The sequence below is a fragment of the Pelophylax lessonae genome (assembly GCF_965119305.1).
Source record: "Pelophylax lessonae genome assembly, chromosome: 5".
Lineage (NCBI taxonomy): Eukaryota > Metazoa > Chordata > Amphibia > Anura > Ranidae > Pelophylax > Pelophylax lessonae.
The window spans coordinates 41,684,824-42,177,323 of record NC_138772.1 but is presented as its reverse complement, the minus strand read 5'-3'; the positions used below and the strand labels follow the sequence as shown (position 1 = coordinate 42,177,323).

The 492,500-nt window shown below is 44.0% G+C and overlaps 1 protein-coding gene across 1 annotated transcript; it reads left to right on the top strand.

Moving 5' to 3' along the window:
* Positions 1–14,771: 14,771 nt before the first annotated feature.
* PHF14 (PHD finger protein 14) lies at positions 14,772–403,945 on the top strand (the record flags this gene model as incomplete). Its single annotated transcript, XM_082258885.1, has 18 exons — positions 14,772–14,925; positions 47,048–47,682; positions 55,032–55,176; positions 76,546–76,705; positions 103,773–103,884; positions 110,670–110,807; positions 115,212–115,358; positions 118,848–119,118; positions 119,869–119,975; positions 123,480–123,575; positions 151,187–151,290; positions 151,508–151,639; positions 172,868–173,036; positions 191,120–191,257; positions 213,600–213,656; positions 213,744–213,868; positions 284,896–285,013; positions 403,620–403,945. 18 exons carry the CDS (start codon positions 14,772–14,774, stop codon positions 403,680–403,682), a joined length of 2,871 nt encoding a protein of 956 aa, XP_082115011.1. The 3' UTR covers positions 403,683–403,945.
* Positions 403,946–492,500: the final 88,555 nt, after the last annotated feature.

Below are 492,500 nucleotides of genomic sequence, written 5' to 3'. Positions count from 1 at the left end.
GAGCCAACTCAATATTGAACCCTATGGACTAAGACTGGGATGTCATTAAAGTTCATGTGCGTGTAAAGGCAGGCGTCCCAATACTTTTGGTAATGTGTATTTCTAAAGGTGATATTGACATGAATTTTTCACCACGTCGGTAACAACCCATGCAATTCATACATGCAAAGAAACCAAAACAAATAAGTTCAGAAATAAAGTTATGTGTAATAAAATGGAATGACACAGGAAAAAAGTATTGAACCCGCTACCTGAAATTTATTCAAGACTTGGTACAAAATCCTTTGTTGGTAATGACCGCTTCAAGACACCTCCTGTATGGAGAAACTAGTTGCATGCGTTGCTCAGGTGCAATTTTTTGGCCCATTCTTCCACACGGTCTTCAAATCCTGAAGGTTCAGTGGGCCTCTGAACTCTGATCTTTAGTTCTCTCCATAGATTTTCTATTGGATTCAAGTCAGGTGATTGGCTGGGCCATTCTATCAGCTCTATTTTCTCTTTGAATCAAATTGAGTGTTTTCTTAGCTTTGTGTTTGGGATCATTGTCTTGCTGAAATGTCCTCACCCGGGTCTCCCGTCCCACCGGGAGACCCGGGCATCCTACCTCCGCCGCCGCCGAAGAGAAGACCCGGTATAGCATGAAGATGTGTCCCCGTGAAAGCCGGTATCCCTGCCGCAAGTGCGCATGCGCCGGTCTCCATGTAAAAACCCGGAAGTGATGACATCACTTCCAGGTACTCGGTGCCGAATTAAAAAATCTGACAGCATTCAAAACAGCCAAACTTGGCATTTTGAATGCTTTTCAGTGCCGAGGAGGAGTTTGGGGTCTTTTAGACCCCCAGATCCCTCCACAAGGAGTACCTTTAGAAAAAAAATAATTTTTTACATTTTTTAAAATATCGGCCGATATCCGATGACCAAAATATCGGTATCGGCATTAAAAAAACCATATCGGTCGATCACTACTTTAAACGAGCTTCAACGTGCTTTTTCCTCAGCAATGGAGTATTGCATGGTGAGCGTGCATACAGGCCATGGCGGTTGAGTGCATTACTTTTTGAGACAATTGTACCTGCCAATTCCAGGTCTTTCTGAAGCTCTCAACAAGTGCTCCTTTGCTCTTCTGATAATTCTTTTCACTCCTCTGTCAGAAATCTTGCGAGGAGCACCTGGTCGTGTCCGGTTTATGGTGAAATGGTGTTCTTTCCACTTCTGGATTATGGCCCCAACAGTGCTCACTGGAACATTCAGAAGTTTAGAAATCCTTCTGTAACCAATACGATCAGTATGTTTTACAACAATAAGTTTGTGAAGGTTTTGAGTGTGCTCTTTGTATGTAGGGGTTGTTACCAACGTGGTGAAAAATTCTTGTCAATAGCACCTTTAGAAATATATTTTACTAGACAAATGGTGAAGTGTTCAAAACTTATTTTACCTGCTATATTTTATTTTTGATAGGGTTAGGAAGGGTGAGAACCTCTATCAGGTTTGTTTTGCTGTAGGCCTTTTCGAGGAGATATACTGTCCTGGTAACAACATTGTCCTCAGAATTGAAAGAGGCAAAATCTCCAACAAGAGCACACACAGCAATATGGTTCTAGCCTTCCTCCAGTCTGAAAGAAAGTTATTTTTTTTAATGTTGAGTCTTGTTCTGTCAGAGATTTTCCCTCACTTAGACCCGGTCCACGCTAGCACGACTTGTCAGCCTGACAAGTCGCGCTCCCTCACGGTCCATTGACCGCTACAGGACCCGTTCTAATAGGAGCGACACAAGTCGCTCCGACTTAGAAAAAGGGTCCTGTACTACTTCGGGGCGACCTCGGAGCGACTTGCATAGACTTCCATTATGTGAAGTCCCTGCAAGTCGCTCCGAAGTCGTGGTGCATGGTAATGCACAAGTCGCCCCCGAAGTAGTAAGGAGTCGTGTCGCCTCAGTGTGAACCGACTCTTACTGTTGTGATGACAACAATGTCACATAGACAGGAAGCAAACAATACTCGGGAATCGGGACACAGAGAACCCTTAAAAGTGACAGATGAGGTCCTGATCCTTCTCCCATTCAATCCAAGACCAAAAACATTTGACTGGGCATACATTTTATCACCAAAAGTATTGGGACACCTGCCTTTACACGCACATAAACTTTAATGGCATCCCAGTCTTAGTCCGTAGGGTTAAATATTGAGTTGCCCACCTTTTACAGCTATAACAGCTTCAACTCTTCTAGGAAGGCTGTCCACAAGGTTTAGGAGTGTGTCTATGGGAATGTTTGACCATTCTTCCAGAAGCGCATTTGGGAGGTTAGGCACTGATGTTGCACGAGAAGGCCTGGCTGGCAGTCTCCACTCTAATTCATCCCAAAGATGTTCTATCAGGTTGAGCTCAGGACTCTGTGCAGGCCAGTCAAGTTTCTCCACCCCAAACTCGCTCATCCATGTCTTTAGGGACCTTGCTTTGTGCACTGATGCGCAGTCATGTTGGAACAGGATGGGGCCAACCACAAAGGTGGGAGCGTGAAATTGTCCAAAATGTCCTGGTATGCTGACGCCTTTAGAGTCCCCTTCACTGGAACCAAGCCAAGCCCAACCTCTGAAAAACAACTACACAACATTACCCTCCCTCCACCAAATAATCTGAACCAGTGCACAAAGCAAGGTCCATAAAGAAATGGGTGAGCGAGTTTGGGGTGGAGGAACTTGACTGGCCTGCACCTGACCTCAACCTGATAGAACACCTTTGGGATGAATTCGAGCGGAGACTGCGAGCCAGGCCTTCTCGTCCAACAGCAGTGCCTGACCTCACAAATGCACTTCTGGAAGAATGGTCAAACATTCCCATAGACACACTCCTATACCTTGTGGACAGCCTTCCCAGAAGAGTTAAAGCGGTTGTAAACCCTATGAAAAAAAAAAATAAAAAAAAAAAAACCTGCAAGACAAAGGCATAATGAGCTAGTATGCATCGCATACTAGCCCATTATGTTTAACTTACCTTAAAACGAAGCCCCGACACGGACCCCCGGACATCGATGCGGGCGCTGCCATGATCCCTCGTCGTCTCTTCCGGGTTCGGCGGCTCCGGCGCGCTGATTGGCCGGAAGAGACGGCTCCAGCGCGCTGATTGGCCGGAGCCGCGATGACGTCACTCCCGCGCATGCGCGCGGGAGTGATTTTTCCGGCAAGCTCCGGGCAAGTTAATTGAAGGTCCCCCCGGACCTTCAGAGCGCATGCGCCGCTCGCGCACTGTAAATATCTCCTAAACCGTGCCGGTTTAGGAGATATTATTTGTACCTACAGGTAAGCCTTATTATAGGCTTACCTGTAGGTAAAAGTGTCAAAAAGCGGGATACAACCGCTTTAAAGCTGTTTTTAGCTGCAAAGGGTGGGCCAACTCAATATTGAACCCTGCAAACTAAAGCCCCGTACACACGCGTCGAAATTCGGCCAGGAATTTTCGTCCGACGACCGATCCGCCGATTTTCGGCATGTTAGTATGATGCTTCCGACAACCGACTCCGACTTTTCGGCCGAAAAAAATCTGGTGTGCAGGCTATAAAATTTTTGTCCTCCGTCAAAACACGGCCGATTTTCGTGCAGTCAGTACAGATTTCGACAGGGAAAAATCTAATGAGCAAGTCTGTGCATGCTCAGAGAAGAAAGAACACAAAGAAAGCAAACCAACACATGACATCACTTCTGAAGTAGAATTTTGTCGGCCGGGAAAATTTAGTGTGCAGTCTAGGGACATTCCAACCAACAAAACACAACTCTGGACAAAAGTCGGACGATCGGTCAGCGGATATTCGTTACGTGTGTACGAGGCTTAAGACTGGGATGCCATTAAAGTTCATGTGTGTGTAAAGTCAGGCGTTCCAATACTTTTGGTAATATAGTGGACACTTTAAGTCCCCATTCACACTAAGGCGACCTGTGAGGCGACCTGGTCACCTCACAGGTCACCGTAGGTCGCCTCCCATAGGGAAGCTGCGGACCCGTTCTAATAGGAGCGACACAAGTCGCTCCGACTTAGAAAAAGGGTCCGGAGCTTCTTTGGGGCGACCAGGAGGCGACCGCCATAGACTTCAATGTTATGAAGTCCGTGGCGGCCGCTCCGAGGTCGCGGCGCGCTGCTCGCATCGCGACCTCGGAGGTCGCGGCGCGGTGCGAAGTAGCTTTGCTTGTATGTGAACGGGGCCTAAAAGTATTCCTCTGTCAATGGTTGGTGCTTTTTTTAACTGGATTGGTCTACAATGTAATATAACGATTTATTATGATGAATGTTTTGATATAAACAACCTACTGTCATGCTCCTAATTTCTCTTTGTCACATGGAGGACCATTATTGATGTGCTCTAGTTTTTTGTATGACCTGCGTGTTGCAAATGCAATAGCAATGGTATCTTGTATTAACAACATTTTCTCAGATCGCCTTTCAGGACAGCACCTGGAGAGAGCGCAGCTCCACCCAATCCACAGGAAACACTGCAAATAAAAACTCCTCCTCTTCCACCATGCCTCAGTCATTTGTGTTTCCTCCGCCATGGTGGAAGCATTGCAGGAGCTATGTGGAAAGGGCTGCACTCTCTCCAGGGGGAGAGAAGGATTTATTGCCCAGTTTTGTGTTTGCTGTTTCAGCTTGGAGACCATCCCAGCTCCCCTCCCTGGAGTGTCAAAGGGGGTATGCTCCGGAGCCTCTCACCTCGTTCGCTCAGGGGAGCTGAAACCCATCGGAGGATCCGGTCCGGGCGTCAGAGATCCGCGCTTCGGCCGGTCGGCGGGCGGGGAGCCGCTTTTGGCATTTGAATCTCCCGCACTTTCGGACTCTGATCCCGGGGACGCGCGGCGTCACTTCCGGTGGACGGGACTTCCGGTGGGGGCGTGGCGGCGTTTGCTCCAACCGCAGTACACGCAGGGGTCAGAGGCAGGTCACGAGGTCGGCGCTTCCGGTCCACAGAGGAGGACGCGGGAAGCGGTATTTAAATGGAGAGATCTGCCAGCAAGCTGCGCTTTTCAACAACATGGAGGAAAAGTCTGCAGCGACGGTGGAAGCAGGCACCGCCAGCGCCGGCCAAGCTCAGGTAGGAGAGGTGCAGGGGTGCCTCTTTTTTTCTTTACTGTGTGAGCTTTTATTGTGGGGTTTCTTCCTTCCTCCTTTGGAGCCTGCCCTGTAGACTGAGTAACTGTTCCCAGTCTAACAGGATATATATGCATCTGGGAGTCTTTTCTTCTGATCCTTTTTGGTGTGGGTCACGATTTTCTCCCTTGCAAGAAATCACTAGGTGGTGGTTTTTCTTTTATTTGTGGTTATTGGGCTTTCATGGTGGCTTTTTCTTTACTAGGTTAAAGCCACAGTGAAGACAAGAGCCCCAGCATCAAGGAAATGCCCTTCATGCAAGAATCCACTCAGAGATTCCTGGGTGAAGCCACTTTGTAAAACATGTATTGCTGACCTTGTGAAGGAAGAGTCTAGTCAGCAGAATAATGAATTCATATCTTCATTTAAAGAACTCACAGACACCCTGTCCTCAGTTCGTTCCCTGTTATCCAGGACGCCACAAGTTCTATCAGATTCCCAACAAACGGGTGGTACATCTTCCCAGCCGTCTACTTCTAAGTCTGCAGTGTCAAGCGATTCAGAAGATGAGGGGGAGAGTGCTCTCTGTTCCATCAGGGATTCAGAGGAGGAAGAGAAGGAAGAGGTGGCTAGTTCTTCCAGATACAAATTATCCTTGGAAGAGGTTGATGAGTTGCTGAAAGCGATTTACACCACGTTGGAAATCGCAGAAGAAAAGGTGCAAGTTTCACTTCATGACAGAATGTACCATTGAACAGACAAAGCGCAGGGTTTTTCCTGTTCATAAAGTCCTTACTGAATCTATTGAAAAAGAGTGGAAGGACCCAGAGAGGGCCCCTTTTTTCTCTAAATCCCTAAGAAGGAGATTTCCGTTTGAAGAGGATACGGCGCACCTATGGAACAAAAAGCCCAGAGTGGATGCTGCTTTTTCTCAGGTGTCTCGCCGCACGGATTTGGCGTTCGAAGACATGGGTGTTCTGAAAGACACCATGGATAAAAGGGCAGATTCTCTCCTTAAAAAGGCTTGGGACTCCTCTACGTCCAGCCTTAAGCCGGCCATGGCCTCCACGGTGGTAGCCAGAAATCTTGAGTGCTGGCTCGAACAACTTAAAGGGCATGTGGAGGCTGGAACAGCAAGGAAAGATCTCCTGGATTCATTTCCGCTGCTCCTAAAGGCAGTAAAATATATGGCCGATGCTTCTGCTGAGTCTATCAAAATGTCTGCCAGGTCAGCAGCCCTTGTCAACTCTGCCAGGAGGGCGGTCTGGTTGAAAACCTGGACAGGTGATTCAGCTTCTAAGGTGAAACTCTGTGGTTTACCTTTTGCCGGTGACTTGCTTTTCGGGCCTGAATTGGAAGCAATTCTTGACAGAACGGCGGATAAGAAGGCCTTTCCATCAAAAAAGAAATCTCCTCCTAAGAAGAGATTTCGTTCTGTTCAACAAACCAACAGAGGTCGTGAACAAGATCAGAGATCAAGATGGACCTCCCATAAAGGCAAAGGGAAAGGTGGAGTCCTCTTTAGACCACCTGACCAGGCCAATAAAAGCAAGTGACAACAGTCTTCCAGTGGGAGGAAGGCTGTTATGGTTCCTCCCACGTTGGGAAGACGTATCCGCAAGCCCCTTTGTAAAGAATATAGTGGCTCAAGGATACAAACTGGAGTTTTCGGAGACACCTCCAAGCAGATTCCATGTTACTCCCCTTCCAAGGGATCCGGAGGAGGCTTCCTCAATGATGTCTCTTTTACAAGATCTGATTCAACAGGAAGTGATTATCCAAGTCCCCGAGGGGCAACAAGGCCGTGGGTTTTATTCTCAGATCTTTCTAGTGAAAAAACCCTCAGGCAAGTACCGAATGATCCTAAATTTGAAAATCCTAAACAGATCAATTCGGTACAAGCACTTCAGGATGGACACCATTTATTCAGTGACCAAACTGTTGTCCCCAAACTGTTTCATGGCATCCTTGGATCTGAGGGACGCTTACCTGCACATCCCAATAAATCAGGAGTGCCAGAAATTCCTAAGGCTGGCGGTCAATCTCGGGGAATCGGTCTGGCATCTGCAGTTCAGGGCCCTCCCCTTTGGCCTCTCATCTTCTCCAAGGGTGTTTACCAAGGTAATGGCGGATGCCCTAGAGCCATTAAGGCTGAGGGGTATTTCAATTGTCCCTTACCTGGACGATCTGCTAATTTTTGCAGAGTCCAAGAGCCAGGCGTTGGTACACCTTCAGGAGACTCAGGACCACCTAGAGAGTCTGGGGTGGCTCATGAATTTGGAGAAATCCAGCTTGATTCCATCTCAGCAGATAAAATTTCTGGGATACAGAATAGATTCGGTCCTCCAGAAGGTGTTTCTACCTCAAGAAAAGATCGAGAAGACTCAGATCGCAGTTGCTCGATTACAAACCAATCATCAGGTTACTGTCAGGTCGGCCATGGCAGCTTTGGGCTTGCTCACAGCCGCTATCCCTGCAGTACAGTGGGCAAGACTGCATTCCCGTCTTCTCCAGAGAGACATTCTGCAGAGTTGGTCATACCCGGAACATCTGGAGAAATCCATCAGAATCTCCACGAAAGCAAAGAGATCTCTGTGGTGGTGGAGGAATTCCAGAAATCTGGAAGAAGGTCTGCAATGGACTTTCCAGACGAACAAACGTCTGACGACGGATGCCAGTTCGTGGGGTTGGGGAGCCCACCTGGAAGGCCGGACGATGCAAGGGACATGGTCCAAAGCAGAGTCCAGGAAATCATCCAACTGGCGGGAGTTGAAAGCCATCCTTTTGGGTCTTTGGTCCTTTCAACAGACAGTCAGGGGCCATCATGTGCAAGTTCTGTCGGACAACATGACAGCAGTGGCCTACGTGTCAAAGCAAGGAGGCACAAGAAGCAGACAGCTATCAGATCTGGCAATACAGCTACTCTCCTGGGCGGAGAAAAATCTAGCCTCTCTGACAGCGGTGCATCTGAAGGGGTCACAAAACCTTCTAGCAGATCTGCTGAGCAGGAAAAAGGTGTTGGAATCAGAATGGAGTCTGAATCAAGAAGTATTCATGCAGATCGTGGAAGTCTGGGGTCTTCCCCAAATAGATTTGTTCGCTTGTCAACAGAACACCAAAGTCCAAAGATTCTTTTCCCTACACAGGGAGGATCAGGACTGGGGCTTGGATGCTCTAGCCCATCCATGGGACTTCCGTTTGTCTTACGCGTTCCCTCCATTCCAACTGATTCCGTTGGTTCTCAAAAAGTTCAGGGAAGAAAAGACCAACTTGATTCTGATTACACCTTACTGGCCAAAGAGACCTTGGTTCGCCCTCCTGCTGAATCTTGCCTCAGAACCTCCCTGGAAGCTTCCGTACAGGAGAGATCTTTTGACACAGGGGAACCTAGTGTACCCAGAACTGGACCGCTTACAACTGACAGCGTGGTTACTGAAGAAGACATCTTGAGAGCCAGAGGCCTGTCAGAAAAAGTTATCTCCACCCTTCTCTCCAGCAGGAAGAAGGTGACTAGGGATATTTACTTGAAAGTCTGGAGAAAATACAACTTTTGGTGTTCCAGCAAAAATTTTGAATTAAAAAATTTAATTTCAGTGCTTGAGTTCCTCCATGAGGGAATGGAGAAAGGACTAGCAGCAAGTACTTTAAAGACGCAAGTAGCGGCACTTTCAGTTTTTTTCGAAAAGACTTTGTCCCAAGAGACTCTAATCATTCGTTTTTTCAAGGCATTAGCCCGCAATAGGCCAATAGCCCTTAAAGTATTTCCCAAATGGGATTTGACCATTGTGTTACAAGGTCTAACTAAGTTTCCTTTTGAACCTTTAAAAGAGGCTTCCCTGAAGAATTTAGTTTTGAAAACTATCTTTTTGATAGCAATTACCTCGGCCAGGAGGATCAGTGAGATCCAGGCCCTCTCAATTTCAGACCCTTTTTTGACAATTTTTGCAGATCGAGTAGTCCTAAGAACGGACCCAGCCTTTCTTCCAAAGATTGCTTCATCTTTTCATAGATCACAAGAAATTGTCTTACCAACTTTCTCCTCAGCTCCTAGTAATACTCGGGAAGAATCCTTTCATACCTTGGATGTGAGGAGATGCTTACTTCAGTTCCTCCTGGTAACTAAGGAATTTAGAAAGACAAATGCATTATTTGTCATCTTCTCAGGGTCCCGTATAGGAGAAAAAGCATCAAAGAGCACTTTAGGCAAATGGCTCAGATGGGCAATTGAACAGGCTTATGTAGCTCAAGAAGAAGAACCTCCAGAAGGCATCTTGGCGCATTCTACAAGGTCTGTGGCAACCTCATGGGCTGAAAGGGCCGGTGCTTCGCCTGATCAAATCTGCAAGGCAGCTACCTGGTCCAGCTATTCAACCTTTATTAGACATTACAGGTTGGACTTGTCAGCTCAGGATCAAGCCTTCGGCAGAAAAGTTCTGCAGGCAGTGGTCCCACCCTAAGTGTAAGTTACTCGCTTATCCTCTCCAGGTGCTGTCCTGAAAGGCGATCTGAGAAAACCTTAGTTACTTACCGGTGACGGTATTTCTAAGAGCCTTTCAGGACAGCAGCAGCTACCCCCCCTTGGTTTTGTTTATAATATAATTTGTAAATGTTTAACCTGTGGTAGTTTATGTTTTCCAGCATGTCGGAGGCTACTCTATGACTGAGGCATGGTGGAAGAGGAGGAGTTTTTATTTGCAGTGTTTCCTGTGGATTGGGTGGAGCTGCGCTCTCTCCAGGTGCTGTCCTGAAAGGCTCTTAGAAATACCGTCACCGGTAAGTAACTAAGGTTTTCAAAACATATTTGCACCATGGTGTTTTATGTGACTGACTTTACAATTTTGCATGTCCAGATAAAACTAATCTGTGTGGAAGCTATGATTTGTTGTTTATGGTCCTTCTGATCTTCTAAAACACCATTTTGATAGCCCTCACAATTAAGTGTCAGCATACAACAATTCTGTGGCTACAGTTGGGCAGTGGTGGTGTCCTTGTGTGGTCTATACTATGGAGGCAACATTTGTTTAAATTTGTTCCTCTGCCAAGCTGCAGGGTTTTTTTTTTTTTCTTCAAGTTGGTTATCTGGAAGCAGGTGTAAGTGGCTTTCATAGGGCAGTCATAACTTATTTCCCTACTTTCTTTTGATCTCCTCTCCTGGGTGATCTAAGACAGCCAACCGAACAGAGTTAAAAAATTGAAAAATTGTGGAGTTCCTAAAATTAGACCATAGAACTCACTGGAAAAAGGCAAATTGCATCTGTTTACAGAGAAGTGAGATCTGGTCTAATCCTAAAGTACAAGGAAGGGTTAGAACTTCCCATGGAAGAAATGTTCCCCAATGTTCTGCCCGGTTTTTATCTAGATCAATGGTCTCCAAACTGCGGCCCTTTGCTTGCATTTACCTGGCCCTTGGGGCACTATTAATACCAACAATGGGACGTAACCCAACCCCCCTCCCACCGACACCAATGAAGGGGCACAATTCCCCTCAATGACACTAACAGTTGGGCCCAGTGACACCAATGATGGGGCACAATTCCTTCCAACGACACCAATGATGGGGCACAATTCCTCCCAAAGACACAAATGATAGGCACAATTCCTCCCAATGATACCAACAATTGGACCCAATGAAAGAGCACAATTCCTCCCAATGACACCAATAATGGGGCACAATTCCTCCCAATGACACCAATGATAGGGCATAATTCCTCCCAATGACACCAACAATTGAACACACTGACAGCAACAATGTTGCACAATTCCTCTCAATGACACCAATGAAGGGGCCCAATTCCTCCCAATGACATTAATAATGGGGTAAAATTCCTACCACCGACACCAATGATGGGGCACAGTTCCATCCAATTTCTCCCAATGAAGGGGCACAATTCCTTCCAACTACACCAATGATGAGGTTAGACATATGCCGGTTTTCGGTAATTCGATAAATCGCGGTATTGCATAGCCACAGTATTGTTATTGTGGCATTTTTAAAATACCGAGTTTCTCTGCTTCTGGGTCTGACTTGTGAATTGATACATTTCAGTGAGCTGGATGACTCATTCACTCACACAGCTAACACCTATCAGCAAAGTCTCCCAGTAACTATAAACAAAAATGATTACATTGTATCTTTTCCTTCCCTCTGCCAGGAAGAAAGAAAGTTTAACCTCTTAAAGACTGGACCTTTTTCTGACACTTGTTGCTTGCAAGTTAAAATCAGTTTTTTTTGCTAGAAAAGTACTTAGAACCCCAAACATTTTATATATATTTTTTAGCAGAGACCCTACAGAAAAAAATGGCGATTGTTGTAATATTTTATGTCACACTGTATTTGCGCAGCAGTCTTTCAAACGCAATTAATAGACTTTAATGAATAAAAAAAAACAAAAACGTAACAGTAAAGTTATCCCAATTTTTTTTTTGTTACACAGAGAATCGTGAGAGAATCGTGATCTTTATTCCAAGCTAAAAAATCGTGATTCTCATTTTGGCCAGAATCGTGCAGCTCTAATATATATATATATATATATATATATATATATATATACACACACACATACACACACACGCATAGCAGCCCACATTACATTATTATATAGCCATCAAGCAGTGTCTGGCCTACCTGGTGATGACTGGTCCTGGCGCTCTGATCCGATGGCCTGGTCTTTAAAGGGGCAAATCCTTGCGGTCCAGAAGTGGTTAAACCTGCAGGAGGACCGGTGTTTTTATCTATTAATGACTTTACTATTGCTTTAGGCCTGGTTCACATGTATGCGGGTTGGTGGTTCACATGTAAGCGGGTTGGCGGTTCACATGTATGCGGGTTGGCGGCCCACATTTGCACAGGCATAGCAGCCCATTGATTTGAACGGGCTGCTATGCCCTCATTTTCCGCAGAAAAAAGGTGCATGCAGCATTTTTTTAAAATTCAGTGGCCTTGAAATCCATCCTGCTTTTGCACCATGCGACTAACCTGCAGTTCCTGCTCTGGCAAGCTTTCTGCATTTTTTGTATACGTGGGCACGGCATTTAAAAACAGTTTGCGTGTGCAGCAACGGCAGGTAAGTCGCATGGTGCAAAAGAAGGATGGATTTCATGGCCACTGCATTTTTTTAAATTCTGCATGCACCTTTTTTTTCAGCTGAAAACGCAGGCATAGCAGCTCAAGCCCATTCACATCAATGGGCTGCTATGCCTGTGCAAATGTGGGCCCCCAACCCGCATACATGTGAACCAGGCCTAAAGCAATAGTAAAGTCATTAATTGGTTAAACCTGCAGGAGGACCGGTGTTTTTATCAATTAATGACTTTACTATTGCTTTAGGCCTGGTTCACATGTATGCGGGTTGGGGGCCCACATTTGCACAGGCATAGCAGCCCATTGATGTGAATGGGCTTGAGCTGCTATGCCTGCGTTTTCAGCTGAAAAAAGGTGCATGCAGAATTTAAAAAAATGCAGTGGCCATGAAATCCATCCTTCTTTTGCACCATGCGACTTACCTGCTGTTGCTGCACACGCAAACTGTTTTTAAATGCCGTGCCCACGTATACAAAAAATGCAGAAAGCTTGCCAGAGCAGGAACTGCAGGTTAGTCGCATGGTGCAAAAGCAGGATGGATTTCAAGGCCACTGAATTTTAAAAAAATGCTGCATGCACCTTTTTTCTGCGGAAAATGAGGGCATAGCAGCCCGTTCAAATCAATGGGCTGCTATGCCTGTGCAAATGTGGGCCGCCAACCCGCATACATGTGAACCGCCAACCCGCATACATGTGAACCGCCAACCCGCATACATGTGAACCAGGCCTAAAGCAATAGTAAAGTAATTTATAAACAACACCTCCTTCAGGTTTAACCACTTCTTGACCACAAGGATTTGCCCTCTTAATGACCAGGCCATCGGATCGGAGCCGAGCGCCAGGACCAGTTATCACCAGTTAGGCCAGACACTGCTTGATGACCTATTTTAGGCCTGGTTCACAGAGTCTGTACTGACTGACTATATAATAATGTGCAAAAGTGAACCAAAGCCCCTAAATTCAGCAATGAAATAGAAGTGAGGTGGAAATTTAATAATTTAAATTTAATAATAGAATACCGTGATAATACCGTATACCGTGGCAAAACCTTAATCAATTAATCGCAGCATGAAAATCTGATACCGTCACAAGCCTAGATGGGGTACAATTCCTCCCAATGACACCAATGATGGGGTACAATTCCTTCCAACGACACCAATGATGTGGTACAATTCCTTCCAACGACACCAATGATGGGGTACAATTCCTTCCAATGACACCAATGATGGGGTACAATTCCTTCCAATGACATCAATGATGGGGTACAATTCCTCCCAATGACACAAATGATGGGGCACAATTCCTCCCAATGACACCAATGATAGGCACAATTCCTCCCAATGACACCAACAATTGGACCCAATGAAAGGGCACAATTCCTCCCAATGACACAAATAATGGGGCACAATTCCTCCCAATGACACCAACAATTGAACACACTGACAGCAACAATGTTGCACAATTCCTCTCAATGACACCAATGATGGGGTACAATTCCTTCCAACGACACCAATGATAGGGTACAATTCCTTCCAATGACACCAATGATGGGGTACAATTCCTCCCAATGACACAAGTGATGGGGCACAATTCCCCCCAATGACACAAATGATATGCACAATTCCCCCCAATGACACAAATGATAGGCACAATTCCTCCCAATGACACAAATGATAGGCACAATTCCTCCCAATGACACCAACAATTGGACCCAATGAAAGGGCACAATTCCTCCCAATGACACCAATGATAGGGCATAATTACACCAATGATAGGCATAATTCCTCCCAATGACACCAATGATAGGCATAATTCCTCCCAATGACACCAACAATTGAACACACTGACAGCAACAATGTTGCACAATTCCTTTCAATGCCACCAATGAAGGGGCACAATTCCTCCCAATGACATTAATGATGGGGTAAAATTCCTACCACCGACACCAATGATAGGGCACAGTTCCATCCAATTTCTCCCAATGAAGGGGCACAATTCCTCCCAATGACACCAACAATTAGGCTCAATGACACCAAGGATGGAGCAAAATTCCTCTCGCTGTCACCAAAGATGGGACATTGTTTATTTCCCACTGACGTCAGGACCTTTTCTACTCCCAATGGCCATAGTCCGGCCCCCGTAAAAACTAAACCACAGTAAACTGGTCCTTTGTTTAGAAGGTTTGGAGACCCCTGATCTAGATCATTGTTTTTGTGAGCTCAACTTCCAGCTTTCCCTCTCCGTAGTAAACTCTCTATATAATTTTGGAGAAGCCTTGATTGTCTTAAATTGATTAGATAGCTTTCTAATGAAGGCACAAAAAGTAATGAATATCTGGAAAAGAATCTAAACCTTACCAACTCAAAAAAAAAAAAATGTCCGAAGCTAAATTTTAAAGAGAACTTCTAGGTCCATAGGCAAATGCAAAGAATGCTTCCTTGCAGTAGAAACAGGCCGTTGGGAGAGACAGGCCGTTGGGAGAGACAGGCCGTTGGGAAGGCGAGTATACCATCTTCTATTGCAGGGAAGTCCTACTTGCATTTTTTTATGGACCTGACAGGTTCTCTATAAGGAGTTGTTGTGTTATGAGATTTTATTGGATACCACCTCTTAATTTATGAACCAAAAAAAAAAAACCCAAAACAAAACTTTCTTTGCAGTGGACCGGAGTTCGAAAAGACGTCAAGTGAAGCCTTTGGCAACGTCCCTTCTTGAAGCATTGGATTATGATAGCTCAGATGACAGTGATTTTAAAGTTGGAGATGCTTCAGGTATTTTTTAGACTTTTTATTTTTTTAAATACATTTTGAAGTAGCCATGAACATCTATTAATGCTGTACAGTATCTTGACTATTTATGATCACAGATTTAAATTGATTTGTGTATGTTGACCCATAAAAAAATATATAATATAATGAATCTGATGCCTTTATTGTGGCAGTGCTGGCACTGTATACCAGGGCTATCATTGGTGCCAAAGTGGCTTGGTCTTTTTAAAATGTGTGCAACATATGTTTGTTTCTGTGCTTATTTGTCTAGCATGCGGTGTGATTTTTCACTGCATTTGTCTATAGCAGAAGTTCCAGTAACCCCGCTATCAGCTATATTGGCAAACTGTTGGGGACTACTTTTGACTTCATCAACATTAGTCTCCAGTGGCAAAATTCCAGGTTCTTCATGAGCAACACTTTAGAAAATTGATTAGCGCTCTTGTCTTGCAGAGTTAGAATCTTGGGTATGCTTGTGGGTAGGTATCTGAGGCACACCTGTATGCAAATTCTGAACAGATCTTGCAAGGTTAAGTTCTAACCCACCTCAACCTGCCTTCTGTGTCTTACTGTTGACCAGAGAGGTGCTCCATTATCGGCATAGGCTCATAGCAGGGTGCAGAAGGAAGGAAGGGGAAAAAACACAGCTTGACCTTAAAGCGGAGTTCCACCCTGGGAAATTTTTTTTAAAATAAAAATACCCCCGGGACAGTCAGGGCTAGTGCATTCCACAATGGATAGCCTCTGATATGTCCCGGGTTGCACTTACCTGCAAGAAGAAATACTTACCTTGAAGATGTATTGTCCAGCGCTGCCATCTCAGTTGTGGGCAGCTTGAAGCCAGCGCGATCCTCTTCTGTGTCCTCTTCCGTCTTCTTCGGTCCCACGATGCACTGCACCGGCTCCGCCGTCACTTCCGGTGCCTCAGCGTCATCCCTGCACAGCTTCTGGGCATGCCCAGAAGCTGATTAGCAAGGTATGACGGCACCTGCACCGGAACTGACGTTGGGGCCGGTGCAGGCGCATTGATTCCTGGGAGCGATGACGTTCAGCTCCCAGGAATCATTGCAAAGCCAGGAAGTGACGAATCGCCGTGGCCGCCGAGGGGAGGAAGAAGGAAGTAAGGTAAGTATATTTTCTTCTAAACCAGGTAAGTAAAAAAAAAAAATTGCGATTATCCATTTGTTTTTCAGGTGACCCGGAGCGAGAAGATGGAGGTAAGTATTATTTTAGGGTGGAACTCCGCTTTAATGGGAACCTGCACTGAGGACATACAAAGCTCTTCCATCATTACTTACCTATCTTTTTTAGAACTGCTTGTTTCCTGGCTGCCATACTACTAATCCATTGTCTTCAGTATTTTTGCAATAAATAAGAACAAGTACTGTATGTAAATCAGGACATGAGTTGGGCTTTAAAAGCTCCTGTTGGAATTTGCATATTAGAACGTCGCAGTTTTGGTGCTCCTTAACCACTTTACAACCGGAGGATTTTGCTGTCTTACGTCCAGACCACTTTTTGTGCTTCGGCACTGTGCGACTTTAACTGACAATTGTGCGGTCATGCAATGTGGTACCCAAACAAAATTTACGTCCTTTTTTTCCCACAAACAGAGCTTTCTTTTGGTGGTATTTGATCACCTCTGCGCTTTTTATTTTTTGCGATATTAATAAAAAAAGAGCGAAAATTTTGCAAAAAAATGAAATTTTCAACTTTGTCTTTTAAAAAATATCCAATATACTCAATTTAGGTCATATTTTTTGGCCAAAATATATTTAGCTACATGTCTTTGACAAAAAAAAATTCAATGAGCGTATTTTTATTGGTTTGCGCAAAAGTTATAGCGTCTACAAACTATGGTGTAAATACTGAAATTTTACGCAGCTTTAATTTCTGACTGCCTATCTCAATTCATGAAGTGCTAAAATGGCAGGGCAGTACAAGACCCCCCCAAATTACCACTTTTTGGAAAGTAGACATCCTAAGGAATGTTCTGAGATGCATGTTGAGCTCATTGAATATTTAATTTTTTTGTCACAGGTGTTTGAAAAATGAATAAAAAAAAAAAAAATTTTTTTTTTAACACAAAGTTGTCACTAAAAGATAAATTTCTCACACATGCCATGGGTATATGTGTAATTACACCCCAAAATATATTCTGCTGCTTCTCCTGAGTACAGGGATACCACATATGTGAGACTTTTTGGGAGCCTAGCTGTGTACGGGACCCCGAAAATCAATCTCCATCTTTAGGTTTTCTAATGGCGTAAATTGCTGATTTTACTCCTCACTACCCATCACAGTTTCGGAGGCCCTGAAATTTCAAGATAGCACAAAACCCCCCAAATGACCCCATTTTGCAAAGTAGACACCCCAAGCTATTTGCTGAGAGGCATGGTGAGTCCATGGAATATTTTATATTTTGCCACAAGTTTTGGGAAAATTACAATTTCTTTTTTTTTTTTTTTTTAACACAAAGTTGTCACTAAAAGATAAATTTCTCACACATGACATGGGTATATGTGGAATGACACCCCAAAATACATTCTGCCGCTTCTCCTCAGTATGGGGATACCCCATGTGTGAGACTTTTTGGGAGCCTAGCTGTGTACGGGACCCCGAAAATGAATCTCCATCTTTAGGTTTTCTAATGGCGTAAATTGTTGATTTCACTCCTGACTACCCATCACAGTTTCGGAGGCCCTGAAATTTCAACATAGCACAAAACCCCCCCAAATGACCCCATTTTGCAAAGTAGACACCCCAAGCTATTTGCTGAGAGGCATGGTGAGTCCATGGAATATTTTATATTTTGCCACAAGTTTCGGGAAATATATTATTATTATTTTTTTTTTTGTTTTTTTACACAAAGTTGTCACTAAATGATATATTGCTCACACATGCCATGGGTATATGTGAAATGACACCCCAAAATACATTCTGCTGCTTCTCCTGAGTACAGGGATACCACATGTGTGAGACTTTTTTGCAGTCTAGCCGAGTACAGGTCCTCGAAAGCCAACCCCCACTTTCAGGCTTTCCAAGGGCGTAAATTGTTGATTTCACTCCTGACTACCTATCACAGTTTCGGAGGCCATGAAATGCCAAGACAGCACAACCCCCCTCCAAATGACCCCTTTTCGGAAAGTAGACACCCTAAGCTATTTGCAGAGAGGCATGTTGGGTGTTTTGCAGATCTCACTTTTTGTCACAAAGTTTTGGAATTTGAAAAAAGAGGAAAAAAAATGCATTTTCCTGTTTTTTCTTCATTTTCCAAAAAAAATGAGAGATGCAAAATACTCACCATGCCTCTCAGCAAATAGATTAGAGTGTCTACTTTGCAAAATGAGGTCATTTTGGGGGGTTTTGTGCCATCTTGGCGTTTCATGGCCTTCAAAAGTGTGATAGGTAGTAAGGAGTGAGATCAACAATTTACGCCCTTAGAAAGCCTGAAGGTGGGGAGTGGTTTTCCGGGTCCTGTACGCGGCTAGACTGCAAAAAAGTCTCACACATGGGGTATCCTTGTACTCAGGAGAAGCAGCAGAATGTATTTTGGGGTGTCATTTCACATATACCCATGGCATGTGTGAGCATTATATCATTTACTGACAACTTTGTGTAAAAAAAAAAAAAAAAAAAAAAAAAAAAATAATTTTCCTGAAACTTGTGGCAAAATATAAAATATTCCATGGACTCATCATGCCTCTCATCTAATAGCTTGGAGTGTCTACTTTGCAAAATGGGGTCATTTGGGGGGGTTTTGTGCCATTTTGGCATTTCATGGCCTTCAAAAGTGTGATAGGTAGTAAGGAGTGAGATCAACAATTTACGCCCTTAGGCTCGGGTCACACTATTGCGATGCGGGAAGGCTGCGAATTCGCAGCCTTTTCCCGCATCGCACACGCACCCCCGGCAGTTCACACTGCCATATGCGATACGCTGGGGGTGTCAATGTAATCTTAACGACACCCCCAGTTTGATCGCATATCGCAGTGCGATCGTGCAGTTCGCACAGGATGGGATCGCACAAGTGTGAACCGCTGTGCGATCCGATCCTGATGCGGCTGCAAAAATGCCTCCTGTGCGTGTTTGCACCGGGTGCGATGCGAATTTAGCCATACAAACTGTATGGCTAAACTCGCACCGCACAGCTGATCGCATGTAATGTCGGAGCAGTGCGCTCCGACATTACATGCGAACCCGGCACTCGCATGAGTGTGAACCGGGTCTTAGAAAGCCTGAAGGTGGGGAGTGGTTTTCCGGGTCCTGTACGCGGCTAGACTGCAAAAAAGTCTCACACATGGGGTATCCTTGTACTCAGGAGAAGCAGCAGAATGTATTTTGGGGTGTCATTTCACATATACCCATGGCTTGTGTGAGCATTATATCATTTACTGACAACTTTGTGTAAAAAAAAAAAAAAAAAAAAAAAAATAATAATTTTCCTGAAACTTGTGGCAAAATATAACATATTCCTTGGACTCATCATGCCTCTCATCTAATAGCTTGGAGTGTCTACTTTGCAAAATGGGGTCATTTGGGGGGGTTTTGTGCCATTTTGGCATTTCATGGCCTTCAAAAGTGTGATAGGTAGTAAGGAGTGAGATCAACAATTTACGCCCTTAGAAAGCCAGAAGGTGCGGATTGGTTTTCCGGGTCCTGTATGCGGCTAGACTGACAAAAAGTCTCACACATGGGGTATCCCTGTACTCCGGAGAAGCAGCAGAATGTATTTTGGGGTGTCATTTCACATATACCCATGGCATGCGTGAGCAATATATTATTTAGTGACAACTTTGTGTAAAAAAAAAAAAAAAAAAAAACAAATTGTCATTTTCCTGAAACTTAGGGCAAAATATAAAATACTCCATGGACTCAATATGCCTCTCAGCAAATAGCTTTGGGTGTCTACTTTCCAAAAAGGGGTAATTTGGGGGGTGTTTGAACAGTCCTGGCATTTTATGCTCAATTTTAGCAACACATCACCCACTCTTCTAACCACTTGAAAACCAAGCCTTTTCTGTGAGTTTTTGTTTACATGAAAAAATATTTTTTTTTCACAAGAAAATTACTTTGAACCCCCAAACATTATATATTTTTTTAAAGCAGAGGCCCTACAGAACAAAATGGTGGATGTTGCAATTTTTTTTGTTACATGGTATTTGCGCACACATTTTCCAAACGCAATTTTTGCGTAAAAAAACACTTTTTTTATTTTTAATGCAGAAATACACTATATAATTCCAAATTGTTTGGTAAAATTTAAAAGATGATCTTATGCCGAGTTCATAGACACCTAACATGACATGCTTTAAAAATTGCGCACGCCCGTGCCGCGGCAACAAACTACGTACGGTTTTAAAAGCCTTTAAAAGTCTTTACAGGTTACCACTTTGGACTTACAGAGGAGGTCTACCACAACAATTACTGCCCTCGACCTGGCGTTCACGGCGATACCTCACATGCATGCTGAAATTGCGGTTTACATATGACACTAGACCAACGCTTGTGCGCGCATTTGCGCGCAAGCACGGGGGGACAGGGGGGCTTGATTTTTTTTTTTGTTTTTTTTTTTTTTTAATTTGCTTTCTTATGTTATTTTGACACCTTTTCTTTCATTTTTTTTTCTTTAATCATTTTTATTGTTATCACGGTGAATTTAAATTTCCTCTATGATAGCAATCTGTAGTGACAGGTACTCTTTTTAAAAAAAATTGGGGTCTTTTATACTCTAGATCTTTCCTCTGACCTTAACGCATCTGACCATACCAAAATTGGTGTGATAAAATACTTTCCCAATTTCCCAATGGCGCTGTTTATTTCTGGCGAAACAGAAGTTATGAAATGCTCGTAGCCTCCGGCATCTTAGGCCATAGAGATGATTGGAGCCATTCTCATCTCCAATCAGCTCTATGGTTAGATAATTGAACCACCGGCTGCACTCTCGGGTTAACCGGTGGGACAGGAGAGCCCGAGAAAAACCGTGGAAGGCAGCGGAAGGCGGCAGGAGGGGGGGGGGGGAGTCCCCTCCCACTGCATGTAAAAGCAGTCTAGCGGCCAATTATCCGCTAGGATTGCTTTTACATGTAAGCCGACCGCTTGCTGTAAAAAACGATACCAAGATGATGCCTAAATCTGCAGGCATCATCCTGGTATAACCACTCAAAGTCCAGCAACGTACCAGTACATTGCTGGTCTTTGTTTGGCATATAGGTTTTTTTTTTTTCATGCAGCCTGTGGGCTGAACGAAAAAAAAGAGAACCTATCAGAAATCAGCACAGGAATAATGCGTAGTATTACTCATCATTAACCGCCCAAACAACCACCCACTGAATTTAATGATGGGTATACACGACACTATCCACGTATACCAAAATAGGATTTTAACTGCAGTGCTGAAATCAGAAAATCACCACAGCTGCTATCAGCAAAGGTATCCATATATGCTGAGCGCAAACGCTGTTTGTGTCAGAATATATAAAATCAATGCATGGTAGCCGACGAGTACCTGCAAGAGAAACAGGTCACAAAAGAATGAAAAAACAAACAAAGTACATTAAAAAAAAGTACATTAGGAAGAGTAGGACATATAAAATGACTGACACAACAAAAGTTTTTGGATTCTCATCATTAACCGCCCAAACAACCACCCACTGAATTTAATGATGGGTATACACGGCGCTATCCACGTATACCAAAATAGGATTTTAACTGCAGTGCTGAAATCAGAAAATCACCACAGCTGCTATCAGCAAAGGTATCCATGTATGTTGAGCGCAAACACTGTTTGTGTCAGAATATATGAAATCAATGCGTGGTAGCCGACGAGTACCTGCAAGAGAAACAGGTCACAAAAGAATGAAAAACAAACAAAGTACATTAAAAGTACATAGGAAGTGTAGAAGAACATAAAAAATGACTGAGACGACAACTATTTTTGGCTTTTATGTATTTTTTTTTTTTTCTTCAAACGTCGAGTTCCAGGTTCCAGGTTCGGGTCTCTCAAAATGACGATAGCCATCGAACATCTTTTGAGACCCTGTGTAAATGTGCCCTAAACTGTGCCGTGCTGTACCCTATGCTAATAATCCACTAGTGTGTGGTAGCGACGGAAACAGTCACCGTGGCAAAGACCAGGTCGGTCAGGACAGTCGGGACAATAATTCCGGGTGTCACGCCTAAATCCGCGCTTGCTGCAGACACGGCATCTTTTTTGGGGGTATCGTTTGGTATCGGTACTCGGGAGGTATTGCGGAAAATGCCTCTCATGCAGCCGCCTCACTGCATCTGGTTGGGGAAGTTGGGCAGGAGCACCAGCTGAATACACAAGGGCTCTGATTATCTCTTCTTGGAATTGAAAGAAGGATAATGTTCCAGCAGAAGCTTTGTATAAGACAAAAGCGTTGTAAACAGCCAATTGAAATAGGTATACAGACACTTTTTTGTACCAGCGTCTGGCCTTACGGGCAATTAAGTACGGTCCCATCATCTGGTCGTTGAAGTCCACCCCTCCCATTTTACGGTTATAGTCGTGGACACAGAGGGGTTTCTCAACAACACCGGTGACCGTAGTAATTTGGACTGCCGTGTCTGGGTGAATGGAGGACAGCACGTAAACGTTTCGTTTGTCCCTCCACTTCACTGCAAGCAATTCCTCACACCTCAAGCAGGCTCTCTCCCCCGAGCTCAGTGGGGCATTCACTAGCCGCTGGGGGAAGCCCCGGCGATTAGATCGCACGGTGCCACAAGCGCCAATTTGCAATTGATAGAGGTGTCTAAAAAGTGGCACGCTTGAATAGAAATTGTCCACGTACAAGTGGTACCCCTTTCCGAATAAGGGTGACACCAAGTCCCAAACTATCTTGCCGCTGCTCCCTATGTAGCCTGGGCAGTCGGGGGGCTCCACAGTGCTATCTTTTCCCTCATAGACACGGAAATTAACTGTATAGCCTGTGGCCCTGTCACAAAGCTTATACAACTTGACCCCGTATCTGGCACGCTTGCTGGGGAGGTACTGTTTGATAGCAAGGCGACCAGTAAACTTAATCAGGGACTCGTCAACGCAGACATCTTGTTGGGGGGTAAACAAGGCTGCGAACCGCTGATTGAAGTGGTCTATGAGGGGCCGAATTTTGTGGAGCCGATCATATTCAGGGTCTCCCCGAGGACGACAGAGTTCATTGTCGTTGAAATGCATGAACCGAAATATTTGTTGGTATCGAGCCCTGGACATAGCAGCAGAGAACACGTACATTTGATGAATTGGGTCAGTGGACCAATATAACCGCAATTCATTCTTTCTTGTAATGCCCGTGTTGAAGGAAAGGCCCAGAAAGGTTTTAAACTCCTGAATCGTAATAGGATTCCAGGCGAATGGTCTGGCAAGGGGTGAATTTGGGTTGGCGGCGATGAATTGTTGAGTGTACAAATTTGATTGGTCCACAATAGATCTGAAAAGATCTTCAGTGAAAAACAGCTCAAAAAAGTTTATGGGATTAAAACCAGCTGTTTCCACTTGGATTCCGGGTTGGGCGGTGAATGGGGGAAGTACTGGCGCTGTGGAATCTGTGGGCTGCCAATTAGGATATGCCAGCGCTTCAGGGAGGACACTATGGGCTCTACGGGCCTGTCTTCGGATACGCGGTGGCTGCGGGCCACTACTCGTGCTAGCCACCGCACCAGCTTCAACTGCACTCAGGTGACTCGCCACGTCACCAGGTGATACTGCAGTGCTGGTTGAAGGTCCAGGGTGTACTAGGCCGCTCGTGCTTGCCAGTTCACGAGAAGTGTGAGCGGCACTAGTACTGGCACTCTGCTGCATACCAGAAACCTCCAGTTCTTGCAAGTCAACAACTCCAGAATGGGGTCGGGTACGCCTGACCCTAGCAGGGACCCCTCTGTCGGAGCTATCTGTCAGGGAGCCGCTGCTGTCATCTGGTTCGTATATTGACCCTGATTCTGACAGTGAGGCTTCCCCATCGCTCTCACTTGACATGGCCATTATACTGTATATAGCATCATCACTGAGCGAACGTTTTGTCATTTTGGTAGCTAAATTTACTCGTACAGTGATGCGACTACTAGGTAATAAAAGCACCTGGTTGTCGAGGACTATTTGGTCGCTACAAAGAAAAACTGCTAGTGCTAACAGAGATCAGGCCTGACTCTGCTAACGCAGCGGTTTTGTGTGATTTGTGTTTTTTGGAAGTGTCAGTAATCTATTGATTACTACACTTGCCTGGGTAAGGTGGGCTGGGCAGGGGGGCTAAACGCAGGTGCTAGCAGGAATCAGTGCTGATTGTGCAAACACTGCGTTTGGGGAACACTAAATTATGAGGACGCTAGTATAGTTCTGATCAGATCAGATATTGATCTGTTCAAACACTATACTAGTAACGGTGGTGTGTGTGTGTTAGTGTACTTGACTCTAACTGACGCTAAGTAACGGTGGTGTAGTGGGACCCTGACGCTAACTAGCTAGCCTAAGTTGTGTCACCCGTGACGCTAATACAGTGATCGGTAATCACTGTATATAGTGAACACTGTGACAGGGAAGTGAAGGGGTTAAACTGGGGGAGATCAAGGGGTTAAACCTTTATAGAGGATAGATGGCGGGTGGCCTAAACCTATTCGGGCCTAGCGCAAGCGCAAATTAGGGTCACCAGTGACACTAAATACAGTGATCAGTAGTTATCTGATATACTGTATATATTAGTGCACTGATTTATATGGAGTGAAGGGGTTAACTGGGGAAGATCAAGCGGTTAAAAGTTTATTAGGGAATAGGTGGCGGGTGCCCTAACCCTATATGGGCTTAGCGCAAGCGCAAATTAGGGTCACTAGTGACACTAAATACAGTGATCAGTATTTACCTATATACTGTATTTAGTGCACAGAGTAATAGGTAGTGAAGGGGTTAACTGGGGCTGATCAAGGGGTAAAAACTTTATTAGGGGATAGGTGGCGGGTACCCTAACCCTATTTGGGCCTAACGCAGGCGCAAACTACGCTCACAAGTGACACTTATACAGTGATCAGTAAAATATCTGTATACCACTGTATATAGTGTTCACTGTGAGGGGTTTTGGGGGTGATCAGGGGGTGATCAGAGGTGATGAAGGGGTTAAATGTACTTATGTGAGGTGTGTCAGTGTGCTGCTTGGTGGAACTCACGTTTTTGGTGTGTCTCTGTCTCTCTCCTGGAACCGAAAGGACTCCAGGAAGGACAGTGACATCACTTCCCCTGTCTGTGTTTACATTACACAGACAGGGGACAGATTGCCATTGGTGGGGACCGATCTACAGACACTGACCAAAAATCATTGGTCAGTATCTGATGACTGATCGGTTCCCTACCGAATGACATCGGGATCGGGACCCGCGGCGCGCGGGAGCGCGCTCTGGAGCCCTGATCGCGCATCACGTTAATACTACGTGGCTGAGCGGTATCGTGCCGCTCTGCCGCAGTAGTATTACCGTGAGCGGTATTAAAGTGGTTAAATTCACAGCATCTTAGACCTGTTCCCCAAAGGGGGCCCTGTTGAGGCATCCTGCCCCTAATAGTGTAATGATGTGGCTAACAGACACTGACGTCATCTCTCCACATCAATCAAATTTGCTAGGGGAAGATCTGGAGTCGAAGGACCCTGCATGTCCTGCCTGAAGACATCTGTGTGTGTATATGTGTATATACGCTACGGTTCAAAAGTTTGGGGTCACCAAGACAATTTCATGTTTTCCATGAAAACTCACACTTTTATTCATCAAATGAGTTGCAAAATGAATAGAAAATATAGTCAAGACATTGACGAGGTTAGAAATAATGACTGTTATTTGAAATAATAATTTTGTCCTTCAAACTTTGCTTTCATCAAAGAATTCTTCATTTGCAGCAATTACAGCCTTGCAGACCTTTGGCATTTTAGCTGTCAATTTGTTGAGGTAATCTGAAGAAATTTCACCCCACGCTTCCTGAAGCACCTCCCACAATTTGGATTGGCTTGATGGGCACTTCTTACGTACCATACGGTCAAGCTGCTCCCACAACAGCTCAATAGGGTTGAGATCTGGTGATTTCGCTGGCCACTCCACTACAGACAGAATACCAGCTGACTGCTTCTTCCCTAAATAGTTCTTGCATAGTTTGGAGGTGTGCTTTGGGTTATTGTCCTGTTGTAGGAGGAAATTGGCTTCAATCAAGCGCTTTCCACAGGGTATGGCGTGGCATTGCAAAATAGAGTGATAGCCATCCTTATTCAAAATCCCTTTTACCTTGTACAAATCTCCCACTTTACCAGCACCAAAGCACCCCCAGATCATCACATTACCTCCACCATGCTTAACAGATGGTGTCAGGCACTCCTCCAGCATCTGTTTACTTGTTCTGCGTCTCACAAATGTTCTTCTGTGTGATCCAAACACCTCAAAAACTTAGATTTGTCTGTCCATAACACGTTTTTCCAATCTTCCTCTGTCCAATGTCTGTGTTCTTTTGCCCTTCTTAATCTTTTCCTTTTATTGGCTAGTCTCAGATATGGCTTTTTCTTTGCTACTCTGCTTATAAGGCCAGCATCCCGGAGTTGCCTCTTTACTGTACATGTTGAGACTGGCATTTTGCGGGTACCATTTAATGAAGCTGCAAGTTGAGGACCTGTGAGGCGTCTATTTCTCAAACTAGAGACTCTAATGTACTTGTTCTCTTGCTTAGTTGTGCACCGGGGCCTCCCGCTTCTCTTTCTATTCTGATTACAGCTTGCGCTCCTCGGGTCTTAACAAAAGTGTTGCCCCTAGTTCTAGCATTACTGCGTCAGCGGGGGTTCGTAGCACTGGGGTACATGGACGATCTGCTTTTAGGAGCAGAGTCTTCGTCCGCCCTGTTGGACAACTTGGAAATTACCCTGCAAACACTGAGGGAGTTTGGTTGGATTCTGAATCTTCAGAAGTCTGCCCTGGTTCCACAAGCCTAGTCTATCTGGGTCTGACTCTGGACTCATCCTTCAGCCAGAGTGTTTCTTCCTCGGGAGAAACTTCAAAAGTTGCAGGAGGCAATTCGGCTTTTGCTAACCAGCAGATGGTCATCTCTTCGGACTTGCATGTACCTGTCAGGGTGGGGAGGTGTCCTCGGCACAGATTGTGCTCAGGGGGTCTGGTCTCAGGAAGAGTCCAGAGTACGGATCAATGTACTGGAGCTCTGAGCAATCAGACTTTGTCTGGATCATTGGACAAGTCGTCCCCAGGGGTTTCCCGTGTGGATTCATTCGAACAATGCCACGGCCGTGGCCTATATCAATCACCATGAGGGCACAGGAAGTGTCTTGGTGGCTCGGGAAGTAGCCAGCATTCTAAGATGGGCAGAAAGATTTGTTCCAGCCCTCTCGGCTGTGCACATTTGAGGGGTGGAAAATTGGCAAGCGGACTATCTCAGTTGACAGGGGTTAGACCAGGGAGAATGGTCTCTTCATCCGGAGGTGTTTCATCAGTTGTGTCTCCGGTGGGGTACTCCAGAGGTGGATTTATTTACCTCCCGCCTCAACAAGAAGGTTCATAGGTTTGTGGCACAGTTTTGGGATCCTCTAGCCATCGCTACAGACGCTTTAGTGGCTCCTTGGAGTCCGTATTGTCTGATTTATGCCTTTCCTCTTCTCCACCTTCTGCCTTGATCCTGCATAGTAGTCTCGGCAGAAGAGATTCCGGTCATCCTAGTGGCTCCAGACTGGCCTCACCAGTCTTGGTACACCGATCTGGTATGGCTGGTCACCGATGTTTCTTGGAGACTCCCTCTCAGGAAAGACCTGCTGTCCCAAGAGCCAATCTTCCATTCTGCTTTACAGTCGCTGGCTTTGACGGCTTGGCTGTTGAAAGCCAGGTGCTAAAGAACAGAGGGTTGTCTGACTCGGTGATTCCTACGCTGTTAAAAGCTGAAAAATCTACTTCTAGGATGATTCACCATCTACATGGAAGAGTATGTGGTGTGAATCCCTCCCGGTTCACCTTTGTTCCTTTTCGGTGGCTCGAGTCTTGGCTTTCCTCCAATGAGGGGTTGTGCAGCACCTGGCCTTAAGTACCATCAAGGGCCAGGTCTCGGCCATGGCGGTTTTCTTTCAAGGCCCTTTGGCCACACTCCTTGGTGTGTAATTTTCTCCAGGGCATGGGACACTTGGTTCCTCCAGTGCTGTCTCCATTGCCGCTGTGGGACATCAATTTGGTGTTGTCAGTTCTCCAGAAGCCTCCCTTTGAAAATATTCGGGGGATTCCCCTGCTTACGTTGTTGGCGTGCAGGGTGTCTGAACTAACGGCGTTGTCTTGTCGTTCACATTATCTGGTGGTTCACAGGGATAAGGTGGTTCTGCTCCCATGTCCGTCGTTCCTTCTGAACGTCGTCTCTGACTTTCATCTGAATAAAGACATTGTGTTGCCCTCCCTGTGTCCCAAGCATCCTAAGGAAGTTGTTTTGCACTCCCTGAATGTGGTTCGGGCAATAAGGGTGTATCTGGTAGCTACGGAGTCTTTTAGGAAATCATACTCGCTATTTGTTCTCACAGATGGACCTCGCAACGGGCTGGCTGCTTCTGCTGCGACCATTTCCAGTTGAAAATCAGACAGACTGTGGTTCAGGCTTATTCTATTAAGGGTCAGGTTCCTCCTTTCCAGGTTTGCAAGAGGCTACCTGGTCGTCTGTGCACACATTCACAACATTTTATAAACAGGATGTGTTGGCATCTGCAGATGCTTCTTTTGGCCGCAAAGTTTTGCAGGCTGCTGTTTAGAGGACTTGTCCTCCTTTGAGGGTGTTTTTTTCAGGTGAGCCCCAGTTGTTGACAGTTGAGCTCCAAGTTACCTGGTTGGCTATGTTTAGCTTTGGGGAAGTTTATTTTTTCTGCTGTTCCCACCCCTCATGTTTGACACTACTTTGGGACGTCCCTACGGTCAAGAACATGAAGAGCGGTGTCTGTCAATGAATGAAAGAGAAAATGGGATTTTTGTCTTACCGTAAAATCAATTTCTCTGATGTTCATTGATGGACACAGCACTCGCACCTCTATGGTGTTGTTTTTTTTTTCCTTCTCACACTGCTTGTTACAAAATTGAATACATATGGGAGGAAGTGGGAGTATACCCCCAGGAACTGCCCATAGGCGTGTTCAAACTTTTTTTCTGCTTAGTGTCCTACTCCTGTAGGGGGCAGTAATAACCCTACGGTCAAGAAGATGAAGAGATTTGTCTGTCAATGAACATCAGAGAAATGGATTTTATGGACAAACAGACAAAAATCCCATGATACACTGCACATCAGATCTCAGTGGGGAAAAATTTCATGCTGGATATCTATACTGATATGGACTGGGTAATGTGTTAAGAAGCAAAGGATGCCACATCGTGTGATGGAAATTACAATTATCAACCTACAGAGGGCTGAATTCAAAGACACCCTGAAAATCAAAGTGAAAAAATGATGCAGAAGGATAGTCCATCTTGCTGAAATTTCATTGCAGCAACTCAAAATGGTACTCAGTAGTTTGTATGGCCCCCACGTGCTTGTATGCATGCCTGACAACGTCAGGACATGCTCCTAATGGGACGACGGATGGTTTCCTGGGGTACTTCCTCCCAGATCTGAACTAGGGTATCACTGAGCTCCTGAACAGACTGGGGTGCAACCTGGTGGCATCAGATGGACTGAAACATATTGTCCCAGAGGTGTTCTATTGGATTTAGGTCCGACGAGCGTGAGGGCCATTCAATGAGATCATTGCCTTCATTTTCCAGGAGCTGGCTGCATACTTTCGCCACATGAGGCTGGGCATTGTCATTCACCAGGAGGAACCCAGGACCCACTGCACCAGTGTAGGATCTGACAATGGCTCCAGGGATTATGTCCCGATACCTAAAGGCAGTCAGGGTGACATTTCTAGCCTGTAGAGGTCTGTGCATCCCTCCATGGATATGCCTCCCCAGACCATCACTGACCCACCACCAAATGGGTCATGCTGAACGATGTTACAGGCAGCATAATGTTCTCCATGGCTTCTCCAGACTATTTCACGTCTGTCACATGTGCTCAGGGTTAACCTGCTCTCATCTGTGAAAAGCACAGAGCACCAGTGGCGGATCTGCCAATTCTGGTGTTCAAACGCAAATGCCAATCAAGCTCTACAGTGCCGGGCAATGAGGACAGGGCCCACTAGAGGACGTCGGGCCCTCAGGCCACCCTCATGAAATCTGTTTCTTATTCTCAGTCTCTGGGCTGCAGGGGCTGACTTACCCGGTCACTTGAGGGAGGAGGTCGGATGTGTGGCCGCAGTTATCCCTCCTTAACAGCGGGCAGGAGGTGATCTACCTCTGAGCCCAGGCTGAGATGAGAAGCGGTGGGGTGTGCATCCCCTTGGCGGCTCTGGCAGGGGGGTGGGTACCTCTGCAGCCTGGAGATGCCGGCGCGTCACTGTGCGCTGAGGGGAAGTGGCCCAACCCCTTGAAGGCGCAGGGAGGAAGTCCTGGTCGGCAGGTTCTACACGTGGACACGTGGGAGAGCTTGAGTGCCACACAAGCCTTAGGATTCTAGGAGATGAGGAGGATTTGCTGTCCGCACAAGCTTCGGGGGAAGCATGTACCAATGGGACACAGCGATGCACCAAGGGGTGATCTTTTTGTGTCTGGCTGTGAGACAGAGCGTCTGTGGTGTTGGTACCTAGCGGTCTGGGGCATGGCAAAAGTTTTAGTGGTGTGTCATGGAGTGGAGAGGTTATTCACTGCCGTGTGTTTATTTCTTTGGCAGGTTAAGCTGCTTAAAGATCCGAAGCTTGTTTCCCGAAAGCCTTGTACCAAGTGTGGAACGAAGATGCATTCGGCGTATACTGCATAGACTGTCAGTCAACAGCTCTGTGCTCTGCCCCCTTTCTCGCTCACTGGAGCTCTGGGCTGTGGAGGGGCAGGGAGCGGCCGGCTCAGGTTCTCAGCGGCGCGCTGAGAGGCTTAGCCAGTTGTCAGTCCAGGCACCTGGTGGATCCAGACTTCCGTTGTCGTGATGACGCGGTGCCTGTACTGACTTCTTTAACGTCAGCAGAGAGCGGACTTCAGCCTGCTCTCTGCTGAAAAGAGGTCACAGAAGTGCAAAACGAATTGCACTCCTGTGAGCCATAGGAGATGTACAGCCAAACTAGTTCACTGCGCATGTGCAGGTGACCTCATCACCTATTGCCGATGTGAATATCTCCTAAATGTTGCTCATTTAGGAAATGTACATTGTACCTTCAGTCTACAGCCTGATTGTAAACTTACCTGTAGGTGCAAGTTTAGAAAGACACTTTACTACCGCTTTAAGTAGTGCGTGGATTATATTTGCAGATTAAAGACATTATTTAGTGTCACTTTAAAAAAAGCTGCTACCTGATAAACCTTACCAGGACAGCCTACCTACCTGTCCCCCTATAACTTTCACACCAGTGGACCGATTAGGTCCACCTGTCACATTTTTCGGCATAACCATTGTCAGCAGACATATGTCTGGTGTCCCCCGCCAGCATCTGATCTGGTCTAGAGAAATCCATTCCCCTTCCCTCTAGCTGATCAGATAGAAATGGACAGACAATCCGTCATCTGCCTGCTCCATGGGGATTAGCAAAGCGAAATCACCCGCTGAGCAGGCGGATTTGCTTGGACAGACGCCGCTCTGTCTCAAAGTAGCCTAAGAGTTACCTTTAAAGTGTTACTAAAGTCACTTTTTTTTTTTTTTTTTTTAGCTAAAAAAAAGTCCCCTATGTGATGATTTATTTTTTTGGGGATGGGTTCTCTTTATTGAGACATCCGAAGTCTAAAACACCCCAAATGTCTCCACTGTGCTCCACTGAATGTAATGCAGTGCAGATCACGCTGCGTTACATTCTCTCCCAGCCTTGTTGGCTGGGGAAACTGTCAACAGGGACCCAGAATTGACATCATACACATGATTTCCGAGTCAGCAACACGAAGGGGAAGGATATGCTGGTCCCGAGCCCACAGATGGGCGCACGGGGTGTGTGGAAGCATTGGGCCTGCTGCGCTACTTCGACCTGACAAGTAAACCCTGTTGACAAATAGCCAGTTTCTTTATCGCACATCATGGGACACTGAGCAGGTAATAATGACTATCTGGGTTATACGCTACCTTTAGGTGAATGGACACTGGCAACCAATAGACAGGAAGTTCCTCCCATATAACCCCTCCCATACAGGAAGAACCTCAGTTTTTTCGCCAGTGTCTTGAAGTTGGTGGTCATGGCTGTTAAAGCTCTTTAATCCTAAGAATGATGTCCCAGCTTAGGGGCGTTCTGATCGGATCCATTAGAATGGCTAAGCGCTAAAGGGATGGTACCCGAGCCTGGGCTAAGAAGACCTGAGGTTTTGCCTGTAATGTGACTCATCTGAGCGCTGGACCCATGCCTGCTTACTTGCATAAAACACATGCCTGCTTGCTTGCATAAAACACATGCCTGCTTGCTTGCATAAAACACATGCCTGCTTGCTTGCATAAAACACATGCCTGCTTGCTTGCATAAAACACATGCCTTTTTGCTTGCATAGGCGCGTGTTTGCATGGGCACATGCTAGCATGAACTAATGCTTGCTTACATACATGATTGCATAAATGCATGGAAACGTGTTTCCATAAGCGCATGGTTGCATAGACACATGTTGCATAAACGCATGCTTGCTAATTGCGTGGATGCATGTTTGCATGGGTACACATGTTTGCGGGAACACCTGTTTGCATAAACGCATATTTGCAAAAAACGCATGCTTCCATAAGCACATATTGCATAAAAGCATTTTTGCTTAATTGCCTTGAACTGCATGCATATATGCTTAATTTGCCTTGATCCTTAGGGAGCCAGCAGATAAAAAGTTGGAATCCTTACTTAAAGCATCCTTTGCCGTCGCTGGCTCTGCTGTTCAACCAGCTATAGGTGTTTGATCATCCTAAAAGGATCGCTTTAAAAGGGTGACTAGAAGTCTGCCTATTCAGGGGGAACCTTCTGAAGATTTGGCGGAGTTTCCTCGTGCCTTGTGTTTTGCGATAGATGCCCTTAAGGATTCTATCCAACAGATTTCCTGTTGTTGTTCTCTCTGTTCATATGCGCAGAGTACTATGGCTTAAGAATTGGTCAGCAGAATAACCTTGTAAGAAACTACTGACAGCTTTTCCTTTCCATGGGGAATGTCTCTTTGGTAACGTCCAAAAAATTTTAGGTGGAAAAAGTGCATTTTTGCCAGTAAAAGAAGGATTAAACATCCATCTTTTAAACCTCCAAGTGTTACGGTTCCTCCTAACACGTCCGCTTCTAGGCAGTTCAGATGGCCTCAAAATCAAGGTCAGAAAAAACCCTGGGTCCAAAGGCCGTTAAATCCGGTTCCAAATCTGCCTTATGAGGGGGCGCCCCCACTCGTTTGGGTGGGGGTAAGGCTCCTACAATTCTCTGAAACTTGGGGAGGAGTGGTGCAGGACAGGTGGATCTTGTCCACAGTGGCACGGGGCTCATGATAGAGTTCCGAGAGTTTCCTCCTTCTCGGTTTCTGGGTTCAAATGTCCTTGTTTGCCCAGTAAAAGGATAGAAAGCAGCGCTAACCACCGTTCGTAAAATGGAAACTAGGAGAACAGCCCATAAGAGAAAGTCATGTTTATTGAAAAAGACATGTATATTGATCAATAAAAAGTTCCAAACCGATAGCCTATCCAGGCTGAGGCCGCTGATGGTGAACTTGTTCCTGTGTGCGTTCCAAACTGGTCCTCACTTCCGGTTTCGTCATTTCCGGTCCAGGCGACTCGGCTCTGCATTGCAGGAGGTGGTCCCTCACTGAACACTGGCTGGTCCGGCGCTCCCTCAGGCCCCTAGGCGTTACCATCCAGCTGGGGCTCTCTCCACGCCATCGCAGTTACCGGACCCCTCACCCAGCGGCTCTGCCAGTTATGCACCGTTCACCACCATCGGCCTAAGCCAGGATAGGCTACCGGTTTGGAACTTTTTATTGATCAATATACATGTCTTTTTCAATAAACATGACTTTCTCTTATGGGCTGTTCTCCATTTTACTAACCGTGGTTAGCGCTGCTTTCTATCCTTTTTGCAAACATTCATGCTGTTATCAGCAATTCCCAAGCAGCAGCACTGTAAGCACTGTAACTTTGGAAGTGAGATTGCTACAGCGTCAGCGCTGGAACTTTGGTTTTGTATGCCCAGTAAAAAGGAAGTCCTTGCTCCAGGCCCTGGAACATTTGTGGGTACAGGGCTTGATTGTGGAGGTTCCAACTAGCGAAAGGTCCACAGGTTTTTACTCAAATCTCTTTACAGTGCCAAAACCAAATGGCGAGGTAAGACCCATTTTAGATCTCAAAGCTCTGAACCAGTATCTGACCGTTCGGTTTTTCACATGGAATCAATCCGCTTTGTGGTAGCCTCTCTAGGAAGAGGAGATTTGCTGGCTTTCATAGATATCAAGTATGCATAACTCCATGTATCAATTTTGCAGAGGTTCTGTGCTTTGCAGTAGGACAGTGCTATTTCCAGTTTGTAGCTCTACCGTTCGGTCTGACTACAGCTCCCAGGGTGTTTACAAAACTGTTGGCCCCGGCGTTAACTTTTCTAAGGCCCCAAGGCGTCTCTGTCATGGGTTACCTGTACAACCTACTGTCAAAGAATCGTTCAAGCTTAGGGCTAACTCAAGACGTGTCCCTAACGATCCAGTGCCTAGAGGATTTGGGTTGGATTATCAATCTAGATAAATCGACCTTAAAGCGTCTGGGTCTGCTTCTCAACACAGTTCAGGCAAAAGTTTTTTTGCCGTCAAAAAAGGTTGTAACCCTAAGAAGTCTGGTTCTGTTCATAGGGAGGAAAAAGTTTCCCTCCATACGACTATGCATGATACTGTTGGACAAAATGGTGGCCTCTTTCGAGGCAGTCCCTTATGCTCAATTCCACTCCAGACTGTTTCAGAACAGTATTCTCTCGGCTTGGAACAAAAAAGTTCAAGCGTTGGATTCCCCTATCACTCTTGCTCCAGGGGTCAGGCAGGATCTGTCTTGGTGGATGTTTCTCATCAACCTAAGCAAAGGAAAATCTTTTTTCTCTTACGTCCTCCGACAGTCGCCGCCCACTTCATATTCATCACCAATGGGGTTATGTCCTTTATTCCGTAGGAGTAGCTAGGCAATAGAATATGTTAATACAAAGATTTTTAACATATCCCACCCCCAGGGGGTGGTCCCCTCAGTACATAACCCTCCACTTCCTGTATCCAACCCAGTTTCAATGTCTAGCTTGTCAGGAGTGGCTGCATGTCTCTATGCTAGGACTTTTGTCTCAGCCTTTTCTTTTCTTTTTATTTTATTTGAGTTTTTTTCTCTTTCTTTACTTAGCTGTTATTTTTACCAGCATTAGTTTAGTTCTTCTGATGAAGAGGATCATGCGGGTTGCGTCTCGGGCTGACCCCCCTGGCCGCAGGTTGTGGGTCAGTGGTTTCTCAGCCCGCCATCGAGCGTTCAGTCAGGTACCGCTCCTGAAGTTTCTGAACGACCCATCCCTGTTCGGTGCAGGGATGCTATGGTGAGGTGGCTACCTCACTGGACGCTGTGCGGTTTCTCAACCCACCGTTGCTGCGTCCTGGATGCGACTCTCCCTGTCTCATGTACAGCGGCTTGTTCGCCTGTGCGGGTTCCCCACGCCACCTATGAGGTAAGTGTAAATCTATGTGGGGACCTGTCTGTCTGAGGGCTGTCAGTCTGGGACTGTGTTACCCTGCCTCTGTCACACTGTAAATGTTCCCTATCTCTCTGGTGCATGCTGTGGGCTGCAAGGAGGGGGGCTGTGCTGCACTTCTGTGTCAGACTGGATCTGTGTGTCAGACTGTGTGCTGTATAACATGCATGTATCGTGTTGGGGCACATTTCTAAGACCGCTGCGGCGGTCCGCCATGTTTACTGTGCTTTTCACTGTGTGAGGGAGCGGAGTTTTCGGCGCCAAACGACGCCATTTTGTCAGCGCTCGCTCCGGCCGCATGGTAACACTGCTGGCGGCCATTTTCTTGTAGCCTTGCATAGGCTTACACAGAAGCGCCCTGTATTGCATCACATCCCTGGGCGCACCGATCGGAGCATCAGCAGCAGCATTGGACCTTACAGGTTTTATTTATCTCTGTGTCATTACCTAAGTTTAGCCTTTTCTCCCTGTGGGGGTCTCATATTGGGCTAAGTGTGTGTGTGCGGTGGGCAGCGCTCGCCGCGCTTGTTGTGGGGGCTGTTAACCCTTTCTTTTCCGATCTGCTCTGGGGGCAATGGATTCTCAGGAAGCAAAATTCCTGCCACCTTGGTGGGCTCACAAGGGACTGCTGTCTCTCTCCCCCCCCCCCCCCCTCCAGGGGGGGGGGTTTTGGCTGCGTTTGTGGCTAATCTTGCTGCTCAAGTGCACCTGCTGGTGGCTGCTCAATCCACACATGGCCCAGAGTTTTAATTTCCTCTGGTTCGGAGGGGGATGGTGATGGGGCTGCTGTGACTGGGGTCTCCCTATCGGGGTCCCGTTCCTCCCTGGACCTTGTAGGGTCAGAGGTGGAGGCTGAGGTAGAGGGGGTTGATAATTCTTCCCCTGGCTCGTCTGAAGAGCTTGCACTCATGGATGTATTGGTTGCTTCTATCAAGCAAACACTGCGTTTAGAGGATGAACAATGTCCCCCTGCTGCCTTGGTGGCTTATGGGACGCAGAAAAGGCGCAAAATGTCGCAGGTGTTTCCCTGCACTGATGTTTTTACCGCGCTGTGAATGAACATTGGCGTAATATACGCAAACCTTTTGCTGTACCGAGTAGGTTTAAGCTACGCTATCCTTTTACGACCGCTACTGATGAGCGTTGGTGTGTCCCCCCTCCGGTGGACCACGCGATAGCAGTTTTGAACAAGTCCACTGCGATTCCTGCTGAAGACACCCCGGTGTTCTGGGATGCCTCGGACAAGAGGATGGAGTCCCTTGCCTGTCATACCTATTCTATTATGGGTTCTATGTTTAAAGCCTTCTTGCTTCACTTATGGCGGCCCAGGTGGTCGCGAGCTGGACGCAGGTGATTAGACGTGTCCTGGTGGCTGATTCTGCCCTCCAGGCGACTTGGGATATGGTGGATCAAATCCACCAGGGTGTCATGTATTTGTGTGATTCGGACCTGGATATGGTTCCGTTGGCTGCACGTGTACATGGTTTGGCGGTGTTGTCTCGCCGCCTGGTTTGGTTGAAGTGTTGGTCGGTGGCCAATCTTCGCGTAAGACCTTAGCTACTCTGCCTTTTGGTGGTTCTCGCCTTCTTGGTGAATCCCTTGAGGCCCTAATTTAGGGGGTCACGGGTGGTAAGAGCACGCTCTTGCCTCGATCCCACAAGACTAAGACGGCTCCTGGTAAGAAGCATGTCTCCTTTCGGCCCCCTCAGGGGTCTTTTTTCGTGTCTTTCGGTCACACTATAGGGGCAAGCCGTCCAAAGGTCGAGGCTAACACACCGGTTCCGCGGCCCACAACAGTACGGCCTGAAGGGGCGCCCTCACCCGACTCAGGGGTGGGGGGACGCTTGTTCGGTTTTCGCTCAGCCATGGCTGTCCCGGGTTCGGGACAGGTGGGTTCAGAAAATCGTTCGATCTGGGTACAAGATCGAGTTTCTCTCTCGGCCGGAGAGCAGATTTCTTCCCTCAAATCTTCTGCTATCCCCGGAGCGTTTGCGGGACCTGCATCTAGCGGTGCAGGACCTGAGGGCTCGGGGAGTGGTGGTCCCGGTGCCTCATCGGGACAGATTTCGGGGGTTCTATTCCAATCTGTTCACCGTGCCCAGGAAGGAGAGCAAGGTACGTCCGATTCTGGACTTGAAAGCTCTGAACCGCTTTGTGCGGGTGCGCAAGTTTCGCATGGAATCTCTGCGGTCGGTGGTGGCTGCCCTGATTCCAGGGGAGTTCATGGCCTCCATCAACTTGAAGGATGCGTATCTTCACATCCCGATTTTCGAGGGGCACCAGAGGTACCTTCGATTCGCCATAGCGGAAGATCATGCCCAGTTTGTGGCATTGCCTTTTGGCCTCGCCTCGGCTCCGCGGGTGTTCACCAAGGTGCTGGCGCCTGTTCTGGCTTTGTTGAGAGCCCAGGGCATCTCGGTCCTGGGTTATCTGGTGTCTGCGACCAGCCAGGGTCTGGAGGAGGATCTGTCCTTCACGTTACAGACTCTGCAGGAGTTTGGTTGGACGATCAATTTTCCAAAGTCGACATTGTGCCCATCGGTTCGGTTTTCTTACCTGGGTATGATTCTGGACTCTGTCCAGGCGTAGGTCTTCCTGCCGGAAGAAAAACTCGCAGCTCTTTAGGAGGCAGTCAGGTCCCTCAGGGACGTTCCATCTTCGTCCTTTCGGACGTGCATGCGGTGTCTGGGATTGATGGTCTCGGCTTTCGAGGCGATTTCCCTTCGCCCAGTTTCACACGCGGGATCTCCAAGCGGAGATATTGTCCAGGTGGGACGGGCGTCCGCAGTCTCTGGATCTCCAGATGTCATTGAGTTCTCAGACCAGAAGGGATCTTCTGTGGTGGCTTCTATCCCCCTCAGTATCGGGGGGCAAGTCTTTTCGTCCCCTTTCGTGGACGATGATCGCCACGGACGCCAGCCTGTCGGGCTGGGGTGGTGTTCTGGGCGTTCTGCCCGCCCAGGGTGTTTGGTCGACGGAGGAATCCTCCCTTCCGATCAACGTTCTGGAACTGCGAGCGATACTCCTCTGTCTTCGTCGTTGGAACCCGGTTCGGGTGCAGACGGTCAATGCCACGGCGGTGACTTACATCAATCGCCAAGGGGGCACCAGGAGTGCCCGGGCGGCTCGAGAAGTGGCCGCGATTCTGTCTTGGGCCGAGACGCATGTCCCGGCAATATCGGCAGGTCACATTCCGGGGGTGAAAATTTGGCAGGCGGTTTTTTCTGAGCCGTCGAACCCTGGACCAGGGAGAATGGTCCTTTCACCCGGCTGTCTTCCAGATGTTGTGCGCGAGGTGGGGTCTTCCGGAGGTAGACCTGTTCGCGTCTCGTCTGAACTACAAAGTACCACGGTTTGTGGCAAGGAGTGCGATCCTCGGGCAGACGCGTCGGACGCATTGGTTGCCCCGTGGCATCAGTACCATCTGATGTATGCGTTCCCACCGATTCAATTGCTGTCCAGGTTCCTTCGCGGAACCGACCACGGTGATTCTTGTGACACCGGACTGTCCTCGCCGGTCCTGGGACGCGGACTTCGTAAATCTGGCAATCGACGCCCCGTGGCGTCTGCCTTTTCGAGAAGATCTTCTGTCGCAAGGACCGATCTTCCATCTTGCTTTACAGTCGCTGGCCTTGACGGCATGGCGGTTAAAACCGAGGTCCTGAAGAACAGGGGTCTTTCCCCTGAGTTCATTTACACCTTAATAAATGCGAGGGAGTCTTCCTCGGAAGGTTTATTACCGTGCTTGGAAGGCGTATTTTGCCTGGTGCGTATCCAGGGGTTTCTCTCCTGACACTTATTCGGTGTCTAGGGTGTTGCCCTTCCTTCAGACGGGTGTTGACCAGCGTCTGGCGCTGGCCACGATCAAGGGTCAGGTGTCTGCTTGGCCGTTCTTTTTCGGCGGCCTGTGGCATCTGATTCTTTGGTTAGCACTTTTGTGCGGGGGGTACGTCGTCTGATCCCTCCTAGGAGGGAACCTCTTACCCCTTGGGACTTGAATCTAGTTCTGTCAGTATTGCAGCGTGCTCCTTTTTGAAAGGTTCAGGGAGATCTCGCTGTCTTTGTTGTCCAGGTAGGTCGCCTTTTTGGTGGCTATCACCTCGACTCGACGAGTGTCGGGGCTGGCAGCCTTGTCCTACAAGTCTCCGTGTCTGGTTGTGCATTTGGACAAGGTGGTCTTGCGACCTAACCCTTCTTTTCTTCCAAAAAGGGTTTCGGACTTTCATCTCAATGTGGACATTGTCAAACCTTCGCTTTGCGCGAAGCCGAAGCATCCGACGGAGGTGTTGCTTCACTCCTTGGATGTTGTCCGGGCGATTAGAGTCTATTTCACATCGACTGAGTCTTCTCGCAAGTCGGATGCCTTGTTTGTCCTTCCGGGAGGTCCTCGGAAGGGCATGGCGGCGTCGGCTTCTACAATCGCCAAATGGATCAGACAGACCATTGATCAGGCCTATGCTTTGAGGGGAAAAGTTTCCCCTGTACCTGTGAAGGCGCACTCTACCAGATCTCTGAGTACGTCTTGGGCCTGTCGTCATGGGGCCTCTGTGGCCCAGGTGTGTGAGGCGGCGACTTGGTCGACCGTACACACTTTCACGATATTCTACAGAGTAGATGTTCAGGCATCGGCTGATGCTTCCTTTGGCCGCAAGGTTCTTAGTGCGGCAGTTCCCTAGAGCCCTTGTTACGGGTTCTTTGGCTTTTTGGGATTTTTGTTTTTTCCCTGGGTTCTCTTGCTCCTGTTGAGCGAGTGTTTTGTTCTTATGCCCAACTGGTTTCCTTCCTTTGGTAAGGTTCCTTTCTCTGATGGGGAGACGGCGTTGCCTTGGGCGCGGCTGTGTTCTTCCCACCCCTCATGTTTACACTGCTTTGGGACTTCCCCATTGGTGATGAATATGAAGTGGGCGGCGACTGTCGGAGGACGTAAGAGAAAACGGAATTTTTGTAAAATCTTACCTGTAAAATTCCTTTCTCTGAGTCCTCCGACAGTCGCCGCCCCCGCCCCTCTTTTGGGGTTTTGATGTACTCTCTACTGCTATTCCACTGAAACTGAGTTGGATACAGGAAGTGGAGGGTTATGTACTGAGGGGACCACCCCCTGGGGGTGGGATATGTTAAAAATCTTTGTATTAACATATTCTATTGCCTAGCTACTCCTACGGAATAAAGGACATAACCCCATTGGTGATGAATATGAAGTGGGCGGCGACTGTCGGAGGACTCAGAGAAAGGAATTTTACAGGTAAGATTTTACAAAAATTCTGTTTTGCCAGTAACCTGGAAGGTTGTAACCACTGACACCAGTGGGGGGCAGTCTTAGATGGTCTTTTTATCCAGGGGACTTGGTCTCAGTAGAGACTCTTGCCCATCAACATCTTGGAAACCAGGGCAGCTCATTTTGCGCTGTGTCATTGGACAACCAGGTTGCAGGGGTGTCCTGTCAGGATTCAGTTCGACAATGCGACCCTGGTGGCTTATATCAACCATCAGGGGGGCACCAGGAGCCAATTGGTTCAGAAAGAGGTGAACTACTTACTGACATGGGCAGAGAGGTATGTTCCATGTTTGTCAGCAGTATTCATCCCGGGTGTGGACAATTGGCAGGCAGACTTTCTAAGTCACCAGCAATTGTGTCCAGGGGAATGGTCCTTGCATTCGGAGGTGTTTCAACTGATCTGTCAACACTGGGGTACCCCCTGACATAGATCTATTGGCATCCAGGTTCAAAAACAAGCTGGGCAATTTTGTGTCCAGAACTATGGATTCGATCGCTATCGGAACAGATACCTTAGTGACCCCTTGATCACAATTCTGCCTGATGTATGCATTTCCTCTGATCAAACTTCTGCCACGATTTTTGAGCAGAATTCAGGTGGAAGGAAAGCCGGTGATCCTGGTGGCTCCTACGTGGCCCAGGAGGCCTTGGTTTGCAGAGGTTGTGAGGTTAGCCATGGGGGAGCCATGCTTGCTTCCATGTCATCCAGATCTGCTCTCCCAAGGTCCCATATTCCATCCTGCTTTATGGTCACTGAATTTGACGGCCTGGCTATTGAAACCAGAATCTTGAAGGATCGGGGGATCTCAGGCTCGGTTTTGGCTACATTGATTAATGCCAGAAAACCTGTCTCTGGGAGAATCTATAATAGTTTGGAAATCTTATCTCTCTTGGTGTGAATCCAAGAAATGCCATCCTCTTAAGGATGTCAATGGTAGAATTCTTGCTTTTCTTCATGTAGGACTGCTCTTAAAATTGGCATTAGGGATCATTAAAGGGCAAGTCTTAGCCTTGTCTGTTTTTTTCCAGAGACCTTTAGCGATGCATTCTTTGGTGTAGACATTTATGCGAGGTGTGATTCTCGCGTGGTCCTGTCAATTAAGCCACCCCTGTGTCCTCGGGATCTGAATCTTGTACACTCGGCACTGGAGAGGCAGCCCTTTGAACCTATCAGGCAGATTCCCTTGGTATCAGTGGTAAGGGAATAGGTCTTTTGGTTGCTATAACCTCGCCCAGGAGGGTCTCAGAGTTAGCGGCTTTTTCCTGTAGAGAGCCATTTTTGATCCTTCATCAGGATAAAGTGGTCTTTTGGCCTTATCCATCCTTTTTGCCTAAAGTAGTAGGGTTTCATCTAAACCAGGATATAGTTCTGCTTTCCTTTTTTCCAAATCCTCAGACTCCAGAGAAAAGATTGTTGCATTCACTAGATGTGGTTCGTGCAGTCTGTCTGTTTGAAGTCATCTGCACTAATCCGTAGTACCAATGTTTTTTTTTTGTATTCCCAGAAGGGCCTACGAAAGGCCAAGCAGCAACTACTTCCACTATCTCTAGGTGGATTTGTCAAGTTATTGTTTAAGCTTATGGCCTAAATGATAAGATTCCGCCTTTTAGGTTAAAAGCGCATACTACCAGAAGGGTGAGTGCTTCTTGGGCAGTGCATCATCAAGTATCTATGGCTCAGATTTGCAAAGTTGCTACTTGGTCTTCAGTTCATACATTCACAAGGTTTTTTTAAGTGGGTGTTAGAGCCCGAGAAGGGGCTCAGTTTGGGTATTAGTGTGTTGCAAGCAGCACTATAAGTTCCTATTGTTCTTTGCCCAGGGGCAATTATGGGATTCTGTGTCCCCTCCTCTCAAGGGCATTGCTTTAGGACATCCCATATAATCATTATTACCTGCTCTGTGTCCCGTGATGTACGATAAAGAAAATAGGATTTTTCCTACAGCTTACCTGTAAAATCCTTTTCTTGGAGTACATCATGGGACACAGAGGTTCCTCCCCTCCCCTCTTTTTCTGGGATCTTAATTGCTTGCTTCAAAAACTGAGGTTCTTCCTGTATGGGAGTGGTTATATGGGAGGAACTTCCTGTCTATTGGTTGTCAGTGTCCTTTCACCTAAAAGTAGCGTATAACCCAGATAGTCAGTCATTATTACCTGCTCTGTGTCCCGTGATGTACTCCAAGAAAAGGATTTTACAGGTAAGCTTTTTTACTAACCAAGCTTTATTTACAACATCAACCCTTTCTCTTATGTGGGTTGACAAAAGCCCAAGCCAGGATGCAAATTTCTAGTTGCCATGGCAACGCGGCACCCCGGGATTTGTTGAGCCCTGGTGTAACATATTACTAAAGAGGAACTTATCCTTTAATTTGAGATATGATGGCAGATATGTTTAGTTGACTTTTATTCAGATTGTTTGGATTAGATGTTCCTTTAATTGGAAATTCTTCAGGCGTGCTCAACTAGGTTTTCCCAATTCCTAAGGCCATGTCCACTCATTAGTTCAAAGCAGGGTAGTCTGGTTGTCACCAGTCTTAGAGTCTGGTATCATGCTTGATTAGTAGACCGATACTGACCTTTTTTTTTTTCTGCCTTCCATGGTGATCAAAAATTCTTACTGCCGGTTCACACTACCGCGACCAAGTCGCCTGACAAGTCGTGCTCCATTCTGTGCTATGGGAACCGTTCTAATAGGAGCGACTCAGAAAAAGGTTCCTGCACTAATTTTGACCGAAGTCGGAGCGACTTGCATTGACTTCCATTATGTGAAGTCCGTGCAAGTCGCGGTGCACGGCAACTTCACTAGTCGCCCCCGAAGTCGTGTCACCATAGTGTGAACCGACTCTTAAAGTTCTGGCCTTTATTAGGGTTAGGACCATTGTTTTATTTTTTTTTTTTGTGCTCTCTGTTTTCAGTTTAGGAAGTTTCCTGTCCTAGAGAGACCCAACAGGGAGGGAAAAATCCCCTGTTGGAGAACTTGGCACTATGTCTATATTGAAGGGTTTCCCCTTACCTTCTAGCCCTAGTGACAGCTATTGGATTTGGAAAACTTTCCCATCCCTTTCTGTACTAGATTCAAGGATCATCAGGACAAACGGAGAGGGTAAATCCCCTCAATGGGGGCACAGGCAGCAATATAAAGGTTACATGGGTTTTAACAGTTCCATTCTCTATCAGAAAATAATGTGTTTTTATGCAAATTAGGTCAAGTAGTCAATGGATTTAAATAATTATACCATCATTTAACCTTTTTTAAAGCCATTAGGGCAGATTCATACAGATTGCAGGAGCCAGGAACTGCCATCAACAGTTCTGTTTGGCCAAACATTGTACACTTTCATTGCCAACCTTAGATAAAAGAGAACCTGGTAAAGTTTGGGAGGTTTCTTCAATTACAGTCAGGTCCATAAATATTGGCACATCGACACAATTCTAATCTATTGGTTGTCAGTGTCCATTCACCTAAAGGGCTCTATACACCACCACAATGGATTTGAAATGAAACAAACAAGATGTGCTTTAACTGCAGACTTTCAGCTTTAATTTGAGGGTATTTACATCCAAATCAGTTGAAAGGTGCACAACAATTTGTATATGTGCCTCCCACTTTTTAAGGGACCAAAAGTAATAAGAAAATTGGCTGCTCAGCTGTTCCATGGCCTGGTATGTGTTATTCCCTCATTATCCCATTTATAAGGAGCAGATAAAAGGTTCAGAGTTAATTTCAAGTGTGCTATTTTCATTTGGAATCTGTTGCTGTCAACTCTCAATATAAGATCCAAAGAGCTGTCACTATCAGTGAAGCAAGCCATCATTAGGCTGAAAACAAAACAAAACAAACCCATCAGAGAGATAGCAAAAACATTAGGTGTGGCCAAATCAACTGTTTGGAACATCCTTAAAAAGAAAGAACGCATCAGTGAGCTCAGCAACACCAAAAGACCAGGAAGACCTCGGAAAACAACTGTGGTGGATGACCGAAGAATTCTTTCCCTGGTGAAGAAAACACCCTTCACAACAGTTGGCCAGATCAAGAACACTCTCCAGGAGGTAGGTGTATGTGTGTCAAAGTCAACAATCAAGAGAAGACTTCAACAGACTGAATACAGAGGGTTCACCACAAGATATAAACCATTGGTGAGCCTCAAAAACAGGAAGGCCATATTAGAGTTTGCCAAACAACATCTAAAAAAGCCTTCACAGTTCTGGAACAACATCCTATGGACAGATGAGACCAAGATCAACTTGTACCAGAGTGATGGGAAGAGAAGAGTATGGAGAAAGAAAGGAACTGCTCATGATCCAAAGCATATCACCTCATCAGTGAAGCATGGTGGTGGTAGTGTCATGGCGTGGGCATGTATGGCTGCCAATGGAACTGGTTCTCTTGTATCAATTGATGATGTGACTGCAGACAAATGCAGCAGGATGAATTCTGAAGTGTTTCGGGCAATATTATCTGCTCATATTCAGCCAAATGCTTCAGAACTCATTGGACGGCCCTTCACAGTGCAGATGGACAATGACCCGAAGCATACTGCGAAAGTAACCAAAGAGTTTTTTAATGGAAAGAAGTGGAATGTTATGCAATGGCCAAGTCAATCACCTGACCTGAATCCGATTGAGCATGTATTTCACTTGCTGAAGACAAAACTGAAGGGAAAATGCCCCAAGAACAAGCAGGAACTGAAGACAGTTGCAGTAGAGGCCTGGCAGAGCATCACCAGGGATGAAACCCAGCGTCTGGTGATGTCTATGTGTTCCAGACTTTAGGCTGTAATTGACTGAAAAGGATTTGCAACCAAGTATTAAAAAGTGAAAGTTTGATTTATGATTGTTAATCTGTCCCATTACTTTTGGTCCCTTAAAAAGTGGGAGGCACATATACAAACTGTTGTAATTCCTACACAGTTCACCTGATTTGGATGTAAATACCCTCAAGTTTAAGCTGAAAGTCTGCAGTTAAAGCACATCTTGTTTGTTTCATTTCAAATCAATTGTGGTGGTGTATAGAGCCAAAAAGATTAGAATTGTGTCGATGTCCCAATATTTATGGACCTGACTGTCCATAGAGCAGAAGTCTCCAAGCTTTCTAAACAAAGGACCAGTTTACTGGCCTTTGGGGGAGAAAAAGTGCCCCATCATTGGTGTCAGTAGGAGAAATAGTGCCCCATCATTGGTGTCAGTGGGAGAAATAGTGCCCCATTGTTGGTGTTAGTAGGAGAAAAAGTACCCCATCATTGGTGTCAGTGGGAAGAATAGTGTCCCGTTGTTGGTGTCAGTAGGAGGAAATAGTACCCTGTTGTTGGTGTCAGTAGGAGGAAAAGTCCCCCATTGTTAGTGTCAATGGGAGGAATAGTGCCCCATTATTGGCATAAGTGGGGGGAGTAGTGCCCCATCATTGGTGTCATTGGGAGGAATAGTGCCTTGTTGTTGGTGGGAGGAATAGTGCCCCAGTGTTGGTTTCAGTAGAAGGAATAGCGCCCCAGTGTTGGTTTCAGTAGAAGGAATAGCGCCCCATTTTTGGTGTCAATAGGAGGAATAGCGCCCCATTGTTAGTGTCAATAGGAGGAATAGCACCCCGTTGTTGGTGTCAATAGGCGGAACAGTGTCCCGTTGTTGTCAGTAGGAGGAATAGTGCCCCATTGTTGAAGTCAGTGGGCAGAATAGTGCCCCATTGTTGGGGCCAGTGGGAAGAATAGTATCCCATCATTGGTGTCAGTGGGAAAACTTGTACCCCATGGTTGGTGTCAGTGGGAGGAATAGTGCCCCATCATTGGTGTCATTGGGAGGAGTAGTACCCCATAGTTGGTGTCAGTGGGAGGAATAGTGCCCGTTGTTGATGTCAGTATCATGAATTATGCCTCCTTGTTGGTGCCAGTGGGGGGGAACAGTGTCTTGTATTAGGGGAAGAATAAAGGCAAGCTAGGGGCCACATCTAGCCCCTGGGCCACAGTTTGGAGACCACTGCCATAGAGTAAACTATCTGTATCTTGAAATCTGTATTACTATGTTCATCTGATGTCTTTTGCCAATGTAGTGTATTCACAGTTAAACCTTTTTGTAAAGAAATTCTGAATTTTTTTCTGCTGCTTCTTGGACGTTGTATGTGTTTTCTTTCCAGATTCCGATGGCAGTGTGAACGGGAGTGAGGATGGGTCAAAAGACAGCGGAGAAGGCTCTGACAGTGACTCTGAAGACAGCCTAAAGGAGGAAGCCATGGCTGCCATAGCGAAGGAAGAAGTCAAAGATGCTGGTAGGGAAGATGAAGTCACAGAAACTCAGGAAAAGCTAAAAGAAGAGGAGCCGACCAAAGAAGAGACAAAGAAAGAGGAGAGCGAGAAGCCTCGGAAAAAAAAGGAACAAGCCAGTGAGGTAGATGTTAGCGCAGATGACCAAAATAACGAGCCTAAAAAATGGAACCTGCGCAGGAACCGACCAATGCTGGACTTCATCACCATGGAAGAGTTAAATGCCATGGATGATTACGACAGCGAGGATGACAATGACTGGAGACCAACCATGGGTAAGAGAAAAGGAAAGTCCTCTACGGGTGATGGCAGCGACGGGGAAGATGATGATGAGGATGATGGAAGCGAGGGAGATTCGAGCCATCATGCCGACAATAAAGATGACAGCAGCAGCTCCAGCGAAGGTGAGCAGAAGAAGAAGAAAATCAAGATTCCCAGTAGGAACAGTGGAGATGATGAGGAGCTGACGAACGACAGCTTGACGTTGTCTCAGAGCAAAAGTAATGAGGTAATTTGTAACTTCTCACGACAGGTTGATGGAAATGTGTAAAAATGGTATTGTCTTTGCTATGACTCTTCCAAGAATAAAACAGTAATGTGTACTGTGTTAGAAATTGTCAAGATCACTTACAGGCCTAAAAGGAACTCCATGCAGGCTAAAGGCACAGTTAAAGTATATTAACTGTTTTTCTTTTTCGGCTAGCCTTGTGATTCATGGACCTCTTTCACATAGTATAGCCCAGGGGTATATAAAATTCACGGAGGTCTGTTACAGAAAATTTTCTTCCAGCCGATGTCCAAATGAATCGCCTGTTTGACTCAGATCGTTCACATCACAGCCCCTCTCCTCTGAAATCAAAATCTCGTTTTTACATCAGTCTCCTCAGTTCCCCTTTACATCACAGTTTTCCCTTGACAGTAGTGTCCACTGCCCCCTGTCACATCACCCCCCAGTAGTGTCCCTTGTCCCCCTTCACACCGCCCCCCCCCCCCAGTAGTGTCCTCTGCCCCCACCTTCACATCCTCCCAAAGCAATGTCCTCTGCCCCCATTTTACCCCCCATCTGCTCTGCCCCATTCACATTGCAGCCTCCCTCAGCTTTACCCCCCATTCACATTGTAGCCTACTCAGTTCTGCTCTCCCCATTCACATTGTAGCCCCCCTAAGCTCTGCTCCCCCATTCACAATGCAGCTCCGCTCCCCCCATTCACATTGCAGCTCCTCTCAGCTTCGCTCCCCCCATTCACATTGCAGCTCCCCCCATTCACATTTCAGCCCCCCTCAGCTCTGCTCTTCCCATTCACATTGCAGCTCCCCTAAGCTTTGCTCCCCCATTCATATTGCAGCTAACCTCTGCCCCCCCCCCCCCATTTCACATTGCAGCCCCCTCAGGTCTGCTACCATTTTCATTGTAGCCTCCCTCAGTTCCACTCCCCCCATTTTCATTGCAGCCTCCCTCAGCTCTGATCCTCTCAATCACATTGCAGCCCCCCTAAGCTGTGCTCTTCCCATATTAACATTGCAGCCCCCCAAAGCTCTGCTTCTCCCATATTTACATTGCAGCCCCCCAAGCTCTGCTCCCCTCTTTAACATTGCAGCCATCCTCAGCTTTGCTCCTCCCATTTATAGTGCAGCCCCCCCCATAGTTCTGCCCCCTATTCATATTACAGCCCACCTCAGCTCTGCTCCTCCCATTCACAGTGCATCCACCCTCAGCTTTCCCCTTCCCCCATTCACATTGCAGCCCCCCTCAGCTCTGCTCCCCCTATTCACATTGCAGCCCCCTCAGCTCTTCTCCCCCTATTCACATTTCAGCCCCCCTCAGCTCTGCTCTTCCCATTCACATTGCAGCTCCCCTAAGCTTTGCTCCCCCATTCATATTGCAGCTAACCTCTGCCCCCCCCCCCCATTTCACATTGCAGCCCCCTCAGGTCTGCTACCATTTTCATTGTAGCCTCCCTCAGTTCCACTCCCCCCATTTTCATTGCAGCCTCCCTCAGCTCTGATCCTCTCAATCACATTGCAGCCCCCCTAAGCTGTGCTCTTCCCATATTAACATTGCAGCCCCCCAAAGCTCTGCTTCTCCCATATTTACATTGCAGCCCCCCAAGCTCTGCTCCCCTCTTTAACATTGCAGCCATCCTCAGCTTTGCTCCTCCCATTTATAGTGCAGCCCCCCCCATAGTTCTGCCCCCTATTCATATTACAGCCCACCTCAGCTCTGCTCCTCCCATTCACAGTGCATCCACCCTCAGCTTTCCCCTTCCCCCATTCACATTGCAGCCCCCCTCAGCTCTGCTCCCCCTATTCACATTGCAGCCCCCTCAGCTCTTCTCCCCCTATTCACATTGCAGCCCCCCTCAGCTCTGCCCCCCCATTCACATGGCAGCCTGCCACAGCTCTGCTCCCTCTATTCACATTGCAGCCCCTCTCAGCTCTGCTCCCCTCTTTCACATTGCAGTCCCCCCCCCCCCCCAGCTCTGCTCCTTCCATTCCCAGTGCAGACCCCCTCAGCTTTCCCCCCCATAGCACTGCCCCCTATTCACAATACAGACTCCCACTAATTCTGCCCCCCCATGAACATTGCGGCCCCCCTCAGCCCTGCCCCTTCACTCCCCCACCTTACTCGGGTACACAGAGCAGAAGGCAGGACCGATATAGATAGCAAGGACTAAGCAGCTTTGGATGGAGGGTGGGAGCAGGAGCTGCCAGAATTAATTTTTGAAGTGTCCCAGCAGGTGATTGGTTGCTAGGACTGCCCTTATCCTAACAACCAATCGCCAAACTCAGGCAACTCCCGTCCTCCATCCAAAGCTGCTTTGTCTCCCACTCTGTCTAGCATTGTCACGCGGGTGCCTCCCACTCTCTGCTCTGCTGTGATAACAGTGGCGACTGAGGTAAAGAATCTGCTCCTAAATGGTGGAAGTGGCGGTCCAGATGGGGCAGTCACTTGGTCCGCATCCAGCCCGTGGTCCACCATTTAGTGATGCATGGTATAGCCAATTAGATTACTCCACTATTTCCTGGATCATCTGTATGCTCATGTTCACTCTTCCACTCCATCTGCTGAGTCATTTTACAGATATGCTGTGAATAGCCGCATAGTAGAGGTATTTTGAATATTTCCTGTTCTCACAAATCACAGACAGCTGAATGATCACATGGAGGGACAGCTCCATTCCCTTTGCTTGCCATCTAGGTTTTAGTTAGGCCCCTTTCACACTTGTGCAAACTAAAAGTCGCACGATTTTGACTGGACTTGAAACAATGCCTGTGTAATCTTGAGGTCTATGGACCTCAAAACGCATTGAAGTCAGACCAAAGTAGTGCAGGGGGCTACTTTGAAGTTATTGCGACTTGAAGTTGCACAGATATGAACGGTACTCATTGGAAATCATGGGGTACGACTTGTCATGTGACTGTCGTGTGAAAGGGCCCTTAGACAGCAGAAGCAAAAAAGCAAGACAACAGTGATGAATTTTTTGTATTAGAAATTCTAAAAAGCTAAATTTTACAGCAGAATCTGTAATTTAAGAACTAAAAAAAAAAAAAAATAAATAATTTTATAAACGTATAACTAAAGGCAAAACTTTTTTTTAGTTTTGGATAGAGTAGAGAGTGGTTAGAATACGTCGTCCTTTTTTTTTTTTTTTTTTTTTTTTTTTTTTTTTTTTTTTTTTTAGAGGTGGCATTTTCCAATGGAGTTCTGGTGGCCTGGGGGTCCCCAAGGGATTACTCTAATTTACAAGGATTTCCTTTCACGTCCTGTGTGGCTATGGGACAGGTAGTGAAGGTAAATCTCCCCATTGGGACAGAGAGGGCAAAAATAGACCTTACATAACATTGCATTACATATAACCTTCCCTTACTGTATCCAAAATGAAAAGAAAAACATTTTGCCTATCGTTCTACTTTTACTACACATTAAAAAGGTAATAAATCCAAAACCAAAAATGTAATATATTGCAGCTTACCAATCATTAGATGTGGTTTTGCATACATAAAGGCTGATTATTGTAAGCACCTCTGTCAGTGGTAAATCGTTCCTCTAATCCCTGTAACTGCTACTTCTGCAGGACAACTTGTTCTGTTGAAAAACAGCAAACCTACTAGCAAGAACCCCAGTTGAAAGTCTTAAAAAATAAATGCAGCCACCACATCTAAGAATTGCTAAGCTGCAATAGAATAGCATAAAAAGAAAGACTATGGATGGGTGGGACTTTAACCCCTTGGCTCGAACCCTTAAGGGGGTTTAAAATGCCGGGAGGCAGGGCGGGGCTTATGGTCATGTGACTGCCGTGATAAGCGGTCACGGTGGTCACATGATCAGAAAGCTCCCGATCGCAAGCAGCAAACGTGAGCTTTCTGTTAGCCACCAGTGACTATGCCAGGAGCAAACAGGGCACCCTCTTTCAGCACAGCTCTATTTGCACTAATACACGCAAATATGCGGCCACTCCCTGCCCTGCAAGTCCCACCTGTCGAGAGGCCACATATTTGTGTGCAGGCGGCGCCAACAGGTTAAAGTTGCAATAACGTCTACCCTCAGGATAAAACATACACAAAGACCATATAAAATCCCAAATTTTATTACAAAATCGTATTGTTAAAAGAGGGGATGATAACTAGGGATGATCGAACTTTTGAAAAGTTCGGTTCGGCCAGAACATCCGAACTTCCCGAAAGTTCGGCCCGGATTTCCGAACCCCATTGAAATCAATGGGACCCGAACTTCGGTAATCAAAAAACACAATTTTTAAGCCCTAAAACCCAATAAAAGCCCCTAAAAAGTGCCTAGGGTTCTGGGTCATGCCCCATTAACTATTAATCACACAAAAATAAGTTCTTAAAAATTGTCATTTTTGATAAAAAAGCCAATTATTGAAAAAATAAAAAAAAAAATAAAAAAAGAGATTTTTTGATTTTTACTTTGGATTTAGTATCTGGGGGTCTAAAAGGTGTGCATGTGAAGTTTCAGCTCTGTAGAATGTCCAGAACCAGAAAAAAAAGATAATTTTTCAGTAGAACAGTGATGTGGTTCGGGAGCCTCCTTTAACACCTATATGATCTTTTTTTCTGGTTCTGGACATGCTACAGAGCTGAAACTTCACAGGTACACCTTTTAGACCCCCCAGACACAAAATCACACAAAAAATGCCAGCAAAAACACACCTGGGCATTTTTTTTTTTTGATGCTAGCGTTTTTTTTGGCATTTTTTTGGGTTCTTTTGAGGCAGGCAAAACATCTGAACATGTGTATAGTGGTACTGTGCACAAGTTCAGATGTTTTGCCTGCCTCCAAAACCCCCCAAAAAATGCCAGCAAAAACACACCTGGGCATTTTTTTATTTGACGCTAGCGTTTTTTTGGCATTTTTTGGGGTTCTTTTGAGGCAGGCAAAACATCTGAACATGTGTATAGGGTGTATATATATACACATATATGTCTGAATATATACCCCTAGACATATATAGGTGTGATAGTAGCAGAAATATATTACTGTAAATGATTTCATTAGCGCAAGCATTTATTTCTGCTATTATCACACCTATATATGTCTAGGGGTGTATATACAGACATATATGTCTATATATACCCCCTATACACATGTTCAGATGTCATGTCTGACATCAAACATGTCCTCAAAAAATGCACTGGCAGTGGCAGCACCTGCAGCATAAAAAATGCTTGGCTGGTGAGAAGCCATACTCCAGTTCAGAAGCTATTCAGAGAAAAGATCATTTCTCTATAGCGGTCACCCTGCTATGGAAGGGTTTGGTCACCCTGATATGGAAGGGTTTGGTCACCCTGCCATAGCAGTCAGTTCACCCTACACTACATTACGGTCCCCTGACACTTCACACTTTCCCTACAGAAACTAAATTTTTGAAGCTAACTTAAGTGTAAAGGAGCACTCTAACTACACTAGATATCCCTTTCCTCACACTAATAAATGCTAAATGACACTTTTAAAGTAAAATTAACAGAACTGCTTCCACTCTCTTCCATGTCCAGTATAACAATGCTAGGAATATGGCGGGGGCGATCTTATATACTGGGGGGCGTATTCACTAATGATTGGTCTAGGGACCCCCTAGTCACTCCAATCACATTCCTAGCATTCTCCTGCCCCCTCAATTGGCTTTTGCTAATGGTTCTGGTCCAATCACGGGCTTTTAAAGCCCATTTCCTGAACCATTTCATTTTGGGCGGTTCTGGTTGCCGAATTCCGAACTTTTTGGGCAAAAAGTTCTAAATTCGGCCGAACCTCGAACACCCAATGTTAGGGCCGAACCGATGGTCGACCCGAACCGTTCGATCATCCCTAATGATAACCCCCAAGATGATAAAAACACTCCTAGATAAGTCCCACCTAGTACATAGTCAGCAAACCCCCTGCACCTTCCCCAATATAGAACTATATTGATGAATGTATATTTTACACTTTCTAATGATAGATACACTATATTGTCAAAAGTATTGGGACGCCTGCCTTTACGCACACATGAACTTTACTGGTATCCCAGTCTTAATCCATAGGGTTCTCCTTCCCATGGAGATGCTCTGGAGCAGCTAAAACACATCAGGCTGTGTTATTCCTCCAACATCTTTACAGCAGGCGTCTGATCCTTTTTTCTGTGGATCATCCAACATCAGTGCCTGACCTCACAAATGGGCTTCTTGAAGAATGGTCAAACATTCCCATAGGCACACTTCTAAACCTTGTGGACGGCCTTCCCAGAGGAGTTGAAGCTGTTATAGCTGCAAAGGGTGGGCCAACTCAATATTGAATCCTACAAAGACTGGAATGCCATTAAAGTTCATGTGCAAAGGGTGGGCCAACTCAATATTGAACCCTACAGACTAAAGCCCCGTACACACGCAACGATTATCGGCCGACTGATCATCCGTCCTTTGTCCAGAGTTGTGTTTTGTTGGTTGGAATGTGCCTAGACTGCACACGAATTTTCTCGCCCAACAAAATTCTACTTCAGAAGTGATGTCATGTGTTGGATTGCTTTCTTTGTGTTCTTTCTTCACTGAGCATGCCCAGACTTGCTCATCAGATTTTCCCTGTTGAAATCTGTACTGACTGCACGAAAATCGGCCGTTGTGTTGACGGCCAACAAAAATTTTATAGTCTGCACACCAGATTTTTTTCGGCCGAAAAGTCGGAGTTGGTTGTCGGAAGCATCATACTAACAAGCCGAAAATCAGCAGATCGGACGTTGGACGAAAATTCCCTGCCGATTTTCGATGCGTGTGTACGAAGCTTAAGACTGGGATGCCATTAAAGTTCATGTGCAAAGGGTGGGCCAACTCAATATTGAACCCTACGGACTAAGAAACCTTTAAAGTTCATGTAAAGGCAGGCGTCCCAAAACTTTTGACAATATAGTGTAGATGAAGGCAAAGTGTGGGTAGGTGTAGTGTCCCAATATGATTTTGTAATACAATTTGGGATTTTTTATTGTCTTTATGTGTATTTCTCCTGAGGAAGGGTGTTATAAGCACCTTTAAAATCCCACCTATCCATATTCCTTTTTTTTTTTTTTTTTTCTATTGTGTTACTATTGGGATGTGGTGCTGAGGTTATCAGTTATACCCATTATCTGCAATATAATAAGTGCTTGCTTTTGGTTTGGTAGCACTTTAAATTTAGGCATTCAGATTGAACCTGTGCTATTCTTTGCTCATGTAGGCCTTCGTGCTCCTCTCTGTCCCATTAGAGGTTCCCCACCTGCATCCTTTTTCATTTTTACTTTTTTTCTCATGTCTTCAGGCCATGTTAATCTCTAGGTCTCTCCAATAAAGTTCTGAGCAGTATCCAAAATGATCTAATTTTGCTATTTTCAGGATTCTCTTATTCTGGAGAAGAGTGACCGGTGGTGTTCTCAGAAGATGGACCATGTGTTAATATGTTGTGTGTGTCTGGGTGATAACAGCGAAGATGCGGATGAAATAATACAATGTGACAATTGTGGCATAACGGTCCATGAAGGTAAGGGAGCTACACAATCTTTGTTGTCCTATCTTCTTGTATAACTGAACCCATAATCATAATACAACCAGTCTATTGTCCATGTTCCCAGGACAGATTGGAGGCTTGGCTCCCCTATTTGGTTCTGTGATTGCTTTGGGGACATTGCACATGGTTGCAGGGCACTTGCAAAGCAGCTCCATTCACTTGAATAGGTTTGCTATTGTCGGGCTGTAGCGCATGCTGACAGCGACGGGGTATAATTCCTGCCACAGCTGCGAAGCAAAGCATCATGGCTGGGGCATGCGTACTCCCCTGGCTGCTGCCTTTGCAGCTAAAGGGTGTAGTGGTTGGGGCTGAGGCAAAGTGTAGATGTATTCCAGAGGTATACTGAATGTTTTTATTTTTACCCCAAACATACACTTTAACCACTTGACCACTGGAAGATTTACCCCTCTTCATGACCAGGCCGTTTTTTGCGATAGGGCACTGCATTACTTTAACTAACAATTGAGTGGTCGTGCAATGTTGTACCTAAAAAAAAAAAAATCTGTAATTTTTTTTACCCACAAATATCACTTGCTTTTGGTGTATTTGATCATGGCGTTTATTTTTTGCTCTATAAACAAAAAAATACAAACAATTTGAAAAAAAAAAACAATATTTTTTACTTTCTGCTATAAAACTTATCCAATAAAAAAAGTTAAAAAATCTATTTTTTTTCATAATATTAGGCCAATATGTATTCTGCCACATATTTTTGGTAAAAAAAAATTATATTGATTGGTTTATGTGAATGTTATAGTGTCTACAAACTGTGGGATATATTGATTCAATTTGTATTTCTTTTTTGTATACTAGTAATGGCGACAATCAGTGACTTATAGCATGACTGCGATATTGCGGCTGACAATCGGATACTAATTGATACTTTGTGGGAACCAATGACACTAATAGTGATCAGTGCTAAAAATGTACACTGTCACTGTACTAATGACACTGGCTGGGCAGGGGTTCATCTAGGGCGATCAAAAGGTTAACTGTGTGCCTATCCAGTGCCGCTGATGGTGGTCCTGTGCCTGGATCCCCCTTTCCATTCTGGCTGTAGCCTGGGCTCCAGGGGTTCCTCCTGTGTCCCTGGGAGCCTTGTGGACGTTGCATGTGGTGGCCATTTTGCCATTGTCAGCGCTATTGTATTGAATCTCTATGCCAGCGGCCATGTTTGTGTAGTTTGGTGGCCATGTTTGGTTGGTCCAGCGTGCATTGGTAGCAGCGGCCATGACAGTTGAGTCTCTTGCCAGCGTTTTTTGGTGTGGGGGCTCCTCCTTTTCCCCTGGTGTTGACTCCTGGGTTTCCTTTTCCCCCTGGATGCCTCACGTGGATACTGGCTATCTCTGGTGCTGACCAATGCTGCTCTGGTGGGGTCCCTCCCTCACCTCTGCTGCAGTTTGTGGGGTGCTCTGCTTTCAGGTATCCCTGTGGCACTGGTGAGACAGGTGCAGTGGGTGAGTCCCTTAGTGTTGCTAGATACTTTTTGCTGGTGGGCTCCCCTTTACCTTCTGGAGTCTCAGGAGTATATTTTCCCACCTGACCCCCTTTCGGAGGTGGCAGGTCCCTAAAGGTCCCAGCCCTCAATTGATGCAATGACGGCAGTCCTGTAATCTTTTGTTTCCAGTATGGAGGTGGCCATTGGGCTTCGGACTAGCAAAAAGCGCCCTCCCCTGCCTTATCTGTCTTGTCAGATCCTGAATCTGGCTCTGTCGCTATGGATGTGGCCCACCCTGCTGGGTTTGTAGCCATGCTTCCTGATCTATCAGATAGTGAGGATGAATTCTCCACACCTGTAGCTGCGCACAAGAAGTCGCTAGTTGACACACTGATTACATTAGTGCGAAAGACTTTGTAAATGGAGGATGCAGCTGAGGCTGCTGTAGAGGTGGCCGTTCCCTTATGCCTCCTATTTTGACGAGTTTGTCTATAAAAATTGGTTCCTAAACGCTTTGCGGTGAGGTAACCTGTTGCTTCAGGGAGTGATTGTCCCGGTTCCGGGATCTGTACGGTTTCAAGATTTTTATTCAAACCTGTTTATGGTCCCAAAGGAGGAAGGCTAGGTCGGTCCGATTCTGGACCTCAAGGCCCTGAACTGCTTTGTGCGGGTACAGAATGGAGTCCATTCACATGGTAGTGGCATTCCTACATCAGTGAGATTTTACAGCATCTATCGACATCAAGGATGCATACATGCACATTTCAATATGTGCCCAACACCAGCGTTTCCTCCGTTTTTTGCCGTGGGAGCATTATCAGTTCGTGCTGTTACTCTTTGGTCTCGCCTCTGCTCCTCGGGTCTTCACTAAAGTGTTGGCATCGGTTCTGGCATTGCTACGTCAGAGGAGGATATCGGTACTGGGCTACCGGGGCAACCTCCTCTGGCGAACGGGGTCGTCTTCTGCCTTGATGGACGACATGGAGATCACTATGCAGACCCTGAAGGAGTTCAGTTGGTTTCTGAATTACCAGAAGTGTGCTCTGCTTCTATCTACAAAATTGGATTATCTGGGTCTGACTGAATTCAGCTCTAGCAAGAGTGTTCCATCCTGTGGACAAACTCCAGAAGTTGCATGCTGCGATTTGTCTATTGCTGTCCAGTAGGTGGTCCTCCCTCCGGACTTGCATGCAGGTGCTGGGCCTGATGGTGTCTACCTTTGAGGCGGTTCTCTTTGCACAGTTCCATACCGGGTCCCTCCAAAGGGAGATCATGGTGAAATGGAACACGTGTCCAAAGTCTCTGGACAATCTGATTCGGCTGAGCTGAGAAACCAAGAGTTCCCTGGTCTGGTGGCTTCGCTCTCTGGCTCTTCAGCAAGGTGAGCCTTTTCTCCCCTTGTACTGTCAGTGGTCACTACGAATGCCAGTCTGTCCAGGTGAGGAAATGTCCTGGGACTGAGCTCTGCTCAGGATTGTTGGATGCTGGAGGAATTCAGACTACCAATCAATGTCTTGGAACTTCGGGTTATCAGGCTGTGCCTGGATCACTGGATCGATCAGCTCTGGGGGCTCCCGGTAGGGATCCAGTAGGACAATGCCACGGCCGTGGCTTATGTCAATCACCAAGGCAGAACAAAGAGTGTATTGGTGGCCCAGGAAATAGCCTGCATTCTCCGGTGGGCAGAGTGCTTTGTGCCAACCTTCTCCACTGTACACATTCCCGGAGTGGAAAACTGGCAGGCGGACTATCTCAGTCGGCAGCTCATATGTCTACGGTGGGGCACCACCGAGGTTGATCTGTTGGCGTCTCCGCTCAACAGAAAGGTAACTTTTTCAATGCTCCTGAGAAAGGAGCCGTGGGTAGCTCGGAAACACATTAGCCATGCCCAGCCTTCCCACCCCCTAGTGCTGATGTCACGCCCGGCCAGGGACTCGGCTACTTGTTCAGGCTGTTTAATGGAATACCGGGCTGGAAGACTCCTGCATTGTTTATTACCCGCACGGATACATCTGGTTCCACACGTCCTCTTTGTGTTACAGCCTCACTGACCCCTGGAGGGTCTGACATGCGCTCCATTGTACATCATCTTCTAAGTTTCCAATTGTCTAATAAATGTACACACTTTTTATGCATACTGCACTTAGAGTGGCGCTCGCTTGTTTTTGTGTTTTTATCTTGTACCCCCTATCTGGTGGTCCACAAAGATAAGGTGGTTCTCTTTTCGCGTCCGCCTTTCCTACCTAAGGTGGTCTCTGACTTCAATTTGAATGAAGACATTGTGTTGCCTTCCTATGTCCCAGGCCCATACACCCCAAGGAATTTGTGTTGCATGTCCTGGATGTGGTTCGAGCGATTCGGGTGTATCTGGCAGCCACTTTCGGAGGTCAGACTCACTGTTTGTGATCATGGACGCATGCTTCTTCTGCGACCATTTCCAGGTCGATGGTGACTCGGGACTATTCTATCAAGGGTCAGGTTCCTCCTTTCCCTGTAACGGCGCACTCTACTCTGGTGCTTAGTGCTTCTTTGGCCTTTCGTCATCAGGCATCAGTGGCGCAGGTTTGAGTTGGGTTATACTTCTTCTGACACTGCTTGCAACAAAGCTGAGTACCTATAGCAGGGAGGGGGAGTATATCCCCTGGGACTGCCCCATAGGCATGGTAAAGTTTTTTCCTGCCTACTGTCCTACTCCTGTAGAGGGCAGCATAACCCAATGGTCAAGAAGATTCTGGAGCTGTGTCCTTCAATGAACATCAGAGAAAAGGATTTTACGGTAAGACAAAAATCCAATTTTCTCTTCCGTTCATTGACAGACACAGCTCCATGTTCTTCACCATAGGGTTATGCTGCCTTCTACAGGAGAAGGAATAGGCAGACAACACAAAAGCTTGGCTACGCCCTGTGGGCCCTCCTCAGCTGGCATAACCCCCCTCTCTGTTTAAAGATACTCCGTTTTTGTTTGCCTAGTTCAGAAGTAGGACCTGGTCTCCCTGCCGGGCCCTAGCTCCTTGCTTTTTTGTCTATTTTTTTGCTGTTTGTTTTTGGATTTCTTCCTTGTTTTATCTTCTAGCAACCGTCGGACTGAGCGACGGGTTGGACTATTGTAGTTCCAGTGGTCCCCTCAGCCTGGCCAGCGAGCGCGTGCAGAGTTAAATGTCTCGCATGGTCACATACGATCAGGTCTCGGCCTGAGTCGCAGTGCTCCTTCTGGCCGACAGCTTCCCCACTTCGGTGGCAAGGAGATTTCTGTCTTTTGGGAGTGTTACCCACACACTTCTCTGGATCGGTAAGGGCCCCCTCTTCTTCTTCCCTGGATTTAGTGCGGCGTGCAGGTGCTCCCTGAGGTGGTTGGTCCCTCCGAGGGTTCTCTTCCCCTCCCCCTCCTCGGTGGCATTGAGCTAGCTTGTCTGCCCGTGCTCATGGTGGGGGGGTTGGCTGGTGCCCCTGGCCTTGATGCCTGTCACTCTCGGTGGGCCTTCTATGGGGTGGGTGGCCTTTTTGGGTCCCCTTGGGACAGCTGGTGGGCCTGGGGGGAGGGTGGCCCTGTATCCGTGGGTCCGAGTACCTTGCAGTCGGGCAGGCCAGAAATTTAAGCTGCAGCTTTGCAGCCTACTGGCTGGACTTTCTATGGGGTGGCACCAGTTGTGGCAGCTAATGCTGCCATTGTACCCCGGGATATCCTTCTCCCCTCTGCTCCCCTGACTGGTTGCGGGTTGCCCTGTCGGGGTAGCCTGTCTGCGGGTCTTCCCGCATAAGCGGCGGGCGACCCCCATTGAGCGTTGGCTTTACGATTGCACCCCCCGCCCTCTCCTGTCTCATCAGATCCTGCATCCTGTTTGGTCGCGGCGGATGGGACCACCCTGTGGGGTCTCTGTCCACCTTTCCCTGACCTGTCAGACAGTGAGGATGATTCCTCCATGGCTGCTACGCCACATAAAAGAGGCGCTGGTAGATGCACTGGTTGTGTCAGTGCAGGAGACCTCTATGTTGGAGGATGCAGCCGAGGCTGCTGCGGACATATCCGTTCCATTTTGTCACTTATAAGCAGTCCCGTGCGGTTATGGTTTTCTCTTATCCAGCTTATTTTGACAATTGTGTCAATAAATGCTGGGTGTGTCTAATACGACCCTTGATGGTCCCAAGACACTTTCCCTTGAGGAGTCGCTTCTGAAGAAGTGGATGCTCCCACCGGCGTGGGGTTCCCCTATTTCCAGGTTTACTAAGGCAACCATGTTTTCAGTGGTATAATCCCCGGCTTTTAGGAATCAGGCTGACCAGACAGGCAGAACCTTTAAGGCCCGTTACATGTTTACTATGGCTGATGCCTTATTTAGGCATTTTTTGGCCTCCGCTCGGGTGTCTCAGACACTGGCGGGGTGGGTGATGCTTTTGCGTCTGACCATGGGGGGCGACCGGTTTCCTCCCGCCTATGGCAAACTGGCAGACCAGTTGTTCCAGGGTCTGCAGATTGTCTGCCATGCATCTTTGGATGCGGTTCCCATGAGTCCCTAAGCTGTCTGTCAATGGTGCTTAGACGTATTTTGTGGCTGAAGTGTTGGTCTGCGGATCACACCTCCAAAAAGGATCTGACTGAATTGCCTTTTCAGGGTGAGAGCCTGTTCAGGGCTACCCTGGATGACATCATTACTCATCCCCTCAAGGAGTTTTTAAGCTTCTGTTACTGCTTGTTACAAAACTAAGTATCTCTAAGCGGGGGGGAGGGGGCAGGGTATTATGCCAGCCGAAGGCGGCCCGCGGGGCGTAGCCAAGCTTTTGTGTTGTCTGCCTAGTCCTACTCCTGTAAAGAGCAGCATAACCCTATGGTGAAAAATTGGAGCTATGTCTGTCAATGAATTTGGAGAAAAGGATTTTACGATGAGTACAAAAATCCTATTTCTCTATCGTTCATTGACAGACGCAGCTGCATATCTTCTTAGACCATTGGGTTATGCTCCTCCAATTGGCTCCCGCTGTGTTCAATTACAGCGGGAGCAGGTTGCCGGCGGCACGCACGGGGGCCCAAGACTCCCTGCACGAAATCACGTACAGGTACGTGATTTTGCGCAGAAGGGACGATCTGCCGCAGTGTATGTGCGTGGGGTGATCCAGAAGGGGTTAATATAGTTGATAAATTGGTCCTCTAGGTGAACGGTCTCTGCCTCCTCCTGTCACTCATACTAATGTGTTTGTGCCAAGTTGCTGCAGTCAGTGAGCAGCGGTGGAAGAACCCCAGAGGAGTTGTCAATATTGGTGACATTTTGATTGTAGCGTGTCTGCGGAAATTTGTCTTCTACATATTATAGATCATGACAGGGCTCCCCATCTTCTCTGCTTGCTGCCTTTTTAACCTTGGAAAGCTAAATTCTTTGCCTGGATTAAAATGATGTGTTTAGGGGTGCGGAATTGGCATGTTAGAAGACAGCAGTGCTGCTAATGGCAAATACCTCCATGCAATAGGCAGCCAGTTTCCTACCAAAGTTTAAAGCAGGACTCCAGCTGACTATGCTGTACAAATGTATATACTATATCTGAATTGTCTCTACTCCCTAAAGTCTGTGATTCTGTTCAGCCAGGAATGTCACCTAACATCCCCATTCCCAGTCAAGCAGCTTAGATGTATCTGCGATGTTGTCACTGTGACCCACCCAAAAAATGACAGGTGCCACCTAAGTCTCCGCCAGGTCCTCTTGCATGACAAACTGCTAGGACAGAGCTCGTCCCAGCTCAAAACATCCAGTAGGGAAAGGAAGTCCTAAAAGTCGCACATCACAGCAAAACCCTTTGAGGTGGTGCATGACAGCCTAGGCCTGGGCTCCAACCAGGCCACTCCCCCCCAATCTTGTTTCACTCCGCCTGGAGCTTAATTATGGGCTATCATTAAAGCGATTATAAAGTCACATTTCTCTTACGTCCTCCGACAATCGCCGCCTCCTCTAAGTCATCACTGTTGGGTATTGTCTTCCCATCCACAGGAATAGCTAGGCATGTAGACTTAGTCCAAAGACAAAAGGCATTAGCATATACACACCCATGGGGGCTGTCCCATCTGGTCCACTCCCAAATCAGTTTTTAATCTGCCTAGCGTCAGGAATAGTCAGGCTTCCCTTGTGCTGGGGCTTCAGTCTCAGCCTTCCTAATCTTTTATTTGATTTTCTTTGAAAATGTCAGTTTTTTTCTCTTACTTTACTAGCTGTTTATTTTGTCAGCTTCTAGTGTTTGCCTTCTCTTCGGATGAAGATGGATCATGCGGTGCTGGGATTCGGACTGGCCGCCCTGGTTCTCCAGAGCAAAAGGGTCAGATGGACCCCAGCCCGCCATCGAGCGTTCAGTTATGGTTCGCCCTGGCATTACGAACGACCTATCCCTGTTCGCTACAGGGATGCAGCCGTGAGGTAGCTACCTCACAGGACTCGTCTGCGGTGCTGCAGCGTCATGTCCCTGGCTCACGGCACTCCCTGTCAATATGAGGACAGAGGTTTTCCGTGCATAGAGGCTCCCCACGCCATCTGGTACAGGTAAGTACTTTTCTGTGTGGGGCCTCTGTCTGGGGTGGCAGTCTGTGTTGCTGTGTGTTCCCCGTGTCTGTGCCTGTGTGACTCCCTGTGCGATCCCTGCAGGGATCGCTTGTGCAGATCTGTATGTTGCCTGGGGGTCCCTGTCCCTGTGTCACCTAGGTGCATTGTTGGGGGTGCAGACGTTTATGATTGTGCGGCGACCGCAGCGGTGCATTTTCGCGCGGCCTGCCATCTTTGTTATGGGCACACATGTGTAGCTCCTCTGGGGCGATCCTGCATGTCATTTTGGCGCCATCCGCCGCCATTTTGTGGGCAGTGGAACGATCGGTCTGGCCGCATGTCGGCGGCCATTTTGGCGTAGCCTCCAATGCATCCCTATGGGGCAGCCATTTTCCCAAGTTCTGGCATATAGTCCAGCCCTCTCCAGCAGCACTTCCTTTCCATCAGCAGCAAGGACACTGGTAGCAATGCTCTGCGGGCTCTGCAGGTTATCACTATCAATTTCCCTCTGTATATCGCTTCTGGCTCAGTTTCTTTTCTCCTTTGGGGGTCTTTCATCACTGTAGCAGTAGCGGTGGGCTGCGCACACCGCAGCGTTCTTAAAGAGGACAGTACACTGTTTTTTGCACTGTAGTTTGTTCTGATAACTTGAGCCATGGATTCTCAGGAAAGCAAGTTTCCTCCAGCTTTAGTGGGGGGCCCCAGTTCTCCTGTGGCTCCGCTGCGACCGGATCTGGCTGCTGTAGTATCAACTTTGGTGGCAAATATGGAAATGCTGATGTCTGAACGGGCTGCGAGAAAGAGGCCCAGGTTGTCTCTCTCTTCTGATTCAGATGGGGCTATGGCTGCTGCTGCTGCGAGCGTGCCCTTTTCAGGGTCCCACTCATCCTTAGACCCCCCGGGGTCTGAGGGGGAGGCTGAAATGGAGGGTGTTGATACATCCTCCCCAGGGTCACCTGAAGAACGGGCGACCATGGATGAGTTAATTGTTTCTGTTAAAGAAACCTTGCATTTAGAGGATGAGCCCTGTCCTCCGGGCGTTGTGTCCTCATTTGGTACGCACAGGACCCGCAAGTCTGCGCAGGTTTTTCCCTGCCTAGCAGAATTCCATTACACTGTTAATAAAATGTGGCGCACGTTGAAACGTCCATGCCTGGTACCTAGTCGGTTCAAATTGCTTTATCCTTTTGCGCCGGCTACGGAATCACGATGGTGTGTGCCTCCACAGGTGGATCACACTGTGGCCGTATTGAACAAGGCTACCTTGGTTCCTAATGAGGATACCCCGGTTTTCCGGGATCCCACAGACCGGCGGTTGGAGTCTCTTGCTCGCCATTTCTATACGGTGGCGGGTTCATTGCTCAAACCCGTTTTTGCGTCCGTTCTGGTGGCTCAGGCGGTGGCTGATTGGACTAAGATGCTTAGGAGCAATCTCGTGTCTGATGACGTGCCGCCTGCCCGGCTGGAAATGGTGGATCAGATCCACCAAGGAGTCATGTACTTGTGTGATGCAGCCTTAAATGAGGCTCCCTTGGTGGCTCGCCTCTCTAGTGTCGCGGTACTTAACCGGCGACTGATATGGCTGAAGAGCCGGTTGGCCGACCAGTCCTCGAGGAAAACGGTTGCTGATTTCCCCTATGCTGGCTCTCGCCTTTTTGGCGAGGCGTTGGACACCTTGGTAAAAGGCGTCACGGAGGGCAAGAGCACTATGCTGCCCCAGAACCCTAAGAACAAGTCTTTCCGCGGCAAGAGGGGTTCTGCGCCTAGATCCAATCAGGGGTCCTTTCGTGCCTTTCGGAACCAATCCAAGGGCAAGCCCTTCAAGGCTCAGGGCAACCAGAAGAAGCCCTGGGCAGGTAAGCAGAAGGCCGGCAATGCCGGCTCGGCGGGACACTCCGCCTCTGCCTGAAGGGGCGCCCTCACCCGTTTCAAGGGTGTGGGGACGTTTGCGCGGTTTCCTCCAACCTTGGCTGCTCCGGATATCGGACAGGTGGGTTCAGGAAATCTTTCGATCAGGTTACAAAATCGAATTCCTCTCCCGGCCGGCGGACAGATTCTTTCCCTCCAATCTCCATTTGCTTCCGGGGCATCTGCAGGACTTGCATCAAGCGGTGCAGAACCTGCTTGCTCAGGGAGTGATTGTCCCGGTGCCTCATCGGGACAGGTTTCGGGGGTTTTATTCAAATCTGTTCACTGTGCCCAGGAAGGAGGGCAAGGTGCGTCCTATTCTGGACCTGAAAGCGCTGAACCGCTTCGTGCGTGTTCGGAAATTTCGAATGGAGTCTCTCCGTTCGGTTGTGGCCTCCTTGAGTCCAGGAGAATTCCTGGCTTCGATAGATCTGAAGAATGCGTACCTGCACATCCCCATTTTCGAGGGTCATCAGCGGTACCGTTGGTTTGCTATCGCAGAGGACCACTACCAGTTTGTGGCGTTACATTTTGGTCTCGCTTTGGCACCAAGGGTGTTTACCAAGGTGTTGGCGCCGGTTCTGGGCCTGCTGCGGGCCCAGGGCATTGCGGTCCTGGGGTACCTGGACGATCTGCTTCTGAGATCACGTGCCAGCCAGGACCTTGTGCGCGATCTGTCCATCACGGTACAGACGCTCCAGGAGTTCGGATGGACCATCAACGTTAAAAAATCGGCGTTGTCTCCATCGCTTCGCCTTCCCTATCTGGAGGCAAAGGTGTTCTTGCCGGAGGACAAGCCCTGGACTTTGCGGGACGAGATCAGGTCCTTCAGGGACAATTCGTCCTCATCACTCAGGACCTGTATGCAGGGCCTGGGGTTGATGGTGTCGGCCTTCGAGGCGATTCCCTTTGCCCAGTTCCACACGCGGGCTCTCCAGACGGAGATCCTGGCCAGGTGGGACAGACTACCTCAGTCCTTGGATCTGGATGTCTCCTTGAGTCGCCAGACCAGATTGGCTCTTCTGTGGTGGATCCAGTCCCCGTCGGTGGCGGAAGGCAAGTTCTTCTGTCCGTTGGTGTGGACAGTGGTTACCACGGACGCCAGCCTGTCGGGCTGGGGTGGAGTCCTGGGCAACCTGTCTGCCCAGGGCACTTGGTCGGAGGATGAGTCCTCCCTCCCGATAAATGTGCTGGAATTACGAGCGATCAAACTCTGTCTCTTCCAGTGGTCGGACCGTCTCCGGGGCCTGCCTGTTCATGTACAGACGGACAATACTACCACGTGGCTTACATCAACCACCAGGGGGGCACCAGGAGTGCTCGAGTGGCCCGGGAGGTGACCGACATTCTGTCTTGGGCCGAGACTCATGTCCCAGCGATCTCAGCAGTTCACATTCCGGGTGTGGAAAATTGGCAGGCCGACTATCTGAGCCGCCAGACCCTGGACCAGGGGGAATGGTCCCTACACCCGGAGGTCTTTCAGATGCTGTGTGCGAGGTGGGGATCCCCAGACGTGGATCTGTTCGCATCCCGGCTAAATCAAAAGGTGGAAAGGTTCGTGGCCAGAACGCGCGATCCGTTGGCGGACGCCTCGGATGCGTTGGTGGCCCCTTGGCATCAGTATCGTCTGATGTACGCCTATCCTCCGATTCAGTTACTATCCCGGTTCCTTCGCAGATTGGTCTCGGAACCGCACATGGTGATTCTGGTGGCGCCGGACTGCCTCGCCGGTCCTGGTACGCCGACGTTGTTCACCTGGCAGTGGCGCCTCCGTGGCGTCTGCCTCTGCGGGAAGATCTCCTGTCTCGAGGCCCGATCTTCCATCCTGCTTTACAGTCGCTGGCTTTAACGGCCTGGCTGTTGAGACCCATGTCTTGAAGGACAAGGGTCTCTCCCCTGAGGTTATCCCTACCCTGGTCAAGGCTAGGAAATCCTCCTCTGGTAAGATCTATTACCGTACCTGGAAAGCCTATTTCGCCTGGTGTGAGTCCAGGGGGTTCTCCCCTCGTTCTTACTCGGTGTCGAGAATCTTGGCTTTCCTCCAGTCTGGAGTGGATCAGCGCCTGGCGCTGGCCACGATAAAGGGCCAGGTGTCTGCACTGGCTGTCCTTTTCCAACGCCCTGTGGCGTCTCATTCCTTGGTGCGCACCTTCATTCAAGGTGTGCAACATTTGGCTCCTCCCAGGAAGGAGCCTTTACCCCCATGGGACTTGAACTTGGTTCTGTCCGTGTTACAGCGTGCTCCCTTTGAAAACATCAGGGAGATATCGTTGCCTCTGCTGTCGAAAAAGGTTGCCTTTCTAGTGGCGATCACTTCGGCTCGCAGAGTGTCGGAGCTGGCGGCGTTGTCTTGCCGCTCCCCTTACTTGATAATTCACAAGGATAAGGTGGTTTTGCGACCACCCCCATCCTTCCTTCCCAAGGTGAACTCTGAGTTCCACTTTAATGAGGACATTGTCCTGCCTTCGCTTTGTACAAAGCCTAAACATCCGAAGGAGATTGCCTTACATTCCTTGGATGTTGTCAGGGCGATCAGGGTTTACCTGTCGTTTACGGAATGATTTCGGAAGACGGATTCCCTGTTTGTCCTTCCTGAGGGATCTCGGAAGGGCATGGCTGCGTCCGCAGCGACTATTGCCAAATGGATCAGACAGACCATTGAGCAGGCTTATGCCTTGAAGGAACGGATTCCGCCCTTCCCTGTTAAGGCACTCTACCAGGTCTTTGAGTGCATCCTGGGCCTATTGGCATCGGGCCTCGGTGGCCCAGGTGTGCAAGGCGGCGACTTGGTCGTCGTGCACACCTTTTCCAAATTCTACAAAGTAGATGTTCTGGCATCAGCTGATGCTTCTTTTGGCCGCAAAGTTCTCTGTGCGGCAGTGCCATGATGGACCCTTGAATTTTTTTCTGGGTCCCTGGCTGTTGGCATTTGCTTTCCTGGGCTGTTGCTCCTGTTTTCTGTTGCCCAGTTGGTTCTCTTACGGTGCATGTAAGATTCCTTTCTCTGATGTGGGTACTGCGTTGCCTTTTCTATGGTTGCGTCTCCCACCCATCATGTCTATACTGCTTTGGGACATCCCATCAGTGAGGACTTGGAGGAGGCGGCGACTGTCGGAGGACGTAAGAGAAAACTGAATTTTTGTAAAATCTTACCTGTAAAATTCCTTTCTCTGAGTCCTCCGACAGTCGCCGCCCCCGCCCCTCTTTTGGGGTTCTTATTACCTACTGCTATGCTACCAAACTGAGTTGGGAGTGGTGATGCAGGGGGGGTATTGACCAGATGGGACAGCCCCCATGGGTGTGTATATGCTAATGCCTTTTGTCTTTGGACTAAGTCTATATGCCTAGCTATTCCTGCGGATGGGAAGACAATACCCAACAGTGATGACTTAGAGGAGGCGGCAACTGTCAGAGGACTCGGAGAAAGGAATTTTACAGGTAAGATTTTACAAAAATTCAGTTTTTTTTCCTTTAAAAATAACTGTTATTCTTACCTGCGCACTGGTTTTGCACAGAGCAGCCCTGATCCCCCTCTTTTCAGGTCTATTGCTGGCACTCCTATTCCTACCTTCTGTCGAGTGCCCCCCCCCCCCCCCCACAGCAAGCAGCTTGCAATGGGGGCAGCCAAGCCGCTGCTCTGTGTGTCTATTCAGACCTGGAGCCGCGGTTCAGCCCCAACCCCTCTCTCCCGGACTGACTTCGCTCCGGGGGCAGAGTGAAACACATTGGGGGGGTTTGTGGTCTGGTTGGAGCCCGGACTGATGCTGTCGTATAAAACCTCACAGGGTTTTGCTGTGATGTGCGACTTTTAGGACTTCCTTACCCTAATGTATCATTGACACATTTTAGATAGACAGCAGTGCATAGTGCAGTATAGCATGATTGGCTTGATCTTTTGCCTCTCCCTTTCCTAGTCTAACCCTGCAGGGAGTTATGTGAAGCTAACAAAATGTAGAAAAAAGCAATTATTCTATCTGTAATTATTTATGATTTATACTTGCATTATTTTTATATGCCTTAAAGGGCCCATTAACACTGATACGTTTTTCCTGCGTTTTTTTACCTTGAAAGAGGAACGAAAGAAAAATGTTCCCTTTAAATTCAATGGGACTGTTGGCACCACTGCGATACATGTGCGGTGCGTTTTGAAAAGTTCTGCATGCTGCATCTTTGGTGCAGTTTTGAAAAACGCATCAAAAACGCATCTTCCCATTGCAGTAAATGAAAATTGCGGTAAAAACGCACCGTGATTTGCGTTTTCGGCATGGTTTTGAGTCACATTTCTATTTTTCACAGGTGCAGGCAACCCAGAACGCATCAGAAACACCGTATATGTAGTTTTACCGCGATTTTGCTACAGAGCAGTATGAAGGGCCCTTATTTCTGCTTAGCTCTAGATCAGGGCTTGTCCAACCTTTTGACCTTCCTGGGCCACAAAAAAGAAGAGGAAATTGTCTTGGGTTGCATTTGCGCAGGCACGGCAGCCCATTTATTTAAATATTTCTGGTGGTTCCCTCACTTAGATGCTCCGTGCGTCAGTGTGGGACCAGCGCATTTTGGCTGCGTGAGGTTGCAGGCGCTGGAATAGTTCAGATTCCCGCAGCAACCCGCATTAGTGTGAAGCTTGCCTAAATTCTCAGACAGTTTGTAAAATCCGTGATTTTCACATGTCTGTGAATACCCGTAACGGACATTCATGGACAGATGTATAAATCATGGATTTTACAAACTGTCTGTGAATTTAATGGCAGTTGGCAACCCTGGTATGTGCTGTGTGGAGAGGAAGAGGGGAGGTTGTGGGGGGGGGGGGTGTAAATATTTTAATGTCTTTTCATGTGACAACGCTGAAGAAATGACACTTTGGGGGAGATTTACTAAAGCTGGAGAGTGCAAAATCTGGTGCAGTTCTACATAGAAACCAATCAGCTTCCAGGTTTTATTGTCAAAGCCTCATTGAACAAGCTGAAGTTAGAAGCTGATTGGTTAACATGCACAGCTGCACCAGATTCTGTGTGCACCAGTTTTATTAAATCTCCCCCTATGCTACAATGTATACAAATAACTGAACACACAGCCTTTAATGTCTAAACCGCTGGCAACAAAAGTGAAGTACACCCCTATGTGAAAATGTCCAAATTGGGCCCAGTGTCAATATTTTGTGTGGCCACCATTATTTTCCAGCACTGCCTTAACCCTCTTGGGCATGGAGTTCTCCAGAGCCTCCCAGGTTGCCACTGGAGTCCTCTTCCACTCCTCCATGATGACATCACAGAGCTGGTGGATGTTAGAGATCTTGTGCTCCTCCAACCTCCATTGGAGGATGCCCCACAGAGGCTCAGTATGGTTTAGGTCTGGAGACATGCTTGGCCAGTCCATCTCCCTTACCCTCGGCTTATTTAGCAAGGCAGTGGTCGTCTTATAGGTGTGTTTAGGGTCGTTATCATGTTGGAATACTGCTCTGCGGCCCAGTCTCCGAAAGGAGGGGCTCAATCTCTGCTTCAGTATGTCACAGTACATGTTGGCATTGATGGTTCCCTCAATGAACTGTAGCTCCCCAGTGGCGGCAGCACTCATGCAGGCCCAGACCATGACACTCCCACCACCATGCTTGAATGTAGGCAAGGCACACTTGTCTTTGTACTCCTCACCTGGTTGCCACACATTCTTGATACCATCTGAACCAAATAAGTTTATCTTGGTCTCATCAGACCACAGGACATGGTTCCAGTAATCCATGTCCTTAGTCTGCTTGTCTTCAGCAAACTGTTTGCAGGCTTTCTTGTGCATCATCTTTAGAAGAGGCTTTCTTCTGGGCGACAGCCATGTAGACCAATTTGATGCAGTGTGCGGCGTATGGTCTGAGCAATGACAGGCTGACCCCCCCACCCCTTCAACCTCTGCAGCAATGATGGCTGCATTTATGTGTCTCATTTCCCAAAGCCAACCTCTGGATATGACACTGAGCACGTGTACTCAACTTCTTTGGTCGACCATGGTGAGGCCTGTTCTGAGTGAAACCTGCCTGTTATACCGCTGTATGGTCTTGGCCACCGTGCTGCAGCTCAGTCTCAGGGTCTTGGCAATCTTCTTATAGTCTAGGCCATTTTTATGTAGAGCAACAATTCTTTTTTTCAGATCCTCAGAGAGTTCTTTGCCACGAGGTGCCATGTTGAACTTCCAGTGACCATTATGAGAGCGTGAGAGCGATAACACCAAATTTAAAGCGGAGTTCCACCCAAAAGTGGAACTTCCGCTTTAGGGAGTCCTGACCTCCCGACATGCCACATTTGGCATGTCATTTTTTTTGGGGGGGGGGAGCGGGTACCTAGTTTTGACAGGTACCCGCTCCCACTTCCGCTCGGAGCGCCGCGGCGCCCTGAGCGGAAGTTCTCCTCTCCCCCTCCCTCCCTGCAATCTTCTGGGACACGTCAGAGGTCCCAGAAGATTGCCGGCCAATCACGGCGTGCAGCGCGACTCGCGCATGCGCAGTGGGTACCCGGCTGTGAAGCCGCAAACTGTAACAGCCGGGTGCCCACAGCAGTGATGCCGGCGCCGAGGGAGAGGATCGAGGCTTCCAGCGGCCGCATCGCTGGACCGTTGGACAGGTGAGTAAATGGCTGGAACTCCGCTTTAACACACCTTCTCCCCATTCACACCCGAGACCTTGTAACACTAACAAGTCACATGACACCGGGGAGGGAAAATGGCTAATTGGGCCCAATTTGGACATTTTCACTTAGGGGTGTACTGACTTTTGTTGCCAGTGGTTTAGACATTAATGGCTGTGTGTTGAGTTATTTTGAGGGGACAGCAAATTTACACTGTTATACAAGCTGTACACTCACTACTTTACATTGTAGCAAAGTGTCATTTCTTCAGTGTTGTCACATGAAAAGATATAATAAAATACTGTATTTACAAAAATGTGGGGGGTGTACTCTTTTTTGTGAGATACTGTATATACTTACCTATTAGGCTGTTCCTGTCTGGTCATGTGATCTCCCTTGGTTGGCCTGCAGCAGCTGCAGGGGAGAGGGAAGAGCGCTCTACAGCTGATTGGTATTCTGGGAGAGGTGACATAACCTATAGATTCCCATGTCCCAGCCGCTGTTGGTGCTCCCTCTTCTCCCCTACAGCTGCCACTGGTTGACGCAAGGAGCGGGCTAAATAATAGGTAAGTATCTTTTTATACACAGGTTTGCCAGAATAGGTTTATTTGAGGGGGAGGGAACATTTTTAGTGCTACTTAGGTTTAAGCTGGAATTCTGCTTTAACCACTTTACCACCGGAGGATTTTGCTGTCTTACGTCTGGGCCACTTTTTGCGTTTCGGCGCTGTGCGACTTTAACTGACAATTGCGTGGTCGTGCGACGCCGTACCCAAACGAAATTCACGTCCTTTTTTTCTCACAAACAGAGCTTTCTTTTGGATGTATTTGATCACCTCTGCGATTTTTACTTTTTGCGCTATAAACAAAAAAAGAGCGTTTATTTTGAAAAAAAAACAATATTTTTTACATTTTTTTATATGAAATTCCCCCCCAAAAAAATGTAAAAATCAAATTTTTTTTAAAATTTTTGGCCAATTTGTTTTATGCTACATATGTTTGGTAAAAAAAAATCACAATAAGCGTATTTTGATTGGTTTGCGCAAAAGTTATTGCGTTTGCTAACAAAGGGAAAGATTTCTGTCATTTTTGGTGTTTTTTAACGCATAATAGCGGCGATCTGCGACTTTTTTTGCGGGACTGTGACATTGCGGCGGACAGAACGGACCCTTGACTGACATTTTTGACACTTTTGGGGGTAACAGTGACATTACTGCAGTAATCAGTGCATATTTATAGTTACTGTAAAAATTACACTGGCAGCGAAGGGGTTAATTTTATTGGAGAGGGAGGGGTTAATGTATGCCTGGTGCTTACTAACATGTGGGGGGGGAGGTGACTGAGTGACACAAGGACAGATCGCATGTTCAGCTATGCTGAACACTGCAATCTGTCACTCCTTGTCACTTAGGAGATCCGCCCGCTCGTGTAAACCGACGATCGGGGAAGAGCAGTCCCCTGGCCCGACTCCCGCTGTGACTGAAAACAGCGGGAGCGAGCCTCCGACGGTGCGCGAGCGCCACCCAGAAGGGGAGGAGTCCAGCGACGTAGTACTACGTCGCTGGACGATAACGATAGCAGCAATGTGAGCAGGCGGCAAGTGGTTAAATATGTGGTGTTCAGTGCAATGGTAATGACAGTCTACTGCCACCTCCAGAGGGAGGAGGAGCTGTAATGTCAAAACTGGGTGGGGTTTAACCACCTCCCATCCAGCGATGTACCGAGAGATAATTTTTTTCATCCGGCTATTCCCCATCCAAGTAAAAGTAATCCTAGTAGCTATGAGCTGCTGAATTGCTTTTACGTGCAGTGGAAGGGACCTCATCCCATCCCGCTGCCTTTACCGGGCTTGTCAAAGCGATTGGGGAGATTGGTAAGGATGTGACCGGCGGAATCTGGTTCCTGGGACTCAGAGGAACTGATGTTGTTTCTCCCACTGTGATGTCAGAAACCAGAAGCGACGAGGATTTTGTCATTTCCGGTTTCGGTTCTTTGTAGTTGTGCACCGAAATGAAAATTGTAGAGATGCACTGAAAGTTCGGCGGCCGAAACATATCAAGGAATGCATTAAGATAAAAAAATGTTTAGTGTTTACAACCAGTAAAACAGTGATCATACCAGTAGCCTTGCCGTTGCCCTTTAAACACATCACCGTGCACATTTGCTGTCACTCCTGTTACCATTTTGAAGCAGCAGATCGTTCTGTACCCATTTTTGTATTGTAAAACCAATTACAATGGTAAAAAAAAAAAAAAATCACAACGTGTAATTTCAAATTGCGGTTGAATAAAGAACGTTTATGTCCTGAAAAAAAATTAATATCAAAAGAGTTCAATTTATGCATTCATGTTTCATTTCTTTTATTGGATGTTAATACTTTCCAATTACCTTTCTGTTGTTTGTTGTTTTGTACTGGAGAGGAAAATAAATGCTTTTCAACCTCCAAGCGGAACCTGTTTTTTGTCTGATATGTGCCCTGGTTTTGTTTTCGGGGAAAAAAATGGTCTAATTTAAAGCCAAGCTTAGATATTAAAGCTGAACTCTGGGCCCAAAAATCCTACCAGGGTTCAAGTAGTTTTACATTTCGCTCCCTAATCCCCCCATCATTCAGGCTTTCTATTACTACCAGGATGAATTGCAGTTCCCGTTTTATTTCTGGCCTGCTTGGATGCGATTGCTTCCCGCACTGCATGGGTCACCTGCTTGTTTTAGTCTAGGGGCAGGGATCTCCAAACTATGGCCTTCCAGTTGTTGTGGAACTACATGTCCCATGAGGCATTGAAAACTCTGACATTCACAGACATGATTAGGCATAATGGAAATTGTAGTTCCTGAACAACTGGAGGGCCATAGTTTGGAGACCCCTGGTCTAGGGGATACGAAAACAGATATACTTACAGTGGGTATGGAAAGTATTCAGACCCCCTTAAATTTTTCACTCTTTGTTATATTGCAGCCATTTGCTAAAATCATTTAGGTTCATTCTTTTTCCTCATGAATGTACACATAGCACCCCATACTGACAGAAAAACACAGAATTGTTGACATTGTTGCAGATTTATTAAAAAAGAAAAACTGAAATATCACATGGTCCTAAGTATTCAGACCCTTTGCTCAGTATTTAGTAGAAGCCCCCTTTTGATCTAATACAGCTAGGAGTCTTTTTGGGAAAGATGAAACAAGTCTTTCACACCTGGATTTGGGGATCCTCTGCCATTCCTCCTTGCAGATCCTCTCCAGTTCTGTCAGGTTGGATGGTAAACGTTGATGGACAGCCATTTTTAGGTCTCTCCAGAGATGCTCAATTGGGTTTAAGTCAGGGCTCTGGCTGGGCCATTCAAGAACAGTCACGGAGTTGTTGTGAAGCCACTCCTTCGTTATTTTAGCTGTGTGCTTAGGGTCATTGTCTTGTTGGAAGGTAAATCTTCGGCCCAGTCTGAGGTCCAGAGCACTCTGGAGAAGGTTTTTGTCCAGGATATCCCTGTACTTGGCCGCATTCATCTTTCCCTCGATTGCAACCAGTCGTCCTGTCCCTGCAGCTGAAAAACACCCCACAGCATGATGCTGCCACCACCATGCTTCACTGTTGGGACTGTATTGGACAGGTGATGAGGAGTGCCTGGTTTTCTCCACACATACCGCTTAGAATTAAGGCCAAAAAGTTCTATTTTGGTCTCATCAGACCAGAGAATCTTATTTCTCACCATCTTGGAGTCCTTCAGGTGTTTTTTTTAGCAAACTCCATGCGGGCTTTCATGTGTCTTACACTGAGGAGAGGCTTCCGTCGGGCCACTCTGCCATAAAGCCCCGACTGGTGGAGGGCTGCAGTGATGGTTGACTTTCTACAACTTTCTCCCATCTCCTGACTGCATCTCTGGAGCTCAGCCACAGTGATCTTTGGGTTCTTCTTTACCTCTCTCACCAAGGCTCTTCTCCCCCGATAGCTCAGTTTGGCCGGAAGGCCAGCTCTAGGAAGGGTTCTGGTTGTCCCAAACGTCTTCCATTTGAGGATTATGGAGGCCACTGTGCTCTTAGGAACCTTAAGTGCAGCAGAAATCTTTTTGTAACCTTGGCCAGATCTGTGCCTTGCCACAATTCTGTCTCTGAGCTCTTCAGGCAGTTCCTTTGACCTCATGATTCTCATTTGCTCTGACATGCATTGTGATCTGGAAGGTCTTATATAGACAGGTGTGTGGCTTTACTAATCAAGTCCAATCAGTATAATCAAACACAGCTGTTCTCAAATGAAGGTGTAGAACCATCTCAAGGATGATCAGAAGAAATGGAAAGCACCTGAGTTAAATATATGAGTGTCACAGCAAAGGGTCTGAATACTTAGGACCATGTGATATTTCAGTTTTTCTTTTTTAATAAATCTGCAACAATGTCAACAATTCTGTGTTTTTCTGTCAGTATGGGGTGCTATGTGTACATTCATGAGGAAGAAGAATGAACTTAAATGATTTTAGCAAATGGCTGCAATATAACAAAGAGTGAAAAATTTAAGGGGGTCTGAATACTTTCCGTACCCACTGTACCTAATCCTCCCCACACATGACGGTCCCTATAGTCTCTACCCCCCCTTCGCGGGTTACAAATAGGCGTTGATTTCCTAAAACCCGGAGAGTACAAAATCTGGTGCAGCTCTGCATAGAAACCAATCCAGTTTTTTTTTTGTCAAAGCTTTTTAGAACAATCAGCTTCTAACTTCCAATCAGCTTCTAACTTAAGTTAGAAGCTGATTGGCTACCATGCACAGCTGCATTAGGTTTTGCGCTCTCCAAATTTAGTAAATCAACCCCATTGTGTATTTGATGTGGTGTTATTTTTGTAAAATGCTGGGCAATAACGCTTATGTCTCTTTCTTCTAGGCTGTTATGGTGTAGATGGGGAAAGTGACTCCATTATGAGTTCGGCCTCGGAGAACTCCACTGAGCCCTGGTTTTGTGATGCTTGTAAGTGCGGAATGACCCCCAGCTGTGAGCTCTGTCCCAACCAAGATGGTATCTTTAAAGAGACCGATGCTGGACGGTAAGATGGTCAATTATGGCACTCCGCTTTACTCCTATGAAGTGTGATCTCCCTTCTCTGAAGCAGAGCATAGCTAGAGTATTTTCAGATTAAGGGTTATTGTGACAATAAGCATAGTGGCAACCAAAGCCACTGAGTAAGGGAGGTACTTGGTTTACGAAGAGCAAAGTACAGGTTCACTTTAACCACTTCCAGCTCAAGCCAATTCTGAAATTTCTTGCCTGTAAAAATCATCTATTTTTGCTAGAAAATTACTTAGAACCCCAAAACATTATATATATATATATTTTTTTTTATTAGAGACCCTAAGGAATAAAATGGTGGTCGTTGCAATTTTTTTTATTTCACATGGTATTTGCGCAGCAGTTAGCAAATGCGATTTGTTTTGGTAAAAAAAACACTTTCAAGAATTAAAAAATAACACTACCCCAATTTTTTGTATAATGTGAAAGATGATGTTACGCCGAGTAAATAGATACCTAACATGTCACACTTTAAAATTGAATTGAGCGCACTCGTGGAATTCTGCCAAACTTCGGTACTTAAAAATCTCCATAGGCAACATTTTAAAAATGTTTACAGGTTACCAGCTTAGAGTTACAGAGGAGGTATTGGGCTAGATTCAGAATAATTGCTCTTGTTCTTATGTTTTTGGCGATACCGCACATGTGTGGTTTGAACGCCATTAACATATGCGGGCGAGACCTTACGTATGTGTTCACTTCTGCGTGCGAGCACGATGGGATAGGGGTGCTTTGAATTTTTTTTTCCCTTTTTATTATTTTTTTTTTTTTTCTTTTAATTTTTACACTTTACCTTTTAATTTTAAATTTTTGATCACTTTTATTCCTATTAAAGGAATGTAAACATCCATTGTTATACGAATAGAACATAACAGGTCCTCTTTACAGAGAGATCGGTTTTCTATAAGTTCCCACATTTCTTTTCTAGGCTGGCAAGCCTGAGATGAAAAAAAAAAAATTGATTTCAGGCTTTCCAGCTTAAAAGAAATGGCAGTGTTTACATCTGCTGGTGCCGGAAGTGACGTTATGACGTCACTTCCGGCCTCTGAAGGTCATAGAGATGGCCGGGGACCACGGCCAGCTCTATGGTAGCCACCATCGGATTCATTCCCCGAATCCCAGATCACACAGGAGAACCCGAGGAAGCACCAGGGGACAGCAGGAAGGAGGGGGATGAGGTGTTACCTCCCGCCGCCTGTAAAAGCAATCAAGATGGCTTTTACATGTGAGGGATTTGCTAGTTAAAAAAAAAAGACGTGGATGATGCCTGTAGCTGCAGGCATCATTCAGAATGATATCTCCACTCAAAGTCCAGGACGTCATATGACGTCCTACTGGCGGGAAGTGGTTAAAGGGTTAGTTCCCCTTTACCAGTAAAATTGGCTATGCAAGTAAGAAGCGCCTTTAAATAAAAACAAACTGTGCAGCTTTGACCAAAGTTAAATATAAATTGGGTGAGGGGGTGCTATACTCAAGTGAATAATACAATCCTAAGTGATATTTAACTGTGATGTTCAGTAAATGTTGTATTATAAATGTTCTATTATAAATGTTGTATTATAAATGTATTATAAATGTTGAATTAGTGTTTTATACACATTTGGGGTTAGCAGATTTACAAAATATTTAGTCTAGAATATATACATGTGTGTTGATTGGCGCAAGGTTTATTTGTTATTTCTTATTTTTGACCAAAGTTAAATAATGCCCTTGCTATTAGGCTCCGTTCACATCTAGGCGTTTTGGGGCGTTTTTGGGGAGTTTTTCTGCTCTAGGATCAGCTCTCAAAACGCCCAACAAGACAAATCCTATTCATTTCAATGGCCCCTGTTCACATCTGAGCGTTTTGACGCTGTAAGCAAAACGCCCAACGCTCAAAAAAGTACATGAGCTTCTTTTTGGGCAGATTACAGGCGTTTTCCATTGGTATCTATTCAATCAAAAAACGCCTGCACAAAAAACGCCTGTAAATCGCGGTAAAAATCGCGGTAAAATTGCGGTTAAAAAACGTGCGAAAACGCTACGCTCAGGTGTGAATGTAGCCTTAGGTTTAGGCCATTATGTACCTCCTGAAGTCTGGCTGAAAAACTCAGAGATAGCATCATCCTGTCCTACCTTGCTTCTAGGATGGTGCCAAGACACTGCCAGTCCATTTAAACCCCTTTGCATGTGCTCTCTCCTCCCCTGACACAGTAACTCTGATCTAAGTGATGCTTTGATGGAGGAGTTAGTGGACTACACTTGTAGGGTTTTAAGATGAGATAAAATATGGGTTTATAGATTTGCAAATCATTGCATTCTGTTTTTATGTAGATTTTACGCAGCGTCTTAACTTTATTTGGAATTGGGGTTGTAAAAAAAAATGTTAAGGAAGCACCTTTCCAATTATCTATTGCTCCTGGCTGGAGTTCAGCTTAAGGTTCCGTTTACATCTAGCTGTCCCATTTTGTGGGCGGAATCGCTGCGATTCTGCCCCCGATCCCGAATCGTCTGGACGTGTTTGTGATCTCATCACTTCCAATAGTGATCCCCGTCACTTCCAATATGATCCCCGTCACTTCCAATATGATCCCTGTCACTTCCAATATGATCCCTGTCACTTCCAATATGATCCCTGTCACTTCCAATATGATCCCCGTCACTTCCAATATGATCCCTGTCACTTCCAATATGATCCCTGTCACTTCCAATATGATCCCTGTCACTTCCAATACTGATCCCCGTCACTTCCAATATGATCCCCGTCACTTCCAATATGATCCCCGTCACTTCCAATATGATCCCTGTCACTTCCAATATGATCCCTGTCACTTCCAATATGATCCCTGTCACTTCCAATACTGATCCCCGTCACTTCCAATATGATCCCCGTCACTTCCAATATGATCCCTGTCACTTCCAATATGATCCCTGTCACTTCCAATATGATCCCCGTCACTTCCAATACTGATCCCCGTCACTTCCAATACTGATCCCCGTCACTTCCAATATGATCCCCGTCACTTCCAATATGATCCCTGTCACTTCCAATATGATCCCCGTCACTTCCAATATGATCCCCGCCACTTCCAATATGATCCCCGTCACTTCCAATATGATCCCCGTCACTTCCAATATGATCCCCGTCACTTCCAATACTGATCCCCGTCACTTCCAATATGATCCCCGTCACTTCCAATACTGATCCCCGTCACTTCCAATATGATCCCCGTCACTTCCAATATGATCCCCGTCACTTCCAATATGATCCCCGTCACTTCCAATATGATCCCCGTCACTTCCAATATGATCCCCGTCACTTCCAATATGATCCCTGTCACTTCCAATATGATCCCTGTCACTTCCAAAATGATCCCCGTTCACTTCCAATAGCACCTTGATTGCGGAACGATTTTGCCGCGATTGTTCCCCGACGAATTGTGTAAAGTGTTGGAACTTCTTTTGGACGACAGGCGTCCCGCAAATGTTTTTTGCCTGATTTTGCTGTGATTCATTAGGGGGCAATCGCGGCAAAATCACACCACGATCGGAGTGCCAGAGGACAGGGATTGCAAGCACATCCCACGATTTGCAGTGATTCGGGATGCCTAGATGAAAACGGAGCCTCAACTATATGACAATCAGTAGTGCCAGTGCTGTCATACATTGATTACCTTCCTAGCAGTATAGTCTTATACTGTGTTAGCCATTTATCAATGCAGAAAGATTGGTGTTGCTCAGGTCTTTTGGCTAAGATCAAGAGTAATATATTGTATGTTCTTATAAGTGTCCTATCATCATTATGGCTTTTTGGATGGAATGGCAGCCTGTATGGTATCCTTCTGGTATAACATGGGTCCTAAGAGATCTTCCCTATGGGAACAGAATCCAAAGCGCCCACTGGTTGGGGTGTGGGTCAGGAGTAATCCCAATAGGCATGTATTGATTGGTTTGCGCAAAAGTTATGGCATCTTAAAACTATGGGATATCTTTCTTTATTTTTACTAGTAATGGCGGCTATCAGCGACTTTTAGCAGGACTGCCATATTGCGGCAGACATTGGGACACTAACTGACACTTTTTGGGGACCAGTGACACTAATACAGTGATCAGTGCTATACATATACACTGTCACTGTTTTATTAACACTGGCTGGGAAGGGGTTAAACATCTAGGGTTAACTGTGTGCCTAACCAGTGTTTGTTTGTACTGTGGGGGTGCTTTTACTAGGGGAAGAGATGGAATTCCAAATTATATCCCTTCTCTCCTGTCAGAACGGCGATATTTATTGAGAGTTCTGCATGAACAACAAACAATAAAGGTTACAACAGCAACCAGAATCAGACTGTGCCTCCTAAGGCTCTATTCACACCTGAGCGTATCGTTTTCAGGCGTTTTGTAGGGTGTTTTTCATGTGTTTTTGGGGCGTTTTTCAGGTGTTTTTGGGAAGTTTTTCAGTTGTTTTTTCAGGCGTTTTTCCAGATGTTTTTTTGGGCGTTTTTCAGACGTTATTTTCTTTTGCAGGTGTTTGGAGGCAGGCATTGACATCTAACAAAAACCCCTGAAATCTGCCAAAAAAAGAAGCTCATGTACTTTTTTGAGCTTCAGCCATTTTACTTCAGGCGACAAAACGCTTATATGTGAACAGGGGCTATTGAAAATAATGGGATTTTGCTTGTTGGGTGTTTTGAGACTTCAGAGATAAGCATTTTACGAGATAAAAAAGGCTCCGGTGTGAACAGGGCCTTAGTCTCATGTGTAAAGTATACATAAGTGGAAAATCAGCTGTAGCATATAAATCTTACACATAGCAGAGATATAACATACATCAGATCACTGAGTCATACGGGAAAGAAAAATATCAGCAATATAGACTAGTCTCCTGAGCCTAAGGAAGTCAGGGTAAGAGGGCTTGATATCCATCTATTCCATAATTTACGAAAAACAAGAGGTCGCTTTCATAGCTCAAAGGTGAGCTTATATAGAGGTAAGCTACCCTGTTTCCCCGAAAGTAAGACATCCCCCGAAAATAAGACCTACTTACTGTTTTTCCTCTCGCTGAAATATAAGGCATCCCCCCGAAAATAAGACCTCCCTGATAATAAGGCCTCCCGCGGACCGTAGCGGCGGGCGCCGCCACGCAACTCACTGTTGGCCGCAGCGCAGCCGGAGCAGACAGGAAGTGCGAGGTCTCTTTTAATCAGAGAGCCTGTGCCGCCGCCAGATCAAACTGCCGCCTGCTGCTCGCTCTGCCCTGAAGGAGTCTGGCTGACTCACAATTAGACAGTGAGTCGCGCGGGGCAGGAGTCGGGCACATTGTGTGGACACACAGGGGTGACTGAGGTAGGGGGGAAATGTCTGATAAAGGGGTGGGGTGGATGTCTGTTGAAGGTGTCCACTGGCACAGGGGTGGGGGGAGTGGGATCACTTAAAATGACACAGGAGGATGAGAGGGGGCAATCAAAATGACACAGGAGGATGTAATTTGCTGGTTTGTGATGACAGCTACTACCGTACCGTATACAGGTAAAACATTTCCTTTTTGTTTGTTCAACAATAAATGTGTACCGTATTCTTCTTCATGGAAAAATAAGACATCCCCTGAAAATAAGACCTAACGCATCTTTGGGAGCAAAAATTAATATAAGACACTGTCTTATTTTACGGGGAAACAGGGTATTAATATTCAATTGAAGCCAGGTGGTTACAGTGGGCTCCAGGGTCCCATTCCAGCTCAGGAGAATAGTCTTTCTGGCGAAAAAATATAAGATACGTAATAGTCGTTTAGTGTATGTAGAAACAGATATTTCATCAAAGATACCTAACAAACAATTTTTAGGATGTAGAATATTAGGGACACCCAGGACAGTAGGTAAAAATGAATCAACTGCGGACCAGAATGAAAAACTTACGGGCAGGACCAGAACAATGAATGAAGTCAGCCTCAGCTCCACAACCTGAAAAGCACTCCAGTGTGGAGCGCAATCCCATCTTACACATTCGATAAGGGGTGAGATGACTATGATAATATATCTTTATTTGCATAACTCTATCTCTAGAGCAGGGCTTCCCAAACTTTTTTGGGCCGAGACCCACGTCTGAATACAGTTATTTTTCGGGACCCACTTGCAGATTACTACTGCTTTAGGCCTGGTTCACATGTATGCGGGTTGGCGGCCCACATTTGCACAGGCATAGCAGCCCATTGATTCAAATTTTGAATGGGCTTCTATGCCCTCGTTTTCTGCTGAAAAAAGGTGCATGCAGAATTTAAAATAATGCACTGGCCTTAAAATCCATCCTGCTTTTGCACCATGTGACTTGCACTGGCAAGCTTTCTGTTTTCTTATATACGTGGGCCCAGCATTTAAAAACACAGTTTACGTGTGCAGGAACTGCAGGTAAGTCGCATGGTGCAAAAGCAGGATGGATTTCACGCCCACTGCATTTTTTTAAATTCTGCATGCACCTTTTTTCAGCAGAAAATGCAGGCTTAGAAGCCCATTTGAATCAATGGGCTGCTATGCCTGTGCAAATGTGGGTCGCCAACCAGGCCTAAAATAAGCCATCAAGCAGTGTCTGACCCACTTGGTGACTGGTCCTGGCGCTCAGCTCCGATGCGATGCACTGCACTCTGATAACGGCTGCACTCAGTCCGACTCCTACCCCGAGGCGCCGCCTCCTGTTCAGAACAGTGCGCACGGCAAGGGGCGGGGTCGGAGCGTCAGTGGAGCTCAAGGCCCCGCCTGCCTGCTCGTAACACAGTGCGCTGCCGATGCCTGGGCAGCTCTGACCGCTCTAAATCCGCCAGCGACCCACTCAAATGCAGCTCATGACCCACCAGTTGGTCGTGACCCACAGTTTGGGAACTCCTGCTCTAGAGGCTATGACTGAGCTTTTATAAGTGTCCACAAATTCAGTCCAATCATCATCAGTGAATTTAATTTTCTAAAGTAGCCCAGGGGGCCTGTGCCGCTGCAAACCTCGGATTAGAATCAACCATTAATGCAGAGTAATATTGAGAGATCAGTTTGGTATTATTTGAGTTTCTGAGTATCTTCTCTAGAGGGGCCATCCGCAGTGGAAGCAAGAGTGGCCCTGGTAGTCTCACCTTTGATTGCGGCTTGGTGTAAACTTGTGGATTCCTGTAGCAATCTTCACGCTGAAAACAGAAGCGAGTTATCAAGTTAAAACTTTCCTCTTATAACCCCAGATTTATCTGTAGAGTGACTTTTTGATCTAGTTACCCTCAGTAGAAAACATTGCTCCTTGCAGGCCCATTGTCTTGTTTGCATGTCACCAGGCAGCATTTTTTATGACAGCAGAAGTCACGGATTCCGTTCCTCTATTGCTGTCTGATTTAACATCTGTCATCCTCGCCGTAAGTAAAATAGATGAGAAAGTAAAAAGGGGGATTATTCTTCTCTGATTACCCAATTTGTCTTAATTACAAGATTTTGGACCGCGTGCCACCAAAACAAGCGAGAGAGGAACAGCTGAAATCGCATCTGCGCTCAGATTTGGAAGACGCTTCCCGTTTTCCTCATTTAAGAAAGTCACGAGCTGCAGTTTTTCTCAGAGGCGGCCAAAACAAAAGGAAGAGAACTCTGGGCCACGTTATAAGCTGCAGAAGCAGATGTGGGAACCTGTGTTGGGTCCATCGAAAGTTTACTAAACTTACTTTTAAACTGTTCTACGTGCAATTATCCGTAATCTCCGTTTTATAAAAAGTGAATAACTAAAAGCAAAACTTTCTTTTTGGTTTTAGACAGACTGGGGAGCGATAAGTACACCTGTCAGTTTTTATTGCTGTCTCTGTTAGGGAGATTTGTCTTGTTTACGGATGTTATCGAAAGTGAAAGAAAACAAAATCCCAAATTTGGGGTTGTCCCCAGAAAGGGGAAATCTTCCAATGGGGACACTAGTTCTGATGACCCCGGTGACAACCTAGGATTTCCCTCTCTTTGAGGGGATTTCCTCTCGGTTCTTGTTTGGTACAGGAAGTTGAGGGAATCCCCCAATGGGAGACAGCAAAAAGAAAAAAAAACATACAGGAGTTATAACCCTCCCTTACTTTATCCACAATTCAAAAAAAAACAAAAAAAAAACACAATAGTTATGTTTTAACTGCTTCCCGTCCACCATATGTATGTATGTATGTATATATATATATATATATATATATAGACACAAAGTATTGGGATGCCTGCCTTTACACACACATGAACTTTAATGGCATCCCAGTCTTAGTCCGTAGGTTTCAATATTGAGTTGGTCCACCCTTTGCAGCTATAACAGATTCAAGTCTTTTAGGAAGGCTGACCACAAGGTTTAGGAGTGTGTCTATGGGAATGTTTGACCATTCTTCCAGAAGCGCATTTGTGAGGTCAGGCACGGATGTTGGAGAGAAGGCCTGGTTCGCAGTCTCCACTCTAATTCATCCCAAAGGTGTTCTATCGGGTTGAGGGCAGGACTTAGCGCAGGCCAGTCAAGTTCTTCCACCCCAAACTCACTCATCCATGTCTTATTGGACCTTGCTTTGTGCACTGGTGCGCAGTCATGTTGGAACAGGAAGGGGCCATCCCCAAACTGTTCCCACAAAGTTTGGAGCATGAAATTGTACAAAATATCTTGGTATGCTGACGGTTTAAGAGTTCCCTTCACTGGAACTAAGGGGCCAAGCTCAATCCCTGAAAAACAACCCCACACCATAATCCCCCTCCACCAAATGATTTGGATTAGTGATCGACCGATATCGGTTTTTCGTTGCCGATACCGATATTTTGGCCATTGCATATTGGTATCGGCCGATATTGGCCGATATATTCATGCATTTAAAAAAAATATATATATTTTTATCACTTGACAGGTACTCTTGTGGAGGGATCTGGGGGTCTAAAACTCCTCCTCTGCACTTAAAAGCATTCAAAACGCCAAGTTTGGCTGTTTTGAATGCTGTCATTTTTTTTAATCTAGTGCTGAGTACATGACATCACTTCCGGGTTTTTACATGGAGACCCGATCAGAGCACAATGTGACTTTGATCGGGTTTTCGGCTGCTGTGCAGGCTGGTTGCCCGGGTCTCCCGGTGGGACGGGAGACCCGGGTGAGCCGCGGAAGTCGGCGAGAGGGGGGGGGACGTCCCCTCCGACTCCTTGTATTGACAGCCGAGCGGCTTCTCAGCCGCATCTGTTGTCATTACAAGATAGCCGACCATCGGCTATGGACGCCGGTTCTGGGGTGATGCCTCTAGCTGCAGGGATCTCTCCAGTACAGCACTTTCCAAAATATCTGCAATATCGGTAATCTTGGTGGGCGATTCCGATATATCGGGGAAAGTGCATATTGGCCCTCGATATATCAGCTTTGCTGATAATCTGTTGATCACTAATTTGGATACTATTGAGTTTTATCATAGGGTTGGTCACCTTTGTTCTAGCGGCTTCACAGATATTTTGCTACATGTCTTTGGTAAAAAAAAAAAAAGAAAATCCTTGTCCTTTTATCACCAGCTTTTCAGTGCAACAGTCAGGGATATTATTAAGAGACATTGAGGTATTCTGAAGAGCAACCCTGTTCTGGCTAATTTTTTGCCCGAAAATCCAGAGGTTGTCTTCTGTAGGGCACCCAGGTTGAGAGATTGGATTGCCCTCAATGTGGTAGACCCTCCGAGAACAACATTTATGTTTGGGTATATGAAAGGTTTTTACCCTTGTAACTATTGCATGATGTGCAGGCTGGAGTGTACACACACAGGATCACATCCTTTATGTCTAATTCTGCTGGAAGGAAATTACTTTATTGAATCTTTTATCCCATGCAAAAGCAAATATGTAGGGAGGGCCCATGCCCAGAGACGATATCTAGGCAAGGACCATCAGGCATCTAAGGGATCGCCTAAGGAAGCACTTGTACAACATTAAAAAAGGCTTTAAAGAGCATTCTTACATAGTTACATAGTAGGTGAGGTTGAATAAAGACAACAGTCCATCCAGTTCAACCTGTGTAGGTGTGTGTGGCTGTAATCATCTCACATACCCCTGAATGTTCTGATCCTTGAGATGTAAGTCTAAGAGTCTTTTGAAAGCCACCATACTACCCGCAGAAACCACCTCTTGTGGTAGAGAATTCCACAATCTTGTTGCCCTAACAGTAAAGAACCCCCCGCGTTGCCTGAGGTTAAAACGCTTCTCCTCTAATCGCATTGTATGCCCTCGAGTCCTCATGCAATCCCTTCGAATGAACAGCTTTTTTTCTAAGCTGGGATCCCCATTAAGATATTTATAAATTGCTATCATGTCCCCCCTCAGACGTCTCTTCTCCAGGGAGAATAAATCGAGCGATTGTAGACGCTCTTCATAGTCAAGGTCCTCCAATCCCCTAATTAGTTTAGTTGCCCTTCTCTGGACTCTCTCCAGCTCCAACACATCCCTCCTGAGGACTGGCGACCAGAACTGGACGGAATACTCCAGATGCGGTCGGACCAGAGTTTTATAAAGTGGAAGGATTATAGTCTTATCTCTGGAATGCATCCCTTTCTTTATGCATGCTAATATTCTGCTGGCTTTGGCAGCTGCCGCTTGACATTGCATGCTGTTTCCTAATCTATCATCAACCAAGACTCCCAGATCCTTCTCCATTTTTGATTCCCCCAAGGGCTCCCCTCCTAACGTGTATTGTGCTTTTATGTTTTTAGTCCCCAAGTGCAAAACCTTACACTTCTCCAAGTTAAACCTCATTTGTTTAGAGAGCGCCACCACAGAGACCCCAGGGGGATCACATTTCTTGGGTTGGACATCATTCACCCCCATTAGAGGGGAACTAATAAACCCAGGATGATATCCATGCTTGAAAAAAGATGGTTCCCCTAGGCTTAAATGGGGATATTGATATCAACTGCTTTATTGATAGTAGTTAGACCCCACATATATTTTCGGCAGCAGACTATGTTTAGTACTTGTTTTAGTCATATTTGAATTTTTGGTGATTTTTTTTCCTAAAATGCGATGCTAATTTATTTATTTTGGTATCTACTTAAATTGCCTGCTTTTTATTTGGCCTTTTACATGGGATTGTTTTTTTTTGACAAAAATATTTTCTTATGTAATACATTTTTTTTTAAATAATTTTCAACTTAATAGTATGGGTATGGTGATTTATGTTATTCCTAATTTGGTGTGAATGAGGAGGATATTAATTGTTTAATGTATTAACAAGCATCCCTTTATTTGTTTAAATTTGTTGGGACCTTCATACACAGGGCAACTGGTAGAAGTCCTCATTGCATTGATTGTTACATGCTTTTTTAGCTCCTTTGACCTGTAATTTTTTAAGTCAATTTTTATGCTGCTAGAAAATGGCACCCCTTTGTTCCTTTTTTTATTTTTACATTGGTTGGGGTGCTGGACTACAAGAAAATGGCACCCACCATTCCTGTGGGCAGATTTATTGTTTAGCGTATCAGTGTAATAACATTCCCCCTTTAATGTTCGGATCCCCACATGCAAGAGTGATTGATATAAACCATGATTGTACTGATTGTTACACATTTATAGCTCTTCAAATTTATGATAGATCGGATGTTGACTTTGGTGCTACAAATAAATGGTGCCTGTTTGTTTTGCTCTTTGTTTTTATGTAGACATGGGCGCCGGGCTACAGTAAAATGGCGGCATTTTTCTTGTAGACAGTTGTCTGCCCAGCCACAGTTATATACAATGCCTTGAAAAATTGTTCATACTTCTTGAAGTTTTCCACATTTTTTTCATGTTACAACCAGAAATGTAAATGTATTTTATTGGGATTTTATGCGATAGACCAACACAAAGTGTCACATAATTGTGAAGTGGAAGGAAAATTATTTACAATTATCTGAAAAGCGTGGCATGCATTTGTATTCAGCCCCTCTCAGTCAATACTTTGTAGAACCACCTTTCGCTGCAATTCTTTTTGGGTATGTCTCTACTAAGAATGGGCTCAGGTGTTTTCGGGATCCCACCTGCCTAATCCTGCCAGGAAGCCGACACTGCACACAGCTAATCACAGGCAGTGAGATGTTTCCCGATCCGCAGCTGCACAGATCGGGAAATGTCTTACTGCCTGTGATTAGCTGTGTGCAGTGTTCGCTTTCTGGCGGGATCGGGCAGGTGGGATCTTGAACAGGCCCAAGCCCATCTCTAGTCTCTACCAGCTTTGCACATCTAGAGAGTGAAATTTTTGTCCAATCTTATTTGCAAAGTAGCTCAAGCTCTGTCAGATTTGATGGAGAGCGTCTGTGAACAGCAATTTTTAAGTCTTGCCACAGATTCTCAATTAGATTTAGGTCTGGCCTTTGGCTGGGTCATTCCAACAAATGAATATGCTTTGATCTAAACCATTCCGTTGTAGCTCTGGCTGTATGTTTAGGGTCGTTGTCCTGATGGAAGGTGAACCTCCGTCCCAGTCTCAAGTCTTGTGCAGACTATAACAGGTTTACTTTTAAAATTGTCCTGAATTTGGCTTCATCCATCTTCCCATCAACTCTGACCAGCTTCCCTATCCTTGCTGAAAAAAAGCATCTCCACAACATACTGCCACCACCATGTTTCACGGTGGGGATGGTGTATTCAGGGTGATGTGCAGTGTTGGTTTTCTACCACATATAGCGTTTTGCTTTTAGGCCAAAAAGTCTCATCTGACCAGAGCACCTTCTTCCATGTTTTCTGTGTCCCCCACATGGCTTCTCACAAACTGCAAACGGAGCTTCTTATGGCTTTCTTCTTGCCACTCTTCCATAAAGGGCAGATTTGTAGAGCGCACGACTAATAGTTGTCCTGTGGAGAGATTCTCCCACCTGAGCTGTGGATTTCTGCAGCTCCTCCAGAGTTACCATGGGCCTCTTGGCTGCTTCTCTGATGAATGCTCTCCTTGCCCGGCCGGTCAGTTTAGGTGGACAGCCATGTCTTGGTAGGGTTGCAGTTGTGCCATACTCTTTCCATTTTCAGATGATGGATTGAACATTGCTCTGTGAGATGTTCAAAACTTGGGATATTTTTTATAACCTAACCCTGCTTTAAACTTCTCCACAACTTTATCCCTGACCTGTCTGGTGCATTCCTTGGCCTTCATGATGCTGTTATTTTACAAAGTTTCTCTAACAAACCTCTGAGTGCTTCACGGAACAGCTGTATTTATACTGAGATTAAATTACACACAGGTGGACTATGTGTACTAATCAGGAAACTGCTGAAGGCAGTTAGATCCACTAGATTTTAGTTAGGGGTATCAGAGTAAAGGGGGCTGAATACAAACACTGTACACCCCACACTTTTCAGATTTTTATTTGTAAAAATGTGTAAAGCCATTTATCATTTTCCTTCCCACTTCACAATTATGTGCCACTTTGTGTTGGTCTATCACATAAAATCCCAATAAAATACATTTAGGTTTTTGGTTGTAACATTACAAAATGTGGAAAATTTCAAGGGGTATGAATACTTTTTCAAGGCACTGTAACTTATTGTGCTACTTTTTATTGTTGGATGTATGTAAATTACAGCTGAAATTGAACATGTGAGTTTTTCCACTTACCTTCAGTTAAATATACACATAAGGGCTGCTATCTCCAATAACTGAATGAGGGCATACAACAAAATGGCGCTGCCCAGTGGACTATGGGAAAATGGCGCCTGCTCTCCGGTTTCATTCACGTCTTTATTTAGTTTTGTTTTTTGTACTCTTTGCTGTAGAAAACTTTGGTTACAGTAATCATGCAGTGGGGAGCTGGACTTAACATTATATCCACATTTGTGTGGCATGTGATGATCCTCAGAACACTTGGTAGGAGATGGCTTTTGTTACACAGATGAACATATAGCAGTGGTTTCCTTTTAGTTAAAAGATCTGTTTTGTAGACCTGTTTCAGTCATATAGCAACAGGCATTAAATAACTGGATGTCATGCATGAGTAATATGTTTCCTTTGGTATCCTCCTTGGTATACTGCAAAATGACAACTACCAGGAGAACTACAACAAAATGGCGCCAGTCTTATTGGTTGGCGCAATCGCAGAGGTGAGCGTTCTAGCTTCAGCACTTAAATTGACCCTTGATGACGTGCACGCGCACGGAAACGCGGAGGGAGGAGCTTTGCATGCTGATGCCACGCCACTGTGTCCTAGTTTTGGATCGGTGGCTTTTGCTGTGTTAGGCTGTTTATGTTTTTATATTGGATGTACATCATTCGTTCTTGTATGTCATTCATTTTACAATAAATTTCTACAACATAAACCTTTCTCGGGCTCCTCGTGGTGAGTTTCAGTGCGAGAGACCGTTTCACCTGTGGAAGAGCCACATGATGATTGCTGGGAACCCTCAAAGGATATTTTTTTATTATGCCGTTTACCAATAGCATCCTGGTGACTGCATGATGGTGAAGGAAGCAACACCGGAGTGACTTTATGCAATAAAGCGCTTCTATCACCTTTCAAGTCTGATATCACCTGGGAATATACTGTTATTGGATGGTTTTTACACCTTTTAGCACCAGCTTTGTACTTTATGAACTTTTAGGATTTTGATTATTAATTGTGTGAAGTAAGATGGTTACATGCTCAATTTATGTTTATATTTTATTATACGTGGCATTTTATGTTTGAATTACTGTAGCCCTGTACTTTTTATTTTTGATGTAACAGAATATATTTTACCCAAAATTATTGAAGAAATTAGATTTTTAAATTTTTTTATTGGTTATGTTTTATAGCAGAAAATAAAGTTTTTTTTTTTTTTCAAAATGTTCGTTTTTCTTTTTGTTTGTTTATAGCACAAAAAATGCAGAGGGGAAAAAAAGGACATAAATTTATTTTGGGTACAGCGTTGCATGACTGCAATTTCCAGTGGTTAAGGGGGTAATATCATCCGGAGCTGAACTGGTGAATTTGATTACTACTTTATTATAATTTTTTTGTTTGTAGCACGGAAACGTTTTATTGAGATTTTTTGTCACACTGAATTACTGTACAGATCTGAAAGAAACACACCTAGATTCAAGTAACAATTCAAATTCTACTTGTATTTTGACTTTATTAGCCCATCCTGGAGTTTGGTTTATATGGCAGGCACCTTGTGAAGCCCACTGGTAGGGCTCATGCACACTACATCTCAAAGAAGCGGTTCCTACAGGCTTTTGAGCTTTTTTGAGCACTCCTTTTTTCTGCCTGGAAACTCCCCCTCCATGTTAGCCAATGTATTCATGCACAGTCTAAGTGCCCAAAAAAAATGCGAAAAATCACAAATAAGCTTGAAAACTTAGCTGAGGGGAGGCTTCTTGAAAAAAAAAAAAAAAAAAAAAAAAAGCTAAAAAAAAAAAACAAAGTGCAAAAGATAACAAAAAAGCACAAACTTCTTCAAGCTTTTAGGCTGAGAAATAAAAGCTCAAATGCCTGTAAAAGCAGCTTTTTTTTAAAAATGTTTTAAGCTAAAGTGTGCATGAGCCCTTAGGACTTCAGCTTGGGGACAGTGCAGCGGCTGATGGAGGATGTTTTTTTGTTTTTTTTTTTAAAAGTAGTGCTAAGCATACACTGTTTTCCCACTTGAGCTCCGGAAGGTTTTACCCCCTTTCATGACCAGGCCATTTTTTGCTGCTATTTAGCACTGCACTGCTTTAAATGGTGATTGCGCAGTCATGTAACACTGTACTTAAATGAAGCTTAATATCATTTTTTTCACACAAATAGAGCTTTCTTTTGGTGGTATTTGATCACCACTGGGTTTCTTTATTTTATGTCTTTGCTATAGAGAGGAAAAATGACCAACATTTTTTTCCACCACTTCCCGCCCGCCCTTTAGGCGATTGACGGCGGGAAAGTGGTTGCATTATCCTGACCGGACGTCATATGATGGCGGCAGGATGATGCGCTCTGTGCGCCCCGGAGGGGCGCGCAGAGCGGCGATTGATGCGGCGTGTCACTCTGACACACCGCATCTCCTATCTCGGTAGGCTCTTTACCATGTGACCAGCTGTGACCAATCACAGCTGGTCACATAGTACACAGGAAGAGCCATTGATCGGCTTTCCTTAGTTCATGCCTGACAGGCACGGGTAGAGGAGCGCCGATCTGCGGGGGGTCTGCACTGGTAATCAGATCATTGATTACCAGTGCAAACTTTTGGGGGGGGGGGGGCGTGCTACTAGAACCACCAGGGATTGCCCACCCATGACCCCAGGGATGCCCACCCATGACCCCAGGGATGGCAATAAGGGCTCAGGGAGCCCGCCAGTGCCCTCCCCATCAGTGCTGCCTGCCAGTGCCCTCTCCATCAGTGCTGCCCACCAGTGCCCATCATTGCCATCTATCAGTGCCGCCCACCAGTGCCCATTATTGCCCACCAGTGCCGCCTATCAGTGCCCATCGATGCTGCATATCAGTCCTACCTATCAGTGCCACATATCAGTGCCCATCAGTGCCTCCTCATCAGTGCCTGTCAGTGCAGGAAAAAACGTATCTATTTACAAAATTGTATAACATAAACAAAAAAACGTTTTTTTTTTCCAAACTTTTCGGTCTTTTTTTTATTTGTTTAGCAAAAAAGAAAAAACCTTGCTGTGATCAAATACCACTAAAAGAAAGCTCTATTTGTGGGGAAAAAAATGACCTAAATTTGGTTTAGGTACAGTGTTGCATGACCGCGCAATTGTCATTCAAATTGCAACAGCGCTAAAAGCTGAAAATTGGCTTGGGCAGGAAGGGGGTGTAACTGCCCTGTATTGAAGTGGTTAAAAACCCAATTTTTTATTTTTTTTTGAAAATTCTTTCTATTAGTTTTAAATATAAAACATGCAAAACAAAGCCTTTTGGGGCAAAGCCAGGTCTGAGAGACAAAAAAATAAAACAATACTACTACTTACAATTTAACACACAACTCTATTGATCTGGCAACCAACGCCCGAAGGCATTCGTATTCTACATTGCTGGTGGTCAGTAAAAGGAGAACCGTGTCTCAGAGTGCTGGGATATACAAATACAGTTGAGGAAGAATAAAATGCCTTTATTTGGGAGGGGGTTGTAGTGAAACCAACAGTATTCTTGAATTCTGTCTAGAGATCCCACACCTTGGGTAATTTAGTAGGTACATTTGTATAGTGGCACCATTTTGTTAACTGCGAACTTCCAAAAATCCAAAGTAGGAGCATGAGGGTATTTCCATTAAAGAAGTATAGTCATGGGAGCATAAAATAACAACTCTATCAAGGTTCTCATGGCACTGGAAGTGGCTAGTAAGTGGGCCAGGCCCAGCATGCAGACATCAATGGAAAGGGCTATTGAAATGGTTGTGACTGGCCAGATAGTTAGAGATGTCTGACCTAAATGACCTGATGACCGGACAGTCCCAAAATATGTGTAAAAACGAGGCAAGATGCCAGCATTTGGATGGATGGGAAGGAAAGATCCTGCGCAGCATTTAAGGAGTAAAAATAACTCTATGCAGAATTTTAAATTGTTAGTCTATTTCTGACTGAGACCAATTTTTGCATGGGGTATTCCCAAACCTCTTCCCAATCCTCAGAGTCTAACTCCGGCACCTCTTCTAGCCAGTGACATGAAAGCTTGTCAAGGCATTCGTGTATATAGAGGGTTGAAGGGCATTATATATAGTATAAAGAGATTTTTTCGAGAGATTCCCATTTTTTTTTTTATATATCTGTTATAAAACATATCCAATGAGAAATTTTTTAAAAAAAGTAATATTTCTTCATAAATTTTGGCCAAAAATGTATCCTGCCACATGTCTTGGGTAATTTTTTTTTTTTTTTTAAAGTGAATATTGATTGGTATGCTTGAAAGTTACAGTGTCTACAAATAATGGGATATACAGCATCTCACAAAAGTGAGTACACCCCTCACTTGTAAATATTTTATTTCATCTTTAAAGTAGTGAGTGTACAGCTTGTATAACAGTGTAAATTTTCTGTCCCCTCAAAATAACTCAACGCACAGCCATTGATGTCTAAACCTCTGGCAACAAAAGTCAGTACACCCTTAAGTGACAATGTCCACATTGGGCCCAATTAGCCATTTCCCCTCCCCAGTGTCATGTGACTCGTTAGTGTTACAAGGTCTCAGGTGTGAATGGGGAGCAGGTGTGGTAAATTTGGTGTTATCGCTCTCTCTCTCTCATACTGGTCACTGGAAGTTCAACATGGCACCTCATGGCAAAGAACACTCTGAGGAACTGAAAAAAAGAATTGTTGCTCTACATAAAAGATGGCCTAGGCTATAAGAAGATTGCCAAGACCCTGAAACTGAGCTGCAGCACGGGGGACAAGACCATACAGCGGTTTAACAGGACAGATTCCACTCAGAACAGGCCTTGCCATGGTCGACCAAAGAAGATGAGTGCACGTGTTCAGCGTCCTATCCAGAGGTTGTTTTTGGGAAATAGACGTATGAGTGCTGCCAGCATTGCTGCAGAGGTTGAAGGGGTGGGGGGTCAGCCTGTCAGTGCTCAGACCATACGCCGCACACTGCATCACATTGGTCTGCATGGCTGCCGTCCCATAAGGAAGCCTTTTCTAAAGATTATGCACAAGAAAGCCTGCAAAAGGTTTGCCGAAGACAAGCAGACTAAGGACATGGATTACTGGAACCATGTCCTGTGGTCTGATGAGATCAAGATAAACCTATTTGGTTCAGATGGTGTGTGGCGGCAACCAGGTGAGGAGTACAAAGACAAGTGTGTCTTGCCTACAGTCAAGCATGGTGGTGGGAGTGTCATGGTCTGGGGCTGCACGTGTGCTGCCGGCACTGGGGAGCTACAGTTCATTGAGGGAACCATGAATGCCAACATGTACTGTGATATACTGAAGCAGAGCATGATCCCCTCCCTTCGGAGACTGGGCTGCAGGGCAGTATTCCAACATAACAACCTCAAACACATCTCCAAGATGACCACTGCCTTGCTAAAGAAGCTGAGGGTAAAGGTGATGGACTGGCCAAGCATGTCTCCAGACCTAAATCCTTCTGAGCATCTGTGGGGCATCCTCAAACGGAAGGTGGAGCAGCGCAAGGTCTCTAACATTCACCAGCTCTGTGATGTCATCATGGAGGAGTGGAAGAGGACTCCAGTGGCAACCTGTGAAGCTCTGGTGAACTCCATGCCCAAGAGGGTTAAGGCAGTGCTGGAAAATAATGGTGGCCACACAAAACATTGACACTTTGGGCCCAATTTCAACATTGTCACTTAGGGGTGTACTCACTTTTGTTGCCAGTGGTTTAGACATTAATGGCTGTGTGTTGAGCTATTTTGAGGGGACAGCAAATTTACACTGTTATACAAGCTGTACACTCACTACTTTACATTGTAGCAAAGTGTCATTTCTTCAGTGTTGTCACATGAAAAGATCTAATATAATGTTTACAAAAATGTGAGATACTGTATACTGGAATTTTTATTTTTTTTATACTACTAATGGCAGTGATCAGCGACTTATAATGGGAGTGCAGAGGGCATTTTGACACCGACTTTGCGCGGGGGGGGGGGGGGGGGAGGGTGTGAGGGAACTCACTAACTGCTACTGGCATCACCAGTGACACTAATACAGTGATCTGTGCTAATACTATACACTGTCACTAATGGCAATGACTTGGAAGGGGGTGATCAAAAGGTTAATTGTGTGCCCAACAATGTGCTGTTTTTACTAAACAATGTGTCGTTTTTTACTCTCTGCTTTTGGAGAGAAAAAAAAAAAGCACATCGCTGCTGCTTGTAGAGTGCCCTGTGTTGTTTAAGAACACAGAGCTCTCTTCTGTCATTCACTCAGCCGATCCTTGCCATAGTGGCCGGGACCCACTGATTGGCTTGTGTTACAGCAAATGATAGCACAGTCTTCCGGGTCTGCGCGCATGTGGGAGAAATCTGCGACGTACAGGTACGTGATTGCATGAGCCAACCGTCCACGTTGAATGTACTGCGGCGGGTCGGCAAGTGGTTAATCACACTATCCCTTCTCTTTATGTATATGGACAACATAGAAATATCTAAATATTTTCCTTTTTTTAGTCACCTTTACATATCTTAACTAAGTAATGTAAGGGCTTATCCCATCAGTCCATTTGGTTTATATCCAGCCAGGTAGGCCCTTGCACTACGTACAGTAACTGGTAAATCTAAAATAGATTTTGCATTCAGATTGTGACATCTGTGGCCAGTTTATATCAGTTTTAACCAATAAAAGAGGCTCTCATGTCGGGAGTCGGCGTCTTTAATTTTGCCGCATGAGCAAGTCAAGTATGAAAACGTTTGAAGAAGGGTGCTATGATGGGAGAAAGCAACTCTTAGGTTTATCATAGATAAACTCCTTTGCTTGCAGCAGCATTTAATACTCCAGTGGAGCATGGATAAAATGTGCAAATTAAATTGAGAAGCAGCTTCTTGTTTCAGATACATATCTCTATATTCTACTCTGCAGGAGATAGTCCTGGGGATGCATTAACCTCGTATAGTACATCTCCGAAAAAGAATCCTTGTCCCTTTTCTTTTAGAAGGGATATTTACAGCAGTGTTGGAGACCAATTTTGCTGCTGCTCTTATTTCTTTTCTTTTATCCCCTGTAGGATTCTAAGATGGCACATAAATACCCATAATTTTTTTATGGGTCCATATTTTTTTTTGATAAGCTGATCCTCTTTTATAGTACTTCAGGATGAGGGAAGGGATTGGCCGTAACAACTGGCATTTACTTTTTATTTGACTTTTTTTTTTAATACATTTTTTTTTTATACATTGTATGGCTATAACCATCAAGAAAATCACTTGAGTCTGTTAAAGCGGAGCTCCACCCAAAAGGGGAGGCTCCACTTCTCTGCCCCCCCCCCACCCCGCTGCCACATTTGGCACCTCTTGGGGGAGGGAGGAGCGGGTGTCTCGTTTTGACAGGTACCCACTCACACTTCTGGCACAGTTCACCGTGGTGAAGTCAACCCCCTTTCCCCCGCAGCCGGGTGATTTGCGCATGCACAGTAGGAAACCAGCTGTAAAACCTCAAGGCTTCACTGCCGGTTTCCTTTAGCCAAGATGGCGGTGCCATCACCTGAGAGCCGATTCAAGAATTGGCTTGGGTGAGGACACCACTGGGTGCCTGGACTGGTAAGTGCCCTAATAGTAAAAGTCAGCAGCTACAGTATTTGAAGCTGCTGACGTCAAGATGTCACACACAAAATTAGTTGAACCCAATATGTAATCGTATAAAACCGTTCTTTAATTTTTTTACAAGTTAAAATCCTCATAAATTAATTAGGAGCATTGGAAACAGCAAATATGGCAATAAATGTGTCATTATATGATCGTTGTTGCTTTATAGTAATTTTAGGTTGTAGTTTCTTAGACCATTTTCATTTTCTCTTGCATTGGTTATTGTACATGAAATTAGTGAGGAGTTTGCTGTAAAAAAAAAAAAAGAAAAAAAAAAAATATATATATATATATATATATATATACAGTGCCTTGCGAAAGTATTCGGCCCCCTTGAACTTTGCGACCTTTTGCCACATTTCAGGCTTCAAACATAAAGATATAAAACTGTAATTTTTTGTGAAGAATTAACAACAAGTGGGACACAATCATGAAGTGGAACGAAATTTATTGGATATTTCAAGCTTTGTTAACGAATAAAAAACTGAAAAATTGGGCGTGCAAAATTATTCAGCCCCTTTACTTTCAGTGCAGTAAACTCTCTCCAGAAGTTCAGTGAGGATCTCTGAATGATCCAATGTTGACCTAAATGACTAATGATGATAAATAGAATCCACCTGTGTGTAATCAAGTCTCCGTATAAATGCACCTGCAATGTGATAGTCTCAGAGGTCCGTTTAAAGCGCAGAGAGCATCATGAAGAACAAGGAACACACCAGGCAGGTCCGAGATACTGTTGTGGAGAAGTTTAAAGCCGGATTTGGATACAAAAAGATTTCCCAAGCTTTAAACATCCCAAGGAGCATTGTGCAAGCGATAATATTGAAATGGAAGGAGTATCAGACCACTGCAAATCTACGAAGACCTGGCCGTCCCTCTAAACTTTCAGCTCATACAAGGAGAAGACTGATCAGAGATGCAGCCAAGAGGCCCATGATCACTCTGGATGAACTGCAGAGATCTACAGCTGAGGTGGGAGACTCTGTCCATAGGACAACAATCAGTCGTATACTGCACAAATCTGGCCTTTATGGAAGAGTGGCAAGAAGAAAGCCAGTTCTTAAAGATATCCATAAAAAGTGTCCTTTAAAGTTTGCCACAAGCCACCTGGGAGTCACACCAAACATGTGGAAGAAGGTGCTCTGGTCAGATGAAGCCAAAATCGAACTTTTTGGCAACAATGCAAAACGTTATATTTGGCGTAAAAGCAACACAGCTCATCACCCTGAACACACCATCCCCACTGTCATACATGGTGGTGGCAGCATCATGGTTTGGGCCTGCTTTTCTTCAGCAGGGACAGGGAAGATGGTTAAAATTGATGGGAAGATGGATGGAGCCAAATACAGGACCATTCTGGAAGAAAACCTGATGGAGTCTGCAAAAGACCTGAGACTGGGACGGAGATTTGTCTTCCAACAATACAATGATATAAAACATAAAGCAAAATCTACAATGGAATGGTTCACAAATAAACATATCCAGGTGTTAGAATGGCCAAGTCCAGACCTGAATCCAATCGAGAATCTGTGGAAAGAACTCAAAACTGCAGTTCACAAACGCTCTCCATCCAACCTCACTGAGCTCGAGCTGTTTTGCAAGGAGGAATGGGCAAAAATTTCAGTCTCTCGATGTGCAAAACTGATAAAGACATACCCCAAGCGACTTACAGCTGTAATCGCAGCAAAAGGTGGCGCTACAAAGTATTAACTTAAGGGGGCTGAATAATTTTGCACGCCCACTTTTTCAGTTTTTTATTTGTTAAAAAAGTTTGAAATGGCCAATAAATTTCGTTCCACTTCATGATTGTGTCCCACTTGTTGATTCTTCACAAAAAATTACAGTTTTATATCTTTATGTTTGAAGCCTGAAATGTGGCAAAAGGTCGCAAAGTTCAAGGGGGTCGAATACTTTTGCAAGGCACTGTGTATATAACCAGTGGCGGCTGGTCAATAGGGGGCGCAGGGGCACCCCCCCCCCCCCAAGACTAGTCACACTTAACATCAGCATAAAAAAAAAAAAAAGCGTACCTTTTAATGGCAGCGGGGCGCCAGACACATGCTGGCTATGAGAGGGGTAAGGGTTTTGGCATCATGTAAAAAAATTAGACAAAAATAATTTCAGAACTTTTTCCACCATTAATGTGTCCTATAAACTGTACAACTCAGTTGAATAACAAACTGAAATCTTTTAGGTGGGGGGAAGTAAAAATAGAAAAATAAAATATTATGGTTGCATAAGTGTGAACACCCTTAGGCCCCTTTCACACATACGGGACCGTTCATTTCATTAGTTCAGTCACGTCAAAATGGATGAAGTATTCATCTGTTTGTCATCCGTTTTTTTTTTTTTTTTTACATCTACTACCAATGCAAAAACGGATGAAAAAAAGGACCGTTTGTCCGTTTACATCCGTTTTTCATCCGATTCTTTTTTTTTTTTAACAGAAAGAAAAATAGGGTTTTCATCAAAAAAGCGGATGAAAACAGATGTAACCTTTTTCTATAGGAATGCATTGATGTCCGGTTTTCATCCGTCAATGGATGGATGAAAAACAAAAAGTCCGTATGTGTGAAAGGGGCCTAAAACGAATACTTTGTTGAAGCACCTTTTGATTTTATTGCAGCACTCAGTCTTTTTGGGTATGAGTCTATCAGCATGGCACATCTTGACTTCACATTATTTGCCCACTCTTCTTTGCAAAAACACTCCAAATCTGTCAGATTGCGTCATTGCGAGGGCATCTCCCGTACACAGCCCTCTTCAGATCACCCCACAGATTTTCAATCGGATTCAGGTCTGGGCTCTGGCTGGGCCATTCCAAAACGTTATTCTTCTGGTGAAGCCATTCTTTTGTTGATTTGGATGTTTGCTTTGGGTCGTTGTCATGCTTAAAGATGAAGTTCCTCTTCATGTTCAGTTTTCTAGCAGCATGTTTTGTGCCAACATTAACTGGTATTTGGTACAGTTCATAATTTCCTCTACCTTGACTAATCTCCCTGTTCCAGCTGAAGAAAAACAGCCCCAAAGCATGATGCTGCCACCACCATGCTTCACAATGGGTATGGTGTTCTTTCGGTGATGTGCAGTGTTGTTTTTGCAACAAACAATCCCGCTGCTTATGTTGATTTAGCAGACCAGTTGGTCCATGGGCTGCAGTTTATTTGTGATGCAGCTTTGGATACAGCTCCTGTGCTGTCCAAACTTTCTGTTTCAGCGGTGGTGATTAGGCGCGTGCTGTGGCTTAAGAATTGGTCTTCAGACCAAGCCTCCAAGAAAGCTTTCATTGATCTGCCCTTTCAAGGATTTCGCCTGTTTGGGGCTACCCTGGATGACGTCATTTAGGGTCTCACGGGGGGGGGGGGGGGGAGAGAGAGTACCTTCCTGCCACAATCTAGGCAAGGGAAGGAGCCTCATCGCAGACAGGGAGCAATGTAACTATGTATATACCATACCTTTGGTATCCCTCTAGAACACGTGTCAAACACAAGGCACGCTGGCCGAATCTGGCCCTCCATGCCATTTTAAGGCCCTTGCACCTCTACTGCAGCTGCCAAACCCCTTTTGTCTCTACACCCACCTTGTCTGGTCGTCCTTCAGACCCTGCACTGTCTGCTTCCCAGCTCTACCCCCAACAACTTCCCAGTCACAGCCCAAGGTAATGGGTGTGCTCTGTGATGTAGGGAAGGGTTGGGGACTCTTGACTTCTAATGGTAAGGGGGCTCTTGACATCTGATGTAAGGGGGGAGGTGCGCTAAACATCTTGTCATAAACATACAACTGCCCTTTAAGGGCAACCATAAAGCTGATGTGGCACGTGATGAAATTGAGTTTGACACACCTGCTGTAGAAGCTGGAAATCACTGTAGTAGATACCGCTACTCTAGTAATGTTCATTTGCTTCCACGCCCCCTGCTGGACGGGTGCCCATTGTAGACACAGGAGGTCGCCCACTCAGCATGGTTGCCTATCAGAGAATGCTTTGCATTTTCTCAATGAATGCAGACCAATCTCGAGGACGAGGTGGAGAGGCGGGGAAGTGATGTTACACTTTTTCCACCCCATACAATCACAGAATGGGCTGGCCGACTTGCATTGATGAGTAGTTGATATACTGTGCATTATTTGGTACCCTGAAGAAGCGAGCACTTGTACCTGCATCTTTATCCATTTGTCTGTATATCTTGGGCAGGTAGCTTACAGAGAGGATATTTCAAATAAGTAGTTCTACATCATTTTAGTTGACTTTTATTATCCTAATTTAGGCATATACACAGCAGTAGTGAAGTGATTGCTGGCCACGCACAAGAGCAAAAATGCACACATTCCCTAGCGAGCATGGGCTGATCATAAAAAGTACCCCTTTCACAGAAGTGATTACTTGTAGCTTTTTTTTTTTTACTTTGCGTTAATCAAAAGTTCTTTAACCACTATTAGGCACTTTCACCCCCTTCCTGTCCAGGCAAAGTTTCAATTCAGCACTGTCACACTTTGAATGACAATTGCGTGGTCATGCAACACACTACCCAAATTAAATTTTTATCGTTTTTTTTGAGACCGAGCTTTAATTTAGTGATATTTGAGATTTGTGTTTTCTGCTATGTAAGCTATACAATACTTAACCATTTTGAAAAAAAAAAAAAAAACACATTTCTTCTTAGTTTTTCTGATAAAATTTTACAAATAATCTTTCTTCATAAATTTAGGCCAAACTATTTTGCTACATTTCTTTGGAAAAATAACCCAAATCAGTGTATATTTAGTCTGGAGGAAAGCTATATCATTCCTTCAGTCCCTAAAACTCCAGGACAGTATGAATGCCCCCTCCAAATGATCCCTTTTTTGGAAAGTAGACATTCCAAGGTATTTAGTAAGAGGCATGGCGAGATTTTGTAAGTTGTAACTTTTTGTCACAATTTTTTGAAAAATTAAGAATTTAAATAAAATTTTTTTTTTTTACAATTTGTTTTTTTATTTATTTTTTTTTTTTTTACATATGGTCACCAAAACAGTACAGTGTCTTCATATGACTGGTGTGGCAGTGATCAAAGATGCTGACTGGTGACGTATGTAAAAAAAAAAAAATAAAATCATTTTTTTTTTGTTACATATCGTGATCATTTTTATGAATGGCATCCATTCACTCTTAGCCATTAGTTGAGTATTATTGTGATTAGCTGTGATTGGCCACATCTATCAGATGGTACAGATGAACTGTGATTGGCCCTGTCTGACCAATCACAGAGATCATCACAATTACACCGCATTCACACTGAAGCGGCACGACTTCGGGGGCGACCTGTGAAGTCGCGTGCAGCGCGACTTGCACTGACTTCATAAAATGAATGTCTATGCAAGTCCCTCCAGGTCGCCCCGAAGTAGTACAGGAACCTTTTTCTAAGTCGGAGCGACTTGTGTCGCTCCTATTAGAACCGTTCCTGTACCACACAATGGACCGCGACGGTCCGCGACTTGTCAGGCTGACAAGTCGCATTAGTGTGAATGGACTCTAATACACAAGGAATGGCTATAATTGAGAGCTAATTATTGTGTACAACTGTCATGTGATTGCTCAAAGCGATCACATAATACCGGGGCTGGCCTGGTACCATGATCTGTTATTGACCGATCATGCTGAAAAGCGGCCTGTGACTGGGAAATCTCCAAATCGGCTGTCATTATACAATAGGCCAGGCGGGAAGCAGATCAGTCTAATTACAGTACTTATTCGTAAATGTGTTTTTTTCTCACTTTAGAATTATGATTGGGTATATTGTAAATTGTACTTTATGATGAAAATTTGTTTCTTATGAATATTTTATATACTGAATTTTCCGGTATTCTTGTTCATTCTACAACATCTTTATAAAATGTATCCAATTTTTTTTTTTTCAGGTGGGTTCACATTGTTTGCGCTCTTTATGTTCCTGGTGTGGCTTTCGGGGATATCGATAAATTACGTCCGGTGACACTAACTGAAATGAACTACTCCAAGTATGGTGCCAAGGTAAGTACTATTTAGGGCTATGAGTTGGGACTATACACAAGGAAAACCCAACAGGAAGATTAAGATCCCACTTATAATGGCCTTGTCAGATCTTCAGATTTGAAAGCTGATCCTCTAGCTTTTAGTGAACTATCAATAATTAATTTGGATCAAGCTGGTCCAAAATCTATTTACTTCGCTAATACATGCCCCTGCTGGGAAACACTTATACGCTGTACAGTGCATCCGGAAAGTGTTCACAGCGCTTCACTTTTTCCCACATTTTGTTATGTTAGTCTTATTTCAAAATGGATTAAATTCATAATTTTTTCCAAAATTCTGCAAACAATACCCCATAATGACAACATGAAAAAAAAATTGTTTGAAATGTTTGCAAATGTATTAAAAATAAAAAAAATAAAAAAATCACATGTACAAAAGTATTCACAGCCTTTGGCATGACACTCAAAATTGAGCTCAGGTGCATCCTGTTTCCTCTGATCCTCCTTGAGATGTTTATGCAACTTGATTGGAGTCCACCTGTGGTAAATTCAGTTGAGTGGACATGATTTGGAAAGGCACACACTTGTCTATATAAGGTCCCACAGTTAACCGTGCATGTCAGACAACAAACCAAGCCATGAAGTCCAAGGAATTGTCTGTAGACCTCTAAGACAGAATTGTATCCAGGCACAGATCTGGGTAAGTGTACAGACAAATTTCTGCAGCATTGAAGGTCCCAATGAGCACAATGGCTTCCATCATCACCTGCAAATGGCAGAAATTTGAAACCACCAGGACTCTTCCTAGAGCGGGCCGCCTGGTCAAACTGAGCGATCGGCAGAGAAGGGCTTTAGTCAGGGAGGTGACTAAGAACCCAATGGTGACTCTGACAGAGCTTCAGAGTTTCTCTGCGGAGAGAGGAGAACCTTCCAGAAGAACAACCATCTCTGCAGCACTCCACAATCAGGCCTGTATGGTAGAGTGGCCTCAGTAAAGGACACATGACAGTCAGCTTGGAGTTTGCCAAAAGGCACCTGAAGGACTCTGACCATGAGAAACAAAATTCTCTGGTCTAATGAAACAAAGATTTAACTCTTAGGCCTGAATGGCAAGCGTCATGTCTGAGGGAAACCAGGCACCGCTCATCATCTGACTAATACCATCCCTACAGTGAAGCATGGTGGTAGCAGCAGCATCATGCTGTGGGGATGTTTTTCAGCGGCAGGAACTGGGAGACTAGTCAGGATCGAGGGAAAGATGAATGCAGCAATGTAGAGAGACATCCTTGATGAAAACCTGCTCCAGAGCACTTTGGACCTCAGACTGGGGTGAATGTTCATCTTCCAACAAGATAATGACCCTAAGCACACAGCCAAGATAACAAAAGTGTGCCTATGGGACAACTCTGTGAACGTCCTTGAGTGGCCCAGGCTTGAACTGGATTGAACATCTCTGGTGAGATCTGAAAATAGCTGTGCACCAACGTTCACCATCCAACCTGATGGAACTTGAGATGTCCTGCAAAAAAGAATAGGAGAAACTAGCCTAAAATAGGTGTGCCAAGCTTGTAACATTTTTTTGAGAAAGCACATAACGGGACTTTTTTTGGGTGCTCATAGACCGAGAAATTAAACCTTATGTCTAAAATCAATTTTTATTTCAGATAATCAAAGTTAAAACTTACATGTTTGCTAAAACCATTATGACAAATTCATACGGTCACTGTACAAAGGTTTTCGCTCAACATGTTTCACCAAGAGTTGTGGCTTCTTCAGGAGAATTATAAAGCCTTGTGCATAATGTCACTATAAGTGAATAAAAACAATATACATTCTTTGAATATATATAGACCTTTAACAGTCTGCAAGTCAAAACTATATTAACACATGAAAACACATTTCCAAAAATTGTTTCATTGTTATACAAACATTTATAGCATCCTAATATCTATGGGACATCTGATGAAAAGTTCTCACCCCAGATGTGAAATAGGAATTCAAACACTTTGATGAAAAAACATGGATGGATGGACCTGCGAAATATCAGTGTGCCATAGAGAAGGTATGCCGTCTAATAAAAATAGTTATATTGGATTAATCCCTGTTAAAAAAAGGGAAAAATAAATGAAAAAAAATACAAATTAAATGGGGGAAGGGGAGAGTTAGTGTGGTTGAACTCTATATGAATAGGACTTCTATATTATGGGTTCCCAATATTTCCCTTTGTTACAAAGCAAAATCTTACCTACCATATCCAGGAGGTCCATCCCATGTTATAAAATCTATTGGGATCCAATGACCACCTTTTTAGCTGTTTCAGACACCAGAATTCCAAAGTCAAAGCTTCAATTGATTGGAGTTATCTATATGGAGATATATATCACAAAAGTAACCACGGGACTTTAAATTCACCAATAGGGCAACATATCATAGGACCCCGCAAAATCTTCCCACAATTCTATTACCTCAATTTGAATGGGCCCTTAAACAATAGGGGAAGAGAGAGAGACTTTCTAATTCCACCTTTGTTTATAACAACTTTAGTTCAAACAGGTAAATTAGACCAGGCACATCAGCAATGCCTTTAAGCTGGAGCCATCCCCTAAAGCAAGCAAATACTATTATACATTGATGTACATACAAGTCTCATCTTCACTTACAGCTTTTAAGGGGTTGCATATAATACCTACCCAAATCTTATACACCACTGTTGCAGGTAACCACCAGAGCGAGTGGCTGTAGCAATCAAACCGCCGCCCTGAGAGTCCCTATACACCTCCTCTATCCCCGCAGCGTCTTGCGTCGCCACCGAGAAGCGGGTGCCCGCTCACTGTCCCCTGCCACTCGTATTCAACTCAACCATGGCCCAGATTGGTTGCCGCAGGCACGCGACCCATTACGTTAAAGATGACGTTTTGTGCATGCACGAAGCAGCCGCAGCCATCTTTGAAATTCCATATCCTATGCTAATCTGGTAAGTTTGCCCACATTGTCACGGAACTCTCATCACCAGTTATATGCTGCACATGTGCAGATTCCCCATGGTCAGCAAGCAGAAAAACTATCATCTTCATATAACAGGGCAACCCCGACCTATAAAGAAACTAACATCTATTGCACACAAAAGTTACAGCATTTTATTCACTGTCAACTATTGTCACAAACGATATACAACATCCTAGCACTTTAGGAGACCAATTTGGAGTACACTCAGGGGCAATTGGTGCCACCTAGCCCAGAATATCACAAGATGGTATTGCTCAATTCATGGACCAGAGTGGTACCCTGGGCGTCGGTATGACCACCCACTCTTTAGAAAATCCAATCCATCCATTATAAACAACAAATCAACTCCCATATATTCACATCTAGACTATCCAAGAGAAACAAAATTCATCAGAGAATCCTTACAATTATTATATAACATCTTCATTTTTATGTAAGAAATGTATAATCATTTATCATTGATATCTTCTGGAAAAATAAAAGAGCTATTCCTACTCTTTGGGTTTAGCTAGTCAGAAAAAACCTATATTGACCTTGATGTTATACAGGGAATTTAAAGAAAAGGTTTGAAGCTGAGAGCTTCATTTAATCCTGGATTTTTGGTAGTGACAAATTAAATATCCATTTAGTCTCTGTTTGTAAGAGTATTTTGTCTACAACTCCCCCCCATTTTTGGGGACGTACTCCAAGGTGGAAAATTTAATCTTGGTGACTTCAAATTGATGATATAAACCCATATGACAACTGGGTTCTCACATTTCTTACTAGAGACCAGTTTGACGTGGTCCCTAATTCTATGAAATGAAATAATAATTGATTTTAGACATAAGGTTTAATTTCTCTGTCTATGAGCACCCAAAAAAGTCCCGTTATGTGCTTTCCCAAAACAATGTTCATCAAATTTGGGATGTGGTACATTTAATAATACCTTCGCATCACTAGCAAATTCATTCAAGCGTGTAGCATCATACTCATAGACTTGAGGCTGTAATTGGTGCCAAAGGTGCTTCATCAAAGTTTCAAGCAAAGGTTGTGAATACTTATGTACAATAAATTTTTTTTTTACTTTATTATTTTTAATAAATTTGCAGATTTCAAACAAACTTCTTTCACGTTGTCATTAATGTGTTTGTAGAATTTTGAGGAAAATAATGAATTTAATACATTTTGAAATAAGGCTGTAACAACAAAATGTGGAAAAAGTAAAGCGATGTGAATACTCCTTTCGGATGCACTGTATGTAGCATCATCTATATACAGTATACAGTGCTGTGTTCTGGCAACAGTATGGGAACTTCCCTACACCCAGAACAAAATTGAGTCAGTGAGCTCTGCTCAGCCATTCACAGGGAGCTTTGTATTTCCTGAATAATTACAAACTTTCCTCTGATTGGCTGGGGAGGAGAGGAGGGTGTATGATGTCACAGTCTCCTCAGCCAATCAGAGGAAGCTTTGTATTCATAAAATAAAAATACAAAGCTACCTGTGAATGGCTGAGCAGAGCTCGTGCTGACTAAATTTTGTTCCGGTGTGGTGAGTGTAATGCGAACTTCCCATTGCGCTGCCAGAACACATTGTTGTATACTGTATAAAGCTGATGATACATACAGTGTATATAGCGCTATCAGCAGGGGGATGTTTTACTGAGGTAGTAGTTCAGCTTGGGCCAAACAAACTCTTTATTGTATATTAAAGTGGAGGATCAGCTTTAAAGTGGATACTTCAGTAAATTCGAAAGTCTGCTCATTTAGGTAACACTGACAGTGCCCAGTGATAGCCCTCCTCTCAGCAAGGTATACTATTCTCTGGTAAGCTCCAGTATTAGATGTTGACGCTTACCTGGGTCGATGACAGCTGTTCAGGCTTGATCACTGTCACAGGCTACCCCCACTTTCCATTCCAGAAACTTAGCAAGGGCTCCAACAGACTTGGAGGGCAGCGAAGGAGCATGGTTGGGTGAGGATAGGGCTGTCAGGAGGCACTGCCACTTTGCCCCGAATTAACAGAAGGACAATACCTCTTTAAAGACTGGTACCCCCACATTTCATATTCCTAATATGTGCCTGCTGTACCATGTACTTGTATGAAAAAGTATTCTGTTCTCTTTGTATTGCTTCCTTTGTGTGAAATCCCTGGTGTTCCTGCCAGCCTCTCTGCTTTACTATTACAAACTGGCTAGACTAGGAATATGATCAGTTTTCTGGCTGTGCTGGGAACTCAGCCTGCTCTCCTCCAATGATGAGACTTGTCCTGACACCTCCTCCCCTGCACAGCCATTCACCGAGAAGACCAGTGTACTGCTGTTTTTTCCTCCCCCAGCTCCCCAAGCTCCCTCCACTGAGAACAGAGGGTATGTGCCCACTTATAAAAAAGGAAAATAAAAGGTATTTATAATATTTTTGATAAATATATATACACAAAGGTTTTGCCTTTCGTTGCTATTTGATATGGATTGGGTTGTTTTAGAGAGTGAGGGTTCACATACACTTTAACATGACAATATATGCAGTGTTTGATGATAGATTGATGATAGATCTGCTGTAAGCGCAGTGATCTGATCACTTGACAAAATACAAATGTTAATATGAACCCTGGGCAAAGAAGCTTTCTTTAAGGCCCCTTTGACACGGGCGCACCGCCTGACGGAATCCGTTCTGCTCAGCGGGGGATCGATCCGCCAATTCCTGCTGAGCAGGCGGATGACAGCTCCGTCTCTGCTCTGTGTGCAGAGACGGAGGTGTCAGATCCCCGCTGTCCTCTATGTGGAGATCGGATGAGAACGGACCACCTTTCCGTTCTCATCCGATGGCATCCGATCTGATCCTCCAGATAGATGGAAAATAGGGTTTCCATGAGCCTGGATTTCATGGACAGGTTTGGAATTGGATAGCAGCGGGTGTCAGCGGAGATGTCTCCGCTGACATCTGCCGCTCCATAGGGATGCATGGAGCATCCGATCAGGTCCTCCTGAAAAACTGACAGGCGGATCGGATCACCCATGTGAAAGGGGCCTTCGATAATTCCTCAATAGCCTAAAATTATATAAATCTACTTTGTGTACACCAAATGTCTTTGCAAACAAGATATTCTCTTGTAAAACTAGCAGTGACATCAGCAATGTGATGTACATAGCCTGTGCAGAGATCAGAGCTGTGGGAGGGGTCTGGCAGGCTCCACCCACTACAGACTGCCTGTAGATAAAAATGAGGGGGCAGAGAGAAGACTAGTCACCCTGCACAAGGAGAGAAAGCCGCAGTGACATTTGGGAGGGACCCAGCAGCCTCCACTTACTACAGGCTGTCTGCAGAAAACTACAGGCGGGGGCGGAGACAAAGCCAGTCCCCCTGCACAAAGAGAGAGAGCAGCAGTGAGTGGTCTTTACTTGATTACAGGAAGCTCCTGCACAGAGGTAAAATCTTACACTGGATCACTGCACAGATCTGGAAGAAATACACAAAGCACACCAAGATTCAATGAAGAATGCACATACCCTCCAGTAATAGGATGATAGTTGGTTATCCTGGAGTTCACCTGTAACATTTCATCATCTACCAAGCACTAAAATATCCATTTTGGGTGGACAGGCCCTTTAAAGAATATGCATGATAAATAGATATATTGGAAGTAATCCTGTTTCATTTGGTGTTGGTTTTTGGATAAATCCACTTAATCCGCTGGCTGTGTTTTTTTTTTTTTTTTTAATGGAATCTAGACTTCAATAAACTTAGCTAACGCTCGGAATTTCATACAGTGAATTAAGTTTGCGGTAAGTGGAAAGCCATGTTCTCTGTTCTGCAGGAATGCAGCTTTTGTGAAGATCCGCGATTTGCCCGCACCGGCGTCTGTATCAGCTGTGATGCAGGGATGTGTCGCTCCTACTTTCATGTGACTTGTGCCCAGAAGGAAGGCTTGCTTTCTGAAGCCGCCGCCGAAGAGGTAAATTAATAGACGCACTTCTTTTTGAAGATTGCTTATGAAACTGTAAGCGGAAAAAATAAAATATACACTTTATATCCACCCTGATAAAAAATGATGCAGGGTCCTAGCAAAGGGGGAAAAAAAAAGCGATGTAGTAATAGGAAGTGTTGAGTGTGTTTAATTGAGATGAAAGGACATTGGAATGGACTGATCTCAGCTGCTATATTTTTCATTTTGAATGTGTAACTATAATTTTAGCGTGGAAAAAATGGTAAACTGAGAGCAGTAAGCTTCTTAAAGGGGTTTTCCACTAAAATTCTAAATGTACAGTGTTGTTAGTGACACAGCATCTGACCTGTGAATTTACTGTAAGCCCTACCTAAATGGCATATCTTTCTCAAGATCTGGACCAAGTGACAGTCACATCCGGTCCGTTGCGGTCATTTAGGAGCCAACTGTCTCTTTCTCCCTGTTCTGGCCGCATTGTAGATCCTTCTCCTGCCTCCATCCCACAGCCGCTGCGCCGTCATCCTTGCAAAAGGGCAGATCATGGGAGAGGCAGCAGGTCTGGACTGAATGCAGGAGCTGCAAGCATGCGATTTGTTACTAGGACGCTAGGCAGCTCTCGCCCTTCTTCCACACCTGCCTTGTGTAAGGTAGGAATGAAATGGCTGCTGTAAAAGGAAAAGGTGAGGGGAAGGAGGGAGGGAGGTGAGGACACTGTAAAAACTGTAAAAATATGAGGGGGGGGGGGTGAGGACACAGCTAATAGGAGGGGGGGGTGGGATAATGATATAAAAGGTGGGACAGGGGTGGGACACTGCTATGGGGGGGAATGTGGAAACTGTTATAAAGGGAGTTGAGGACAGTGCTATAAGCGGGGGCTGAAAACACTTATATGAAGGGGGCTAGGGGGTGCAGGACACTGATATGATGGGGGGAACTGTGATGTAAAGGGGGGAGGGGGACTGTGATTGCAGCCAGTCTTGGCCTCAACCCTGGTGTCTCAGACCCTAACTGAATGGCCCAAGCTTTTGCGCCAGGGCCTGGGGAGTGAGCAGGTCCCAGCTGCTTATATTGATTTAGCGGACCAGTTGGTCCATGGGCTGCAGTTTATTTGTGATTTAGCTTTGGATACAGCTCCTTTGCTGTCCAAGCATTGTTTCAACGGTGGTGATTAAGCGCGTGCTGTGTCTTAAGAATTGGCCTACAGACCAAGCTCTAGGAAAGCTCTCATTGATCTGCCCTTTCAAGGTGATCGCCTATTTGGTGCTACCCTGTATGACTTCATTAAGGCTATCACGGGGGGGGGGGGGGGGGGGAGAGTACCTTCCTGCCACAGTCAAGGAAAGGCTCCTTCTCAGCCCATAGAAATCTATTTTGTGCTTCCTGGAATGGAGAATAAGGGAAATAGATCTTTTAAATCTTCCCCAGGAGGTTCCAAGCAACCTTTGTCTGGTAAACCTAGAGCTAGCTTCTCCGGACCAGCAGACAAGACCCCTTCAGCATGAAGGTCTGCCCTCACCCATTTTTAGGGTGGGGGGACATCTTTGCTGGTTTCTGGCCCCAGGGACTTCTTTTGTGAGCATCAAGGAGATCCATCAAATGTTTATTTTGGGTGTACCCAGAAAGAGGGGCAAATTTTGTTATTTTCAGGTTTTTTAGGTCCTGAGTCTCCTTGTGCGGATTTAATTCCTGCAAAGGTTTAGGTAATGTCAGAACTTCCTAAGGTCCCCCCCATCCCTGTCAAGGGAATTGAATTACCTAGGTCTGATTTTAATTCTGACCAGGGGGGTCCTTCCTCTGGACAAATTTCACGAACCACAGGCCGTTATTCACCGGCTGCTCTCACACAGAAGGTTCTCTCTCCCGATTTGAGTACGGGTTCTGAATCTGATGTTATCCACCTTCCACACAGTTCTGTTTGTACAGTCCTACATGCAGCTCCTTTAGTTGGTTCGGCTCCAAAGGAGGATACCGAAGTTCGTTGCGAGGTCACGGGTTCCTCTGGCAGACGCCGCAAGCATCTAAGGGCCACAGTGAGGCCAGTATCATCCTCGGCTCAGGCTTCTTTTCCGCAGTTCCTGCGAGGATCTTCCAAATCATCCCGGTGGCTGTAAACATCCCTTGGGGGTTTCCTCTCAGAGAAGGCCAGTTGACCCAAGGGCTGATCTACCATCCTGCTTTACAGTTGCTGGTTTTAATGGCTTAGCTATTGAAAGCCAGGTACTGAGGGATAGAGGTTTGTCAGAGTGAGCGCATCTAGTGGCAGAACAAAAGTTCTGTGGTGGAAATCTCTGGTTTGTAGCTAAATATTGCAGCAAAATCTGGTTTTGTTTTATTTATCTTATTGGGGTATTCATTGTTATCTTATTTTTGGCTTAAAGAGGTTGTAAATCAGGGTCGGGAACCTTTTTGGCTGAACCACATATTTTCAAATGTAATTCCGTGAGAGCCATACACTATATTTCAGGGGTCGGGAACCTTTATTTAATATTCATATTCATGGGCACTATACAGTGAGTAGATGGAGCCGTCTGAAAGTGCCTGGAGTCCGGTTGGGAAGAGAGCAGAGCAGGCAGGTATGCAATGAGGCCGTAGTGGTGAAGCACCTGCAGGCCTGCGAGTGATGAAGGTGAGTAAAGGCCCTGAGAAAATGGCGGCCGGCCGCTGAAGGCCTCAGAGGTGGATGTGAGAGGCAGCTCCTGCGGGTCCCCGGGTGTCAGAGGGGAAGGAGATCGTGTCTGTCGGGGCACAGGGAGCGGATGGCACATCTCCTTACCGGGCGGTGATTGCCAAGGCCCTCAGATGCACAGCGCACGAGCCGGTGGCGGTACCGCGAGTAGGCCACGGGGTCCGTAGCACGCCAATCCAGTCACCCAGAGATGAACTGAGGGTAGTGGTGGGTAGCCCACAAAGTGTACTGCGATGGGTACAGAAATCTCCTTGGCACAGGGCACAGCTACGCGGATGGCACTGGATTGAGTGGTAGACGCGGCGGAGCTCTGGGACTACACGTCCAGCGCGGCTCACGTCTGGACACGCCCCCCTTATTAAAGATTTGTCTGCGAGCCAGATGCAGCCATCAAAAGAGCCACATCTGGTTCGCGAGCCATAGGTTCCCTACGTCTGTTGTAAACTGTTACAAAAAAAAAAAACCCTGTAAGACAAAGGCATAATGAGCTAGTATGCATTGCATACTAGCTCATTATGTAATACTTACCTTAGAACGAAGCTGTTCCAGTGGGGCCCGCACGCATGGCTCCAGATCTCACAATTTCTGCACAGGTTTAAAGAGAACGGTCGGGCAATGATCCCCTGGCTGCTTGCGATAAGGACTCAATCATAGAGGTCCATAAAGGGAGAGGAAGGGTATTGTTTATCCAGCTGGCACACATGCAGGAGCCTGTACAAATCAATGACAGGCTGTGGCTGTATGCTGCTATCTGAACATTTACATGCGTCCAGGGCAATCTGTCTGTCCTTGTACATTTGAATGACCCCTAAAAATGATCCAGACTGAGGGGGGGCTCACTTTATTTTAAATGGATGAAGCTTTAGAAGTCATATTAAAGTGGTTCTAAAGGCAGAAGGTATTTTTTTTTAACCTTCCCTACCTTTTTTTTTTTTTTTTTTACCCCCCCCCCTTCAAAAATTAAAGGTCAGCAGCTGCACATACTGTAGCTACATACATTTAATATTAGGACACTTACCTGTCCTGGAATCCAGCGATGTCAGCACCCCAGCCGATGTTTTCATAGTTTGTCGGGTCCTGCCTGTATGGGAACCCGGCAGCGAAGCCTTGCGGCTTCACAGCCAGTTCCCTACTGTGCATTTGCAAAGCGTTCTGTGCTCTCTTACTAATCTGGTAGCAGGGAGGGAGGAGGAGGAGGGCCGAACTGTTGATGTACCTTGCCTCGGTGGGGTCGGGGTGCCTGTCAAAAACAGGTACCCCCCCCCACGAAAGGTGCCAAATGTGGCACCGGAGGGGGGGGGGGGGGAATCAGATAAGCAGAGGTTGCACTTTTGGGTGGAACTCTGCTTTAATGCATTCTATGCATACCTTCTGCATGCAGTCCTGCAACCCCCCCCCCCCCCCACGCCCCTTAATACCCACCTTAGCCAACTCTCGATTCACCGATGTGCTCTCCCAGCTCTCTCCCTCCTCATTGGCTCAGACAGAAGTGGGAGTGATTGGCTCCCTCTGCTGTCAATCAGTCTCCGCTTTTCTACTTGTACTTCTGAATGGGCTTTCAGGAGGGGAGGAGCCAGGAGCACTAGCGGGGGTCACGAGAAGAGGAGGTAAATAGGGCATGTATGTTATTTAAAAAAAAAAAAAATCCTTTACAGTCACTTTAATATTTCCTGGGTTTTCTTCTTTTTTATACATTTAAAATTCATTGAGTTTTTTCTCTTTAACAGGATATTGCGGATCCATTTTTTGCTTACTGCAAGCAGCACGCCGACCGCTTTGACAGAAAATGGAAAAGGAAGAATTATTTGGCTTTGCAGTCGTACTGTAAAATGTCCTTGAAAGAGCGAGAAAAACAGCTCACTCCTGAAGCCCAGGTATTAACTCCACTTTCTGTGATGATGCCTTATAGAAAGAGGCGCAGCCTACCCACCACCGCCAATTTAAATATAGAGCTAAGGTCATTTAATTCAGCTGGGAGTCCTAATGTTTACCTTTGATCACAACAGCTTTGAACCAGAGAATGTTTGGTCTGCATGGGATTACAAAGGCTTCATTAAACCTGTGAAGTCTCTGCGTTTTATATAGGTAGTCACCAAAGTGTTATTTGCATTGGATATTCATATGTACCGTTCTTCATTTCCTCTCTGATTTGTAGCTGCGCGATGGCTTAGTGGTAAGCACTCTAGCCTTGCAGTACTTAGGCCATGGGTCCAATTTCCATAATAAACTGCCTTGGTGTGAAGGATATGGGTTCTTGTGTTTCCGTGAATTTCCTGCCACATCTCTGCGTTACCCCCACTCTGTTCATGCAGTCTACCACTGGTGTCAGGGCTCGTTCACACTATATGTGCATGAAAACTGATGGAAAAACCGAGCAGATTTTACTTGCAGAGATATCAGTTTCACCAGGGGCGTAACTACACGGGTTTACTGGGGTTGCAATTGCACCTGGGCCCCATGCTCGAGGGGGCCTGTGCGGCTCCCCTGTACACCTGGATAGGAGGGGCGGCGGGGGCAGCTTGTAGAGAAATCACTGTCCTCCTTTTTCCTCCTGTAGCTGCAGGAGGAAAATGGAGGAGATTGGTTCTTCTGTATGCTGCCCCCGCCACTCCTCTTATCCAGTTCACTTGTGTTCTGCTGTCTCTGGGCCCCTGTGTGCTCCCCTGCAACACTGTGCTCCCTCCCCTCTCCTGCCGTGTCACAATAGAGAACCAGGAAGGGGTCAGTAATTATGTAATTTACTAGCTCCTTCCTTTTCTGAATGGACAGAGTCATAGTCAGTGACATTGTAAAAAAAAAATAAAATAAAATGATAAAAAATAATACAGTTAAAATGCCAAAAAATAAAAACTACTGATACCAATGGGTGAACTTCCAGGATCGCAAAGGTCACACTTGCGACCGGGCCCTGCCATTCCACCACCGTGGGGGGGGGGGGGGGCCCAAGGTGGCAGAAAGAGGGGTCATTGCAGAACTTGTGAAAGGGTCCCGCTGCGGTACCATAATAAAGGGCCCCAGCATCAGTGGGAAGAGCCCCAGGCTTGAAGGGAAGGGCCAGGGGTCCGGGGGGCCCTTCATGGTTTTTTGCACCGGGCCTGAAGGTTCTAGTTACGCCTCTGAGTTTCACATCAGTTTACATGCGCATTTTAGTGAGTTTTTATGCACGTTGACATCATTTTTAATGCGTGTCCGTTATGTGCCCTATTCACACCACAGTATTGATACCACATCAGTTTTTTTTGCCCGTGCAGAAAAATGCATACACGTTGAAGATTCTTGTGATACCAGGGTTGTGGTGTCAACAGGGCACATAGAGAACAATTGTTTATTTTGTGCCCTTGCAGAATGTGTGCAGAAAAATTGATGTCCCTGCACATGGTGTGAAGGAGGCCTCAATGTTAAATGAAACTATGAAATTAATGACACCCCAAAACAGGTTGCAAAACCCAGTGAGATTGCAAGAATTGGATTGCATGGATTTGATTAGATTCTGGTGTGGCAAAAAAAAAAAACAAGAGATGCCTTCACCTTTTTTGTGCGGTGCAGAATGAGCCCATACAAAATGAATGGGCTCAAATCGTACTGCAAATAATCGTATGTGATTTGAATAGGAATGTGGTGCGAATATTATCCGAATCACATGTGGTGTCCCGCATCGCACAAGCGTGAACCCAGGCTTATAATCTTCTCACCTGGTTGGTTGTATAGTCAACATTTATAGTTCTCAAAGCCCGTATTTCCTGACATCATTTTACTGTTGACAATTTTTTAAAATGTTTGAGCCACCTTTAACTTCAATCCCCCTCTCTTGGGGTAGGGGACCCTAATCACCACTTGCCCCCCTTGTGTGCCACCATTGATACGCTTGCGCAGAAAATATGCCAGCCTTTGGGTCCTGGCAGAGCCCATCGGCACATTTGCGCACGTGCAAAGACAAAAAAGGTTTCAGACAACCCTACTAGCAGACTTTGCACGTGTGCGGGAAACCCTGTTTGTGTGCAGATGGCTGGGGATATCGGCACATGTGCAGATGTGCCTCAGGGCTCGGCAGCATTTGCATTCTCCAGTAAAGACAAGCTCTTCTTGCAGCTCATGTTTCTTTTTTCTCCTGGCAAATAACTCAAAAACGATCTAATCAAATGTGCAATGTGAGCCTCAATAAATAAACAAAAATCAATTCATATGTGTTATGTAATGAAGTCAATAAAAAATAATCAAATATGTCAATCCATAAACTGAAAACCATTTATAAAAAATAAATCAGTTTCATACACCGAAGGTGAAAAATAGTGCGTGAACAAATAAATAATTAAAAGTCCAACAGAAAAGTCATAGTCCTTAAGTCATCCCAAACTGGTGCTGAGAAATAATCAATCTCCAAGAGCTTCACCACCTGCAGATGTACAAACTCCTTATCAGAGAAAGCAAACCTCTTTGCTATAGCAGGTAATAAGCATGACTGATATAAATCCATGAACCCAGCAGCATCAGCCTGGGGTGTACCTCAGGCACCTCACACCACTAGATGGCTCCAACCCACTCTCAAGGACTCTGGTAATTCACCACCTCAATCACACATGTGCCACTCAGAGAGAACAAATACAAACTCTGGTCACTATCACAAAAATAAAATAAAATTGCTCACAAGGCTTTAAAAAAAACCACTCAGTGTGATACATACAACGGTACTTGCACAGCCGCCAGTCCTTGATGTGCGTGATGACGTCACGAGTAAGCTCCGCCCAACACGTTCAACAAACTATGTCTTCAGGGACTGCATCATGGTAAAAAAACATTTAGAACTTGCTGTGCCCCCCTCCCCCCTCCAAACGCCTTACTCCGGGTATCGATGCAGTGCTGTGCCTGGCTGCAGTCTTCTCTTCTCCCTCCCCTGGGCTGCACAGTGTGTGTGTGTCTATAGATGCACACAGTGCTGCTCGGGATCGAGCCCGCACGAGTGCCCCCATTGCAAATGGCTTGCTATGGGGACACTTGGAGAAAAGGGGGAGACGGGAGCACTGGCGGGGGACCCCAGAAGTTAAGATTCTAAGCCTAAATAAAAGATGGGTGAAGGCGCTCAGTTATAAATGAGGTAGATTTTCTGGAAGGTATTTTTATCTGCTGCCTCAAAATTTTAAAAGTATACACAATTAAAATAAAATATAATAACAAGTGTAGGGCGCTGATAAAATATATAAGGTGTGTAGTGTACACTACACACCTTATATATTTTATCAGCGCATTACACTTGTTATAATTTTCTAAGCCTGCTTTGTGCAATGGTATTACACAGTAAGTATAACATGTTTGGTATTTTGAAAGTAAAAAAACAGGAGCCTTTACAATTACCAATTTGTTTTCAGGCTCGCATCTCAACCCGATTACAGCAGTACCGTGTAAAGTCGGAGCTGGCCCGCAATACCAGGCCTCAGGCTTGGGTTCCCAGAGAGAAGCTCCCCCGGCCACTCACCAGCAGCGCCTCTGCTATACGGAAACTGATGCGCAAAGCAGAACTTATGGGGATCAGCACAGACATCTTCCCGGTGGATAACTCTGAAACCAGTTCCAGCGTTGATGGAAGGAGAAAGCACAAGCTGCCGGCACTGACCTCAGACTTTGTAAATTATTACCTTGGTAATTGTCTTTTTCTTTTAACACTATTGGAAAACTATGTCCACTTTATATAAGAGACTGTCTTTTTTTCCCTATTTAGGTCGGAGTGACATTGTCTGCTTATTGCCCACCACCCCACCAGGTTCACTAATCCATTCACTGCCCCATTTTTCCTCCGTGTTCTTTGTTCCCAGGGTTCTATCCCATTTGATATTTTCTAGCAGAGAGCGCAGTTTTGGGAAATTGACTCTTTTGAAATTCAGTGTCCTTATATTACCCTTGTGTTTCCTATTACTGTGTTTAATACTGAAACTAATTGACCTATGGTCACTGTTTCCTAAGTTGCCCCGTATTTCTATATCCGTAAGCAGGTCTTACTTTTGCAGTAAATAAATGTGCATTTATTATTCTTTTTCTCCTCTTGCAAAGCATTGCACCTGCAGTTAGCAGATGTCAGGCCTCCTGTACACTCCTCCAATTTTCTACATATACTTTTGTATGGGCTTTCAGTTAGAAAGCTGGAGGAAGTGAGAGACTACATGCACACTGATCAGCACACTTGTAGTCCAATTAGAACTACAAGCCATCTGCCACGTTCCAAGATGGGACTTTTAGTTAAATTATTCACAGATAACTATGAATGAATGACTCGGCTGTGGGGGACTCAGGGTGAGGGGGTACTGGAACATGTTACACCCTAAATATGGGTGCAACACGTTCTAAAAGGTAAAACTATGTTTACATTTTTTTTTTTTTCCTTCATGCCCCTAGAACGGAACCTGCGCATGTTGCAGCTTCAGGAAAGTTTGTCTGAGCAGAAGAACATTAAGAACAAACTCGAATATGAACAGGAAAAACTCCATATTGAATATAACAAGGTTTGTACTGTTTTGTTCTACAAAATAACTACTGTAAAATCAGAGCGTTCCTATGAAGGAAATAGGACGGGGGGTTACTAACACAGCCCACTTGTCTGCATGACCAATCTTTAAACCAGTGCCTATAGGGCCAAAGCTTTGAGATATTGTTTACTGGAGCATTGAATTTTAGAATCGCAGATATAACTGCGGTTCAAGCAGCGCAAGATTCCTTTAAACCATAAAGTGCATATGTGCTATTAATTGACATAAATACCATACATACTGTGCTATATATTCACATATACTAATTGTGCCAAATGAAATATTCCATATACAATTAAATCAAATAAAGTGCATTTAAATATATGTATATTGTGCAAATTGGGCTTTCAGTGCTCTGTGCCACCTGCAAAACAGTCCAAATACTAGTCCATAAACGTATGCCTCATGGAGTGAAACCACCATGTGAAAGCATCTACTTGCAGGTAGTGAGGGGATTAGTGATGGTGGGAACCTCCAGACACCTTCGGGGTATAGGAGAAATCAAGACCCACCAGAGGTCGGGGATCCCTATTTTCTTACGATAACAAGGGATCATATAGCGCTTGAAATGTATCCAGGCTCTGGGTCCACTGTGTCAGATGTACTTCTTATAGGGAACCTCCTAGGAATCTCAGACCGGATAAAAAGAAGGGACTCCTCATAGTGCAGTATATCAGTAAAAATCCAAGTTTATTAAAATAAATCCAGCTTTAAAAACAGCCCAAGGGCATCATGCAGCCGAATAAATGCTGTACATACAAGTCTGTATAAAAACGATATGCCTATCCGTGTGCACTGTTAGCAGCCAAAGGTCTCCCGTAGCATACACTGCAAGCTGACCTGCTTCAGGAAGTAAGTTGGTCGGCATGCGTTCCACAGCGGGTCAGGATCGAGGCAGCATGCGTGTCAGACTGACGCGTTTCGTCATCATGTTGACGTCTTCAGAAGCTGCTTCGTGTTTTAGATCAGTAATAGTGTTTAGAACCAGAAGGTAAATGTAAAAACGCGGCTATATTAGACATTCATAAAGCAATCAGATTGCTGAATGCAGTGGGGGGATTTGTGAAGAAACAATCAACTTTTAAAATAAACTTCAAAACTAAGGCTGTTTTTTTTAAGGTGGACCCGATCGGATCTGCCAATGCTCTCAATGGAGTGGCGCATGTCAGAGTACATGTGTCTGCTGATACCTCCCAGCATTCGATCCGATCCTGTCTGCCAAAAACAGATGAATGGGGGGTCCATTCCCCATCCATCCGGCGGATTGGATCAGATGACAGTCGGGTGGAAACAGACAGGCGATTTGTTTCCATATGACAGCCCTAGAGAGAACAGCAAAAAATATGTCTGCTATTATCTTTTAATAGTCAGAAAAGCATCTTCTGCATCCCTATCTAAAATTGTGTCACTTTGTTTCTGGGGCTGAACTTTTCCTCACTTAAAATGGATTTATTGGCAAAATTATAAATAGCATACAGTATATGGTTTGGTTTGTCAATGGAATTAACATAGCAGTTTTTTCACAGCTTGGGCACTGCAATTAGCAAAGCTCAAGTTCTAGCAGTGACTTGCATGTTGGACCACTGGGGCCACTGCTTACACACAGAAAGCAGCAATCATAGAGATGAACAGGAAGCTGGTGCTGGAGCTCTAATACTTATATAACCGTAAGCATTTTACAGCTGTATGTTTTTCTGCATCCTCAATATAGATTAATCCTTTTACATTTAAAATATAACTATTTTTTTTCTTTTAGGTTTGGATTGAGTGGAGAGGGATTAGAACACTTGTCACTTTATTTTTTTTTTTGCTGTGTCCCTGTTAGGGAGATTCCCCCTCTTTATTTGTCCTGTTTACCATTATCATTAAAAGTAAAAGAAAATCCCAAATTTTAGGTTGTCCCCAGAAAACTATTAGAGGGGAAATCTGCCAATGGGGACACTAGTTCTGGTGACCCTTAAAGTTGATTGTAAAGTCTCGTTTTTTTTTTTTTTTTTTTAATAAATAACAAACACAAACAGAGTGGCCCGAATCCTCCTCTTCTCGGGTCCCTCTTCTGTGCTCCTGGCCCCTCCCTTCTGTTGAGTGCCCCCACAGCAAGCAGCTTGCTATGGGGGCACCCAATCTGAATCACAGCACCCTGTGTCCATTCAGACACAGAGCTGCTACCAGGCCCGCCCCCATCTCTCTCTCCTGATTGGATGACTGACTTTGATAAACAGAAGCAGGAGCCAATCACCCCATGCTGCTGTCTCAGCCAATGAGGAGGGGAGTCCCGGGCAGCTGGGAAACTCCTGCCACATCGCTGCCCACTGGTTGTTGTGTACAAACTGTACAGTTCACTGTGCTCCGGCTATGGAATACAAGCTTCTCATCCTGCACCTGAACAAAACTGAGTTGGGCTGTGCGCTACTTATCCATTCATAGGCAGCTATGTATTCTCTGAATAAATACAAAGCTTCTGCTGATTGGCGAAGATCATGACGTCATGTCCAGCCTATGAACGGCTGCTCGACTCAACTTTGTTGGGGTGTGGGATGCAAAGTTTGCATTTAACAGCCGGATCACAGTGCCTTAATACTGAATGTAGCTGCGGCTACATATAGTGTATTTACCACAGTAACCAGTGGGCACACCTGTTAGTGCAGGAAATAGTTTACTTCGGCCAGCTTGACCCAAATAAACTACTTAAAAGTAAAGTTTGAGATCAGCTTTAATAATAATGAATTGCACAAAAAAAGACACAGTGAACTCAGAAGTGTTAGGGTCCTTTCACATGGGCTTTCCACCCCGCGGACTCCGTTTTGCTCAATGGGGATTGATCCACCGGTCCCCGCTGAGCAGGCGGATGATGGCTCCATCTCCGCTTACTTTGCTGGAACGGAGCTGTCAGATCCCTGCTCTCCTCTATGGGAGATCGGATGAAAACGGACCGCCTGTCCGTTTTCATCCAATCTGATCCTCCAGATGGATGGAAAATAGGGTTTCCATCCGTCTGGATTTCACAGACAGGATAAGATTGGAGAGCAGTGGGTGTCAGCGGAGATGTCACCACTGTCATCCGCTGCTACATAGGGGTGTGTGGAGCATCCGATCAGGTCTGAAAAAGCTGACAGGCGGACCGGATCGGAAAGCCTGTGTGAAAGGGGCCCTACAATGGCTTCCCTATCATGTTATCCCTGAAATACGCTGTCACATTGATCATGTGACCAGAGCCCTTCCTACCAGCTCCCAATTGTTTTGTGACCTGGACCTGCCAGTGACAACCAACTGGCACACATTTGCCCACCTCTGTGCTGCAATGTGCATACATCTGGCAGGAAGGGGTTAAGATCCAAGCCTGTGATTCACGTTAGACTGATGCTTAATTTTTGGGTGGAAAATACCTTTATACTACCACAGGTTTTACCCAAGTCTGAATGTGTTATGAAGTAAAACTTCTCTCCTATCCTGTAAATATCTTACATTTTTGTTTCTCAGCTGTGTGAGGCATTGGATGACCTGCAGAATGTCAACGGAAATCTGAGAAACGAAGGGCAAGGTTTATGGATTATGATGAACAAAATAGTTGCACAGGTACGTTTCTCAATTATTGATGATTTTGTGTTTTGAATCTGATGACAACTGCTGAAGGCAGGTTATGACATTGCTGGTGCTGCCTCCTGTAAAATAGGGCTGTGTGCTGCCCCCTCTGCCAAAAATCTTCATTTTGATGTAGTGCAAGCCAGTGTTCATTTTTTCGTCAAGCATATTTCCGTCCTAGCTAGTTTTTGTCAGCTGCATGTTTTCAGTGATGAAAACTAAAGGAAAATAAAAGTCAAATTAAGTCAGTTGACAAAAATCAATTCCAATTTTTATCAACAAACAAAAACAGAATAAAGCTCTACTTGTCTACTAAAGCCTGAGCCCCCTGACAAGCTGTATTAGCTGAGAGACGCAGGCGCCTATCAATCCTTTCCCTTTCCTATGCAGTTTCACACATTACACTTATCCATCTCTTTGGTGCCCTCTGCTGACAACACAGTTCCTCTGCTGGCAACACAAGTCCACCCCCAGCCTATAAAAATAGCACATTCAGGCCTCATGCACACTGGACATTATCAAAACGCCAGTAGAAAGCACACATTCTATTAGCAGCTAAACTAACAATTACTAGACACTGGAAATCGGATAAGGCACCAAACGTATCTGAAGTGATCTCTACAATTAATCTCACGTATGAATATGAGAAACAACTAGTCATACGCTTTGGCAAGCGTAAATTTAAATAAATTCCAAAAAACCTGGAATGCATGGCTACCTTGGATTAAGACCTAACTTCCATGAACATTGCATATTGTGCACCATTTCTGTTCTTTTATTTAGTTTACTTTTTTCCCCCCGTACAAGTTATATTCTACTGCACATAGTATTTCACTGTATGCTCATTTATTCTGTATTACCTCACTGTATGTAATACAGATGACTAAAAAAAGGCTAAAACTAAAATTGCATTTTATTTAGAAGACTGTGGCTAATACTAAATCGAAATTTGATGTCAAAATTAACACAGGTGCAAGCAGACTTTGCCTGCATGTCAGTGCGCAGATTTATTTATTTTTTTAATTGGAGGGCAAAGTTCTTGTTTAAAGTGGGTGTAAACCTCAGTCATGAAATCTGAACTAAGCACATATATCTGTAGTGTTTACTTGTCTATCGCCATAGCTCTAAGTGTTGTTTCTCTCTGGTGCTTCATTCCTCTGGTATCAGCATGAGTCTCTTCTGACAAGTTTTCCCGACACATGAGATAAATTTGTTATGGGGAAGAAGCTAAGCACAGCTTGTCTTTTTAGAAGATAAAGGAAAAGGAATTGGCAGCACTCCGGGTTGAGTCAAAATCCAGATTTATTGACTGGACATCCAAATAATGACAATCGTGACAAGGTAGACGCGTTTCACACACGGACTGTGTGCTTAACCTTGTCACGATTGTCATTATTTGGATGTCCAGTCAATAAATCTGGATTTTGACTCAACCCGGAGTGCTGCCAATTCCTTTTCCTTTATCAAGTTTTCACGGAGGCGAGCCGGGGCATGCACCTGTGTGAGTCATCAGGCAATTACACCACCTCGAGCAGTGAGTCCTTGTCTGTTCAATTGTCTTTTTAGAAGGCAGAGCTCTAACTGCAGCTCTCCGCCCCCTCCGCTGTGATACTGACAGATGAGGAAGGAATTTATCTAAATTCTGCACATTTCAATGGTTGTGGAGAAGAGGCTTGCAGATAAACAAGTAAACCTTATACCGGAGGATTTCTTTCATATCTGTGTGTCATCTGAGGCCAGTCACTTCACTGGGTATACCCTCTAAATCAACATTGACTATTTTTAACCCTTATGCTGCGAGCATTAATAAATAGATAAGAAAGTATATCATATTTACTGCATTTTTTGCATTTCTTAAGTTGCTTCCTGGTTTCTTGCCTAGGCAAATGACGTCATACATCCCAGGAGTCTTCAGGAGAGGAGGGGTTTTCTCAACTAAGCACATCCTCCTGCCTGCATGGCTGAGCTAAGGGCAGATGGTTCCAGGAAGTAAATGTTTCATGAATCATCTGCCATTACTCAAGATGGTCACGGCCAGAAATGCTAGAGGGGTGTTTTTGAAAGTGATTTCCCCACAAAATAAAGAATGGAGACATGAATAAATAGGGGAGTTTTGTTTGAACATTAAAAATAAATTAAGTAGTAGTGAAACTAGTGAAAAAAAAGAAAGTAGATTAGTGATTTCTCAGCACAGAGAACCTTGTGGACCTCTTAGTGTTAAGGACCCTACTGCCCTACTTATTGGTAGTTAAAGAGGAACTACACTGCATCTGAGCACCACAAACCAAAAACACTACTTACTATGTAACTACTATGTAACTATGTAAGTAGTGTTTTTGGTTTGTGGTGCTAAGATGCAGAGTATTTCCTCTTTAAGTACCAATAAGTAGGGCAGTAGGGTCCTTAACACTAAGAGGTCCACAAGGTTCTTTGTGCTGAGAAATCACTAATCTACTTCCTTTCTTTGCACTAGGTTGACACAGTTGTGCGCACTTCTAGTACCAAATTTGTGCTGGTGATACCAGTGCTGGCCTTGCATTAACTGTGAACAATGCTGGTTAGTTCCCAATCATGGGGATTACATGGGTTTGTTTATCAACCTGATGGCTTCACCTGTCACTTCCCCCCTCCCCCCCCCCAGGCTGTAGCTGTGCAATACAACAATTACAAAAAAAAGGGAGCGATCCCTTCATCTGGAGGTTTCTCATCAGTTGTGTTTCAGGTGGGGCATCCCCAAGGTGGATCTGTTTGCATCCTGGCTCAACAGTAAGGTGCAGAGGTTTGTGGCTCAGTCACGGGATCCTCTGGCGGATGCCACAGATGTGCTGATAGCCCAGTGGGGTCAGTATCGTCTGATTTACGCCTTCCCTCCTCTCAAGCTTCTACGCAGGATCAAGGCAGAAGGGTCATCTTAGTGGCCCCGGACTGGCCTCGCCAGGGTTAGTATGCCGATCTGGTGTGGCTGGTCACCGACGTTCCTTGAAAGCTTCCTCTCAGGGGAGCATCTGCTGTCCCAAGGACCAATCTTCCCTTCTGCTTTACAGTCGCTGACTTTGACAGCTTGGCTGTTGAACGCCAGGTGCTGATGGATAGAGGTTTGTCTGAGTCTGTGATTCCAACGCTGTTAAAAGCTAGGAAATCTACTTCTAGGAAGATCATCCATCATACGTGGAAGACGTACATTGCATGGTGTGAGTCTCTTGGGGTTCATCTGCGCTCTTTTTTCGGTGGCTCGGATCTTGACCTTTCTTCAACAGGGGGATAAGCAGAAAATGGCCTTGAGTACTATCAAGGATCAGGTGTCGGCCTTAGCGGTCTTCTTTTAACGGCCCTTAGTCACATACTCTTTGGTGCGTACATTTCTTCAGGGAGTTAGGCATTTGACCCCTCCAGTGCGGTCTCTGTTGCAGCCTTGGGACCTCAATTTGGTGCTCTCAGGCCTCCTTTTGAGAATCTTTAGGAGATTCCCCTGCTTACACGGTCCCAGAAGGTAGCCTTTTTGGGGGCTTTCACCTCTGCGCACAGGGTGTCGGAATTGGTGGCGTTACCCTTTCATTTACCTTACTTGGTGGCTCACAGTGATAAGATGGTTCTTCGCCCCTGTCCTATGTGCCTTCTTCAGGTTGTTTCTGAATTTCATTTGAATGAAGACATTGTGTTGCCTTCCCTGTGTCCCAGGCCAACACATCCAAAGGAAATTGCTTTACATGCCTTGGTTGTGGTCTGGGTGATTAGGGTGTACCTGGCAGCTACGGAGTCTTTTCCGAAATCAGACTCACTATTTGTGCTTACGGATGGGTCTCGGAAAGAGTTGTCTGCTTCCTATGCGTCCATTTCCAGATGGATCAGACAGAAGGTGATTCAGGCCTATTCCATCAAGGTTCATGTTCCTCCTTTCCCTGTCAAGGCGCACTCTACGTGGGCGCTCAGTGCCTCCTGGGCCTTCCGTCATCCGGCATCAGTGACGCAGGTTTGCAAGGCGGCCACCTGGTCGCCGGTGCACACTTTCACAAAGTTCTATAAAGTTGATGTGTTGACATCTGCGGATGCTCCCTTTGGCTGCAAGGTTTTGCTGGCTGCTGTTTAGAGGACCTAGTAGTTTTGTTTTTTTCAGGTGTTTGGTTGAGTTCCTGTTTACCTGGTTGTCTATAGTTAGCCCTGGGAATTTATTTTTTGCTGTTCCCACCCCTAATGTTTAACACTGCTTTGGGACATCCCAATGGTTATGAAGATCAGGAGCTGTGTCTGTCAATGAACGAAAGAGAAAATGGGATTTTTGACTTACCATAAAATCCATTTCTCTGATGTTCATTGACTGACACAGCACCCACCCCACTGTGGAGTTGTAATTCTTCTGACACTGCTTGTAACAAAACTGAGTGCCTATAGCAGAGAGAGGGAGTATACCCCCTGGGTAGCCAGACTTTTTTTCTGCTTAGTGTCCTACTCCTGTAGGGAGCAATATAACCCAATGATCGGAGATGCGATATGTCAGAGCACACACAGCATCAGAGATCGCTGCGCTGCGTGCCTTATCCTGCTGGATGTCATATGACGCCAAGTCAGAATAATGGAACCACCGCCCAGCCATTATTCTGCTATAGGCCAGACGGGATGTGGTTAATGAACACAAACAGAATATAATACCCAATTTTTTGGTAAAATATAAAACACTAAGTAAATAGATGCCAAACATGTCACACTTTAAAACTGTGCATGCCTGTGGAACAGCGACAAATTACACATTAAATTATCCATAGGCAACGCTTTAGAAACCTTTACAGGTTACCATTTTAAAACTACACAGCCTGGCACCAGAGTTTTTTATGTCTTGCTTTGACATTTGCAGCGATACCTCACATGTGGTAAAGAGCCTATGACGTAGGCTCTTTACTATGTGATCAGCTGTGTCCAATCACAGCTGATCACAACGTAACTAGGAAGTGTGGTTATTGGTTTTCCTCTCTTCGTGCTGACAGGATGCGGGTAGAGGAGAGATGATCAGCGGCTATCCTGACAGGGCGGGTCTGCGCTGATAATCAGCAAATTGATTATCAGTGCAGCCCCATCAGCGGTGCCCTACAGGATGCCCATTAGGGATGCCCATCAGTGCCATCTATCAGTGCTCATCAGTGCTGTATATTAGTGCCTCCTCATCAGTGTCCTGCAGTGCCAGTCAGTGCAGCTTCATCAGTACCCGTCAATGAAGGAGAAAACTTACTTATTTACAAAATTTTATAACTTAAAAACTTTACTTTTTTTTAATTGTTTTTGTTTAGCAAAAAAAATTAAAAAACCCAGTGGTGGTCAAATACCACTGAAAGAAAGCTATATTTTTGGAAAAAAAATAATAAAAATGTATTTTGGGTACAGTGTTGTATGACCGCACAATTGTCATTCAAAGTGCAATAGTCCTGAAAGCTGAAAATTGGCCTGGACAGGAAGGGGGTGGGGGGGTGAAAGTTTGCTGGTTGAAGTGGTTAAAATTCATTAAAGTCTATTTTTTTCCAAAAATATTTGTGTTTGAAAAGCTGCTGTGCAACAACAAAAAATTGCAACACCTACCATTTTATTATCTAGGGTCTCTGCTTAAAAAATACAAAAGTTATACAAAACAAAAAATCAATAAAAAATTTGGGGGCTCCAAGTCATTTTCCAGCTAAAAATGCTGATTTTTGCATGTATGACAGAAATGGTAGAATTGGTCTAGGTGTCAAGTAGTTAATGGAAGGGGCACATTCTGAGCCAGTGAGGCTTTGTTGCATTGCACAATGCTGTCCGTCTAGCACTAGGAGTTGCTGTCAGGAGGATAGCGGAGTGATGATGTCGCCAGGGTCACAAGTACTCCTTTATTACGCAGACAGCAGTCTAGGGTGAGTCCATGACGAATGCTGTAACTTATCAAATTGCAAGATAGAGATCCCAAACCTTGGCTGCGCTGTTTAATGGGGGTGGTGTTGATCACATAACTGGCTAGACAGAATTTCAAATCTTTTGGCAGGTAAAACAGTTCACACATTTGTATTTCAGCTCCGTATTTACATTTTTTTTTGCCCGAAGTCCAACTTTAAACTCATCTGCAGGAGCTTGTATGTAGAACTTTTTGTCAAACCTGCAAAAATCTTCCTCAGGCGAAGTGGTAGATGTCTGAATTCTGACAGCGGGGTTCTCAAGCTGTGCTGTCTTGATGCCTCAAAGGCTTCCTTTCAGGAGAGGAACTGGATGATTAATGTAGCCATAATCAGCTGTCTCCTGTCATCTTCTGCAGCCGAACCGATAAAGGGACATGAGCTGGATGGCCTGCCCGGGACTTTGCTACTCTGCAATCATTTCCTGGAAAACTGTAACGTTGACCTGTCAGGCAGGTTTATAAATTGGAACTTTTAGTAATACAACCCAGGCAAAAGCCTAATAGTAACTGATAGCGAATACCTGTGCATACCTTTAGTGAGGAAGAAAACTCTTTCCTCAAATCTTCTACACTTACATTGGAAGTGAGGTGATGTTGCAGGATTTCGAAGAGCATGATTCATCCAGTACATGGGAAGCCTTTAGGTCTGCAACTTAAAAACATGAATTGTGTTACTATCCTAATAATGCAATTTGGCAGGAAAGACTATCTTCCGGTGACCACTCAAAAAGCTGCACAAGCCAGCGATGAAGGTTTGAAACAGATGCAATTGGTAACCCTTGTCCTTAATAGTATAAAATTAATTTTTTTAAAGCGGAGCTCCACCTAAAAAGGGGAAGCTCTGCTTGTTTGCACCCCCCCCCCCCTTCTGCTGCCTCATTTGGCATCTTTCAGGGGTGAAACTAGTGATCAACCGATATTGGATTTTCGTTGCCTGTACCGATATTCTGGCCATTGAATATCGGTATCGGCCGATATTTTTGTACATTTAAAAAATGTTTTATTTTTACACTTGACAGGTACTGTTGTGGAGGGATCTGGGGGTCTAAAAGACCCCAAACCCCTCTGCACTTAAAAGCATTCAAAACAGCCAAATTTGGCTGTTTTGAATGCTGTCATTTTTTTGAATCTGGTGCCGAGTACCCGGAAGTGATGTCATGGCATCACTTGCGGGTTTTTACATGGAGACCCGATCAGAGCCGAATGCGGCTTTAATCGGGTCTTCTCTTCGGCAGCCGTGCAGGTAAGATGCCCGGGTCTCCCAGTGGGACGAGAGATCCGGGCGAGCTGCAGAAGGCGGCGGGAGGAGGGGACGCCCCCTTGTAATGACTGCCGAGCGGCTTCTCAGCCGCATCGGTTGTCATTACAAGACAGCCGACCGTCAGCTATGGACGCCAATACCGGGGTGATGCCTCTAGCTGCAGGCATCACTCCGGTACAGCACTTTCCCGAAATGTCGACAATATCGGTAACCTCAGGGGCCGATTCCGATATATCGGGGAAAGTGCAGATAATCGGTCGATCCCCAGTCAAAACCAGGTGCCCGCTCTCACTTCCGGGTGAGATTGCCTGTCAGAATAGCGCTACCTATCAGATTCTGCCACCAGAAGTGACGTAGGGACTAGAACAACTTAATGCACATGTACCATGTGTTCCAACATGGCCGCTATGCGTTCCAATAGGTTTCCTACTGTATATTCCAAAAGAAGATGAGTGCTATATAGCACCCCCTTTTTTCCTGCGCTCGGAACTTGGTCCTCAGGCTGCCTCAATCCCGGAACTCTTGCTAATATTAGGCATCCATGATGGCTAGGCTTTGCTGCCCCTTACGACCAGGGCGGTCGACCAAACACTGAAAATACAAAGCAAAGAAGAGGGCGCACCAGCCTAGCGCATTATGCTCAGCGAGTTTATTTAAATAAAGATAAAAATCAGCTACTCACAAACAATCGTAAAATTCAGGCACATCAATTCCATATATCTGGCTCTTGCCAGAAGATCAACGTCCTTTACTGGAAGCAGAGGGCTGACGCGTTTCGAGGCCGTGCCTCTTCCTCAGAGGCACGGCCTCGAAACGCGTCAGCCCTCTGCTTCCAGTAAAGGACGTTGATCTTCTGGCAAGAGCCAGATATATGGAATTGATGTGCCTGAATTTTACGATTGTTTGTGAGTAGCTGATTTTTATCTTTATTTAAATAAACTCGCTGAGGATAATGCGCTAGGCTGGTGCGCCCTCTTCTTAGGTTTCCTACTGTGACAGAACACAAAGCAGAGGCGGACATCTTCTTACACCCACGCAAGTCCTGAATTTTACATTTATTTTAGCAGTAAACTTCCATTAGATAGTAAATCACAGTATTACATTTGTATTATTATTGTATTCTAGTAAGTATAGCGAGAAACCTGCATGTAGAAGGTGGCGACAGCCATATTGCTACACCCCCGCACTGCTCAGCGACAAACTGATTATATAGCGAAATAGACTATTTCACTTGATCACGGTGAAATAGTCTATTTTAGTATATAAGGTGAGTTTTACTTTTAAAATAAATGTAAAATTCAAGATTTGCGTGGATGTAAGAAGATGCCCGCCGCTGCTTCGTGTTCTGTCACATTAAGAAACCTATTGGAACGCACAGCGGCCATGTTGGAATGCATGGCACATGCGCAGTAAGTTCTAGTCCCTACGTCACTTCTGGTAGCAGAATCTGATAGAACATGGCAGTCGTTGTGCAGCGATCTATGTAATTTTAGCCCCCCCCCCCCCCCCCCCGCTGCCTTCTGGGAGACACACAGATCCCATAAGAGACCGGGACTGTTCAGAAAACGCAGGGCGACTCGTGCATGCGTAGTGCGAAACAGGCTGTGAAGCCCCAAGGCTGGTCAGCTAGTGGTTAAGCAAGTGGATCAAAGCGCTCGGCAGTAAGATTTCTTTTATTTATGGACTCCGATTGTAAACCGTCCTTTAGATGGATGGATAAGTAGAGTCAACATTTGGTTCCTGCGTGGATGGGTTATAATATGGACGTGTGTTCTCACTGCTACAATGTGGATGGAATACCCAAAACATACATGTAACAAAAGCGACACCACGGGAGAGGTGTGTCCATAATATAACCCCACCACAGGAGAGGTGTGTCCATAATATAACCCCACCACAGGAGAGGTGTGTCCATAATATAACCCCACCACAGGAGAGATGTGTCCATAATATAACCCCACCACGGGAGAGTTGTGTCCATAATATAACCCCACCACAGGAGAGATGTGTCCATAATATAACCCCACCACGGGAGAGGTGTGTCCATAATATAACCCCAATACGGGAGAGGTGTGTCCATAATATAACCCTACCACGGGAGAGGTGTGTCCATAATATAACCCCACCACGGGAGAGTTGTGTCCATAATATAACCCCACCACAGGAGAGATGTGTCCATAATATAACCCCACCACGGGAGAGGTATGTACATAATATACCCCCACCAGGGGAGAGGTGTGTCCATAACATAACCCCACCACGGGAGAGGTGTGTCCATAATATAAAACAAACAAAAATAATTCCCAGTTCAATTTGCCAACCAGTCTGCTTACCAACCAAATTAACCTGTCTAACAGTTTGCGTCAAAACAGGGGTTTAGTTAGCACACATTTGCAAACGCATGTGAAAGCTGCAGGGCCACTTCACGGCTCCCTGTATACCTGCAGTCCTAACTCTAATGAAATTATAAGAGTCTTCACAGTGGAAGCACATGCAAGCTAATGGATAGATAGGGGCAGGTGAGCCTGGAGGTGGCCCATCCCTCCTGAAAGGTAATTGGGGGCATAATGGAAGCCCAGCTGATAGTATTACAGCAAAGGCATCCAGTATGTCCACTCACCAGTACACATTAACAACAAAGAAAATGGCCTCTGCCCCCACCTATAACTGGCCTCCATAGCAAAGAACACATGGAAGGGCAACGCACATGAAACAAACAAAAATAAAATTCCCAGTTCAATTTGCCAACCAGTCTGCTTACCAACCAAATTAACCTGTCTAACAGTTTGCGTCAAAACAGGGGTTTAGTTAGCAGACAGGTTAATTTGGTTGGTAAGCAGACTGGTTGGCAAATTGAACTGGGAATTTTATTTTTGTTTGTTTCATGTGCGTTGCCCTTCCATGTGTTCTTTGCTATGGAGGCCAGTTATAGGTGGGGCAGAGGCCATTTTCTTTGTTGTTAATGTGTACTGGTGAGTGGACATACTGGATGCCTTTGCTGTAATACTATCAGCTGGGCTTCCATTATGCCCCCAATTACCTTTCAGAGGAGGGATGGGCCACCTCCAGGCTCACCTGCCCCCTATCTATCCATTAGCTTGCATGTGCTTCCACTGTGAAGACTCTTATAAATTCATTAGAGTTAGGACTGCAGGTAACACAGGGAGCCGTGGAGTGGCCCTGCAGCTTACAAATGCGTTTGCAAATGTGTGCTAACTAAACCCCTGTTTTGACACAAACTGTTAGACAGGTCGATTTGGTTGGTAAGCAAACTGGTTGGCAAATTGAACTGGGAATTTTATTTTTGTTTGTTTCATGTGCGTTGCCCTTCCATGTGTTCTTTGCTATGAAGGCCAGTTATAGGTGGGGGCAGAGGCCATTTTCTTTGTCCATAATATAACCCCACCACGGGAGAGGTGTGTCCATAATATAACCCCACCACAGGAGAGGTGTGTCCATAATATAACCCCACCACAGGAGAGGTGTGTCCATAATATAACCCCACCACAGGAGAGGTGTGTCCATAATATAACCCCACCACAGGAGAGGTGTGTCCATAATATAACCCCACCACGGGAGAGGTGTGTCTATAATATAACCCCACCACGAGAGAGGTGTGTCCATAATATAACCCCACCACAGGAGAGATGTGTCCATAATATAACCCCACCACAGGAGAGATGTGTCCATAATATAACCCCACCACAGGAGAGATGTGTCCATAATATAACCCCACCACAGGAGAGATGTGTCCATAATATAACCCCACCACAGGAGAGATGTGTCCATAATATAACCCTACCACGGGAGAGATGTGTCCATAATATAACCCTACCACGGGAGAGATGTGTCCATAATATAACCCTACCACGGGAGAGATGTGTCCATAATATAACCCTACCACGGGAGAGATGTGTCCATAATATAACCCCACCACGGGAGAGGTGTGTCCATAATATAACCCTACCACGGGAGAGGTGTGTCCATAATATAACCCCACCACGGGAGAGGTGTGTCCATAATAACACTTGACACTTGTAAACTAATGTAACCCGTTTAGGCGCACCAAGCGCTTAGGCGTTAATTTCTTTGGCCAGAATAATAATTTATTCTAGCCATTGAAATGAATTAATGCTCAACTGCTAAAGGTGCTTAGCACTTAGGAACATTTACACACGTGAAGCGTTTTTTTTTTCTGCCAAAAATCTGTTTGTCCTGGACACACTGGCTGTGAGTCCCCCCCCCCCTCCCATTAACCACTTCAGCGCCGGAAGGTTTTAACCCCTAAATAATCAGGCCATTTTTTGCGATTCGGCACTGAGTTACTTTAACAAAAAATTGCACGGTCGTGCGACACTGTACCAAAATACAATTGATGTCCTTTTTTTTTTAACCACAAATAGAGCTTTATTTTGGTGGTATTTGATCACCTCTGCAGTTTTTAGATTTTGTGCTATAAACAAATAAAAAGAGCGTTGATTTTGAAAAAAACACTATTTTTTACATTTTGCTATAAAACATTCCCAATAAAAAAAATGTAAAAAAATCAGTTTTTTTTATCAGTTTAGGCCATTTTGTATTCTGTTACATCTTTTTGGTAAAAAAAAAAAAATCCCAAAAAGCGTATTTTAATTGGTTTGTGCAAAAGTTATAGCGTTTACAAACTATGGGATAGATTTTTGGACTTTTAATTTTTAATTTTTTTTGTTTTTATTAGTAATGGCGCTGATCTGCAATTTTTAGATGGACTGTGACATTGCGGTGGACAAAAATCGGACCCCTAACTGACATTTTTGACACTTTTTAGGGACCAATGACATTACTACAGTAATCAGTGCTAAATATTATGCACTGTTACTGTATAAATTACACTGGCAGGGAAGGGGTTAATACTGGGGGTGCTCAAATGGGTTAATGTATGCCTAAAAATGCTTACTGACTGTGTGGGGAAAGGGCTCTGTGACAGGCACAGAGAGATCAGGGTTGTAGCTTAGCTGAAACTCCTGATCTCTCCCTGCCTGTGTGACAGAAGACTCGCCTGCTTTGTTTACATAAGCAGGCGGGTCTTCTGTCAGTTTCTCAGACGATTGCGGGAGGCCAGTGGCGCCGCTCCTCCCGCAGCCCACCTCGCGCTGTGTCTAATCTCGAGACCACGTTTAAATAATCAAGTAGTACTACGTGATTATGCTCAGCGAAGCCGCCCTGCCGCGGTAAATCTGCGTGGTGTGTTGCGTGGTTAAACTCCTCTAAACACCTATGTGTGCAGAGATACATAGGCTAACATGCAGAGGCGCTTAGAGGAGGGAAAAACACACCAAATGCCCCTTGGAGCAGCAGAAAAATGTCCAATGTGCATGATGCCTAAAGTGTATCTTCATCTTCCATCTATGTAAAGGTCTGTGAATAGATGGAGTCCATATAGAGATCCTGCACACCGAGCGTTTTAAACAATTAATTTAATAAGTTTCGAACCTCTTTAGTCCATCTAATAAACAGAAGGTTTCATGCTTTCTTCTACTTTCTTTCATATACAGTGCATCCGGAAAGTATTCACAGCGCTTCGCTTTTTCCACATTTTATTATGTTACAACCTTATTCCAAAACGGAATAAATTCATTTTTTTCTTCTAAATTCTACAAAAAAGGCCCCTTTCACACTTGTGCGACTTGTCCTCCGACTTGGGACTGCAAAAAGTTCATATACAGGTGGTCCCCGGGTTACGAACAAGATAGTGACTGTAGGTTTGTTCTTAAGTTGAATTTGTTTGTAAGTCGGAACAGGTATATTTTTCAAGTGTAATAATACTTTTTACATTTTTTTGGATAGCATAGGGAAGGGTTAACACCCTTGTATCATTTGTTTTGCTGTCTGTGCCCCCGTCCAGAAGATTTCACCTCACTTTCTGTCCCTGTGTCAATTGGATTTTGAAAATTTTGGGTTGTTGTGGAAACAAGGATCGATGATTGAGCTTTAGTGTCCATTCACACTACCGCGACTTGTCAGCCTGACAAGTCGCGGTCCGTCGCGGTCCATGCAGTGCTACAGGACCCGTTCTAATAGGAGCGACACAAGTTGCTCCGACTTAGAAAAAGGGTCCTGTACTATTTTGGGGCGAACTCGGAGCGACTTGCATAGACATTCATTATATGAAGTCCGTGCAAGTCGCACCGAAGTCGCGGTGCACGCAACTTCACAGGTCGCCCCCGAAGTTGGAGCGACCTAGTGTGAACCGGCACTTACCTTTTTCCCATGAGAACTCTTACAGGAGAGAATTCCCCTTCCTATGGGGGAAATTTCCTCTCATTTTCTGTTGTCTCCCTCCGTTTGTAAGTAGGAGTCGTTTGTAAGTTGGATGTTTGTAACCCAGGGACCTCCTGTATGGGCAACTTCAAGTTGCAATGACTTTGAAGTAGTCCCTGCACTACTATGAATAAATAGAAGATGGACCATACACCGTATGTATCCACTACCTGTGCATATGGCTGAAGGTGAAAAAAATGTGGTGAAAAAATATGCATATATATATATATATATATATATATATATATATATATATATATATATATAATTGAAGAGAATAAGTTTATTCAAATTTGCTGCTGGTTGTATAAAGACACAGATTTTCAAACATAGAAAATCCTTCCTGCACTGCTTTGTTCCGTCTTTGATGTGTTTTGAGGTCCATAGGCATTGCTTCAAGTCCAGTCAAAATTGTGGAAAATCGTTCGACTTTTAGAACGCACAAGTGTGAAAAAAGACCTTATGACAACGTGAAAGAAGTTTGTTTGAAATCTTTGCAAATGTATTTTAAAATATATAAATCACATGTACATAAGTATTTACAGCCTTTGCTTGGACACTTAAAATTGAGCCCAGGTGCATCCGGTTTCCACTGATCATCCTTGAGATGTTTCTACAACTTGGTTGGAGTCCACCTGTGGTAAATTCAGTTGATTGGACATGATTTGGAAGGGCATACTCCTGTCTATATAAGGTCCCACAGTTAACAGTGCATGCCAGAGCACAAACCAAGCCATGAAGTCCAAGGAATCGTCTTTAGACCTCCGAGACAGGATTTTATCGAGGCGCAGATCTGGGGAAGGGTACAGATAAATGTCTGCAGCATTGAAGGTCCCAATGAGCACAGTGGTCTCCATCATTCGTAAATAAAATACTGTACTTTTGAAACACACCAGGACTCTTCCTAGAGCAGGCCGTCTGGCCCAACTGAACAGGAGACAAGAGCCTAATGGGCCATACACACTATAAGATTTTCTGAAGACTTTTTCCTTTAGACTTACCAAAACCATATAATATAAGGTCAAACCTAAACACTTTCAATTTGTATGCAATCTGGCAGGCCCTTGCACTACATAGAAAAGGTAAATCTGAAGGAAATCTAACCACAAAAGTTTGATAGTGTGTATCCAGCTTTAGTCAGTGAGGTGACTAAGAACCCGATGGTCACTCTGGCAAAGCTCCAGCGTTTTTCTGTGGATAGAGGAGAACCTTCCAGAAGAACAACCATATCTGCATCACTCCACCAATCAGGACTGTATGGTGGAGTGGCCAGACGGAAGCAACTCCTCAGTAAAAGGCACATGAAAGCCCACCTAGAGTTTGCCAAAAGGCACCTGAAGGACTCTCAGACCATGAGAATCAAAATACTCTGGACTGATGAAACAAAGATTGAACTCTTTGGCCTGAATGGCAAGCGTTGTGTCTGGAGGAAACCAGGCACCGCTCATTACCTGGCCAATACCATCCCTACAGTGAAGCAGTATCATGCTGTAGGTATTTTTCAGGTATTGGGAGACTAGTCAGGATCGAGGGAAAGATGAATGCAGCAATGTACAGAGACATCCTTGATGAAAACTTGCTTCAGAGCGCTCTGGACCTCAGACTGGGGTGAAGGTTCCTCTTCCAACAGGACAACGACCCTAAGCACGCAGCCAAGTTAAAGAAGTGGCTATGGGACAACTTTGTGAATGTCCTTACGTGGCCCAGCCAGAGCCCAGACTTGAACCCGATTGAACATTTCTGGAGAGATCTGAAAATGACTGTACACCGACGCTCTCCATCCAACCTGATGGAGTTCGGGAGGTCCTGCAAAGAAGAATGTGAAAAACTGCCGGAAAATTGGTGTGCCAAGCTTGTAGCATCATACTCAACAAGACTTGAGGCTGTAATTGGTGCCAAGGTGCCTCAACAAAGTATTGAGCAAAGGCTGTGAATACTTATCTACATGAGATTTGTTTTTATTTTTAATAAATTTGCAGAGATTTTAAACAAACTTTAGTTTGTCATTATGGGGTTGTTGTTTGTTGAATTTTGAGGAAAATAATGAATTTAATCCATTTTGGAATAAGGCTGTAACAAATCAAAATGTGGAAAAAGTTAAGCGCTGTGAATACTTTCTAGATGCACTTTACTTTTAGTTTTCATAGACCTCTGTAAACCTATGTAGGTGAAATGCCTTTACTTTTTTTTAAATGGTATTCATCTTCTAACAATTTTTACTGTTCATCTTTTTTTTTAATGTACGCTTTGAGGGAGATCTAATTTTATCTATTCATTAATTGGCTTTTCTTCTACTTATATAATTATATGCCTACACTTAGTTAAAAACTAAAAAACTAAAATGCTGCTGTATCTGGCACCCTATGGTGTCAGTAAATCATAAAAAATAATGTATATACAGCGCTAATTACATATACCAATAATGTTGTGCCATATTTGCATCAAAGTGATCAGTACTTAATATAAAATAAATCTTGTTCAGTGCACCAAATATATTCTTTTTAAAGTGTCCAGTGCTTCGCAAATCATAAAATCCTTGATCAAACTGCTTCAAATTTTAAAGTGGCTCTAAAGCCTTAAGGTTTTTCACCTTCATTTTATGCATGAAGGTGAAAAACCTTCTGACCCCTCCCCATCCTGAGCCCATCTGATCCAGCGTTGTGCACGAGCGCAGCGGCTCCCTGCCGCTGTCTCTCTCCTTATTGGACAGATTGAAAGCAGCAGGAGCGATTGCCAAAGAACGCTCAGATGTGAACAGGGGCCATTGAAATGAATGGGATTTTGCTTGTTGAGACTTTTTGAGCTTCAAGCTACAAGCTCAAAAACGCTCAAGTGTGAACGGGATCCTAGTGATTTTCTAGATAAGTGTATCTACTTATGGTTTATGTTTTTATCACATATCGCGCTGCACTGTTTCTTTTTATAATTCCCGCTGCTGTCAATCAAATCCGGTGATGCGGGGCTGAGTCTCGCTGTCTGTGTCAGTGGATGCAGCAGGGCTCAGAAGCGAGTGTGCATTGGTACCCCAAGGGAAAGCGGATTTCCCTGAGGACAGCCAATCAAGAGGAGGGGCCTGGAGCGCCGGTTGGGAACCCCAGAAGAAGAGAATCGGGGCTGCTCTGTGCAAAACTATTACACAGAGCAGGTAAGTATAACATGTTTATATTTCTTTATTGTTTCACAAGTGTTGTTAACATACCTTGGCATTATTCAACTAAAAGGTGTGGAGTGCTGCTGAAAAAGGGGAGGAGAGCTGCTGTTTGAGCTGAAAACGCTCAAAAAAAAAAAAAAAAAACCCCGCTCATGTTGAGCTGTTCAGGCATTTCTATAGAAGTAAACATTTCAGCCAAGCGCTCACTCCAATGGGGATAACAGGCATGCCGCTCTCCTCAGGTAGGGAACTCGAATGTAAGCACATGAAAGAAAACCAGAGCTCTGATGAAGGGAGCTTGACTCCCAAAACGCGTTAGCTGTCCTATCTACAGGGACATGTTCCATTCCACATCATGTGGTGGACTCTTCTAATGAAATTTTACTCTTCATGTCTTTGAGTATGTTTTTGGCATTTTATTAAAACAATTTTAAGGTGATCATGGGTAATGCTCTAGGGTTTTGTGCCTCCTTCTTTTCTTTCATTTCCATAGAAGTCTATGGGGGAAAAAAACGCTTAATTCTGCCTCAAAAGTGGCTTATGTACTTTTTGGAGCGACTGTCATTTTGCTACAAGCAACAGAACGCTCAGATGTGAACAGGGGCCATTGAAATGAATGGGATTTTGCTTGTTCAGAGTTTTTGAGCTTCGAGCTACAAGCGCAAAAACGCTCAAGTGTGAACGGGGCCCTAGTGATTTTCTAAATAAGTGTATCTATTTATGGTTTATGTTTTTATCACGTACCGCGCTGCACTGTTTCTTTGTAGAATTCTTATTTCACAAAATGTTTCCAGGAAAGGTCTCAGAATTCTTAAACGAAGAAGAAGGAAAAAAAAAATCTTCAGTACAGTCTTGCAACTTTCTTTCTTCCTCTGACTCGCTGACCGCTTCAGCGGCTTGCCATCTATTTTTCCGGTCCCTGTGGCAGCGAACACATTATCAGTATTGCATAAATAGTAATTTGTTAGCGGTTACTCTCAGCGGTTAAGTGTTACGCAGAAAAAAAGCCTTTCTTCGACTTGTTTGATTTTTCTCCAAAAAAAAAGGAGTCTTGACTCGAAGGCATTCTGACATCTCCCCGTTCAGCCTTGATTTAATCAACCAGTGTGAAATTCCATTGGCCATGCCAAGCTGGCTGCATCTATCTTGGCTACAGGTCCTTTCCTTCCAGGATGGCTTTTCTGATAATTACAGTCACCGACAAGAGTGCTTTGCATCCATCAACAGCGGAGAGAGAAAGCTGCAAGCCAGAGTTACTACAACTGTGCTAAAATGGCACTATTTATCATGGGAAGAGGTCTTGCTTTGTGCTTTTTTTCTTTTTTTTTTTTTTTTTTTTTTTACTGTAGTATGCCAGTACTTGGACAATTAGGGTCCTGTATTGTGGAAGTAGAGGCCAAAAGGACTAGTCACCAATATTGCCTGTAGGCTCCATACAGCCGATTATTTCACCATTACTAAGCATAAAAAAGTGCAGCGCTTAAATAATTAATGCAATCAAAGAATGGTGCATGTGATTGATGAAAGTCTATAATAGTAGTGAATCCCCAAAAAAATTGCTGAAAACCAAAACATGAAGCTGTAAATGTCAATCCTCCAACGTGATCAGTGAGAAAAGGACCCAACATCAACGTGGGAAAAATAAATGCGCTCACCAGAAAATATGGACCCAAGTGCGGCATAGCAAATGAGTCAACAAAGCCAGATAATCCTCATGGGATGTGAAGGTCCGCTTGTGAGAGATGGGTTATCCGAGGATATCGATATGTTCTGGACTGAGATGGCTTAGTCTCCCAGTGGTGCATCCATACATCCAGATGGCAAACACATAGTGTAAAACTGCTTTGTGTTGAAGTTTATGAATTAGGTCATAAACACTTAGACATCCATAGGTAACCAGCATGTAGAAAATTAAGTGACTATCCCCCATAACTTACGGTTTCCCAGACTCCTTCTGCTCTTTGGTATTGTCCCTCGTTGGGGTGCCAAACAGCTATTGCACTTGTTTCATATGTTATGAGAGGGAGATGATGACGATGCCCCCTTCTCCATTACACGTCTCCTTCCCTCCGTACTCTGCTTATGTTATACACTATTTTATATCTCATTCCAATGAAACCTGTTGTCTTCTTTTACGTTTTGTATCATACTGCATACCTCTGTTTTGTATCCTTTGTTAACTTTCGATAATAAAAAAATTGAACGAAAAAAAAAAGAAAATGGAGTGATTACAGATGACAAACAATGTGGCTCTTACGCGTTTCGTCATATAGGACTTATAGGGTTTTGCCAACAAATATGATCACTCTAGTGGTATATATACTTAATTAAGTTATATAATTAAAACTTCATCTCGAAGCAGTTTTACACTATGTGTTTGCCATCTGGCTCATTTTCACATATGGATGCACCACTAGGAGACTAAGCCATCTCAGTCCAGGAACATATCGATATCTTCGGATTAACCATCTCTCACAAGCGGACCTTCACTTCCCATGAGGATTATCTGGCTTCGTTGACTCATTTGCTAAGCAGCACTTGGGTCCATATTTTCTGGTGAGCGCATTTATTTTTTCCACGTTGGTGTTGGGTCCTTTTCTCACTGATCACCTTCGAGGATTGACATTACAGCTTCATGTTTTGGTTTTCAGCAATTTTTTGGGGGATTCACTACTGTTATAGACTTTCATCATCCACATGCACCATTCTTTGATTGCATTAATTATTTAAGCGCTGCACTTTTTTTATGCTTTATTTGGACAATTTTATGTCAGTTGTTGTGCTAGCAGATGTCTTTCTATGTCGATAGTGCAGTGATCTTCTCATTTTATATTTCCCCATTACTGACTTAATATGTCTTGTTCTGCATGCTTTCTCTGTGGAAGTGGCCATCTTGGCAAAGGCAGGACTTGGCTTTCTGATATTAGTGCTGCTCACCTGACTTGTAAGCTGATGATTGTTAGGGTAGTGATCAAGAAGCAGGAGGAGAGGTGGAGGAATCACAGATTCACAGAATGGATAAAACTGAATCAGGGAGTTACTTGCAGTACATGTCTTCAGCTACAGCCTCCTCTCCAGGAAAAAGAACAGTGAGCAGCACGTACATATAGCTGTGTCGTTTAAGGCACAGGAACTGTACTGCTATATTTTGGGAAGCATTCTGGCAAAATGTAGATTTGTTATGGTACTGCTTAGAGACTATTAAACAATTACATGTATATCTGCAGTCTTCAGCTTTCTAGACTCTTTAGAAAGTGCACATCGTGTTAGAAATTTTTCTGCCTGTTTCAGTAGTGGGAGGGACGTCTGGGCATACACTGTGTGAGAGCTGATTGGGTGATAGGCACCCCCCTCCACATAGGCAGAGAAATTAAGAAACCTGCAGAGCTGTGCTGTAAATAGACAAGCCCTCTGCAAATTTATCTCTACGTTACCTCCCCGACAACAGATTTTCAGCTGCTTTTATCAGGGTTCGTACGGTCATGAAAAACCTGGAAAGGTCATGGGATTTTAAAATGGCACTTTCCAGGCCTGGAAAAGTGATGGAAAATTAACTTAACACAAAAGTTTTGGAAAAGTCATGGAAATTATTTATTGCATATGCAGAAAAGAGAGAAAGGTGCCACTCAGTGAAGCATGTAAATAATTTTATTGACACATATTATAATTAAGAAATTACATGGAGGTGTAAGCGTCTATCATAGCTCGGTGTCCTTCCGGGTCAGCGGTGTTTCCGTCCCAGGCTGGCCAGCAGCCGGGAGAGGGGAGAACCAATCAGGGGACTCAGTGTGTTCGAGGGAGCGGTGAAGCGCATACCTCACTGGAGGCCCGCAAGAACGTGATGAACGGGGGGGGGGGCGTTAACCAGTTCCGGAGCATGCGTGAACCGCTCCTTGCCCGGCCTGGTACGGAAACACCGCAGACCCGGACCTTTCTCCAGTATATTCGAATATAGTTGATAATATTTGTTAAATTACAATAGTTAACAAAATATTTCATATTCTACTGTACACTGCAAAGCTTGTCATTTATTTAAGTAAAGATATGCTGGGTGTAACGTGGATTTTCTACTTATAGACATTTTATGAAACATTAGGTCATGAATATTTACTTGAAGTCCTGGAAAAGTCATGAAATTTTATTGGTAAAAATGTGTATGAACCCTGTTTTATTTCATGTGTTGGAGAGCTTGTCAGAAGTTATCATGCTGATAACAGAGGAACATAGCAGAAAGACACGGGACTTAGGGCTTTGGAGAGAGATAAGTAAACACTACAGATATATGTGCCCCTGTCAGGTTTCATTAATGGGGTTTACATCCACTTTAACAATTCAGGATTTTCCTTGTAAGAGAGCACATCTTTAATTTGTTATTTCTGGACCCTTGCACAGCAGTCTTTCAGTTTGCTCACTTTAAAGGAGAAGTACAGCCAAAGCTCGTTTGACTGTAATCCTCTTGTGAATCACAGGAGTGCAGTTCGTTTTGCACTCCTTTAACCCATTTTTATCAAACAATAGGCTGAAGCCCTCTGTCGGCTGATGTCACCTAGCCAGTCCAGGCTCGGGAAGGATCGCGACCATATGGTCAGGATCCACCCACATGCCTGGACTTGCACCCCTCCCTCTCCAAAAAAGTTAACCCCTTCACTGCCAGTGTCATTTTACAGTAACAGTGCATATGTATAGCACTGGTTACTGTAGTAATGTCACTGGTAACCCAAAAGTGTCAAAAATGGCAGTCAAGGGTCCGATCTGTCCGCCGCAATGTTGCAGTACCGCAAAAAAAATCGCAGATTGCCGCCATTAAGCGTTAAAAAAAAAACAACAAAAGTTACAAAAATATTTCCCTTAGTAAATGCAATAACTTTTGCGCAAACCAATCAAAATACACTTTTTGCGATTTTTTTTTTTTTTTTTTTACTAAAACAAATTGGCCTAAAATGTTAAAAAAATGTTGATTTTTAAAAAAATTTGGGGGGAATTTCATATAAAAAATGTGAAAAAATATTGTTATTTTTGCAAAATTGGCGCTCTTTTTTTGTTTATAGCGCATGATCAAAAAATCGCACAGGTGATCAAATACCACCAAAAGAAAGCTCTGTTTGTGGGAAAAAAAAGGACGTCAATTTCATTTGGGTACAGCGTCACACGACCGCGCAATTGTCCGTTAAAGTCACGCAGTGCCGAATCGCAAAATAGGCCCTGGTCAGGAAGGGGGTAAAATCTTCCGGGGCTTAAGTGGTTAATGCATTAAGGTGAAAAATCTTCTGTGCTGCAGCTCCCCTCCAGACCCCCCCCCCCTTTGTCTTATCTAAACCTGATCCGATCCAGCAATGTGCACAAGCGCAGCAGCTCCAGCCGCTGTTGCTCTCCTCATTGGACAGATTGATAGCAGCAGGAGCCATTGGTTCCCACTGCTCTCAATCAAAACCTGTGATGTGGTGGGTGGGAGCGAGCCTGTACGGGTGCTTCCATGGAAAGCAGCTTTATGTGGGGGCACCTGATGAAGAGAAGGAGCCTGGAGTGCCGGTGGGAGAACCCAGAAAAAAGAGGATAGGGGCTTGCGCTGTGCAAAACCATTTTACAGAGCAGGTAACTATTGGGATATTTGTTTTTAGGCAAAAAAAATCGAAGGTTTACAAACACTTTAAATTGTATTTATTGTAACTGTACTGTCTGCCCTCACGTTTTAAAGCACTGAATAAACTGTTGGCATTATATCCTGTATAATAAAAATTATTTGTGACTGCTATTAAAACTGTTTGTTTTCTGTATTGCTGGCATACAGTTAAGAAAAGTTGCTAAAGACACATTTTCTCTCTCTAATTTGCTCAACAAGATTTATCTGAGTGACTGGCTGTAATGCCTCGTACACACGCATCGATTATTGGCCGGGAATTTTCGGCCAACGTCCGATCGGCCAATTTTCGGCTTGTTAGTATGATGCTTTCGACAACCGACTCCGACTTTTCGTCTGAAAAAAATCTGGTGTGCAGGCTATAAAATTTTTGTTGGCCGTCAACAAAACGGACGATTTTCCGTCAGTCAGTACAGATTTCGGCAGACAAAAATCTGATGAGCAAGACTGGGCATGCTCAGAGAAGAAAAAACACACGGAAAGTAAACCAGCACATGACATCACTTCTGAAGTAGATTTTTGTTGGCCGAGAAAATTCGTGTGCAGTCTAGGCACATTCCAACCAACAAAACACCACTCTGGACAAAAGTCGGACGATCGGTCGGCCGATAATCGTTGCATGTGTACGAGGCATAAGTCAGCATGGTGGTGGTAACATCACATCATTGGGAAGATTTGCAAATCTTGCACTGGTCATCTGGCTAGGTCGGAGACCAAGATGGTTGTAGCCAGCTTCAGGACATTTTGGTCTCCATTAGAACCAAGAAACCTCTGAGCAGGACAGTGACCCAAAACACACAGCCAAAGCTACACAATGGAGTTTAAAACAAAGAACCAGAATATCCAATAACCACCAAATCCCAGACCCCAATCACATTGAGAATCTGTGGCAAAATTTGAAAATTGCCTTTCACCAACTTTTACCTGTATAACCTGACCAAGTTAGAGAAGTTTTGCCAAGAAGAGTGATGAAAGGGATGTGCAAAGCTGGCATCCCAGCAATAGTTTTATATGAAGGTGGTTGTATTAAGTATTTAAACCAACAAATATCTGTTTTTTTTTAGTTGATTACCATAAATCAAAAATATTTTTGCAAGTATAAAGCATGTATTTAAATCAAGAAGCAGAAAACACGACCAAATGCATGTTCTAAAACGGCAAAATGTGGAAAAGTACACACACACACGTAATTTTACGTAATGAATGCATGTATCCGTACAGATAAAATACACATGTGTACATGTGTCTGCGCACAGCTACCAGCAGAATTGGTAGTGATTTGCACAGCTTGCATGACATTGTTTTTTCCAGTTGGCTGAGCAGATGCCAGCCCAGGGGGCCCCTGAGAAATGACTTTGATAGATGGCTGCTGTCGGAGAAGCTAGCATACAGCAGATTAGTGGAAGCCCAAAGAGAATCTCGGCTGCTTTGTAGAGAGTTTGGTCCAATAAGATAATTTTTCTAATTAACCTATGGAGCACTGATGTAGTGAGGATGGAAAGGAGAGAGGGAGAGACAGGGGCTTTGGCTCTCTTTTCTGAGCCATGTTGGAGGTTTTTTTTTTTTTTCTTTGCTCATGGACAGAATTAAAATTTTTACATCTTTTCTGAAAAGGATTTTTAATTTCAATAATAATAGGATAATTTTAATTTAAAGGAAAACTTGTGAAATTTGGCGGATGCACATTTTGGGTTTATGCATTATATAACAAGACGTAGACATTATTTTCTGTTCCATGTTTTGATTATCATACATATTTTGAAATGTTTCTTTTAGGGCCCATTTATACTATTGCTGTGTGTTTTGCTGCATGTTATGGTGTTAGTGATTGTAAACTGTCCATTCAGTTTTAAATTGAAATTAACCACTTTACCACCGGAGGATTTTGCTGCCTTACGTCTGGGCCACTTTTTGCGATTCGCTACTGTGCGACTTTAACTGACAATTGCGCAGTCATGCGACGCTGTACCCAAACAAAATTGTCCTTTTTTTCCCACAAACAGAGCTTTTTTTTGGTGGTATTTGATGACCTGTGCGATTTTTACTTTTTGCGCTATAAACAAAAAAAGAGCGACAATTTTGAAAAAATAATATTTTTCACATTTTTTTATATGAAATCCCCCCCCCCCCCCCCCCCCCAAAATGTAAAAATCTAAATTTTTTATCATTTTAGGCCAATTTGTTTTCTGCTACATATTTTTGGTAAAAAAAAAATCGCAATAAGCGTATTTTGATTGGTTTGCGCAAAAGTTATTGCGTTTACTAACTAAGGGAAAGATTTCTGTCGTTTTTGGTGTTTTTTATTTAACGAGTAATGGCGGCGATCTGCGATTTTTTTTTTTGCGGGACTGCGACATTGCGGCGGACGGATCGGACCCTTGACTGACATTTTTGACACTTTTGGGGTTACCAGTGACATTTCTACAGTAATCAGTGACTGTGTGACACAGGGACAGATCTCAGGTTCAGATATGCTGAACCCTGCAATCTGACCCTGCAATCTGACCCTGCCTGTCACTTCGGAGATCCGCCCGCTCTGTTTACACAAGGGGGCGGATCTCCACACTTGATTCCCCGACGATCGGGGAAGAGCAGCGGCGATCGCCGCTGCTCCTCCCCTGGCCCGACTCCCGCTGTGACTGAAAACAGCGGGAGCAAGCGAGGGGGGAGTGTCTGCCAACATAGGTCTACGTCGTCAGACCTACAAGAGCCACTTTGCCGCAGTAGAGCTCTAGTGAGCAGCGGCAAAGTGGTTAAAGGCTAATTATTTGTGTGTAGGTATTAAAAAACATTATTAATACTCTTTTCCCCCCTTTTTTAATAAGTGATCAAATTCCCTGTGTTCCCTCTGTTCTCAGCTGCATAAGAGCTGGGGTGAGGAGCAGCAACAGCTCACTAATGGCGCTTTTTGCACTGCATGGAACCGTTCCGGTTCGGCACGCTTTTGTGCTTTTCCACTGCTGGTACCGCATGGTATAGGGTCGGAGCGGTTCGGTACGGTACGGTATAGGTTTGCTTTTCCACTGCATGGAACCGAACGGTACGGTACGGCTCTGAAAAAACAGTACCTACTCGATTGTGGTTCCAACAGGTACCAAACTGGTACCATATCCCACAATCCTTTGCATGCAGTCACTACTAGCCACTGATTGGTCAGAGAATCCCACCCACCCCGTTGTTATGCCACCCACTTAACTTAGTACTACTTTAGTGGAAAAGCAAACCATACCGTACCGTACCGAACCGTTCCGACACTATACCATGCGGTACCAGCAGTGGAAAAGCAAACCGGGCCAAGCAGGGCCGAGTAGAGCCGACCCGGTACGAGCCGGTACGTGCAGTGGAAAAGTGCCATAAGCTTCTCAGTAAATGGCTATGCAGGGGAGAAGAGCACAGCTAGAGAACTGACCATGCTGTGTTCAGCTGCTTAACATGGTCAGTGTTAACTAGGAAAGTAGAGGGACTGGTAGGAACACCAAGAATTTCACACAAAGGAAGCCATACAAAGAGAACAGAATACTGTTTCCTACAAGTACATGGTACAGCAGAGACGTATCAGGAATATGAAATGTTGGAGTAACAAACACTTTAATTCAATAGAATGAGCTGCTGAACAGACCACAAAATGTGCATGTGCTATTTCTGGTAGCGCTCTGCACTTCCCTTGGCAAGGTGCATTAGGGTGCCATTCAGAATGAATGGCACCACCAACACACCACAACTCCATAGTGCAAATAGACCGTTAGTGGTTATCTCTATATCAGGAAGTGTGATAAGCTTCATTACTTTACCTGCCCTGGCCTGTAAGTAGTGCTCTGGTGCTACACCTGTGTTCGCTGGACGTACCTGTGTTAGTTTTAAGATTAAAACTTTTGCCACTCTGGTGGATATTGAATCCCAAGTCTAGGCTCTACATGAGGTCTCGACATTCCCTGTCATTCAGATATAAAATGCTAGAGTGTTTGTGAGCAGTAGAGGCTCTGGCATTTGACTGCTTAATAATTGCGTTGGATGCAATGTTTAGAGTCTAAAAATCAAAGTGCCACGGTAATATTTCCCAAGTTATCTTCCAGGACATCCTAAATCAAAGAGGGGCTCCTCCCACCTGGAAACACATGATCAACTTCTCAGTTAAAAAAAAAAAAAAAGAAGAAAAACCCAACATACTCTCAGGTCCTCAGTTCTATGTCTTTCCTCCGGCCAGATAGAACACATCACCCATTTATTATTTTTTCTATCAGGCCGTAATGCTTGGTGCAGGGGCCTCCTTATTGCGGTTATCCCTTTCACAAGGCAGGGATCTTTGTTTTTCCTCCGGCCAGACCAATGCTTGGAGCAGGGGCCTCCTTATTGCGGTTATCCCTTTCACAAGGCAGAGGTTATTGTATATGACCTCACACAGGCTCTCCAGAACCTTTTGGGTCTCCTTTAAAAAATGTTTTATGATTTTTTAACTTTTGGAGGGATCTCTCCAAGCAAGCTGTCTGAATGGCTCACTCAGGGGAGATGAGGTTGCTGCCTGTGACCAGGGGGTATCTTACCAGAGAGAAAAGAGCTATGCTGTGACTAGGGTACCTGTGTGGTAAGCCTGTGGAGCTGCCAGGTGTGCACTGCATGGCGGTTGTCCTTGGTCCAGGGTAAATGCTGGCAGTGGTGTGTTCGACGTCCCCAGACGGCATAATGACGTCACTTCTGGCGGGATTGCTGCGAAATGTTTTAAGGTAGCCCCAGCCAGCTTCTGAATGTGACCATGTTTTCTGTAGATTCACACCCTGATGATGGGGAAGCTCTGTGGCCCCCTAAACGTGTGGGGTCATTTATTCAATATAAGTTTGGAATAAACGTTTGAGGGGACAGCAAATTTACACTGTAATACAAGTTGTACACTCACTTTACATTTTAGCAAAGTGTTATTTCTTCAGTGTTGTCACAAGAAAAGATATAATAAAATATTTACAAAAATGTGAGGGGTGTACTCACTTTTATGAGATACTGTATAATAAAGATATAATATACACAAATCAAAAATAGAAGGCTAAATATAAAGCGAAATAAATGCATACACGTCCATCTGGGGACATCAAGCAAGGGATTCTACAGAGGCATATATATGGATATTCATAATAATCCAAAATTGGTTCTGTGACACGTTTTTGGTTTTCAATTTTTACAGTAACAATTTTTGGGAATAGTGCACTTATACTTCAATGCATTTTTTTATTTAAATCAAAAAGTTTTTTAGACCAGACAATGTACTTGCCAGTGTGGGTTTTGTATCATACCTTGTCATTCAGCTTTTTAGCAATAAAAATATCTTATGTTTCTAATGGTTTTCATATTGCAGAAAGGGAACATTCCAGCCATTCTTCGGTCACCGAAGGAAAGAAAACCCAGTAAACGGGATGGCGGGACATACAAGACTTTACCATTGCCCGCGGTTCTCTACAGGTAATTGTTATCCATATTTTGATTAGCATTGCAATTTAGTTTCCCCCCCTAGAAAAGATTGGTAATGTTTTAAATCAGAGTGGCACTGCAGCGCTTTGCTTGTCCAGCTTCGTGTTAATTTGTTTTTCAGCCAGAGGGCAAGTAAATCCTGCTTCCTGATTGACGCGCTATGTGCGCTTTGTTGTCTCATTTCTTTTTTTTTTTTTTTTTCATGTAGTTGTGGAATATGCAAGAAGAATCATGACCAGCACCTACTGCTCTTGTGTGATACATGCAAGCTACATTACCATTTGGGCTGCCTGGACCCCCCACTGACCAGGATGCCTAAGAAGACGAAGAACAGTTACTGGTAAGTTTACACGGGAAGGCAGTGAGTTCTTCTGGTTTCTTTTTTTAAGTGCACCTGTAGTCTGGGAAAGCCCATTATGGGGAGGTGGAATCTTTATTGGTTCTGCTTGCAGTCCACTCTGACACAAACCCTCACTGCTGGTATCGAAGATGCGGGTAGAATCATTTGACCCTGATATACTGTATTTGAACGCAATATATTTGAATTCGGTATAGGTGACAAACGCTTGTGACAAACTCCTAGGCCTCATGTACACTGCCTGCTGATAAACTTTTAGGAGCAGTTGGGTGTTTTTTTCAGCAGTCACTGAACTTTCCTCTATGTTATCTTATCTGTCCATGTACATTCATCTGTCCATGTTTTCATTTATAGTCGCTTAAAGGGAGTTGAGTTTAGTGGCATTTTTTTGAAAGCAGAAAATTTGCATTCAGACGGAAGTTTATTGGCATTTGAAACGCCAAATGCTTGTAAGAGTGTGCAAATGCGTCTAAACGCGGTAACTCCCGTTTATAAGCATTTCTTTATAGGTATTTCCAATGGTGATACATTTTTGACCATTTTACAATGTAAAAATGCTTCTAAATGTAAACACGCATGAATGCGGCAAAGCAGATGTTTTTAACTAGTGATCGACTGATATCCTTTTTTTTTATTGCCGATACTGATATTTTGGTCATCGCATATCGGTATCGGCTGATATTGGCCGATATTTTCGTACATTAAAAAAACATTTTTTATTTATTTATTTTTTTAAAGGTACTCTTGTGGAGGGACCGGTTGGACGGGAGACCCGGGCAAGCGCTGCGGAAGGCGGCGGGAGGGGGGGGGACGTCCCCTCCCGCTCCTTGTAATGACAGCCTTCTCAGCCGCATCGGTTGTCATTAAGACAGCCGACCGCCGGCTATGGACGCCGGTATCGGGGTGATGCCTCCAGCTGCAGGCGTCTCCAGTTCAAGCATTTTCCCCGAAATATCGGTAACCTCAGGGGCTGATTCCGATATATCGGGAAAAGTGCATATCGGCCCTCGATATATCGGCTTTGCCGATAATCGGTCGATCCCTATTTTTAACCTTCGGTTTCTAGCTGTCAAGTTCCAGCGTTCAGGAGAAGTTTTCAAACGTCCCGTGTACATGAAGCCGTACAGTTTTGTAATGGATAACAATTACATGGGGAAAAAAAACTGTTCTGATTCTACTGTAGCCCATATTGTAATGGTCTTCAATACAAGTGACTAAATATTGATCTTCAGTGCCTAAATTACTACATTAAAAATGTTATTAAACTCTACGTGGAAATAGAAGGAATAACTGTAGCAGTACCTCACGTCAGTGCTTAACAAATTTGTTTTGAATCTTGAAGCCAGCTCAAAAGTTATGTGCAGAAAAGTGCCTCTAAGTGTAATACTTTATTGCAAAGGAAAACAACAATGACCGCTGGCAACTCACGAGATAAAAATAGGAGAAAGGCTCATCAATCGGATTAAAGGATCTCCCCCAGGTGCAGCCACACTGATTCAAATATGCAGAGCCCGCGGTCAGGACAGGAAGAGATGCCAGCAGCCTCCTACTCCTAGTGTGTTGAGCTGCCAGATGAAGCGCAACGTGGAAGGAGCACGTGACGTGATGTCACGGGGATCCAAAACACAATGCGTTTCAGAGCATGCTCAAAGCTTGTACTGAGCGTGCACGCTCCTTTATCAAGTGTCTTGACGTCACACGCTCCTTGCGCGCTGCACTCCATCTTTCGGCTCAAACAGCAACCCGGAACGACTAGGAGGCTGCCGACATCTCTTCTTGTCCTGACCGCGGGCTGAACATATTCGGATCAGCGTGACGGCACCTCTCACCTGGAGGGAGATCCTTTTATCCTATTGATGAGCCTTTCTCCTTTTTTTTTATCTCGTGAGTTGCCAAGTGTCATTGTTGTTTTCCTTTACAATAAAGTATTACACTTAGAGGTGCTTTTCTGTTTTCTGCACATCCATTTCCAGAGTTGGCTTTCACTTCTGAGAAGAGCTGCCTTATCCTAAGTGATCCATACTTTATCCACCATCAGTGATCAGGCTTACATACTCAAAGACTTTATATGGACTCCTTATACTATTATAGAAAAATATTACCACATCATGAAAGACCTAGATGTAGGTGGCCATAATCCCAGCGTCAGTAAATCCAGAGAATACACCCTAAGGAGTGGGACTATATGGGCGACCAAACATCCAAACAAAAACAGAGTATAGTTTTTGAATAAAAACAAATTTATTTCTACATACAATAAAAAAAAAAATATATAAAGAAACTGTACATCTCTATATAACATGAAAAGATTAAAAGGTTGAATTCACGGCTTACAACAGTAGGTCATACTAACAACTGGTGTCTAGCAGAATGGCAAGTGTTCCAAGAAGACCCAACCCGTTTCAGGTATAGGCACCCTTCTTCAGGGGTATTTTTTTTGTTGGAAACGTGTGAATTTCACATATGTCACATGTATCGACCAAGAAGCCGTGTAATTAAAAGCAAAATTACACACCAAGAAGATTAGAGATGCCGGGATAAGAAAGTAGAAAGCTTCATAAAGGTAGCTAGAAATACGAGAGCAGAGGATGCTGGTATTTACGGTGCCGACTTCGTTGACATAGAAACTTTTTGAACAAGAACTTCTTTTATACACCACTCCAGCACAACCTATTGTCTTGCCTGTTTCAAGATACTCTTAAACAAGGAGAACAGGCTCCCAGTACAAAGACCCCCTCTTTTTTCATAACCATAGAAATCCCTTTGAAGTTGGGTCTCTCTGAAGCAAACACATAAGGAATACTCGGGGGGGATCTTTCCATCCTCTCCTTAAAGGGACGCCATTCCAACCCTAGCAGTGACCTTCAAGAGGTATACCGTAACATCATGTGACAGCACTCTCTTCTATTTCTAGCTACTTTTATGATGCTTTCTACTTTCTTATTCCGGCATCTCTAATCTTCTTGGTGTGTAACTTTGCCCTTAATTACATGGCTTCTTGGTCGATACATGTGACATATGTGGAATTCACAAGTTTCCAACAAACAGACCCTGAAGAAGGGATCCTATACCTGAAACAGGTTGGGTCTTTTTGGAACACTTGCCATTCTGCTAGTCACCAGTTGTTTGTATGACCTACTGTTGTAAGCCGTGAATTCAACCTTTTAATCTTTTCATGTTCTATAGAGACGTACAGTCTCTTTTTATATATATTTTTTTATGTTGTATGTATAAATAAATTTGTTTTTATTTAAAAACTATACTATGTTATTGTTTGGATGTTTGGTCACCCATATAGTCCCACTCCTTAGGGGGTATTCTCTGGATTTCCTTATACTATTTTAGACTCATAGTCCATTTGATCAGTTGAGTAACACATGATTATCCTGAGCGCTCGTTATTTACCATTTTATAGCTAAAAAAGTTAGGAGCCAGTTTTTTTCCAACTAACAAAGCGTTCAGGTAGAACATGTCCTGAAGGTGTTATTTTAACCCTTTAGCTGCCAAAGCCATTTTTGCGTTTTTTGCACACATCTAAAAAAATGTATTTTAGGCCTGAAGATTACATAAAACCTCCAAAACATAATATATTTTCTGAAAGCAGACACTCTAGATAATAAAGTATTGGTAGTTCCAATTTTTTATGTCACTGGATATTACTGGAACATTACTTTCAGTAAAAAAAACTCTTTAAAGTTAATTTTGGGGGGCACAAAAAGGCAAAAAAAACTACCCACTTTTTTGGTAAAATATACAAGATTAGGTTGCACTGACTAAAAAGATACCCACCATGTCAAACCTTAAATTTTCCAAAGGCGATACTTTAAAAGCTGCAGGTCATCAGTTTAGCATTGTGAAGGAGGTCTGGTGCTAGAATTATTTCTCTCATTTTGGCGTGCGCGGCAAAATGTTAAAGTGTATCAATATTTTTAGGCGTAGGCGCCCTGACACATGCGTATTTGTGGGGGCGATGATCAAGTTTTTTTTTTTTCCATCCCGTGTGATGATTTGTTTGGTGACAGGTTCTCTTTAATGCGGTATCTAGGTTTTAAAAGTCCCTGCGTGTTTCCCCTGTGCTCCATTGAATGTAATGCAATGCACATTGCACTGCATTCCATTCTTTCCCGGCCTTAATGGCCCGGGGAAACTGTCAACAGCGACTCAAAAGTGATGTAATACCCGTCACTTTTTGGGTGAGCTACAAGCAGCAGCTCTCCTCCCTCTGCTTGTCCCAGCTGCACCTGCTATGCCGGTTCGGGGCCCGCAGATGGGTAAATGGAGCTGGGTATACATAGCAGGGGGCGCATGGGGGAGGGGGAAACATTCGGGCAGCAGCCCAGGTGCCTGGACACACTTTTTTGTCGCCATGGGGGCCTGGCGTCTGGAATTTTTGAAGCCCTGCCTTTTGTCATCATTTCATGTCCCCAAGAAAAGATGTTCAGAAAAACAGCACTGAGAGAGCAGGAGCCAGCAGCATTGAAAGTTGTAGCCTAGGATGGCAAGGCACTCTCCTTCTTCCTCCCCCCCTCCCCTCCTTGCTCCTAATTTACAAACTGGAGACTGTGCTGTCCACAGTTCAGAAAAGCAGCGCTGAAAGAGCAGGAGCCAGCAGCATTGAAAAATGTAAAGAAGTTTAATATATAGTTCAGAGGGGAATGCTTGTTTCATTGTGCTCAGTGTGTTAAGCTAAAAAATGCTGCGTGTTTATTACTATATTACTCTCCCTTTCTAAAGTCTATCATGATTCTTTTGAAAGACACAGACGGTGCTGGCTAGACTCTTTTTGCTTTCATGACAAAGCCAGCCGCCGGCTGCAAACAACGGTACCGGGGTTATGGATGATATCTTCAGCCATAATTCCTGGTAAACCACTTGCAAACCGCAAACTATATATACGTAATGCGTTCGGCAAGTGGTTTAAAAAATATTTTCTCTTTCCTTCATTGACGGACACAGCTCCATATTTCTTTACCCTTTGGTTATGGTGCTCTCCATAGGAATAGGACTAGGTGGAAACTTGACTACGTCTCTAGGGCAGTCTCAGGGGGTGTACTTCCCACCTCCAGGAGTAAGTACCTGGTTCCCTGCTGGGATCTGCGGTCCTGGCATTTTTTCCTTTTTAAATGGAATTTTTTCTTCTTTTGTTATTTTCTGTTCCTGTGAGAACTACAATCAACTGCTTGACTGGATATCCTAGATCCTTATGGTCTTCCCAGTCTAGCCAGCGAGCGCGACCCAACTATTAGCTCCACTCTAGGTTGGCCCCGACATAGCCCCACTGGACGGGGGCTGGCTAGCGAATGAGAACACATAGCCATGGTCACGGCCAGACTCGCAGCGTACCTCTGGCCCGCGGCACCCCCATTCCAAGATGGCACGGAGGACTGTCATGAGTGGTGCCCGCTTGGTTCCCAGGTGTGGTGAGTAGTGTCCCCCCTCTTCCCTGGGGAAATACTGGGGTTGACGCGGGCCCTTCCTTGGGTTGGTAGGCCCCTTCTGTGCCCTTCCTTCCCTCATGGTCCCCCCCTCACTAGGGGGATTCCCCTGTACTGGTCATCCTCACCTACCCCCCCCCCCCCAGTTGCCCCTCAGGGTGCACTGGCTGTTGTGTATGGGATGTCATTGGTGATGGGCTGGGGGGAGGTGGCAGCGCGCCGCTGGCGACTCATTTTCTGATGCTTCTGATGAATGGCTGCGTGGGTGCCGCGCTGCGCCCCGTGGCACTGCCATTTTGTTGTGAATGGCTGTATACGGCCTAAACGGCCATGTTTGTGTAGTCCAGCAGCCATGTTTTTGGAGTTTCCCACTGAAGTCAATGCAGCGGCCATTTTCTTGTAGCCTGTGGGGCAGTGATGCGGTGGTGGGCCTCTAGTGGCAGTGACTGCGCTTCCTCTTCTCTGATCGCAGCTTGATGCTCTGTATCCAGCTCTGAATAGGTGGTGGTGAGTCCCTGCGGGTATACAGCTCCTTCTTCTGCTATGGCAGCGCCGTTGATGCGGAGTGAGGGGGGGGGGGGTTTGTGAAACATTTTTTCTTGCATATTAAGGACGGCCTCTTAATTAACCATGGAGTCCCTGGAGCAGGTATCACCGCCTGACCCACTCTCAGAAGCTATGGGACCCTCTGGGTCTCAGTCTTCCCTGGCGGCCATGACGGCGGTCCTACAGTCACTTGTGTCAAAGGTTGATATGGCTCTTCAAAAGTGGCCTAGCAAGAAGCGTTCCCCCCCCCCCCCCCGCCTTCACCTGTATCCTCTGCCTCCTCAGAGTCTGAGGTAGATTTGGCTGGTGCGGATGCAAGTCAACCCACTGGGTCTGCGTCCACGCACCCTGAGTGCTCTGACAGTGAGGATGGTTCCATTACAGCGACGCATGAAAAGGCGCTTGTGGAGGCACTGATTGTATCAGTGCGGGAAACTTTAAGGTTGGAGGACACAGCTGATGCGTCAGTTGCGCCGGTGCAATTTGGCACTTGTAGAGCATCCAAATTGACTAAGGTGTTCCCTTTTCCTGTCTATTTCGATAAAATTGTCGCTAGTCAGTGGTGGTCCCCGAAACACATGGTTGGAAAACCTAAGCATTTCGCTAGGAGATATCCCATTGAGGAGTCTCTTTTGAAGAAGCGGACGGTTCCACCAAGGGTGGACTCTCAGGTTTCCAGAATAAATAAGGCCGCGCTTCTTCCGGTGGAGGATTCCCCGTCTTTTAATACCCTGTGGACAAGAGAGCTGAGGCTCTGGTCCGATACCTTTTCACCATGGCGGGTTAAATTTTGAGGCCGGTGTTTGCTATCACCCTGGTCACCCAGGCCTTAACGGAATGGGCAAAACTCTTACGCCAGGATTTGGATGGGGGTCAACATCCTCCTGAGCTGGCGGATCAGTTGATACAGGGGCTACAGTATATCTGTGATGCATCCTTGAATGCGGCCCCTTTGGTTGGCAGAGTGTCTGTGACTTTGGTGATCCTCCACCGCATGATTTGGTTGAAGTGCTGGTCGGCTGATCAGGCTTCCAAAAAGGTGCTGACTGATCTACTGTTTGCGGGAGACCGTTTTGTTGGTGCTTCTATGGAAGAGATCATTAACCACTTCTGGATCAGGCCTATCTCTGACACTTGTTGTTTACAAGTTAAAATTATTGTTTTATGCTAGAAAATTACTTAGACTTAGCCTAATTACTTAGATCTTGTGGCAAGATCTCGGGATCCTTTTGCCAATGCCGCCAATGCTCTGGTGGCCCCTTGGGGTCAGGATCGTCTGATTTACATTTTTCCTCCACTACAGCTTCTGCCGAGGCTTCTGCGCAGAATCGAGGCAGAATCGATTCCAGTCATTCTGGTTGCTCCTGACTGGCCTTGGTGGTCTTGGTATGCAGGCCTTGTGAGGCTGGTAGCCAATGTTGCTTGGAGATTCCCTCTTAGAGAAGTTTCTTTGTCTCAAGAGCCGATCTTCCATCCTGATTTACAGTCGCTGGCTTTAACGGCCTGACTATTGAAAGCCAGTTACTGAAAGATAGAGGGTTGTCGGATTTGGTGATTCCTACACTGTTAAAAGCTAGAAAATCTACTTGTAAGAAGATTTATCATAGAGTTTGGAGGGCGCACATTTCTTGGTGTCTCGGGGGGTTTCTCCCCATTCCTTTTCGGTGTCCCTTCTGCTGGAGTTTCTACAACAAAGTGTAGATAAACGTTTGGCTCTGAGCAACATCAAGAGCCAGATTTTTGCCTTGGCACTTTTTTCCAATGACTGTTGGCTGCGCATTCTTTGGTTCACACTTTTGTCCAGGGGGTTCGCCATTTGGCTCCTCGGTAAGGTCTCTGGTACCTCCGTGGGACCTCAATTTGGTACTGTCAGTTCTTCAAAGACCCCCTTTTGAAAATATTTGTGAACTTCCTCTGTTACTCTCTCACAGAAGGTAGCTTTTTTAATGGCTATTACTTCTGCACGCAGGGTGTCGGAACTGGCAGCGTTGTCCTGTCGGTCACCTAACCTGGTGGTTCACAGGGACAAAGTGGTGCTACGTCCCTGTCAGTCGTTTCTTCCTAAGGTCGTCTCGGGTTTCCACTTGAATGAAGACATAGTGTTGCTTTCCTTGTGCCCTAAGCCAACACATCCTAAAGAAATGGCTTTGCATTCCCTGGATGTGGTTCGGGCAATCAGGGTGTACCTGGCGGTGACTGAGTCGATTCGAAAATCGGATTCTTTGTTTTTCCTGTACAGATGGATCTCGAAAAGAACAAGCCGCGTCTGCTGCGACCATTTCCAGATGGATCAGGCAGACGTGGTGCAGGCCTATTCCATTAAGGGTCAGGCTTCTCCTTTCCCTGTTAAGGCGCCTTATACAAGGGCGCTTAGTGCCTCTTGGGCCTTCCGTCATCAGGTGTCAGTGGTTCAGGTGTGCAAGGCAGCCACATGGTCGTCTGTGCATACATTCACCAAGTTTTACAAGGTCGATGTACCCACATCTGCAGATGCTGTGTTTGGCCGCAAAGTTTTTCAGGCTGCTGTTGCAGAGGTTCCTACCTCTTGAAGGTGTATTCTTTCTGGTTGGTGAGCTCCAGTTGTTCCTGGTTGAGCTCCTGGTTTACCTGGTTGGCTATGTTTAGCCCTTTTTGGGAATTATGTGCATTGCTGTGTTTTTTTTCCCACAGTTCATGTTGACACTGCATTGGGATGTCCGAAGGGTCAAAGAAGATATGGAGCTGTGTCCGTCAATGAACGAAAGAGAAAACTGGATTTTTGTCTTACCGTAAAAACCTTTTCTCTGATGTTCATTGACGGGCACAGCACCCACCCCTCTGTTGAGATGGGTTATGCATTCTTCTGACACTGCTTGTTACAAACTGAAGTCCTATAGCAGGAAGTGGGAAGTATACCTCCTAGCACTGCCCTAGGGGCGTAGTCAAGTTTTGTTTCCACTTAGTCTTACTCCTATGGAGAGCAGCATAACCCAAGGGTCAAAGATGATATGGAGCTGTATCCATCAATGAACAATTTTATGGTAAGACAAAAATCCAGTTTTTTTTCTTTTAATAAGGTTTTTGTTTTTTAAATGTTGCTCACCACTCTCACCATGCCTGGGTTCCTTTAAAAGTTTATTTTCAGCCTGATCGGCATCTCTCTTCAAACAGACAATCTGAAAGGATAATCCATTTGTGTCATTTGGACAGAGTATTCTGCCTGTGAAATTGTCGAGCGGGGAATCTGCAATTTTTTTGTTCTGCCTTTTAAGTAAATTGAAAGGAGCATTAAGTGTCATTTGTCTAGGGGCTAAAAAGGTGAGCACACAGCGGGGGTGTTGGTAGAGTAGGTCAGGTAGTCGTGTCTCTTCTGTTCTTTGCTGTGCAGACACTCTCTGCTCCGGCTTACACGCATGACTTCTTGCTTTCAAAGACTTGCAGTGGTTGGTTTATTTTAGTTGTTTTTTATTGCTTTTAATTAGTCAGAATGCACTCTGGAAGATGAGAATTTGGGGAAAATGAGTCATATTGATTGCGTCGTTTTTTTTTTCCATCTTGTGGTGTCGCTTTGTGTATTGGCTTTCCTGGGTAATTCAGGCGAACCTGAACTAATCCTCCATAGCTGAAGTGAAGTTTGTCTGTGAATTTAGTCCACAGATAGGATGTCTGGGAATTAGAGAATTATCTCTACCCTAGCTTTATAGACTAGGCCAGTGAGCTCAGAGGCTGAATGTGGCCCTTTGCTTTTTACTTTGTCTGGCCCTTGGGACACTATTCCTCCCACTGACACCAACGATGGAGCACTTTTCCTCCCACTGACACTAACAATGGGGCACTGTTCCTCCCACTGACACCAACGAGAGGGCAATATTCCTCCTACTGACACCAATAATGGGGCACTATTCCTCCCACTGACATCAACGATGGGGCACTAATAATTCCCCAAATAGCAAAGATGGGACATTGTTTACTCCCACTGACGCCAAGATGTTTTCTGCTCCCATTGGCCACAGTCTGGCCCCCCTAAAGTCTGAAGCACAATAAACTGGCCCTTTGATTAGAAAGTTTAGAGACACCTGGGCTAGGCAATGTGTAGAATACCTGCTTTATACTGTATGTGTTGTAGGGAAATTTCACTTCCTATATAGCAGTGATGGCGAACCTTTTCGAGCCTGAGTGCCCAAACTGCAACACAAAACCAACTTATCTTTTTCAAATTGCCTGTGGGTTAATACCGGTGGTGAGAAGGTGATATATATAGCCTCCCAGCCACCTGTCATCTGCCTTCTGAACATTGATCCCCAATAGATTGCTTCTCAGAGGGACAGCAAGGGCTGCTGTATATGCAAATGCACCCTAATCCAGCTGCTCAGCTCTGCACCCCAAAGCCCCCCTCTTTGCTTACTTGTACATGACATCCTCTGCTCACTATTGCACCCCCACAAAGCTGTTGACTTCTGCACACTGCCTCTTTGCCCACCTTTGCACCCCACCCTACTGCCCACCTTTGCACTCCAAATGGTTACCTCCCCCCCCTTCATCTGCTTAATGCTAACCCAATATTACAGAAACCTGAATGCTGTACCTGATGGAACATCCAGCATGGCAGTGGCAAGCAGGACTCTCAAGCCTGCTTCCATTTGTTTGCATCCACTTCTCCGGCACCATTCAGGAGATGATGTTGGGTGGGAACTGGGGAGGGGCAGGATTTGCATATGAATGCTGCCCCATTTATATATAAATAGTACTGTTTAAATGTCAACGTCACGCTATTTACACATGAATGCTTTGCTATTTTTTTATTTATAACACTGTAGCAGCACTAGGCAGAAATAGAGAGGGGCTCAGGGATTGGAGGAAAATTACAGGACGCTACACAGTGTTTCTCCTTCCAGCAGCTGGCGGGAGAAAGAAGGGAAGAAGCCAGCCTTCAGCCGCTGGGAAGGAGAGACACAGTGCAGCGTCCTGTAAATTTCCTCCTGTACACCACACTGTTTTCCCTGTGTACCCCCCTGTAGATGGCCCTGAGTGAAGTATCTGATAAGTGTAGAGGGCGTATGATGAGACCATAAACAGACAGCAGCAGGCTGCAGGTGACACCAGCACATAAAGAATCTCACCTGGCTCCGGCGTCTATTGTTAGTGTGACTTCATCCAGCCCGGCAGCACTGCCTTGTCTCGTCCAAGCCCACCCCAGACACATCACTCCCTGGCCCCAGAGCCGTGTGGGAGATGTAGTTCCAATGTGGAGGAGATACACCTTGCATAGGATAGCCAGTTAGTGTGTGCTCTTCTTCCTCGTGTGCCCACAGAGAGGGCTCTGCATGCCAGCTGTGGCATGCGTGCCATGCCATAGGTTCGCCATCACTGCTCTATAGGAACACACGAGTTGAGAGAAAATCCAAATTAACAGTTTTCACTGTAAAGCTTTGGATCTCACATCACCAGCTTTGTCATAAAGTGCAGGACTCAGGCAAAGTATTCATAGACCCTGTGTGGTAGGCTTGTACACTCAGGTCATTTAAAGCTAGAAAAGCATTTGAGGACACTCCCCCTTGGCACCTTCCCTTTAACCCTACCCCCCATAAGTCCTCAGTTTTTTTGCTAACCCACAGAAGGTAGTAAAGTGGTTGTAAAGGCTGAAGGTTTTTTACCTTTGTATGAAGGTAAAAAAAAACACCTGTGTGCTGCTCCCACAGCCCCCCTAATACTCACCTGTGTCCCCTCTCGATCCAGCGATGTGCACGGGAGCCAAGGCTGTTCTGGGACTCCCTTTCCTCAGTGACCGAGACAGTAGCGGGAGCAATTGGCTCCCACTACTGGCAATCACAGCCAGTGAGCCAATGAGGAGAGTGCAGGGGGTATAACGCTGTATAATTTATTTTTAACACTTTTTTTGGTGAATGAGTAGGGGTACAATCTACCCCATACTCATATACATGGCGGGGCTGGGATCTGGGTGCCCCCTTACAGTTTCTGATAGCCCCTGCTCGCAGACCCCCACAAGCACTGGTCAGGGTTGTGGAGAAGAGGCCCTTGCCTCCTTCAACATGGGGAGCCCCCCTACCCCAAAAGCACCCCCCCCCCATGTTGAGGGCATGTGGCCTGGTATGGTTCAAGAGGAGTGGGCGCTCACTCATTCCCCCCCCCCCCTCTTTCCTGGCCTGCCGGGTTGCATACTCCCCCCTAACACCCAGCTGTGTTTTTTTTCCCCTCTATTTGTGTTCAAAACTGATGACGTGTGCAATTCAGGACCGTTCCCATGGAAGGCAGTGAGCCTGGAACCGCACAGCAGTGCTCAGAAAACGCGCAGGCCTCTTTTTAAATTTGCACTGTGGCTGCTTCACAGATATGTGAACCCATGGAAAGCCGGCTTGGTTCACATGTCATGTTAATCGGATGCAGTTCTGTTTAAAAATAACAAACATGTCATACTTACCTGGCCTGCGTAGCGGTTTTGGACAGAGCAGCCCAGATCCTCCTCTTCTCGGGTCCCTCACCGGCACTCCTGGCCCCTCCCTCCTGCTGAGTGCCCCCACAGTTAGCAGCTTTCTATGGGGGCACCCGAGCCAAACCACTGCTCTGTGTGTCTATTCAGACACTGAGCCACGGCTCGGCTCCGCCCTCTTTTGCTTCTTATTGGCTCACTGACTTTGACTGACAGCTGCGGGAGACATTGGCCAATACTAAGAGTGCGTCCCAGCCTGCTTGGACGTTCCTGCAACATTGTATAGATTGAGATGGGGCTCAGGTAAGTATTAGGGGGCTTAGGGGGGCTGATGCACACAGAAGGTGTTTTATCCTAATACATAGAATGCATTAGGATAAAAAAAACCTTCTGACTTTAGAACCACTTAAAGCAGGGGTCTCCAAACTACGGCCCTCCAGTTGTTCAGGAACTACAATTCCCATCATGCTTAGTCATGTCTGCGAATGTCAGAGTTTTACAATGCATCATGGGAAGTGTAGTTCCACAACAGCTGGAGGGCCGTAGATTGAGGATCCCTGACTTAAAGCATACAGAGTCTTGACTAGCAGTGAGGCTTTGAAGAGGCAGAAAGCCACACACATGTAAATCTTCAGAGATGAAAGAAGACAAGTAATAAAAGACAGTAAGAAATTTGTTAACCGGTTGCCGACCGCCGCACGACTATATACTGCGGCGGTCAGCCCCGGCCAGGCAGAGTGACGTATGGGTACGTCACTCGCCTGTCACTGACTTGAGAGCCAATTGCGGGCGGGCGCACTCGTTCACTGACAAGTCAGTGCGCGTGACCGGCGGTTCCGATGTCCGCCGGTCACACTACGATCGCTCCGGTGAAGGGAGAAAGGCGGAGCGGCTTATGTAAACAAGCCGCCCGTCATTCTCCCTGGTGTAAAAATGAAGATCAGACGGTTCTACTATGTAGGACCGTTGATCTTTGTTTTTACACCAATAGCCATGTCCCTATACAGTTAGAATCACACCCCTAGGGACACACTTAACCCCTCCCTCTCCAATACAGTTAACCCCTTCCCTGCCAGTGTCATTTTTGCAGTAACAGTGCATATGTATAGCACTGATTACTGCAGTAATGTCACTGGTAACCCCAAAAGTGTCAAAAATGTCAGTCAAGGGTCCGATCTGTCCGCCGCAATGTCGCAGTACCGAAAAAAAAATCGCAGATCGCCGCCATTACGCGTTAAAAAAAAAAAACACCAAAAATGACAAAAATCTTTCCCTTTGTTAGTAAACGCGATAACTTTTGCGCAAACCAATCAAAATACGCTTTTTGCGATTTTTTTTTACCAAACATATGTAGCATAAAACAAATTGGCCGAAAATGTTAAAAAATTTTGATTTTTACATTTTTTTGGGGGGAATTTCATATAAAAAAATGTGAAAAATATTGTTATTTTTGCAAAATTAACGCTCTTTTTTTGTTTATAGCGCATGATCAAAAAATCGCACAGGTGATCAAATACCACCAAAAGAAAGCTCTGTGGGAAAAAAAGGACGTCAAATTCATTTAGGTACAGCGTCGCACGACCGCGCAATTGTCCGTTAAAGTCACGCAGTAAAAAATCGCAAAAAAACCCCTGGTCTTTTAGCAGCCAAATCCTCCGGGGCTTAAGTGGTTAAAGGATAGAGCCACTTAGTACTAGGGATGCACTGATCCGATATTTGAATCAGATATCGGCCCCGATACGGGCAAAATAGCTGGATGGGGGGATCGGTAAAATTAACAGATCCACGGGCCGATCCGGTTTTGCTCTTTATAGCTTGTGAGGGAGCAGAGAACAGCTGTCAAAGAAAAAAAAAAGAGCCTCCTGCAAATGCCTTTCAACTCTCCCAGTTAAGTAAACACAATGATTACTATGTATCTTTTCGTTCCGTCTGCCGGAGGAGGGAAGTTTAACCCCTTAAAGACTAAACCCATGACATTTTAGATTTTGAATGCACAATTGTTATAGGGTATCTGCAGATACCGATCTGGAAGTATTATTTTGTTATAAGCTCACAAAACAGTACTTCTGGATCGGACTCGTGATCGGCGATTTCACAAAGCAAAAGATCGGGATCGGGACCAAAAAAGGCGGATCGGTGCATCCCTACTTAGTACTACATAGTTACTGCACCGACATCCCTAAAATATGCAAATAAATATGCTGATAAAAGACAGTGTTCATGTCACATTTGTCACTTAAAACAAACCCAAAAGCAGATTTGTGCAAATGAGAAATTCCGGACAGCCGCACTCCAATGCAATCACCTTTACTGGTATAAAAAACAGTCCATACAGCAAATTGAGGCAGAAATATCAGCTTTAACTAATGTGTTTACACCCTTACTGATGACTAAGCACCAGGAACGGTGTGAAACGCGTTAGTTAAAGCTGATATTTCTGCCTCCATTTGCTGTATGGACTTTTTTTTATACCAGTAAAGGTGAATGCATTGGAGTGCGGCTGTCCGGAATTTCTCATTTGCAGTTACTGCGTGCAGAACCAGCACCCTTTCTACCTGCAGGGGAGGCGTGGTAGAAGAATTGCCACCTGGAGCGGTATATCATGTGTGTCCAAAAAGAAGATTTATTAAACAACTATAAATGTAGACTGTGTGTACATGGTGCGGTCTCTGCGCTCTCGGGCTTTAGTGGCATTCATCTTTAGTTCCGTGATTTTGGAAGTATTTTATTACAGTGCAAAGGCAATCTCTTCTGAGTACCTACAATCTGCTGTCTGCGTTTCAACAAAACAATTTTCGTTTTAAAATGTCATCCATGCCCTTTGCGTTTACATTTTTGTAGAGATTTGTAGAACTCTTCTGAGCTCCTTGAGAGCTTTCATCCTCTAAATATATCACAGAAGTGGTTCAAAGGGTACCTACGAAAATCTTTAATGCCTTACCATATTTTCCTTTGTGGCCTTTACAGAAGTGTAGTACATGGTGTCAGAACAGATGACAACCGGTCAACGGAAACTTGATCTGTAATCGAAGGCCAAAAACGGGGCTCTGTGGGTTACTGTATGTTTGTAGGGTTCAGAACCTCTTAACCACTTCCAGCCCAGGCAAATCCTGCCATTTCTCTCCTACATGTAAAAATCATAATTTACAGTGCCTTTCAAAAGTATTCACCCCCTTGGCATTTTTTGTTTTTGTGTGTTTTGTTGCCTCACAACCTGGAATTAACATGGATTGTTTGAGGATTTGCATCATTTAATTTACAGAACATGCCCACAACTTTGAAGATTTTCTTTTATATATATATATATATATATATAGAGTGAAGCAAACAACAAATAGGACAAAATAACAGAAAAAGTCAATGTGCATAACTATTCACCCCCCCCCCCCCAAGTCAATACTTTGTAGAGCCACCTATTGCGGCAAACACAGCTACAAGTCGCTTTGGATAAGTCTCTCTGAGCTTGCCACATCTTACCACTGGGATCTTTGCCCATCCCTCCTTGCAAAACTGCTCCAGCTCCTTCAAGTTGGATGGTTTGCAATCTTTAATTCTGACCACAGATTTTCTATTGGATTGAGTTCTGGGCTTTGACTTGGCCATTCCAACACATTTACATGTTTACCCTTAAACCACTCAAGTATTGCTTTAGCAGTGTGTTTGGGGGTCATTGTCCTGCTGGAAGGCGAACCTCCGTCCTAGCCTAGAATCACGCACAGAGTGGTACAGGTTTTGCTCAAAAATATCCCTCTATTTAGCACTATCCATCTTTCCCTCAACTCTGACCAGTTTCCCAGTCCAGGCTGCTGAAAAACATCCCCACAGCATGATGCTTCCACCACCATGTTTCACTGTGGGGATGGTGTTCTTTGGGTGATGCGATGTGTTGGGTTTGCGACAGACATAGCGTTTTCTTTGATGGCCGAAAAGTTCAGTATTAGGCTTCATGTACACTGCTACTTGTAAACGACCGTTTTTGAGCAGTTGGGCGTTTTTTTCAGAAGCCCCTGAACCCACCTCTATGTTATCTTATCTGTCCATGTACACTGGGTCGTTTACAGTCATTTAGAGGTAGTTCAGTTCAGTGTTGTTTTTTGGAAAGCAATTATTTGCGTTCAGAATGTTCAGAACATGTGTTTACCGGCGTTTCAAACGCAAAAACGCGACCGAACGCGATCACCCGCGTTTAGCGCTCGCGTTTTTCCATTTTAAAGGGGAATGATTTTTTTACCTCTAAAAACAGATCTGATCGCAAACGCCTGCTAAACGCGGCTGCAAACGTGACACAACAGAGGTTTTAAACGTCCTTTAAATTCCAGCGTTCAAAGGACTTTTTACAATCTCCCGTGTACAAGTAGCCTTAGTCTCGTCAGACATTTTGGGAGTCTCCCACATGCCTTTTCGCAGACTCAAAATGTGCTATTTTTCTGAAAGTAATGGCTTTCTTCTGGCCATAAAGCCCAACTCTATGGAGCGTACGGCTTATTGTTGTCCTATGTACAGATATACTCCAATCTCTGCTGTGGAACTCTGCAGCTCCTCCAGGGTTACCTTAGGTCTATGTGCTGCCTCTCTGATTAACCCCCCTGGTGGTCTGATAATGTCAGGATTTCTGTGCTAAAAGTGGTACATTGTTTTGCATAGAAATCTGTTGTTTTACATTTTAAAACTCGCCTTCCCCTGCGATCCCCCGCCGTCCTCCAGCCATCCTCCCGCTGTGTGCTCGGCCCATGCCGGCACCTGTCTTCCGGTACCCTTCCCTGTGAGCATTGCGACGCAGGGGGTGGAACCGGCGGCAAATTAAAAAATGTAAATAAACCAAGTGACATGATACAAAGCTGTGATCCTAACGGATTACACTGTATCATCCCATTTCACCACAGGATTTCACCTGGTGACTTTTCCAGTGCCCTGCCTGTGCTTTTCCAGTTCTTTGTGCCTGGAAAATAGAGAACGACCATGGCGTCCAAAAAGCATTCTTTTTGCACAAAAGCACTTTTAGACGAACTGGAAAACAGCGACAGTGAAACGGAGTTACTTGAAGAACTGAGCGATAGCGATTCGTGGGAAAATTCGTCATCAGGTACGGGAAGTGACGACAGCAACGTTTCTGATGTCTCTTTCTGGCACATAGCTTGGTTGGAAATTCTGAAGAATCATTTGATATACTTCCGAAATTCCACAAGCTATGTGCCAGAAAGAGACATCAGAATCCTCGCTGTCGTCACTTTCCGTACCTGATGACGAATTTTCCTACGAATCTCTATCGCTCAGTTCTTCAAGTAACTCCGTTTAGCTGTCGCTAGTTTTCAGTTTGTCTAACAACAGGTGCACTAGATGGGCAACAATGAGACGACCTGCAAAACAGCAATTGTTTTACAGGTTGAGGCCACTGACATTTTTCCCCTATTCATCTTTTTGGACTGTTTTTCACTAGTTTTGCTTTTGGCTAGTGTCAATGTCACTACTGGTACCATGGGGAGATACCTGGACCCTATAGAGGTAGCACAGGTAATCCAACTCCTCTAGGAGGGCACCTTAATACGTGCCATTGCCAAGTTTTGCTGTGTCTCCCAGCACAGTCTAAAGAGCATGAAGGAAATTCCAGGAGACGGGTAGTTACTCAAAGAGAGCTGGACAGGGCCGTAGAAGGTCCTTAACCCATCAGCAGGACTGGTATCGGCTCCTTTGTGCAAGGAGGAACAGGATCAGCACTGCCAGAGCCCTACAAAATGACCTCCAGCAGGCCACTGGTGTGAATGTCTCTGACCAATCAGAAACGGACCTCACGAGGGTGGCCTGAGAGTCCGACGTCCTCTAGTGGGCCCTGTGCTCACTGCCTGACTCTGTGAAGCTCAATTGGCATTTGTCATTGAACACCAGAATTGGCAGGTCTACCGTTGGCGCCCTGTACTTTTCACAGATTAGAGCAGGTACACCCTGAGCACATGTGACAGATGTAAAGGGGTCTGAAAAAGCCGTGGAGAACATTATGCTGCCTGTAACATCATTCAGCATGACCGGTTTGGTGGTTGGGGAGGCATATCCATGGAGGGACACACAGGCCTGCCTAAGTTGCAGCATTCCTCCTGGCCGACAGCCCCCCCCATTTCGATGGAGAGGAGGTTCTGTCTAGAGCAGTGCTGGCCTGGTTCCTGTTATGGTAAGTAACTGTCCCCCCTTCTCCCCCTGGAGGGTTTTATGGTGGAAGTGGGCCCCTCCATGTGATGGTCAGACCCCTGGGTTCCCCTCCTTCCCATTAGGTAGCCCCCCTCATGGGTCTAGCCGTCCCTGTGGGCCATCTCACCCCCCATCTGTATCCCCTCTCCTCCACTAATGCTGGGGCTGTGGGGTGGCCTTGTTCACCGCCTAGGGGGCAGGGTGCTGTGCTGGAGATGGGGGCGGGGGAGTGCGCCAGTGGGTGGCTGGGCGATCGACTGTGGGGGGGGGGGTCTGTACCTGGTGGAGGCTCCTGCAAGGGTCGCCCCTTCTTGTCTGTGCTGTTTTCTGAGCCCTAGGGATCCCTACTGGGCCCCTGGAAGCCTCCTGGTGCCACGTGGGGCCGCCATTTTCTTGTAGCCTGTGTGCTTAATGCACGGCGGCCATGTTTGTGTAGTCCAGGGGCCATTTTTCGGTGGTTTGCCATTGAAAATAGCAGCGGCCATGACAGTGGAGCCCTTTGGCATTCACAAGCCATGCAGAGCGGAAAAGGTGTTCCCTTTCCCCTCCTATTTTGACAGAATTGTCACTAAATAGTGGGGACGACCAAAGCGTCCCCTTGGGGTCCCTAAGCGATTTTGCTAGGCAATACCCCTATGAGGAGTCCCTTCTTAATATGTGGACTGTTCCACCGGTGGTGGACTCTCCGGTTTTCAGTTTGTACAAGGCAACCATGATTCCGGTTCAAGAGTCCCCGGCCTTTAAGGACCTGGCTGACAGGAAGGCGGAGGTTTTGCCCCACAATATGTACAATCCTGGCTGGTTTGGCACTGAGGCCGATATTCAGTATCACAGACTCCGACCAAATGGGCTAGGCTTTTGCGCCGTGACCTGGAGGGAGGAGTAGCCCCCCCCCCCCTGCCTTTGCTTAGCTGGCGGACCAGATGGTCCAGGGGCTGCAGTTTATCTGTGATGTCTCTTTGGATGTGGCTCCCCTAGTGTCTCGGCTCTCTGTTTCGGCAGTGGTCCTTCGGCAAGTGAAGTGAACAGACTCAGATTATACACAGAAACAAATCCTCCTACAAAAGTTTTACTTATATACCTGCTGTCTTCAGCTTTCTAGACTGTTTACTTAGTGCACGTCCTGTTAGAAGTTTCTCTTTCTGATTCACCTGTGGGAGGGAAATTTGGCCATACCCTGTGAGACAGCTGATTGGAGGAAAGGCACACCCCCCCCCCTCCTCCTCCATATAGGCAGAAACCTGCTGTGCTGTGAATAGACCTTCTCTCTACTAATCTATTTATAGCACCCATCCCAACACAAAATTCAGCCTCTCAGTTGTCGGAAAACTTGTCAGAAGTTATCATGCTGATAACAGAAGAATGGTGTGGGACTTAGTGCTTTGAAGAGAGAAAGGTAAACACTACAGATATATATGTGCCCAAGTCAGATTTCATGAATCAGGTTTATATTCACTGTAAGGTGGTCATAGATTGATTGAAATTTGGCCAGTTCACCAGGGACCGGCCATATTTTGATCCGTGTGTGGCCACTGCTGCTCAACAGAAATTGATCTTTAAATATACAACTTACATTATGGAGATTGATGTTTATTTTAACCACTTAAGCCCCGGAAGATTTTACCCCCTTCCTGACCAGGGCCTATTTTGCGATTCGGCACTGCGTGACTTTAACGGACAATTGCGCGGTCGTGCGACGCTGTACCTAAACGAATTTGACGTCCTTTTTTTCCCACAAACAGAGCTTTCTTTTGGTGGTATTTGATCACCTGTGCGATTTTTTGATCATGCGCTATAAACAAAAAAAAGCGTAAATTTTGCAAAAATAACAATATTTTTCACATTTTTTATATGAAATTCCCCAAAAAAATTTAAAAATCAAAATTTTTTAACATTTTAGGCCAATTTTTTTTTTTACCATATGTATTTTGATTGGTTTGCGCAAAAGTTATTGCGTTTACTAACAAAGGGAAATATTTGTCATTTTTGTTGTTTTTTTTTTTTTTAACGCGTAATGGCGGTGATCTGCGATTTTTTTTGCGGGACTGCGACATTGGGGCGGACAGATCGGACCCTTGACTGACATTTTTGACACTTTTGGGGGTACCAGTGACATTACTACAGTAATCAGTGCTATACATATGCACTGTTACTGTAAAAATGACACTGGCAGTGAAGGAGTTAACTGTATTGGAGAGGGAGGGGTTTAAGTGTGTCCTAGGGGCGTGTTTCTAACTGTGATTGGCTGTGGCTTGATGTGTAAGAACAACGATCAACGGTCCTACATAGTAGAACCGTTTGATCACCATTCTTACACAGGGAGAACTGACAGGCGGCTTTGTTTACACTAGCCGCCTGCCTTTCTCCCGCTGTCACGGACGATCGCGCGATGTCCGCCGGGCACACGCGCGGGGGGGGGGGGGGGGGGGTCCGTGACCGAGCGGGAGCGCGCATCCGGCGGCGCGTGCTCGCTCCCAAAACCCTTACAGGCTAGCGACGTAGCCCTACGTCGCTCTGCCTGTGAGGGGCTGACTGCCGACGTAAATAGTCGTGCGGCAGTCGGCAAGTGTTTAAGTATGTTTCCATGTTTATGATAACCTGAATATTGGTATTTTTTTTTAGGCAATGCTCTGAGTGTGACCAGGCCGGGAGCAGTGATGTAGAAGCAGATTTCGCTATGGAAACTTTACCAAATGGGACAAAGAGATCTAGAAGGCAGATAAAGGAGCCAGTAAAATTTGTATCACAGGATGTAGTACAAGACACCAAGAAGACTCCTTTGAGAACTACGGTAAGTATTAGAAAGGTGCAAAGGGACTTGCACAAAAGTCACTTTGTGAACTGTTGCTTAAATACAGTTGGGGCCGGAGTATAGAGCCATACCTAAGTGCAAAATACTTTTAGGAAAACATGGTTTGCTTTTGAGATGCGATCACACAAACTTGTACAGGTGAATAAAAGTGGCAGAACATGCTAGAGAAATGCTTCATATGATTGAAACATTGCATTGCATATCCTTCAAATTCATCACAAACATATCAGAAGCAAACATATATTGGGGGAAATAACTATTTGATCCCCTGCAAATTATGTAAGTTTGCCCACTTACAAAGAAATTAAGGGTCTATCATTTTTATCATAGGTGTATTTCAAATGATAGAGACAGAATATCAACCAAAAATCCAGAAAAAAAACATGATACAAATGTTAAAACTTGAGTTGCAGTTCAGTGAGTAAAATAAGTATTTTATCTCCAAGCAAAATATGACTTAGTACTTGGTGGAGAAACCCTTGTTGGCAAGCAAAGAGGTAAGACAATTCTTATAGTTGGTTACTAGGTTTGCACTCATCTCAGGAGGGATTTTGGTCCACTCTTCTTTACAGATCATCTCTAAATCCTTAAGGTTTCTTGGCTGTCTCTTGGCAACTTGAAGTCTCAGCTCCCTCCATACATTTTCTATAAAATTTAGGTTTGGGGACTGGCTAGGGCATTCCATGCCCTTAATGTGCTTCCACGACCTTAATGTGCTTCTTCTTGAGCCACTCCTTTGTTGCCTTGGCAGTATGTTTTGGGTCATTGGCATGACCTCAGTGTTCTGGCTGAGGGAAGATGGTTCTCATCCAAAATTTTACAATGCATGGCCCCGTCCATTGGCTCTCAATGCAGCAAAATCAGACTGTTCCTTTAGTAGAGAAACAGCCCCAAAGCGTCATGTTTCCACCTCCATGCTTGACTGTAGGGATGGTGTTCTTAGAGTCAAAGTCCGCATTTTTCTTCCTCCAAACATGGCGAGTCGAGTTAGTGCCAAAGAGCTCAGTTTTGATCTCATCTGCCTACAGCACTTTCTCCCAATCCTTCTCTGAATCATTTAGATGTTCATTGGCATGCTTCAGATGGGCCTGTGCTGTACATGTGCCTTCTAGAGGAGGGAGACCTTGTGGGCGCTGCAGGATTTCAATCCATGGCGGGGTATTGTGTTACCAATGGTTTGTTTGGTGACTGTGGTCCCAACTGTCTTGAGATCATTCACAAGTTCCTCATTTGTAGTTCTCGGATAATCCTTCACTTTTCTCATGATCATCCTTACCCAATGAAGCAAAATCTTGCATAGAGCTCCAGACCGAGGGCGATTGATGGTTATTTTGTACAGTGGGTACGGAAAGTATTCAGACCCCCCTTAAATTTTTCACTCTTTGTTATATTGCAGCCATTTGCTAAAATCATTTAAGTTCATTCTTCTTCCTCATGAATGTACACATAGCACCCCATACTGACAGAAAAACACAGAATTGTTGACCTTGTTGCAGATTTATTAAAAAAGAAAAACTGAAATATCACATGGTCCTAAGTATTCAGACCCTTTGCTCAGTATTTAGTAGAAGCCCCCTTTTGATCTAATACAGCCAGGAGTCTTTTTGGGAAAGATGCAACAAGTCTTTCACACCTGGATTTGGGGATCCTCTGCCATTGCTCCTTGCAGATCCTCTCCAGTTCTGTCAGGTTGGATGGTAAACGTTGGTGGACAGCCATTTTTAGGTCTCTCCAGAGATGCTCAATTGGGTTTAAGTCAGGGCTCTGGCTGAGCCATTCAAGAACAGTCACGGAGTTGTTGTGAAGCCACTCCTTCGTTATTTTAGCTGTGTGCTTAGGGTCATTGTCTTGTTGGAAGGTAAACCTTCGGCCCAGTCTGAGGTCCAGAGCACTCTGGAGAAGGTTTTTGTCCAGGATATCCCTGTACTTGGCCGCATTCATCTTTCCCTCGATTGCAACCAGTCGTCCTGTCCCTGCAGCTGAAAAACACCCCACAGCATGATGCTGCCACCACCATGCTTCACTGTTGGGACTGTATTGGACAGGTGATGAGCAGTGCCTGGTTTTCTCCACACATACCGCTTAGAATTAAGGCCAAAAAGTTCTATTTTGGTCTCATCAGACCAGAGAATCTTATTTCTCACCATCTTGGAGTCCTTCAGGTGTTTTTTTTTAGCAAACTCCATGCAGGCTTTCATGTGTCTTACACTGAGGAGAGGCTTCCGTCGGGCCACTCTGCCATAAAGCCCCGACTGGTGGAGGGCTGCAGTGATGGTTGACTTTCTACAACTTTCTCCCCTCTCCAGACTGCATCTCTGAAGCTCAGCCACATTGATCTTTGGGTTCTTCTTTACCTCTCTCACCAAGGCTCTTCTCCCCCGATAGCTCAGTTTGGCCGGACGGCCAGCTCTAGGAAGGGTTCTGGTCATCCCAAACGTCTTCCATTTGAGGATTATGGAGGCCACTGTGCTCTTAGGAACCTTAAGTGCAGCAGAAATCTTTTTGTAACCTTGGACAGATCTGTGCCTTGCCACAATTCTGTCTCTGAGCTCTTCAGGCAGTTCCTTTGACCTCATAATTCTCATTTGCTCTGACATGCATTGTGATCTGGAAGGTCTTATATAGACAGGTGTGTGGCTTTCCTAATCAAGTCCAATCAGTATAATCAAACACAGCTGGACTCAAATGAAGGTGTAGAACCATCTCAAGGATGATCAGAAGAAATGGAAAGCACCTGAGTTAAATATATGAGTGTCACAGCAAAGGGTCTGAATACTTAGGACCATGTGATATTTCAGTTTTTCTTTTTTAATAAATTTGCAACAATGTCAACAATTCTGTGTTTTTCTGTCAGTATGGGGTGCTATGTGTACATTCATGAGGAAGAAGAATGAACCTAAATGATTTTAGCAAATGGCTGCAATATAACAAAGAGTGAAAAATTTAAGGGGGTCTGAATACTTTCCGTACCCACTGTATTTCTTCCATTTGTGAATTATCGCTCCAACAGTTGTCTTTCTCACCAAGCTTCTTGATATTTGGTCTCATAGCCCATTCCAGCCCTGTGCAGGTCTACTATCTTGTCCCTGAACCCTGTCCCTTGTCGCACAATTTCAAACTCACATTTTAATGCAAGTTCGGAGGCGAGTTTAAAGACATCTGTGCGGGTTCATGCACCGATGTCTATTGAAATCGCCCCCAAGGTCCCTAAAGTAGCGCAGGAACTTCTTTTGGAAATTTTGTTCCATAACGAATCCATTAATCTACTCTCTATGTTTATGGAGGTGACTGGAATGGTTTTGCTCCATTTCTTGTATAAAATCAATGACAATAAAACATGTCAAATCGCGCCGATGTGAACGGGGGTTGAATGGAAGAAAGAGATTCTGTGGACAGGTGTCTTTTATACATATAACGAGTTGTCGTTAGGAGCACCTTCCTAAATTGACAGGACTAATCTGTGAACCACATGAGCACATACTGTAGCCAGTCTGTGGGAGCCAGAATCATTGTTGGTTGGTAGGGGATCAAATACTTATTTTACTCACTGAACTGCAACTCAATTTAGAACATTTGAATTATTTGTTTTTTTCTGGATTTTTGGTTGATATTCTGTCTCTATCATTTGAAATACACCTATGATAAAAATTTTAGAACCTTCATTTCTTTGTAAGTGGGCAAACTTACAAAATGTATAGAGCAGCCTTTCCCAACCTTTTCAACACAGAGGAACCCTTGAAATAAATGTCTGGACTCGGGGAACCCCTGCTAAAAATGAAAAATCTACAACTCATGATACATTAGTGTGACAGTCAGTGGGAAGAATGCTCCTTACTCATGTCATCATTGGGAAGAATTACCCCCTTACAGATAGATAAAAGGAACAATGGTGTCATTGGGAACTTATCTGAGAGGCAGAAATTGCCCATTGCTCAAGGAACCCCTAGCAACCTCAGGAGGAATCCTAGGGTTCCATGGAAGGCTGGTTGAGAAACCCTGGTATAGAGGATCAAATAAATATTTTCCCCACTGTAAGTATGAAGCTTATTTATTTGTGAAGATCTAAATACAAACTACAACATGGGACATCCCTGTGGACAATTCTGGTCATAGGAGCCTTTAAGAGAGTAGAAATTGATAAAAAGGGATGTGTTGCTTCTAAAATATTTCACTTCCATTGGATCCAATTTATACATCTTGATATACAGTAAAGATGGACATAACACCCAATTCTTAATCTCGATTGTCTTATAACCATGCGTTCATATTATTGAACACATGCACTTGAACGTTAATCTTGGCTTTGTCCTTAACCACTTGCCGACCGCCGCAAGTATATATACTGTGGCGGTCAGCCCCGTGCAGGCAAAGTGACGTACCGGTATGTCACTAGCCTGTGAGCTCGTTCACGGACCCCCCCGCGCGAGTGACCGGCGGACCTGATGTCCGCCGGTCACTCGCGATCATCAGTTACAGAGGGAGAAAGGCAGGCGGCTAGTGTAAACAAAGCCGCCTGTCACTCTCCCTTGTGTAACAGCAGAGATCTAACGGTCCTGCTATGTAGGACCGTAGATCTCTGCTGTTACATGTAAAGCCACATCCAATCACAGTTAGAAACACACCCCTAGGGACACACTTAACCCCTCCTTCTCAAATACAGTTAACCCCCTTCCCTGTCAGTGTCATTTTTACAGTAACAGTGCATATGTATAGCACTGATTACTGTAGTAATGTCACTGGTACCCCCAAAAGTGTAAAAAATGTCAGTCAAGGGTCCGATCTGTCTGCCGCAATGTCGCAGTCCCGCAAAAAAATCGCAGATCGCCGCCATTACTCGTTAAAAAAAAAAAAAAAACACCAAAAATGACAGAAATTTTTCCCTTAGTAAATGCAATAACTTTTGCGCAAACCAATCAAAATACGCTTATTGCGATTTTTTTTACCAAACATATGTAGCGAAAAACAAATTGGTCAAAAATGTTAAAAAAATTTTGATTTTTACATTTTTTTGGGGGGGGGAATTTAATAAAAAAATGTGAAAAATATTGTTATTTTTTCAAAATTTACGCTTTTTTTTTTTGTTTATAGCGCATGATCAAAAAATCGCACAGGTGATGAAATACCACCAAAAGAAAGCTCTGTTTGTGGGAAAAAAAAGGACGTCAAATTCGTTTAGGTACAGCGTCCTTTAATGCAACCGCGCAATTGTGCATTAAAGTCACGCAGTGCCGAATCGCAAAATGGGGCCTGGTCAGGAAGAGGGTAAAATTTTCCGGGGCTTAAGTGGTTAAGAGTAGAAATTGATAAAAAGGGATGTGTTTCCAAAATATTTCACTTCCATTGGATCCAATTTATAGCATCTTGATATACAGTAAAGATGGACATAACACCCAATTCCTAATCTCCATTGTCTTATAACCATACGTTCAGATTATTGAATACATGCACTTGAACGCTAATCTTGGCTTTGTCCTTAAAAGCAATACATATGTTGAGTTCCTCTAATTGTGGACTTTTGCTGACCGGACTCTTTTTTTCCATAACAAATCCATTAATCTACTCTCCATGTTTATGGAGGTGACTCGAATGGTTTTGCTCCATTTCTTGTATAAAATCAATAACAATAAAACAGAACTAGCAGAGCACGGCATTGCTGAACATATAGTGAATTAATTAAACCTCATTTCAGTGTTTAAGTGAAATGAATTGGTTTTATCTGGGAATCTATAGGACTAACTCCACATGACCAGCTGTCCTGTGCACAGCATTCACATCTGTTCCATCCAGGGGGAGGCTACGTGTAGTGACAGCGATGTATTCTCCAGCATGGTAATGATTGGGTTTATTCATACTATCGGGGTTTGCTACTTCCATCTTCAGGTATATCCATTTTTTTACCTTGGGCTTCGTAAAGCCAAATTAACCTTCAGATTTTTTAAATCCACTAAATTTACTCCATGCACATCAGAAAAGGTGTACAAAGCTCTGCACTTTAATTTAGAAAGCAGTCAAAGGAAAAGCCTGTCTCTTGCCGCAGCTGCAGAGTAGGACCCTTACTCCCTGTGGGGGAAACAGTTTCTTTGTAGAAATTCAACACCCCCCCCTACCCCTACTGAGCCAGAGGTAGTGCTCTGCAATCAACAAAACCCATACTCCCTGCTGATTTGGGAACTCTGGCTCTGAAGGCTGTAGGTGACATGATGGACCTCTGCAGAGAGATCATTGCCTCCCTCTATCTTTCGCATACAACAGATAACAAAGCACATAAACACTTCCAGTGGATAGGGTTCTGCCTCAGAGTCTACTTGAGCATTGTATTATCAAGAGCTTTGTTGAAGCAGCCCTCCTCAGATCGGGGAATCTAGTAGAAGATGTAAAAGAGCACACAGGAGGGAACACAGGCCTAGTGCATTACCAAAGTTTTTTTTTTTTGTATAGAACAAAACGTTAGTGTTAATTTTGGCAGCAAATTTTGGTTTAGTTTTAGTCATAGTCTTTTGACTAAAATGCCATTTTAGTTTTAGTCGTTTTTTAGTCTTTTTACTAAAATGCTATGTTAGTTTTAGTCATATTTTAGTCCTCGGAATTGTTTTAGTTTTAGTCATATTTTAGTTGACTAAAATCTCCAGTACATTTTAGTCAACTACAAATCAAATGGGTTTAGGTATATTGTAATGCATTATTTAAAAATTTCTCTAGAATTTCCAAACTAATTATATAACCCTGGAGTAAAAATCTAATAATCTGATATTCTTTATGGTATTAGGGTTTGAACACGCACTACAGACACAGATTAAGAGCCGGTTCACGCTGGGGCGACCTGGTCGCCTGACAGGTCGCCTGCCATAGAGAAGCTGTGGACCCGTTCTAATAGGAGTGACACAAGTCGCTCCGACTTAGAAAAAGGGTCCGGAGCTTCTTTTGGGGCGACCCGGAGGGACCTGCATAGACTTCAATGTTATGAAGTCCGTGCCGGCCGCTCCGAGGTCGCGGTACGAGCAGCGCATCGCGACTTGTGAGGTCGCCCCGGCAAGTCGGATCGCTCTAATGTGAACCGGCTCTTAGCCATTGAGATATATAACGTCTTTATAAATAAAACCGAGTTTCATAAACAAACAAAAATATTTGACAAACAGAAGTGCAACTTTAACCACTTTAACCACTTGCCTACTGGGCACTTATACCCCCTTCCTGCCCAGGCCAATTTTCAGCTTTCAGCGCTGTCATGCTTTGAATGACAATTGCGCGGTCATGCTACACTGTACCCATATGAAATTTTTAGCATTTTTTTCACACAAATAGAGCTTTCTTTTGGTGGTATTTAATCACCTCTGGCTTTTTTATTTCTTACAAAAAAAAAAAGAAAGGCAGAAAATTTTGAAAAAAAAAAAGTTTTTCTTATTTTCTGTGAGTAAATTTGGAAAATAAATACATTTTTCTCCTTCACTGATGTGCGCTGATGAGGCGGCACTGATGGGCACTGATAGGCTGCACTGATGGGCACTGATGAGGTGGCACTTATGGGCACTGATAAGGTGGCACTGATGAGGAGGTACTAATATGCCGCACTGATAGGTGGCACTGCTGGGCACTGAGAGGTGGCACTGCTGGGCACTGAGAGGTGGCACTGCTGGGCACTGAGAGGTGGCACTGCTGGGCACTGAGAGGTGGCACTGCTGGGCACTGAGAGGTGGCACTGCTGGGCACTGAGAGGTGGCACTGACGGGCGGCACTGATGGGCACTGAGAGGCGGCACTGATCAGCACTGATGGGCAGCACCATCAGTGCCCATAGTGCTGCTAGTCAGTGCCCATCAGTGCCTAGATGAGCAGGAACTGATGGGCACTGACTGGCAGCACTATGGGCACTGACTGTGAGCACTGATGGCGGGCACTGTGGGCAGTTGTGGCATTTTTTTCCCCTCTTCTGTAATCAGGGCACTGGTGATCAGTGCCCTGATTACATTCCTTTGTGTCCCCTTACCGCTGATCGGCTCTCCTCTTCCTCACACTGCAGTCTCCGTGTGAGGAAGGAGAGCTGGCAAAGAGAGACGATCTCATATGTTTACATATGAGATCATCTCTCATTGCACGGTCCGATCACGTGGTAAATGGCCGCTGTGATTGGCCAATCGCCACGATCTGTGTTTAGCTGTGTCCAAGGGACACAGCCAACACAGATTTTCCCCGATGCGCGCTCGCGGGAGTGCGCGGGGAGCCTGTTACTGGGAGGCCGTTTTAAGACGGCCTCCCGGAAATTAGAGCCCGCGCTGTAGCCGTACTTCGGCTATAGCGCGGGCCGGAAGTGGTTAAGACCGGAAGGATTTGCCCACTTAATGACCAGGACATATTTTGTGATTCGGCATTGCCTTACTTTAACGGACAATTGCACGGTCGTGCAACGATGTACCCAAACAAAATTATTGTCCTTTTTTTCCCATAAATAGAGTTTCTCTTACGTCCTCCGACAGTCGCCGCCTCTTCATATTCGTCACATATGGGGTATTAGACTTTGCTCCGAAGGAGTAGCTAGGCAACAGAATATGTTAACATCAAAGCTTTTAACATATCCCACCCTCAAGGGGTGGTCCCCTCAGTCAATACCCTCCTACTTCCTGCAACCATATCTCAGTTTTAATGTCTAGCTTGTCAGGAGTGGCTGGCTCTCTCTGTGCTGGGGCTTTGTGCCCCAGACTCTTTCTTCTTTTTTGATTTTTTGTTTGAGTTTTCTCTCTACCTTTACTTAGCTGTTCTTTTTGTCAGCATTAGTTAGTTCTTCGGATGAAGAGGATCATGCGGGCTGGGTCTCGGGCTGATCCCCCTGGTCGCAGGTCGTGGGTCAGTGGCTTCCCAGCCTGCCATCGAGCGTTCAGCCAGGTAACGCTCCTGGCACAGTGAACGACCCATCCCTGTTCGGTGCAGGGATGATTGGTGAGGTGGCTACCTCACTGGACGCTGTGCGGTTTCTTAACCCCCATTCTGTGCGTCTTGTATGCGACTCTCCCTGCCTCATGTGCAGCGGCTTGTTCGCCTGTGCGGGTCCCCCACGCCACTGTGAGGTAAGTGTATTTATGTGGGGACCTGTCTGTCTGGGGGGGTGTCAGTCTGGGACTGTGTAACCTGCCTCTATTCACACTGTTTGTCTCCCTATCTCTCGGCTGCATGCTGTGGGCTGCAAGGGGGGGGGGGGGAGCTGTGTGACACTGTGTGTGTCAGCCTTGTCAGTGTGAGAAGCTGTGTGCTGTGGGGCATGTTTTGTGGCATGTTTGGGCATTATACAGCGATCGCTGCGGCGATCTGACATGTTTTTTTATATACAGACATGTGTGCATTACTGTACTGTGGAGCGGCGGTTTCGGCGCCAAACGGCGCCATTTTGCCTACACTCGCTCCGGCCGCATGTTCTACATGCATGGCGGCCATTTTCTTGTAGCCTCCCATAGGCTTTCATAGAGCGCCCTGGCAGCATCACTTCCTCTTCTCCAGGAACACCGATCGAGGCAGCAGCAGCGGCGAGGGTCTCCTCAGGTTATATCCTTCCTATCCATTGCCTGTGTCAGTTTTATTGTCCCTGTGGGGGTCTCATTGTGCTTGTGTGTGGTGCGGTGGGCTGCGCTCGCCGCGCTTGTTAAAGGGGCAGTTAACCCTTTATTATCCGGCATTTGTTATAGGGGCAATGGATTCTCAGGAGGGCAAATTTCCTACCGCCTTGGTGGAAAGCCAGGGGACCGCTGTTTCCCCCCCAGGGGGGGATTTAGCCACTATTGTGGCTGGCCTTGCTGCTCAGGTGCAGATGCTGGTGGCTGCTCAATCTACTAAAAGACCCAGAGTTGCTCTTTCCTCTGATTCTGAGGGTGAAGGTGATGGGGTTGTTATGGCGGGGCCTCCTTATCGGGGTCCCGCTCCTCCCTGGATCTAGTGGGGTCCGAGGTGGAGGCTGAAGTTGAAGGGGTTGATAATTCTCCCCCTGGCTCGCCTGAAGAGCTTGCAATCATGGATGAATTGATTGCTTCCATAAAACAAACGCTGCGTTTGCAGGATGAAGTGTGTCCCCCCGCTGCCTTGGCGGCTTATGGGACGCAGAGAAAACGCAGGACGCCGCAGGTTTTTCCCTGCAATGATGATTTTCAGCACGCTGTTAAGGAACAATGGCGCAATCTTCGCAAACCTTTTGCTGTACCAAGTAGGTTCAAGCTGCGTTATCCTTTCTCGCCTTCCACTGATGAAAGGTGGTGTGTGCCACCCCCAGTGGATCACGCAATTGCGGTTTTAAACAAATCCACTGCGATTCCTGCAGAGGATTCCCCTGTGTTCCGTAATGCCACGGATAGGAGATTGGAGTCTCTTGCCCGTCATACTTATTCTGTTACGGGCTCTATGCTTAAGGCTCTGTTTGCCTCTCTCATGGCGGCCCAGGCGGTCGCAAGTTGGACGCAGATGCTTAGGCGCGTCCTAGTGGCCGATTCGGCCTCGCCGGCGACCCTGGATATGGTGGATCAAATCCACCAGGGTGTCATGTATCTGTGTGATGCGGACTTGGACCTAGTCCCGTTGGCTGCACGTGTGCACAGCATGGCGGTGTTATCTCGCCGCCTGGTTTGGTTGAAATGTTGGTCGGTGGACCAGTCTTCACGTAAGACCTTAGCCAATCTGCCTTATGATGGGTCTCGCCTTTTTGGGGAGTCCTTGGATGTGTTTATTAAGGGGATCACCGGAGGTAAGAGCACTCTCTTGCCCCATTTCCCCAAGGCTAAGGGGGCTTCTGGGAAGAAGCATGCTAATTTTCGGCCCCCTCAGGGGTCCTTTCGTGCCTTTCGGTCGCACTACAAGGGCAAACCGTTCAAAGGTCAAGGCTCTCAGAAGCCCTGGTCTGGAAAACAGAAGTCCGGTCAATCCGGATCCGCAGCCCATAACAGTGCGGCCTGAAGGGGCGCCCTCACCCAGTTTTGGGGTGGGGGGACGCTTGCTCGGTTTTCTTCAGCCCTGGTTGACCCGCGTGCGGGACAGATGGGTTCAGGAGATCGTTCGATCTGGTTACAAGATCGAGTTTCTCTCTCGGCCGGAGAGCAGATTTTTTCCCTCAAATCTTCAACTGTCTCCAGAGCGTTTAGGGACCTGCACCTGGCGGTGCGGGACCTGAGGGCTCAGGGAGTGGTAGTTCCGGTGCCTCATCGGGACAGGTTTCGGGGGTTTTATTCCAACCTGTTCACCGTGCCCAGAAAGGAGGGCAAGGTTCGTCCAATTCTGGACTTGAAGGCTCTGAACCGCTCTGTGCGGGTTCGCAAGTTCCGCATGGAATCCCTGCGGTCGGTGGTGGCTGCCCTGGTTCCGGGGAAATTCATGGCCTCCATCGATTTGAAGGATGCGTATCTTCACATCCCCATTTTCGAGGGTCACCAGAGGTTCCTTCGATTTGCCATTGCGGAGGATCACTACCAGTTCGTGGCGTTGCCTTTTGGTCTCGCCTCGGCTCCGCGGGTCTTCACCAAGGTGCTTGCATCGGTTCTGGCATTATTGAGGGCCCAGGGCATTTCTGTCCTGGGGTATCTGGACGACATTCTGGTTCGGTCTGCGACCAGCCAGGGTCTGGAGAAGGACCTGTCTGTCACGATGCAAACTCTGCAGGAGTTTGGTTAGACGATAAATTTTCCAAAGTCGACACTGAGTCCGTCGGTTCGTCTTCCCTACCTGGGAATGATTCTGGACTCGGTGCAGGCGAAGGTCTTCCTGCCGGAAGACAAACTCAGAACTCTTCAGGAGGAAGTCAGGTCCCTCAGGGACGTTCCGCACTCGTCTCTGCGGACGTGCATGAGATGTCTGGGATTGATGGTCTCGGCCTTCGAGGCGATTCCCTTCGCCCAGTTTCACACGCGGGGTCTCCAAGCGGAGATCCTGTCCATGTGGGACGGGCGACCTCAATCTCTGGATCTTCAAATCTCGTTGAGTCATCGCACCAGAAGAGACCTTCTGTGGTGGCTTCAGTCCCCGATGGTGTCCGGGGGCAAGTCGTCTCGTCCTATCTCGTGGACGGTGATCACCACGAATGCCAGCCTGTCGGGCTGGGGTGGTGTTCTGGGCGTTCTGTCCGCCCAGGGAACTTGGTCGGAGGGGGAGTCTTCCCTTCCGATCAACATTCTGGAATTGCGTGCGATAAATCTCTGTCTTCATCGCTGGACGGACCGACTGCAGGGCTGCCCGGTTCGGGTGCAGACGGACAATGCCACGGCGGTGGCCTACATCAACCACCAAGGGGGCACCAGGAGTGCCCGAGCGGCTCGAGAAGTGGCCGACATTCTGTCTTGGGCCGAGACTCATGTCCCGGCGATAACGGCGGTTCACATTCCGGGGGTGGAGAACTGGCAGGCGGACTATCTGAGTCGCCAGACCCTGGATCAGGGGGAATGGTCTCTCCACCCGGCTGTCTTCCAGATGTTGTGCGCGAAGTGGGGTCGTCCAGATGTGGACCTGTTCGCGTCTCGGCTCAACAACAAGGTGAGAAGGTTCGTAGCAAGGACGCGCGACCCTCGGGCAGACGCGTCGGACGCGTTAGTGGCCCCGTGGCATCAGTACAGGCTGATGTACGCGTTTCCACCGATTCAGTTGCTGTCCAGGTTCCTTCGCAGGTTACACTCGGAACGCAGCACGGTGATTCTTGTGGCACCGGACTGGCCTCGCCGGTCCTGGTACGCAGACCTCGTGAATCTGGCGGTCGACGCCCCGTGGTGTCTGCCTCTTCGAGACGATCTCCTGTCTCAAGGACCGATATACCATCCTGCTTTACAGTCGCTGGCTTTGACGGCCTGGCTGTTGAGACCGAGGTCCTGAAGGAGAAGGGTCTCTCCCCAGAGGTCGTTCATACTTTGATCAACGCGAGGAAGTCTTCCTCGGGGAAGGTTTATTACCGTACTTGGAAGGCCTATTTTGCCTGGTGTGAGTCCAGGGGGTTTTCACCCCGCACGTACTCGGTTTCCCGAGTGCTGTCCTTCCTTCAAACGGGTGTCGATCAGCGTTTGGCGCTGGCTACGATAAAGGGTCAGGTGTCTGCGCTGGCCGTTCTGTTTCAACGTCCCGTGGCTTCCAACTCCTTGGTTGGCACTTTTGTTCAGGGTGTGCGGCATCTGGTTCCTCCTAGGAGGGATCCTTTGCCCCCTTGGGACTTGAATCTCGTTCTGTCTGTGTTGTAACGTGCTCCTTTTGAACAGATCAGGGAGATCTCGTTGTCTATGTTGTCCAAAAAGGTCGCCTTTTTGGTGGCGATCACTTCGGCTCGCAGAGTGTTGGAGCTGGCAGCTTTGTCCTGCAAGTCTCCGTATCTGGTTGTTCATTTGGATAAGGTGGTCTTGTGACCTAATCCTTCTTTTCTTCCGAAACGAGTTTCGGAATTCCATCTTAATGAGGATATTGTCTTGCCTTCGCTGTGCGCGAAGCCTAAACATCCAAAGGAGGTGAGATTACATTCTCTGGATGTTGTTCGGGCGATAAGGGTTTACCTTAAATCGACTGAGTCTTTTCGAAAGACGGACTCCTTGTTTGTTCTTCCAGAGGGTCCTCGGAAGGGCATGGCGGCGTCGGCCTCTACCATCGCCAAATGGATCAGGCAGACCATTGAACAGGCCTATGCCTTGCAGGGGAAGGTTCCCCCTGTGCCTGTGAAGGCGCACTCTACTAGATCTCTGAGTACGTCTTGGGCCTGTCGTCATGGGGCTTCTGTAGCCAAGGTGTGTAAGGCGGCGACTTGGTCGACCGTGCACACTTTCACAAAATTCTACAAAGTAGATGTTCAGGCATCGGCGGATGCTTCCTTTGGCCGCAAGGTTCTTAGTGCGGCAATTCCCTAGGGTCCCTTGTTGGGGACCTCTGGCTGTTGGGATAAGTTTTTTTTTTTATCCCCTGGTTATTTGTCTTTTCCTGGGTTGTTGCTCCTGTTGAGCACTTGTTTTTCCTGTTGCCCAGCTGGTTTCCTTCCTTTGGTAAGGTTCCTTTCTTTGCGGAGACTGCGTTGCCTTTTCGGCGCGGATGCGTTTCCCACCCCTCATGTTTGCACTGCTTTGGGACGTCCCCATATGTGACGAATATGAAGAGGCGGCGACTGTCGGAGGACGTAAGAGAAAACGGAATTTTTGTAAAATCTTACCTGTAAAATTCCTTTCTCTGAGTCCTCCGACAGTCGCCGCCCCCGCCCCTCTTTTGGGGTTTGGTTGTATACTCTACTGCTATTCCACTAAAACTGAGATATGGTTGCAGGAAGTAGGAGGGTATTGACTGAGGGGACCACCCCTTGAGGGTGGGATATGTTAAAAGCTTTGATGTTAACATATTCTGTTGCCTAGCTACTCCTTCGGAGCAAAGTCTAATACCCCATATGTGACGAATATGAAGAGGCGGCGATTGTCGGAGGACTCAGAGAAAGGAATTTTACAGGTAAGATTTTACAAAAATTCCGTTTTTCTTTTGGTGGTATTTGATCACCTCTGCGATTTTTATTTTTTGCGCTATAAACAAAAAGAGCGACAATTCTGAAAAAAAAAAAACAATAATTTTTTCACATTCTGCTATATGACATTCTCAAAAAACAAAAAAAAAAATTTAAAATCGAAATTGTTTAACATTTTAGGCCAATTTGTTTTCTGCTACATATGTTTGGGGAAAAAAATCGCAATAAGCGTATTTTGATTGGTTTGCGCAAAAGTTATCGCATCTACTAACAAGGGAAAAGAATTATGTTGTTTTTATTTATTTATTTATTTTTAAGTAGTAATGGCGGCGATCTGCGATTTTTTTTTTGCGGAACTGCAATATTGCGGCGGACAGCTCGGACCCCTAACTGACATTTTTGACACATTTAGTCATCTGAATTGTTTTAAGTCTTATTTTAGTCCACTAAAATAGTGCTTATTTAATCAACGAAAATGTTTTAGTCAACAAAATGAACACTGCAAAACATACAACCAAATGTATGCAGACATTGTATGACACAAACTCTCAATCCAGTGCGTGAATAGCAGGGCCAAGCACATCGTAACGCTGCTCTGGCAAGCTGTGATTCGGGACACACTCCACCTTCTTCAGAGCCGGGAAGAAGCAGTGTGCCCCCTGAAACGCATCAGAATTTACAATGCACTAGGGCGTGTGTGCCCTTCTGTGTGCTCTTTTACAATGCAACAGCCTGCATGCTATTATTTTTCCGGGTTGTTTTATAATGCAGACATGTATGAATGAGCCATAAAGAAGAGGCATTTCCTTTGCAAAGTATTTGGAAAGCTTTATTAACCCCCCAAATATGCTCCCCCAAATTTTTTGCCTGTTTATTAACCACTTTACCACTGGAGGATTTTGCTGTCTTACGTCCAGGCCACTTTTTGCGATTCGGCACTTTGCGACTTTAACTGACAATTGCGCGGTCGTGCGACGCCGTACCCAAATGAAATTTACTTTCTTTTTTTGACACGAACACAGCTTTCTTTTGGCAGTACTTTGCCGCAGTACAGTCCCAGTGACTGGTCGGCAAGTGGTTAGTATGAAGCAAATGCCTATTTATTACATCCCTGTAGACGAGACCTTAAAGTGATTTTAAAGTCTTATTTTTAAATAACAAACTTGTTATACTTACCTCCTCTGTGCAGTGATTTTGCACACCGCAACCCAGATCCTCCTCTTCTCGGGTCCCTCGGCGCTCCTGGCCCCTTCCCCCTGCCTCCACCACAAGCAGCTTGCTATGGGGGCACCTGAACCGAGCTGCTGCTCTGTGTGTCTATTCAGACATGGAGCCGTGGCTCGGCACCACCTCCTCTCTCTCCTCATTGGCTTACTGACTTTGGCTTACTGACTTTGATTGACAGCAGCATGAGCCAATGGCGCTCGCTGCTGTCTTAGCCAATAAGGACGGAGAGCCCCAGACAGCCGAGGCACTCGTGCAACATGGCTGGATTGAAATGAGGCTCAGGTAAGTATTATGGGGCTGAGGGGGGCTGCTGCACACTGAAGGTTTTTTTATCCTAATGCAAATAATGCATTAAGATAAAAAAAAAACTTCTGCCTTTAGAACCACTTTAAAGCGGAACTTCACCCAACAGGGGAGGTTCTGCTTGTTTTCATCACCCCCCCCCCTCCACTGCCACATTTGGCACTTTTTGGGGGGGGGGGAGGGGAGAAGCGGGTACCTGGTTTTGACAGGTACCTGCTCCCACATCCAGTCAAGATTGCCGTGACAATCTGTGCTGACGTTCAGCCCCCTCCTCTTTCCCCCACAGTCTTCTGGGACCCATCACAGATCCCAGAAGACTGCGGGACCATTCACAAAGCACAGCATGGCAGGAAACTGGCAGTGAAGCCGGAGCTTCACTACTGGCTTTGCTTACCTAAGATGCTGTTTCTTCACCCGAAGCCGATCGAATAATCACTTCGGGTGACGACATTGCTGGATCCCTGGACAGGGAAGTGTCCTTCTATTAAAAGTCAGCAGCTACAGTATTTGTAGCTGCTGACTTTAAATTTTTTTTCCCACAGCTGGAACACTTCTTTTACCCTAAAAAGTCCCTTTCTATTGCTGTCAGACTGGAGCTCCTCTTTAAAGTGTCAATACAAAGTAGTTCATCACAGCCTCCAATTACAGTCAAACCTCCTGTTACATATGACCCCCCCACCATCCCTTTAATTGACATTGTGAAGGATGGCCATAGGCACAGACAGGTCAAGATCTGCATATACCGTCAGCTGCCGATCCATGGATCTGATGACATGTGGTTTTCACTAAAGGAAATATCTGATTTATGTATGCTTTATGACCAGAGGTTTGTGGACAACTGACAATAACACCTATGGAAACAAAAGATGTCCGGACGGCCGCACTCCAATGCAATTCACATTTATTGTGGATAAAATTCATGCAGCATTTTGCTATTTGAAAGTATTTTGCTATTTGCAAGACCTATCTCGTATTAATACACAATGTATATTAATACGAGATAGGGCTTGCAAATAGAAAAATAATTTGAGATGTGTCAATGAACCTACTTTAACCACTTAAGCCCCAGAAGATTTAACCCCCTTCCTGACCAGGGGGTATTTTGCTATTCGGCACTGCGTGAATTTAACGGACAATTGCGCAGCCGTGCGACGCTGTACCCAAATGAAATTGACGTCCTTTTTTTCCCACAAACAGAGCTTCCTTTTGGTGGTATTTGATCACCTGTGCGATTTTTGATCATGCGCTATAAACAAAAAAAGAGCGACAATTTTGCAAAAATAACAATATTTTTCACATTTTTTTTATATGAAATTCCCCCCCAAAAAATGTAAAAATCTAAATTTTTTAACATTTTAGGCCAAGTTTTCTGCTACATATTTTTGATAAAAAAAATCGCAATAAGCGTATTTTGATTGGTTTGCGCAAAAGTTATTGCATTTACTAAGGGAAAGATTTTTGTCATGTTTATTGTTTTTTTTTTTTAATGAGAAATGGTGGCGATCTGCGATATTTTTTTTGCAGGATTGCGACATTGCGGCGGACAGATCAGACCCCTGACTGACATTTTTAACACTTTTGGGGGTACCAGTGACATTGCTACAGTAATTGGTGCTATACATATGCACTGTTACTGTAAAAATGACACTGGCAGAGAAGGGGTTAACATTATTGGAGAAGGAGGGGTTAAATGTGTCCCTAGGAGCGTGATTCTAACTCTAAAGGGATGTGGCTGTGTGTGTAACTACAGAGATATACAATCCTACATAGCAGGACCGTATGATCTCTACACTTACACAAGTGAGAATGACAGGCGGCTTTGTTTACATTAGCCACCTGCCTTTCTCCCTCTGTACCGGACGATCGCGAGTGACCGGCGGACATACAGAGCCAGCACCCTCTCTCTGTGCTTAAACAAAGGCTAATTGGAGGAACTCTCACCTCGAGTGGTATCTCTTTTATTGTTTGTTTCTGGACTTATGACAATAACACCTATATGAGCTTATTGGGCATACCATTAAAAAACCATGGGCATTATTAGAGTGTGATATTTTTTATGTGAAGGTTTCTTTTTTTAATTGTGATTTCGTTTGATTTAGAAGCATTGCTTTAGAGGAAGACGGAGGAGCTTACAGTTTGGTCAGTCTGAAGAAATCAAGAAAGATAAAACAACAGGAGAAACTACAAGGCAAGCAGAGCTCCAACCTGAGCTCAGCCAGCGGACCGAACTCATGTCGGTAATGTGAAATTTTATTATTCGCAATGCTATCTTCACACATACAGAGCCGATCCGTGAATACTCTCATGCCAGTGACACTCCTACTTCCTGTCTCAGTTCTACAGCTTCCTGTGTCACATTTCTGTTTATGTTTACATATTTTTTATTTGGGATAAAATGGTGGTACAAAATAACTTTCTATATCAACAAGCATGGTATTACAAATAGATTATTATCAGGGTACAAAAGATAGGATATTTAGTCTAATAACAGAATCATTGTAGTTGTCAGTCAGATAAAAATAGAAGAAATATTTAGTGGTTGGTGTCACAGTATATTATATATTTCTAACGGCATCCTTACTCAGCAAAGTAATTCAGGGCAAAGGATCAACATCTTATCAAAATTGTTATTATTTGAATTAAATTGGTTGGAATAGAATTTCTGCATGTTTAAACCAGGGGTCCCATTTATTGTCATAGAAGTGGGTTGAGTTGTAAAGAGTGTGAAAGATTTTTTCCATGAGGCTGATTGCGTTAATTCTTGAGTTAAGAAAAGGGAAATGATGGGGATTTCCAATGTACTGCTATCACCCAGTGTATAGCAACACTTATTGTATTCACTAGCCTCGTATGAGGGATTGATAGGTGATTAATGGAAGAGAATAGAAGATAATTCGATAAATTAAGAGTAATAGGAGTACTGGAGATAATGGAAGCAAATTTTTCTAATTGATGCCAAATGTTGGCTATCTTTCCACATTCCCAGAAGATGTGTGTGAAGGTACCTGATCTCTTACAATACGCGAAACCGCTACAAAACTCATTACAAGATGGTACCTAATTCCAACCAAGTTACATGCAATTTTCCCCTCTATTCCTTCAAATTGTTTCAGAGGTTGTGATTCTCCAGGTTCCTTCACACATTTCTGTTTATGAGAAATTCCACCACTTTACAAACTTTTGATTGAGTGTGCCATCCAGTTCTGGTCTTCAGCCCTCAGGAAGGATGTGCTGGAACTAATGAGAGAGTCGAGAGAAGAGCAACAAATTATGAAAAGGACTGGCGGATCTCAGTTTTGAGGAATGTTTACAATCATTAAATGTATTCTCCCTAAAGAGACACTTGAGAAGGGATATGATCGTGATATGCAAATAATTTAATAGTGACTTCAGCGTAGGGAGGAAACCATTCAGTCTCAGGTCACTCAAGAAGACATGTGGCCACTCAATGAAATTGCAAAATAGAGGAGAAAGGAAATTTGTTCCCTGATACCATTCTCCTGTTTAGGAAAAGAAGCAGGACTTTTTAACCACTTAAGCCCCGGAGGATTTGGCTGCTGAAAGACCAGGGGGTATTTTGCGATTCGGCACTGCGTGACTTTAACAGTCAATTGCGCGGTCATGCGACGCAGTACCTAAACGAATTTGACGTCCTTTTTTCCCCACAAACAGAGCTTTCTTTTGATGGTATTTGATCACCTGTGCGATTTTTTGATCATGCGCTATAAACAAAAAAAGAGCGTCAATTTTGCAAAAATAACAATATTTTTCCCATTTTTTATATGAAATTCCCAAAAAAATATGAAAAAATCAAATTTTTTTTATATTTTCGGCCAATTTGTTTTATGCTACATATGTTTGGTAAACAAAATCGCGAAAAGCGTATTTTGATTGGTTTGCGCAAAAGTTATCGCGTTTACTAACAAAGGGAAAGATTTTTGTCATTTTTGTTGTTGTTTTTTTTTAATGCGTAATGGCGGCGATCTGCGATTTTTTTTTTGCCGTACTGCGACATTGGGGCGGACAGATTGGACCCTTGACTGACATTTTTGACACTTTTGGGGTTACCAGTGACATTTCTATAGTAATCAGTGCTATACATATGCACTGTTACTGTAAAAATACACTGGTAGTGAAGGGGTTAACTTTATTTGAGAGGGAGGGGCTGTGTGTGTCCCTAGGGGCGTGATTCTAACTGTGATTGGCTGTGGCTTGAGCTGTAGGAACAATGATCAACGGTCCTACATAGTAGAACCGTATGATCATTGTTTCTACACAGGGGAGAATGACAGGCGGCTTGTTTACACTAGCCGCCTGCCTTTCTCCCTCTCCCCCGACGATCGCTGAGTGAACGGCGGACATCGGGTCCGCCGGTCACACGCGCGGGGGGGGGGGGGGTCCGTGTCCGCGCGGGAGCGCGCCCGCTCCCCAGAGCCTCACAGGCTAGTGATGTACCGATACGTCACTCTGCCTGTGAGGGGCTGACCGCCGCAGTATATGTACTTGCGGCGGCGGCAAGTGGTTAAGGTACCTGGTGTAATAAATTTGTATACAGCATAATAAAAAATAAGATACATTTTATTTTAACATAAATGAAAGATTAAAAGTACACAGTGTACAGTATGTCATGCATTCGTTCAAAAACGTGATCGACGTATACATAATATATCCTAAAAAAAATCGAAACAGGAATATACCACAGTCAATAAGGGATGTCAGAATTAACATTCCAAATTCAGGCGAAAGTTCCTCTACATGTTTCGCAGGTGAAACCTGCTTCTTCAGGAGAAGAATAGCATATAATTCTTCTAAAGAATATATTAACAAAAGGTAATAAATATATATAGCACAACAAAAGAAACATGCAATATCATATTCATAAAAAAATATATATATTTAAAACCAAAAATTATATAAGAGGGGGGACACAGTATGACGGAACACATACATGGGGAACACCTGTACTAACCATGTGTGGTATATTGTCCATCTGAACTGGAGGACAAACCGGACATAAGTACAGCTCCTCCCCGGCGAACACGGGGGACTATAAGATATATAAGTAATAGCAAATAAGAAAATTCTTACAGAATTTACAAAGCATACTGTATAATCCATAATTTACCAAAGGTTTGAAAACAAATAAATTGCAGAACAAACCTGTCAGAAGATGTACATATACACCAGTGAGTATCACAAGCCAGGCTAAAAATATGGTGGACAGCTAACCACTAGGGCGAAAATCAATAAGGTACATCCAGGGGAGAAAAGGGAAGGTAAACAGGATCATAAGTGATCATCCCGAAGGTAGATAATCTTCCAGGAGGTCTTCCAGAGGTACAAGGGTACTTGCAAAATACTCAATGAAGTTGGATAATAAGCAGTTCAACCTTAAAGCGGTTATATACTGCCAAAAAAAACAAACAAAAAAAAAACAAACCCTGCAAGACAAAGGCATAATGAGCTAGTATGCATCGCATACCAGCTCATTATGAAATACTTACCTTAAAACGAAGCCCTGACACGGACGCCCGGACGCCGCTGTAGGAGCTGTCATGCTCCCTCGGCGTTTCTTCCGGGTTCGGCGGCTCCGGGGCTGTGAGTGGCCGTAGCCACGATGACGTCACTCCTGCGCATGCGCGCGGGAGTCACTTTCCGGCAAGTAGCCGGCAAGGAACTCTGAAGGTCCCCTAGTGTCAGCGGCTGCATGCAGGGCAAATATCTCCTAAACCGTGCAGGTTTAGGAGATATTAATTGTACCTACAGGTAAGCCTTATTATAGGCTTACCTGTATGTAAAAGTAAGAACTTTAAGTATACTACCGCTTTAAAACTACTAAGGGGTTTTTAAATGTTATAGCAGTAAGGATGTGAAGCTTCCTTCAACAATCTGTGTTTTCAGTGGGTTAATGCCACTAATTTAAAAATTTAGATGGGCATTTTATTGAACACAATATACAGGGATATGGGGATTGGTAGAGACATAATGCACACACGCGCATTATAGACTGTTTTTATTCAACCTCTCTAACTGTAACAACACATTGACAGCCCATTCAGACTGGCGCGACACGACTTGATGGGGCGACCTGTGAAGTGCACCGCGACTTCGGCGCGACTTGAACGGACTTCATATAATTGAAGTCAATGCAAGTCGCCTCCAGGTCGCCCCAAAGTAGTATAGGACCATTTTTCTAAGTCGGAGCGACTTGTGTCGCTCCTATTAGACCGGGTCTTGTACTACTCAATGGCGAGCGACCGACCGCGACTTGTCAGGCAACTTGGTCGCCTGACAAGTCGCGCTAGTCTGAATGGACTCTGATACATTAGTCTTTCTGTATGGGAGAGTCAAAAAGGAGCCTACAGTAGGTGCATCTGGGAATATGTCTCCTGCATACGGATAAGAAATAGGGATTTTTGGGATCATCAGATTGAAAAGATGAAAAAATGGATACGGTCAACCTATCAAGATCAATTTAAAATCTGGATTCAATATCACTTGCGGCTGAGTTCAGCACTCTCCCACATTGAAAGGGGGGGGGGGGGGGGATCTGGGAAGTCTTCAGCCTTTAGTAACATGATTCTCTGCAACCTCCTTTTCTCTGCCTAAAAGACAGCAAGTTGCAGAACAGGTTGAGTCCTGAACACAGAGGATGCATGTTCACGGGCTTGAGAACTGGTGTTCCATAAACCTTCAATTACGATCATCAAATAAATGTTAGTAATGGGTCATTCCAGCAGTGACCACCTTAAACTGAATATTTTTAGGGGGTGGGGTCTGTTTTTGTTAATTTACTGACATGCAGGTGCCTTGTATATGTGTATAAATGGCTCAAACATTTGCTGAGGACAAAGTGTCCATAATTACCTCTTAGCCTTATTATAGGGCCAACGAAATGATGACTTTTCAGCTGTGATCCCCTTGCTACATATTATTTTCTGAAAATGTTTTCTTTTGCTTGTATGAATATTTCCCGGAGAAGTCAAACGTTCTCATCAACCACTATTGTTGCCGCTGCTCAATATAACGTTCTGATAAATATAGTTTTCGCTTGGAAGAAAAAAACGTTAGTTGGTAAATTTGTCATTCAGCTGCGAGCAGTTTCTAAAGTTTTGCCTAACAACATAATTTGAAGTCCTCAAGTTTTTCATTAACCCCCATGGCTTCTGTGTTCTATAGTGCCATGAATATGTGCGAAATGTTTCTTGACTCCCTCCATGTCACTGCACATTCTTAGCGACACAGGACTTTCTTTAAAGCAACTTTACCTTCCTAATCTGCCTGCAGGAAATTCATTGCATATTTCAGCGGGCTCTTGTTTTCTTTTAAAATCAGGAAATATGTTTATTGAAAAATATACATTTCCAGAGCATACACAACAATCATGAATCCAGAACATACAGATTCACAGTTAGAGAAGTGTAGATGGCAAGCCTGTCATTAAGGTCCATGCACCAAGCAAAGAGACACTATATTGCCAAAAGTATTTGGACGCCTGCCTTTACACGCACATGAACTTTAATGGCATCCCAGTCTTAGTCCGTAGGGTTCAATATTGAGTTGGCCCACCCTTTACAGCTATAACAGCTTTTCTGGGAAGGCTGTCCACAAGGTTTAGAAGTGTGTCTATGGGAATGTTTGACCATTCTTCCAGATGCGCATTTGCGCCCGGTCGGTTCCCAGGTGTGGTGATTAGTGTCCCCCCTCTCCTCTGGGGAAATGTTGGAGTGGATGTGGGGCCTTTCCTCGGGTTCCTCGGGGTCCACATGGTATCCCCCCCTTCTCACTGGTGGGGTCATCCTGCACATGTCACCCTCACCTGCCCCCCTTCCCTGTGGCGGCCAGGCTACTTTCAGGTATGGGGAGTCATGCGCTGTTGGGCTGGAGGGGGGAGGGAGTGCGCTGCACAATAACATTTTTATGTGGCTAATGTCTGGTTGGGGGTCCCTGTTAGGGCCCCCCTGGTGGGCTGCAGGTACCTGAAGGGCCATTGGGGGTCCTGGGTGCTGCGTGGCGCTGCCATTTTTCTGTGGATGGCTGTGCTGAAGCTTCGGTGGTCATGTTTGTGTAGTCTGGCGGCCATGTCTTCAGAGTTTCCCACTGCAATCAATGCAGTGGCCATTTTCTTGTAGTCTGTGGAGCGGTGATGCAGCGGTGGTTCTCTTTAGTGGCAGTGACAGCGCTTCCTCTATCTCTCTGATCGCCGCATGGCAAGCAGCACAACGCTTTGGGTCCTTCCCTAAGTTGGTGGTGGTGAGTCCCTGCAGGGTGCAGCTCCCTTTTTCTGCTATAGCAGTGCCGCTGGTGCGCTGGGACTTGTAGTACCACTGCTGCAGCGGTGGGGGGGATTATTTTAGCAATTGTTTTTTTTTTTTTCACATATTGCAGGCGGTCCCCAGGTTAATAATGGAGTCCCTGGAGCATGTGTCACCACCTGACCCACTCTCGGAAACTGCAGGACCTTCTGGGTCTCAGTCTGCCCTGGCGGCCATGACTGCGGTCCTGCAGTCACTAGTGTCCAAAGTTGATATGGCCCTTCAAAAGTGACCTAGCAAGAAGCGCCCCCATCCCCCCCCCCCCGCCTTCACCTATATCCTCTGACTCCTCAGATTCTGAGGTGGATTTGGCCACCGAGTCAACCCACCGGGTCTGTGTTCACGCACCCTAAGTCCTCTGACATTGAGGCCGAATCCTTTCCACTACAGCCACGCATGAGAAGCCCGCGTGTGGAGGCACTGTTTGTATTAGTGCGCCAAACTTTAAAATTGGAGGACACAGCTTAGGCTGCGTCAATGCAATTTGGCACCCGCAGACCATCCAATGTGAATAAGGTGTTCCCCTTTCCAGCCTATTTCGACGAGATTGTGGCAAATCAGTGGGTATCCCCAAAACACACGGTTGAATGACGCCACGCTCCTTCCAGTGGAGGATTCCCCGTCTTTTAAAGACCCTGTGGACAAGAGAGCTGAGGCTCTGGTCCGAAACCTTTTCACTGTGGTAGGTTCAATTTTGAGGCCGGTGTTTGCCATCACCTTGGTCTCCCAGACCTTAACGGAATGGGCAAAACTTCTGCGCCAGGATTTGGAAGGGGGTCAACATCCTCCTCAGCTGGCGGATCATTTGATACAGGGGTTACAGTATATCTGTGATTCCTCTCTGGATGCAGCCCCTTGAGCCTGCAGAGTGTCTGTGACAGCTGTGATCCTTCGCTGCATGATTTGGCTGAAATACTGGTCTGTGAACCAGGCTTCCAAAAAGGTGTTGACTGATCTCCCTTTTGTAGGAGACCGCCTGTTAGGAGCTTCTATGGAAGAGATCATTAAAAGGTCTTATGGGAGGTAAGAGTACTCTGCTTCCACAGGTCACCAAGAACAAGTAGCCTCGTCGTAAATGTGATCATTTCTTCTCAGCTCATAAACGACCCTTTCGCCCCGTGGGCTCGCAGGACAAGGAATCAAAATCCACACGTAATTTCGTGGGAGGTTCCAAGAGACTCTGGGCTGGTAAGTCAAAAGCAGGTTCCACTGGTCCTGCAGACAAGCCCTCCTCTACCTGAAGGGACGCCCTCACCCATATCTGGGGTGGGGGGACGTCTTTGCTTCTTTCCAGACCCCTGGACCTTTTTCATTCAAGACAAATGAGTCCACGATTTAAGTCGGTCCGATTACAAGATCGAGTTTCCGTCCTTGCCTACGGCAAAGTTCTTCCCTTCCAACTTGCACCTGTCCCCGGATCGGCTGCAGGGCCTTTACAGGGCGCTGCAGGATCTGCTATCACAGGGAGTAATTTTGCTGGTTCCAGAGTTGTAACGTTTTCTGGGATTTTATTCAAATATGTTTACTGTTCCCAGGAAGGAGGACAAGGTCTGTCCAATCTTGGACCTCAAGGCCCTGAATCGCTTTGTGTGGGTTCAGGAATTTCAGATGGAGTCCATTCGCGCGGTGGTGACATGCCTTCATCAAGGGGATTTTCTGGCCTCTATTGATGTCAAGGAGGCTTACCTTCATATCCCAATATATGTCGGGCACCAGTGTTTTCTTCTTTTTGCCGTGGGAGAGGAGCATTATCAATTTGTGGCGTTGCCCTTTGGTCTCGCCTAAGCTCCTGGGGTGTTCAGAAAAGTGTTGGCCCCGGTGTTAGCCTTGCTCAGGCAGAAGGGGATTGCGTTACTGGGGTAACTGGATGATATCCTTCTGCAAGCAGAGTCTCCGTCTGTCTTAAAAGACAATTTGGACATCACTGTGCAAACTCTGCAAGAGTTCGGCTGGAAACTGAATTTTCAAAAATCTGCTCTTGACTCCGTCCAGCTACCTGGGCCTGATTCATCCTCAGCCAGGGTGTTTCTTCCGGAGGCAAAACTGCTGAAGTTGCAGCATGCGATTTGGCTCCTGTTGTCCAACCATCGGTCGTCTCTCAGGAATTGCATGCAGGTGCTGGGCTTGATGGTCTCCACCTTCGAGGCAGTTCCGTTTGCTCAGTTCCATACCAGGCCTCTGCAAAAGGAGATTCTTGCCAAATGGGACAAGAATCCACAATCTCTGGCAATCTGATCCTGTTGAGCCGGGTGCGGGGGGATCCTTGATTTAGTGGCTCCGTTCCCCAGCGCTTTGACAGGGGAAGTCCTTTCTCCCCCTTTACTGAACAGGGGTTTCCACAGATGCCAACCTGTCTTGGGTGGGGGAGGTGTCTTGGACACAGATTTGGCTAAAGGGGTTAGGGCTCGGGATGAGTCCAGTCTGCCAATCAATATCCTGGAGATTCGAGCGATCAGGCTTTCCTGTCCCTGTAGACAGATCATCTGCAGGGGTGCCTGGTAAGGATTCAGTCGGAACAATGCCACGGCTGTGGCATATGTCAATCATCAAGGCGGCACCAAAAGTGCCCTAGCAGCCAGAGAAGTAGCCGGTATTGTAAGGTGGGCAGAATTACATTTTCCAGCCCTCTCTGCTGTGCTCATTCCAGGGGTGGAAAATTGGCGGGCGGACTACCTCAGTCGACAGGTGTTGGAGCCAAAAGTGTTTCAACAACTTTGTCTCCGGTGGGGGACTCCCTATGTGGACCTGTTGCCCTCTCGTCTCAACCGGAAGGTTTAGAGGTTTGTAGCAAGATCTCGGGATCCTTTGGCCAATACCGCTGACGCTCTGGTGGCTCCTTAGGGTCATGGTTTGTCTGATTTAGGCTTTTCCTCCACTACAGCTTCTGCCGAGACTTCTGCGCAGAATTGAGGCAGAAGGGATTCCAGTCATTCTGGTGGCTCAGGACTAGCCTCGCCGGTCTTGGTACGCAGGCCTTGTTTGACTGGTAGCCGAGACTCCTTCTCAGAGAAGATTTTGTCTCAAGGGCCAGTCTTCCATCCTGCTTTATGGTCGCTGGCTTTAACGGCCTGGCTATTGAAAGCTAGGTACGGAAGGATAGAGGGTTGTCGGATTCGGTGATTCCTACACTGTTAAAAGCTAGAAAATCTACTTCTAGGAAGATTTATCATCGAGTTTGGAGGGCGTACATTTATTGGTGTGAGTCTCGAGTTTTCTACAACAGGATATAGATCAGCGTTCGGCTCTGGGCACCATCAAGGGCCAGATTTCCTCCTTCGCAATTTTTTTTTAACGGCCATTGGCTGCAAATTTTTTGGTTCACACTTTTCGTCCAGGGCGTTTGCCACTTGGCTCCTCCCATAAGGTCCCTGGTACCTCCGTGGGACCTCCATCTGGTACTGTCAGTTTTTCAAAAACTGCCTTTTGAAAATATTCGTGAACTTCCTCTGCTTACTCTGTCACAGAAGGTGGGCTTCTTGGTGGCTATTACTTCTGCACGCAGGGTGTCAGAGCTGGCTGCGTTGTCCTGTTGGTCACCTTACCTGGTGGTTCACAGGGACAAAGTGGTGCTGCGTTCCTTCCTAAGGTCGTCTCGGGTTTTCACTTGATGACATTGTGTTGCCTTCCATGTGCCCTAAGCCGAAACATCCTAAAGAAATTGCTTTACATTCCCTGGATGTGGTTTGGGCAATCAGGGTGTACCTGGCAGTGACTGAGTCGATTCAGAAATTGGATTCCTTGTTTGTCCTTACGGATGGACCTCGCAAAGGGCAGGCCGCATCTGCTGCAACCATTTCCAGATGGGTCAGGCAGATGGTGGTGCAGGCCTATTCCATTAGGGTTCAGAATCCTCCTTTCCCTGTTAAGGCGCATTCTATAAGGGCGCTTAGTGCCTCTTGGGCCTTCCATCATCAGGCATCAGCGGTCCAGGTGTGCAAGGCAGCCACATGTTCGCCTGTGCATACATTCATAGAGTTTAAAACTCGGCCATTTTCTTGTAGTCCTATGTTGGCTGGAGCTGCGGGGGCCTCTAGTGTCAGGTCAGCATTTTCTGTCTCTTTCCAGCAGTGTGGTGTTGCCTTTTGTTCTGTGTACCTGTGCATACACCCCAATCATTGTAGTAGCATGCGCCTATACACATCTAGATCCTGAGAGATCTTTACACAAAAGAGGTAGTTCAATCAGCGATACACATTTATTGAAAGGGTTATATAATATATATACAAATTACACACTAAACAGTATTTACAACCCATTGTTAGTACAGATTCCCGGGCTTTCAATGTTATTTACAAATTACCCACAATAGCCATATTTACAATACCATGTACGTATTGAGCATGGAGTTAAGTTACCTTTTCACTTCAGGCCTTTTCTGTGTCTCACCTGTTGGAGTTTCTACAACTAGGTGTAGATCAGCGTTTGGCTCTGAGCATCATCAAGGGCCAGATTTCCGCGTTGGCTATTTTTTTTCCAAAGGCCGTCAGCGGCGAAGTCCTTGGTTTACACTTTTTTGCAGGGAGTTCACCATCTGGCTCCTCCCGTGCTATCTCTGGTACCTCCGTGGGATCTCAATTGGTACTGTCGGTGCTTCAAAAGCCTCCTTTTGAAAATATTTGAGAACTTCCTCTGCTCACTTTGTCACAGAAGGTGGCCTCCTTAGTCGCTATTAATTCTGCACATAGGGTATAGGAGTTGGCTGTGTTTTCCTGTTGGTCACCTTACCTGGTGATTCATAGGGACAAAGTGGTGTTGCGACCCTTTCAGGCGTTCCTTCCTAAGGTTGTCTTGGGGTTTCATTTAAATGAAGATATTGTGTTACCGTCCTTCTGTCCTAAGCCGAAACATCCTGAGGAAATTGCTTTACATACCTTGGATGTGGTCAGGGCGATTTGGGTTACCCAACGATGATTGAACCGATTCTGAAATCTGATTCTTTGTTTAATTCTTTCGGATGGATCTCGTAAGGGGCAGGCTGCATCTGCTGCGCACATTTCCAAGTGGATCAGGCAGACGGTGGTTGCAGGCCTATTCTATTAAGGATCAGGTTCCCCCTTTTCCTGTTAAAGCGCATTCTACAAGGGTGCTTAGTGCCTCCTGGGCCTTCCGTCATCAGGCGTCAGTGGTTCAGGTGTGCAAGGTGGCTACGTGGTCGTCTGTACACACATTCGCAAAGTTTTATAAGGTGGATGTACTTGCATCTTTGGAATGCCGTTTTTGGTCGCAAAGTTTTTCAGGCTGCGGTTGCAGAGGCTCCCGCCCCTTGAGGGTGTTTTTTTCCTGGTTGTGAGCTCCAGTTGTTTTTGGTTGAGCTCCTATTTTTACCTGGTTGGCTATGTTTAGCCCTGTTGGGAATTATACATTTTGCTGTGTTTTTCCCGCTCCTCATATTAATACTGCTTTGGTACATCCCCGTGGTCTAAAGACTTGAAGCTGTGTCCATCAGTGAACGAAAGAGAAAACTGGATTTTTGTCTTACCATAAAATCCTTTTCTCTGGGGGTTGAGTTATGTGTTCTTCTGACACTGCTTGTTACAAACTGGAGTCCTATAGCAGGAAGTGATGGTTACGCCCCTGGGGCAGTCCTCTGGGACTGCCCCAGGGGCGTAACCAAAAACGTTTCCACCAAGTCCTATTCCTGAAGAGAGACATCATAAAGCCCAATGGTCTAAAAACTCGAAGCTGTGTCCGTCAGTGAACCTCAGAGAAAAGGATTTTACGGTAAGACAAAAATCCAGTTTTCTCTAAAGTTCAAAGACTGACACAGCACCCACCCCTCTGTTGAGTTGGGTTATGTATTCTTCTGGCACTGCTTGTTACAAAACAGAAGTTCTATAGCAGGAAGTGGGAATATACCCCCGAGGATTGCCCTATAGGCGTAGTCAATTTTGTTTCCGCCTAGTGTCCTTCTCCTCTGGAGAGCAGCTCACCCAAGGGTCAAAGAAGAAATGGAGCTGTGTCCGTCAGTGAAGATCAGGGAAAAGGATTTTACGGTAAGCCAAAAATCCAGTTTTTTCACAATGAAGAGGATTAACCCCTTAGGTTCCATAGTGAGCATGCTTTACTGCATATACAGACTGATTTTACTGTTGTGAATTTAGTAACACTTTAAAGCATCCTGCTGTCACTAATAAATTCTCCTTTTCTTCATTTTATATTTACATTAAATAAATTCTTCATGTTGTGTTCCTGACATCAATATTGCCTGTATAATAGAACAAAGCTGAAGTCTTATTTCCAGCATGTGGACATTTCCAAACACACTGCCAAGTAGCAAACACCATCAGAGCCCGATAGTCACAATAATGAAAACAGCTTCAGCCTGGCTCTGTCCAGGCCACGCCCCCACCATGTTTCACCCCACCCATGTGGCTTAATCATATACCTCCATGACTAAGCCCAGTGGGTGGGGGGAAATGCATCGGGGAGGGGCATGGCATAGATGGAGGCGTTCTGAAGCTGCTCTCATTACTGTGACTATTGGGCTCTGATGGTGAGTAGCATTTGGGGTCTACTTCCTTTCTCTTTATTGTATACAATGACCCATGATGGGCTCATCCCCTGCCTGCACCCCCAGCGTGAGTCACTGGATTTGGAACACACTGGAACCGGAAGCGGCACCCCTAATTTTCTGAATGTGGGTTCACACTTCCAAGTTTAGACTTGGAGGCAGTGCCAAGGTCAGCGCAAAGTAAACTGTACCTAACACCGAAAGCAGTGGTTTTAATCTTTCTGATGAAATCATAGTTTATGTCAATATACTGCAGAAGTAAAAAAAATTTACAATTTCTATTAAAAAAAAAGATGGTGCTTGGAGTTAGGCTTTAAATCCTACTTGGCTGAAAAGAATATTTCTAGGAGGAACGCCAGAGTGGAGAAGGGTTACAACACCTGTTTAATGTCAGAATGATTTCACATCTCTTCCTATCCCAGTAAAATCTCTCCAACAGAGGTTTTAACTATGCTTTACGCTGTGGTGGGGGGATGGAAAAAAAAAACATTCCGTGTAATAGAAACACCCAACATGTTGATAAGAAATCTTGTTCACTATGTCATTTAAGGGTTCTATCTTATCAGGTTTGGTTTAATATCGTGCTTCCGGCACGACTGCACCGATACCATCATTAACATAGAGCTGCTATAGAACTGAGCCATGTAGGATTATTGAAAATGTGTTGCTGTTTTTGGCTTTTGCTTTATTTTAGTGATCAAAATAAAAAACATAGGAAATATTTTGTCAACTAATATGGGCACACAAACAAGTGTATTTCATTTGTAGATGACTGTAAGATATTAGGTACACTCCAGTCGCCAACTGAAAATGAAGTAATTCGATGCATAGAGAACACAACCTAACTTCTCAGGGCTACACTAGTCAGGAACTGGAAGCTTAATTTGACAGCATAAGCCTTCACCTTGCAGATGACTTGTAGGTTGCAGTGTTTATCAGTTTTAAAACTGTAGTTGTCAGACACAATTACAGTATTAAAAAAAAAAAAGTATAGTAATTCAAAAAGGGAGGGGAACAAAAAACTCTCACTTTCTTTTTTCTCTCTCATTTATGTAAAAAGTCAGATCACTTCAGGTTGGCCCATTTTGCAGGTATAGCTATGTAAAACATTAAAATTAAATGCCTATACTCTCTTGACAACAATGACTAGTTTGTATACTGAAAACATTTTACCCATTTTTAAAGAGGAATTTTACCCATAACAACTTGATTAAAAAAAAATAAAGTTCTTTAGCAAAGAACAATAATAACTATGCTACCAAAATTACTGTGTGCCGCTGCCATTTTGCTGAAGCTCAAAGCCCCTAAAAAAACAGTAAATCGTAAAGTGGAACTAAACCCATTAATATAAAGGTTTAAAAAAACAGTTATCTTCCTGGAATGCTGGGATTGCTAACTGTCACTTCTGCTTGTGTCCTCAACCAAACTGTCAAACCATCAAATGGCTGCTGTCATAACTGATCACATGTGCAGCACCTTGGCAGTTGCAGAATAAACAGAAGCAGCTTCCTTGGCTGTAAAGGATAGGAAGAGGGTTTAATTCTGTTTTTAGGCTGTCAGCAGATCAGCCTCTACAAATTCAGCAGTGCCTAAAAATAGAGAGCAACTGAGCATGTGCAGAGCAAGGTGAAACAGGATTTTAAACATTATAGACACTTATTTGTAATGTTTTACATAGCTATACCTGCAAAGGGGGCCAGTCTGAGTTGATCTAGCAAGACTTAATTTTTTGACTAAAGTTCCACTCAAGAGGAACAGTGGCATTTCATGGTCTCAAAACTGCTGGTTCCTTAAACCATTTGGTCATTTTTGCAAAACTGCTTAAAGAGTGGTTAAAACTCCCCAATGCCAGCATTGCACTTAACTAATATAACTAGAGGAATAGAGGGGAAAACTCTGGGGCCACTAGTTCTAGTGATAACCAGGTATTCCTTCACTTTGGGGGGATTACCACTCACTTCCCAGTTTGGCTATGGGACAGGAAGTAAAGCAGAATTTTACTGGAAAACAAGCATTTCGACTTTAGCTACAAGCTTCTTCCATGTCAGTGACTCAAAAACTATTGAAGCCATTGAATCAGCACCACAGCCAGAAAACTAGCATTTTCAGTTGGCAGATGTGGCAACCTTTCCTACTTCCCCCAGCATAGAAAGCTAACCATATATTCCCTAAAAAATGACATCCGGTGTGATACTATTAGCTCCTTCAGAAAAGGTCAGCCGAAACGAAGTGCTTAAGTAAGGCTCACGTAGACGCAGAATTTGAAACTACTTCATCCATACAGCGAAATAGAAAGATGAGATTATAAAGAAAAAAAAAAAAAGCAGAACAAGGCTTAAGAATTAATTTAATTACCGCTCAGATTCCTAGGTGCTCGCTATAAATCAAATTCACGGCTGGGGTGGAAATAAGATCTATGTTTATCTCTGAGTTCAGTCTCTGTACAGAAAGGAAGAGAAGAAAACTTTGGATATAACAGAGTGAAAAAAGAAACGATAATAACTTAATGGGAAAAGCTGAGATTCTAGAATCGCAAAGGAAGGCAGCTGGTTTGTCTTTTGATTTACAGTCTCGTAAAATTCAGATTCAGCAAGGCACACCAACACGGAAATGGTCAATAAGAGCGTACATGACTTGCAATGTTTCGGAGCCAGGAAGGGGTCTCTTAATCAGGCAAAATTGATGGACTGGGGTCCATTGGAGGCTCCAAAACACAAGGTTTTTCTGTGTGCTGGTGCCATTTTTTGGTGTGTCAATAGAACACCTACTACTCAGACATTTATACACTGTATGGAATTCACTTGGTTCCTTGTACATACAACTGAAAGGTAAGGTGTACACAGGTATATGGGTACCCCCAAGGACTCAGATATATAGCATGTAAGACAGTCCAACAAAGTCCATAATCCTTGGCGGCAGCTATTCCGTGAGCAGAAGCAATCTCTGCATTAAAAGAAACCAGGGAAGAGGGGGGAGCGCCTACTAAGTGTAGGATAAGAAATGTATTTTTTGGAGAAAACCACAGTTGGCAACTTACATGTATTAAAAACAACAAGGCTCTTCAATATAAAACACTGGAATCCTGTGAGTATCCTTCTCCTGCCTAGTCTCCCAATATGTCCAACTCTGACAGGGACCCCTGATGACGTCACAATGGCAAGGCGTGGCTACGTGCGTCAGAGCACATACACTCCTTTGTCAAGCCACCATGCTCCAAAATGTATACTCACGCCCTGCCACCATGACAACAGCCCTTTATCTGGTTCCTTGTGCACTGTCCTACAACATCCCACCAAATGTACGACACAAAAAAGAGCTTTTCATTTAGCAAACGCAGTAAGGCCTCATTCACATGGATGCACTTACAACTGTGTGCAGGGTCGTCTTTTCCCTAGTGGGATGCACAGGTGCTCAATGCATCTGCATGCAGGTAGTCTCATTCATGTCTATTGGGATGGAGCGGCTGCACGTACACAGCCACTGGTCGTAATTTGACAGTTGTGAGGATGTGTGACTTGTCTGCATTCGAATGAGAAATGTGTGGACTTACCTTGTACAAGACAAGTGGGTCCACAAAGTAATTTGGTCCGGGTACAAGATCGAGTTATCGCTCTTGTCCCCGGGCAAGGCTCTTTTCAATGGGTGATTGTCCCTGTTCCGACTTCAAAACGTTTTCAGGGTTTTTACTTAAACCTATTTACGGTCCCTAGGAAGGAAGGCAAGGTGCGTCCAATCCTGGACCTCAGGGCTCTGAACTGCTTTGTGCGGAATTTACCATTCAGAATTTCAGAATGGAGTCCATTCGCATGGTGATGGCATCCCTGCGTCAGGGGAATTTTTTCACCTCTATCGTCATCAAGGAAGCTTACCTTCACATTCCAATATGTGCCGGTCCCCAGTGCTTCCACCGCTTTGCCGTGGGAGAGAAGCATTATCAGTTTGTGGCGTTACCTTTTGGTCTCGCCTCTGCTCCTCAGGTCTTCACAAAAGTGTTGGCCCCGGTGCTAGCTTACGCCACCGGGGGATCGCGGTACTGGGACTACTTGGATGACGGCCTTCTGTGAGCAGAGTCTCCTACTGCTCTGGTGGAGAACCTGGAAATCACCATACGAACTCTGCGGGAGTTCGGCTGGATTCTGAATTTTCAAAAGTTTGCTCTGGTTCCATCCACAAAGCTGGACTATCTGGGTCTGACTCTTGACTCCTTTCTCTGGACAAACTCCAGAAATTGCAGGCTGTAATTCGTCTCCTGCTGTCCAGCAGATGGTCATCCCTCCAGATTTGCATGCGGGTGCTGGGCCTGATGGTGTCTATGGGCCTGATGGTGTCTACCTTCAAGGCGGTTCTGTTTGCACAGTTCCATACGAGGTCCCTGCAAAGGGAGATTCTGGCCAAATGGCATACGACTCCACAGTCTCTGGACAATCCGATCCGGCTGAGCTGGGGAATGAAGAAGTCCCTGATATTATGGCTTTGTTCTCCGGCGCTTCGTCTGGGGAAAATCCTTCCTCCCCTTGTATTGGACAGTGATCACCATGTATGCCAGCCTGTCCGGCTGGGGAGGCGTCCTCGGCAAACATTCTGCTCAGGGTATCTGGACACTGGAAGAGTCCAGACTACCAATCAATGTATGGGTACTCCGAGCGATCAGACTGTGTCTGGACCATTGGACAGATCGTCTTCAGGGATGTTCAGTGCGCATTCAATTGGACAATGCCAAGGCCGTGACTTATGGCAATCACGAGGGGGGCACAAGAAGTGTCCTTGTGGCTCTGGGGGTAGCCGGAATTCTAAGGTGGGCAGAACGGTTCATTCCAGCCCTCTCCTCCATACACATTTCCGGGGTGGAAAACTGGCTGGCAGGTTACCACCCTCCGGAGGCGTTTCATCAGTTGTGTCTCCATTGGGGCATCCCTGAGGTGAATCTGTTGGTGTCTCGGCTCAACGGAAAGGTGCAGAGGTTTATGACTCGATCACGGGATCCTCTGTCAGACGCCAAAGACGCGCTGGTGGCCTTGTGGGGTCAGTATCGTCTGATTTACGCCTTCGCTCCTCTCAGGCTTCTGCCAAGACTTCTACGCAGGATCGAGGCAGAAGGGTTTCCGGTCATCTTAGTGGCTCCGGACTGGCCTCCCTGAGCTTGGTACGCTGATCTGGTTCGGCTGGTCCCCATTTTTTTTTGGAGGCTTCCGCTCAGGGAGGATCTACTGTCCCAAGGACCAATCCTCCATCCTGCTTTACAGTCGCTGGCTTTGACGGCTTGGCTGTTGAACGCCAGGTGCTGAAGGATAAGAGGTTTATCCAAATCAGTGATTCCTACGCTATTAAAAGCTAGGAAATCTACTACTAGGAAGATCTACCATTGTACGTGGAAGACGTACATTGCGTGATGTGAGTCCCTTGAAGTTCATCCTTGCTCCTTCTCGTGGCTCAGATCTTTACCTTCCTTCAACGAGGGGTGAACAGAAATTGGCCTTGAGTATCATCAAGGGCCAGGTGTCAGCTTTGGCGGTCTTCATCCAATGACCCTTGGCCACACACTCCCTGGTGCGTACCTTTCTTCAGATGGTCCGACATTTGGCTTCTCCGGTGTGGTCTCCGTTGCCTGCCTTGGAACCTCAATTTGGTGCTTTCGGTCCTCCAGAAGCCTCCCTTTGAGAATCTTCGGGTGATTTGCTTGCTTACGTTGTCTCAGAAGGTGGCTTTTTTGAAGGCTATTACCTCTGCGCGCAGGGTGTCAGAACTGGCTGCGTTATCCTGTCGTTCACCTTACCTGGTGACTCATAGAGATAAGGTGGTTCTTCGCCCCTGTCCGTCGTTCCTCCAAAAAGGTTGTCTCTGCTTTTCATTTGAATGAAGACATTGTGTTGCCTTCCCTGTGTCCCAGGCCTAAACATCCAAAAGAAATTGCCTTGCATGCTTTGGATGTGGTCCGGGAAATTAGGGTGTACTTGCAGCTAAGGAATCAGACTCACTATTTGTGCTCACGGATGGGCCTCAGAAAGGGTTGTCTGCTTCCTCTGTGACCATTTCCAGATGGATCAGACAGACGGTTATTCAGGCCTATTACATTAGGGGTCAGGCTCCTCCATTCCTTGTCAAAGCGCACTCTACTCGGGCGCTTAGTGCCTCCTGGGCCTTCCGTCATCGGGCTTCACTGACACAGGTTTGCAAGGCGGCCACCTGGTCGTCGGTGCACACTTTTAACAAAGTTTTATAAAGTGGATATGTTGGCATCACAGGATGCCTCTTTTGGCAGCAAGGTTTTGCAGGCTTCTGTTTAGAGGACCTAACCCTCTTTGAGGGTGTATTGTTTTTTTCAGGTTGGCTCCTGTTGTTTTGGTTAAGCTCCTGTTGCCTAGTTGGCTACTGTTTAGCCTTGGGAATTGTTTTGCTGTTCCTACCCCTCATGTTTAACACTGCTTTGGGACGTCCCAATGGTTATGAAGATTAGGAGCTATGTCTTTAAATGAACAAAAGAAACAATTGGATTTTTGACTTACAGTAAAATCCATTTCTCTGATGTTTATTCATGGACGCAGCACCCACCCCTCTGTGGAGTTGTAATTCTTCTGACACTGCTTGTAACTAAGCTAAGTACCTATAGCAGAGAGCAGGAGTATACCCCCTGGGACTGCCCATTGGTATAGCCAGATTATTTTTCTGCCTAGTGTCCTACTGCTGTAGGGGACAGTATAATCCAATGGTTATGAAGATCAGGAGCTGTATCCATAAGTGAACATCAGAGAAATGGATTTTACAGTAAGTCAAAAATCCCATCTTAAAATGTTTTTTAATCAACTTTATTGCTATCACAAGGGACCCCCTTCTGCCGCCTATAAAAGCGATCCAGCGGCTAATTTGCCACTAGGATCATTTTTACAAAAAAGTGCATCGCTGACCAAGGAAAAAAAAATAAAAATATGCAGGATTGATGCCAGTAGCTGCAGGCAACATGACGTATATGTAAGTAAGTGGGGCTGAAGTGGTTAAAGTGATGTTAAAGTTTCTTTTTTTTTAAATAACTAACATGTCATACTTACCTCCTCTGTGTAGTTGGTTTTGCACAGAGTGGCCCGGATCCTCCTCTTCTCGGTTCCCTCTTCTGTTCTCCTGGCCCCTCCCTCCTGTTGAGTGCCCCCACAGCAAGCAGTTGCTGTGGGGGCACCCAAGCCAAGTCACAGCTCCCTGCGTCAGACACGGAGCCTTGACCTGGCCCCACCCCCTCTCTCTCCTGATTGGTTTACTGACTTTAAAAGCAGCAGGAGCCAATCGCGCCGTGCTGCTGTCTCGGACAGCTGAGAAACTCCTGAAACATTGCTGGATAAAGATGGACTCAGGAAAGCATTAGGGGTGCTGAGGGGGGCTGCTGCACACAAAGGTTTTTTTTGTTATCTTAATAGAATGCATTTAGATTAAAAAAACCTGCCTTTACAATCCCTTTAATTTGGATTAATTTCCTCTAACTTTCTGTTTTGACTATGGGACAGGAAGTGAAGGTAAATCTCCTCACACAGATGGCAAAAAAAAAAAAAATGACCGGGGTTATGACCCTCACTTACTCCATCCCCAAAACAAAACAAACAAGTTTGCCTTTAGTTCTTTAAGTACTTCTCGATCGCTCTATAGCCGAATGACTGCTCCAATGTGGTTGGCAAGTTCTTAAAGGGCATCATTTAGGCCTCATGCACACAGGGCATTTTTGCAGCTGCTGTTAGGAGCGTCAGACCTTTTTCTATTTTCAGCTTAAAAATGCCCCTCCATGTTATTCTATGGCCTCATGCACACACAGGGCTTTTAGGAGCTCCAAGTGGCATAGGCGTTTTTAAGCTGCAAAAAAACCCCCGGACCAGTGCGTTCTGGAGCTGCAGCGTCAAGCTGTAAAAATGTCTGACACTGCTAAAGGCTGATTAACGTTGCTTATACAGCTTTAAGCCACGTTATACATTTTTTTTTTATTTGAATGGAAGTCTCATCACAAGTCGGATCAGGATGATCCGACTTGTGGTGCGGCTTGCACTCTGAGAATCTTGAGGGGGAACTCCACACCAAAATGGGAAAAAAACGGCGGGGGGTCTGGTATGGATTTTGATTGGGGCCCTATGCCGAAAAAATGGCGTTGGATGCCCCCCAAAATCCATACCAGACCCTTATCTGAGCATGCAGCCCTGTGGGCCAGGAAAGGGGAGGGGATGAGCGAGCACCCCCACCCCCCCTGGACCATACCAGGCCACACGCCCTCAACATGGAGGGGGGTGGGTGCTTTGGGGCAGGGGGAGCTCTTAACCCCCCACCCCAAAGCACCTTGCCCCCATGTTGATGAGGATAAGGGCCTCTTCCCGACAACCCTGGGCGGTGGTTGCGGGGGTCTGCGGGCAGGGGGCTTATCGGAATCTGGAAGCCCCCTTTAACAAGGGGGCCCCCGAGATCCTGGACCCCCTCCCTATGTTAATGGGTATGGGGTACCCTTGCTCGCTCGTCCCCTGCCGGGCTGCATGCTTGGATAAGGGTCTGATATGGATTTTGGGGGGCCCCACCCGTTTTTTTTCGGCATGGGGCTCCCCTCAAAATCCATACCAGACTGGAAGGGCCTGGTTTGGAACCTGGGGGGGGGGACCCCCACGCCGCTTTTTTTTTTCCCATTTTGGCGTGGAGTTCCCCCTCAGAATGCAAGTCGCACCACAAGTCGGATCATCCTGATCCGACTTATGATGCGCCTTCCATTCAAATCAATGGCCTGAAAGCCGTATCATCGACGGCTCCTAAGCAAACATTGATTTTGAATGGAGGCAGAAAAAAACGCTTCTAAAAGCCGACGTGGCCAAACGTGCAATAACGCCAATGGAAAAAGCAGCTAAAAGCACGTTTTTACAGCTGCTTTTTCCTGGCGTTAGAAGTGGCTCTGCATCTCGTTTTTTCTGACGCCCTGTGTGCATGGGGCATTAACGTCCTCCCTTGATCGCGCCCACCGTGGGGAGCTTTGTGATTGCTATGTCCTTGGGACACAACTGATCACAGGCCGGGGTAGAAGATCAATAAAAGCAGCTCTTTACCACGTGATCAGCTGTGTCCAATCACAGCCAATCACAATGTAAACACAAGCCAGTTATCTCCATTTCTTTCCTCACCCTGACAGCGTGAGAAGAGGAGAGCTGGTAACTGGCTTGTGTGAAAGAAACATCTACACTGATAATCGGGGCACTGCCCACCAGTGAAGGAGAAAAATTACCTGTTTACAAAATATTATAACTATGAAAAACTTTTTTTTTTTCTTGTTATAGCAAAAAATAAAAAAACACAGCAACATTAAATACCACCAATAAATCTCTATTTGTGTGAATAAACATAATAAAAATGTCATATGGGTACAGTGTAGCATGACCGTGCAATTGTCATTGAAAGAGCGCTTTAGGAGACTAAAATTGCAATGTAGCTTGTGGTGTTTTTCTTTTTTTCTTTTTCATTTGCCATAAACTTTTTTTTTTTTACGAAGTAGAAGTAGAAAAAAAACTCCTCTACCTGTTTTTTCGATGCAAGTTGAACTTCCATAACAAAGATGTTTTATTATGGTCTGTTTATGCACAGAAGGTCTATAATTGGAATGATCTCGCTCTGTACTATTATTGTGACAGGTCCCATTTGTATTTAGTCTGTAAAACAAAGAGCTTTCTTTGGCCTTGTAGTGTTACAATGTGTCACCGAGCATCTTTTCCATCCGCTCCAAGTGACCCTCTCCTCTCTTATTTGTTTCAGAGGACCAGAGGTCAGAAACGCAAGAGAAGTTTCATGTTTGAAGAAGAGAAGCCTGAGGTCAGGGTAACATAAGTTCAAATAGTAGAATCTGAACATGCTGCCTTCTTCAGTTCGGGTTTTATTTATTTTTTTCCTCGTTTGTAGGAGCGGACACCAAGAGAGAGGAGGAGGAGGCAGCCGATGACTTTACATAAGAAGCCAAAGTCAGAGGATTTGAGGACAGAGTGTGCTGCATGTAAGGGGATCGGCGACAATGAAAATCTAGTGAGGTATTAAAACAAAATATGTGACCTCCGGCTATTTGGTTAATCTACTTTGTTGTACTACAAGGTATTTAAGAGATCTGTGTTTTCTAAAAAAAAATCTTTTGCATCCTCCTCTCAATCAGAGGAGCACCCAGTCCATTGTCCCTCCTAGATTTACTCTCAGTTTAATTCCCTGTTTTAAAGTAGAACTAAACCCTCCTAATGTTTTCAGCCAAGGAAGCTGCCATTTTGGCCTCTGTTTCATCTCCAAATGCCATGCTGCTGCACATGTGATCAGTTATGACGCCAGTCATTTGATGGTTTGACCGTTTGGTTGAGAGGACAACCAATGTGAAAGTTACATTCCTAACACATACCAGGAATGTAACTGTTTTTTGAAACTGTTAATTCGATGGGTTTAGTTCAGATTTAGACCTTGATCACATCATGGTGCAGAAACAGCAGTTTTATACTGCACGTGTTCTGCAAGGGCACAAAAAAACAATTGTTCTCTATGTGCCCCATTCACACCACCATTTTTTCTGCGCAGGAATCTGCAACGTGTATGCAGTTTTCTGCACGGCAATAAAAAGAGATGACATCAACATTGGTGTGAACGGGGCACATAACTGACGCGCATGAAAATTGATGTCAACGTGCATGAAATCGGATGTCTCTGCAAGTGAAATCGGTGTGGGTTTTCCTTCAGTTCCCATCAGTTTTCATGGATGTATGGTGTGAACTAGCCTTTAAAACGGGACTGACAGAGTTTAAAAATGTTACTTGGGTTTAGCGGGTCCCAGTACTAATAGGTACCGGAATACCACATGTCAGAGCGGAGAGTGAGGTGTTACAGTACTGGATGGAGGGGGGGGGGGGGGGAGTTGCCAGAGTTAACTGTTCACATTACCAGCAGGTAATTGGTTGCAAAGTAGCTGAGCAGTCCTAGCAACCAATCTCCAGCTTCTTCATGTGAAAAGTTAACTCGTCCAGCTCCCGCCCTCCATCCAGTACTGTGACACCTTGCTCTCCGCTCGGGCTGCACAGTGTACACCAGTATAAGGTAAGATTTGCTACCTACAGTGTGTGTTGATGGGGGAGACATCGGAAACTACAGTGGATGGGAGTGTGAAGTGGAAAGGTGACAATGGTTTAGGGGGGTCACAGGACACTGCTATTGGGAGGGGGGGGGGTAATCGGGGGCACAGGACACTGCTATGTGATGTGTAGAGGACAGAGCCTTCCTCTGGATCGACTGTGGGTAAAGGATTGTGTATATGGGATTGTATGATTTTTTTTCCATTGTTACTTTGTCCCTTTCACATCACACAGTGTCCTGTGCCCCCAATCCCCCCCCCCTCCCAATAGCAGTGTCCTGTGACCCCCCCCTCAAACCATTGTCACCTGTCCACTTCACACGCCCATCTACTGTAGTTTCCGATGCTTCCCCATCTCCCCCATCCACCACTGTATTGGTTGAACTATATGTATTTGTGTCTTTTTTCAACCTGACTAATTATGTAAAAGGGGAAGAGGACACTACAGTTGGGGGGCTGATGGGGTAATGTGAAGGGGGCACAGGACACTGCTATAGGGTGAAGAGCAGGCAAAGGACACTACGGGGGGGGGTGTTGATGTGAAGGGGGGAGAGGACACTGATTTAGGGGGCCCACAGAACACTGTTGTGGGGGGTGGGGCAAAGGACACTACAGGGGGGGTGATGTGAAGGGGGGCACAGAACACTGTTATGGGGGGGGGGCAAAGAACACTACAGCGGGGGTGATGTGCAGAGGGGGCACAGAACACTGTTATGGAGGTGGTGGGGTGAAGGACAATACAATGGTTGTGATGTCAAGGGAGGCACAGAACACTGCTATGGGGGGCACCGGACACTACAGTGGGGGGGTGATGTGAATCAGGCGCAAAAGACACTGTTATAAGGGTAGGGGAGGGGGGAAGCAGAAGACACTACAGTGGGGGGGGGGGTTATGTGAAGGGGCAGTACATTAGTATGTGGAAGAAAAAAACACTACTGTGGGAGTGATGATGTGAAGTGGGGCAGAGGACACTACTGTGTGGGGAGAATTTTTGATTTCTTCAATGTTGTCCAGGTAGATCTCAACCTCTGAAATGTTGCCTACCCCCTGCTCTAGGTGGTAAAGAAAGGGTTGCAAAAGTAAAATCCTTTGCAAGGAACATAATGTGGTTACACGTAATAAAGTGTAACCAAAGGCAAAACTTTTTTTCTCTTTCGCTCATCGACAAACACAGTGCTCCATAAATCGTAACTAGTGGGTTATATGGCCTCCTCCAGGAGTAGGACTAGGCAGAACAAAAAACACCTGGCTATGCTCATGGGCTGTCCCCAGCTAGTATATAACCCCCCTCTCTGCTTTAGGTAATCAGTTTTAATCTGTCTAATCATCCAGGGATGTGTAAAAAAGAAGAAAAGGCAGCGCCTATGCAAATATAAAATTGTCAATGATAATCACAGTCCCAATAAAAAAGCCACAATGAAGGTAATCAACTAGATGTAGTCCACACACCAGTGAGTCAGATGGGAAAGCAAATCACCAACCACCAAGTGAAAATAAGATGTGTTGCTTACCAGATGGTGTTGACCCCCAAATTATAGAGAGGTCACCACCAGCGAAGATCATATGGATATAGATGGTTCAAAACTTGACTAAAGAATATCAATCTTGATCAATGGAAAAGCAGTTGTGCTATCATCAGAGTGTCTCACTCCCACTCAGGAATAATGATGATTCAAAGCACCTTAAAATGAGAAGAGACGTGCCACAACTTCATTATCCACCTTTACTATGCAGTATGGGTCACTGGTGCCTGACCTGTGTACAGCTCCGCACGACTCTGCTGACAGAAACAAGTGCCCTGCTGATACCATGGCGTGGTCGGACTTGCCTTTAGGTTCCCTCCTCCCATCCTTAAATCCCTCACTGAACTGGGCCTCCCCCACTCCCTTCCCCCCCTGTCTGCACCTGGGGTCTTGTGGGGGGCCCAGGGCAGAGAATGCAGCAGAGACCCCTGGTGTCTCCCCTGATATCCCCACTCTATAAGGGTCCTGGGATAGTGTGTGTCCCGCCCTGGTAGTCTGGAGGGGTCCCAGTGTAGGAGACCCCTAGATGTATGAGCTGCTTTTTTTAGTGTGGGTATAGTGCAGGGGGGTCCCAGTGCAGAGTGCACAGCAGAGTCTCCCCTAAACATGTGTTCTACCTTTGGGGGGGGGGGGGGGGGTTCCCTTGCAGAGGGTGCAGGAAAGATCCTGGCAGTATGCTTTAGTGTAGCTGATGGGGGCCATTTTCCTTTAGTCTAGCTGGTCTCCGGTTGGTGGCCGTGTTTTTGTAGCCGAATGATGTCACAGGGCCATTTTCTTTTAGTCTAGCTGGTCTCCGGTTGGTGACCTTGTCTGTGTAGCCGAATGATGTCACGGGGCCATTTTCCTTTAGTCTAGCTGGCACCGGTTGGCAGCCATGTTTGTGTAGCAGATGATGTCACAGGGATGCTGGAGGACTGAGGCCTCGTGGGGATGCCGAAGCTCCTCCTCTTCCTCAGTTTCCTTCTTTCTGTGCCTGGGACATGTGAATAGGGATAGGTCTGGGGGATAAGCAGGTCCCTGCTACTTATGTTGATTTAGCGAACCAGTTGGACCATGGGCTGCAGTTTATTTGTGATGCAGATTTGGATACAGCTCCTGTGCTGTTCAAACTTTGTTTCAGCGGTCTGGATTAGGTGCGTGCTGTGGCTTAAAAATTGGTCCGCAGACCAAGCCTCTAAGAAAGCTCTCATTGATCTGCCCTTTCAAGGTGATCGCCTGTTTTGAGCTACCCTAGATGACATCATTAAGGGTATCATGGAGGGAAAAGTACCTTCCTTCCACAATCCAGGAAAGGGAAGGAGCCTAGCCGCAGACAGGGAACCCTCCTTCTCAGCCCATAGAAAATTCATTCATGCTTCTGGGATGGAGAATAAGGGAAATAGATCTTTTAAATCTTCCCCGGGAGGTTCCAAGCAGCTTTGGCCTGGTAAGCCTAGAGCTAGCTTCTCCAGACCGGCAGACAAGACTCCTTCAGCATAAAGGTCTGCCCTCACCCATTATTGGGGTGGGGGGACACCTTCTTTGGTTTCCGGCCCCGTGGACTTTGGTGAGTGCCAAGGAGATCCGCAAAGGTTTCCTTTCGGGGACCCAGAAAGGGGGACAAAGCTTGTCCTTTTCAGGTTTTTTAGGTCCTGAGTCTCCTTGTGCGGATTTAATTCCTGCAAAGGTTCAGGTGATGTCTGAACTATCTAAGGTCCCCCCTATCCCTGTCCAGGGAATTGATTTACCTAGGTCTGATTTTAATTCTGACCAGGGTAGTCCTTCCTCTGGACAAATTTCAGGAACCACAGGCTGTGATTTACCGGCTGCTGTCACACTGACAGTTCTCTCTCCCGATTTGCATACAGTTTCTGAGTCTGGTGGTATCCACCTTCAAGACAGTTCTGTTTGCACAGTCCTACATGCAGCTCCTTTAGCAGGTTCGGCCCCACAGGAGGATACCGAAGTTCATAGCATGATCACTGGGGCCCTCTGATAGATGCCACAGGCGTCCAAGGGCCAGGATAAGGTCAGCATCATCCTCGGCTCAGCCTTCTTCCGCAGTTCCTGCGAGGAATGAAGAGTGAGGATCTTCCAGCCATCCTGCTTTACATATAGATGTGAATATGTACCTGCGCTCCTAAATTATAATAGATATCTCTATGAGTGCTAATTCCGTATATATAAATACCATACAAATAAAGAATCGCATCTGCTGTGCAAAATTGCTTTGTGCAAAATAAATTTGATTTGGACCTTGAATAAGTCTATTTGCACATAATTTGCACATAATATATGGTTGCACTTTGCTTAGTTTGCACATATATTTGCGTAGGGATGCACCGAAATGAAATTCTTGGCCGAAGCCGAATAATAATGAAATGCTTGGCCGAAGGCCGAATACCGAACGCGGTGTTTCGCATTTTTTCCATTTATTTTGACAATTTTTTCACCATTACAATAATTAAATGGTAAAAATTTGCTTTTTACTATTTTGTGTTGCTTTTCAGATAAATAAATCAAATAACAAAAATAAAATTTCAAAATATTTATTTAACACTGAACATTTTTGAACTTTCCAGCAAATATTATACAAACAAAGCACAATATAACTTAAAATAAATAAATTAGTAAAAAAAAAAATTTCTCTGTCGCTCATTGACAGACGTAGTCCTCGTTGATTAATAACAACTCGGGTTATACTGCCCTCTACAGGAGTAGGACTAGACAGGAAAGAAAACGTTCTGGCCACACCCTAGGGGCAGTCCCAGAGGGTATATCCTCTCACTTCCTGCTACAGCAAATCATTTTTTTTCTGTCTAGTTAGGAGTAAGGACCTAGATTCCTTGCTAGGATCTTCGGTCCTGGCAAGATTTTTTTTTAGAAATACTTTTTTAGAACGCTTTTTTTCTCCAGTGTTCCTGTGAGATCTTAAAGCAATTACGCTGAAACTGGGCGACGGGCTGGATGTTGAGATCCAGTGGTCACCCCAGTTCAGCCTACGAGCGCGTGCAGGCCATAGCTCCGCGCTGGGTCGGCCGCGACATAGTCCCACTGGACGGGGACTGACCCTGCGAGTTAAACGTCTCGCCTGGACGCCAATGACCAACAGAGTCACGGCGTCCGTATTGGTCGACAGCCCCCCACCCCGGTGGAGAGGGGTTCTGTCAGGAGTTGGCGCCCGCCTGGTTCCGGTATGGTGAGTAGAATGTTCCCCCTTTCCCCCTGTCGGGTTGTTGGTGGACGCGGGCCCCTCTCTGGGATGGTCAGACACTCGGTTTTCTGGGTCTCCCCTCTATCCTATAACAGGTCACAGATCCCCCAATTTGAGTGTGATTTTTGTGAATAGAAACCAGGAGGCTTGGTTTGGGAGCTGACTATCTAAAGTCACTATATTACTGTAAGGGTGACTGAAGTCAGTGGCAGACTACTAAAAGGCATTACTATTGAGGTATAGAGGTATCCTACCTGTCTAGTGTGTACACAGGCCGATGCCTATGCCTGAGTTACTGCAGCCACAGATTGCCATCCCTCCAGAAAGCCGGTCACTTCCACAGGCCACACAGCCTCCCGCAGGCCGAGGCACTTCCGCAGGCCGCACAGGCCGAATGCACACATCCCGCAGGCCGCTTGCAAGCCGCCGCTATCCTACACAGGCCGCCGCCATTTTCCTGCAGATCGCACGAGGCCGCCATATTGGCGTAGCCTCGTGTCTCCAGCATGGGGGCGGCCATGTTTGAGGTGACCAAACACCTCGTGGAGTAATTGGGAGGCGCCGGAAGGCGTGTAAAGGGGCGGAGTCGCCTCCTTGGCCCAGGGAAAGTAAGCCAAAGACTTCCTGTCTGTAACAGACAGTGCTGGAAGCAGGTTGATAAGAAACTTCTGTGCATCAGGTGAGCCTTGGGATCTCTCTCTCTCTTTCTGAGGGGTCCAAGCAGGTAGACTGAGGGGCGCTACTGCGCTGGGGGACTAAGTTTAAAAAAAAAAAAAAAATGTTTTTTTTTTTTCTTGCAATTAATTTTTTTGTGTTTTCTGGCAAGTGTCTTGTTACATGAACCCTGCCACTCATGTATCCCCACCTGATCCCCTCGGGGTGGCCGCAGGACCCTCCAGTACCCCACTTGTGATGATGCATTATCAGCAGTTTTGGAGTCTTTGGTATCCCGGGTGGAGGTAGCCTGTCAGGGACGGGGGTCAAGAAAAGCGACCCCCGCCTACCCCTATGTCATCTGATACTTCAGATACGGATTCTGAGCTGGTCATTGCCGGGAAACCTTGAATCTTGAGGTTACACTGGCAGAGGTAGCTGAGACTCATATTCCTTTTTTGGTACTAGCAAACCTACCAAAATGGTGAAGGGTTTCCCTTGCCCAAATGGGGTCTTCCGTAAACGAGCCCCTGCTATTTCCAAACGCATTGCTAGGCGCTATGATTTTGAGGAATCCCTCATTACAAAGATGGACGGTACCACCAATAGTGAACTCACCGATTTCCAGACTAAACAAAGCCACTGTTATCTCGTTGGATTGACAGAATGGGCCCCACCCATCTCTAGGGTGGGGTGACGTCTTCACCGGTTTTCGGATCCAGGGCTTTCCAGAATCCCAGATAAAGGGGTTCGCAAGGTCATATGGTCGGGATACAAGATCGAGTTTCGATCACTTCCACCGGTGCGATTCTTCCCTTCCAATATTCGACATCCCCGGGTCGCTTAAAAAGCTTTGCGGGGAACAGCTTGATGCAACAAGCAGTGGTAGTTCTCATTCCTTGGAAGAGTTCTAGTTGAACCATAGGCGTGCGCACAGGGTGTGCCGGGTGTGCCCGGGCACACCCTAATCACCTAGGGCACATTAGCATTATCGCTCTGTTTGCCAGTGAGGAGATGGGAAAGATCTCCCTCGGACCTGCTCTGCCATAAGAGAAGTGCCACACACTTCTATTTCACTTTGCCAGCAGAGTAATGTTTCGGGGCCATGTACATGTAGGCAAACACATGCATGTGTATTTAACCACTTGCCGACTGCCTAACGCCGATCTACGTCGGCAGTCAGCCCCTCACAGGCAAAGTGACGTAGGGCTACGTCACTAGCTTGTGAGGGTCTAGGGAGCGAGCGAGCGCCCCCGGAGGCGCGCTCCCGCGTGGTCACGGACCCCCCCGCGCGTGTGACCGGCGGACCCGATGTCCGCCGGTCACTCGGCGATCGGCGGGGGAGAGGGAGAATGTCAGGCAGCCTGTGTAAACAAGCTGCCTGTCATTCTCCTTGCTGTTAGGATACTGATCACTCGGATCTAGTATGTAGATCCGTTGATCAGTGTCCATACAGCTCAAGCCCCAGCCAATCACAGTAGAAAGCACGCCCCTAGGGATACACACAGCCCCTCCCTCCCAAATAAAGTTAACCCCTTCACTACCAGTGTATTTTTACAGTAACAGTGCATATATATAGCACTGATTACTGTAGAAATGTCACTGGTAACCCCAAAAGTGTCAAAAATGTCAGTCAAGGGTCCGATCTGTCCGCCCCAATGTCGCAGTACCGCAAAAAAATCGCAGATCGCCGCCATTACACGTTTAAAACTAAAAACAACAAAAATGACAGAAATCTTTCCCTTTGTTAGTAAACGCGATAACTTTTGCGCAAACCAATCAAAATACGCTTTTTGCGATTTTTTTTTTACCAAACATAGGTAGCATAAAACAAATTGGCCGAAAAAGTAAAAAAATTTTGATTTTTAAATTTTTTTTTTGGGGAATTTCATATAAAAAAATGTGAAAAATATTGCTATTTTTGCAAAATTGACGCTCTTTTTTTGTTTATAGCGCGTGATCAAAAAATCGCACAGGTGATCAAATACCACCAAAAGAAAGCTCTGTTTGTGGGAAAAAAAGGACGCCAAATTCGTTTAGGTACAGCGTCGCACGACCGCGCAATTGTCCGTTAAAGTCACGCAGTGCCGAATCGCAAAATACCCCCTGGTCGGAATGGGGGTAAAATCTTCCGGGGCTTAAGTGGTTAAACTTTGGGGTGCACACCCTAATGCAATAGGCTGCGCACACCTATGAGTCGAACCTGTTCACAATGCCCAGGGAAAAGGGCTAGGTGCGTCCAATTCTGGTCTTGGAAGAGATGGAGTCCATCCATACAGTGGTGGCCTCCCTGCATCAGGGGGATTTCCTGGCGTCCATAGACATTTAGGATGCCTATCTTCATATCCCCATCTTTGCAGGACATCAGCGTTTTCTTTGCTTTTCCCAAAGATCATCCCTGGTTCCCACCAGGAGACTGAACTATCTGGGCCTAATTTTGGATACATCCTTGGCAAGAGTGTTTCTCCAGGCGGAGAAACTCCAGAAGATTCAGTCAATGATTCGGATGTTGCTGTCCGTCAACTGGCTGGGATTGATGGTCGCCTCCTTAGAGGCAGTACCGTTTGCCCAGTCTCATACCCAAATTCTCCAAAGAGGAGATTCTTCTCATATGAAATCGGAATCCCGATTCCCTGGACAATCGGATCCGATTGAGCGAGCAGACAAGGGAGGCTCTGGTCTGGTGGCTTCAGTCTCCGATGCTCAGCCAGGGGAAGTCATTTCTTCTGATAAATTCCGGGTTACCGATAAAGGTGTTGGAACTGAGAGCGATCAGACTTTGTCTGATTTACTGGACCGAGCAGCTCCAGGGCAGTCCGGTTCGGATCCAATCGGACTATGCCACGGTCATGACTTATGTCAATCACCAAGGGGCACCAAGAGTGCCCTGGCGGCCATAGAAGTGGCCAACATTCTTTATTGGGGGAATAGTTGTTCCAGTTCTCTCCGCGATATTTATCACGGGGGTGGACAGGCAGATTATTTCAGCCGTCAGATTCTGGATCAAGAGGAATAGTCTCTTCATCCAGAGGTATTTCACCAGCTGTCCCTTCATTGGGGCACCCCGGATATGGATCTGTTGGCAGGTTGGCTCAACAGGGCTCGTGCCCGCGATCCTCTAGCGGACACAGCAGACGCGCTGAGCGCCCCGTAGGGGAAGTATCAGCTACTGTATGTCTTCCCCTCTCTCAAGTTACTGCTGAGATTTCTCCGCAGGATAGAGGTGGAGGGAACTCCAGTTAGGTTTTCACTTAGGTCTCATCTTTTTGCTCGATGAGTCCTTGATGCTTCTGGTTGGCTCCGGTTGGGCCTTCTGGATTTTGATTTCTGTTATCCCACCCCTCATTTGTGGCACTGCTTTGGGACGTCCCGAGTTGTTATTAATCAACGAGGACTACGTCTGTCAATGAGCGACAGAGAAAAATGGATTTTTGTAAAATCTTACCGTAAAATCCTTTTCTCTTAAGCTCATTGACAGACGTAGTACCCGCCCCTCTGTTTTTGAGTTGGGTTGGGTTAAATTCTCTAAACACTGCTTTGTGACATAACTGATTTGCTGTAGCAGGAAGTGAGAGGATATACCCTCTGGGACTGCCCCTAGGGTGTGGCCAGAACGTTTTCTTTCCTGTCTAGTCCTACTCCTGTAGAGGGCAGTATAACCCGAGTTGTTATTAATCAACGAGGACTACGTCTGTCAATGAGCTTAAGAGAAAAGAATTTTACGGTAAGATTTTACAAAAATCCATTTTTCTGCCATCTTTGAAGCCCTTTTCCTGAATAGCCTACGTTAGGCCTATAACTGACTGCTGAAAGAATGTAACTCTGTATGTCTACAACAACAAATGTGCATTGAATAGTGCAAAAACTGTGGATGAACCCAAAACAAATGAATAACTGTCCTAGACATAAGCCTACTTAGCCTACTTCTTCAGGAAAAGTGGCAGGTTCTTCTTTATGAAAAGTAGTTTCTCTGCACTAAACAGTCTCTCACTGTCGGTGCTTGTGCATGGAGCAGACAAGTACCTGCAGAATAGTTGAAAATTTTATTGCAGTTTTCTGACAGTTGCTCATTTCAAAACGAACAATGTCTCCCATACAAGTAGCCTACCTGCGTGCCATCTGCGCCAAGTCGGGAAAGCGGCCTTGATTGGTCCTCCAAAATTCGAGAGGGTTATTGCTCCTGGGGATGGGGACTTCTGAGAGATACCCATCTAACTGTTGAGTGGTCGAGCTTGTCCTCTGTCTTGCAAATGGGTTATTCTCTTGGAGGATCTCATCGAACATGTCAGACAGCGCTGCTCATCTGTAGTACGAGCCCGTTTACTCTCTGCGCTGTTTTCATCTCCTGCGCTGTGCATCACCTGACCGTCTCCATCACCTAGCGGCTTTCCCAAATCCAACTCGGCCTGGATCATTTCTGGTGTGCGCATCTTTTTCCCCACATCCAAGTAATGATCTTTATATCGTGGATCAAGCACAGTCGCGATGCAGTACAGGGGTTCTGAGTCCGCCTGACTAAATCGTGTGCTGACAGCTTCTAAGAGTGCACTTTTAGTTGTTTTCACTCCGTGGTCTGTTTCAGCCTCTTTGTTTAAAAGACGCTTTAATGCTGCAAGTACGGGTATGACGTCTGCCACAGATGCATCAGATGAGCTTATCTCTTTTGTTATCTGCTCAAAGGGGGCGAGAAGAGAGAGAACGTTCTCGATTAACACCCACTGGTGTGCGGTGAATGTCGCGGGCAGGTCATGATCTGCTATGTATGTAGCCAAGACTCGCTTTTGCGCAAAAAGGCTTTCCAGCATATAATATGTACTGTTCCACCTTGTGCTCACATCTTGTTGGAAACGTTTTTGTGGCATTCCGAACTGTTCTTGGATAGATTGTAGGCGCGCATAGGCAAGCGGTGAATGTTTAAAATGGCCAACAATTTTCCTGCCTATCGCTATCACATCTGCTATACTGCGCTGACTCAACAATCCCTCGTTGACCGCCAGTTGAATTGTGTGTGCCATACACCGTATGCCTTTCAGATTGCTATCGTCCATGGCTTTAGCCATATTTCTTGCGTTGTCACTGACTACCGCATGCACTTTAGATCGGTCGATACGCCAAGTGTCAAACATGTTGGCGAAGGCCTCGGATATGGCTACAGCTGTATGGGACCCTCTAAACTCTTGTGAAGCACAATCTTTTGTAGCTTGAAATCTGTGTCGATCCACTGCGCAGTTAAACTCAGCATACTAGTGGGGCTCACATCCGAGCTCCAAATATCAGTCGTGAAGCTGAGGGCTGCAATATCTGTGGCCAAAAGCTCATGGACGTTAGTTGAAACGACGTTATACATCTCAGGTAAGCGCACGTCTGAGAAATGCCGTCTACTAGGGATGGTGTAACGGGGCTCAATATGGTCTATAAGCCTGCGAAATCCAACATCCTCTACAACAGAGAATGGTTAATCATCAAATGCGATGAATTCCATTATCCTTTTAGTAATACCTTTAGCTTTGGCACTGTCATTGGCAAACTTGTTTGCCTTTTCTAAGAAGTCAGCCACAGATGGAGTGGGTGTCCTAGGACTGGGAGCTACTTTTCTTTTCGCTGCTGCTGTTGCCATAGCCGCCGCCGTGTCTTTCTCGTACTCTGCATGATGTTCGGGGTGTCTTGATTTTAAGTGATAAATTAAACTTGAAGTGCTGTACGTTTTTGCAGATGCACCCCCTCTGGACAATTCAGCAGAACAATGTCTGCAAACGGCCGTTTTTGCCTCTTTCTCTGACACTTTAAAGTGCTTCCACACTGCTGACATGTTTGCTGCATAAAGCGCGCGCCTCTCACTCTACGCGGGTTATTTGATTGCGTCATTAAAAACGTCATTGTTCGGCAAAATTTATTCGGCCTATTTGCTTATTCGGCCGAACACCGAAAGTGCCGAACATTCGGTGCATCGCTATTTGTCAGCACTATTTGCACAAGATATATAATGATACACACCGTCACTGGATTATAGCACTTTATATTTATATTTTATAATCAGCACCTTTACTATTTATAGCAATATATTGATTTTGTGGATATAACGGAAATCATTTTTATCTATTGTATATCTGAATAATTTTTTTGAAGTGGCGGATGCGATTTGCTTGTTTATAATACTGATTAAGCAATTTTGCGCAGCAGATGCGATTCTTTATTTGTATGGTATTTATATATACGGAATTAGCACTCATAGAGATATCTATTATAATTTAGGAGCGCAGGTACATATTCACATGTATATTTATCATTTGTTCTGTTGAGGTAACAGTACTGAGTATTTGCAGCACCCTAGATTTTTATATTGTTTCACTGTGGTAGCGCGAGGATAATAATATACCCCTTTGTCTATACATCCTGCTTTACAGTTGCTGGTTTTAATGGGGTAGCTATTGAAAGCCAGGTACTGAGGGATAGAGGGTTGTCTGGATCAGTGATCCCTACTATGGTGAAGGCGAGGAAGTCATCTTTCAGGAAGATATACCATTGTACATGTAAAGCATACATTTCTTGGTGTGATTCGATTGGCACTCATCCTTGATCCTTTTCTGTGGCTTGAATCTTAACCTTTCTTCAACGGGGCGTTGATCAAAGGTTGGCCCCCGAGTACCATCAAGGGCCATGTGTCTGCCTTGGCAATCTTCTTTCAGCGACCCCTAGCGACGCACTCTTTAGTTCGTACCTTCATTCAGGGGGTTCCACATGTGGCTTCACCTTTACGGTCTCTTTTGCCTTCATGGGATTTAAATTTAGTGCTTTTGGTTCTCCAGAAACCTCCATTTGAGAATATTTGGGAGATTCCCTTGCCTACGTTATCCCAGAAGGTTACATTCTTGGTAACTATTACCTCGGCCCTCAGGGTATCGGGGTTGGCGGCATTATCCTGTTGCAGTCCCTATTTGGTGGTCCGTAGGGATAAAGTGGTTCTTCGTTCCTGTCCATCATTCCTGCCCAAAGTTGTCTCTGATTTTCATTTGAATGAGGACATTGTGTTGCCTTCCTTGTGTCCCAAGCCGGCTCATCCCAAAGAATTTGCTTTGCATACTTTGGATGTGGTTCATGCTATTCGAGTGGATCTGACAGCTACTGAGTCTTTTCAGAGGTCAAACGCGCTTTTTGTGGTTACGGACGGACCAAGAAAAGGCCTGGCCGCTTCTTTTGCTACCTTCTCCAGATGGATCAGATAGACGGTGACTCAAGCCTATTCCATTAAAGGTCAGGTTCCACCTTTCCCTGTCATGGCGCCATCTACTCGGGTGCTGAGTGCTTCTAGGGCCTTCCATCATCAGTCTTTAATATCACAAGTTAGCAAGGCGGCCACTTGGTCTTCCGTGCATACCTTCTATTCTTTAAGGTAGATACTTTGGCATCTGCAGATGCTTCTTTTGGCCGCAAAGTTTTGCAGGCTGCTGCTTAAGAGGGGCTGTTCCCTCTTAAAGGGTGTTTTTTCTTTAAACCTTTATTTTTCAGACGGGGCTTTGGTGACCTGGTTAAAACTCCTGTGTCCTGGTTAAGGGCTCTTATGTTTAGCCTTGGGTTATTTTCTCCACCCCTCGTTTTCCTTTTGGCACTGCTTTTGGACATCCCACTAGTTATGATTTATGGAATGCTGTGTCCGTCGATGAACGAAAGAGAAAATTAAATTTTTGTACTTACCGTAAAATCCATTTCTCTGAGATCGACGTACACAGCACCCACCCCTCTATGAAGTTCTGATACTTCTAATACTGCTACTTATCTGATTACTTAGAGCAGAGAAGGGGGTTATATACCAGCTGGGGACGGCCCATGGGGGAGGCAATATAACCTACTAGTTGTGATTTATGGAGTGCTGCGTCTGTTGAGAAATGGATTTTACGGTAAATACAAAAATCAAATTTTATTTTTCATTTTGAGTAGTTAACCCCTCTTTTTATTTTTGCCATCTGTGTCCCATTGGGGAGATCTCTCTTCACTTTCTGTCCAGTTGCCAAACCAGGATGTGAGAGTGCATCCCGGGGTATCTGAACTAGTGTCTCCATTGGAAGATTTCCCTTTTTTCCTTATTTTGATGGCAACCTTGTGGACGGCCTTCCCAGAAGAGTTGAAGCTGTTATAGCTGCAAAGGGTGGGCCAACTCAATACTGAAGCCTACGGACTAAGACTGGGATGCCATTAAAGCTCATGTGCGTGTAAAGGCAGGTGTCCCAATACTTTTCACAATATAATTGTTGAAAACTAGCGACTTAGTGGCAAAAGCTGCCCCAACTGTTTGACCTAGCGGATACAAAAGGAACCATCAGTGTACACTGACATACATTTTCCAATTGTTGGAAAATCTCTGTATAGCATTAACAACGGGAATCCTTTTTTCATCATCCCCTACATAAGCCTGTACTGTCTGATCTTCCCAGGCAGCGCTCAAATCAGGTTGTGTGTGACCTCTCTTAGCAACTATTTGTCATCCGTTGTTACTTCTCAATAGTTTTGCAAAGAACGGATCCCGGATGTAGTTATATATCAAGACTGTCAATCATTTTTCTTATTATGTCATCTTTCGGTTGACCTGGGATCTCTGTCTAAGCGTGTGAATGCTTGAATGACTATTGTAGCTGTGTGGTGTGCCTTTTTTTGTTTTCGTTGCGCTTGTATGCCATCAAAGGTTTGACAGTTGCAGTATAATTCCCAAATGTCTTTTCGGCAGGGCTCACCGCTCTTTTCAGTCCAAATCTCTTGGGAGTACACGGAAATGTAATGCTTTCTTGCTTGCCAGGGCTTAAACATATCTAATCTAGCGGATGATACAAGATAGTATCTTTGAACTGTCCCACCTTTTAATTGACTGGTCAAGCATAAATAATTAAAGACAATTTGTGTCACAATTCAGTGTTTAACTCCAGGAGACATCTGCTCTCCTTCATTTGTAATTAGCAGTCAGTGTTCTCATCTGCAGACATTAGGGCTGACGGGGAGGGTAGGTCGGCCATATTGAATCACCCAAAATATTACTGTTCCTTTTCTGGGAACCTTTATTAACTGATTTGTTGATCCATTTTTTGTTTCTATATACACAATGTGGCCAGGAGTAAGTATATACCCGACCATCACAGTTATTTTATGACCAAAAGAATGTGAACTCAAGGGAAATTATATAAAGACGAATGTCTGTAATGTTTTTTCTTCTCTTTTTTTTTATGTTGCATAGAGCAGTAGTCTCCAAACTGCGGTCCCTTCTTGCCTTTATCTGGCCCTTGGGGCACTATTCCTCCCACTGACACCAACAATGGGGTAATAATTTGTGACGTCAACAATGGGGCAATCATTTCTGCACTGAAAACCAATGATTGGGCACTATTGCTTCCACCGACACCAATGATGGGGCACTGTTCCTTCCACCGATACCAATGTTGGGGCACTGTTCCTCCCACTGACACCAATGAAGGGACACAATTCCTCCCACTGACACCAACAATGGGGTAATAATTTCTGACATCAACAATGGTGCAATCATTTCTGCACTGACACCCAATGATTGGGCACTATTCTTTCCACTGATACCAATGATGGGGCACAATTCCTTCCACCGACACCAATGATGGGGCACTCTTCCGCCCTCTGATACCAATGATGGGGCACTATTCCTCCTACTGACACCAATGAAGGGGCACTATTTCTCCCATTGACACCAACGATGGGGAAAGAAATATTCCCCCAATACCAAAGATGCAACAATGTTTACTCCCACTTATGCCAGGACATTTTCTTCTCCAACTTGTCACGGTCTGGCCCTCCCAAAATTGGAAGCACAGTTAACTTGCCCTTTGCTTAGAAGGCTTGGGTTATTGCCATGGCTGTAGATGAAGGTAATTTATGTACCTCCTGCAGCGTGGCCAAAAAACCCACAGGATGTTGCTAGGACATTTCTAAGACAGTCCTAGCCGTTACTGCTCACCCCCACCTCTCCAAATAGTCCATACACATCCATACACATCAATTGCTTAACCACTTGCCGATTGTATAACTTATATATACGATGGCAAAAAGTCACGGCTGTGCTGTGATTATAAACATACATATTCTAATGTACTTCTAAATATATGATTACTGAAAATGTGTTACATAGTTACATAGTTAGTGAGGTTGAAAAAAGACATCAGTCCATCCAGTTCAACCTATGATGCGTGTGTGTGTGTGTTTGCTTTTAACCGTACATTGTATACCCCTGTATGTTGTGGTCTTTAAGGTGTCCATCTAATAGTTTTTTGAAGCTATCAATGCTCCCTGCTGATACGACTGCTTGTGGAAGAGAATTCCACATCCTTACCGTTCTTACAGTGAAGAACCCCTTATGCACTTTAAGGTTAAACCGCCTTTCCTCAAGTTTTAGTGAGTGGCCACGTGTCTTATTGTATCTCCTTTCTCTGAATAGTTTGTTCCTTATACTCGGGTCACCAGTACAGTATTTGTACATTGATATCATATCCCCCCTCAATCGTCTTTTCTCCAGAGAGAAAAGGTTCAGTGCTTGTAGTCTTTCCTCATAGCTGATGTCCTCCATTCCCCTAAATATTTTTGTTGCCCTTCTCTGGACTTTCTCCAATTCCAGCACATCCTTCCTGAGGACCGGTGCCCAGAACTGGACAGCATACTCCAGATGTGGCCGGACCAGAGTCTTGTAGAGTGGGAGAATAATCTCTTTATTTCTGGAGTGAATCCCCTTTTTTATACATCCCAGTATTCTGTTGGCTTTGCTTGCGGCGGCTTGGCATTGCATGCCACTGCCAAGCTTGTTGTCTACCAGTAACCCCAAGTCCTTTTCCATCCTAGACTCACCCAGAGGTTCCCCCCCCCTAGTGAGTAGCTTGCTTTCTGGTTTCTGGCCCCCAAGTGCATTACTTTACATTTATCAACATTAAACCTCATCTGCCATGTAGTTGCCCACCCCGTTATTTTGTTCAGGTCTGCTTGCAAGGTTTCCACATCCTGCATAGAAGATATTGGCATGCCTAGTTTAGTATCATCTGCAAATACTGAGATGGTACTAGATATCACCTCCTCTAGATCATTTATGAACAAATTAAACAGGATTGGTCCCAGGACAGAACCCTGGGGGACCCCACTTTCCACACCCGCCCAATCCGAGTACTCCCCATTAATCACCACCCTCTGTACTCTCCCCTGGAGCCAGTTCTCTATCCAGGTACTTACCTTATGATCCATACCTACCTTCCTTAGTTTGTACAGTAATCGTTTGTGGGGAACGGTGTCAAAGGCCTTTGCAAAGTCCAGATACACCACATCCACAGGCTTACCTTTATCTAGGGGACTGCTCACTTCATCGTAGAAGGTTAATAGATTGCTTTGGCAAGAACGATTTTTCATAAATCCATGCTGATTACTACTTATAATACCGTTTTCATTACTAAAGTCTTGTATGTGGTCCCTTAACATTCCCCCAAAATTTTGCAGACTACAGATGTTAGGCTGACCGGCCTATAGTTACCCGGGATATATCTCGGCCCCTTCTTAAATATTGGTACCACGTTGGCTTTTTTCCAATCAGCTGGCACCATACCCGTCTGTAAACTATCCTTAAAGCTCAAGAATAATGGTCTGGCAATCACCTGGCTGAGCTCATTAAGAACCCTCGGGTGCAAGCCATCCGGTCCCGGGGATTTATTTATGTTAAGTTTCTCTAGTTTAGCTCTAAGTCTATCTCTCTGTCTTTCATGTGGGAGCATGTCCAATATTTAGCCACTCACATATTTATATATATATATATATATATATATATACATACACACAGTATCTCACAAAAGTGAGTACACCCCTCACATTTTTGTAAATATTTTATTATATCTTTTCATGTGACAACATTGAAGAAATTACACTTTGCTACATTGTAAAGTAGTGAGTGTACAGCTTGTATAACACTGTGAATTTGCTGTCCCCTTAAAATAACTCAACACTCAGCCATTAATGTCTAAACCGCTGGCAACAAAAGTGAGTACACCCCACTAAGTTAAAATGTCCAATTAGCACCCAAAGTGGTAATAATTTGTGTAACTATCATTATTTTTCAGGACTGCCTTTATCCTTTTGGGCATGGAGTTAACCAGAGCTTCACAGGTTGCCACTGGAGTCCTCTTCCACTCCTCCATGAGGACATTTCTGAGCTGGTGGATGTTAGAGACCTTTTACTCTTCCACCTTCTGTCTGAGGATGCCCCACAGATGCTCAATAGGGTTTAGGTCTGGAGACATGCTTGGGCAGTCCATCACCTTTACCCTTTAGCAAGGCAGTAGTCGTCTTGGAGGTGTGTTTTGGTTCGTTTTCATGTTGGAATCATGCTCTTCTTCGGTATATCAGAGTACATGTTGGCATTCATGGTTCCCTTAATGAACTGTAGCACTCCAGTGCCAGCAGCATTTATGCAGCCCCAGACCATGACACTCCCACCACCATGCTGTAGTCAAGACACACTTGTCTTTGTATTCCTCACCTGGTTGCCGCCACACACGCTTGACACCATCTGAACCAAATAAGTTTATCTTGGTCTCATCAGACCACAGGACATGGTTACAGTAATCCATGTCCTTAGTCTGCTTGTCTTCAGCAAACTGTTTGTGGGGTTTCTTGTGCATCATCTTTAGAAGAGGCTTCCTTCTGGGATGACAGCCATGCAGACCAATTTGATGCAGTGTGCAGCGTATGATCTGAGCACTGACAGGCTGACCCCCCACCCCTTCAACTTCTGCAGCAATGCTGGCAGCACTCATACGTCTATTTCCCAAAGATACCCTCTGGATATGACAATGAGCACATGCACTCACCTTCTTTGGTCGACCATAGCAAGGCCTGTTCTGAATGGAACCTGTCCTGGTAAACCGCTGTATGGTCTCGTCCCCCGTGCCGCAGCTCAGTTTCAGGTTTTTATTTTATTTTATTTTTTTTTATTTAATACGATATATGTATTACTGTTCTAATGCATTGTAAAGAGTACATATATTTCGGGCTTGGCAAAAGAGTTAAAATAAATGGACACTTGCAATGTTTAAAGTGTTCTTTGAGATTTCCCATTTCTTGAGCCATAGTCACTTAAAAACAAGCTAAAGAGAGAATGAGCCAAGTGGTAATCTGCCTGTTACCAATACTCATAAACAGCGCCGTTATTCTGAGTCATAGGATTGCTTTCTCCTAGATAGTCAGTAAAATTACTGCTCTGTGGTTTCCTCCAAATGCTCCAATCCTTCAACTGCCACATTAAGTCTGGAGAACAGAGCCACGGCCAGCTCCAGCACCGTTATGCAGAGCGATGTGGCTTTAACCAAGTGAGAAGATGTGTCGGAAAGACCATAACCTTTCTCATGATACGCGCATTTCCCATTTCAGCCGCGATGTGAAGTGCCGGCAGATGATTTAATGGTGGCATTTTGTTTTGCTGACGTACCTTTTTCTCTTTATAACCGAAAGCAAGCTTTGAGTTAGGATGCTGAGAGAAGATAGAAGACTGTTTAAAAACATTTTTTTTTCCGTTGCTCTTTATCTTTTATTTTTTTATTTTATATTTTTCCTGTCTCCAGCATTAAAGCTAAAGGCTCCCCCTCCCCACTAACCCCCTCCCTCCCCCACCCTCCCCCTCCTCCCTTTCCTGCTCTGCACGGATTACATTTTCATTAGGTCTAGGGAGGTGGGATGAAGAGGCTTGATCACTTGCCTTAACCTTTTCTCTGGTTTTTTCCCTCTTCCCCCAAAGCTCCGAGCTGTGGGTGCTCCCTCTGTGTCATCACATACAATGCAGGGCTATTAAAGTCATTGTAAACCTTGACATATACCCAGTGAAGTGGCTGGTCTGAGATGATACACAAAGATTAAAACAAACCCTCCTACATATGTTGTACCTGGTTTATCTGCAGTCTTTTCTTCTCTACATCTGTTCAGGGTTCAGAATTTATAAAGCCTGTCTGAGCTTTTAGAAAGCAGAGGGTGGGAGCTGAAGTTACACTCTGCAGAGCTCAGTGAGAGCTGATTGGATGGAAAGGACACATACCCCTTCACACAGGAACAGGGCTGAGGCTGTCAATCACAGGATGTATGCTGGAGCTCTTCCTCCTTTGTGTCAGGAAAGCTTGTCAGAAGAGACTCCTGCAGAGGAATGCGGCAGCAGACAGAAATGACACTTAGTGCTCTAAAATGAAACAAGTACACACTATAAAGCAATGTACTTTGTTCATATAATATGATCAATAATGTTAGGGCCATTATTCATGGTTAACACTAAACTGATGACCTGTAAAGACTTTTTAAGTGTTGCCAATGGATAATTTTGGGTACCAAAGTTTGTTGCCGTTTTTAATGTGCACACACAAAATTAAAGGCTTGACATGTTTGTCATGTATTTACTCATCACAACCTCATAATTTTGTTCTCTAGGGTCTCTGATTTTTAAAAATGTATGTTGTTTAGGCTTTAATTACTTTAAGGCCTGCCTAAAATGTGCATTTTAAACACTTGCCAACAGCAATAAGTATCGTGACTGGGGTCATGGCTGAAGATATCAGCCATAACCCCAATATTTTTTTTAAGCCAACATTTGTTTTTCTTATGAAAGTGGTCCAAGCGGCGGTTCGCTGGATCGCTTTCAGAAGCACCGAGTGGGCCTGCTTACGATCGAGAGCTCTGCGATCATGTGACAGCCAATCACGGCAGTCACATGACCATAAGCCCCACCTCATCTAAAAAGTCGAGATTGGTGCCAAAGAGTTAATAGGAAAGCAGAGAGACTGGCTGGACCACCAGGGATTCACATAAAGGAAGCAAAACAAAGAGAACAAGATACTTTTTCATACAGGTTCATATCAGGAAACATATTTAAGGGTATAGGCAGCCACTGACATCTATGACAATGTCCATGAGTTTAGGGTCTCTTTGGTATATTGAACCCTATCACTTAAATCTTATAAAAGCTTTAACATGGTTTAGTAGTTTCAATATTTTGAAATCTGTAGCTTCTATCAAAATAATAGCTGGTGATCCTGCCAGGCAGGTCCATGTTCAGGCACCTTATAACAGAGACAACGCTGTCCCTATATAGATGAAAATTAGATCAGCGCAAAACAATGCCTAAAATAAAACAGCAGATGTACTAAACCATATTAATAAATTATAAAAATGATAAAAGTCTCATGCAGTGACATATGGGCTCCAAACAGGTATCGTTCTATGGTGATCAAGTGCCAGAGATCCTCCACCATAGTTACAAGCCTCACCTCCAGGGGCGACCCCCGAATAAACAGATGGGTCTAAAAGTGCTTGTTGCCTTTAAGGCAGAAGAAAATCACCAGCAGAGATCCAAAATCCAGCCAGACGCATCCAATACAGGAACAAATGAATGACGCTGACAGGTGAAACACTCCAATTGCTCCCCAATGGATAACATATAAAACAAAATGGGATATATATAATGCTCTCCATTTAAAATAAACTGCTTTATTGAAGTTAAAAAAGGCTTACATATGTAGCACTGTAGCCCAGTCCCAGGCACTGCAGGCTTGTGGCGTGTGTACATATAACAAGGCAGGACGGCCGCGGTTGACGTCAGATGCTCCCCTCCTCCTCCGTGTACATATAACAAGGCGGGACGGTTGCGGGTGACGTCAGATGCTCCCCTCCTCCTCCGTGTACATATAACAAGGCAGGACGGCCGCGGTTGACGTCAGATGCTCCCCTCCTCCTCCGTGTACATATAACAAGGCGGGACGGTTGCGGGTGACGTCAGATGCTCCCCTCCTCCTCCGTGTACATATACCAAGGCAGGATGGCCGCGGGTGACGTCAGATGCTCCCCTCCTCCTCCGTGTACATATAACAAGGCGGGACGGTTGTGGGTGACGTCAGATGCTCCCCTCCTCCTCCGTGTACATATACCAAGGCAGGACGGCCGCGGGTGACGTCTCTGTGTCTCAATTGTGTTGTGGGCTTCCCATCTTCAAGTCCACTTCCATGTCACCATCAGGAAGCCCACCGTGAAAAATGCCATCGCTGGAGTGCTTGTAGATAGAGTGGTCGCAAAATATGAAATCAGCAGCACTGCGGTGCAACAAAAGATGACAAAAAAGATGTAACAATAATTTTTTTTTTTTTTTTAAATGTTTGATACACAATGCTTTAGCAAACTAAATGTCATTCAGCAAGGCTTCAGATCTTCTTTTCTGAGTAGCAGTTAGAGATCTCTTTGTAACAGTTATTATGCACGCAGACCCAATACATTTAAAAATGTTTTATATACTGTATATATCACATGCACTTTAGAAAGGTCAAACTTCCTTTCATGGGGAAAAAATAACAATCGTTAAGTGATGCTGGGTACGTCTGTTCCCGCCTGTTTTTAACCCCCCCTGTCTGCCTAATTATCACCAGATAGAAGCTTATGTCTGGTCTTTGTTTCTAGGTACAGAAAGGAATAGGAAAATGACTATGCAAAATGTAGACTCCGAACCAATTCTACTTTACATTTTAATTTATGTTGTTTCCTAGCAGTAATTGCATACAAGGGAGAAGTATAAATCAGCCAAGCATTCTTTCTAATTAAAAGTTACAGAGGACCGTAGTCATCAGAAATATGACTTGTCATTTCTGATACATCGCGCTAGGAACGCTCGTGAAAAAGAGCAATGAGCAGCGTGACGAAGCTCTGCACCCTGAAAGGTCGCTGACTGCCTGTCGCAAAAGGATAAATTGTTATGGAGGGGAAATGTGAATCCGGATCGCATTATTATATCCAGGAAGCTTGTTTGCATTAGTAATTTGGAATGCCAGTAAAGGGGAATATTAAAAATTTGCTTTGTGGATTTTCATTTTTTAGATTGATTTGCACTTTATGATTAAAGTGGTTCTAAAGCCTTGAAGTGATTTTAAATGTTTTTTTTTTTTTAAATAACAAACCTGTTATACTTACCTGCTTTGTGCAAGGGTTTTGCACAGAGCAGCCCTGATCCTCCTCCTCTGGGGTGCCCCGACGTCGCTTCTGGCTCCTTCTCTTTATCCGGTACCCCCACGGAGAGCCGCTTTCCATGGGAGCACTTCTGCGGCCGTGCTCCCGGGTTCTGCCGCTGCATCCATTGACACAGACAGCAAGTCCTGGCCCCGCCCTCCTCTCATGTGACATTGGATTTGATTGACAGCAGCGGGAGCCAATGGGGCCTGCTGCTATCAAACTATCCAATGAAGACACGAGACAGCGGCTGGAGCACCTGGGCTCGTGCTCATTGCTGGAATGTTCGGGTTCAGGTAAGAAGACCGGGGGGTCTGGGGGGCAGCTGCAACTAAGAAGGTTTTTAACCTTAATGCATAGAATGCATTAAAGTGAAAAACCTTGAGACTCTACAACTCCTTTAAGGTATTTTATCCTAATGCATTGAGGTAAAAAAAAAAAACCTTCTGTTGCAGAAGACCCCCTCTGTCCCCCCTTTTACTTACCTGAGGCCTTGTTACCACAAATTGAGCTTTCTTGTGGTAGTATTTGATCACCGTTTCAGTTTTTAATTTTTGCACTATAAAAAATACCAAACATTTTGAAGAAAACAAATTTTTTTTTTACTTTCTGCTATAAAACATATCCAATACATTTTTAAAAAAAATCGAATTTCTTCATCAAATTAGGTAAATATGTATTCTGCTACATATTTCTGGTAAAAAAAAAAAAAATCCTAGTAAGCGTATATTGATTGGTTTGCGCAAACCTTATAGCGTATACAAACTATACGATTTTTGTTTATTTTTATTTTGGTTTTTTTTCACAAGTAATGGGGGTGATCGGTGGCTTACTGTCCATTCACACTACCGCGACTTGTCAGCCTGACAAGTCACGGTCCATGCACTGCTACAGGGACCGTTCAAATAGGAGCGACACAAGTCACTCCGACTTAGAAAAAGGGTCCTGTACTACTTCGGGGCAACCTAGGAGCTACGTGCATTGACTTCAATTATGTGAAGTCCGTGCAAGTCGCGCCAAAGTCGCGGTGCACGGAACTTCACAGGTCGCCCCCGAAGTCGTGCAGGAGTCGTGCCGCTTCAGTGTGAATGCGGTCTTATAGAGGGACTGCAATATTGCAACAGACACTTGACACTTTTTGTGGATTAGTGACACCAATACAGTTATCAGTGCTAAAAATATGCACTGTCACTGTACTAATGATACTGGCTGGGAAGGGGTTAAACTTCAACTTCAGGGGCAATGAAAGGGTTAACTGTGTGCCTAGCCAGTGATTTCTAAGTGTGTGGGAGGTGCTTTTACTAGAGGAAGGCATTTGTTCCATGCTCCTGCTTTGCAGAAACACAAGATCAATGACAGAACGGCGAACTGCTTTGTTTACATAGACAGATCGCTGTTCTGCCTGTGTACCGAGCAGCAGGTTCCGGCAGACATCGCTCTGGATACCTGGAAGTGCTGGATCACATATATATACGCGATCCTGCACAGCGAAGCTGCCCTGTAGCAGTAAAACTGCTATAGGGTGGTCGGCAAGTGAATTTAAGCTTGTTGGACATATTGGACATTTGATTCCGGAACAGGCATCATCTGTGTAAAAAAAAAAAAAAAGGGGGTGAGGGAGAAATAGAAGTACCCTAGTACCCTATTAGAGTCCCATTTTCTGGAAAAGAGAGAGAGAATTTCCTGTGAGGGAATGATTGCATCACTTAAATGGTAACACCCCTTTATCACCTTCAACTAATGCAGACCATACCAGGCAAAATAGCATATGCATAATATGAAATATGGATAATGCAACGAAACACAGATTTGCAGCAATGCATTCACAATTTTAACTTGTAATTTATATATTGTTTGTACTGTAAAATACATATATACTGTAAATACTCTACTGTGCAAAGGTTTTAGGCAGGTGTGAAGAAATGCTGTAAAGTAAGAATGCTTTCAAAATTATATATTTTAATTGTTTATTTTGTATCAGTTTACAAAATGCAAAGTAAACAAGCAGAAGAAAAATCGAAATCAAATCAATATTTGGTGTGACTACCGTTTCAAACCAGCATCAATTCTTACACTTGCACACTTTGTACACTTGCACAAAGTCAGGGATTTTGTAGGATTAGAGTCAGATGTATGATTAACCAATTATACCAGATGCTAATGACCATCAATTTCATTGTGGGTTGATCATGTTGATTGAAGCACAGTCATTTACTGAAACAAAATGGCTTTGTGGAAGGCTTCAAACTGGGTGAAGAACAGCCAAACTCTGCTACTAAGGCGAGGTTGCGGAAGACCGTTTCATGTCACAGGTGATACACCATGGCAAGACTGAGCACAGCAACAAGACACAAGGTAGTTATACTGCATCAGCAAGGTCTCTCCCAGGCAAAGATTTCAAAGCAGACTGGGGTATCAAGATGTGCTGTTCAAGCTCTTTTGAAGAAGCACAAAAAATTGGCAATGTTGAGGACTGTAGATGCATTGGTTGGCCAAGCAGACTTAATGCAACAGATGAAAGACCCATCATGCTTACTTCCCTTCCAAATCGAAAGATGTCCAGCAGTACCATCAGCAAAGAACTGGCAGAAACCAGTATAACCCAGTCACACCCATATACTGTCTGGAGAAGTCTGGCTAGAAAGGGTCTTCATGGAATAATTTCGGCCAAAAAGCCATTCCTTCAACATCGAAACAAGGCTAAGCGACTCGGCTATGCACAAAAACAAAGGGACTGGGGTGCAGGTGCAGAAAAATGGCAGCAGGTGCTTTGGACTGATGAGTAAAAATTTGAAATATTTGGCTGTAGCAGAAGTTAGTTTGTTGACCGAATTTCCAGGAGAGTGTTACAATATTGAGTCTCTGCAGGCAACAGTGAAGCATAGTGGAGGTTCCTTGAAGGATTGGGGCTGCATTTCTGCAAATGTAGTTGGAAATTTCGGTCAGGATCAATGGTGTCTTCAATGCTGAGAAATACAGGTAGATACTTAGCCATCATACCATACCACCAGGGAGGTGTGTGATTGGCCCCAAGTTTATTCTGCAGCAGGACAACCACCCCAAACGTATAGCCAATGCCATTAAGAACTATCTTCAGCGTAAAGGAGTCCTGGGAAAGATGGTTTGGCCAACATAGGTCCTTGATTTCAACATCATGGAGTCTGTCTGGAATTACATGAATAGACAGAAGGATTTGAGGCAGCTTACATCCATTGAAGATCTGTGATTAGTTCTCCTACCTGCCAAGTTCCTTCAAAAACTGTGTGCAAGTGTGCCTAGAAGAATTGATGCTGTTTTAAAGGCAAAGGGTGGTCTTACCAAATATTGATTTTTTTTTTGTTTTGTTTTTTTTGTTTAATATCTGCTTATTAAAGAAAAATGATTACAAACATAGGTGGTGTAATGACATTACAGGATATATGTAGCAGGAATTAATACAAAGGAAAATCACCCGTAAACAAGAAAAGTTACATAGTGAGGTGGAAAAAAGACATCAGTTCAACCATAATATGTGTGTGTTTGTGTATGTGTGTGTATTAGCTGCTAACCGTACATTCTATACCCCTGTATGATGTACTTCTTGAGGTGCTCATCCAATAGTTTTTTGAAACTATCGATGCTCCCTGCTGATACCACTGCTTGTGGAAGAGAATTCCATATCTTTATTGCTCTGACAGTAAAGAACCCCTTACGTAGTTTAAGGTTAAACCATTTTTCTTCTAGTTTTAGTGCGCTGCCCCGGGTCTTATTGAATTCCCTTACTCTGAAAAGTTTGTTCCTTATGCTATGGCCACCAGAACAGTATTTGTATATTGATATATCCCCTCAGGGAAGTCATTATCCCCTCGGGATAAACCAACTAGGAAGTCATTTTCAACAATGAGAGGTATGAAACAGTACAAAGGCCTGGGTCCGGGATAGCATTAGGGGTTTTTTTTGAGCAATCGGAGAAGAGGAATGGAAGTAGGTTGAGAGACAGAGATGGAGGTGAGGCGGGAAGAGAAGGAAAGGAGAGGGGGAGAAAAGGAAAGGGAGACAGGAGAGCTGCTGGTGGCTAGAGGATAAGACAACATAGAAAGTAGGATTACAGAAATCGAAAATCAAAATTTTCAATAATACTCAGATTACAGTGGTAGTGAAATTGTTGCATATTAGAGACTGAGAGTACAGGATTCATTGCCAGAACGGTCGGCTGATCCTTCTATCATAATTTCTTTATAGCAAGAGGTGGTTTTGAATTCGAACCAGAGGGCCTATATTTTGGTGTAACGATTGATATTGCCTTTGGTTATATGGGTAAGTTCTTCTAATAGACAAACTTCCTCTATTTTTTGCATCCATTGTTTCAAAGTGGGTACAGTTGGTTGGCCCAAAGGGCTGGGATAAGAGTCTTCGCTGTGTTCAAGAGATGAGGGGTGAGAGACCGTTTATATGGGCCGACTGGTTCAGAGGTGCCATGTAAAAGTATAGTCTACGGGTCAGGGGGAAGAGGGAGTTTAGTTTGAGCACATCAGACCAGTAGGGACGTATTAATGGGCAGTTCCACCAGATATGGGCGTGAGAGGCAATGTACCCACAACTCCTCTAGCACAATGAGGAGCTGGAAGGGAACATATTATGTATGGTGGGTTATAGTGCCATCTGGCCAAAAGTTTGTAGTTAGTCTCCGCATTTTGGATGTAATTGAGTAGGTATGTGAGAGAATCAGGATTTTGTCCTTCTTATCCGGGAGATGGGACTGGAGATCGGACTCCCATTTATCAAGGAAGTCTGGATAGGGTGGTCCTTGAAGGGTGATGAGTGCTTTATAGAACTGTGAAACACAGTGAAGTGGAAGGTCCTTGTGATTGAACATGGCCTATAGGGTCATGACAATAGGGTTCAAATCCTGCAGGCCTCGCAGGTGATGAAGTAAGGAGTGAAGAAATTGAGTTAGTTGTTTGTATCTCCATTTGTCCATGAATGGAATTGGTTTGGAGCCCATCAAGGATCGTAGAGGTTTAGGAGAGTTGGAATGAGTTACATGGTGTAGCAATAGAAGACCTTTCGGGGACCAAGCTTTGAAACCGGTGTCCATAAAGCCGGGTAGGAAAAAGTTATGGTTTAGAAGAGGCATTAGTGGGGAATCGTGTAAATCCAGGAGACTTTTTTATGCAGCGTATCCCAAATATCTAGTGAGGAGATAGTTAGAGGTGAGGTGAATTGGGATAGAGCTCTTGTTGAATGACGTATCCATGGAACAATGGAAAGATCCGTGCCACTTAAATTGGTTTCAAGTTGGACCCACAATTTGGCATTACTTGCATTTTTTCCCGTCAGATAAGCGAGATAAAATAATTGCACGGAAATAAGTTTTGATGTCTGGGAGTGCGAGCCCCCCAGAATGCTTTGAGCGATATAGGGTCGATCTACATGTTCTGGGGTGCCTGCCCTGCCAGATAAAGTGAAAGATCATGGTCTGCAGTAATGAGAAGAACCCTATAGGCACACCCATTGGTAGCATTTGGAAAACAAAAAGAATACATGAGAGAATATTAATTTTTATTATGTTTATTTTGCCTAGGCACAAGTGAGATAAGAAGGACTATTTCCGGAGGCCGGATTTAATGTGGTTTAGTAGGGGGATGTAGTTATGTTTGAAAAGAGAGTGCAGGTGTGAAGTAAGAGAAATGCCTAGATACTTTAATTATTCGGATTGCCATTGAAAAGGTAAAAGAGGTTTAAGTAAGTTAGCTTTGGAGAAGGGGACATTGATATTTAGGATTTCTTTCAAAACCTTTTATTAAGTTTTGATAAACACATGACACATAATGACAACTGGAATACAAAGGTCACAAAATGCAAGATATGCTTATAACCAATCGAAAGGTAGCAGAACCATAAAAAATAACAAAATGAATACAATATAACCTTGAGCTTTATATATATAGGGGGTAGGATTTCTGATTTTGTGAGCTTCAGCTTTATTTTAAAATTTGAAATTGTGGAAAGCCTTCAATAAATTTGGAAGAGAGATGCGTGGTTGTTGAATAAAGAACAAAATATCATCTGCATAGGCTGCATATTTGTGTGTTCTGGGACCTATAGTGATACCTTGGATGTTAATGTTGTTTCTGATAGAGGCAAGGAAGGGTTCAAGAGAAATGGCAAATAACAGAGGGGACAATGGGCAACCCTTTCTAGTGCCATTATGCAATGTAAAGGAGTCGCTCAGCAATCTGTTGATGCAGGTTTGCGCTGAGGGATTGGAATAAAGAGATGAGATGTGATTAAACATTTTTGTGTCCACCCTATCAAATGCTTTTTCATCATCCGTGGATAAGAGTAGGGTGGGCTGGGAGTAGCTATGGACATAGTGAATTAGCGAAAGGGAGCGCAATGAGTTATCTCTGGCTTCCCTGCCAGCGACAAAACCAGTTTGGTCTGCTGAGATCTATTTCGGGAGGAGGGGTAGAAGTCTATTGGCTACGACTTTGAAATATACTTTAACGCACACATTTATTAATGCTATAGGGCGATAGCTACTACAGCAGGTATGGTCCTTGTCTGGTTTGGGTGTAACGGTGATATGCGCAGAGAGGAACTCAGGGCGTAAGGAAGTAATATCTCACCAAACATCTTAAAATATAAGACTGTGTAGCCATATGGACCCAGGGCTTTGCCTAGTGGCATAGACTTTAAGGCACACTGACATTCCTCAACAGAGAAGTCGGCTTCTAACTGTCTGAGGGATTGTCTAGGGAGTTTATGTTTACGATAGGTAAGAATACGCTTATGTTTTTCGGTAGGAGGTAAGGACGCAAGGTCTCCCTGAACATATAGAGGTTGATGTTAAAGTCTCTGAAAGCCAAGGCGATTTGAGGCGAAACATGGGCCATTTCCCCCGAAGGGAGTTTAATCTTTGAGATGTAAGAGGCAGATTTTTCTTTTACCGAAGGGAGTGAGCCAATTGTTTACTAGGTTTGTTTCCCCATTCATAAATTTTCTGCGAGACTAGGTGAAACTTCTTTTTAATGTTTAAATTGAGGAGAGATTTTAACTAGCTGCTTTAGAGCCTCAAGGTGCAATTTGTGCATTGATAATTTGTTGGTCTTTTCAAAAACCGCAACCTGTTGCAACGTTTCATTAATCAGTTGACCATGCTCATCCTCGCACCAAGTTCAATAAGATTCCCTCTCATTGTGGCCTTATGAGCCTCCCATTGGAGAGATGTAGAAATATCTGTGGAAGAGTCTTGCTTCAGAGCGGTAGAAAATGCAAGAAAAATCTGTGGGATTGGAGATGAGGTAATCATTGAATTTCCAATTGTTGGTGCTGGCTGGTAGGGAGGGCATTGCCAAGTGAATTGACACAGGGGCATGGTCTGAAATCGAAGCGCTGCCTATAGAGGCAGAACGCAGGAGAGGGAGGCAGAAATGGTCAATGAAAATGTTGTCAATCCTCCAATAAGAATCATGGGTCTTAGAATAGTATGAATTCCTTCGTTTTAGGGTGTAGAAGGTGCCAAGCATCAACCAGCTGTTAGTCATGAAGTTTTTTCTTAATGAGGGACAGGCGATTAAACTGGATTGCTGAGCGCCCTTTGGAGGGATCTAATGTTGTGTTGATGTCCCCTGCGAGTATAACAATCCCCTTGGCAAAGTCAACTAGCTTTGTTAGAATTTGTGACATGAAAGTGGGCTGGTTGTGGTTCGGGCAGTAGACATTCACTAGGGTGCAATGGATGTTGCCTACAGTTCCTTTAAGAAAAAGATAGTGACCATGATCATCTGCTAACATATCAGAAAGCTGAAAAGATATGCTCTTGCTAAACCCAATGGCCACTCCTTTGGCTTTGTTAGTATGAGATAAACTAGTGCCAAGTTGGATAATGGTGGGAGGAAATTTTAACATTAGTGGAGTGCATTATGTGGGTTTCTTGTAGGAAGGCAATGGAACAATAGGCTTTTTTTTTTAATTCTCTCATTACCCGGTGGCACTTTGTGGCAAAATTCAAGCCTCTAACAGTGTATGAAAGAGCTGTTAGAGTAGCCATTGTGTCAGTAGAGAATCATTTTCCAGGCTATGTATTGACCCTAGGCAGCATAGGAAACCAAATAGGGAAGAGGAGAAAAGGGAGGAAGATAAGAACAGAGGAGAAAGGAGAAGAACCTGAAGGAGTAAAAAACATGGAAAAAGACTGACATTGTTTGTGGGATATGGTTAAAATACGCGCATAGAACTGCTGTGGCCCTTAGGGGATGGGGAGGCCAAGCAGCTAGCATGGACAGTACACAAGGTCTGGCTAAAGTAAAGCGGGTGCTGCCAGGACTCCTCAACCCCCGAAGGAAGGGGGCGTGTGATGTTGTTGAAAAACATATGGCACTGGGTCTGTACGACCCCGTCAACGTGCCACAGGTCTAAAAACAATTGAGTGACATCTGGGGTTAACCTCTGGAATAACTGAAGAAAAACAAAAACTGTCAACAAAGGAAGTTAGCTGTTAATAAGGAGGGGGTAGGAGAACTGTAATATGATGTACCGATGCATGAAATTATATGACATTAAGTGACCTCCGTATCAAGGAAGGAAGGTGATGGAAAGTCATGAGACACCATAACAAATAGATGGTCGGCTTTTGTTTGAGCAAAAAGATGAAGGTGGTGGATGTTATCTCACCCATTTTTCTTAAAGGATCCCAGGGTCGCCGTACGCCTCCTTTTGGAAGGGGTTTTGCGCCACTGAGAACAATGGGACATGGGCCAGCCAAGGAGGTCTTTCGGTGTTGTACCTACATCCTGAAAGAAAGACAGGGTTTCTTTGCAGAGATCAGCAAGATGTTGAGGGATGCGCCATTAAAATCGATAACTGGAGTGCCGCGAAGTTTAGTCGTGATAGCATTCTTGTCTTCAAAATAGGGAAGGCAGCAGATGACATCTCTGGACAGGTCTGTTGATAAGTTTTGTGGGCGTAGGGCAAGGTGGTTTCGATGGAATCTTAGGGTTTCAGTAGCTGGTTTACCCAGGATCGACTTAAGGATGCCCCTGACCGTGTCCTCTAGGTCACTAACTTTAGTAGCCTCAGGTAGCCCGCGGATGCCCAGATTGTTTCTGCGATTTCTGTTTTCTAAGTCCTCCAGTTTATAGAGAGCTGAACGATGTGCAATTGCTAGTTGAGTAACTTTGTCCTGCAGTTCTTTAATGGCTTCTTTCCTGTGTGTCTTGGTGTTTCTCTGTTTCCTTCACTCTAGTCAGCAGATGAGACATGTTTGATCTGACTGCAGTGATTTCTTTCTTAATAGATTTCTCTAAATTGCAGTACATAGCTGTAAGTTTCTGTTTTAGGCTGGTCATAAGTGATGACATGTCTGATCCATCAGGGGATGCAGGGTCCTCCATGAGATCAGAGCAAAAGGAAGAGGTCGATGAGCACCCGTGGGGGGGAGACAGCATGTGCGGATAGAAATCTACTGGATCTCGAGATTCTAGCCTGTTCGCTCCGCATGCTAGGGATGTTGCTTCCTGTGGCTAAAAAGCGTTGTATGGAGCCGGAAGATGATTTCTTTGTTGCCGAACCTCTCCCTGATCTCTTACTAGAGTGGAGCATGATCCGGAAGTCTTTGGTAGGCATATCCAGAGGATTAAAGACCGGTGTGCTGGCGAAGCTTGGGTTAGACACGTCCAGCCAGCGCCATGTGGAAACCACGCCCTCCCACCAAATATTGATTTGATTTGGATTTCTCTTCTGTTAATTTACTTTCCATTTTGTTAATTGATAAAAATAAATATTTAATATATGTCCATTTGTGGCATTCAGATATCTAGCCAATTGCTGAGAGAAAGGTATATTCATGTCATTGATTATAACAGGGCTTCCAATGCAACTGAACTAGTAAATTTTGTAGAATATCTTCCTCCTCTATTCTCGGGACTCCTTAGATATTTTGGATGATATTGCGAAATAACTACTTGATAGGTGAAATGGGTAGAACTGACCCATTATCAGTTATTCGAGTAGCACAAGATATGTATGGCCACCCTTATTCTGATCTTTGCTTTACACAGTTCTCTATATGTGATCTAATTAAAGTCTTGTTTTTAGCTAATGCAATGCTAATGTACAGCGTAGGAGCCATAATCCTTCAGTATTCCCTCTGAGAACAACAATAGGCAGACAATTACAGAAATTTATTTTTCTATGTAATGGATGTAAATGCTATATTTACTACAGAAGCCTTTTTGCACCAATGTCTTATTAAAAATGCGTCACCTTCTTAACTGTTCGGGACCACCCAGGGCCACTTCATCAGGCATGTGATTAACCGCATACAGTGCAGACATTTAAAGTTGTAAGTTCAGCTTTACAAAAAACACTTTCTCATATACGTATAGCAGCATAGTGTGCTAAGCTTACCTTACCTACCAGCCGGGTCTCCCTAAAGTCCATAGCTGCATTTAGAAGAAGCTTCTTAAAATCCTCTGCAGCCAGCAATGGCACGGTAGGGATAGAGCAGCCGTTGGCAACAGCACCCCCCTGGTGCCACGGGAGGGAGTGCTGTCCTATCCTTTTGAGCTGCGCATGTTTACTGTGTCCTTTTGCTGCAACTGACCTCATAAGACAGGCGAGAGTCCCGAGTCCCATGGTACAATGTTTCTCATTGCTTTTGACTAGCAATATATTGTATGTCTGTATGTATACAAATTTTAGGAGGTCACCAGGGTCATCGGAACTAGTGTCTCCATTGGAAGACTGCCCCTAAATTACTGTTCTGATATCAACCGAAAATTTGGGATTTTCTTGGTAGTGAAAGCTAATGGTAAACATGACAAATAGAAAGAGTGCATCTCTCTAGACAGCAATAAAAACCCGTCAGGGTTCTAATCCAATTCCACTCTGTCCAAAACAGAGATCAAACCCCTAGGATCGATTTAAAAAGATTACAGAGGGCCACTGCATGTTGGCAGGGACCACTATCACAAAAAAATATCCAATTATATTAAAGTGTAGTTCATTCATATCCATAAACAACAAATTACCCTGTTGGGGGGGGGGGGGGGGCCCATACCCCTTACTATTGTATACAACCAATTTAAGAAAAGAGGGGTCTTTGCGGGCCAGTGGAAGTAGGAGGATCATATAACACAAATTTGTCTAAAATATAACTTTATTGTACATAATTAAAATAGTACAACACATAGGAATGGTTACCCATGTCTGATATATATAAAAACAACAACCACAACAAAAACGCAAATGTAGAAATACTTCCCAAATGGGAATGCCGATAACTTAATATCAGGAGATGATGTTTAGGGTCTCGGAGCATGGTCTAAGGGTCCCCAGCAAGCCAACGCGTTTCACACGAGGCTTCCTCAGGGCCAGAGAGACCAGGACAGACCGATATTTCTTATGCGAATCAAATTGCAGCAGGCAAGGCAGATAAAAATAGGGTGAACAGCCAATTTATCCAGGACCAGTGATGATGTAGTACTCAGTATATAAGCAAAAAATTGGGGGAGCAAACCATGAACATGTATATCTAAAGCTGGTGCAGCTATGGCCCAAGCAACATGTATATTAAAAAAGAATAGCGCAACCATGCAAAAGAAATGACTATTAAATATGGAGGCAATCCATAAATAAAAATGGGGGTTTAGTCCCACCATATGGCCATATCACCCCTTTTTTATGGATAGTGTAGGACCCACTGATAATGGGGTACTTTGACGCAGTGGTGGGCTTGAGCACGATATGGCCATATGGTGGGACTAAACCCCCAATTTTATTTATGGATTGCCTCCATATTTAATAGTCATTTCTTTTGCATGGTTGCGCTATTCTTTTTTAATATACATAGTACTCAGTATATGACCACAATGGCACAGTAATTATGTGGGTTTCAGTAGGGAGACAGGCATGTATGCCTATTCACGCCTATATTTAGGACTCCCGCTATCTTGAAACATAAAGGCCAGACTGGCTATTTTATCTATTATAGTGACAGCATGTGGTCAAAATGCATGGGGACATCTTGTTGGAAAAGGTGTGTAAATATATCCTGAGTCCTATGTATACAGCTGGAGACTACAGCTGCAGATAGTCTAGTCAACACATGAGGTAGTAGTGGCATATATCAACCATCAAGGAGGACAATAAATCATGATGCTCAGGGAGAAGCAGACCTGATTTTGTCCTGGGCAGAGATTTACATTCCGGCCCTCTCCACCATACTTATTACTGGCATAGAAAATTGGCAAGCGAAGTTTCTCAATGGCCAGCAGTTAAATCCAGGAGAATGGTTCCTTCACCAAAAGGTGTTCATAGATTTTTTGTCTGCGCTGGGGAATGCTTGATGTGGATTCAACAAAAAGTTGAACAAGTTTGCATCCAGAACCAGGGAACCTCTGGAGGACATTCATAGAATGCATAAGGCTCCTTTCACACTATGAGTGCGTCAAACGGACTCCGCTTTTCTCAGCGGGGGATCGCTCCGCCGATCCCCCGCTGAGCAGGAGAATGACAGATGTTCTCCGCACTTGTGCGGAGACACAGCTGTCACAGCCCCATAGATCTCTATGGGGGAATCGGATGGGAACGGACCGTCGGTCCGATCCCATCCGATCCGCTGGACGGATGGAAAATAGGGTTTCCATCCGTCCAGATTTAACGGATCGGATCGGCTGTCAGCGGACATGTCTCCGCTGACATCCGATGTCCCATAGGGATGCATGGGGGGACCGTTCAGATCCGCCATAAAAAACGGACAGGCGGATCTGAACGGTCCGCCTGTGTGAAAAGGGCCTTAAGGTGGAAAAAAAACCATCTACCTTTACAATAACTTTAACATTATTAAAAATAAAATTTATTAGAAAACTGTTGCATGAAAAGAATACCTTTCCGATAACTGCTACGCCCAAACTTTTTCCATGTCGATTACTCCCCAGGTAACACACAAAAAAAAGTAAAAAATCAGAACAGCCAAGGAGCATGCCGCTTGGAAAAACAAGTTGGCAAAGGCAACTCTCATGTATTTAGGTGGACAGGTTACTTTGTAGTTTTTCGGTACTGTCTGCTTCAAGGTTCTTCTGAAAAATGATCCCAGTTGAAGGAAAAAAAACAAAATGAATAGCTTTTTCTTTCAGATATTTTGTGTGTGTTGAAATCCAAAAATGTGTCATGGATGAAGAAAAAGGCTTGTTTTTTTTTTTTTCTGGTTACCGATTAAAAAAAAAAAAAAAAATCTATATTTCTTATTTGCATAGAAGCTGTATGGCCTCGTTTGGAACACACAGAAACAGCTTGTAATATTTCTTTCTGTGAAATAGAGATAAGTAAGGCAACAGGAATCGTAAAACACCAGTGGCAATTCCAGTCTTTTGCATGAAAGAAACAATATAGAAGCTGAAGGCTGCCAATTTGCATTTTCTAATGCTGTACTTGTGGGCTTATCAAAGAGCCTTTTTTTCTAGAATATTGTAAACCAATTTACGCCGACTGTAATGCTTCGCCATACAGTGAGCTTGTTTTTATTTTTCAAGTTTTTTCTGTTTTTTTTTTTTTTTTTTCCCCCCTCTCTCCGGCATCTGCAGAGAGCTGAAAAATCAACTAAGTGCCTCAGCTGCTGTAATGTCTTTTGTTTTTGAAAGTTATTTTAAGGAGCATATGCTAATTATCGCTACTTTCCTATCTGGTACATAATTACAGCAGGTGTTAGCGCTGTTCAGCTTGAAGCATATTGTGTGCCCAAGATTACAAACAGCATTGGACAGGGAATCCTGAAGGTTAAATCTCAACGTTAAGCGTGGAAATACATACTGGGGGACCTGCCCACCCATCCCTTTGCATTGCTTGAGTATGTCTGACCACCTTGCTATAATAAAAAAATCAGTATTCTTTTTTGGGGAATCCTAATCCTGGGATTCACAGCTGCACCCTCATCTCTCAATCTCTCTTAAGATGATATTTATGCATAAATTGAGCGCCCCATGATCAGTAAGAAATAAACTATTCAGTTGAAGAGGAGCTTCAGTCTCTCCCCCCCCCCCCCCCCCAATAAAATTAAAAAATAGCAGCTACAATTACTGTAGCTTCTGAATTTTAATATAAGAACTCTTACCTGTCCAGGAATACAGCGATGTTTGCACCCGAGGCCAATTCTTAAATCGGCTTCGGGTTTAGGCTCTGGACCCTTCAGGCTTCACAGCTGGTTCCCTACTGCGCATGCGCTATATGCACTGTGCTTTCTGAATGGTCCCGCTGTCTTCTGGGACCTGTGTGTGTCCCAGAAGATGGTTGGGGGGGGGGGGGGGGGCAGACAGACTAGAAGATCACTGCAGTGATCTTACAGGAAGTGAAAACAGGTACCTGTTAAAACCAGGTACCCATTCCCCCCCAAAGTGCCAAATGTGGCATTGGAGGGTGCAAACAAGTGGAGCTTCCCCTTTTTGGGTGAAGCTCAGCTTTAAGGACCCTTAAAGGAAGAATTGCTATGAAGGAAAGTTAGGCTACCCATATACACATAGACTTCTGCATCCAGGGCCGCCATCAGGGCGGTACAGCCCATACAGATGTAGGGGGCCCGGGCGTCCCAAGGGGCCCAGTCCCTCAGGATGCCCAAGCTCCAATTTGACACCTCCCCTTTTTTCCTTTCCTCCCCTACATTGGCAACTAGTCCCAGCTCTGGCTGGTGCCACCCACTGCACTGGCTCCTAACTCCCAGCCTACCGCTGGCCATCGCTGTAAAAATTATTGGCTGCTAGGACCGCCTGGCGTCCTGCTATTCAATCATGTGCATTCACAGGCCCGGGCAGAGGAGGCAGATGTAAATTGGTGGTCAGGCCCAGGGGGGGCCCAGGTCTAAAGCTATGTAAGGGACCCCAACATTTCTGATGGCTGCCCTGTCTGCATCCATGCTAAACATCTCCTGGCGGCTTTTGCATTGTTTAACTGACCAATGACTGCATCTGATAGAATTCAATTACGGCTTGACCAACATTTTTCCACTCAAAATTTTGGTTAATTCAGTAGAAAGTAGATGAAATTTGAGTCTTGTATGGCCAGCCGAACACAGAATGGCAAGAGGCAGCATTCTCACTCTTGTAACCCCTTTTATCCTGTTTAACCACTTTAGCCCCAGCCCTATTTCGGACACTTTTTGTTCACAAGTTAAAACCAGTATTTTTTCCTAGAAAACTACTTAGAACCCCCAAACATTATATATATTTTTTTAGTAAAGACTCTGGAGAATAAAATGTCGGTCATTGCAAAATTTTTTGTCACGCGGTATTTGCGCAGCGGTCTTTAAAACGCCATTTTTTTGGAAAAAATTTGAAAAATCACATTTCACTGCATTTAAAAAATACTAAACAGTAAAGTTAGCCCATTTTTTTTGTATATTGTGAAAGATGATGTCACGCCGAGTAAATAGATACCAAACATGTTACGGTTTAAAATTGCGCCCCCCCGTGGGATGGCGACAAACTACGGTCAATAGAGATCTCAATCTGCGACGCTTTAAATTTATTTAACGGTTACCAGTTTAGAGTTAGAGTGTAGCTCTTTTTTTTTAATTATTGCCCACGCTCTGGCGATCGCGGCGATACCTCACATGTGTGGTTTGAACAGCGATTTCATTTGCGGCTCGACTTGCGTATACGTTTTTTTTTGTGCGCGAGCTAACGGTGACGGGGACGGCTAAATTTTTTTTTTTTTTTTTTTTCCTATTTATTTTTTCTTTTTTTTTAAACTTTATTACAGGTTTTTAAAAAAAAAAAAATCTGATCACTTTTATTGCTGTCACAAGCAATGTAAACATCCCTGGTGACAGCAATATGTCGTGACAGGTACTCTTTATGGAGGGATCGAGGGTCTAAAAGACCCTAGACCCCTCCACTACACTTCCCTGTATGCAAAACGCCGAAAACGGCATTTTTGCATACAGCCGTTTTTCAAATCTGCCGCCTTTTGCAGCACAGTAACCCGGACGTGACGTCATGGACGCCGCCTCCGGGTTACGTCATCGGAGACCCGATCGATGCCGTTTCCGGCATTCATCGGGACTCCATCCAGCCGGCGGACGTGCCGGCTGGGTGCTCGGGGCTCCCGGTGGGACGGTAGCCCCGAGCAAAGCCGCGGAAGGCGGCGGGAGGGGGGGGACGTCCCCTCCCGCCCCCCCGGGTAACGATCGAGCGGCTCCCGAGCCGCATCGATCGTTACCGACGGAAAGCCGACCGTCGGCTTCAAACAACGGTACCGGGATGATGCCTCTAGCTAGAGGCATCATCCCGGTATAACCCCGCAAAGTCTGATCACGTAGAGGTTACGTGACTGGTAGTAAAGTGGTTAATTTTTGAGCAGGTAGCAAATATTTGTTTTCTGCCTAGTATCCTACTCATGTAGAGGGCAGTATAACCCAATGGTTAAGGAGATCAGGTTCTGTGTCCGTCAATGAACATCAGAGAAATGGATTTTATGGTAAGTCAAAAATCCCATTTTCTTGGCAGGTTCTTTGTACCATTAACAAGTAATGGCGCTGCAAGTGCATCGCACATTTTTTGCTCCCTGGAGACATGCAGATGTGAATGGAGCCTTAGAGTTAGCTGTAAATTATTATCATTGTCTGTACACACATTCACAAAGTTTTATAAAGTGGATGTGTTGGCATCTGAGGATGCTTCTTTTGGCCGCAAATTTTTCAGGCTGCTGTTAAGAGTACTTGTCCTCTTTGAGGGTGTTTTTTTTTCAGGTGAGCTCCAGTTGTTTGACAGTTAAGCTCCAAGTTACCTGGTTGGCTGTGTTTAGTCTTTGAGAAGTTTGTTTTTTCTGCTGTTCCCACCCCTCATGTTTGACACTGATTTAGGAAATCCCTACAGTCAAGAAGATGAAGAGCTGTAACCGTCAATGAATGAAAGAGAAAATAGGATTTTTAAAATTTTAGAAATTCCGCACTAATGGATAAATGAAAAATGGCTGCTGCCTACCTCAAAATATAGTGTGAAGCTATATTCATAAATATGGTGAATGAGGAGGTAAATTGGCGCTGCCAAGTGTAATAATCAGTAAAAAGTAATAAATAAGATGTGGTATGTCATATAGAAAATGAATACAGTAAACCAATGTCTAAAATCAGTATATGGTGCAATGTACAAATGCCCAGTAATAAATATTAATAAATAAATAAATATACATTGATATGGTGAATAATATATAGTGGCAGTGACCGTATAAATAAATCTAATATTTAGTATAAAAAGTATATATATATATATATATATATATATATATAGGTGAGTATTATATAAAAAACAGTTGGTAAAACTAATGGAAAAATATTAGGGCGGAAATAAACGTGAAGGCACTAGCCAATTTTCTAGGTGTAGCCAATTGAGATTGGCAAAAAATTATATAATGTGATCTCAAAGGAGAAATTACAGATACATTAAATCTGTGAAAAAAATGAATAGGTGAAAAATTGTGGGCTAAATAGTATATATACATATGTGGTACATATAATTTCAATAAAAAATTCATAAGAAATTCATAAAAAATATGAAACAATATCCTATTAAATTTGTGTAAGTCCATAAACAAGTGAATAAAATTCCAGGGAGATTGAAAAAAGTGAATCCCGAGGTGGTCCGAGGAACGCGGGTGCTGGGTGAGGAAACCAGTGCTCCCCCTCTTAAAACTTCCCGCACTCACCAGAGGGTGGCACCCCTGCAGGGGTAACCAGGGGTGATTGGCCGGAGCCGCGGTGACGTCACTCCCGCGCACGATCAGCCGTTCCTTCAGAGCGCATGCGCCAGTGACGTCACTGGCTGCATTAAAGGTAAATATCTCCTAAACGGTACATGTTTAGGAGATATTTACAGTACCTATAGGTAAGCCTTATCATAGGCTTACCTATAGGTACAACTTCCCGAGGAGGGTTTACTTCCTCTTTAACCTGACGAGAGTGGAGTGCGCGACCTGGCTGACTGAGGGGCTTATTCCAATACCTTATAAGCTGGTTTCCCCTGCAGGGGTGCCGCCCTCTTTTCTCCTTTGAGATCACGTTATTATATAATTTTTTGCCAATCTCAATTGGCTACACCTTGAAAATTGGCTAGTGCCTTCACGTTTATTTCCGCTCATAATATTTTTCCATTCGTTTTACCAACTGTTTTTTTATATAATACTCACCTATATATATACTTTTTATACTACATATTAGATTTATTTATAATTTATATGGTCACTGCCACTATATGTGCACTTATTCACCATATTGATGTATATTTATTAATATTTATTACTGGGCATTTGTACATTGCACCATATACTGATTTTAGACATTGATTTATTGTATTCAATTTCTATATGACATACCATATCTTATTTATTACTTTTTACTGATTATTACACTTGGCAGCGCCAATTTACCTCCCCATTCACCACAAAAAAATAGGATTTTTGTCTTACCGTAAAATCCATTTCCCTGATGTTTATTGACGGACACAGCACCCTTCCCTCTATGGAAGATGAAGAACTGTGTCCGTCAATGAACATCAGAGAAACAAGTTGTACGACTCTGGAGAATAAAATGGTGGTTGTTGCAATATTCCCATGCAATTTTTGGGGAAAAAATACATTTCACTGCATTTAAAAAAAACTAAACCGTAAAGTTAGCCCAATTCTTGCTTGCTTGCTTGTGACTTGCACATGTGTGACTTGCTCCCATGTCTGAAGTTTTGGAACCACCAGGACTCTTCCTAGAGTGGGCCGCCCCGGCCAAACTGAGTGATCGGGGAAGAAGGGCCTTAGTCAGGGAGGTGACCAAGAACCCCATGGTCACTCTGACAGAGATTCAGTGTTTCTCTGTGGAGAGGAGAACCTTCCAGAAAAACAACCATCTCTACAGCACTCCACCAACCAGGCCTGTATGGTGGAGTTGCCAGACAGAAGCCTCTCATTCGTAAAAAAGGCGCATGACAGCCCGCCTGGTGTTTGCCAAAAGGCACCCGAAGGACTCTGTCTGATGAAACAAAGATTGAACTCTTTGGCCTGAATGGCAAGTGTCATGTCTGGAGGAAACCGGGCACCGCTTATCACCTTGCCAGTACCATCCCTACAGTGAAGCATGGTGGTGGCAGCATCATGCTTTGGGGATGTTTTTCAGCGGCAGGAACTGGGAGACTAGTCAGGATCGAGGGAAAGATGAATGCAGCTATCTACAGAGACATCCTTGATGAAAACCTTCTCCAGATCACTCTAGACCTTAGATTTGGGTGAAGGTTCATCTTGTAACAGGACAACGACCCTAAGCACACACCCAAGATGATAAAGGAATGGCTACAGGACAACAATGTGAAAGTCCTTGAGTGGCAGAGCCAGAGACCAGACTTGAACCCGATTGAACATCTCTGGAGAGATCTAAAAATGGCTGTGCGCCGACGCTCCCCATTCAACCTGACAGAACTTGAGAGGTCCTGCAAAGAAGAATGGGAGAAACTGCCCAAAAATAGGTGTGGCAAGCTTGTAACATCATACTCAAAAAGATTTGAGGCTGTAATTGGTGCCAAAGATGCTTCAACAAAGTATTGAGCCGGCTGTAAATGCTTATGTACATGGGATTTTTTTCATTTTTGATAAATTTTCAAAGATTTTAAACAAACTTTTTTCATGTTGTCAGTTGTTAATATGCGGTATTGTTTGTGGAATTTTGAAGAAAATAATGAATTTAATCCATTTCGGAATAAGGCTGTAACTTAACAAAATGTGAAAAAAGTGAAGCGTTGTGAATACTTTCCAGGTGTACTCTCTATATCTATATCTATATATATATATATATATATATATACACTACCGTTCAAAAGTTTGGGGTCACCCAGGCAATTTCATATTTTCCATGAAAACTCACACTTTTAGTCATCAAATGAGTTGCAAAATGACTAGAAAATATAGTTAAAGCGGAGTTCCGGGCACAGAAATGATTTTTTACAGAACATACCCCCGGGACAGTCAGGGCTAGCACATTCCACAATGGCTAGCCTCTGATCTGTCCCGGTTCGCACTTACCTTTTAGAAGAAATACTTACTTATAAAATTTCTTCCACAGCGTTTCCATCTCTGTTGTGGGCAGCTGAAGCCGGTGCGGTCCTCTTCTCTGTCTTCTTCCGCGTCTTCTTGTCCCAGAATGCACTGCACCGGCCCCTCTCGTCACTTCCGGCGCGGCGCCGCATTCCTAAACAGCTTCTGGGCATGCCCAGAAGCTGTTTAGCTGGGGAATGCAGCGTCGCCCGGAAATGACGAGCGGGGCCGGTGCCGTCGCATCGATTCCTGGGAGCTATGACGTTTAGCTCCCAGGAATCATCGCGAGGCAGAAAGTGACGGGGTGAGCCGCGGCTCCGAGGGAGGAAGCAGTCAGAGGTGAGTATTTACGATCTTCAATAAAAAGGTGAGTAAGCAAAAAAAATAAAAATAACTATCCTATTTCTTTTCAGGTGAGGTCTACCTAGCGGAGGGGCACAAAAAAAAAAAATAGTTTTTGTGCCCGGAACTCCGCTTTAAGACATTGAGGAGGTTGGAAATAATGATTTTTATTTGAAATAATAATTTTTTCTTCAAACTTTGCTTTCATCAAAGAATTCTCCATTACAGCCTTGTTATTGTTGAGCTCCATGTTACCTGGTTGGCTATGGTTAGCCTTGGGAATTTTTTCTGCTATTTTCCCACCCCTCATGTTTGACACTGCTTTGGGACGTCCCAATGGTTAAGAAGAATCAGGAGCTGTGTCCGTAAATGAACGAAAGAGAAAATAAGATTTTTGACTTACAGTAAAATCCATTTCTCTGATGTTCATTGACGGACACAGCACCCAGCCCTCTGCGGAGTTGGCTTTCTTCTGACACTGCTTGTAACAATACTGAGTGCCCATAGCTGAGTGTAGGTGTATACCCCCTGGGACTGACCATAGGCGTAGTCAAGCTTTTTCCTACCTAGTGTCCTACTCCTGTAGGGGGCAGTATAACCCAATGGTTAAGAAGAATTAGAAGCTGTTTCCGTCAATGAACATCGGAGAAATGGATTTTACGGTAAGTCAAAAATCCAATTTTTATGGCACCACTTTTATATACAAGCGGCTGTAAGAGCTATGCACTCCATTTTTATGGTGTTGAGGAGGAGGGCTTGCCGTTCTTCTTTTTTTCCTTTTCAAAGTGAAAATAAAATCTCATAGCATCGTACACACACAACCTGCTCTGTCTGTATTCTGAATGAAGATATTGCAAGACAGACAGCTTTGTTTGTTGTAATACAGTTTTTTTTTTTTTTTAACATGCCACTGGTGCAAATCAATTTATGAGTGCATTTTATCTTATTGATTTTATCACACAGCTACTCTTGGCTTAATTATGTCTCTGTTCTTGTGATAAAGCAGTTTTCTTATCTCACTAACTTAAAAGACCATTATTATTGATGATTAAAAGGAAAGATTGGGTTGACCTATTGAGATTTTTTTCTTGGCTAATTAATTTGATAATGTTTTTTTTTTTTTTTTTTCCTTCGTCTTGTCAATGCAGAAACATGTGTTGCAATACAATGTCAAACTCCCTCTACGCCTTCTGTTTACTAGAAAACATTTCTTGATGAAGCACAGTGATTCGTTTCTTTAACCTTCATTTTTTAGTAAATTGATGATATAAAAGTTATTTTTAAAAAAGATCTAATTTTTTTATTTTTTTTTATTTTATACAATTTTTAAATTTATCTGCATGAATTAGGGAGGCAGACATTTAAAATGCATTTCCTCTTTTGCAGCCAAACTTGGATAGCACCTACATTATAATTGTTACATGCCCCCATTCACATACCATAACTTAAAAAGTATTTAAAATTGAAGCTTACTTTTTTGATGCTGTATTCTGTACCCTGCAGCAGGGAATGGTGTTTGCACTCTACAACTGATGGTGCAAACAGTCCATATAAAGTGCATAATAAACATGAGGCACATAAACTTACATAGTATGCAGCCAATCTGAGCTCAGAATGGCAACAGAATGACAACAGGACCTTGTTGCAAAACGGCCGTAGAGCTTGGGGTTTTTTTTACATATTTTTATAAATACTATACTACGAGCAATTTTTTCTGGTGTCGGTGATAGTTTTGTCTGGCTTGATGAGTTTTAGCAGTTTCCCTGATGACTTCACCTGTGAGGTTGGAAGATCTACCACATCCATAGAATATCAGATGTATCTTCATAATGAAGACCATTGAATACTGAATGCGCTTTTGCTCTCCTATAACTTAGACAGCAACTGGACCTGGTGAGTGTGCACTTCTTACACAGTATCTTATAAAAGTGAGTACACCCTCTCGTTTTTGTAAATATTTTATTATATCTTTTCATGTGATAACACTGAAGAAATGACACTTTGCTACAATGTAAAGTAGTGAGTGTACAGCTTGTGTAACAGTGTGAATTTGCTGCCCCCTCAAAATAACAACACACAGCCATTATTGTCTAAACCACTGGCAACAAAAGTGAGTAAAAAAGTGACCCCTTAAATAAAATGTCCAAATTGGGCCCAAAGTGTCAATATTTTGTGTGGCTGCCATTTTTTTCCAGCACTACCTTAACCTTCTTGGGCATGGAGTTCACCAGAGTTTCCCAGGCTGCCACTGGAGTCCTCTTCCACTCCTCCATGATGACATCACAGAGCTGGTGGATGTTAGAGACCTTGCGCTCCTCTACCTTCTGTTTGAGGATGCCCCACAGATGCTCAATAGGGTTTAGGTCTGCAGACATGCTTGGCCAGTCCATCACCTTTACCCTCAGCTTCTTTAGCAAGGCAGTGGTTGTCGTGGAGGTGTGTTTGTGGTCATTATCATGTTGGAATACTGCCCTGTGGCCAAGTCTCCGAAGGGAGGGGATCATGCTCTGATTCAGTATGTCACAGTACATGTTGGCATTCATGGTTCCCTCAATGAACTGTAGCTCCCCAGTGCTGGTAGCACTCATGCAGCCCCAGACCATGACACTCCCCCCCACCATGCTTGACTGTAGGTAAGACACACTTGTCTTTGTACTCCTTACCTGGTTGCCGCCACACATGCTTGACACCATCTGAACCAAATAAGTTTATGTTGTCTCATCAGACCACAGGACATGGTTCCAGTAATCCATGTCCTTAGTCTGCTTGTCTTCTGCAAATTGTTTGCAGGCTTTCTTGTGCATCATCTTTAGAAGAGGCTTTCTTCTGGGATGACAGCCATGCAGACCAATTTGATGCAGTGTGCAGCGTATGGTCTGAGCACTGACAGGCTGACCCTCCTACCCTTCAACCTCTGCAGCAATGCTGGCAGCACTCATACGTCTATTTCCCAAAGACAACCTCTTGGCATGACGGTGAGCACGTGCAATCAACTTCTTTGGTCAACCATGGTGAGTCCTTTTAAACTGCTGTATGGTCTTGGCCACTGTGCTGCAGCTCAGTTTCAGGGTCTTGGCAATCTTCTTATAGCCTAGACCATCTTTATGTGGAGCAACAATTCTTTTTTCAGATCCTCAGAGAGTTCTTTGCCATGAAGGTGCCATGTTGAACTTCCAGTGACCAGTATGAGAGAGTGAGAGCAATAACACCAAATTTAACACACCTGCTCCCAATTCTCAGACCTTGTAACACTAATGGGTCATGTGACAGCGGCGAGGGAAAATGGCTGATTGGGCCCAATTTGGACCTTTTACCTTACAGATGTACTCATTTTTATTGCCAGCGGTTTAGACATTAATGGCTGTGTGTTGAGTTATTTTGAGGGGACAGCAAATTTACACTGTTATACAAGCTGTACACTCACTACTTTACATTGTAGCAAAGTGTCATTTCTTCAGTGTTGTCACATGAAAAGCTATAATAAAATATTTACAAAAATGTGAAGGGTGTACTCACTTTTGAGAGATACTGTATTTGTTGGAGGCAGCACACAGTTGGTAATTCACTGGGACTGCGGAGTACTAACACAGGAACTATTTCATTTACACTTATGGACTTTTATTCACATTATTGTGATCTATTTTATTTGGTTTAAAAGTCATTTTTGTTTATGTACATTTGTATACTTGTTGAAGAGTATCACTATTATTCATACAGCGCTGCTTTTTTGCATAATATACTGCTGCTGATCCTTTTTAACACTGCTATATATTACACCATACAAGATGGCCTCTCTCATCTTCCATCTTAATTTAGATCAGACCAAAGCAGCGTTACTCTTCTTCCTTTGTCTTTAGAACAAGTTTAATTGATCAGTTGCTCTTTAGAACGAGCGAGACGTGCGTTTCTCTGCTCATTGAGAAAGTTTGATTTGTGAAGTGTTAGAAAATTCCATATAAATGCCTTGTCACACTTGTCCTAATAAAGTAACGTCCCTCTCTCTCCAACTTGTCCTCAAGATGACGGCTGTGCGCGCTGGAATCCGCTGACAACTGACAGCCTCCTAAGGGAGTCAACAGTGCTTTGTTATCCTCAGACAGGAATGGAAACCACTTCTTATGCCTCCTGCCTTGCGAGTCCCCGCAGCTTCTTTAATAGCCGTGTTATATTAAAGATGTTATTCAAAATCACATTTAATCAAGAGCAATAAGCAGAGACTGTTATGAATGCAAAAAGCGTGCTTATTAATCGCCCACAATGTGCGCGTTAGCTTGGCAGAATCTATATTATGGGAAACGCTGAGATGCTTCTAAATGTTATTGCGCAAATCTGTATTATGAAAGAAAAAAATTATTTATTTTTTTAACCAATTTTTTTTTTTTTTTTTTACTTTACTCCCCTTTTGCAGATATAAAAATAGTAAAACAACTTAAGTTGCGGCATGTTATTGCACTTGTCTGTTTAGGATAATGTGTTGGCTAATTAGCTTTCTCTGTGCTAAAAATAATACATAGCGCTTTATGTCAGATACTCCGTTTATTGTGTGATAGAACAACAGAGGCTTGTAATAATAGAGTTTGTTCCAAGGGAATCAGTTGTAATTTTGGCAAACCTTAAAAGAGAAGTGCGGGTTTACACAAAAAAAAAAAAAGAAAAAAATGTACATACTCACCCAGATGGCTGCAGCATCAATCTGAAATGCCAGCTCTACACTGAGAATTAAGCGATCAAAGATCGCTAATCGGTCAGTTCTCAGTCTTCAGTGAGCAGAGAGCCGGTGACTGTCAGTCTCCCGCTCTCTGCTCTGCCCCTCCAACACTCAACTGGAGTGCCAGGCTGTAGAGGGGGCATGAGCGTCTGGCTCAGGCTCTCAGTGAGCTGCCAATCAGGCAGATGGGGGGAATCCTGACATTATTATATTGCCCTGTAGAGCCTGGACCAGCTTTGTGACATCAGCCGACAGCGGACTTTAGCCCACTGTCAGCTGAATCTGTGACACAGAAGTGCAAAATGAAGTGCACTCCTGTGATCCCCAGGAGAAGTATGGCCAAAAAAAAACAACTTTGACCACACATCTCCTTTTAACCACTTAACGCAAACTGACGTAGCCCTACGTCGGCTCACTTTAAGTGGTTGTACCGGGAGGATGCCTCTATCTAGAGGCATCATTCCGGTACCGTTGTTTAGAGCCGGCAGTCGACTTTCCGGCGCTAACGACCGGTGCCGCTCAGGAGCCGCTCGATCGTTACCCCAGCGAGCGAGAGGGGACGTCCTCCCGCCGCCTTCCACGGCTCTGCCCCGGGTCTCCCGTCACACCAGGAGACCCGAGCAACCAACCGGCGCGTCCACCGGCTGGATAGAGTCCCGATCTAGAGTGTAGCTCTTTTTTTAAATGATTACTCACGCTCTGGCGATCGTGGCGATACCTCACATGTGTGGTTTGAACAGTGATTTCATTTGCGGCTTCCGTATACGTTTATATAGGGGGCTGCTAAAAAAACATTTTTTTCCTATTTATTTTAGTTTTTTTTTTTTTACTTTATCACAGGTTTTATCACAGGTTTTAAAAAAAAAAATCTGATCACTTTTATTGCTGTAAACATCCCTTGTGACAGCAATATGCAGTGACAGGTACTCTTTATGGAGGGATCGAGGTTCTAAAGGACCCAAACCCCTCCACTACACTTCCATGTATTCAAAACGCCGAAAACTGCATTTTTGAATACACTCGTTTTTTGAATCAGCCACCTTTAGCAGCCGAGTAACCCGGATGTGACGTCATGGACGCCGCCTCCGGGTTACGTCATCGGAGAACCAATCCAAGCCACATCCGGCTTAGATCGGAACTCCATCCAGCCGGCGGACGTGGGGAGACCCGGTCAGAGCCGCGGAAAGGCGGCGAGAGGGTGGGTGTCCCCTCCCGCTCGCCGGGGTAACAATCGAGCAGCTCCCGAGCCGAATCGGTCGTTACCGCCGGAAAGCCGACCGCCGGCTCTAAACAACGGTACCGGAATGATGCCTCTAGCTAGAGGCATCATCCCGGTATAACCCCGCAAATTCAGCCGATGTAAATATACATTACTTTGCGGTAAGTGATTAAAATTCCAAACATGTTTATATTTACCTGCTCTATGAAATGGTTTTGCACAGAGCAGCCCCGATCCTCTCGGGTCCCCCGCCGGCGATCCTGCCACTTGCTATGGGGGTGGGGGGGCACTTATGCAGGCTCACTGCCAAGTCCCTCTCAGTGTGTATATAAGACACACAAAGCAGGGCTCAGCCCTGCACCCTGCTCCCTTGTCACTGGCTGTGGTCGACAGCAGCGGGAGCCAATGGCTCTCGGTGCTGTTTTTGATCCAATAAGGAGGGAGAGAGCCGAGAGAGAGAGTCTGCTCTTGTGCTTATCGCTTTATCAAGATTGGGCTCAGGTATGTATTTAGGGGGGCTGCATGCAGAAGGTTTTTTACGTAAAAGATCCTTCTGCCTTTACAACTACTTTAAATTTGTTTGCTTTTTTAACTAGGTATTAAGTGTTTGCTTCAACTTGTAATGATAGGCTCACACGTTTTGTCTGTAGTTTGTAGTGTCTTGGCTGATCAATTCCCCTATGTCCATGTATTTATTCACCTACCTTGGGACAAGCTAAAGGATAGGCAACTTCTTGTTCCTGGTCATGCAGTGCCCAATGGATGCCTCACCATTTCTTCTGTGTAGCATCACAAATGTGGGAGTGCTAATATGATGAGCGCCTGCATGGTAAGCTCTCTGTTAAATTGCTCTGCATGTTTGTGTTTGTTTCAGATCTCATCTGCAGAGCACTAGACTTAGAGGCCCTTGGACTGTGGGATATGTAATTTCTTTAGTTTCTTCACAGGAAATGTTAGTTCTCAGACTACAGACACTGCCCATGTACTAACATGTGCAGTGCCATGACTCATGTTTGAGAACAAAAATAAACTGCAGACAATGTCAAGATTAACTCTACTATAGGCTGCCTGTACAGGGCACCAAATGACACCATGAAACTCAGTGATCAATGCAAATCTTATGCAGGTGAAAAACACAAGGTGCAGGGAGGTTTATAATGCCTTTATGCTTCACCATGTTGCACAATGTTCTCTGCTTTGGGTGCCTTGATAAATACAAAGTAAAGTGAAGGAATAAAGGAAGATCAGGATGGGAAAAATAAGTTATGCTTAACCACCTCTCGCCAGCTGTATAGTTAAATGACGGCGAGCGGGATCCCCTCTTGTTCTGGGATGACGTCATATGATATTGCCCCAGTCTCACCGCTCTCGTCTGCCCACGGGGGCGCACCGCGAGGCGATTGCAGGTGCGCTGTGTTCCTGGGACACAGTGCGAACCCCATTCTTGGTTAAAAGCTGATGACGTGGCATTTTACCCATGTGATCGCCAGTGTCCAATCACAGCCAATCACGTGAACATGGAAGTGCCAGTAATCGGCTCTCCTCGCCTCCCACTGACTGTCATTCAAATTGTGACAGCGCTAAAAGCTGAAAATTGGCTTGGGCAGGAAGGGGGTTAAAGTGCCTGGTATTTAAGCGGTTAAAGTGTAACTTAAAGTGGAGTTTCACCTAAAAGTGGAACTTCTGCTCATTTGCTTTCTCCCCCCCTCCAGTGCCACATTTGGCACCTTTCAGGGGGGAACGGGTACCTGTTTTTGACAGGTACCCTTCCCCATGTCGGGAAGACGGCATCGTGGCGCTGTCCCTCGGAAGTTTGGCCCCCTCCTCCTTCCCCTGCCACTGAGCCAATCCGTATGCGCAGCGCGCTTCGGGCATGCGCATTAGGGACCCGCCCGTGAAGCCGTAAGGCTTCACTACTGGGTTCCCCCATTGGCAATGGCGGCGGCAGCACCCGACAGCTGATGGAAACATCGGCTGCGGTGCCAACATCGCTGGACTCCAGGACAGGTAAGTGTCCTAATATTAAAAGTCAGCAACTACAGTATGTGTACAGTATGTGTAGCTGCTGAAGAGGGGGAGGGGGAGAGGGGAGGCTGGAACACCGCTTTAGGGCAAAATTTTTTCGATTGGGTGGAATGGAATTTGGACACCTGACCTTTTTTTTTTTTTTTTTTTTGGGGGAGAAATTCTACTTCTCTATTTGTCCTGTTTACTATTATCAAAAGTGAAAGATCGCAGAACATATTCCTCAATGTTTAAGAGATGAGGAGATTAAATGTGTTCTGTCTGTCCATAAAATTAAGAGCTCACTGGATTTCTTGTGGATCAACGCGTATATATTCTTATAATAAAGAAAATATGTACAAATTCCCTTAAACATAACTAAAATTCCACTTTGGTTCAAATCAGTTTTCGCTTCATTCTTGTTACTTTTTACTTAACTGTGTTGCCCAGATGTTAGTGATGTCATTTGTGCAATCCTTTCCCGTCTGCCTTCATATTGGTGTACGTATGACATGCTTTGAGGGCATGAATCATTAGGCTAATTAGAGTCAGGGTTACTGGCAGAGATTGTACAGTGTTCCTTATTGTTGGATTTGGTGTGTGCAGCTTTTCTATCTACTCTTTCTTCATCGATCTGCTTTTGTCTCTTTCCCTTTCACCTACTAATTAAGGATACATTCAATTAATGCACTGTAGATATATTGGCCATTTACCGCATGGGAGAGATGGAAGATTCCTGTAATATTATCAGACATTAGCAGCTGGCTTGGAATAGTGATCAGACTGGGCTCTGGAGTAACATTTTTTTTGTGTTTTTTTTTTTTGGGCTTGCTACAATTTCTGTATAAGATGGCTGTACGCCTGCTGATAAAAAGAAGTGTGACAGAGTTGCGTTGTGTTTCTTCAATCGGGTCTTGTAGACATCAAAGAGTACCTCGCTGTGGAATCTGTACTCAAAATAGGCAAGCAGAGGACTAGTCAGCTGTGTTGCCTGTGGTCTCCCTGTGGCTGATCTTTGTCCCATTACTGACATTCCATTGCTTGTTCTGCATTCGGTCTGTATAAAGACGGCCATCTTGGTTCTTGGTTTGCTTTCTCATGTCAGAGCTTCTCATCTAATGACTGGTGGTATAATGGTCAGGAAACAGGATAGGTGAGGGAAACACAGATCCACAGAATGAATAAAACACAAGCGCGGAGATTCTTTCACTGCAGGTTCTCCGTTACAGCCTCCTCTTCAGCAAGGAGAACAATGAGCAACACAGTAGTGACATTAATAAAGCTCAATCCAAATATATGGAGACTAGCGGTCAGAGGCAACAGTGCCTTAGAATAGCTCACACTGCAGAGACTCAATTATCAGCCAACCGGAGTGCCTAGGGCAGGGGTGGGCAAACTTTTTTAATCGACGGCTGCAATGGGTTCATATATTGGACCCGGGGGCCGGACCAAGAGTAGATGGCAAGAAACGCTGTAAAAGATTGCGTGACTTTGAGGTCACAAAACTGTGAAAGGGGCATTCAGTAATTAAGGTATAGTGTGCCCCCTTTCAATGCACAGTGACCAGCGTGCCCCCTTTCAATGCACAGTGACCAGCATGCCCCCTTTCAATGCACAGTGACCAGCGTGCCCCCTTTCAATGCACAGTGACCAGCGTGCCCCCTTTCAATGCAGAGAGACCAGCGTGCTCCCTTTCAATGCACAGTGACCAGCGTGCCCCCTTTCAATGCACAGTGACCAGCGTGCCCCCTTTCAATGCACAGTGACCAGCGTGCCCCCTTTCAATGCACAGTGACCAGCGTGCCCCCTTTCAATGCAGAGAGACCAGCGTGCCCCCTTTCAATGCACAGTGACCAGCGTGCTCCCTTTCAATGCACAGTGACCATCGTGCTCCCTTTCAATGCACAGTGACCAGCGTGCCCCCTTTCAATGCACAGTGACCAGCGTGCCCCCTTCAATGCAGAGACCAGCATGCGCTAGGCAGAGGTTTAGAGGTTTAACTGCTATTTTTCTAGAGGAGTTCAAGGAAAAAAACATTTAATTAGAGTACAAATTAGTCACAATGAACATTTCTATATGTTCCCTATAAGATATTAACCTTTTTGAGGTCAGGACCATGTTAACCACTTGCCTAATGGGCACTTTTACCCCCCTTCCTGCCCAGGCCAATTTTCAGCTTTTAGAGCCGTCGCACTTTGAATGACAATTGCGCAGTCATCCATCACTGTACCCATATGATTTTTTTTTTTGTTTGTTTTTTCCACACAAATAGAGCTTTCTTCTGGTGGTATTTTATCACCACTGGGTTTTTTTTATTTTTTGCTAATGATATGCACTGATGAGGCTGCACTGGTAGTCAGCACTGATAGGTGGCACTAATGAGGAGGCACTGATAAGCACTGATTGGCAGCACTGGTGGGCACTGTTGGGTCTGCACTGATAATCAGTGTCCTTAATATCAGTGTAGATGTCCCTTTAACACAAGCCAGGTATTTGCTCTGCTCTTCTCTCCTCATGCTTCTAGCATGAGGAGAGCAAAGGAAAGCCGACAACCACAAATGATACTGCGATGCAATAATGTTATCTAAAAAAAAAAAAAAGCAAACATTGCTGCAAGTGCTCATCATTGCGTGCACTGATATTTTACATGTTGTAAAGTTTTTCCTACAGGTGACCAATCATTTCCTACTCTCCACTGACATGGGAACAGCACCTTAATGTTTCAGAAAGAAAAGGAATTTTTTATTTCATATCATTATAAATTAGAGATGTGCTTTGTACTGATAGCCGAAGGGGATGCATACACTGCCAGCTGGGCTTCATCTGCCTCATGCCTGTGCCGAGGCATACTTACTACAAGCCAAGTTAGAGAAGGCCACTTGTAAATGCTACACACTGTGGCATTTAAAAGTTTTAAAAAGATGCACTAAACATTTCAAGAGACTCACTCACCTTGGCCTTTAAGTGCCAATTAATAAGGCCTTTAAGGCTGGGTCCACACTGATGGGGGTGTGGGAACCACAGCGAATCCTGTGGGGTTCCTGCACTGCATCAGAATCATAGGCAGTTCACACTGTGCTCTCTGAACCACTGCGCGTGTCAATATAAAATTAATGACACCCCCAAATCAGTTCACAGAAAGCAGTGCGAACTGTGAAATCGAATGTAATCAGATCGCATGGGTCTGAGCACCCATGCAATCCAATTCCAGTGCAGACAAAACAAAATAAGGGCCCTGCACTTTTTTTTGGTGCAGATCTAATGCAAAATGAGCCATACAAAATGTATTGGCTCAATTTGCACTGCACTGAATTTGCATGTCATTTGTTAAAAATAAAACTTCCACTCTGAATTAGTTTTAGTACTAGGGGCCGATGTTCCATGACGACTTGGCTAATCTCTATCAACCAATTCCTTTGGCCAATGAGAGTAGTCATACTGGCCACCCAACCCACTTTCTGAGGGGTGCCTAGCAGGAGCAAGGTTTCCAGTCTTACAAAGGTTACACTTTTTAATGTTTAAAGCAGCTGCCAGGTTCACTTTAAAGATAAACATTTAATGCTTCTATACTCCAAACAGGTGTCAATGTTGCTTCCATGGACGTCATCCCTTAATCGTGCTGCTAAGTCTTCGGACTTAGCTGGTCACAGATCAGGGTAAAGGGCAAATCCCAGCGGCCCTTTACCGTGTGATCAGCTGTGTCCCATGACAGCTGATCATGATGTAAACACATGTTGTTGTGGCAAAGTAAGCCCGCGCCATAGCCATATTTCGGCTATAGCACGGGCGAGAACTAGTTAAAGCATAATTCCTGCAGGAGACGATAGAGGTATAGTGAGTCCCCCCCCCTGAAGGTCAGCTCTGGTACCGGCAAGGGAACTCTAGGTGCTTCCTTTAGCAGCAGAAGTTAGTATATGAATGATAAAGTGGGTTTAGGGGCTCCTGTGGAGCTTATTAAATCTTTAATGCAAACAAACTTAAAGGAGAAGTACAGCCAAAGCTCGTTTGGCTGTACTTCTCCTATGGATCACATGAGTGCAGTCAGTTTTGTACTCCTGAGACCCGTTTTCAGCAGAGCTGGCTGAAATCCGCTTTCTGCTGACGTCACAGAGTCAGTCCAGGCTCGGGCGTCATCACGACTGTGGAGTCAGGATCTGCCCACATGCCTGGACCGGCACCCTGCTCAGCCTCTCAGTGAGCTGCTGAGAGGCAGAGCCGGCTGCTCCCGCCCCCTCCACAGCCCGAGGGGGCAGAGCAGAGAGCCTCTGACTGACAGTCAGCAGCTCTCTGCTTGAGGAGCAATGAGAACCAAGCAAGCGATCGGCGGTGTTCGATCCCTCTGTTCTCGTTGTTAGAGGTGCCAGGGGACAGATGCAGACCTATGCTGCATTCATCTAGGTAAGTATGAATCAAAAAAAAAAAAAAAAACCCATGCATCTCTTTTAATGTGCCTCCAATTTATTTACTAAAACTATAATGTTTTATTTTATTATAAGTAGCAAAATTATCAGTTTAAGCCTAACATTTTGGATAGAGTGGAAAAGATAATTATCTTTATACATGGAGGACAAGTGCTTTGTACTGATTACAGGAGCGTTCTACATTATCAAAGTATGGCACTGAGGCTTGTTGATTTGAGAATATCCAGTGTATTCCTTATGCTATCCATGGAATCTGTTATATCCAAAAGCAATGGTCACATTCAACTGGACTTGTTCTGTGATGTTAAAGACATTTTACCACTCATCCAAGTGGCTTTCTCATAATGTGTGCAAGGAGCATACCCCAGAATTTATAGTCCCATTTGTCACTTATCCGTCTCTTTCATGAGTTCACTATGGTATCATGAAATGTGTTAGGGCAAATGTTTTTTGTCCAAGGACATGTTGGGATGTTTGAAATATTATGAAAACCCCCGGATCAAATTTACATAATCCAATCACTATGGTTTTATGAAGGGACAAGTGTTTTTGTTACAGGATGTTTAGACAACACCATAGTATGTTGGTGACAGATGGCGTTGAAGGCCCTTGCCCTTGTTTAGGGAAGTTTATTCAAATTTTACAAAGATGGTCTCTTTCACTTCTCTTACGGACCAGCTGTCTTCTCTGTCCAAATTTCACACTTCTGTCCTTGAAAGAATGTACCTGTTTATGAAGTATATGAAAATCCTAATACTTAACAATTTGTTTCCTTTTGTTCTGCTAAATATACTTGTTACGGACCGTTTCAGCAGACAAGGGGTTAAAATCCGTTTAGGCGATATGCCCCTTTCTGAGAGACAGGCACAGCTACTTGCAGGACACCAAACTCCCGAACTGGATACAAAATAGCACTCCAACCTGGAACCTCACGAATAGCTGCTAGCAGACGAACAGGAAAAGCATACATCAGCTTACACTCCTAGCAATCAGTCTCCAACAGCATACAGTGAATCCCCCCAAGAACGAGACAAGGCTCCGTGTGAGGTTCAAGCAGTGCTCTGTTTATTGAGGGCTACCTGCCCCTGTATTTATGCAGGTCTCCCACCTGGTGGACACTCCCCTAGGGGACCAAATGGAAGACTCTGACACAGGCAGACATGTATCACATTACAGACTCCCAGAAGCAAAACATCCCCACAATGCATCCTGGCTTCCACCCTTCGTAGACAGCTAGGTGAGCTCATTAACATGCTTATCAATAGTCTCAGACCCAATTAACATACTGTCCTATTTTAGACAAAAGCACTCAGTTAATCAGTAGACATTCCTCTGGAGGGGGCTGCTGGAAACAATCCCCCCCCTCTCTCTGCAGCTAAAGCTAGTTTTCACAGCGACCTCCATTAGCCACATGGTTAAGAAACACAAAAAGACACAAAAATGCATAACTCCCAGTCTACTCAACAGAACCCCCACATTCAACCCATCCCCAGATAGCCTGGATCTGAGCGCTCAACATATCCAAACAGTGCTCAGATGCCACCAACACAGTCAAATCGCCATGGGGTTTACGTTTGGCATGGGCTGATGAGAGGGTCCATAGTCACATTGCAGGAGGCGAGCAACCAGGCTTCTCCAACGCCCAGTGGCGAGATTGGTCTCGTCACAATACTGTTGAGGGTTTTTTATGTGTGTTTGATAATTGCAAAAATACCTGTTGATTTTGCCAAAAATCTTGGAAGTTGATAACTTCCTGTGCTCTCTGCCTGTGCACAAGAGGGATTATGGAGATGAAGATGCTCATATTATTTCAGCGAAGACAGGTCGCCTCACAGGTCGCCCCAGTGTGAACCGGGACTAATTCACACTCTGGTTATCTCTTGCCCTGACTACTGCAACTCCTTCTACATTAGCTTATCTTTAAATAGAATATTCCCCTTTCAGTTCATAATGAATGCTGCTGCCAGACTCATGCACTGTACCAACTGTTCATCGTCTGCCACCCCTCTCTATCAATCCCTCCACTGGCTTCCACTCAACCAACAAATTAAATTCAAAATGCTAACAACAATTTACAAAGCCATCCACAAATCGGCCCCTAGCTACATCACTAACCTGGTCTCAAAATACCAACCAAATCGTTCTCTTCGTCCCTTCCAAGACCTCCTGCCATCTAGTTCCTGTGTCACCTCCTCCCATGTGTGACCCCAATGCTTGTCCCAGGCCTCTCCCTTTCTCTGGAACTCCCTACCCTGGGCAGTCAAACTCTATCCACTATTATGCGATCTCTGAAACCCTTCTCTTTAGAGGAACACACAAATGTCCAGGCGCTTAAGCCATCATCTAACCGGGAAAATATAGTCTGCTGAAAGGTTGCTGCTATCCCAGACTCATAACCAATGAGATCAGAAGAAAAAAAACAAAAATTGGGGAAAAAGCACTATACCAAATCAGAGTTATGACACCAATCCTCGATGGATAAAAATATATATGTGTTTATTGAACAAACCATGGCATACAGAGGCAGGAGGTAGCCACGTAGAGTGTTGCCAACAGAGATAAAGTACCTGGAAGTGGAGGCTACATGAGTGACAGGGTGACTCCAAGCTGTTCCAGGAAGACCAGCTGGGCTAAATGATGAAAGGTAGACACAGCCAGACTATAAAGAAGGGGGGGTGGGTCATAAATCAACCCTGAGAATCTGCAGTACCATTGGTGGAATCCTGTCTGTAGCGATGCAGCCTCCAAGACAGATAAAGATAGCCCAATTTTTTTAGGCATTGCTTAGCCTAAAGAAGGGAGTATGCCCCGAAACATGTAGTCCTTGCAACTGGCTTTAATTTGATTTTCAGTCTATTCTCCACTGGCTACAAGCTTGGCTTGGTTCAGCGCTCCATCCCAGCGCCACCCTTAACCTGCAGCCACCAGCATCCATTTCCGCCAGCCTCATGATGTCATTTCCGGGCGACGGAAGCAGCCTCCTCCGTGGAGCGGTTGTCAGTCCCGAGTGCCCCAGCTATCTCCATCTGTCTTGGTGTCCCCGGGCAGGCTACATCCTACAGATAGGATTCCACCAACGGTACCACAGATTCTCTGTGTTGATCCACGACCTCCCTTTGGAGTCTGGCTTTGTCTACCTTTCATCTTATACCCCAGCTGGTCTTCTTAACAACTTGGAGTTACCTTGTCACTTATGTAGCCTCCACTTCGAGTTATTTTATCTCTGTTAGCAACGCTCTATGTGGCTACCTCCTGCCTCTGTATGCCGTGGTTTGTTCAATCAACACATTTTTTTTTATCATTCGAGGATTGGTGTCATAACTCTGCTTTGGTATAGCGCTTTTTTCCCAATTTTTGTTTTTTTTCTCTTTGGAGAAGCCTATCCTTCCTCCACCTAAAACTGTACTTTTGTTTTCCCCATCAGCTCATCCACCACAGTGATTACCTTTTGTATCACTTGACCCTCCTCTTTTGGATTGTAAGCTCTAATGAGCAGGATCCTCTGATTTCTCCTTTATTGAATTGTACTGTGGTGTCCTCATGTTGTAAAGCACTGCGCACACTGTTGGCGCTATATAAATCCTTAATAATAAGAGGCAGGATAGATGATAAGGCGGTGGAGAGGAAATAAGAAGAGACCTGTGTTCCTTTTAATCCATCAGAAATTAAGTAGACAGGTTTTCACATCAGGTGCTTATGAATTCAGAGCTGTGTTGTGTAAAAGAGAAAGGTAGGAGCTCACTATATTGGGAACACATCAACAGCATTTTTCTATACTTGTAGCTTGTTTAAATAGATAAAATATGGGGAAATGTGCATGTATTCCAGAAGTTTTTTTTTGTTTTTATTTTTACAATTATGCCTTGACATACGTTTTATGATGAAGGAATAATGTGGAGTCCAAACCTGCAGAGTTCACCATCCCATGCTGGGGCATGTGGGGTAAAAAAAAAAGTATATTGTACTGGCGCTTGACAGGGAAGGGACTAAAATAAATATTGAAAAAAATAAGAAATGGCTTTAAAAATTTCGAGCAGCCTGACATTAAAAAAACAAGACTGGGAGAAGTTTATAGAAATATAGAAAAGGCAACCAACTGGTGCTTAGAATAGAAATATTAAAGTGGTATTGAACACAAAAGCAGACATTTATTATAATGCAGCTTACCGATTCTTAGTTTTTAATGGCTGAATTCATGTTCTTTTTTAGACATTCCTTTTATTTTCATCTCATGATCTGGCCAGTAGGTCTGTTATTTTGCATTCTTTGCATTAAGGTAAAAAAACCTTCTGTGTGCAGATCCCCAAGCCCCTCTCTATACTTACCTTAGCCCGATTTTGATCCAGCAATGTGCACAAGAGCAGCTGCTATCTTGGCTCTCTCTCCCTCCTCCTTGGTTCAGACACAGCTGCAGGACCCATTGGCTCCCACTGCTGTCAGTCACAGCCAGTGACATTGGAAGCGGGGCTTGGGACTGAGCATACACAACTGCCCCAATAGCAAGCGGCTTGCAGTGGGGGGCGCTTGGCAGGGGGTAGGAGCCCCAAGCACTGGTGAGGAACCCAAGAAGGGGAGGATCGCGGCTGCTCTGTGCAAAACCATTACACAGAGCAGGCAAGTAAATTGTTTGTTTTCCTTTAGTATCACTTTAACTACTTGCCGACCGCGCACTGTAGCTTTACTGCTACAGTGCGAGCCAGCTGCCCAAAATCATGCCTATATACGTGATTCTGCTTTTCTGGGTAGGGGGCGCTCCCACTTTAGTCATAGCACAAGTCATTCAGGCCAATGGATGATCGCTGCCACCTGCTGATCATCAAGAAGGAAGACAGGACAGAGCTCTGTGTATGTAAACAATGCAGAGCTCTGTCCTATCAGTGGGGATGTGGCAGTTTTTGTTTCCCTGCAAAGCAGGGAGTAAAAACTGGCACTTAGTGAATGCAGCACACAGAACACACATAAACACTGGTTAGGTGCACATTTAACCCTTTGATCGCCCAGGATGTTTAAATCCTTCCCAGCCAGTGTTTAGTACAGTGACAAAGAGAAGGACATCTCCTCCCTCTATGCATACAGTGACAGTGCATATTATTAGCACTGAATACTGTATTAGTGTCACTGGTTCCCACAAAGTGTCAAAAGTGTCAGTATCTAAATGCCCACCATACTATCACAGTCCCGCTATAAGTCACTGATAGCTGCCATTACTAGTATAAAAAAATAAATAAATTCCAGTATATATCCCATAGTTTGTAGACGCTTTAACTTTTGCGCAAACCAATCAATGTAAGCTTATTTGGATTTTGAATACATATTGGTCGAAATTTATTAAGAAATTTGATTTTTATTTATATTTTTTTATAGCAGAAAGTAAAAAAGTTTGTTTTTTTTTTTTAAACTTTTGGTCTTTTTTCATATATAGCGCAAAAATTAAAGAAAAGCAGTGGTGATCAAATGCCATCAAAAGAAAGCTCTATTTAGATGAAAAAAATTATATACATTTTTTTTTTTTTTTTTTTGGGCACAACGTTGTATAACTGTGCAATTGTCAGTTAAAGTAATGCAGTGCCAAAAAGCAAAAAATGCCTGGTCATAAGGGGGGGGGGGGGGTTAAATCTTCTGGAGGTCAAGTGTCTGACTGACATACAAATAACCTTCAGAAGAGCAGTTATAAGTCTGTGTAGGGTCTAAAAATATAACAAAGCCAGGTTGCAAAAGAGCACAAATCACAACCAAAGTACTTTTAGGTAAACATTACAACAATAACTCAACAACACAATCGTCTCCCTTTAAAAATCATGAGCGTAAGTACTGCAGCACCGCCATCACAGACTATATTGAGTAGCCGGCTCGTCGGTTGTTTTGTCCAAGCTGTCTGCCTTCCCCCTGTGTGCGCATTTAGCCTTCTGCAAGCCTGCTGATAAGATTTCCAATCGTCTAATGAAATTGAATGGCTTTTCCGAGCTCTGTAAATAAAATTAGATTGCACTCCCTCTTGTCTTAGTCATTATCTTGTTTATCTCATTTACATTGTACAATCGGGATCAACTGTATCGATCAACTCCTAACTAATTTTCCATAGGAAAAAGCAACGTACTATTGACCTGGTGACAATGCGTTCCGGTTTTGAAGTATAGGAGCATTCAATGTTTATTCTTAAAGTGAACCTGACAGCTGCTTTAATCATTAAAAAGTTCAACCTTTTTAAGATTGGAAACCCTGCTACTGCTAGGCACCCCTCTGAAACTGGGTTGGGTGGCCAGTATGACCATTCTGTCATTGGCCAGGGGAACCAGTTAAAGGAGAAGTACAGGCAGAGCTCATTTGGCTGTACTTCTTCTGTGGATCACAGGAGTGCAGTTCCGCACTGCTATGACCCGTTTTGAGCTGAAGCCCGCTGTCAGCTGATGTCACAGAGCTAGTCCAGACTTGGGAAAGATCGCAATCATATGTTCAGGATCCGCCCAGATCCCTGGACTGGGCATCCGGCTCAGCCTCTTAGCGAGCCACTTAGAGCCTGAGCCGGCCCCTCCCGCCCCCTCCACAGCCCAGCACTCTAGTGAGCATGGGGGGGGGGGAGCAGAGAGTTGGTGACTGATAGTCACTAGCTCTCTGCTCACTGATCTCTGAGAACGGAGTGATCAGTGGTGTTTGATAGCTCAGGTCTCAGTGTTAGAGCCGGCGTGGGACAGATGCAACCCTGGACCGGCATCCAGCTCAGCCTCTCAGCGAGCTACTTAAGAGCCTGAGCCGGCCACTCCCTCCCCCTTCCACAGCCCAGCACTCTAGTGAGCATGGGGGGGGGGGGCAAAGCAGAGAGTTGGTGACTGATAGTCACCAGCTCTCTGCTCACTGATCTCTGAGAACGGAGTGATTGTGGTGTTTGATAGCTCAGGTCTCAGTGTTAGAGCCGGCGGGGGACAGATGCAGCATCGGAGCAATGCTGCATCCACCTAGGTAAGTATGATTCTCTAAAAAATAAAATACTCTTTTAATAGAGATTAGCCAAGCAGTCTTGGAACGTTTGGTCCCTAGCACTAAAACGAGTTCAGAGTGGAACACAGAAGTGGCTTTTTTTCTAGATAACGTATCATTGTAAGCATCTTTTGGTGTCTGCTGTTAAGCAGGGTGTTTGCTTTTTAATGTGTCAGGTTTATATAAAGGGCAACTATGGGTAAAAAAGTAATAAAGTAGCACCTGTTCTCTTCTCTGAGGGAGATGTCAAAAAAGCAAGACATTATGAGTAAGTCTTCCAAGAGCAATATCTTAGTAATAAAAGGATAAGCAAGAGCAAACTATAGAGAAAGAACAAACAAAAGGAGAAGGGAAACTTGATCCAGTTCACAAGCCGGTATGATACAACTCAATTGAGATGCTTTACTAAAGACAAATAGAATGCGCACTTTGCAAATGCAGTTGCGCTCATTTTCCCCACAGCGTAGTGAATGTTTTGAAGTTTCACTTTGTTATATAATACCCAATCAGGTGCAAGGAAAATTTAAAAAAAAACAGCATTTTTGGTTGCACATAATTGGATGATGGAAATCGGCAGAACTTCACTACGTTCAGTAGGGTCTGGGGAAAATGAGCGCAACTGCAGTTGCAAAGTGCACAGTCTATTTGCCTAGTAATTCAACCCCAAAGTCATATTTGCCTTAGGAGTGACTATATATCTGCATAGAGCTCCCTCTCTCAGGGCTTTATAGAAGCATGTATAGTTTTATTTAAAAAACTAGTTATCAGATAACATTTAATAATAAAGTGCAATCTAAGTGATGAAGCCGTAATGCCCATGAAGAATAGCATTTTTATTTTGATAAGGTCTGGTCCTTTTTGGTAAGCATGCATGTGAGTATGTACTCTTTTTAAAGTGGTTGTGTCATGTTTTATCCTGCAACTTCCTGCATGTGTATTTCTTACCTCTTTGGTGCAGTGGTTCCGCTAGATCTGTCACATGTTTGGCTTCTGTACTCACCTATAGTCGTTGCCTGCTATACTTTGGATTAATATTTCTCTGTATAAGACATGCTCAGTGCAGCCCATGTTGTCTTGTTTGCCTAATGTTTTAATACAGGTAGCCCCTATTTTCAAGTCCTTAATTTATAGCAACTCAACTGAATCTCTCAAAATTGTCAATATATCAGGCAGCCTGGGAGTCCATTTTTTATTGATTCAACTGACTTAAAGACTGCAAGAAGCAGCAGTAAGACCCCGTTCACACTGGGGCGACGCTACTTCCCGGGGCGACCTGTGAAGTCACGGTGCGCTGCTCGCACCGCGACCTCGGAGTGGCCGGCACGGACTTCATATCATTGAAGTCAATGCAGGTCGCTCCAGGTCGCCCCAAAGAAGCTCCGGACCCTTTTTCTAAGTCGGAGCGACTTGTGTCGCTCGTATTAGAACGGGTCCACAGCTTCTCTATGGAAGGCGACCTATGGCGACCTGTCAGGCGACCAGGTCGCCTGACAGGTCGCCCCAGTGTGAACGGGCTCTAAAGGACAACCAGTGTATAGCACTGCAAAGCAGGAAACAGCATAATAATAAAAAAAATAAAATAAAACATAAATCTGCCCCCTGCACATGTAATTACAGACTTCACTTCTGGTATGGTATATCATTTAAATGTATACCTCAAAACAAAACTTTTAAAACATCACCACTCATGGATTTGGTTATGGTTATATACATCAAGCCTATCTATTTTACAAATATATATATATATATATATATATATATATATATATATATATATATATATATACAAAAAAATAAATTGGATTTGTAACACAAGGTCACATATTAAAAAATTGAAATAGAGAACATTAATAAGAAAAAGGAGGGTGCATGATGTCACAGAGAGGATGTATAAATATGAGAATGTCATCCAACAAGGGCACACTGCCAATCATCTGGGCTATTTGGATGCATCTTCTCTTCTCTTGTATCTGAAATCTGGCTGTCTGTCAGCATGAATTTGTTTGCTAAATGAGATCCTGCCATCTCTGATAAATGGATTTATATACATTTTGCAGCAGTTAAGAGTATATTTATTGGACAAAATACATATGTAACTGTATTCTTGGATTATTGCATCGGCCCCTAGCATGCTCCCAGATTGCAGCTGTCATCTTGTAGTATAAATGATGAAGTAAAGGAGAGGCCCGCATGACAAATCGTGATATTTATGAGATGGTCTCTGACAAAGTTCCAGGTAGAAGGCCAGTTTGCCAGTTACCCGGCCAGGTATAATCGATCAGCATTCGCTGTGTTGTCACTGGAATCTCTGGTGCTTGACACCCTTTTACAAACAGCATGCAACAATTACAGGTCCACTTAGTACAGCGGGAAGTGAGCCGAGTGTTCTCACTTGAAACTTGCCATGAAGGCAATCTTGTTGTATATATTTTTTCCCTTAAAGGTATGCAAAAAAAAAAAAAATATATATATATATTTCCAGAAATAGCTGGAGGGCCATAGTTTGGAGGCTCCTGCATTACACTGCAAGCCAAGAAGGCCATGGAGGTCCTCTGGGGTGTAGAAGCCATCTGCATGGGAACCAGATCACTTACATAAACATCAATACTTTAACCCCTTGCCCAACCATAGGACATCATATGTTGTTCTAAGGGTTTCAGTGGTTTTACCGGTAAATGCCTGCACATGCATGCATCATTCTGGTTTCAACATTTTCAGAAGCCGATTCCCTTTACAGTAGAAGTGATTTGAGTAGTTCTATAGCAACACAATCACTTATACAGGTGGCAGAAGGAGCTAACCCACTCCCTCATCTGCTACTGCCTTTCCCAGGCTCGCCTGGCTGATCTGGAAGCCCGGGGCCGCTTTGACCAGCGGATTCCCATAGACTGAACAGAGAGAGAGAATCTGATGATGATGCTCCCTCTTTATGAGATCAGAAACTGGAAGCAATAAGATTTTTGTCACTTCCAGCTCTGATTTAATGTTTACAAGCAGTTACTGGATTGTACAAGCATCTGATCAAACAGATCTCAAGCAAAGATTTTAGCTGCAGACTTTCTGTGTAACAAAACTGGTAACCTGTAGAGGCTTTTAAAGCCTCTTGGCGCAGCTCCACGGCCGTACTCAATTTTAAAGATTGCATGTTTGGCATCTATTTTCTCATCGTAACATCATCTTTTATATTTCACAAAAAAAAAAATGGGTATTGTGTTTGTGTGCACTAAAACTTGTAAAATTGTGCATTTGAAAAACGGCTGCACAAATGCCGTGTGTGACGGACTGCCTGGCACCCAGCCTGGGTGCTTCCACCAAGATACTGCTTCCTCCACTCTGGAACCAGGAACCAGGTATTATAGCTGAGAATTGCACCCAAGAACTAGACAACACTAGCTTAGGTGCAAACTGTAACTGACTTCATTGTAAGTTTACACAAAATACATACCACACAATTTCATGGAAGAGCTTGTTTACATTATCCTAATCAATGCAAACTGTAAACAGTGATATTAATACATCTAACAGTACATCTCATAAACGGCTAACATAATCTGTAAGCTAATCAACAGCCAAACACCCAGACAATGTCTTGATTAGGCTCCTTTCACACTATCCGTCCGTCGGATGGACTCCTTTTTTCTCAGCGGGGGAGCAATCCGCCGATCCCCCGCTGAGCAGGAGGATGACAGCTGTGTCTCTGCGCTGTGTGCGGAGACACAGCTGTCAGTTCCCCATGCATCTCTATGGGGGAAATCGGATGGGAACAGACCGTCTGTCCGTTCTCATCTGTTCCCATCTGTTCCCATTCGATCTGATCCGCTGGACGGATGGAAAATAGGGTTTCATCCGTCCAGGTTTGACGGATGAGATCAGATGTCAGCGGACATGTCTCCGCTGACATCCGATGCCCCATAGGGATGCATGGGGGACCATTGAGATCCGCCAAAAAAACGGACAGGCGGATCTGAACGGTCCGCCTGTTTGAAAGGGGCCTTAATCAGGGATCCCACAATAGTTTGGCAACAAGGTTAAGTGGACACAATACTAACAGTCAGACAGAAACAATAGGTAACTCAATTAACAATGGGAAACCACACCTAGGAGGCACACAATGGGGAATTGTACAATGAGGTAAAGAAACTTTAATAAACAGGTTACACATAGCAGCAGGAGACCTCAGCAAAAGGTTGTTTTAAGCTGATTATAATCATCTGCTTAGAGTCTCTGAGTCGGGGGGGGGGGTGCTGAATTGGGCACAGGGTTCCCAAGACTGTATCCAGGTCCTAGGTTCCTAGAGACTGTGTGTTTTCAGGGAGACATGGACCTGAATCTGCAATAAAAGCACTCCAAAGGTCCCTCAGGCATATACCTCCCAAAAAATAGAAATAGAGCTCCCTCAAATGCCAGGGCCCATAGTCGGAAGGCAAGAGGCTACCCTGCAGTCCCCTCCAAAAGCCCCTGTCCTGGTTGGGTCTTTGACACCATGTGACATAAAATAATGGAAACTCACACCTTTTTTAATTCTCTAGGGTCTCTGCTTAAAAAATTAATTTATATATATATATATATAAAATGTTTGCAGGTTTTAGGTAGTTTTGTAGCAAAAAATGCTGATTTTTACATGTATTACAGAAATTTCAGAATTGGCAAGGTGGCAAGTGGTTAAGATAGCAATACCAGTAGGATAACCTTACAGGTCTAGTGATGATAAAACATGGAAGATATTTCCCCACTTGGTCCTACACAAAAAAAAAACCTGTACACTTTAGCTATCAAACTAGTATGAAGTCTCATATTACATTAGGCACGTGTCCTTTACTGACCTGGTTCAGAAGCAATTAAAGCTTAGCGGGGTTCTCCTTTAATATGTGCTCCATGCAGCCTGTCAGAGTAATAGTACCTGAAAGTTAATTATTTGCAGTAACTGAGCAGGGATCTGACAGAGAGGAGTGCCGGAGAGCTTTGTAGATTACAGTAGGCCAAGCACATCATTCCAGGGCTTATTAACAGGCACAGAGAGGTGATGTGTACAGCATAAAGATTTCACCGTGTAATGAGACTGAGAATGGCAACATATATTTCCAGCACAGTGACCTTTCTGAAACTCATTGTACAATATTGAAATATATAACACTTTGCTTGTCCTTTTCCAGTGCCGGATTATTGCTCTAGTACTTTGCTTGTGTCTTTTTTTTTTTTTATGGATTTTTTTATTTTTTTTTAAGAATTTTTTTTTTTTTGCTATTGCTTGTTTGCTGAAGTGTCCCCTTTCAATATGAAATTAAAGTGATTATAAGCCTTCAACTTTTAAATAACAAACATGGTATAATTATCTGTTCTGTTTTTGGACAGAGCAGCCCCAATCCTCCTCTTCTGAGGTCCCCCACCGGCGCTCCTGGCTCTTCCTCCTGCCTTCTGTGTCACCCTCTAGCAAGCTGCTTGCCTGTGGGGTCCTCATGTGACCTCGCTGCAGAACACTGCCGTCTGCATCCATATATACCCCCCCCCCCCAGCTCCTGCTGCTATCATTCAGCCTAGTGAGGAGGGAGAGTCGCTGCTCTCTTACACAGCGCTGGATCTAAACCAGGCTCATGTAAGTATAGGAGGGGTATCCTGGACACACAGTTTTTAACCTTAATGCATTAGGGTCCAAAAAAAAATTCTCAAGGCTATAGAAAACTTTTACTTGACATGCGGAAGATTTACCTACCTTAATGACCAGGCCATTTTTTGCACTGCATTATTTTAACTGACAATTGCACGGTCATGCGATGCTGTACCCAAAAAAAACGTATATGTCCTTTTTTTCTTACAAATAGAGCTTTCTTTTGGTGGTATTTGATCACCTCTATGGTTTTTTATTTTTTGTGCTGTAATCAAAAGGAGACTGAGGATTTTGAAGAAAAAAACATTCTTTTTTACTTTCTGCTAAAAAAAAAACATATCAAATGAAAATATTGAATAAATCTAATTTCCTTATAAATTTAGACCAATATGTTTTCTGCTACATGTTTTTGGTAAAAAAAAAATCCCAATAAGCGTATATTGATTGGTTTGCGCAAAAGTTATAGCATCTACAAACTATAGGATATATATATTTTTTTTTCTACTAGTAATGGCGGCAATCAGCAACTTTTAGCGAGACTGCAATATTGCGGTGGACATTCTGACACGAACACTTTTTGGGGACCAGTGACACTAATACAGTGATCAGTGCTAAAAAAAAAATATATGCACTGTCACTGTACTAATGACGTTGGCTGGGAAGGGGTAACATTAGGGGCGGTCAAAGGGTTAACTGTGTGCCTAACCAGAGTTTTACTATACTGTGGGAAGTGCTTTTACTTGCAGAAGAAATTAAACAAATGTAATCTCTTCCCTCCTGTCAGAACGGTGATCTGCCTTGTTTACATAGGCAGACCGATGTCCTGCCTCTCTCCTCGCTGATCGAAATCAAGTCCGTGGTACCCGGTGCTCAGTTCCCACTGTGTGTGATCACAGCAGGATTGAGCCGCCGGCGCGCCTCCCACCCAGAAGAGCCGGATAACATGTATATATATATATATATATATGTGATCCGGCGCACAGGTGTCGCCCTGTAGCAGAAAAATTGCTATAGGCTGGACCTTAGGCAGTTAACATAACCTTTTGTGGAAATAGTATGATACAATGAGGAAATAGACATATTTACTATAGTTGAAAGGAATATTAGATCATCATTCCAACATTGCCTACAGATGAAACTGATATGCTTGAATTTTTTCTTTTTTTTAATCATTTATTCAACAAAAAATGATCAGATGTAATGATTTGGTGTACACTCTTGGCCTCAGAAGCTGGTGTTGCCTCCAGTAGCAAAATTCTAATTTTTTATTTTTATTTAGTACAGCCATTTTTGGTATATTTGCTAGTGTGCTTCAGGTCATTATCATAAAAAAAAAAAAATCAATTTCCTGTTCAACTTTAAAGGATTTCTCCACTTTGTGGGGAAAAAAAATTGCAAATAAAATAAAATATAGCATATGCAATTGCAGCACAAGTCATATTGTATTTAAATGTTATTAAAAATGACCTTTCCTTTTCAATCTGCAGCGTTGTCATTTTCTGTAGAATTCAATGCAATATGGCAACCTGGAGGCTTTCTGTAGACAGATGGTGTACAAACCCCCCCCCCCCCTCCCGATATGTAAATTCTTGTGTGATTGGCTCACTGATTTTCTTAGAAGTCTGCACTTAGATACAAGTCAGATTTCAGGCATCCCCTGCAACAAAAATGTCCCACTGAACTGAATGGGTGCAGTGTCAGACCCGGCAATTTTTCTCTTCAGAGCCATGCAAGTGCAGCAGCTGATTTATAATCATGAAACCATTCCCATCCATATTCATTTTGCACATTGACACAGACAAACAGCTATTTCTTCAGAATAAGAAAAGGTAGGATTCTGCAACCAAGTTTGGTACATTTCTTGCAATGTACATAGATCAACCAGAGAGAATTTTATTTTTTTTTTCTCTCAACAAAAGTGGAGTTGATCTAACTTTTCAGACTGATGGCCTCACATTCTCATCAAGCACACTTTAATACGATGCAGAATTCATAGTTGAGGCTTAAAGCAGCAAAGCAATCCAAAATCATAAAAAAATGACCACCGTATTTCACAGTTGGTATGAGGTTGCTCTGCTAAATTGACTTTAGCTTACACCAAATATGTCTGTTGTTAGTCTTCTAGCCCTTATGAACAACTACACTGGAGTGGTACTTGTGCCACACTGTGGGGCCCACAGTACACTTTGGATTTATTACTGACTAGCAGCTAGGCTAATTAGGCTTCTCCAGTAACATCTGCGTGTTTCTCCTGCAGGTGTGATGAATGTAAGCTTTGCTACCACTTTGGTTGCCTCGACCCACCTCTGAAAAAGTCTCCTAAACAAACCGGGTATGGGTGGATTTGTCAAGAGTGTGACTCCTCCTCTTCCAAGGTAAGTTTGACAGGGAAATTTAGACCATTAGATGACCTTCTCCAAAATAATTTTTTATCAGAACATAATACTTCCTGGAGCTCAGTTTAATACATTTTTAGAGTGTGGTCCATGCAGTAGTATTAGAAGCAGATTTTGTTTAACAAATAATTTGTGTGTTAGTTATGGCGCTTTTCCACTGCATGGAACCGAACGGTTCGGCTCGCTTTTGTGCTTTTCCACTGCTGGTACCACATGGTATAGTGTAGGAACGGTTCGGTTCGGTACAGGACAGCGGGGCTTTTCCACTGCATGGAACTGAACGGTACGGCTCTGAAAAACAGTACTTACTCGATTGTGGTTCCAACAAGTACCATAACCGGTACCATATCCCACAATCCTTTGCATGCAGTCACTACTAGCCACTGATTGGTCAGAGAATCCCACCCACCCCGTTGTTATCCCACCCACTTAACTTTAGTACTACTTTAGTGGAAAAGCAAACCATACCGTACCGTACCGAACTGTTCCAACACCGTACCATGCGGTACCAGCAGTGGAAAAGCAAACCGGGCCAAGCAGGGCCGAGTAGAGCCGAGCCGGTACTTGCAGTGGAAAAGTGCCATAAGATACACTATATGGTCCAAAGTTTCTGAACACCTGACCATCACACCTAACTATATGACCAAAAGCATGTGGATATGCAGATTGAGTTCAAGTGTTTCCAGTGAAGGGTATTGTTATGTTGCAGCATTCAAAAACACTGTAGGCCATTGTGCACTTCATTACTGTGGTAACAGTTTGGGGAAGAAGGCCTTTTCCTGTTCTAGCATGACCGGGCCAGTTCCTTAAAGACATGGTTTGATGAGTTTGGTGTGGAGGAACTCGAGTGTCCTGCACAGAGCCCTGACTTCAACCCTACTGAACAACTTTGTGATGAATTGGAAAGTCAAGTGTGAACCTGTTTTGTCATTCATCATCACTGCCTGGCCTCACAAATGCTCTTTTGGTTGAATTGGCACACATTCCCACAAGCTCTCCAAAATATTGTGGAAAGCCTTGCCAGAAGAGATGAGGCTATTATAGCCATCAAAGGGTCAACTCCATATTAATTCCCATGGATTTGGAATAAGAATTCCAACAAGCGCAAAGGTGTGATGGTCGAGGTTCCAAAACTTTTGGCCATACTGTGTACCTATTAGCGTTGCGCCGGTATCGGTGCCTATACTAAGCATTTGCATTAGTACTTGTGCAAATGCTCCACCACTAAAATGGATACCTTCACATATGTGTGGGGCCGGTTTGCAGCAGGATTTCAAGTCCTGTCTGGCCTGACTTCGTTCAGCGGTTTAGCTGTGATTGAGGTGCGAATTGTTAAAGTGTATGACATTGGAAATCGCCCTGAACTGGGCTAAAAATTGTACCGGACTCTTTTTGAAATCGGCCTGTGGCCGGCCAGAACATAACCGGCTCCATAGAAAAGCCTTTTGGTTCACATGTCAGGTTCACAACGCATCCAGTTCACATATATGTGAACCTGGGCTGGAAATAGGTATTGGTTATTGGTATCAGCAAGTACTTCAGAAAAATTACCAGTACTCTGTCTTAAAAAACTGGTATCAGTGCATCCCTAGTACCTATGTATAATGTCCTAAAGAGGTTGAACCCGCTCAAGAAAACAAAAAATAAGCAAATTGGTGGTCTGATATATTAGCCTTGTCATAGAACAAGGCCACCTTATAAAATTGATATAATAAGAAACCAATTAATTTTTTCAAAACTCCTATGTTCACATAAAGGTCTGTGTATTCTTAGAGTTTTAGGATGATGGGTTAGGGTGACGGGATGCATAGATCAAGTCGCTGATACATGTCTTTCTTCAATGTCTCACCTCTTCCAAGTGAGAAACCCATCAACAATGTTTTAATGAAAGCATAATTGTGCTTAATGTGTAGATCATTTTATTGTGCTTGGCCCTGCAGCCTAAGTTAAATATTCTGTGAAATGCAGAGATACGTGCATTGGAGACACCAGGGCCTGCATCTTCCTTCCATCTTCATTTCTTGCACAGAAAACATCTCCCAGCTGCCATTAGAGGGTGCAGTTCACACATTAATCCTAGAAAGGTTAATTATGGTTTGCGTTTATTGACTCTGTAGAGGCAAGTCCAGTTAACGTATCACCTCTGTAAGTGTTGCTATCTTTTAACAGTTGCTTTTCTATTTTTCTTTTTAAAGTGATACTAAGCACACATTGTTTAATATACATTGTCCCTTCCATTTCTGTATACGGATGGTGGCACTGTAATTTAATTTAATTTTAAAAATAGTACCCTTTTCCTAAATAATTATACAGCTGTCACATTACCCAGCTCTCTCCCTGCCTGTCTGCAGGGAAACATAAGCAGGAGGAGCTTCTAGCACTCTGCTACTCAGAGTAAAGAGAAGGCGCCACTCAGTGAAGCAGTAATAACAAATTTATTAAGCTCATATCAAGACTTACATAAAAGCAAAAAGTGGAGCGTCATGACCCGGCGTCCTTCCTAATTCACTGTGTACCCGTTGTGGAAGCTGCCAGCAGCCTAAACCAATCCTGGGGCTGAATCAGAGTGTGGCTGCGGCGAACCGCATACCTCACACAAGGACCGTGCGGCCGTAGACGAGCAATGTGCGGTGGAATGGGCGTTTACCGGTTTCGGAGCATGCTCACAACAGCTCCTTCTTCAGACCAATAGAATACACGGCCAGACGCAGGACACTTAAGAGCGCTGGCCGGAAGTATCAATTAACAAAGGGGAAACAGGAAATGGAGCCAATAAGTCAGGGACACCGGCTGTGAGGTATGCAGTTCGTCGCAGCCACACTTTGATTCAGCCCCTGGATTGGTTTAGGCTGCTGGCAGCTTCCACAACGGGTACACAGTGAATTAGGAAGGACGCCGGGTCATGATGCTCCACTTTTTGCTTTTATGTAAGTCTTGATATGAGCTTAATAAATTTGTTATTACTGATTCACTGAGTGGCGCCTTCTCTTTACTCTGCTTACCCTCGATGATAGCACTAACACTGTGCTTTTGGAACATTCACTATCAGTCTGGTTAACATCTCACCTATCAATAATTTCTGGAACAAGGGACCCATCCCCCAGCAAGAGCTCCCATTCTTTTTCCTTTTGCAATAGTACTCTGCTACTGGTCACTTGTTCAAAAAAAAAAAAAAAAAAAAAACAGCCTTTGGAATACAGAGTAAAAATATCAATAAACTGTTTTAAATTGTCATACAAGTATATATTTTAAATCAAATCTTTATTATTTTTTGGCTATAATATGGTGTGGGCAGATGTCTGCCAGTCACAGCTCCTTCGGCCTGTGTCTTAGAATAAAAGGGAAAAAAGGGAGGTGAAGCCTCCATCAATCTTCTTGAAATATCTCCCCCCAATTGTGTTTAACTGGTTAGTAGGCATGGAGAAGGAGGGAGGGAGTGGGCTGTTATTTACCACTGTGTATATGCCCACATGTGTGACTCTATAGTCACAAATGGTTGCTCAGATGTGATAGGAAATGCTCAGCATAAAAAAATTCACTGAAAACTGAGCATGTGCAAAGCTGCCAACACTGCAAAATCCCTAGCTGCATTGGGGACATGGACAGAAGGTGGAGATAGAGAGCAGCAGGATCAACCAGGTTTTTTGCAGAATACAGAAAACAAATCTCATAGTGACTGAGTATAAACAGTTGTAATACACCATTTATTGTTAGTTTTTTATGTGGGCTTAGTGACACTTTAAGTTTTTCAAAATGTTGCAGGCACATGCTTTGACTGATGTGCGGGAGGTGGATAATTCCATAAAATTTAAAAAAAGAAAGGCATGTAATTTAAGCAAACTTAACTTGCTATTACTCCTTGTGTTCAGTGCAACACCAATCCCTATAGGAAAAGATTGACCTTAGTTTTGCTGTCTGTAGAATATCCTATGATGCTGGCTGGGTATTATTTAAAGAGAATAAAATATATTTATATATTCTGCGCTTGCCCATTGACACTCCCACAACTTTCCATGTAAATTGGTCAGGGGCGACTAAAAAGGAATCTGTCAGTATAGGAATGTGAAATCTGTTATTCCTGGCTCATTTTTTGAGTTTGAAGCTTCAAATGTTTCATTAGGTTTTTTTTCCTTCACTGATTAGTGTATTAAATGCCCTGAACAAGCATATAATTGCTAGGAGTCCTGAGGACATGCACCTTCGAAATCAGCAACAGCATCTCTTATATTCTATCACATTCCTTTTGAAAGTTGTTGTATTTGCATAGGAGCTGTTGGACACTTTCAGAACCTGAGTACGCTTGTACATTGAGCTAGTATGGCTGAAAAAAACATACATAGAATAATGGTGTGTTAGGATGATCACAAATATATCATAAAAAATTAAAGTGCATGTAAAACCTTTATTTTTCTGTATGTTTGGCATTATGCCTCACTGTATACAGTTTTTTTAAGCAAATTGTGAATTTGTTGAAGAGTTTCTTAACTGGAGATCCCAAATTGAGAACACTTTTTTCATACATCACGGGACATACAGGTTACAAATCATGACTACCTGAGTTATGCGCCACCTATAGGTGATTGGACACTGGCAGAAACAGACAGGAAGTCTTTCTCTACATAACCCCTCCCATACAGGAAGTACTTCAGTTTTCACTCCAGTGTCTTCTTTTTTTTTTTCCCCAGGCCTCAGTCGTCAGGGGACAAAGCCCTTCACACATTAGAGGTGGTTCAGGCTGTCAAAATGTATTTAAATGTGTCTGCTGCAATCAGGCAGTTGGATTCATTGTTCAGTCTTCCTGAGGGTCCTAGGAAGGGGCCAGGTGGTTGCGAAGTTGACCATTTTACTGTGGATTTGTCATTTTTATTGCTCAAGCCTAAGGTTTCACCTTTTCAAGTGAAAGCTCCCTCTACCAGAAGTGTTGGGCTGTCATCAGGCATCAGTGGCTCAAGTATGCATGGCTGTGACCTTGGCTTTGGTACACACCATTACAAGTTTTTTACCCAGCTGGATGCAAGGGCCGCTGAGGATACTGCTTTTGCCCACAGTGTTTTTTGTGATTACATTTCAATTGTGTAAATTTGCATTTAAAATATCAATTTATTTTTCGTTCATCACGGGATACAGAGCAGGTTTTAAATCTTGACTGTAAATGATAAACAACAGAGGGCGCACCAGCCTAGCGCATTACCTTTGCAACAATTTATTATTAAAAGAAATAAAGATATATATTCACAAACAATGACACGAATCCGGTATATAAAAGTCCAGAGCTCTGAGGAAGAGGGGATACCCTTCGAAACGCATCAGCTATTTTTTGACTTCCATCTCACGTTTGGGACTTGTTTAGTAGACTAGACTGGTCGGAGTATCCCTTGGACCTTTATATGCCTGATTCATGTCATTGTCTGTGAGTATATACCTATATTTCTTTTAATAATAAATTGTTGCAAAGGTAATGCGCTAGGCTGGCACGTCCTCTGTTGTTTATCATTTACAGTTTTCCATTTGGATTTCCCCAACCTATCATGAGTGGCAGCACAGCTTGTGAGGGAGTTCAACCAGTTGAAGACATCTGACTGTTTGTGGCCGCACATTTCTCTCGAGCGCAGAAGATATTGGTTTCCTTTCTATAAATCATGACTACCTGGGTTATGCGCCACCTAACGGTGAATGGACACTTGAAGAAACAAACAGAGATGAAGTCCTCCCCTACAAAACCCCTCCCATACAGGAAGCACTTCAGTTTTGTAGCAACCATTGAACCCCCAAAAGAGGGGAGGGATTTCTGTGCCCCGTGATGTACTCCAAGAAGTGGATTTTACAGGTAAGTATAAAAATCTTTTTTTTGTAGGCCAACAACTCTAAGCTATTGCCATTGGACTTCCTATCAAATCAGAAACCCAACAGCCAACTGAAGGAGCTTGCACTGCAGGTTGACAACGCTGCTGCTAATTGTGATCTAGCTGTTTTGCATTGTCAGCCAGCAACAGTAAGTATTGTTACTTCAGGATCTTCAGGTAAAGAACTTTGCAACAGATTATTAAGAATGTTCTCTGATTTTTGTGAAATTTGTATACAATGAGACATAATGCAAAACATACTAAAAAAATTGAATTTGGGTTCACGTACAGTTTAAACATTTCCTGACATTGTTGCAATAATCTGTTCACTATACTAATCACAGCAACAAAATGTCCTATTGAAATAAGAATTTCAGCGCTTTCATTAGTGTTTAGGGGGCCCACTGTGGTGACCTTCGCAGTGAACCTGGGCCTGTAGACGAAGGAAATAAGCTGTCTGGTCTTGTTTAGAACTGTCTAATTTCTCTTCAGTTCCACTTAAATATCTCGGTCTTCCCTTGACTGAAGAAGAATTAGTATTGAATTCCTGTCTGATGTTTAACATAGAAGAGTTTCACCCTTAGTTAAAAGATGTTTTATTGTCATTCAGAGTCTATCCAGAATCATTCATGCGGGATTAACACATTGGAGCATCAAGTCGCTTTTTAAAAAGTAAATTAGAAACAAAATCACCCAAACAGTCCATTTTCTCATTTCAGTCTTGATAGGACCAAAATAAAATAACTTTTCGACCCTAGGTTGCCAGGTATCTTGTATGAGTGTATGATAAAATCCCAGCTTGAATGATTTTCCACTACAGCAAGATGAAAACATTTTTAGTACATTCTAGAAAAATTATTTGACCAACTCTATTGGATTTAGACACAGAAGACTTGCTGCTGCAAGGGAGACAGTTTTGCATGCTCATGCTACAAGAATTACAGCTTTCAAACTAGGGCTGCAACTAACGATTATATTCATAATCGATTAGTTGGCCGATTATTGTTTTGATTAATCGGATAAAAACCTTAAAAAAAAAAAGGTTGCTGTATAATTTAGTTATCTATAGGCAGTGGTAAATATAAATATCCAGCTATATAGTTGGATATTTAATCCACTCTGAGGCAGATAAATGTATTATTAGATGTTTAAATGTGGTGCATATCAGACTCAGAGATCAATATTTTTAAAAGACCTAAAACATTGTTTTGCAAAATTTCAGACCGGATTGGTAAATATTCATGATAGACTCCCTTATTAATAGGCAGGTAGTTCCATACAAGCTCCCTGCGCCTGCTGTCACTTATGTTGGCCGTACACAAACTACATTTTTTTAAAAAATTTTAAAAACATTCATCTGATTTTCTAACCATTAGTGGGGTCTATTCGGTGTTCGTTGTAAACCACAGTGACAGGAAAATTTGAAGGAACTGAATAGAAAACTTCTCAATCAAACAAATCTTCAAATAGTGTATGTGGTTTTTGTTCAGAAGTTATATTCATTTTAACATTGAATGTTAAAAGCAAAAGCAAGTGGAATTTTCAAACACTCGTCCATTCAACGAATATACAAATCTTTTTTGTACAACTATAGATGCAAATATTTTTGTCCAAAAATCCAATACATGAATGGACAGCAGGAGACATTTAGTAGTAGCAGCAGCATGCTTTTTTTTTTTTTTTATCACCTGTCATGATGGGGTTAAAAAAAAAAAAAAAAAAAAATAGCCCTTTATAGTAAAAAAAAAAAACAGCAGATATTGCTACTGTAATATAATTATAATTTCTACTGTGAAAGTATTATATCTTGTATCATGTGTATGTATATAAAAAAATATGCCCGGAAGTCGGATATGCAGGATAATTTAAATGGGAGTCAGACATGAAGCTATATGAAGGGTGGAGGGGGGGGGGATAACAATTTTATATTATAGTAGTACTAAAAGCTGAGACTTTTTTTTTTTTAATGGATATAATAATTTTAAATGCACAATACTAGTAAACTTTTACTGTAAATGTAATTGTAATGCCTTATATCACCTCTAGTCTATCGGGCTCCACCTTCTCTGGGTTCAGATGCTCATCTTCCCTGCACAGAACCCTTAATGTGATTGTAAACGTTGGATTTATTTATTTCTTTTTACAATACCTCTCTGTGTAATGATTTTGCACAGAGCAGCACTGATTCTCCTCTTCTGCCCCCCCCCCCCCCAGGCACTTCTGGCCCCTTCTGCCTTTAAAGTGCCCCTAAAGGAAGCAGCAAAGTATAGTACTGTACAGAGTGTCCCTATAGCAAAGTAAAAAAAAAAACCTCTGCCTTTAGAATGACTTGTTTTCTTCTCTTGCCCAAGACTACATTTCCCATGAGGCATTGCTCCTCACACATTCACAAGTTCTCTGCCATCTACATACATGTATGGACGGTGTACTGAGAAGTATGTGTGTTGCACTGTATTTTCTGATATGTAAACAAATGATGCATTCTGTATGCAGGACAACTAATCGGCTGACCGATTAATCGATTATGAAAATAGTTGACAACTATTTTCATAATCGATTAGTTGTCGATTAATCGACTAGTTGTTTTAGCCCTATATCTAACCTTGCATGGCCCCTGTATTTTCAACAAAAGTGCCATAATATGAAACCATTTCGCTCTCTTGTCTATCTTGTTCGACCATAAGATTTTTGTCTTTCGTTCATTGACAGACAAAGCTCTTCATCTTCATGACCGTAGGGTTATGCTGCTCCCTACAAGAGTAGGAAACTAGGCAGAGAAAAGCTTGAGCACGCCTATGGGGCAGTCCCTGGGGGTATACTTCCACTTCCTGCTATAGGTATTCAGTTTTTTTTGCCTAGTCAGGAGTAAGGACCTATATCCTTGCTGGGATCTCTGGTCCTAGCTATTTTTCCATTACAATGGACCAGTGCCCTGTCCGGAGCAGTGCCCACCCTGTTCCTGGTGTGGTAAGTAGCTGTCCCCCCTCTACCCCTGGCGGGTTTTGGGGCAGACGTGGGCCATTTTCCTGTAGTTTCCCATTCAAATTTGCGGCGGCCATGTTTTTGGAGCTCAGATGGACGGTAATTCCGCGGTGGGAAGTCCTCGGCCTCTACTGCTAATAGCCAAGCATGCCTTTTACTGATCGCAGCGCGGTGTGCAGGAGCTTACTGTGAGATGACTGGTGGTGGTGAGTGCCTGGGGCTCCCTCTCCCTCTTGCTGCCATACAGTGGTAGTGCTATGCTGGGCCTTGTGGTGCGGACAGCGCGATAGGATGTCCCTTACAGTGTGTTTTAACACTTGTGATGCAGATTCTCTTTTCTTTTCATGGAGTCACTAAAACATGTTTCACCACCTGATCCACTCTCAGAGGCTGCTGGGTCCCACAACTGGCTGCGCTGATGGCGGTCTTGGAGTCCTTGGTGTCCAAAGTTGATTGGGCCTGAGCAAAGAGGCTACCAAAAAGCATCCCCCGCCTTCACCTGCTTCCTATGTCTCTTCAGATCTACGGTCTGAATCAGCCGCTGCAGATGCCAGTTACCCTTCAGGGTCTGCGTCCACGCACCCTGCGTGCTCCGATAGTGAGGTTGATTCCTCTGTTCCTCTAGCCGCACATGAAAAGGTGCTAGTGGATGCACTGATTGGTTCAGGGCGGGAAACCTTACATATGGAAGATGCGACTAATGCAGCTTTAGAGGCGCGGGTCACCTTTGGCACCCACAGGTCTTCCAAAGCAGCAAGGGTGTTCCCCTTTCCTGCCTTCTGTGATGATATTGTCTTAAAACAGTGGGGGTCCCGAAAATGCACCTTTGCAATCCCTAAGCATTTTGCAATGCGGTACCCTTATGAGGGGTCCCTCCTTAAAGTGAACGGTACCTCCTGTAGTGGACTCCCCATTTTCCAGGTTGAGTAAAGCCATGGTAATACCGGTAGAAGAGTCTCCGTTCTTCTCTGATGCGGCTGATAGGAGGTCACAGGCCTTGACCCACCATATGTTCACTTTGGCTGGGTCGGCACTTAGGCCAGTGTTTACCATCACCCTGGTCACAAGCCATGACTGAATGGGCAAAAGTTTTACATCGGGACCATGGAGAGAAACAGCTCCCTCCTGAGTTTGTGGAGCTGGGGGATCATCTGGTCCAAGGGCTACAGTTCGTCTGTGATGCTTTTTTGGAGGCTGCTCCCTTGCTTTCTTTCAGTCTGTCTCTGTGGTGGTCCTGCGGCGAGTTATCTGGCTGAAGTACTGGTCCGCGGACCAGGCTTCTAAGAAGGCCTTGTCCAATTTTCTGTTCGTGGGAGATCGCTTGTTTGGAGCTTCCTTGAATGACATCATCAAAGGCCTCACAGGGGGAACAGTACTCTTCTTCCTCAGGCTTCCAAGGGTAAGGGGTCCCGTCGCAGACGTGGACCCTCTTCTTCTGCTCATTAGCGGCCTTTTCTTTCCTCAGGACAAGGGATCTAAACCCTTTATGGCCTCCAATTGGGGTTCCAAGAATTCTTGGTTGGGCAAACCAAGAGCGGGGTCTGCCAGGCCTGCGGACTAAAAATACTCAGTTTCAGGGGTGGGGGGGCATCTTCATTGTTTTCCAGACCTGTGGACCTTCCTAATTCAGGACAAGTGGGTCCACAAAGTTGTTCTATCCGGCTACAAGATCGATTTTCGATCATACCCGCCGGCAAGGTTCTTTCCTTCCAAACAACACTTATCCCCGGATCTTACAGGATCTCTATGAGGCAGTGCAAGACTTGTTGTCTCAAGGAGTGATTGTCCCGGTTCCGATGTTGCAACGCTTTCAAGGTTTCTATTCAAACCTATTTGAAGTTCCCAGGAAGAAGGGCAAGGTGCGTCCAATTCTAGACCTCAAGGCACTGAACTGCTTTGTGCGGGTACAGAAGTTTCAAATGGAGTCCATTCGCATGGTGGTAGCATCCCTACATCAGGGGGACTTTCTCGCATCCATCGACATCAAGGACGCTTACCTACACATCCCCATTTGTATCGCCCATCAGTTCTTCCTCTGATTTGCAGTGGGCGAAGAGCATAATCAATTTGTGATGTTACCTCCGCTCCTCGGATCTTCACAAAAGTGCTGACCCCGGTTCTAGCATTACTGTGTCAGCGGGGGATCATGATACTAGGGTACCTGGACGATCTGCTTTTGCGAGCAGAGTTTCAGACTGCTCTGTTGGCCAACTTGGAGATCACTCTGCAAACGCTGAGGGAGTTAAGTCGGATTCTGAATCTTCAGAAGTCTGCTCTGGTCCAGTCCACGAGCCTGGAATATTTGGGACTGACTCTGGACTCAGCCACAGTCAGAGTGTTTCTCCCTCTGGCAAAACTTCAGAAGTTTCAGGAGGCGATTCAGCTTCTGCTGTCCAGCAGACGGTCATCTCTTCGGACTTGCATGCAGGTGCTGGGCCTGATGGTGTCTACCTTCGAGGCCGTTCCGTTTGCACAGTACCACACAAGATCTCTGCAAAGGGAGATTCTGCTGAAGTAGAACCAGGATTCTCAGTCTCTGGACAATCTGATCATGTTGAGACGGGGAACAAGGGGGTCCCTGGTTTGATGGCTTCGCTCTCCGGCACTTCTTCAGGGAAAATTTCCCCCTGTACTGGACGGTTGTCACCACAGATGCAAGCCTATCTGGGTGGGGAGGCATCCTCAGCATGGACTGTGCTCAAGAAGTCTGGACTCTGGAGGAATCCAGGCTACCGATCAATGTACTGGAGCTCCGAGCGATCAGGCTTTTCCTAGATCATTGAACAGTTTGTCTCCAGGGATGTCCGATATGGATTAATCTGACATTGCGATGGCTGTTTCCTATGTCAATCACCAAGGGGTCACGAGAAGTGTTCTGGCTGCTCGGGAAGTAGCCGGCATTCTAAGGTGGGCAGAACGGTTCGTTCCAGCCCTCTCTGCTATACACATTCCAGGGGTGGAAAATTGGCAGGCGAACTCTTTTAGTTGACAGGCAATGGACCAAGGAGAATAGTCACTTCATCCGGAGGTGTTCAGTTGTGTCGGGACCCTCTAGCCGACGCCACAGACGCCCTAGTGGCTCCCTGGAGTCACTATCATCTGATATACGCCTTTTCTCCCCTCAAGCTTCTGCCGTGACTTCTGCGCAGGATCGAAGCAGAAAGGATTCCTGTCATTCTAGTGGCTCTAGACTGGCCTCACAGATCTTGGTACGCCAATGTTCCTTGGAGACTCCCTCTCTGAGAAGATCTGCTGTCTCAAGGACTGATGTTCCATCCTGCTTTACAGTCGCTGGCTTTGACAGCCTGGCTGTTGAAAGCCAGGTGCTGAAGGAGGGTTGTCTGATTCGATGATTCCTACACTTTTTAAACCTAGAAAATCTACTTCCAGGAAAATTTACCATCGTACTTAGAAGGTGTACTTTGAGATTCCCCTGCTTACATTCCAGAACGTGGCCTTTTTGGTGGCTATTACTTCGGCGCACAGGGTGTCTGAGCTGGTTGGGCTGTCTTGCCGTTCACCTCATCTAGTTGTTCACAGAGATAAGGTGGTTCTTTGACCATGTCCATCGTTCCTTCCAAAGGTCGTCTCCAATTTTCATCTGAATTAAGACATTGTATTACCTTCCCTGTGTCCTAAGCATCCTAGGGAAGTTGCTTTGCATTCCCTGGATGTGGTTCGAGCAATCATGGTGTACCTGTCAGACTCACTGTTTGTCCTCACGAATGAACCTCTCAAGAGGCTGGCTGCTTCTGCTGCGACCATTTCCAGATAGATCAGGCAGACTGTGGTTCAGGCTTTTTCTAATAAGGGTCAGGTTACTCCTTTCCCTGTCAGGGCACACTCTACTCGGGCGCTTCGTGCCTCCTGGGCTTTTTGTCATCAGGCGTCAGTGGTGCAAGTTTGCAAAGCAGCCACCTGGTCGCTTGTGCACACATTCCCAAAGTTTTATAAAGTGGATGTGTTGGCATCTGCGGATGCTTCTTTTGGCCGCAAAGTTTTGCAGGCTGCTGTTTAGAGGACTTGTCCTCATTGAAGGTATTTTTTTCAGGTGAGCTCCAGTTGTTGACAGTTAAGCTCCAAGTTACCTGGTTGGCTGTGTTTAGTCTTTGGGAAGTTTGTTTTTTCTGCTGTTCCCACCCCTCATGTTAAACACTGCTTTGGGATGTCCCTACAGTCATGAAGATGAAGAGCTGTGTCCGTCAATGAACGAAAGAGAAAATGGGATTTTTGACTTACTTTAAAATCCATTTGTCTGAGGTTCATTGACGGACACAGCACATGCCCCTCTTAGGAGTTGGGTTGTTTTTTCTTCAGACACTGAATGTTACAAAGCTGAATACCTATAGATAGCAGGAAGTGGGAGTATACCCCCAGGGACTGCCCCATAGGAGTGCTCAAGCTTTCTCTATCGTCCATTGACAGACGCAGCATCATCTTTAGCTGAATGGGTTATGCTCCTCCCTGCAGGAGTAGTCTAGACAGGAAAAATTTTAATGTGCACGCCCACGGTGCTGTCTCCACAGGCATAACCTACACATACTCAGCTCAGCAAACCACTTTGTTTCTGCCTAGAGAAGGAGTAGGGCCTAGGTTTCCTGCTGGGAATTCAATCTCAGTTTTTTATTATTTTCAGAATATTTTATTTCTCTTTACTCACTTGCTAGTTAATGTCCAGGGGGATTCTCCTTGTGATCTACAAGCAATGCCGGCTGGGGCTTCGCACTGGATAATCTAGATCCTTATGGTCCCCCCACCCTGGCCTACGAGCGTGAGCAGGTTAGAGTCCCGCACTAGGCCCCGCCATGATGGTGCCCCTTTCAGGATGGGGACGAACCTGCGAGCAGATGCCTCGCCGGGTCGCGACAACCTGGAATCCCCTGAGTCGCAGCATACCCCTCGGCTGGTAGCACCCCCCACTTCGGGTGGGAGGAGGTCTGCCCGGAGCGGAGCCCACTCAGTCCATGGTAGGGTGAGTAAATGTGACCCCCCCCCCCCCCTTGCCCCTGGTGGCCTTGGGGGGATGTGGGCCCTCTCTTGGGGATAATAGGACCTATACCTCCTAAAAGATCCCCCTGACCTGTGAGGTACCCGGCCCTTGTGCCCTGTCTTCCTCTCCTGTCCCCACAGGGGGCTATGTAACTGGCGCCTGGCGTTCTGAGGGGGTAGAAATAGTACCTTGCTGGGTCATGTTGTAGATCATTGAGGCCTTCGTTATGGGGATCCCTGGCCGCATGGTACGCCGTGGGCACCGCCATCTTTCCTATTGAAATGTATTGGCTACCATTTTTGTGTAGTATATACTGCACTGGCAGCATGACCTTTTACATCCAGGCCAAGGTCACTTGCTGTGAAACAACAGGGGGACAAACCTGGAGGACAGAAAAGAAAAATGCCAAGAGAGTAGTAGCCAACTACACAAATTGCAGATTTAAAGTAGCCGTGAGTTCAGCTTTTATGGAACAGTACCAAGGAATATATTGTTGCATCTGCCCTTGTTGGTATCACTTGTGAACTAAAATCAAATTATTGTGGAATAGAGGCCAGTGAAGCCTAATTTTAGGCGACTTGCTTGGAAAAATAAAAGCATTTAAAATGCATCTGAACGTCTTTCTACTAAGGAAAAGACCATTACATATGGTATATAGACCATTAATGTTGGAAGGATTCTGAAGGTTGTAGTAATCTGCTCAAATTTTCTGCTGAGTGGGTCACCCTGCTACCATTAGTTTGATACTGACTGTGTTAGTGTACATGACCCCTGTTGATATATGGTTATTCGATCACCAGAGATGCACGGTTCAGCAAAGTAAACCTCAAAACATTGCTGGGGATATCTGAAATGCTATCTCATGTTCTGTGCAATCTGCAGGACATGTGGAGAGGCAGATTTACAAAATAATATATTAATGTTCACACAGTAAATTGTGTATAGATTTGCTTAACTTATCCAGTATTATCCCTTCTTCAAGATAAACAAAGTAGTAGAATGCCAGCTGCATGCCTTAGTATTCTGTTTGCCCTTTAGAAGGGGGTGGAGAGGAGTATCTAAGTCCCCTGAAACACGTTGGTCTGTTTTCATGATTTTAATTAAAAATTTTAAAGGAAAATAAATTTGACTACTTAATTTCCAACCACTTATTCTCTGATGCTTCATATTCTCACGTTGAAGATTTCTTATCTTGGAAGGCTTTCTACCATGTTAGTAGCCTGAACCTACACAAACATGAAGATTTTACAAAGTTAATCATGTACAACCAGTAATAGAAAACCACCATTTATAAAACTGTATACTAACAGTTGATCTAAAGGAAGAAGAAAAACCCTAAAGTGTGGCCCAGTTTGTTCCAACAGGGAAAAGTGTATTCCTGATCCTCTAAAGCTGGGTATGCAGGGATCAAAAATCACCAAGGTCAACAGGAAGCATTAAGGTCTGCTTGTAATTTGTAGACATTCTGTAAGGACATGTTCTACTACATAGTGCAGTGTTATCTGCTCTATATCAATGTTTCTCAACCTTTTTTAGTCAAGGCACCCTTTAAAAACGATGGACAATCTCGAGGCACCCTATTCTAGAATGTAAAAATGATTCTAATAGTTTTACAAAGTGCAGCAACATCTACACATGTAGGACACCCAACGTTAGAGGTGATTTATCCTTCCAAAGCAAATACACTTTTGTAAACTGGTACTGACTAGCATTCCAATGTTTCTCTTCTCTGATCACTTAGCTATTGTGACCCCAACACTGATTGAGAGGGGCAGGGGAGGAGCAGGGGAGGGTCAAACAAGGATGCTATGCAGGAAACTGACATCCTCCATATCAACTGATGATGCCATTGGTCGTTAGGATGCTGGCAGCTAGAATGTTGTTATGGTGCACAATGAATGCCTGTGGTTTTGTATAACTAAAAGCCAGGCTTTATCCACATGCCGGCCTGTATCCAATTTTTGGGCAATTTTTTAAGCATTTTGCCAAGGCACCCCTGAAGAAACCTCAAGGCATCCCAGGGTACCTGGAAACCCTGGTTGAAAAAGGCTGCTTTAATATTATGTAAAGACCACAACAAAAAATGCTTTGTGCATGGATTATATATAGACCCCTCTACCCAATCTTAGAAATACGTTGCCATATTTGCTAGGATGCAAATTTAGAATTTTTCCGTTAGATCATCCTAGCATGTATCACAACTACAGAACAAATGTTTATATATTGCAACTTGCCAGCCCTTAGACAAGGTAGTTGCGTTAATTTTCTTTTTTCAGACTAAGCACATTTTCTAAAAATAGTTCTTGGTTTTGCCAGAAATTTTATGTCCTTGTTATTTTCTGTGAAATGAAAAAAAGGAAAAACATTCTTCGCTTTCTTGTGTAACTAGTCCCATCGATTCCTCATGTAATGGAGATGAACAAAGATGGACATATTTGAAGTCCAGCCTGTGTGACAACCATGAACATCTCAAAAAAGTCAGCACCACGGTAAAGATTCTCAGATAAATTACAATTTTTTGGGTTAAAATCCAGCATAACATAAAGCTCACATGTTTCAGACATTCATGCTTTAGTAATAGCTATTGTTCAAAGTGGTCCTGACTATTTGTTTGATATGTTCTTCATTGGACAACTGGCAGAGGCCATTGTATGTGAACCAGGGTCTCTTGTCTACTGAATTAAATATGGGGGTAGAGTGCAGCTCATTGTCTGAAAATGTGTGGCAGCCATGGCTGCCTCCATAGAAACAATGGAGAAATGAGTGTAGCCAAGAAGTGTGTCATACAGAATTACCAGGGGGGGGGGGGGGGAAGCTTAAAGAAAGAAATGTAATTAATCCATTACATCTAGAATTGCTAAGTTGTGAATCATTTGTATATTTTTATTTCTATTTTTAGGTTTAGATGCATTTTAAATATACTCAATAAACCAATAGCCATTATAATAATTAAAGTGGTTCTAAAGGCAAATGTGTTTTTTTTACCTTAATGCATTTCTCGATCCATCGCTGTGCCCATCTGCAGCAGCTCTTCTCTCCTCTACCTGGTCTCACTAGAGGCTGTGACAACAGCAGAAGCCATTGGCTCCTGCTGCTTTCAGTCAAAACCAGTGAGGAGGGGTCAGGGCCAAGCCACCCTGTGTGTGTTAATGGACACACACAGCTCGTTTCTGGAGCGTGCCCCTATAGAAGCTTGCAGTGGGGGTACTCGGAGAAGAGCATGAGCTGGAAGTGTTAACGGGGGACCCCAGAAGATGAGGTTTGGGGCTGCTTAGTGCAAAACTTTTTGCACAGTGCAGGCAAGTATAACATTTTTTTTATTTTAGGAAAAAAATTACATTTACAATTGCTTAAAAAATGTTATATCAATTTTGATGTTTCTTCTCTAACTGTGAATATTTTCCATAAGATCTGGCAACCGGTTAATTTCTCTTCATTTACAAATTTAGCAAGAGAAAGATATTTTGTCTGCTCTAATGGGAATGACAGCAGGAACTGGTATATTTTAAAGCTTGCAATTGTTTCCACGTTCATGTCCATGCCTTTTTTTTTTTTTTTTTTTTTTGTGACAGAACGCAGTGGGATTTACTGGGAGTCATGTTAGTTTCAAGCTGCGTAATATAGTTCTTTTTTACCCTACTTGTCAAGCTGTAGACAGACATTGACTGGAGGGCATGGAGCCTGCTACTTAACAATTGGTAATATCGCCTGTCACCCGAGAGCAGAGGTGTTGATTTCCACACTGACAAGGTTCTTCTTATGACAAACATTGTATGCGTTGTACTCTGCAGGAACAACAGATACCAACTTTAAAAAAAAAGAAATGAGTAAAGTTATTCTATTTTTTATTTCAACTTCTGTTTGTCTAGGAAGTCCAGAATTAAGCACATATTTCTAATGCATTAGAATCCAGAGGGAACAACTGTTATTGCTGATAGGGATTTTTTTCATATCCCTGAGGCAGTGGGGAGATGCTCAAAGCAGTTCTGTATATAGAATACACCCATACATCTTGTTTATCTTGTTCAATTTATTTTTTTATTTTGATTATCAAGAATCATTTGTTACTACTTTAGTGCAGTTGAGTAAAAAAACAGCAAAAAGTAATTTAACTTGCTCTGTTTTTAGAGAGAATGTACAGTGTTTTGTTCATATATTTTGTTTATTATTTTTAGTCCAAAAAAAAGTGGCAGGGGTTTAATAGTTTTTCCCTCTAATCAAAGTGGAAAAAAACAGTTATGGCTGAAGCCATGTACAAGATAAGTCATCCGCTGTGCTAACTATACCTGAATGCGTCAGAGAGGGAATGCACCCCTCTGCTCATTTCCGCAGTCTTGCCCGTAAGGATAAAGTAAGTGCCATGCTAACCCTTGTAGATAATACTGCATGCTTTTCAAATAGAGCAGTGGTCTCCAAACTTTGGCCTGCAGGCTGGATGTGGCAATTTGCTTGCCCTTATCTGCACCTTGAGACACCTTTACATCCACTGACTCTAATGATGGGGCACTATTTCTCCCACAGACACTATCAATGGGAAACTATTCCTTCCACTGACACTAATGATGGGGTACTATTCCTTCCACTGACACCAGTGTTGGGGCACTATTCCTCCCACAGACACCCAACAAAAGGGGGCACTATTCCTCCCCCTAGGTACCAACAATGAGGCACCATTCCTCTCACTGATACCAGCAATGGAACCCTATTCCTCCCACTAAATCCAATGACAGGGAATTATTCCCCCCACTAAAACCAATGACAGGGAACTATTCCCCCCACTAAAACCAGTGATGGGGCACTATTCCTCCCGCTAATACCAATGATGGGGGACACTATCCCTCCTATTAATACCAATGACGGAACACTATTCCTCCCTCTGATACCAATAATGAGGCACTATTCCTCCCTCTAATACCAATAATGGGGCACTATTCCTCCCACTAATACCAATGTTGGGGCATTGTTTTCTCCCACTGGTACTAGGGCATTTTCTACTTGTACTGGCCACAGTCTGGCCTCCTTAAAGCCTGAAGGACAGTCGGGTTTTTCTTTCCCCATTCCAGTTAACTAGGTCATTATATAATTCTCAGGAGTACATGGAAAGGCACTGACATTGCCCTCTGTAACCCTTATGTACTCAACGCCAATCAAGTTGTCTTCTCAACAAAAATATACAAAGCACCTTTTCTCATTGGATCATAGAAACCTGATTTTTGGAGGGAACTTCAGTTTACAATACTCTTCCCATCTAGATAAACTCTTCACTTCTAAGAGGAAGTCCTCTCCCCATTCTGAAAAACAGTTCCTTCTATTTTAGTAGCTCCCTAGCGATAGGCTCTCTTTGATATATGGCGTGCAGATTACTGCAGAGACGGCCAGTTTAAATTTTATTTTAATCAAACACACATATAAATAATTTTTCTGCTAATGGACCAACACTACACTCTTGCAAAAGCTTCCGTGTTCTCCTTATCTCTTGGTTAGATCACGCTTCTATCACCCTTGTGTTGGAGATTCATCTACCTAAAACATGCCATTGGCAAATATTTACTTAAACATGAATCCTCTGAATTAGAATTAGGCTTTGCTGTGGAACATTACTTTAAAACTTCTCAAAAGATTCCTACTCTACGCTTTGGGAGGCTCATAAAACCCTTACTGAGGATCAATGTATCCCCTTTTTAACGGACTAAACCTTAAAGGTTAGGCAAAAACTGTTAAAGCATAAACTCACCTGCCTGGAGTCACTATTACCCCCTCACTTCCCATCTGCTCCAGGAGATAGCCATAAAGAAGTCACAGTCAGAGAAACTGACAAGGCACTACACCTTTTTAACCAACTATTCTATGATAAAGGCAATAAAGCTGGGTACACCTGACAGATCCCTGTATCAACACAAGCAATGTTCATGCAGGGTTCTTTCCTGCTCTGTTATTGTAGAATACAATGATCAGTGCTGATCAAGTATGTACCGGTCCCTCCCAAGGAAATGTAGACAAAATATATATTATCTCTATGCCACATTTGATTAAAGATCATTCAGTCAACCCCTCACTCTCATCATTCTCAGGCTTCGCAAATCTTAAGAAACTTTTTTGTAATAGCCCTGAACACCCCATTGTCCACCACCAGTGGACCTCCTCCATAAAATAGATCAGTATCTTACTGCTGGTCAAATGCTCAAAATCACCATAGCTGAACTACAAGGGACAGTTTGCAGTCGCTTAAGAGGAATCTACACCTATTATTAAAATATTCTTGTTTAATAATGCCCCAGGTCCCGGTGGCCTATCTTACTCCTACCTACAATTTCCCTACAAAGAAAATTTCTTACCCCTTTTTCATGTCATTAAAAACCTACTTTCAGCCTGGAAGACTTACTACATCTGATTCCTGGGTCAAATAGCAGCCATTAAAATTATGACACTTTTAAGTACAAATATACAAAAAAAACCCTTATTTATATAGAATTTACAAATACAATAGAATCTCCAAATCAGTCCTATATGGTGCTGTAACCAAGGGGGGCCTAGCATTTTCCAAAATTTTCAAATATTTTCTATCTGCACCTTAGCCTCCCGGGACATGTTCTATGCCTGTAACCAATCAACTGAGGTGGAGAAATTGTGGCTTGCCCTAATTTATCCTAATTGTATGCTGTGTAATGGCAATACAGGACTAAAAACAGCAAAACTTACCCATAACTTTGGTGGCATGCAAAACAGGGGGTGAGCTGCCTATGGAAATATTTTGCACCTTCTACAAATAAAATCAATATAAAATTATTTTTCATTGCTACCAAACCCCCTGAGATTCTTCGTACCATTTATCCAACTTCCTCAAAAAAATGCTGGGTTTGCAAGAAACATCTTGGCTCCCTGCAGCTTATATATTGGTTTTGTCTGCTCATTAAACCATGCTGAGTGACTGTACATGTCTTGATTCATTGTGTGTTTGACACATGTGTCCCCTTCTCCTCTAAGACCTGCCCTTTGTGTCTACTCCCAAAGGATTTTCCTGAACAACGAAAAAAGCTATTGACACATTTTCTTGCGGCAGCTAGTTGCCTTGTGGTGTCTTCACAAAACATAGTGTCCCTGTGATTATTAGGCAATAATGTGCTTCATAGATGTGACTTCTGTGCCCCACACCACATAAGAGTTTGTACTCCAACACTAAACAAAAGTGCACCACTTCCCTCCACCAATAATCTCCAGTGCCATGATTTGTAGTGACCTATAAGTATGTGCATTCACCAGAAACCATTGACCCTTAATGAAAAATGGGGCAGTCTGTGCTTTGTAATAACGGGCTCCACCACTCTTTCAAATGAAGGCATAGACAGGTCCCACCACTTTTTTTTTTATTATTAAATGTATTTAATTATTTTTTTAATGTTCAAGGAATCAGATATTATAATAGAAAACACAATGGAAAGAACATATGACAGCACCATATGAGCAAGTAAGACCAGGCATTACAGAACACCACTAATAAGGCAGGGCATACGCAAGCCAAAGGCAGGCTAAGCCTACCGTATAAATGTTTCTAATAATGACCAGGAGCTGGGAACATTCATTCAGGGTCAAATTCCAAGACCATATTTATAGTTTACATTTATATAATAGATCTTACAGCAGATATAGTACAGAAAAGACTAGGCCAAGGGGGCATAGAGAGTAAAAAAGAAAAAGGGGTGAGGAGAGAGGTGGTAAGGGAAAGGGGAGGTAAATAAAAATTAAAAGAAAATAAAAAAGTTCTCTCTCTCGGATAGAGCCACGTTTTAGGTTAAGGAGCCCAAACATTTGTCACGAGAGCAGATCATGGCTGAGAAGCAAGAGAGGTCTGATCTCTGTAAAAGAAGTAGGGAGTCCAAACTTTCCAGTAATTATCTTCCCTTTCCTATAAAATCATAGTGAGGTTCTCTATTTCCTGAATCTCCTCAATTCTCGCCTTCCAATGGGCTAAGGTTGGGGGGCTTGAGCTTTTCCATAATGCCGGAATACAGGCCTTTGCAGCTGTTAGTAGATGTTTAGGGAATTCTCAAATGTCTTATTAGATAAAGGAGTATCATTCAGGAGGTAAGCAGCTGGGTTCTTGTTTAAGGCCCCTTTCACACTTGCGGACCGTTCAGATCCGCCTGTCAGTTTTTCAGGCGGATCTGAACGGATGCCTTATGCATCTCTATGGGGCATCGGATGTCAGCGGAGACATGTCCGCTGACATCCGATCCGATCCTGTCCGTCAAATCCGGACGGATGGAAACCCTATTTTCCATCCGTCTAATGGATCGGATGAGAACGGACAGGCAGTCCGCTCGCATCCGATTCCCCTATAGAGAAGAGTGGGGACCTGACAGCTCTGTCTCCGCACACAGCTCCCACTGAGAAAAACGGGGTCCGCCGATGGAGCGGCAAGTGTGAAAGGAGCCTAAGCGACACTCCTGTTAGGGCCTTGATCATATTTTCCAGGTCCCAACACTTTGATCGATCTTGACTAAATAGCTTTGACATGACAGAAACCGCAAGGCGGGCATCATCTGCAAATTAATTATTTTAGCATAAAATGTAAAGATAAAACTATGTAATTACACTTATATATAATTGTGAGAATTTTGTATGCAAGAAAAGACATTGAATATTTTTTTATGTTTCTTTTCTTTTTTTTTTTTTTCTTTTGGTAATACATTATACAGCAAATTTACCAAAAATGTACTTTGTGGCCTGTAGGATACTTATTGTCATAGCGTAAACCCATTTCTTTGCTTTTTTTTTTTTTTCTCAAGCCTCAAAGTTTTCATTTTTGGTTTTGTTAGGAAGAGTTAGACTGTCTCTCATGTCTTTATTGCTGTCTGTGTTTCTGCTAGGGGAATTCACACTCCCTGGGGTAAAAGCAATGTTTACAAAACAGTTGTCCCTGGGGCAGAAGGTGAGTGCAAATCTTCCAACTTGGAAATATTCCAAAAATGACAGAGGAGGTTTCTATTCGCTCTGTAGAGATTTCCTCCCTTAACAGTCTTGTTAAATCTGGTAAGCTACCAGTTGCCTAAATGGTTTTATATTTTTCCCAGATTGTAATAATAGTGTTCCTATAAATAAAAGCAATCATTCAAAACACTCGTGGTAACTAGCATATATAGATGGTATAATAACTCTTGGTGTCTCTCCCCAAACACATAACTTCAAACTTAGACTATCTATCCAAAGCGTTGTTTCTTGGCTTGGATAGCATTGATAGCATTGAATACTGTTGTCACTTTTAGGCCCCTTTCACACAGGGAGTCCGTCAGGCGTACTCTGTTTTTCTCAGTGGGGGATCGATCGCCGATCCCCCGCTTAGCAGGCGGATGGCAGCTGTTTCTCCGCGCTGTGTGTGGAGACACAGCTGTCAGGTCCCGCTGTTCTCTATGGGGAATCGGATGGGAACGGACCGTCTGTCTGTTCTCATCCAATCCGATCCGCTAGAAGGATGGAAAATAGGGTTTCCATCCGTCCAGATTTATCGGATCGGATGTCAGCGGACATGTCTCCGCTGACATCCGATGCCCCATAGAGATGCATGGGGCATCCATTCAGATTCACCTGAAAAACCGATAGGCGGATCTGAACGGTCCACCTGTGTGAAAGGGGCCTTACAAATTATTTTTTTTTAAATACTTAAATACAATGTTGCAGTCTGATCACTGCGAGAGAGGAGACTGATGAAATGCTTCCTTCTGCCTGCAACAGACTGATTAAAACATCTCAGCTTATGCAGATGTACTTGATTGGAGCTGAAGGATGACTTTTTAATAATAAAATATATTTTTTTTAAATTATATTATTGCTGTTTATTGTTACTTGTTAGAAATTTAGCTATGCAGACTTGTAAAGCTACTGGAATACAAGGTACAAAACATTGAGCCTGTAAATTCAGGAGTTACCTACTGAGTGGCTCCAGTCCAATAGGCTGAATAGAAGCCTACAAAAATGCAGACCAAGCATTCTCCGCTTCCGAGCGCCAGCTGAGGATAAAATCTGAGCACATTTAGAACACTTTAGCAAGCTTTCTTCCTCAAATCCACACATTCATAGCAGTACACGTTCCTGCTCGGTGCATATTTATTAGGCATCCAATATGCCTAAGTTTATTGAATTGTAAGCTTCACAAATAGAATCATTTCATACGGAACCAAAATTATCTATTAATGTTTGTACTGTCCTGGAGGTGCCTTTTGGTTTTAATTGCCGAGAGGGGGAGAATACTAGTACATGTGCATAACGATGGGAAATGTCTTGAAAACTAGGAATTCGGAGCTTCTAAACAGTCTAAATTTATTCAGCCTGAATTATTAATATATTTCCCTGATATGAACTAGTGTTGGAAGTAGACTGACAAACAACAGATACACATTTATTTATTTATGATGGAGGAACACATTTTTGCTGATTCAAGTTTTCCTTTAAGTGATGAAGAACCAAGAGAGAGAATTCTGAGCAAGGCCTTACTGAGACAGGTGCTATTCATTTTCAATCTTGTTTCTTCTTCTTTTCTTTTTTCCATGTTTTTTTTTTTTTATATTGCAAAGACAGCCCAAAGAGCAGTCTGATTTGTGCCTTGTCAGCCACTCCATGGTCCAAGAAGATATTTTTTTCCCACTTTAAATTCACTTCTAAACCCATCTCTGCTCACTGGGTCATACAAAATTGCTTGTTTGCATTCCCCTGTGTGTCAGTGATCAATTGAAACTCAGTCCTGTTGTTTGGTCTTAAGATGTGTAATTTAAAAACTCTGAGCTGGACACAAGCAGGACCTTTGGCAATAAATGACCTTTCTACGGCTGGTACACGACTGTTCTTGGCTTCTAGTCAAAGGATTTATTAGAACCCATTGAGGTATGCATGTGTGGTCCTCAATTTTCATATCTCTACTCTTGTTGCTGCTTGGTAGCCGTTGCAAAATGTCCTCGATGCTGCCAGCTGTTACAGATGGAAATAGATAATTAAAAGCAGAATATCATGGTTTAGGCTTCAGTTTCCTGCTTGTGAAATTCTTACCTCCTTGCTGCAGTGGTTCTGCTAGTTCTGTGATTCTACTCACATGTGTCTCTGCTTTCTTTCTTCACCTATGGGCGTCCCCTGCTCTACTGTTGATTTATATCCCTTTCCATTTTCTAACTTCCTGATTCGCTTTTTTCTGCTTCTCTATATATAGACATGCTCACGTTGCCTGAGCAACTTTCTACTTTATCTGTTTTTTGCTTTTCCATGTATTACTTGTATTCTGTGTTTGACTTCCTATGTACCGTCCCTAGGTTAGTTTACCATTTTTGCTTGCCTATTGCACGCCCTAACCTAGGCTCGTTTTCCAGATCATCTTCTGTCTCCCACCGTCTTCAGCTGGTGGTATCTGGGAGCTGCGACATGGTCTCCTACCATCTTCAGCTGGGCGGAGCTGCAACATGGTTCCAGTCTGCTGTAAGTCCCCACTATCAGGGGTCCTGGTGAAGACGCAGGCTGGGGCTTAGACTTCGTGCCCTGGGAGACCCCTATTTGGCCTTCTACAGTGGATATAAAATGTCTACACACCCCTATTAAAATGTCAGGTTTCTGTGATGTTAAAAAAAATGACAAAGATCAATAATTTTAGAACTTTTTCTACCATTAATGTGACCTATAAACTATACAACTTAGTTGAGTAACAAACTCAAATCTTTTAGGTGCAGGGAAGTAAAAATAAAAACGAAAATAATATGGTTGCATTATTGTGCTCACTAATACTTTGTTAAAGCACTTTTTGATTTTATTCCAGCACTTAGTCTTTTTGGGTATGAGTCTATCAGTGGGACACATCTTGATTTGGCAATATTTGCCCACTCTTCTTTGCAAAAGCACTCGAAATCTGTCAGATCGCGTGGACATCTCCTGTGCAAAGCTCTCTTCAGATCACACTACAGATTTTCAATCAGATTTGGGTCTGGGCTCTGGCTGGGCCATTCTAAAACTTTAAAGTTCTTCTGGTGAAGCCATTACTTTGTTGATTTGAATGAATGCTTTGGGTCATTATCATGCTGAAAGAGGAAGTTCCTCTTCATGTTCAGCTTTCTAGCAGAAGCCTGAAGGTTTTGTGCCACTATTGACTGGTATTTGGAACTGTTCATAATTCCCTCTACCTTGACTAAGGCCCCTGTTCCAGCTGAAGAAAAATCGCCCCAAAGCATTAAGTTGCCACCACCATGCTTCCTTGTGGGTATGGTGCCCTTTTGGCTATGTGCAGTCTTGTTTTTGCGCCAAACATATATTTTGGAATTATGGGCTAAAAGTTCAACCTTGGTTTCATCAGACCATAACACATTTTCCCCACATGCTTTTGGAAGACTTCAGATGTGTTTTTGCAAAATTTAGCCGGGGCTTGGATGTTTTTCTTGGTAAGAAAATGCTTTCGTCTTGCCACTCTACCCCATAGCCCAGACATATGAAGAATACGTGAGATTGTTATCACATGTAACACACAACCAGTACTTGCCAGATATTCCTGCAGCTCCTTTAATGTTGCTGTAGGCTTCTTGGCAGCTTCCCTGACCAGTTTTCTTCTCGACTTTTCATCAATTTTGGAGGGGCGTCCAGTTCTTGGTAATGTCATTGTGTTCCATGGTATATCTAATGCCTTGGAAATTCTTTTGTACCCTTCTCCTGACTGGTACCTTTTAACAGTGAGATCCCGCTAATGCTTTGGAAGCTCTCTGCGGACCATGGCTTTTGCTGTAGGATGTGACTAAGAAAATGTCAGGAAAGACCTACTAGAACAGCTGACCTTTATTTGGGGTTAATCAGAGGCACTTTAAACTGAGTTGTACAGTTTATTGGTCGCATTAAAGGTGGAAAACGTTCTGAAACGATTTATCTTTGTCTCATTTTTTTACATCACAGAAACCTGACAATTTACCAGGGGTGTTTAAACTTTTTATATCAACTGTACAAGGGCTCACTAACTGAGCTCTTTAAAAAAAATCCAAATGAGGGCAGTTTTTTTAAAGACCTAACTAGCTGCCGGAACCCCTCATTTTTTAAACACTTGGGAACGTTACACTCTGAATACTTAGTCCAATACCTTTCACATATATCATTGTTTTATTTGCCAGAATAGGGGTAAATCGACCAAGCCCCTGAAATTCGTTATTCTTGATTTTTTTGTTGTCAGTGGGAACACCCTTTCACTCTAAGAACTTTGTTGTGATTCTTTTCTTCTTTGTGGTTACTTTTTCGAGGCAATATTTCCATCACATTTTTGGTTTGAATTCACAGGACCTGTGACAAGGCTACCTAAATTGCTGTGCTGAAAAGTAAAGCTATCCACCTCCCTCATAAGCATGGCTGCAGTCAGTGGGTTAGAATAATGAGCTCCAAGCTATCTGTGTGATAGCATTGTCTAGGTCAGTGTTTCTCAACTTTTTTTCAGTCAAGGCACCCTTTAATATTATGGACAGTCTCAAGGCACCCCATTCTAAAATGTAAAAACGATTCTAAACGCAATGCAGCAACTGAGGACACCCAACATTAGAGGTGATTTCTTCTTCCAAAGAAAATACACTTTTGCACACTGATACCGACTAGTATTTCAATGCTTCTCTTCTCCCTCAATTTTTCTTCATCAGTCAGCTAATGTCTTCCCAGTGCTGAGGGAGAGGAGCAGAGGAGGGTCAAACAAGGATGCTGTGGAGGCGACAGACATCCTCCTTATTAACTGATGACATCATTGGTTGTTAGGATGCCAGTGTCTAGTTGTGATGGTACATAATGAAAACCTGTGGCTTTGTGTAACTGAAAGACAGGCTTGATCCACCTGCTGGCTTGTATACAAGTTTTGGTCATTTTGCCAAGGCACCCCTGAAGAAACCTCAAGGCACCCAGGTTGCCTGGGCACCCTTGTTGAAAAGGCTGGTCTAGGTGCACAAAGTTAGGAGCTACACCAGAGACTCATGCAGGGAACACACTATATGTTTTTTGTTTTTTTTTCGTTAAACCAAATCAGGCTGAATGAAAAGAAGAAAAAAGTATGGATGACTGTACTAACCCAAACAATGTTAGTGCAGCGATCTCCTCCAGTAAGCTATTGTGTTCTGACAGCGCCATCTCTGATCAGATCCTAGTTTTTCAGCATGCTCATTACAGAAGCTGGTCGCGAGACACATGGGCCGAAAGTCAGACGGCTCCTGCTGAACCGACCATTTTGGGGCTATTTTAGGCCCATTTGTGGCACATGTGTACCCAATCTAAGAAGGACAGAGAAGGCACACAATGGAAGTTGAAATGACCTTAATCAGCATGTGCGCCTGAGACCACAGTTGGAGTACAATGTAGATTCCACTGCACAATAAGGCTGGTTTCACACTATTGCGATGTCAGACATTGCATGTGATTCACACGGCATTGCTGTGCAGATCACATGCGATGTCTGTGCGATGCAAATTCAGCTATACAAACTTTATGGCTGTATTCGCATCTCAATCGGATAAAAATGGTGCAGGAACCTTTTTTTGGTCCTCATTGGAATCTGATCGCGCGGGTGTTCACACCTATGCAATCCAATTCCTGCACCATTTGACAGTTTGCACTGCGATCTGCGAACCGATCTGGGGGTGTCATTAACTTTGTATTGACACCCGCAGCGGTTCGCAGATGTCAATGGGAACTGCCTGCAATAGACATGTGATGCGGGAACCCACACTGGAATCCTGCTGGTTCCCGCATCGCAATAGTGTGAACCCAGCCTAAATATTATAACAGGTGGAATTAGCACATTATAGAACTTACGCTGTTTTCTTTTCCCTAATTAAGTCTTGACGTTATGAAATACTTTAATAGTAACTGAAAAATATAATTGCCTGGGAATTTAATTGGAAATGAAGGTTGTCACCGGCTGAAATACCGATTCTTTATCAAAATGTAATTTGCTACAAAGTTGCCTTTTAGCTTATATAGCCTATATGCCTATATATAAAGGTTCCTTATTAAGTAAAGTAATTACTAACTTCCAGTAGTTTCTCTCTTAATGAAAACATATTTTCTTCTTTTTATTAAAACTGTTCAATTTGGTTTATAATTGCAGTATTCTAGTTTCTTGCATGGACTTTGCCATAGGATGTGTTAATGATAGTTAATAAATGTGTTGTTTAATGGCTCAGTTCAGACATAAAAACTGAGCTTGCAAACAAAGCTGTCTGTTTACAGGTCAGTCGGTGTCCCTGTTTGCACTTGCACCCAAGAACTATAAGTAATAAACAAAAGAAAAAGGCTGCATGTTCATGGTGGAGTAATAAGGTTTCTCTGCTGGCCTGTTTGATATGGTGTGTAGGATTAAAAACCCACTGCTTCTTCAAGTCAAGCTGTGCCTGTTGTGGGCATCCTAAGTTAAGGCTTCCTTTGAAAATTGGACCGGTCATGCCCAACGCAAAGGATACCTTGGAGAAGATCCAAGAATTTTGCAGGATTCCTGCTGGCACGGAAACATAAAAAAAAAATGGAAGCACCCCCATCCCCCCTTTCTAGCGCGCAGAAGGGAATGCATACTTAAAGGAGAACAGCCAGAGCTTGTTTGGCTGTACATCTCCAATGGATCATAGGAGTGCAGTTCGTTCTATACTCCTGTGACCTGGACTGGAGTCCGCTTTCTGCTGACATCACAAAAGTTAATCCAGGCTCCTGGACTGACACCCGGCTCAGCCTCTTAGTCTCCGCTCCCCGTCTGTCAGTCAGCAGCTCTCTGCTCGTTGAGCGGTCATAACCGAGCGAACGGCGGTGTTCGATCGCTCGGTTCTCAGTGCATAGGCGCTGTGGGACAGATGCAGCACCAGACCGATGCTGTATCGACCTGGGTAAGTATAACTCTCAAAAAACAAAACCATACTTCTCTTTTAAGTCGCTTATGCTCATGTAAACGGTGTTCGCACCATACATGTGGGGTATATACAGTCAGGTCCACAAATATTGGGAGGCACATATACAAACTGTTGTAATTCCTACACCTTTCACCTGATTTGGATGTAAATACCCTCAGATCAAAGCTGAAAGTCTGCAGTTAAAGCACATCTTGTTTGTTTCATTTCAAATCCATTGTGGTGGTGTATAGAGCCAAAAAGATTAGAATTGTGTCAATTTCCCAATATTTATGGACCTGACTGTATATAATGAGAGCAATAATTCTAGTACTAGTAACCTGTTAAAGTTTTTAAAAGCGTGGTTATGGAGATTTGTAAGCATCGTAGTTTGATGCCATTCCATGAGGCAGTGCAATTTTAAAGCGTGACATGCAAGTATGTATACAGGAATGTATTTACTTGGTGTAACATCATCTTTTAAAGTTTACAAAAAAGTCTTATGCATTTTTTTTATTTTTTTTTGTGCAAATACTGTTTGACATAAAAAACTGTAATGATTGCCATTATATTCTCTAGGGTCCAGGGTAGGGAACTTTCGCTTTAAGGCCTCCTCCCCAACTACTGTTTGGGAAACTGAGCTTTGGGGGAGTAGGTACCCGATTTTGTCAGGTATTTGCTTCCACTTCCATTCCAGTCGCCTTAGGCAATCGAAAGTGGATGCTCTCCTTCCCGAAGTCTTTTGGGAAACATGACAAGTCCTATAAGACTTCGTGACCAGTCACAGAGCAAGTGCCGCTCGCTCATGTGCAGTGGGCACCCGGCTGTGAAGCTGCAAGCAGGATGTTGTTTCTACGGCAGTGGCAATGAAGGGGTTAACTTCCCCCACTTTGGGAGATTTCCCTTAACTTATTTTTGCGTCTCTGACACAGGAAGTGAAGGGTAATTCCCAACCCCTATTGGTGCACAGGCAACCCTTCCCGACCTTATCTAAAACTAAACTATTGGTTTGGGCTGTACATATAAAGTTTAATAAAACATGATCTAAAACGAAATTATCTAACCAAATTTAGAAATATTTAAAAAATTAAGAAGACACTTAAACAATAATCTATACACTCAAGTGACCAAAAAGACATGTGGACACCCCCTTCCAAATTATAGATTTCAGGTGTTTGCAACGAAGGGTACTGTTAATGCTACAGCATGCAATACATCAGATATTTGTGTACCTCCAACCCTGTGATAACAGTTTTGAGAAAGCCCCATTGTGTTCCAGCATAACTGTGCCCCTGTGCACACATAAAAAGTCATGGTTTGACAAGTTTTGCTGGAGGAACTTGAATGGCCGGCACCTGACCTCAACGCTACTAAAACCTTTGGATGGAATTGGGAGACAGGTCCTTTCTTCCAACATCAGTTCCTTCCTTTACAAATGCACTTTTGGCTGAATTGGTACACATTTTCACAGACACACTCCAAAATCTTGTGAAAGCCTTACCAGAAGAGTAGAGGCTGTTAAAGAGGAACTTCATTCTCTCAGGTCTTGGCTCCGTTCCCTTCCACAGGCACCACAATTTTCGTTAGTCCAATGAATGTGCAGACAAAGGTCTTTACCTGGCCTTTGCAACCTTGCAGAGCCCTGCGACACATCCGGACACATGCCAAGTTGTGTTTGCGCATGAAAAGAGGTCCCAGACCTCCTTCACTGCGCTGGCCTTGTACATGGAAACCCACCTGTGCAGACAAAGACCTTCAGCACATCTGTGCAGGCATGTGCAATGTCATTATTGCCTAGGCAAGAAAGGAGGAAGTGCTGCCTTTTAGCACCAAAAAATAAGAAAGCATTTACTGTAACCACTTGACCTCTGTAAAATGTACCCGCCTTCATGACCAGGCCATTTTTTGCATTATGGCACTGCGTTACTTTAACTGACAATTTTGCAGTCATGCAACACTGTGTCATGAAAACTTTGCCATTTTTTCCAAAATTAGAGCTTTCTTTTGGTGGTATTTGATCACCTCCACATTTTTTGCGCTCTAAAGACTGACAAGTTTGAAAAAAAAAAAAATAACAATATTTTGTTACTTTCTGCTATAAAACGTTTCCAATAAAAAATTTAAAATATCAAAATTCTTTATAAATTTAAGCCAATATGTATTCTGTTACATATTTTTGTTAAAAAAATCCCTATAAACATATATTGATTGGTTTGCGCAAATTTACAGCGTCTACAAACTATGGGATATTTTTATTCTTTTTTTTACTAGTAATGGCGACGATCAGCGACTTTGGTATCGGACATTCTGACACTTTTGCCAGTTTTTGGGAACCAGTGACACTAATACAGTGATCAGTGCTAAAAATATACACTGTCACTGTACTAATGACACCGGGGCAATCAAAGAGTTTAATGTGTGCCTAACCAGTAATGTGAGAGGGGCTTTTAGTAGGGGAAGAGATGGAACTTTTTCCCTGCTTTGCAAATGTCATCCCTTCCCTCCTGTCAGAACGGCAATCTGCTTTGCGTACATCGCAGTTCTGTGTTTCAGCCTGACGATCAGTGAGTGCCGGAGGACATCGAGTACCCTGCATCCACCGATTGGCTTCTCCTGTGAGTAACCGCAGCGGAAGTGAGCCGCCGGCAGTGCACCCGCCCTACCCGGAAGTGTTACATCACGTATATATACGTGATCTGGTGGACTTAGTGGTTAAACAGTTAGGGCCAGAGATGGAATGAATCTCGGTCGGTTCAGCAGGGCCCGGGTGAGATTTGATCCATCTATGGGCAGGCTGGTTATCAAATGTGATCGCTGCCTGGCGGCCTTAGACGCTAGCAGTGATCATTGTGTTCTGCCAACAGGGAAGGCTCCCCACGCTCCCAGAACACGATAGCTCTGCGGGAATGACATAGTCAGTGTTGATGGGGGAACCCAGCAATTTTCTTTCCTTCCACCCATGGTGTAAGCAGTGGCGGCTGGTGCTCCATGGGTCGTAGGGGGATGGCGGACGGACCTGACCACGGACTACACCATACACCCCCCCCCCCCCACCCGGCTCACTCACCCTGTGCTGCCCCTGGACTGACATTTTGAGGCAGCAGCGGCTTCCCCCTCAGTCTCCTCCGTTTCCCCCTTCGTTGGTCGGGCTTCCCCTGCGCCTCCTCCTTCGCCAATAGGATGGCTTCTCCTTTCGGTCAATCTGGAAAAGGGTCGCAGGACCTGCTTCCTGATTGGCCAGGAGGAGAATCTGTGTGAAATAAGCGAATATCCATTCGCTATTGTCACACAACTGGGTGGGCTCAGGGTGCAGTGCTCTGCGCCCCGAGCCCACCCTTTTTTTAAGCCTGTTAGAGCCTCTGGCTCTAATCACGTGCTTCAAAAAAAAAAAAGTCCCCCATTGGAATCCATGCATCCGGCACCCTGCATGCAGATTAGGTTGCCGGACGCATGGATAGGGGGGGGCGCGCCCCTGCGCCCCCAATGGACGGGCCGCCCCTGGATGTAAGGAAACATAAATGTATCATCTATAGTTTGCTTGAGCAGGCTTTCAAAATGTTTGTTTCGCGGTGCTATCTTCTAACACAATGACAGCTGCTTTTGTGTTTTCTAAAAACTCATCCACAACTATGCAGAAGTCCTCAAAAATCAAGATCTTGGGAAAGATTAAAGTAGGCACTCATTAATCTGTTTCAGCTCGCAGCGTGTATGAGGTGCAGGCAGCTTCCATCAGTAATTCACAGCTGTAGCATAGCGCTGTGTTTTATGGGGAAAGATGTGCCATGTTCTTAAGTCGACTGCCATTAGTCATAAGTACTCTACAAGCAGCTTAAAAGGATTAGGGACATTGGCAAGTGCCTTGTGAGGCATTAAATTCACTCCATTATTACTGCAAGGGCGAGAGCAGAGACGTGTACATTTAACCCTGTCTGTGTGGTGCGTTGGGGTTCGGGCTAAAGGTGCAATATAGTCAAAAGTTAAAATGTTGCTCCGAAACCACTCAAAATTGTAGAGCCTAGCTGCTTTGCGTTTACTTAGAGGTTGAAAAAAAGGAGGAAAAAAAATGAGCTAGTATGCTAGCTTATTATGTAATGCTTACTTTAGAACGAAGTTGTTACAGCGGCGCCCGCACACCGCTGACATTCCCGCCCTCCCCCCCCCCCCCGAGTTTCTTCCAGGTTTGCGGGCTCCGGCGCAGTGATTGGCTAAAGCCGTGATGATGCCACTCCCGCGCATGCATGCAGGAGCCCCCGTTTATGCTCCTTTAGAGCGCATGCGCCAGTGATGTCACTGGCTGTATGTAAATGATTACCGCTTTGGGTTCTCCTTTACAGCTACCTGTCCAGGGATCCTGCGATGTTGGCACCCCGAGCCATTTATTCAATGTGCTTCGGGTGCAGGTGCCGGCATCTCCACTAAGGGAAATCGGCAGTGAATGCTTCAGGCTTCACAACCTGTTTCATACTGCGCATGCACGAGTCACACTGCCCTTTCGAAATGGTCCTGCCATCTTCTGGAAACTGTGTGTGTCCCTAAGGAGGGCCGAATATTACCTTAAAATGTGATAGATGGTATGCAAGGGCATAATGTGTCTCAGCCCCAAGCAGTATTATGATACATAGAACAATACCCAAGGGACTTATCATTTTTATCTTTGAAATTGATAAAAAATAAATGGTTACATTTTATTAAGCGCAAAAAAAGTAAAATCTCAAAAAATGTAACACCTTAACAGTAGTTCATGAGATAGAGGTAGTTTCATGATTTTCAGTAGTGCACATGGTCCATAGAATAAAAGTTCCTGCACATACTGTATGTTGCTTTACGCATTTCGTGAGCCAACACTCACTCACTCAGGAGAAATAAGAACTCTTAAATCTGCAGTGAAAAACTAGATCACTAGGAATGAAGAGCAAGAAAAAAAAGGGGGGGTGAGTCCCTGATCATAATCATACTTAATGATTCCAATAAAGTATCCAGGAATAACACGTCCTGGATACTGTTTCAAATAACAAAAAATTATAACATGACCCCAGCAGCCACAAAAGAGCAAAGGATGAAGGAAGGAGAAAAGCCATCTAGTCCGCTTAGTCCTATCGAAAAGCTGTGAGATAAGGAGCAGGGCCAATCACAAAAGATACCAGTTGCCCCACGGAAAAAGGCGACAGTGTTTGCCAGAAGCTGGGGGGGAAACAAAACTTGACATATGATGCTCCAACCCCTGCTTTGCTGCTTTTGGAGCAGAATCTGGTATTTTTTGGCCCATAGACTTGAATGGAAACTCCTAAAAACGCAAAAGAAAAAATGAGGGTTTCTGTGTGATTTTTTGGCCTGTATCAGCTTCTCCTTTTCTAGTGCTTTCCATTGCATAAATTAAAAACATGCCAAATGCTTGAAAATACTCTCTTTAAACGCTTTTATACACTGCATCTCACAAAAGTGAGTACACCCCTCACATTTTTGTAAATATTTTAATATATCTTTTCACAACACTAAAGAAATGACACTTTGCTACAATGTAAAGTAGTGAGTGTACAGCTTGTATAACAGTGTAAATTTGCTGTCCCCTCAAAATAACTCAACACACAGCCATTAATGTCTAAACCGCTGGCAACAAAAGTGGGTACACCCCTAGATGAAAAAGTCCAAATTGGGCCCAAAGTGTCAATATTTTGTGTGGCCACCATTATTTTCCAGCAGTGCCTTAACCCTTTTGGGCACAGGTTAACACTGGAGTTCTCTTCTACTCCTCCATGATGACATCACAGAGCTGGTGGATGTTAGAGACCTTGCGCTCCTCCACCTTCCATTTGAGTATTCCCCACAGATGCTCAATAGGGTTTAGGTCTGGAGACATGCTTGGCCAGTCCATCACCTTTACCTTCAGCTTCTTTAGCAAGGCAGTGGTCGGTCATCTGGAAGGTATATTTGGGGTCATTATCATGTTGGAATACTGCCCTGCGACCCAGTCTCCGGAGGGAGGGGATCATAATCTACTTCAGTATGTCACAGTACATGTTGGCATTCATGGTTCCCTCAATGAACTGTAGCTCCCCAGTGCCGGCAGCACTCATTCATCCCCAGACCATGACACTCCCACCACCATGTTTGACTGTAAAAACTTTTTGCAGGCTTTCTTGTGCATCACCTTTAGAAGAGGCTTCCTTCTGAGAGAACAGCCATATAGACCAATTTGATGCAGTGTGCGGCGTATGGTTTGAGCACTGACAGGCTGACCCCCCACCCCTTCAACCTCTACAGCAATGCTGGTAGCGCTCAAACGTCTATTTCCCGAAGAAAACCTCTGCATATGACGCCGAGCACGTGCACTCAATTTTCAGTTTCAGGGTCTTGGCATCTTTATGTAGAGCAACAATTATTTTTTTCAGATCCTCAGAGAGTTCTTTGCCATGAGGTGCCATGTTGACCTTCCAGTAACCAGTATGAGAGAGTGAGAGCGATAACACCAAATTTAACATACCTGCTCCCCATTCACACCTGAGACCTTGTAACAGTAACGAGTCACGTGACATCGGGGAGGGTAAATGGCTAATTGGGCCAAATTTGGACATTTTCACTTAGGGGTGTACTCACTTTTGTTGCCAGCGGTTTAGACATTGATGGCTGTGTGTTGAGTTATTTTGAGGAGACAGCAAATTTACACTGTTATACAAGCTGTACACTCACTAATTTACATTGTAGCAAAGTGTCATTTCTTCAGTGTTGTCACATGAAAAGATAGAAGAAAATATTTACAAAAATGTGAGGGGTGTACTCACTTTTGTGAGATATTGTGTGTGTGTGTGTATATATATATATATGTATATATATATATATGCAAAAACTCTACAGAAATATGCCTGAAAGTTGCTGTGGTCAGGTAAGAATACAGCCCAAAACCCAATAAAACCTTTGTAGGAGAAACTGTAAAACTGCTGTCTCTGACTACTGGTTTCACCTTTCTACCTGCGTGAACCACTGGCTGAACAGGCGTTATTTTGTAGATGAAATCAGTTCTGTACAATGTTTATCAGCTGTGTCTGCAGCCATTTGGCTGAAGTTTCGGTCTAATGACCAAGTTGTAGATTTATTCCCAGTGACCCCCCCTCCAATCATTTTACACACATTCACTACAGAGTGACACAATTTGAATTACATAAGCAGATTACCTTTACAAGCTCTGCTATTAATCGGAGTGGCTTTATATATTGACCTACGAAAGAGCATAATTAAGTTGGCATAATTAAGTTAATTAATTGTCACACACTGATGAATGAAGTATTAAGAGAAAATTAAAAGCAAATAGGAAATCAACAGCAGTTGGTTGGCAGTCATGTTGTTGGGGATTTTCTAAAGATAGAGGGAATTAGGAATGGGAAGATGTGTGCGCTCTTCAAAGTGTAGGCAATTAAGATATTTTTAGCTAATAATTCCCATCGGGGTCACCACTCTCGTGTTGGCTTGATTTAGTTTTGATAGCATTCTTTTATACTTGTGAACTAAAATGAGTTGTATATTGTCGGGCAAAGATTAGCAATTTTCTTTTTTTTTTTTAAAGCAGAATTCTAGGCAAAAAAATGACCTTAGTACCCCCATTTTATTGTGAGGATCTGCTGAAGGGGAAAATTGTGTGACTTTCAATGCATGGAACAGAACCAATATTTAAAAAAAAAAAGTATATGGTAAAAATACTGTTTATAATAAATATAAATTAAAATAGTACAACATATCAAAAAATAGTTTACACTCAAAATACAACCACCATACAGGTTACAGTTGTATCATATAGTATCTATGCATTTCGTCCCTTCCTTTCCCTATCTATCCCTTTCCATTTTCCCCCTTGATGTGTAAAATACTGTTAATTTCATTTAAACAAAACATTCATAGTATTTTCAGATGTTATGTTGTATATTTCCTCTTCATCTATTTACTTCTTCGCAAAGTATCACTTATCCTAAAGAAGCAATTCTTTGCAAAATCATACTATATGCTGCAACTTTAACCTTTATAGTATTTGTATTTTAATCCAAAGTGATATGCACGTAGAAATGGTGCTAGTTCGTAATAGTACCATTGAAGGGTCTCATCCCCAAATTCAACATTTCAAGGACAAAAGTATATATGATGGGACTATAAATATACACAAGACAATTATATTTAAAAAGGTTTACCTGTCTTTAATAAATTGGTTAAAATTCCTAATTTTAAAAAACACGTAATTGTCAACTTAACCACTTGTCTTCTACCTAAACAAGCAGAGGAATTGTGGCATGGAAATTCTCCGAGATCATTAAAAGTAGATTGATGCCTTTAGCGGGAGTACCCGCTTCATCAGGACCACAGATCTCATATGTAAATAAAACTGGACACTGACATAATATAGGTACAGTTATATTACAAATAGGATTGTACTTCATATTATGCATAATATCCCATTTGTAATTTAAATGTACCTTCTTCTAATATTTCAGTGTCCCGTTGTATTTACATACGAGATCTAAGGTCCTGATGAAGTGGGTCCTCCCGTGAAACGCGTTGACATACTTTTAATGATCTCAGGAATTTTTTAACCAATGTAATAGACACGTAAACCTTTTTAAATATATTTGTCTTGTGTATATCTAACCACTTAAGGGGTATTTATAGTCCAATTGTATATAATTTTGGCCTTGACATAGTTGTATTTTAAGTGTAAACAAATTTTAGACCTATTTTAATTTGTATTTAAAATCAACAGTGCTTTTAACTTATTTTGATTTGTTGTTGGCTCTTTTATGCATTGAAAGTCCCACAGATTGCCCCTTCAGGGGATCCTTGCAATTTTGTTTCTATGGGATAGCTCCACTTGGACAGTCTATTTGTGGTCTTTGACCCCCACCACATCTATATCTCCAATATATGCCTCATATACTGTACCAAATATCTCCTGAAATGCTAATTAAAGTGACACTGTTGTCACCTAAAAAAAAAAAAAACCTAACACAATTTTCTGTGAAAAAAGTATTATACTTCTCTGGCAGTCCTTGCTTGAAGTTCTACAGCTTCTCTCACGTTCGTCACCGTTTGATGTGCCTATGTTTTCTTCTGCATGGTGTGGTTCCTTCTGTTGACCCATATGTCACTGCTGTGCTGTGTTCTCTAATGGCCAAGGAACTGAACCATGGTATGCTGCAGGTTATACAATCATCCAACTCTACCAGAAGTGTGGAGTGTGATGTTTCCCGCCCCGGGTTACCACCCTGTCCAATCAAAGAACACTTTGAATTTTTTGAGAAAATGTAAAGTGTTCTCTGAATGACACACCTTCTGAATGACCCTCCTGCCGAACAAACAACCCCCTGTGTTCACTATGCAGTAGGGCAGTCTCTTGTCACAGGACGCGGAAGCAAGTAGCAATCACTGTAGTAGTGGTGCCTGCTACAGGGTTTTAAACAGCAAAGAAAAAATAGCAGCATGTGATCCTCCTTATTATGCATATAAATTTATTAAACAATAAAAAAGCACACTTACATTTTAAATCTTGACATTCGGCATAGGTTGTGGATGAGACCACTGCAGAGTTATTTAGATGTGTCAGCAGTGGAACTCATGCCGGCATAGGGGAAGCGCCCAGCGTCCTGTATAGTAAACTCATGGACCCCCTACCTGCATGTAAACGATGGAGAGCGGTAACCTATTAGCGCTGTATGTGGTAGCCAGCATGACCCTATGGCCAGGTCATGCTGGCTACCACATACTGCACTTCACAATTCCCCGCCCCAACCGATCCTATTTAAATTAATTTACTATCCTAAGGGACATATTTTGACACAAGAGAGTTGTATCCCAACCACCCCCCAGCACCGCCCTCCACCTCTCACATGCACGCAGAGGGTCCACGAGGGCCGTCATGAGTTCCATGAACTGCTGAAACATCTAAAAAACTCTGTGGTGGTCTCACCCAGCACCTATGCCAAATGTCAAGGTTTAACATGCAAGTGTGCTTTTTTATTGTTGAATACATTTATATCTATATACTGAGGATCCCATGCTGCTATTTTTTTTGTTTGAGTTTCTCGTATCTCCCCGGACCTTTTTGGCAAGCTGGAGGACTCTTGCTATTTAGAATTGGCTTGTTTTCCACAACACGCTGATGCTTTTGACTGACTGATGAAGAAGCTGGACTCTGTAGTGCACAAATCTGGTTTGTAGAATTTATTGTACTACAGTGCTTTGCAGCTTCCATTGAGATCAGCCAAGTATGGCACATGCAAACATATATTGGTCCAAGCTGAACCAATGCAGCTATGTAAAAATTACCATACCTAAACTTCACCTTTAATTAAAAGATTTCTCTAAAATCAATCTGTGAAGAAGTAATTAGAAACACTACGTATCAGGCTCCTCTGGTTCCTCCGTCAGGCATTTGACAGATCTCGGGAGGCCCCTCAGCTCCATGATCTGACAAAGTAAATAAAGTTAAATCAGTATGTCTACAATTTTATAAGTAAGACTGCATGGTAATAGTAATCAAAGACTGGATACCCAAATTCTATACTATGTGCAGTGGTGACAGGTTCTCTTTAATGTCATATGAACGGAATTGTTTGTGTCTGCTGGAGTAATTAGAATAGATTGGCGCAGATACAAATTGAAAGTCTGTATGCGGGTTCGTGTTTGGTGCTCTTTCCGCTGCAAGGTCAGGACGAGAACATGTAGCGACACTCTTCATTTTCTCAATATCTCGGCCTCAAATTGAATTAACCTCATTTAGCTATCTGGCACGCTCCTGCCTTATCAGCCGCGGAGACCTTTTCATTTGAAACAGCAGCTTAAAAACCCAGTTTATCAGTGCAAGATTCCAACTTGTAATACCCAAAAGTAAGGTCTACTGTTCTGTATTCATCAGGGGCAGCTAGGTCTGAGCTAAAGTGGAGACTACTTAAAGTTTGTAGTCTTCTTTTCTTTAGTGTGAAGATTACCTGTCTTATAGGGAACATCTGGAAATGTTATTTGTGCCTGAACAGTACCCTAAAGGATTTTTATTTGGTCTTGGGTTCCTTTGAAGAATACATTTCCTGTGCCTAGGCACTCAAGTTCTGTAACCTCATAGCTGTGAAACTGCAGTGTGAGATCATCTAATGCATTTCTGCCTCTTTCTATTATCTTTCCAATATGGGGTAACTATTGTTTACTGTTCTCCTTGCTGGAGAGGAAGCTATACTTGAAAATGTGCTGTGCAAGAATCTCCCGGTTTCATTGACCCAGTAGATTCGTGCTTCCTTCGCCTCTCCGGCTGCTTCTCCAATAGTCTCCCACCAGTCGCCAGATCACCGATCATTAGGTGGGCAGCTCAGGCAAAAGGAAGCTGACACAGATCAGCCCTTGCAGTGCACTTTTTTCTCACCTCCCTATTTGCTGGGACCATAATTCTTTTTTTATCTGGCCGAATGGCCCACCATTGTCTTGCACTTTTGAAGCACTTGTCCTCCTCCCCTTTTTTTTTTTTTTGTTTGTCGCTTGCAGATTTTGCACAGCCATATGCACCTTCACACCTTCCAATTAGTACGATGTAGGTCCTCAGATTTGCCCTAAAAGTCGTGGGGTGGGACATGGCCTTTTGGCCAGGTTCTCCCCCATCTCATGTTATCTTCCGTCAGGAGAGCCCCACCTAGTACTTGAGTTGGCCTTGCTTCTGCTGGCCTCCCGAGGAAAGGGGTCCACCTGGTTTTGACCAGGTGGACCAGTGAGTACCCAGTCCCTGTCAGGAGCCTTGCGCCCTGGAGAATCAAGGCTAGGGACCTTTCTTTTCAGACTACGGTCATATGTATACCCTGTGCACTTTTTTGTGTGCTCACTTTTTATGCACGTGGTGTTTAGTTTTGTGTGTGTGATTTGCTACACCGCAGAGCTTCAAAAAGAAAAAAACCTTTCAGCTTGTGCTTGATTACAAAGCTACAGTGTTGAAATGTGATCCTTGAGCTGGCCATAAATTCTACAATGTTTTTGTTCAATTTCCTTTAGATTTACCTTCAACTATGTAGTACAAGGGCCTGCCTGATTATATGCAAATTGAAAGTGTTTGTTTGACCTCATATTATATAGTTTTGGTAAATCTAAAGGAAATTTGTACAAGAAAATTGTACAATGTATAGCCAGCCTTAAAGTGTTACTAAACCCAGACCCTGCATTCACTATATCTGGTCTCCCACAGTACACAGAACATGGAAATGCAACTATTTCAGTGAATATAAACTGCCAAATACCTTTTTCTCAGTCATCTTCCAGGATGGCTTAATGACAGAGAGGCTCCTCCCACCTAGCACAGGAAACACAATCAACATTAGTTTAAATACAGGTGTGAGACCATAGTCCCTCAGTATTTTGTGTTTCCTCGGCCAGACAGGATCACTGCAAGATTGCTGATATTTTTTTTACTGTCAGGCCTCTGTGCTAGGTGGCAGGAGCTTCCTGACCCTGGCCTCTCCTTGAACTGGGGCAGTGTCCCTGGGGAGGGTTGCTGGGGAACTTGGGCCCCCCTGTACCTCGGGTATGGGGGGGATTGAGGGACCCCTTCTCCCTGTTGTTCTTGTGTAGTCCATTAAGGGGAGCCACAATGAGGGCTTACCTAGGCCCTGGAGGGTAGCAGAGTTTGCAGTCCCCTTGCGGCAGCATGGTGCTCCTTCTCCCCTGGTCTCTGGTGCCATGGCCGGACGGGCGAAAGGGCCGCGGCTGAAGTATCACGACAGCCTCCAATGAAAAATTTTCATTGGAGGCTGCTAGTGGACAAATGAAAACCCAGCGGTCGAGAAGCAGGGCAAGCGCTGCAGCTAGGAACCGGATTCCCAATCCACAGGGGAGCCAAAACTCTGGATCTCTGGTTAAAGCAGTTAAAGATCCTCCTAGAACAGGACACCCCTAATTAGGAGATTTTGGATTCGCTCCCCATTCTCAACAAAGCCGTTGCTTATATTGCGGACACTTCCGCTGAGGCCATCAGATTTTCGGCTAGATGTACAGCCCTCATAAACGAGGCTGGATGGGCGAGCTGGCTTAAAGCCTGGGCAGCCGATGCAGCTTCTAAGGCGAAGTTATGCTCTTTACCATTCAAAGGTAGCTGAATTTTTGGTGAGGACTTGGATTCGATTTTGGAGAGATTTGTAGATAAAAAAGGCTTTCCAATACCAAAGAAACAACAGTCCAAAAAGTATATTTGTCCTTTCAGGAAGATTGGTCAGAAGGACGCATGAAAAAAGGACCAAAATAGACCCTGGCAACCGAGAATTTCTGTTTAATCCCTCCCAAACCAAAGACAAAAGCCAATGACTCCCCTTGCTGGGTAGGAGAGAGGCTGGGGGCCTTCCTACCCTCTTGGCAAAGGGCTACAACCAATTGGTTAATCTTGGATCTAATCAGCAACGGATACAGGATGGAATTCCATCATTTACCCCCAAGTTGTTTTTTGGTGACTCCACTGCCAAAGGACCCAGACATGGCAGCTGCCATGACTATTCTAATCCAGGAGTTTCTGGATCAGGGAGCAATTTCCCCTATCCCTTGAGAGCAAGAGTACGGGGGTTCTATTCTCACGTGTTCATCAGAAGGAAACCTTCAGGGAAATACAGGTTGATCCTGAATTTGAAGGAAGTCAACAAAAGCGTTGTATACAAAAGATTCAAGATGGGCACGATTTTCATAACAAGAGAGCTATTATTCAAAGTAGCTTTCGTGGTGATAATCGACCTAAAATGTGCATACCTGCATATTCCCATCAGAGGCTGCTCCAAACCCTTCCTCAGGTTTTCAGTAAAAGGATCAGGCCAGACAATCTTTTCTCCATTTAAATCCTTCCTGTTCAGGTTGGTGTCTGCTCCCAGGATATTCACAAGGGTTCTGGCAGGAGCATTACAGGGGTTGAGGACCTCAGGTATCCAGATAATACCTTACCTGGAGGGTCTGCTTGTATTTGCAGAGTCCTCCACAGAGCTGGATAAAAACCTAATTTACACAATAAACCATCTGAACTCGGAAAAGTCAAATTTGAGACCATCGCAGAAAGTTGTCATTCTTTACATACTGGATTTGGTGGAAGCAAAAATATATTTACCGGAAGAAAAGAAAGATCTATTGAAGATAGAAACTTCCAATCTCCTACTGAGACATGCGATATCCATCATGGAGATGAGGAGGCTTTTGGGTCTGATGACGGCATCACGGCTACCAATCTCCTGGGCTCAGTCGCACATGAGAATGCTGCAGAATTTTTCCCTGTCAATATGGAACGGGCAACAGAGTACTGGTGCAGCTGTGCATGGTAGCCAATCAGCTTCTAACTTCAGCTTGTTCGATTAAGCTTTAACAAAAACAAAAAAAAAACTTAAAGCGGATTGGTTTATATGCAGAGCTGCACCAGATGTGGCACCCTGCAGTTTTAGTAAATCAACCCCACTGTTTATTATTTTATTTGGTATCACTTTCCCGACTTTTGACCTTTCTCTTCAGGCCACCATTAGAAAAGCCCATTTAGTTGTCAGTTTGATGCCGTTGGTGCATGTTTAATAGAATGCCAAATAGAGTAGTGATGGGCTGTTTTGGTAAAGTTTCCAGTACTGATACTTTAGTTATTCTATCAAATGGGGAACCACTGTCGGTCATAAAGATTTAACATTAGATTATCTTTTCTACTTGGAGCATTTTTTTGGGCTGCTATGAATGAAAAATATCCTGAGAAAATAAACAGTTCGCAGTGTATTTTTGATCAGTCCTCTTGTGGATGTTAACTTTTTCCTCTCAAGGCAGCCTGGAGCCATCATCCTTCTGTAAGCAAAATACGGAGTCTCTGGGGAGACGCAGCCGAGAAAACCAGACTAATGGGCATGTAAATTATAGATAACAATTTTGCCCACACTGGACAAAATGTACAATACAGCGTTTCCATGTAAAGTTTTGCTTCTGCAGAAGCAATTCTATACAGTGTTGTGAAATGTCGCATTGTTTAAATTGTATCGTCTACCCAGATACAGCTGCAGCGGTCATTTCCAGAGCTTGGCTAATGCTCGAAACCTTGCGGCCACAAAGGTAGGCCTTATCCAACAATGATTTCACTAGTTGCTTCATAAATTGGTAAATGATGACTTCGTTTGCAATAAATCTACCTTTTTTGAAGTGCCACGTTAAATTAGCTGTATATATATATAATATATATTCTTGGATACGGAACTGGTTAAAAGGGTGGTAATAAATAGCGCATACTCAGACTGGTCTGGAGTGGTAAGTGGGGTCCCCCAAGGCTCAGTCCTGGGACCAACCTTGTTCAATTTATGCATAAACAGCATTGAGGTTGGGGTCAGTAGCTCGATCTCAGTTTTTGCAGATGAAACCAAATTGAGCAGGGCAATAACTTCACAACATGAGACAGAAATCTTACAGAATGACCTGAACAAAATAACAGAGTGTGCAGCTACATGGCAAATGATGTTTAATGTGGAGAAGTGTAAGGTTTTGCACTTGGGGACTAAAAACATAAAAGCACAATACACTTTAGGAGGGGAACCTTTGAGGAATCAAAAATGGGGAAAGATCTGGGAGTCTTGGTAGAGGATAGACTTGGCAATAGCATGCAATGTCAAGCGGCAGCTGCCAAAGCCGGCAGAATTTTGGCATGCATAAGGAAGGGGATGTATTCCAGAGATAAAACTATAATCCTACCACTTTATAAAACTCTGGTCTGACCACATCTGGAGTATTCTGTCCAGTTCTGGTCGCCAGTCCTCAGAAGGGATGTGTTGGAGCTGGAGAGAGTCCAGAGAAGGGCAACTAAACTAATTAGGGGATTGGAGGACCTTAATTATGAAGAGTGTTTACAATCGCTTGATTTATTCTCCCTGGAGAAGAGACGCCTAAGAGGGGACATGATAGCAATTTACAAATACCTCAACGGTGATCTCGGCATACAAAAAAACATTCAGGCTCAAGGATTGCATGAGGACACGAGGCCATACAATTCGATTAGAGGAGAAGCGTATTAACTTCAGGCAACGCAAGGGGTTCTTTACTGTTAGGGCTACAAGACTGTGGAATTCTCTACCACAAGAGGTGGTTACTGTGGGAAGTATGGCTACTTTCAAAAGACTCTTGGATGTACATCTCAAGGATAAGAACATTCAGGGGTATGAGAGATGATTACGGCCACACACACCTACACAGGTTGAACTGGATGGACTATCGTCTTTATTCAACCTCAACTATGTAACTATAACTATGTACTGTATATATTTATATATATATATATACATATATTTATATATATATATATATATTTTTATCTATTCATATATAAGGCTTAAAGTGTATGTTCTGAAATCAAAAGAAAACAAACCAGTGTTTCTACCTCCCACTGTGAATCCACGGCTATATCACAGATGCTCAAGCAAAGGCAGCTGAAACCTTGTCCACAGCGATCACGCCAACAAAAAAAGCCGACACCATGGTGAATACTCTATCAGGGGCTTTTATTCAACAGGCATACAAAATCACAGCCATACGATGTCAATGCGTTTCAGCCAATTATGGCCTTGATATTGTCTGCAGTTATACAAGTACAGTTTTTTTTTTGTTTCCTTTTTGGATAAAGGTTTTATACAAATAAAAGCTAATCATTTAACCCCCTGCCAGTGTTAAAGGGCAACTCCACCTTCGTGGGGAAAAAAAAATAACAAATTAAAAAAAAAAAAAATATAGCGTGTACAATTGCAACACAAATCATATTGTAATTGAATGTTATTAAAAATGACCTTTCCTTTTCAATCTGCAGCAGTTGTAATTTTCTGCAAATGCAATGCAATATGGCTGCCTGGAGCTGTTCTGTACACAGAATGTATACTGACCACACCCCCAGAAACATCATTTCCTGCTTGTGTGATTGGCTCACCAATTTTCCCAGAAGTCTGCACTAAGATACAAGTCAGATTTCTGGCATCCCCTGCAACAAAAATTTCATTTTTGATGAGATACTCCCAATAGGAACACGTCTAAATGGATGCAGACCCAGCAGCTTCCCTCATTATAGCCGCAGCTGATACTTGTGAGACCACTCCCATTTGACCCACTCAGCACAGAAAAACAAACTATGATTTCTTCAGAATAACAAAGGGTAGGAATCTGCAACAAAGTTTGTTAAAATCCCTGCAATGTACAGAGATCACCCAGAGGGGGATGTTTTTTTTTTCTCAACAAAAATGGAGTTACGCTTTTAATGGTTTATCTCCTCCATATAAACTAATACATTTTGCTGGCTAGCTTGTTCTTTTGAAAGACAACAGAATTGCTAGTTGGATCACCAGATGAAAAAGGCCTGAAAAAGAAAATGAATGCAGCCACCACATCTAAGTATTGGTAAGCTGCAATATAATAAATGTTTGCTTTTTTAGGTAGTATTGCTTTCAGAAATTTGTACTGACTATGCTAAATTTGATCTGGGCATCCATATAGGGTTAACTTAAGTGTCAGATCACACTAGGGCGACACGACTTCGGGCGAGTTATGCCATCGCCCGTGCACCGCGACTTCGGCGCGGCTTGCAACGACTTCACATAATGGAAGTCAATGCAAGTCGCTCCGATGTCGCCCCGAAGTTGTGCAGGAACCTTTTTCTAATGTCGCTCTTGTCTTGAGTCGCTCCTATTAGAACAGTTCCAATTGCACAGCACAGTCCGCTACTTGTCAGGTGACCAAGTCGCCTGACAAGTCGGAACAGTGTGAACCAGCACTAAAGCGGTTGTATCCTCACCGAAAAAAACAAAAAACAAACCCTGCAGAACAAAGGCATAATGAGCTAGTATGCATCGTATACTAGCTCATTATTAAATACCTTAAAACGAAGCCCCGACACGGTCACCCAGACACCGTTGAGGGCGCTGTCATGTTCCCTCGGTTTCTCTTCCGGGTTCGGCGCCTCCGACACTGTGAGTGGCCGGAGCCGCGATGACGTCACTCCCGCGCATGCGCGCAGGAGTTTATTTTTCCGGCAAGGAGCCGGCAAAGAGCTCTGAGGGTCCCCGGACCTTCAGAGCGCATGCGCCGCTGGTTTCAGCGGCTGCATGCAGGGCGAATATCTCCTAAACCGTGCCGGTTTAGGAGATATTAATTATACCTACAGGTAAGCCCTATTATAGGCTTACCTGTAGGTAAAAAGCAACAATACTTCCGCTTTAAATCCTCTTTATTACAGCCACATATAAAACCCTGTTTCTACATCCAATCTGTAATTTTTTTATGTCCGTTTGGACAGCCGTAGTAGTTTGGTGTTATTTTTTGCAAGCTTCCTCTTTAGTAGTCCTGCACTTTGGCCTTTTGATATAAAGGTCTACCGGCCGGTCTGATTAACTTAAAGCAATGCAGACAGTGAGACATTATTTTGAAGAAATGTTGAGTGGGGAATGGAAAATGTGCACTTATTGAAGAAATGTACTGAATATTTTGTTTTCCTTCTAGCGCAGACATCCACTTTAATGGCAGGTTTTGGACCACCGTCACCGGTCTTCATACTTTTACTATACATTCTTACTTTAGTTTTAAAAGTCAGCAGCAAAAAAACTTTCATTCATTCTGGAAGACGTTTAATGGGCCTGATGCGAAATCATTAAGGAGCGCGTGTCCGGCACCAAAGTGGAAACTTTATTGAAAAATTCAATGTCACCTCTAAGTTGGTGTAGATAAGGAGAGGTCACCAAGCAGCTATTAATAATGCAGTTGTATAGATTTTCTTTTGCTTGTTTCTGGGTTATCTCAACATTGCAACAGAGTGAATGTCACACCGCCGCAGACTCTCATTAGTATACTCTCCCATATGCTAACGGAATAGATTAGATAATAAGGCTAACAGAAAACAATGTGGTCACAGGTTTCTAATTGTTAAGCATCAAGTGGACTGGAGTGAATGTGGAGTAAAAATAACTGTATGTTTTCTATGGAGATCAAAAAACGTATGTTTTGTGGGTGGCACTTATTGTATCTAGTAGGATTTAGCAATATGGTGAAAAATGTAACAGCCTTTTGTTGCTTTTAGTGAACTTTTCCATTCCCCAAGCATGGGAACTTCTTAAAGCGGTAGTAAACTCTGACAAAAAAAAAAACCCTGCAAGACAAAGGCATAATGAGCTATTATGCAAGACAAAGGCATAATGAGCTAGTATGAGCTATGCATACTAGCTCATTATGAATTACTTACCTTAGAACGAAGCCCCTACACGGACCCCCGGACACCGCTGTGGGAGCAGACATGATCCCACGGTGTCTCTTCCGGGTTCCGTGGCTCCGGCACTATGAGTGGCCGGCGCCGCGATGACGTCACTCCCGCGCATGCGCGCGGGAGTAATTTTCCGGCAATTCCCGGCAAGGAACTCTGAAGGTCCCCCCGGACCTTCAGAGCGCATGCGCCGCACTCGTCAGCGGCTGCATGCAGTGGTAATATCTCCTAAACCGTGCAGGTTTAGGAGATATTAATTGTACCTACAGGTAAGCCTTATTATAGGCTTACCTGTAGTTAAAAGTTTAAAAAAAAAGCGGTATACTACCGCTTTAAAGCGGAGTTCCAGCCTCAAATACCTTTTTTAACTAAAAATACCCTTATAATACTAATCCATCTCCCTTTACAGAGCCGCTATTCTCATACTTACAAGGTGTACAGTGTTGGATTTTAGTCAAAATCTTACTTTTAAAAACGCTGTCTGAGCGCGGCCATCTTGGATGTGGGCAACTGAAGCCGCAGTGTAATCTGCTGTGTCCTTCTTCCTGATTCCAGGGAGTGTTCTGGGAGTTCTTCCTGATTCCAGCCTCCTGGGAGTGATGACAAACAGCTCCCAGGATGCAATGCAAAGGCGGAAGTGATGTCGGTGGCCAGGGCCACAAAGGGGGGAGAAGGATGAAGTGCAATCAAAAATTCCCTGAAAATAAGGTAAGGGACCCCCGAAAAAAATGCTTAATTGGTGATCAGCATAGGCTGGAACTCTGCTTTAACCTGCTCCTTTGGCTGTTTCAAATACTCTCCTTTTGGCCCCTTTCACACGGGCGATCCGATCCAATCTGATTCGCCTGTCAGTTTTTCAGGCGAACCTGATCGGATGCTCCATGCATCCCTATGGGGCAGCAGGTGTCAGCGGTGACATGTCCGCTGACACCCGCTGCTCTCCGATCCAATCCGATCCTGTCCGTGAAATCCGGACGGATGGAAATCCTATTTTCCATCCATCTGGAGGATCGCGTGAGAACGGACAGGTAGTCTGTTCTCATCCGATCTCACCATAGAGGACAGCGGGGATCTGACACCTCCCTCTCCGCACACAGAGCAGAGACGGGGCTGTCATCCGCCTGCTTAGCGGGGATCGGCGGATCGATCTTCCGCTGACCAGAACGGACTCCGTCAGGCGCACTGCCCGTGTGAAAGGGGCCTTCCTTAAATCATGCAAAATGAACATCCAGTGCTATACAATATAGAGCTCAGCTCCAGGTCTCCATCATGTGAGGTTCTCCCACTCTTTGGTGCAGGCCCCTCCACACAGCTCTTCTCAACCACAAGCAACATTTTACATGAACAAAAATGGAGGCCATTCTTTGGAGTTTAATTCCATGATAAATCTTTGCTACAACTTGTATAAATTGGAACTTTACTCTCTCAATCAACATTGAAGCGGTTGTATGCCCATTTTGATCATGTTTCTTTACCCACTTCAGCTCCGGAAGGTTTTACCCCCTTAATGACCAGGCCATTTTTTGCGATTCGGCACTACGTTCATTTAACGACAAATTGCACGGTCGTGTGACTCTGTAGCCAAATACGATTGATGTCCTTTTTTTTTCCACATATAGAGCTTTATTTTGGTGATATTTGATCACTTCTGCGGTTTTTAGATTTTGCGCTATAAACAAAAAAAGAGCGACAATTTTGGAAAAAAACACAATATTTTTTACTTTCTGCTATAAAACATTCCCAATAAAAAAAATCAAAAAATCCCAAAAAAGCGTATTTTAATTGGTTTGCGCAAAAGTTATAGCGTTTCCAAACTACGGCATAGATTTTTGGAATTTGTATTTATTGTTTTTATTAGTAATGGCGGCGATTTCCGCCTGCCGAATCGCGGTAACATCGCGCAAACAGAATCACGGGATGCTTGACGCCCAAAAAAGGTACAAGAGCTTCTTTTGTGCGTCATGCGTACCGCGATTCTGTTTGTGCGATGTTACCGCGATTCGGCAGGCGGAACATCGCACAGCGTTTGGGGTGCCATTGCAAAATCATGGGCATCGCACAGGCGTCCCGCGATTTGCAATGATTTCTGGATCGCGGGCAGAATCGCGGTGATTCTGCATGTGACCCGCTACGCCCACATGTGAACGTAGCCTTAAGGTCCCTAACTCACATTTATATATACACACACACTAGGGCCAGTTTAGACAGAAGACAATTTACCTATCAGCATGTCTTTGGAGTGTGGGGGGAAACCAATGTAGGTACAGGGAGAACATGAAAACTCTGTGCAGTTAGGCCCCGTACACGCGCGTCGATAATTGGCCGTGAATTTTCAGCCAACGTCCGATCTGCCGATTTTCGGCTTGTTAGTATGATGCTTCTGACAACCGACTCCGACTTTTCGGCTGAAAAAAATCTGGTGTGCAGGCTATAAAATTTTTGTTGGCCGTCAACACAACGGCCGATTTTCCGTCAGTCAGTACAGATTTCGGCAGACAAAAATCAGATGAGCAAGACTGGGCATGCTCAGAGAAGAAAAAACACACGGAAAGTAAACCATCACATGACATCACTTCTGAAGTTGGTTTTTGTTGGCACATTCCAACCAACACAACAACACTGGACAAAAGACGGACGATCGGTCGGCCGATAATCGTTGCATGTGTACGAGGCATTAGTGTTGTGGTTGGGATTCAATATTGATAATTTTAAGTGTGCATTGATGTTCTAAATTGAGACAACCTTATTATGTACTTTCTATAGTCTACAGTCTGGGTAAATACTGGTTTTTGGTTTTCTTCTCAAGGCTCTCCCGCATACACACCTCTTCTCCTTCCTTGTTTTTTCATACTGGGATTCTGTTTAGTGGCGCAGAGTCATTTAATGTAGTAAAATCTTGTTTTATGTTCGGTAACCTCCCGTGAACCTTGGCAAACTTTCCGTCAGTTTGTGCCATTTTGCTTGCTACACGGAGAAGGTCTGACCTTGACAATGAAACCCACTGCACAGAGTGACTGTTCGCTGAGATTAATGTGCTACCTGGGACTCTCAAGGTTAGAGACTGCATTTTTTTGTGAAATCATGTATAAATTCATGGAAGCAAATCTTGTCACATCAGGCTGTGTAGCAGGAAAAAAAAAAGTGTACGGGAAGATTTATAGTGTATGAAATAACTTTGAAGTTTCAGCAATATTGGTTCTAAACAGGAATTCCTGTTATGTTAACATAAGAGGACTGTGTTTAATAACAAGAGGGAAAATGTGTCTATGTGGTGGTTGAAAATGATTAGGTGAACTTTCTTAAAGCCCAGTTGAAGCCTCTCTATTTATTACTGTAATGCAGTCAAGCTGCTAATCCAGTAACAGATACTCTCTCTTCTTTCTGGGTGTTTTTACATACTATGCTGCAGCAAGGGTTCAAATACTAAGTTACAATGTTTCAGTCTGATCACTGAGGAGACTAAAGCCCCGTACACACACGCAGATCGTCGTCATACAAATGTTCGTCTTTTCTCCCCGGGATGTCGGTGTCTGTTGAAAAGTGCAAAGACAGCACAAGGACAGCACAAGAATTTTGTCCGCAGACTTCAGCTGACTGCAGAAGTGATGTCATGTAATGGTTAACTTTCCCTGTGTTTTTTATTTTCTGAGCATGCCCAGTCTTGCAAATCTGCGGTCTGTCGGCTGATTTCTGTACTGACAGGCGAACAATCGTCCGTTCTGGTGTCTGCAGACAAAAATTTTCATGTTTGCAAGAAAGACTCTTGTCCGCGGATTGTGTGCAGACATCTGTCGGAGGCACCATACTAACACGCATACAATCGGCAGATCTTTCGTCCGCCGACGTTTGTATGACGACGATCTGCGTGTGTGTACGGGGCTTAAGAGTCGGTTCACACTGGGGCGGCACGACTCTGTACTACTTCGGGGGCAACTTGTGCATTCCCATGCACCACGACTTCGGAGCGTCTTGCATGGACTTCACATAATGGAAGTCTATGCAAGTCGCCTCCAGGTCGCCCCAAAGTAGTACAGGACTCGTGTCACTCCTATTAGAATCGATCATGTACTACTCAATGGACCCGACGGTGCGCGACTTGCCAGGCTGACCAAGTCAACTGGCAAGTCGTAATAGTGTGAACTGGCTCTAAGGCCCCTTTCACACAGGCTTTCCAATCCGATCCGCCTGTCAGTTTTTCAGGCGGACTGGATTGGATGCTCCCTGCAGCCCTATGGAGCGGCGGATGTCAGCGGTGATCTGATCCTGTCCAGGAAATCCAGACGGATGGAAACCCTATTTTCCATCCGTCTGGAGGATCGGATCGGATGAGAATGCACAGGCGGTCCATTCTCATCCGATCTCTCATAGAGGAGAGCGGTGCTCTGACAGCTCCCTTTCTGCACGCAGAGCGAGGACGAGGCTGTCATCCGCCCGGTTCCGATCCCCGCTGAGCAAAACGGACTCCGTCGGGCGCACCGCCGGTGTGAAAGGAGCCTAAGGAAATTGCTTTCTTCTGTCTGCAGCAGACTAATGACATCATCTTGTCCCTAGGCAAAGCCACTGGACTGGTCTTTTACAATGACATGTCAGTTCTGAGCCAACAGTCCAGGAAGTAGATCGGGGTAGGCAAGCTTGAAGAGGTGAAGATCTACCTGCCCCCTTAAAAGATAAAGAAGGTTTAAAGAAAACACTACATAATCTAGTAAAAATCTCACTGTATAATAAAATTATCTTACCTTTATAGCTCCAGTGAGAAACTTGGCATTCACTTTGATTCACATTTGTTTTTTTGTATCTGTAGAGTAATTTGTCATCCTAAATCTGATGCAGGAGTCTAGATGGTCATCTGTCAGTCTGCTGCTGTATTTGTTCTGGCTGGCTGGGCAGATTTCTGGCTTGAAGGCCGGTTGGTTAGAGCTTTGGCTTAGCTGCCTGGCCTGAGTTCTGGCCTTTGCCGTCTCAGCCGAGTTGTGGCCTTTGCCACCTGGGCCGAGCTGTGGCCTTTGCCGCCTGGGGGCCGAGTTGTGGCCTTTGCCACCTGGGGGCCGAGTTGTGGCCTTTGCCGCCTGGGGGCCGAGTTGTGGCCTTTGCCGCCTGGGGGCCGAGTTGTGGCCTTTGCCGCCTGGGGGCCGAGTTGTGGCCTTTGCCGCCTGGGGGCCGAGTTGTGGCCTTTGCCGCCTGGGGGCCGAGTTGTGGCCTTTGCCGCCTGGGGGCCGAGTTGTGGCCTTTGCCGCCTGGGGGCCGAGTTGTGGCCTTTGCCGCCTGGGGGCCGAGTTGTGGCCTTTGCCGCCTGGGGGCTTCCCGATTATGGCCTTTGCCGCCTAGGGGCCAGGTTGTGGCCTTTGCCGCCTGGGGGCTGGGTTGTGGCCTTACCTGCCTGGGGCCCGGGTTGTGGCCTTTGTCGCCTGGGGGCCGGGTTGTGGCCTTTGCCGCCTGGGGGCCGGGTTGTGGCCTTTGCCGCTTGGGGGCCGGGTTGTGGCCTTTGCCGCCTGGGGGCCGGGTTCTGGCCTTTGCCGCTTGTGGGCCGGGTTCTGGCCTTTGCCGCCTGGGGGCCGGGTTCTGGCCTTTGCTGCCTGGGGGCCGGGTTCTGGCCTTTGCCGCTTGTGGGCCGGGTTCTGGCCTTTGCCGCCTGGAGGCCGGATTCTGGCCTGTGCCGCCTGGAGGCCGGGTTCTGGCCTGTGCTGCCTGGAGGCCGGGTTCTGGCCTGTGCCGCCTTGGGGTCGGGTTCTGGGCCTCTGCCGCCTGGGGGCGGGGTTCTGGCCCCAGCCGCCTGGGCCGCGTTTTATCCCTGGACAGTTTTAGTCAGGACAGTTCAGGAGTATGGAGTAACAAGCTAGTGTTCAGGGATCAGTAGTATATAACACAGATTGTAATGGTCGGAATGATGAGTAAGCGATTAGGAATTTTGTGTATCAGACATAATATAAAAATAGCTTTGATTCTCGTCATACTAGTCAAAAATAGTCAGTAACAGGGAGTTTACTGCCAGGGCTTCCACATTCCCACCGACACACTGCGCTCAAGTCACAACCATCTAGAGGCTGCTGTGTGTGCTGCAGGAGGCGGCGCTGTGGAAGTTCTGTGTGCAGAAGAGCTGCCAGTGGGACTCAGCAACCAGCGGAAGAGTGTGAGAGACCCTAGATGGTGCCTGAACAAAGATGGTACCATCCTTTTGGAGATAAAGCAGATTAGGGCTTTCTTAACCACTTGCCGACCGCTGCAAGTATATATACTGCGGCGGTCAGCCCCGTGCAGGCAAAGTGACGTACTGGTACGTCACTAGCCTGTGAGCCAATAGGGGCGAGCACGCGCCCCCGCTCTTTCACGGACCTCCCCGCGTGAATGACCGGCGGACATCACTCGCAATCGTCAGTTGCAGAGGGAGAAAGGCAGGCGGCTAATGTAAACACAGCCGCCTTTCATTCTCCCTTGTGCAACAGCAGTGATCAAATGGTCCTGCTATGTAGGACCGTTGATCTCTGCTGTTACATGTAAAGCCACATCCCTGCACAGTTAGAAGCACGCCCCTAGGGACACACTTAACCCCTCCTTCTCCAATAAAGTTAACCCCTTCCCTGCCAGTGTCATTTTTACAGTAACAGTCCATATGTATAGCACTGATTACTGTAGTAATGTCACTGGTAACCCCAAAAGTGTCAAAAATGTCAGTCAAGGGTCCGATCTGTCCGCCGCAATGTCGCAGTCCCGCAAAAAAAATCGCAGATCGCCGCCATTACTCGTTAAAAAAAAAAAAAACAACAAAAATGACAAAAATCTTTCCCATAGTTAGTAAACGCAATAACTTTTGCGCAAACCAATCAAAATACGCTTATTGCGATTTTTTTCACCAAACATGTAGCAGAAAACAAATTGGCAAAAAATTAAAAAAAATTTTGATTCTTACATTTTTTGGGGGGGGGGGGGATTTCATATAAAAAAATGTGAAAAATATTATTTTTTCAAAATTGACGCTCTTTTTTTGTTTATAGCGCATGATCAAAAAATCGCACAGGTGATCAAATACCACCAAAAGAAAGCTCTGTTTGTGGGAAAAAAAGGACGTCAAAATTCGTTTAGGTACCGCGTCGCACGACAGCGCAATTGTCCGTTAAAGTCACGCAGTGCCTGGTCAGGAAGGGGGTAAAATCTTCCGGGGCTTAAGTGGTTAAGGGAAGTAATGTGATCTCTGTGAGAGTTAATAAGGATGTTACAATTACATTTTACTTCTCATGAATGCACTTAACATTTTTGAAAGCTGTCTTGGGTTTCCAAAATGGAGGAGCTAGTATTGCAAAGAGAAGGGAGGAGGCTTAGTAGTGTCCGAAATGTGATGCCACCTACATTGTGCTACACAGCGATAGCTCAGTGGTTTGTGGGTCACAGCCACCAAATATTTAGAAGTCCAATTGGTCTTTAAATTGAAACTGTAACCGCACATGAATCAATTTATTAAAACTTTAGAAATGATACATGTAGATGAGACAGTCATTTAAAGCGGATCTTTCCCACGCTCCTCCTTATGTAAATGGCCATCACTAATGTAGTTAGTAAAAACAAAAAAAAGCATTTAAGTATGATTTCTTACATTTGTTTCTGTGTTGTCGTGTACTGATGCTCTTTTCTCCTCCACGCCACCGTAACCAGGACAAGTTGTTGAAGGCCGGCCTCTTCTGTTTTTTTGTGTGCCAGCCCACCAGTGATGTCACCATCAGATCATTGAAGTTTACTGGTGATGTAGCCTTCCCAGGGGGCAACTGGAGGGCACCGGCTACATCAAAAGTGCCTATGAAAATACAAAAGTTGATTCAGTTAAAATGTATCTTAATAAATCTTTTTTACCTTTGAATGGAGCGATTTTGTAGATGTGTATGCTGAGCAGAGTAAGTAAAGGCCTGCTTTAACTTGGAAATAGCCTGAATAATATATTTGTTTCCAAGTACAAGACCTATGCAATTTATTTGTCTGCTTATAGTTGCAGCTTTTAAACAGCTACAAAATTATACACGTAGCTGAGCCATTTACTCGCCTGACCTGTCCTTTCTTCAAAATGTCATGTCCTTCATTTTTAAAAATGTTAATGGTTCTTTCTATTACGGTGGGGAAAAGAAAGCTGCATTTCCCTTGCTGTGGGAATCTTGGCTCACTTGGCAGTCTCTTTCGTCTAAATGAACTAAAGAGGAACTCTGCTTAATGTAAGAATAAATTGTTTTCAAGCAGTTGCTGCAGTGGTCCCGTAAAATCCTTTTCTGCATTGTCCTGAATTGTGTGACCATGTTCGGGTCCTGATACTTTATTTTTAAGCAGTTTTGAAGTGGCCGTCTGTAGTGACCAATCACATCGTTTAAAGGAGTTGTAAAGTCAGAAGGCTTTTTATTTTTATGCATTAAAATAAAAATAATTCTGGGTGTAGCAGCCTCCTCAGCACGCCCTAATACAGTGTTTCTCAACTCCTGTCCTCGGGACCCACTAACAGGCCAGATTTTAAGTATAACCTTGGGGAGATGCAAGCTAGAATACTGCAATCAGTGAGCAGCAAATTATATCACCTGTGATGTATTCCAGTAATCTTGAAAACTTGGCCTGTTAGTTGGTCCTGAGGACAGGAGTTGAGAACCACTGTACTAATACCTGAACCCCTTCTCTCTGCAGCAATGTCTACGAGTCCCTCGGCCATCCGGGACTCTCTTTCCTGATTGGCTGAGACACAGCTGCGGCGCCATTGGTTGTCAATCAAATTCAGTTAGCCAAGCAGGAGACTGAGGGGGCGGGGCTGAATGGCAGCTCTGTGTCTGAATGGACACACACAGCTGTGACACGGCTCGGGTGCCCCATAGCAAGCTGCTATGGAAGAGGATGGATGATCTTCTGTTTGTTTTTAGCAAACCGGATCAGATCAGAGGTAGGCGGGTGTACCCCTAATGGCAAATCCTCATTTTCCATTCCCCTGCCCCTCTCCATTAGGGGCCTTTCACACGGGCGGTCCGATCAGGTCTGCCTGTCAGTTTTTCAGGAGGACCTGATCGGACTCTCCATTCACCCCTATGAAGCAGCAGTGACATGTACGCTGACACTCGCCGCTATCTGATCTGATCCTGTCTGCCAAATCCAGACGGATGGTGACCCTATTTTCCATCTTCCTGGAGGATCGGATTGGATAACGGACAGGCGGTCCCAATTTCCCCATAGGGCAGCACTGTGAGTGGAGACGGACCTGTCACCCGCCTGCTCCGCTGGGATCAGCGGAGCGATCCCCCCTGAGCAAAGCGGAGTCTGTTGAGCAGACCGCCCATGTGAAAAGACACTAAGGGCTCTTTCACACGGGCGGTCCGATCAGATCCGCCTGTCAGTTTTTTAGGCGGATCTGATCGGATCCTCCATGCAGCTCTATGGGGCAGCGGGTGTCAGCGGAGACACCTCCGCTGACACCCGCTGCCATCCGCATCCGATCCTGTGCTGAAATCTGGAAATTCAGTAATCGGAGCGGAGCGGATCTGATGAGAGCGGACAAGCGGTCCGCTCTCATCCGATCCCCCATAGAGGGCAGCGGGTGCTGAGACACCTCCCTCTCCGATCTGCGAGCAGAGACGGAGCTGTCATCCGCCCGGCTCAGCGGGGATCGCGGATTGATCCCCGCTGAGCAACACGGATCCGCCTACGGAGGCAGACCGTGTGAAAGAGCCCTTAGTCCTGGGGTCATGTTAGCTGAATGAGGGGGACGAGAAACGCTTGAATACTTATCAGCAGGGCTTTTTCTTCTCAGAGAATAGGTGCAGGTACTCTCGAGTCACCCCTTGTCTCTGTCGACTACCCACCTCCAAGCACAATCCTCTGCAGCCAGCAACAATAGATCATCCCAGCAACAATAGATCCCCCCATAAAAATAGTTCCCCAGGAGCAATAGATCCCCTTAGCAACAATAGATCCTCCAGCAACAAAATACCACTCGAACAACAATTAGGAATTGACCGATTATTGGAGGGCAGATATTCACTTTTGCCGATATATCTGTATCAGCCCTGGAACTGGCCGATATTACTGATATTCCAAATATTGCTCATGTAAGGGTAAAATGATGTCACATGGCATAATTCCATTTACAAATGTTATTGAATATGCCACTCACATATGTACAAAAGATATAAGCAATTCCACATTAGCAGATCTGCTGGCAGATCGGTATCTCTCACCCACTTGCTGTAAGTGATACTGCTCTGTTGGGCATCCACTCAATATCACTCCGTCCCTCACCCGCTCCATCTCAGTATCACGTGGGTGCTGGACGGAGTGGTATCACCCAGGTATGTACGGCAAGTGGGTGAGAGATACCGATCTGCCAGCAGATCTGCTAATGTGGAATTGCTTATATCTTTTGTACATATGTGAGTGGCGTATTCAATAACATTTGTAAACAGAATTATGCTATGTGACATCATTTTACTCTTACATGAGCATCACCACCTAATGATTAGAGGAGGAGAAGACAAGTCTCGGACCCTGACATAGGATGTACAAAATATTGGCCCATATCAGCCGATACTGATACGTTGTGACCAATATATCGGTATCGGCCCTAAAAAAACTATATCGGTCTATCCCGAACAACAATACACCCCCCCATGTGACAATACAGTAGATCTCCCTGGAGCCAGCATCAATGGACCCACCAGCAGCCAGCAACAAATTACCACATTTGATAAGACCCGTCCCTCGGCAGTAGTTTTCTCCCAGCAACAATTGACCCCCTAGCAACATAAGATCCCCCTAGCAAAAATAAATCCCCCATAACAATGGATCCCCTGGAACAATAGATTTCCTCAGCAACAATAGATCTCCCCAGCAACAAAATACCACATCAACAACAATAGACCTCAATGTAACAATACAGTAGATATCCCCGGAGCCAGCAATGATATACCCCTCCCTCAACTGTAGGTCCCTCCCAGCAACAATTGACCCCCTAGCAACAGAAGATCCCCCACCAGCAACAAATGACCCCCCCCAGCAACAATAGATCACCCTGCAACCAAAATCATTAGGCCCTCCACCACCCCCCCCCCCCAGCACCCCAGGTGCTAGAACTGCATTTTCCCTACGTTCCAGCTGAGAAAAAGCCCTGCTAGTCAGTATCAATGTGCAGAGGTATATTGCTTTGTAAAATATAAATCATCACTAATGTTGGATGCTGTTGCATTATGTAAAACTACTAATTTTTGTTTTTTTATGTTTTAGAATGGGGCGCCCCAAGATTGTGCATAGTTTTAAAGGCTGCCGTGATTGGAAAAAGGTTGAGAAATGCCGGTATAGATATTTTTCACCTTCCCTTTAAAACTACTAAATAATCTCTGGTGTATTCAGATGCCTTCAAAAGTCACATAATAAACTGTATAGAGTTCATCCGTGTGCAATTGAGGTGTAGAGGACCTTTGTGTCTTTCAAACATTATGTCTGTTTTTTTGTACTTGAACTTTTGCATTTATGACCTCAGTAAAAGATTGAAGTTTTATCTATGGAGCGCTGGCCATTTATCCAAAGGGTTTTATTGCTGTCTGTGCTCCCGTTAGGTAGATTTACTCTCTCTGTTTGACCTGGCGACTACTTTCACTTGGACTGAAAGTGATGGGAAAATCCTAAATTGTGCCTTGAACAGGAATAGAGGGGAATTATCCAATGGGAGAACCTAAAAACATAGCAGGCTCTCGCTCTTAAAAAAACTGATTCTGCTCCAAACTCGTGACAGAATGAAACAAATAAATATCAATGTGCTGCAACTTAAAAATATAAACATGTGAATAATATTGAAAAATAAACCACTAGCCGCGCCCATATATAATTAGCCAAAACACGGTAACATATGTGTAAATAAATAATTATAGTGCATAAGCAATCAAACAAATATCAAATGGTGAATCATGGTAAATAAAGACATCCAATTCCACTGGGACCCCCTTTGACAAAGTCAGGAAGTGACGAAACGCGTCAGTAGGCGTGGCCACACAACGTACAGGAGGATCGGTCGGGTGAGCGGAGGTGTCTCTCGGGTTCCAGCATAACAGCGCCGCGGCATCAGGACCAAAGTGAGCACCCCAATCCCCGCTTATCTTTTATCTTTGGTTGATGTGCTTTACAAGTATTTCATATGTACGTGCAATTTAGCGGATGTTATTTGAATAAAGGGTCTTTTACGTTACTGCACTAGTGGGCCTATTCTGTTCTTTTTACATGCAATGAGCGGAAAAGAGGCTGCCCAGTAACCAGGGATCTATGGTTATCTTCATCCTGATTGCCGTGGTGGAATATTCTAGCACTGTTTGCCCGACCCATGAGAGTGGAGGGCAATAAGTGGGGATGAGTTGCTTGGCTGAGGGGAGTGGAGCACAGAGGTGGTGGATCTTCTGGGTGTTTCTCCATTCAGTAGGCACTGGAATCTCACCAGATCATCCAATTATCACTATTCTTTTGGATTTTTAAGTGGTTGTGGACTGTTTCCTTTATCTTCTGTTGAGTTGCTCACAGTGAAATTGGACTTCTTTATTTACCACGATTCACCATTTGATATTTGTTTGATTGCTTATGCACTGTAATTATTTATTTACACATGTTACCATGTTTTGGCTAATTATATATGGGCGCGGCTAGTGGTTTATTTTTCACTATTATTCAATGGGAGATTCTGTCTGGGTAATATCTGTCTTGGGTCTTATGCACGAGGTACAATTTGCTTGCTGAATGATCCTGCGTAAAAAGTATTCTGTACTGCATCTCAGCTCATAGGGACATACATTTACCGGCCACTTTATTAGGTTGCTATATTAATTGCTTGGTAACACAAATTGCTAATCAGCCAATCACATGGCTGCATTTGGGCATCTAGACGTGATGAAGATGACTTGCTGAAGTTCAAACTGAGCATCAGAATGGGGAATAAAGGGGGATTTAAGCCGAGATTCATGATCTTTATTCTAAACAAATTGTGATTCTCATTTTATCCAGAATCGCGCAGCTCTACGATGTAGTCATAATGCTACCTACACATCATTGATCTTCACACCTCTGAGCAGGGCCGGAGTGGGACTCATTTTCAGCCCTAATTTAAAACCTATTAAAACCTCAGAATATACGTTTGCAATGGCTGCGGACATGGTACAGGAGAATGCAGGGCTGCGGGCATGGTACAGGAGAATGCAGTACTGCGGACATGGTACAGGAGAATGCAGGGCTGTGGGCATGGTACAGGAGAATGCAGGGCTTTGGGCATGGTACAGGAGAATGCAGGGCTGCGGGCATAGTACAGGAGAATGCAGGGCTTTGGGCATGGTACAGGAGAATGCAGGGCTTTGGGCATGGTACAGGAGAATGCAGGGCTGTATGTATGGTACAGGAGAATGCAGGGCTGTGGGCATGGTACAGGAGAATGCCGGGCTGCGGGTATGGTACAGGTACGGCCTTTCCAGAGCGGCGGCGCATGCAGGGTGACATGTTGGCGCCGGGCGGTGCCATTTTTAAATCTAAGGCAACCCAGTGGAACGGCCCTTGCGCCGACCGGCCCACTGGGAGAAGTTCCGGTGCTCCCGATTAGCCAATCCGGGCCTGCCTCTGAGTCATTCACTAGGTGGTGCAGGCACAGAATGACCTCAACCTACAGTCCTTTTGAATGACTAAAGGCCAAAGTTGTTGTTTGCCTGCACCCCTGCCGCCACATAAATTATTCAGAGGAGGGGATGTCAACATTAACAAGGTATAGGAGATGGCTGAAGACCATAGTTACATAGTTAGGTTGGAAAAAGACACAAGTCCATTTGGCTCAACCAATAAAAAAAAAAAAAAAAAAAAACCAGTAAAGAAAACCCAATCATACAATCCCATATACACAATCCTATACCCGCAGATGATCCAAAGGAAGGTGAAAAACCCCATAAAGCAAAGACCGAGGTCATTCTGTAGCGCCACCACTGCCTCCACCTTGCCCTAAATTATTTTGACAGCAGTGACGGGACCTGTGGGCACTTCCATTTACACTGTATGAATGTAATGCTGCACACAAACATCTACTTGGTTACATCTTAAAATACCATCAAAATAGGACCATAGACGCAATTTTTTCTTTTGGTTTTGGTTTTGGTTTTCACAGCCTAAAGTGGTTGTAAACTTTTTATGTACAGTATACCCAGTGAGGTGACGGGGCCCTCCCACAGCTCTGCTCCCTGCACAGGCTTTGTACAGCCAGTGATGATGTCACTGCTACTTTAACCAGTAAAGGACCACCCCGTAGCAGTTTATTTACTGCTATAGGGCGGTCCTCCTGCAACGTGATTCCACACTACTGCCTAAGGAGCGCACCCGCCACTGACGGGCGCTCCTGCTGTGATTACTCACAGCAGAAGCCGATCTGCAGGTGCCATGTACTGGATGTCCACCGGCACCTGCTGATCATTGGGCAGAGACACAGAACGGAGCTCTGTCTATATAAACAAGGCAAATCTCCATTCTGGCAGGGGGGAACAGATTGATTTTGTGACCCTGCTACGCAGGGAATAAAAACCATCACTTCCCTGAGTAAGAGCAGCACACATAGTACAGTAAAACACTGCCTAGGCACACAGTTAACCCTTTGATCACCTTAGATGTTTAACCCCTTCCCAGCCAGTGTCATTAGTACAGTGACTGCATATTTTTAGCACTGATCACTGTATTACTGTCACTGGTTACCATAAAGTGCCTGAAGTTCCATTTGAGGGGGAAAAAAATGACAAATTTTGTTTGGGTACAGTGTTGCATGACCACACAATTGTAAGTTAAAGTAACTCAGTACCGTATCGCAAAAAATGGCCTGGTCATAAAGGGGTGCGAATCTTCCAGAGGTCAAGTGGTTAACAAGGGTATATCCGGGTTTGCTAAGACATTTGATGCACCCATTGTGAATTTGTATCCTTTGTAGCAGCTATTGAAGAAGACATCTAAATGGAAGATTTTGTTCCCAGAGTTCTTCCTAAAGTAGAGGAAAACCCTTTCTGGACTCTATTAAAGTCTACTTGGTATAATTGAAGTTCCGAGTGAGCATTTTTTTTTTTTTTTTTTTTTTCATTTTGTTCCAGCAGTAAACAAGTAATATATTTATCTTCCTATAGTGAATCATTTTTTATCATAGTTCTTTTAGGTTTCTATTTTCTTTTTTTTTTTTTTTTCCCTTCTTCAAGCGTATGTGAAATAAATATTTTGTTTCCCTCGTTTTTTTTTTTTTTTTTTGACCTAGAAGATACAGATAAAATAGGCTTAGAGTGTCAAACATAATGCATTGCCAGCATAGAGAGGTGCCTTACACTTCCATTGGGCAGAAGCAAAGTCTAAATCATTTAGGTGGCAAGCTTATAAGCAAGATAACATCAGCAGTTTCCCGCCTGAAAATATATCTGCGGTAAATTAAAAGAAGTTGTATTTTATGAAAATCTGTTTGCCAGGATGTAACTCTGTCAGCGAGTCAGATTGCCCACTCCATTCTCCTCCGCAGAGGCATTTTTTAGCGGATGCTGCTTAATGGAAAGTTGTTTTTACAGCCTGCACTCTGCCAGCGGGCACAAACAGTGGTGCAGATATTTTCTGTGGGGACTCTTCGTTTTATTTTGAGAAATATGCAGAAGAATTTGGGCTTTGGATTTAAAGCCCAACTCCAGTCAATTTTTTTTTTCCCCCATGCAGTGGATTAACTGCATTTCCATTACAGAGATAAAACTATAATCCTTCCACTTTATAAAACTCTGGTCCGACCACATCTGGAGTATTCTGTCCAGTTCTGGTCGCCAGTCCTCAGGAGGGATGTGTTGGAGCTGGAGAGAGTCCAGAGAAGGGCAACTAAACTAATTAGGGGATTGGAGAACCTTAATTATGAAGAGCGTCTGCAATCGCTTGATTTATTCTCTCCGGAGAAGAGACGCCTAGGAGGGACATGATAGCAATTTATAAATATCTCAATGGTGATCTCGGCATAGAAAAAAAGCTATTCAGTCGAAAGGATTGCATGAGGACTCAAGGCCATACAATGCGATTAAAGGAGAAGCGTTTTAACCTCAGGCAACTGGAATTCTCTACCACAAGAGGTGGTTTCTGCGGGAAGTATGGTGGCTTTCAAAAGACTCTTAGACGTACATCTCAAGGATCAGAACATTCAGGGCTATGTGAGATGATTACGGCCACACACACCTACACAGGTTGAACTGGATGGACTATTGTCTTTATTCAACCTCACCTACTATGTAACTGTAACTGCTTGTTTTTTTCTAGGGGAGAGGAGAGTGGAGTTATACCAGCACCCCCATGCTCCAATGGTCTTTAATAGTGTACTGTTCCTGACGTCATCTCGCCCAGAGCAGTTTCCATAGGCCAGGAACAGTCCACCGCTGGACCGTGGGGAACGCCGAAGAAAAATCAGGTAAATGTAAGCTTTCTGCTTACCCCTAGACAAATGAGCAGATGGAAAAGGGGTCACCCCTGTTGCCGCACATCGAAAAAACCTCCTAGGGAGGTTAGTGGAGTGGCAACCTCAGCCTGGACTCAGACCAGGCCAAGCCTCCTAACACATTTCACTCTGCCCCATGGAGCTTAGTCATGGAGATAAAACAGTCAGTTGACCTGTACAGTACAGGCACAGCCCCACTGCATGGGGGGGGGGGGGGAATGTGTCCGGAGATAGGCTTTAATCTCTTCCTGACCGCGCTATAGTAAAAAGACAGCTACAGTGCAGTCATCCAGTTCATGGAAGTCCACCCTGAACCCCGCCCCCTGTGTTCCTCCTGCTCACTGTGTCCTTCGAACACAGCCTATCACAGATCGTGGTAAAGGGCCAATCACAGTGGCCCCTTACCATGTGATCAGCTGTTTTCAATCACAGCTGATTACATGTAAACAAACTTGCCAGTTTTCAGCATTCCTTTCCTCACAGGCTGTCACAGCGTGAGGAGAGGTGAGCCGGGACATTTACATTGATATCAGGGCACTGATTATCAGTGCCTATCGGTGCCACCTATTAGTGCAGCCTCATCTGTGCCCATCTGTGAAGCCTCATCAGCACACATCAATGAAGGAGAAAACATTTTTTTTTTCTTTCAAAATTTTATAACAGGAACAACGAAAACTTTTTTTTTTTTTTTTTTTTTAGTTTAGTAAAATTAAAAAACCCATTAGTGATTTAATACCACTTAAAGCGCTGTCTCGAAAAATGATAAAAATTTCATTTGGGTACAGTGTTGCATGACCGCACAATTGTCATTCAAAGTGTGACAGCGCTGAAAGCTGAAAATTGGCCTAAGCAGGAAGGGGGAAAAGTGTCCGGTAATGAAGTGGTTAGGTGAAGTTCTGTACCTGTAACCCTAAAGCACAGTCTGGTCAGTGTAATCAAGTTGCAGAACATGCAGAAACATAGAAGTTTAAAGCTCAACTCTGGGCAGATAAAAAATTAATATCTCATTTTGTCCGGGGGAGAAGAGAAACAGCTTTGCTTACCTGATCCTCCACTCCCCCAGCTGGAGGTGCCCCATGATCCTGTGGTGGACTGTTATTTGGAATCCTCCTACTATAACAGGGCTATGAACCCTGCCATGGTCTTGACGTACGGACCCTAGAGCTTGAGGGTGCAGAAGCTGCAGGGTCCGGTCTAGCTATGGGGAATCGGGTAAGTATAATTCCTTTTATTGTTCCCCTAGACCAGTGATGGTGAACCTTGGCACCCCAAATGTTTTGGAACTACATTTCCCATGATGCCTTTGCACTCTGCATTGTAGTTGAGCATCATGGGAAATGTAGTTCCAAAACATCTGGGGGTGCAAAAGTTCTCCCTCACTGCCCTAGACCTAAATGAGCCATTAACTCTTGCAGTGTGGGGGTCGCCCCACTGCAAGGGACCATTTTTTTATTTTCCCAAAGTTGGGCTTTAAATTGGACCTAGACTCCAAAATATTTTATTTTAGTGATCATGGATGCTAAGTAATGTGTAAGTGTAACACTTCCAAGTTTATTGCTTTTAACAAAGATCACAATGTGGTTAATTTACTAAAACTGGAAAGTGCAAAATCTGGTGCAGCTCTGCACAGAAACCAATCAGCTTCCAGTTTTTAGCTAATTGAGCAAGCTGGAGTTAGGAGCTGATTGGTTACTATCCGCAGCTTCACCAGATTTTACACTCTCCAGTTTTAGTAAATCACCCCCAATGTCTTATTTGCTCTTCTGTTTAGAAGGAAGAAGCAATCTTTGTTCAGGCTTCATTTTGGAGGCACCATCTACTTCTTGGACTAAGTTGCCAGCACAATAGTGTTGTAAGGTTTGGGGGATGAAACCATGGAGTGCGGCATGGTACACAGGCATCCAACAGTTCCATAAGTATTGAATGCCAAAGAGTTCATTTCTTGCAGATATCTTTTATCTGGATTTTTGTTTTACCACTTCAGCTACAGAAGGTTTTGCCCCCTTCCTGACCAGGAGATTGTTTGCGTTGCTTTAACTGGCAATTGCGACACTGTACCCAAATAAAATTGATGTCCTTTTTTTCCCCACAAGCTTTCTTTTGGTGGTATTTGATCACCTGTGCAATTTTTATTTTTTTGCACTATAAACAAAAAAAGACCGACAATTCTGAAAAAAAATAATATTTTTCACTTTCTGCTATATAACATTCCCAAAAAAAAAAATTAAAAATCTAATTTTTTCATCATTTTAGGCCAATTTGTATTCTGCTACATATTTTTGGTAAAAAAAAATCCCAATAAGCGTATTTTGATTGGTTTGCGCAAAAGTTATAGCGTTTACAAACTAGGGGAAAGATTTATGTCATTTTTATTTATTTTATTTTTTTTTACTAGTAATGGCAGTGATCAGCGGTTTTTTTAGCGGGACTGCGACATTGCAGGGGGAAAGATCAGATCCCTAACTGACTTTTTTGACACTTTTGGGGGTACCAGTGACATTACTACAGTAATCAGTGCTAAAAATATGCACTGTTACTGTAATAATGACACTGGCAGGGAAGGGGTTAACCCAGGGGCGATCAAAGGGTTAAGTGCGAGCCTAGGGGGTGTTTTCTAACTGTGAAGGGAATGGGCTGGTGGAATCAACACAGAGACGTGTGATCCTAAATAGGAGGATCACAGGCGCTCTTGATTCCTGAGAGAACCATAGTCTTCTGTATTTACAACAGCAAACCCCCATTCTCTCTCCCTGGGGAGCGATCGCGGGTGTCCGGCGGCCATCACGGCGGCCGGCCCAGTGAATCAGCTTCCCCGCTGGCGAATGGGGAAATGCGCTTATGGAAGAATGGTCAAACATTCCCATAGACACACTCCTAAACCTTGTGGACAGCCTTCCCAGAAGAGTTGAAGCTGTTATAGCTGCAAAGGGTGGGCCGACTCAATATTGAACCCTACGGACTAAGACTGGGATGCCATTAAAGTTCATGTGCGTGTAAACAGTTGGTAAGATAGTGTATGTAGTGCAAAACAAGGCATTGTAAGAATTAAAGGAGAAAAGATAAGCTGCAGAGAAACCATTGGCAGTACTGGTGACTAGTCATTTGTCTCAGCTTTCCTCTTTATTGGGTTCAACTTCTGGAAGTTTAGTTCCTCTTTAAAGTAGATATAAACAGTAGTTTGCTGAGACAATTTATATTGTAACCAAATGCTTTTTAATAAAATACTTGCTGTGACTTTTTTTTTTTGGCTTCTCCTTTTTCTTTTTTTTAACCCGATAGGGTCACTTAAATTCAAAGTTTTAGGTTTAGGCTTCCATCACAGAGCTATTTTATTCTGTGCTGTACCTGGTTTACACCACAAGCGTATACTTGTATAATAACTGTGCCATTCGTTTTTAATGAAGATACTGGCTTCTCAATAATAATAACATCCAAAAAAACTGAATTCTTGTCTTCTGCACCTGTAGGTAATATATTGAGCCATTTTCTTCAAACACTCTAGAGTTATGCCTGAGACCTGACAAAGACTGACAGTTACCATAGGGGTACGTTATTTTTAAATCACTGTATTTGTTCAGATCAAGGTGGGTGTTAGTCTAATGACAGGAAAAAGCTGACATTAACTCTCGGTGACAAGTAACAATTTCCACACGCGGCACATATCCCGTACTGTAAATTATAGCTGTCGCCAGTCACTGTCTTACAGCTATCACTTTCTACATGTGTGATCTTATTGACTTTGCTGTAAAATTGTTCCTACTCATCGGAGGTGATCATAAGAAAGACGCGTATGAACAGTATGCTGATAGAGCCCAACTTGGTCAGCATACATTGTACGTAGCAATATACTCATCAGAGCTTGCCGATAAATGCAAGGTCCGCTTACACAGCCCAGGCCCCCTCCCCCTTCACAAATCCCATACTATTAGTAGGTGTAAAATGTACCTATAAAGAAAAATGTGGTGGTCTATACTTACCTAGTGTTACACCAATGGCCCCTAGGTGAAAATTATTTCAGAGTCCTTATGGCTAGATCTTGTGAAATATAAAGAAGCCAAAATCTTTCAAGAAAACACTTGCAATGGACTAGGGTTTCTAATCTGACCAATTCTGCTTGCACAGAGGAGTTAGGATAGTCCTTTCTTCTTGTCTTTTAAAGATCCTCATGAGAGATGCCAGCCTGTTGGGCTGGAAGTGGGCACTGGGTACCTTGACAGTACAGGGGACTTGGCCATCAGAGTCTTGCCTTATGATCAGCATCCTGAAGTGATATGATCTATTCTGCTGGAGAGTCATCTGATCCAGATTCAGTCAAGCAACGCCATTGGTGGTTATTGGTCAGTTATCAGGGTAGAACCAGAAGTCTCATCCCAACAAGAGAGGTGGATCACATCCTGGCCTTGACAAAACTTCATGTTCTGGTCTTGTCCGCCTTTTAAATCCTAGGGGTTGACAACTGGCAAGAAGATTTTCTCAGCCGGCAACATCTGGACCCATGGAGTGGTCCCTACATCTGAAGATGTTCCAGAACTTGTGCCACAACTCAGGGGGTGTCACATGTAAGCTCCTGGCTTCCAGGTTTAACATAATAACTGCACAGGTTTATCTCCTGGTACAGCTATCTTCTAGCGAAAGCAGCAGATGATCTGGTGACTCCGTAGGACCAATGCACCCTGATCTGTGCCTTTCCTTCTCTGAAATGTCTACCTTGTCTGCTTTTCAGGAGATCAAATCCTCATTGCTCCTGACTGGCCCAGGCTGAGGTTTTGTAGAATGACAAGGTGGTGTTAAGGCCCAGGACTTCCTTCTTGCCTAAGATAGTTTCTGCCTTTAACTTTAACCAGAACATCCCTCTTCCAAACAAAAAAAGAAAGCACTGCTTTTACAGACCAATTTCCCAGTGGGTACAGGTCCAGCTCGTGACTGTATGCATACAAAGGGAAAGCCAGATGACCGGTTTCTTGTTTCACAATCTTTAGTTGGCTCACACAGACTCTCATCCAAGCTTATGATCTCAAGGATGGGTTCCCTCTTCCCTGCCAAGGCACACTCTACTGGATCTGTTAGTGCTTTTTGGGCCCTTCAGCATCAAGCAACTGTTTTCCAGATTCGCATGGCTGATACATGGAGTTCTGTTCACATGTTCTCTTAAGTTCTAACAAGTGGTCTTTACAGATGATCTGATGTGAGCTTCAGCCGTAAGGTTCCACAGGCAACTCTTTTAGCTGCATGCAGTCCCACCTTCTTCTGTTGGACTGTGTTTGGACATCCCGAACTTGAAAGACTAACTGCCTCCCTCATTGAACAAAAAGAAAATAGATTTTCTCTTTTGTTCATCGACGGACACAGCACTCCTTAAATCATAAATACAGAATTATATCACCACCTGCAGGAGAAATGCTAGGAAGAACACAAAAAACTTGGGTACACCCATGGGCCGTCCTCAGCTGGAATATAACCCCCTCTCTGCTATAGGTATTCAGTTTTAATCTGTCTAGTCAGGAATAAAGTCTTTCGCTCCCTGCTGGGATCTATTGGTCCTAGCAATTTTTTTTCTCCTTCCATGCATTTTTTTCTGTTTTTCTTTTTTCTCAGGGAGAATCTACAATCAACTGCCGGGCTGGGCAACGGCCTGGATAATCTAGATCCAATGGCCCACCCAGTCCAGCCTGCGAGCGCGTGCAGGCCACAGCTACGTGCTAGGTCGGCCACAACATAGTCTCACGGACAGAGGCTGGCCCACGAGTTAAACGTCTCGCAGGGTCGCATATGACCAAACACTGGCCCAAGTCGCAGCATCCCCTTGGCCGACAGCTCCCCCACTTCAGTGGCGAGGAGTTCTGTCTGGAGCGTCACCCCCACTATAGAGTAGTAAGTACAGTCCCCCCTCTCCCCTTTTGTGTGGTTTGGGGTGGACCCGGGTACCCTCCAGGAAAGGTCAGGGCTGCCTGCTGGTTCCCTCCTCCCATCCTAGAATCCCTCAGTTGAACTAGGTCCCCCCCCCCCCCGTGAATGTCCCCAGACCTGCCTTAAGCAGTATGGGGTGTAGTGCCTGAAGTCTGGTGGGGGTCCCAGTGCAAAGGGCGCAGCAGAGACCCCTAGATGTATGTCCTGCCGTGTGCATTGTAGAGTACAGAATCTTGGAGGGTCCCAATGCAGAGGGCGCAGGGAGGATCTTGACCGCCTGTACTGAGCGTTTGGCGTGGACAGCGGCAATGTTTGGGAAGTCCCTGATGTCACGGTGGCCATTTTCCCTTGGTTTGGCTTAGTCTCAGGCCGGCGGCCATGTTTGTGTAGTCAGTGATGTCTTGGTGGGCATTTTACCTTGGTTTGGCTTGGTCTCTGGCCGGCGGCCATGTTTGTGTAGTCCGTGATGTCACGGTGGCAATTTTCCCTTAGTTTGGCGTGACGCTGGAGCCGGCCTGGATGAACTGGATGGACACTGATGGCAGTTGCTGGGTCCGAATATCCTGAGCTCCTCCGGCTGGTAGTTGTGAGTCCTCGGGGTCCCTATTCTCTTTCTCTGCTAATAGGTGCCCTGAGTGTAGGGGATCCATGGTACCCAAAAACTTTTTTGTGCTGCCTCCCTTATTCTTATGGAGCCCCAGGGTCACATCTCTCCTACTGACCCCTCATGGAGGTGGCAGGTCCCTTGATATCCTGGGTGGAAGTGTCATGTGGGCAAAGGCCCAGGAGGAAGCGTTACTCGCCTTCTCCGGCTCAGTCAGTTTCATCTGATTCTGAGCCTAGTGCCGCAGTGGACATGGCCTGTCCAGGGGGACTTGACATCACGCCTCCCGATCTGTCCAATAGTGAGGATGATTCCTCCACGGTCGCAGCAGCGAATGGGAAAGTGCTGGTAGAAGCACTTATTACTGCAGTGCGTGAGACTCTAAAAATAGAGGCTGTGGCTGATGTAGCCATGGACGTGGCTGTCTCTTTTGGTACACACAAGTCACCTCGCACAGCTAAGGTGTTTCCTTATCTTCCTTATGTTAACCCTTTGTGGTCCCTAAATTTTTTTTTTTTTTTTTTTAGTACATTATCCCTTTGAGGAATCGCTTTTAGAAAATTGGACTAGTCCCACCAGGGGTCGACCCTCCTGTTTCCAGGTTATATAAAGCAACCATGATTCCAGTGGAGGAATCTCCATCGTTTAAAAACCCGGCTGACAGGAAAGCGGAGGCTGTGACGTGCAGCATGTTTACCATGGCTGGTTTGGCATTGCGACCGATCTTGGCCTCGGCCCTGGCTTTTGGGCCAGGGTCTGGGGAGTGAGCAGATTCCTGCTGCTTATGTTGATTTAGCAGACCAGTTAGTCAAGGGGCTGCAGTTTATTTGTGATACAGCTTCAGATGCACCACCTGTGCTGTCCAAGTTTTTTGTTTCAGCGGTGGTAAATAGGCACATGCTGTGGTCTGCAGACCAAGAAAGCTCTTATTGATCTGCCCTTTCAAGGTGATCGCCTGTTTGGGGCTACTCTGGATGACATCATAAAGGGTCTCACGGGGGGAAGAGTACCTTCCTGCCACTGTCTTGGAAAGGGAAAGAGCCTTGTCGCAAACGTGGGCCCTTGAATTACCTGGGTCTGGTTTTAATTCTGACCAGGGTGATCCTTCTTCTGGATAAACTTTGCCAGCTTCTGTCGCACAGTTTTCTCTCCCCACTTGCATAAAGGTTCTGCGTCTGGTGGTATCCACCTTCAAGACAGTTCTGTTTACCCAGTCCTACATGCAGCTCCTTCAGCAGGTTCGGCTCCACAGGAGGTTCGTGGCAGGGTCACGAGTTCCGCTAGCAAGGCCAGTATCATCCTCGGCTCAAGCTTCTTCCGTGGTTACTGCGAGGAATCTAGGGCGAGGATCTTTCAATCATTCGGGTGGCCGTAAATGTCCCTTGGGGGCTACATCATAGAGAAGAGCAACAATTCTAGCCCTAAACCTCCTCCGTAACTTTAAACTGGTAACCTTTAGAAATGTGTAAAGCGTCGCCTATGGAGATTTTTAAGTACCAATGTTTGTCACCATTCCATGAGCGTGCACAATTTTGAAGCATGACATGTTGGGTATCGATTTACTTGGTGTAGCATTATCTTTCACAGTATATAAAATAATTTGGCTAACTTTACTGTTTAGTTTTTTTCAAAGGCAGTGAAATGTATTTTTTCCCAAAAAAATGCATTTGAAAGACCGCTGCGCAAATACTGCGTGACAAAAAATATTGCAACGACCTCCATTTTATTCTCCGGAGTCTTTGCTAAAAAAAAAGTAAACATAAAGTTTGGGGGTTCTAATGCCTCGTACACACGCAACGATTGTTGGCCGTGAATTTTCGGCCAACGTCCGATTGGCCGATTGTCGGCTTGTTAGTATGATGCTTCTGACAACCGACTGCGACTTCTTTTCGGCCGAACAAAATCTGGTGTGCATGCTATAAAATTTTTGTTGGCCGTCAACAGAACGGCCGATTTTCCATCAGTCAGTACAGATTTCGGCAGACAAAAATCAGATTAGCAAGACTGGACATGCTCAGAGAAGAAAAAACACACGGAAAGTAAACCAGCACATGACATCACTTCTGAAGTTGGTTGTTGTTGGCCGAGAAAATTCGTGTGCAGTCTAGAGCACATTCCAACCAACACAACAACACTGGACAAAAGACGGCCGATTGGTCGGCCAACAATCGTTGCGTGTGTACGAGGCATTAGTCATTTTCTAGCAAGAAAATACTGATTTTAACTTGTAAACAACGTGTCAAAAATAGGCCTGGTCCTTAAGTGGTTAATTAAGCTTTAGCAATAAAACCTGGAAGCTAATTGGTTTCTCTGTAGAATTGTGACTAATTTTGCCCTCTCTAGCTTTAGGCTTCTTTAACACAGTCAGCCTCCATAGGTGGATCCGTGCTGCTCAGCGGGGGGATCGATACACAGATCCCCGCTGAGCAGGAAGGTGACAGCTCCCTCTCTGCTATGTGTGCGGAGAGGGAGGTGTCAGAGCCCCATGCATCTCTATATGGGGGAATCGGATGAGAACGGACCGCCTGTCCGCTCTCATCCGATCCCCTGGACGGATTGAAAATAGGGTTTCCATCTGTCCGGATTTCACCGACAGGATCGGATGTGGATGGCAGCGGGTGTCAGCGGACATGTCTCCGCTGACATCCGCTGCCCCATAGGGATGCATGGAGCATCCGATCAGATCCACCTAAAAAACTGACAGGCGGATCTGATTGGATCGCTCGTGTGAAAGTAAATAAACTCCTTTGTGTCTGTTGATTGACTCCAAGAAATGTATTTTATTTTCTGTTAAATTTGATCAATGTTAGAACCTTTTGATGTTTTATTATTGTCTCTGTTTTCCTTACCAGTATAGTCTAATGGTCTATGGTCTAGTGTACAAAAATTATTTCTCAGATAGACAGAATTAAAGTGATTATTCTAGGATCTAATGAATCAGGATAATTTCAGGTCAACACAAACCAACTTAGGGATGGTGGTGAGGGGGGCTGTAGCAAAATGCTTGATGGGTAAACATACTGTCTTTGTCTATTATGTTCCTTTATAGTCAGTTTTTGGGTGAATTAGACATTTCAGTTGTCGCTTTTAAAATACGAGGGCGAGAGTCCTGTTCCCCAGGGCACAAGAGATGTAAATCTGACCCAACAAATGATCCATAATGCCCAGGAAAAACCCCATACTGATACAAAATAAAGGCAGAGGAGCAAGTCTGCAGAGTAAGGATTACATGCTTCAACTTAATAGAGAGCCAGAGAAATTATTAGGACATGCAATTTAATTTTCTGAGAGACATTTGTTTGTCAGTGCTGTATGTTTTAAAAAATTTATTATTTCAGGAGAAGACTAGGCTGCTGATATTTTGAAAATTATATTTGTGACATTATTCTTAAGACAATTTGATAACTTTTCAGGGGGACCTTTTAGCAGTAGTAGCAGCTGGGGATCGGCAGCATTAGTTTGGATTTCCTGTTTTTGCACTGCAGGATTCTGAGCCATTGGAAAAATAAGTTTGTAAATGAATAGAAAACTGGCTTAAAGAGGAAGTAAAGTCTTCCGGTTTTTTTTTTGTTTTTTTTCTTCCCTGCAAAGTAAATGCATAATGTGCTAGTATGCCACTAATGCCATAATCATATAGGAAATATTTCACTGTGCATAAAACTGTGCATAAAACTATATTTCTCTTTCGTTCATTGATGGACACAGCTACTGATTCTTCTTAACCATTGGGTTATACTGCCCTCTACAGGAGTAGGACACAAGACAGGAAAAAGCTTGATTACGCCTATGGGCAGTCCCAGGGGGTACAAACCCACTCTCAGCTATAGGCACTCAATTTTCCCTGCTTCGCTGCCCCAGAAGGTGGCCTTCTTTGGTGGCTATTACCTCTACACGCAGGCTGTCGGAACTGGCAGCGTTATCATGTCATTCGCCTTATGGGGATTCGCAAGAATAAGGTGGTGCTTTGCCTCTGTCCGTCATTCCTTCCTAAGGTGGTCTCTGACTGTCATTTGAATGAAGACATTGTGTGGCCTCCCCTGTGTCCCAGGCCTAAACATCCAAAGGAAATTGCCTTGCATGCCGTGGATGTAGTTCGGGCAATTAGGGTGTATCTGACAGCTACGGAGTCTTTTAGGAAGTCAGACTCTCTATTTGTGCTCACGGACGGCCCTTACAACGGGTTCTCTGCTTCTTTTGCGACCATTTCTAGATGGATCAGACAGTGGTTCAGGCCTATTGCATCAAGGGTCAGGTTCATCATTTACCTGTCAAGGCGTACTCTACTAGGGCGCTTAGAGTCTCTTGGGCTTTCTTTCATCCAGTGTCAGTGATGCAGGTTTGCAAGACGGCCACCTGGTCGTCGATTTACACTTTTACACAGTTTTGTGTAAAATGGATGTGTTGGCATCTGTGGATGCTTCTTTTGGCTGCAAGGTTTTGCTGGCTGCTGTTTAGAGGACCCTCTTTGAGGGTGTATTGTTTTTTTTCAGATGAGCTCCAGTTGTTTATGGTTGAGCTCCATGTTACCTGGTAAGCTATGGTTTGCCTTTTTTTCTACTGTTTCCCACCCCTCATGTTTGACACTGCTTTGGGACGTCCCAATGGTTAAGAAGAATCAGGAGCTTGGTCCGTCAATGAACAAAAGAGAAAATGGAATTTTTGACTTACTGTAAAATCCATTTCTCTGATGTTCATTGACGAACACAGCACCTGCCCCCCTGTGGAGTTGACTTTCTTCTGACACTGCTTGTAACAACAGCGCCTATAGCGAAGTGTGGGTTTATACCCCCTGGGACTGACCATAGGCGTAGTCAAGCTTTTTCCTGCCAATTTCTTACTCCTGTAGGGGGCAGTATAACCCAATGGTTAAGAAAAATCCGGACATGTGTCCGTCAATGAACATTAGAGAAATGGATTTTATGGTAAGTCAAAAATCCCATTTTAAAAGTTACCTTGATTATATGGTAAACTTCCAAGTTCAAAGTATTTTGTTCAAAGGTTTTAGGTCAAAGATTGTGGATACCTGACCATCGTACCTTGTTCTGTGGGAATTTGCGCCTATTTAAACAAAAGAGCATTAGTGATGTCAGTCACTAGTGTTGGACATAGAAACATAAAAATGTGACGACAGAAAAAGTGGTCTTTATTTTTTTATTATTTTTTTTACTTTTTTGTCTGAGTATAGACCTATGTTTGCTCCAAGCTTTTTTCAATCTGAATCTACTTACTGTTGACTGATTCACTACCTCTGCTGGAAGTCTGTTTAAAGCTATTCTTTCAGTAAATTATTATTTTCTAAGAATAATTTTAAACATTTCTCCTACTAGTTTGAGGTCAAGATAGGCTATGTACACAGCACCACCCTGTTGCAAAACATTTGTAATATAGTAAAAAAAAACAGATTAGTCTGACATGACCTGCCCTCAATAAAGTCATGTTGCTTGGGACAAGAAAATCTGTCTTACAATAGGCATTCCAATACATTACAAAGGTGTTCTGTACAATCACTTGAGTTTCTCCACTCCAAATAAATTAAAAGGTGTTTTTGTGGAGCCAACCTTGTGCAGAGGAGCACAGTCATGCGGCAACAGAAACTGTTGACACAAATTTGGAAGTTTACAGTATCCTAAAATATCTTTGCTGGAAACACCTGACGTCTATAATTTGGAAAGGTTTCTGTATATTTTTGGCCATACAAGTAGGTGTGGGGATATGGCCAGGCAGTGGAAGAAGTGAAAAGAATTCTAGGATGCATCACTTGAGGGATCACCAGCAAAAGGAAGGAGGTCCTGATTCCTCTACATAAATCTTTATATCACTAGAGGGATCACTATCAGAAGGAAGGAGGTCCTGATTCCTCTATATAGATCTTTATATCACTAGAGGGATCATTAGCAGGAGGAAGGAGGTCCTGATTCCTCTACATAAATCTTTATATCACTAGAGGGATCACTATCAGAAGGAAGGAGGTCCTGATTCCTCTATATAGATCTTTATATCACTAGAGGGATCATTAGCAGGAGGAAGGAGGTCCTGATTCCTCTATATAGATCTTTATATCACTAGAGGGATCTCAAGCAGAAGGAAGGAGGTCCTGATTCCTTTATATAAATTTTTACATCACTAGAGGGATCACCAGCAGAAGGAAGAAGGGCCTGATTCCATATGGATCTTTATATCACTAGAGGGATCACCGGCAGTAGGAAGGAGGGCCTGATTCCTCTATATAGATCTTTAGTGAGACCTCATTTAGGGTCCTTTCACGCGAGCTGTCTGACCAGGTCCGCCGGTCAGTTTTTCAGGTGGACCAAATCAGACCCTCCTGTCTCCCCTATGGAGCAGCGAATATCAGCAGACACATGCCCGTTGACATCCGCCACCATCCGATCCGATCCTGCTAGCAAAATCCAGATGAATGGTGGTCCTTCTTTCAATCACCCTGGCAGATCGGATAGGATCGGATGAAAGTAACATTAGAATACTATGTCCAGTTCTGAAGACCTCACTTACAAAAATATATTGATAAGATAGAACAAATCTACAGAAGGGTTACAAAAATGGTGAAAGGTTTGAGAGATAAAACATATCGCATATTTTTTTTCATCTTTTGGAAGTTTGTTATTATAGAGCTCAATTTAGTGCTGATTTGATTTTCTAAATCTGTGCAATGAAACTCGGTAAACTCCTAATCTACATTTGTTCTGGGGCTCTTTCTGCCTTCAGGTGTCTAATCAACAAGCTCCTGTTACCCAGGAGCTCCTGTTTGATCACAGTGCAGGTCCTGGCACTCTGCGTTTAATTACAGCCAAGCGGAACATGTAAATGCACAGAGTCTCAGCACAACTGCGTTAGGGGGACACAGAGCACTAGCCAAATATGCGACCGTGAACTGCACATTGGCTTTCTTTTGTTAATCCTTTTTATGTTGATTTGATACATAGTGTTAAAGTAGAAAATAGTTTTATTTTGGGAATAATTACTTTATTATTGACATAGAGAGAAAAGGTCCATTTTGGTATATTGGCCTCACCAGGTCATTACAGAAGAGCTGGGGAAAAAACGTTTATATATAAAATTAGCCACATATAATCCTGAAGCAGTCTGTCAGAAGCTGGCCACACTCATGACAAATTTATGTTGGCTTCAGTCAGCTTTCAAAAGCACTAGATCAATAAATCAAGACAGTACAGTTATTGTTGGTGGTAGTTTGCCTTGATCCATTTGGTTATTTTTGCTTTTGAAAAGTGGTGGAAATTACCAAAAACTTGACCAGCGCAGCAGGTGCATGTGAATAGATAAGTGGAAGTAAGCCTATTGATGGGAACTACGTTTGCCACCATGGGAGTGCATCTAGCTCTATTGTCTGTATACCAGGAATAGAGCTAGACTGTAGACTGCATGGTGCATGTGCTAGTCAGTATACACCGAAAGTGACAAAGAGTCAGGGTAAAGGGGGTTTGGCAAAACTGACTTTGCTTGTCTCTACCTCTAGGTGAAAACCTCTACCTCTGGTGACTTTTTGATAGAGCAAGTTTAGTTCGACATGTTTATGTGTATATACAATATGTATATTGTATATACACCCATCAGCCATAACAATATGACCACTGACAAGTAAAGTAAATAACATTGATTATCTTGTTACAATGGCATCTGAAAGTGGATGGAGTATAGCAGCAAGTTGTCCCTAAAGTTGATATGTTGAAAGCAGAAAAAATGTGTAAGTGTAAGGATTTGAGCGACTTTGACAATGGCAAAATTATAATGGCTAGACGACTGGGTTAGAGCTACTCAAACACTGCAGCTCCTGTGGGATGTTCCCAGTCTGCAGCGGTTAAGACTGAAGAAAAGTGGTCTAAGGAGGGAAAACCAGAGAACCGGCAGACAATGCTTTATTGATGCATGGTGGGAGCGAAGGCTAGCCCATGTAGTCCGATCCAGTAAAAGAGCCACTATAGCTCAAATTGCTGAAAAAAGTTAATGCTGGTTCCAATGGAAAGGTCTCAGAACACACAGGGCATCCCAGTTTGTTGTGTATAGGGCTGCATAGCCAAAGACTTGTCAGGATGCCCATGCGGACCCGTGTCCATAGCCGAAAGCACCTACAATGGGCACATAAGCATCAGAACAGGACCACAGAGCAATGGAAGAAGGTGGCCTGGTCTGATGAATTCAAGAATGGTTTGAGGAACACTATACCAGTTTGAATAGTTGACATGGCCTCAAAAATCTCCAGATCTTAATCCAGTTGGGCATTTTCGGATGTGCTGGAAAAACAAGTCCATTCCTTGGAGGCCTAACCTCACAACTTATTGGACTTAAAGGATCTGCTACTGACAGCTTGGTGCTAGATACCACAGCATACCTTCAGAGGTCTAGAGGAGTCCATGCCTGGACAGGTTATGGTGGACGGTCATAATGTTATCGCTGATCGTTGAGCGCAAGTGTGTGTGCATATATATATATATACAGTATATATATATCACATGACAATTGTGTTCCATACCAATGTAGCTCAATGACCCAATGTTTCAAGGGTACACCCTTTTCTCAAAACGATTCTTCCTGAGAAAGGGATTAGTTGTGTACCCCAAACTTTGTATATCTGTTGGGTTTTATCTGTAATTTAAACTTCATTGCTATGTTATACGATTGTCATCTGATGTGTGATATTCTGGCTTTGATATAAAATTTTCATTAACAAAATTTTGATGTGCACATTTTGGGCCTCAAGATTACTTAAAACCCTGAAAACATATATTTTCTGAAAATAGAGACCCTAAAGAATAAAATAGTGGCAGCTGTAATTTTTTAGGTCACACTCTGTCTGTGCTGTTGTGTTTTAAATCTTTAAAAAATACACTCAAATTAACCACTTTACCACCGGAGGATTTTGCTGTCTTACGTCCAGGCCACTTTTTGCGATTCGGCGATGTGCGAATTTAACTGACAATTGCGCGGTCGTGCGACGCCGTACCCAAACGAAGTTTAAGTCCTTTTTTCCCCACAAACAGGTCTTTCTTTTGGTGGTATTTGATCACCTGTGCGATTTTTACTTTTTGCGCTATAAACAAAAAAAGAGCGTTTATTTTGAAAAAATAACAATATTTTTAACATTTTTTTATATGAAATTCCCCCCCAAAAAAATTTAAAAATCAAAATTTTTTAAAATTTTTGGCCAATTTGTTTTCTGCTACCTATGTTTGGTAAAAAAAATCACAATAAGCGTATTTTGATTGGTTTGCGCAAAAGTTATTGTGTTTACTAACTAAGGGAAAGATTTCTGTCATTTTTGGTGTTTTTTTTTTTAACGCGTAATGGCGGCGATTTGCGATTTTATTTGCGGGACTGCGAAATTGCGTTGGCCAGATCTGACCCTTGACTGACATTTTTGACACTTTTGGGGGTACCAGTGACATTACTGCAGTAATCAGTGCTATATATATGCACTGTTACTGTAAAAATGACACTGGCAGGGAAGGGGTTAATTTTATTGGAGAGGGAGGGGTTAATGTATGCCTGGTGCTTACTAACGTGTGTGGGGGGAGGTGACTGAGTGAGTCAGGGACAGATAGCATGTTCAACTATGCTGAACCATGCTCTCTGTCCCTGCCTGTCACTTAGGAGATCCGCCCGCTCTGTTTACACAAGCTGGCGGATCTCCAAACTAGATTCCCCGACGATCGGGGAAGAGCGGCGGCGCGCGCGCGCCGCCCACAAGGGGCAGAGTCCAGCGACGTAGGTCTACGTCGCTGGACGATAACGAGACACATTGCTGCAGTAGCAGCAATGTGAGTGGAGTTAAAGTGGTTAATCTCATGGCAAATAAACACAATGTAATGCCTAATTATTTGGTAAAACATAAAATGTAAAGTTGTTGAGTAGTTAGATACCAAATATGTCAAGCCCCAAAATTGTCCAAAGGCGATTCTTTAAAAGTCCCCCTCTGGAAAACAAAATTGAGCCGGTCTGCTGCTCAGCCATTCACAGGGTGCTTTGTATTCTCTGAATGAATACAAAGATTCCTCTGATTGGCAGAGGTAGAGGCACTCAGCCCGACTTGATTTTGTTTTGGGAGTGGGATAGGAAGTTCCAACTGCCGGAAACCAGAACTATGTACTGTATGTAGATGAGGCTATATACAGTTTATACACTGCTCCCAGCTGCTGCATCTGTTGATGAAGGTAATAAGTTCCTTTGGACCATCTTAGTTTAAACTTTGCTAAAAGCTGGAGATCTGCTTTAAAGGAGAAGTACAGGCAAAGTTTGTATGGCTGGACTTCTCCTGTAGATCACAGGAGTGGAGTTCGTTCTGCACTCCTGTGACCAGTTATTAGCAGACACAGACGGCTGGTCCAGGCTTGGGCAAGATCAGGGCAGTGAAGTCCGCAAACTGCTGAGAGTCTGAGCCGGCCACTCCCGCCCCCTCCACAGCCCAGCGCTCCAGTGGGACTGACAGTCAGCAGCTCTCTGCTCAGGGAGCTGTGAGAAAGGAGTGATTGATGGTGTTAGATCACTCAGTTCTTAGTGTTAGAGTCGCCAGACCGATGCTGCATCCACCTAAGTAAGTATAATTCCAAAATAAAATAAAAATAACAATACTTTTAAGAATACATCAGTGTATTATTAGACTCATATTGTCACACCCAAACTCTGTTGTAGCCTAATGGGAAGGGGGGGGGGGGGGGGTGGGTTCGGGTCAAGTGCAACTCTATATTATTTCCCATGGTTTTTGAATGGGATGTCCAACACACTTGTAGAGATGTGATGGTCAGGAGTCCACACATTTTTGGCTACACAGTATGTCCACATAGTCCAGTGTCAGTCTGTTGCAAAAGAATCCTGGCTTCTAGGTGCTACAGATGACTGCACATAGCTTTCTCGAATGAGACTGCATTTGGCAATTTTTATTTTTTTTTAATTATGGAGAAACTTTAAATTGAAAATTAAAACCGTAAAATATCCGCTTTGTTAGACCAGACTTATTTTTAAGCAAATAAGGTAAGACGTTACACTTGTGTGCAATCCCGCATTATAAATTTTGTGAGCAAAACTGTTTTGGATTTCAGAAATGAGTTGTTTAGTTTTTTTGCCCTGTGTTGGTTGATTCTTTCATTAATTTTCCAGTTTAATTTGTCTGTATCTTACTTTGGAAAAGATTTTTATATATAGCTGGCAAGACTAATTTATCGGTGAGTGAGTTTAGTAAATTGGCTCCCATGCATACCTGTATGGAGATTGCATTTAGAAATATAAATCCCATTTCCTCAGCTCTTTTTATAAAGCATCTGATTAGAACACTTGACGTTGTATCAGCAAAACCGAAATTAAGGCTTAAGATGCTTTAGTGAACTGTGTTTATAAATTACATTAGTTTAATGCCACGGAATAAACCTGACGTTAGGATTTTCATAAGGCTGAATATTGGGAGATAGTTGGGCAAAATAAATCAGCATTACTTGGGATGCCAAAAAGCAGAACTTGGAGGTTGTCCAGGGAAGAGTTAAACTTCCACTTGAAAATGGAGACTCTAAGGTCGTAAACAGCACTCTGATCATGTGCTTCCGGGCAAACCACTATGTTTACAGTTGAAATGTATACTCTTCATGAGCAAATGTTTGTGAACATCTTACCATTACACATAGAGCCGGTTCACACTGAGGCGATCCAACTTGCCGGGGCGACCTGTGAAGTCGTGGTGCACAGCGCGCACCGCGACCTTCGGAGCGACATGCACGGATTTCATATCATTGAAGTCAATGCAGGTCGCTCCAGGTCGCCCCAAAGTAGTACAGGACCCTTTTTCTAAGTCGGAGAGACTTGTGTCGCTCCTTTTAGAACGGGTCCTGTGCTAATCTATGGCAGCCGACCCACGGCGACTTGTAAGGCGACCAAGTCGCCGGACAAGTCGTCCCAGTGTGAACCGGCTCTTATATGAGCATGTTGGAAATCTCATTTCAAATCCATGGACGTAGAATTTAAAGTTGGCCACAGCCTCTGCTCTTCTGGAAGTCTTTCTGTGCATTTGTGGGAATTTGTACCTATTCACCCAAGACCTGGCTTGTAGTCCGTGTTCCAATTCATCCCAAAGGTGTTCAGTATGGTTGAGGCCAGGGCTGTGTGCAGGACACCCAAGTTCCTCCACACCAAACTCATCAGACCATGTCTTTATGGAGCTGGCTTTGAGCATATGGGCACAGTCATGCTGGAATAGAAAGGGGTCATCACCAAATTGTTATCACAAGGTTGGAAGAAAGTAGCTACAATGTCTTTTTATGCTGTAGCAGTAACCGTTCTCTTTACTGGAAACGCCTGAACTCAATTACTTGGATAGGATAGGTGTGATGGTATGGTGGCTGTTTAGTGTATATGAGAACTGGCAAGATTTTTATAAGGCTTCATGTACACTTAGCCTACTTTGACTGCTGACCATGGTAAAAAGCAGCAAAATTGCACCTCGATTTCACAGCGATTTTGCCACGTTTTGTGGCCAGCGGTAAAAAAGTTCCTATATTGAAAGCGATTTTTCCATATTCAGGAGAGAGAGTTTGAACCTCCCCTAACTGCAGCCGCTCTTAAACGATCCTAAAAGCCTATGTGTCAGGATTTAAACCCATGACCAGCCACATCCCAGGCGGTAGCCCTGCTTACTAGGCTACCGTCCTCTCTGGACATTCTTCCCTGAAGCCTATTATTTCAAACCTTAGTCTTGCCAAGCCTTTCTCATCACCCTTGATTCCCCAGACCTGGTACTTCCCTATATAAGTCTAGCCCCTTGCACTCCAGCTTGCTGATTATTGAGCTCCTGAGCCTTGATCAAGCTTCTCCTCATCTGCTGCTCTATCTACTACCACAAATCCATTGCTGACCAGGAACTGACTACCGACTACTCTTCTGCTTTGTCCCTACCTACTGAAATGCTACCTCCGTTGCCGATCCAGATTGTTTGACCACGCTTACTGCTGCCCGCCCCGACCTTTGGCTCGTCTGACTTCTCTCTGGTTGTCCCTTGTCTGCTTCTCCACCTCCGGACTGAACCTGCACTCTGCCTGGCTGGGTGATCCTGGGGACCGCGACCTGGTGTTAGCTTGCAGCGCAGTCTATCCCCACCATCAGGGGCTCTAGTGAAAACCAGCTAGCACTTAGTTTCCGCACCTCAGGTGAACCCGTGTCCTCAGCAGAGTACTACCTGGTGTCCATCCGGCATCCAGCACTGCTACCACCGTAGCCAACCTGGTTTGTCTGACCATGCCTCTGCCAGACTTCCTGCACCTACTACCCCCTGCGGTCCTTGCCACTGGGCTCCACTCCTACCTCCGGCCAGCAGTCCTATGACTCAGGTGAGCCTGTAGGATTGTTACACTATGTGTACATGGACACATACGCTTTAATAGAGTTGAGCTTAGAAGCTTTGGTAAAAAAAACTCAGGTTTAGGAGCTGTAGTGTACATGAAGCCTTAGTGTGTTCAGCGGGCATTGATATTGCAGATTTCCGTGACAGACCTCATAGCCTTGTTGACTTCACTTTTCTTCCCTGCAGTTGAGCATTACAGCTTGGTCACCAACCCCTCCCCCAAACCACTGATTTGGTGGTGAATGAGCATTGTTACACTGATGAGGTCATTAGTCTACAGTATACTGTTAGTCTTGCTTCATTCTGCAATGTAGTAGAACCTGATTGGCTCACAGTGCTGTATTTTCTGCTCCCAGATGTGCTCTGCCCAAGAACATGTAGGAATCTTTTAGGTAGGCAGTGGTGGAGCACTCTTGAATCTGGGTCACAATACGTATATGCTTCCCTGATATGTGTTGTTTGAAGGTTTAATAAATTGGAATCGCATAGAGTAATAAATATTAGAATTACATAGAGAGCCAAACTTATAGACTTTACAGGACAGAGTTTTTGACATTTCTGCCATAGGCCTATTTTCAGCATTGACTTTGTCACAAACATTTTATTGAACGGAATGAAATTAAGATTCGTCAGAGGCCAAATACAATATGCATTGGATGTATATGTCGTTTAGAAATCCAAAACTTTCATTTTGTTTTTTTTGTAGCATGTGGAGGGTTAGAACCCCTGTTGTGCTGCCTAAGTCAAGTTGGCCAAATGTCTCTTCATTTCCCGTGCTAGGAGCACAACAGAAAGTGAAAGGAAATCTGTCTAAAGCAACCATTCTCAACCAGGATTACATGGAACCCTAGGGTTCCTCAGGACATACAATGCGATTCGAGGAGAAGCCTTTTAACCTCAGGCAATGTGGGGGTTTCTTTACTGTTAGGGCTACAAGATTGTGGAATTCTCTACCACAAGAGGTGGTTTCTGCGGGAAGTATGGTGGCTTTCAAAAGACTCTTAGACGTACATCTCAAGGATCAGAACATTCTGGGGTATGTGAGATGATTACGGCCACACACACCTACACAGGTTGAACTGGATGGACTATTGTCTTTATTCAACCTCACCTACTATGTATGTAACTATTCTAGCTTTGTGTTCTTTTTTTTTTTGCCTGGAGTTACAATTTGATGTTCAGGGATGGCTTGCTTGCTGTTCACTGATGGTAACCTTGCATTTGATGGAGTTGGGTTTTAAATCATTTAATTTTCTTTACCTTGCATCCTAAGGTTATTCATTTTGCTATCAGATTTGTCCGGTGTGACCGGTGGTTCTCCCCACTGTCATATGTTTTTCATAAAATTTCCTTATGAATTTTCGGTTAGAAGCCATGTCCTAGGATTGGCAATCCAAGTGTATGGGATTTAAACTGTCCTTTATTTATATTTAAAAAAAAAAAAGAAAAATCAAGAAAACCCTACAGTGAACCATGAACATCTTTTCCCCCTTTATATTTATATGTTTATAAGGCTACGTCTCTCTAGAAATGATAATGTGACTAAAGCCTCGTGGCCTAAATATTAATGCATTTTAACACTCCTTGAAAAGATGAAAGACTGCAACGCTCATTGTAAAGTCAGAAATAAATTGCCTTTACATTCTGGAGTACTTTGATTTTTTATTTGCTCGATTTATGGTGTGTAATTGGTGTGGGAATGGTGTTTTCTTTAACCACTTGCCGACCAGCCACCACAGATATACGGCGACAGGTCGGCAAGGTTCCCGCGAATCGCCGTACCTGTACGGTGGTTTGTGGAAGCAAACGTGGGGGGGCGCATGTGCCGCCGAAGGTACGCGAGCGCACCACCATTTGCCAGTGTGAAAGCTGATCGGCGGGGGCAGTGGCCGTGATTGCTACCGGGCACCTGTGATCTCTACCCGTGGAGAGAGAACGTTAGTCTGCTGTTGTAAACACAGCAGACCGTTGTTCTCTCAGCAATCATCACAGGGCTCCTGTGTTCCTCCTATTTAGGAACACAGGTCCCTGTGTTGATTCCATAAGCCCGTCACAGTTAGAAAACACCCCCAGGCATACATTTAACCTTTTGATCGCCCCAGGATTAACCCCTTCCCTGCCAGTGTCATTATTACAGTAACAGTGCACATTTTTAGCACTGATTACTGCAGTGATGTCACTGGTCCCCCCCAAAAGTGTCAAAAATATCAGGTGTCCGATCTGTCCACAGTTGCAGTCCTGCTAAAAATTGCTAATTGCCGCCATTACTAGTAAAAATAAATAAATAAAAATTACATAAATCTTTCCCCTAGTTTGTAGATGCGATAACTTTTGCGCAAACCAATCGAAATACGCTTATTGGGATTTTCTTTTAGCAAAAATATGTAGCAGAATACAAATTGGCCTAAAATGATGAAAAATTTTGATTTTTGATTTGTTTTTATTGTCACATTTTTTTGTTTATAACGCAAAAAATAAAAATTGCAGAGGTGATCAAATACCACCAAAAGAAAGCTCTATTTGTGGGCAAAAAGGGGACAGGAATTGTATGTGGGTATAGCATCACACGACCGCACAATTGTCGGGTAAAGTAACGCAGTCCCGAATCGCAAAATATGGCCTGGTCATTAAGGGGAAAAATCTTCCGGTCCAGAAGTGGTAAAGGGAAACTAGTGGATTCTGGTCAATTTTATGTTATTTATTTTTAAGTTTGTGGTTCATTGTCCATAATTGACTGTGGAATATGAGCATAACTTATAAAGTATTACATAATTCTGGACTGGTTATGCACGTAACCAGTGACACTCCCACTTCTTTCATTGCACTCTCTTCAATGCATTGATGTCGGAATATTAAAGTGACACTAAACAACATCCTTCTTATTCAGAAATGTTACTACTTAATTGCCCTGTAATCTATTTTTCATAAAGTAGTTTCTCACTGTGGTGTTCTTTTTCATTGTAACATTGCTTTGTGAGCCCCCGAACCTCTAATTTTCCCCCCTAACTTTCGCTTGTTGGGAACGAGCAGTGCACATTAGTTATAATATAAAAGAAACTCTTGTGCTCAGTTCAATCAAACCTGAAAAGTTGAAAAAAGTTATTGAACTGGACTTCTGCAGCCTATATAATCCCAGCATTGGGCCAATATCATATCCTAAGCAAATCTAGTGAACTGTCCCTTTAAGAAATAAATCATTCACTACAATCAATTCAAAAAGTGCAAAAATATCAAATAAATTGTGCAAATTACTGTAGTATATGAGTGTCCCACATATACAGCTAAGGCAGTGATAAAAAAAAAAAACAGATATGTACAGGATTTAATATATTGACAATCAATAAAGACAACTCTTATTAATTAAAGTCAAAATATAGTGCATCCAGAAAGTATTCACAGCGCTTCACTTTTTCCACATTTTGTTATGTTACAGCCTTATTCAAAAATTGATTAAATTCATTATTTTCCTCAAAATTCTGCAAACAATACTCCATAATGACAACGTGAAAGAAGTTTGTTTGAAATTTTTTCAAATTTATTCAAAATAAAAAAACTAAAAAAAATCCCATGTACATAAGTATTTACAGCCTTTGCTCAATACTTTGTTGAAGCACCTTTGGCACCAATCACAGCCTCAAGTCTTTTTGAGTATGATGCTACAAGCTTGGAACACTAATTTTTGAGCAGTTTCTCCCATTCAGCCCCATAAGGTTGGATGGGGAACGGCAGCGCACAGCCATTTTTTAGATCTCTCCAGAGATGTTCAATTCTGGGCTCTGGCTGGGCCCACTCAAGGACATTCACAGAGTTGCCCCGTAGCCACTACTTATCATGGCTGTGTGCTTAGGGTCGTTGTCCTGTTGGAAGATGAACCTTTATCCTAGTCTGAGCTCCAGAGCGCTCTGGAGCAGGTTTTCAACAAGGATGTCTCTGTACATTGCTGCATTCATCTTTCACTCGATCCTGACTAGTCTCCCAGTTCCTGCCGCTGAAACACATCCCCACAGCATAAAGCTGCCACCACCATGCTTCACTATAGAGATAGTATTGGGCAGGTGATGAGCTTTGCCTGGTTTCTTCCAGACATGACGCTTGCCATTCAGGCCAAAGAGTTCAATCTTTGTTTCATCAGACCAGAGAAATTTGTTTTCACAGGGTCTGAGAGCCCTTCAAGTGCCTTTTGGCAAATTTCAGGTGGGCTGTCATGTGCCTTTTACCGAGGAGTGGCTTCTGTCTGGCCACTCTACCATACAGGCCTGATTGGTGGAGTGCTGCAGAGATGGTTGTTCTTCTGGAAGGTTCTCCTCTCTCCACAGAGAAACTCCGGAGCTCTATCACAGTGGCCCTCGGGTTGGTCACCTCCCCGACTATGGCCCTTCTCCCCTGATCGCTCAGTTTTGCCGGGCAGCCTGCTCTAGGAAGAGTCTTGGTGGTTCCAAACTTCTTCCATTTGCAGGTGATAATGAAGGCCACTTTGCTCATTGGAACCTTCAATGCTGCAGAAATTTTTCTGTGCCCATCCCCAGATCTGTGCCTCAATACAATCCTGTGTCGGAGGTCTACAGATAATTCCATGGACTTCATGGCTTGATTTGTGCTGTGACATGCACTGTTAACTGTTGGACCTTATATAGACAGGAGTGTACTTCATAAAGAAAAAAAGAGAGCGCACCGACCTTGTGCATTACCAAAATAGAATTTTTTTAAATGAATTAAGAAGAGTTATACTCACAAACATAAAATTAGGTAAAAGCATATCAATTCACAAAATGGACCCAAAGTAACCAAGTCTCCAGGACAGTGGCCAGCATGCCAGAGGACCCTCCAAATGCCTGACACATTTCAAAGGGAGATCCCCTCCTTTTCCTTAGAGCCAATCCACAGTGATGCATTGACACATAAGATATAGAAGAATGGGCCCATTCTTCTATATCGTGTGTGTCAATGCACCATTGTAGATTGGCTCTAAGGAAAAGGAGGGGATCTCCCTTTGAAATGTGTCAGCCATTTGGAGGGGTCCTCTGGCATGCTGGCCACTGTCTTGGAGACTTGGTTACTTTGGGTCCATTTTGTGAATTGATTTGCTTTTACCTAATTTTATATTTGTGAGCATAACTCTTCTTAAAATTAATTTTAATAAATTCTACTTGGGTAATGCACAAGTTCAGGGGTGTGCTATGCGCAGTGTGCAGGGTTCAGCTCTCTTTCACAGGCTGTCCACCCCTCCTCAGCTCTACCACTGCCCCACTTTACCCACCCACCACCTCTGCACATTTGTCAGAATCTGTGCACCTGGGTACAGATGGGGATCACAGTGCAGCTTACCACGTGATGCCCCATTCCAAACTGCACCTGCATCTCCCTTGTCCCTGCCATGGGTGCAGAGCAGGCAGGTATCTGTAAGAGCTGCTGAGAAGAAAGCTGTCCTTGTAAATATAGAAGGCTTCTGTGTCTATAAGTAAAAGTGATGAGCGGCAAGCAGAGGGAGAAAGCCAAAGGTGGTGGGACAGAGTTCTGCCACATTCTGTCTGAAAAAAAGCCCTGATTTTGAGTGCCACATAAAATGGCCTGGTGGGCCAGGTTCAGAGATATCCTTTAATAAAAACCTGTTCCCCTGTGCTCAGAACCTCAGACTGGGCTGAAGGTTCACCTTCCAACATGACAACGATCCTAAGTGCACAGCCAAGATAACACAGGAGTGGCTTAGGGACAACTCAGTGAATGTTCTAGAGTGGCCTAGCCAGAGCTCCTGAGCTTGAGAAGATTTTCAAAGAAGGATGGCCAAAAGTCTCCCAATCCAGGTGTGCAAAGCTTGTCACTTCAAAAGGGCCATACACACTATAAGATTTTCTGAAGACTTTTTCCTTCAGATTTACCTTTTCTATGTAGTGCAAGGGCCTGCCAGATTGCATACAAATTGAAAGTGTTTAGGTTTGACCTCATATTATCTGGTTTTGGTAAATCTAAAGGAAAAAGTCTTCAGAAAATCTTATAGTGTGTATGGCCCAAAACCCAAAAATATTTTTTTTCCCCAAGAATTATACTTACCTAGGTGGATGCAGCATCATTCCCCCGCCGGCTGTAAGACTGAGAACCAATCAATCATACACTACCAATCGTTCGGTTCTCAGACCTTCGTGAGCAGAGAGGTGGTGACTATTAGTCACTGGCTCTCTGCTCTGCGCCCCCCGCACTCACTGGCGCTCTGGGCTGTAGAGGGGATGGGAGCAGCTGGCTCAGTCTCTCAGGGACTCGCTGAGAGGCTAAGCCAAGTGCCAGTTCAGGGTTGTGGATGGATCCTGACCATATTGTTGCCGTCATGCCCCAGCTTGGACCCCGGCCCTGTGCTGTCAGCTGAAAATGGGCCACAGGAGTGTGGAACGAACTGCACTCCTGTGATCCACAGGAGAAGTACAGCCAAACAAGCTTTGGTACCGGGTGCGGCTGTGAGCCATAGAAAATGGTTATAATGATACAAATCAATAAGTATGGCATAATATGTTAGGTTTACAGTAACAATACACATAATATGAACGAAATACAGGGATAGGTAGGAAAGGGGAGGTGGGGGAAGGGTGCAAACGTGCAGGGGTTGTCCAGCATTTTTTATTTTATTTTGTTTTTTCCTCCTCAGCCTTAATCCAGCCATAGACATAGCGGTTTTCCTGAAAGAAAATCGCTTTATTGCCCCATCAACACAGTCAGTGTTAATTGGGGAATACCTCCAGCAGAGTCATCGTTTCACCCAGCGGGAGGAACCTTTGCTGCCGGTAGAACACAGAGATTACTGCTAGGGGCTTTAATAGCCGCTAGTAATAATCAAATCAAAAATCCAACATTGATCGATCAACTTGAGTACATTCAGCTTGCCCATACATGGTTAGAATCTCGAATCGTCTATGGACTGTCCCTAGCCTGGCCCTTTCATTTATTTAGTTCTTTCAAGTATGGAGACTCAGCATCACATGTGGGCTTTACCACAGCTCCTTATTTTCAGGCAGAAATGTATGGAGAAGCACAGAGACCCAGTGATGATGTCACTGGGTCTAAAATAAGGTATGTATTGAAAAAAGTTTTTTTTTTTTTTTTTTTTATATATAATTTCATTAGTACAGAAAGAAAGAAGGAACCAGGTTAGGCAAAATAAAAGGAGATTAATCTTCAGCGTTAATGTATCTTCATTTTTATGGCCAGATTTCTTGTTGTAATCTGACATCACAATTGGCTTATCAAAGATGATTATTTCCACAATCACAAGTCTTTGTCCTCACTGCTCTTAGTAAGTTTAATTAGGCATTTCCTGTAAGGTCAGCCTGTGGTTTATCATGGAGCACTAACATCGGGATGATGATGAAGAATGGTAGATTAATTGCCCTTTCTATTGAATGAAATACAAATCTTAAAAAAAAAAAATTCAGCATGAAGATGTGTAATTGCTTTTTTTTTGGTCTCAGTTGCCTTCTCACTGCAATCTAAAAGTTAAACAAGGAACACGGAAGTGAGCAAGCACGAGTGTTCAATGTAGCACATAACATATATTTTGAACTTTATTTAATGAGGCGAGGGCTGAAAGCCGTAAAATAAATGCTCCGTTGAGTGAATTATGGGTAAACGGCAGAACATTACAAATCTAATTAATTTTGGTTAGGAGATTTAATATGGCCCTGTTTATCTCATATTATCTTATTAAACGATCCTTATTTTCCTGCATCTGCCATTTTGAAACTTGGGCATAGTGGATCTTGTCTGTCTGAAAATGTGAGTTTTTTTTCCCCTGGCTATCATTCACATCCTCTAGATCAGACTTTTTCAACCAGGGTGCCTTGAGGTTTCTATAGGGGTGCCTAAACATTGCCCCAAAATTTGTATACAAGTTGGCGTGTGGATAAAGCCTGCCTTTTAGTTACACAAAGCCACAGGTTTTCATTGGGCACCATTACAACTTATCTTAAAGGAACCTTTGCTGAGTGATGGAGAAAAGTTGAGGGAGAAGAGAAACATTGGAATACTAGGCAGTACCAGTTTGCAAAAGTGCATTTACTTTGGAAGAATAAATCACCTCTAACGGGTGTCGTAATTGTGTTGATGTTGCTGTGTTATGCAAAACTATTAGATTCGATTTTACATTTTAGAATGGGGTGCCTCAAGACTGTCCATAATTTGTAAAGGATGCCTCGAGACTGTCCATAATTTGTAAAGGATGCCTCGAGACTGTCCATAATTTGTAAAGGATGCCTCGAGACTGTCCATAATTTGTAAAGGGTGCCTCGAGACTAAAAAAAGATTGAGAAACACTGCTCTAGATATGCCTTTTTCAACCAGGGTGCCTTCAGGTTTCTTCAGGGTGCCTTGACAAAATGCCTAAAAATAAGAATAAATCACCTCTAACGTTGGGTGTCGTACTTGTGTTGATGTTGCTGTGTTATGCAAAACTATTAGATTCGATTTTACATTTTAGAATGGGTTGCCTCGAGACTGTACAGGGTGCCTCGAGACTGTCCATAATTTGTAAAGGGTGCTTCGAGACATTCTATAATTTGTAAAGGGTGCTTCGAGACATTCCATAATTTGTAAAGGGTGCTTCGAGACTGTCCATAATTTGTAAAGGGTGCCTCGAGACTGTCCATAATTTGTAAAGGGTGCCTCGAGACTGTCCATAATTTGTAAAGGGTGCCTCGAGACTGTCCATCATTTGTAAAGGGTGCCTCGAGACTGTCCATCATTTGTAAAGGGTGCTTCGAGACTGTCCATAATTTGTAAAGGGCGCCTCGAGACTGTCCATAATTTGTAAAGGGTGCCTTGAGACTGTCCATAATTTGTAAAGGGTGCCTCGAGACTGTCCATAATTTGTAAAGGGTGCCTCGAGACTAAAAAAAGGTTGAGAAACACTGCTGTAGATCCGCCTTTTTTAACCAGGGTGCCTTCAGGTTTCTTCAGGGTGCCTTCACAAAATGCCTTTACAAGGCAGTGGGTGGATCAAGCTGGCCATTTGTTTACAGAAAGCCACAGGTTTTCATTTTGCACCATTACAACCTTCCAGCCGCCAGCGCCTTAAGAACCAGTGATGTCATTGGTTGATAAGGAGGGAATCAAATGCCTGCACATCAGCACTGGGTTCACATTAGCTAAGGGAAGGAGAAAAATTGCAATACTAGTAAGATTAAAGCATGTTGGTTGTCATACATGTGTGGATCCTGGCGCATTATGATAAACTATTAGTTTAGTTTTTGCATATTAGAATGAGGTGCCTCGAGATTGTGCATCATTTTAAAGGGTCTTGATTTATAAAAGGTTGAGAAATACTGGTCTAGATCAGTGGTCTCCAAAGAGCAGTCCTTTGCTTGCCTTTACCCAGCCTTTGGGGCACTATTTTTTCTATTGACATCATCAGTGGGGCATTATTCCTCCTACTGACACCGATGACAGAGCGCTATTCCTCCCGCTGACATCAGTGATGATGCACTGTTCCTCCCCACTGACACCAGTGATGAGGCACTATTTCTCATCATGGACACCAGTGATGGGACACTATTTGTCTCACTGACACCAATGATGGGGTACTCTTCCTCCCACTGACAGCAATAATGAGACACACTTCCTCCCACTGACACCAGTAATAGGACACACTTCCTCCCACTGATACCAATGATGGGGCATTATTCCTCCCACTGACACCAGTGACAGGGTACTATTCATCCCACTGACACCAGTGACAGGGCACTGTTCCTCCCACTGACACCAGTGACAGGGCATTATTCCTTCCAACTATGACACCAGCGATGAGGCACTATTTCTCCCCACTGACACCAGTGATGGGACACCATTTCTCCCCACTGACACCAGTGATGGGACACTACTTGTTTCACTTACAGCAACAATGGGGTACTCTTCCTCCCACTGACACCAATAATGAGACATCCTTCCTCCCACTGACCCCAATGATGAGGCTCTATTTCTCCTCACTGACAGCAGTAATGGCACACTATTTGTCTCATTGACATCAATAATGGGGCACTCTACCTCCCAATATTGGAACACTTTTTTCTCTAACAGACACCAATGATTAGGTAACTCTTCCTCCCTCTGACACCAATGATGGGGCACTGTTCCTCCCACTGACACCAACAATGGGGAATTATATCTCCCACTGACACCAATGGGGGGCACTTATCTTCCCCCTAATACCAAAAAATAGGGCACTGTTTACTCCTACTGATGCTGGTACATTTTCTTTTCCCACTGGCCACAGTCTGGCCCCCTCTAAAGTCTAAAGGACAGTAAATTGGGCATTTGTTTAGAAAGTTAGGAGACCCTTTGTCTAGATTGAGAACTTTGAAGAGACTGTGTCACTTTGATCATTTAGTGCCCTAAAGAATAAAGCCACCTTTTGCAAACAAAATAATAAGTGCAACCACAACTGCAGAAAAAAAAAAGGCATTTATTATTTTCTTTGCAAAAAAGCTTGCAGAGCATTGCTACCAGCATCAGTGGATTGCAGGGTGCAATGCATAGGCTGCTGCAGACTCTTCCTCTCCTGCTCTATCTCCCTACCGAGGTATGCTCTTAGGAGTTGAGAGAAGTGTCAGTGGACTACAAGTGCGATGATCACCACACTTGTACTCCATTAATAACTGTTGTTTATTCATTCACAGATCTCTCTAAATTAATTGCGCGTATGTGCGGGCTGCGCAGCTGCCACCAGGGGGAAAAGAACCCCTGCATGCTGTCAGAGGAAGGGGTAGAGGAGGAGATCTGCTTGCAACCATGTTACACCCTAAATATGGGTGTAACATAGTCTCAAAGGTGGAGTTTAAAGGGGTTGTAAATCCTTTTATCCTTTTTTTGTTTTAAATTTAAAAACATGCTTATACTTACCTGCTCTGTGCAATCATTTTGCACAGAGCAGCCCGATCCTCTCCTTTTGTGGCTCCCGTCGGCGCTCCAGGCCCCATCTTCTTTATCGGGTGCCCCCACTGAAAGCTGTATTTATGGGGGCACACGTGCTTGCTTACTCCAGAGTGACTCTGCACCACTCCCGTTTCAGTGGATTTGTTTGAAAGCAGCGGTAGCCAATGGCTCCTGCTGCTATAAATCTGTCCAATGAGGAGATAGGCTTGTGCACATTGCTGGATCAGATCGGGCTCAGATAGGAAAAAGAGGGGGTCTGGGGGGAGGTGCAGCACAGAAGCTTTTTCACCCGAATGCATACAATGCATTAAGATAAAAAACTTTTAGACTTTACAATCATTTTAAGCCATCTCTCCAACCTAACCCATCCCCCCTGACCCACCTCTGCAGAGGTTTGACACGCCCCTGCTGAGTCATTTTCACTTAGGGGTGTACTCACTTTTGTTGCCAGCGGTTTAGACATTAATGGCTGTGTGTGAGTTTTTTAAGGGGACAGCAAATTTACACTGTTATACAATCTGTACACTCACTACTTTACATTGTAGTAAAGTGTCATTTCTTCAGTGTTGTCACATGAAAAGATATAATAAAATATTTACAAAAATGTGAGGGGTGTACTCACTTTTGTGAGATACTGTACCTCCTTGGGTGTAATAAACACTAACCACTTGTTTTATAAACTATTTCACATGGCTTTATTTAAAGAAATGCGCATCATCGAAAAAGAGTTTTTTTAAAAAACAAGTTATCACATTAGTTTGTCCAGGATGATGATGATGTCCTGGTCTTGAGATGTGATTTTTCTCGCTGAGAGATTGAGCCCGGTATCGGTCCAGGCACCTGGTGGATCCTGACTCCACGGTCGTGATGACACGTTGCCTGGACTGACTTCTGTGACGTCAGCATAGAGCGGACTTCAGTCCGCTCTCTGCTGAAAATGGGTCAAAGGAGTGCAGTTCGTTCTTCGATCCATAGGAGAAGTACAACCAAACAAGGTTTGGCTGTACATCTCCTTTAAACTAAGATCTGTTCTGGTGGTTTGCACAGTCATGAAGATCAACTATATTGTATTTTCATGGACTGATGTTTAGGACATATGCATTTTTTTCACATAGTATGTTGTGTTTTTTATCTGATGGTCATGCGAGGTGAGCGCAGCGCTGTTTTTTTATGAAATATACAAGGAATGCATTGAGATAATTTGTTAAGGCTTTAACACCACTTTAAGGTGAAGAATGTTTAGGTGACAATATCTCCCCCCCCCCCCCCCCACTTTATACTTGCCTGAACCCTCACTTGATCCAGTGCTGTGAACATCTGTATTGGCTCTCCCTGCTCTCACAGGCCTTGCTAAAGCAGCAGGGGCCATTGGCTCTTGCTGCTGTCAGTCAAATCCTGTGTAAAGGAGCGGGGGGCAGGGTCGAGCCACGCTTTCTGTGTCTATGAACCCAGGCAGCGCAGCTCAGGACAGAGCCTGCAGGAGCACCACAATAGGAAGAAGCTCCCTATGGTGGCACCCCGAGAAGGCCAGGAGCGTGGTGGGGGACCCAAGAAGAGGAGGATCGGGGCTGCTCTGTGCAATACCATTGTACAGAGCAGGTAGGGTATAACATGTTTATTTTAAAACAAAAAATGTTGACTTTACTATTGCTTAGTCTCCATTCACACTGGTACGACTTGTCAGGTGACTTGGTCAGCCTGACAAGTCACGCACCGTCGCGTCCCATAGTGTAGTACAGGACCGGTTCTAATAGGAGCGACACAAGTCGCTCCGACTTAGAAAAGGGGTCCTGTACTACTTCGGGGCGACCTGGAGTGACTTGCATAGACATTAATTTTATGAAGTCCGTGCAAGTCGTGCCGAAGTCACGACTTCACAGGTCGCCCCCTAAGTCGGATCGCCGTAGTGTGAACCGAGTCTAATGCAGAAGAGAAATTGCAAGTTTAAAAATAATGCCTGATCACAAATATTAACCTTTAGCTAGTACCGCTAAAATGTTTCTGTGCTGCTCTGTACCTGATCTCTCATTTTTAAACATTTTCCAGCGCAATAGCAGGTAAGAATGTACGTTTTCTAAAAATACTTCTTAAGCGGTCTTTGTAGTAGAGCCAGAAAGACAGAGTCACATTAATTCCAGTAGCAAATATTGATGGGCGGGGGCAGACTATTTTGTTGTGCCCCCGAATTGGGGAACAACAGAGACACCTCTGTTCCTTAGCACTGGAGTCACTGAGGTGAGTAATACGCCATTATTTTCATTAATACGCCAAATTCCGAGTTTTCAGTGTTGGGTGGATTTATCCTTCAAGTCCCGTAATTCAAGGTGAAATACGTCTTAGTAGGCAGTGAAGGTGAATCTGTTGTGATGCATTAAGGCGTATTTCCATGGAAGTGAATGATGATTTCTGAAGTTCTTTACTGCTCCCGCGCCAGCTGCCTTACTGTTCCGAAATGGAATGTTGCTGATAACAAAAATCACACTTAATAGAAATCCTGAGTGTCACACAGCACCGCTCCTACCGGCTAACTGCCTTCTAGTTATACCGCTTGTAAGGCTGGTCTTCTACTCCCACCTACAGGTCCAAATAGACATTACAGACAGAATTTCTGATGTTGTTATATTATCCTATATTTTATATGACACCTTTATCAGTTGGATTTTCCACTTTGTTTTAACCTTTTCCTTTAAAACGTTGAGCACTAGCATTGGAATAGCTTTTGAGGCCTTAGAATTTGTTGACCCCTGTGCTGTATTAATCTAAACTTATCTTATTATAGCCTAAAAAGAGCTCTTTGGTTCCCTGGATTAAAGCCGACATCAGTAATGGAAGCATGTTAGTGGTACTGTCGGGTCTCCGTTATTTTCTACGTGTGGTTATTCACAATAAATAGCCATGCATGGCCTGACGGCAGGGATATGACATCAGGCCCTGGTGTCAATCGTGCATCTATAAGATAAATTCAAAGATTTGATGAGTGCGCCACAGAGGTAAACAAATACGCACATTAAAGTTATGAAAATGTTGGTGCCCTGCTTTAACCACTTTAAGACTGCTGGCTGTGCTGCTACTGCGGCACAGTGGCGGCCCTGGGTCCAGCGACGTAGACTTACGTCGCTGGATTCCCAGCTGTCTCGGCTGTGGTTTAGACACAGCGGGAGTCGGGCCGGAGACGATCACTGATCGTCGGAGTGAGTGACAAAATCTCCTCTGTGACCCCCTCCCCCCACACACGTCAGTAGGCATGAGGCACACATTTAACCCCTTCATCACCTACAGTGTTAACACCTTCCCTGCCAGTGTCATTATTACAGTAACAGTGCATATTTATAGCACTGATTACTGTAGTAATGTCACTGGTCCCCCCAAAAGTGTCAAAAATGTCAGTTAGGGGTCCGATCTGTCCGCCACAATATCATAGTCCCGTAAGGAATCACAGATCGCCGCCATTACTAGTAAAAAAAAAAAAAACAATAAACATGACAAATCTTTCCCATAGTTAGTAAACGCGATAACTTTTGCGCAAACCAATCAAAATACGCTGCTTGCGATTTTCTTTTACCAAAAATATGTAGCAGAAAACAAATTAGCCTAGAATGTTAAAAAAATTTAGATTTTTAATTTTTTTGGGAATGTTATATATCAGAATGTGAAAAATATATATATTTTTTTCCAAAATTGTCGCTCTTTTTTTCAAAAATGTAAAATCGCACAGGTGATCAAATACCACCAAAAGAAAGCTCTATTTGTGGGGAACAGCATCGCACGACCGCGCAATTGTCCGCCACGCAGTGCTGAATCGCAAAATATGGCCTGGTCAGGAAGGGGGGTAAAATTTTCAAATACATTTTGGCCTAAATATATGACAAAAATTTAATATATTGGATATTTTTTAACTGTCAAAGTCAAAAACTTTGCGAAAAATTTACATTTTCTCTTTTTTTTATTAATATCGCCAAAAAATAAAAAGCTCTAGGAGTATCTGCTAAATATATATATATCTTTAAACACTGCTCTAGGGTCTCTGCTAAATATATATCTATAAACACTGCTCTAGGGTCTCTGCTAAATATATATATCTATAAACACTGCTCTAGGGTCTCTGCTAAATATATATATCTATAAACACTGCTCTAGGGTCTCTGCTAATTATATATAAAAACACTGCTCTAGAGTCTCTGCTAAATATATATACAGCTGCTAGAAAAAGTATGTGAACCCTTTGGAATGATATGGATTTCATCAATATCAACTAAAAATAAAAAGCGCAGAGGTGATCAAATACCACCAAAAAAAATCTCTGTTTGTGGGGGGGGAAAGGACGTAAATTTTGTTTGGGTAAAGCGTCGCATGACTGCGCAATTGTCAGTTAAAATCACGCAGTGCCAAGTTGAAAAAAAGTGGCCTGGTCATTGAGCAGCAAAATCTTCCGGTCTTAAAGTGGTTAATACCTGATGTTATAGAAATACTTGTAATCATCTTTATATGTGCATGGTGAAAAAAGATAGAAAAGTATCAAATCTGTAATTGGTGCTGTTGTAGTACCTGGAAAGCTACTAAAATTTCAGATAATTAGCCTTCTAAAACAAAATGGTAGACTTTGTGGCACTACAGAGACCAGGACAGTCAAGCTGCACATTTTAGCCCCCACTTCGCTCTCATTATATTTTCCCCTTTTTTCTCCCAGAACTAATGAGAATACAGATAAGCATGAAGCCAGGAATGTTAATTGCCATAGACCAATGTTACAGGCAAAATCTGTATGAGAAGGATATGTATTGTTGCCAAGCTAGTTAGGGAAATATGTATCTGTGACGTAACTGTTGTTTTGTATATGTGATATACATGCTTTCTTAGACACTTAGCAAATGGGCATGAGTCGGGCTAAGTCATTTATCGCTAGCGAATAAAAAAGGTTTGATTCTGAAGTCCAAGTCACTATTTGCTGCAACAGTGCAACTGAGGCTCCCATTCAGTTCTGGAAGGCGAATGGGTTGAGCTTTTGGAAGCCACGCCAGTTCCTGTACAGGAACATCTTCCTAAGTACTAGAGCTACACAATTCTGGATAAAATGAGAATCACAATTTTTTTTGCTTAGAATAAAGATCGCGATTCTCTGACAATTCTCGGCGTAAAATCATCTTTCATATCAAATTAAAAAAAAAATTGGGCTAACTTTACTGTTGAGTTTTTTTTTTTTTTTTCTAATTCATTAAAGTGTATTTTTTCCCCAAGGATTGCTTTCGAAAGACCACTGCGCAAATACAGTGTGACATAAAATATTGCAATGACCGCCATTCTATTGTTTAGGGCAGCTTCTTTCAACCAGGGTGCCCAGGCATCCTGGGGTGCCTTGAGGTGTCTTCAGGGGTACATTGCTAAAATGCCTAAAAAGTGCCCTAAAATTGTATACAAGCCAGCAGATGGACCAAGCCTGATTTTTAGTTACACAAAGCCACAGGTTTTCATTGCTGGTACTGACTAGTATTCCAATGTTTCTCTTCTCCCTCAGTTTTTCCTCCATGGAGAAAAACTGAGGGAGAAGAGAAACATTAGAATACTAGTCAGTACCAGTTTGAAAAAGTGTATTGGATGTGGAAGCTTAAATCACTTCTAACACTGGGTGCCCTACATGTGTTGATGTTAATGCATTATGTAAAACCATTAGGATATTTTTTTAAACATTGTAGAATGGGGTGCCTCAAGACTTACCATAATTTTAAAGGGTGCCTTGATTGAAAAAAATGTTGAGAAACACTGCTCTAGGGTCTCTGCTAAATATATATATATATATCTATAAACACTGCTCTAGGGTCTCTGCTAAATAAATATATCTATAAACACTGCTCTAGGGTCTCTGCTAAATCATTTTAAAGCGGTTAAGAGCTCACTGGATTTCTGGCAGATCAACAAATATTTTTCTGTACTTGCAGCCTTTTTTAAAATGAAAAAAAAAACATGGGGGATATGGACATGTATGGCAGGGATGTACTGCACCGGCTTTCTTTTAGGAATCCCCTCTCTTTATTGAACAAGGCCATTAAAGTGTAAAAAGCCCTCCACCGAACCTCTTTGAATAGGTAAATATGGGTAGCACTCCTCTTTTTGTTCTGAGGATTAATAGAGAGGAGTTTTGGTTGACGCGTACTGGGTGGTCCCCACGGGGACACTTTCTTGATGGCAGCTTCTGAATTCCTTACCAAGCAAATGTCAGACTTGTCGAGGCTGCCGCTATGAAAATGATCCATGTCGCCGGGTCTATTTTCCTAGGGAAACAAACAGCTGCCTTATTGCTGCGCTTCTCCGCTGACGAGATTTGTCATTTATCATCCGAAAAATGAATATCTGCCTATTAATAACCATCGCTGAAAAGAGCGCACACTTCTGTCTTAACAGATATGGCAAATCACAGCTGTGGGTTCGGTGAATATCAATATCCAGTCAGGTCAGGCTCAATAGAATGCTATTCTGAGCATCTCACAAAGTGACATTAATAAGGAACGCCATAGCATTTCAGTAATAATATATAAATGCTCCGATCTCTCCTTTCGTTCTTTTCTTTTTATTTTATTTTCTACTTTTACTGTGAATAAATTTAATTGCTTGTTGAAAGGCAACTCCAGCCCATCGGACATGCAAGATATCTTTTGCTTTGAATTGTTGCAGTTCATAATCCCGCCTTAGCCAAGGCATTGGTCAGATGATCTTTTCTATTCAATCGAAACCCTGCTCCTTCCCACTGGACTATGTAACTGGGGCCGTATTCACATTACTATCTTTAGTTAACAGTATTTAGCCTCCTGTCCCAGCCACATCCTGGCCAATTCTTACGGGCAGTGTTGCCACTCTGTCAAAAAAAGCCAGGTGAGGAGGGGAAGAGTAAAAAAGAAGAGTTTGAAAAAAAGAAAAGGGGGAAAAGAGAAGGAAAGAAACTTAGAAAAAGGGGGAAGAGAAACTAAAGGTAGCAAAGAAAATATAAGCAAGGAAAAGAACCCCCCCCCCCCCCGCACAACACACACAAGTAGCTCATAGATGGACACTAGGGCAGGGGTAGGGAACCTATGGCTCGCGAGCCAGACGTGGCTCTTTTGATGGCTGCATCGGGCTCGCAGGCAAATCTTTAATAAAGGGGGCGTGTCAGGATGTGAGCCACGCTGGACGTGTAGTCCCAGAGCTCCGCCGCATCTACGACTTAATCCAGTGCCATCTGCGTAGCTGTGCCCGGTGCCAAGGAGATTTCTGCAACCATCGACGGTACACTTTGTGGGCTACCCACCGCTACCCTCAGTTCGTCTCTGGGTGACTGAATTGTCACACTATGGACCCAGCAGCCTACTCGCGGTACCGCCGCCGGCTCGTGCATCTGAGGGCCTTGGCAATCACCGCCCGGTAAGGAGACCTGCCATCCGCTCCCTGTGCCCAGACAGACACGATCCTTTCCCCTGACACCCGGGAACCCGCGGGAGCTGCCTCTCACATCCACTTCTGAGGCCTTCAGCGGCCGGCCGCCATTTTCTCAGGGCCTATACTCACCTCCATCACTCACAGGCCTGCAGGCGCTTCACCACTCCGGCCTCATTGCATACCTGCCTGCTCTGCTCTCTTCCCGGCCGGACTCCAGGCACTTTCACACGGCTCCATCTACTCACTGTATAGCTGCGGCCCATGAATATTAAATAAAGGTTCCGACCCCTGAAATATAGTGTATGGCTCTCACGGAATTACATTTGAAAATATGTGGTGTTCATGGCTCTCTCAGCCAAAAAGGTTCCCGACCTCTGCACTAGCGTATTAATTCAGGTTTATTTAATTAGAAAAATGTATACATTAATACAAAACAGAGAGTGACCAATAATCACAAAAAAACCTTCACCACCAAACAAAATGACAACGTTGTCCATGTTTAAAAACAGATAGGCCATTGGCCAGTGAAACGCGTCAGCATACACGTCACTATCACGTGACAACCAATGGGAAAGGCTGCGGGAAGCATGCGTGTTTTTACCCGATGCTGCAGGTGATATCAGGGGAATTTCCAACGTGGACCAATAGTGTAAGAGGCTATGAGAGACCCCTAAAAAGAAACTGGACAATAACAGACTGAGACATTGGTGACGAGTACATCGGTGAGTGTGACTGCTCCAAACTGTCACCCACGCATTACGATAACCTACAGTGACCACCAAGCAGGTCTCGTATATCGGAAGAGAACGATAATTGCTATCAGCACTTCCTTAGAGGGGCAGCCACATGAAATAATCCTCTCTTGTTGGATTGGACTATCCCTGATATCCCGCTGCCATACTTACCTAGTCCCATAGTGGAGCCACTTACTCACACTTGGTAGACCTCCAGTCATTATTGCCATTACCTATTGGCCTTTACAATCATGGATTCTATCTTTGGAGAGTGGATGTGTTGGATGAGTGAGCAAATGGATGGGTAAAGCATGTGCAGCTGCCTTATTCCCCTATCTGTTTTTAAACATGGACAACGTTGTCATTTTATTTGGTGGTGAAGGTTTTTTGTGATTATTGGTCACTCTCGTTTTGTATTAATGTATAAATTTTTTCTACTTAAATAAACCTGATGTAATACCTTAGTGTCCATATATGACCTATTGTGTGTGTTGGGGGGGGGGGGGGGTTCTTTTCCTTGCCTATATTTTCTTTGCTACCTTTCGTTTCTCTTCCCCCTTTTTCTAAGTTTCTTTCCTTCTCTTCCCCCTTTTCTTTTTTCTCACTCTTCTTTTTTACCCTTCCCCTCCTCACCTGCCTTTTTTTTTTACTTTTATGTCAGGTCTTGGGACTGCACCAACCAAGGTATTGGATCATTGGTGAAAGGGAATATAGGTTGGAGGTTTGTTCATAAGGGCAATTACTCAATGAATCTAGGATGAGCCGGTGTGGTAACCTTGTGTGATTTTTTTATTCAGTGCTGCCACTCTACCCAGAAGTGGCACTAAGACTCACCCATACTTATACTCTCATCGGCACTTCACTATGATGGGCAGCTTCCCTGGCCGATAGGATTGTGCAGGAGGTAGTAGTAGCCAAAGCTTTTGGGAGGCTGCTGCAGATATATGTAACTCTAGGTGCTTGTACATTACACCTGCAGTAGTTTTCATTTTTAGGGTTTGTTCACACCACAACATAAGGAATGCACATTTGCATTTCTAAAATCTCATGTTTTACCCTAGACCAGTGGTCACCAAACTGCGGCCCAGGGGCCAGATCCGGTCCTTTGCTTGACTTTATCCAGCCTTTGGGACATTATTCCTCCCACTGATATCAACAATGAGGCATTGTTATTACTACTGACACCAATGATGAGGCACTATTTGTGCCACTGACACCAATGATTGGGCACTATTCGTGCCACTGACACCAACGATTGGGCACTATTCGTGCCACTGACACCAACGATTGGGCACTATTCGTGCCACTGACACCAACGATGGGGCACTATTCGTGCCATTGACACCAACGATGGGGCACTATTCGTGCCACTGACACCAACGATGGGGCACTATTTGTGCCACTGACACCAACGATGGGGCACTATTTGTGCCACTGACACCAACGATGGGGCACTATTTGTGCCGCTGACACCAACAATGGGGCACTATTTCTGCCACTGACACCAACGATGGGGCATTATTCGTGCCTCTGAGACCAACGATGGGGCACTATTCGTGCCACTGAGACCAACGATGGGGCACTATTCGTGCCACTGAGACCAACGATGGGGTACTATTCGTGCCACTGACACCAACGATGGGGTACTATTCGTGCCACTGACACCAACGATGGGGCACTATTCGTGCCACTGACACCAACGATGGGGCACTATTCGTGCCACTGACACCAACGATGGGGCACTATTCGTGCCACTGACACCAACGATGGGGCACTATTCGTGCCACTGACACCAACGATGGGGCACTATTCGTGCCACTGACACCAACGATGGGGCACTATTCGTGCCACTGACACCAATGATAGAGCATTGTTTACTCCCACTAATTTCAGAACATTTTCTACTTCTGCTGGCCTCACTTTGGACCTCCAAAGTCTTAGGGATCGTAAACATGACCCTCAGTTTAGAGACACCTGTCGTAGACTAAGAAGAGGCCCTAGGACAGTGAAAATGGCAGGATTAAGAAGTATTTAGAACGTAAAAGAAAGCACATCACTAGTTAAAGTGGTTGTAAAAGCATACTTTTTTTTACTTTATTGTATTTTCTGCATTGGGGTAAAGAACCTTCAGTGATAAGCTCCGCCCCCCCCCCCCCCACACACACACACACACCCCCCCCCACCTAAATAATTATCTGAGTCCTATCTCCATCCAGTGCTTTGCCCATCTGCAGTGCTGCTCTCTATCTCTTTGGACTTAAAGGCAGCAGTGGGAGCCATTGGCTCAAGTCCTGTGAGGAGGGAGCCGGGGGTAGGGCCAAGCTGCACTGCTTGTGTCTGTGGATGCACACAGCCACAATTAGGATCTAGTATGCCCATGTGCTCCTGTAGCAAGCAGCTTGCTATGGTGGTACAGGCAGAAGAGGAGGAGGCTGGAGCGCTGACGGGGGACCCCAGAAGATGAGGTTCAGGCCAGGTTACTATAACATGTTTATTTTCATAAAAACATTTACGCTTTTACAATCACTTTAGGAGCTAAAGTAGTTTTATACCTCTGAAATGAAAAATAAACAAAGCAAATCCTTATATAGTTTGTACTTGCCTGTATCCAAATCGCCTAGTGTGACTTATGTCTGCTCTCTCATTTCTCTGCTCTTTGCATAAGTCACTTCTGACAGTCTATGCCAGGGATATGCAAACTGTGGCCATCCAACTGTTGCAAAACTACAAGTCCCAACATGCCTCTGCCTCGGGGTGTCATGGTTGTGGCTGTCAGACTCTTGCAATGCCTCATGGGACTTGTAGTTCTGCAACATCTGGAGGGCCACAGTTTGCATACCCCTGGTCTATGATGTCACCAGACAATCCCGGAAGATGGTCCCGCCCCCTTCAGCACACAGCGGTGATTGGTAGCCTTAGCTGTGCATATTCCCTGTGGTATTGTGGAGAGGGAGGTGTGTTTATTCCTTCCGCTCAGGTCTCAGATTACACTCAGCCCTATGCTGTGCAGTGTGTGAAACCAGATCAGAAAATGATGCCTAAGTTCTGGATTTTGAACGGATGTAAAGGAGGAAGGGTTGCTAAACAGGTACAACTTTTGCAGGAAGATTTGCTTCAGCTCTGTGTATCATCTGAGGATAGTCACTTTAGTGGGTAAATGTAAGGGTTTACAACCACTTTAGCTAAAGGGTTTTTCAGTTCACTTAATGAAGTTTGTTTTCCCCCTACAAAGTTGAACTCTATATATGTTTTATCCAAAATACATGCCATGGGATGGGGGTGCAGCGCTTTACAGAGTGGTTTGCAAAGATTAGAGTTCAAGTCTCCCAAGTGTAGTCTTCGGGGTTGATTTGATGAAACCGGAGAGTGCAAAATGTGGTGCAGCTGTGCATGGTAACCAATCTGCTTCTATATTCGGCTTGTTCAAATTAGGCTTTGGCAAAAAAAAACCTGGAAGCTTATTGGTTTCTGTGCAGAGCTGCACCAGATTTTTGCACTCACCAGTTTTAGTAAAGGTCCTTTCACACGATCCACCTCCTGATGAGCTCTGTTCTCTGCTCAGTGGGGGTCGATCCGCCGATCCCCGCTGAGCAGGCAGGTGACAGCTCCCTCTCCACTCTGTGTGCGGAGAGGGAGGTGTCAGAGCCCCGCTGCTCTCTTTGGGGGAATCGGATGAGAGCGGACCGCCTGTCTACTCTCATCCGATTCCCTGGACGGATGGAAAATAGGGTTTCCATCCGTCCAGATTTCACGGACAGGATTGGATGTGGATGGCAGCGGGTGTCTCCATTGAACATAGGAATGCATGGAGGATCTGATCTGATCGGATCGTTCGTGTGAAAGAGGCCTAAATCATCCCCACTGTATTGACATAAAAAGGAAATTGTAATTTTTCTCTGCAGTGACAATACTGAGACAGATTATTCCAATAATTTGCTCAAACTGACCCTGCAGGGCTTTCAGCGGTGGGAAGAGGTAGGGGTATTTCTCTTTCACAGCTATATGAGAAGGGTTCACTCAAGTCAATTGAGCAGCTGTTAAAGGGAATTTTCTCTGAACCAGAGGTGGTTTGGGCTCTACATGCCCAACTTTCTTTTTCCCCTGTTTGGTTTCCTCTGGTGCCAGTGTTGGAGAGAGTAGTTCAAGCAACCTTATTTCCATTACCTACTTGTCTCTATTAGGGAGAACTCTCCATAAATTCCATCTGCCCTCTAGAGTAACGTGGGAACTGGATATTGGGCCCATTCCTAGTAATGCCACAGAAGAGATTCTTCTGGTTCTCCCCTTTGTGTCTCTTTCACCTTTGCACAGGCTAACCCAGTTCTTTATATTGCATGAGGTGTATAGGACCCCAGAATTTTTGTGTGCTATTATCTTAAGAGCCGACTCGGCTTGTCCTAGATGTGGCATTCCGGGAGTCTTTAATACACCTATAATTGTGCTGCCCAAAACTCCAAAGGTATTGGGTGGAAGTTGTGGGCACACTCAATAGGATCTTAGATGGGAACCTTCTAGTGCAGTGATGGTGAACCTTGGCACCCCCAGATGTTTTGAAACTACATTTCCCATGATGCTCAACTACACTCCAGAGTACATGAGCATCATGGGAAATATAGTTCTAAAACATCTGGGGTGCTATGGTTTTCCATCACTGTTCTAGTGGATCCTCTTAACATGTTCACGGAGGTATGTTGACTGTTCATTGCTTAACCACTTGCTGACCGTATAACTTAAATATACAGCGGCAAAGTGGCAGGGCTGCACCGGATGACTTCCCTTATACGTGATCCGACACCTCCGAGTCTGGGGAACTGATTGGCGGGTACCGCGGACTCGATATCCACCGCCACCCGCCAATCCTTCGGTACAGAGGGAGCACGGCTGTCTGCCTATGTAAACAAGGCAGATCGCCATTCTGTCAGAACAGAAGGCATAATCACGTAGATCTACCTTATAATGCGCAGGCGGTCTCGCACCACCGGAGCCGCGCTCCCGCTGTGATTAGACATAGCTAGAGACAGACCGCGGGGGGGGGGGGAGTGGACTCGATCGCCGCCGGCCTCTCCGGCTAGACTGACAGGAGAGCTGTCTGGAATCTAAACAATGCAAGACGGCTCTCCTGTCAGAGAGGCAGGGAACGATTGTGTGATTCAGCTAAGCTGAATCACCGATCTCTCTGTGCCTCTGTTAAATCCATCCCCCACACAGATAGAAAGCACAAATAGGGAACACATTTGACCACTTGATCACCCCTAGTGTTAACCCCTTCCCTGCCAGTGTCATTTATATTATTTATCACTGGTCCCCAAAAAGTGGTACTTGGTGTCAGATTTGTCCACCGCAATGTCGCAGTCCCGATAAAAATCGCTGATCGCCGCCATTACTAATAAAAAATGAATAAATAAATAATAAAAAGTCCAAAAATCTATTCCATAGTTTGTAAACGCTATAACTTTTGCGCAAACCAATTATACGCTTTTTTTGATTTTTTTTTTAACCAAAAATTTGTAGCAGAATACAAATTGGCCTAAACTGATAAAAAAAATGTGATTTATATTTTTTATTGGGAATGTTTCATAGCAGAAAGTTTTTATATATATATATATATATATATATATATATATATATATATATATTTATTTATTTATTTATTTTTTTCAAAATTGTCGCTATTTTTTTGTTTATAGCGCAAAAATGCATCTAAAACCCGCAGAGGTGATCAAATACCCCCAAAAGAAAGCTCTATTTGTGGGAAAAAAAGGATATAAATTTTATTTGGGTACAGCGTTACACGATTGCGCAATTGTCAGTTAAATCAATGCAGTGCCGAATCGCAAAAAATGGCCTGGTCATAAAGGGGGTAAAGTGGTTAAAGAATAAATTGCTGAAGCTGAAGGAAATGGGGTGGTTTGCCGACTATTATCATATGATCGTTTGCTGCCTATGTAGCGATATGCAATATACAGCAGTGGACTGCATCATGTAGATTTTAATTTTTATGTAGGAGATTGCATACATATGTATTTGGAAAACCTTTTATAAAACCAGTATTACCATCTACGTTATTTTTCTCTGAAGAAGCCCATCGTCATTAATGTTTTTGTTTTGATTGTCTATGAAGCACTGATATAAATCATCGTTAAATTAGCGGCAACAGGAAAGGGAAGTGTCAGCGGTGCATTCTTCTATGCCGGATGATTTATCGATCAGTCAGTCTGATATTAAAGTCCGTACCGCTTGCTGAGTTGACCAGTGACATTAACGAAGTTCCTTGTTTTACATAAGTGTCGCTGCTCTCATTTTTGAGGGTATTTTTCCTCCTAAAGAAACTGCAGGGAAAATTGATTTAATAGTTGGCAAGCTTTCTGTTTAACTGTTTTAGCTGCCTAACACAGTTGAAGAGGATTTGATTTGGAAGTCCCGTGAGCCATATCAGCAGTGGGCTTGTCTTGCTTATAGCCCTAAACCAGTGATGGCGAACCTTCGCACCCAATATATTTTGGAACTACATTTCCCATGATGCTCATGCACGCTACAGTGTAGTTAAGCATCATGGGAAATTTAGTTCCAAAAAATCTGGGGTGCCAAGGTTTGCCATCACTTAAACCAATCTTCTTGTTTAAGATGCACCACCAAGGCAGATGCCACTCGGAGCGGCAAGACTTCTGGTATCTTCAGAAATCATCGTCAATGGTTTTCTAAGGGTCACACTGTACTAATGGCGCTTTTCCACTGCATGGAACGGATCAGTTTGGCTCGGTTTGGCGCTTTTCCACTGCATGGTACCGCATGGTAAGGGTTAGAATGGTTCGGTGCTGTTTGGTACAGCGGCGCTTTTCCACTACATGGTACGGCTCGCTTAAACAGTACCACCTCTGTTGGGGTTCCAAGCAGGCCGTACCGATACCATATCCCACAATCCTTTACATGCAGCATTGATTGTTTGTCACTACTAGCCACTGATTGGTCAGAGAATCGTTGTAATCCCACCCACTTACTACTTTAGTGGAAAAGCAAACTGAGCCGAGTAGAGCCTATACAGTGCCGAAAGGTGCCAACTCGTACCACGCAGTGGAAAAGCAAACTGAGCCGAGCTGGGCCAAGCAGTGCCCAGTGGAGCCGAGCCAGTACTTGCAGTGGAAAAGTGCCATTACACTACACAGTCCATTCTGGGTATTGAGATTCCAAAGGCCAGTCACCTGAAAAAAGGCAAACATTTCTAACAGTCATTGGCATTGTGTGATGGTGCACTTCAAAAAGTTGATAGGGTTTCTGAACTGAGCATGTCCAATGATGGACATGTCCACTTCAGAATAGACTCCCTCCAGAGGTGGTTCTGGTTAGCTCACTAGATTGATTTAAAAAAGGCCTGGATTCTTTCCTAGGTGTACATAATATAAATGGGTACTAATATTTATAGGTAAAGTTGATCCAGGGAATATCCAATTGCCTCTCGGGGAATCAGGAAGGAATTTTTTTCCCCCTGCTGGAGCAAGTTGTATCATGCTTTGCTAGGGTTTTTTCGCCTTCCTCTGGATCAACTGCAGGTATAGGATTGTGTATATGGGATTGTATGGTTGGGTTTTCATTACTGGTTGTTTTTTTTTTTTTTATTGGTTGAGCCAGATGGACTTGTGTCTTTTTTCAACTTAACTATGTAACAATCAACAGCAGGTGATAAGGATTCCAGGACTTTTACTTTCATATTGAAAGAGTTGCCTTTTATTTCCCTGTTTTAAGAGCTGTCGTCCGAGGCCCAAGCCAGTGTTAGAGTGATTGTAAAGGATGAATTTTTTTTTTTAAAATAACAAACATGTAATACTATACCTGCTCTGTGTAATAGTTTTGCACAGAGCAGCCCTGATCCTTCTCTTCTCTGGCCCCCCGTTGGTGCTCCTCCCCCCACAGCAAGTCATATTCGTGCCTGCTCACCCCCAAGCCGGCTGTGTGTATGTCTATAAGACACACAGAGTGTGGCTCAGCCCAGCCCCCCTCCCCCCCCCCCTCACTTCTCACTGGCTGTGATTGACTGCAGTGGGGAGCCATTGTCTAAGCCAGGGATCCTCAAACTACGGCCCTCCAGCAGTTGCAGAACTACACATCCCAAGAGGCATTGTAAAACTCTTACATTCACAGACATGACTAGGCATGATGGGAATTGTAGTTCCTGAACAACTGGAGGGCCATAGTTTGAAGACCCCTGGTCTAAGCCAATGCAGAGCGGGAGAGCCTCAGCTCTCATGCACATCACTGAATCAAGATCGAGCTCATTAAAGTATTTAAGGGGGCTGAAGGGGGAGCTGCTTGCAGAAGGTATTTTTTGACCTAATGCATAGAATGCATTAAGGTAAAAAAAAAAAAAAAAAAATCTTCTGCCTTTAGAATCACTTTAGCATTGCTCTGTCTACATTGAACTGTGTTACAGATTAGGAGCTAATACTAGAAAAACATCTGCTCTACATTCTCATTCAGGTCAATATGCTCCCTGCCAGTAGCAGTGAAGGATTATTTCTATATTGCACTGCACTTATGTAATCATTGGAGATCACAGACTGTTAGAAGCAAGCAGCACCAGCGTGCGTTTAGCTAAGGTGAAAAGAATGATATATATGTCTAGACCAGACATATATAACACAGTTTATCTAACTCAATTTTGTAGGGTTTAATCTGAATTTGGAATAGACATTGAGGCCCTGTGTACAGTGGTAATAGGATTCTACCCAGGCATATGGGAACTGATTTGAGCACGAGTTATTATTTCACGTTCTTTATTTGTTAGTTTGTACACTTTAGTGTGAGGTTCACTTTAAGAAGATGGTTGGAGTAAGACCCGAACCTGTAGGACTTTTCATCTCCAAGCTGTGAGTCTGCAGCTGCCTGATCGGTGCTTGTTTACTGTCTTAGACCTGGGTGATCTTCAGATAACATATGGCTGCTCGAGTAATTGGAAAATTGGCACCACTGTCTGGAAAATATGCGAGATGGGGTGAAAATATGATGTTGCAGCACACAAAGCTAAATTTATTGGTGTAGCAAATGATAAAGTAAAGACATTGCCTGGTGGAACTAAAATTACCAACATGCGTCGCTTTTCTTGATTTACTTTCCTGGATGTATTATTGGAACTGTGCACATGCTGATGGGAAAAGAATCTTCATACAGTCAGGTGCTGGCAGATCTCATTTTTTTTTTCTCCTGCTAATTCCAACCGCCAGATTGAAGGAAAACTCTGAAACTGACATTTCTTGCATGCTGGGATAAGTTAACTTGAAGGCCCATAATAGTCACAAGAATTATTCTAGAAGTAGTTATAAGGAACCTGAGCTGAGCTAAAACATTTCTATGGTAAGAACAGTGGTGAAGTCATGGTCATTTTTGTGGTGCCTGCAAGAACCTAATTTGGTTTTCATGCTGATCTTTGTGTCCCTTTAGAACCCCCATAGTTCTTAGCCACCGTTTACAGTTGAGCATTTTTTCTGCTCTTTTCCCTACTCCCGATTACACTCAACATGCTAGATCCCATTCTTACTAGTTATTCCTGTACACTCTTGTATGTTAATCACCCTACACTCTACACCCTGACTCATGGTCCATAGACATGCCTTTTTACACCTGAAGATGACAACGCAGAGCGTTGTCGTCCTATAAAAGGATGCTCCTTAAGTGTCGGTTTACACTATGGCGACACGACTTCGGGGCGACTTAATGAAGTCGCTGTGCACCGCGACTTCGACGTGACTTGCACCGACTTCACATAATGGAAGTCAATGCAAGTCGCTCCGACTTTGTCCAAAAGTAGTGCAGGAACCTTTTTCTAAGTCGGAGCGACTTGAGTCGCTCCTATTAGAATGGTTCCAATTGCACAGCACGGTCCGCGACTTGTCAGGCGACCAAGTCGGAACAGTGTGAACCAGCAATAAAGCGGTTGTATCCTCAAAAAAACAAAAAAAAAAAACCCTGCAGGACAAAGGCATAATGAGATTGTATGCATCGCATACTAGCTCATTATGAAATACCTTAGAACGAAGCCCCGACACAGTCGCCGCTGAGGCAGCTGACATCTTCCCTCTGTGAGTGGCCGGAGCCGCAATGTCGGGCGTGCGCACGGTAGTTCACTTTCCGGCAAGGAGCTCTGAAGGCCTTATTATAGGCTTATCTGTAGGTAAAAGTTAAAAAGCGGAGTATACTTCCACTTTAACAAGAATATTTATGATATCACAAGATCTCGTTATAAAATTTATAGATATACTGAGAATTTTATTTTAAATGATATTACCACTTTAAAGTGGTTCTAAAGTCAGAAGGTTTTTTTTTTATCCTAATGCGTTGATAAAAAAAAAAACTTCTGTGTGCAGCAGTCCCCCTAATATTTACCTGAGCCCCATCCCTATCCAGCGATGATGCACAAGAGGCTCAGCTGTTCGGGACTCCCCTGCTCATTGGCTGAGAGAGCAGCGGATGCCATTTGCTGACAGAAACTGGTCTTTTTTCGTTTATTTTAGCAAAAAACTAAAAATTCCAGAAGTGATTAAATACCTCCAAAAGAAAGCTCTATTTGTGTGAAGAAATGATAAAAAAATTCATATTGGTACATTGTTTTATGACCGCACAATTGTCATGCAAAGTGCGACAGCACTGAAAGCTGAAAATTGGGCTGGGCAGGAAGGGGGTGAAAGTGCACTGTACTAAAGTAGGTAAATAAATAAAAAATACGATTTAAAAAAAAAAAATCATCGATTTTTACCCACTCTGTTTCTATGTATAGTTTATACTGTATGTATGTATATATATATATATATATATTGTTGGACATCCTATTCCCAAACCATGGTCATGAATATGGAGTTGATCCTTTTCTTATTCTTTGCCGCTAAACAGCCTCCACTCTTTTGGGAAGGCTTTTCACAATATTTTGGTGGTCTCTGGGAATGTGTGCCCAAAAAAAGCAATTGTGAGCTCATGTACTGATGTTGGGTAAGAGAATCTGGCTCACAATTAGCGTTCTGAATCATTTGAGGTGTTCAGTAGGGTTGAGTTCAGGGCTCTGTGTGTTCCTCCACACCAAACTGGTCAAACCATGTCTTTATGGAGCTGGCTTTGTACACGGGATACAGATATGTTGGAACAGAAAAGGGCCTTTACCAAACTGTTACCACAAGATTGCAAGAGCACAATTGTCTAAAATGTCTTTGTATGATGTAACATTAACAGTACCCCTCACTGGAAACGCCTGAACTCTATAACTGGGAGCAGTTTTTACATACTTTTGGCCATATAGTAAGTCAGACTTTTTGCTAGTTACATGCATTGTACACTTGTGCTCATAAGTTCACACACCCTGGCAGAATTTATGATTTCTTGGCCATTTTTTCTAAGAATATGAATGATAACACAAAAACTTTTTTTTCACTTAGGCTCCGTTCACATTAGGTCGCTCCGACTTAGGGGGCGACCTGTGAAGTCGCGTGCAGCGCGACCTGTGAAGTCGCGTGCAGCGTGACTTCGGCGCGACTTGCACGAACTTCACATAATGGAAGTCAATGCAAGTCGCCTCCAGGTCGCCCCGAAGTAGTACCGGACCCTTTTTCTAAGTCGGAGCAACTTGTGTCGTTCCTATTAGAACGGCTCCTGTACTACACAGTGGGAGCGGGAGGACCGCGACTTGTCAGGCTGACAAGTCGGATCAATGTGAATAGACACTCATGGTTAGTATTTGGCTGAAGCCATTTATTATCAATCAACTGCGTTTACTCTTTTTAAATCATAATGACAACAGAAACTACCCAAATGACCCTGATCAAAAGTTTACATACCCTGGTGATTTTGGCCTGATAACATGCACACAAGTTGACACAAAGGGGTTTGAATGCCTATTAAAGGCAACCATCCTCACCTGTGATCTGTTTGCTTGTAATTAATGTGTGTGTATAAAAGGTCAATGAGTTTCTAGACTCCTGACAGACCCTTGCATCTTTCATCCAGTGCTACACTGACGTTTCTGGATTCTGAGTCATGGGGAAAGCAAAAGAATTGCCAAAGGATCTGCGGGAAAAGGTAGTTTACCTGTATAAAACAGGAAAGGGATATAAAAAGATATCCAAGGAATTGAGAATTCCAATCAGCAGTGTTCAAACTCTAATCAAGAAGTGGAAAATGAGGGGTTCTGTTGAAACCAAACCACAGTCAGGTAGACCAACTAAAATTTCAGCCACAACTTCCATGAAAGTTGTTCGGGATGCAAAGAAAAACCCACAAATAACTTCAGGTGAAATATAGGACTCTCTGAAAACATGTGGTGTGGCTGTTTCAAGATGCATAATAAGGAGACACTTGAAGAAAGATGGTCTGCATGGTCGGTTTGCCAGAAGAAAGCCATTACTATGCAAGTGCCACAAAGTATCCCGCTTACAAATCGCCAAACAGCACAGAGACAAGCCTCAAACCTTCTGGCACAAAGCTATTTGGAGTGATGAGACCAAAATTGAGCTTTCTCTTACGTCCTCCGACAGTCGCCGCCCACTCGTACAGTCTTCACTGGTGGGTGTTGACTTAGTCTCCACGGGAGTGGCTGGGCATGGGACTTGCTGGAGGGCGGAGCATTTGCATGGGTACGCCTATGGGGGCTGTCCCGCTGGTCCGGTGCCCCCCGCGGTCATAAACACTACATTTGGAGAGGAGTCGACAAGGCCTATGATGAAAGGTACACAATTCCTTCTGTGAAACACGGAGGTGGATCACTGATGTTTTGGGGATGTGTGAGGTACAAAGGCACAGGAAATTTGGTCAGAATTGATGACAAGATGAATGCAGTATGTTATCAAAAAATACTGGAGGAAAATTTGCATTCATCAGCCCGGAAGCTGCGCATGGGACGTACTTGGACATTCCAACATGACGATCCTAAACACACGGCCAAGTCGGCCTGTCATTGGCTACAGCAGAATAAAGTGAAGGTTCTGGAGTCGCCATCTCAGTCTTCTGACCCCAATATCATTGAGCCACTCTGGGGAGATCTCAAACGTGCATTTCAAGCAAGACAGCCCAAGAATTTTCAGGAACTGAAGGCTTTTTTTCCAGGAAGAATGGGCAGCTTTACCATCTGAGAGGATAAAGAGCCTCATCCACAAATACCACAAAAGACTTCAAGCTGTCATTGATGTTAAAGGGGGCAATACACGGTATTAGGAACTGGGGTATGTAAACTTTTGATCAGGGTCATTTGGGTAGTTTCTTTTGTCATTATGATTAAAAAAAAGATTAAACAAATTTGATTGGTAATAAATGGTTTTAGCCAAACACTAACCATGAGTGAAAGAAAAGTTGTTTCTGTTATCATTTATATTCTCTGAAAAATGGCCAAGAAATCGTAAATTCTGCGAAGGTATGTAAACTTATGAGCAAGTGTATGTATAGCAAACCAGTCACTAGTGGCAGTATCTAGGTATTGAAATGTGAGTGAATAAACCAATCAAAATGCACTCTTCTAAAGCCAAACAGGCAGAAGATGAATTGACTGGTTTCTGTGGGTCACCACGGCTATCAAATGAACGCTTTGCTCCATGCAGTCTTTAATTAATACGTTTAAAAATGTTTGAAAAAAAAAAAAATGGTTTAAAATGCACTATAGTGTCCTTATATTCTATTTATAGATTCAATGAGGCTTGCAAGTAGTAAGCAGTCATCCGTATTCTAGGTATGGGAACTATTACATATATATTTGTTACTTTACTATATTTATGGTTATGTATATTGTCTCCCTCCCCCAAAAATTATTTTTTTACACTATTTTAGATTTACTCCTTTTACAAAAAAAATATATATATAGTTTTAAAAAAGCAGCCTGAAAAAGCAAAATCATTTCCCTTACTATTTCTGCCTTCGTTGAATGGAATCTCGGTGCACTTACAGAGCTACACCCACCGGTAAAATCTTACACCACTTGTCTCCAATGCACGCGGTGGTTCCACCTGCCAGCCGCTAAGCACCTAGGGTTTCCCTGCAGCTCTGAAGCGACTAGCTGTGTAGCGACCAGCAGACTGAAGCGCGGTGCTCAGCAAGAGACCAGACTTCCGCCACTCCCGCAAGCGTCACATCCTGACGATTCTACCGGCAGGAGTAGCTCTACAAGAGGAAGATGATTTCATCCACCATTGGCGGAACTGACACAATATTAAGGGCTGCCTTTTTTGGCAAAAAAAATTTACTTTTTAAAAAATATTTTGTTTTTTTTTTTTGTTTGTTTTTTTTATTTTTTTTAAAGTAAATCCATTTTTAAATGAAGCTCTTACCTTGATGTCCTAATATTTACACCTACCTTTGTTTTACAGGAAGATGAAACCGAAAAGACGGAGGTACAACCACTGCAAGAACTTGACACCGATACTGCATGAATATTTACCGATTGAAGAGAAAAGGCCCTGCAACGTTTGTTAAGATGGATACGTTTTGTATGAAATCATTCCAGTTTATACTGTAAAAAAAAAAAAAAAAACAGGCTGCTGTTAAAGGAAAAAAATATATTTTTCACCTTATTTCCCATAATCTGCCATGCTTTCCAAAATCCCTTTAAGATTCTGATCAATTCACAAAGGCCCTCCGGCCTTTTTTTTTATATAGGATGTCACAGGCCTTGCTGCCTCTGACACAAACATTCTACAAGCTGAATGACGATCTAGGTTGAGATCCCATTGCCAATGGCCAATAGATATTTCAGTCAAAATGGGCAACTTTTTTGATACAAGCAACTAAATCCATAAGATATCTGTACTGTGTGAAGCCCATATGACTGGAGGCAATAACCGACTGTCCTAAAAATTATACATGATGGCAAAATATGTCAGTATTGTTCAACAACGATTTCAGTTAGGAATGTGTGCTGTGTCTACTGGATCATTGACGTGTTTGTGACTACCCTGGAAAATGGTTTGATTGTCCCACAATGCACTTCTTCAGTAACTGCCAATTATACATGCTCATTGGTAGCCACATGACACATCTTACTTTACTAGAAAACTGAAAGAGGGGTCAGGGAAGTGTGATCGTGTGGCCGCCTTCACCTCCAGTTCCAACTGTGAGATTGGGGCCCCCCCACTCGTAATGGTTGCCACAGGTGGGGGAAACTGCGAACTCCAGTTTAGGAAGCTACAACTTCATCTACTAAAAAGGAAAATATCCCTATTGGTAGATTGACTTTTTAAAGTGTGTATAGTCAAAACTATTTTTTTAAGTAGTAACCATATGTAGTATTTGGGATCCCACTCACCCGACCAGTGGGCAGCGTTATAGGGGAACAACTCAAGAAGTGGGGACTTGTAATGGTTGCCACAGGTGAGGAAAGCTGTGAACTCCAGTTTAGGAAACTAGCTACTGGAATCGGCCTGAGGCATTTTGTTTCTCAACCTTTTTTCAGCCGAGGCACCCTTGAAAATTATAGACAATCTGAAGGCACCCCATTCTAAAATGTAACAAACTATTATAATAGCTTTACACAATGCAGCAACATCCACACGTAGGACACGCAAAGCTAGAGGTGATTATTTCTTTCAAAACGAATACACTTTTGCACACTGGTACTGACTAGTATTGCAATGTTTCTCTTCTTCCTCAACTCCTCTCCACCAGTCAGCTAATGTCACCCCAGTGCTGAAGGAGAGGGGCACTGGAGGGTCAAACAAGGATGCTGTGGAGGCAGCAGACATCCTCCTTATAAACTGATGTCATTGGTTGTTAGGGTGCCAGTGTCAAGAAAGGCTTTGTGTAACTAAAAGGCTTGATCCACCTGCTGGTTTGTATACAATTTTTGATCAATTTTTAGGCATTTTGCTAAGGCACCCCTGAAGAAACTTCAAGGCACCCTGGTTGAAAAAGGCTTGCATATGTCACCCGGTAGCTGGCTTGCTACAACTCCATCTACTGAAAAGGAAAATATTCCTATTGGTAGATTGATTCTTTAAAGTGTATGTATAGTCAAACCTATTTTTTTTTTTTAAGTAGTAACCATATGCAGTATTTGGGATGCCACTCACCCGAGCAGTGTACAGCGTTATAGGGGAAAAACTCAAGAAGTGGGGACTTTAATTATACCTCCAGGAGTGTAATGTTAACGCAAACAATTCAATATTATTATATTAACACTTTATTCAGATATATCCATTAAAACAGATTAAAATCAATGATACAGGTTAACCGTCCTTAATTTCCTGTGTATATGGTCTTGAGAGCAAACTGTCAAGGTCTGCGCATTTCGCACGGAACCCTGCTTCATCAGGACTTGAGATCTCAGCATAAATGAGCTGTATCAATATGTACAAGTTGTAGGTATATAATTGTATACATGCCTTAGAGAAACATTCAAAAAAATCTCATATAAGACAAAACAACAGTCCTTAATTTCCTGTGTATATGGTCTTGAGAGCAAACTGTCAAGGTCTACACATTTCGCACGGAACCCTGCTTCATCAGGTCTTGAGATCTCAGCATAAATGAGCTGTATCAAGATGTACAAGTTATAGGTATATAAGTGTATACATGCCTTGGAGAAACATTCAAAAAAATCTCATATAAGACAAAACAACAGTCCTTAATTTCCTGTGTATATGGTCTTGAGAGCAAACTGTCAAGGTCTGCGCATTTCGCAGGGAACCTTGCTTCATCAGGACCTGAGATCTCCACATAAATGAGCTGTATCAATATGTACAAGCTGTAGGTATATAATTGTATACGTGCCTTATAGAAACATTCAAAAAAATCTCACATAAGACAAAACAACAGTCCTTCATTTCCTGTGTATATGGTCTTGAGAGCAAACTGTCAAGGTATATGCGTTTCGCAGGTAACCCTGCTTCATCAGGGCCTGAGATCTCAGCATAAATGAGCTGTATCAATATGTACAAGTTGTAGGTATATAATTGTATACATGCCTTAGAGAAACATCCCAAAAAATCTCAAATAAGACAAAACAAAACATATTTATATAACTACCCCTTCTGGGATGATAGGAGGAACAGGAGAGAATGCCAAAAACAAATGATGAAACATTCTGTGACCAATATTTTTTTTTTATATATAAATATATTTTAAAAAAAATGATACATGAGAAAAGCTTCACATTATAAGAAACTTGTTGGAGGAGGGTAAATGGCAAGGTCTACCTGTGGAGAAGCACCAGCTCTGGGTCACCCCACACCTAAAGGGAACTACTATGTGTCCTGTATGTATATATGATTTCAGCATTACCCTAAAGGAAATTTAAAAAAATGAAAAAAAAAAATCATATATTTTTTTTTAATTCTTATAGCTTCTAAACACATAAATCCCATCTAAACATGTAATAGAAAAACAATGCACAGTCCTCTAGGTAAGATACTGAAAAAAGAGAAAAGGGAAAAATATAAAGACAAAAAGTTGCCTATATCCCAATTCCAGTTAGGTTTTAAGGATATCCTGGCCCTCAAATGCTTATAGAAGAATAACCTACCTGGTCACAGATCATAGAGTCACCAGCCTAACCTTCAGGTGTACATCCAAAATGACGTATGGTCTATCAGAGCAAACAGATCATCCTTATTGGGTTATCGGGGGGGGCTGCTCTCTGTGTACAGTGTTAAGCGGTCAGCACTACTCCACTAACCACGCCCCACTGACATGTTTCGCCTTGCCCACCGGGTCTTAGTCATAAAGGTGGACTAAGCCCCAGAGGGCTGGTTGAAATGCGTCAGGCGTGGTTAGTGGAGTAGTGCTGGTTGAGACCGTTTAACACTGCACTGGTCGAGTGAGTGGGGTCCCAGATACTGCATATTACTACTGGAGGACCGGAGGGGAGAGTGTCTTTCTGCTTGTAGCGGTGCTACAAGCTTTTTTAGGTCTTTGTTTGTTTTGGATAGAGTGTTGAAGGGTTAGAACCCATGTCAAGTTTTTATTGCTAATGTAAAGAGAGAACCACAGATACAGTGTGTAAATCCCCTAAATTTTTATTTCGCACAACAGTAGATCACAAGAGAAAACAAAATGTTTCTGGGGCTAGACACTCCCCCTTCATCAAGGCTTAGATGATGATACTAAATATAGAGAATACTGAATAAATTGTAAAACAAAATAAAAAAAAATGTTTATTTGGGTCACAATATTGCTGTCTGTACCCCAGCAAGGGAAATGTACTCCTCCCTCTGTTTGTCCAAGTGACCGATTTTTCTAGGACTGAAAGTGATTTTAAAATGGTAGTAAAGTCACTCACAAAAGCAATTAAAAAATGGCTCCCCTGCAGGTATATTCCATAATGTGCTAGTATGCACCGCAAATTAGCACAGAATGGCAGACTTACCTGTCAAACGCAGTCCTCCAGCGCTGCGCTGTCACCGCTCCAGCAGGTCCCAGCAGCTTCTATCTTCATCTGGTCCTCCTTCCGGATTCACACTCTCCGGCAGCCTAAATGGCAAGGCCATGATGATGATACTCCCGGGAGTCACTTCACTATGTCACACAGAGCGGGGCCCGTAAATCTGGTCTGAGCTGCGCATGCGTGACTCAGACTACATGACTGCTGAAAGGCCAGGGGAGGCATTTATAACAGAAGAAATCACTAGGGTCTCTTCTGTTATAAAAACTCTACCTATCAGTGTTTAGTTCATTATTAGACATTACCACTGCTTTAAAGGGATTGTAAAGTCTTGAGGCTTTTCATCTTAATGCATTCTAGGCATTGAGGTGAACAACATCTGTGCTGCAGCTGCCCCCAGAACCCTACCTGAGCCCATCCGTTTCAGCGATGTGCATAAACCCAGCTACTCTCTCCGCTGTCTCTGTCCTCATTGTATAGATTAATAGCAGCAGGAGCCAATCAAATCCAGTGGCACAGGAGGAGGGGGTGGGGCCGAGTCCCACTGTCTGTGTCAATGGATGCAGCAGCAGGACTCAGGAGGACGCTTACATGGGTGCCCCAATGGAAAGCAGCTCGCCGTTGGGGCACCCAAATGAGGGGAGGAGCCAGGAGCGCCAGGAGGATTGGGGATGCTCTGTGCAAAATCCTTCTACAGAGTAGGTAAGTATAACATGTTTGTTTTTATTTTAAAAAATTTGAATCACTTTAACTCCTTAATGCCGATGCCTCCCGGCCCTTTAGAAAGTTTCTGATGCTGGGAGGTGGGGCAGGGTTTCTGATCATGTACCTGCCATGACTGGCTTTAACAGCGGTCGCATGAGTGGAAAGCTCCCGATCGCAAGTAGAGATGGGTAGCTTTCTGTTAGCCATGGTAACTGTGGCAGGAGCACGCAGGGCGCTGCACAGCTCTATTTACATTCTTGTACGCATATATGTGTAAAGCCCACCCATCAAGAGGCTGCATATATATGTACCGCCAGCGTGAAGAGGTTAAGTTGTCACAAGAGAATAGAGGGAAATCTTACAATGGGGAACACTTGTATAGGTGGCAACTTCCTGTTGTGTCTTCAGGACAGGAAGTGAAGGAAATCTCTCTGACAGGACACAAACTGCCCGTCCCCACGCTATCCAGAAAGAAAAAATCTGATGTTTTAGCTTTAGATACACTTTATTGGGTATAAAAATTTTGCATTGTGTGATTGCAAAAATACTTTCAAAATTGATATTTTCCAGTATGATATAACTGAAAGTTATAAAATAGTGAATTGTACTCCCATTATTGAACAACTGCAGCCAACCAATACCACATGAGCTAACGGGAAGTTCCCATTCCCAGTGTGCCCTGCAGAGGATGCTGGGACTTCAAGTGTCTCACTAAGAATATATTTTGTTGGTGAAACAAATGTTCCTTTGGTCTATCTTTTGTTCCTTGGCTTAACCCCTTCTCACATATCTACCTTGAATTCACTGAATGTCGATTGTTAATAAATAAAGCAGACCTATGGTAAACCAAAAACCCAAGTGTATTTTATTATTTTGTCTGCATTATATCATTTATAGTTAATGAAACAACCTACAAACCTTTCAAAACTTTTTATTACCAAAAAAAATAAAATCTTAGGGTTTTTTCACACCATAACACTCATTCTTTGTCATGTGCATGTTTGTATGTTGATGTAAAGTGAATGTACCCTTGATACGTATGAAATAGGCCTCCATCACATTAAGGCCTCATGCACACTGGACATTATAAAAACGCCAGTAGCTTTGGAGTTTTTTAGCGGTTTTTAGCTTTTTTGCATTGGCATTTTTAGCTAAAAAATCACCTCTCTGCTATTTTAGTAACTCCGACTTTCTAGAGACTACCACTGTTTTAAATGCAGACGGAATGCATTAAGATAAAAAAAAGCAATACAATAAAAAACATAAAAAAACACCAGTTAGCAGCTTTTTTTTTTTTGGCGTTTATCAGCGTTCATTGAGGTTAGGGCGTTTTTACAGCTGAAAAATGCCACTCAAAACCCACTAGTTTCTTGTTTGTTTTTTTTACAGCCAGAAAATGCCACTGCCAAAAACTGCTGATAACAGCCTGTGTGTGCATGGAGACATAGGATAACATGCTGGGGAGTTAACTAACTGTAGAAAAAAACGACTGACGCCAAAAACAGCCGCTGCAAAAACGTCCCGTGTGCATGAGGCATAAAAATTCCACTGTATAAAAACTAGATAGTGCACCCACCAAGCATTTGTACATTGTGGTGCAGTGTAGCAAAGGTGGGACTTTTTTTTAATATACAGTCGTGAAAAATAAGGTACAAACCATGCAAATTGTTGACTTTTTTAACATAGTTGCATAGGCAAACATTCAGTCTGCATTTGAACAGTGCTTACTATTAATAAGAAAAATTTGCCCTTTCAATAATTTATTCTACAAAAATATCGCTACATATGTAATGCTGGTAATGCCCCATTGAGCAAAAATGGCTTCTTGTAGGCATTTTGTATAACTGCCCAGCAGTCTCTGATGGAATTTTTAAATACTTCTCCATGCAAAATTCTTTGGGGTGCAAGCAGAGGCGTAACTAGAACTTTCAAGAAACCATGAAAGGCCCCCCTGAGCCCCGGCTGGGCCCTTCCCTACAAGCCCAGTGGCGGAACGCCAGGGCCCCGTGTCACCCTGGTAGTTCGGCCACTGGTGTCAGTATTTTTTTTATTTTTACAGTATTTTTATTATTTTTAAAAAACATTTTAGGAGCCCTGTTTTTAACAAGCTTTGGAAAAATATGGGTGTAAACAGACCTCTGATGTTTTACCTTTGAGACAGAGAAAGAAGATTGAGGACACAGCCCTCAGTCTCTCCATCTCTGCAGCATCACATGTACAGAGCTTCCCGTTCATTCACAAACCAAAGCATTGTAAATACAGTTTACTGTGCTTGGTAATGAATGGCCACAGGAGCGATCGGTACGGATCACTGACTCATTCATTCAGACAAAGAAGGGGCTGGTAAATGACACATTTACCGGCCCCTTCCCCGCTCTCCATTTTGACAGCATCCACTGCAGCAGCCGGTGGGAGAGGGTAGGGGGGAACCTGGCAGAGCTGCAGGGAATAAGGGGGTCGGGAGAGAGCACAGGGGCCGGGGGCAGCAGAAGGAAGCTGGATAGGAGGAGGCATATAGAGGAACAGATCCCCACCATTTTCTTCCTGCAGCTGCTGAATGCCTGCAAGAGGTAGAGGGGGAAAAGCAGGCATTCAACTGCTGCAGGAGGAAAATGAAGGGGCTCGGTTCCTCTCAATGCCACCGCCGCCCCTCCTATCCAGGTGTAAAGAGGTGCCACACGGGCATGGGGCTGGGTCACAATTGCGACCCCTGTACCTAAGCCCCTGGTTGCAAGATAGCGGGGGAAAAAAGATGTATCTCTTCACTGTAGTGGGGCGGCAGCTGACACATAAGTAATATACCAAACTAAATAATCTTAAGAAAAAGTGTGTAGCGCTAAAAGTAAATGAAGAACAATGAAATGTGAATAATGTGTTATAAATGGACAACACATTGAAATGAAGTCCGAAAATGTGCTAAAGTGAAAAAAAATGTAAATATAAGTCCAATTTTGAATGAAAATCAAAAAACAGTATAGTCAAAAATATAGATTTATATGCACAGTCCCATGATAGGATCAGCAATATAAACTTATTGGTGAAAGCACAAAGGACCCCTTGATAACGTCCCTTTGGACGAAACACATCGGGGAGGAGACGCTATTGCTGACGCCAGGCCACTGTCCAATACCGGGACGGTAGTGGCACCTATTGTCATATGGTTTTTTTATTTATTTTATTTTTTGCCAATTTAGCAGCACAGTGGCTAAGTGGTTAGCACTTCCAGCTAGCAGCTCTAAGGTTATCAGTTCAAATCCCAGCCTTGACAAGACCTGCATGGAGTTTTCATGTTCTCTCTGTGCCTGCATGGGTCTCCTCCCACACTTCAAATACATTCTGGTAGGTAGATGACTGAAGCAACAAAGCAGCCCCAAGCCATAATGTTTCCAACACCATGCTTCACAGTTGTTATTAGGTGGTTCTGCTGAACAATTGGCTTTAATTTACAGCAAAAAAGTCTACTGTTACTGAGACCATTTCTATTCTATCAATTTTATCAATTCTATTATTAATCGATCAGCTTTCAGCACATTGTTTAGCACTGTAATCTCACCCTGTTGTTCTTTTTGGACATCAAAGGCTTTTTCTTAACACTCCTCCCAAGCGTTTTGAATGGGTGCAATCTCTTTCTGATTGTAGATGCATGCACTTTGACCCCAGTTGTTGCATAAGTTACCTGAACACTTTGGGATGAGAGTTCTTGGAGACTTTTTTTTTTTTTTTTTAGCATCAAACAGTCAGCTCTTGGGCGGAATTTGCTGGCCAAACCAATTCTGGAGAAATTATCGGTTATTTAAAATCTACGCCAGTTGTAGATTATTTTCCTAACAGTGGAATGATTGACTTCATATCATTTGGCGATCTTTTAAAAATGAATAATAAAGAAATGTGCAGGGCTACAAATAATCAAATCTAAATGGAAATCACTATGTGAAAAAATATATGCAAACATCAAAAACAATATAAAATATGTATATTTATCCACTATAGACCTAAAATGCATATAATAGTTGCATAAAAAAGTCCAACACAAAAATCCCAAAAAGGTGTAAGAATAATCCACCTCCGAAAGTGCACATGTAATATTACTCCCGATCTGAGAGTAATGAAACCAATAGATCATGTGTGTCAAACACAAGGTCTGTGGGCCAAATGCGGCCCTCCAGGCCATTTGATGTTGCCCTCGTACCTCTTCCGCAGCTACCCCCCTCATCTCTGTCCCCACCTTGTCTCAGCAGTCCACAGCAGAGAGGAGGACAGAACTCCTCAAGCAGATTCTGTATCTCTCTGTTCAGCTGCAGCACTACCTCATCTCTGTTTCCCCTGATCTCAGCATTCAGCAAACTCCAGCCCTCTACTGGTCCTCCAGACCCTTCACTTTCTGCTTCCCAGCCCAGTCTCCAGCTTCTTCCAGGCAGCAGCACAAGGTAAAGGGGGTGCACTGTTATGTAAGGGAGGGTGGAAGACTCTTGACATCTGATGTAAGGGGGGGTTGTGGAGTGCTCTGGACATCTTGTCTTACAGATACAACTGGCTCTTTGAGGGCAACCATAATGCTGAAGCGGCCCGCAATAAAATTGAGTTTGACACCCCTGCTCTAGATAATTGTTCCACCAACCAATAAAAAAGCAGGAAACACTTCACCAAAAACACCATGGTCTGTGTACATCCACCTTACCAGATTATATGACCACTAATAAAAGGATGGTCGAACACACTCTTAATATCATCAACATGGGGATATCACTGGATCTCCAGAGAAAGCTGGAATAAAATAAGAGCGTCTAATCCTCCACTCGTGGTCGGCAACAACCCACTTCCGGGTCTCAGTGTGAGAGTGTCGCCTCCGTTGACCCTGCCCAGAGCATCACATCTATTGACCCTGCTCCAAAGCGTTTCATCATGGCACACGTCATCAGGGGGAGTGGCCAGCTATTTTTCACCACTTCCCGACCGCCCGCCGCAGTCATACTGCGGCAGAGCGGCCCTCCTGCGCGAACCGACGTAGGTATACGTCGGTCGCGCGCCTGCAGCTAGGGGGCGAGCATGTGCCGCTGGAAGCGCACTCCCGCCCCCACTCATCAGCGGGGACTCCGATGCACGGGGCAGTCGGCCCTGATTGCCGCCTGACACCCGCGATCGCTCCCCGCTGAGAGAGAACAACGGTCTGCTGTTGTAAACATAACTGACCGCTCTTCTCCATGGATTGATCACAGAGCGCCTGTGATCCTTCTATATAGGATCACAGGTCTCTGTGTTCATTTCAAAAGCCCATCCCCCCATACAGTTAGAAACACTCCCCTAGGCTTACATTTAACCCCTTGATCACCCACAATGTTAACCCCTTCCCTGCCAATGTCATTATTACAGTACCAGTGCAGATTTTTAGCACTGATTACTGTAGTAATGTCATTGGTCCCCCCAAAAGTGGTTAGGGGTCCGATCTGTCCACCGCAATGTCGCAGTCCCGCTAAAAATCGCAGATCGCCGCTATTACTAGTAAAAAATACAATAAAATTTACATAAATCTTTCACCTAGTTAGTAGACGCGATAACTTTTGCGCAAACCAATCAAAATACTCTTAATGCGATTGTTTTTACCAAAAATATGTAGCAGAAAACAAATTGGCCTGAAATGTTAAAAAATTTAGATTTTTTTTTTTTTTTGGGGGGGGGGGGGGGATGTTATATAGTAGAAAGTGAAAAATATTGTTTTTGTTTTTTTCAGAATTGACGCTCTTTTTTTGTTTATAGCACAAAAAATAAAAATCACACAGGTGATCAAATACCACCAAAAGAAAGCTCTGTTTGTGGAAAAATAAGGACATCAATTTTATTTGGGTACAACGTTGCACGACCGCGCAATTGTCCATTAAATTAATGCAGTGCCGAATCGCAAAATATGGCCTTGTCATTAAGGGGTCAAATCCTTCTGGTCCAGAAGTGGTTAATGCTCTTACCAGACTCAGGCATCCAGAACTTTCTTTCTGAGGGCCTCAATGTATTTGTTACCCCAACACTTTATATTCCTGATATGTGGCTGCTGTACCATGTACTTGTATTATAAAGTCTCCTGTTCTCTTTGTATTGCTTCCTTTATGTGAAATCGCTGGCGTTCCTGCCAGTCCCCTTGCTTTCCAATTACAAATCACTCTAGGCTGGAGAGCACACTGTGGTCAGTTCTCTAGTAGTGCTGGGAACTCAGTGTACTGTCCTCCAATGAACAGACTTCTCCTGACCCACCCCCGCTGCACAGCCATTCACTGGGAAGCTCAGTGTTCTGCTGTTTCTCCTCCCCCAGCTCCTATGTAGGGGAGAACAGAGGGAATGTGATCATTTATAAAAAAAAAAAAAAATTGATTGATTAATAAAATTGATGTCCTCTTTTTCCCACAAATAGAGCTTTCTTTTGGTGGTATTCAATCACCTCTGCAGTTTTTATTTTTTGCGCTAGAAACAAAAAAAAAACAATATTTTTTACTTTCTGCTATAAAACATATCCAATAAAAAAATGTAAAAAAAAAAAAACATTTTTTTCATCAATTTAGGCCACATATTTTTGTTAAAAAAAAAAATCCCAATGAGTGTATATTGATTGGTTTGCACAAAAGTTATAGCGTCTACAAACTAAGGGATAGATTTATGGAATTTTTTTTTTTTAGTTATTTTTCTTACTAGTAATGGCAGTGATTTTTCAGTGATTTTTAACGGAAATGCGGCATTGTGGTGGACAAATCTGACACTAAAGCCCCGTACACACGTACTGATCGTCGGCCGACGGATCGGCCGTCTTTTGTCCAGGGCTGTCGTGTCTGTTGAAAACTGCAAAAGACTGCACACGAATTTTGTCGGCCAACAACAGCCGACTGCAGAAGTGATGTCATGTGATGGTTAACTTTCCTTGTCTTTTTTCTTTTCTGAGCATGCCCAGTCTTGCTAATCTGCTGTCTGTCGGCCAAAATCTGTACTGACTGGCGAACAATCGGCCGTTCTGGTGACGGACAACAAAAATTTTAAAGTCTGCACGACAGATTCTGTTCGGCCGAAAATGCGCTGTCGGCTGTCGGAAACATCATACTAACAAGCCTACAATCGGCCGATCGGTCGTCGGCCGAATATTTACGGCCGACAATCGGTACGTGTGTACGGGGCTTAAGTGACACTTTTTGGGGACCAATGACACCGATACAGTGATCAGTGCTAAAAATATGCACTATCACTGTACTAATGACACTGGCAAGGAAGGGGTTAACATCACTTGCAATCAAAGGGTTAAGTGTGCTAGGGAGTGCTTTCTAACTGTGTGGGAGGAGGTGGCCTTACTGGAGGAAGACAGAAATTTGTGTTTCTGCTTAGCAGAAACACAAGATCTCCATCTTCCCCTGTGATAGAACGGCGGTCTGCCTTGTTTTCATAGGCAGACCACCGTTCTCCCTCTCCTCCGAACGATCAGCGGGTTCCGGCGGACATTGCGTCAGCCTGACCCGCTGATTGGCTCCCGCTGTGATTGGAGCGGGTTACAAAATAGCATGCACCCTAGACCCAGAGCACGAGCTAAGGTACAGGTACGTTGGTTTGCGCAGGAGGGCCACCCTGCTGCAGTATATCTGCGTGGGGCGACCATCAAGGGGTTAAGCAATTCCATTGATCTTGCAATGATGACAGCACTCATATGGATAGCAAATCGTTCCACCGACGTAACACCCAATTCTAATTTCATGAGCTTGAAGCGGTGCACTTACTTTTTCTACATGACAATTCTGCATTTCGAATATTTAGATCATAAAAATGAATGCACCATGTCTATTTTATGTGACATTTGTTCACGTATATCATCTTTATCTGTGAGCACTGTGTGAATCAAAATTTAATGTTTGCCTTTTCAAATATCTTGAAAAAGTCAAAGATTTCCCTGGGGTACACTTACTTCTTTTCATGACTGTATATATGCATTGAGGGGCCATTAGGAACTAATAGCAAAGCACATATGATGCAATAACATGCATGATCAGATACAATGTATTGTGAATGAGCCCTTGGTTTGTGCCGCAAACTCCTTTATCTCTAATCTCTTTATAATGCCCCCTGCTGTTTGCAGAGATGTAATGGTGACTCAGTAGGTAGGCATGTCAGCTGCAGGGAGACCATTGCTCTCAAACAAGGCAAAGCTGTCTTTATCTGCACAATTTCACTCCAAATGGCTTCCTTCTTCAGGCAGGGGAGGCTTTAGCAACAGAAACAACCAAATGGCATTAAACACTAAGAGCACTTTCACATTGAGGCACTTTTTAGGGCGTTTTCACGCTTAAAAAAGCACCTGAAAAGCTCACAAAAAAACAATTTCTATTAAAATCAATGATTGCTTTCACACTGGGGCGGTGCACTAGGGTTGCCACTTCATCCCTTTAAACCAGGACATATATTAATTATACAGGTTCTGTGGCTGATTAAGGTGGTAATTAAACTCAATTAGTGCCTTATGTGCATTATACCGTGTTTCCCCGTAAATAACCCCGGGTCTTATATTAATTTTGTCACCAAAAGCCACAGTAGGGCTTATTTTTGGGGTAGATCTTATCTGTAATGTGCTGTCTTCTCCCTCCCTGCCTGTACCTAGTAAAAGTGGTTGTAAAATTCTAGCATCCACTCTATTACTGTTTTATATAATGCCCAGTGTGTTTCTGTAATATAATAGTGTGAAATACCTTCGGTACAGCACCGCTCAGCTGATCCCCTGCTGCTGTCCTTCTCTTCTCCCCCGCTGACAGCTGGGGGGTCAGGGAAGCGCTGAGTATTATAATATAATAGTGTGAAATACGTTTGGTACAGCGCCGCTCGGCGCTCAGCTGATCCCCCCGCTCTGCTCTCCTTCTCTTCTCCCCTGCTGACAGCTGGGGGTCACAGAAGCGCCGAATATTATAATCGTGTGAAATACCTTTGGTACAGCGCAGCTCAGCTGATCTCCCACTCTGCTCTTCCTTCTCTTCTCCCCCCCCCCCCCCCTGACAGCTGGGGGTCACGAAAGCGCAGAGTGGCGCTGTACCGAAGGTATTTCACACAATTATAATATTCTGCACTTCCGTGATCCGCTCTGAACACTGCAGAGGGGAGAGGCTGAGATCCCCCGCTGACAGCTATGAGAAGAGAAAGAGAGCAGAGCGGGGTATCAGCTGAGCGCCAAGCAGTGCTGTACCAAAGGTATTTAAAACTATATATTACAGAAACACCCAGGACATTATATAAAAAAGTAATAAAGTGGATGCTAGGATTTTCAGACACTAAACTAGGGCTTATTTTTGGGGTAGGGCTTATATTGCAGCCCTCCTCGAAAATAATAGTAGGTCTTATTTTCAGGGTAGGGCTTATTTTCGGAGAAACATGGTATTAGCTTCAGAACCTGAATTACCACCTTAATCAGCCACAGAACCTGTGTAATTAATATGTGTCCTGGTTTAAAGGGATGAAGTGGCAACCCTAGGGTGCGCACTGGTGGGGCGGTGAAAAAACTCCCGCAAGCAGCATGTTTTGAGCGCTCAAAAGCGCCCCTCTCCATCGAAATGAATAGAAAGCGCCTCAAAAGCGCATGAAAAGAACCTCAAAGTGGTTCTTTTGAGTCATGTGACCTTCAAAAAAGCACAACACTAATGCCTCAAAAGTGCTTGAAAAGCACCCGGCATTTTATGGGCAGTTTTCAAGCGCCTCATTGTGAAAGCAGCCTTAGAGCCTGAAAACCTCACAAAAACCTATTTCCGTTAAAATTATTAAATGCTTTCACACTGGGGCGGTGCGCTGGTGGGGCGCTGAAAAGAATCCTACAAGCAGCATGTTTGCAGCGATAAGAAAAAGTGCTTCAAAAATGCCCCTCTCCATTGAAATAAATAGAAAGCGCTTTCGCCTAAAAAGAGCCTCAAAATGGTTTTTGAAGCAGTTTTTGAGTCACGTGTACTGTATTTTTCGGACTATAGGGCGCACTGAAAATCCTAAAATTTGATCAAAAACTGGCAGTGCGCCTTATATATGAAAATAGTTAGAAAATTTACCGTTAACTGGATGGTTTGACCAAAGGGGTGCAACCACTGGACATAAGTGTCAATCGTTCCTTCAAGGCGAAACTGCGAATCACGTGTGAAAACTGGATGATGGAAGTAGAGCACTCCTTCATAAAGACCGGGAGGAAACGCTGGGCCAGTTATGCTACTGTGTGCCAGTGGATAGTGCATGCCTGACATAAAGTATCCGCCAGAACTGTCATCCGAGGGTTCGTGATGAGCACCTGCCAGTAAACCTTGCATGGATCAATGTTCCAAAAAAAGGTGCGCCTTATATATGAAAATAGTTTGAAAATTTACCGTTAACTGATACTGGCCTTATAATCCTGTGCGCCTTATAGTCGCGAAAATACGGTACTTAAAAAAAAAAAATGCACTGCGAAAGAGCTCAGCGTTTTATGGGCAGTTTCCAAGGACCTCAGTGTGAAACGGCTCTTAAGGCCCGTACACACGTACCGATCGTCGGCATACAAACGTCGGTGGACGAAGGATCTGCCGATTGTACGCGTGTTAGTATGGTGCCTCCGACAGATGTCTGCGCACAATCCGCGGACAAAAGTCTTTCTTGCAAACATGAAAATATTTGTATGCCGACACCAGAACGGACGATTGTTCGCCTGTCAGTACACAATTCGGCCGACAGACCGCAGATTTGCAAGACTGGGCATGCTCAGAAAATAGAAAACACAGGGAAAGTTAACCATTACATGACATCACTTCTGCAGTCGGCGGACAAAATTCTTGTGCTGTCCTTGTGCTGTCTTTGCACTTTTCAGCAGACACCGACATCCCGGGGAGAAAAGAGGAACATTTGTAAGCCGACCATCGGTACGTGTGTACGGGGCTTTAGGGGTTGAAATACTAAAATACCGAATCTGCATAGAAGCCAATCAGCTGCCAGGTTTTAGCTCAGGTTCACACTGAGGCCAGTTTAAAATCGTATGAGTTCAGCTTCGAGGGCGATTTCACAGACACCTGTGCGGGTTCCTCGTGTCTATTGATATCACCCCCACCCCCGAAGTCGACAAAAGTAGTACAGAAACTACTTTTGGGAATCGGTGCGACGCTGTAAAGACGGTGCCATTGCCGGCGATTGGCTCTGATTTGACATGTCAAATCGCAGAATCTGGGATTGGTCAGATCGGACCAATGTAAACGTGGGCTAATTGTCAAAGCTTAAAGTGGTTGTTAAGCCACTTGCAGGACTTTGTATAATCCTGTTTGTCTCCTAAGCCTGTGTGCCTCTGTCTCTTATTAAAAAACAAATGCTGTATATACCTGATTTCACTGTGCTGCTCGGCAATCACATGACCGACTGGCTCTCTCCTCTCCCCGTCTGACAGCTGAAGGGGGCAGGGCCAAGAGTCCCCTGCTAACATCACTCGGAAAGAGAGAGAGCCGGCCGGTCATGTGATCGCCGAGCAAAACACTGCAATCGGGAGGAGAACACAGGAGAGCAGAGACCTGGGCTGCGGATGATGGAGGCACGTAAACTGACCACGGTGTCAGGGCTCAGCAGCCATAATACACCGTGGTCAGTGTACAGAGGGGAGGGCAGAAACTGGCAGGATCAGCCAGGTTTTTTAGGTGATAGAAGGGGTTAAATTAAACAGCACTGTGCTGTATAACATGCTTTAAAGGAACAGGATCAATATTTTTTTTTTTTTTTTTTAGGGTAACAAACACTTTAATTGAGCAAGCTGAAGTTAGAAGGCTACCATGCGGAGCTGCAGCAGATTTTGCACTCTCCACTTTTAGTAAATCAACCAGGCCATATTTATAAATCAGTTAATGTGACTTTCACTGTTGGTGAATCACTCATTCTCATTTCAAAACACATGCACCTAGAAGATTCACTGCTTCAATTGTATTTCCTTTATTATTTTATATATATAAAACCTTCATGGGCTTTCATTTTTCTTGGTCTTCTTTAAGGTGGAACTAAAGCCCAGTACACACGCAACGATTATCGGCCGACCGATCGTCCGTCTTTTGTCCAGAGTTGTGTTTTGTTGGTTGGAATGTGCCTAGACTGCACACAAATTTTCTCGCCCAACAACATTCTACTTCAGAAGTGATGTCATGTGTTGGGTTGCTTTCTTTGTGTTCTTTCTTCACTGAGCATGCCCAGTCTTGCTCATCAGATTTTTCCCTGTCGAAATATGTACTGCCTGCACGGAAATCGGCCGTTGTGTTGACGGCCAACAAAAATTTTATAGTCTGCACACCAGATTTTTTTCGGCCGAAAAGTCGGAGTCGGTTGTCGGAAGCCGAAAAGCCGAAAATCGGCAGATCGGACGTCGGACGAAAATTCCCTGCCAATTTTCGAAGTGGTGTGTACGGGGCTTTAAGCTGCGGATATGTTGTAGAGAGGATTGTGAGAAGGTAAGTAGGTTTATTTCATGGAGAAGAATCATTTCAGGGGAGATTTACTAAAACTGGTACAGCTGTACATGATAGCCAATCAACTTCTATCCTCATCTTGTTCAATTAAGCTTTGACCACAAAAACCCGGAAGCTGATTGGTTTCCATGCACAGCTGCATTACGTTGTGCCCTCGCCAGTTTTAGGCTGGCCATACATGTTCAATTTGCTTGTACAATTTTCTGTTCGATTTAGGCCCCTTTCACACAGGCGGACCGTTCACATCCGCCTGCTAGTTTTTTTGGTGGATCTGAACGGTCCCCCCATGCATCTCTATGGGGCATCGGATGTCAGCGGACATGTCTCCGCTGACATCCGATGCCCCATAGAGATGCATGGGGGGACCGTTCAGATCCACCAAAAAAACTAGCGGAGACATGTCCGCTGACATCCAATCCGATCCGTCAAATCTGGACGGATGGAAACCCTATTTTCCATCCGTCCATTGGATCGGATGGGATCGGATGAGAACGGACAGATGGTCTGTTTCCATCCGATTCCTCCATAGAGATGCATGGGGACCTGACAGCTGTGTCTCCGCACACAGCGCGGAGACACAGCTGTCATCCTCCTGCTCGGCGGGGGATCGTATCGGCGGATCGATCCCCCGCAGAGAAAAACGGAGTCCGCCTGACGGACTCCGTGTGTGAAAGAGCCCTTACCATAAACCACATAATATGGTGTCAAAACTAAACAACACTTTCAATTGTATCCTATAAGGCAGGCCTTTGTACTACATAGTTGAAGGTAAATCTAAAGAAAATTGTGTAATGTATGGTCAGCCATTACCTGCATCTCTCTTCTGTTATAAATGGCCTGCCTGCTCGTAAGATTTTAAACATTTGATTTCAGTTACACTTTAATAATAGAATTTTGCATTTATATCATAGTGTTGCCATCAGCCTTTTTAATAAGCCATAGATCATTGTACATTAACCAATAGTCACCGATCAATAGACCGCTCCTAATGGACACGTTGTAAATATCTGGTAGGTAAAGATTAACACTCTGTGCCCTCCTTATTGAATAAAGGCAGATATGTCTTTGTACCTTAGCATGGTTTTGTATGGCAATGACATTTTGTGTCTTTTATGCATGCTGTTTATTTTTTATGTACAAGTAATAAATGTTTCTTTTTTATGAATTCATGGTGGAATTTTTATTGCAAATTTTCAACCATGCCTATGAAGGAAAATAAAAGCAATTTTTTTTTTTTTTTTTTGCTGTACTTTTTGTTATTTATTCTTGCCAGTAATTGCAGAATACCTATTTCATGAAAACTAGCAAAAGTGTGCCTGTTTGATAAACGAGATGGAATTTTGCATTTAGCATTGAATAGCACATTGATCTTCTAACCAGCAGTGAGAAAGAAAAAAAAAAAAACAATAGAAAAAATGGGACTTTAGAGGTGCTGGGAACCCCCTCTGAGAATAAATGTTAATACATATATGAAGGTAAAAAGGTTTTATTACAAAAATAGTAAAAATAACATACTAGGGGTATTACCCCTTTACCACCGGAGGATTTTGCTGTCTTACGTCCAGGCGACTTTTTGCGATTCGGCACTGTGCAACTTTAAGATTTTTAGGATGTGGCACACGTTTTTGTATTCTGTTACGCCCCTATTTCTTGCTGCAATAGGGCTGGCGTACTAGTCTTGTTCACTGTGCGACTTTAACTGACAATTGCGCGGTCATGCAACGCCGTACCCAAACGAAATTTACGTCCTTTTTTTCCCACAAACAGAGCTTTCTTTTGGTGGTATTTTATCACCTGTGCGATTTTAATTTTTTGCGATATTAATAAAAAAATGCGACAATTTTGAAAAAATAACAATATTTTTCTACTTTGACAGTTAAAAAATATCCAATATATTCAATTTTTGTCATATATTTAGGCCAAAATGTATTTAGCTACATGTCTTTGACAAAAAAATTCTCAATGAGCCGATATTTAACTGCTTTATGATCGGAAGGTTTTACCCCATTCCTGACCAGGCCATATTTTGCGATTCGGCACTGCGTTATTTTAACGGACAATTGCGCGGTCGTGCAACGCTGTACCCAAATTAAATTTATGTCCTTTTTTCCCTACAAATAGAGCTTTCTTTTGGTGGTATTTGATGACCTGTGCGATTTTTACTTTGTGCGCTATAAACAAAAAAATAGCGACAATTTTGAAAAAAATAACAATATTTTTCACATTTTTTTATATGAAATCTCCCCCCCCCCCCCCCCCTCAAAAATGTAAAAATCTAAAATTTTGGCCAATTTGTTTTCTGCTACATATTTTTGGTAAAAAAAAAATCGCAATAAGGGGGCGATATGGCGGCGATCTGTGATTTTTTTTGCGGGACTGCGACATTGCGGCAGACAGATCGGACCCTTGACTGACATTTTTGACACCTTTGGGGGTACCAGTGACATTACTACAGTAATCAGTGCTATACATATGCACTGTTACTGTAAAAATGACACTGGCAGGGAAGGGGTTAACTTGTATTGGTGATCAAGGGGTTAATGTATGCCTGGTGCTTACTAACGTGTGTGGGGGGAGGGGACTGAGTGACACAGGGACAGATCGCAGGTTCAGCTATGCTGAACCCAGCAATCTGTCACTGTCTGTCACTTAGGAGATCCGCCCGCTTTGTTTACACAAGTGGGCGGATTTCCACACTCGATCCCCGACGATCGGGGAAGAGCAGCGGTGATCACCGCCGCTCCTCCCCTGGCTCGACTCCCGCTGTGACTGAATACAGGGGGAGCGAGCCTCGGGCGGCGCGCGTGCGCCGCCCACAAGGGGAGAAGTCCAGCGACGTAGACCTATGTCGCTGGACGGGAATGAGCCACTCTGCCAGTCAACGTGACTGGTTGGCAAGTGGTTAAAAACATGGGTTTTTGTTCCAGCACATCTTATTGAAACCAAAACGAACACTCCTGAAGGTAGAGTTCTATCCTGCATATAGTGTCATGCATACATATTTATTGCATTTACAGTATCTCACAAAAGTGAGTACACCCCTCACATTTGTTAAATATTTTATTCTATCTTTTCATGTGACAACACTGAAGAAATGACACTTTGCTACAATGTAAAGTAGTGATTGTACAGCTTGTATAACAGTGTACATTTGCTGTCCCCTCAAAATAACTCAACACACAGCCATTAATGTCTAAACAGCTGGCAACAAAAGTGAGTACATATATATAAAATTCATAAGCAGTAAACATTTATATTTCAATATTTTCTGACCACTGACTAATATAATAATAACAATCGATCAACTGGGGTATAACCAGCCTGTCGGATTTTTCATTTGGATATTACCAGTGGCTATAGTTGCTAGCAATACTCGCTGTGTTCTCCCAGCCAGGATGGCTCCCCAGGCCCTCCCCCCTGCCGAAACAACACAATAGCTCCTTTGGAGGGATTGATGGGGGTCAGTGTCCATGGGGAAATTTTGTGGTTGCAGGAAAGAAAATCTCACCGTCTATGGCCGGCTTTACACTTTTTACTACAGTATATGAAGACTAATTATTGGTTTGTACTGTAAATACACCTCACAAAGAGCTTGCTCCCTAATCCATCTTTATCTGGGAGATTTTCCATTACTAGACTCCTCTTACCCTGAATGTGCAATCACTGGCCACTTGATTAGGTACAAACTGCTAATCAGCCAATCACATGGCAGCAACTTAATACATTTAGGCATCTAGACATGGTGAAGATGACTTGCTGAATTTCAAACCGAGCGTCACAATGGGGTAGAAAAGGGATTTAAGTGACTATGAACCTGGCATTGTTGTTAGTGCCAGACAGGCTGGTCTGAGTATTTCTAAAATTCCTGATCTACTAGAATTTTCACGTATAACCATCTCTAGGACCTATTGATCCATCCTGCCATGTAGCAATAATTCAGACTGGTGGTGGTGTGATGGTGTGGGGGATATTTTCTTGGCACACTCTGGGACCCTTAATACCAATTGAGGAACGTTTAAACGCCACGGCCTGCCTGAGTATTGTTGCTGACCATGTCCATCCCTTTATGACTACAGTGTCCCCATCTTCTGATGGCTCCTTCCAGCAGGATAATGCACCATGTCACAAAGCTCCAATCATCTCATCACTGGTTTCTTCACCATGACAATGAGGTCACTGTACTCCAATGGCGCCAACACTCCCCAGATCCGATCACTGTACTCCAATGGCCTCCACACTCACCAGATCCGATCACTGTACTCCAATGGCCTCCACACTCACCAGATCCGATCACTGTACTCCAATGGCCTCCACACTCACCACATCTCATCCAATAGAGCACCTTTGGGATGTGGTGGAATGGGAGATTCGCATCATGGATGTGCAGCCGACAAATCTGCAGTAACTGCGTGATGCCATCATGTCACTATGGATCAAAATCTCTGAGGAATGTTTCCAACGTTGTTGAATCTATGCCACGAAGAATGGAGGCAGTTCTGAAGGCAAAAGGGGGTCAAACCCGGTGAGTGTCTATTCCACAGTAATAGGCGAGGCTGCAATTATGGGCACTGGCGAAGGCTGCATGTATGGGCACTGGCGCTGGTGAGGCTGCATGTATGGGCACTGACGAAGGCTGCATGTATGGGCACTGGCGCTGGTAAGGCTGCAATTATGGGCACTGGCGAAGGCTGCATGTATGGGCACTGGCGCTGGTGAGGCTGCAATTATGGGGACTGGTGCTGGCGAGGCTGCAAGTATGGGCACTGCGCTGGTGAGGCTGCATGTATGGGCATTGGTGCGGGCGAGGCTGAAATTCTGGGCACTGGCGCGGCTGAAATTATGGGCACTGGCGCTGGTGAGGCTGCATGTATGGGCACTGGCAAGGCTGCATGTATGGGCACTGCACTGGCGAAGCTGCATTTAAGGACACTGCGCTGATGAGGCTGCATTTGTGGGCACTGGTAAGACTACATTTAATTTAAAAAAAATGTTCTGAGTTCAAAGCTGTTTATTTTAAATTTCAGCTTTTTTCCTGAAATTTCTGCCCTAAAATTTAGGTGCGTGTTATACGCCGATAAATACGGTATATGTGTATTATTATGGATATAATAGGTATAAGCTTCAAATATATAGAATAGGGTGATATGTATACCATTGTCTTTTTATGCATAAAGAGCTAAATGATATATCAATCCCACTTAAGTTGCTTCACTTACAAGGAATGTTAATTGCAGTGGTTTCAAACCCTATACAGGCAATATATATCATACAAGAGGCGCTATTCTTGACAGGAAATAAAATAGTAGATAACATACTAGGATTTAAGTTTTTCTCCAAGGCTTAGGTCAGATGGTTATCTTTGAGAAAAGAGTTGAATTAAACTATTTTCCCTAAATTGTTATGCAGACAAACAGTGCCCCCTATTCATAATGGCGAGGTAGAGCCATATAGAGGATGAGGCCCTATCTGATGTATTTTCATGTGGAAGACAAAATTCACGACCACAGTCCCATAGGATAAAAGTTTAGTGGAATTCAGAGACGAGGGAGAAATTCAAAAGATCAGGAGGGAAGTAGGATGCTCGGATGAGGTTCTAGCACACTGATGGGAGACATTTGAAGCTGAGGCAGGCTATTCAAACGTGACATCCCAGGCAAGAGACATAGAAGTCTTTGGTAAAGTATACATTTCTATATTTTCTATAGGCAATTTGCTTGCCATATACATCTGACTGAACCATTATTATCCTTATAGCATCAAGATTTGAATTTAGATCTTTTCTAACTGAAGTCTTGGGAATTTATACACTTTTATGTATAGATCCCCTTGAGGCTGATTTCAGTCCATAGTAAATGGTGCGGTTGTAAAGTTATCTCATAATAAATTAACGTAGTAGACATTTATTTTACAAAAAACTATCTTGATTTCTAGCAAGTCTTGGTGCATGGTGTATCAATTTTTGTCCATGCATTATTTTTAACCACTTAACCCCCGGAGGATTGGGCTGCTCAAAGACCAGCTCATATTTTGCAATACGGCACTGCGTGATTCTAATGGACAATTGCGCGGTCCTGCGACTCTGTACCTAAATAAAATTGACGTCCTTTTTTTCCCACAAACAGAGCTTTCTTTTGGTGGTATTTGATCACCTGTGCGATTTTTACTTTTTGTGCTATAAACAAAAAAGCGACAATTTTGAAAAAATAATATTTTTTTAATTTTTTACATGAAATTCTCAAAACAAAAATTTAAAAATCTAATTTTTTTAACATTTTAGGCCAATTTGTTTTCTGCTACATATTTTTGGTAAAAAATTGCAATAAGCGCATTTTAATTGGTTTGCGCAAAAGTTATTGCGTTTACTAACTACGGGAAAGATTTATGTCATTTTTATTGTTTTTTTTTAACTAGTAATGTCGGCAATCTGCAATTTTTTTTGCGGTACTGCGACATTGCAGCGGACAGATCAGACCCCTGACTGACATTTTTGACACTTTTGGGGGTACCAGTGACATTACTACAGTAATCAGTGCTATAAATATGCACTGTTACTGTAAAAATGACACTGGCAGGGAAGGGGTTAACTTTTATTGGTGATCAGTGGGTTAAATGTATCCTTAGGGGCGTGATTCTAACTGTAGGGAGTGTGGCTTGTGATGTAACCACAGAGACATACGATCCTACATAGCAGGATCACATAGCCTCTGTACTTACATCAGGGAGAATGACAGACGGCTGTGTTTACATCAGCCGTCCGTCCTTCTCCCTCTCCTGCGGGGGATCGCGAGTGGCCGACGGACATCGGAGCCGCCGATCACACGCGCGGGTATCTCAGTGAACAAGCGGGGGGCGGGAGCGCTCGCCCCCTACAGGTTCCTGGGCGAGCGACGTAGATCTACGTTGGTTTGCCCAGGAGCGGCTGACTGCCGCAGTAAATAGTCGTGCGGCGGTCGGCAAGTGGTTAAATATTGAGTTGTGAGTTCTGTTGGCTGAGAGAGGTCACGTGTCAAATCTGTCAAATTTTGTTTCCATATTTTGTGAGCTCATAAGAAGCTATTAATCACATTCCAGAAGTTATGGGTTTTGGTTACTTTGATATTCTGTAATAATATCCTTTGACTGCATTTCTCACAATACCTGTGTGATACATATTATTGATATATATGTTATTTGTTCCGCATTTTGTGTTTATTACCAGTTATATTTTTGACATTATTCTGCACTGATTTTATTTAATAAATATATATATTTTTGCACAAAATTATATTCCTCTTATCTTCAGGTTAGCGCCAATAAACGATCTCGAGTTTTTGTTGATTTATGGAAATAGGTTGAGAATCTCCTTAATTATTGATCCTTGCTTATTTGCATAAATAGACACTGTTTATCAGAGCAGTATAAACATTCTGAAAACATTTTCCATCAAACAATTTCAATAGTAAGGTATAACTCCAATTGGCACAATCATCAAATATTTTGTAAATGATTCCAGTTATAGACCTTGCAATGGGAAAATGATATGAACAATCAAATCTTGTCTTGATAGTTCCAAAAAAAATGAAAGCCCTCAGGATATCTTTAAAAAGGTTGATCTGCTTGTTATCTCTGGATCCTCATTTTTATGCAAAGGGTAACTCCACTTTAGTGGGGAAGAAAATAGCAAATAAAAAAAAATAAAAAATTGCGACACAAATCATATTGTAATTAAATGTTATTAAAAATTACCTTTCCTTTTCAATCTGCAGCTGTTGTAATTTTCTGAAAATGCAATGCAATATGGCCGCCTGGAGCTGTTCTGTACACAGAATGTATACTGACCACACCCCCACAAACATAATTTCCTGCTTGTGTGATTGGCTCACCAATTTTCCCAGAAGTCTACCTAAGATACAAGTCAGATTTCTGGCATCCCCTGCAACAAAAATGTCATTTTTGGTGAGATACTCCCAATAGGAACACGTCTAAAGGGATGCAGGCCCAGCAGCTTTCCTCATTAGAGCCTGCAGCTGCCACAGCTGATAGATAATTATGAAACCACTCCCATTAGACCCACTCGGCACAGAGGAATAAACAATGATTTCTTCAGAATAACAAAAGGTAGGAATCTGCATCAAAGTTTGTTAAAACCCCTGCAATGTACAGAGATCACCCAGAGGGGAATGATTTTTCTCAACAAAAGTGGAGTTACGCTTTAAAGGTTATAAACATTATAATGAGACCCACTCAGCCTTTTGTTGTTCGAAGTCTTGATCTATAAAGGTATCATTTTTTAAAACCCAAGCTAATGCAATTTCTTACCAAAGCGACCAGATTACACCATACTATATTTGTAAACCTCAGCCCAATCTGCTTGGAATTTAGAATTTAATGATTGATTCTGCCCTGTTTTCCCTCTCAAGAGGAAGCATCTAATCCCCTTATTTATTCTATACATTTCATCTGCATGAATTGTAAAAGGTAAGGATGGCATGAATACATCAATCTTTGTGAAATATTAGCTTTTTAATATTAACTTACTCGCCCACTTAGGGATAATGGTAACCCTTCCCATTCTTTCAATGATTTATGGAATCTATAGCAAGGAAAACATTAAGGCTCCTTTCACACTTGGGTGACTTGGGATCGGACTTGTGGGACACAAATTTTCAGGACATGTGAAATGCCATGGATCTCCATGAGAGCTGTTCCAATTGACACTACTGAAGTCGCTGCAACTTCAGAAAGGGTTCCTGCACTACTTGGATCCGACTTTGACACGACTTCAATGACAGAGAGTTTGAAAGTCTTATCAAAGTCACTTCCAAGTTGGACCCCAAAGTTGCACTAAAATTCTCGCAACTTTGGAGTCGGGTAGTGTGAAAGGAGCGTAAGAGTTTATGGGTTGATTGATTTACTAAAGGAAAATAGACTGTTCAAGGAAAGTTGCTGTCAGGGGTCAGGCTTTGAGACCAGTAGCTATAAGGCCCCTTTCACACAGGCGGACCGTTCAGATCCGCCTGTCCGTTTTTTTGGCGGATCTGAACGGTCCCTCCATGCATCTCTATGGGGGATCGGATGTCAGCGGAGACATGTCCGCTGACACCCGATCCGATCCGTCAAATCTGGACGGATGGAAACCCTATTTTCCATCCGTCCAGCAGATCGGATCGGATGGGATCGGGTGAGAACGCACCGACGGTCCGTTCTCACCCGATTTCCCCCATAGAGATGCATTGGGGAACTGACAGCTGTGTCTCCGCACACAGCGCAGAGACACAGCTGTCCTCCTGCTGCTCAGCGGGGGATCGGCGGCTCGATCCCCCGCTGAGAAAAACGGACTCCGTCCAACGGACGGAGTGTGTGAAATGGGCCTAACTGTTGAGACGCTCCCTTCAACCAGCTGGACAAAAAAGAAGCAGATCACCCTGGCGGATGATGCAGGCTCCCCCGAGGTGCAGGGTCTAAGCACTAAAGAGTATTCACCAGAGCTCCTGCTGGTGGAGATGAGTTTTGTTGCGTGTTGATACCAGGTCGCAGTCCTCAGGATTGCCACAGGAGGTGAGCAAGTCGGGGTCCAGTAGCAGATCTAGCAGGCAAGGATAATATAGCAGAAATGTAGTTGGTAGACATGTGTGATTCATTTTTGTTACAAATCGAAATTCAGACTATATTTTCATCATTCAGAGATTCGAATGTATCCGAATCACAAAAGTAACTAATTTCAACTAATCCAAAATAAATTATAATGTAAACAAATTCATTTGTATTTATTTGTTTCATTCAGATGACAAGATTTGATAGTTTGGGCCTTTTGTAAATGTTTGAAACATCAGAAATACCATAACAACATAACAAATGATCCAAATTGATTTGAATCCTTTCATTTTTATTTGGATGTGAGCGGCACAGTAGTCTTTGACTTTTAGATAATCAGATGATGATTTTTGAATGAACATTTTTCATTATTATAACAAATCCACTACATACTGTATGAAATGGAAGCATGTTCAAAAAAATTTCAAAAACTATTAGATGGGCACCTTAACCATTTCTGGACTGGAAGATTTTCCCCCTTAATGACCAGGCCATATTTTGCGATTCGGCACTGCGTTATTTTAACGGACAATTACGCAGTCGTGCAACACTGTACCTAAATAAAATTGATGTCCTTTTTTCCCCACAAATAGAGCTTTCTTTTGGTGGTATTTGATCACCTGTGCGATTTTTATTTCTTGCACTATAAACAAAAAAGAGCAACAATTCTGAAAAAAAAAAACTTTTTATTTTTTTATTTTTCACATTCTGATATAGAACATTCCCAAAAAAAATAAAAAATCCAAATTTTTAAACATTTTAGGTCAATTTTCTGCTACATATTTTTGGTAAAAAAAAATCGCAATAAGCGTATTTTGATTGGTTTGCGCAAAAGTTACAGCGTCTACTAACTACGGGAAAGATTTATGTCATTTTTATTGTTTTTTTTTTTTTCTAGTAGTACTAGTAATGGCGGCGATCTGCGATTTTTTGTGGGACTCCGACATTGCGGCGGACAGATTGGACCCCTGACTGACATTGACACTTTTGGGGGGGACCAGTGACATTACTACAGTAATCAGTGCTATACATATGCACTGTTACTGTAATAATGACACTGGCGGGGAAGGGGTTAACAGTGTGGGTGATCAAGGGGTTAAATGTGTACCTAGGGGCGTGTTTCTAACTGTGGGGGGTGTGGCTTGTGGAATGACCATAGAGACCTGTGATCCTATGTAGAAGGATCACAGGGGTTCTGTGATCATTCCAGGGAGAAGAACAGTCAGCTGTGTTTACAACAGCTGACCGTTCTTCTTTCTCAGTGGGGAGCGATTGCGGGTGTCAGGCGGCAATCGGAGCCGCCTGCCCCGTGTATCGGCTTCCCTGCTGACGAGCGGGGACGGGAGCGTGCCGCCGGCGGCGCGCGCTCGCCCCCTAGCTGCAGGTGCGCAACCGACGTAGACCTACGTCGGTTTGCCTGGGAGAGCCACATTACCGCAGTAAAAAGGCACCGCGTGGTCGGCAACCAGTTAACGACCACAACATACAGGGGTATACGATGTACTACTGACATAAACACACACACACACACAATAAGTTGAACAGGATGGACTGGTGTCTTTTTTCAAACTCACTAACTATGTAACTATATTGCAATAAATACAGTAAGGTAAAAACAACTTATTGTGTTGGGGTTGGATGGAGGTGGATCCATCAGAATTTCCAAATCATAACATAACATATTAATCCGAAATTAAGTTCACTCCATTCGTTACTTTCTGTTGCACTTGACTCCAGTCAATGTTGTCCAATCAGCTCATTCCATTTCTCTTTGTCGGTTGGACTAGCGATGATGACTAAAGCCCGTACACACGATCAGATTATCAAACAATCTGTCGTCCGTTTTTTGTTGCATGCTTGTCTCATGTCGAAAGTGAAGAGGTTATTTTCACGTCATTTTTACGAAATTTCCCATAGGACAGAATTCTACTTCAGAAATGATGTCATGTGTTGAATTGTTTTTTTATGTGTTCTTTTGTTTCTGAGCATGCCTAGTCTTGCTCTTACGATTTTTTTCAGACGAAAACTGTACTAATTAAACGAAAATTGGACGTTGTGTTGACGTACGATAAAAATTTTATAGCCTGCACATCCAGTTTTTGTTGTCCGAAAATCCGTAATCGGCTGTCAAAAGCACCATACTAACAATCCGAAAATCGGCAGATCGTTCGTCGGACGAAATTTCCATTCAGATTTTCGTATCGTGTGTACGGGCCTTTAGAATGCATAAGTAATCTCGTAATAACGACCTGACACATAAAAACGAATATAGCCAATCTTCCGAAATAGCTTCCAAAAATACAAATCGATTCAGAACAGCGAATATAGGAAACAAATTCTGAACACAAATCATTCTAACGTAACAATTAGGATGAAACAAAATGATTTACTTAACAAATGAATCCTAAAAAAAACAATTTTTTTCCATCTTGCACATTTCTAGTGGTTTGTAAACAAGCCAAAGGTCGGTAACAAGTGGTTGCAGGTTTGGACCAGGCGGAAGTGTAGTCGAGGAAGTCAAAAGATCAAGAATAAATAGTTGTGGAGATATGGACAGCTGCAGGTAGGCAGAGGAGCAAGAATATCGGCTGGAGAGAGTACACAAATCTGGAGAACCGAGTGCAGAGACATGACCTAAATCAGGAAGTTCATGGGAGGATCAAAGAGTCAGACTTGTATAAAGTACTCGAAATTTCTACTTGAGTAAAAGTACAAGTGCTCGATCAAAAAGTGACTTGAGTAGAAGTGGAAGTGCTCGCAGAAAAAGTTACTTAAGTAGAAGTACTAAAGTATTCAACATTTTTTTTTACTTAAGTATTGCAAGTAGTTTTTTTTAAGTACTAAAAGTAAAAAGTACCAGTAGTTTTGAAAAAAAAAATTCTACTCAAGTACTGAAAGTAGAAGTAGAAGTACTGTGTTATGTAGTTATTAAAGAAAGAAGTCAAAAGTTTGAACATCATATTGTTTTTTATTATTTCAAATGATTTATTCAAATGATTAACCTGTGTTTGTTAGTAGTTTCTTGATGCACTTTAAGCGCTGTAGCACCATTTATTTGTTTGTTTCATATTTTCTTTTTATTGGAAAGATTTGGTATAGCAGCTTTTATTATACACAGCCTTTATTTCCGTATGCGCTGATTTACAAATGACATTATACACATTTTTTTGAGCTTCATGAAACCTGCCATCTACTGTTCTGGCAGTGGTAATTTTTTTAAAAGTAACGAGTAACTATGCAGCACAAAAAAAAATATCAGAGTAGAAGTATCAAAATCATCGAAAAAATGTAGTGAAGTAAAAGTAGAAGTAGGAGAAAAAAATTCTATTCTAGGAAAGTACAGATACCGCATTTCGGTACTTAAGTACAGTACTTAAGTAGTTCTACTTCTTTACTATACATCTCTGCAAAGAGTTCAAGGTTAAGCAGAAACAAGAGACAAGGCAAGATTGTCCAAAGCAAGCAGGCAGGTAGTTGTCCAGTATCTTAGGTGGCACAGTGAGAAAAGCCACAGCCAGACACCACTAAAGTCGCAATTTCAGACCGGGACCCTGACAGTTGCACTGTTCAAAGGAATTTACCATAGCTTAGTGATGGAGGTAAAGCTCTTCTGACTTTAATCATCCAATCATGCACAAGAAAAAAATGCTGTTTTTTTTTTCCTTGCACATGATTGTGTGTTCTTTGCAAAATTAAATTTCACTACATTCAGTAAGCTCTGAATAAAATTCAAATGCAAATTGTAACATCCCTTACACATTGAAAAACCTATTTGTCTTTAGTACAAACATACAGATATCCAGGGCCATGGACAATTGCCCAAGTGGATGAGGGCTGCCAAGCTGGGACCACTGCTATCCCAAACTCATAGACCAATGAGACATAAAAAGAACAAAAAAAGGGGAAAAAAATGCTCTGCACCATGGCAATTGAATACAACTCAACCTGTAGGTGGCTGGAGCCGCATGGATGACAAGGTTGGCATCCCTCAGACCCAGGATCTCCCTTGGCTCCAGGTACCTACATCTTAATGCTGTGGTTCATCATGTTCACTGGTTGGCCACTCCATGACTGCAGTATGCCTTAAAGATCAGTGTTTTACTTTTTTTAAGAAACTAGGAGAGTTCACCCAGGGGTTTTTTTTAGCAGCAAGTGAGTTATCAAACAAAATTAATTATATGAAAGTATCTTTTTATTATACAATTATTAAAATTCACAAGGTCTCGAAATATGAGCTTTGGTTGCAAGGTTTTGAAATATAGTCCATCTAACATAACAAAAATGTCAGTGCAGTAATCCTGCCCAAAACTTGTGACCTGACGTGTTTCGACCCAATATAGTCGTGGTCTTCTTCAGGGGTATTATATTATCTACAAAATACATTAAGATCTTAGAATTGTAATATATCACAAAGTATAACTATCCATATGGACACATCAGGTATATTTACCGCTAGAGGATGGAAGACAGTCTTGTGATCAGAGACTTTTTAATGTTGATCCAGATCGTTCCCTGGGTTATCCTTGTGGCCCTGTATACCTCCCTATTGTTACATCTATGTTATATTGGATGGACTATGTTTCACAACCTTGCAACCAGAGCTCATATTTTAAAACATTGTGAATTTTAATAATTGTATAATAAAAAGCTACTTTTGTATAATTTATTTTGTTTGATAACTCACTTGCTGCTAAAAAAAACCCTGGGGGAACTATCCTAGTTTCTTTTTATTCATTCGAGGTGTGCAGCCTCTCCACTTACAGTTTTTTAACTTTTTATTTCCTATGGAATAAACGCTTCTTGCTTTTTACTTACCCATGATTGTATTCATTTGCCATGGCACAGCACTTTTTTCCCTATTTGTTCTATTTGTCTTTAGTAAAACAAACCCTTATATTTCATACCACTTTCTAGCAAAATGCAGCCCGAGGAATCTAAAACCCTGTATATGTTCTCTACCACAAAGGGTGTATCCACTACTCTTTTTAAGCACAGATATTCTGACATTTCTGATTTGATCTTACACCTTGCAAATGATACAAACCTATAAATTAATTTAATAGTTTTAAGTAAATACGATCTTGGATCAGAGAGGTTCAAGAGCAAATCGTCTGCAAAAAGTGATATGTTCACCAACTATTTTCCAGTAGTATACCAGGCTGAGAAAAAGAGGTGTCACTAAATTATGAATGGCAACTAAAGGGACCTACAATCAGGTCCATAAATATTGGAACATTGACACAATTCTAATCTTTTTGGCTCTATACACCACCACAATGAATTTGAAATGAAACAAACAAGATGTGCTTTAACTGCAGACTTTCAGCTTTAATTTGAGGGTATTTACATCCAAATCAGGGTGAACGGTTTAGGAATTACAACAGTTTGTATATGTGCCTCCCACTTTTTAAGGGACCAAAAGTAATGGGACAATTGGCTGCTCAGCTGTTCCATGGCCAGGTGTGTGTTATTCCCTCATTATCCCATTTACAAGGAGCAGATAAAAGGTCCAGAGTTCATTTCAAGTGTGCTATTTGCATTTGGAATCTGTTGCTGTCAACTCTCAATATGAGATCCAAAGAGCTGTCACTATCAGCAAGCCATCATTAGGCTGAAAAAACAAAACAAACCCATCAGAGAGATAGCAAAAAACATTAGGTGTGGCCAAATCAACTGTTTGGAACATCCTTAAAAAGAAAGAACGCACCGGTGAGCTCCGCAACACCAAAAGACCCGGAAGACCACGGAAAACAACTGTGGTGGATGACCGAAGAATTCTTTCTCTGGTGAAGAAAACACCCTTCACAACAGTTGGCCAGATGAAGAACACTCTCCAGGAGGTAGGTGTATGTGTGTCAAAGTCAACAATCAAGAGAAGACTTCAACAGACTGAATACAGAGGGGTCACCACAAGATGTAAACCATTGGTGAGCCTCAAAAACAGGAAGGCCAGATTAGAGTTTGCCAAACAACATCTAAAAAAGCCTTCACAGTTCTGGAACAACATCCTATGGACAGATGAGACCAAAATCAACTTGTACCAGAGTGATGGGAAGAGAAGAGTATTGAGAAGGAAAGGAACTGCTCATGATCCATACCACCTCATCAGTGAAGCATGGTGGTGGTAGTGTCATGGCGTGGGCATGTATGGCTGCCGATGGAACTGGTTCTCTTGTATTTATTGATGATGTGACTGCGGACAAAAGCAGCAGGATGAATTCTGAAGTGTTTCGGGCAATATTATCTGCTCATATTCAGCCAAATGCTTCAGAACTCATTGGACAGCGCTTCACAGTGCAGATGGGCAATGACCCGAAGCATACTGCGAAAGCAACCAAAGAGTTTTTTAAGGGAAAGAAGTGGAATGTTATGCAATGGCCAAGTCAATCACCTGACCTGAATCATACTGAGCATGCATTTCACTTGCTGAAGACAAAACTGAAGGGAAAATGCCCCAAGAACAAGCAGGAACTGAAGACAGTTGCAGTAGAGGCCTGGCAGAGCATCACCAGGGATGAAACCCAGCGTCTGGTGATGTCTATGTGTTCCAGACTTCAGGCTGTAATTGACTGCAAAGGATTTGCAACCAAGTATTAAAAAGTGAAAGTTTGATTTATGATTGTTAATCTGTCCCATTACTTTTGGTCCCTTAAAAAGTGGGAGGCACATATACAAACTGTTGTAATTCCTACACCGTTCACCTGATTTGGATGTACATACCCTCAAATTAAATCTGAAAGTCTGCAGTTAAATCGCATCTTGTTTGTTTCAATTACCGCCAAGGACCCTCTCATATTTCTCCATGAAGCACAACCTGGAATAAATCCTGTTTGGGTTTTGCCATAACAGCCATCCTAATTTTCAAATCAATCTTCACTAATGATATGGGTCAATAGGAGGCTACATCTTCTGCATAATTCCCTGATTTCACTATCAGCCATGGTAACTCTATTTGGATATTGCTTCCCATCCACAAAGAATAAAGTTATACATTTTAGATAAACTAGGAAGAATCCTACTGTCTAGCATTCTGTAAAATTATGATCTATATCTATCTGGTCCAGGAGTGCTAAAAGTCTGGAAGATTATTATTTTATATCCCTCACTTCTTTTGGTGTCACAAAAACATTTACATATTCTAGCTGACTGCAGTCTAGTTTTGCAATCTAGTGATTTGCATTGATCCCGGACAGTGGCGGCCCGTTCATGGGGGGCGCAGGGGCGCCACCCCCCCAATAATGCATCCGGCCCCCTAATCTACATGCAGGGTGCTTGACACATGGATTCCAATGGGGTTTTTTTTAATTGTTTGAAGCACGTGATTACGGCCAGCGGCTCTAATAGGCTTTAAAAAAGGGTGGGCTCGGGGTGCAGAGCACTGCGCCCTGAGCCCACCCAGTTGTGGGACAATAGCGAATGAATATTCGCTATTGTCACACGAATCCTCCTCCTGGCCATACAGGAAGCTGGTCCTGGGACCCGTTTCCTGATTGGCCAAAAGGAGAAAGCATGTCATTGGCCGAGGAGAAGCCGCCACCGCAACCGCTGCTGTCTGCCTACCCTCCACATGTTCAGGGTGAGTGAGCTGTCGACCGGGGGGGGTATGGTGTGTGGGCCAGTGTGGTCCGGGGGGGGGGGAGTATGGTGTGGTCCGTCTACCGCCCCCCCCCCCCCCCCCCCGGCCCATGGAGCACCAGCCACCACTGATCCCGGAAATGAACTATATTAGAATTAGAGGAAATTATTTTATTTATTGAGATTTATATATATCGCTCTGAATTTATTTTCCATATCTTGTATGCATACAACCTGGCCATCTTTCCATCTTTATTTAATGGCATAGAGATTAGGATATTTGACAGTTTTTTCTTTACCAACTTAGAGAAGAGCTTTCCTGGTTTAATAACGTACCTTGTCCATCTAGCCAGATTTTTTTTTAGAGTCCCTATCTTACCTTTTTAGTAGTTTTGCACAGAGCAGCTTAGATTTTCCTCTTCCTGAGATCCCCCTGCCCGCGCTCTGGGGTCCTCCCCCCTGTCGAGTGCCCCCATAGCAAGCTGCGTACATGCTTGCTCCTAAGCTGCCTCTCAGCCCCCATCCCTCGCTCCCTCCTTATTGGCTGTAATTGACAGCATCAGGAGCCAATGGCTGCTGTCCAATGAGAATAGAAAGCTGGGAGAGCTGCTGCTCTTGTGCACATCGCTGTATCGAGATCAGGCTTAGGTAAACATAAGAAGGCTGGGGGAAGAGCTGCATGCAGAACGTTTTTACCCCAATGCATAGCATGCGTTAAGGTAAAAATCGTGTACATTTAGAACCACTTAAACTCCCTGTAAAAGGAGGGTAATTCATCTCAGTAGATCTTTATAACCACAGCCCCACCATCGACTCTTTTAGCAGTAAATTCCACAAATCTTTGGGGCCACAGCATTGTTATTTCTCAAAGGTTTGGAAAAGAAGAGATGGTTAGGAGCCGCAAGAATGCCATCATCCCGATCATAGACCAAAGGGGAAAAAACTTCCAGGGGGGGGACTATGTGTAGGCATAATCGGACACCAAAAATATTGACAAATATGTAAAAAAAAATTTTCTTTACTTTATTTGAAAATCACAGGGTAAAATATCCACAACTAGGTGGAGATACGGGCTAAAGGGGTATAGCCATGATAGAAAAATGCAAAAAAGAACTTCTACATAAAGAAAGACACATAAGATGAGACCACTGACGCGTTTCAAGACTTGGTATTGTACTTCTTCTTCAGGGATGCTCATGTACAATCATAAATAGAAGTTCAGATTCCCAGGTGATGCCTCACTGTCAGATAGAGCCCAGAATATATAAACTGTATATAAAAGCAAAGGCACTGCTACAGAGTTGTCTGTGCTGGTTCCGGAGCCTTGGCTCAGCAAGCGAGTGGACACATGGAGAGACACCTGTTAGAATGGGTGATGCCACTGGGGGTACAATTGTGGAGCCAAAAACCCAAAAGGGATACACCTAAAGGATTTAAGAAGGTAATCCAATAGGGTTCACATGCAGGTGTAGTTGCAGCCAATGGAGCACACAAGAGGGAGGTATTAACTGGATCAATTCCAGACAACAAGTCAGCAGGCTGACAACAAACGAAGGTGTGAAGCAGATGTTGGCCAAGCAGCACTGGTTTCTCAAAGGTTTCTGCAAGCATTTATGGCCACTAGACCACCATCGAGGATGTTAAATATTGATCATAAAGATTGTTTCATTCTCAGCAAAGTCTCAACCGATCTTTAAAATCGCAGACCATTGTTGAGAGTCTTAAAGAGTGAGCTCTAAGTTTTTAATGTAACTTTTGCTAGTTCTCAGCAGGTCTTAGAGCCACCGAGCCATTGTAGATAATCTCTAAATGTGGTCACATAAATAGTCTGTAAAGTGGTAGTAAAGGTGTTTTTTCCTGGTTTATACCTACAGGCAAACCTATATAAGGCTTACCTGTAGGTACAGTAAATAAACGTCCATCTGCGCATGCGCATTGCGCTCTCAATGGAGAGTGTACCATCCATTGAGAGAACTATGCCACGGCCGTGACTCCCACACGCATGCTTGGCCAATCAGATGGCCGTAGCCTGCGAACCCAGAAGGAAGACTGGGTGTTGATGGAAGCCCTGTCAGCAGTGACAGCTTGCCGCTAAAGGGCTTCATTTTCAGGTAAGTCTTTCATAATGTGCTAGTATGTGATGCACACTAGCACATTATGACATTACCTTGCAGGGATAAGATTTTTTTTTTGCGGTTTACTACCACATTAAACTCTAGGAAGTCTCATAAGTCTTTTATCGCCACAGAGCCACTAAAATAAAACCCTAAGGCCACAAAGCCATTTTTTTTTCAAAGATTATAAAGTATACTTCAATTTAGGTTAACCACTTAAGCCCCGGAGGATTTGGCTGCTCAAAGACCAGGGCCTATTTTGCAATTCAGCACTGCATGACTTTAACGGACAATTGCGCGGTCGTACGACGCTGTACCCAAATGAAATTTACGTCCTTTTTTTCCCACAAACAGAGCTTTCTTTTGGTGGTATTTGATCACCTCTGCGATTTATACTTTTTGTGCTATAAACAAAAAAAGAGCAACAATTTTGAAAAAATAACAATATTTTTCACATTTTTTAATATGAAATTCTCAAAAAAAAATGTAAAAATCAAAATGTTTTATCAAAAAAAATCGAATTAAGCGGATTTTGATCGGTTTTTGCAAAAGTTATTGCGTTTACTAACTACGAGAAAGATTTATGTCATTTTTATCTGTTTTTTTTTAACGAGTAATGGCGGTGATCTGCGATTTTTTTTTTTTGCGGAACTGCGACATTGCGGCAGACAGATCGGACCCCTGACTGACATTTTTGACACTTTTGGGGGTACCAGTGACATTTCTACAGTAATCAGTGCTATAAATATGCACTGTTAAAAATGACACTGGCAGGGAAGGGGTTAACTTTGTTAGGGATCAAGGGGTTAAGTGTGTCCTTAATAAGGGGCTGAATAAAAATGTATGCCACTATTTTTACATATTAATTTGTAAAAAAAATTGAAAACCATTTATCATTTTCCTTCCAGTTCACAATGATGTGTCACTTTGTGTCGGTCTATCACATAAAATCCCCCAAAAAATAGATTCACGCTTTTGGTTGTAACATGACAAAATGTGGAAAATTTCAAGGGGTATGAAAACTTTTTTAAGGCATTGTAACTATGGGTACAGTAAATGTCTCCTAAAAGTGTACAGTTTAGGACATATTTATATAAGCAGCACCGGTGATGTGATGTCCTTTGAGAGAACTGTGCCGCGGCCGTGTCTCCCGCGTGGCTCGGCCAATTAGTTGGCCATAGACCGTGGCTGGAAGACCAGGTGAAGATGGAAGCCCTGTCAGCAGTGACAGCGCGCCCCTGGAGGGCTTTGTTTTTTAGGTAAGTCCTTCATAATGTGCACATTATAACATTAACTTGCAGGGATATGATTTTTTCTCCAGTTTACTACTGCTTTAATCCCTTGGAAGTCTCATAAGTTTTTTTTTATCACCATAGAGCCACTATTAACCACTTAAGCCCTGGAAGATTTTACCCCCTTCCTGACCAGGGCCTATTTTGCGATTCGGCACTGCGTGAGTTTAACGGACAATTGCGCGGTCGTGCAACGCTGTACCTAAACTATTTTGACGTCCTATTTTTCCCCACAAACAGAGCTTTCTTTTGGTGGTATTTGATCACCTGTGCGATTTTTTGATCATGCGCTATAAACAAAAAAAGACAATATTTTTCACATTTTTTTATATGAAATTCCCCCCAAAAAAATGTAAAAATTAAATTTTTTAACATTTTCGGCCAATTTGTTTTATGCTACATATGTTTGGTAAAAAAATCGCAAAAAGCCTATTTTGATTGGTTTGCGCAAAAGTTATCGCAACTAACAAAAAAGGGAAAGATTTTTGTCATTTTTGTTGTTTTTTTTTTCAACGCGTAATGGCGGCGATCTGTGATTTTTTTTGCAGTACTGTGACATTGCGGTGGACAGATCGGACCCTTGACTGACATTTTTGACACTTTTGGGGGTACCAGTGACATTTCTACAGTAATCAGTGCTATACATATGCACTGTTACTGTAAAATTACACTGGCAGTGAAGGGGTTAACTTTTTTTTGAGAGGGAGGGGTGGTGTGTGTCCCTAGGGGCGTGGTTCTAACTGTGATTGGCTGTGGCTTGAGGTGTAGGAACAGTGATCAACAGTCCTACATAGTAGAACCGTATGATCACTGTTCCTACACAGGGGAGAATGACAGGCGGCTTGTTTACATCAGCCCCCTTCCTTTCACCGACGATCGCCGAGTGACCGGCGGACATCGAGTCCGCCGGTCACGCGCGCGTGGGGGTCTGTGACCACGCGGGAGTGGGAGCGCGCCTCCGAGGGGCGCTTGCTTGCTCCCTAGACCCTCACAGGCTAGCGACGTAGATCTACATCACTCTGCCTGTGAGGGGCTGACCGCCGACGTAAATAGTCGTGCGGCAGTCGGCAAGTGGTTAAAAATCCCTAAGACTACAAAGTCGTTATTTCTCCAAGATTATAAAGTAGACTTCGATTTAAGCCAAGTGTCAGCAGGTCTTTATACCCATAAGACCACTATTAAACTTCACAGAGATTGCAGCCCAAAACAATGAAAATAGTACCGCTCTAATGGACCCCCAAACCTGTGTCAGTCGGATCAGCATGTGAATAGACTGGTGCAAAACACACAGGATCGGCTTATCAGGCTCTAGTAAACTTCAACAAAATGGTGTCCGTCTGCACACAGTCATCGACATCCTGTTGCATAAATGTGAATGAGATGGGTAAAAGATGGCTTCAGCTCCTGTTCTCAACCCGTAGAGAACTCCTTAGACGCGTTTCGCCCTCTTCGGGACTTAACCTTAGAGCTCCGAAAAAGGCAAAACATGTCTGAGAAGTTCTCTACGGGTGGAGAACAGGAGCTGAAGCCATCTTTTACCCATCTCATTCACATTTATGCAGCAGGGTGTCGGTGTCTGTGTGCAGACGGTCACCATTTTGTTAAAGTTTACAAAGATTGTGATGTAGCTTTCCGTCTAGGTAACACTATGCCAAGTCGTTGATAGTATCCACAAAACTGATTTTGTAGCTTTTAATCTCAGTAAAATCTCAGCAGGTTCTAACGCCACAGGACCAGGGCTTTTCTTCAGCAGGAACGTGGAGGAACGCAATTCTGGCACCTTCAGCACCTATTTAATGTATGTAATAGGAAGGGGTGTTTGGGTGTGCTGGAGGGTGTATTGTCATTGGTGGGGGGGATATATTTTTGTATGGGTGGTCTATTGTTGCTGGTGAGGGATATCTTGTTGATGGGGGGGGGGTTAATTGTTGCTGGGGTGGATCTTTTGTTAAAGAGGTCTATTGTTGCTGGCTGCTGGAGGATCTCATGTTAATGAAGGGGGGCTAGTCTTGCTGGGGGGGTCTTTTGCGTCGGAGAATGGGGTATATTGTTTGTGGGGGAGATCTATTGTTGTTAGGGGGTCTTTTGTTGCTGGAAAGGGGGTCTATTGTTGCTAGAGGGGGGCCTTTGTTGCTAGAGGGGGGCTATTGTTGCTGGAAGGGGGGTCTATTGTTACTAGAGGGGGGCTATTGTTGCTGGAAGGGGGGTCTATTGTTACTAGAGGGGGGCTATTGTTACTAGAGGGGGGCTATTGTTGCTGGCTGCAGGGGATATATTTTACTGTATTTCTTATTCACATTAACTAATTCCTTACAAATTACTTGGCATCTCAAAATTATACTTGGTTCTGTATTCTCTAAATGGGGCTTTATTGGGAGGTGGGTAGGGGTGGAACCAAAGGATGGTGCTCGGAGGTAGGTAGGGGGTGGAGACAAGGTGTGACTCATAAGGGGGAGTACCTGCACCTATTCTCACCGTGCACAGGGCTGATATTAAATATCTTCTCTGAAGCTCAGAGGATCTTTATAGCAAAGCAAATAGTAGAGAGAGGTTGCCTCATTAAAGCCACAAAATCATTTTACAATGGGCTTCTATTTGGAGCAGGTCTCAGCAGCTTCTTATAGCCAGTAAGCCAATATTGGGGAGTCTTAAACAGTAATCACAGGGCTATGATGTCCCCTTCAGTCTGAACAAAGTCTCAGCAGATCTTAAAGTGTTAGTAAACCCAGGAGCTTGCACTCACTATATCTGGTCTCCCACGGTACATAGAACATGAAAATGCAATTATTTTAGTAAATATAAACTGCTAAATACTTTTTCTCATCAGCAGTATATAGCAGTCTTGTGACTTCTATCAGTGTCTAGTTAAAGCTTGTAGGAGGAGTTTCCATTCTACTCTGATTGTCTTATGTGGCTGCAGGACCCCTGACCCCCTGTCTGGACACTTCTGATTGGCCCTGTGCTGATCACATGCACCTTCCCAAGAAAAAAAAAGTCTCTAGCAATACACACCAAACTGAGCACATGCAGCTTGTTCTCTGACTATCAGGAGATGGATTAGGGACAGTGGAAGAAGGGGAGGATCAGAGAAGACAGGATCAAACAGCCTTTTTACACAATGCAGAGGATTAACCCCTTAGGTTCCACAGTGAGCATAACAAGCATGCTTTGCTGCATATACAGACTGATTTTACTGTTGTGGGTTTAATAACACTTTAAGGGCCACAAATAAATATTGAGAGTATTGTACAGTATAGCATTTGGAGAGGCTTTAATATTGTTTCCAGGCACAATAACTCTTTATTAATGCTCATGGTTTAAAAATGTCCAACAAGCTCATATAGATGTGATGTAGTGAAATTCAACCTATGGGTAGTCAGCTCTAGGTCATTGCATTTCACTTCTAATTCTGGTTAATGCAGCCTATGAGCAGTCACCTCTAGGTCACTGCGGCTGCCAGATTAAATAGATTATATTTATAACAGGTCTGTTTTTTTTCTCTTTCTCACTCCACTTAATTAAATGAAACTAATGTGGCTGTTTTTTTTAGCTTATTAGCATATATATATATAAATATATATATATATATATATATATATATATATATATATATATATATATATATATATATATATATTTATATATTTTTTTTTTTTGTGAATTAAATTTACTACAGAAAAGGTTATTAAAACAAAATAGGTACATTTCTTTTGAGTAATCTATACACAAAAATGCCGTGTGGTATAGGCCCTTACCCCTGTAAGAGACTAGCAAAAAAATTGGGATAGAAAAAAGATGGGGCTTTGCGGGCCAGTGGGAGTAGAAGGATCAGAAACAAAACCAATTGTAAAACCAAAAATACCTTTTATTGATATACAGAATAAAATCGAGCATGGACTACCATGCATATATAATAACAACAGACTGACATACAATAATAAAACCAAACATTTAACGTCACTGATGTTATAGAAACATATCCCAAAAAGGGATTATTGCCAAAACAAAGCCTGTATAGGATGGAAGATGGGTCTCAAGCTGGATTCGGTCACGGTAGGTCCCCAGCAAGCCGACGCGTTTCGCTCAAGGCTTCCTCAGGGCCTGAGAGACCATAACAGACCGATGTTTCTATAAGTAACATAAAAGTATAACCAAATAAATGCAAGTCAGTTACAGATTTCATAGTACATCATACATAATGCTATTCAATTGTTTTTATTACATTTGGTTCTAGTTTTGTACTGACCCTTCTTGGCAGTGACTTGTGCTAGGCGACAGGGTTGTAGCAATACATAGGCTGTCCGGAAGATATTGCTTCCGTATTCACAATACAAAGTCTATATAGACATCAAAGACATATTTCTTGCACTGGATCCGATATATTAAGTCCCAACTGTGTCATCAAAGGCAGGGCTGTGAATCAAGATACCAATAGGTGTATATTTGTATTTACGATACAACCCACAGAGATTTTAATATATTCAAGATATCATAACCAACCTTCTGGGGTTAGCTCCACTGTAGCCTCTTAGGGTAAGTCGCACCCCAAAAGGTAGATGTCCTCTCCGGTTTATTCGTCCTTATATATACAATCACCCCTAGATATAGTAAATCTAAGGATATAAGGGCATGTATTATTCACTTTCAGTGGAGGACATCTATGATTAGAATATCTCAGTGATATGAGACTAACCAATAAATAAATAATGAATAGTCAAACATATCATACAAAAGTGAATGAAAGAGGGTTAGTGGGGATAGCTGTTGGTTGAATAGGGATTGGAATGAATAGACAGGCATACAAATCTGGTGGTAGTGTCACCGATATCTAACAGTGGAGCTATAGTATAGACACCCACCTAGTATTATATGGCTAAGAGTTTAAGCCGGGCAACAAACACCTTTCTCTGTACGGTTTACAAGAGGTATATCTCCAGCCTATAGATCCATGATGGTGACAGGGTTAACCTGGAAAGAAGACCAATGTCTTAAACAGGTGCATATAGGAATTGTTCTTCATAGCCATAGCATAAAGCTTTGGTTAATGGAAAAGGATATTGCATTGAAGAGGGGATAGTCAAACATGTACATACCTCTCCTCAGTCTAAAAAATGCTCCAGGCAGGAAAGGGGGACATATATAGACATATATTCCGATCATATGGACCAACGGTCCTGGGCTGTCCAAGCCCTAAGAGACATAATTGGAGAGGTTAGTTTCAGTATCTCGAACCCTCCGGCCCATACACCGAGAGTGTAGTCCTCAAGGCAGCCATCCCTTCTATCATTCTGGGGCCAGCATCACTTACCTCTGTGCCTCGTTCGCTCACCACCTGCCTACCTGCCTTTACATCGCATGGGTTCTATATAAGAGGGGAGGAGACCACCCTCATTGCTCCGTTTGGCGCTCAAACTATTCCCTTCAGGTGAAGCTTCTTGTATCTAATTGCGGTCGGCGGTGGCGCCGCCTGACCGCATCACTTCCGGTCGCTCCGGAAGTGAGGACAGTCTTTTCCCCGTTTAGGGCTCGGTGGGTGATGGCATTGCCTCGTCGCGTCACTTCCGGTCGCACCGGAAGTGAGGACATTGCTTTCAAGAATGTACCTATTGCCTTTAGATCCGCCCTACAGCTCCCGAACTGCAGTCTCCAATCGGACACTGTCTATATTATGGGCTGGGTATTTGTAAATTGAACTCCCTCTCACGAAATTATAATAAAATATCCTGACAACCACTCTACCTATTACGATCCCACAGGGGACCAACCATCGGTACCAAAGTGCAAGTTAATTTTGTGGATAGATAAATAATCAATATTAAGGACATATGTCTGGATTACTACCATCACAGACAATGCAATACCAAGCAATTATTTTACATCATTGTACAACAGCATCCGCTACAACCGTGTCGCTTCACTAGTCACCTATTACATATAGAAAAAAGGTGTACATATACATATTGATCTCTGCACATAGGCAGAATCACAATTTACTATAACGTTCATATAGAATATATATCAATTTATTTCTATGCTCTATTTGTAGGTAGCAGTCCCTATTTTTTATATACTAAAAATCTTCATCTGTCCTTCATTCTAATGCGAGAAGAAACACTTTATGGGGGAGGAGGAAAAAGAGAAAGGATCCATGTAGTTTGGAGGAGGGTTATTTTGGTAAAACTACTATAGAAATGGTTTGTAGCTAATTACATCATTCAGGCCTGGGTATACGGTAGCTCTTAAATCGTATATCCATCTGGCCTCTCGTGCCAGAACTTTTTTATCAACATCTCCTCCTCTTGTGTCCTCGGGGATAACATCTAACACAGTAAACTTAACAATGCTTCGGTCATATTTATGTTTTAGCCCAATGTGGCCACCTATAGGGGTATTGATTTGGCCGTTATTAATATAAGAGATATGATCTGAAATTCTCTTCCAAAGGGGTCTTATGGTTTTACCCACATAAAAAGCCCCACATGGGCACAACATTATGTATACTACTGCCTTTGTTTGGCATGTAACAGCCTGATTAATATATCTTCTATGACCATTGGGCATTATAAAGGACTCGCCTTCAAGAATGTACGGGCAAAAATCACAAGCCCCACATTGGTAAAGGCCTTTGATATGTGATGTTTCGTTCGGTCTCCGATAGTGGCTCGTGACTAGACCGTCCCTTATGGATTTAGCTCTTTTGTACGTGATATTGGGATGATCATCTAGATATTTTCTCAATATTGGGTCACTTGTCAAAATTTCCCAGTTTTTTTGTAGAATGTTACAAACTTCATTATACTGTCTGGAGTATGTGGAAATAAATCTGACCTTATCATCTGTTTTTTTAGGTTTCTCTTTAAAGAGCAGGTCGTGCCTCGTATTGGCTTTTGCTTTATTATATGCTTTCCTCAGCGTTGTCACACTGTAACCTCTCTGTAGCAGACGTGCTTTTAATTTATCCGCCTCCCTTTTAAAGTTTGTATCATTAGAACAATTTCGTCTCAATCTGAGATATTGGGAGTAGGGGATACTTTTGATTAAGGCTTTGGGATGGGAACTTTCAGAGTGTAGTATTATATTTCCCGCTGTTGGTTTGCGGAATAAAGTTGATCCGACACTTCCATCTTCTTCAAAATAGAGAGTGGTATCAAGGAAATCAATCTGTTGTCTGCTCCAGGACATAGTGAACTTCAAATTAAAGGAATTAATCTGTAGCCTTTGAAAAAAGGTCTCAAATAATTCAATATCCCCGTCCCAAATGATGAGGACATCATCTATGTACCTGAGCCATGTAACTACATGGCTCAGGTACATAGAGAGGGCCTCATCATTGAAAATATTTAGTTCCCATCCACCCAGGGGCAGGTTGGCGTAGGCCGGGGCACAACACGTGCCCATGGCCACGCCCTGCACCTGGATGAAATGGGAACCATCAAATGTAAACACGTTATTTTTCAAAATGTGTGCCAACCCATCCAGAATAAATTGGTTGTAAGATTTTGCCTGGGGGCCCCGTTCATCTAGGAACCTTTTAATAATTCTTTTGAGTAACTTGTCCCTTTACAGCTTGTTAGCACTATAAAGGCAGATTTTTTTTGATACAAAAAAAAAAAAAAAATGTTTTCTGTCTTCACGCCACTTAATTAAATGCAAATAATGTGGCTGTTGTTTTTTTTTACTATTATTTTATTTTTTATTTTTTGCAAATTCAATTTACTATAGTGAAGGCTAACCACTTTAGCTCCAGAAGATTTAGTTCCCTTTATGACTAGGCCATTTTTTGTGATATGGCTCTGTGTTACTTCCACTGACAATTGCAAGTTGTGCAATGCTGTACCCCAATAAAACGTATATAATTTTTTTTCCCACAAATAGAGATTTCTTTTGGTGGTCTTTGATCACCACTGCCTTTTTTTTTTTTTTGCGCTATAAACAAAAAAATTACTCTTTACTTTCTGCTATAAATCATATCCAATAAAAAAAAAATTCAAAAAATTTAATTTCTTCATAAATGTAGTGCAATATGTATTCTGCTACTGTACATGTTTTTGGTAAAAAGATCCCAATAAGCGTATATTGATTGGTTTATGCAAACGTTATAGCGTCTACAAACAATGTTATAGATTTATGAAATGTTTATTTATTTATATTTTTATACTAGCAAAGGCAGCAACCAGTGACTTATAGCGGGACTGCGATATTGCGGCAGACAATCAGACACTAACTGACACTTTTGACACTTTGCGGGAACCAGTGACACTGTTACAGTGATCAGTGCTAACCATATGCACTGTCACTGTACTAATGACACTGACTGGGAAGGGGTTAAATATCAGGGGCGATCAAAGGGTTAAATGTGTGCCTAGCCAGTGTTTTTGTGTAAACTGTGTGCTGTTTTTTTGGAAGGGATGGATTTTATTCTCTGCTTTGCAGAAACACAAAATCCATCCCTTCCCCCCTGCCAAAACGGATATCTGCCTTGTTTACATAGACAGATCTCCGTTCTGTGTGTTTTACCAACGATCAGCGAGTGTCAAAGGACATCCAGGGCCCGGCACCCGCAGATCGGCTTCTGCTTTGATCAATCACAGCAGACGCGGCCCACTGGCGGCGAACACGCCCCCTACAGGCAGAAGTGCAGAACCGTGAATATATATGTGATCCTGCACAGGAGGGCTGCCCTGTATCAGTAAATCTGCTATAGGTTGGCCCGGAACTTGTTAATTAAATGGAACTAATGTGGCTGATTTATTTTTATTTATTTTTTTAATTTAGATTTTTTTTTTTTTGCTAATTAAGTTTGCTATAGTGAAGGCTATTCAAACAAAACAGGCAAAATTCTTTCAAGTAAAGTGTACCTTTACAGCTTTTTAGCACTTTTCAGACAAATATTTTTTTTATACCACAATCAAAATTTAAAGAGATAAAAAAAACAGTAAAACGAGGGAAAAAAAGCGCAGGCAGAAGTGCAGAACCATGAATATATATGTGATCCTGCACAGGAGGGCTGCCCTGTAGCAGTAAATCTGCTATAGGGTGGCCCAGATCTGGTTAAATAAATGGAACTAATGTGGCTGATTTTTTTCGTTTTTTTTAGGAATTTATTTTTTTTTGCTAATTAAGTTTGCTATAGTGAAGGCTATGGAAGAGCCCTGGGGCCATCATAAAAAAAATTTCAAAGATTTCTAAGTTTGAAAAAAACTATTTTTTTTTTTTTTTACAGAATTCTGAGCTTCAAAGTCAGAATTCTGAGATTAAAAGTCAGAATTCTGACTTTGCAAGTAAGTCAGAATTCTGAGATTACAAGTTTGGACCATGCTAAAATTGATTAAACACAATTCTGAGATTACAAGTCTGGATTCTGAGTTCAAAATTCAGAATTCTGAGATTAAAAGTCAGAATACTGAGTTTAGAAAGTCAGAATTCTGACTTTTAATCTAAGAATTCTGACTTTAAACTCAGAATTCTGACTTTTAAACTCAGAATTCTGACTTTTAATCTCAGAATTGTGTTTAATAGATTCTAGCATGGTCCAAACTTGTAATCTCAGAATTCTGACTTGCAAAGTCAGAATTCTGTAAAAAAAAAAAAAATGTTCAAGCTCAGAAATCTTTGAATTTTTTTTTATGATGGCCCCAGGGCTCTTCCATAGAAGGCTAATCAAACAAAAGAGGTAAAATTCTTTCAAGTAAAGTGTACCTTTACAGCTTTTTAGCACTTTTCAGACAAATATTCTTTTTATACCACAATCAAAATTTAAAGAGAAAATAAAACAGTAAACTGGGGGGAAAAAAGCTCTAGTGCAGGCAGAAGTGCAGAACCATGAATATATACGTGATCCTGCACAGGAGGGCTGCCCTGTATCAGTAAATCTGCTACAGGTCGGCCCGGAACTGGTTAATTAAATGGAACTAATGTGGATAATTTTTTTGTTTTTTTTAGGATTTTATTTTTTTTGCTAATTAAGTTTTCTATAGTGAAGGCTTTAAAAACAAAACAGGTAAAATTATTTCAAGTAACATGTACCTTTACAGCTTTTTAGCACTTTTCAGACAGATATTTTTTTTTATTTTTTTTTTATTTTTTTTTATACCACAATAAAAATTTAAAGAGAAAAAAAACAGTAAGGGGAAAAAAAAAAAAAAAGCTCTACTGCTGCTCAGGCTCATCGCTTTGGAGCCTCTAATGCAAGATTGAAAGAAAGCCAAATGATTTTTGTTTACCCTTCACTAAAGCTGTACGCCCAAGTAGATAAGAGAAATCCCGATTAATTGTGAGCGCTTCTTTACATTCGGCTTGCTGGAGCCTCCGGAGACCAGTACCAAACTGGTCGTTTATTTTACGTCTGCCTGGAAAAAACTAATTCTCCCTGACATTAGACTGAATAGGTTTCACTCTGTGCAAAGTGAAGGTTGATTACAAACGGGCTCAATTGCACATGACCTAAAGAAAAACAATTTTTACATAGCAATGAAGTCGCAATCCGCCGCCTATCAACTCTCTCGCTATCACAGCTTGTAATAAACATCTCCCATAGGGCCCACACTGAAGACTTACTGACTCCGTTATCTGGAAGAAAAAAATAACTAGTTAAGTGCTGAAGGCAACAGCATGGAAAAAAACAAAACCCATTGAACAATGCGGAATTCCGATTTGGTTTCTTTTTTTTTTTTTTTAAAGAACTATTAATTTGCTTGTTACAAAATCTGAGCCAGAGCAGCCCTTTAAACCCTCTGAACCGTGAAAACCATTTCCGCAAGGCTTTTAAATTTGGGAATCGTCTTGTGAAATTTATAATTTTGATGAGATATTCTTTGCCCGCAGTCACAATGAGAGTCAGATCGTTGATCTCACAGCGTGACACCTATGTATTCTTGTGTGCGCTCAATATCATTAGGCTTGTAATAACACAGCTATCATCGCATTAGTGTCTCAATGCCTGCCGTTTTTTTTTCTTTTTTTTTTTTTTGGGGGGGGGGGGGGATGTCTGATTTTTAGATTTTTCTTTTTACATCTAAGTGTATGTTTTTTTTTTTTTGGGGTGGGACGGGATGTCTGATTTTAGAAGTTTATTTTTACATCTAAGTGTATGTTTTTTCCTCTTTTTTTTTTGGGGGGGGGGGGGCGGGATGTCTGATTTTTAGATGTTTCTTTTTACATCTAAGTGTATGTTTTTTTCTTTTTTTCTGGGGGGGGGGGGGGTAGGCGGGATGTCTGATTTTTAGATGTTTCTTTTTACATCTAAGTGTATGTTTTTCCTTTTTTTTTTGGGGGGGGGGGGGCGGGATGTCTGATTTTTAGATGTTTCTTTTTACATCTAAGTGTATGTTTTTTCTTTTTTTGGGGGGGGGGATGGGGGGGATGTCTGATTTTTAGATGTTTCTTTTTACATCTAAGTGTATTTTTTTTTTTTTTAACCACTTCTCCCAAATGGGAACCTTGGGGTTCAATGGTAATACCGGGATGATACAGGGCATCAGCCCAGTATAATTTTTTTGCAGCCAGCGATTCCCTTTTTGGCAGGAGTGATCCAATTGGCTAGTTGGCCACTCGACCACTTCTGCGGATGGTGGAAGGGGGTCTCACCCCCCTCCTGCCGCCGCCTCGCCCGGGCTCTCCATTCCCATCGCGGAGGCTGTGGTGATGGCTGCCTGGTACAAAGAGAGAGGAACTGACGCCATCCCCCCTCTCTGTGTACCCTGGAAACCGGGAGCGACGAGTAGTTTGCCAGTTCCGGTTCTGCCCCTTTGTTTACCTGGCCACCAGCGGCCAGAGAAGCAGCCGATCGGACTGATCTCTGTCTGATCGGCTGCATGGGGGGCCAGAGGAGAGATTTTGGGTTTCCAAATAGACCCCAAATCTCTCCATTAAAAGGACCCGTCACGGCCAATGATATCACAAGGGATGTTGTTCATCCCTTGTGATAGCAATAAAGGTATTACAAAAAAAAGTGTTAAAAAATATATATATATTTATGTAATAAATAAATAAAAAATATTAGAAAAAAATTTAAAGCGCCCCTATCCCAACGTGCTTACATGCAAATGGGAACGCATACGTTACTCCCGCAGGCATATCACAGTGATCGCACCACACATGTGAGGTATTGATGCAAATGTCAAAGTAGGAGCAATAATACTAGCACCAGACCTCCTGGGCAACTCTAAACTGGTAACCTGTAAAGGCATTTAAAGCGTCGCCTATGGAGAATTTTAAGCACCGTAGTTTGCCACCATTGCAGGGGCAGACGTAATTTTAAAGCGTGACATGTTAGATACTATTTACTCTGCGCAACATCACCTTTCACATTATTCAAAAAAATTGGGCTAACTTTACTGATTTGTTTTTTTTTTTAATTCATGAAAGTGTTTCCCAAAAAATTGCGTTTGAAAACCCACCGTGCAAATACAGTGTGACATAAATAGTTGCAACACACACCATTTTATTCCATAGAGTCTCTGCTTAAAAAAAAAAAAATTATATATATATATATATATATATATATATATACAGTATCTCACTAAAGTGAGTACACCCCTCACATTCTTATAAACATTTTATTATATCATTTTTTGTGACAACACTGAAGAAATGGCACTTTGCTACAATGTAAAGTAGTGAGTGTACAGCTTGTATAACAGTGTAAATTTGCTGTCCCCTCAAAATAACTCAACACATAGCCATGTCTAAATCGCTGGCAACAAAATGGAGTACACCCCTAAGTGAAAATGTCCAAATTGACCCTTTGGTACAGCCTTTAGCCAAGCTTTATGATGGCAGCTATTGGTACCGATGAAACCATTTCTATCAGTCTCCTAATAAGTGGAAGTCACCATCCTATTTTGTTGTACCCTGATTCTCAAATCCAGGAAGTGAATTTCCTTACTGCTAGCTTTGAGCATATTGTAAGACTAGTCCTCTGTCATTATCATTAAGTAGAGAAATTAAATCATTCAATGAGTCTATGCTATCCTTCCAAAGGAGGAGGACATCATCTATGTACCCTTTCCAGATAATCAACTCAGATCTCGGCTCACCATAGACAACGTCCTCCTCACATTTGGCCATAAATAGGTTAGCCTTAGAGGGCGCAAATTTTGCACCCATGGCCACCTCTCTGCATTGGAGAAAGTAAGAACCATGGAACCAGAAATAATTATGACTCATTGAAAAGTCCAACAAATCTAGAATAAGTTGTTTCTGTGCTCTGGGCATAGTATAGTCTTTACTCAAATAGTATTCCACCGCTTCTTTTCCATGAGAATGACATATAATGGTATAAAGGGAGGCCACGTTGGCCGTGGCTAATATATAACCCTCCTCCCATTTGATGTGGCTAAGAACGTTGATTACCTGTGTAGTGTCCTTCAAATATGATGGAGTTAGGACCACTAATGGTTGTACAAAATTGTCAATGTAATTTTTTACGTCATTATGTTTTTTTAAAGCCTCAAGACCTTTTTGAAATCTAGGATTGTTACCGACTTTATTCAACTGAGCCTTATCCAAATCAGACAACACCAGATCCCTGAATATGCTCAAGGAAGGCGCCAGATTCCCTGGGGGGGGGGGGGATTGAAAAGAGAAGCATTGGTAAGTGAAGAATGTTTGAACCCATCAGAGTTGGACAAAACATTACGAATAGGATTGGTACTCAAATACCTCTGGATATTAAGCTTTCGGATGTATTTGTGGACATCCATAAATTCTAAAAATTTATTAAGTGAGCGTGGAGGAGCAAATTTTAAACCTGCGTTTAAAACCAATTTTTCCTCATCCGAAAGTGTGAACCTACTAAGAATAAATAAGCCTCCATCAGATACAACTGCCTTCTTTTTAGATCTAACTCTCCTCCTCCCTCGAGAGCCTCGTTTTGATCGATTCCTCTTTTTTGTCTGTTCCCTTCCATGGGAAAAAAATTGTTATTGGAGGGTAGGGATCGACCGATTATCAGCAAAGCCGATATGTCATGGGCCAATATGCACTTTCCCCGATATATCGGAATCGGTCCCTGAGGCTACCGATATTGCCGATATTTTGGGAAAGTGCTTGTTGCGGAGTGATGCCTGCAGCTAGAGGCATCACCCCGGTACCGGCATCCATAGCTGACGGTCGGCTGTCTTATAATGAAAACCGATGCGGCTGAGAAGCTGCTCGGCTGTCATTACAAGGACCTGGAGGGGACTACCCCCCCAACCAGCTTCTGCGGCTCGCCCGGGTCTCCCGTCCCACCTGGAGACCTGGGCAACCAGCCTGCACAGCCACCGAAAAGAAGACCCGATCAAAGCCACATTCGGCTCTAATCAGGTCTCCATATAAAAACCTGGAAGTGATGTGGCGCCAAATTTAAGAAAATTACAGCATTCAAAACAGCCAAACTTGGCGTTTTTGTTAATGCTTTTAAGTGCAGAGGAGGGGTTTGGGGTCATTTAGACCCCCAGATCCCTCCACAAGAGTACCTGTCAAAAAAAAATATAATAATTTAATGTATGAATATATTGCCCAATATCGGCCGCTACCGATATGCGATGACCAAAATATCGGTATCGGCAATAAAAAACTATATCGGTCGATCACTATTGGAGGGTCGTTATTTTGAATACTGGTCCGAATGCTGATTATTTGTTGGAACAGAATATCTATCTTCACAATGGGGTGACCAATAAAGACCTAATCCCTATACCTTTGATGATTATCTCCATACCAAGTAAGTGATTGATCATGGTGGTGTTGGGTGATGTATCTATCATCATCATATCCATCCTGATTCCTCAAAGGGTCAAATCGGTTATAGGTATCTACAGGTTCCCTGTGGGGAGGACAACCTGTACCTCTTCTACCTCTTCCTGAAACCTCTCTTGTAGGGGGAGGATTATTATATAGGTTGTCTTTCATTCCGTATGGTCAAAGACTGTGGGGTAGAGGGAAGGGGTAGAGGGGATTGGTTGTTCTGTCAGAAGTGGTATTAGGCTCTACTCTCATAGCCTCAAGTCTGGACTGCCACTTGAAAACTTTATTGGTTTTATAATCCTCAGTATCCCTAATATACTTTCTCCTCTTTTTATTTTTCTGGTCCATGTCTTCCTTCTCTAAATGTTTTTTAAGTTCATCTGATCTCTTTATGTATTCTTCCTGATCCTTAACCACTTTAAGACCGAAAGGATTTGCCCCCTTAATGTCCAGGCACTAATTTGCGATTCGGCACTGCGTTATTTTAATGGACAATTGCGTGATCATGCGAGGCTGTACCCAAACAAAACGTATGTCCTTTTTTTCCTCACAAATAGAGCTTTCGGTAGTATTTGATCACCTGTGCAATTTTTATTTTTTGCGTTATAAACAAAAAAAGAGCGACAATTTTGAAAAAAAAAAATGTTTTTCACTTTCTGCTATATAACATTCCCCCAAAAAAATGTAAAAATCAAAATGTTTGAACATATTAGGTCAATTTGTTTTCTGCTACATTTTTTTTGGTTTGTCCAAAAGTTATGGCGTCTACAAACTACGGGAATGATTTATGTAATTTTTATTGTTTTTTATTTATTTTTTTACTAGTAATGGTGGCGATCTGCGATTTTTAGCGGGGCTGCGACATTGCGGCAGACGATCGGACCTCTAACTGACATTTTTCTCCCTTTTGCGGGGAACCAGTGACATTACTACAGTAATCAGTGCTAAAAATATGCACTGTTACTGTGCTAATGACACTGGCAGGGAAGGGGTTAACAGTAAAGGTGATCAAGGGGTTAAATGTGACCCTAGAGGAGTGATTCTAACTGTAGGGGGCTGTGGCTTCTGAGATGACCATAGAGACATGTGATCCTATATTGAAGGATCACAGGAGCTCTGTGATAATTTCAGAGAGAAGGATGGTTGGCTGTGTTTACAATAGCTGACCGTCCTTCTCTCTCTGCGGGGAACGATTACGGGTGTCATCGGCTTCACCGCTGATGAACGGGGATGGAAGCGTGCCGCCGGCAGCGTGCGTTCGCCCCCTAGCTAGTCTATTTGCCTGTACGAACCAGCCTGCCGCAGTAAATATAACGTAAGCGGTCCGAAAGTGGTTAACCACTTTACCACCGGAGGATTTTGCTGTCTTCCGTCCAGGCCACTTTTTGTGATTCGGCGCTGTGTGACTTCAACTGACAATTGCGCGGTTGTGCGACGCCGTACCCAAAAGAAATTTACGTCCTTTTTTTCCCACAAACAGAGCTTTCTTTTGGTGGTATTTGATCACCTGTGCGATTTTTACTTTTTGCGCTATAAACAAAAAAAGAGCGTTTATTTTGAAAAAATAACAATATTTTTAACATTTTTTTATATGAAATTCCCCCCAAAAAAGATGTAAAAAACAATTTTTTTTTAAATTTTTGGCCAATTTGTTTTATGCTACATATGTTTGGTAAAAAAAATCGCAATAAGCGTATTTTGATTGGTTTGCGCAAAAGTTATTGCGTTTACTAACAAAGGGAAAGATTTCTGTCATTTTTGGTGGTTTTCTTTTAACGCGTAATGGCGGCGATCTGCGATTTTTTTTGCGGGACTGCGACATTGCGGCGGACAGATCGGACCCTTGACTGACATTTTTGACACTTTTGGGGGTACCAGTGACATTACTGCAGTAATCAGTGCTATATATATGCACTGTTACTGTAAAAATGACACTGGCAGGGAAGGGGTTAATTTTATTGGAGAGGGAGGGGTTAATGTATGCCTGGTGCTTACTGACGTGTAGGGGGGGAGGTGACTGAGTGAGTCATGGACAGATCGGATGTCCAGCTATGCTGAACAGTCCGATCTGTCACTCCCTGTCACTATGGAGATCCGCCCGCTGTGTTTACACACAGCGGGCGGATCTCCAGACTCGATCCCCGACGATCGGGTAAGAGCAGCGGCGATCGCCGCTGCTCCTCCCCTGGCCCGACTCCCGCTGTGAATGAAAACAGCGGGAGCGAGCCTCCGGCGGCGCGCAAGCGCCGCCCAGAAGGGGGAGTGTCTGACGACGTAGTACTAGGTCGTCAGACGATAACGAGCCACTCTGCCGCAGTAATATTACTGTGAGCAGAGGTAAAGTGGTTAAAGGGGTCAAGTTTAATTTTAAAGTTGCCTACTTCCTCATCTATAATGGTGAGTTTCCTCCTTTTCTTATTGATGAGAAAACTCAAAAGTGACAAACCTGCTTGATTAAAAAATTTGAACCATTCCGCAGTATCTGTGTCCTCATTATAATGCACTATATGTGGTACACTGTCAAAAAAAAAAAAAGTGCAGGTCTGATTTTTGAACTGCTGGACTGCATGGGAGTCCATTCATTTTGACAGGGCTGCTTGATGCAGTGGATGATGATGTGCAAAAAGCATGTGTGTTTTTTTTTTTTTTATATTTTTTTTATTGAAAGTTTTTCGACATACAAAATTTTAATACAAACCATTTCATTTTAAAAAGAAAAGGAACTTATTGTCAAATACCAACCCTTCCTTTCTTCCCTCCCCCCCTCCTCAATCCCCCCCCCCTTCTCTTGAATCAGTACATAGTCCCTTGTTTCTTTGAAATCTTGCCATATCTCCCATATCTCTACCCTACTCTCATATTCCTCCTCTCCCCACACTCTTAACCGGTTGAAGACTGCGCACAGTATATTTACTGCGGCAGTCGGCCCCGGCCAGGCAGAGTGACGTAGGTCTACGTCGCTCACATGTCACTCCTTCTAGAGCCAATAGCGGGCGGGCGCGCGCCCGCTGAGGCGCGCGCCCGCCGAGGCTCGTTCACGGAGGAGTGCGGGAGTGTGACTGGCGGACCCGATGTCCGCCGGTCACACTACGATCGCCGGTACAGCGGGAGAAAGACAGAGCGGCTTATGTAAACAAGCCGCCTGTCAGTTCTCCCTGTGTAAAAGTGAAGATCAGACAGTTCTACTATGTAGAACTGTTGATCTTCGTTTTTACACTAGTAGACCTGTCCCTGCACAGTTAGAATCACGCCCCTAGGACACACTTAACCCCTCCCTGTCCAATACTGTTAACCCCTTCCCTGCCAGTGTCATTTTTGCAGTAACAGTGCATATATATAGCACTGATTACTGCAGTAATGTCACTGGTACCCCCAAAAGTGTCAAAAATGTCAGTCAAGGGTCCGATCTGTCCGCCGCAATGTTGCAGTACCGCAAAAAAAATCGCAGATCGCCGCCATTACTGCAAAAATCTTTCCCTTTGTTAGTAAACGCGATAACTTTTGCGCAAACCAATCAAAATACGCTTTTTGCGATTTTTTTTACCAAACATAGGTAGCGTAAAACAAATTGGCCGAAAATGTTAAAAAATTTTGATTTTTACATTTTTTTTTGGGGGAATTTCATATAAAAAAAAGTGAAAAATATTGTTGTTTTTGCAAAAATTACGCTCTTTTTTTGTTTATAGCGCATGATCAAAAAATCGCACAGGTGATCAAATACCACCAAAAGAAAGCTCTGTTTGTGGGAAAAAAAGGACGTGAAATTCGTTTAGGTACAGCGTAGCACGACCGCGCAATTGTCCGTTAAAGTCACGCAGTAAAAAAATCGCAAAAAAACCCCTGGTCTTTTAGCAGGAAAATCCTCCGGTGGTAAAGTGGTTAAAGATTCTAATTTTCTTGTTTTTTCCACCCATGCAAACCACTCCTTATATGATGGGGGTTCTTTTTTTTCCAATTTAAGGGGATTAAACTTTTTGCTGACTTTAGCAGGTGGGGAATCAATGTTTTTTTATATTGTTTTATCGACAAATTAGTCCCATGGAATAGGCATGACCATGGGTCTTCATTAATATCTATGTTGGTGATTTTTTTAATTAAGGATAGTACTTCCTTCCAATATTTTTTTTAATTTTTGGGCAATCCCACCAGATGTGTGCTATTGTACCCAATGCCTTACACCCCCTCCGGCAATATTTTGAACTCTCCAGTTGGTATCTCCCCACTTTATCTGGGGTATTATACCATCTGGAGATAAGTTTGTAGTTCATTTCTGCCGTGCTTACATCTATTGCGGAATTGTGTACTAATTTTATACTTTTTTCCCATTGAAATCCCTCACTTCGGGACCCCAATTCACTTTCCCATTTTTCTACAAGTGGGGGCATGTGTGCTTTTAACGCACTACACATCAACGGTAATGTGTGAGCCTGGCCATAAAGTGTATTTCCAGCCAAATTGGGATAGCGCCTACTTTATATTTATTGTTTTTTTAAATTACTTGTTGCTTACCTCAATACGTATATATACATTGCGTCTTGCAATTGGTTTACAGGCATTATGGCTGAAGACATCACTGAGAGGCTGAGCCAAGTGCCGGTCTAGGCATGTGTGGAAATCCCAACCATACATTGCATCCGGAAAGTATTCACAGGGCTTCAGTTTTTCCACATTTTGTTATGTCACAGCAGGGGTCTCAAACTGGCAGCTTTCCAGTTGTTGCAGAACTTCAAGTCCCATCAAGCTTCTGCCTATGGGAGTCACGCTTGTAACTGTCAGCCTTGCAATGCTTCATGGGAATTATAGTTCTGCAACAACTGGAGGGCCATCAGTTTGAGACCCCTGTGTTACAGTGTATTCCAAAATGTATTAAATTCATTATTTTTCTCAAACTTTTACAAACAATACCCCATAATGACAACGTGAAAGAAGTTTATCTGAAATCTTTGCAAATTTATTCAAAAAATCACATGTACATAAGTATTCACAGCCTTTGCCATGACACTCAAAATTAAGATCAGGTGCATCCTGTTTCCACTGATCATCCTTGATATGTTTCTACAACTTGATTAGAGTCCATCTGTGGTAAATTCAGCTGATTGGACATGATTTGGAAAGGCACACACCTGTCTATATAAGATCCCACAGTTAACAGTGCGTGTCAGAGCACAAACCATGCCATGAGATCCAAGGAATTGTCTGTAGACCTGCGAGACAGGATTGTATCGAGGCACAGATCTGGGGAAGGGTACAGAAACATTTCTGCAGCATTGAAGGTCCCAATGAGCACAGTGGCCTCCATAAAAAAAGGAAGACCTTTGGAACCACCAGGACCCTTCCTAGAGCGGGCTGCCCGTCCAAACTGATCGATCGGGGGAGAAGGGCCTTAGTCAGGGAGGTGACCAAGGACCTTATGGTCACTCTGACAGAGCTCCAGGGTTTCTCTATGGAGAGAGGAGAACCTTCCAGAAGAACAACCATCTCACTCCACCAATCAGGCCTGGATGGTAGAGTGGCCAGACAGAAGCTACTCCTCAGTAAAAGGCCTGGAGTTTGCCAAAAGGCACCTGAAGGACTCTCAGACCATGAGAAACAAAATTCTCTGGTCTGATGAAACAAAGATTGAACTCTTTGGCCTGAATGGCAAGCATCATGTCTGGAGGAAACCAGGCACCACTCAGCACCTGGGCAATACCATCAATACAGTGAAGCATAGTGGTGGCAGCATCATGCTGGGGGTTTATTTTTCAGTAGCAGGAACTAGGAGACTAGTCAGGATTGAGGGAAAGAAAAATTCAGCAATGTACAGAGACATCCTTGATGAAAACCTGCTCCAGAGCTCTCTGGACCTCAGACTGGGGCAAAGGTTTATCTTCCAACAGGACAACAACTCTAAGCACACAGCCATGATAACAAAGGAGTGGCTATGGAACAACTCTGTGAATGTCCTCGAGTAGCCCAGCCAGAGCCCAGACTTGAACCCGATCAAACATTTCTAGAGAGATCTGAAAATGGCTGTGCACCGAGGCTCCTCATCCAATCTGATGGAGCTTGAGAGGTCCTGCAAAGAAGAATGGGAGAAACTACCCTAGAATAGGTGTGCCAAGCTTGTAGCATCATACCTAATGTGAATTGAGGCTATAATTGGTGCCAAAGGTGCTTCAACAAAGTATTGAGCAAAGGCTGTGAATAATTATTTACATGGGATTTTTTTTCCATTTTTTATTTTTAATACATTTACAAAGATTTCAAACAAACTTCTTTTATGTGGTCATTATGGGGTTGTTGTTGTTTGTAGAATTTTGAGGAAAATAATGAATTTAATCTCTTTTGGAATAAGGCTGTAACATAACAAAATGCTGAAAAAGTGAAGCGCTGTAAATACTTTCCAGATGCACTGTATGATAGGGATCTTTCCCCAGCCTGGACTGGACACTGATTTGCTGCACTGATGAGCAGTATTGAGGTGGCACTGATGGGCACTGATGAGGCTGAACTTATGGGAACTGATAAGGCTATGCTGATGGGCACTGACTGATGTTGTGGTCGGTGGTGTACAGATGACAGGGCGGGTCATAAAAAGGAAGGGGTGTGGCCTTTACAGGAAGGGGTAGGTCATATTTAAATTAGGGGGTGCACAAACTTAGTCAGGCCTAGGGCAGCACAAAACCTAAATACACCACTGGTTGTACTTCTCCTTTTAAAGCAAGTGTTCCAGCTTGTTTGTTGCAGGGTTTTGTTAATGCGAAACATGGCTCCTTAAGCGCTTATTTTTTCAGAAATGCTGCATGGCAAACTTTTTAGCATTTCTGGTTGAGGAGAGTGGTCACTCTTGCCGACTACCTGTGCGTTGGGTGTCCAGGCTCAAACTCCATCAACTGCAAAGTCAGGTGTGTGAAGTAGTCCTCCTCCATGCACCACTTCAGAGAGAGGATACAGAAAGCAGACAGTGAATTTGATTAATTGAAAATGTTATAGCAATGGGATTGTAGAAGGAAAAAAGAGAGGGTGGGGTAGGGTAGTTCAATTTAGTTAAAAATAAAAAAAATAGTATTGCCCTGAGATAAGCTTCTGGCCTTGTTCACACTTGTGCATTTTATGTGTTTTAGGTGCAGTGTGTGTAAGGAATCCTACCTGCTGCATATGCGCTTTTATGAAAATGCACATAATATAGAGTGCAATGATAACACAACTAATACACATTGAACAAAAAGGGTTTTTTGGACTTTAAATGAAGCACGTGGCACATAAAGGCTCAGTGCCTCAATCCCTAATTTGATTAACCTCTTAACCACCGGCCGCCACAGTTTTACTGCGGCAGGTTGGCTCCGTCCCGCGAAACGGCATAACTGTACATCGGTTTGCGGGACCGCTAGCGGGGGGCGTGTCCATTCACCACAGGAAAAGCTGATCAGTGGGTCCGGTGGCCGCGACTGCTGCTAGGCACCCGTGAACGCTCCTTGTGGACACAGAATGGCGGTCTGCCGATGTAAACACGGCATACTGCTGTTCTGTCAGATATGAACACAGGGATCCTGTGTTCCTTTTATTTAGGAACACAGGCCTCTGTGTTCATGCTTAAAGACCATCCCCCACACAGCTAGAAAGCACTTCCTAGGGACACATCTAACCCTTTGATTACCCCTTCCCTGCCAGTGTCATTAGTACAGTAACAGTGCATATTTTTAGCACTGATTACTGTAGTAATGTCACTGGTCCTGCCAAAAGTGTAAACAATGTCAGTTAGGGGTCCGATCTGTCTGCCGCAATGTCGCAGTCCCGCTAAAAATCGCAGCTTTCCACCATTACTAGTAAAAAAATAAATAAATAAAAATGACAGACACGATAACTTTTGTGCAAACCAAGCTAACTACACTTATTGGGATTGTGTGGCTGAATAGAAATTGGCCTAAAATGATGAAAAAATTTGATTTTTAATTTTTTTTTTTTATTGGAAATGTCATATAGCAGAAACTAAAATATATACATATATTTTTTTTTTTCAGAATTATGGGGCTTTTTTTGTTTATAGCGCAAAAAATAAAGTTGCACAGGTGATCAAATACCACCAAAAGAAAATTCTCTTTGTGGGAAAAACAGGACATCAATTTTATTTGGGTACAGCGTCACATGACCGCACATTTGTCAGTTAAAGTAACACAGTGCCGTATCGCAAAAATGCCCTGGTCATTAAGGGGGGGAATCCTTCTGGTCCAGAAGTGGTTAAAGAGAAGAAAGAGGAGTCTGGGACTTTAAATGAGATGAGAACAAAACAGAAGGTAGATGGTATTTTGTACAGACACACTAATGAAACATCAGTATATATAAGTCATGATAGTACATATAAATTAGCAATGTTGGGAGCAGAATTTATTAAGCATCCTAATCAATAGAATATAAAAAAATCATAATTACAGTAATTTGTGCATGTAATAGAACATTACATAATTGTTACAATAAGATCATACCACAGTAAAACATGTGGATTTAGGGTTCAGAGCTGATAGTGTAGATGGATTGAATACCACACAACAAATTCATGATTGGCAAAAATAAGTTCATATACAGTATACAATCTCAAACATGGATGTAAATGCATAGTTGTATTAATTACATCCTATAAAGCTTGACGTGTTTCGTGGAGTAAATTCTACTTCCTCAGGAGCAAGTGCAATGAGCGTCACTATGTATAAAAAATATATATATATATATATATCATTGTAATCTCACGTAATTTAACCACTTACCGCATACTGACGTAGGGCTACGTCGGTAAACTTTGCGGGGTTATACCGGGATGATGCCTCTAGCTAGAGGCATCATCCCGGTACCGTGGTTTAGAGCCGACGGTTGGCTTTCCGTCAGTACCGAACGATGCGGCTCGGGAGCCGCTCGATCGGTACCCGGGGGGGCGGGAGGGGACGTCTCCCCCCCTCCCGCCGCCTTCCGTGGCTGTTACCGGGGCTCCCGTCCCACCAGGAGCCCCGAGCACCCAGCCGGCACGTCTGCCGGCTGGATGGAGTCCCGATCAAAGCCGGAAACTGCATCGATCGGGTCTCTGATGACGTAACCCGGAGGCGGCGTCCATGACGTCACTTCCGGGTTACTGTGCTGCAAAAGGCGGCAAACTTGAAAAACGGCTGTATGCAAAAATGCAGTTTTCGGCGTTTTGCATACAGGGAAGTGTAGTGGAGGGGTCTAGGGTCTTTTAGACCCCCGATCCCTCCATAAAGTGTACCTGTCACTACTTATTGGTGTCACAAGGGATGTTTACATTGCTTGTGACAGCAATAAAAGTGATCAGATTTTTTTTTTTAAAAAACTGTAATAAAGTTAAAAAAATAAATAAAATAAATGGGAAAAAAAAAAAATGACGTCCAGTTGACGTCATTGTGACGAAACGCGTAGGGCGGAGTCTCCGACGTCAAACGTCACTTCCGGTTGTCGGCCGTGGAACGCGGAAGCCTCCCGGCGAATACGACTATTCTGATCCTGATCTACTGTACGAGTGAGTCTACTACGCCGCTTATGTATAACTGTGTGTTACTATTATTCACCATGGGGTATATTTCCTTTTATGTGAGCACTCAGGGCACCCGCCGCTGACTTCTCTGACTGCTCGTTCATCTCGAAGAGGAACATCCCCATACATCAGCATACAGGTTGTACCAAGCTATTTGCGCCACCTAGTGGCCACTCGTGGAATTTCACTTATCCACTTTCTTTTATTTTATTTTTTTCACTCACGCTGATACAGATCACGTGGCACATTCATAGTTCATTTGGAAATCACTCACATATCTCCGGTTGTGGGTCTTTTGTCACGACATCGGTTTATATATATATATATTTTTTTTTCGCATTTATTGTTTGATTTGAATACATCTTTGTTATCCATTTCTATTTATTATTATTTTTAGATATTGCACCATTTGTGGGTTATTTTTACCAGTATACTTCCCCTTACACTTCACAAGGGGCATTATATATACGGTTACTTTTATTTCAGAGGTAGCGCCACCACCAATCTTCACTTCTTTTTAAACACTTGCACCTTACACCTAAGGTCTGATTGGGGCAGCTTACACCTCTATCTATTATATATTTTTCTCCCAAACATCTAGTCCGTAGCGCTGGTCATATTTGTTTATTAAAAAAAAAAATTTAGCCGCCCCCGTCACCGTTAGCTCGCGCACCAAAAAAAACCGTATACGTAAGTCGAGCCGCAAATGAAATCGCTGTTCAAACCACACATGTGAGGTATCGCCGCAATCGCCAGAGCGTGAACAATAATTTAAAAAAAAGAGCTACACTCTAACTCTAAACTGGTAACCGTTAAATAAATTTAAAGCGTCGCAGATTGAGATCTCTATTGACCGTAGTTTGTCGCCATCCCACGGGGGGGGCTCAATTTTAAACCGTAACATGTTGGGTATCTATTTACTTGGCGTGACATGTTCTTTCACAATATACAAAAAAAATGGGCTAACTTTACTGTTTAGTATTTTTTAAATGCAGTGAAATGTGATTTTTCAAAATTTTTCCAAAAAAATGGCACTTTAAAGACCGCTGCGCAAATACCGCGTGACAAAAAATATTGCAATGACTGACATTTTATTCTCCAGACTCTTTGCTAAAAAAATATATATAATGTTTGGGGGTTCTAAGTAGTTTTCTAGGAAAAAATACTGGTTTTAACGCGTGAACAAAAAGTGTCCGAAATAGGGCTGGGGCTTAAGTGGTTAAATGTAAACATGTCATAAAAACGCACATAATATAGAGTGCAATGATAACACAACTAAAACACACTGCACCGCCTCATCCCTTCCGACCCCACTTTCTTCCTTCTACATGCCCCGGGAATACCGGCTAGCAGGTACAAAAAAACTATCATCCGTCATTTTCTGGATGCTGCGAAAGCATGCATTCCCCTTCACTAGGGGGACACTAACCCTCCGACTATTGCCCTATGGATGAGAAAAGTAGAGGAAATAAACAAATTTGAGGATCTGATCCTGATGGCCAGAGACAAACATGACCAATACTCAAAAACCTGGGCTCTGTGGAATCAGTTTATCTTCTCCGACGTAGGGAAGACACTTTTTACTTGCTACTAGTGACTATCTCTACCCCCTCCCCTCCCACATGTCACATTGAGTTGGTTCCTGTTGCCGTACCCTTAAACTGTAGTACAAACATCTACCTACCCCTTCCCCCTCCTTTTCCCCTCCCCCCTTTTTATTTTTCCCCTCTCTCTCTCCCACATCCTTCTTCTTCTGCTATCTATATTTCTTACCCTCCTCCCTCTTTACTGTCTCTGTTTTCTTGCTTAACTCAGTAAAAATTTAAAACGCACTGGAACGTTCCGTCTGTTTAATGCACCAGTATAACTCACGGTATGAGTTCCTTCCATTTCTTTGGTTTGATTAACAGTGCACAGCTGTGTTTAGCAATGAATCCTATGTCAATACTTGTAAACCTCTGTTTGAGTTGCGTGATAATTGTTCTCGAATGTATCCTTTGCTTTTTTTTGTCTAAATAAAAACATTTTGAAAAAAAAAATGCACACATGTGAACCAGCCCCAAGGTATAAATAGCCTCGATCAATAAAATCTCATATAAGTTTTAATATGTTAATGCACAGTATCTTCAGTGTAAAGAAGAACAAGGAGTCTTGGAAGTGAAGGTTTGGCCCCCACAGAGCCCTGATCTCATCATTATAAAGTCTGTCTGTCAGATTACATGAAGAGGCAGAAAAATATGAGGCAGCCGACATACACAGAAAATCTGTGATCAGTTCTCCAAGATGTTTGGAACAATCTACCTGCTGAGTTCCTTCAAAAACTGGGTGTAAGTCTACCTAGAAGAATTGATGTTGTCTTGGAGGCAAAGGCTGGTCACACCAAATATTGATTTGATTTGGATTTCTCTTCCTTTCATTCACTTTCCTTTTTGTTAATTGCTAAAAATGGTTCAATTTAACATTTTATCTCCAGCTAAACCTCTCTCTGTTAACCACTTCAATACCGGGCACTTTTCCCCCTTCCCGCCCAGGCCAATTTATAGCTTTTAGCGCTGTTGCATTTTGAATGACAATTCAACACAACACTCATGCAACACTGTACCTAAACCAAGTATGTCACTTTTTCCACAAACAGAGCTTTCTTTTGGTGGTATTTGATCACCGCAAGGATTTTTCTTTTTTGCTAAACAAATAAAAAAAGACCGAGAAGTTTGAAAAAAAAAAAAAATTTTTTTTGTTTATGTTATACAATTCTGTAAATAGATACGTTTTTTCCTGCACTGATGAGGCTGCACTGACAGGCACTGATGAGGAGGTACTGATGGGGTGGCACTGATATGCGGCACTGATAGGCAGCACTGATATGCAGCACTGACGGGCACTGATATGTGGCACTGATAGGTAGCACTGATAGGCGGCACTGATAGGCGGCACTGGTGGGCAATAATGGGCACTGGTGGGTGGCACTGATAGATGGCAATGATGGGAACGGTGGGCAGCACTGATGGGGAGGGCACTGGCGTGCAGCACTGATGGGGAGGGCACTGGCGGGCTCCCTGAGCACTGATTGCCATTCCTGGTGGCCATGGTGGGCATCCCTGGGGTCATGGGTGGGCATCCCTGGGGTAATGGGTGGGCATCCCTGGTGGTTCTAGTGGCACCCCCATCCCAAGGGTCTGCACTGGTAATCAATGCTCTGATTACCAGTGCAGACCCCACCTGTCAGGAGAGCTGCAGATCGGCTCTCCTCTACTCGTGCCCAGAGATGTATAGTAACTAAGTAGAACTACGTCACTACTGTACTTAACTACTTGCTGACTGCCGTCAGTATATTTACTGCGGCAGTCAGCCCCTCACAGGCAAAGCGAAGTATGGCTACGTCGCTCACCTGTGAGGCTCTAGGGGGCGAGCGCGCGCTGCCGGAGGCGCGCTCCTGCCCCTGCTCGCTCACGGACACCCCCGCGCATGTGTCCGGCGCACCCGATGTCCGCCGGCCACTCGCGATCGTCCGTTGCAGAGGGAGAAAGGCAGGCGGCTAATGTAAACAAAGCCGTCTGTCATACTCCCTGATGTAACAGCAGAGATCAAACAGTCCTGCTATGTAGGATCGTATGTCTCTGTGGTTACATCACAAGCCACATCCCTTCACAGTTAGAATCACGCCCCTAGGGACACACTTAACCCCTCCTTCTCCAATAAAGTTAACCCCTTCCCTGCCAGTGTCATTTTTACAGTAACAGTGCATATGTATAGCACTGATTACAGTAGTAATGTCACTGGTACCCCCAATAGTGTCAAAAATGTCAGTCAAGGGTCTGATCTGTCCGCCGCAGTGTCGCAGTCCCGCAAAAAAAATCGCAGATCGTTAAAGAAAAAAACAACAAAAATCACAAAAATCTTTCCCGTAGTTAGTAAACGCAATAGCTTTTGCGCAAAACAATCAAAATACGCTTTTTGCGATTTTTTTTACCAAACATATGTAGCAGAAAATAAATTGGCCTAAAATGTTAAAAAATTTTGATTTTTACATTTTTTTGGGGAATTTCATATAAAAAAATGTGAAAAATATTGTTATTTTTGCAAAATTGACGCTCTTTTTTTGTTTGTAGCGCATTATCAAAAAATCGCACAGGTGATCAAATACCACCAAAAGAAAGCTCTGTTTGTGGGAAAAAAAGGACGTCAAATTTGTTTAGGTACAGTGTCGCACGACCGCGCAATTGTCCGTTAAAGTCACGCAGTGCCGAATCACATAATAGGCCCTGGTCAGGAAGGGGGTAAAATCTTCCGGGGTTTAAGTGGTTAAGTACCGAAAGGCGGTATCTGTACTTTCCTGGAGTAGAATTTTTTTCTCCTACTTCCACTTTTACTTCACTACTTTTTTTCAATTATTTCAATACTTCTACTCCGATATTTTTTTTTTGTGCTGCATAGTTACTCGTTACAATTATAAAAATTAGCACTGCCAGAACAGTAGATGGCAGGTTTCATGAAGTTCAAAAAAATGTGTATAATGTCATATGTAAATCAGCGCATACGAAAATAAATGCTACTGTATGTATAAATAAAATGGTCTACATATCTGCTGTTAAGGGGAAAGAGAACCTCCCCCAACCAAGGAGAGTCACAAGCGTACATAGACCTTTTTTCTGGTAAGAGGCTGATTTTGCTTTTTTCACTGGAAGTTGAGAGCACAGGTTTTGCAGTTTTGTTTCACTGGAAGAGTCTATTTGGATATTATTTTGCACTTACCTTCATCCGCCGGGTAAGGGGGAAATCCACAAGGTGGTGGGAGGAGTCTGCACCTATTATTTGGAATAGCACCTGTTTGATTCCTGCACCTTTGAAAATATATTCATCTTGTTTTGTCACATATATATGGCATTATGGCATTATATATATATATATGGACTTTTTATTGACTTTGATTTCATACACTCTTCCTTTATTTCATTATTGGAATATATTGTTGTATATCACATTGGTTTATATATGATTTTGCACACCAATAAGCTGTGGAGGAAAAAAAAAATGCAGGGAAGAGAAGGAGGGATGCTTTAAAGGGGAAAGGGAGGGACATACTTTATCTGTTTTTGTTTACAAAAAGCTACAACCAAAGGAATTGTGATTGTCCTTTAGGTTAGGGCTCTTTCACACGGGCGATCCGATCAGATCCGCCTGTCAGTTTTTTACGCGGATCTGATCGGATCCTCCATGCAGCTCTATGGGGCAGCGGGTGTCAGCGGAGACACCTCCACTGACACCCGCTGCCATCCGTATCCGATCCTATCCGTGAAATCTGGACGGATGGAAACCCTATTTTTCCATCCGTTCAGGGATCTGATTGGAGCGGATCGGTTGAGAGTGGACAGGCGGTCCGCTCTCATCCGATCCCCCATAGAGGGCAGCGGGGGGCTGAGACACCTCCCTCTCCGCTCTGCAAGCGGAGACGGAGCTGTCATCCGCCGACTCGCGGATCCCCGCTGAGCAACACGGATCCGCCTACGGAGGCGGACCGTGTGAAAGAGCCCTTTATCATTTGAAATAATAAAAAACAATATGATGTTCAAACTTTTGACTTCTTTCTTTAACCACTTTACCGCTACTCACTGGAGCTCTACTGCGGCAAAGTGGCTCGATAACGTCTGGCGACGTTGACCTACGTCGCCAGACATTCCCCTCTCTCGGCGGCGCGCGCGCGCCGCCGGAGGTTCGCTCCCGCTGTATTCAGTCACAGCGGGAGTCGGGCCAGGGGAGGAGTGGCGGTGATTGTCGGGGAGGTCAGATTGCAGGGTTCAGCATAGCTAGTAAGTTTAATTGTCTGACTTTTTTTGTTTATAGCACAAAAAATAAAAATTGTGCAGGTGATCAAATACCAGCAAAAGAAAGCTCTATTTGTGGAAGAAAAAGGACATCAATGTTATTTGGGTACAGCGTCCCCTGCGCAATTGTCAGTTAAAGTAGCACAGTGCCAAATCGCAAAAAATTGCCTGGTCATTAAGGGGGTAAATCTTCCAGGAGGACAAGTGGTTAAACAAATGTAAAACTGTAGAAATAAACATTTTGTTTTCTTTTTTAAATGATAACACTTATTGGCTAAGTTGTTACGCTGATGACTTTCACATCTCACACGGTAAGAGGTTACCATTAAAGGAAAAGGCTCTTTTTTTTCTGTCATTTTTCTTTTTTTAATGATAGAGATAATTGCCTCCTACACCATTTTGTAATTGAGTGTTATTAAAAATGACCTTTCTATTTTACACTGTAATACCAAATATGATTTTGTAAAACTGCCAAAAATGTCGAATGTCTCATGCTTACAGCCGTGACAAAAGCAGTCACTTCAAAGATGGGACTTTCTAGGATTCCCACGTGTTTGCTCTTATAATTGGCTCCCTGGTTTCCCCAGGCGTCCGCACATAACTCCCACATTAAAGCTGAACTCCGGCAAATATAAAGATATTAATTCATTAATTCAGCTCTGTAGTAATTAATTCATCATTAACCACCTCACTTGCACTGTAGGAAAACGGTAGATAGGTGAACTCAGTTTTCTGGAGCCCTGTTTATAAGTCAGACAGCAAAGAAAATGGCCTCTACCCCCACCTATTACTGGCCTTCATAGCAAAGAACACATGGAAGGCCAACGCACATGAAACAAACAAAAGTAAAATTCCCAGTTCAATTTGCTAGCCAGTTTGCTTACCAACCAGATTAACCTGTCTAACAGTTTGCGTCAAAACAGGGGTTTAGTTAGCACACATTTGCAAACGCATGTGAAAGCTGCAGGGCCACTTCACGGCTCCCTGTATACCTGCAGTCCTAACTCTTATGAATTTATAAGAGTCTTCACAGTGGAAGCACATGCAAGCTAATGGATAGATAGGGGGCAGGTGAGCCTGGAGGTGGCCCATCCCTCCTAAAGGTAATTGGGGGCACAATGGATGCCCAACTGATGGTATTACAGCAAAGGCATCCAGTATGTCCACTCACCAGTACACATAAACAACAAAGAAAATGGCCTCTACCCCCACCTATTACTGGCCTTCATAGCAAAGAACACATGGAAGGCCAACGCACATGAAACAAACAAAAGTAAAATTCCTAGTTCAATTTGCTAGCCAGTTTGCTTACCAACCAGATTAACCTGTCTAACAGTTTGCCTGTTTTGACGCAAACTGTTAGACAGGTTAATCTGGTTGGTAAGCAAACTGGGTAGCAAATTGAACTGGGAATTTTACTTTTGTTTGTTTCATATAAGTCAGACAGCTCCCACTAACCACCAATGAAGTTGGGGGGTACACTGGAGGCATATTGTCCATAAACACGGCACAACTATAACTGAGGAACAAGAGAGTAAACAAGGGGCATATTGACCAACAATTACCGCCACTTAGTAGCAAGGGGGTACAAGTGAGGCATATTGACCATAACAGAAGCACAATGTCCATCACTGAGGAACAGGAGGATAACCAAGGGGCATATTGACCAACAATTAACGCCACTTAGTAGCAAGGGGGTACAAGTGAGGCATATTGACCATAACAGAAGCAGAATGGCCATCACTGAATAACAAGAGGGTAAACAAGGGGCATATTGACCAACAATTACCGCCACTTAGTAGCAAGGGGGTACAAGTGAGGCATATTGACTATAACAGAAGCACAATGACCATCACTGAGGAACAAGAGGGTAACCAAGGGGCATATTGACCAACAATTACTTCCACTTAGCAGCAAGGGAGTACAAGTGAGGCATATTGACCATAACAGAAGCACAATGTCCATCACCAAGGAACAAGGGGGTAAACAAGGGACATATGGACCAACAATTAATGCCACTTAGTAGCAAGGGGGTGCAAGTGAGGCATATTGACCATAACAGAAGCACAATGACCATCACTGAGGAACAAGAGGGTAAACAAAGGGCATATTGACCAACAATTACCACCACTTAGCAGCAAGGGGGTACAAGTGAGGCCTATTGACCATAACAAAAGCACAATGGCCATCACTGAGGAACAAGAGGGTAACCAAGGGGCATATTGACCAACAATTACCGCCACTTAGCAGCAATGGGGTATGAGTGAGGCATATTGACCATAACAGAAGCACAATTTCCATCACTGAGGAAAAAGAGGGTAAACAAGGGGCATATTGACCAACAATTACCGCCACTTAGCAGCAAGGGGGTACAGGGGAGGCATATTGACCATAACAGAAGCACAATGACCATCACTGAGGAACAAGAGGGTAAACAAAGGGCATATTGACCAACAATAACCACCACTTAGCAGCAAGGGGGTACAAGTGAGGCCTATTGACCATAACAGAAGCACAATGACCATCACTGACGAACAAGAGGGTAAACAAAGAGCACATTGACCAACAATTACTTCCACTTAGCAGCAAGGGAGTACAAGTGAGGCATATTGACCATAACAGAAGCACAATGGCCATCACTGAGGAAAAAGAGGGTAAACAAGGGACATATTGACCAACAATTACCGCCACTTAGCAGCAAGGGGGTACAGGGGAGGCATATTGACCATAACAGAAGTACAATGACCATCACTGAGGAACAAGAGGGTAAACAAGGGGCATATTGACCAACAATTACCACCACTTAGCAGCAAGGGGGTACAAGTGAGGCATATTGATCATAACAGAAGCACAATGACCATTACTAAGGAACAGGAGGGTAACCAAGGGGCATATTGACCAACAATTAACGCCACTTAGTAGCAAGGGGGTACAAGTGAGGCATATTGACCATAACAGAAGCACAATGACCATCACTGAGGAACAAGAGGGTAAACAAAGGGCATATTGACTAACAATTACTTCCACTTAGCAGCAAGGGGGTACAAGTGAGGCATATTGACCATAACAAAAGCACAATGACCATCAGTGAGGATCAAGAGGGTAAACAAGGGGCATATTGACCAACAAATAACGCCACTTATCAGCAAGGGGGTACAGGGGAGGCATACTTACCATAACAGAAGCACAATGACCATCAATGAGGAACAAGGCCTTTTCTGGAGAGGTTGAGGCGGCAAGCTTTGGACATTGAATGGTTGTGCCATTGATCTTGACAGAGAAGTCAGGGGAAGAGGCACGTGAGGGAGGAAATATTATGAGCTCGCTTTTGGATAGACTGAGTTTGAGGAAGTGGTGTGACATCCAGACTCATATGTCGGTCAGTAAATTAGTGATGCGTGAGGAAACTAATGCTGTCAGTTAAGGAGTAGAGGGGTAGATTTGGGCGTGATCAGCGTAGAAATTATATTGCATCAGCTGACCTAGGGAGGAGGTGTAGATCGAGAATAGGAGAGGTCCAAGAACAGAACCTTGATGAACCCTGACAGAGAAAGGAAGAGGAGAGGAGGAAGTAGCGTCAAGCAATATAGGATGCAATCTTTCTGCTACAACTATGCGTTTGAGATGTTTGCCTTATTATTTGTGGTTTATTATTTATGATTTTATTTGTACAACTATGTATACCAGGGATCCTCAAACTGCGACCCTCCAGCTGTTGCGGAACTACACGTCCCATGAGGCATTGTAAAACTCACAGACATGACTAGGCATGATGGGAATTGTAGTTCTTGAACAACTGGAGGGCGATAGTTTGAAGACCCCTAATGTATATGGTTTATCACATGTATTGCTGTAACCATGATATACAATTCGTTTTTACAATCTGCAATTGATGTTATCTAATAAACCTTTTGATTTAGTAAAATGAATAATTCTTGGTGTATACATTCATATTAGGTTCATGATATCAACTATCCACTGGTAGTGACGCACCTCATTTAAAGTCCCACAAACCCTTCCCCCTTTTTACATATACGTAAGGATGGAGGCACCTGGTTACATGTGCCTCATTTTAAGTCCCAAATTTTCTTGTCCTGACCAGAAATGATCACCGCTGAGCAGCAAGGGGGTACATAGGGAGAATACAGACCATACAGGGTCACTGACCACCAATGATGGAAGACCACCATTGACCATCAACCTATAAAGAGGGCCATCAATACTGACCCCCACCAAGAGGGGGTCCTCCTGGCCACTGAAATCGGCGGGCTGTTTTGTTCATTAAATAGCCCTGACCCCCTGCACTCTAACTGTTGAACTGTACATGTGATGTCCTAAATTAAACTAAACTATCTCAGCTCATTTGGGATACATATGGCGCTTTTCCACTGCATTAAACCAAACGGTTCGGCTCGCTTTTGTGCTTTTCCACTGCATGGTCCCGCATGGTACGGTGTAGGAACGGTTCGGTACGGTACGGTACAGCGGCGCTTTTCCACTGCATGGAACCGAACGGTTCGCCTCGCTTTTGTGCTTTTCCACTGCATGGTCCCGCATGGTACGGTGTAGGAACGGTTCGGTACGGTACGGTACAGCGGCGCTTTTCCACTATATGGAAACGAACGGTACGGCTCGCTTAAACAGTACCACCTCAGTTGTGGTTCCAACAGGGCCGTACCGGTAACATATCCCACAATCCTTTGCATGCAGCCTTGACTGTTTGTCACTACTAGCCACTGATTGGTCAGAGAATCATTGTTATCCCAGCCACTTACTTTAGTACTACTTTAGTGGAAAAGCAAACCATACCAAACCGTACCGAACCGTTCCAACACCGTACCATGCGGTACCATGCAGTGGAAAACCAAACCGGGCCAAGCAGGGCCGTGTAGAGCCGAGCCGGTACTTGCAGTGGAAAAGTGCCATTCGAGTACAACAGTTTTTTTTTTACTACAGGACTGGAGCTGATCATGAGAATCTAGAGAGAAGACCCTCCCATAAGGCGTTTACTTAAAAAACAGTGCACTGTAACGGCTTACCCATGTATCTACAGCACAGAAGCAGGTAAGAACCTGCAGTAAATTTGCTACCATGGATTCAATGTATATATCTGATCTAAAAAAAACTGTGCTTCCCCAATAAATATAAATACTAAAAAGTCGTAAATAAATACTAAAGACGAGATACAATGTTCAATAATCACTCAAAAAGTATACAAATTATTTCAAAAACCTCAATCCACATAACTGCAATGTAAAAAACTGATCTAAAAAAGTAGCTGCACTTACCCTATAAATAGAAATACTAAAAAAGGCTAATATAAATACTAAAGGCGTGATACAGTGTTCAATAATCACTCAAAAAATATACAAATTATTTCAAAAACTACAATCCTCTCACAAAAATATTACTATGCTTTCATCTGCTTCTTCATATAAAAAAATATATGAGAAGAATATACTGTGATATATTTTATCTATTTTTATGTATGTAGCATGAACAAAAATGTGGAAACTAAAACTGCTTATGGTGCAAAATCAAACTTTAAAGTGCAAAAGTCAATTTAAAGTGCATTTAAAATCTTCAAATTGCCTGGGTGAAAAACTCTTGTGTAGCAGATCCTCTATACAAAAGCGACTGGCGCTCTGTGCCAGAGAGGAGGCGATGCCTCCTGATGAAGTCCTGGACGTGACAAAACGCGTAGGGGTGGAACTTCCAGTGCTGCTTCACTTCCGCAATTTGGAACGCACTCTGGCTCCAGCATGGATCAAAGCAACGGCAATTCCACGCAAATGCTAGTAGATCATTCCAGATGCCGGACAGGCACTTTGTTTGTGAATGCAATATATTTTACTTTTCTATGGAGTATTTAATAAAATTTGTATGATTTCATGTTTGATTTTTGCACCATAAGGAGTTTTAATTTGCACATTTTTGTGCATATATAGAGATAGATGAAACATATCACCTTTTATTCTTATCATATTTATTAAAGCAGATGCAAACACAGTGATTTTTTTTTCTGAGAGAATTGGAGTTTTTGAAATAATTTGTATATTTTGCATATTTTTGGAATTTGAGTTTTTGAAAAACGTTGTATATTTTTTTCTGAGAGAACTTGAGTTTTTGAAATAGTTTGTATACTTTGAATATTTTTGGAATTCGAGTTTTTGAAACACTTATATATATATTTTTTTTTATATATTCTATATTTTTTCTGAGAGAATTGGAGTTTTTGAAATGATTTGTATTTTTTTGATTGAATATTTTTTGAATAAATATTGAACACTTTATTACACCTCGGTATTCCAGATGCCAGACAGGCACTTTATTTGTAAATGCAATATATTTTCACTTTTCTATGGGGTTTTTTCATTAAATGGTGTTTGATTTAATGTTTGATTTTGCACCATAAGGAGTTTTTATGTGCACTATTGTGTGCATATATGGAAATAGATTAAAGCATAACTCCACTTTTGTTGAGAAAAAAACATTCCCCTCTGGGTTATCTCAGTACATTACAAGAATTTTAACCACTTCTGGACCGGAAGATTTTCCTGCTTAATGACCAGGCCGTATTTTGCGATTCGCCACTTCGTGACTTTAACGGACAATTGCGCAGTCATGCAACGCTGTACCCAAATAAAATTGATGTCCTTTTTTCCCACAAACATAGCTTTCTTTTAGTGGTATTTGATCACCTGTGCGATTTTTATTTTTTGCGCTATAAACAAAAAAAGAGCGACAATTTTGAAAAAATAACTATATTGTTCACAGTCTGCTATATAACATTCCCAAAAAAAAAAAAATGTAAAAATCAAACTTTTGTAACATTTTAGGCCAATATGTTTTCTGCTACATATTTTTGGTAAAAAAATTAGCAATAAGCGTATTTTGATTAGTTTGCACAAAAGTTATTGCGTCTACTAACTAGGGGAAAGATGTATGTCACTTTATTGTTTTTTGTTTTTTTTTACTAGTAGTGGCGGCGATCTGCGATTTTTGCGGGACTGCGACATCGCAGCGGACAGATCGGACCTCTAACTGACATTTTTGACACTTTTGGGGGGACCAGTGACATTACTACAGTAATCAGAGCTAAAAATATGCACTGTTACAGTAATAATGACACTGGCAGGGAAGGGGTTAATACTGTTGGTGATCAAGGGGGTTAAATGTAAGCCTAGGGGAGTGATTCTAACTGTTGGGGGTTGGGATTTTGAAATGATCATAGAAATATGCGATCCTATATAGCAGGATCACATAGTCTCTGTGATCATTGCAGACAGAAGGAAGGACGGCTGTGTTTACATCAGCCGTCCATCCTTTTCTCTCAGTGGGGAGAGATCGAGAGTGTCAAGCGGCAATCGAAGCCGCCTGACACACGCGCCCGCTTCCCCGCTGACGATCGGGGGCGGAAGCGCTCCACTAGCAGCGCGCGCCCACCCCCCTAGCTCCTCCTAGGCAAGTGACGTACCGACACGTGACTTTTCCTGGGAGGGCCACTCTGCCGAAGTTTATATAAAGTAAGCGGTCGGCAAGTGGTTAACAAATTTTGTTGCAGATTCCTACCTTTTGTTATTCTGAAGATATCATTGTTTGTTCCTCTGTGCTGAGTGGGTCAAATGGGAGTGGTTTCATAATTATCTATCAGCTGTGGCAGCTGCAGGGCTCTAATGAGGAAATCTGCTGGGCCTGCATCCCTTTAGACGTGTTCCTATTGGGAGTATTTCACCAAAAATGACATTTTTGTTGCAGGGGATGCCAGAAATCTGACTTGTATCTTTGTGCAGACTTCTGGGAAAATTGGTGAGCCAATCACACAAGCAGGAAATTATGTTTCTGGGGTGTGGTCAGTATACATTCTGTGTACAGAACACCTCCAGGCGGCCATATTGCATTACATTTTCAGAAAATTGCAACAGCTACAGATTGAAAAGGAAAGGTAATTTTTAATAACATTCAATTACAATATGCTTTGTGTCGCAATTGTATACGCTGTATTGTTTTTTTCTTTATTTGCTATTTTTTTCCCCACTAAAGTGGAGTTACCTTTTAAATATATCACCTTTTATTCTTATTAATTTAAAGAAGCAGATGCAAACACAGTGATTTGTTTTCTAAGAGAATTGCAGTTTTTGAAATTATTTGTATATATTTTTATTGAATATTGAACACTGTATCACACCTTGGTATTTATAATAATAGGGTAAGGGCAGCTCTTTTTTTAATTGGTATTGTAAAGTGTATGGGGTCATAGACCATTGCGAGCAGCAGCTACCCATAATCATAACTGCCTTTGCGCAGGTAATTTATATAACTTGCCTAGAGTAAATTGTTTTTTAACCAAACTGTCATTTTTGAGTATCTACAATCTGGATGCTAACATCATGTTTTGTGTCAGAAAATGGAAAGGGCATTAATTAGCATCTGTGTTTGCCCATGTTTTAAATGCCTTCTCTCTCTCCCTACCAGACAGGCTCGTGCCAGGCAAACACAGCCAGGACAATAGTCTGTGTGATGCATTTACTTTGCTTAATGGTTCTAATTAGAGCCCTCATTTGCAGCGTTTGAAAGTCAATGCAGGAAATAATAGAAGTGCTGATATCAGTGAAGCGGCAAAATAGTTAAAAAGTGTCTGTTAAATAGTTTCTTCCCTGTTCTACGGCACTTTTGTACGAGAGAAGAACACTTTGAACATAATCGAGCAAGTCGCTGGAATTCTAATTGAATTTACCATCTCTTTACCAGTTTTTTTTTGTTTGCTTTTTTACTTTTTAGGCACAGCTTATTGTGATGATAGACAAAATTCATAAGCCAATCTGCACAATTAGGTTCAAATTTGTGTAAAGGCCATCAAGAAGTTCTTCGAGGATTTCCATTGAACCAGCAAGCATTCTTAGGCCCCATGCACCTTGCAGTAAAAACTGAGCTCGTTGTCAGGGGAGTTCTAGGAACCTTTAGCTTGGGTGGCAAACACAACCAGAGCTATTTTCAGCTGGAACTTGGTAAAACTCAGTTCCACCACCTCTGGCTCAGGCCCTCTGCTCCCTGCTCACCACTATCACATGTAAACACAGAAGTCCGGCTTCTGTGTTTTCAAGTGACAGCATGTCTCCCAATGGCTCCAACAGACCTGACCTCCTGAGCAGCTGCCACTGAGTGCAGGATGGGGACAAGGGAGATGCAGGTGCAGTTCCCGAAACCCCCACTGGATGATCTCCCTGCAAGTAAGGGAGGCAGACCCAACTACAGAGTGCGGGGAGGTACTAGAGCCGGCTGGGTGCTTTAGCTTAATATAGCAAAACTAGCATAACATGTGGAAGATGGTGGAGTTTTCAAGGAGGGAGGGAGAAGATGGGGCAGTGGAAAGAGGGTTGCATGCAGAGGTCAGAGTTTAAGAGGGGGGGGGGGGAAATGAAATGAGGATAGGGCATGCAGAGGTAAGCAGCTGTGGAAGAAGGCTGAATTCTGCACTCTTTGTATAGTGCAGCCCTGAACTTTGAATTCTGTTAAGTGCACCCCTAAACTCTGCACTCTATGTGTAGTGCACCCCTGAAATTTGCACTCTGTGTATAGTGCACCACTGAACTCTACATTCTGTGTGATGTGCACCACTGAACTCTGCTCTGTGTGTAGTGAACCAACCGCTGAACTTCGTGTGTATTGCACTCCTGAACTTTGCACTCTGTGTGTACTGCACTGCTGAACTTTGCACTCTGTGTGTATTGCAGCCCTGAACTTTGAACTCTGTGCAGTGCACCCCTAAACTCTGCACTCTATGTGTAGTGTACCCCTGAAGTTTGCACTCTTTGTATAGTGCCCCCCTGAACTCTGCACTCTATGTGTAGTGCACCACTGAACTCTGCACTCTTTGGGTATTGTACCGCTGAACTCTGCACTCTGTGTGTCGTACACCGCTGAACTTTGTACTCTGTGTGTAGTGCACACCTGAACTTTGCACTCTGTGTGTAATGCACCCCTGAACTCTGCACTCTATGTAACACACCCCTGAATTATGCACTATATACGTAGCCCACCCCCTTACTCTACATGTAGTGCACCCCCTGAACTCTGCACTCTGTGTAACTCCCCCCACCCCGAACTCTGCACTCTGTACATAATGTACTCCTTGTATTTAAAGCCCCTTCCACTGTTTGTGAAATTTGACCACACCCACTATATGATGTGGTTTGGAAAGTGTGTGGGGGGGTGGGAAAGAGGTTTTTTGGAAGGTTGTGGTTGAGTTCCTGCACCTATTTTCTAAGAACAAAAGCCCTAAACACAACCAATCAGCCTTTTCAAATTAAGGACAGATTTCTGTTGGCTTGAGGCTAAGTGTGCCATGGTGTGCCATTGATTGCTGGGCATGGTCAAAGGTGGATGTTCCTGAAGCACATGGTTTATTTTGACACACTTTTTCAAATGTCCTCATTTGAGTTTCCTTTGTGGCTGTCCAAATTTGGTCACATGACATCTCAGAGCCATAAATAAATTCTTTGCTGAAAGACTTCCCTCTTACTAAGTGCTTTGGTTGCAGATCTGAGCAAGTAGCTAATTTAATGCCCAGCATGTGTAACTGACTGCAGTTCCCGCTCTGAACAATGTCTGAATGGTGAAGTATCTCCAACCGGGAACCAGAAGCCCAACATATCCAATTAGTACTGGCCATAAACTTCACATGCATGTGAATGTATATGATTGTGTCATCTCTCAGCAGGCATCTCAGTCCAGGAAGTCGAGATGATCTGGATGATGGCTGAACAAAGATGGTGTCATCCTTCTATAGAGAAAAGGAGATGTAGCCATTGTCAGGGGGAGTACTGTGATCTCTGTAAGTGGTAATAATTGTCTGAAAGTGTTACACTTGCACATTAGTATGCATGCATATACCTTATGTGGAACTCAAAATGTGAGGATTTGCTATGTTAAAAGGGACTATGTAGAAATGTTAACTATGCCTTTGTAGTACAGTACCCTGAAAAGTGTACCTTTGCTCTTGAGTTCCTTCTAAAAAATAGCAGTTTACTTCTTAGAATGTGAGTTTTCCTAGGTATCTACCGAATCATAGCTGTATATGTGCAGTATGAGACCTAAGGCACTGCAGTCTCTAACTGCTAGTCTCAGAAAATTTGGAGTGATATTTGGTGATGTCACTACTGTGCTGCTCGCTGTTCTCCTTGCTGGAGGCTCTGACATGAGAAACGAAAGCACTTCCTTTACCAAGGTGGCCACCTGCAAAAAGAGATGTTGTGCAGAACGAGGCATAGTAAATCAGTAACTGTAGGACACAATCAGCTGCAGGGAGACCACAGGCAACACTGGTGACTAGTTTTTTTGCCCTCTGCCAGCCTATTTTCGGAAACAGCTTTGAGAGCATAGGAATAGGTTATTTTTGTTCTATAAGGAAGACTCCTTCTCCTTGGTTACAATGCTTGCATCTAGGTAGAGAGTGGAGCTTCATGGAGTTTTTTAGAGTGCAGAGAGAGAAATGTAGGGTGACTGCAAGCTGCAGTCCCTTTGTGGGTTTTCCTGTTATTGGCAATCTGATGAGTTGCACTAGACCGTGACCAGATGTGAAAAGCAGTCTTAGTATTATTCCAGAAGATTTGGGTTCATGGACTATGATACGAAGGTTAAAGCGTTTGCAATGTGCCTTTTGCACCATGCCATCATTTGGAAGTTGTAATATTTTAATACCTGGGAAAAAGGTGGCTGGATGTGTGTTTAGAGGATATCAAGGTAATGGAATGTTGGTGTATGATGTGGGTCTGCACACAGTTGAGCCGCAGGTGGCCGAACAGGTGGTTATGTTCTTATAATATACTGGTAGTAGTCATGGGGTCCTGAATAACATGGTACAAAGTATAAATCTGGAGCTGGTGGTGACTAGCTCGAAAGAGGTTTGCCTTCCTGACGGTGAGAAGAATAGCATCTTGATAGCAACACGCATCAGGTGACTTTGGCATCATGTCACATGGGCTTGAGGTGTATGACCAGAGTTTCTGAGCCCTAGCTCGGAGGGTGGGAACTAGAGAGTTAGTTTGTAGAGTCTAGAGCAGGGGTCTTCAAACTTTCCAAACAAAGGGCCAGTTTCCTGTCCTGCAGACTGTACAAGGTCCGGACAGTGGTCAGTGGGAGTAGAAAAGGTCCCAATGTCAGTGGGAAAAAATAATGCACCGTTGTTTGTATCAGTGGGAGTAATTGTGCCCTATTATTTGTGTCATTGGGCCCCATTGTTAGTGTTATTGGTATCATTACAGGAAATTGTGCCCCAACATTGGTGTCATTAAGAGAAATTGTGTCCCATCATTGTTGTCACTGGGAGGAATTGTGCCTCATCGTTGGTACCAGTGAATGAAATAATGCCCCAAAGGCCAGATAAAAGCAGAAAAGGGCCGTAGTTTAGAGACCACTGGTTTAGAAAGAGAAATGTAGGGTGGCCACATGCTGGGGACCCCTCATGGGCTTCCCTGTTATGGGCAATCTGATGAGTTGCACCAGACCCTGTCAAGGTGGGAACAAAAGCCTCAGTACTAAGCTAGAAGTTTGGGGTTCATGGACAAAGATAAGCAGGTTGAAGCTTTTGCAATGTGCCTTTTCTACCATGCCATCATTTAAAGTTGTAATATTTCCTGATTATAAGCAGGAATTTGGCTTCTGGCTAGAAGTGTTGTTATTCATAGTGTATGAAATGGGTCTGGACACAGTCGGGCCAAAGGTGGTCAAACAAGAGGTTACATTAATAAAATATACTGGACTGGTAATATCCACAGGGTCATGAAACACATGGTACAAAATATAGACCTGGTGGGGTTGGAAGCTGGTGGTGGCTACCTGGATAGAGATCTGCCTTCCTGAATGTGAGAAGAGAACTTCTTGACAGCAACAAATGTCAGGTGACCTTGGCCATGTCATACTGGCTCCAGGTGTCCAATCAGGCCATCTGAACCCTAGCCTGGAGCCATGGGAAAATGCAGGGCCTTACAAGTAAGTAGCTCCCAACCAATGAGAAGGGTTGGTGGACCAGAAAGATGGCACTCTAGACTCCCAAACCCGCCATCCATACACAACAGAGCTAGCAATTGGACTCTGTATTGGGCATCAGGGCCAGGAACTGGCTTAACAACCCAGCTCCTGCATGCCCCTTAGCTATAGCAGGCTAACAAGAGTTCAGTTCCTCTTTAACAGGAAAAAAAAATATCTGATTGTAGATCCACTTTAATATAACTCCATTCCTTCACTAAACAGCTATGACATTGGAAAAGGCCAATTGCCTGTGCATCAATCAGAGTTATTGATGCCATCATTTGATAGTTCAAGCTCCCTCGGCACATAGCACTTTCTAATACGAGATTTGTGGTCGTTGAACAGATACAGGAAGAGTACATTCAATAGCCCTCTAATACACTTTGAACCATTCTAAGGCCTTAAATATGATCTGTGATACCCCGGAGAGCCTTTTAAGAGGATGTGAGTCTCCAATGAATGGACCTGAAAGAGGCATTTAATCAGAGCTGCTTGGCCACATTAATTGCCTTTTTTTTTTTTTTTTTCATTTTTCTGTATGGGGTTATTAATCTTCTTTTACGTACAGTATGTACATTGCAGGAATGGCAGGGATTCTGCGTGTTCTGTACATTTAATGGCATTGCCACTGGGCTAGAAATGAGAGCTTGTGGAAAGCATTCTGTTACAACGTACAATTAGAGGTGTCAGTTCACGCTAGTCACAATGAAATGGTTAATGTCGCGTGGGGGACAATGAGGGCATTTGCTGGGATACAAATAGGAAATGGAGTTGAAAAGGGTTTGTAGGATTTCATACGGGAGATTGTCCTACTGAGATCTTCGAGTGACGCTCCACGATTGTTGAGGAATAAAAAAAAAAAAAGAAAAAAATAGAAAAAAAAAGTTTTTTTTTGAAAACCTAATTGCAGGTTCTCGCCTGCCTCAGTTCGATATGTGCCGAGCCATTTCGCTAACTTTCTCAAAGTGAAGGAAGAGGGACTGCTAAGTGGGAGGGTCTGCCTGCTGTAATAATGTGACCAGGTCAGAGCTGTAATAGGAACCACAGAGAAAAGTAGTAAGCCAATCATAGATTCCAGGGAGCATTCAGTACAGTGTTGCTGCTAACCTACCAGATTGAAATTTACTGACACAACACCCAAAATTTACTGACACAGCCAAGTTTTTATTGGCATTTCCAAAAGTTGCAAAATTCAGTATTTAGACTACAATCAAGAACAATATGCAATGCGATTTAACCACTTAGTGCTCATGCAAACTGGACATTTTTACAGCTGCTGCTAGGGGCGCCTGATGTTTTTTTTAACTGCCCCTAAACACCCCTCCATGGTAGCCTATGGCTCCATGCACACATAAACTTGTTTGTTTGTTTTATAATGGGGATAGGAGAAGGGAATAATGTGATACTCCAATTAACTATTCACAATATCTGAGGACTTCTATCTTCTACTTCACTTGTAGGCAGGGGCGTAACTACAAGGGTTGCAGGGGTTGCAATTGCAACCGGGCCCCATGCCCTAGGGGGCATGTGCGGCTCCCCTGTACACCTGGATAGGAGGGGTGGCGGGGGCAGCATGTAGAGAAATCACTGTCCTCATTTTCCTCTTGTAGCCACAGGAGGAAAATGGAGGAGATTGGTTTCTCTGTATGCTGCCCCCTGCCACCCCTCCTATCCAGTTCACTTGTGTTCTGCTGTCTCTGGGCCCCTGTGTGCTCCCCTGGTTCCCCCCCCCCCCCACTGTGCTCCCTTCCCTCTCTGCCGGCTGCTGCAGGTGATGTGTCACAATAGAGAACCAGAAAGGGGTCGGTAAATATGTAATTTACCAGCTCCTTCCTTTTCCGAATGGACAGAGTCATAGTCAGTGACATTGTAAAAAAAAAATAAAATAAAATGATAAAAAATAATACAATTAAAATGCCAAAAATAAAAACTACCGACACCAGTGGGTGAACTTCCAGGATCGCAAAGGTCACACTTGCGACCGTGCCCTGGCATTTTACCACCGTGGGGAGGCCCCAAGATGGCAGGAAGGGGGCCCACTGCAGAACTTGTGAAAGGGTCCCGCTGCGGGACCGTAATAAAGGGCCCCGCAACGAGAGGAAAGGGCCCCAGGATCAATGGGAAGAGCCCCAGATTTAAAGGGAAGGGCCCCGGCCAGGGTTCCAGGGGGCCCTTCATGGTTTCTTGCACTGGGGCCCTGAAGGTTCTAGTTACGCCTCTGCTTGCAGATATGGAACAGCCAGGCTGTTAATTCATCCTGCCACTTTAGCTAAATAAGGGTTAAGTCTCTTTTTTTTTTCAAATTTTAGTTTTATTTATTCAAGTTCAGTTACATATACAGTTATTCACCACATTTCAGTCTTCAATGTCATGATTTATAAAAACAGAAACAAACACATCTGAACCAAGACATTTCTTAGTTATGTTATAACCGTTCTCAAATCCCCCATTTCTTTCCCTTTCCCAATTTCCCCTCTTTCCCCAGAAGGGAAAAAAAAAAAAAAAACCCAGTAAGATTTAATAGAGAACATAGAGCTCTTCAAATTCTTTTCTCTCTTTTTTTTTCCCTTTTTCCTCCTTCCTCTCTCTTTTCCCCATTTGCTCTATTTTAACTATTTTCTATTACCCTGTTCTTCTTCTATAATTAATGCTTGGCACTCTTCCGATTTAACGTAATCTTTCCATTGTTTCCATTTCTTCTCATATCTGTCTAATTGTTGACGAGCAGATGATACCAGGTTCTCTAGTTTATTTATTTCCTCAACCTTCTTTATCCACATTTTTATATTAGGTGGGTCTGTATCTCTCCACTTAAGAGGGATGCATGTTTTAGCTGCGTTTATAAGATGTGGTATAATAGATTGTTTATAACCTGAGATGGGAGCGCTGGGTGTATGGAGCAGAAAGAGGGCTGGTTCTTTAGAAATTTGACATTTCATAATTTTCTGTATAGTCTGCACAATCTGTTCCCAGAATATTTCTAGTCTGGGACAAGTCCAAAATATATGAAACATTGTCCCTTTCTCTGTCCCACACCTCCAGCACCGGTCTGTATTTCCTCCGGAGATCTTATTCATTTTTACCGGGGTATAGTACCACCTGGTTAGTATTTTATAGTTCAATTCTTGCATTCTGACACATATTGAAGTTGAAAATACTGATTTGATTATTTGATTTTCTCGTTCTACTGAGAAAGTAATGCCCATTTCTTTTTCCCATTCCCTTAGAAAAGGTAATTTACGTTGCCCTACTGTTGTTATTAACAGGGAGTACAGTTTAGATATTGTATGATCCAGTATTCCTTTCTGGGTGCAAATTTTTTCATATATTGTTAGATCTTTGTCTCCCTGGGTAGGGAGTTGTAAAGATCTCAGAAAATCACGTAATTGAAAGGCCTTCCATAAGTCTAAGCAAAAGACGCCCGAAGGGTCCCGTAGTTCATCTACTGTTACCCATCCTGTCTCTGAGAAGAAGTCAGATATCTGAAAAATTCCCTTTTCCAGCAATGTTCTGAACCTCCTGTCTTGATATCCTGGAGCGAAATGGGGATTCCCCAGTACTGGGAACAATAGGGAATTTTCCCGTATTAATTTCTCTTGTTCAAATATTTTTGCACATATTTTGACCGTGTTTCCTATAATAGGGTGTTTCTTGATAGTGGTTGGTATTGCTTTATAGCACCACGGGGCTCTTTTAAGCGGGATCTCACTCTATGCCTGTTCTAGATTTGGCCATAATTTATATTCTCCATGCCGACACCAGTCTACCACTCTTCCCAATTGTATAGCTTGATAGTATTTCTTCATATTTGGGACAGCTAATCCACCTTCCGTTCTAGATTTAGTTAGATATTTTTTCCCTAGTCTCGGACTTTTAGATTTCCATATAAAGTTCATTATCAAGGTTTCAATTTGCATAAAGTACCGAGGTGGGATAAAAATAGGCAATGCCTGAAAAATATACAAAAATTTTGGAAGTATACTCATTTTAATTATATTACACCTTCCAATCCAAGAATGCATTCCCCCTTTCCATTTCTGTAACAATATATCTATTGATTTAAGTAACGGAATAAAGTTCTGTGTAAATAGTTGAGATATTCTAGGTGTGATCAGTGTTCCCAAATATTTTAGAGCCACCTTCGTCCAATTCAATTTGAAATTTGAACTTAGTTGTTGTTGAAGTGATCCTGAGATCTCTACCCCCATTGTTTCCGATTTAGAAAAGTTTATCTTCATATTAGATTGGATTCCATATGTTTCTAGTTCCTGTAACAAAGGGTTAAGTCTCTTGCTTTCTCAAAAGACGACTTGGTGAACAGTATCTTATCTTATCTTCAGCAAACTCTCCCCAGCGTCCTCTTTCTGCTGACACCTGTCCACTGACTATCCTATGAGCGGGGGTGGTTCCCCTCAGGTCAGGCCCCTTGACACGAGTTCCTGTACTCACAATACTGCAGCCACAGGGTCTCCAGTGTCTCCCCTCTCAATAAGCTTCCCTGGACCTCTAAGTTCAGCTCCTCTCAACCGCAGGACGACCTCCTGCGACCGCATGGCACCTCTACAAAGAAGTAGGCAGCCGCCCCCTCCCTCTGGGACTCCGCTCTCCAATGAAAGACCCCGAGAACATGTGCTCCTGGCTTTTATACAGTATCCCAGCATGCACCGAGGCAACCTGTCCTCTGCCAATCATCAGGACAGTATCAAAGCCTATGCACCCATTCATCAGGTTTCCTCCCACTGTCCAACATGCCCCCCCTATTGCACCAGAGTGAAACACTCTCTAGACTGAATGAATCGCATACTGAGCACAATGAGCAGACCTCACTAACAGATCCTGCTCTCTGGTAGGCAGAGAACAATATATATTTACCTGCAGCCCCTCTGGTAAGCAGACAGAGCTCAAAACTATACTCTCTCACTAGCGCCTACCTAGGAGGGTGCTACAAGCATTTAGGGGCAGTAGAAAAAAAGGACAGCCTGTGCAACCAGCAAAAGAGGCTCTTTTTCTTGGCAGCAGGGCTGGCGTTTTTTAAATGTCCTGTGTGCATGAGCCCTTAAGGTCTTCACTTTAGCAGTTTTACTGCGTTATCTGACACTTCCCGCTGATTGTTAGGCAGAGAACCAGAACTGCGATCTGCCTATGTAAACAAGGAACAAGGAATAAATTCTATCTCTTCCACTGGTAAAAGCATTTCCCACAGTATAGTAAAACACTGGCTAGGCACACAGTTTTCCCTTCGATCGCCCCTGATGTTTAACCCCCTCCCAGCCAGTGTTATTAGTACAGTGACAGTGCATATTTTTAGCACTGATCACTGTATTAGTATTGGTATTAATCCCCAAAAAGTGTCAGTTAGTGTCAGAATGTCCGCTGCAATATCGCAGTCGCACTATAAGTTGCTGATCGTCACCATTACTACTAAAAAAAAAGAAGTTGAATGCACATGCTCAGCATCATATCCAGAGGTTGTCTTTGGGAAATAGATGTATGAGTGCTGCCAGCATTGCTGCAGAGGTTGAAGGGTTGGGGGGTCAGCCTGTCAGTGCTCAGACCAGTGGCGTACCAATAGGGGGGGCGGGGGGGCGGTCCGCCCCGGGTGCCACACATTAGGGGGGTGTCAGTGTGTCAGGGAAGATCAGGGTGACACCCGGGGCCGGCCACCAGACTGCTTCCACCGCGGAGGAGGAGGAACTGTTTAAAGCAGAGAGGATGTGAGAGACTCACTGTCACTCCTGAGCCCTGAATACACAGCGATCGGCGCTGCCGCAGTTTACTATGCTGGTTAATGAGAAGGCGATTGGTTGCTAGGACCGCCTATCAACCAATCACCTGCTCATTAACCAGCATAGTAACTTCTGCAGTTCCCGCCAAGGCGCCGATCGCTGTGTATTCAGGGCTCGGGAGTGACAGTGAGTCTCTCACATCCTCTCTGCTTTAAACAGTTCCTCCTCCTCCGCTCTCCTCCTAAAAAGGTAGGGGGGGGCTTTGTATTGTAAAGGGGTTATTTTGAGGGGGGGGGGCTTTGTATTGTAAAGGGGTTATTTTGAGGGGGGCGGGGGGGGGGCTTTGTATTGTAAAGGGGTTATTTTGAGGGGGGGGCTTTGTATTGTAAAGGGGTTATTTTGAGGAGGGGGGGCGGGGGGGCTTTGTATTGTAAAGGGGTTATTTTGAGGGGGGGTGACTTTGTATTGATCAGGGGTTCTTTTTTTGGGGGGGTGGCTTTGTATTGTATAGGGGTTCTATGGGGGGGCTTTGTATTGTATAGGGGTTCTATGGGGGGGGGCTTTGTATTGTATAGGGGTTCTATGGGGGGATTTATTGTAGAGGGGTTCTATGGGGGGATTTATTGTAGAGGGGTTCTATTGGTGGGGGCTTTGTATTGTAAAGGGGTTATATTGGGGGGCTGTGTAATGTAAAGGGTTGTATGGGGGATGGGGCTGTGTAATGTAAAGGGTTCCAATGGGGGCTGTGTAATGTAAAGGGGTCCAGGGGTAAGGGGGCAGTGTAATGTAAAGGGGTCCAGGGGTACAGGGGCTGTGTAATGTAAAGGGGTCCAGGGGTAAGGGGGCAGTGTAATATAAAGGGGTCCAGGGGTAAGGGGGCTGTGTAATGTAAAGGGGTCCAGGGGTACAGGGGCTGTGTAATGTAAAGGGGTCCAGGGGTAAGGGGGCAGTGTAATGTAAAGGGGTCCAGGGGTACAGGGGCTGTGTAATGTAAAGGGGTCCAGGGGTAAGGGGGCTGTGTAATGTAAAGGGGTCCAGGGGTAAGGGGGCTGTGTAATGTACAGGGGCTGTGTAATGGTAAGGGGGCTGTGTAATGTAAAGGGGTCCAGGGGTAAGGGGCTGTGTAATGTAAAGGGGTCCAGGGGTACAGGGGCTGTGTAATGTAAAGGGGTCCAGGGGTACGGGGGCTGTGTAATGTAAAGGGGTCCAGGGGTAAGGGTTCTGTGTAATGTAAAAGGGGGTCTCCATACATTTTACACATGACACGTCAATGTTCGTTGCCTGGGGGGGGGGGGGGTGCCAGATATAGGATCCGCCCCGGGTGCCAAATGCTCTAGGTACGCCCCTGGCTCAGACCATACACCGCACACTGCATCAGATTGATCTGCATGGCTGTTGTCCCAGAAGGAAGCTTCTTCTAAAGATGATGCACAAGAAAGCCTGCAAACAGTTTGCTGAAGACAAGCAGACTAAGGACATGGATTACTGGAACAAAGTCCTGTGGTCTGATGATGAGACTAAGATTAACTTATTTGGTTCAGATGGTGTCAAGCGTGTGTGGAGGCAATCAGGTGAGGAGTACAAAGACAAGTGTGTCTTTCCTACAGTCAAGCATGGTGGTGGGAGTGTCATGGTCTGGGGCTGCATGAGTGCTGCCGGCACTGGGGAGCTACAGTTCATTGAGGGAACCATGAATGCCAACATGTACTGTGACATACTGAAGCAGAGCATGATCCCGCAGGGCAGTATTCCAAGATGATAACGACCCCAAACACACCTCCAACATGACCACTGCCTTGCTAAAGAAGCTGAGGGTAAAGGTGATGGACTCACAAAAGCATGTATCCAGACCTAAACCCTATTGAGCATCTGTGGGGCATCCTCAAACGAAAGGTAGAGGAGCGCAAGGTCTCTAACATCCACCAGCTCTGTGATGCCATCATGGAGGAGTGGAAGAGGACTCCAGTGGCACCCTGTGAAGCTCCGATGAACTCCATGCCCAAGAGGGTTAAGGCAGTGCTGGAAAATAATGGTGGCCACACAAATATTGACACTTTGGGCCCAGTTTGGACATTATCACTTAGGGGTGTACTCACTTTTGTTGCCAGCGGTTTAGACATTAATGGCTGTGTGTTGAGTTATTTTGAGGGGACAGCAAATTTACACTGCTATACAAGCTGTACACTCACTACTTTACATTGTAGCAAAGTGTCATTTCTTCAGTGTTGTCACATGAAAAGATATAATAAAATATTTACAAAAATGTGAGGGGTGTACTCACTTTTGGGAGATACTGTATTATTTATTACATTTTTGGAACTGCCCTGGCTTTGTTG